Source organism: Ambystoma mexicanum, chromosome 7p (assembly GCF_040938575.1).
Source record: "Ambystoma mexicanum isolate Mex_15411 chromosome 7p, UKY_AmexF1_1, whole genome shotgun sequence".
Classification (NCBI taxonomy): Eukaryota; Metazoa; Chordata; class Amphibia; order Caudata; family Ambystomatidae; genus Ambystoma; species Ambystoma mexicanum.
Window position 1 is genome coordinate 609,314,854 of NC_090939.1, and position 466,812 is coordinate 609,781,665.

The 466,812-nt window shown below is 46.0% G+C and overlaps 2 protein-coding genes across 3 annotated transcripts; both read left to right on the forward strand.

Moving 5' to 3' along the window:
* The first annotated feature begins 23,109 nt into the window (after positions 1–23,109).
* On the forward strand, positions 23,110–24,081 carry LOC138525963 (taste receptor type 2 member 9-like). The gene has a single exon (XM_069636264.1). It carries the CDS (start codon positions 23,110–23,112, stop codon positions 24,079–24,081), a length of 972 nt encoding a protein of 323 aa, XP_069492365.1.
* A 45,696-nt stretch (positions 24,082–69,777) lies between these two features.
* PLCXD1 (phosphatidylinositol specific phospholipase C X domain containing 1) lies at positions 69,778–401,897 on the forward strand. 2 transcript variants are annotated; one of them, XM_069636624.1, is made up of 8 exons: positions 69,797–69,981; positions 132,602–132,659; positions 150,066–150,205; positions 177,833–177,969; positions 223,011–223,139; positions 304,762–304,917; positions 331,209–331,389; positions 400,876–401,897. In XM_069636624.1, exons 3-8 carry the CDS (start codon positions 150,082–150,084, stop codon positions 401,133–401,135), a joined length of 987 nt encoding a protein of 328 aa, XP_069492725.1. In that variant the 5' UTR covers positions 69,797–69,981; positions 132,602–132,659; positions 150,066–150,081; the 3' UTR covers positions 401,136–401,897. The 2 variants fall into 2 exon arrangements, with proteins under 2 accessions (XP_069492724.1, XP_069492725.1); XM_069636623.1 differs by lacking the exon at positions 132,602–132,659 and having other exon boundaries at positions 69,778–69,981.
* Positions 401,898–466,812: the final 64,915 nt, after the last annotated feature.

Genomic DNA, 466,812 nt, shown 5'->3' on the forward strand with positions numbered 1-466,812 from the left:
GGCTCACTTTCAGCTTCACCTCCTCAGAGGCATTCTTCCTTTCCTCACCTTCCCCCAGAAGCTCAATGTATCCAGAGCTCTGGTCCTCTCCAGGCTGGATTTACTGTAACAGCCTCTTCCTCAACCTACCGAACTCCTCCCTTCGCCCCCTTCAACTAATCCAGAATAGGGCCGCAAGACTTATCCTTGGGTTTAAGCCCAAGGACTGCATCTCTCCAGCCCTAAAATCTCTCCACTGGCTTGTGGTTGCTGCGAGGATCACGTTCAAAACCCTCTGCATCATCCACAAGGCTTTCTGGGGCCTGGGACCCCACTGCATCCAACTCTCTCTACCTAAATACCTCTCCGCTAGAGCCCTTCGGTCTTCTAGTTCGAACTTTCTGCAGATCAGAAGCTTCTCCAAGCAGAGAGTGGGGGTAGATCTCTCTCCTCCGCAGGTGCTTCCTTCTGGAATGGCCTCCCTGGCCCTCTCAGACTTGATCCAGATCTCCTTAAGTTCCAGAAGCTTCTCAAGACCTGCCTTTCTCTTCCTCCTTACCTTTCCACCTCCCCATCTAATTTCTCTCCCTCTGCCTCTTGGCGGGCAGCCTGGTTCCTTCAGATTCTCACAGGCCACCAGGCCCTCCCCTACCAGCCTACCTCTGTGCTTGCTCTCCTCTGACCCTCTCCCAACCTGCACTTGCCCTTCTGGGCTCCCTCCCCCTGCACTAGAGTGGGTGGGCTTGCCCCCCCTTTAGCCCTTCCAGCCCATTCCTCACACTTAGCACGTGGATCTTCTTCCCTTGCACTCTCTTCTTCTTGGGCTCTGTCCACCCGGCTTCCCAGGCAGTCGATTAACCCTCTGCACTCCCACCTCCCTCCCCAGCACTACTATTACTGCACTTGCACAATCCGAATGTCACAAGACCTAGTGGACCGTTTCTGTTTTGTCACCCCTGACGCCCCACCCCCGTCTTGTTGGGACCTGTAACACATTGTGTATAGGTGCATTATAAAAACACAATAAATACATAAAATAAAATAATTAAATCCAAGGTGCAGTGGATTAAAAAGCAACCTCTGCCTGTTTATACTTTGAGTTCCAACAGCTGCGAGGAATGCACATGTGCCCATTTATCTTGCTCTGCTGCCACAGCAGGGTTGTTGCTGGAGATGTCAGGAAACTGGTCACAGCAAAGGCACATGAGTGCACTATGTTTTTGGCATGGAGCATTATGAATTAGCAGGCCTTCCTTTTAGAAACAGCATAACCCACTCTGTTTCATTTTTAAATAGAAAAAAAGCTAAGGAATTCACACCTTCGCAGATGGCACTCAGTAACACAGCTTTCTTCCATGTTCCACTCAACATGTTCAAGGCCTCCAGATAAGGAGTATCGCCCACCCTTCATGGTGATGCAGCCCATTGTCACAGATGACCTTAATAACTCTCTAGAAAGTTTCAAAATCAAAACGAAAGAGTTGATCGTCTAGGCTGGTCCTAGTGGGTAGATTTATCAGAATAAAACAGGGAGGTAGTTCAATGGAGGCACCGTCTGGAAAACTGATTAGGGAAGTAGTGCTAGGGCTGTCCTTACCTCTTACATCTCCCCGGGGAAACCCTCCTTAGCCCAGGTGTCTGTAACCCCAGTTAGTGCAACCGACCGGTAACCCTTACTCTTTCATTTCTGGCTGTGTCTAGAGGGGTCTTTCCTAAATGTTGTTCGGGAGCGGGCCAGTCATCCCAGGCTCCCAAGAGGTTCCGGATGAGGCAGAGACATAAGAGTGCATTGTAGGTGCATGGGGAGGTTGTAGGGGGCAGTGGGGTCGTTAATAGAAGCTGGATTGCCGGGAGGTCCTTAAATGGTTAGGCATAGATCGCACTAGCAGTGAAAAGTCATTTTAGAAATCAGCAGCCATTTTCAAATCGAGGCCTAGCGCTGTGGCAAGGGCATTAGGGCCAGGCCCAACACATAGAAATGAGTGTGTGCATGTAGGTTCGGGTCGGCCTCAAGGCCAAATCCCTGGAGATTCGTAAACCTCCCATTGTCTCATAAATGTATCCCAAAAGGAATGTGCCCTGCAAAGCCATGAGGAGGCTGAAAGCGCTTTGTGAATCATCATCCCATGAGAAGGAGGACGAGGGCATTCGAACTTCACCATTCCAAATCCTAAATTATAGTGGCCTGATACCCCAGCCCAAGACCTCAGCATTCTAGTGTATCAGTCAGCCCCAGAACACCGACCATAAAACTGTTAGTGTACTAATGTATCAGAAGGATCACAGCAGTAAGGAGAGTTCACCCCACTGCAGGGTCTCTGTGAAATGTGCTGCGAGTTGCCAAGGGCGAAAGCAACAAATATAAACCCGGGGTGGGAAGATTTGGAAAGGCACCAATGCATCTGGGATTGAGCAAAGGGTTTGCATAGTTTAGAGAGTTATCATGACCTCAAAAGTAGCCTCTGTGCCCATTTCTGCAGTACCAGGTGCACACTAGGCCACTTATAGAGGATGTGATGATTTGTGTTGGTAATTGCCAATTAGGAGCTTTGCGCCTGCTGATGTACAGATAAGAACCCCATGTGGAGGAAGATGAACAGGAGAAGCTGGGGCCAATGGCCTGCCATCCCTTATGGAGCAGGCGGTTTATGTATAGGGTCACACCAACCAGCTAATGGAAATTGTAACCTATGTGATGCATGTCACCTGTGATGACATGAACGTTTAAAACTCTGATGTATGGCTTGAATTTCACAGTGAGCTCCGTGTTAGCAGAGTTCTTTGCTGGCATGTATTTTTCTTATATGCGATTAAACCGTGTGCATGGGTGGTCTGCCAGACAAATTGTGACCCCAACGTGATACCCGATTTTCTGCAGAGACAAAGGATTCCTGCCCGCACATCTGGAGGGGCTGCGCCCACCTGCAGTGACCAAATCCTAGCCGTACCCGTAGTGATGTACAGGACCCGTTTTCACAGAATTCCTGTTTGCTCTTTGAAGCAAGGCGCAGCTCCTAGTATGGTGCAGGCTGTTAATGGGACCCTGTGATGGAGCTGCCCGGGTGAACATGCACAGGTTAGTACGCCTTCTGCGGGTGAGAACAGCGGGGGAGGACTTTGAGATGGGATTGGGGAAATGGGGAATAAGTGTGTGAATGTGGGTTTGAGGTGAGGAAGAAGAGGTGAGAGCATATTGTTGAGCGGTGCAGTGAGCTAAAAGACTGGGTGGACATTATTTTTTTTGGTCTTATTATGTTAAGAAAGTACCCAGAGGCCTGGCCCACTTTTATTCATCAGTTGTTCAAAAACATCATCTGTACCCGAACTCTTCCCGACTTATGAAGGACAGCGACAGTGATGCCAATATTCAAGAGGGGCGAAAAAACAGATAAACTAAAATAATAAACTAAAATAACCACTACCTCACCTTAATCCCCTACCAGGGATTTATTAGGCACAGGAATTTGAGCCCTCTAATTATATGGAGCCCCTACTTTTGTCTCCTCTTCTCTTTATCCAAAATATGGCGCAATATTCTTCCTGAACTCAGAAAGGATTCAACTTCCACATCATTTCTCTTCTCATATATAATAATAATAATAATAAAAAACCTATAACTTCCATGCAGTCTTTTTAGCTCATTGCACCGCTCAACAATATTTTTTTAAGGTCAGAGGGAGATACAAATAGGGAGTTACGGGTGGAAGAGTGGGACACAATGAACGAGTTAGAGGGTCAAGAGGAAGTACCGTCAATAACCCCAAGGGTAGAGAGTTTGTTGGGCACGCAGCTGAGGAACAGATTTGGCCAGACAGCGGTGGTAAAAAAAAAGCACATGATAGCAAGAGAGGGAAGAGGGGATTAGGTACCCAGCTGCCATTACTGCATAAAGGCCCCAGACAGGCGCAGTATGTTCCAGGGGCACAGATGGACGAAAACAATCTCATTAAAGTGGTCCCGTCCCTCACTGCAAAGGCTGGGAAATGGATATATGCATTTGAAAACAAACAGTGGATATCCCTTTAGCAGTGGGAGATGTAAAAGGCTTGCTTGTTGCAATTGTTGGAAAGCAGGCAGAAGACGTTTAGGTTAAGGCCGGATATCCGGGAGTAAAATTAGACCATGATACACATGATGGGGCACACTTCAATAATATCAGAGCATGGGTGTGGACCACACTGCAGCGGGCATACCCCGACACAACGGTCATGTAGTCTATAATGCAATTTACAATGGGGAAAGAGGAGGACACCGCCCAATACATTTTAAAAGTACAGGAGATGTGGAGGGTGCAGACGTTATCAAAAGGGGATTGCCCAAGTAAGTGCAGAAAGCTCTCAATAAGATAATGGGTATAGAAGCAAAGCGGTGGCCCGAGATACAGACTATAATTATACATCATTGTAAACGGATTAAAGAACGAGAAAAGGAAACGGCACAGAGGATGCGGGCTGAGGAAGCGAAACTACTGCAGAAAAAATGTCAGTTGAAGGGACGGTCACGGCAGTGACTCAAACCGGCCCAGCAGAACAAGCAGAGCTGCAAGCGGATGCAAGAATAGCAGTGGTTTGGTCAGGCAGAAGGCAATGGAACCGTGGGTCCTAATCACAGTACCCGAGTGGTATCAAGGGGGCCATCAACATGGAAGAGGGTGGTCAAAGGAGGACGAGCGGGCACACGTGGTTTTGGTGGGATATGACCGAGAGAGGGAGAAGGACAAGTTCAGTGTTGGGGATGCAGCAATCTGGGTCACTTTGCAAGGGAGTGCAGAAGCAGGGTTGGGCCTGGATATAACCGGTATGCTCCCATGTTCCCGGCACCTCCGCAACAATGCCCCCAATGCCCATATCAATACCATATGGGATACACCAAGCATACACACAGTTGCTGCTACAACCCCCTCACGTGCAGATGCCTGCCCCACCTGGCAATATACCACAAACAGCCCTATCAGGCCAATCACATGTTGCTCAGGTACCCAATGGCAATGTTGTTCTGAATGGGACAGGAACACATTATCGAGAAGCGAGTGTTATGGGAGTTGTCCCCTTCACGTTCCCAGGTACAAATACATATTACAACTAGGACAGCCCACAGAAAGCTCTTGCATGCCCAGTCCTATCCATGACTACCCACCCAGAAGAGGAACCTTTTGACTCAGGTGCCACTAAATCATGTATTAATAAAGGTAGATTTGCATTATCAGGTGAAATACTTGTCACGCAGGGGTCCTCTGGGGCTGCATCTACGGTTCCTTAACAGAAGACTTACCGATAAAAATAAGGGGCAGAATGGTGCACACACTGTTGCTATATTCAGAGACCTCCTCAGTAAATTTGTTAGGTCGGGATCCTTTGAGCGAATTGAACATGACCATCTCCTTTACAGATCATGGAATAGTGTGTGCCACCCCAGGGATGTGTGCAATAAGAACAATGATGATAATACATGCCATTGGTATGGAGGTGGTGGTCCGTGGCATTCCTAGGGACCCTGTCATGTTTGTGTATGGAATATAAGGAAGGCATGGTATCAAAGCAAGACAGACACAAGTGATCACAGGTGAAGGGTGTTTAACAAACTGTAAGAATGGGTGAGATGAACGCCTAATCTAACCCGAAATCTATCATGGGAGCAAGCTACGACCATAAAATAATAAGAATACAGTCCTAGTGGAGTCTAGTCAAATACTATACTAAGAAAAACCTATTGCCAGCCCTTACTGCTAAATATAAATTAGTGTGGGATAATGTTCACAAAGAAAGAAAGAAGTGTTCTCAAAAAGGATAAGTCAGTATATTCAAAGCCCGGGTCTCCCTTCCCACATTTTTAGCACGGGACAAGGCGGGACTCTGGAGTAGAGCACATTCCTAGGCTTCTCTGTCACAAGGTTATCGTTCCTTTACAAATACTCAAATCAGGGCCTTCTGTGCCCAAGTCTCTTTCATGGAAAGTCTCTTGCTTCAGAGGGCCTGATACACCACAAACAACAAACAAAAGTTCCTTCTATTTATTTTCACGTCAGGTGATTATTCTTCACCTGAGGATCCCCCTCAGCCGGACTCCGATCTCTTTCACAACGTCAGCCTCCCTCGATCGGGCTCAGACCAACAACTCACTGTGGACATCCCTCAGTCGGGTTCACGTTTGTCACCACAATGCAGTTCACTTAGCTTTTCAATTCACCACGTGTCAAAGACTTTCAACTGTACGAGGGGTTCTGACTCAACCCCTGTATGAGCACTTTGACATCTCTCACTAGCCTCCCCTGGGGCCACTTGGTACTTGCAGTTTTCTCAGTTCAACATAGCCTCCTTGTTCAGGAGCGGGTTATTCGTTAGAGTCTTTAGAATGAGCGCCCATGCAGCGCTGGGCCACTCTAACCCTAATACCTTGGTTGCTCACACAAAGACCTTTATCTATTATCTTCTTTTCTTTACACAAATGTTGCCACTGCAACCTTGAGCTTAACACAGTCCAGTCCACTATCAGTTTCTTCCGACTCACCGGCTGTGCTGAACTCGCTAGCTTTTCTTCCGCTGGAGTCAAGAACGGTACCACAGAAGCAGGCTCTTTTCCCCGCCCTTGCTATCAGTGCGGGTGAGCCTCTGTACCATTGACATCTGCCACACCAATCGCCAGCTGCAATTCCCGGTCTTACTGTTCCTTTTCCAAAGGCTTCATGGGTCTGGGTTGAAAAGGGCAAGGGCAATTCCCTCCTTGTTGTCCCTTCGGTTTCCACCGCCTTTCTCCTCCGTTTCAACTGCCGTCCCGGAATCACTGCTTCGTCGTGCGTTCAGCCTTGCTCAAACTGTGCTCTCGTGCTCCATCTTTTATCCCTGTGGGGAAGGGAAAGGGCCGTCAGGTGTGCATAGTTATCTGCAATTGCCTGACTCTGCCTGACCCTTGTGTTGGGACATGTCAGGTAAATGGCTCTGATGTTAGTCTGTTGTCTTTTCTGGTGTGAGAAAGTGTTTGAGTAGGAAAAGTTGGAGGGTTTGAGTTTTTAAATATGCTATGGGGTAGGATGGGGAAAAGGTGCCATAAGGAAGGGGGTACCATGTTTCACCCGTCGGTGTCACACTTCCACTCCCCGAAGACCCCCCCGTCCAGGTGATCCTCCCACACTGGTACCCCCCAGGAACTGGATCTAATAGAGATGGCCATGTCCTGGCCAACTGGATGACAGATCCCTGTGGATTAGCGGGTGAGACACCTTCAGGTTTCTCACAGGAATTACTGTGCTACTCAATTTGGTGCCTCAAATTGGAAAGGGGTGTTGGCGAATACCATCTGATTTCATTTTTAGACACGTTGTGTCCCCCGAGCTTGTGGCAGGAACAATGATTTCACTGGACTTAGAAGGGTTGGTGGTTGCAGAGAAGCAGATTGTGGTGATCGGGACCGATTCAGATGGGTATGAGTGGCACACTGTATTCTGTATTGTGCTGATGATCCCCTTAATGGAAGTGACAGATGAGCAACTGTTTGAGGACAGGGCGGATGAGGGAGAGATAGTATTGGCCATTTGTATACCCTGTGAGATAATGGTACAATACCGCAGAGTACAATGCCCCATCATGGTCTCTATTGCAGCCCCCACATTGATTGAGAATGATTTAGCTCAAGTACCTAAGTAGCTGTGGACAACTAGTGCTCACGATATAGGCCTTTCACAGGGAGGAACCTCAGTTTGAATAACACTGAACACTGGTGCGGCGCTACCCCGAGTGCGGCAGTACCCATTGTCCAAAGAAGCAGTGGAAGGTATAAGAGACACCATCTCTGCACTTTTACATCAAGGCATTATCGTTCCCTCTAGCTCACCCTACAATACTGTGATCTACCCAATGAGAAAGGCAAAGGAACCGAGTTGGAAAATGATACAGGATCTATGCCCCAAAATGACATTGTACAGGCAGAATTTCCAGTATTTCCTAACCCTGCAACCATTTTATGCAGTATTGCAAAGCAGGCGACAAATTTCACTGTGATCGACCTGAAAAATGGCTTCTTTTCCATACCCTTGCACTCAGACTCCCAGTATCCCACCGCGTTCACACATGGGGGAATGAGGTACGCACACACGAGACTGCCTCAGGGGTATTGTGAGTCCCCTCGTATATTTAACAGGATACTGCACGCTGATTTACGGAACATACAGGTACTGAGCACCATCATCCAATATGTAGACGACATGTTAGTGTGCAGTGCTGACAAACAACAGTGTAGAAGGGACTCAGTACTCTCTTTGAGTTGCTAGAGCATAAAGGTTACAAAGTGGACAAAGCTAAGTTACAATATTGCCTTCAGGAAGTTCTTTATCTTGGGCAATTGATTTCTGTTCATGGGAAGTAAATAACCCGAGTATGCCGCATGAGTACGCAACACTACTCAGCCAAAAACTGGCAAAGAAATTAAGAAATTCATTGGTCTGTGTAATTAGTGCAGGGCATGGATCCTTGAATATGCTGCGTACACCAGACCCCTATTGCAAAGCTTTAAAGAGAAACAAAAGACAGGAAACAAAAAACCATGGACTGTAGGAATGCCTACTAGCTTTAACAAACTGAAAGAAGTGATTTCTACAGCCCTATTGCTGGCAACCCCTGACTACACCTAAGAATTCTATTTGTTTTCTAATTCCGATGAGCAGATGATGACTACAGTAGTCACTCAAAAAAGTAGTATGGGCCACTGTTGTGATTTCAATCCCTTGGTTCCCTCTTCTCCCCTTAAGTCCACACTCTCCTCACCTGAACTGCTGGAGTCGTTGTCTGTTGATTGGAGGTGCCGTCTTGTTAGGTAGTCTTTCTCCTTTCTTGGTGGGATATGCTTGTCACGGAAGGAAGCCACAGTGAATGCTTGTGAGACAGCAGACCTGTGACTCCTTTTCCGGGAACAAGCCGGAATAAGGGAAAAAGCCAATGAGGCAGAAAAAACCCTTTGTAGCACAAAAAGACTCTTCCTCAATCTTTGCGGAGGTTGCCCTTGTGCAGGTATCGATGTCAATGTAGATTCAGTTGCACGGAGGAAAACCGTGGAGCAGATGGCAATGGAGGATGCAGTAGCCAGGAGAACACAGCTGGGCAGGAAGGTGTGATTAAGTCTGCAGACCCGGACAGAAACACAGGAAACACAACCAGGTAAGCGAGAGAGAGAGAAAGGAAGGACCGGAGGGCCGGTAGCCGAGCGGAAAGACTATGAGAAAGTGAAATCGGGAAGAGCTGAGAAAAAAGAGCGGACGCCGTGCCTAAAGAAGATGTGGGCCCGAGAATAGTAGGAGCATATAAGCCGCTGCGGGACGGCGGGGAGGAGAAAACTTCGCAGAGGAAGCGAAGCAAAAGGAAAAAGAACAAGATGACTGAAAATTCCAGAACGGGGAGTGTCAGTCTCAAAGGAGCGTTAGACCCAGAGCCGGAAACATCCAAAGTGGGTTGCAACGCAAGGTCCGACTGGGGAGGAGGAGGAATATGTACTCCCGGTGGGCTCGCGCCACAACAACTAGAATGGCACCCTAGACAGCAACAGAGATAGAGGACTACAATTCTCTAGCTCTATGCCGCAAACACCAACGCGGAAAAATCCGACAATCTCTGCGGCGGCGTATGACAGCCACATACCATTGGCTTATTATAGTGGGGTACTTGATTCAGTGATGCAGGGACAGTTCCCTTGTGAACATGTGCTTGCCACTGCCGCATTTGCAATTGAAAATAGTTCCAAAATCACCAGGGGGTGTTCCGTCACATTGTATGTGGAGCATGCAGTGTTTGCCATTATAGAAAGATCGATGTCCACATTACCCACACAGTGGGCGTCCGCATATTAAGTGATTTTATCAAACCCCAATATTCACATAGTGTGGTGTAAAACAGTAAAGCCTGCCTCTTTTCTGACAGACCTCTGTACCGAAGAAGGTATCGCTAGGCAGGACTGCATGGCCTTCCAATGGGAATAAAAGGACATCCAAAAGGTCAAAGACCGCCCACTTGAGTGGTGGAGTATTTTTCATTGACGGATCAGCGACCATTGACCATGGGACAGGCTTAAGGCACACTGGTGTGGCGGTAATACGCCTAGTGGACGGAGAGTATGAAGTACTGGTACAAAGGAGATTACCCATACATTATTCAGCTCAAGCTGCAGAACCTATCGCAGTTCATCGAAGCGCTTCCAACGTCCCAAGGGTGTCATGTGACTATCTATTCCAATTCTGCCTATGTGACCCCTACAGTGCATTCTGGGTGCGCAAGGTGAAAAAGAAGGGGGTTTGGAGAGCCAATGACTCCCCTATTAAACATGCAGTATTGTTAGATCAATTAATTGATGCCCTTTCTCAGCCCTCCATGACGGCAGTGGTCAAGTGCACCGCCCACACAAATGATACAAAGTTTCACTCGGCAACGCTGCCATGGATGCGCCAGCCAAACAGGCCGCATATCTTCCAATGGCCAGTATTTCCGAATATCCAGTGATAGCAACGGGGCAAGAGCATTTGCCTGCACCTTATCACTCATTACCAATTGCACCAATGATTGAATTACAGAGGCGTGCCACACAGGAAAAGAAGGATTTGTGACACAGGAGAGGGTGTAAACAGTCCCCCACAGACTTATTATAGTGGCAGGAAACAACATGCAAAGCCATCATGCCACATGAGCTACTGCTGGCCGCTTTTGACCAGTTGCACCATCCATCTCACATCTCAAAAAAACTTATTGCTGCAGATATACAGGAGGTCTGGTTTGTCCCCAATCTGCAAGAAGCACTGACCAGAATGGTAATCAATTGCACTACATGCCAAACTTACAGTACTGGCCAAACCCTAAAAACAATCCGAGGTACACGCCTCGCACAAGTGAACCATTCGGTGAGCTGCATATTGATTATGCCGACATGGGGGAAGATGTAATGGATGTAGGTACATGATTGTGCTTGTGTGTCCCTTCTCCCGATGGGTGGAGGTAGGTCCTTGTGCACATCCAGACGCTAAGTATGCTGTCAGGTTTTTGGTGAGAGAGTTGTTTCCTTGCTGTGGAGTTTGTCATGTATTTCAGTCTGCCAATTGCATGCACTTCTTCAATGAACTGTTCAAGGAAATAACAGCATTACTGGGCATTAGGCTTCGGGTGTGCACAATTTACCACACCAGGCCAATGGAGTTATAGAACGGATCAATGGTCTGTTGAAAAGTACGCTTTCCAAGATGTGCACCACGTTAAAGAAGAACTGGGTGCACTGTTTGCCCCTGGCGTTGTTCAGCATGCGCACGCAGCTCTGTAAGGATCATCATTTATCGCCCCAGGAGGTGGTAACAGGACAACAAATACACACACCCCTATCTCCCATTAGAAAAACGTTGGATGCTCACAGGGCTGCGTCCTTTCTAGGGGATGAGTTCAGAGATTATCTTTCTGCTTTTACAAGAGCAATAAAATGTATCTCTCAACAGATACACAGTGGTCTGAAGATACAAGCACTGTTGCATCTGATCCAGTGACGTCACCCTCCTCTCCAGCTGTTCCAAGGAGATAACATTTTCATTAAAAATGTTGTCCGCAGATGGAGTGAGCCTAGGTACAACAGCCCTTTCACTGCTGTCTATGCCACTCCCTTTGCGATAAAGGTTCAGGTGCTGTGGTGTTGGATACACTGTTCTGATGTTCAGAGGGCCTCACATGCTACACACCCTGCACATGAAAATACGACAATAGAGGTGTTGGAACTACGATGGAAAACTGATATGTCAATCCAACAAATATCTGTGTAAATGTATATAACTTATGATGAACATATTTTTATGGTTCTATTTTTTATGTATTTTTTTGCAACCTGTATACCTCTATAAATCCTACCGATGCTACAAACTATTTGCACTTCTCTTTCCTCCCATGATGAAAATGCAAATGCATAAAATATTTTCGGAGCTCGTTCACACCCTCAATCTCCTGAGCACGCTACAGTAACCACGTGTTCTACTACCTATATCTGTGTAATGCATTATGCCATTGGACTCTTTAGCTTATCCATGTTTGAATTAGATATATAGTTGGGGTGTAGTTGTAAATGGGGAGGGCATATAAAAGGGGGGGCAGGCGAATGCTAATATTTCATCACTAAATGGGGGAACTGGGAAGAACAACACAACTGCTATTAATATGAATGCGACTCAGGAAGAAATGGGACATTTGACTAAACTTGCCATGTCGCTATTATTCCCAAATATGTTTCCTAATATAATTGCAAATTTAACTGCATTCAAACGCTTTAAAGGGCAAGTGAAGAGAAACAAATATGATGAGTATAGAGGATTAGGTCTGGATATGATAGAAGATGTGCACCACCCAGAATTGAGTAACAACTGGTACGCAGACATGAGCTCAGTGGTGAAAAGGAGGGTAAATGGGAGCTGTTACATTTGTTTCATGATACCACACGCATCAGGGGCCCCTAAAGTATTGATGCTTCAAGAGGTGCTGCTTATGGAGGCTCAATGTTTGGTCCATCTCACGTTATGCAGACTGCGAAGCACTTTCCAGGCACGTAGCATACAACGCATTATGATGGATACAGATGAACAGCAGTGTGCCCATAACCCCAGAAGCCCACAGCGTAAACAAAGGCCATTCATGAATTTTTAAGGTGTTAAGTTTGTGGCAAACAGATGGCAAGAGACTACAATGAGCTGCATGGCAGGAGGCCTCATGGGATTTGGAGAAGAAGTTATTTAGAGGGTGAACGGTGTGTGCCAAGAGTATTTATTTATTATTTATTTATTTAGAATTTGTATAAACTGTGCCACAAGCCCGCAGGCCTCAGAGCGCGCACACACAACAAACAAACAAAACAGAGGCAATTCAAGGAGAGCAAGAGATGCAGAAAGCGATGAACAAGAAAGGAGGGAGCAGGACCGATTAATCAGGGGGTAGGTTGAAGAGATATGTCTTCAACCTTTTTTTTAACTCCACTGTTGTCGGGATAGCTCTAAGGCTATGGGAGTAAGTTCTAGGCAATTGGGCTCTGAACATTAAAGCTGCACCTACCAGCCTTAGCCAGTTTAAATCTGGGCTGTGCAATTCTGAGTTGGTTCTGTGACCTGAGAGTATAAAATGGAGCATAGGGCAGGGGACGATCCACAAGATATTTATGAGCAAGATTAAGAAGACATTTATGAGCCGACGTGAGGATTTTATGAGTTATTCTAAGCTTCATGGGCAGCCAATGAAGGCCCTGTCTGGATGCAGCAATATGAACTTGTCTTGACAGACCTGAGATGGCATGTTAGACTGCGAACAGCTACTCAGGAGACTGTTGCAGTAGTCTAGGTGGGAATTAATGTGGGCGGTGGCAAGAATTGCTGCATTTTTCATGTGTCAAAAACGGTCGAATATTACACAACAATTTGTTGATCAGGCCACATGATTATTGGAGTAAGCATGTGTCAAAGTTCACGTGCATTGAAGCGATGGAAAAGCCAGCGAAGGTGCAGAAGCAAGAAGAATATCAATTGTGTTTCTACAATGATTTTGGGTTGTTTTCCCATAATGGGAAAAACCATGACGGAAAAGACTGTTGCAGTTTTGCCCAAAAATATGTTTGTTTCCATTAGAGTAAAACATCCCAAAACCAGTTAGCTGCTCCCATCCACACACCCCCTTACTTACCTTGCAGCAGCACACTTCCTTGTTTGCTGCTGACTCGCTGTGTACCCGCGACCCTTGTTCCCACTCACTTCCATGATCGGAAACAGGTGCTGCAGGGTCCTTTTTTCTTTTCTTTTTTTTTCTTTATGCAAACGCCTGTGTCGGACACCCCTGCACCCCCCTGTTAACATTATAGTGAACAAGGCTGCAGGGACACCCCCGTGGCCCCTGCTACCCTTGTTCACTATGTTGCCATCGATTGGGGGATTTGGTCGAACTTTTCAGCCGTACAAATTTTTAGTACGGCCAAAATTCAACCAAATCTCCCATTTGGTCTTTTATATTCGGTCTTTTTGGGTATTACCTCTACAATGAAGGAAGCGTCTTGGTGAGGGCCAAAACAAATGCAACAAAACATTATTCCCCTCAGACCTCAAGAAAGGGACAGCAGCAGTGAAGGACAATTACTGGGTCTATGGCCAGCAAGCGTTTCTGCACCTCCCGCCACTATGGAGAGCCACCTGTTCGCTGATCTGACTCCCCTCCGCTCTCCTTGTGGTCCCTGAAGAACATTTCATAGTGGGACCCGTGGGTTGCTCTTCCAAACGCGGGCACCAGTGGCAGATATCTCTATCAAGATCCTGCCGCTATCCCCCATATTTTGTATACTGCCAGATAAGAAGAAGAAAGAAATATTGCGCAGGAAGCAGAGATCTAATTATTTGTCCCAAGACTCATCACAGCTGGTCAAAGAAATACCAGACTGGTACAGACTGTATAACACAGAAGAGACCTTTTTTGCATTGCTATTAGTGCCAGGAATACAAGCAGCTGCCAACGCTAAGTGGCTTCAAATAGTTTGCTGGGAAGTAATACAGTTGGCAAATGACACTGAACAAGGACTGAACGCAATAAAGACTGAGATGTGAGTGATCAAGTTAATAACATTACAGAATCGCTATGTGTTGGACTTGCTTACAGCAATGGACGGAGGCGTCCGAACAAAAAAATCAGGGATTCATGTTGCATGAACATACCGCCAAACGATGATGGAAACGGGTCTCTCACACAAATAATAGAGTCTCTGCACACCCTCGGCACCCACATGCAAGGCTGCAGTACTCACTCAAAAAAGGCTGGAATTCAGAAAAGAGACTGGTTAGATTACCTTTTCTCACAGGTACTATCGTGGATGGGGGAGATAGTGAAGGTATTAGTACCAGTGATGGTGGTCGTGTTAGTAATATTCTGCACAAGCCAGATGGGATTTTGATGATGTGCCAAGGCAAAGCCTAGCAGTGCGATGATGATGATGGTTTCCATTGGAGCACATAGTGCACATCGCGGTACACAAGACAGCCAGGTACAAGCAGATGGTTAGGTTAGAACAACGCAAAAACAAAGAGGTGATGGCTGGAAGGTTTAGAATGAATCTTAACCACTGGCATTGCTCTGGGCACCCTCCAGACCATTGTTCTTCGCCTGCCAAGCCATTACAGAAGGGGAAAGACCATATGCATATCAGGCTTGGTCCCACACCAAAAGGGGAAGTCCAGCCCGAACTGCTAGGTCACATCCCTTCTGCAAAGACCACAAGCATCCCCAAACATGTTTCAGCCTTGTTTGGCCTCATCAGTGAGGAGTAGCTTGGGTCTCTAGGCCCAGCAGGCACGGGCCACACGTCTGGCCATACTCGTCCCACTCGGGGTGACAAAGCAAAACACAAAGAGGTGATGGTTGGAAGGTTTAGAATTAATCTTAACCACTGGCATTGCTCTGGGCACCCTCCAGACCATCGTTCTTCACCTGCCAAGCCATTACAGAAGGGGAAAGACCATATGCAAATCAGGCTTAGTCCCACCCCAAAAGGGGCAGTCCAGGCCGAACTGCTAGGTCACATCCCTTCTGCACGACACCACAAGCATCCCCAAACATGTTTCAGCCTTGTTGGGCCTCATCAGTGAGGAGTAGCTTGGGTCTCTAGGCCCAGCAGGCACGGGCCCCACGTCTGGGCATACCCGTCCCACTCGGGGTGACAAAGCAAAAACAAAGAGGTGATGGCTGGAAGGTTTACAATGAATCTTAACCACTGCATTGCTCTGGGCACCCTCCAGACCATTGTTCTTCGCCTGCCAAGCCATTACAGAAGGGGAAAGACCATATGCAAATCAGGCTTGGTCCCACCCCAAAAGGGCCAGTCCAGCCCTAACTGCTAGGTCACATCCCTTCTGCACAAGACCATAAGCATCCCCAAACATGTTTCGGCCTTGTTGGGCCTCATCAGTGAGGAGCAGCTTGGGTCTCTAGGCCCAGCGGGCATGGGACCCATGTCTGGGCATACCCGTCCCACTCGGGGTGACAAAGCAAAAACAAAGAGGTGATGGATGGAAGGTTTAGAATGAATCTTAGAGTTTATGCTCAAAAACATCAATTGGAACAACAACATAGGGTTTTGGATCAGATACATTGATGATATTTTCGGTATCTGGACGAGCATTGAAACTGAATTGCTAGCATTTTTCAATTACTTGAACAGCATAGATCCCAGAATACAATTCACACATGAACACTCGAAAGAAATCATACATTTTTTGGACGTTGAAATAAGGATTACAGACCATGAGTACCAAACCGCCATATTCAGAAAAGGCACTGACCGCAACAACCTTTTGCAAAGACTCCATTTTCATCAACCAAGTTTAATCAAAAACCTCCTTTATAGTCAAATGGTAAGGGTGAAAAGGATAGTCAGTGACCCGTCTGATTATGAAAAAGCTGTAAAGGACATGGGAGACAAATTTCTGGAAAGAGGCTACTCTGAGGCTGAAATTGAGGCAGCTACTTTACATACAGCTGCACAAGACAGAAAAGAATTATTGAAACCTCAAATGAAAAAGAAATCCACACCCCCACTGGTTTTCGTATCTAAATATTCACGACAAAGCAGCCGTATTAAAACTATAATTAAAAAGCATTGGAACACGATAACCTGTAATCAAAGAATAAAGCATCTATTTAAAGAACACCCAACTTTTGCGTATCAAAGTAGTCAAAATCTAAAGGACAAATTAGTGAACACCAAACCACCTTGCAAGAAGAAATTCACAAACTGCATTGGGACATTCCCGTGCCTCAATTGCAGCGATTGTAATTATGTCATGAAAGGATCTACCATCAATCATCCCCATTCTGGAGAAAAAGTTAAGCTAAAGGATTATGCGACATGCGACATTCGACATGCGACATGCGTCATTCACACACTGGAAAAGGAGGAGCTTCCAGTGCAGAACAAGCCGTGGCACACTCATACTCGAACCATAGGTAAGAGCCGCTGTCAGAAACTGCTTTTTCCACGTGGGCATTCTATGCACCATCTTACCTTATCTACAGTAAGAATAATTAGTACTGCACGTCTGCACACTGCCAAATAACATATGGTACAGTTATAACATCAGATTAATCATGCAACGATTTATTAAGACGGCCAGGCTGATGTTCCAACTGGCAGTGCGCAGATGTGCAGTACTAATTATTCTTACTGAACATTGTTTCTTGGTGGCATTTGGGGTTCTACCACCTAGTACTGCTCTGCAGCCAGCCATTGGAGGAGATTTATGGGCAAACACGCCCCCTAACATACGGGTCGACCCCACATAGTTTTTAATCCTCTTACCTTATCTAACATTCACCCACAGACCCATGGCTGTCATATCTATAGTGCTAACACGACTGGACTACACAACCAACCTGTTCCTCAGACTCCCACATTACCTCATGTGAAAACTATGAAGAGTTCAAAATGCAGCTGCCGGATTACTCCTCAAGGCAACACATCTCCCTAGCCACCTGCAAGCTTCATTGGCTTTCCGTCAAGAAAAGGATATATTAAACTGACTACATCACCCATCGGACATGTCATGGTAAAAGCCCACTATCATTCAGGAGGATGTTCAAGCACCACGCGCCGCCCAGGTCACTGAGATCCAGTAATGCCACACTAGTCTGAGTCCTGAACTACAAGAAGAAACGGAAAGGAGGATCCTCATCCTCTCAACTGACCACAAAACTGTGGACCACCCTACCTAAATATCTCAGCTTGAAAGAGAACCACCAGACATTTAGGAAACAACTCAAGAAATGGTTGTTCAACTTAAAGAAATGTAAAAAAAAAAAAATAAGAGCTACACAACCTACCGATCCTGCACCCGCACCACGAGAGGTAAGCAGACAACGGCTTATCCATAGAATTTGACTCCTTACATCAAGCCATGACCGACAAAGATTTCTATTCTTAAAGAACTCACAGGATAGTGTCTCTCCCCTGACACACCTCTCTTGAAGCAGACCTAAATCTAATAATTCAAGGCAAGAACTCCACATACAAGATGAAAGATACAAGCAGACACTAACCCCACCCCTCCCTTCTCATCCTCCAACTAACTTCTTGCCATTACATCTTGTAGCCCTGCAGCTCAAGGGGATTGCCCGTTGCCATGCACAAAATAGCCTTTTCACAAAAGCGACTGCAACATAGCCTTCTCCAGATCTTTCCATTCGGCTTGGCTTTTTGGCATGCCTGCACACCCCATTGAAAGCATGCCCCTTTTCTGCCACTCAGGACAGCTCTGGGTAATAGAAGTGAACCAGACTGACGGGGGCCTCAGAGAAGGAGCTTCTTTGGAAGTCTATTTGTTGCGAGGCAATAGAGACCTTGAGATGTTGGGGAGGAAGGGCACTAGGAAGAAGATGGAGGGGCAATCATTTGTCATTAAGTGGTCTTTGGGAAAGGTGTGGCGAGCTTGTTTAGCATTACTTGCAATGACAGGCTGGACAAGGGATGGTCTACAAAGTAGCAAAAGTCATCACCTTTGGATAGTCTTGTTTAGAAATGGGAGGAAATGGCCTGTAAATAAGAAAGGGCAAAATTGAGTTTCCAATGAAGAAACTTCGAACTTAGAATTTAGAGGAGGCGGTTGAGCTGGGTGAAACTGTCGGTCCAGGAAAAGTAGACACCCCTCAATCACAATGCCATGTACTATGTTGGCCGAAGACCAACCACCCCATGTGTTTAGTACCAGAAATATATAACCATAAGCTTGACTGAAGTGCAGCCATTTTAAGGTGACTGAAATCGCCATTTTGTTCTCTCTCTAACGTTTTCTTTTTGCCTTTTGTTAAACTACTTTGCTGAAATATTATTCTGCTTTACTAGTGCATAATGCAAGGCCGCGAGAGGCATGTTGAAACATAACGTAGCAACCCAGACAGAAATGCCCGGTCTCCTCCCTCGCATATCCTTGGAAGTAAGCAGCAAGGCATCCTAATCAGTCCACAGGTGTCAGCTAGTCTCGAAAACACAGTAGAAATGCTAGAAACGAACATTAAATGACTTGAATTATGCTCTTCTTTGTGGCCCCCCCTTTCCTGAGCCCTGTAGAGCCCTGGAGAGCAAGTTGACCCCCAGTACACGAATAGAAACTAGGAGATAGCAAGGCCTGGAATGTGTTTCTCCCCTGCACGCAGCTTGCTTGCAAGAACAGAAGCATTGTGTTCTTTTAAACAAAGACTTGTGACTGTAGGCTCGCGAAAATTGCAAACTGTTGCTAAATGAATCTTCAAAGGTGTCATACTCATCACCATTGTCAATCATTGTGCCCAATTCAAAGGAAATGTATTAGGGGCGGTATTGGATGTGTAACTACTGATTACAAGATGCTTGTTTTGTATATATGTAACTGTTGTATGATTCTCGCTCTCTTGCGTCCCCCGAGGTTTGGAAACACACGTCGCGGGACGTGGGACCCAGTTGGCCAACTGAGACTATTTGCTTTGCAATAAACTCTAGATTTTGGGAATACAACCTCGTGTCTGGCGTATCAGTTCGTGTGTGGTGATTGTGCCTTGTTTCCACACTCGAGGGTCCCTCAGGGGCCCCGTCAAAACAGATGGGGGCAGCAGGGAAGTCATTTCACCAAAATGCCTGGGGTAGCGGAAGTGACATAACACGACCCTTGACCTCTGATGACATCACAGGAAGTGATGTCATTTGACCCCACCCCGAAGTGACATCACAGGAAACAATGGAACATAACCTTTCACCCCTTGACAAAACAGGAAGTGGCATCACATAGCATTGTTCCTAAGTACACTACAATAAATATGGTTACGATATCACTGTAATGTGATATACATTTCATACAAGAAGGATTCAACATATGTGTCATTAATATCAGTGTTTATAGGCCCATATTACCAAATCACTGTGAATGCAAGCAGACACCAAGGCCAAATGATAATGATGTGTTATTACATAGCACTTATGCTTAAGCACTTTATATAGAACAAATATACATACAATATCACCCAACCTGTGTTGGTACTCATTTATAGACCTCAGAAGGATGAAAGGCTGAGTTGGCCTTGCCTAGATTCAAACCTGCAGATCACACACATATCGCAGCAGTGAGCGCTCAACCCACTGAGCTATGTTTCCGGCTACAGTAAAATGAGCAATTACATGTCTGAATGTTCTCAAATTCAGAAAGCAAATTACACTCTGTAATGGATACCAATAAACTGCTAACTGAGATTTAACAGGAGGCCAGTTCATCTGCAGGTCCGATGCAAAGTTGGCCACATGTCAAGCCTGCGTGGATTTACTTTTCAGGCTTCAGAGGGTGGCAACATACATACCATTGGGAGGGTTCATAACTCTGTATTAAAGAATTTAGAGTAGCCCAGGGAAAGAAGCGCACTCACATGGCATCCCATATTCTGGGCACTCGTTAACTCATACATGCAAACAAACATCCTGAACAGCATGCCAGGAAGATAGGAAATATAGACACATTACAACAAAGCATTAATTGTGGCACAATGAAATCAAGGGTCACTGTCAAACATTTCTACACTGTACACAAGCTTTTAGGGACAAGGATTTTGTCAGGTGACCGAGGACACCAAGATGGGATGTCTTGTGATGATCGTAACAGAGAAAACGGAAGAAAAAACATGCTATAACTACAACTTGCCAAAAGCAAAATACATATAGTTTCTTTCTGCATTGTGAATTTGAGGTGTTTGAGAACAGACTAAATCAGTGACTCACCCCCTGAAATGTGCCTAAAATTAAACTTTTATGAGTTTAGCAATTATTTTTATAGAATTCGAGAAAGACTATTAGTTATTCCTATTATTTTTTTTAGATTGCTTATGGTTTACAAAATAAAACTTTACAACTATTAAGAATATGTTCATGCAATATAGAAACAAAACAAAAATACAGCAGAATCAATGATATTAAAAGAAAAATAAATGATTATAAATGATTATAAAAAGATCAAAACTTCAATCCAATTAATTTTGAAAATTAAAAGCAATCGATTTAAAAATAACATGCAACCGCTAACTCATCAGACACATTAGGAGAATGCAAACATCTTTGCCACAGAGAGTCAGTATTGATCCAGGTTACTGAGAGGAGCAACTTTCCTAGGTAGCCCATGCGCAAAATGTTCAATGCAGGGTACTCTATAAGTAAATGTCTACACGTTTCTTTATTCTCAATGATTTTACAAAATCTGCTAAACTGATCTTCCATTTAATTTTGCCCTCTCCTATGTAGGATCTTGCGCGTAGGGAGCAGGTTCCATGGAAAGCATAAGAACACTGCTCTACGCATAGAACAGGGAAACAGAATGAGATAAGGCAGAACTGATCCAGTTTTTTATATTCATGGCTCAGATGATTCATCGATGGATAACTATGGCATTTGTCAACTGTCTTGACCCAATCTAGATCGTACAACCGATTTTTAACCTAATCAGGGTTATTAGCAAGGAACTCTGTATCCACATTTAGGTCTTCCAAAATAGAGTTGCCATATCTGTGGAGTTCAGACAGGAAATTGACTCTGTTCCACCTCGGGAGCATACCCATAGCTTTACTCAATATCTCATATAACGATGCATCCATTGGTGCTAAAAGTTCTATTCTTTCTTATTTAGGGTCATTGCTCAAAGTGTTAAACTTGTGGAACCTCCTGTTTTATTTTAAGAGGCCTGAACAAGACAGCCAGGCATTCTAGAAACAAAGAGCCACATGTCGCTGGTCAGAGCCCAGGAGCTTCCAATTAAAATATTTGTTTAGGGGTAGCACGGGAGGCCACAGGGGTCGCAGTTGCGACCCCTGGCAACCCCCAAATGACGTCCCTGGGGGCATCCTGTCAGGCAGAAAGCCAGATTAGCAATATTTGTGAACATAGAGCTACCACACTAAAGCAGCCTTTTTCACACATACTCTGCATTGTCTGTGATTGATTGCGCCACGCAGTACAGAGGAAAGCCTGGCTCACCCATGAGGGCCACTTGCAAGCATTGGGCAATCTCTTGGACTACTTGGACTTGAAGAACTGACATGGCTATACAGATATGCTAAACAACCATAGCCTTAATTACCTTGCAAGGTGTATTGCAATGCCCGTGTACTGCATGGGGGTTTGCCTAGGCAAGAAGGCAAGTCCACGTCGAGCAGATCCCCCTTGCCACAAGTGTTTCTGCAGCTTGCACAGTCTAGCCCAAGACATTATGGTCTATAGGAAAGCTTTACTTACACACCACGACGAGGTATTGGGCGGTGCAGCATTGCCTCTGACCCACCCGACATTTTTGGAAATGTATTTATTGGTTCTAGAGCTTTATATAAAATTTGATCAAAGCCCTCACAGCTTCAGAGAGCGCTCGCTACGCCATAAAAATAAATGTACAGTGAGTACAAAATGTAAAGCATGAAAGAATATTAAAAAGAGAGTTATTCAAATTCTTTTTTAATTTTATTGTGCTCTTGCAGGCTTTCTGTAAACCAGGCCAGCGGTATTGAAACTTGGTCATATCGAGCACGCCCTCCCCCCCTCAGTACAAGTATTGTTTCAGGGCCCGCTCCTCCCTACCCAGTCTGAAGACCACTGCTGTAAACTGCAGCAGCAAATAACACAACTTCAAGTGACTCACTTTGCACTGCGCTTTTTATGGCCTTTTTAATACACTGATGAATAAAGAATAGGAATGGGTTCGACGTGAGCATACATTTTTCCCACCCCTGCTCAGGATAGAAAGAAACCATTAAAAAAAGGAAATATTATATGTTCTTATTTCAAGAATGGGCATATGTCGGCTGGGGTGTCATGCCGTTGTTGCTTTTGGGAGCCGGGGCTTTGCATGTGTGCTCATCCAAGCATCCATCCATCACAGCAGAGACCCCATCCCATCTGTGAGAGCAGGCCGCCAGTGTCAACAAGCTCCTGACATTTGAATGCCTGGGAAGCTGCTCGTTTCCATTGTAAATATATCCAAATGTGTCTTTGCTCAACGCCTGGCCCAGGCCATAAAAGAAAGGGAAGAACCCATTGTGTCAATTTCAGATCCCTGCTAATTCGGCGGCGCTCTGCTCCCGTGGCCACCGCTGGGAAAATCCTCTGGAATTCTCGATGGAGCAGGAATTCATGATCAGCGCTCTGTTGCAGAAAGTCGAGTGCGCGATTGGGATTGCTGGGCATGCATTCATAGTGGGTGTCAACCTCCTGGACTGGACGAAAAGGCGCAGGCTGAGCACCTGCGACATCATTTTAACATGCCTGGGCGTGACCCAGTTTTGCTTCCTAACAACCATCTTGGTGGGACATGCCCCCTGGCTGGGTGACCTTCGGCCTGATGCTTATGAACTTGCGGCCAAAATTCGTCTGGCTGCAGAGCTGTCACTTGGCTACATCAGTTTCTGGCTGAATGCCTGGCTTTATGTGTTCTATTGCGTGAAGATTGCCACCTTCAACCACCCCATCTTTCGGTGGCTCAAGATCAGGATCCCCAAGCTGATGCCCTATCTGCTTGCAGGGTCTGTGCCAGCCTCCCTGCCATGGAGTCTGCCAGTCCCGTGGTGTTTCTATCATCCGTGCTATTTGAACATGACTGATGATACCTGTATCAGCCGGCCCGACCTACCGCATGATGGAGAGTTCTATGAGGTGGGCTCTTATGACCAGGAAATGATCTATGTCTATACCTTGGGGTACAGTCTACCTTTCCTCATCTTTTTCATCTCTGCTGGCCTCCTGGTGGCATCCCTAGGTAGGCACGCTTGGCAGATGGGGAACAGCGAAGAGGTCGGTTTAGGGAGTTCGCACCGGGAGGTACATTTCCGGGCGGTAACGAGCGTGCTGGCCTTCACCTTCATCGTCCTTGTCTATTTCATCATACTTATGTACAAGCTCGACAACAGCAAGAACCGGTACAGCGCATGGATCTGCCCCATCGTGGAAGCGGTTTACCCTGTGGCCCACTGTTTCATCCTGATCCTCACCAACTCAAAGCTCAAAGGGGTCACAGTTGGGATCCTGTGCTGTGTGAAGTGTAAGGCGAAGCAAGGGAATTCCAGCCACCTATCAGCGGATCTCACCCAGTAGACATCCGCAGGTTAAGCGACCTTCACAATTCTGCCAAAACAGCCTGAGCAACAAGCTACTGTAAAAAATCGGATTTACCCAAGCCATTCTTCTGCAAGCTGGGATACTGTGGGCTCAACATATGGCTGTACCTAGACCATGCTTAGTTGGAGAGCAGGTCGGCAACCACTCTCCAGGAGTTTGGACTATGACTCTCATAACTCCCCACCTTTGACCATTCTGGCTAGGAATAAAGGGAGGTGTTGTTTCCCATTAAATCTTCCATCCTCTCCTCATTCTTGCCACCTCTTCTCTCGTGACCCTTTTTCCCTCCTACCGCCGTTCTTTCTGAAATGTATGCCACGTGGCTGGAAATAGGAACAATGTTTCTGGGGATCCCGTTGCCAGCGAGAGAGTGGTGTGAGCAATGCAGGTGGAGATAGGGTTACAGTTAAGGCAGTAAAGAGGTTGGCTGGCCTGTAACGAGGTCTCCCACTTTCCTCAACCTTGTAATATATATTTTTAAAAACCTATAAAAGCAATTAAAGCCAAAAAACAGTATGATAACACCTTTACAAAACATATCATAAAAGGAAGACCCCAAATACAACAATGCAACTGTGAGTTAAAAAAAAATATCCTCTGGAATGCCTGATTGTACTACAAAAAATAATGGACACACATTCAAAGTAATACACTGATAGTCATTGACACAGACATGCAGCTCGATGTTTATGATATGTCTAACATTTTAAGTTCTATAAAAAAGCTAATTGGCTTTGTGCATCAGACTAGCAGACATCATGTAAAAACACAAGACCCTTTGAAAAGATGAGAGTCATTTTACAAATTACTATGATTGTTGACCTAAAATAATTCACAGATGTGGTCGCATGCTGTAGCTATGTGGGGAGTCTTAGCTGCAGATACACTCATCAGGGTTTTAGCATAAACAGTAGCACCTGATTAAAGGACTTGTTAATGAAAGGCATTTGTCAACTCAAAGTGGGGTCCTCCTGCTGGTCCAGTAAATACTTTTGGATCTCTCTGGAATGCATCATAATCCGTGACTCAAGTAGCTTAGCCATCCTCCTCCTTATAGATCTCTCTGCAGCGTTCAACCTTGTAAACCATGACACCCTCTGCCAACACCCCAGCCAACACTTCTCTCCTGAGGCCACAACATGGATCAAATCATTCCTCAGTGAATGCACCACCAGAGTATTCATCAGTGACGCGGCTGCTAATCCCATCCCAGCTCTGCTAGGTGTCCCACAAGGCTCCCGTTGATCACCTACACCATAATACTTACACCAAGCCCCTATTTGACCTCCTGGACTCTCAGGATATCATTTACACAAACTTCGCAGATGATACCCATATATTCATCCCCATCACAGATGACCACTCCTATGGCACTATCACCATCAACAAAGTGTACAGCACCACACAACATTTGATGGCCGCACATAACCTCTGCCTAAATGACGACAAAAGTGAGCTCCTCTTCATTGGCTCCCCCAACAGACTCAAAAACCTCAACACCTCTTTCGTCACCTTCTGCATTGATAGAAACACCATCTTGGTCCTGAAACAAGTGAAAACAATGGGTGTCCACCTAGAAGCAGATCTAACCTTGTCGAGGCATATCAACGCCTTAGCTTCTGTCACTTCCTACACATCTAGGCTCATCTCCCTAAGCAGGCATTTCCTTTCCCTGAGCAACTGCCTCACACTTGTGAGGGCACTCATCCTCACCAAACTGACTATTGCACCGTGCTCTTTGAGGGCACTTCAGCATCCAATGTATCCAAACTACAGCTGCTGCAAAACAAAGCCTTGAGTGCCACCCTCGGTCTACAGCGCTCTGACCACATCTAAGCCACCAGAAGCAAAATGACGACAAAAGTGAGCTCCTCTTCATTGACTCCCCCAACAGACTCAAAAACCTCAACACCTCTTTCGCCACCTTCTGCATTGATAGAAACACCATCTTGGTCCTGAAACAAGTGAAAACAATGGGTGTCCACCTAAAAGCAGATCTAACCTTGTCGAGGCATATCAACGCCTTAGCTTCTGTCACTTCCTACACATCTAGGCTCATCTCCCTAAGCAGGCATTTCCTTTCCCTGAGCAACTGCCTCACACTTGTGAGGGCACTCATCCTCACCAAACTGACTATTGCACCGTGCTCTTTGAGGGCACTTCAGCATCCAATGTATCCAAACTACAGCTGCTGCAAAACAAAGCCTTGAGTGCCACCCTCGGTCTACAGCGCTCTGACCACATCTAAGCCACCAGAAGCAAAATGACGACAAAAGTGAGCTCCTCTTCATTGGCTCCCCCAACAGACTCAAAAACCTCAACACCTCTTTCGCCACCTTCTGCATTGATAGAAACACCATCTTGGTCCTGAAACAAGTGAAAACAATGGGTGTCCACCTAAAAGCAGATCTAACCTTGTCGAGGCATATCAACGCCTTAGCTTCTGTCACTTCCTACACATCTAGGCTCATCTCCCTAAGCAGGCATTTCCTTTCCCTGAGCAACTGCCTCACACTTGTGAGGGCACTCATCCTCACCAAACTGACTATTGCACCGTGCTCTTTGAGGGCACTTCAGCATCCAATGTATCCAAACTACAGCTGCTGCAAAACAAAGCCTTGAGTGCCACCCTCGGTCTACAGCGCTCTGACCACATCTAAGCCACCAGAAGCAAAATGACGACAAAAGTGAGCTCCTCTTCATTGGCTCCCCCAACAGACTCAAAAACCTCAACACCTCTTTCGCCACCTTCTGCATTGATAGAAACACCATCTTGGTCCTGAAACAAGTGAAAACAATGGGTGTCCACCTAAAAGCAGATCTAACCTTGTCGAGGCATATCAACGCCTTAGCTTCTGTCACTTCCTACACATCTAGGCTCATCTCCCTAAGCAGGCATTTCCTTTCCCTGAGCAACTGCCTCACACTTGTGAGGGCACTCATCCTCACCAAACTGACTATTGCACCGTGCTCTTTGAGGGCACTTCAGCATCCAATGTATCCAAACTACAGCTGCTGCAAAACAAAGCTTTGAGTGCCACCCTCGGTCTACAGCGCTCTGACCACATCTAAGCCACCAGAAGCAAGGCCCACTGGCTTCCTATCAAAGCTCGCATCGACTTTGAAACCTTGACTATTACTCATTAAACATGTGGGGCTTTGCTAATGTTGGGAATGCCAGGACTCAGGGCTAGGTAGCATTTTGGTTGTAGCCCCTGAGCTTCTATCCGGGGCTACAACAAAAAGTCCTGGGGCTATAGCCCCCTCAGCACCCCCAAAGGCAAGGCCTCTGGACTCCCCTCTACCTCAGCAACAGCATTATTCAGAAACTCCCAGTGCACTCAATAAGATCCAGTTCCAGCATCTCATTCCTCCTACTCGCTTCAAGAAAAAGAGCAGGTGCCGTCTGCTTCTGTGTTACCGCACCTGTTCTCTGGGACTCTCTCGTCATCCGAAATGAACAATCATACTCTGCCTTCAAAAAACGTGGCACACATGGCGTTAAGGGTTTAACAGCGCCGTAAAAGGTGTTGGAGCTGTTAAACCCTTAACGCCTGGTTACGAGGTCCCTTTGCGGGACCCGACCTTAACGGCTGGTCTAGACCAGCCGTTAAAGTAGGGACCTGCAAAGGGACCTTGGTGCTAAGTACGGTACTGCAATTTGCGGTACCGTACTTAGCGCCTTCCCCAGTCCCATTGAGCCCTATGGGGCGAAAATGGGAATGGGGAAGGGCCATGGTTCAATGGGGAATTACTGCCCCGCCAACCTTGGAATGGGGTGGTAATTCCCCATTGAACCATGGCGGACCCGTTACAACACTGGCACCAACCATGGTGCTAATAGCGCCATGGTTTAGCGCCGGTGTTGTAATGAGGGCCATTGGGTTTTATATGAATATGAATAATGCTTGTAAGACATGTATCTAATATATTCTGTCTATGTAACAAACGCTGTGATACCACAGGGTCTGGGCGAGACTAAGATTCTATATATAAATAAATACATCATCAAATTGAACATTACCAGTAAGAAGTCATCAGAACAGAGGTGGGGAGGGGGATGCCCCCATGAGGACAGCTCTGGCAGCAGGGAGTTGCAGGCCCCCAGGCGGATAGGACACCAGCTCAAAGCTCTCACCTGCCCTTGCCTTCCGAGTGTCTGACTGCCTCCTCGGGAGAATCCGACACAGGTCATATTTTGCTTCGACCCGTTGGGTTTGGGCCAGCTGGCCCCGGAACAGCGCTCCAGGAAAACTTCAGAGCACCGTTCTGGGGAATGTAGGCCCTGTTCATGCAGTGGTTTCTCCTAAACACCCCCGCCCCCTCCTCCTCCTAAATGAGCAAAACTGGACATGCTGGTTGGAACCCACCTCAGCAGCTTAACTAGAGCCCACTACATTTTACTTTTATGAATCTAATGATTTTATCATTAATGGCCTATGTATGTTTCTTTTATAAAAAATGTTTACAAGATGACACACGTGGTTCTATACACAACGCCTAATCAAATAATAACAACATTTACAAAATGATTACATGGTTACGTCATCAGTGAATGGTTCATGATCGCATGCATAGAGTACATCAAAAAGCCACGTGGTCATCATAGTTATGACCAGGGAGCACTGCTTCCACATTAAACCGGAGTTTAAATAATATTGTCTCATGTAAGAATTATTATTAATGATGCTCCCAAATAGGAAATCAGCCCGTTTTTACCAGTCACCACATTGTGGGTTCACGTCCCAATGTGCTTAGTGCATACTTGCCCACACCCCCGTTAAGGTTACTGCAATGTCTGAGCCATTTTCTTAAGTTCCAATCACTCCCCAAGTGCCTAACGCTCAATACATGAAAAGGGGGTTCTGAGATGTGTTGGCTGTTCCAGGCAAACCGTATTTTCCCCTTTGTTCAGTGGATTAAGTTGGAGGCTAAATCGAGGGGGGGCCCTCATTAGGGCCGTGGCCTACGTATGTGTGTACTTAGGGCAAGCCCCCCCTCGCCAATGGGGTGGAGGGTAAGGGGGGCTGGGGCACACTGACATTATTACCTTTGATGCGCCCCAGCCGCTCTGGGATGGGTGCACCAAAGATGTGTCACCAGTGTGCCCCAGCTCTCACGCGCATCAGGCAGACCTTTCATTCAAGGAACCATGTGGTTAAAAACCACGGGATCCTTGGATGAAAGGGCTGCCAGCTGCGCAATGATTTTGTACTCCGAAAGTGATGACTCTGTGCTGCAGTATGAACCCTTTCTAAACGAGGCTTCATGATGCGTGATGACTCTTTATTCAGACACAAAAGGAGAGACTGGGCACTCCAGCCCTCCTTCTGTTTCCGAGTTCAGAGTCATCTGGCAGTCGTGTAGCCGAAGCCCCAGTTACACTGGCTGTCTGCATATGTCAGTACTTCTGGAGAGCTGACACCTGCAGGCAGTCCGTGTAACTGTCCAGCGCTTCGGGCAATACAGCTGCCTGAGGTGTCGGCATGGCTGGGGCTAGTCGGGGTGGGCCCCGGCAGGACCCCGGCTTGGGAGCCCTTTCTGGAGACTGCCGGGGCTTGGCCCCAGCTAGCCCCGACCCACCGAAAGCCCTGCCTTTGTCAGAACGCTCGGCAGGTGCAACAACTGCGTAGGTTGCTCAAAACCAGGGCTGAATATAACAATCCAAGACCGGCGTCTCAGCAACCCGAGCAAAAGAGGCGCCCACTTCCCGATCTCCCTGTCTATGTCCCCGTTCCCTGCCCGCCGCGACGACGGTGCCAGGGTCCATCGTTAAAGCGCTCGCCTTGCTTCGTCCTATAACTTGGGACCCTGGGCTGTTACCACCCTGTGAATTCCCCCCAAAGTGTGCGTATTGCTATAGTAAGCACCGTGTTCACATAAGGATGTAATTCCCCATTCTTTTAATAGGAAACCCCTTGTGCGGGCCTGCAAAACGTAGAGTGCAGTCCTCACATTGACACTAATAGATGCAGGGAAGAGTTGAGCTCAACAGGTAGGGAATGCGTATAAAATGATGTATTTGAGCCCACCCCACAGGGAAGGAGGGAATTCATGGATCCCTGATCTCCTGCCCTGCACTCCGGTGTTCAAGATGCAGGTAAGTGGCACACTGCACAACCGGGAAGCTTCGATTTAGATGGCTCACACGGGTCTCCTCCCTGCTACTGCAGGGAAGGTTCACCTTATTCTAAGATGAGGAATGACTGCATGACTCTAAGGGGATCCCTAAACTCTCACAGAGACACTGCGGACCATTAGTGTCATCAGAGCCTCTGCTGGGGTTCTTGCTCTAGCTTCCCTTAAGGGACAAAGACGGAAACTGACTGCACAAAATGGCGTTCATCCTTTAAAAAGGCCAGGCTGATCCCCATGAGGAAGTTCCATGCGAGGGAGATATTGGATGTGTCAGACGAGCAGCCAGAAGAACCTATCGACATCACCAAATTACCTTCCGATTCGCGTGCTGTTTCCGTGGTGGAGGGGGGAGCCCCAGTTGCCCACGTTGGCTGGCTGGTCAGTGCAGACTTTCACTCGAGCTGTAGAGCTGTGAGCCAGTGTCTGTGGGCTAGGTACCCATGGACGAGAAGATGAAGTAACATGATATTATTGACCTGACCTGAGCCGAGCCATAGGCTGTGCAAGTTGTTCTCTCTGTTGAAGTAATTCCTACCTGTGTCTTCCTCCATCAGTTGCACCAAATTAGCAACATACGCATTGACGCTAATCTGGTGCATGTCACATCTTGCACACTCTTGTTGAGATCACCTCTCATCGGAGATGTTGTGGCTGAAACAGCTTGGTATGGTCCTGGGGAGGCCTCAATTAAGAGACTAGGACTAGGGTGGATCGGCCATGAAGGGGTAGCAGGGCTTTTGATGGGGACCATAGAAAGGGGGCCAGCAGTTGTGATTTTGGAGTTGCAAGTAATGGGGAGCATGTTTTGCTTGGGGTTCACTTGGCGAGTTAAGAAGCTGACGGGCTGTTTGGCAAGTGACCTCTGATGACGTTTCTCATACTCCTTTTCATGGCCAGCCCAACTTGTATTCTTTGGCCTGAGGACCAGCAATCTCCTTTCTGGCATGACTGCAAAGGGTGCTGCAAAGATAGTCCCCCATAATGCTGTACCTCTACCTTACCTTCACTTTGCCTTTCCAATTCCTTTGCATTCCTACTTTTCCCATTCCCTCTCTTCCGAAGACCAGCACATTCCATTAGATGCTTTCATGAAATGGGAATGTACAAATAGCAAGAATGAGGCTGCAGTTTCTTTAGTTTTGAGGTTTCTCCTTATTTGTCTGCCTCCACAGCACTCTTATGAGGTGACTTCCCTCTTCTCCCTTTCACTGTTCACCACTACAGTTCTGCATGGTCTCCCTAATCCATGAACATACAACAAAAGAAACCATCCCACCCACAACAACCTCCCAGAACTGTCTCTCTCAAACACATGCAGAGTCCTCCCCTATACTACGGGAGAAAATGACTGCAATCAGCTAAATCTAGCTATGTCCTCACTCATTGACCCCATCAGCCGGTCGATCGATTGTTTGGAGCTTCCCTGTGGTGTGGAGATCCCAAGGAACCCTCACTACCCTGCAAGTTACACAGGGCCCACTCTGAGCTGGAAAGTCGTGTCCTATTGCTCTTGTAATTGTAATTGTTTATTTATACATCGCTTATACACAAGTGGAGTGCTTCAAAGCGCTTCAAGGTGGGAAGGGAGCAAGGGAATAACCTAGTCATCCTTAGGCCTTGAAGTTTTCGAATGATCAAACAAAAAACTAGCGTACTAGGCCTGGTGGCATTTTTTCTCCAGGTGCAAGTGCATGAAGTGTTTCAGGCATGACCAAGCTGGGGAGGGAGATATAGAAAGCAGGTGTGGGGGCAGGAAAAACAAACTTACTTAGTCCTAGTACATTTAGGTCATGCGAGTGTACAGACGGAAGTGGGAGGAAGGGGGAGGGGGAAACAAGTGCGCAAGACCCTGGATTAAGTGCAGAGGAGTTACCCCTCTCCTGGAGCGTAAGCTGAAAGTGCAGTAATGCTGAACATAGTGCAGAGGCCCGGAGGCAAGTGCAAGACCAGCGGGGGAGTCTGAGACCTGCAAGGCTCTGGAGGTGAACCAGGCGACCAGTCAGCAAGAATCTGAACAGGGTTAGGGAAGAGAAGGAGGAGGGAGGCAGGAGAGAAAAGAAAGGAGGTTAGCAGAGGAGAGGGAGAGAGTAGGAGGAAGAGAAGAGGAAGGTCTTGAGGAATTTCCAGAACTTAAGGTGATGTGGCTGAAGACGGAAAGAGGCAGGAAGGCTGTTCCAGAGAGATGCACCTGCAGTGGATAAAGATCTCCCCCAAATCTCTGTTTTGAAAAACGGCTCACCCACAGAGAGTTGGAGGAAGACGAGCGGAAGGCTCTAGAGTGAGAGTATTTAGGAAGAGTGCGTTGTAGATAGTGTGGGCCCCGGCCACAAAAATCCTTGTGGATTATGCAGAGGGTCTTAAACTTGATACTTGCAGCCACGGAGAGCCAGTGGAGGGATTTCAGCACTGGAGAGATGCAGTCCCTGGGCTTGAGGCCAAGGATAAGTCTTGCGGTTTTGTTCTAGATAAGTTGTAGAGGACAGAGAGTAGCAGTAGGCAGATTGAGGAAGAGGATGTTGCAGTAGTCCAGCCTAGAGAGAACCAGGGCTCTGGAGATGGTGAGACTCTGGGGGAAGGTGAGAAAAGGTGGAGTACCTCTGAGGAGGTGCAGCAGGTAGTGAGACTTTTTTGAGATGCCAGATGTAAGAAGAGAAGGAGAGAGTGGAGTCGAAGATGACCCCCAGATTTGTAGCCTCATTAGCAGGTGAGGGCATAGGGCCAAGGGAGGCCGGCCAGGGTGCAAGTGGGAAAGCGGGAGCAGGGGTCCCAATGAGGACGATCTCTGTCTTACTGGCATTGAGACAGAGATCATTTGCAGCGCACCAGGACTGAATTGCGGACAGTCAGGGATGAGTGAGGAGGAGAAGGAGGAGGCCGAGGGTAGCTTGAAAGAGTGCTGCGTGTCATCCGCATAACACTGAGAGTTAGTGGAAAAGGTAGAGATCATGTGGGCCAATGGGGCCATGTAAACATTGAAGAACCACAGGGATAGGTTAGGTCCCTGGGGACACCACAAGTAGAGAGAGTAATAGAGGAGAGAAAGGACCCAAGTTCTACCTGGGAAGGACAGTCAGAGAGAAAGGAGGCGAGACACTTCAGGGCCTGATCTGTGATGCCCAGGGTATCACGGAGACAGGAGATCAGGATGTTGTGGTTTACCGTATCGAAAGCAGAAGAGAGGTCAAGAAGAATGAGGACAGAAGGAGAGTTGGAGCATGATTTGAGAGCAGGTCTTCACAGGTTTTCGGAAGAGCAGTTTCCGTTCCTCTGGATTCTCTAAAGCCAGACTGATGGTCATGGAGACAACCAACAGATTCAGTTACTCCTTTCCTTAATCAGGGGGAAAGGGAGCTTTCAGTGCCTGGCCTGCCATGCTCGACATCAGAATGTCTAGCCTCTTTCTGAGTGTTGTGTTATAATGCCTCATTTGCATCCCTGCGCTCTATGTCCTATGTAACACAACCCAGAGATGGACAATGCATAAATCTGGAAACTACTCATGTACCACCAAGTTAAAACCTTTTCCAGTGTTCCTTTGGACTGATTTACAGTTGCAGACCCTTGGTGTCTGGACCAATGTCCACCAGGGATCTGTTGGTTTCAGTCACCCTCTCTGTTTATTATCTTTGGTCCAGTCCAAAATGCTAAAGTTATGAATTGAGGGTAGAGGTATTACATTCTAGGGGCTGTTTTCTGGTTAATGAAATCAAAATGAACATGCTAAACAGAAGCGTTGTGCATGGTCGTTGCTATTTTGATTGCTAAGGTAACCCTCATTACGCGCGTCTTGGTCATTTTACTCTCTACCGTGAGGCTTATATAATCTATCTTTTCAATCACGTATGGCATCACTGGGCTCTCACCTCTTACCAATGGTGTAAGGCTCTGGTGATTCAGTTTTTAGACAAACCAAAGACACACCCAACTGGGAGGGAGAAGGCCGGGCGTAAGTACTATGATGAGTTAGGAGGATCAGAGCAATGAGGATTACCATACATAATCAAAATGTTACATCTGTTCCACCTCCCTCCTCCCACATCACATTCTTCCCTACACTGATGGTATGCCCACTTGAGACAAAAGGACAACCACAATAAGTGAATTGAGACACAGGCCTGGAGTTTAAATTATGTAGCTGGAAGGGAACGTTTTCAGTGTTAGATTTTGTTGAGAAATCCACTGTAACCTACTAATAGGAAATAAACACGCTAAGGGGTGCGCAAGTGGCGGCCCTGTCGATGTCCATCTGTGGTACATCCAACGCTCTGTCCCATGATGCCATAATATCTCTGGTTGACCTCCCTTAATTCAACTGGGGCAAGTGTACCCTGAAATCTCATAGACCATGACAGTCAGGCACCGAATCGATCTGGTAAGCGATGGAGCTGCCAGTTTCAAACCTTTTAAGACCACCACTAACGGCCACAAACAGGTGCTTGCATTTGTAATTAGATTGTATCCAAGTGGCACAAGACAACCCTTTCAACATCTAGACAATGCAATGGAACGTCTTCTGTAAAGGGGGTAGGACATAAAACCGCGAGGACCACCTTCTGATCCAAATGAAACAAACACATTTCTGGTAAATAATTTGGTCCAGTACGCAACTCCAGCCTCGCTGTGTCTCCTAAATAGCACAGTTGCCACTAAAAGCAGGGTTTTGTACAACAGCACTTTCATCTGGGTCCCCGTTCTAGGTTGAAAGGGCGATTTTGAAAAACATCAAAAAACAGAAGTAAACCCCAAAGTCAACCCTCACTGGATTTTAAGAGTAGCAACCGCCAGGCCCTTGTGAAAAGCATCTAACAGAAAATCTAAGATCAGTGGAGCCACGACCCTCTTCAAAGGACACTCAATGGTGAGAGTACGGGACCTTACCAAACATAGGCCTTAAGTTCTAAATAGGCACAGTGGCCCTTTCAGACAATCATGAATTCACCAGCCTTCCTTTCTCAATAGCCAAGCCAAGAGATAAAGCTGCCGCAGTTTCAATGCATGTGGATTTAGAAATGCTAAAGGGGAAGGGGCTACATTCAACACTACATACTCTGTTCTGGACAAACTCACTGATTCTGGCACTCACAGTGGGTGTGTCTAAACTAGAGGTGTACCGCAATGCAGCTTCAAGTAAGAATTCGCCCGAATTCTGGCTGAAAATGAGGTATTCGGCTTGGCCAAATACTTGATCATCACTCGAAGCCGAATAGTTTCCCCGAAATTATACATTAAGTGCTGCTTTTACTGCGTGCCTGGAATCATTCAGACATGCCATGTTTATCCTTTCAAGTTATCATTCAACAAATGCTGCAACAAATGCAATAAAGAATGGATATCCGTATTTTAAAGTGTGTTTTTATTTAACAAAAGTGTTTTTCTTGTCTGCATAACTTTATTTATAAACAAGGCAACTATTCGGCTTCGTATTCGGCTCGGGCCAAATACTTATCCAACTATTCGGTATTCATCCAAATATTTAAATCTACTATTCGGTACACCCCTAGTCTAAACTGGCACCACAATAATCATGTCTAGCCTATCCGTCTTAAGTTTCCGAACAAGGTTAATGATCAGGTCGAAAGGCAGGAACCACCTTAAATCAGCCACCTTACCCAGGGAATTGCAAATTCATTTGTACTCCAGGCTGTTGAATCTGGTTCTCTGCAGCAGAATGTCTTCACCGTCTTTTTGTCCCTGGTGGGGAAGAAGTCTGATACTGGTGTCTCGAATGTCTCGTTTATCGACATAAATGCTGTCCTCGACATGACACATTCTATAGCGAAGGAAACACTTGGCTCAGCCTGTCTGCCTTGATTTCCAATATTCCCTGGATGTAACTGGCAGCGATAAACAACTGATGTTCTGGTATCATACCAAAATACCGAATCCCCATCAATGCAAGTTTTTTAAAACACATTTTTACACTTATAATCACAAATATAGATGGGTTGTGGGGTATGGATATTAATTAGAAATGCGGGGCAGCGGGTTGTCTTCCCCCTGCATTTATTTGCAAAGAATAACTGCACAAAATCGAAGAAAACAAAATCGACATTTTCGGCATTCGCAGTGTTTTTTCTTCACAGTGATCACATAGATCCGATTTCCTATGCCCATTCCATAAGTTGTTCAGAGATGCCTGACAGTGATATCACTTTCGTTCCTCCTTATCTGTTTATGTATGCGAAGGCCACTGTGTTGTCCGTGCATACCAAGATTGGACTTCCCATAAGTTCCAAGGCATCATCTTAGGGCCAGGTCCACTGAGTTGAGCTCTTTCCATTTAGAAGACTGGTGGAGATCCCAGGTGGTCCATTGTCCCTGGACTTCCATGTGTTGCACTGTTGTGCCTCAACCTATACGGCTGGCTCTGGTTGTCACCAACTCCTTCAGGGGTTGATTTAGTGGAGAGCCTTTCTCCAAATGGTGTTGTTGAATTCACTAGTTCATCCTTCAGCATTACAGTGCCCGCGTGGGTACTTGGACTATGTAATCCAATGACGTGAAGTGGATCCCTGTATTGCGATATATTGTTCACTAATACGTTCATCGATAAAGCGGTACAATGGGATCAGTAAGACTGTAGCAGCCATGTTGCCTGTGACTATTAACCATGCTCTAGTAGGCTCTTTCTCCTTTGCATTGTCCATATGGTCTTCTGAAAAACAGGGCCCAAGTATCTCCAGGCTACGTTTTGTCAGTACACTCCTTCTCGCCCTCTCTGCTCTGAGGCCTTGCTGTGTATTTCTGTCCCCCACTTCAAGCGCTCTCGTGTTGGAGGATGTTCCTTTTCAGTCGCCGCTGTGCAACTTTGGAACTCCCTTCCTTTGCCCCGCCGAAGGATTAGCAATCACCTGCCATTCTGTCGCACCCTGAAGACTTTTTTGGTTTTTAGCTTAATCTTAACTTTCTTGCCAGCCTCCTTCCAGTCGTGCATTTTTTTAGCGCCATGATGCCCTAGTTGGTGAAGGCTGCGCTTTAGAAATGGTCCTAACCTAAAGTAAAATAATGAGTAGTTGGCGGAGTCTGGTCTGTAATTCCACCACTCTCTGTTGTGGCAGAAAGACTCCTCCAGTGTTCATGATAAATCTTTCACCTATGAAGACTGAATCCTGACTGAGGACTAAATTGCTTGTGTGGTTCTCTGGGTTTATAGTCATAATGTCGACAAAAAAATGTCGACAGACAAAAATGTCGAAAAAATAATGTCGAAAATAATAATGTCGACATTCTATACTTTTAATGTAAAAAGTCATAATGTCGAAAAAAAAATGTCGACATTTTTTTTTTTGACATTATGACTATAAACCCTTAAAACTATCAACACCTCACCCAACACCCCCCTGCCACCCCCCCCCCCCACACCCCCCAACCACCCTTTCACCCCTCATACTCAACACATACCAATTATTTATTTATTTATTTATTTATTTATTAAATAAATAAAAATTGTATTTACTATGGGGGGGTCCCCCCCCCAACCCCCCCTCACCCAACACCCCCCTGCCGCCCCCCCACACCCCCCCAACCACCCTTTCACCCCTCATACTCAACACATACCAATTATTTATTTATTTATTTATTCAATAATTAAATAAATAAAAATTGTATTTACTATGGGGGGGTCCCCCCCCCAACCCCCCCTCACCCAACACCCCCCTGCCACCCCCCCACACCCCCCCAACCACCCCTCATACTCAACACATCATATATATATTTATTTATTTATTTATGCATACACTAAATTAATGTCGAAAAAATATCGAATAATGTCGACATTTTTGTTTGTCGACATTATTGTTTTTCGACATTAATTTGTCGACATTTTGACTGTCGACATTATTGATGTCGACATTATGACTGCACACCGTTCTCTGTCTTGTGTTATTCCTCAAATTATATGATCCAGTCATCTAGGAAGGGGCGAAGTTGGATTCCTTCCTGGTGTAAAACTCAGCTCAAAGGTGTGCACTAAGAACTGCAAATCCTGATTGGCAACAACAAACTGGAAACATGTCTGATGATTCTAATCAATGAGGATGTGACGCTATGCATCTTGTAAGTCTATTGATGCCATACATTCTGCTTGTTTTGTTCCACCACAGGCAGCCTAGGTTAGACTGTCTGCATCTTGAAATTCACTGTTTGAATCGAGTGAGTCAACCACTTTATAACAAGGGTTATCCTAAATCCTCCTGATCCTACTCCCTCTTCACCTTACTAACCCATCCCACCTTCCCCATTACAGATCCGCCAGAGTTCCTGGGGACCTATTGCGTTGGTGACGGTGCGCTATATAAGTACCTTTAACATAACATATGCTGTGGCAAGGAGAACAATGGAAAATAATACTTTTCCGTGTACTTCTTGGTCAACTCAAGGGGTTGCCTTTCCACAAGGGACTGGAGGCAGTTCAATAAAGATTCTTGTTGCAATCAGAAGAAGGTCTCCAAATCTGGATCCACTTAAGTTGGTAATTCTTTATTATCTTCCAGAAGGTAAGCGCTCACAAAAGGTAAGGCGGCAGCAAGGACTCTTGCAGAGATGTGTTCTTCTCTCCAGGTCTTGCTCTAGCTGCCCAAATAGGCACAAAACAAAAAGTAGGTAAAGCAATTTATAATAGTGAGCAAGGGTATAATGCTCATCAAGAACAACCAACACATTTGAAAATACCCTTTCGTATTCAAAAAGACAAGTGATTTATTACATAAACCGGTAGTTTATTATTTATTTTTGAATTGCTAATTGAATATAAATGTGATTAATTTCATAGAATGCATCAATACAGATCATAACATCCATTTAGCAAAGAACTCATTGCTCAGTACTATAATAAAGTGCCAGTGCATAACCCTCAAACATTACTGTCATAACCACACTCACCGCTCTCACACCACATGCTTGCAAAAAGAAAAAACAATCGTAACACAAAAACATTGTTATAAAGTAATAGCAATTCTGTCATTCCGACCTCAAAGGGGCCCTGGTGTGACACAACCTAACGTGTCCACACCTATCAATTCACATAAATTGCCTGTGGTCAGGTCAGTAATACCACGCATCGAAAGCCAAAGGAAATAGGAGATCACATGGTCATTTACAATGTCGTGTCGACTCGAGTTTCAGCTCTCATGGTCCTGCCCAAACGACAATAATGCGCTGACATACATGCATTCCGTTCCCTTGCACACAGTGATATCATAGCTCATTCTGCACTTCAGCAACCTGCTACATTGCAGGCAAAGATGCCATGCAACATCCCTCTTCTTCCCATAAGGAAACAACAAGTCATGCCACACCTCTCTTCCTTGAATGTGGAGGAGTGAGGAACAGCACCACATCTACAAACGCTTGACCCTATAGTCTGGTTAGAAACATGATGCTTCGCTATGTGCCTCAATGAATGGATGGCTGGTGCAACACTGTCCTTCTGAGGAATTGCTGAGTTAGGAAGATTAGGTACAGAGTGTCTAGGTTCTGCACCCAGGCTTTAAGTGGGCCAGGGCTATCCAGGGCAGGTACCCGGCAGGCTCCAAAAATTGTGTAGGAGACGAGGCCCTGCTGGGCTTCCCAAAAGTTCCCTACTAACCCCAGCCCACTAGAAGCCAAGGCTTTTTTTTTCTAAAGCCTGAAGCTCTCACGTATAAGCGAGAACTTCAGGCTTTAGAAAAAAAACGTGCCTTTTCATTGTGTCGGCGACCCCACCTCCACCCCCCATGCCCTGCCAGAGATCTCTTATTAGGAATGCAGGGAGCATCACCCTCACACCCCAGGTGAGAAGATGATGATCAATTTAAAGGTGCACCTGGCAGTGGGTCAGCGCCGCAATGAAGAGGAAATACTTAACTGATTTGTCTGCTGCCTTTTAGACCCCGGCTCTTTTGCAAAATCGTGCCAGGTTGTTTACAGGGGCATGGCCTAACAGGCGGCATTCAGGTGAGGCAAGTGTTTCGCCGACCCCCTTGCCAGGCCATGCCCCTTTTCGGCCACGCTCGATTTTGCAGGCCAAATAAAGTACTGTGCCTGCACCATAGCAATATTGTACACAGTTAGACATATTTAGTGTGTGACACAATAGTCACACGCAAGTGAAAAAATGCAACAAAAGTGGTGATATTGGGATAGACACTCAATGGGAGAGTTGTCCTGCCGGGATTGACCGAGAGAAATCCCTCTAACCATCTGCATATACCAGGCACACCAATTGCATGGTGATCCGCCAGGGGAAGGAGAGGCCCCACTGGGATTCTTCCAAAGGAATCTGCCAACCCTTTTGGCCCACACCATAGAGAAGGCTCAAGAGTACATTCTCACATCAGCAAGCATGAAGAAATAAACAGCTATTAGGATTGGGAGGGTAGCTCATCGGCAACGTGCTCGCCTTGGAAGAACGAGGACACAGGTTCGATCCCCGGGTCCGGCTTAGAACCCTCTGGGTATTAAGCGCGTTATAAATAACCTATCATGCCATATCATTGAGAGTTGTCTTAGTGTGCATCTCCATTACCCCATGAACACTCATATGGATGCCGCGCTTTTATGGCAAGTGGCACCGGACAACCCAAGAATGCGTTGCGGACTAGTGGCGTTCCAGCCCCATCATATTCAACCTTCTGCTGAGTGGCCGACACCTCCATGCTCACTCCTGCTGTCCAGGCTGTAGTGAAGAAAATGTATGGCCAATTGAGGGCGGAAGAAAGTATATATTTTTTCAAAAAATCAGCTTCTGAAAACGAGCACTATATCTTAAGAGACACCCAATTGCATCGGTTATCTCACACAAAATAAGATGAATGGTCAGGTAACAAAAGTTTGAGAAGGCCCAGTGGTGCACATTTCCTGCTGGCTAATTTTGCTACAAAAAAAATCACTACTTGAGAACAAATTAATCTTTTCATCTCTGTTTTGAGAGATTGCTAAGCACAATAATAATAATAATAATAATAATAATAATAATAATAATAATAATAATAATAATAATAATAATAAGTATGGAATGCAAAGGCCGAAAGTCAGCTAGGAGATGGGCGGCTCGCCCACAATAGACAAGGGGGCACCGACCAGCCACTGTTTATGGAGCATCCACCAAAAGCAGGGAAGCATGGTTTCCCTCTACATTTCAGTTCCCCAGCGCACACGTCCAATGGGCCTTGCCAAGCAGTTTTCTTTCCGTCCTTGTTTGGGCTGTTGGACAAGCAGGCTGGGAAAGTAGGGGCCCAAATGTGCGTAAGCAGAACTTCTGTGCTTCCCTGCTAATTGGCATCCCATGGGACATCAAGATGGAGGCTCTCTAACACCAATGTGCATGTCAGGGTACAGGAAACTCGGCCTGGTTCCTGTCTGTGTGGTGCACAGGAGCAGGGGGGTTGCGGCGGGGGAGGGGGGGGGCAGCAATGAGCAGAAGCTGGAACAGAGCACTTAAGAAAAGACATATCTTTGTATGCCTGCATGTGAGAATGTGTATGCATCTGTGCCAGGGGTGGACTGGCCTAAATGGAACTCTGGAGATTTCCCAGTGGCCTCTGCACCCTGGGCCTCTATTTGTGTGGTAGCCTATTTTATTTTCAAATGTTCCCATTGGAAAAGGGTTGGGCTTGCTGGACATATGCAATATGGGGCCACCTTTAACATTATTTCCAGGGCATCTTTTGGTACCCAGCCCACCCCTGATCTGTGCATGTGAGCGGGTGCCTGTGTAAGTGCACATATGAATGAGAATGCAGTGTGAATGGTGTGTATGTATGGGTGTGGATGCTTATGTGAATGTAGTGTGAATGGTGTGTATGTATGGGTGTGGATGCTTATGTGAATGTAGTGTGAATGGTGTGTATGTATGGGTGTGGATGCTTATGTGAATGTAGTGTGAATGGTGTGTATGTATGGGTGTGGATGCTTATGTGAATGTAGTGTGAATGGTGTGTATGTATGGGTGTGGATGCTTATGTGAATGTAGTGTGAATGGTGTGTATGTATGGGTGTGGATGCTTATGTGAATGTAGTGTGAATGGTGTGTATGTATGGGTGTGGATGCTTATGTGAATGTAGTGTGAATGGTGTGTATGTATGGGTGTGAATGCTTATGTGAATGTAGTGTGAATGGTGTGTATGTATGGGTGTGGATGCTTATGTGAATGTAGTGTGAATGGTGTGTATGTATGGGTGTGGATGCTTATGTGAATGTAGTGTGAATGGTGTGTATGTATGGGTGTGGATGCTTATGTGAATGTAGTGTGAATGGTGTGTATGTATGGGTGTGGATGCTTATGTGAATGTAGTGTGAATGGTGTATATGTATGGGTGTGGATGCTTATGTGAATGTAGTGTGAATGGTGTGTATGTATGGGTGTGGATGCTTTTGTGAATGTAGTGTGAATGGTGTTTATGTATGGGTGTGGATGCTTATGAGAATGCAGTGTGAATGGTGTGTATGCATGGGTGTGGATGCTTATGTGAATGTAGTGTGAATGGTGTTTATGTATGGGTGTGGATGCTCATGTGAATGTAGTGTGAATGGTGTTTATGTATGGGTGTGGATGCTTATGAGAATGCAGTGTGAATGGTGAGTATGTATGGGTGTGGATGCTTATGAGAATGCAGTGTGAATGGTGTGTATGCATGGGTGTGGATGCTTATGAGAATGCAGTGTGAATGGTGTGTATGCATGGGTGTGGATGCTTATGTGAATGCAGTGTGAATGGTGTTTATGTATGGGTGTGGATGCTTATGAGAATGCAGTGTGAATGGTGTGTATGTATGGGTGTGGATGCTTATGAGAATGCAGTGTGAATTGTGTGTATGTATGGGTGTGGATGCTTATGAGAATGCAGTGTGAATGGTGTGTATGCATGGGTGTGGATGCTTATGTGAATGTAGTGTGAATGTTCTAGGTGCGTATTTGTGTGCGTGAATGATTGATTGGGATATAGAAGCTCCATGAGTGCGTGACTGCTTGTATGAATAGGTATGAATGTGTGTGTGGTCGCTAGGTTGTAGGGGGGCATTGGTGCACGCAGCCAGCAAAGACATGTTTTCGTATTTTGGCATGGAATTTTACACTGCTGTTATGGACAAGGCTAACATAATAAGGAGTCTTACATGGGGAGGGGGAGACATCTGTGCAGCCAGCAAAGCCATGTTTTCTTACTGCGGCATGGCATGCTTTTCCTGGCAATAAGAGCAAATCCAATATGATGACAGTTCTTACATGGCAAGTGTGGAAGCCATCTCCTGTGGCTAGCTCAGAGGGACATGTGACTGTCTGTCTGGAGGTTTGTTTTTCAATAACATTTTGGTTTGTTCCTTTCCCACATCCAGCTTTGCCAGAGGAGCCTGTGCACTATCTGAGGCCGCTGCGTACAAAACAAAGCTTCCTGAGCCTACAGCACCCAGGACGCTGCCTGCAAGTGTGGCAGCCACCTGGAACACTGTGACAGTTCCAGAAGGACTTTCGACACACTGTCTCCCTTATTCAGTCTCCCCTGGGCATCCAGCCTGGGCGTCTGCAGCAAAGGGCAGCTTCCTATGTGGGCCTGTTGGGGTCAGAAAGGGCCTAGGGCCAGAGCCGCTGCTCAAGCCAGGACCTCACCAAGCACACCTTTTACTTGACTTCTGCTTCCACATATAGGGAACCTTCCAATCATTGACTATCCAGTCACTGCAGAGGTTCTGTTACCTCATGGGACCAAAGGACATTGCTGTTGTGGGTATGTTAACTGTCATTTGGTTACGTGTAGCACAATTCTAGCTCAATTCAAAACTTACAACTGCTTCTTCTCAGCCAGCCAGTCACCCTTTGCCTTTCTGCTCACCCACCTAACCTCATTCTCTCTTGGGCTGCACCCTTTCTTAATTGTTTTCACTTTCCTATTTCTTCTACCCATCATCATGCATCTTGACTTCACTCCATTCCCCCTTCTACTCACTCTTGTCCTTCCCTTCCCTCATAGTCTTCAGCCGCACCTTGGTGTAACTTCTGCATCAGTCTCCGGCCTTCCCCGTCATCCTCCCCTTCACCCGCACCCCTAAATTAAGACGCTCCTATACTCCCAGGATCTCTAACCTCATGTATACCCCTCTCCTACTGCACAACACCTGCTCCTCTTCCCACCTCCTATCACTCTTTCACATGGCCTCTGGAAATCACAATCCCTCTGTAACAAGTCGTCCTTCTTCACTGACCACTTTGACTCTCATTACCCTCATCTTTCACTTCTTGCCATCACAGAAACCTGGATCTCCCCTCATTACTCTGCTACACTAGCAGCACTCCACACTGACTCTGCTATCTTCTCCCAGAACTGTTGGGAAGGGTGGCAGTGTGGGGTTCCTTATCAATAAGGTCCTCAACACTGCCCCACTAGCCACCCTGACATCAACTCTTCCTCTTTTGAATATGCCACTATTCAACTCCTTCCTCCTACTCCTCTCACTGTTCTGGCTCTCGATTGACCCGCTGGTCCTATCATCGCCTTCTTCCCTGATCTGGCCCTTCTCTTTTAGTCACTTCTTTCTGACATCCCCATTGTCATGCTAGGGAACTTTAACATTCCCAGGCCCCATGCAGCAACCTGTCTTGAACTTAAATTAAATCCCTCCTATCTGACCATTTCTTGGAACTCCCTCCACGACCAGCCTACCCACTCTGGTAACTCTCTTGACCTTGTCTATGTCTCTAATTCAATCTCCTCCAACCTCTCAATTGACCCTCTCAATCTGATCACTCCATTATTTACTGTTCTCAGTCCTTCCACCTTCTACTCCTCATCTCCACTCTTCAGTGACTAAGAGAAAATTCAGGCAGGACTCTCTTGCCCCTTACCTTGATGATGTGAAGACCTCTCTCCTGTCTTTTTCACCTATTTATGCCTCTTCCATAGACCATGCTTTCTCTGACTTTCACTATGCACTTATGTTAAGTCACATTATTGTGATTTAAATCATGCACCGCTGCCCTTTTCATGGCTCTAGGCACTCTGGTAGAACCGAAAAGGAAGGAGGGCTGGGAGGGTTTAGTTAGTGGAATAGAGAGTATAAGCGCTAGACAGTTTTTATGTGCTGCTGGTAGCATCAGTTCGTAAAGAATGGTCACTGTTTGGGGGCTTGTTTTAGGTGTTTAGGGTTAGGTGGTGTTGTATGAGTGTGTGTGGGATGATTTGTGTGAAATTGGTTTTGTTTTCTGTAGTGTGTTATGTTTAGGTGTGTGTTGCTGAGTGTGTGCATTTTGTGGTGGTTGTAGATTTCTGCTGCGGTAGAGGTATTTGTGTGTTTTGCTTGGTGTTTGACGGCAAGTATGCATGATATTGGAAAGGTTTTAGTAGGGTTAGTTAGTTATATTAGTTGTTAGTAGTGCGTGCCCTTCTGTGCTGTGGTCATGTTGGTCTGGCAGGGTTCCTATTTTTCTATGGTGGTTTGTGTTAAAATGCTTTATTTTGTTGGGTCATCAAGGTTTTAGTTCATTGGGTTTCGTTCGTTTTGGGTGTTTCCATTATGTTGTGTTGTATTGGCTGTTTCCCTTAAACACTGTTACCTGTTTAGCTTGGTGAGTTAAAGAGCCATACTTCTAACAATTTTCTGAATTTTAGGTGGACTTCTTTGGTTCTTATTACATTCAGGAATCAGTTCCAAAGTTTTGCTGAGATACAGGAGAGGTCTGATAAGTTAATTCTGCTTTGAGTATTGTTTTGGTTTGAGGCGAATGTCGTTGTTGGATCATAGTGTTCAGATTGGTTTATAGATGGAGATGCTTCCCAGTATGAATTCCGCACCTTGGCCGTGGATTGCCCTGTGGGTTATGCAGTGTTTTGAAGAAAATGCTTTTTTCGAGTGGAAGCCAATGCAGAATTATCGGTGCTGGTGTGATGTGTTCTCTCTTAATGAGTCTGAGGAGTAGTCTTGCTGCTGCATTCTGTAATCGCTGTAGTTTATTGGTAAGATAGTCTGGCGTTTCGAGATAGATATTGTTGGCATAGTCTATTCTTGACATGACAAGGGAGATTTATTTATTTATTTGCATTTGTAAAGTTCGCAAAGCTCACGGACATCAAGGCGCTGGTAACAGAACAGGTTGATGCAGGGGTGATGGGAAGGAGAGGGAGGAGAGAAGGGGGAGAAGAAAAAGTTGAAAAGTATAGTTTTGAGTCGTTTCCTGATGGCGAGTGTTGTATGTGGAAAGGTGAAGAACGGTAGTATCTGCTTGATTGTGTATGGGTGGAAGAGGCACTTCTTGATTACTGCGTTGACTTGCAGTTAGAGTGTTAAGTCGTTGTCCTTTAATATTCCAAGGTGTTTAACCACTTTGGAAGGGTTCGGTCAATTTCCCATTTTTGTAAGCTATGGCATGTGGTGTTGGTTCGACGGGTCGCTGGGCATGATCATGATTTCTGATTTGTCTGGGTTTTGTTTAAGGCTTTGGTACACAAACAATGGTTTATTTCTGTGAGGCAGTTGAAATAGGTTGGGTCTTGTTCTGCACTAGGGTTGATTTTGTAGATGATTTGTGGATCATCTGCATAGTTGTAGCAAGTGAGACAATGGGGCGCATTTTAAGTTTGCTGGTATCTCTGTGGTAAATCTGCTGAGATACCAACAAACAGAATTACGTTACTGCCTCTTGGTCGGGCAGTATTACCGCTGGATTACAAGTGTTGGTGGTGTTGGCGGTGTTAGTCCCCATTTAATTGGTGTCCATAGTGTGCAATAGCACCTGGAGCATTCCAAGTGTTGAATTGGATTACCACAATAAATGATCTCAGGCCCAAATTACCAGACAGACTCAGGGAATATGGCACAATACCACTTTATTATCAATTCGATAAAGTAGGGAAACCCGGCCAGCAAACAGATTGCAGCTCACACACTCTCAATGCATTTCAGTTACACAAAAGATTTTGTGCTATTCGGATGATACCTAGCTCATTTTCAGGCTACTTTCGGCCTCCTCCTCTCCCTCCCTCATCTCTGACTTTCTGTCTGCTATCCAGGAATGGTGTGCCGCCAATGACCTCTGCCTTAATGCCAGTAAGACTGAGATTCTACTCATCGGCACACCCACCTTCTCCTTCCCTGCAGCTCTCTGGCCGGCCTCTCTTGGCCCTATTCCTGCTCCTACCTGCAAGGCAAAAAACCTCGGGGTCATCTTAGACTCCACACTCTCCTTCTCTACTCACATATCTGACATTTCTAAGAAGTCACACTACCAGCTGCACCTCCTCAGAGGTATTCTTCCTTTCCTCTCCTTCCCCCAGAAGCTCACTGTCTCCAGAGCCCTGCTTCTCTCTAAGCTGGACTACTGCAACAGCCTCTATCTAAATCTGACTGCCTCTACTCTCCGCCCTCTGCAACTCATCCAGAACAGGACTGTGAGACTTGTCCTTGGCCTCAAGCCCAGGCACCGTATCTCTCCAGAACTGAAATCTCTGCACTGGCTCCCAGTGGCTGTGAGGATTAAGTTCAAAACCCTCTGCATTGTCCACAGGGCCTTCTGGGGCTGAAATACCTTCAACTCTCTCTTCCTAAATATCTTCCTTCTCCAGCTCTTCGCTCATCTGTCTCCAACTCCCTCAGGGTCAGCGGCTTCTCCAAGCAACGAGTTGGGGGTAGATCTCTCTCTGCGGCAGGGGCCTCCCTCTCGAACAGCCTTCCTGCCTCCCTGAAACTTGATGAGAACCATCTCTGGTTCCGGAAGCACCTAAAAACCTTCCTCTTTGCTTCTGCTTTCTCTCCCCCTCTCCCCTGCTAAATTCCTGACTGAAACTGCACTGAATCTGCAACTGGGCCACTCTCATCGATCTCGGTCCCTGGCCCAGCCGCTCTCCCCCTACACTGCCTCCCTGGCAACCCCTGCACTGCAGGACTGTCTCTGTATCCCTACAGCCCACTTCCCAGCACTTGTCTGCACTTACCTTGCACTTGCCACCAGCTGGCCCTTATCATTTATCTTGTTATTCTACTACCCCTGTACTGCACTTTCCCCTCTCCCTTTCCCCTTGCACTTTCCCTTCCCCTCTTCCCATGCACTTTCGCGATCTGAATGACACCTGGCCTAGTAAGATCGCTGTCTGTCTTCCCTTTGCCCCCCCTCCCTGCCTCGTTGCGCCTTGAAACACTTGTGTATAGGCGCGTTACAAATGCCATATCATATCATACCTCAACATACGTCAGCTATGACATCATCCTATGTGGATAACAATAAAAGCCTACTGAATGGAGGGATTGGTTAGGGAAATGTATACATTTAGTTTGTATAAGTGTCAGTATCATCATTGGATACCTCTTATCTGGTAGGCATGCCTTGAACAACCTCTAACTACGTAAAATAAAGATAATAACGTAATACCAGCAGCAAATAGGCCCGTGCAACAATGTATGATCCACCATTACATAGGCCCTCGTGATTGGTTGGCACTCTCTTACCAACCTTGGACATTCGGCTCGTGAGCGCCAAGCAAACAACAAAACCCAGATGCAAGCGATCACCGTGGGAGAACTGCCTTTCTTAGGTTATTAGCCTACCATCTCTCATCAGTTAGGCCCTAAGCCAAGGCTTCTTCTTTGTAGCTGAGTTTTCTGAGTGCTCCCTTCCTCTGAACTTTAAAGGGAGTGAAGTACATTGCTATCTTTTTCTGGAGCTTTATGAATAGGCCTTGTCTTCTGGTCCTGAATCACGTGTGAGGAGACAATGATTTTGTTCATTCTGACCTTCTATTTAGTGCTATTTGATTCAATTGTGTTGGATGCTATTACTCTCCTCTGTCTCTGGACACTTGGTTGCTCCATTCTGCACATGCTTTCTTCATCTTTAATTGAACAATACTTGGCACTCGCAATTTTTCACTCCTTTACTTAATCTAAGAGAAATATGTCCTGTGTACGCAGCTTATCCTCTTCGACTCCTTTCGAGCCATGTAGTTGCCCATGTTGCGGCATTGTTGATTTTGGGCCAAACAAATACCCTTTGTTTTTGCACGAATTTGTATTCCCGTGCTTGTCAGCATTACACCCTTTTTTTTCCTTCTCGAGGCTTCTTGCTTACTATTATACGATGCCAACGTCCATTTTCTTAACATGGCGGTTTTACTCGCGCCCTTTTTCCTACTTTAGCAAGCTTCTAAATACCTTGTCTACCATGCTTTTCTGCTTATATACATCTATTAGATCTCTTGTCACATATTTTCTTAGTGTATTATGGTTTTCTACACTTTCGCGTATATGGTTACTTCGTGACTTCAATCATGTCTTGATTTTTGAGATAGCCATACATTGACTTCAGTATGTCCACATACCTTCTCTCTTTAGTGATGTCCCTTTACTTCTGTCAGATTTTACTTATAGTTCTTCTATGTCCAGTGGTATCTGCAGGCTCATGTCTATCGCATCAGTTTGTGGATACATACGATACAGTCTTCTGAGTGCATAATGTCTCTCATACCTTTGATGTGGTGTTGGGATGATACCAGGTGCCAAACACAGTGCTTTCTTGCTGTTCTTCCAGTATGACGGAGGTGAGGGGGTGGGCTCTATAAATGACATATACATCTCCCTCTCTACAGTAGGACTCCATGGGGGGGTTTGGCAGAATTACCATGGTGTATTTATGCAGGTGGCAATTCTACAATCACCCCCGCAAACTTTCATCTACCCTTCAATCTTCGCTCAGACCTCCCAAGCCAATATCGGTTGCCTCCTCCCTTTCTGATAATGACTTTGCTCACTACTTTTCCTCTAAAATCTCTCCCACAGTGCCCCTCCCTCTCCCTCCTTAACCCTCCTTCTGTCAAACACCTCACACCGTACCTCTACTCCACTTGACTTCTCCCCTACCTCTCCTATTGAATTAGCACCCACCCTTCGCAGTGCCACCCCATCTTGTGCTCCTAGCAACTCTTTTGCTCCCCAAATGGTCAAAGACTTAGGGCCTCATTACGATACTGGCGTAGCCGTGCCAGTAAAACCGGTACGGCTGCCGCCGGTATAATTTTGTTCCTGTGCCTGCGAATGGCCAATTACCAGGCCATTACGGCCTTGCCAGACCTGGTAATTGCCCATTCGCGGGTGCCAGAAAAAAATGCTCCCCATTCCCATTTGAGCCCCATAGGGCTCAATGGGAATGGGGAGGTTGGATGCACCGGCACCATTCATAATGGTGCCGGTGCATCTGACATGCTCTGCTCGCGGGTGCCAGTACGCCCGCCATGTCAGACCTGGCAGGCGGGAAGGCACCCGCGAGCAGAACTCGTAGTTTGCCAGTCCGGTGACAACAGAACCGGTAGCTTACTGGTACCGTTGTTACCGGACCAGAAAACTTATAATGAGGCCCTTAGTCTCAATAATTTACCCTTATCTCTCTGAGCTGCATAACCTCTCTCTCCGCTAGACTCATTCCTGCATCCTTCAAATCTGCAACTGCCTTACCCCTCAAGATCAAGAGTAAGACTCGGAAACAGTTGCATGTTCAATGTTGGTTACAGATTTTTATTTATCATAAAAGAAAAAGGGGTTTTGAGAAATACTATCTATCCCTAATCCTAAAACTCAGAACTAAGGACCGTCTTTGTCAGGATGTTAAGCCAAAAAAAGGTCCTCTGTCCTGTGTCCAAAAACCCTAAACTGACCCTTACACGCTAAACTCAATATAATGTACAACTCAGGGATTTCCGTAAGCTATAAACTTAGAGCTTTCTTTCAAAGTTCCAGAACATAAAGTTCTATGGTGCAGAAAAGAAAAGGAATAAAGTTCCACCAGGAAAAGGGGTCCTCCCTTCCCCTATGATTCTTCGGGTCTTCCACTGTCTATCTGGTACTTCCGGAAAGAGTCAATAATGTTCCACTGCTTCACAGGGGGGTGACTCTTCCCCTGCGTTTCTCCTTTCATACAATATTTTACTTCACAGTTTCAAGGGGGACGACACCTTCAGTTCTTTTGAATGGTTCACTCTCTCACTCTGTGTATCTTCCCTTTTCCATTGATTGTCACTGTTCCACCAATCCAAGGAGGGATTTTGGCCTCTATGTTTCTCAATCCTTTTCCTACCCATGGTGTCTGTCCTCTCCTGCCAGAGTACTTGCAGCTTTATTACTTCTCTCGTTCTCTGGATCTCAATTATCTTTCAAAGAGGTATGGTTCATCCCTTATATTATTGATGGTCACTGTTTCACAATTTCTTGACCCCTGGGCTTTCTCAATCCTTTTTCTATCCGCGGTGTACTCTCCTGCCAGTTTACTTGCAACTTTGTTACTTATGCTTAAAAGAGGTATAATTCTTCCTTTTTTGTATTGGTTATCACTCTTCCACAATTTCAGGATGAAGATTTTACCCCTGAGTTTTCTCACTTCTCTTCTTAGCACTCGAATACTCTCCTGCCAGGGTATCACACTTGGGTGCGGGTACCAGACTCGCACCTGCCTGGTTTACTTTCCTGCCATGGCTTTTTATGTCCTCTCATGGGTGTGAGTCCCAGATTCACAGTTTGCCTGGTTCACTATCCTGCCAGGTCATTTCCGTTCACCATTCACTCTCTTTTGCATCCAGGAAATAATGCTTTTCAAGTATTGGATCACCAACCCTTTGTTAACAAGGCTCGTATTCGTATGAACTATTCCAGTTCCTTTAATTAGGCTTCCTCGCGCTGTCAACGGTATGCAGCATTCGGCCTTAAGCACTCTTGGGTCCCATTGGCTCTCACTGGGCTTACTGGTTTTCACTGTGGCTTTGGCGTTCCTCGCGTCTCACCGTCTTCTTTGCACTCGCCCCGCTGACTGGGTGTGTGTCCCGTTATCCGCTTGGTTCCTGCTTTGCCTTCCTCTACTTTTGGTGGCTCCAGCTGCCTGTGGCAATAATGCAGTGAACTTCTCTCGGCTCAGTTTTTCTGTACGCCGTTCTCGTCAACCTCCTTGCTGCGTCCTGCAGTTGACTCACCTCCCGTGTCCCAAACAGCATCAGCACAAGTCAGATTCTGCAGCAGTCTCTCTCTCTCTCTCTCTCTCTCTCTCTCTCTCTCTCTCTCTCGCCCTCTCTCTTTCTCTCTCTCTCTCTCGTTCTGTTCAGCTGTGCCAGTTTTAAATGTCCTAGCATTGGTCAGCATTTTCCAAAGACTAGAACGAGGCGGTGGCTTACCGCTTCCTGTCATTCTCAGTACTCCGTCCCACTTCCTCGTCTCAGTACTATACAAGGGAGGGGAGGAAAATAATGTTCTTGGCCATGAGAACCCAGGAATTCTCTATCTACATCACAATAAGCCCAACAGGAATGTTGCAAAGGTACATGGGTGTCATTAAGAATTACAGCTTATTATTTGGATTCAGTATTTTTCTGTCTCCCTACAGATTGACCTCACCTACGCGGCCCTCCCGCAGATAGCCACCCCCAGGGTCAGAGTCAGGTAGCTTCTGCCTTCTCCTAGCCACGTAAGAGAAGCTTCCCTCCAGGGAATTAGTGTTAACAACAATTAACAAAAACAATTTAGCATTTATATAGCGCTACGAACCCTCAGGTATCTGAGCGCTGCTTAGTATTACCCACAGTGTGTGGTGCTCATTTATCAACCTCGGAAGGATGAAAGGCTGAGTTTGGCCCTGCCGGGATTCAAACCTGCATCAGCAGGCCCTCCACAGATGTCAAAGCGAGCACTCTACTCGCTGATGATGTTGCTAGATTCATCACAGTACCTTGAAGATAATGGCCACGGAGATCCACTTCAATCTGGCTTCCATAGTATACACTCCACCGAGTCTGCACGCATGCATGTCTCCAACTTTCTCTCTAATGTTCACCACTCCAATCTCTCTTCTCTGCTCCTGCTTTTGGAACTTTCTGATGCTTTTGACGCTGTCAACCACTCTTCCCTCCTCGTCACTCTCCACTACCTTGGATTTTGCAAATCTGTTCTTGCCAGGAACGCCTCCTACCTGGAAGGTCTATCCTTTAAAATCTCTTTGAACTCACAAACCTCTGATCCCGCCCCTCTTCCTGTCGGCGTCCCCCAAGGATCAGTCTTTGGACCTTTGCCCTCCACTCTCTACACCTCTGCACCTAGGAAGACTTATCTTATTCTTTGGCTTTTACCATCACCTGTTTGCTGATGACACTCAAATAGTTGTCTCTTTTCCCCTCCTTCACCCCAGTCATCTTAGAACAGATTATGAACTGTCTCACTGCAATTCATCACTGGATGGATCTCTGTTGCCTTATGCTGAATTCTTCAAAAACGGAAGTCATCTTTCTCCCAGATCACAATGCTATCCCTCCTCTCCTCTCTCCTATCTCGCCTGACCTCCTTGCTCCCTCCCAAAGGCTCGCAATCTTAGGGTCCTCTTAAATTGCAGCTTACGACTACAACAATTCATCACTAACACTGCCTCTCCTGCTCATATTAACCTTCTCAACATTCAGAAAATGTGTCATTTTCTTACTAACCACTCTACACAAACTCTAATTTCCACCTGTGTGCTCAGCAAATTGGATTACTGCTTTAGTCTACTCCTTAGCCTTCCTTTCTACCCTCTACATCCAATCCAGATCCTCCCCCACTTCTACCTACCTACAAAATGCTGGTGAGGTCTTCATGCACAACCACTCTCTTTACAAGTTCCTTCTCCTAGTCAACAGAGCTATTAATTGTCTTGCTCCCCAGTACATGCCTGATTGTATCCCAGTTTACTCACCATCTCATTCTCTTTGATACTCGTCTACCCTCATCCTCACAGTCCTATACCCTCCGTGTACCACCTCTCACTTCCGCTCTTTCTCCGTACTCGCCCCAAACCACTGGAACTCACTGCCAAAAACAATCAAAGCCAGTCCAACTGCGTATCTCCTCAAAGCTTGGTTTATACGTTTGTTACTTGCTAAAGAGAAAACTCCTACCTGACCCCACCACTGCTTCCAGTGATGTTGGCTAATGTCATTTTCTATATTTAATTAGTGCTCCTTTTTAGTTTGAAGCGCTTGCCTCCTTAGGTTAATGTTACCTTTGCGAGTCACCAGTTTCCAGTTTTCTTAAATACATTTAGTTTCTGTTTCTTTTGTTTTGTCCCTGATATATGTCCAAGATTTTTTCACCTAGGGTTGTTGTCTGGGTTGGAATGTCCCATACATCTGGAAGGACCTTATGTGAATATATCACTTGTGGTTTACATATGTGTATATAAATGATCAACATGCATGTTACATAGATAGTCCGTAATTCACTTCTTCATATTTGTACATAGAATATTTTACAAAAGCCTGGTTTTGTATAAAACGAAGTATTTATTTATCAGAGACTTAGGCTTTCCTAGGATGTCCAATGCATCTGCAGGGACCAAGTTCTGTCTATTTGGTCCTCACGTTATACTTCTGTGAGAGCTTAATTTCTTCCTGTCAGGCCATAGAAGGTATTTAACTTTCAATAGGATTCTTGTCCTGGTGACCTGTGTTTGTCTTGGAAACGCCTGCTGGGGACACCAAGACCACTGTGTAGCGGTCCTGGTGTCCCCAGCAAGCGTTTCCAAGACAAACAAAGGTCACCCGGACAAGAATCATATTGAAAGTTAAAGACCCCATTTGACTAAGATCCTATAGTAGGACCCTAGGACATAGAAGAGGACCTAAACAAGGAAATACCCACAGAGAGACATCACGGGAAGTGATGGCACACAACCTTTCACCCCTTGACAAAAAAGGAAGTGGCATCACATAGCATTGTTCCTCATACACTAAGAAAAATATGGTTACGATATCACTGTAATATGATATACTTTTCACACAAGAATGGATCACTATATGTAGAATTAACATTAGTGTGTATATGCCTATATTACTAAGTTACTGTGAATGTAAGCAGACATCGAACACAACAACCTGGACTATTGTACATCAATCGGGCTAAACTGTAAACAGACAGAGCATCTCGAAGAGGCCTAAACCCCATAGCGCAGACATGCAGTGCCTACCAAGTGTCTGGACACAGACTGGAAACCGCAACTGACCAACAGAGGTCCAACCAGAAAAAAGATTGCTTGGAGGGTTGCCCAGAGCTGTACCAGTGGCTATGAATGATTTGAAACCTTCCAGCCATTACCTTTCTGTTTTGCTTATTTGGCAAGTAACCCACCGTTTATTTTGTTAAATGGGAAGTAGAGCCGAAGGGTGTGTTGCAGGTCCCACTAATTGCTGTTTTAAAAAAATGTTTAAATGTAAACAGCAGCTCCACGACATCACCCATAGAAAAGGCCCATGTTATCATTTTCTTCAGTCCTTTATATCTTGCTTAATGACAGCCTCCTCCAGCTTCTAAGCACCGGAACAGCAACTGAACACATGATGCACTGCACCCTTTTGTTCCCAAAACAAGCGTGTTGCCCCTGAGCTATCCTTCCAAATATATATTTGTTTTGATTGACAAAGCAACAGATGGTTAACTTCAAAGGCGGAGTGCAACTTTATGTAGCTTGGACCTACATTGTGCCTGTGATGCAGGTCTGGCAGATCTGGGTCAGGTCACACAGTGCCCAGGCAGGTTTGGTAGCAGACGCCACTGGGGCACGCCCCTCTCATCACAGGCCGAGTAGCTTACTGGATGTGCAAAGCAGACAACGAGAAACACTGATGAAATTTGCGTTCATGCTGTGCTGTCACCGAATACTGCAGGCTGCTCTTACCTATTACCAGCCAGCTAGACCTAGCCTCCATACCCTTCCTGTTGCTTCAGTACTGGATATGAGCTGCACATACATCCCTGCCTCTGAACCCAACCATTCAGGCATTCTTACTAATGGATTGCCAACCTGTTAGTGATTTATTGTAAAGTGTTTTTATTTGCATTTATACACATACAGTCGTACATTTTCAAGCAGTTCCACTATCGCCAACTCTGAATGCTTACACATATAGTACAGATCATTAAAGACACCCTAACACAATAAAATCAAAAGAACTGTCCTCATGCATTGTATTTGGTGATACACATGCATTTCCCTTGTTCAGAATAGATGTGCAGGAACGCTCTGTAGGCAGTGCTTTCACTCCCTGTATTGTGGGGTACATGGGCGCCTCTCCGGTTGCCACCTTGTAAGTGTCCCACTGGGCCTTCACCCCCTTACATGTACTGCATTGTTACTACTGTGCATCACATCTTTCACGGAGGCTTGTCATCTGAGGGGTGGAACATGTCCCAAACAAACATTTTCCAGGACTCATAGGTAGCACTAGTGTCCGCCTCCAAACCATTTACTGCATCTACCCACACTGTGGTTTCTGCCTCAGCCCAGAACTCAAACTCCTTGTACCAGAATGTGTATTAAGGGCCCCTGGTTGACTTCCAACATAGCAATGCACCTCTTAGCTAGTATGCACGCCATGTCCATGAATTTAATGACATGCCTATACTTGCTGTTTCTTGGATATGCACCCAACAAGCACTCTTTTGGGTTCCAGGCGTATCTAGTGACCCCAGCCCTCCGGTACGTCTGCTCAATGCGAGCCCAGAAACCATGTACTTTCACACAACCCCAGAACATGTGTATTAAGTACGCCCCTATACTACCGCACCAGGGACATGTTGGTTGTGTACCGTTACTGAATCTAGCCACCGTACTGGGTGTCATGTGGGTGCGGTATAGTACATTCAGTTGGATCAGTTTAAAGCAGGGGTTCCTGGACACCTCTCGAGGGAAACCCAATATACGTTCCCATTCCTTCTCTCCTATATCCTCCCAAAGGTCCACCTCCCAACGTGTTTTTAGTCTAGAACGCTGAATGTTGGGTCTGTCCACCAAGTTACCCTATAGCCTGGATACTGGTTTCCATGCTCTTACATGCACACTGTATCTTTGTATTTTTTGTATCTTTGCCCAGGCTATAAATCTCGAATCTAGACAGATTGCCTAGTTGCTCACACATGCCTGCACATTGTATTTTTGCCCTGGCTGTGAATTTCGAATCTAGTCAGATTGCCTAGTTGCTCACACTTGCCTGCACACTGTATTTTTGCCCAGGCTGTGATTCCTGAACGCTGTCCAGTAGCTACCCGACCCTCCACCTGACTGCTGCACAGGATTACTGAATCCTGGACCTAACCGCCCCGCCTCTCTAGTTGCACCCAGCAGCCACCTGCCTTGCGACCTGACCGCCATATCTCACCCACACCCAACAGAATGTACCTACCAGGCATCTACTCAGTACTGCTGAGAGTAATTCTCCACCTCGTCCACCTATCTGGCCAGCCCAGCCCTACCTTTTGCCCAACCCCCAGAGGCAACACTCCCCCTCTCATTGTGTACACCACTACACATGCAGCCTCACTGCTAGAAATGCCAAATTACGGGCTAGACTACCCAAACTATACGAGCCTCGAGCCGGGGAGTGCATACAGGCTAAACTGACTGACCAGACCTCACCTATGTACACGGTCACGCCTACCAACCACCCCACGGAAACTCCCAAGCACAGCCCAACTAATACTATGACCAAGCATAAGGTTTGCAGGGCAACCACCCTACCCCCTAGCACCAAAACTATCACCCCGCCCTGTAGAGGCACACTAATCAATGCACGATCTGTAGTAGCCCACGCCACAGATATAGCAGACCTTATCCTTGCAGATGAACTAGATTTCCTAGCCATCACTGAGTCCTGGCTCCACGCAGCCGCTGGCCCTGCTCTCTCACAAGCCATCCCGGATGACTATTCAATCCTCCAAGCGAACAAAACAGAATCCAGAGGCGGAGGCCTAGCCATAATCGCCAAATCACACCTCAACACTAGACTTGACTCCACTAACCACTCCCATCATGTGAAGCACTCACAGCCAAGCTCCCCACTGCCAACTCCCAAACTATCAACATCCAGGTACTCTATAGACCCCCGGGACCTCTAGGCTCCTTTGAGGAAGACCTCACCACCTGCCTCACCAACAGCCTAAAAATACTTCCCAGAGTCTCCTCTTAGGAGATTTCAATTTAGGCCTCAACGACCCCAAAGACCCCCAGGCCACCCTCAATAACAATACCCTACTAGAACTAGGCTTTACCCAAAGAGTATCCACCCCCACCCACAACAAAGGCAGAACCCTTGACAGGGTAGCAGATCACAATTGGGTGGCCTCCATCACTGCCAATATTCCCCAACCGTGGTCTGACCACCATCTCCTCACCTTCAAGCTTGAAGCCTCAAGTCCTATCCCTAATAACCTACTTGCCACAGCTATTCCCATGAGAAGCAAGACAAATATCACAGCCGAAAAACGTATCCCCCTCATTTTACCCACCTTGAACCAATTCCTAGCTACCTCCAACCCCCACCACCTTGTAGACAGTTATAACAACAGAATATGCTCAGGCTTAGACTCTATTGCACCCCTAAAACTAAGAAAATGTAAACCAAAAAAACACCTGAATACTTGGTTCTCTACCCACCTAAAAGCTCTCAGATCAGAGAAACGCACAAAGCAACAAGATTGGAGACAATCCCCCACAGACACCAACAAGCTGATCCTCAGCAAAACAGTCTCCCTATACAAAAAAGAAATCATTCTCGCTAAACAAGAATCATACAACCAGAGAATCTCACAAGCCAAATCTAGCACTAAGGAACTGTTTTCCATCATCAAAGAGCTGGAAACTAACGTCCCAGTCCCAGACACATGTGTGAAAGATAAACAATGGTGCACTGTTCAAAACGCCCTGTCCAATAAAATCTCAAGCCTTCAAATCAAAATCAACAACAAGAAAGAAGCCATATCTAACTCCACTAACTCCACTAACACTCCCCCATGCCCTACACCTCAGAACCCCATACCTGATCCAATCACCCGTTTCAGCTTTTCCAAAGTCTCTATGCCAGAAGTGGAAAAAATCATCCTCAGCCTTAAACCCTCTAACTGCCAGGGCGACCCTTGCCCCTCTCAAATCATCAAAGACGCGACAAGAGACCTCTCACCTTTCATTACCAAACTCATTAACGCTTCCTTTTCATCAGGCATCATCCCCAACAATCTTAAAGAATCTTGGGCCTCCCTCTACTCAAAAAACCCTCCCTAGATCCATCGATACCCACTAACTACAGACCCATCACCACTGTCCCTTTCCTGCTCAAAATATTAGATAAGACTGCCTACCAACAAATACAAAAATATCTGGAACAGAACCACCTCCTGGGAATCCGGCAATCTGGCTTTAGACCCCAGCACGGGACAGAAACGGCTCTCATTGACCTTAAGGCCCAAATTGACACTCTGAGAGATAATGGGAAAACTGCTCTACTACTCCTCCTAGACCTCTCAGCAGCATTTGATCTAGTAGATCACAAAATCCTATGCAACCACCTGGACCCGGCTGCCCACCACTCCCAAGAAGCCATTGGCTGGATCAAGTAATTCCTAAGTAACAGATCGATGCGTGTCTTTTCCACCTCAGCTTCCGCCGACCCTATCCCCATCACATGTGGAGTCCCTCAGGGTTCCTGCGTCTCCCCCACACTGTATAACGTGTTCACAAAGCCCCTGTTTGATGATCTTGACGGTCTGGTTATCACCTACACTAATTAAGCTGATGATACCCAGATTCTCATCCCGTTGACGGGAGATTACAACAAGGATTTGGCCTTGGTGAACAGGGTATACCTCATCATCCAGGCATGGATGGCCTCCCACAGTCTATGCCGGAATGATGACAAGACGGAATTTATCATCCTCGGTTCCACCCCTAATCTCAACAAACTGGACATTAACTACTCCAGCTTCATTATAGACGGCAACCCCATTAAGATAGCCAAAGAAGTAAAAACCATAGGAATCTACCTAGACTCCGCCCTCTCCTTCCATAAACAGGTCAGCGCCATGGCCTCTTCCACAGCCTACACCTGTAAGCTTATAAGAGCAGCTAAACCATTCTTATCCACTCAGAACTGCATCACCCTAGCCAGAGCCCTTGTACTTTCAAAACTGGACTATTGTAACGCCCTCTATGTAGGAGCTAACAAACAGATTACCAATAAAATCCTGCAAAATAATGTTCTCAGAGCAGCACTCAGAATCCCCAAGAGAGAACACATCTCCAACATCAGGAGAACTCACAATTGGCTCACCACCACCGATAAAATCATGCTCAAGGTAGCCTCCCTAACACACAAATGCCTCAAAAATGCAGCTCCTCGCTACCTTGCCGACAGAATAAAGAGATACTCCCCTAACAGGCCTACCAGATCTACTAATGCTAACCTTCTTACAGTTCCCAGGTTCAACCGAACCAAAATGGGCGGCAACAGCTTCCGGGTGAAAGCTGCCCAACACTGGAACTCCTTACCACCTTCCCTCAGAACACCTCAAACCTATCCCCACTTTAGGCGCAGCTACATTCAATGGTTAAAGAATAAGGACCAATAATGGACTGTGCCGCTGCTATCTATGTAAATATGTTTATCTACATACTGTGTATCACTGTATCCTTTGCAACTGTATCAACTCATGCATACAATGTATATTACTGTACAGCAGTGTAATCAAGCTGAGAATAACCTTGCTGCTCCTGCGCCCTCATACCCCCGGGTCTGGCGCGCAATATAAATGAATAAACATAAACATAAACAACCATCCATCGTCTAATATGTACATCAGGGTCAACAGTGGGGTCGTCACTGGTTCCCAAGGCCATTCTGTCCATTTCCGTTTGGCCACCTCCCTCACTCACAAGTACCGCATGAATTTACCTTTGGGTAGCCCCGCCTGCTCAATTAAGGCCCTGATTTCCTTAAATTCACAATTTTCATACATGTCCCCCCAAGTAGTGAGTCCCCAGCCCTCCCATAGCCTTGCCGCCACCAGATCGGCCCTGCACTTGCATATATCTACTGCTATTGGGATCTTAGGTGAGTAAGGGCGCTCTAGTTTCAACAATGTCTGAGTCCTGCGCCACACCTGCCTCCCCAGTATCCCCAGTAGGGGGGTGGTACCCATGCAGCTCAGCGGCAACCATAATATTTCTTTAAGGTAAACTGGTGCCACCAATTGCCGCAACAACACAGATTCAGTTGTTGCTTCATCTGAAAGTCATTTGGTGACAAAGCTGAGCTGCTCAGAAAAGTAGTACCTCTCTAGATCCGGGAGTTGCACCCCTCCCTCTTTATAGGGTATACACAGTGTTGCCAGCGCCAGCCTGTGGTGGGATGGGCCCCATAGAAATTCCCTGAGCAGTGACTCCAATAGGCGAAAAAAGGGGGGGGCCTGATGTAGTGGGGGACATTATTGAAAAAATACAAAAATCTTGGTAATATTATCATTTTCGTTATGGCAATCCTACCCATTAGCGATAACGGAAGCTTTGACCAAAATGCCCTGGAACTTCTCAGACCTTTTACCACACCCGCTGTTTTTCGGCCATGCATGCCCTCAGATGTGTGCATGATATGTACCCCTAGGTATCTAAAGGATTCTCAACACCATGGAAGCCCCAGTTCTGGGAGATCCCTCATGTCCACCGCCCTAACGCCAGCTAACAGGATCATACAGGACTTCTCCTTGCTGAAATAAATACCGGACACCTTTGCAAAGGTGTCCGGCACTTCTAAGGCTAAGGGCAGGTTATGTTTCGAGTTCCTACGGTAAAGCAAAACATCATCTGCATATAATGAGATCAGGGGTCCCACACCCCCACCCATATGCCGGCCTCCAGAAACTCTTTACGGATGTAGATCGCTATTGGTTCAAGTGCTAGCACATACAGCATGGGACCGGGGGCACCCTTGCCAACCTGTTAGTGATGGTGGCTTCATGGTTTTTCCTGCATCCCTATTATTTCTCCATCTAACGAGATAGAGATTCCAGGTGAAATAATCTGTGGCACATTTAGTTGCATTTACAACCGCCTTTTTCAGGTGCAACACAGATATCTGCTCTTGGCACTGTCTCTTTGTCCAGTGGCCCAGGGGTAACAAGGACAGCGCTAGGAGTAGAAGGGGGGAGCCAGGGATAGCAGCTGATACCCCTGGCAACCCCCCAATGACGTCCCTGATGCAGGGCTTAAAGATGATGAAAGGTTTAGGCTCAAGATGCAAATGTATCCCAGCATGAATTGGGATGACGACGACGTTTCAGGGTACATTCATAAAATGATATCGAGGAATGGTCACAAGGGCAACACACAGGAGAAGGAACTGCCAAATCGGAGGCAGTACTCAAGTTGGAGGGGTAGGAGTTACCATAACAGCGATAGAGGAAGGTGGCCCTTTCGGGGCAGGGGTGGTGGTTGGTCCAAAGGTTATGAATCAGGCAAAAACACCACATGCTGGAAATTCGAGAAAGGGAACTACACTTGGGGAACAAATTCCAAATTCAAGCATGCATATAGAAAATGGAGCAGAGACCATACGGCTGACCGGTGTGGTAACAAAGAGAGTAAAGAAAACAGAAAGGAGGAGGGACCTAGGTTAATTCAAAAAGCCCCAAACCTGATCAAACTAGAAACATTTCGGCCGCTTCTTAGTGCATATCATGACAAAATGGCCGCTGAGGCATTCTTAAAAGGCTTCTGTGGCCCTGGGGGATAGCAAGGATGTTCCAGGGACAGTTGTGGAGAACGTGTTGGCCCCAGATACGTTGCAACATTACAAGGGTCATTTTGACAACTTCATGACAATAATGAAGTCCAAAGGAGAAATTCATGACCTGGACGTTATAGTGTTCATAAAAAAGGTCTACAAGACCAAGAAGAGAAGGGCATGGGCAGCAATGAGTTTAGAAGCAGTGGCATTTTTAAGCAGGACCAAAGGAGTCAAGGACCCCACAAAAAGCAAGGTTATAAGGGCAGCCATGAAAGGCTGGGAGAGACTGGAATGCAAGGAGCCAGATCGCAGACGCCCCATCACATTCCAAGACCTGACCGAAATGATGAGCAAGATTGCACAGGTATGCACAGGCTAATACAGATGAAACTCTCCAGAGCAGCGTTTGTCTTTGCATTTTTTGGGAGCATTAGAGTAAATGAAATTTCTGCAGCCAACAAGGCAGGTGATGGCCAGGGGGGCATGAATGAGGCCGACAGAGCGGCACAGGAACAGGAGGTTAGGCTATTACTAATAAGGTCTAAGATGGATCAGGCAGGTAAAGGGCAAAGGGTCAGTCAGCAGTTTGTTTGCTAAAGAATGTTATGGCCGTCAGACCTGTGGGTGCAAGAAAACCTGTTGGTACACAAAAATGGGCTTCCATTAACAGTTTTTCAGTCCTGGGCAGTGGTGGGCATATTGTTGAGAAGGTTAGGGAGGGACGCAAAACATTGCAGCACCCACTCATTCAAGACATTCAGGATAGGGGCAGCCTACACGGCAGTAGGGTCAGAGGCAAGCATTCAACGAATTAAGGATATTGAGCAATGGAGAGCGGGTGCCTGCAGGAAGTATGTTAGGATGGAAAGGATGTAGGTCACACCAATGATGGTTATATATTTTTCTCCCCTGTCATAGAGGACGCCATGAGTAGCAGGAAAATAGCATGGGTGATTGGTCACTCATTCGTGGGGAGAGCAGCAGAATGGGCAAACTTCAGGATGAGTAAAAGAAAGAGGTCCTTTGAAAAGGCCGACATTCAATGGTTTAGTAAGCGGAGCATGAGATGGGACAAACCTGAGAGCATGATGAAGAGGTTGACCGAGAAGGAAGCCCCTCCTGACATGGTGGATATTCACCTAGGCGGGAATTAAATGACTCAGATGGGCGGGGGGCAACTGCTGCGGAAAATGTGTGGCACGTTTTGGTCCTTGAGCTACCTGCGGTCTTGCAAATTGATTTGGTCCGAGATGATATCTAGGTTTTCTTGGAGTGGGCAAAATTGCATGCAGCAGTGGAAAAGTAAAGGAAGAAATTGAATAGGGCTGGCTTCACAACAATTAGGCATGGGCTGATAAACCTGGTTACTATGAGAAGGACGGGGTTCACCTGTCAGAAATTGGTTTGGACCTCTTTTTATTCAATTTAGTAGAGGCTTTAAGAGATCGAGGTTGTGAGTACAAAGCACATTTTTTACACCGAGGGCTGCGGCAAAGGGGCGAAAACATCTTTTTGCTGTGGTGGTTACTCAGGTGATCGAGCAGTGCCAAAACGAACCTCCTGACAGAGGCAAGGATGACCAGGAGTAAATAGCCCTCTGTTAGCCTAGCATGGCGGGAGCAGAAAGGTTGGATAAAGAGGTGCACCCCCCCTTTTGGTCATCAGCTTCCAGCCTTGGTTGGTGGAAAGGAAAGTATAAGGGTGTTCCCCGCAGCTCAACAGTGGTGGCTGTCGATGTGTTTCGCCCTGAACAGGAGGCTCAGGGAGGTTCGGGGAGTGAGACCTTACGATGCTTGGTAAAGAGTTGATAAGAACAAAAAGAGAGCTGACGGGAAATTAATAAAATGATAAAAAGGAAAAGGGGGGGTGATGATCAAGGACGACTAAACAAAAGGTGCTGCTGATCGTCTGTGTTATTAAAAATAATGTTTGTTTTGAATTTATGGTTGTAAATATGTAATAATAAATGGCGGCCTTGTTTTGCCACTTATAAAGAGTTTGGTCTGGCCCCAGTTATTCATACAAAGTAGGCCACAGAGTAATTGCGGGGTGTGCTGGAGGGAGCGGGGGTGATTCAGCACCTGACAGCTTATGTTAGCCTATCCCACGGCCCCTAAAGGGCTAAGTGCGCCTGAGTTTAACATGGAGGAAGGGCAAAGCCCCGCCTCTGCCTTAGGCGAAAGAAGGAAGGCAGAGTCACCATATGGTGACCCTGGAGGAAAAGGAAATGTAGGGAAACAGGGGCTTAGTGACGGGAAGGGGAGGAAGCCCCCTCCCCCGGTTAATGCCCTGATTGGAGGGCGAAGGTATCTTCCATCTCCAACAGGTGACACCAGAGGCCCTTTGGTGCCTCTATATAGGGGAGGGACAGGGGGAGCAGTCTCTTTCACAGATGTACCCCCCCTGCTGCAAGTCCAACGGTGTCCCACCCACCACACCCTAACATAACTTCTATTACATGTTTTGCTAATGTGTTTTTATGTATTGTCGCAGGCGGTTAGTCAGGCGATCGAGCAGTGTCAAAACAAACCTCCTAATGGAGGCAATGATGACCAGGAGTAAATAGCCCCCTGTTAGTCTAGCTGGGTGGGGGAGGGGGGAGGTTGGATAAAGAGGTGCACCCCCCATTCCCTTGTCAGCTTCCAGCCTTCTCTGGTGGAAATTAAAGAATAACTACGCTCCCCGCAGCCCAACAGCAGCCAATGTATTTCGCCCTGAGCGGAGGCTCATGGAGGTTCAGGGAGTGAGATCCTAAGATGCTTGGTAGAGTTGATAAGAACAAAAAAGGAGCCAACTGGAGATGAATAAAATGGTAAAAAGCAAAAAGGGGGGTGCTGATGAAGGAAGATGAAGTAATGTGCCTCCAGTCCAGTTATGGCCAAGACTCCAAGTGGTAAGGTAAGTGCTGCTTTATTGCCTAGGTCCTTAGTTCATAGTTGGCACACCACAGCAGGATATTTGGTAGCAAGAACATTGGTACCCCACACCCTAATCCACATCCACTTCAACTGCCAGCACCAACTGTCCAGCATAGAAGCCCAGAATCAGAACCCTCACACAGCCACTCCAGCACTCCATGAGTGACATCACACCAGGACCATCTAACAGGACCAAGTCACTCACAGCCAGGAGTAAGTACACCCAACCCCAAGTTACTACAGAAGACTAAACAAAAGGTGCTGCTGATCATCTGTGTTATTGAAATTAATGTGTGTTTTGAATTTATGGTTGTAAATATGTAATGATAAGCTGGGGCTTTGTTTTGCCACAATAAGAAGAGCTTGGTCTGGCCCCAGTTATTCATACAAAGTAAGCCTCAGAGTAATTGCGGGGTGTGTTGGAGGGAGGTGGGGTGAACAGTACCCGACTGCCTATGTTAAAGCAGTACGAATCCCAGAGTGCAAAATATAATGCCTGGGCTGGATATCCTACTCACCCATTGCATGGGGAATCTTGAGAGCTCTGGTAAGTGAAATGTACCGGTTCAGCTAGAATAAGGTTCTGAGCGGAGTCTTAAAGGGGGCGAGCCAGGATGCAAGCATTTCTGAAGGGGACGACGGAAAGACAAAACAAGATGGAGGAGGCACCCTGATAACCAGGGCAGGGTCCTCCTCCTCCCTCCCCCTTAGGTAAGGGGGAGGGAAGATCATAAGTGCACCAAAGCGCTGGCAAAGCCTGCGAAAGGGCGACAAAAGAAAAGGGGCGGGACAAGCCCTATTTAAGCGGCGGGCGCAGGCTGCCTGGAACTTTGCAGCCCGTAGCAGAAGGACAAGGACATCCGCCGACAATGGGAGGAGTTTTGTTTTCCATCCGCCCACCATGCATAAAGGATTGCTATGGCGAGGCCTGGCCGTTGACGTCGCAGGACGGCGAGGCAGTGTTTTGGCGACCAGTGACAAGAGACAGACTCCGAATGAGCCATTGCACAGCCGGAAGTGTCGTGGCTCTTCTCGGACCAGCGCCTCTTGGGAGCCTAAACGGCGGGGGCGCTTTGTGGTAGCAATGAGGGCTCAGCTTCCCCCGAATAAACGGCGCTCTCCCAGCCCAGGAACACAGGCAGGGGCAGGTGGGTCTCAGGAACGAAGGGTTGAGGCAGTTGTACCTACTGTGGACTGTGTTGTGAAAAGGGGGAATCAAGTTGGACACGGAGCAGTCGCTGCAGCTTCGGAACTATTTTCACAAATGTTTTCTGTGTTTACTGTTTTGTGTGAAAATAAATCTGCGGCCTTTTATGCCAAAAAGAAGTCATGTCTCATTCTGCACCTTACTGGTGGGAAAAGAAAAGGGCTAAGAGGAATGAGCAATGATAACGTATGATGGCATAGTAATGGACAAATGCCCAGGTTAAGACATCAAGGTCTCCCATGACACCATGTCAGATGCGAGTTGTTGACCCAGCACTGTTTTCCGTTTGCATTCTAATACCCGCAGACCTTCCTTTATAATGGACCTGGTTTTAAAAAAGGAACCTATCCCACTGACATCAAGTGTGTGCAGCTGGGTAGCCCCTCTGCAAGTTAAGCTCAAAACTGACTAGCTCTCTCCGAGTGCACGCCCTTTAAAACCATATTTAATCACTTCACCAACCCCTTTACCCAGGCCCGTTTCTTGGCCCGGGCGAGGCGGGCGACTGCCCAGAGCGCAATCGCCCCGGGGGCGCAATAGCCCACACTGGTGAGAGCTTGACTTGCCCTGTGGGCGCATTCGCCGTGGGGCGAGCTCCATTGCCCTGGGCTGTGCGTGATTGCTCGAATAGAGGCAGCAAGTGCTGGCGCTGCCTCTGATGTGCTCACGTTAGGTGCTGGGGCAGGCACCTAATGTGAGCACATCAGCTACTCGAGCAATCACGCACAAACGAACCCCAATTGACATCCCCGGCCCGTCAGCCTTCTTCCATTCAATCCCCGCTGTGGCGCCAGGACATTTTTAATATAACAAAAATACCTTCCTCTGTGTGTACTGTTCTTTGAGGTGATTTAATAACTCATGGAATAGGGCAAGCTGTAGTAAAAACTGGGTCATCGAACTATTTGGTAAATGGTTCATCTGGGGGACCCCCCATTGTGTGCAAGTTTTGCTACTCATTTGTCCCCTCAATGCCTTTGTGTACTTATCCCTTTTGTGGTAACACTTTGTGCTACAAGCAGCCTGCCCAATTGTTAGTCCCCTAGTAAAGTGTGCAAAGAAAGTTTGAAAACCCAATGCCTAAAACGTATACACAAGCCAAAAACTGTTGGCTTTGCCAATATATTAAACAGGACTTCACTGATGGACACTCACAATGCTTATACATCAATTGGATGAAAACAGACCTGGTTAACACATCTTTACTACTTCCAGCTCAAATTAAGTCATTAACTCTCAGAAGACTGCTCTGAAAAAAACACTGGCATGCACTTTGAGTGCAAGGTTTGATGTTAAGGCTTGATTAAAGAGAGCTGAAAGAGTTTCCATCAGTACATTGACAGGATAACTCTAGCGTGAACCAGACAACAGTCCTTTCGCCAGTACTGCCATAGCTCCTGGCATTTGGCTTGTTCACTTGGGGGAGTAAAAGTGGATGCTTTGTCAACACTCTATTATTCTCTTATTTCGCCAAAAATTATCCTCGGTAACCACCCAGGTATTTTATGATTACATCAAAATGTGAGGAGTGATTAACTAGAGGAGCAACTCATGAGGGAGCCAATGACCAGAGGGGCGATGGGCCACATGAACCAATGACCAGAGGAGTGATGGACCAGAAGAGCAACCCGTGAGGGAACTAATGACCAGAGGGGTGATGGGCTATATGAACCAAGGACCAGAGGAGTGATGGACCAGAAGAGCAACTCGTGAGGGAGCCAATGACCAGAGGGGTGATGGGCCATATGAACCAAGGACCAGAGGAGTGATGGACCAGAAGAGCAACTTGTGAGGGAGCCAATGACCAGAGGGGTGATGGGCGACATGAACCAAGGACCAGAGGAGTGATGGACCAGAAGAGCAACTTGTGAGGGAACTAATGACCAGAGGGGTGATGGGCTATATGAACCAAGGACCAGAGGAGTGATGGACCAGAAGAGCAACTCGTGAGGGAACTAATGACCAGAGGGGTGATGGGCCATATGAACCAAGAACATGAACCAAGGACCAGAGGAGTGATGGACCAGAAGAGCAACTCGTGAGGGAACTAATGACCAGAGGGGTGATGGGCCATATGAACCAAGAACCAGAGGAGAGCGATCAACCAGGTTCCACAACACCAGAAGGGCGACTGAGCAGAAAAGAGTGACTCACAAGGGAGTCAAGGACCAGAGGGGTGACAGAAAAGCAGAGCAAATCATAGGGGCCTTGCTGCCAAGTGGGCACCCATGTCATGCGTGACACCATGAGCCAGTCCTGGATTTTCACTTTACATGGTGCTCCTTCTAGGCTCATACTTGTAATGGAAAGAACAAAAATACCAGTCCTAGCATTTAACAGGAGATGCCTGGGATGGCTCAGTGTCACTAAGCACATGGAAATACCTGGCAGGTATGGAAGGGAGCCAAGGACTGGAGGAGAGTGAAGAATCAAGGACCAGTTGGATGATGGAACAGAGAAGCCAAGGATCCAAAAAGCAAATGATGTGATTTTATAAGTAACACATACAAGAAATTAAAATAGACACTAATAGTTAGAAAAATAAAAAGCTGTTTTAATAAAAAGTTATTGAATCACAATGTAATAAAACCTGTTTCATGTGTATAACAGTGATTTATAGACGTTGGGTAGAAGTTACTTAACCGCAGGGTACAGTTTGGGAGTGGCGCGCATGCCGAGCGCGGGGAAGGGGGGGGCGCAATTTAGTGTTTCGCCCTGGTCACCAAATGGACTAGAAACTCCGAAACGTGTAATTGCCCCACCACCTTCTGTAAGCCTAGAAAATGTTGCGAATTAAAGTAAACACGTTAAAATCGTGATAAGGTATGCCGGTTGAGTTTCGGCCCCTCCTCTCTCTTTGTACAAGCCGAGGGAGGCAGGTGGAGGAGGAGATTTAAAGTATGCTTCCGTCCTTCCTCCCTCCCTCCCCTCTACTGATGCTTCTTCAATTCAAAACAACTCCGGTCTGCTCCTCGGCTTGGCTTCCTGGAACCAATGCTCCAGCGAAGTACAGAACAACTCTGCAACTTCCCGAACCTTGCAAATGCGTAACCTTTACGGATTTCAAACCGCACAGCGCCAGGTTGGACCCCACGGACAAATCAAGGTACCCGCAGCCCTGTGTTTTGTTTACTTACGTAACGACGCGAGCGCTCTTGCTGTGTAGGAGAATCCAGGGCTGATGAACGTAAAGGGCGAGGTGGAGGCAGAGGTGCCAGGCAATGAATGGCACATGAGCCCTGCCAATCTTGTTCAGGGGCTGGAGCAGCCAAACCTCTGTGACGTGAATGGGTACTTTATAAGGTATATATCGCGGAGTTTCTCTGTCCTCATCAAGGGTTGCTTTTTTGACTTCTACTATAGTTATTTTTCAATGTATGTTATTACATGTTAGGGTACTGTTCTACCAGCACAGCCCCGCGTTGTTCAGGTCATTTGCAACCCTCCCCTGCCTCATCCCTCTATTGCTTTTAAGCAGCCCATTTGGCATGTATTTTTCTGCCTGTAGTGTAAAAGCCACTGTGAAATGGTGAACGGGACTAGACCATTTCTGTGGCAAGTCAGGGCTCGGTGGCACAGGACCATTAAGAAGTTCAAGGTGCCTTGATCCGCCACTACTTCAAAGTTAATACCTGCAAAGCAACAGTCCGTTTTAAACCCAACCATGCAGATTAGTCTGTGTGTCTATCTGCTTAGATGACGTGAAAACAAGATGCCATGTGTGCGGAGTTGCAAGTTTTATTCTGGTCCTGTATCACTTGGTGCATGTAGGTTATTGTGACTAAACTACTCTCTCATGTGCGGCATGACATAATCAGCCAGTCCTGACTGTCAGGCTTTCACCATGTTGCTCTGGTTCTCGTAGGCACGGCTTCATAATGTGAAACGCTACACATTTGGTTTCACGAGTTCCCAAAACGGGGAACTCGCGTCCCCTGCACATTATCTAAGGCTAGACGCCGAGCTGGTACATAGGATTAGTCTTCTAGATGTTTGATACATATGTATACAATACTTATAATGGTAGAAAACCAAATGCGTTAAAAATATTTTGTATAGACGCTCTTAAAGATACGTTCACCAATACTGATTTATGCAAAGCAAATGTTTTTTTAATTTTAAATATAACGGCCAGCATTTTTGGTAACTCCCAAGTTTTGGTCATGGCATCGGCGTCTAGTAAAAAAGAGGGTGCCTTTCACATGGTGGGTGGAGGAATGCAGCCTAGAGATTGAGGAACCCATTTTCTATCTTGGAGTTTTAATTAATAAAAACATATGAAAATACACATCTCTGTTTGCTGAGAGATAAACTCACAAATCAAGGCATAGCCATTCATAGGCGATATGGGGCTTTTTCACTCATTCCGGTCATCACTTTCTTTTTTTCTGTTTAGCAATTTTTATTAGGCTTTGTAATGGATAAATACAGGATATAACCATCACCAATTAACCATTATAATACTTGCTAACCAATAGTCCAAGATACAAATTTAAGTTGAGTTAACAATTAAAAGGCAGAACACTTTTTATAGACAGGTGATTCACATGCTTACCTATGGAGCAGAGGCGCTCCTCAACCTGGATTGGAAGGTTTGGCCGCTGATGGAAGGGTATTTTTGGCGGAGAATACTGAGACTGGCAAAGTCCCTCCCTATAGGCATCATCCGCCACGAGTTACGCTTACCCTCCATGCGCACGATAGATTTATGTAAACCTGTTTCCCATATATCGGAAATGTGTGGCAATTGAAGTTCTACTTCCTTTCTCAATACTGAGAACTCCAGGTCAGCCAAAGGAGAGAGCCTTGAATATGTGGTTTGACAGCCTGAGTACGATGTTGTCGTCATGAAGTGGACACTGACTTGCTGATGGTAAATCCACTGAAAGTAAAGAACATGCTAGAGAAGGCGGATTGGATTTTGACCAGTGAGGCGAGAGTCATCGACCCTGGGACCTTTAGATGGTGGAAGGAGAGAAAGGAGTTAAACGACCTCTCCTTATACCTTCCTAAATTCCCTTCAGCTTTCTTTACACATCTCCTTCTAAGATGCCGCCTTAACATCATGCCCACGCGGGAGGTACAGTATAAAAGACATCAGATTGGGGCGGATGGTGCCTTTTTGTAGATATTGTACAAACAAAGAGCAGGTGGAATCATGTGGTGATTGAATGTCGAGCACTCGCTGTATTTGGGGGAACACATGGGAAAGATAAGATAATTAGCGGCGGTAATCAGCTGGGACTGGCTACTGATGGGCCAAAGGGTGGGGTTGGTTCTGGGAATGTTCAAATGTGTAAACTTACTCTTGGGCCCCAAGGCAAAAACTGCTTAGATATTGGTCGAAAGTTAGGAACTGCAGAACTGTAATCCGTTTCCTCTCTGATTATTTTTTGGCAAAATACCCCTCCCGTTTGACTGAACAATGGAATTTGTTGACCTTTACTGATGTACATGGACATTTTCTTTCTTTTTGTCCCGCTAATCAAAGTGTGGATGTTTGTGAGTTTAATTTGGGATGACTTTTTTATTTTTATTTAGATGGAATGTTTTACCAGGAATTTGGAAGATACTGTTAAAGGTTTCTTTTGCTTTTGATATGTTGGCATGAAAGCAATAAAACAAAAACAAAAAAAAGGTCTATTGAAAATTAAGAAACATTTGCTTTCCATAAATCGATATTGTGAATTTATCTTTTATCTATACAAAATACTTTGAAGCTGTTTTGTATTGTACCATTTGTGAAGTATTGTATAAATATGTATCAAACATCTACAAGAATATTAATGACTACCGCACCAGGCAAAAGCTGCTCATGGTAGCTGTTGGTTCAAGCTAACCAGTGTCTCCTAGGCTAGAAGCAGGAGCTAAATAGTTTCCAGCAATTTGAAACCCTTCATTTTGGGCCGCCTTTGACCAGAATGTGAGGCCTTGTCTGTTTCCGCATCCAGTCCCCCATGCAGAATCTTCTGAAACACTGGTTGCTTGTGCGTCACATCTCTGCTTGGGAGCGCATATGGTAGTTTCTCTGGGCCTCGGGACTGAGCAGAGCTCTGCTGGCACTCTGCTCCGTCTTGTTCCAGCCCGTTTCCTACACTGAATGAAGATGAGTGGGTCTACCATAGTGCGGGTGCCAACCAAGATTTGAAGCCACAGTATTAAGCTCTCCACACACACACACACAGGCTATGCTGGTGACATGGTCCTGGGCATTGATCTTCCGTTCGCCAGCTGAGTGCCGTAGCACTAAAAGGGGCCACCTGGCCGGTACCTCGCCATCCGGCTGCCCATTATTCCTTTGATGGTGTGATGACCCCCTACCCAGACCAGTGGTAGAAGTGTATTTAAAAAAGTAGTGGAACTGAGGTCTCGGCAGGGGAGAGGTTAGTGAAAGCATAGTGTGACAAGTTTTGCGGCCCGGGAATTCCAGTAGTCTAAGTGACTAGTAACTAAAGCTCCTATTACAACTTTACAATTGCACAGGGTCATGAATGGACACATCCTCTATACAGAATGGTGAATATGGTCGTAAAAAAGTAGAGGAATGGTAAACAGAAAAAAATAAAAGTAGTGGAACACTGCTCCCGACCGTTCCCGCTCACTTCGATCACTGACCCAGACACTGAATGGCACAAGGGAGTTGTCCGTGCCAAGGCAGCTTACAGAAGGAGTATGATGATTGCACCTCCTCTGCTGTATTTCTTTGGAGCTCAGGGCAAACCTTGCTCGAATGCCTAGACTGACTGCGGCCTTTTGTTTACCAATAGGGGAAATAAAACTGCAATCCGGTTTCTTTTGCTTCGCATGTTTCTGTTAAAATGTATATTTTGTGAGGTTGCTCTTATTATATGGTTTATGTACTTTTAAATACATTTCTTAAAAGCAACATTTTATTCTAGCCTTGGGAATTCAAACATTAACGCAACTGCGCCAACTAGAGCTGGTTTGATATGTGGTCAAGTGCCTAAATTATAGATTGTGGAAAAAATCACAGCGTCCCCATTTAACCAAGTGTGTGATCCTGGGCAATAATTTAACCTTACTATGCCTTAGCTGACAAAATTGGCAGTAATTCAGTTGAGTGTAGTGTAGAATAGGTTAAGCCAAAGATTGGGGCTTTTCACCAGTGAAAATGTTTTCTTTGTTCGAACCTTTTTACCAGACACAGTAATATTGGTTGATTCTAAATGGACGGACCACCCTGAGGATCTGGTTTACAGTTCCTCTTCTTAATATATGAGGACCTTCGGTAAATAAAAATCAGGATATTACCTCTAGTTATTCTTTCAAATAAGGGCAAAATGATTGAAACAATACATAACGCAGCAGCAATCTATTATATTTGCAGCTAAAAAACATAGGCGAGTGCAATTTAGACAATGAATATGTATATGAGATGATGGGAAGTTAATTATTTTTACATTGTCTACTTTGAGAGAGATATCGCTGACCTATATGAGGTGAGTCGGACACCTATAAGGCCCCATAAAATTCTATTGATAACATTTGATTTGACTGAAATTTCGAAGTGATTAGGGACTAGTTGCCCACCAGACTGCAAAGTTTCGTAAAGATGCATTAAAAAATAAGACCGTTATTAAGAAGACAACATTTGGGGGGGGCGTGGCTTGGCGCCATGGCAGTCTCTTTGGCTCCGTAAGAGCTCCCGGCTGACGCCACGCATCCATTAGAAATGCCCTGGTGATAGCGCACCTTGAATGCACCTGGCAGGCGCGCCCGAAAGCCAAGGCAATGCGGCACAGAATCAGCTAAATCGCATCACCCTATGATGTCTGGAATTCAGGATGCACCGAGTCTGAATCGGAGCCGGGTGCAACGGTAGACAACATGGCTGACTCCTCCAGGCTACGGAGCTAACGGCGGCCGGGTGCACTGCAGTGCAGCCGGACCCCAAACGAGGAGAGCGGGGAAGCGGCTCCCGAACGGAGGTGAGCGTTAGCTGCTGTAACCTGGCACGAGGAGCCCCTCAACACCAACTCGCCTGAGGTAGTCGTCCCCAGCAGGCAGTGAACCCAATCCAGCACCTACATGAGTCACAACCTGGGGAACCCCCGAGCAGGGCGGGCAGGAGCATCACAAGCCCCCGACGCAGCATGGCTTGGAAGCCAGCACAGCGGGAGGTGGCAGCAGCTAGCAACAGCACGGCTCACGGGCCTGCAACAGCCAGCTACGGTACGGCCCAGAGACCTGCTGCGTGGCGTGTGCTCTGGAGCTTTGTTGCTGGAGGTGAGAGGGGGCAGCCGCCAGCAAACGGACCAGACCCAGACACAGCAACGCAGGAAGGCACTGCGTAACGAAGGTCAGGGCAGCCCTGAGCCCCCCCATGCCTCTAGACTGAAACAAAGCCAGAACCCCCTCATAGAACTCCCTCCTCAGGGGGATAAGCTGAGCGCAATAGGGGCGCCGGGGGCTCCCACCACGATAGTAACCACACCAGAGCCCCAACCCACCACAAGCACACCCAAGCCCCGTGAGAAAGGAACTCTGCATGATAGATCATTGAGGGAGAGGGGCTGTTGCCGGGACAAAGCCATCAACACCTAGTCAATAAATCACCAAGCCCTTGCACCGATGCCCACTGCTGGCCCAAAAGCCAGGCAGAACATGGCCAGGCGCCAGAGCCACCCACCAGCACAAGCTGCTTGAGTCTCCCCACAGCGTTGCCCCCCACCTCAACGGGCGCAAGGAACTTTGCAGACCGGATTGCTGAGGGAGAGGGGCTGTCGCCAGGACAAAGCCAGACAGCGGGGGGAGGGGGGCATCCTACGCAAGCGGTCCACGCCTTCACACTCTGAGGCCTTCAAACCCCAGGTCGCACCTCTCAGCCAGACCCGGGAGCCGAGTTACGGAGCCACCTGGTCAACAAAATTCCCAGAGGGTACCCTACTTCAACAACCGCACACAGCACCCGCCGGGCAGCCAGGAGTAAGCCATCCCAGCCGTCCTTCGGAGAAACCACTGGTGCGGGCCTACGCACCCTGCACCCGGACAACCCCCGAGGGGCAGGCCTGCCCAACCCCCTCCGTGGGTGTGCCTGGAGTCACCAATCCACATACCCACGGACAGGTCACAGCTCCCCCGACACACTGGAAAGACCGAGAGTCCATGCAGCTAATTAGTTAGAGCTCTTCGTCCCTAGGACTGGGACAGTAAGTCCGGCTCTCCAACCTACCCTCTGTGACCCCCGCACACCGCACCCCAGCCTGAGACTCGGACCTAAACTCAACATGTCTAAAAAAAAAAAAAAACGAACTAAGCAAGCAGACATTGCAGCTCTGCTATCCACCCCTGCAACAGATAGGCCCAGAAGGGGGGACCGCCTGGACCATGGGGAAACTAATGCTGAAAATACGCACACAGAGCCACTCCGGGAGGCCCCAACCCATGGAGTCATGAAATCGGACCTCCTAGCAGCATTAACTAGAGTTCCAGAAGGGCACCGAGGAGGTAAAGAGTACCATCACAGTACTGGAGGCGAGAGTGGGGGGACTGGAGATGAGAACAACGGAGGCGGAAACCACCCTGTGCGAGCACCGCTACGAAATTGAGAAGGGGGCGGACAGGCTGAATGCGCTAGAAGCCCGTTGCGAAGCACTCAAACTTAAACAGGAGGACTCAGAGAACCGCTCCTGCCGCAACAACATACACCTGAGAGGGATCCCCACATCCATTCCGGAGGCGGACCTCGAACATTACTTGAGCGACCTCTTCCGCTTCATAATAACCCTGCCGGATCACTCCACCACCCCCCGACCCCCTTGTGCTTGACAGGGTCCACAGAACTAGAGTTAAACCCAATTCCTCAGCCCCGCCGGACATCCTGGCAAGACTACACTAATTCAAAGTCAAGGAAGAAATCATGCAGGAGTCCAGGAGCTCCCCGCGAATACTGTTCAGAGACGCCTCCATCTCCCTATACCAAGATCTCGCCTCCATCACACTCCTGAAAAGGAAAGCACTGAAACCAGTCACGGAATGGCTGAGGGAAAAGGGCGTATCGTACCACTGGGGCTTCCCTACAGCCCTGATTTTCCCCTGGAATGGGAGCATACGCAAAATACACATGGCGGAAAAACTGTTGAACCTGACCACACGGGAAGGAACCAACAACGAGAGCGTGCCCTCTGACCAAGACCAAGAAGACCTGCAGGACTCTAACCGATCCTGGTCGCGAGTGGAGAGGTGCCGTCAGAGAATCAGGGAACCCCCACCCAAAAGCAAACGCCCGAGCAACGATGGCTAAAGCGGGGTGGCACCGACGCACAGGACCCCCGGAACCGACAAGCATCACCCCAAAAAACCAGACGCTAGCCATAAGCGCTGGCTATGCATTGAACTTTTGAAGTAAGGCAAGGCTTCAACCTTACACACAGCTTTCATCGCCACACAACAGAGGCCTAAGGGTCTTGCCTACAAAGGATCGCGTTGGCCCAGCCGGAGCCCCCGTTGGTTGAAGGCTGGCCCAGTTGACTAAGTTTTGTTTTCGTAGGGGGGGAAGAGGGGTGGGCAATGAGAGGGGCACACAGGGTCCAGCCCAACCGACAGCCGCCTGCACAGGCCAGTGGCAAGTGGAACACGACGGCACCCATCAGCTGCAACCCGACCATCTCGAAATGGAGTCACCCATAAAAAACCTGACCATGATCACCTGGAACGTCCAGGGCCTGAACTCCCCTAGGAAGCGGAAGTCCGTGGAACACCGCCTGGCCCAGCTAGAGGCAGATGTAGTTTTCCTACAAGAAACCCACCTTCTGGCCGCGGACGAACAGCGAGTCACATACCAAAGATTTCCTAAAAGATATTTCGCATCCTCCAGCCAGAAGAGAGGAGGGGTGGCAATCCCGCTCTGGGGTGGCAATCCTGCTCAGCCAATCAGCTGCGCTGACAAAGGTCACAGCCAAGCGGGACCCCGAGGGTAGGTTCCTAATGATCAAGGGCCTCCTGGTTGATCAAGGGCCTCCTGGTTGAACTCCCAATAACCATCATAGCAATTTACTGGCCAAACCGCGCCCAGGAGTGATTTCTACATAGGAGTCTCCCAGTAATTTAGTCTTTCGCAGAAGGCAAACTGTTGATGGGGGGGCGACTTCAACCTCACCCCGGATCCAACCATCGACATAACCTTACTGCCCACTGGAACAGATTTCTCGAAGGCATTGGGGCTCGCAGAATTTCTGAGACAGACGGAAACGATTGACGCCTGGAGGCTGGCGAACGACAAAGCCCGCTACTACACCTTCTCACATGTCCACAAGGGTTTCTCCAGAATAGACCTCCTACTCGTCTCGAGCACGCTTTTCCCCTGCATCGTGGACATCCACATCGGCCTAAGAGTAATCTCCGACTATGCCCCAGTCATAGCACAGCTCCAGACAGAGGGCCTACCAGCACCGCGACATAGCACAGCTCCAGACAGAGGGCCTACCAGCACCGCGACATAGGGCTTGGAAGCTGAAGGACTATCTCCTCACGGACATAGCAGACAGCCAGGAACTGTCGGAAGCTCTAACTATTTCACAGAGAATGTGGACAAGGGACCCACGGAGGCTATGGTGTGGGATGCCATGAAGCCAGCGATTCGAGGGGTCGCCATGAACTGCTCAGCGGCACACAGGCACAGACACCAGCTAAAACTAGAAAAACTGGAAACTGAGGTGACACAAAGAAGCAAACCACAAATGACGCCAGTCGACAAGGTCATGGAATGAACTACGCAAAGCTAAAGTAGTCCTGGAAATGCACCTTGCAGACTGAACAGCCCGAGCTTTGACGTACACGAAGCAGTATTACTATTTGAATAGCAATAAAGCCAACCGCCTACTCTTGCACAAGCTTAAAGTTCACACCAGAAACAACATTGCAGTCCTACGGGACCAAGGTGGGATACCTCGCTGCTCGGACCCCGAAAAGCTGACCATGATCGTGCACCATAGGAAGGTCATGACATGAAAGTCCACATAAGCAGTAGCACACGCCGCCTATCTGTGAACAATTCCAAGGCCGCGCCGCCACCTGCAGATCGACACCCTGGAAGACCCTATATCTCCGGAGGAGGTATCAGAAGTGATCCGCTCTATGAAGAACACGGCACCTGGCCCAGATGGTCTGTCTGCACCATTCTACAAGAAATATATAGAACTATATCCTGGGCCCCCATCTAGCCTCACTCTTCAACACCTTCCTGGAAACTGGCTCCACCACCCCCTCCATGAAGGAGTCGGTCACGGTCCTGATCCCGAAACCCGGAGCAAACCCAGAACTCTGCGCATCATACCGCCTCATCGCTCTGATGAACGTAGACTCCAAAATCTTCTTGAAGCTACTGGCACGCAGGCTCGCCGGGCTCCTCCCCGGATCTCATCCACCCGGACCAAACGGGGTTCATCCCCGGACGCAACACCTTGGACAACATCAGGCGCACCTTAGATATCATCGAGACAGCCAATAGTACTGGAGGAGAATTGGTGGTAGCCTCACTCGACGCACACAAGGCGTTCGACATGCTGGACTGGGGTTATATGAGGGAAACGCTGCGCCACTACGGAGTAGGTCTGAAATGGACGATGGCAAACTATCGGCACTCCACCACAACCCTGAGAATCAACGGCACCATGTCCCCCAGAATCGGGATCACTAGAGGCACGCGCCAGGGCTGCCCTCGTCACCTCTCATCTTCGCCCTGTCAATGGAACCGTTCACCTCCAGAATCCGACAGAGCCCGGTAACCCAGGGTCTGAAGTTCAAGAACATCACCTATAAAGCAGCCCTATATGCCGACGACGTTCTGCTAACACTAACGCAGCCAAGCATATCTCTAACAGCGCTATGGGAACAGCTGAACAGCTTCAAAGCAGCCTCCGGGTTCTCGATCAACCTCACGAAGTCCGTAGCACTGGGCATTAACATTCTGAAAGCAACGCTGGACTCCTTATCGGCCTGCCTCCCAATCCCATGGGCTAGAGCCCATCTAAACTACCTAGGCGTCCGCCTGCTGAAGCTAGCTGAACGCACCTACAAACTAAAATTCCCGCCCCTGCTGAAGGACTTGACGTTGACATGGCCCGCTGGCAAGATCAAGAGATATCCTGGTTAGGGAGGATCACAGCGCTTAAAATGAACTTGGTCCCCAGACTGCTCTACCACTGCCAGGCCCTCCCGGTAGAAATTCCCAAAATAGCCATGTAGAAACTACAAGCAAATATGTTAAAACTAGTTTGGGGGGGGCGAGCAGCCCCGGGTGACGTGGAAAGTTTTACTCAGGAGCCCCGGGTCTGGAGGCCTGGGAGTCCCCAAAGTCGAATAGTACTGCTTAGCCACCCAGCTCTCGGCGGCATTTACGTGGCAACCGGGCACCAACAAACCCTGCTGGTTACAGCTGGAGGAGAACTGGAGCCAACACCCACTGGGATCCCTCCCACACATCACATGGCCTAAGCATCCCCCAAACGCTGGGCTCCTCTCGACTATCAGGAACACGGTAAGCAGCTGGAAGCAGGGAGCAAGGAGGTGGAACTGCAGAGGCACGGTGTGCCCAATCTCTCCAGTCTGGGAGAACCCGGACTTCACCCCAGGTCAGGGGCAAAACACCTTCTCCAAGTGGAAGGCAGGTGGCCTGAATCACTTAGCGGACTTCTACGAAGGGGACTCCCCACTCGCCTTCAAGGACTGCAAGAGGAAATTCCAGGTGCCGGAAGGCGAGAGGTTTCGCTACACCCAACTCTGACATTGGCTGTCACACGACTCAACGAGGGCACATGGATATTGAGAACTTGCAGCACTGGTGCGCACACTAACGGCAACCCCACCCAGGGGGAAGATCTCGACCCTATACAGGCTGCTGGACAGGGTAGACCCCGAATCCAAGGAGCCCTACATGAAACGGTGGGAGAGGGATCTGGGCCGAGAACTAGACAGGACCAGCTGGGAGCGCATCTGGGCCAGAACCCACAAGACCTCCAAATGTGTGACGAATAAAGAGGGTGCCATCAAGGTTTGCTATTGGTGGTACATGACTCCGGAAATCCTTCACAAATGCAACCCCGCCATCCTGCCACACTGTGGGGGGGGGGGGGCTGTGTGGACACAGGAACGCTGTCCCACCTCTTATGGTCGTGCCCGAAAGCGGAGAGGTTCTGGAGGGAGGTCTTGGAGCAGATCCGACAGATCACAGGCCTATCGATACCGTGGGACCCGGGGATTGTCCTAATGGGAGAATTGGGGCAAGGACAGTTCCCGATGACAGGCAATCTTGTAGACCTCTGCACGCACCTACTGACTGCACCCAAGATCCCAATCGGCAAACTGTGGAAACTTGAGGAGGGCCCAGCGATTCCCCCGTGTGGTGGGTAAAATGCTGGGACATTGCTGCAGCTGAGAAAATCACTGCTATCCGCCTGGGCAACCAAAACAAGTTCCACAGCGCCTGGGACCCATTTCTGGACTTTGTGGAGAGATTCCCAGGAGTGGCCAGACAGCCCCCATCTCTCTGTTGGCTGACAAATGGACTGACAGTGTAGTGACCCCCCTTATCTGTGCACACGGCAGTCCAAAACCACCGTAATCGCTGAATTTGATCCCTGTAACTTTGACCCGAGACTGCTGCGACCCCACTCCCGGACCACCCCGGAGTAAGCCTGCCCCACCTCTTTCCTTTTCCTTCTTCTTCCTGTTCTTGTTTACCTCAGTTGAGGTCATGTTGACGTTTGTCATGTTTCACCGTAATAGCATGTCATAAAGAATAATGAAGCATTTGTTTACAAATGCAAATAAAGTCATATTAAAAAAAAGACTTTTTTTTTTTCTCCAAGTTGCGGCCTACTTCACTCATTTTCTCATAGATAAAGGTCTATTTTTGCCAAAGCACACAGCCCAAACCGCTGAATGGATCTGGACCAGTTCCAAAACAACTTGGGCACAGAGTTTTACCTTGCGATCCATGCTTGGTTTGGTGTTATTCAGTGCAGTAATTATTTAAATATTTGAAAGAGAAGTGGGTGCCCCTTCTCAAAAATAGATGGCTATATCTCAGGGATTTACCCAACACTGGGTGTTTTTAGAAATGAAACAAACCGCCATTTTGTATTTCGATGTGAGAGATATTCAAGGTTATAGCCAAGGATATGGGAATGTGAAACACAAGAAAAAAGCCAATGGAGGCTAAAAAAATCCTGCCAATGCCTTCAGGCTAGAGATGGGGTGGCTAAAGGGCACCAAGTGAAATTTGGGAGTTGGATGGGGTCTAGGGTTTGAGTTTGCAACACAAAGCTTTCTGTAGCCTCGGCTATAGCCACGAATAGCTGACATCTCAAAGCAAACTGTCACAGAAACAGCATGTGTTGTGGGGGGAGAGGGCAGGGGAGGTGAGAAGGCCATCTGGGGAGTGGGGGGAGCTGGCACCGATGAGTGGGGCACTTGGAGAGGGCTTGGGGGCGGGAGGGAGCAGGAAAGCATTTGGTTTCCAGCCATTTTTGTGATATTCGCAGCTATAAAGGACTATGGGTTGCTGAGGGTATGTGTAGTTCAGTACAGTGTTTTTGTTTTTGTGTTTTTTTTTTTTTTTTTTTTTAACATTAAACAAAAAGGTATTCTTAGAGCTATAGTGACATCGGGGGTGAAAAACCACTGGCCATGGCCAGTGACACATTGCCATCCAGGTCTCCCATCCATGCAGTAACCACAACAGACCCTGCTTAGCTTCAAAGTGAGAAAGGGGCTAAACTTCTCAGACCATGTTGCCCGATAAATGAGCCAAAGTTGCAAGACCATTTGGAGAAACGGGCCAGCCCTCTCCTGCTTTGAAGCTAAGCAGGGTCAGTCCCGCTTTGAAGCTTAGCAGGGTCCGTCCCGGTTACTGCATGGATGGGTGACCGAATGGGCATCCAAATATATATATATATTTTTTTTAAACTGTGCTTCTGTTGGTCCTTGAAAGTTTTTCACTCTGAGACCATTTTTGCCTGTTGCTGAATTGCATTCTGGTATTTGTAGTCTTTTAAGATGGAAGGGAATAATGCCACAATTGTACACTTTTTGCCTAACCTAGTTCTATAAGGATTTATGTATTTGAGTGACACTATGGTTTGTGTAATTTTCAAGTTAGCTTTATAAAGCACAGTATTGATGAAAGCCAGACATGGGGGTGAGGAGAGGAATTGATGAGGGGCAAGTAAGTATGTGTTGTATTTTATTTGTCTTTTTATAGAGCGCCTTAAACCAAAGTGCTGTACATTAAAATTAAAGCACAGTACAATTAAAATGAATAGACCATTGAATCCAGATTACAATCACTTAAGGGTGTAGAAGTAAATGTGTTTTGAGAGAACCACGGAAGACAGAATAGACAGCAATAAAGCGAAGAGAGAGTGGGAGAGCATTCCAGTGAAGAGGAGCAAGAAGATCAAAAGATCGGAAACGAGACTGAGCGCAGGGAGGACGAGGAACCGAAAGTCTAAAATGGGCAGAAGACTGCAGAGAGCGAGATGGGAGTATAGAAAGATAGAAGTTCAGTAAGATAGTTTGGAGCAATAAAGAGATTTAAAAACAAGACAAAGAAAGTTAAACTTAATTTGAGAGTGAAAAGTTAGCCAATGGAGTGTTGCAAGAGACGAGGAAATGGAGTCCCGGTAAGGAAGAAGACACAATAGATAAATTGAAGAATTAAAGACTTGAGTTTAAAGGGGCCAGACGAGATCAGGGAAAACAAAACAGGGTGGAAGAAAAGTAGAATAGTCAGGAGAAATCAGACAGGAGATTAAAAGTTTGGATGCTTGAAAAGTGAGAAATGGGCGCGCTTTGCGTTCCTGCCATTTCCACCTTCACAACATCTGCAAAGTGAGAAAGATATGGTGAGAGAAAGATTTGAGTCTGAGTGAAGACCAAGGTTGCGAGCTGTAGTTGAAATTGGAAACTTAGAACGTGGAAAAGATAGCCATGGAGGCAGGAAATGAGGGGGAATAGTGTTAGCAGGGAAGAACAGAACCTCAGTTTTCCCAGCGTTGAGAGCGAGAACATGAGAAGACATCCAAGATTTAATAGCCAAAAGACAAGCTGAAAGAGTATGATGGCTAGCAGGGCGAAATGAGGAAAAAGAAAAATAGTTGTCTGCGTAGAAATGGTGGGATAGACCAAAAGAAGAGATGATAGCAGCAAAGAGAAGGTGTGAGGTGTATAAGGAAAAATGGAAGGGGACGAATTGACCCTTGAGACACCCCGTGATCAAGCGGAAAGGGTGAGGAGGACTTACCCGCCCAAGAAACTGAAAAAGTTCTGCTGGACAGGTAGGACTTGAACCAGAACAGAACCTTTAATACCAAATGATGAGTGATGTCAAGAGTAAAGCGTGATCCACCATGTCGAAAGCAGCAGAGAGATCCAAGTGAATAAGAAAAGAAGGGTGCTTAGAGTAGCGAACCGAACGGAAGAACATCAGCGTTAGAAACCGAGGCAAAGTGCAAACTAAAAGTTTGAGGAGTAGGAATAGAGGGAAATGATGTGGTGGATGGAAGCGAAGCTTTGATATCACAACGGAGACAATGAACTTTCAAGGAGAAAAAATGAGCTAAGTCAGAGGCAGACAATGTTGAGTTAAGAGAATAATCCAGGTTGGGAGGAGAAAGCAGTTGTGCAACGGTTTGAAAAAGACGCCCTGGGATGGGCAGATTGAGTGTGTAGTAGATCAGAAAAATGAACCCGTTTAGCAGAGAGTAAGCAGTTATCATAGAGTGTGATAAGAAAAGTAGGAAGAGTGGCCAGGTGCTGATTTTAGATTTGAGCCAGCACCTTTCAAGCCGGCGAAGAAAACGACGCATAGAACGAAGGTGAGGAGACAGCCAAGGTTGAGAAGGTTTCCGGGTGGGGTGAAAAGCAGACAAGAGGATAGAATTGGTCTAGAGAAGATGAAAGAGATGAGGAAATAACAGAAGCCGCCTCATCAGCATTGAGGGCGGAAAAGAGTGGTATGGAAGGAAGGGCAGAAGTACAGAGAGTAGTGAAAAGCATAGGAATAAAGTCTCGTAAATTTCAATGAAAAAATGTTGCTGGAGAAGAGGGAGCCAAGGAGTTTTGGAAAGTTGGAGGGGATAGTGACAATGAAAGTAGGTGGTGATCCGAAAGATAGATGGGTAAGGCGGAAACTGAAGAAGCAGTGAAAGTTGAAATAAAAATTAAATCAAGAAAAGAACCAGATATATGAGATGCAGAAGTTTCAAGAAGGGTTTATAGTCATAATGTAGAAAAAAATGTCGACTTACAAAAATGTAGAAAAAAAATGTAGAAAACAATGTCAAAAACCTACACATATAATGAAAAGTCAATTTTTAGAAAAAAAAATGTCGAAAAAAATGTCAATTAGCACTATCAATAAATAAACAAGAAGAGTATCATTTACTAGGCGGGGTCCCCCCCAACCTCCCTCACCCAACACCCCCGGCCACCACCCTCTCACCCCTCAAACTCAACACATTTTAATTATATATTTTTCGAAAAAATGTAGAAAAAATTCGACATTGTTTTTCGACATTGTTTTCTAAAAAAGAAATTCAACATTTTGACTTTCTACATTATTGCATTCTACATTATGACTGACCACCTGCAAGAGGCAAGAGAAAATGAGAACCAAGAACATAAAGAAAAGGAATAGTGGAGTGTAGAAGATAGATGAAGATTAAAGTCGCATAGTAATACAATAGGAGTAGGACTAGGCAAAAGGTGAGATAAAAGATGGTCGATATCATCGCAAAAGGAGCCAACTAGACCAGGGGGACGATGGACAGTAATAAATGATATGGGGAAAGGTGTGATGAAGATTTTGTAGATGAATTCAAATGAAGAGTAGGAAGGAAAAGAGAAACCGGAGCGGTAGAATAAGCCAGTAGCCCCACTGCGACTAGTGGTACGGGGAACATGGTCAAAAGAAGTCAAGGGTGTAGTCCAAGACGCAGCAGTGGTTGTGTTTTGAGGCAGAATCCATGTTTCAGTAATGCATAGGAAATGTAATTTGAATCTTAGAAAAATGTCCAGAACTGCAGTGGATTTATTGCAGAGGGACCTGGCGTTCCAAAGTACAAGGTAGATAGTAGCAGTATTTATAGAAACCAAGGGATAAATGAGATTGTTTTTAGTATGGTTGCTTATGAGTCTGACATCAGAGTGAGAGCTTTCTGGAGGCGATGGGAAGGGTATGGTTAGTCATGTAGAGTAGGACCAGTACTTTAATGCAATCAAACCTAATACCGGGAAATGCCTTGCCTGGATGTACTGGGGAAGCACTGAGGTAGCAGGATGGCTTTGCTACAGAGCACAATGCGCTCTTGCCGCTGACAGCAGACCACTTTTCCCCAACCATGCCCTGGCATAGCCTCTAGGCGGATGTTGTAGCTGAGGGTGGATTGGGAATGAGGCAGAGGGGCGAGGCCAAGGTCATTGCCTGGTGTTGTCTGGCAATGTAACACTAGTGCATTTCCTGCAAGCTCCAAGGAGCGGGCCGGCAACCAAATGAACTGTACTCCTTTACAGTGCAGTCACACAAGCCCTCACAATCTGGGCGGATGGTACCACAGAAAGCTGTCAAGACAGCCGCAGACAGACAACATTTCCCCAACTTCCAACGTTCTAGTATTTGCCTACGATGTGGCAAGTTTGCAATCCTGGACACTGGTAGTTATTTTCCCCCGGTTGTGGCTGCTTTTCAGGGCACCAGTAAAGGACACATGTGGGTGGACATCGTAACTTTTCAGATGACGGATGAAACCACTTGGGTTTTCTTGAGGTTGGTAAGCTTACTCAAGTATTTGGATACTAGGATTTTACTTGGGTTGTTAAATTCCCAATGCAGACGTTTACCCACAAGTATTGGATTTTTTTTCCGTGGAATATTTCACTACAGATTGCTGGGTTTAAAAGGTGAGCACCTTTTTATACTTTGCCAGCATATTTATAGGAAGATTTCCTCTCTCAGGTTATTTTTCTGGTGTTCATTACTTTTTTTCAAAAGTCCAATGCTATTTTGAGCATTTTCCTCTAAGGTGAAGGTCAATTGAACTACATTTGTATATTTCACTTTAAAATATATGGTCACTTATTGTGCGTATATTCATGGGTGCCAGCTCTTCTCGCTATGCGGGCGAAAGTACCTGGGCATATGTTCTTGCAGCTGATCCTTTTTTACCCTTTTCCATACTACTTAAATGCGTTAGTTGGGGTTGTGCGATGTATCACAAGTCACCAAGAGACCAGCCATAAAACAAGGGGCTTATAGCACGCTGCTTAACCAAAGTGTATGACCCTCAGCAAATCATTTAATCTCACTGTGCAGTACCTAAAACATGTTCTCAAAGCCTGCAATTTTTTATACATAACAATACCACTGTCAAACACGACAAAATCAGTTTGATTGATGTCTTAGAGCGACGGGTTGCAAGCAGCCCTCCAGATAAGGTGCATACAAGGCCTTTTTACCGAGAAAATCTTGTAAATACGACAAGCTTTATTATTTTACTGTGTACATTTACACAGAAGTTTAGAGCAGAGGGCAGTGCAAAATGGTTACTTGACAGAAACCAGAAGGCTTCTTTAGATTTTTATCTACATGGACGTAATTGCAAGCCATGGATAAAAGCCTCTGAAACAGAATGTATTTCTCTGAAGCCTTTCAAAAAAGAAACTGCACGCTGTGATAAAAGGTTATTTCCATTCAGCTTCTGCTGTGTTGCTGCTCGTGGAGGAAACAGAAGCACTGCGTATATTTATTTTTCTACCATTTTAGGATTCTAAAATGAATAAGATGGAAAACTAAGTAGCAATGGAGAATTAATATTTAAATTATGCTTTTTTCCAGTGAAAGCAAACCAGTATTGCATAATTGTATTTTTCAGGGTTCCTGTGCTGTGTGCATAATCCTGCTAAGGCAGATAATTTTTACATTTATTATTTAATTTACACTCTAATGATAAAAACAGTGTGTAAAATGATGACTATGCATGATATAGTTTACATCCATTGAACCTTGCAGTCAATGGGGCACATTACTATAAATGGTCAGTGACAACAGAGTCTTTGCTCAAGGGTCAGTGATTGTCATTACACCAATCCCAGGTGTTCTAGTCTCTCAAATCTTCAAGACTACAATTAAAACATCCAAAACCTGACTCTGCAGGAAGTGCAAGCGCTGTTCAAAAACAAACAAATGAAAGTTACATTTGTAATTGAAATGGAAACTTCATGTAGCGCTTCATACATTGTTCGTCCAACATCTAGGCACTATTATACATCAGTCGATAACCGACCTCCGAAGGATGTTAGCCAATAAGATAGCTCAGCCAGTTGAGCACTCGTTGCTGCGATATGTGCGTGATCTGTAGGTTTGAATCCCAGCAAGGCCAACTCAGCCTTTCATCCTTTCAAGGTCGATAAAGGAGTACCGACTTTGGTTTGGTGATAATTGTAATAAATATGTTCTATGTACAGCGCTTTGCCAAAGTGCTATATAAATGACCATTTGACCATGAGATTAGATATGGAATTTAGCATCGAGTTCTTGCCTCTATGCACTGTTGTATCATAATATTGGCATACTATTAGGTAGTAATAGCTCCAGGAAATGAGGACTTTCATTAAACATCAAAAGACAACTCTATCGAAACCTCAAAACATGCGATTCATGCTCACTTTACTATGTAATTGGCTAGGTTTTTGTGTTTTCAATATTTAAATATATACAGGAGAGATCAAATGGCCAGACCTTAGAGAAATAATGAAAGGTGTATTCTGTCACAATGCAGAAAGCTGTAGCATAGTAATGATTTCCATACAGTGTTTGCACACGTCGGCTGGATGTCACATACTTTTCTCCTTTACAAGACAGTAAAATGTAATTTTTACTCTCTTGAAATCACATTTAGTCTCAAAGTTTAAAAATGGGGAGTAAAATACTCCCACCTCAATCTTATCTGGAGCACTGGTTGCGAGTGTTTTAGAATATAGAGTGGTTGTGACTACAGGCCATGACTAGTGGTTTGGTAGTGTTTGGCCGTGCCCACCAGTCATGGCCAAAGGCCATGCTAGTGGTCTGGAAGTGTTCTAAAAATCTATGGAATTACAAAGCCCTTGAAATTCAAGGAAAAAACTTTAGTTGCAGGGACGCTAAGGCGAGATGTTGCGCAACAAACACCATGAAAATGTAACGCTCACCTGGTATCCACAGGGACGTCACTCAGCCTGTTCTGACCTCTTACGACCTCAAACCCTTCCCTGGAGGCTATTCGACTGGAGACTGGGCCTGAAACACAGGATTGGTAGAGTTTAACTCCCTATCGTTTGTGTGCTTGAACCCCTTCTTCCCTGGGGTCCAACCCTTCCCTTTGATCCACAGCTCACCTTGTTTTCTTGGATAGTGTGCTCTCCATCCTGCCTTCAGCGCAGGGGCGCGTTGATTGATGCGGGCTTGTTGCTGCCTAGTTACTTCACTGGCAAGAGAACGACAGAATAAGGAGTCTTTTGAACAGTTCTCTAACTTCGTTCCTTTTCTTTCTTAGATGATGGCTGGCATCCGGGGATGGCGGCGTGCTGCTGAGAGGAGTAGCACTGAAGGTGAGTGAGAGTGAGAGTGCGATGCGCGATGAACCCGTTTCGTAGTTGCATTGAACGGAGTTCTTTTTCTGTGTCTTTTAGGTGCCGCGATGTTTTCAGCGTGGATGTCGGTTATGAAGAACAAATGCGGTGGGTAAGCGCGGTATGCAGCGCCTCTAGATGTTTCCACACTAACCTGGAGTGTCTTTTCCCTCTTGCAGATGGATGAGCAGTTCCGGAGACAGAGTTCCCCCAAAGCGGCTGGGATTCAGGTAAGCGTTTGAAGCTTGTACAGTATTTAAAAATAAGCGAAGATTTGCAGAATGCTTACTAATGCCTTTTTTTTGTTCTTTTTCCTTTTCCTTAGGAAGTGGCGTGCCGGGATGGGAATGACACCGCCGAAGATGCCCGCAGAACACAAGGAGCGATGACTGATGGGAAGAAGCGCCGCAAGGTAAGGCTGTTCCTAACGGTGTTCTTGTTCTTGCAGGGGCTGAGCGCAGAAGAAAGATGCAGGCCTACTGGAGACCGATCTGATCACAGTGAGTGTCCCGCTGCAGGTGCAGAAAACGCAATGCATGTTTCTCAGCCTGGGTGTGGCTTAAATAGTCTCTGGGTATCCCAGGTGCCTCTGGGCTGAACCACACCCAAAAGATTAGACCGCACATGCAGTTATGAGAACCGAAATATGTGGGGGCATCCATCTTGTCCCCATCAATGCACTACAAGTCCAATCCCCAATGTTATCCTGTGGGAGTGAGTGAGTCTGGTGCCACAAGTGCCAAGTCTGACTCCAAGTGGGTCTTTGGAGGGATGCAGAGGCCCTTGAGTGCCATGTAGGTGATCGTGGCCTGGCTCCAGCCTGACATCTTGGAGGGCTGGGGACATGAGGGACAGGAATCGTCACAGAAAATCAGCTAAAGCCTCCTTAACTTCATGCCCCCTGTTGCGCAGCCTATGCCCACAATGATGACATCACAGATGGCATCACTAATTATTTTGTATGAGAACACTGATGACATTTCACATCACAGATGCCATCACTGGTGATGACACTATTTGCATTGTATATAACTGATTACATCAATAATGGAATTAGACATAACATCATTTATAAATTGGCTCATGAAAACTTAACCTAATAACAATTTAAGCCGTGGACGGGCCTATGCCCACCAGTGCCCTCCCCGTATTAAACGGTATCAGGTAATATTATCGCCACCAAAAATATCGCCGTACATATGGTCGTCGGGAACGGCCATAGGCGATATTTTTGGTGGGGATAATTTATGGGGTAAATGGATGGGGCGGTTGCAGGGGTGTCCCCGCAGGTTCCATGGGGTAATATTGCCACAAAAATATGGCGACATTTTTGTATGGCGCTATTTTTGCAGCGATATCATCACATGGAACCTATTAAACTCTGTCTCCTCCAAGTTATGAAAAATTGTAATAGCCAAGTGGCGAAATGACTGTCTCCCAGCGAATACTTTCTTGGGGGAGTGAGTCCAGTGGGAGTGTGCACATGGCGCCTAGGGGGAACAAGGAGTTTAGCTCATTCATACTGTAACCCGATAATTTCCTGAAATTGGAGAGTACCTCCAATATCTCTGAGATATTGGCTCTGGGTTTGCTTACCTATATCAGTGCGTCATCCGCATATAATAAGTGATGCATTATGCCGAGTACCCTGATCCCAGTCTCATTTATATAGTGTCTGAAATATCCTGCTAGGGGTTCCAGCGCCAAAGCAAATGGTATCTGGGATGCCGGACATCCCTGTAGAGTACCCCTCTCTGATGTCCACTTCTCCGATATCCACTCGCCTGTTTTTACTCTCGCTTGAGGGTCCGTAGACGGATGCATTGCTGCATTATCGGACCCATACCAATACCCTCCAGGACCTAAACAATCACTTTCATTCCACTGAATCGAAGGCCTTAGTTGTGTCCAGTCCCATCAATGCTAATTCCTCCTCTGACTGTTGAGTGTGTTCCATTATAAAATGTAACCGTCTGAGATTCATATGTGTTTCATCCTCTGATAAAGCTGCACTGGTCCAGATGTACCATGCCAGTGTCGACCTTTTTCTAGTCTCAGTGCTATGATATTCCCTAGTAATTTGGCACAAGAAAGTCAAAAAAGATCTGTCATGAACTGGAACAGAGGTGGCCCTGGCACTAAATGGGGGTTTGGTTTTGGTGGTTTTGCGATTGCAACGGGAAAGAAGGAGGAACTAAAACTCCCTACACCGGTTCACATTGCCTTTGGTTCCACTTCCATTGGTGGCTATGGTAAAGGTGGACCTCCACAGCTTCCTTCGTTCTGCAAGATTGGCTCAAAGCGAGCAAACTTCGATGAGGAGAATGCGTAAGTACCAGATCTTTTTCTGTGCTCTCTTCTTGGTTCAGTCTTCGCTGCCTATGATGGGACTCTATACCTGCAACATTGTCACTCTCTTCCAGTATTTGCTTCTTAGTGTGTGATTTGAAACACAGGGACTTTGCTATATGGGCCCTGTACATTCATAGTTTGATGTCTGTAACAAAATTAAACCTGTTGATCTGCTGGTAGTGTTCACTTTCTAAATATATTTTAGGTGTTCTAATCACCTTTTTGTTGTTACTCTGAGGTTGCTGTCAGTCTAGTATAGTGGCTATAATGGCAACCTTGTGGGTAAGCCCTCTTATTTGTGAGCAACTCGTTTTGTTTGGCCTAATCCCTTCGGTTCAGAGGTAGGCAGGGATATATATGGTTGTTCGGAAATAGTTTTCATTCTGCTGCTTTCCCTCCATTGACTTTAAAGGGACGCCTTACCTTTTTGCTTTTTGGTTTGGACCTTTCCTGACTTTTGGCTGGAAGTAAAGGCCTTTCACCACTATTACCTTGCTACGCTCCTCTGTTTTGACTGTACTGATTGGTCCCTATAGCTATCTGCGCAGAAGGAATCTGTCCTCCAAGTAAAATTCCCCATTTGTTTTTATCCAACACCTTCTTTGCAGTGTGGCCGAGACACTTTGTCTCTAACTTTGTTTTTGGTAACTTTGGAGTTATTTACATGATCTGTACCAGATGGGCTAGTGGCAGCGTATACTTTTGTGTTGGTTTCTTCCTTATAGTCTTGTAAACCTCTGCATTTTACAGCTTAATGCCATTTGGAGTACCATATACTTAAACTGGCTATGCCACATTTTTGCCTGCCCTTTGTCCATGTTATAGTTTGACCTTCTTCCTGCTCTGGAGTGGCCTTATCTTCCCAATATGGTAAGCCCTTTCGCGGGCAAAGTTTCATCTGTGTTTGTGGCGAGATGTGGGGGCTGGGTCTGTCTAGACCCCATCCACATTCGTGCCCAAAGTGTCTGTTGAGGGGCAAATATAGTGGCCATAGGCTGTCCAGGATTGGACAGCAGATGGTCAAGTGTGAATGGTGCAGTTACTTGCCATTTGTGGGCTGGGGGTAACTCCAGCCTGGTTTCTGGCCAAAAGGGGACTCCTGCAGCCATTCCCCAGATCATTGCTGGAGCCAATGCTCCTAAGAGGCCAAGCAGCCAGCTGAAGACACGGACATCTGCGTTGGAGTCTTGCCAGCAGCCCTTTCTTCACTCAGCCGGTGAAGCCCTGTTTCTGCAGACTCGGCTCATTCCAACCCAGGTAAGGCCCCCACAGCCCCTAGACCCCCAGGCCCCCCCAACAAGGACAAACGCCCGCGGCCAGGCCCACTTCCCCCTACCCAGCTCCCCCTTCCTGCATCCCAGCCCTCCCGCCTCCGATCCCATCCCTGAGCCCTGAGTGGAGCTTAGCTCCGTGTGTGTCCAGGCCGTGAGACCTGCGTGAGCCACTCGGCTCATTCCACACCAGCTACCCAGGTAAGGCCCCGCAGCCCCTAGGCCACCAGGCCACCCAACAAGGACAAACACCCGCGGCCAGGCCCACTTCCACCCCCCCCCCAGCTTGCCACCACTTACCCAGCTCCCCCTTCCTGCATCCAGGCCCTCCCGCTTTTCCCTCCCTCCTGCCTCCCGACCCACCCAGGCACGTTCTCATTGGCCCTCTTACCCTCCATCACTGGTCCTCCCAGGGCAGCCCTCTGCCCATGCAGCCCTGCGGCTAAGGGCCCCAACGCCAAGAGTGGCTCCAACAGTGGCGGCCCCAGGAAGTGTCAGCAGGTGTCCGCAGGGGAAGCCAGTGGCCAGCCGTCAACCAGCAACTACAAGGACCAGTAAGATAGGGTGGCTTGGATTGGGGAGAGGTGCAGCTCTACCCTAGATACCTGACCACTAGGCAAAACCAATGTTTATCAATGTGATCACCCCCTCTTTGCCCCAAACTCTATTGATAGCAGGGCCTCTGTGCCTTGATAGACCTCTCTCCCACTATACTGGTGTCTCAAACTTAGCAGGGCCTCTGTGCCCAAATTGCATTGTGTGATCTCCAAACTGCATTCATAGGACTCTATCCCACCGTACAGGTGTCTCAAATTTGATAAGCCTCTCTCCCACTACCCAGGTTTCTCAAATCTAGCTCACTCGCAAATTTAGCAAACTCTCAAGTGAGACCGAAGCCACCAGTGAATTACGGTGGTGGGTCGCTCTGACTAGAGCCTCTCTCATCACAAGGCGAAAGTCCAAGCTGCGCCTGTCCAAGCCACCCTCCAACCAGCAGATACCCTTCCCAACCCACACAGCCTGCTCACCACCATGAACCGCGCTCAGGGAGACGGACAGTAAAGAGAGCCACCGATAACACCCAACTCCATACCTCGCAGACAACTGGCCACCACGGCAATCCAACCCAACATTAGAAGCAGCAACATCAAACAACCTAACACAAGCAAGTAGAAGAAGGATGACCAACACAAACAACAGACGACCGACCCAATAACCCCCTACATCAGCAAAGCAAGAGGAACTTCCAATCAACAGCCACAACTCCCGGACGACGAACCCGATGAAAACACAAAAAGTCCAAGACAAAACCTAGAAGAACTCTTCGAAGATGCTAACACCCCGAGTCCCACAGCCCAACAAGTGACAGACCAGGAAGGAAACCTCAACACCGAGCGGAAGACGACCGCGACAAAGCCCAAACCAAACACCTCCAAACTTCACTGCAATCTAATAAACACAAGATCCATGTCAAAACACTCAACAGAGATCTTCAACCTACTCGACGACAACAGCATTGACATCCTGTTCATCACAGAAACATGGCTGGACGACAACTACAAAATCGCACTCCAAAGCTGCCTTCCGACCGACTTCAAATGCCTACAAATAAACAGAAAAAACAAAAAAGGAGGAGGCATCGCTATAGCATTCAAAGAACGCCTGAAAATAAAAACTGACGAACCACTCAACATCCTCAACTGCGAAACCATGGTAATACACTTAACAGCGAGCCCAAAAACCAACATCACATTCATCCTGGCATACAGACCGCCAACATATGATGCAACATTCGTCGATAACTTCATAAAAGCCATCACCAATTTAGCCATCTATCACGAACACCTAATCATCCGGGGGACTTCAACATCTGGTTTGAAGACAGCCATGGCAACTCCCAAAACTCACTAATTGAACAACTCGGCACCAAGAAACTACGACAACTAGTCAAAGGAGCAACGCACTCAGCAGGACACAGCGTAGATGCAATTTTCACCAAAGAAAAACTCATCACCACGGCACCTCCGATACAAATACTGTGGAGCAACCATCTCATCATCCCATTCGTGATCACTCTGCCTACCCAAGCCTACATCCAACATCCAAAACTCACAACCACCACCAAAAGAAACTGGAAACACATCAAAGAAAGCAACCTATTTGAACAACTGGAACTATCGAAACCCTCAACTACAGAACTGGAGCTAGCTGACCTAGACGGTGTAGCTCACTTTCACAAGGGAGTCCAAGGTGGCACTTCCTATATCCCTCTTATCGTGTGCAGCACTTGCTTGAATATTCTCCTTTTCTGCAAAGGCTGTCCGCTGCTCCCAAAAGCAGCGGGGTCCTGTGCGTGGTACAGTTAAATCAAGCAGTAGGGCACATACTTGTCATGTAATTTAGCAGTATTTCTGGCCTTACTGGTGTCTCTTATCCAGGCTGGAGTGTTATCTGGTGCAGGTCGAATCCAGGGTGGTACACTCATATGCCCCCTGCTGTGTGCAGCACTCGTTTGAATGTTGTCCCTTCCCTGCTAGTGCTCTCCTTACCGTAAAAAGCCAGACTGGTCCCTTGTGTGATGCAGTCCTCGGAGCCTCGCGTACAGTAAATGTCCCGCCTCTGCTTGCTGCACTCCTGGACCTGGAATTCCGTCTCCTCCTTGGACTGACGGTGGAATATCGTTACGGTATGGGGCACAGACTGCGGACCGACCCTCTTGTCGTGGGAAGGGCACCTCTTGCACTTGGCTACGTGCATTGTTTTGCCGCCCGTTCCGCCAACGTGTATGGGTAAAACCGTTCCTGGTGTAATTGTGGCGTGTTCTAACTGAGTAGTCCTCAATTAGTTTTCCGCATTAACGTGGTCGGGTATCTCCTCCACTGCTTGTCCCTACAGCGGGTCGAGTCCTCTCTCGACCACCTGATCACAGGGCTGGCTGCTTCAATCCGTAATCCTGTGTGGCTGGAGGAGGCTCGGGTTTTTCACTACGTTGGTTCCCAGCGGGGTTCGGCGTTGTATCGGAGTGTGCTAAATATGCAGGCTCACTGTCGCACCATCGGTGGAGCTCCTCACCATGGTCTCTCAAGCGGTTCCGTTCGGTGAGTCGCACTCTGGGGACTGCATCCTAATCTGCTTCGCGTGGTTTGAAAAATGGCACCCAGCATTGGTCGGATAATATTTTGTTCACAATCCTCCTCTATTCCATTTTCTCTCATCACCGGCGCAAGCTTTCCATTGAGGAAGTCTTCCTATCGTGCTGCATACAGTTTATTAGGGTGAGATCGGCCGATACCAGGATATTTTGTCAGGATTTCGATGCTGCCCCCAAGGAGCAGCAAGGATTAGGTGCTCATCCTCGCACTGCTCAACAGCGCCCCTTTAATGAGAACATTAAGGAAATTGAGTTGGCCTGATGACCTTGGCTTGGGTTTTCAATGTGTGCAGTCATTAAACAATTCATTGAAGTAGTCTACCCACGCACAATCATTTACATTCGTTTCTGTACCTGTCATTTTTAGGGGCTTATTGTATTTTGGCTGATTTTCCGATTTTGTTTGATTTTTGATAATTTAATTCTTTGTGTGTTGTTTGTATTTAATTCCCTATTAATTAGATGGATTATTTGCAGCCAAACTAGACTCCCATTTAATGGTTATTGCAATGGGGAAAAATTATCTCTACGCGAGTCATGGTGGACGCAAAAATGTTCAATAAGGCAGACGTACAAAAATAATCGTTCGTGGATTTTCCCTGGTGTCCAGTAAACTTGATTTTTCCTGGATTGTCCCCAGGCACACAGCCATTGATGGAGCAAAGACTAACCAAGTATGAAACATTAAGCCGTTCGAACAGACACCGGGGTCAACCATGTTGGACTCTTCTATACCCATTGCTACGTTTTCTTGCTCATCAAATGAGCCGTGTGGAGGTCAGTTACCTAAGGTTTACATTGCGGTCCCCGCCCAGGATTATCAAATCTGCAGGATGTTTTCTCAATACATCTTCCTCCATAAAATCCTTAAAGCATAAAGGCTAGGAACCATGTTGTTTTTGTGGGCTATTCTAATAATTAACAATAGCCATTGTTTCCCCCGTTTCAAATTGCATAATGCTTGTACAAAACCTAACCCAGGGCCCAGTATCTGGACCTTACAAACTAATATCTTTATAAAAATCTTCAATTATTTGCAATATGGAGTGTCAAAAGTACATGAATGTAAAGCAATCGATTGACTCCTGATGTGGAACAATTCGAGAACTCTGAATTAAATTCCAGCTTTCAAAATGTGCCATGCCTCCGCCACAGTACTGGCAGTGGTTTGTCTGTTCTGAGCAGGTCCCTAGCAACAGCTGAAACACTGCTGATTCTGCCATGTCGGATAGTAAAATGTTTTTTAGTTTGTAATATGTGCAAGCCATGCCCTCAAAACCAAGAACTTAGACTTATCACATTTTGAACAAGCAAATAATGTTGAGGAAAAAAGTCCCCACTCGTGATGATGGCCCATTGGTGAAAACTGCGCCCCTGTCCTCTTTCTTTGTTTCCACCTAGACACAGCTGTTTGTCGACAAAGTTCAATGGAAGGATTACACTTGTGCCATAGCTGTTGGCACATTAGATTCCACAAAGGTGCCTTTTCCGATTAAATGACTTGCAAGGCGCAGATGTAGTCTGGCCTCTTCCTTTGGCAGTTCAAATGTGTAATGTGAATACAACCAATTGACCACTCCATCCGCAAAGCTTTGTTAAACCGTATTTAAGCTCGTGTAGTTGGAGGTTTGGATTTGTATGTTGTTGCATGGCATGTTGACCAACTTCAAAGTCATTTGTTACAGTCCAAAGTTTCCAGTAGAGAGGAAGTGAGAGCGCAGGCCCACATGGGCAATACACGTGAACGAATGTTAATGATCCACTTTAAATTAGCTTTGCCAGTGAGGGTCTATACATACATGCCAACCCTCCCTATATAGATGGGAGACTCCCGATTTATCAATACAAAATGGAGCTTTTATTATTATTTTTTTTTTTTGTCTACCACCTAAAATAATGAACTCCAATGTAATTTACCGATTTCTGTGGCGAAATCTGCCTCTCCGGGGCTCCAGAATGTTGGCATGTGTATGCATATATCACTTTTGGCAGAAAAACGTTGGCTGTCAACCAGAGGCCAGAAGGCACTTGCTTACATGTCCTCCCCCCCCCCCTGTGAATTATTGTGTACCATACACTTTAAATAAAAACATTTGTCCTATGCCTTTGTTTTCAAAACCCTTCCAGGGTTTGTCTTCAACCATCTGACCTCATTAGCTCATTGAAAACTGCCCCTCTAAACACCACCAATTTGGATTCTATAAACGTCCCTCGCTCTTCAGTCATGGCAACTTGATGTCTTCCATCTGACAAAGCCATCACTGTTCTTTTTCGGAATGTCCTTGATCTCTCTCCTGCATTTGATCCATCGACCGCGCCTTATTACGAAACACGTTGGGCACACTACAATTTGACAGGTCTCATCTGGTTAAGCTTGCGTTCTTCTGAGGTTCAACCAAGTCCACTCTCCTACCCCGGAGACTTACTTATTAGTGTGCCTGTCTTTTCTTCTCTTCTCCGTGGCCCAGGGTTACATCAACCACTTCCACTTCTTCATCACCCTCAGTCTGAGGTTAACGTTGCAAAATTAATCCAGGTCGCACCTGCCATTGCACCAGGACATGGCACAGCTGAAGTTGTACGATTAGAATATTGTGCGTACCATGTCCCTTGCAACTCCTCCCCCAGCCTCTCTGGGGTCACCCACAGAACATCTGGCCGTCGTGCTCCCAGCTCACATAATTTAGGGGCCCGGAAACCCTCACCACAACCCTGCCCCTATTCTCACCCACTCCCATCACTCGCCCCAACTGTGAATCTTTGGACAATGGTGTATGAAGGGATCTGGGTAAAATTGGGGTAGGGGCATGAATGGATGGAAAAGTGAAATATATATTTTGCAATTCCATGATTGCACCATTCATTGCCCCCCACTCCCCCAAGGGTTCCTAAACACTTGTGTATGTGGCAAAAGCACATCCACACTTGATTACATCTTTGCAAATCTAAGAGCACCCCCCTCCCTGGTTAAAGATTTGGCGATTGTATCTAGGGGCGAAAGTGACCACTTACCACTGTGCTTACTACTTACTAATATGGACGGGCCTCCCATAACTTGAACTCAGGATTTAAATGGTGATATTTATGTTAATTCAAGTGGTAATCGCATTTGCTGGAATCCGTTGAATCTAACCACAGCCAGAAATGTCTCTGAAAATCTCCTACCACCATTTTATATCTAGTCATGGTGCCCTTTCAATTGAACCTAGTTCTCGTACATTCTCATCATTTTCTGCATTAGTGACTCAAATTAAAGAATCAATAAAAGTATCTAGGACATATGTCTGCCGCTGAACGCACAAATCAGCCTATGACCAAGAGATCGAACTTTGATCCTACCATCGCGGCCGTGAAAAAGCTTGCACGAGCAAAAATCTCAGCAGTACTGTACTCTACTACGACTCTTTACATGGCTCAAGAAATTAATGTAGATGTTAGTGACAAAAGACAACTTTAAAAAATGGCTAAGGGAATACAAACTGAAATGCAAATGGCAAGAAATCACACACTTAGTGTCACAAAAAGACAGTACTCGGTTATGGAATGTCCTACGCGATAATAAAAAGCGGGCAGTACCCATCAATGGCGTCGCTGAACCAGAGTGGACCAAGAACATTACTACCACCTTAGGCAATCGGTCCCACAGTGAAACGAATTTTCCACTACCGACCATGCGATGCGCCTGCCAAATGACTATCTTGGACATCATTGCTATAACTGAACTGCTTAACAATTCTCGGGTGGCTGGGCCTGACAGGATTTGCAATTCCCTGGTAAAATTATCCCCAGGCATGTGGGCACATGCGCTGCATTTACTCTTTACACATATAGGCTTACATGGCATTATTCCAGATAAATGGCGTGAAAGTCATATTTTGGCAATCCACAAAAAAGGCTCCTGGAATCTGGCCACAAACTATCGAATGCTAGGTATTCCTGCTAAGAATTTTGCTAAGGTACTCTTGTCAGAGCTAAATCAATGGATAGCCGAGAATAATCTTCTCCCACCCATTCAAATGGTATTCATCAAAAAAGCATCCATTCTCACAATCTCCTGATTGTATCCTCTGAGTATGCTTGGCTTTGCAGAGAGAGCCCAATATACTGCGCTTACATTGATTTCTCTGCAGCATTTGACTCGGTTCATCAGAATTGTCTATGGCAAAAATTGCCGCAATGGAATATACCACCTGGCCTCCTTCGTATGATTATGCTGTTGTACACTGACACTACAATCGGAATACAATTGAATGCTCAGGAGAAAACTGACCAATACCTATGCATCCTGGAGTAAAGCAAGGTTGCATTGTTACAGCAACTCTTTTTAACTTGTATCTTGCAGATGAATTGTCAGCATTCACTAATTTGCCCTCTAACCCTGTGAAGTTGGTCACAACCAGACTAGCTGGTTGGCTTATGCCGACAACCTACTTTTAATGGACTATACTTCTAAGGAGCTTCAAGTTTTGAATACCGCACTGGAAGAATTTGCAGACCTAAATGGTTTGTCTGTGAATGTTGGGAAATTCTTCCTCCCGCCGCCCATGTAAGAGAACTGATATGGAAACTGAACAGCATCCCACTCAAATGTATTATCTCACATAAATATTTTGGGCTACATGTCCAAAACACCTTGAAATGGTCCCTTCATTGGACTGAAACAAAAATGAAGTGTAACAAAGGTATCAGTGCAATTAGTCACTTAGTTGGACACTTGGGAGATTATTCCATTGCAACAATTTTAACGCTTTATGTGACAAAAGTGCTTCGTACTCTGTACTGTGGTATTGAGGTATGGGACACCGCCACTTATCGCAGTTAAAAATATATGAAGGTATTGTGTTACGTAAGCTTTTTCAAATGCCCCAAGCGTTGACCATTGAAAATCTGATTCTTGAATTCAAACTCTAGGCATAACACATGACTTCTATCTCAAAACTGTAAGGTCATATGAACATCTGTGTACTACACAACGGAACGATGATGAGGAATTTTCTGCGTGCCTTCTCTGAACTTGACAACTGCAATCAATCGGCACCTTGGGTTTATTGTTATCAACCTATACTAAGTGGAATGCTGGGTGTTCTACCCAATCTTAGGGAGTGAGGAATAAGAGACTAATCTTGCTATAAATAAACTGAAACTGTCAATGATTGGTAAAGAACAACATCTTGTGAACCTATACACCAAATTTGAAGTGGTACCTTCTGTGAATATATCTCTCAACGTTTAGTCAAACCCTTTTTATTGTGTTGCATTTCTGAACAATTCAATTATCAGACAATACCAACTCGTTAAGTTCAATATAAGTGTTGCTCTTGTGACTAATGGGGCACTTCAAGGCATTCCATGGTCATAATGAGTTTGTCATCTATGTGGTACTGGCTACATCGAAACTCTTGAACATCTACTAATCGAATGAGAGTTTATCCAAAATACGAGTTAGTTACTTGAAATCCTTTAATAATGATTTTAACTGTGCTGACCGGTCTTCTCTCTGGCTCGAGTTCCTAGATGGATCATACCATAATCTGATATTTTACATAGTGAAGTTTTACTGTAAATGTGTCCATTTTTAACCTTCTGCGATGCTGACTTTAATAATAATTTTCTATTTATGTTTTTATAGTTGAGAATCTAAATAGAGGAATTGTTCATGATGTCTGTATTTTCTGATCCTTTTTTTTGTTTTATGTGAAGTTACCTACTTTATTTGTTATGTTGTACTGTATTTTACTCTGTTGTGTGTATATACAAAGCCATTCGGTTATGCATGTTTACATAACCCTTTCTGCTTGATCATGAAACAAGATTACCGTAGGAGTTGCACATGGTTTGACAACGTTTCCATCCATCCCCGGATTGCACACCTGCTTGCTTTAAAGGCAGTTAATTTCTGGAGGTGATTTTTTTTCAGGTAGGCATCTAGATTGTTGATCTGCCTCTGTAGGCCAATCTGCGTGAGGTCCATGAGAATGTCATCTGCCTTGATATGTTGCTCTCGCCCAATGTAGGGGGGAAAGAATGAACTCTATCCTCACAATCCTTTTAGCCCGGCGTATAGGCATTATATAGTGCTGGGGCCAAAGGGAAGTCTTGTTAAACCCCTCTCCCTGTCTTGATCCACGAGGAAAGGTGGCCTTGGTTATTCAGGCGGACACACATGGAGGTTTCAGTGTACAGGGCCTTTATTGGGTCCAAGATCTCCGCAGGGAAGGCATGATGATCTAATTTGGCCCACAAGATGGATCTATCTAGTCGATCAAAGGCCTGGACCAAATCAATAAAGGCCATGTAAATTTTAGGACGGCCCTCCAGGACTTTGCCTTTTAATGCACTCACTACCAAAATATTTGTTGTTGTCCTGATGTTCTTTACAAAACCCGCCTGTAATGGGTCCATCAAAGCGGACCTAGATAGCCAGGTTTGTAGGCTGTCCAGGATCAGAGCTTCAAATAGTTTTCCTATGGAGTCCAACAAAGCTATTGGGCGGTAGTGTGAAGGATTATCTTTAGAGCCTTTCTTAAAGATCGGAACCACGATCGCCTTCTTCCAGGAGGGAGGAATCGCCGATGACTGGATGCAATTTGTGAAAACCTCCTTTATGAAAGCGGACCAGGGTTCTATGTTTTTTTTCAGGTCGAAATTAGTGATGCCATCCGGGCCCACCTCCCTAGATCCATCGAGTTGTTTTATTTTCCATTGGATCGTTTCCAAGTCAGTCGGAATGGCCCAGGTATTCCTTGATCTTGTAGGCAGGATGTCCGTACCAATCTCTGACATACCATAAAGATCTTTAAAATGGGATTCCCATGTTTGGACCCCAATGAGTTTTGAAGAGCTTGATTCATCACTTTTGCGTCGCCTTTTATGAGAGATCAGAAATCTCGTGCGTTTTTTCCACAAATTGTGCAAAGCATTTCCTCTGCGTCTTCTTGCAGGCGTAGGAGTTTAGATGACCTCAACCAGGATTTATAGTTGTTAATTGCCCTGGCCGCCTCCTTCTTTTTTTGTGTACAGTTAGATTTTGCGGCGGCCCGTTTTGGTTTTCTCACCCACCTTCTTTGGGCTACCAGTTGTTCATTGTACGAGTGAGCAGGACGACTTGTGTGCACTCCCTTCATTCCTTTCCTGGGTCTAAGTACTGATAACACTGTTGTGTAACTGTCATGATGCCTACCGCCGGGCATCCGGATCGAGTACATCAGCCCCGGGAGCAGGCATCCAGATACTCATTAAAACCCCAACAGCCTGTTTGGATTCAGTCCTGGCGCCTTAGGCGCCAGGCTCATAGACTTTACTTACCTTATGCAGACCATGCTGCAAATGAGTCCAAGCCAACGTGAGGCCTGGATGGGACTATTTTATTACAGGGACTATTTTTTACTCGGGTGTGGCTCTGGGGAACTTCTTACCTGGGACTACTTTGCAGGCTATTTAAACCACGCCCGAACAGCAGCTCATGCTTCGGGTTATTCTGCATCCAGCAGCGTAACGCTCACCGTGTCTCCAAGTCAGCATCCAGTCTTCTGCCACGCCTGCCTCGAATCCGGAGCTCCTAGACAAAAGGAAAAGAAGGAGAAGAGGTTAGATCAGACATTATTTGATTCCTTACCTGATTCCGGACCCAGCACATCTCCAAGCCTGAAAAGGACATTATTTCAGCACGCGTTGCTTCGCCAGCAGCAGCGCCGCGTTATACTCACCAGTCTACTGCATCTTTCAACTCGGCGCTGCCTCCATCATTTTCTTCGTCGAAACCCAGCACCTGGGGGGAAAACAAAAGGAATAACAAGGTGAGCTGAGAAATCTCTTTGCCACCACAAGCTTACCTGCTTTACCACCGGAGGTATTATCCTTTAATTCGCTGCATCTTTCTATGCCGCACCTATAAAGGGAGAGAAAACAGCAAGTTAAACTCATGCAACTTTTACCGGACAGTGTTTGGTAATACAGACTCTTACCTGAACGCCATCAGCTGCCTCCAGGCAATATTCTTTTGGACCCAGCTGCAACCTAACGAGGGAATGGAACAAGAGTTAACATCGGACATAATGAACTCTTTGAACTTTATAGACACTGGAGTCAATATTCCTCGAACTCCTCCAGTACCTTCAAACCAGTGAAGTAACTGGTATCTGCGTGCCCCTGCATGCCATGCAGGATGGAGAGCTCATCATTTAAAAACATAAGGTGAGGATACCAAAACATAAGGTGAGGTTACCAAGAGGGGATATCGGAGGTGATTAGTGGGGAGAATGAGAACAGTTGGGGGGGCCATCACTAAAGTCCACGGGTGGCTAAATCCCTTTCTCCACTTGCAGGAGAATACTTCTACGAGTCCAGTAGACAAGATTAGGTGGGCCAGTCCAGACTGTCATCTCTTCACTACGCATCACGTTGGTGGAGACCGCAGCTGTCCGGGTCCGATCGACGCCCCTGTGGGTACCAGGTGAGCGTAACAGTAATCAGCTAAAATTTTGGCCTCAGTAGATTCTCTGCTCTTTTCATCCACGTACAGCCTGGCGAGTTTGATAATTGCTGTATTTGGCAGTCTTAGCCTCATGCCGCTTTGATTAACTTCCGAGTTAGGGGCAGTGTAGCTGGCCTCTGTCTTGTGTGAAGACCCGGTGAGTGTCAAGATGTTGTGATCACTATGTTTGGTCCTGGTCACCTCAAAAGTTTCCTTTTAAGGTCAAGAGGCTGCCTGAAATCTGGATGTAGTCGATGTTAGCTGTTTGGTTCTTTCTCTCCCATGTCGGGATTTGTTCCTCTGGGGACCCTACAGACTTCTCAAGATTATACATTTTTCTCGATTTTTATAATGTTGATCCATCAGCGAGATCTGCCATGTGGAGAGTGGAGCCCCTGAGTTATGTCAATATTTAGGTCTCCCACGATAATGACATTACTGGATTCACTGGTTATCAAAAAGTCATCAATAAGAGATTCCAGTTGGGTGATAAAAAAAAAAAGTCATTGGTCACCCATTTAGGGTTCCAATATATGTTGATTAACAGGATCTCAGCCTGCGGTTGTTTATCATGGGATTCGGAGTGGTAGCCCAGGCGATGGTTGTTGCCAAAATAAATTCTGTTGCTTTGAGTAATTTTGTCAAGTTAAGTCCGCTCCCTGATATGATGGCGGTAATGAGGCCTGATCTTGGTCTGCCCTGGTTTTCTTTGTGGGCTGGTGAATGGGCCAATTGGTAGCCATCCAAAACCGTTTTTCCATCAGCCACGTTTCTTGTAGACAGAGTACATCAAAACTGGAAAAGTTTACATCAGATTTAATAGTCCGGTGCATAAAGCCCTGAGTATTCCAAGAGCCCAACTTTAGTGACACATTAGAGTAGGCCGGAGCGAAATTGTCTTAACTTGGGCGGACTATGGTTGTCCCTTGTGATGGCTATTTCCTTCTTAATTGCGACTTATGGACTTCCAACCTGTCCCTTTTTAGATCGTTATTGAAAGACAGCCTTCTTGCCTCTTGATCTTTCCTGATACACGGTGGATCCACTAATTGGAACATCCTACGGGTAGACTGAGCGATGAGTTTTTCCACAACTGGTGCTTCCCAATCTTTCCTTGATTTCCTGTGCGGGTCTTGCCAAATACTGCGTTTGTATCAAGATGCGGATTCTAGGTTTCCAGGTCTGGGAATTTGTCTATCACACTTGAATTAAACACTCCTCTCTCCTCTTGAAAAGACAGACATTTGACGAGCACAATCTTGCCCCTTAAACCTGAATATCTTCCGATTCTCAGGTGAGAATTCAAGTGGGTATCCCCTACTGATATTCTAGTCAAATCAAGTCCCATGTTTGACAGTTTGTCTCTTGTGCTCCATATTTGATGTTGGATATGGTTCATATTTGATGTTGGATATGTAGGTAGGAGCTGTCCTTTCTTCCATTAGGATTTGGCTCTAAAATTTTGATGTCTTTCATGATGTTGATATGTGAGAGGCGAATTGTGTGGAACAATTTCGATAGTGCCCCACGATTCAATATCCAATTGTCTGGCTCTTCTTGTGTCCTTTGAAGTTTAAAGGTTCTCGTTGAGCAGTCCTTTGCCCTGTATCCCGGTGAGTGGGTCTGAAGTTTACCTCTCTCTGAATGTCTGGGTTTGTTCCACTTCGAGTCATGAACTCTGGATTTATAGTGTGTTTTTATATTTCTTGGCGAGCAGCTCCTCTCCTTTGTGTTTTCCTGGCAAGTGTTCTTTCTCGTTTCTCGATTTCCTGATTGACCATGGGGGGCGTCCCTATAAGGTATTGCTTCGTTGACGCTCCCTCTTATCGTCCCTTGCCTTATGAGTGTCTTTCTCCTTTGTAGGCCAGTGTCCCCCAATTAAACTGGGACTTTTCAGAAGTCTGTTATTCTTGTTCAGATGCGCCGGCATGGTTTTTTTTTTTTATTTATTTTTATTTTCAATAAAACCAAACAAAATAACACACATTACAACTGTTTAGGACGTACATAATCAGCATCAAACCATCACATTATACAGTATAATTCTCCGTCCTCCCCCCTCCCACCCTACAAACTAGAGCCGGCACACTCGCGTCATCTATGGGAGCATTATCAGGTATCGCAGTGCTTGTGCACTCATCAGAGTCCTCTGATTCGTTATTGTCTTGGTGAGGGTTTGCCATAGAGGTCACCAATTGCTGCCAGGCCAACAAGGGCCGTACTTCCTCCGCTCCCCCCCCCCTAGTAACCGCTTCAAACCAAACTATGGATTCCGCCTCCGCCCATCTGAGGTGGTCCGTCCACCATAGCTCCACCTTGGGTCTGTGGGCCGCCTTCCAACCCATTGCGATCTGCGCTTGGCCAGGATGTAGGCTAAGTCCTTCATTTTGCTTATGTGCTTTAAATCCCGTGGCCTGGGAAAAATCCCGAACATGCATGGCCAAGCTGATCCCACATCCAGCTCCACTCCCCCCACCAGCCAATTTAGTTTTAATCTCATCCCAAAATCTATGCACCTCCGGGCAAGTCGAGAACATGTGTAGCAGCCCTGCTTCCACCTCCCCACACCTGGGACATTTCTGCGTAGCCGAGGTCCAAACGCAATTTTGCCAGGAGTCAAGTAAGCCCTGTGAGTGACATACAATTGGAGTTGTTGGAGTCTCGCATTCCGGGATACCTTTTTTATGGTACCTTTTGGGCTCTCTCCCATTGCCCATCTGTCATGGGTCCTCCTACTTCCTCCTCCCAGTCCTGCCTCAATTGAAGCAGCTCCTTTCCTACCTTTTGCTCTTAGAAGCTCGTATATTCTAGATATCTCGTGCCCGCCCTCCGAAACATCATACATCGTTTCCAGGGAGGCATCAGGGTCATCCGCTAGCACTGTCTCCGGCCATCTCTCCCTTATCTGTTTCATGAGCCTAGCGTAGGTTATATACTGGCCTCTATGCACCCCTGTCTCTTCTTGCAACCTCTGAAATTCCAATGCCTCCCCTTCCTGTCATATGTCCCCAAGGGTGGCCAGGCCCACCGGTTCCCAATATTTACGGACCGCTTCGAACAGTTGTGAGTCGTTCCCGCATAGTGCCACCAGCGGGGCCTGCTGAGAGAACGGCTCTGTCACCCATCATTCTCCACATTCTGCGCCAAACCTCCCAGCCCAACCTCAACAGCCGCCCTCTTCCCACCAGTTTGTTCTTTTGTAACCACACCACTTCGTTCAAAAAGTATGGGGCCGAGTCTTCCCGCAGAAGCCTGGCTTCCGCCGAGTCTTCAGTCCACAGCCACCTGGCCACATACAGCAGTTGCCCCGCCAGATAATAAAGCTCAAAATTTGGCAGGCCTATGCCCCCGTTGTCACATGGGTTCTGGAGTTTTCAGACAGCCACTCTGTTCCTGGAGTTACCCCATATGAAGCCCCTGAACACGCTATGAAGTCTCACAAATGGGCTCCTGGGAATCAAAAACGGGACATTCACAAAGAAGTGCAGGAGTCTGGGTAGGACCACCATCTTAAGCAAGGCCACTCTCCCCATCATGGTCAGGGGCAATGTGGACCAAAACACCATGCTGTTCTTGACCCCCCCCCCCCTCTATTGCTTTCTCTGTATTATGTTGGTGCTCCGCATCGATCCTGTGGTAAATATTTACTCCCAAATACCTAAATGTCTCAGTCTGCCATGGTATCGGCAGGCTAGGCAGCCTCTGTAACGGGACATTCTTGTATCTACACAAGGGGAACAGACTAGACTTCCTAGGGTTCACCGATATGCCCGAGAGGGTGGCATATCGGTCCATCACCTCTAGCACATACTGCAAGTTCTCCTCCGGATAGCGCAGATAAAGGAGCATGTCATCTGCATACAGCGATACCAGGTGTCTACCACTTAATGTACTAATCCCCACCTCCCCGTATTGTTGCCTCAGACATATTGCCAGCGGCTCTAATGCCAGAATGTATAGCATGGGCGACCAGGGGCATCCCTGTCTGGTACCCCTGCTGAGTTGCCAGGTATCTGAGATTATGGATCCTGTTTTAACTCTCGCCACCGGGGTGTTGTGTAACAACTGGACCCACCTGATATACCCGGGTCCCATTCCGTATCCCCTCAGGGCTGCTTTCAACCAAGGCCATCGCACCGAGTCAAAGGCTTTGACCGCATCTAGCGACACGATGGCCAGCTCACCCGTATCTTCCTCAGTGTGGTCAATGATGTGGTGTAGCCTCCTATGGTTATCTGTGATGTTCCTGCCGGGGACATATCCCGTCTGGTCTGGGTGTATCAGCTTACCGATAACCCTCTTCAGCCTATTGGCCAGCACTGCCGTAAGTATTTTGCTGTCCTGATTCAGCATGGACAAGGGTCTGTAAGACCCACACTCCGCGGCCGGCTTGCCTGATTTCAGGAGTGGGATGATCATCGCCTCGCGAAGGGACAATGGCAGTTCCCGCTGCTCATAGGCATCGTTGAACATAGCAAGCAGTGGCTGAAGCAGCTCCTATTTGTATGTCTTGTAAAACTCGCTCGGCAACCCGTCCGTCCCGGGTGCCTTACACGTGGGCAAATGTTGGATCACCACCTCCAGCTCTTCCGAGGTGATAGGGGCGTCCAGTTCCGCGCGTTCTAGGTCGTCCAGGGTGGGCAGCTCTATGTCCTCTAACGTGTCCAGTATGTCTTGGCTCCTATCCTCCCCTGCGTCCTCATATAAGTGTCTGTAAAACTTGAGGAACTCCTCGTTCACCCCCTCCTGGGTATTACAGATGCGACCTTCCTCATCCCTTATCTCACTGATCACTGTGCGGGGGGGGTCTCACTCTTATACAGCCAGGCCAGCAATCTGCCCGGCTTATCGCCCCCTGCGTGTAGCCTCGCCGTATATTTCTTGTAATTTAGTCTACATAGCCTATCCCAGAGTCCACTGCAGGTTAACTGTAGGTCTTTTATCTTATCGCTATTCTTCCGGGCGGTATCCTCATGTCGCGTGAGGCCCTCCAACTCCCTTTCTGTTTCCTGAAGTTCCCTTTCAATGCCCCCCCTGGAGCCCTTTAGATTTCGAAATGGCTACTCCACGCACCACTACCTTGAACGCCTCCCATACTGTTCCAACCAAGCGCACACTGCCCATGTTTATATCAAAATATTCCTCGATGGCCTCCCTCAAGTCCTCCCGGAACCCCTCATCTTGTAATGTCTCAGTCCTAAGTCTCCATGTCGGGATCCGCACTCTGGGGGGTTGGTGTCGCCACTCTACCACCAAAGGCGAGTGGTCAGATAGTACCCGGGCCTTGTATTCCGCTCCCGCTATCTCAGCCGCTACGAACACATAATCTAGCCTCGTGTGCAGGTCATGTGGCGCTGTATAGTGTGAGTATTACCTATCCATTGGATGCAACCTTCTCCACACGTCTTCTAGGCATAGATCTTTTAACAATGTCCCCAGTGCTTTGGCCGCCGGCGCCGGCTTCCCCGCTTTGTCGACTGACCTATCCATTTTGGGATTCAGAGTGCAATTAAAGTCCCCTCCCCACACCACCGCGCCCCCAACCAGGGAGCTAATTTTGCTGTAAAGGGACCTAAAATAAGCCGCTGTATCATGATTGGGGGCGTACAGATTTATGATATGCACTTCCCTGTTCTCCAGGAGTCCTGTCACTGCCACCATTCTGCCCTCTGGGTCTACCGTTGAGCTAAGCACCTGGAGCGGCACGTGCAGCGCCACCCAAGTGATAACCCTTCTAGCGTATGCAGAATACGTAGCCCCCACAACATGTCCCCTCCATTTTCGCCTGACAACCTCCAACTTCTCCCTTGTGAGATGAGTCTCCTGCAACAGGGCCACATCAATGTGCATCCTTTTTAGATACAGCATCACTTTGTTACGTTTCAGATAGCTGTTAAGGCCCCGTACATTCCAGGTCACAATTCTGAGGTTACCCGATGCCATCTACTCGGTTTGTTCCCAACCCACCTCTCCCTTCAATGCTTTCCTTGATGGTTTGTTTTCCGGCTCTCCCCCCCTCCCCCTCAAGTTTCCCCCCCTCCCTGTTCCCCAACTCCCCTCCACTGCACACCACCCAGCCCCTCCCCCCACCCTGCCCTACCCCAACAAATGCCCAGCTCCATCCCTGGATCTCAGGCCCACCCGCGTCTGGTCCTGTCCCGTCGCCGAGGACTAGGACCCCGCGGGGCATCGCCTATCTAGCAGTGACCTAACTAGGTATATTACTATTGGATATTACTATTGGGTACAAGGGATGCCTCCCAGGAGCTCCCAGTCGTCTATGTTAGGATTGGTGCGTCCAGCAGGTCCAGCCAGTTTATACTACAACACACCCCCCACAAGCTTAATACAACTCTATAATCAAGTCCCAATGTCTTGGCCATGTCACCCTAGGTGCCACAGCCGTCTGCTACTTATCTCCTGCAGCCCCCATCTGGACATCCGGTTCCTGAGGACGGCCCTGCATGTCAAGCCAGTCTATTGCCTCGGTCGGCGTCTCGAAAAAAAAGGGATCTGTTCTTATAAAACACTTTCAACTTGGCTGGGTAGAGCAACATGTAGCGATGGCCTGCTTCCTTCAGCCTCCTTTTCACCGATCCAAAGTTCATCCTACTACGCTGTACAAGCAGCGTATAGTCCGGGTAGGCCGTGACTTTTGCGGAACCCTTTTCGATCGTTCCTCCCCTCTGGAAAAATTTGAGGATCTTCTCCCGATCCCGATAGATCAGGATCTTTGCGATCAGCGGCCGCGGGGGGGCTCCAGGGGGCGGTCTCCTTGTCAAGGCCCTGTGCGCCCTTTCAACTGCAAACCCCTGGGTCAGCACCCCGCCTGTTATCTCCTGTAAAAGCATGGATTCCACGTATTCTGTGGGGTTTGACCCTTCCATACCTTCCGGCAGGCCCACTATACGGATGTTATTACGTCTGGCGCGCCCTTCTGCTTGCTCGGCTCTGTCCTCCAGATTGCCCACCCGTTGCACGAGGGCATGGAGCTCCTTTCCATGTGCGGCGCACGCCTCCGTCCTTCTCCAAGGCCCCAGTGCGCTCCGCAATCGTTCGCACGTCCTGCCTCAGCAGGTTCACCTCCTCCTGGACCGCTCCGATCTTGAGGTCCAGGCCCTCCTGCAGCTCTTTCATTGTCTGGCCCAACTTAGTCTCCCAGGCCACCTTTAAGTCTGCGATCACTGCCAGCACCTCCTGGATCGTACCCGGTGTTTCCACCGTTGCCGTGGGGGTCTCCTTGCTCTTGCCCCACTCCGCTTCTGGGGGCGACCTGGCGTAGGTCTCTATCGTGGACTGTCGGATCCTGGGTCTAACCACTTTAGAGGACATCCTGCTATGTTAACTGGGTGAGGGCCTGCCGCGCCTCCCTCCGCACAAAGGTCCGCGTGGTCACGGACCACTCTCAGCAGGCCAAGCATGTACTTGTATGTACTTGTCTCTTCTCTCGCGCCCAGAGTGGGCCGCCTCCTCCCATGTGCTCGTACCCTCTTGGTGTCGTGGCCCGGTCTCTGTCTTGTTCCTTCCGTGGCCAGTGCTCGAGTGCGCTCACCTATTCGCCGCACTCCCTTTATTCCCCCTCTTCTGCGATCCCAAGGCCATCCGGCCCACAATGCCCAGGGCCAGAGGGGCCGCTTTAAGTGCAGGGGATCAGGAATTGTCTCGCGCCGGCCTCAACCACCTGGCCTGCGCCAATGTTTCGCTGTGGAAAAGTGCAGCCACCACCGCCCGCTCGTTCGCGTCGGCCCCAGGAACTGCGTCCACCCATCTGGTGGGCTGCCACAATGAATCCTCCTGGTTTCCGCCGGCGTTCAATCCGATTACGCTGCGGGCCCAGCGTCGGTTACCAATGTGCTCGATGAGTCTCGGCAATGTACAGTCCATAGGTTGTACCAGCTCCGGGTACGTGTGCCCACAGATGTGCGCCGCCTCAGTGAAGCAACAGCGCTTTCCGGTCCAGTGCCGCGGTCTGCTTCTAATCGCTGGTCTTGGGAGTTCGATGCAGGGGCTTTACAGGACCTACATCTCGTGACCCCTGTTGTCCTCTTTGTCTCTGCCGCCATCTTGTTACACTCGCCGATCCGGGGCCCGCGGCACGCAGACGAGTATAACTCTGTGTCCTCACCCTCCACTTGCATCAAAGTTTCAGCGAGTGTAGCCATCATCTTCACACGCATGGGCATTATTTTCCAGTGCCGGCCGGTTCCCGTGCACGCACTTCTCCTCCAGGATCATTGTAGGATCAGCAGAGCTCCACGAGAGCACGTCCCTTTACATGGCCGTCCAAGCCACAAGCGCCGGCATGGATGATGGAGAATCTAGAAGCAAAGCTTTTGTTTTGGGTTCTTCTGAAGTTCTTTGTTCTCGAGTTTCGGGTTTTTTCCTTTTTTGTTGACAGGTGGTCAGTATTTCTGATTCTGATTCTTCCACGGTATAGATGCTCATATTCATTATCAGAAGCGTCACGCAACCTGTCCGAACTGGACAGTTCTTCTATATGCTTGTCACTGGACTTCAGTTTGAATACGCTTCTTTTTTGGAGTGGCTGAGAGTCTTTTTCAGGCTCTTGTTGCTCTCTTGTGTTGTCGTGAGTTGGGGGAACCGGTGTCACTGCGGCCCTTGATGCTCGAGTTCGCTCTTTTGGTATCTTTTTGTTTTATTCATATTTATATAGCGCACAGCAGCCCAAGGACATCGTGGCACTTGTTACAGTACAAAGCTTAGTTACTTAGTTACATGGTCATTAGCAGTGTATATACAGGTTGTAATATAGTTATATTACATGTGTTATTTTACAATATACATGGCAGAAGTGGAGGATGCAGTCCTCCACTTGCTAGTTGAGGAGAGTGGCCTTGAGGTTGTTGCGGAACACAGAGATGGAAGTTTCAGCTCTAAGGGAGGCAGGGAGTGAGTTCCAGAGTTTCGGTTCAATATAGGAGAAGCCTAGACCTCCCGCTGTGGCTCTCTTTATGTGTGGTATGTGTAGCTGGTTGGTGTACTGAGCTCTGGTACGGCGAGTGGATGTGGTCCTTGATATTGCTTCAGAGAGGTATGCTGGAGCGGTTTTGTTGATGCATCTGTGAGTGATGGTGAGGATTTTCAGAGTAATACGCTCTTTGACCTGGAGCCACCGGGCTTCACGTCTGGCGTAGGATATATTGTCTCTCCTAGGGATGCTCATGGCGGCTCTGAGGGCATTTTGTGTGGTTTGCAGTCTGTGAATGTTTTTGGCGGTTGTGCCAGCTAGGAGGGCGTTGGAAGAATCGAGTTTGGCTCCTGTAGTTGTTCTAGCTATGGCCAAGCAGTTGGGGGTGGATAAGTAGGGTTTAATGGCATTGATGAGTTTGGTGCTGAACGCTGATGCAGAGGCTATGGCGCTGACTTATTTGTTCATCGATAGATTTGCATCAATGTGAACACCTAGAGTGTCTTGACAGAGGATGATACGGAGATGGTTGAGTTGTCTATGTTGAAGTTATTGTACTGGGGGCTTATTTTCGATAATGTGTTTGTCTGGCCCAGGATGAGAATTTCAGTCTTCTCCCTGTTAAGACAGAGGCCATTGATTGCCATCCAAGCTTGGATAGTGGCATAGATGTTGTGAAGAGCCATGGCGTCTTGGTGATAGAGTCCAGATAGGGGTAAAAGTACTTGAGTGTTGTCTGCATAGTTTGTATATGCAACACCCATGGAGTCAAGTAGGTCGAAGAGGGGTTTTGTGAAGAGGTTATAGAGGGTGGGGGCTGTACAAGATCCTTGGGGGACACCACAGTTTATAGTGGTAGGATCTGCGTTAGCTGTGTCGGAGTAGACCTTCATGGCTCTGCTTTCAAGCAAGGAAGTGATCCAGGATGCTGCTTGATTAGAGAAATGGGCTGCATGGGTGAGGTGGGTGGTGAGTGTTTGGTGATCTACCAGGTCAAAAGCAGCTGATAGATCGAGAAAGAGGAGCAAGGCAGGTTTGCCTTTGTCCATGATCTGTGAGATTTGATTTTTTTAGGTCTAATAAGGCGGATTCTGTTCCATGCCCGACACGGAAGCCAGATTGTCTTTTGCCTAGTATGGCGTTCGCTTCTATGTATGATTGGATCTGGCTATGAGCTGCTTTGTCCAGGATTATTAGGATGAACGGGACTGTCGTTATCGGTCTGTAGTTGTTGGGTTGCGCTGGGTCAAGTGTGGCCTTTTTTTTTAGAAGTGGCCGCACCCAGGCTTCCTTGAGATTGTTTGGGACAGTTCCTGTTTGGAAAGATGCGTTCATGAAGGCAGTAATCGGGGATGCTAAGTCATTGGCACATTCCTTGACGATTTTGGGATGGCAAATGTCTGCTTTGCAGAGGGATGGTTTGAGGTTTTTGATGAGATTAAGGTCCTCTGGTTCAGTGACGTCTATGAAGGAGAATTGAGCGAGATTGAGATTACTACGCTTGTCTTGTGTAGGGCGGTTGGTTTTTTGGTTTGGGAGGGCTTTGCAGTGGTTTTGGATTTTGTTCTGGAGTTTTATTTTGTTGAGCATGGCGGACTGAATGCTGGCACACCAGGCTTTGTCTTTTGTTATCTCGTCAGCGGTAGCCGGAGGAGTGGCTAATTCATCAAAGATTGCGAATAGTTCTTTAGCTTGGGAGTTGGCCTTTGAGATCCTATCATTGAAGGAGTTGTTTTTTGCTGCTAAAATGGCTTTTTTATATTGGAGGGCTATTTGTTTGAAGAGGCTCTTATTTAGATCACTCAGATCAGTTTGCCAATTTTTAAGCGACTGGCGCTTTTGAGTTCAGAGGGTTTGGAGTTCTTCCAAGAACCAAGAGTTGCAGTGAAATTTTATTTTTTTCCTTCTTGCTTTCAAGTGGGGCTATAGAGTTTATGGCATTGGTGAGAGTATCATTTAAGATAGCTGATAGTATATTTGGGTCCTGAGAGAAAGGTGGTGCTAGGCAGGGGCTTTTAAAGTGGGGACGAAAGTTGTCTGCATTGAGTTTTTTAGAAATTCTTATTGTGGCAGGTGGTGCGTGGGTGAGAGTCTTAGGTTTAGGGTTGGTGGGGATGAGGAATTCGATGCATGTGTGGTCCATCCATGGAAGGGCGGTGTTTCAGGTAATGTTGGATGCACAGTTGTGATCCATGACCCAGTCAAGGGTGCGGCCTTTGGAGTGAGTAGGGGTGAGGACTCCTTGGGAGAAACCGAAGTCTGTGAGTTCTTTAGCTAGGGTTGCGGCGGATTTATCCTTAGGATCATTGTATCCTAAATTTAAGTCTCCTAATAGAAGGATTTTGGAGGACTTTTTAATGTTGTTGCTGAGTCGATGGGAGAGGTGCTCTTGGAAGTCTGCTGGGAGTCCGGGAGGTCTGTATAGGATGTGGATGTTGATTAGGTTATTGGGGGAGAGCGTAAACTTGGCTGATAGGATATCAGCATTACCACACCATGTACTATGGTCTGCTAATCTAATGGATAGTGAGCCTTTGTGGATAAGGGCGACTCCCCCCTCCAATCTTATCGCATCTATCTTGCCTAAGGATGGTGTAACCTGTGGGTAGGGCTAGTGCGATGGCTGGGCAGGAGGCATCATTGAGCCAGGATTCGGTGATGCATAGTAAGTCCAGATTAAGTGTGGATAGTAAATCATTTATCTCTAGGGCATGTGCAGGTAGGGAGCGTACGTTCAGTAGTGCACATTTAAGAGGTGGGTGTTGTGTGCCTTTGATGTTTTTGTTTGGACTAGTATGGGGTGAAGTGTGCTTGTTGTGGTGTGTGGTAGTGAGGGGCTTAGTGCAAAGTAGTCTAGAGGCATCTTGGGGTGGTGGGGGGAGAGGGGCAGTGCCTATGCTCATTTTAGAATGGGGTAGTGGTGCAGTGCGGGTGCCTAATCTGGTGTTTCTAGTCGTGATGGGTGCGGGTGAGCAGAGTAAATACCTAGGAAGTGATCGATTTCTGAAATTGCGGAGTCTGGTGGCTAGGCTAGGTGGCCGAGACTGTGTGATGTTGTAGTCTGGTGCTGCGGCATGTGAATTAAGTGCCAGGCGCTGGGTGAGGTGTGCTGGGAATATGTGGGGAGGCGTAGAGGGCATTATAGTGAGGGCTATAAGGATGGCTGAGCGGAGTGTGGCAGGGAGAGTGCGGGAGAGCGAAACTGTTCTATTATTGGTAGGTGCACTCTTGGGCATCATGATAGTGGAGAGTGGCTGTGTGTGTGTGTGCTGCTGGTATGTGACAGAAATGATAGTGGGATTGTGCGACTAGTGCTAGGTAGTCCAGAGGCAGGTCACAAGTGGGCCACAATTCAACAAAATACAATGCCTACATTCGATTTTCTAAGTGGGGCAGGCAGAGGCTAAATGGTGGCAGGGCATAATAGGTAGCAGTTAACTGCACAAGAGGATACATTACAAGCGGATAAGCAATACTGTTAAATGCGCTAAATAGTATAGTGAGATATTATATATCAACAATAGACCAGGTAATGGCAAGCAATTGTCCAGTCAGTAAAAAGCAGAGGCACCCACGAGGTGTACCGCATGAAGGGATTAGGTGGAAAGGTTAGGTTCTGGGGAGGTGTGGGCAAGCTGCAGGGTCAGGGCAGTCTTACCAGAAAATGGGCAGAGTCCTTGGCCCAGGCCTCAGGTTCCTCCGGACAGGCTCCAGACAGGAAAAGTTCCTTGTGATGAGGATCCTTTGGATGAGTGGGCCGGCATTTGCCTGCTGGTTCCTGATTGGCCTTTTGTAGTTGCAGTTGGCCAATGGGGGCTATCCTGGATGTCATGTAGTCGCCTTTTTGGCAAGGAGGAGGTCAGCGGCCATGTTGAAGCAGGAACACCTTGTGTGTTCCAATGGAGGCACAGAAAAAACGCTCAATGCGCTTTTTAGCTCGTTTTCTTCTTTCTCTTTTGCGCTGGTAGTGAAGATCCTTTATGCTGGAAGATTTGGAAAGTCGAAGGGATCTTGAGAGCTGTCAATACTTTAGAGGCAGGTTGTATTGACACCTCCTCTGGCAGATTACAGACCACAGAGCCGTTTTCTTTTTCAAGATCTTGGGCTGCGAATCTGATGTTGTTTGGCTGTCTTTTGGATTGCCGTTGAGGCAAGGGAATCGGGTTAGCGAGTGGAAATATCACTTGAGGGGATTGAAGGGCTAAGACCACAACAAGAAATTCGATATAGGGTCTGCCTTCATTTGATGTTGATCAGCTGTTTTGAGTCCCTTGTGAGGATACAGAGACCATTTTCGGGTCGAGTAGACCAGAAGCCGGCCCCTTAGAGGCGTGAGCCGATCTTGCAGGTCCTAGGTGATCTTGGCCATCAAAACAGCAGAATCGTGATGCAGACACAAAACCTTCCAGGTAATTAAGTTTAGTATGCATAAATGCAATCAAGGTGTTTTGGTCTTTCAGTGTGTCGTTGATGGCTTCATAAAGCTTCCCAAAAGGGGCCAGGGCAATCCTTACTGTGGACAAGATAGTCATAGGGTTTAATTTTTTTATGGGTGTGTCCAGTATCAGCCTTGGCATAATTTCGCTCCATCGTCTCTGCTGCAGAGGAGATCTTGTGCTATGAGCCTGCCTAGGAGTTTTGTCTTTTAAATTGCCGGACCCATCGTTTGATGTTCCATAATAAATGTTGTTCACTCGAGGGGTACTGTTGGGGCCAAATTGGCTGGTGGAAGAACACTGTTTTCCCGAGTGGGTTGGGGCAAGCAAAGGTCAATCGACTCGCTAATTAGCGTATTGCCCTTTAACTGCTTATTTAAAGGAGGCGGTAGTGGATTCAAAGTGCATTCTTCAGCTTTGGCCTCTTTGGCCCCACCTGAGGCCTCTACGTTCAGCATTATCTCTGGGAGGGTGTTTACATTGTTGCACACGCCATTGGCCTCAAGACTAGGCCTTTCTTCAAGGGGGAACCTTTTTCTAGAGGGCCCATTACTCCATCTAACCCCCTTCCCTCAGTGTCTCCTAGCCCTTGGAGGGGCTTTCCAAAGTGCCATTTTACTGCCCCCACTGAGGGACTTGAATGGGTCTTCTTTTTGCTATTTCCCTCTACTGAAGGGAAGTTCTTAGAATTTAGATGGGACAGGTGCGTCACTGTTTCTTCAATAATGGCCAGTAGCCCAGCGTCTAAAAAGTCCTGTTGGCATTCTCCTTAATTTTGTTCAAGGAGATGGTGGCATTCGAGTGCATGGGTCTTTTCCCTCCCGCTGCCTTTCTCTTGTATGGCGCCCTTGGTCTGATCTTTTAGAGAGCATTTTGTGAGGATTGCCCACTACTCGCGGTGAGGCAAGCTGTGCAGAGACACCTATTGCCATTGGTTCAACTTGCAAAGGAAGGGGAGAGTTAGGGGCATCCGAAGAAATCTTCAAGTTTGCCAAAGGGCAAGGTCTCTGTATCGAGGATTCGCTAGATTGCTATCTCGAGGGGCTGGAGGTAAGACTGGCTCCTCGAGACGATATTGGGTTCGCCAGCAACTCAATAACCTCCTTTGGTAAGAGCGACTCCTCCCTTGGGGGAGCAGAAGTGAAGACAGACGGGAGGCGAGGAGCAGGAGGGTGTGGATGGATGGATGGCAAACCTCCTCCCCTCCCGGAGGGGTCTTAAGGTCTTCCATGCCCTCTGTGTTATGTATCATTGCCACTGCTTCAGTTCTGGCGTTCGCCAAGCCTGGAGCTGCCGATTCCCACGGAGTCTCATAAGTGGCGCTGCCAATCGCTGTTTCAACTGAAGGAGGCCCCCGCGGAGGCTGCAAGTCAAACGATCGTGAAACAGTCACTTCCCCTTCCTGTGTCACACTGACCTCTGGCTGCAAAGCTAGCTCTATTGGGGGAAAGTTAAAGGCACTTACTGCATGTATGTGCAGTGCTCTCTCTCCTGCAACGGGCTTTACAGCCGGTGAGGGTTTTTTACTCTTATAGGGCGTCTGGGTGGTGTCCTGGTCGGGGTCCTCCGAGGAAGCAAGCTTGTTATCAGAGAGGCCCGGCTGGCGCAATCTTCCACTCCGTAGGTTTCGCGTTCCCACTGCGTCTGCTGGCGGTTTCCGTTTTAGTGACTCCGGAGCTGCTGCCATAAACCACATAGGCTGGATACTGGAGACCTCTGCAAGGACTCCAAGTGTTCTCTGGTTTTGCTCAGCTCCAGGCCGCTGTCCTGAAGGTAAAGTTCCAATAGTAGTCTCCTTCCGTCACGCGGAACCACGGACTACTGACTGCCCTTGTCAGCCCCTTTGCGGTCCGATTTGCGGGGGAAAGTGTTTTTGAAGCTAGAGGCTCAGTGCACACGCCTCACTGCACACGCCTCCAGCAATGGAAACAGTAGAAACACCGCTCTCACAGGTAGCGCTCCCTGCCGGTACTGCCGACTGCCCTTGTCAGCCCCTTCGCATTGTATTCCCAATCCCAAGCTTTTTTAAATTCTTCCCTTTTTCGTTTTAGTGTGTCAAGGTGTTCTTTTGGTATGTCCCTTGGGTGTGTAACCTATCTTCTAGGTTAGATATTTATTTACCCAGTTTCTCCTCCTGAAGCCTCCGTTCCCTTTTTCTCCTGGTTCCCCCTCTCATCAGTAGCCCCCCCCCCCCCTCCAGGTGGCTTTCCCTGCTTCCCATAGTGTTGTGGGTCCCACCTCTCCATTGTCGTTTACTTGAAAGTATTCCTTGATTGCGGTCCTTAGTTTCTGAGCAAATAGCTTGTCCCTCCATAAAAAAAACTTGTTATGCCATCTAATGTCCCTATGTCTCGATCCCTTCATGTCTAGGGTGGCAACCACCATATCGTGGTCAGACCAGGCAATTCTTGTAATGGCGCTTCCCCTTATTGATTAGTAAGTAATCCATTCTTGTAAAAGTGTCATGGACGCTAGACCGAAATGTGTACCCCTTCTTGTCTGGGTTCTGTGATCTCCAGATGTCTACATGTATTGAAGTCCCCTCCTATTATTGTGGGGCCTTTGCTTTTGTCCATTATGGTGGTCGGGGTCTCCTCGTTGAAGCCCCTGCCCCTGATTGGATGTGTATACTCCTGCTATTGTGATATGGGCTCCCTCCCATTCCCCTTGAATCAGTAAGAGCCTGCCTCCCATCAGTGTGTGTACTTCTGGGTTTGTTAATTGTATCCCCTTGTGCGGTATTATGCCAACTCCTCCTCTCTTGTGGTCAGCTAAGGCCCAATATGCTTGACCCACTCCTTTCCCTCTCATCGGTTTTTCCTCTCCTGTTTTAAGCCTGGTCTCCTGAATGGAAAGGATGTCGAGTGAGGCTCTGTCGAATTCCCTCATGACTAGTGATCTTTTCGTGGGGGGGGTTAGTCCCTTAACATTGAGTGTGCCCTCTTTTAGGGTGTAGGTCCCTGGCCCTGATCCTGAGTTACTTTCCATTTTTACGTTGGGATTCCTTCTTTGTGTTCTTTTTCCCCATTCTACTGCTTTCATTTTATGTGGCCCTGTTTCGTGTGTTAGATCATGTTTTGCCCCGTCTGTCTCGAAGAACTGTAAACATAACTAAACGTGACCACGGTCTTTACCGTAGTCCAAGGTCTGTGAGAATGTGATCGCGTTGCGTTTTTTACTGTGATCCAAGGTCTCTGAGGTTGAGACGCCCTCTTAAAACTGAGGGCCACTAGGTTTTGGGCTCGCCCCTCACTGAGGAAGCCCTTGGGTAATCCCTTCCCCCTTACTCCGTAACTTAATAGGGTTCTTTGGTTTTATGACAGCCCTCGTTTGGCAGGTTGTGAGGACGGCGGGGATCCCAGCTTAACGTACTTTCTTCCTGCCTTGCTTCTCTTTCGTCTTTGGGGTTGTGCTTCTATGTTGTGTGGTCTTGATGAGTGGGTTTCTTGGGGGCCCAGCGGACCTCTGGTGTCCATAGTTTCCGTTGGGTGTTTTAGCAATGGTTTGCTTCTTCCGGTGTGGTGACTCGGTAGTCTTCCCCTTTTGGCTTCAAATATCTTGGCGAAAGGGTACCCTCATCTGTACCGGATTCCTCGTTCTGTGAGCCAGGTAGCCAAAGGCTTGCATCCCTGTCTACAGCTCGGTGTAAGGCTTGACAAGTCTTGAAATATCTTCATTTTTGAGCCTTTGTATTCAATGTCTTCACTTGTTTTGCTCTGAGGAGGACCTATGATTTTTCTTTGTAGCGTAGAAATTTGACAATAATTGAGCACGGCCCTCCTCCAAATTTTCTACCCCCTCTGTGGGCTCTATCCAATTGTACTATTGGTTGATTATGTCTTGCACTTTGATCTCGATTTCAGTCAGTGTCTTCCCCCTCCGTTTCTTCAAGTCCAATTATCCAGATGTTCGATCTCCTTTCTCTGTTCTCGATGTGGTCCATTTTGAGGGTAATCTCTTCCTCTCTAAATTCTATATCGTCCTTCTTGGATTGAGTTTCATTTCCGTCATATCCCTGTTGACTTGGTTGTTTTCAAGGTTTTCTACGTTTTCCTCTACCCTGTCAACCTTCCCTCTTAGTTCTGATATGGAGAATTATGTCTGAGTGGAGTGCCTGGATTTCCGCTATCAGGCCTGCAATGTCATCGTTGGTGGAGGCTACGCTCATACAAGATGTTGTGGGCGTGGTATACGTTATAAGGGTTTCTTCCCTTCTGTATTGCTGGAGTATATCCTTGAGGGGTCTATGGTGAAGTTTGGGGGGGGGGGCAGGGGAGGGATGCAGTGTCCCTTTCTGGCTTTTTGCTTTCTTCCTAGGTCCTTTTGTTTATGCTTTATTCCTTAATTCGCGGTCTTTGGGGTCTACAGGTTTGCTATTGATGGTTGTTTGTTAGGAGGTGTCCTTGTGTTGTCTTTTGCTCCTGGTGCGGGGGCTCTTTTCATTCAGGGGGGCTGGATATCGTGTCCTTTCTAATGTTGTGTTTTTCTCGGCTGCCTCCCCTTATTTAGTGATCGCAGTGTCTATTGAAGGCTTTCCTCTGCTGTCTCTTCCTTGATTTCTTTTGGGGTTTTGGAGCCTTTGTTAGGGTAAGGGCTTGTGTTGTGTTTGGGATTTCAACAGGGACCTCTGTGTTCTCTTCAGGTGTTAGCGGTCAGGAGCCTTTGTGTGCCCTGATGCAGGATGGTTTCTTTGTTATGCCAGTGTTTCTCTCCTTCTGGTGGGCATGGGTTGGATGGTTCCGAGGGGAATCTCTGCTGATTTGGAGGTAGTGTTCACCCAGGGGTCCCTTTGTGGTAGCTCGCCACCCTCCTCCTTGTCCTCACCTGGGCGCAGCTGTGTGGTGGGGGCCCTCTAGACTGTGAGAAGTTTCCCCCTCTTCTGGGCTTTGGCGGGGGCCTGGGGCAGCCTCTCACCGGTTATTGTTGGGTCTTCTGGGCTCTCCGGGAGGTCCTTCCAAGCTGTTTGCTGTTCTCGCGGGCCTGCTCCGGTTCACTTCTTGTTATGCGCTGGGGGGCGCCGTGTCCCTGTGAACCTGCTAGGCCTCGGTTGGGCGCTGGTTAGGGTACCTGATCTGGCGGAACTTCGGGGGATGACGCTGCGCTTACCCGCCTCCCAGTCGTTGAGGTGTAGAGTGCAGGATGGATGCTTGGGATATTTTCTTTTTAGCCTGGTTCTGACTGGAGAGTTGCGGATCCCCGGATCGTTCCGTTTTTGTCAGGCGGGCGCTCTTGCTATGTATATGTCCCCGCCTTCACTTGCCTGTGGGTGGTAGATATTTCCTCTTCAATGTGGTTCAGAGGTTGGGGGGGTATGGGTTCACGCTGTGTCTGTGCCTCAGATCAGTTGCGCCGGTCTCTGTCTTCCCGCCATGAGCTTTGTAACGGTCGGGCTGTGCGTTTGGGATATTCTCCTCTGCTCCGACCTGGGTCGTGGTTCCCCGAGCCTCCGCTTCCTCCGGAACACCTCGATGGGTCCCACGTGGCTGTCAATTCTGTGTTCCCTCGTCGGATCAAACAATGTCTCCGGCTCCCGCGTTCTGCTCATTGATCCTTTCTCCGAACGCCACCTCCGACGGGATGCTGTCCGTATGAAGGCCTCGGTGGGGGATGGGTAGTTTGCTCGTTTACTGACTTCTCTTCTGTTGGGGAGCCTGCCGTTAGCACCCCTGCCTTCACTGGTGCTTCACGATTCTAAATAGGATTTGTCTCAGGGTCGGGATCTCCTCTTTATCTGCTCTTTATTTCCTCGGTGTGAGGCGCTGGTCGTTGGAGAGCCATTGCCTTCTGTGCCCCCTAGTGGTCTCCGCGTTTTACTATTTTAAAACGGAACACCTGGAGAAGCTGACAGTTAGCTGTTCTCCATATTTCCTGGAAGGGAACATCGGCTCCCTCAACCCCCAAGATGTTCTTGGAAGCCATGTAGGAGAAGAAACTCTGGCTCTGGGACGACTCTGTGATTTATTTGCCACCCCAAGACCGGCTGTAGTGCTTTCATAATGTTTCAAATATTTTACCACACGATTTCCCTTGATCAAGAAAAACAGGATATTTAATGTTGGCTAAACCACATTTAGAATGTCTTGTAGCATAAAGAGTAAAAGATCTGTTGATATCTAAAGCGCTCACATCGGATACTTTCTGATGAAGGTCATGAATCAAAGTAAATTGAACTGACAACGTCCCCAAATCCAGCAGCCCCGCCTCCCAAGCCCCTCTCCCAACTCTCAATTTAGCACAACCCGGGTTTTACGCCAACCTATAAGGGGAAGTTGGTTGTGGAAAGATGTGAATTCCTGGGTCACTTATACTAAAGTGCTTGAATCGGAATATTAGAAGCAGTTTTTTTTTTTTGAGGTTTAAAAGATCGGCCCTTTAAATATTGTCAATTTTAGACATTGCAAAAGGGGAATAACGTGTGGCTGCTTGCAAAAGTTGAACAAATGTGAAGGAGAACTGAGTCAGCAGAATTTATTTGTACCAGGACTTCTCCTTATGAACTGCAAATGTTGGGGGAGTGGTTGGTTGGGGGTGTTTATAAAAACGTAGCTTTGTTTTCTTAACGGTAAATGCGCTTGCTGTGGCAGTGTTGTGCCTTTTACATGCAAACGATACTATGAGCGATATTAAATGTTATGTTCTTTAATGCAAATATTCAATCGCCTGGCATTCCAACATTCAATCTACTATATTGAAGGGCATGGCGCACACATTGTGTTCCAGCAAGAACGCACGCTACTAAATTAGTGCAGGAGTCCTTTGCTACGAAGTGGGGACCCATCAGATTTCATACTGACTATTCATCTCAATTGAGAGGAGAATTAGCGTTGCTTCACAAGTCACTAAATGTAGAGTTTATATCCTCCAGATGTGCCCCCTCGGGTAGATATGTTATTTTAATGACTTCTATCCACGTGGATTACGTCTGTGTGATACCCCCTGGGGTTCCAGTAATATGGGGCAGAGACCTCGACACAATTTTAAATGTACAGTTGGGTCGCTCCAGCTCTGTGCAGCGTTCCCTGACCAACTCGGGATGAGTAATTATTAACGGTATGTTAGATGGAGATTGGGTTATGTCTCGAGATGCACGCATTTGACAGATAGGGAGTTTTCATTCTCCTCGATTGCATAATATGGCTTCTCATATTGAACGTTGGATTGTGTCCAGCTCCTTGATCGGGCAGGTGAGGGAATGCATCATCCTTCCTCGACTCTTCTCCGATCACTCGCTACTCCTGTTTGGTATAAAATTGGGGTGCTGGGCTCAGGGTAGACTTCTGTGGCAGTTCAAACGGCTGGCATTGCTTGATCTTGCATTTGAGACCAACATTCATGACCACTTAAACCCATTTTGTGACACAAAGGATCAGGGTCCCTGTGGCAGGCGTACAAAGCCTATATTTGTGGAAAAGCCATACGTCACAGAAGTTGGGGTTCTCCATAACAAATGTAAAGAGCTAGCAGCATCTGAGGTGAGGCTGAAAAAACTAGAGCAGACATATATCCTAACACACGAATCTAGCATTCTATTGCATAATAAAGAGGAATTTGAGAAGTTCTGTGCACTGACTGATGGGGAGGTGCAATACTTCTCTGTCCTGGCGATGGCCAGAAGGTAATGGGAGGCAGATCTACCGGACAGACCCCTTGCAAGGCTTATAAGAAGCGAGGTGGTAGGGGCTGGTGGTATGGTAGTGCGTAATAACTAAGATTTGTATGTGTTAGTCATGAAGCCATACTTGAAGCTTTCCTGCTTAGTCATTGTACTCCGAAAGACAGGGCATATCAAAGGCTGAATATGGGGGATTTTGAAGCTCCCTTCTGACGTTTGCTTTCACCTGAAATGGTGTCATTTACATTGGGGGCGAAATTCCATCTGCTATTGATATCCTTCCTAATGGCAAGGTGCTGAACTCCACAAGAAATATAAGGGGCCTCTGGGTTCATTTTATGTGTTAAACTTTTAGAGGAATCCCTTGAAACTGGCCTACTGCTGCCAAAGCTAAGCGAGGCAGTGATTACACTTTTGTTGAAGCCTGCCAAACCCTCGGAAAAGCATGGCTTGTACCACCCTACTTCTGAATGTGGATATAAAAATGTTTGCAAGATTTTTGGCTTTGTCTGCAACCAATCCTGCCATACCTGATGCACCTGGATCAAACTGGCTTCATACATGATCCACTGCGCCTAGTCTGGGCACCTCTTTAATATAATCTCACAGATTAGCCCAGAGGTGCCTGCAAGTGCCAACGCGCTCACTGCAGAGAAGGCGTTCGACTCAGTGTCCTGGTGATGTCTATTTGATGTACTGGAACATTATGGGTTCGATCCTGTATTAAGCTGTTCTGCATGCACTCGACCAGGGCTAGTTCAAATTGGGCAATGTCTTTGCAGGTAATTGCACTGGGCAGGGGTACCAGGCAGTGTTGTCACCCCTAACACTCCCCCCCCCTTTCTCTTCACCCTAATTGTTGAAACCTTTGGCAGATCTGCTGAAGTGTAAACCTGAACAAAGTGGTTGGAATGAGCGTTTCCCCAGAAATGCTTTTGCTCTACACAGATGATGTATTGATATTCGTTAGCGACTCCACTACTAACTTGCATCCAGTAATGATGGATGTAATAAACTTTGGGGAATATTCTGTGCTAGTCTGAGTGGTCCAAATCTGATAGATTCTCCCTCTCAGACAAACTTGTTCAGTGACCAGCTTGAAATCTTAAATGGCTGTCGCAGGAGATCACGTATTTGGGAGTGGTGGTTTGCAGGGACAACCGCTGGCTCTACTCTAGGAATGTAGGCGCAGAAATATCCGGCGCTAAACAGAAGAACATAAGCCATGGGTTAATCCAACTCAAAAACAAACCACCCAACCTCTGACAAACCTGCTAATAACTCTAACCCTCTGCATACCCACCACAAAACACCCAAACTACAGGCACTCTACCAACTATCCAACACTCACATGATACACCCGCATACAGCCATACACAAAACATTGCACAATGCCATTCAACTAAAACCATACCAGCACACAGTGACCAGTGTTTCTGAACTAAAGATACAACCAGCGCATAAAAGCTCTCTTGCGCTTGGCCCGCTCAACCCTACTAACTACCACACCAGGCCTCCATTCCTTTACAGAGCCGCCCGAGCGCCTGGAGACCACGATAAATGGCAGTGGTGCGTTGTACCAGACACAATACCATAACATCTTGGAGGTTCACCAGTCCAAATTAGTTAAACAGAAAAAATTGGCCATATCGCTAATGGGGGAAGATTGCACTGGTAAAAAATGGTTCTGCTGCCGAAGCTGTTGTATTACTTCCTCGATTATATTACACAAGCATTTTCTCAGAACTGAATAGGCAAATCCTCAGATTCCTCTGGGATCCAGAGGGAGGAGGAGGCACAATTTGAAAATTGCAGAACTGTGTAGAGCATACGTAAAGGGGGGGACTAAAGGTCCAGAATTTTTAACTACATTACTTGACTTCACAGACTAGCTTTAATCTCTTATTGGCGCCTCCTATCTGCATGTGAAAATAGAAGAGCGCTCCACTAGACCTATGCAACTTGGGGTGGTCATGATTATCAGTGGATATACAGATGCATGTCCCTTTGACACCCTTGGGAGCGTGGCGTCCATATTAAAACATCAGGGCGTGGGACACCCGTACAGCTGGAAAGCACCAGTTTAGGGTGTGTTGGATGGGCACTGAGTATGGACAGGGGACTCGGGGAAGGCGTGGCCGCAGGTAGGGATTAAATGTTTGGATGATCTCTTCTCTGATAGATAGTTACACTCATTGCAGGATCTTCAGATAAAATGAGGGCCTGGTGCTGCCGTTGTATTCCAATACTTGCGTATTAGGGCAGCATTTGGAAACCAATGGCCAACCTTCCCCCCAGTGAGCCTTAGATAATGCATGCAATTTATGTATTCTGGTCTACCCTGTCGTCGTTTTAAATCCACATTTATTATCATGATAAAGCATGAATCCAGAGTACCTGACTCAGTCACGCATAAATGGAATCGAGCTGTTGGCATGGTTGCTGAGGATATGTGGCAAATACCATGCTCACTGACTAAGGAAGTATCATTCATTTCTAAATTATGTCTCGTACATTTCAAGATATTACATAACCTATGTTAAATGCCTAACGTCTTGCATTCATTTTATGGGAATAGTGGCTGCCCAAAATTTGGAACATTGGAAGCTTATTTACATGTTTTTTGGTCTTTTTCAAACCTTGTTCCTTACTGATTGTAAAGAAAAAAACGGATCAGCCTAAGAAACAGTGATGGCGCTCTAGGTGGATAATATTGAATTGATTGACAGTTGAAAAATGAATTCAAGATGCTGCGACTGAGGGATGCCACAGAGGCTGACCTGGGCTCGGAAGACTGAAAAGGGAAAAAGCCCTCCTGTCGCGCTTATCAAAATAGAATAATGACACTAATAATGAATTACAACAAAAGATTTTTTATTTGCAAGTCATTGAATTTAAGCATAGATGGAATGGGCAAATCTAGATGTAGAAACAAAATCAAAAAAGTAATTTTTTGTACTGGTGCTTGGGCAAAATCCAGTTAGTTTTCAAATTGTGATGTCCTTAGTTGAATGCACTAAGTATTAAATATTGAGGTTAAGATCCTGGTACCAAAAAGTTACTGGCGTAAAGACTTCGAAAAGAAATGTGCTTGTTGGCTGAAACTTGAAGTGTGCTCAGTTATCGTCACTGAGTTCACTGATGCGATGTTATGGTCCAATTAAATTTCAAATTGTAATATCCTTAGTTGTGTTCACTAGGTATTGAAATAAAAAGTTCTGGTTTCAGCAAGATGATTTGTAAGAGTGATTGAGGCTCGGAAGGTTGTGGTTTTGGCAGAACGAAGCTATATGGTTCCTCAATCCAATTAAATTTCCAAGTTTTAGTGTCCTTAGTTATATCCACTAAGTGATGTAGTATGAGTCCTGGTTGAAGCAGTGTAGTTCCACTTGAAAGGTTGTGGTTTAACAGAATGGAAGCAATATGGTACCTCTTGGAGGATGGTGGTTTGAAGAAGCGAAAACAATATGATTCCTCGACACGTGTTTACCCGTCGCTGATGTGCGGCGGTTCTTCAGGAGGATTGTGGTATAGAACAATTGTGTTCAAATCTGAGAGAGAGGAGGAAGAAAAGAGAGGAAAAAGAAAGGAAACAGATAAAGATCGGTGGGAAAGCAGTATGGTGTTTTGTTTAAAATATCACATTGTGTCTCAATACGATGTCACAAATAAGGCAGGATGAGTACTTACTTATGTATAAGATCACTGGTGTTGGTATAAAGGTTCTCACTCTGTGGTAGAATACGTTCTTTGGTCTGTAGCACAGGGTCTTATCTGTTGATAAATGGATATATAAGAATACTTATGTCACGAGATTAATGTAAAAATATGTGAGGTTATATGGTACAAGTACAGGTTAGACCCAAAAAGATACTAGGTTGAGAGAAGATTTAGGTGCACTTGTATAAAAAAAAATAGTGTGGGTGTGCATGAATCAAATGGAGAAGAGGGGAGGTAAGGAGAATTGTATGGAGAAAGTGAAATAGTGTGACAAGGGTGGAGGTAAATCCAGTCTAGCTTGATTCTTAGGAGAGGTGTGAGAATAGATAAGCTGCTTACCACTGAGTGAACAATGTCCTGCCCGTTCCGATTCTGCTGCCGTACTGACAGCATACAGTCTTGGCGAATATATGTGTATTCGCGGGCCGACGTCACGCGCACGCACGTTATTGCGTGATGACGTCATCGTGCCCGCGCGATACCGCGCTATTATGGTGTGATTGAGATAACGAAGTGGCTTGCTCTCCAGGCACCCGTGTATTTGTATAACATTGTGTTGACGAAAAGGTATGTTTCTCTTAAAAAAGTTTAATGTGTATAGAAATGCAAGAATAAAGATTAGAGGATATACTAGATAAAATAATGTCAATGGTATACATGGTGATTACTAAAACATATACGTGCCGTTAGGCAGACACATGTTCTGAGTGTCAACCATTAAACTAGCTATGTCGGGCCTGGTGTCGGCTGGACTGGCTACGTGGTATATGATGACTCTGATAGTATTCTATGTAATGTAAGGTCAAAGGTAGACAATAGTGGAAGTAAAGAAAAAAGTTTCAGTGGACAGGGTCATGATACAGTCACAATGATGGGAAAGATACACATGTAGGTAGGGCCTAATGGTGCCTGAGCTAGCTAATTGGTGATGTATGTGTTCACGGTAGATGGGTCAATCTAAGTGATAGAAGCATGGGAAGGCCATTAGTAAAAGAGTGTTGCATGTAGTTTGTAGTTATCCAAATGGTAAGAGAGAGGGTGATAAGCAAAACAATCTCTCCAAGGCCAGGTAATTGTAAGAAAGATTGTAAGAATATCAAAACATGGGAGAGGTGAGATAACATGCAGAGTATGCTGAACCTTAGATTTACAGAAAATGGCATAGTTCCTGGTCACTATTTAGACCTGTGTTGCAAGTGTCCATTAGGCAGATCCAGCGAGCTTCTTGTTGTCTAAGTTTCAGTTCCATATTGCCTCCACGGGGGGCAGGTTTTAGTTTGACAATTCCAAAAATTTTTAACTGATTGATCTGAGTCGGTAGATGCGTTTTTTGAAAATGGGTGGCTAGCGGAGATCTTGAGTCCTGGTTGACAATTGACCGAATATGTTCACTGACTCTGATTTTCAATTTTCTGATGGTGCTTCCAATGTAAAGCTTGTTGCATGGGCACTGGATGATGTATATTGTAAATTTGCTATTGCAATTGATGAATTGTTGAATGGTGTAGATGGTGCCATTTGGTTTGTTGACGGTGGTTCTAGCATTATCCGAGTACTTACACATTGTGCATTGTCCACATTTGTAGTTACCTTTGGTAGGTTTGTGTAGCCACATAGTTGGTGGATTTAGGTTGTTGGTGGCGACGTTGGCTTCAAAATGAGATGGACTTAGCTCATCCTTGAGAGTTTTCGCTTTCTTGAATGTGATTGTTGGTTTGGTATCCAAAAATGTCGTAAGATCAGGATCTGATCTGAGAATGTTCCAATATTTGGTAATTGCTTTTCGAATACAGATATTGTTGACACTGTAGTTTGTGATGAAGCTGATTTTCCTATCGATGTTGGTGATGGTTGTGTTAGTTTTGGTTTTGACTTGTAACAGTGATTGCCTGGTCCCTGGTCTTAGATAGAAATTTCTTATAGCTGTTCTTGACAAGTTTGGTAGGGTAGCCTCTCGTGATAAATTGTTCTACTGTGATTTTGGCCTTTTCAGTGAAATCGTCATCTTTTGTACAGTTCCTTTTTACCCTTAGGATTTCGCCAAAGGGAATTTTTCGAATGATGTGCTGAGGGTGGCTGCTGGTTGCGTGAAGGATGCTGTTCACGGCTGTTGGTTTGGTATAGAGCGTTGTACATATAGTATCATTTTCGATGTAGAAGGTGATGTCCAGAAAATTAATGGCTGTTTGACTGTATTCGGTGGTTAGTTTTAGGTTGTAGGTATTGTTATTAAGGTAGTTGAAATAGTCCTGAAAGGCTGGTATTGTTCCGTTCCAAATTATGAGGATATCGTCTATGTATCTGGCCCAAAAAATGATATTGTTGAGGTGAGTGAATGATGGATGTTGCCATGCGAATTCTAGTTCAAAGTGTCCCATGTACAGATTTGCGTATGAAGGGGCATATTTTGCACCCATGGCAGTTCCTTGTATCTGGCGGTAAAGGGTTTGATTAAAGATAAAAATGTTGTTTTGTAATGTGTATTGTAGCATTTCTAGAAGCATGTTGTTGTGATCATTGAAGGAAATGGAGCAGGTTTTCAGGAAGTATTTGGTGGTTGTGAGTCCTTTATCATGCAGAATACTGGTATAGAGTGATGTGACATCCATGGTTATAAGCCAATAGTCTTTGTTCCAGGGTATGTCTGTGAGTTGGATGATATGGGTTGTGTCTCTGATATAAGATGCCAGTGAGTTGGCCAATGGTTGGAGTTGGTGATCTATATACTCTGAGATATGTTCAGTGATGGATCCGATACCATTGATAATTGGCCTGCTGGAAGGTAGTCTTGAGAATTTTTTATGGATTTTAGGTAGAAAGTAGATTGTTGGTGTTATTGGATGTGTTGTCATCATATACTTATCTGTCAGAAGTTCAAGATCTTTCCAGTGGCTGCTCATCGTTTTCCAAGTTTCCCTCATTTTGGCGAACAGATTCTCTTGGATTATTTCATAACAGTTGCGGTCTTTGAGATGTGTGAGAGACATTTTTATGTAGTCATCTGTATTCAATAGCACTATATTTCCCCCTTTGTCTGATGATTTTACAGTAATGTCATGATTATTTTTGAGGTCTTTGAGTGCTTTGGTTTGTGAGGCTGAGAGATTGTTGCGTTGTGTTGGTTTTCAATGACGGTTGTCCTTGTTTTTTATATAGATAACTCTGAGCTCATTTTGGACTACTTTACAGAAGGTATCAATGACATTTTCCGAAGGTAAGATCGGTACAAATTTAGATTTTTCTTTGAGTTCTGTCTGTACTGCTAAACCTGGAGCAATGTTTTGTTCCTCTATGAATTTGCCTTACTGATTGGCATTGCGTGCTGAGAAGTCAGTGACGATGGGTATGATTGCACCCGTTGATCCCATTTGCAGCCTACTCGATCATTATGATCGGATTGAAAGGATAACCTGCACATTCTTAAATCTAGCCTTTCATTTCTCTAAAAGAGTAATTCTGCCTCAATGGAAGCGTGCTGAAACCCCGAATTTACAACATTTGGCTGCGGGATCTTAAGTGGGCAAATAACGAGGATGTCTACGTATCACTCCAATCTATAGTCCATCACCCTAAGGACCTATGGCTTTTCTACCCTGCCTACTGTTCACGCAAAGTAACAAACGGGCTGAGAGTTTGGCGGTGTACTAGATATGCCTAACTGCTATGGAGTTGATCTGTTGTACCGCTATCGCCCATTTATGTAATATTTTTATTGTGAATGCACTGTAATGTCCTAATCGTGTAATGCTGTGTTGAGGTCATGTATTCTGACAATCTCTGAGAGTTCAAATAAAATACATTTAAAAAAGACACACGAAGGTGGGAGGAGGGGGGATTCTGGGGCTTCGTTGATGTGGGTGTGAGAGGCTGGAACTGATCTACATATATGGTGGAGAAGTCCCAAACTTGGAAAGTATTGGATGAAGCTAGCAGAGAAATTCACATGTAATTTGGAATTATGGTTGTTTGGTGTAATGGATGATCAAATGGCGCATTTCGAGGAAACTAGCTATTCAAAAAATGCTATTTATTTGTAAAAATGGTACCCAGTGATTTGATCACTGTTTGTTTATATAATTGCACTAGTGCTAAAATATGTTGGGGCGGGTGTTTAGTGGGCTAAAGAAAATATTGTTTTGCGCTCTGTTTATAGCGATAAAATCACATCTAGCTGTAATAATACTTGAACATCGTGTTGGGAGACACTGCATATACCATCTATAGAGGATTGTATGCTGAAAATGTGGAACTTAATGTACACTTTATTTTTAATAAGATGGGATTGTTTTCTAGCATATGTAAAATGATCCAATCTATATCATACAGGTTACAAGATCCCATTAATCTGGTAGGGGATCAATTCCCGCCAAGTGCCGGATGTTGATGCAACCATCATGCCTAGAATCCTCTCGCACATGGAATGCACTGAAAAGAGGGAGGGACATTCGTGGTCCGTGGAAGGGAGGGGGGGGGTATTGGGAGGTTGTTTTTTTCCCCAACAATGCTGTGTATTTTGTAACAGTGGTCAGTTAAAGATAGTTGACTTGAGGGTATTGTTGGTGCTTGACAAAATGCCAATAAAAACATATGAATACTTAATCGTTGACAAATGCAACTCAACCATAAATATGAATTGGATTTCTCTGACTGTACTATTGTCTTTTTTTTCCTCTCTGCGTGTCAGTCTGCATCTTGGTTTATTTTTTTATTTTTTTGGGGGGGTGGAGGGAATAGCAAAAAATGTCACCCACAATGACACATTTTTTTTCCTTCTAGTTCCCACATGTTTGTACCACAACATGAACCGTTACATGCTAAAATCTTTTACTTCCGAATACCCCCCCTCACCCCCAACCTAGCCTGAGCTGGAGTTACAATGGCAAATTGGTCTCGGCAAGCACATGTGTTGCTGCAATAGGGTGGAGATTGTTTTGTTATTGGTCTTAGAGATCTGACCGTCCATTTCTATCCTTTTCTTCACACTCTCAAATGAGGCAGTTGGGGGGGGGGGGGGTGGGGGTGGGGGGGGGTTTTAGAAACTCTATAGAAAAAAAATAATGGTTTGAGGAAAGCAAGTGAACTCTACCTAAATTCCCAGGTGTCTAGGCTTCATAATTATGCAGCACTTCAGGATCCCTACATTTTTCCTGATTTGCAGTGGGGTATCCACTCCAATAACTATCTAATTCTTTGTTTTGCGATTGTGGGGTATGAGAAAACAGGCGCTGGCATTCCCTGTAGACTATTTTGTAAGATTCTTGCAGTCAATTCAGCTTTATTTTGAGACTACTGCTTGGTATGGATAACTACACTGGGAGTCAATAAGTCAATAGATTTGTATGTTATCTACTCTTCAGAACATTGTTTATTAATTTCCATGCATTGAAGATGCCCCAAAGAGAGAAACAGTTTGTACATCCTGCCTGTGTTTTTCCAAGGAGAGAAACAATTGGTACATCCAGCCTGTGTTTTTCCACAATTTATTTTAAGTTGTATCTGGTGGGGATCGGTGGGGACAACAAAATCGTAGTGCCCTATGTTAATAGGGACACAAGTTTTCATCAAAGCTTTTGTCATGAGCTCTTACTGGGAACTCATGTTCCCCTTCCATATTTAATACTAATCAGCATTGTAATGCAGGTATATCCCCTTCACTTATTAAGTATTGCTAACACTCACATTTCCATTTTTGTTTTACTTTATTAAACTGCCTACAAGGACAACCCCAAACTTTTCTGCTTCTGAAGACCTCACAAACCATTCCAGGTTTACATCCATTGTCTCACCGTTGGTCTCCTGTTGGAGAACATCTCCCAATTCCTCCAAACTCGCATCCACACGCAGCATGTAAGTTGATGCAGATCCGTGTTGGCCAGGACTGGTGCTGTGGTGAGGGTCTGCTTGTGCTCCTCGAAGGCCTGCTGGCATCGATCAGTCCAACGCTCACCAAAGGGCTCCTGTGGATGATCTAGATGGTCCGCAGAGTTGGCAGTGTGCTTCAGACTTCTCTGGGTAGGTGGGTACCCTTTTGTGAGGTCCCCAAGTGATTGGGCAAGGTTGGTGTATCCCGCAACAAACCTCCTGTAGAAATGGCAGAATCCCAGGAAACTCTGTAAATCCTTGAAGGTTTTAGGTCTTCGCCAGGTGAGGAGGGTATCCATCTTTACCAGATCCATGGCTGTGCCATCCGTGGAGACGATGTGGCCGATGTACTTGACACTTGTCCGGCAAAACTGGCACTTGTCCACAATGACCTTTTAGCCCTTGCTCCTCCAGGTGATCCAGCACCTTAATGAGCCTCCTGTTGTGTTCTTCACGGGTCCTCCCGAATACAATGATGCCATCCAGGTACACCAGTACCTCCCAGGAGGTTCATGTCACTGATATTTGTTTCCACAAGGTGCTGGAAAGTAGCTGGCGCACTGGAGATCCCCCAAGGCATCCTGACAAACTCCTAAAATCCAAATGGACAGATGAAAGTTGTATTCTTGTGATCCGCTGGATGCATCGGGATCTGGTAGTAGTCACTACGCAAGTCGGGACCAAAAAAATACTTGCTTCCAGTCAGGCAGTCCAGTGCCTCACCCACCAGGGGTGTGGTGTACTTGTGCGGAATAGTGCAGGTGTTTAGTCGATGCACATCCCCAATTTTCTTCTGGCTAATGACAATGGCAGAAGAGTAGGGACTCCTGGATAATCCCTGCCTGCAGAAGACCATCCAGATGGTGGCGTATGTTCTCCAACTCTGCGGGGACCAGGCATTCCGACTGCTCCCTGAAGGGTGTCATCAGACACCCAGATCCAATGTTCAACTCCATGGGTCTTGCCAATGTCTGAGGGGCTTGTGGAGAATGCCTCGGTACGCAGGGTGAGATGATCCCTCAGGTGATCCTTGTCCCTCTCCGACATCAGGAGTCTCAATTCCAAGGTCTTCAGTTCCAACACTGTCTTGGATGAGCTGGTGGCGACGCTCGTTGAAGTTTACAGATGCAGTCAGGTTGAACTGTGCGATGATGGTGCATCCTGGTACACAGATGGTCCTATTGGTCACATTAGAGACCGGTACCTTGAAGTTCTTCAGGTCCATTCCATCCATTGTCACCAGGGTCTCTGTACTGGTAAACCCCCTGGGAGGTCTCCGTTCTGGTGCCGCCATCACCAGACGTGTTGGTTGTTGCTCGCCTCTAAATCGCCACTGCCAGGAACCATCACAGTGGCATGTCCTGGCACTGTGATCTGCCCGAACTGGGTGGTGCAAACATCTCCAATAAGTCAATCAGGTGGAACTCTGGACCAGATTTCACTCTGCAAGTACACCTGTTGGCACATGGGGTGCATGGACAATGTGCTGGCCTATCATGGTCCAGCCATCTCCTGACATAATGCTGCCAGTGCGTCGAACATCAAAATCGCCACCTGTGTTGCAGGATCTTGCACTCCGACTGCTGCAGACCAGAGCCAGGGTATCGATAGGAGCACTGACTCCAGCTACATCATGTGGAAATTGCAGTCTGACCCGGATGTACTCCAGATATTTGAAAAGGTTGTCTTCCACGCCAAGAAAGTTCAGTCCAGCCAAAGGCGCCAATGGGATTTGCACCAGGTGTTTTCTGGAGCACTCATAAATGATGGTCACCTGTGAGCTGCTTTCCAGTAGCACTTCTGTCTGTCAACCAGCAATGGATATTGTCATGGTGGCTGGTGTTCACACAAGCCCATCAGGTATTGCCCATGATGTTCGGGTGCTGCGCTTGCTGGTAGTTTGACTACAGGTGATCTTCCTCTCAGTCGGACTAGCCTGTCTACCTAACAGGCTAGTCTGGTAGATGCTGGTTCCCTGATGACTTGTCCACTGGTTCTGTCACTGCAGCCTTGGGCCTGTCTGGTTGTAGCCTCTACTCAGAGTTTAGTAGTATTGAAGATTTGTGTGCTCCGCTTCCTGGTCCTCGCTGGTGTTTCCCACCATCACATGTGTGTTCAAGGCCTGGAAACTTGCTGCAATTGTAATCTGGTGGGTTTGTGCACAGATGGAAGGTGTGGCCCTCATTTCAACATATATGGCAAAACTGCCTAGGGTGGAGTGGTGCGGTACGCCGTTAGTTCACTTGGGGCTGCCGTGGCTCTTGAGTACACCGGAAGAGCTGATGTTCTCTCTCGGGATGGTCGTGTAGAGCCTCTTCTGTGGCCTGGATGTCATTACAGGCGGTGGCTTGGCCTGCACCCTCTGCAGCTGCATCACCTGGATGGTTTCGTACAGCTCATCCACTTGATGTCTCGGATCATACTCCGGGGCAGTGTATGGAGACACCAGTTGACTTGGTAAACTGTACACTGCATTCTCCATCTCACCATCCAGAGTACGCACCTCTCGGACCAGTTCATCAGTGTGGTGGTTTCTGGGTCCGTTCTCGGAGTCATAGCTGCATAAGTAGCAGCGGCAGCAATTTTTGGCTCTGCGCATGACCTGCTGCAGCCTGACCAGGTTCAGGCTGTTCGACTCAATCCCCTTCTGTTACAAAGCCGACTGAAAAATTGGCTAAGTCCTTGACAGATTTCGGAGCAACCCCCACCCTTTTGGAGGTGGGTGGTGTAGTACTTCACCATCAGCTCTGCACCAGACTCGGTGGCTTCAAACATTCCATCCAGTTTGTACATGATGTCCTTCGCTGTAAGGTGTGTGGCACAGAGCAGCTAAATGACTCTCAATGCAGGACCGAGCAGACTCTCAATGATGCAATGTTTCTGCTCCCTGTCTGTAGCTCTCCATTCGTGTAACATCTGGTTGGTCTGGTCCACCCAAAGTTGGTATTCCTCTTCACCCCTTGGGGTTGATTTCTCCCCTGAGAAGGGCCTCAGGTGAACATGGGGGGCCATGCACAGATGGTGTTGGAATGGCCTTGTGTAACATGTTCTTGAAAGCATCTGCCACGGAGGAAGTGATCAGTTTGGTGCCTCTATCCTCTGGTGTAGCACTGGCATGCGCTCTAGGCCCTGGTAAGATAGGGGTGCTTACGGGCACAGCCATGATGGCATCTACACTGGGTGCTGCAGATTGACTAGGCACAATGCTGTGCAAGGCAGGATTTTGGGCTATGCATCAGTGGTGTGACTGGTGCACTAGCCTGCAGGCCTGATCCTGTGTTCAATGCCCAGCGAGGATAGACTTTCCCCCATGGATGCCGAGGGGCAGTGTCTCGGGATTGACTTCTTAGGCCCATAGCAAACGAGGATACTGGTTCATGCTAGGCCTTACCCAGGCATTTAACCTGGCCAGTGAGGAACTCTAGGGACTCTGCTAACCCGAGCACCTGGTGTAGAGATGATTGTGATATGATATATGATAGGTTATTTATAATGTGCTTAATACCCAGTGGTTTCTAAGCGCGGACCTGGGGATCGAACCTGTAGTGCTCTGTCGTTTTGCTTCCTAGGTGAGCACACTGCCCCTGAGCTATCCTACCGAGTGGTGTTCTCCAAAGGACGTTGCCTATGAAAACCCAATGTTTCGGCTTAATCCCCTCACCCCCAGCCCAGCTGGCTACTTTAAGCCGATCCATGAGGATGGTACTGGTCTGTCAGATAAGGTGTCAAATCCTGTAAAATCAAAAGTGATTATAATACTATATACAAATCCCTATCCAAAACGTGCGCAAATAAACTGATTGCATAAAACTGAAACTTACGCTAGCAAACTATACACTACCCCGGGAAGAAAAAAAGGTAGGTATAAAGTAAGTAAGTAGGTAGGATAGGGAGGGTATACAAAAAGTGATATCAACAGTGCCTTCAAAAAATGTAGTGGGGTGATCATCTATCTCACCTTATTGTGAGACTGGTGTTGGCGGGCATACAATTGACGGCTTAACCCTTCACTTACAACTTGACCCACCTCTTACCATTCTCCGAACCCACTCTTGGGTTCAAGATCTCCCTGGTGTACCTCGCTATGAAGTTGGTGAGGGTAGGGAGTGGTAGAAAGTTGGGGCAGAATTCCCAAATATCGCTATAGAGAAAACGCAAGGTTGGAATAACTGGAGCACAAAAGGAAAGGCGAACAAAATGAATTCTGGCGTACAGTTCTTTTTAGTTAGTAATGGTTTACTTATATACTTTTCCGGTAAACCAGCAGGATATTGTATGTTTTCGTATAAAAGGGTCAGACACAAGAGACTATATACAACAAAGTTACTACTAAGCAGCTGCAGTAATAAGTAAAATAAATATAAGATTCCTTCAAATATTACAAATATAGTCTTAAAAAATATATATCAAAGTCCATACAGTGCACTGTATTAAACTATTTATGAAGGCCTGGCCAGGGTTGCCTCAAGGTCTTTGCTGCTGCTCCCTTGATCTTCTCTTTGCGCGCCCCGATGATGGTTCAGGGTGGTGGTGGTGGTGGTGGTGGTAGTGGTAGTAGTAGTAGTATCATTATCAAGGAATCGGATAAAACCGCATTTAAAATGCAGGGTTTAGACCATGAGACCTAAAACAGGCACTTGCCAATACCAAATGCATTTCATTCTCGAGCACTATACGTTTGTCAAAAAGGCCAAATGGGTTCATAGGTCAGCATGATTTTGACTACACAAGAAAAATTCCATTGATTCGTTCTCCTTAGGTTGTGTTTTTTATAAGTAATGTTCCTGTGTCGGGGGCACGTAAACAAAAGTGCTTAAGGTCTTCATCTCCCTCCCAACAGATTTTACACAGGGGTATATCACCTTTACCCCAGCTGCTTACGACCGCTGCCAATGGAAGTATCTAGAACAAGGTACGTGCTTCCTTGTCATCAGTACAAGATAAATATTTTTCTCGGCCGAACGAGTGCTTCTGCTTGATTCAATCCGCTTTTGCACCAGCCATGCTGATCTGAGAATTTAGCTTGTAGTACCAGTCCCTATATCTCTGCTTGATGCACTCTTTTGCTACCATTTGGTCCTGGGGGTCAAGTGTAATCATAGGGGGAGGCTGAGTAGTCTAGTAAGGTCTGAGACATAACTAACCCATGCGAGGGCTCTAGCACCTTCTTGCGCAAGTACATAAAAGAGGGCTTCCTTGGAGGCATGAAGGGCGGGTGAGGTGCACATTTTGTGGCAACACATTCAGGGTCAGAGTTTAGCATCAAAGTCGAGACCATCCACCCCCAGTTCTAATCTTAAGGGAGTAGATGGGGTACTCCTTGGAGAGCAAGGAGATTTTCAACATTGCCATTTGCCTCTGCTCCATCCTACCGAGGTCAGAGTGGTCCCAAATGTTCGCGGCATACATAGCGGATGGGTTTGCACAGGTCCTTAGAACTTCCAGGCCCTGGAACATTGCATTACCGCCATAATAGTTCATGAAACCTCGGACTGCGGTCCTTTTGAATAATTAAGGATTTTTCTAGTTTTCCCCAAGTTTCTTTCATAAAGACAGACTCCCAGATAGTCATAGAATACAACCGTCTCCAAATGGATTGGGACAAGGGCTTTCCCACGTCTTTTGGGCCAAAGGTTATCCTTGGTTTTGTTCAGATTAATTACAAGGCCCAACCTTGCTGAGTTCAAAGCGAACAAATGTAATTCCTTCTGAATACCTCCCCTGGTCTTGCTAATCAGGACTGTATCGTCGGCATCTAGCAGGATGCCAGTTCTCCTCCCTTCTAGCATAGGGGCCTCCATGTCACATTGGGTCATCTCTTCAGCAATTTGGTTTATGTATAAGATGAAGAGCGTTGAGGCGACAAGGCATCCCAGCTTGATGCCCCTAGAGACCAGGAAGGGCTTGGATAGGCCTTTGCACGCTGGAATCCGTACATGGGCGTATGTCCCTACATGCAGGCTGTGTATGGTTGCCAGCAGATTGACGGGGACCCCCATTTGAAATATATGCAGCTGTAACTTAGATCTAGGGATTGAGTTGAAGGCTGCACGTAAATCAATGACCACCAGATAGAGATGGTGGTTCCTAAGTCTCGCGTATTTATCCCTGAGTAGTGATAGCCTAAATAATTGGTCCACCGGGCCAATGCCTGGTCTAAAACCTGCCTTCATATCTGACAAAGCGTTACATTCAAGGATCCAAGCCAACAGTTTTCTTAATAAAATGTACATTTTAGAGGCTACGTCAATTAAAGATGTAAGCCTATAGTTTTGGGGGACACACTTGTCGCCTTTTTTTTAAAACGGGGGGGGCTATATTTGCACCTTACCAAGGCTATGATATGAGATGGGGACTTGTAGTTTTTGAGAACAGATGTTTTAGAATAGGACCCCATACTCTTACTTCGGTACTAAAGAGAACCCCCTCTTCCCCCCCCAATTGTGTCTGGTACAGGCGCTTCCCTCTCTTCTGTGTGCCAATTGCTTCGTCCACTTCCTCTAAGGAGATATCCAAAACATAATGTGACAACAAAGCCTCCCATCCCATTTGTTCGGAGTTGGCCAGTAATTTTGGTTAGGTGTCCTGATAAAGGGAGTTGAAGTTGGTGCCCCAGCTATCACTGAGGAAAGCTGGTTCTCTGACACAGGACGGATGCTTGCTATGCGCGGACACCATCAGATGCGTTTTTCGACCTAGTCGCTAGCTGGAGTTCTCATTTTTTTTCTTACGGAACATTTCCCTCCCATGTTTTAAATTCTCACCTAATCAGACTTTTTAGGAGGCATTCCTACTCTGTTTCACAGTTGGCAGCAGGATCGGATTTCTTTTGGCGACCGGTCAAACCACCTGTTTATGATCTAGGTGCTTGTCATAAACTGGTTTAACACGCATACCAGCTGCAGAAGACACAAAGGGATAATTTGGTCCTAGCTAGCAGACACTCCAGAAGCGGAACTAACAGTGTATATACCTTGCTGATGCAATTGCTTTCAACCAAGACCTGCCACAGGATCCTTCACCTACCTTCACCCTTCAGGGTAGGCGGCGGATTCCCAGGTAGATTGAATGATAAAACAAGGGGATATTGATCATTTTCAATATGCGGGATAACTTGGAAATCAGCTACCAACCCCCAGCTTATGTCATGCACCCATAAACTGTCTCGGTGGCACAGTTAGACAAACCACCAGGACAAATACTTGTTACTTTATTGATTTTACTGTTCGATTCCGTCTTGGTTAAATCCAAAATCGAAGGGGGTTGAATTGTGTATATATTTTGTCCCTCCTTGGCTCTGTTTATGCCAACTTCCTAAAATAAGTGTCTGGTGCCAACTTTCATGTATGTGACAAACCGAATGCTTCAGATCTTGGTACACTTCAATGCCTCTGTGGGAAAGGGCTGAAATACAATTTAACACACAGGTGCGAAATATAAATTGGATACTAAAATGTACATAGCACCCCTTTGCAAAACATGCAATCAGAGAAAATATTTGTTACTGTAAAAACCTTGAGAGATCAGTCGCGCCCAAAATGTCACTCTGTCTTGATTAAAGTTCTCGTATGAGTTCTTGTTGGCTTGAAATAGGCCTTTGAAGCAGCAAATGATATTGTGATTTCTCCATGGGGCTAAAATGTGTGTCGGGCCTTGTTTCGCACTATCGACCATCTCTGCTTTTTTAGCCTGCAATGGCTCACCAGGGGTGGGGCAGAGAGGCAGCGTTTGTTCCTCTAGAGTCTTCCTGGTCCTGCCTAAACTAGACATCGTATCCCTGCCTATCAGAATTTCGCAGACCAGATTTGTTCAGAGTAGGTCTCATTCTGGAGTGGGGGCAGGCACTTCCTCGATCGTCGCGGGTGCTTTCTCTGAAGCAGGGATCGAAATTGAGCCAGAGGCATCATTTGAAGCAGTTCTTGCCGCACCTGGTTGGAAGTTCGGCTCGGGGGGAATGATCTGATTTGCCCCACAGGTAGTCCTCTGGCAGCTACTAATTTGGCAGTCGACATCCACTTTTTCCTTTGCATTTAGAGCGGTCATGTCGATTGACAAAAAAGAAATGTCCCGGCAGTAGGCAGTGGCAGGCAGCAGCAGTGCGTGGGGGCCCCAAAATTTTTACATGGGCTGGACTGTGTATGTCAGATGCATGCAGCCCAGCACTCGGGGGCAGCGTGGGACCCCTCACACCTCTTCTCTGCCTGGGAAACGTCTGCCAGGTGTGGCCCAGGGAGTCCAGATGGGCCACCTGGCTTAAACTTAGCCCAAGAGGGCTGCAAATGTTGCGTGCTCCCTGCTGTGGGAGCACTGTTATTTCAGTGAGCCCTGAGCCAGCGGCGGTGAAGTGAGCCACTTGGAGGAATGGCAATGGTATCAGAACCCCCTGCAGGGGAAGTGCCCGACTTGAGGCCCGGGCAACAAGGCACGCAGCGACTGTAACCCTCGAAGGGTTTCTTTCCAACCAGCGCTCGGCTCGCGACTTTAAAAATCTCAGTAAATGGCCGTGTGAGGGTCCCTTACTCTAGCCCCTGTAGAAATTTCCAATTCCTCCCAGGTGCGGCTCTCGCACTGGGCACTCGTATTTCTCTTTTTTCAGGATCCTCAGTGCGGCTTAATGCGCCGGGGACTCCTTTCATTAATCCCCCCCCCCCACACGGCGTCTGGGGTTACACATGTTCTTAACATACATTTGTGACAAACCATCTCTGTGTAAAATGGTCACGTGGTACAATTTCTTTTAAAGTCGGGATCATGTTGAATATGGCGCAGCGCAAACTGAATTTGTCAAATGTATGCTTAAAATGTAATGCAGGCTTTTTACGGCGTGCCATATTTTCACTCATTTCTATGGCCGAGAGGTGACGTGGAATGGAATTGTCATTTCCACCATCCCAAGCTCTGCCATATAAAGGCACACACATGTTCCTGCTAGCACAAATGCTTTGGTTTCTTATGTAATCTGCCTCCCTTTTTACACCAGCTGAAAGCGGGCAAATTCCAAAGAAATCCCACCACCTGACCTGCATAAATGGCAAGCAACATTTATTCAGTTTCCACTACAAAGGGAAACGAGCATTGACAAAGCCAATAGTTTTGGTTTTTACTGCTGTTCTTTGCATTTTGTATTTATAGGCACCTGTGTGCAAGGAGGAGAGTTTCAAAGGAGGATGCGAGAAGTGATGCAGGTGTGCAAGAGTGAGAAGGGGGAATAGAGCAAGGGACGTAGCCATTGAGAGTGTGCCATTGATGATGAGCAAGAGGAAATATTTGCGAGAAAGGGTAAGAAATAAAACGAGTGCGGAAAAGGATGAGTAAGTGTTTGGAGTAGTGAGAGAAGGGGGTAGCGTGGGATAGAAAGAGGGGTGTAGTGTGGGTTGTCTAGAGAAGGGGTAGGGTATAGACGGGTAGGCTGCATGGGGGAATGGAGGATAGGGTGGGTGGCTGGCTGGTAGAGGTGGGTATAGTGGGGAAAGGCCGGTGGGTATGGGTAGAGGTGGGGGGAGTGTAGAGCAAGTGGGTTTGGGTGGCGGTGGGGGGGGTGAGGGTGGGGTGGAATGGGTGTGGGTAGGCTGGGGTGGTAAAGAGTTGCGGGTTTTGCAGAGTAGGGGTAGGGTGATTGGGGTAGTGTGTGGTGGGTCAGGTAGTTGGTTGAAGGCAGAACAAACTGAGAACAAAGCGGCCTCCAGAGAAAAACAATCTGCCATCTAAAATAGCCCCAAAAAACCAACCCAGATCAAAAGCGAGTTGGGGGTAGGCTAAGAGATTGGCATGGGATGTATTGGTGGCGGAAAGGAGGCAGCCCAATGAGTGTAGGCCTAAAACCTATCTGCCATTGAAAGTAGTCCAAAAACCAACAAACTCGGGCACTCCTGTAATTTCCTGCACAAATGGGTTTTTAGTAGCCCTATAGTGTGGGGCGGGTATAGCCCAATTGCGAGGGGGGAACGGGAATGGCCCAATATAGCAACCCTGCAAATCGTCACTGTGCAGCTGGGAAATGGAAAGCCCAGCGCCCAACTTGCTTCTTATAAAGCTCCCGATTGGACCAAATATTATGAATTCCTCTTTGGGTATTATGGTGTAGGAGTTTGGAAAAATAAACTTTTGTGATTTGGCATTTTTGTGCCATCCAAATATTCTCAGTTCAGAACCCCCTTCCCTCTCGTTCATCTGTAAGAATGGTTTTGGCAGTTTTGTGATGCAAGCACCACAAAAAGTCTCCAAAAACTATTTTCTTGCATTCAAGGACTTGTAGTTTTCCATTCAGGATATGGAGAAAAAGGGTAATATTTGTGTGGCTTCACATGTTTCTAGAAGTAGGTACATGTTGGTAGGCTTCTTTATTATGGGATCTGTGTATTTTTCAAGAACACACTATAAGACACTAATATTGTAGAAGTCCTCGAAAGCCAAAACTTAAATATTTGAACCAAATGGAGCTAAGAAGTTGTGGCCAAGTGCCTAAATTGCAGTGTGGCTTCAAATCCCAGGGTTCACTGCTTAACCAAAGTATGTGCTCCTGGGCAAAATGTTTAATCTCAGTGATTTAACTGAGGCCTTCGAAGTGATTAGGTCACACCGTTCATAAATGGACTGCATTACAAAGGGGCAGATGTCCCAGTTTTAGAGACAGAATGATCTTGTGCGCCTCCATCGGTAGCTCCCAATGCCCTCCCCTACAACTGCGTTATTGTTGAAGTGACCCTCCCTCCGTTCCCAGATCACTTAATTTGACAGGCAGATATGTAGTATTGGCAGCCAGTCGCTGCACTAGAGATTATAGTATAGTATAGCATAGCAGACTGATCTTCGAATGCTGCCCTGTTTCTGCCAGTCTCTGAATGAGAGTGAGTGGAAAAAAGTGTATGCCCAGTTATGCTATGTTATTGAGTCTTGCATAGCACACCTTATTTTTGTCACGTTTTTTATTTTTTTTTTATTTTTATACTTTCTTTTAACCTAAAAGGTTTTGAGCTCGGTTTTGCAGTTTACTCTACACGTCTTCTTTGGTTGTAGTCGTGAGTATTGTGTCCAAGATTTTGGCGGTTGCAGTAACCCATGTAGTACGCCCGCCTCCGATTAGCCTGGCCCACCAGATCTCTTCGTCAAAGATATGAGCCGCTGCTAGCGTCGTCTTCAGGTAAGGATTTCTTATAGACTCTACGCCTGGACAAGTTAGGAGTAAGTGTCTTGTGGTTTCTGTCACCACTGGGTCTGTGCAGAATCTGCATTTGTTTGTTGTTGCTAGACCTCTTATCTTGAGAATTTCATTAGTATGAAGTAAATTCAGACGAGCTCTTAGAAAAGTGTTCCTTAATTTACGATCAGGGTATCTTTTCACGAAGGGTTGAAGTTCGTGTAGTTTGAAGGTCATGAGTGGTAAGTCGGCCACCAGTTTGTAAGAACCTGCTTGCTCCAAGGTGTTGACCCAGTCAAGTTCGTTTAATTTCTTTTGAATTTTCATTGGGTTTTCCACCAGATCTTTTTTTGAGCAATTAATTTCGTCTAGTTTTGCTTCTTGATCCTTGTACCACTGGGTCAGGACGGCGGAGTAACCACTTTCAGCTTCTGCATCTATCGCTTCTAGTAGTTTCGAGCGTTTTGTCACGTTTTCGTTTAGCTTCAGGATGTGTAAGCAGTCGGGTAGAGGATGGACACATGACAGGGGAAGGAAGCTTTGTTGCAATGTGTGTGTGCAGATCTGAAAAGATAAGGCTGTCTGCAGTGTATACGTTTTAGGTATGGTGTGACGTGTCTACAGCTGTGGTTAATGTAGCTCCTGGGTTGCAAAAGTAAACTGTGTGGTTGTCTGTTGCGACAGTCTCCGCAGGAGTGTGGAGTGTTGTTGGTTTCTGTGGTGGGTTACTGCAGTGTTTTGGGAAATGTGTCGACAATTGTTTATGGGTGGTGCAACCTATGTTTTGCTGCTGGAGTGGTGTGTCGAGATATGGCGTTAGGCGAGGTGATGCTATCGGGTCCCACTGTATCTAGTCAGTTTCCTGGGACCTCACTCGTGATTGCCTGCATCTGTGGAGTCACTCGGTCCTTTAAGGTACAATAAATAGAGCTCGCTATGCACATAAACTACCACCTCGCCAATCCAGCCGTGCACCGCATCACAAACCCAGCAACACTACGCATGGCAATATGTGTTTCTATTTAAACCCCATCATGTTTTTGGGCAAGGTCACTGACCCAGTGTGCATGCATTTGCACCCGTTTGCCTGCTAATTTGACATTCGTACCCAAAAACATTCTAAAAACATTCCACAAGTAAATTGTGCCCTGCCCGCAAGTCTCTAAAGAAGGCCCCTCGCATACCATTTGACACAGAGCCAACCCCCTCCCTCCCCCCAAGATTTGGTCTAGTTGCGCCCCTTATCTCTACTGAAATGCGCACAAGACGCACCATCTGCTTCCGTCGCAAGTGTGTTGCTCGAGTACAGAGCTCATGTTGACGAAGTGTTTGTGTTTGGTCATGTGTGACGCTGTTATGGTTAATTTGGCCATTGACATATGTGCACATGTAGGAATTGGTGCAGCACTTTGCTATTACTCTTATTTGAAGGGGTTCTTAAACCGCACAATAAATGTGTTAAAGACGATAAAACATATCTAAAATCCACTTTCACTCCTCCTAATTTCACAGGTGTTACATGAACTATTCAGCTCCCTAAAACTACAATAAAGGCAATTTCAGTTGCACTCTTTTGCCCTCTCGTTGCATGAAGCCTCTTAATCTTGGCTTTATGCAAAGAGCACTCTCCCCATTTCATAAAATTAATTGTGCTCTCGCACTACCTGGACTGCCTGATAAATCTTTCGATAACAAAAAGGGGCGCTTCCTGCAGCTAGCCAACTCCAAGAATATTGTCAAGCAGGGACTTCAGACTAAGGGTGCACAGAACTGTATGTTAATAAGCGCTCGCCTGAGTGCGAATAGTTTGTCACGTATTCAGCCAACTATGAAGCTATGAAGCCGAAAAGTTGTTTAATTTAATAAATCTGTTATAAACTTGAAAAACACTATAAAACACATAGCCGAATTTAAATCCTACAATCCACAAAAGAGCAGATTAGCAAAAAAGCAAGGATGCATGGAAGCAGGGGTGTTGCTAGATCTGGGAAAGATCCGGGGCTACTCTAATTTTGGGACTGCTGGGACTGGGGGCTATCTAGCCTTTTTGGTTGTAACCCCTGAGCTTCTATCTGGGGCTACAACCAAAAGACCCGGGACTATAGCCCCCTCAGCCCCCACTTAGCAACGCCTCTGAATGGAAGGGTGTTGCCTATGCAAAGCCAGTGCTACTCGGAGTGGCAGGCTTCCTGAATGTACATTGCCAGGTTGCAATGGCCAAAATGGATACAGCAGTTTATAATTGCCATTGCAATCGCACACCTTGCAATCGCTTGCGAGTTGCAAGGTAGTTTAGTTGAAAAGTGAGTTTTGAATCTTCCTCGCAGCTTGCATAGAAACATACAAATGGTTTCAGCTTGCTCTTGGACACACGTCGAGGGTACAAGTGAGGCGCGTTGGCTCCATCGCCCTACTAGTTTTCTTCTCATCGAAGGCCAAACATGAGCGAGGGATATCCCAGAGAGGTCATTAGGTCATTGGGTCTGGAAAGCCTGAAATGTGACTGAATCTGCCCAAACCCTGCAAGCTGTAAGTAGGCACATGCCGATTCAGCAGGCGCTCCACTCAACCAACTAGCGTCACGTGGCACAGAGCAGACTGGCAGCTGTAGCCCTAGTCGGTGGCAGAGGGAACCATATCTCTGTGCTATTCCTGGGCTCTGATCCGGATTTGGAAGCCATTACCTCAAGATCACCACTGGTGGCAGATCCTGCCATCAGGAATTATGAGGTCCGACATCTAGCCAAGAAGGCTCAGAGGCCCCAGACAGTGAGAAGAGAGTCCTCTGCCGATCTCGTGCTCTAGTTGTATGACTTATTTTTTGTAGCGCAAGTTAGTTTAAAGTGGAACTAATTGTAACTGGATCATTTATTCTTTTGTGATCTGTGAGTCCGTGTTTTCGTCACTGCGAAAGATGCGTTTTGTAGGTGAAGTGGTCTGTCGCACCCCCCTTAATAAATTGTCTTTTGGATGAAAGCTACAACCATCCAGATGCTGCCTAAAATCTTTAGGTACGCTATATTTGAAAAAAATGATTTTTGCGACTGGCATGCTAAGACTTCGTGTGTGTATATATAGGGGGGAATTTTTCAACGCATTTTCTAGCGAGGACACGCTAGGCTCCTCGCCCACATTGTCTGCATCAAGAGGACACAGTGGCATCTGGATAGAGGATTGTTGGACCCAGAGGGAAAAATATGGCAGTAAGCACAGCGGGTTTGCTGCCAACATGTAATGTTCAATTCCTCTCCGCAAAACTGGCAGGAATAAAAAAGAAAAGATGGTTCAAACAGGGTTACGGAAGAAGGGGGTGGTAAAAGGAATTTCATTTAGGGGGGACGGGTAGTTGTATCTCAATGGAAGATTTGTGACTTGCACTAGTCCTGGTGGATCATTGCTAATCCCAGGTTTAAGGAAGTTCTGTGTGTATGCATGCATATAGATAATTCATTAAAGGCATAGAGGACCAGATTATTGAAGGCAGACTTCGCCATAAACTGTTTAAACCCTGAGACGATTATTTCATGCATTAACTGAGATTTCAAGATAAAAGAAATGGTAACCATTAAGTGGAGTTGACTTAAATACCCCAGCCACCTAATTTGTTTATTTGATTTTCAGAACAAACAGGCCAAAGATGGTCCATCCTATGCAACGTCCTTTACAAAGACCTTGGAACGGAATCCAGAAGAATGATTGCTGGATGTCTGCGTTACCCGAAGTACTCTGGGCGGTTCCTCTCTATAACTTATGTATCCCAGGTGAGTGGCAGTTCTGCTTCGTTTGCGTTTGAGCTCGTTTTATGTGGTACTTGGAATGCGAGTCAATTTATGAAGTTACTGTTCTAATTTGTACCCCAATTGTATCAAGTTGATAGTATTACACCAATAATTTGATTCAACAACACCTGAAGGGAAGCACTTGAGGTTTTTTCAATCTTATTTACATTTATCATGTTCCAATCATTTCAACACTTCCGAAAGGCCCCCCTTACACCAGCCCACTGTGCCTAATATGTTGTTAGGTGGCCAGCATCACAGACACCAAACGGGACTGCCTACTTCGTTTCATCATCTTTAGCTCTTACGTGTATTATTTTTAAAGATTAATTTTCATGTCTTTTCATTTTAAATAACGTTGGATTCAAAACCTGCACTCTTAAACTTCTTCACAGCAAAACAAACTCTTACAGCCTACTTTATGCAAAATTATCAAAGAACCAAAGGAAATTACACAATTTGGACAGGGTTATAGGTATTCCAACACCCGAAAGGACAACCTATCTATATTCAACCTCTGCCAGTGCAACAGGCTTGGCTTACGCCACACCCCCTCCCCTGGTCAAGATAATAAAGAAAAGTAATTTAAGAGTGGACCTGTAAAATATGTTCTCTTTCCAGAAGTCTAAGCAGGCTCCATGTCTTGAAGTAGTTCTTGAATGTATGCGGCGAGGGGGGGCACTGTTGCATGAGCAGCAAGATGGCTGCATCTTCAGGATGCTCTGTGTCAAGACAGAGAAGATCCTTCATGAAAAACCTTCTAAAAGTCTAATCCTACAGATGTGGTCAGCGAGGTCAAACCTCATGACTCCCCAGGTGTCTAGGGTTATCGTAGCTTCCCATCACCATTGCATCTATGTAATGGCCGAGACAATGCTGTTGTCTCTGGGCTGCCGGGCGTGGCCTTCTGCAGCCCTACCGGCCTAGGGATCTGGGGCGGATACATGAGCTGCTGAAAGCCGGGACAATCGTCGGGGGCTCCCACCCAGCGCAGGGAGGTGACAAACCACATCTTAGTGAGCCATTGCAGGAGTTTTCGCAGGAGGAGGGTGCCCAGTTAAGCCCCCCCTCTCCCCAAGGGCGGTTGGTGACCAGGAGGGGGAAGAGTTGTATCACCGCCACCGGCCGAGCGGCCACACACTCCTATCCTGGTAGCTCGTAGTCCCCGAGAATCTCTCGCTGTGGATGGCGGTGCAGCGGTGGAGGACCCAGGCTGCAGCATCGGCTGTCCGGTACCGGCCTAGGCCCAATGGAGTACCCTTCCAGGCCGTGATCCACCCGGGTTGTGGCTACGGTGCTTGCCATTCATTGCACATAGCATGACGGGGGACGATCTGAGACGACTCCAAAGGAAAAACATGATGAGGGCTGCAGTGCCCAAGCCCCACAATGAAGCACTTGCTCCCCTGGGGGTAATGTAAGAACCTGAAACATCAGTGGAAGATAAGAGGGTGCGGGTGGAGCACTGCTATTAATCCATGCGTGGCAAGGGTCCCCCAATATCTGGAAGCCTGGCTGAGTTGCCACACTCTGTTCTCAGATAATCGCATATCACTGTGGCAAAGTCTTATCCATGCAACCTGGTTAACCCCACGAAACGCGTGAAAATTGATACTTTCATTGAACAATCCTATACTCCCTGTGGCACACAACAGCACATCGATCCGGGGAGTGAGTGAGGACTGTCGCGCAGCTCTGGCAGAATTTAATCAAACTTTGCTAGCTATGAAGGAGGGCCTTGACTCCACGGGACCGAAAATTGACTCTGAATATGCAAAGTGTAATGGTCCACTAGCCAAATCGAAAATATGTGCTCCGGCATTGCAATTGCTGAAAAACCCCATTGTGGACACAGAGGATGGCATCACGAACCTGCAAGGCGATATGGGCCAAATGCAGGCAGAAATAAAAAAGTTACCTGTCAAGAATGAGGATCTTGAGGGGAACTCTTGCCAAAACATAAGAAGCTATAGGTAAAATGGAACCCTATATTGAATAATTCTTGCTGGACAATCCTCCAGCACCCAGCACTTCAAGGTTGAATGTGCACATCAAACCCTGGGCCCCTAGGCCCCCTGTGGGCGCACTATGAGATTGATCGTGGCTGGTATCTTCAACTGCAGAGATCGGGACATAATCCTACGAAAAATGGGTGAAATTTGGATCAGTACCTGTCAGAACATTCCCAGATTTCAGCCCACTAATACAAGAGCAACGGAAACTGTTTTAGGAGGCAGAAACCTTGTTTCTAATGCAGGGCATGCAGTACCCCATGATCTACCCAGCGAAGATCAAAGTGATGACCAATGGCAGATCGACATTGTTTACAGATCCTCAAACCGCATTGGCTTTCGCAAAAGAAATGTGCAAGAATGGCACGAGGGAGCCGCAAGATGACCCCAGTATCCCCCCCGAGAGCTGCAGGCTGAACAATTGCAGAATGGGGGTTGAATGGTCATGTACTGATTTTTTTTCACGGACCAGGAAAATGCTTACTACAGTCATTGCAGTGCCCACCATTAAGCTACTCCTCTCGCAGCTGCCCCGAGCGTGGATTCCACTTATGTTACAAGCACTGTTCCGTTCTAGTTACTATTGGGTTTCAGCTAGTATGTTTTTGGTTTCTTGCCAGGGTGGGAGGCGGACAGATGGGGAATTGATATTGAAATTGATTTAATGAAACGGACATGAAGGTTTCACTGGGACAGACACGCCACAAGGTGCAAGCCCACCTGACATCATACATCCACACACAAATACACGTTAAACACTTCGCTGTCAACGTGTTACGCTGCCCATTTGAACACCATGAGAAATGACAACTGAATCGTGATGTCCTGCAACATCAGGTGGATGACAAATCTCAAAAAGTTTAAACAAATCCTTCTATATGTACAACGCTATAAGGTTAATATCCTAATGCAGCAGGAGACTCATTTAGGCACAGAAGACCGTTTCCCAGGCTGGGTGATGTGAAGAATCTGAAATTCCTTTTCCCCAACATCCTCTGCTCAGGTGGCCAGGGCAAGGCCATCACTTTTGGATCCCGATCCTGGGGGTGGAGATGCGAGGGAGGATCACCTGGGTGGAGGAGATTTGGGAAATGGAGAGAGGATGTCCTTAGGTGAGACGCAGTATCCCCATTCCCTTTTCACATGGAACCTTCAATCCAGAAGCCTTTAAAGGGTACTGTCCGCCCCTCCCCTTCCGTTCAGAATGACCCTCGGAAATACCATCACAGTAGAGGGGCAAGGAAGAGATCAACTAGGACACCTCCTTTATATGGAAAGGTTAAACCCACATCAACCTCCCCTTGTTATTACAGAGGGATATGGGATCCATAATAAGACAAGGAAGAAACCTCTGGGAGCTATGCACGCTTTACGTCCGGTTTTTCCTTTTTCCTACACACAAACTGTCTCTCAATCATATCCCTTTTAAGACTGGGATGAGGGGGAGGCAACTGCGAGTTATGCACACTTGATTTCATTCACACCACTGTGGTACTGAGACGAGGCAGAGGACTGTGGAAGAGTATACGTGCAATTGCCAGGCATGTCCCACTAATAGATTAAACTATGGTCAGGCAAAGGACTTGCACATGCAGCCAGTTTAGAGGCCACAGGTGTGTAAAAAGGGAGACTGACAGAGGAAGGAGAAAGAGAGAAACTTGCCTGGCAAGAGGGAAGCAGCTGCCAGACGTGGAGCAAGCTGGAGAGGGGCCGATGCGAAGGACGCTGTGTGTTGCAGAAGGGCGAGGAAGACTAAGGAGCCTGAATGGGCAGCGAAGGGTCAAGATACTTGCAGTCCCCTGTGCTGTGTACACAGCTGTAGCTGCAGGGTACTGCAGCAAGGTTTGAAGGCATCGAGCGCTGCTCGCCGTAGCTCCTGAAGAGGGCACAAGTGGAGCTAGAGTAAGCCGGAGAGGAAAACGAAGATGCCCGGAGGAGCGACTGCACACCGAGGGAACTGAAACATGTAATAGTTGGGCTTGGAGACTCAACTAGGAATTCTGAATGCTGAATAGAATGCAACAAGTATTATTGAATATCGAACTAAAGGAAACATATGAAAAGTATATGAAAATACAGCACAAGTGAAAAGCAAGTGATGTGCATTTATGAACACTGTGAAAACACTTAATGAGCATTTATGAACAAAGGTGAAATCCAGTAATGAATGCATATAAACCAATAGTGGAAAGCAAGTGATGAGCACTAATGGACACTGTGAAAGCAAGGTGGTGGAAGAGGATGAACACCACAGAGTGAGTTGTGTGAAATACACATGTTGTAGAAAAGTCAAGAGACTACCAAGGAGAAACAGAAGTGAATGTTAACTGAGGATACCGGTTTAAAGAGAAACCCGGTGTTGGCAAGAAAGCCTGAAGGATGGTTGTAGATACAAGTTGTGTCAAGAAGAATCTGAAAGAAGTGCGAGCCCAGCGATGGAAGACCTGTTGTGGGAAAGCCAAGAGACTGTTAAAGAGAAGCAGAATTGAGTACCAACTAATGATACAGGTTTATAGAGATAAATCATAACTTGGTACCTAAATGCCAAGGGTTAACGGTTGCGTAACCTGTAGTGGGTGGACCGTGCGGTGCGACAATTGCACCTAGACCGGGTAACCCCTACTTGGAAAGAAACAAGGAAAGACAAGAGACAGACGCTGTATAGTATAACAAGTGTTTCAATGATAGAAGAAAAGAACAATCTGTGAACTATTGAAAAGCCTCGATGGCTACAAAGTTGAACTGGAATTGTTATTGAAAGCCAAGAGATTTGAACTGACTGTAATTTTGAAGCTGGAAGAGCTGACTTCTTGGGGGAAGGGAACCCGAAGGCCTGTTGGAACTGTTTTGAACTTGGGGAACAGAAAGCTGGAAAGCAATTCCCGACTAAGCGGGAATACACCCACTATTAGTGTTCACAAGTCCTGCTCACGCATTGGCTATATTATGTTATCGACAAACCTACGACCGCCAAAGTGCCAAGAAACCTGTCTGACCATTCCCTAGACTTGGTAGTTGCACATCTGCAAGGTGCACCAAGTCAATGCTGCATAGGGAAATTTAAAGAGAACTCTGTTAGGAATATTGCATTCACGTCGGAAGTAGCTTAAGAAATTGATCAGTCCTACAGGCATGATGTAGGCTCGGTGGAAAACTTAACATAGTATGGGAGTCCTTTTGAGACCTACATCAGGGGAATATGCATCACTAGGGAAAGCGGCATACTGAAGGACAACCAACGTATGTTCTCGGACACAGAGAAAAATATTAAATCGCTAGAAAAACAATTAATAGTGGCCAAGGATACTACAAATATCGGAAGCCAAATCGAGATTAGATGAGCTAGCTGGCCAGGAGTGCCTCTTTCTTGAGCACCTGCACTGATCGGCCGGGTAGAACACTAGTCTGGGCTATCCACCAAGAGCAACACAGCACTGACGTTGTTGAGATTGAAGACAATAGTGGCACACAAGTGTGAGCGGACTATGGCATAAATGATGTGTTCACACAGTATTACACAGCTATACAGGACTAGGTTATGAGTGCCTTTGGCAAACTATTCGCAGCTGCCTGGACCAGACCAATTTGAGATGGCTGGATGCAGCGATGGGTGTGCAGTTTAATTTGTGCATTGCATTCAGGTGACACAAGTGACCAGGTCGCTGCCCAACAATAAAGTGCCTGTGTGTGATGGCCTAACTGCAAGATTCTACAAAGAATTTGTATCGGAAACTGCATCATATCTCCTTGGTATTGAATATTTCACGAGAGGGGTCTTCCTACGTAAACATGTAGGAAGCAATAATCCCTTTCCAAAGACCAAGACCAAAAGGCAGCCCTTTGTCTTCTGCTTTCTGAGCACCAGCAAGAACTGCAAGCAGTAAAATGTAAATATAGGAATTGGATGCGTATGTATAAAATCATCCTATATCAGCAAGACAGAGAGGATATGTTGAGATCTATCCAATCCAAGAATGCTTCTGACATTGGGCATTGATTAATGCCGTCACGCTACCTAGACAAATGGCAGTACAGATCAATGGTGCGAAGCACCATCAATGGATAACACACTTCTCAAAGATCTACGAGCTTCCTGATAGATGTACTCAGAATGAGGAGAATCCCCACAATAGTTATGCAAATCTACACATTTCAGAAGAGAACATTTTAATTCACATTAACAAGTCTAGCAATTCGAGAGCCCCTGGCCCTGACGTGTTGTGCAACTGGTCCTTTAAACAACATCCACAAATATGGGCCAAAAGTCTTTATAATCTGTATTGCCAGAGCTTATAAACTAATAGTCTGCCAGAGGCCTGGAAAAGCTCTGTGGTGCTGCCGATTTTCAAGAGGGGCGATCCGTTCTGTCCAACAAACTATAGACCGATCGCCCTTCTTGACGCACCGGGGGAATTTCTTCTCGAGATTTATCTTGGAAAAGTTTACCCAATGAACTGAGGCGTATGCTAAACACGATTTTGTTCCAAAATGGGTTTACGTCTGGAATCGGGACGGCGATTAACCTCCTAACCGTCAAAGCAATTCTCTCTCACTGTATTCCATTAAACCAATCCTTTTACTTTACCTTTGTAGAGAGCTGCGTTTGACTCGGTATCCAGAGAACTTCTAATAGAGAAGTTAATGCGAGCCGAATGTCCTGCTCATCTGGTTCAGTTAGTGAGAGATTTGCATACCAACACTCGAATTCGGTTCAGAGTTGATCTACAGGGCTCCTTGACTCCCCTACATCAAGACTCGAAGGGGGCTGAGGCAGGGATGCATTCTTGCCTTGGCCCTCTTCAATTTCTTTATCGGACATCCAGGATTCCTTTTGGGATATTCTTGCTGACCCGCCCAAATTAGCCTCTAGTCCTATCTTGGCCATTCTGTATGTCGATCTCGTTCTGATCTCAAACTCCCCAGGGCTTTCAGAGATTGTAAGACGCTCTTTCCACATATGTACAAAAAAATGTTCTGTCAATCAAAAGAAAACAGAAATATTGGTATGCCATAAAAAAAAATCATAAAATTAAGCGACAATTTAAATGGACACTACAAAATCAAGTGTTAGAATGTGTACACCAGTATGCGCACTTAGGTGTGACCTTGTCAGATCAGGATGATAAGGCCCATTGTTCATGTTTGGAGCAAAAGGTCCATTTCACAAGCAACTATTGTTAAAGGTGGGGGGGCGTGGCCAAGCAGCCATGGAGTAGGCTGCGATTCCTTGGAGCTCCGTGATCCGACTTATTGATTCGAAGCAAAACGCATGTGTTGACGGCCGATTCCAGCGGAAAAAAGATACGGTATCTGTGTGAATACTTCAGGCAGCAGATGAGCGTATCGGCGTGAGAAAGTGGACACAACAGATTGAATTAGTCCACTTTGTGTCCCGATCTGGGAGCGGTGCAATCGAAACTAAGATGGCGGCTTGCCAACACAAAGGGACCCCCGGCGGCACTTGAAATCGGGTGCCAGGCGATCAGTGACTGGACTGCTGGCGTGCAGCGGCGGATGAAACAGTGAGTGGCCGACTACCGGAGAGAAGCCCACGAATAGCCCGAGAGGATGCACACAGCGTTGGGCCACTGGGCCATGAGATAGGCAGCACGGCCTTTGTGCTCCCACTGGACCGGGACGATGTATACATGAAACGGACAAGAAGACTGAGAGCGTTCCCGCAGTAAGATAGAAGCGTCGAGCACGCAGGGATTACATCCCAAATCCGCACCGAGGAGTGGACAAGCAAATACGGACACAATAAGTGGTGACGAGACCTGTATGCCCGAAACAAAATGGCGACTGATCGTGAACAAAGGATTGCACTGGTGGACCGTGAAGCGGCCTCGTAAGGTCTGGGATGCAGCAAATGGTTATATGCATCTTGTATGTACCATCGGCCTTTGATGGGTGCAAAAATTATGAAGAAGCACCAGAGATGCTGATGACGGCACCCTGCTGATGACTGGCACGGACGCTAAGGGGTGGTTGTGACGCGGAGAGTTACAATCCACCTGAATAACAATTTCATGTATAACAATTGGTGTAGGCTGATATACAGAGACTCCGACTCGAACAACTAAGCGGCACCGGGCCGGAGTCAGACACATGGACAAGGTTGCACCATGTCAGTGAAAAGTTTGAGAGCCAAGACCAAACAACCTACAATGGAGGTCTTCGCGAAAGCGCAGAAGACCCCCACAACATCGGAGCGGGGCGCATCCAAGACTTCTGCTGAAGAAGCCCCAGAAGGAGACAAGCACCAAATCCTGGAGGCTATATCGGAGCTGAGCACCAAGTGGTGCGCGGCAATGGCAGACTTGCGGACAGCCCTGAAAGGCAACATTGATGCGGTCGGGACTGAACTTACCCTGTTACGACAAGATGTCAGGGGGCTGGCGGAGAGGACAAGAGGGCTGGAGAGTGCCGTAAAGACCAATACTGGTGTCAGCACGACTAACGCGAGGGAAGTTCATGTGCTCAAACAGCAGGTTGCTAACTTCGAAAATCGGGTGGAAGAAGCTGAGGGAAGAGCGAGGAGAAATAACATACGGATGGTCGGCCTACCGGAGGGAGAGGAGGGTCAAGACCCTACAAACTACATGGAAAACTTGATCCTACAAGAAATAGGAGCAGATAAGCTTTCGCGGTGGAGCGGGCACACAGAGCCTTGATGAGGAAACCGCGACTTAGGGCTCCGCCGCGACCTATCATCGCGAGGATCTTGAACTACACAGATAGGGAGAACATCCTAGAATATTTTCGCAAAGGTGGGACAATACAGAGAGCATCCGCCAACATTACAGCATACCCGGACTATACGATGCTGGTGCAGAGACTGAGATACAGCTACGTGGCGGTCAAGAGGAGGCTGCGAGCAGCAGGGATCAAATACATGCTCCTGTACCCGGCAAAGCTGAAGGTGCTACATAAGGGCAGAGCACTCTTTTTATTTTTATTTTTTTTATTTTTGACACTCCCGAAGAGGTGGTAACGTGGCTGGATCTGCAGGATTGCCCGGAACAAGAAGTGGACCACGACCGGCAGGAACAGGACGGCTAAAACACTGGTGCCGCAGACATTGGGGGGGGGGTACCGGATTATACCGGGAAACGAGATTAGTTGAACACTGGATAGCATTCGGGCCCTGTGCCCGTCATGGACTGGAATATAGTAGGTAAATTGTATAAAGCATAAAGTTAACACAATGCGTAATACACTTGGGAATAGGAGCAATAGGATGGAGGCAACTCACCCCTGACATACTAATAGTTAAGTGGCCATTCGGGCGACTTTACCCTAGTGAGCCCTGAGCATAAGTTTGTGCTGGACGGGGCTAGATGTGGGGGTGCCTGAGATCCAGGGATGGAGCTAGGCAACAGTTGAGGGGAGCGGGCATTGTTGGGGAAGGGTTGGGTTGGGGGAGGGAAGGGAGGTGGGAAGTTTGGGTTGTACATAGTTTTGGGGAGTTCAAGTTTAAATATGAGCCTACATGGAAGAGTCGAAGGGTTGTATCTGCATAACATGACCGGGAGGGTTCGGTTGGGAATGAGGGAGGAAGATATCGGAGCGCTATGGGGGATCTCAGGATAGTGACGTGGAATGTCAGGGGACTTAACAGTTAGAGGAATAAAGTCATGCTGTATTTGAAAAGGCAAAAGATAGATGTTGCACTGTTGCAGGAGACGCATTTGACGTGGGAGAAACTGGAGCTAGTTGGGGGGGAAAAAAAGGAAAGGGATTGTGGCGGGTTTGTCGTACTCTGCTTATGCCAGGGGAGTGCTTGTCTGGGTAGCACCTCATGTCCCATTTCAGCTACTGCAGGAAACTGTGGAAACTGACGGGAGGATGGTTATTTTGAGAGGGCTGTTGGAGAATAGAGGTATGCATCGTGAATACGTATGCCCCTAACCATAATACGGCGGCATACTTCAGGACTCTGTGCACTAACCTTAGTATGTGCGCGGGAAGCGTGGTTATTTGGGGCGGGGATTTCAATTGTGTAATGAACCCCAAAGTGGATAGATCTGACAACAGGATTGATAGGCCGACCCCAGCGGCCAAAGCATTGCAGGTGTTACTAGATGATTTCAGCTTGGTAGATGTATGGAGAACAAAACATCCCAATGATGGGCAATATTCGCATTATTCTGCCCCGCAGCAGCTACACACGAGACTGGACTATGTCTTTGCCACGCCGAATGTGGTGGCAGAGAGCACTCAAATAGAATACAAGGCGAGGGTCCACTCGGATCACTCGCCCCTGATCCTTGGGTGGCAATACTGCCCCCCCCACCCACGAGGGCGCGGATCCTGGCGTGGCACCTCCGAGTGGAGGCACTCAAAGATCCGGTCTTTCGTGAGGACATAAGGGATGAGATCATTAACTATTTTGAGATGAATACTGGAAGTGTTGACTCAGCGGGTACACTATGGGAAGCTTTTAAGGTGGTGATGCGGGGGGCAGCCATAGCTAAGTCAAAGGGCCTGCAATGTGGGGGTTCTGGCTGACCTACAAAGAGTTGAAGATGAACTAGAGAGGACATTAGAGTGTGACGGTGTGGACACTGAGCTAGCACTTAAACTACAACAGCAATGTGCGGAGCATTGGGAAAGGCTCTGTAACCTTAATTACAAAAAGTATGTAGAAAGACAGCACGCGGGAGGAGATAAAACGGGTAGGCTTTTAGCGTGGCTGTATAAGAGCGAGACCCCTAGACCCCGATCAGGACAATAGTCGGAGAAGATGGCGACGTAGTGGACACTCAAGTAGGAGTTAACAGGGAATTTGCGGATTATTATAGGGTGCTATACGGTGACGAGGAGGGGAGTAGTCAAGAGGAGATGACCAAAACACTAAAAGATATAGGACTACCTAAGATAAGTGATGAGGAGAGAGAAGAGCTTGATGGACCAATTACCCAGGAGGAGCTGAGGGAGGTTGTGAAGCAGTTGCCCACCAGTAAGACCCCAGGAGCAGACGGGTTCCCTAGTGAATTTTACATAGTATATAGAGAAGTGCTACCCCCATTGCTAGACAGACATGCTTAACGAAGCGTTTGAGATAGGAAGGTTGCCAGAGTCACTCAGAGAGGCGATCATAATACCGCTTCCCAAGCCCAACAAATCGGGGCATAGCTGTAGCTCCTACAGGCCTTTGTCGATGCTGAACCAGGACAGCAAGATACTGACGGCTGTCCTGGCAAACAGATTGCGGAGAGTAATTAGTAAGTTAATCCACCCGGATCAAACGTGCTATGTCCCAAACGGGAATATAACCCATAATCGTAGGAGACTCCACCGTGTGATCGAATGGGCAGATAGAAATGAAGGCGAAATGGCGATTGTATCCCTAGACGCAGTTAAAGCTTTTGACTCCGTTAAGTGGCCATGGCTGCTGGCAGCCCTGGGAGGTTATGGAATAGGGCCGGGTTATATCAGGTGGGCGAAAATGCTATACAGTGAGCCGTTAGCCAGAGTTCGAACGGGATCGGTGATATCCAAGAGATGGCAGCTTAGTAGAGGTACCAGGCAGGGGTGCCCCTGGTCCCCGATGCTTTGCATTCTAGCCCTGGAGCCCCTAGCAATATACCTCAGGCAACAATACGTTATGATAGGTATTGAGGTTGGAGAGGAGCGGCATCTAATATCCTTATATGCGGATAATTTATTATTATACTTGAAATACCCAGAAGAGAATCTTCAATATATCCTTGAAGTGATGGAGAAATACGCGGGGTTGTCCGGCATAGCGGTAAATCCCCAAAAATTCATTTTATTCCCCCTAGGTAGCTGCAAGGGGACCCCGGAGGAAAGGTTGCCGTTGTTACAGATACCCTGGGTGATTGGTTCTTTCTGTTACCTTGGCATAGATGTGTATCACACCGCAGAAGAGGAACATTAGCACAACACCGTGGTAGCTGTTCAGAAAATCCAGAAATGCATGAAGTTTTGGGAGAAGTTGCCCCTAGCTATGATGGGACGGGGGGGGGGGCAATGCTTAAGATGGTGGTCCTACCTAGGCTTTTACATTATTTTAACAATATCCCACAAATGATACCCAAGAAGTTCTTCGCTAAACTGAATAGTGTGTGCAGGGACTTCCTATGGCATGGTACCCGAAATAGAATAGCGCTATGGAAGTTGCAGAACTTCTATGAAAAGGGAGGTATCAGGCTGCCCAACTTTGAGGTCTACTACATAGCAAGTCAATTACAATATGTGGCCAATTGGCTCTCCGACGAAGCGACCCCTGAATATAGGTTGTTTGGGCGGCTTTGTACCCCATTTTACTTAAGGGAAATGATATGGTTGCCTGAAACAGACATGAAGGAGCGCCCTAAGATGATGTTAGGGTGGAAAATGTGGCGTCGAGCGTGTCGGATAATGGAGGACCCATTCCCGTGCTCCCCGCAAGTACCGCTGGTCGCATTAGCAGGAGAAGACAAGCAGCTGAGGGTGATTATCAGAACCTACTGGGAATCGGTGGGACTGGTGACGTTACGAGACATCTGGCAAGAGGGGACCATTAGAGATTTCGAAGAACTTGGGGAGGAGGCGGGATTGCATACTGGCCAATATGTTACATACCATAGGATGGTCCAGAAAATTCAGAAATCGTGGCCTGAAACCGTGTTAGCAGTGGAACCAGATGCTACTGTGGGGGTAATATATGACATATCGGAAGGGGGGTATGAGATTTCTAGATTGTATGAGATGGTGATGACCAAGGTGGGGAAGGAATTGACACATTTGAGACTTGATTGGGAGGAGGAGGTGGGGGCCCCGATGGGAGATGGGATGTGGGAACGCGCCCATAGGGCATACATGATGACCCCTCTGAAGATATCCAAGGTCCGGAACGCAGGGCGACAGGCGTGCCCTAAGTGCGACATGGAAAATGCTGACATGACACACATGTTTTGGTCATGCCCAGTAATCAAAGGTTTCTGGGGTGAAGTGGCACAAAAATTAGCGACAAAAGGGGTCACACTTGTCATAGATACGGCTTGGGCCTGCTTGCTGGGAGGGTTCCCCAGACCACGGAAACTTAAACATGTTGAGAAACTGAGAAACTTGGCATATGTGTTAGCAAAACGGAGGATCGCCATGGGATGGAAGAAGTGTCACAAGCCACGGTTGGAGGTATGGTGGAGGGAGTTACAGAAATGGGCAGAGGCTGAAACGGTAGTATGGCAGGAGGCGAGCAGCATGAGTGGGGAGGAAGAAGTAGGTACCTTGATGGCATGGAAACTATTAATAGCGGAACTGTTTGGATCTATATCGGACCCGATTGAATCCGAAGATGGTGAGAACCAGCCACATGTAGCAGATACTGAACGAGAAGTACAAATAGGCTCATAATGGAGGGCGGGACTTGGGGAGCAGTGGCAAACTGGAAATACAAATGGTGTTTATTGGAATTGTTGTAAATTACACTGCGTGTTGGGTTTGTTTGTATTGTTGTTTGGTTTGAATAAAATTAATAAACTATTAAAAAAAAAAAAACACTATTGTTGAAGGTGTGTATATATATAGGAAATTTTCACTCTTACCTGTCTTACATTTTTCTACAGAAGACGGCTCCCTTTGTTTTATACGGTGCTGAATCCAAAAATCCGATAAGTGAAACTTTGTGGAATAGGCTTTCAGATTTTGGTAAAATATGCTCAAATTGCCAGGATGTGTCTCTTGAGTCATGATTAGGTATGAACTGGGGAAAATGTCCCTACATGCTTGTTATCTCTGTCAAATAATTGCACTTTTTAGGAAATGTTTGCTATCTATTAGGTTAACCCTGCTTATAGGGATTCTTTCAAGGCACATGTTTGAGTCCCAGGATCTGTTTGTCAGGAGATGAGACTTGACTGTAATTCGAGCTCTTACAGAGGCGAATATATCCTTACACTAATATCAAACCCGACTAAGGCAAAAACACTATTATTCCAATTGAACTGGACAAAGACCCGTGAGAGTTGCATGAATTATCAAGACTTTCAGAATCAACCATTTGGCCATAAGAACCTCAGCCAACCCGAATCATATTTCAAACAATCTCCCTCTCCGGCTCACAGATCAGACTTTGAGGCTTAGATTCAATCGCTGGCCAACACTGGAAATTCAGGTTAGACGCAACTGACTACTGTCAGTGACTGTTTGCCGATTTTGCAAGAATGGTGTCGATAAAGAGACCTTTCAACATTAATTGACAATTTGTCTGAAGTTATCAGGTCTACGTGTACAATGCTTCAACATTTTATTTGATAGGTACAGAGAAGTGTCTCCTGAATATCTATGGCAAATGATTTTTTCAGGATTTTTGGTAACTGCGAGGATTGCTACAGTTAATTTTCTAAAACTATTAAAATTGGAAGAAACAGCACACAGATGTAATGAAATGAGATTGAACTTTATGTAAGCATTTTGATTTCTTCCTTTTTAGTGACTTTAATGTCTACATGTTTTAAATTGAGTTAGTGTGTAATTGAAATAAACGTTTAATAATTTTTTGATTGTACATGTTTTGATGGAAATGAAATTGTTAAAGTTGATTAATTCAGCTGTAAACAATAACAAAAAAATAATAATCCCCATCCTACTCGCACCTCAAAAAAAAACCACCTAAATGCTCCTCCTGCAAGCCCTTATCCCTAATAAACGCTGCCAACAAATTACTTGCAAATGTTTTAGCTGACTGCCTTCTACCTCATATGCTAGAATCAGGGCTTTAAGTGGGGTAAGAAATCAAGGGGGGGCCCTCATTTGGGGGCGTGGCCTAAAAAGTACGCAAATCGTAGGATATGCAGACAAATATATATAAATGTTATATATTTGTGTGCGTACCTTACTATGGTTTGTGTACTATGCAAGCCATCTTTTCTAAACATAGAAATATGTAACATATTTGTACGTTTATAAAAGATGGTTTGCAAAGTACACAAACCATAGTAAGGTATGCACACAAATATATAACGTTTATATATATTTGTGTGCATACCCTACGGTTTGCCTAGTTTTCAGGCCATCTTTTTTAAACATTTCAGCTTTATAAAAGATGGCTTTGAAAGTACACAATTCAAGCCATCTTTTATAAAGCTTTGACTACGGACAAAATTGTCAGTCGGCAAAGCTTTATAAAACATGGCTTGAAATGTGTACTTTCAAAGCCATCTTTTATAAACCTCGAAATATGCGAGGAATCCCCAGGTTCGCCGAGGGTTAAAGACGCCTCGGCGACCTGGGGAAACAAAGGGACAGTAACTGCCTCTGGTGACCTCTCGCGCCAGGGGTTACCAGATGCAGTTACTATGACTGACGGAAGTGGCAGCCAGTCACAGCGTCGCTGTGGCTGGCTGCCACTTCTGTCAGCTTGCCTGACTTGATTGCAGGCGCATCATCCCGTCGCGGCTGCGGCCGCGACGGGATAATGCATCCCGCCAATGTTGCGGTAGGACGGGGCCCCGGCAGGGCCCCGGCTCAGTCCCACTTTTTGGAGACTGCCGGGGCCCGGCCCCGGCAGGCCCCGGCCCACTTTAAGCACTGGCTAGAATTGATCTTACAAGACCAAGCAGGCTTTACCCATGGATGCTAATTTCAAAACATTCTGAGAAGACTATTCGCTTTGATTCATATGCATAGACTAAGCGGTCCCAGCCGTAGTGGTGATGCTAGATGAAGAGAAGGCATTCGAAATTATCTGGAATGGATCAAACTTGTATACAAATCCCCAAAAGAAACAGTCACAGTTAACAGGATGTGCAAAAATCCAATATCCCACTAAAGGCACGAGACCAGGCTGCCTGTTATCACTGCTGCTGTGCACTTGCGATTGAGCCTGTTGCCGGTTCTGTCCGAGAAGTTCATAAGCACAGTTAAGATTTATTCCTCAGTGAAGATAATCTCCCTTTATGTAGACGACATTCTCCTATAAATTGCATCCAGATGTACATTTACCGCAGATTTGTTTCACACATCTAAAATTACGGGGGGCTCTTGGGACTGAATATTAATTGGGAAAATCTGGAAATGCTACCACTAACTGCAAGTGCCAGAAAGGGCGATTATGCTACCATCATTGGTGTCAGCGATCCAGCCTCCACCTGGGAGTACAGTCTCCAGATGTTGACATGCTATACCAGGGAAACTATGTAAAAAACGCTGGACAGCTTGATCACCAAAATGAAGTGATGGGTGCACGTCCCATTATCTCAATCGGCCAGGCTGTCATTGGCATAAATGGTAGTACCAAAACGCCTGTAAACACCATTCAATTGGAAGGGGATTTGGGGGGGGTATAGATGTTCTGAATCTGCATGTACCACATAGTGAATACCTGCATGTCGGGCTTGAAAAGGGATGCTACACCCCGCCTCTGTCATATCTATTTTGTGGGGAATTGCAAACCCAGTAAGAAGAAAATAGACTGTATATTCCATGTGCAATGCCTGGGACAAAAAACAGGAATATAACTGTTATACTTCCCACAATTCTCGCTTTTTTTCCTCAAGTGGAAGTGAGCCAACATTTGAGAAAATATTTGATACTTTCAGAGTATGGGCATTCCCACGATGGATGACTATACTCATAGGGGTTATTAGATTGAAACGCCTGCTAAAGAAGGGCATCCACTAGTCCGGAGAAGCACCCAGCTCCCCCATAGTCCAATATATAGTGAATCCACTGTATAACAAAAAAATGGTATCAACAGAGCAGTGGTGCCCAGACCATGCCCACCAGCGCTGGGAAAACCCACCCAACCGGCAACACACAGATGCAGAGTGGACGTACCCTTGCTCGTTGACTAGTAAATCTCACCATTTGAGAGAGGGATAAATGTTCACATTTCAAATGTATACACCAGATGTACCACACTTTGAATAAGCTCCACACCTATCTTCCTGATATATACCCACGGTGCAAGAGATGCCAATTCCCAAAAGCAGATTTCTTGCACCAAGCATGGCAATGCCGCCTATAGCCAAGTTCACCAAAACATAAGAGAAATTCAAATGGACACCCCATGCACACCACATATGTGGCTGCTCTCTTCAACTAATCTAAAAATAGAAACACAGATGGAAGGAAAACATTTTTTTTCGAAAAACATTTGAAAAAACAATTAGGACAACCACTAAATAATAACAAAACTAATTTTATTTTTCATCATGCTAAAACCAATCTACAAAATTCTGTTGAAAAGGAGAAAAGGCAGTCTTCACGGAAAGTATGAAGATAACCACAGCAAATGATGTATTTTTAACAAAGCCAGGATAGTCTAATATACATGGAAGGTATTGTGGGGTTAGTATGTGAAAGACTCCACAATATCTTCCATGTAAACAAATGTCCTTCTATCTGCGTTTCTATTTTTAGATTAGTTGAGTGTGATTAAAACTCTCAAACATCTAGAATAAGTGTTTCAGTGGTTTTGTCTCCTAACAATAGGTACATCATTCACCTGATTGTGGCTTCAAGAGATAGGGTCACCACCCCCACTTTTTGCTCTCATCACGCGTCCTCTTTGATCCCCGAGGGTGGTGCTCCCATAAACCAGATCTTCCCCAATTTAAAAATATGCTCTCTTTTCAAGACACAAGATTGTTTTGATATTTGCGTCAAAGCAACCAGAGGTAGACCACAATACAGATGCATGAGTGCTTTTCAGAGGTAACCAAACAGATAAACAGCAGGAGTAGTATACAGAGGGGCACAGCTGTACAGGGTGGCAGGGACAAGAGGGGCACATGGTGTCTAGTGATTCAGGTGACAACCAAATGGTCTACGTGTTTGGGAGGAGACTCTTGAGTTCTTTTCTGAATTGTAGGAGCGAGTCTGATGCTGACAGGGAGGAGGTTCCATAGTCTTGGGGCGTTGGCAGAGAAGGCTTTTTTTCTGGTCCTTTGTATTTTGTCGTGGTGGTTTTTAGTCTCCACGTGTTCTGGCTTCTGGTGGTATGTTGGTACGTTGTCCACTGGAGATGCAGAGTTCCTCCGGTAGCTGGTTGACTTGAGGGTGACTTATAGATGATGCAGAAAGACTTGAAGGTGATTCCTTCATGCAGTGGCAGCCAGTAAAGGTCAATGAGGGCCAGGGTGATGTGGCCATATCTGCGTAGACCCTTGATGAGGTGTGGTGCCTTGACTGAAATGTGGCTACATGATGTTGCAGGGCCATCTCTAGCGCTAGCCATTCCCCATGATTCTACCGTTTTGCGAGCAGATAGACTCGGAGGGAAGGGAAGAAGAGTTGCTTTTATCTTTCCTAAATCCCTAAATATACACTGCATTGACTGGGGATTGGCGGTTGTGAAACCCTGCACGTAAAAATGCTACCTGATCCTAACAGTACGGTAGACCTCTGTCTTATTTATTGCCCTCCCCAGAGTATGTCAGATTAATGACTGGATTTCCCCTACTCTTAAACCCCTATTTAGGGTACTAGGAGACTTCTAGGATTAAATGATTCAAAGGACATGCTAGCTCAGTCCGTCCAGACTTCACTGGAACAATGGAACTTGAGCAACACATTCTCCGTTCCACACACAATGCAGGCAGGACTCTGGATTGGGTGGCCTCTTATGGCTGATCGGTTGATAACTTTAGAGTTGATCTGTGCCCCTGGTCTAACCATTCGCTTATTTTCTTTGTTACCAAAAATTCTACCTGCTCAAAGAGAAGTATACCTGGAAAGACTGTCATAAACTACGTAAACTTACTCTACAGGCTCTACATCTTCTCTCTTGTCCTGTAGCAAACCATCTCGAGGGCCTGGATTCAGAAGACAAATTGGCTAAAGCCTATGACGATATGATGCGATTTGCAGTAAACCACTTGGCAACTCCGAGAATGGTTAAAACCCAGCCATCTAAACCATGGTACTCTGCAGAGATGCATACACTGAAAGTCATAAAACAAAGCTTTTAAGCAATGGCAAACAGTGGATAACAAGGTTAACTACTTGGGAGGAGTGAAGAATCACAAAAAGGCTATTTTTGAGGCCAAATGGCTGTTGCATGAGAAAGGGATTAAGGAAGCTCCCAATTCAAGAGAATTGTTGAAAATCTAACGTGAATGTGAGGACCCCGGCCCACCTCGCTCACAAATTAATAAAAACGAACAATGGTGCCTGCTCATCTAGGACTTCATGCGAAGTAAAGTGGAAGACATTTAGGTGGACATCAGTCAAATTATCCTCCTTGACCAAACGCAACCTTGCCCAAATCGCAGCCTAACGGGACCGCAAAAATGCGATGGTGCATAATCCACATTGTGTTTTTTCGGAAGACATACTAAGCACACTCAAACCAACCAAATGTAAGGGCGATCCGTGCACTGTAGCTATTGTTAAAACATGTGCCATTTCACTTGCTCCTTTCATCACCAAGTTTAACTGTTCTTTAGAGAAAGCACAGTCCCTGCATCCATTAAACAAGCTTGGACTGCCCCTCTCTTGTGAACGCCATCCCTGGACCGGTCAGTTGCTGGTAACGACCGCCCCACAGCCAGCGTACCTTTCCTGCTTAAAAGTCGTGATAAAATCGCTCCCCAACATATCCAGTATTACTTTAGTCAGTACAACATCTTAGGTCCCAAACACCAGTCTGGTTTCAGAAGTGACCATAGCACCGAGTCTACTTTAATGGACCTAAAAAGGAACATCCTGCAGTCTATGGATAAGAGAAAAACTTTTCTCCTGATGCTTCTGGGCCCTACAGCGACATTTGACTTGGTTGTTCACGCCACTCTAGTCTCCAGAAAACTGCCGGCTTGGTCTTGTCATTCCTCTCTGATCAGACGGCCAGAGTGTATAGTGAGAAGGCGACTGCAGAGGGTTTTATACTCCCCTGTGGAGTGCCACAGGGCTATTGTATGTCGCCAACATTGTTTAACATCTTCGCCCTGCCCATGTTTGAAATGGTGGATTCAGAAGGAATAACATACACAAATTATGCGGATGACACTCTGTGTCTCTTCTTCCTCACCGGCAACCACGCAACAGACTTTAACCATCAGTACCACCTATGATCTCATTTATAGATGGATGATGTTCAACGGGCTGGCCATGAACAACTGAGATTATGGTTTTAGACATTCGCCAAAAGCTGCGTAGGCTAGACCCTGCTTTCCGGTCCTTTAAGGTGGCAGTCTGTACTTTACAATCCTTATCAAAAGTCGAGAACCTGGGTGTCATCTTGGATCCGGAATGAAGCATGAAAGCCCATGTTGGCTATCTAGTCTCTTGCTCGTCATATTACCCGAGGCATTTAGCATTGATTCGTCCCTTCCTTAGCGAGAACAGCTGTGCCACAGTGGCTTGTGCCATTATTGGTTCTCGCCTGGATTACTGTTGTAGCCTTCTGCAAGGGCTTGGGCAGGGCAAGCTGAATCGTCTTCAGGTTGTCCAGAATAATACTGTTCACGTTGTCTGTCGCATGCATAAAACAGACCACATCTCGGTACCAGAAAAGCTCTTCATTAGTTGCCTATAAAGCAAAGAATTTCATTTCACACTTTATGCCTTACGCAGGCCTGTGTTTATGGTAAGACTCCGATCTGTCTCTCCTCACTGCTGAGCTGGCTCCCAGATAAACGTGTTTGGAGATCCAATGATGTCAGTCTGTTGCTAACCCCTAAAGCCAAACTCTCCCTGGTTCTAGAAGGGTGTTTTCTGCTGGCATCTCCTTGCCTTTGGAATGCCTTGTAGTTGGACCTACGGTCTTGTGCTTAACATTTGGATGAATTTGGGCCTAAGCAAGATTAATTGAAACTGATCTCCTGTGTCTGATTCTTGCTTTTGTTATATGGTGTTTGTCTTCTCGCGCTGCTATCCCCATGGGCCCTTATCTCAGCGCATTATAAATAAAAAAATAAATGTAGGACACTTCTCAGGGGTACAAGGGAGGATGACAGGAGGCCTTCGATGAGGGCATTGCCCCCTTCAGGTGGGATGAGACCAGTGATTGAATGGTGGATCCAAAGCTGTCCGGAGGGAGGAAGGGCTGGACTTTCCACAGGACGGAGAGCTGATAAGCTTTCTGAGTTTTCTTAGCTTCTTGTGTCTTGAAGGAGAGGTGCGTGTCGATGTGGAACCAGAGGGACTTTGCGCAGGAGGTGAGCTCGGCTGTGAAGCCCTAAGGTTCATGGTTGATGGCCAGGTCTGTATGTCTGGGTGTTCAGTGTTGTTGGTGAGGAGTAGGAATTCAGTCTTGAAGGGGTTGAGCTTCAGGTATGCTTTGGACATCAAAGACTGGATCAGCAAGAGGCAGGTTTTCAGCCTGTGGATGTGCTTGATGGAATTTGATCATCGTGTATGCCGTGTGGCTAGGAGTGCTCCCAGCTGCTCCATGTATAGATTGAAGATCACTGGGAAGAGGATGGAACCCTGTGGGACTCCACAAGTGATGGGTAGCATTGGCGATCTAGAGAAGTCTGTCTGAACGAACTGCTGGTGGTTGGTGAGGTAGCACTTGAACCAGCGTAGGACATGCTTGCTAATTTGCCCCCTCCCCATGCCAGCCCTCCTTCATGCGCTGATGTAGCTGGTCCACAAGCGCATGGTTGTCTACTGTGTCGAGGAGGCAGGGATGGGCAGCATAAACCACCTGTATGGTTGTCATCTTCGTGCTGAATCTGGGTCTGAAATGAGATTGGCAGGTTTGGAAGTGATTGTTGGTGTCGATGTGTTGCTGCAGTTGCAAGTCTACCGCCTTCTCGATTATCGTACCTAGGGAGGGAAGATGGGTGATGTTGGGATAGTTGCCTAGGGTGTCTGGATCTATAGTGGGTTTCTTGAGTAGAGGGAGGTTTTGTCCTGTCTTTAGGGTCGATGGGAATGTGCCTTGAGTTAGGGAGCTGTTGATGATCTCCAGGTAGGGAAGGAGTGCTTCTGTGGGGAGGGTGGGTCTTGAAGATGGATCCTGGGAGGATGTTGTCTCTATATGATATTGCTTTCAGGGCAGCCATGGTTTCTGCCAGGTCCTCTGTAGAGTGTCTTAAATGTTGTCCAGGGTGTGGAGAGTTCGCAAGGAGGGACATGAGGCGTGTCTGTGGATGCATAGCTGGTGTCCATATGCTGGCGCATCTTTGTTGACTTTGTCAATTGAAGTTGTTGATGGTGGTGGATTTTTTGAGTGTGCTATGGCAGGGTCGAGTAGCGGGGTTCATGCAGTGCTCGACTCCTTTGAAGAAGGCGCTGCCTTTGTTTTTTGCTTCTCCGATGATAGTCTGATAGGAGGCATTGGCTGTGTTGATTAGATGTTGGCAGATTGCTCAGATTTCCTTGAGCGCCAGGTCGGATGCAGTCCTGGAGCGGTGCCGGGTTTTTTTTTTTTCCCCTGGTGACTCTTTTGCTGAGGTGGAGTTCTTGCATGTACAGGGGTGCTGACAGCTTCAGTTTGTAGGTGCATTGTTCAGAGGTGTGCGTTTGTCGATGGCGTTCAGTGCTTCCACTAGAAAGTTACAGTTCGGTTTGGGATGTTCGATTCATGCAAGGTCTTCTGGGAAGTTCTTGAAGGACGTCAAGGTTTGTCTGATCGGTTTCTGCTGGGATTGCTTGACAGGGGTGGTGTGCAGGATGCTGAAAGGCACTGCCAGGTGGTCGGACAAGTAAAGAGGAAAATGGGAAAGGAGAGCTGTAGTGGAGGGAAGGTAGTACAGTCATTAGGCTGAGGATAACTTTTTCGTGCATTGTCTTTCATGTGCTGACTGAGGGTGTCGAAGGCAGAGGAGAGCTTTCTTAATCAGTTTGCTGCCTTGTTGCCTGGGAGGTTGAAGTCGCCTAGGAAGATGTTGGAGTGCATGAGGGACATCGTGGTGACCAGGTCGGTGAAGTCTCTGATGAAGGTGGTGTTTGGTTTGTGTGGTCTGTAGATGAGATTGGAAGGTGACACTGTCCATCGGGGAGAGTGGGAAGTGGCAGGAGAGACTGAGAAGGAGCCAATGTTGTTGACGTTAAGTCTGGTGCAGGGCCATTAGGTCTTGTGGATGACTGCAAGCCTTCCACCTTCCTTGTTCGCCGGTCTCTGTATTGGATGCTGTAGATGTCGGGGACAAGGATGTATAGGATGTGGGTGATGGTGGGTGTCAGCCAGGTCTCAGTGATGAAGATGGCACCAAGGTTGTGTGTAGTGATGAGGTTGGCTATGTCTGGTGCATAGGTGATAGCTGAGTGGATGGTGGCAAGCATCAACTTCCCTGTTGTGGACAGTGGGGGGGGGGGGTCTGATGGGCTTGAGGCTGTGGAGTCCATGCATTAGAGGAGGCACGTTGACATTGGCAATGTTGATGTTGGCATTGCCTGGTGATGGTGGGGATGGAAGGAGAAAACTCATGTCGGCGTGTGCTTACCGCTAGTCTGAGCAGGGGTTCGGGCCCTGGATCCTCCTGGTCCGAACAGGTCAACAGGAATTGCCCTTTTCTTTATCTGCCCTTCACTTCGGACTACCAGGCGAGAGATGCCCATATCTAAAAGTTAAAAGTAGAAAGGAAGAAGCACGGCTAAGGTCAGTGGGGACTTGGGTCATGTGACCTAGATCCACTTGCACCTACTCACCAACTGCAAAGCGGCTGGAGCGCTGCTCAAGTAGAGAAAAAGGGCAGCAAAACATGCAGGTTCTTGTGCATGGCCCCGATGGTGGCGAGCCAACTAGTGGCAAAGGGGATGGTATAGAGGCCCAGCCCCAAAATCCAAAACTTGGCTTTTGTCGCTAACCAAGTTTAAGGGGAACAAAACTTACCTTTTGGACTACAGTACCATACTAAAGCCAACCTAAAGACATATGCGACAAGTCAGAACATACCTGGCTTCACTTCCATGATGCAACATAAAGCAGGGGGTAGTGGACAGTACACGGGCATAAAAAAAAAGAGACCATAACTGTTAGTAATGATCCTGGACCGTGCTGAAGCCGCTTCTATTTCTGCCTTGTTCTTATAATCTTGCATGTGCAGGGATGTATGGGGTGTGATAACAGTAAAGACATATGCAAGTGATCACAGTTCAGGGGTGTTTATTGAACAATGGTTGTAGGGTCGAAAAATGCCTAACCTAAATCTAAGTTGGAGCAAGCGTCGACCATCAAATGAAAATAAGGCAGTCCTAGTGGCGTTGTGTCAAAATAAAAGGACCAATACTAAGAAACCTATTGCCTAACCTTACAACTAATACAAAAAAGGGTGTGGGGTAGTTCTCAAGAAAAGAAAGTAAGTGTTCTCAAATATGTCAGGATGCAGTAGCCTAGGGTCTCCCTTCCCCACGTTTTAAGCACTGGGTGAGGTGGGATCTTGGCGCCCAGTACAGTCTTGGGCTTCTCCAGCACAAGACGACAGTTCTAATGGCAGCTCCCGGGACCGTCTTGTTTCCTTGAAAGTCTCTTGCATTCGAGGACCTGACGTATTCAAATAACAAAACAAATAGGGCTTTGGGTGACGACTTTCACCCCGGGATTCCCCTCTTCTGGGCTCAAATCCCTAGAAAGTTCCTTAATGATATCAAGACCCCGGATAGCTATGTTCTCTTGCTTTCGAGGGCCTCTCAGGTTCCAAAATAAAGACAAATTAAGTTCTTTTCCAATGTTTGCTGGGTGGTGGATTCACCCCTAGGTCACCCTCTTCTCAGCCGGATCTCCCTCGGTCGGGCTCGGACCCTTCTCTTCTCTTTAGTGGATTTCACTTTCCTTGGTTTCTCAGCATATTTTCAAACAGTTTAGTGAACATCCCTCGGCCGGGTTCACGTCTGTCAATACACATTTCTCAGGACTTTGGATTTCGCCGCTCTCAACAGCATTCCTCAGTTAGGTTCACGCTTGCTAACTTTTTATATGCACAATTGCTTGTGGGATTCACCTCCCTTGCTTTCACACAGCTTGTAGATGAAAGTTTTTCGATTGTACAGGGATTTTACTTGGCCCGCTGACCACTTTGATTTATTTCTGTGGCCCTCCTATGGCCTTCTGGTATCTGTAGTTTTGCTTAGACAGGGATTGACCAGTGTGTCTCGAGTTGTCACCCACGTGGTGCCGATTTCCCTCTGGAGCTGGTCTCCCCTTTAACACTTGTTAGATCTTTTACAGTTAATTGAACTCAGTTCAAGTTTGCCACTTTGAGATTCTCAATTCACACGCCCGGTTCTCATGAGTTCTCCCCTCGACTCACTGGCTGCTTGCCTTTACTCTTCATTGGAGTCCAGACCAGTGCCACGGTTGCGGGAGCTTCCCTCACTCTTGCTTATCGGCATAGGCTTGCCCCATGTACCCTTGACATCTGTTGCAAGACACTTGTGCTATTGTTCGCGGTCTTAGGCACTCTTTCTCGAAGGATCCGCGGTTCTGGGACAGAAAGGGCAAGGTCACTTTTCTCCTCGCCACCCTCTCGATTCCTGCTGCCTTTGTCCTTCTCTTGAACTGCCGCGCCTGCTTAGCCGCCTCGTTGTACTGTCTGCCGTGCTCGCCTTCCTCGTCCTGTGCTCTTGCTCCACTTTCTATCCCTGTGGGGAAGGGAAAGGGCTGTCGGTTGTGTGTGATTGATTAATTGCCTGACTTTTTCTGACCCTTGTATTGGGAAATGTTAGGTAAACAGCTCTGGTGTTGGTCCATTCTCTTGTGTGTGTCGTGCAAAGGTGTTTGTGCCAGAAAGTGAGAGGGACAGTGGTTTTGAATGTCCTACGTGGTAGGATGGGGAAAAGGTGTTGAAGGAAGGGGGTTACCACATCTCGCCCGTCGGTGTCGCACTCCCTGAGGAGCCCCCATCCAGGTGATCCTCCCTCACTGGTCCACCCCAGGAACTGGATCCAATAGCGATGGCCGTGTCCTGACCACCTGGATCACAGATCCCCAGGTACTAGCCAGGGAGACACTTTCAGGTTTCTCACAGTGGGCACTAATGGTCTAGACATAGCATAGATTATTGAACTGTTTGTTGATGGAATACGTGTCAACGACCCTAGTGCGATATGTCTGGATCAGAATACTTGTGATTTGCATTGTATTAACCGTGATGTTTACTTTTTCTTTGGTTGTTTTTTTACTTGTGTAAACTAAAGAAGAATTGCATAAAGTACAGTGCTCGGGGTCCCAGGCATGCTGGTTTACTGGGCAACTGTGTAGGACTTCCGTTTATTTCTTTGCACTTTGTAATATTAATGTAAGTTGGGTGCAGAGTATAAATGGTCTGTGATGAGAGGCGTACCTGTACGTGGTACCACAGAGTACAATTTATATGCTGTACCAGGTTGCCTATTTTATGGATTATTAAATTTGTTATTCCAGCATCTAAATTGTGAAGCCTGAGCGAGTATTGTGCAACACCGGGCCAAATAAGAAAGCATACCTTGGACCAGAGCACTGTACCTTACAGTTCCTCTTTGCTTCACCCTTCCCCTATTCACCAAACTCATAATGCTGATGGCACTTTGTCCCTAACCTGTGACGCTACCCATAGAGGCAGCAATGGAGTGAGTGACAGATCTAACCAGTTATGGCAAATTGAGAAGCCTTTTTTTAATCCACAGCCTCTAAAGGCACTGTTGAACAAACAGTACCAGCACATCTTTTCCCCCATCCCCATTTTCAATTTCAAAGCCTTGTATTCCTTTCTCTGCCCCCAGCATCCCTCTACTCCCTCTAATCTTCTGCACCAACCCCATAGTTACCCACATGACCTATTCCAATCTGCTTATCCAGTCATGTTTTTTCCTTTCATTCTGGGACTTGTAGTTCCACTTTTCCCATTCTAAAACGTGGACTAGGAGTCCGGAATGCAAAGAAAAAGAGGACTGGCTAAGCACCTACCGATTGGAATGGGTGATGTTGGCAACTATGCAACACTGGGCTATTTCCTAAAACCCAATCTGAGGTGCTGTCTTTTGTCTCTGGGCTGCATTTTCCGGCTGTTTTTGAGAAGGTAGGACTTCCATTTAATTCTCTGGACTTTGAAATATGAATGGGTTTGGTGCAGAGTATGAATGGACTGTGGTTAGAGGCTTTTCTGTACGTGGTGCCAAAACAACATATATACTGTGCCAAGTTCCTATTTTTTATTAGCTTGTTAAAAGTTTGGTATTGCATTTGTTCTGTATCGGTGCGTGTGTATACACACACACCCATTTCTATGACTGCTATAGAACAATCTGTGGTTTTGAAACCTAATGGTTTACAGGTATTTCAATACCTGTGTATTTTCAGTGATTGAAAAGGCTGTCATAACATAACAGGCGTATTTGTAAAGCGCACGTTCACCCTCGAAGGGGCTTCTTGGCGGTAATAACAGAAGTTTTACCCAACTTAATGGTACTCGTATCCACCTCAGAAGGATGAAGGGCTGAGTGGACCTGCCGGGATTTGAATTTGTGACCCTGTAGTGGATGCATTAGTCCACTGAGCCACAGACCCGGCCTAATCCCAGTTTCATAGCAACTTGAACCAAGACACGTCAACATTGCAATATACATTCTATAACTGATGACATATCTGTTAAAGTACAATAAAGCCATCTTGGTGCTCTGGTTAAAAAGATGTTGCCCTTCGATTTCGTGATCTCAAAAACCCCTCCGTGGCATGTTTGCTAAAGTTGAAAATGACCTCTGTGGTGGTTTCTATTTGCAGGTAGCCACGATGCAATGAGTTTCTGTCTGGATGAGAACTCCCCAATAGATCCTAGACAATCCAAGACGCTGAAAATGTTAGACAAGAAGTTGCCATGCATCATACGACCCATTATCTACAAGTGGTCCACTACACAGGTAACCAACGTATTGTGCAATCTTTATTTCAGTGAATATCAAATGTTCATAATGTGTGTCTGGTTATGCACAGCTACAGCTTAAAGTTAAAAAAAAATCTCTACTTGAAGTTGAGGCACAATGCATAGAAACATGAAGATGATATGATCCAACAGTGATGCCTCTCATTCATATCCGTGATTTGCATGGAGGACGTGTACATGGCACCGTGCCCTATCATTCTGACCCATTCTGACCCTACATTACTTGATAGCCCAACTGAGCAAAGACTAGCTGAAACATGGGTCACCATGTTGTTGGTTGGCAAGTTATAGTTCAGGTCAGCCCATCTGACTTGGCGTTACTGACTGTTTTACAGCAGCTTCCACAAATTGGGTTTTTACTACAGTCACATGTTTAAAAAAAAATGACATTTAGCTTGTTTGTTGTACTAGATCGCGGTGTGCCGGTTGTGCACTGTTCAATGGTGAGAGCACGGTAGAGACTTAATGTATACATTACCAGTGATCCCTGGCTTCAGATTTAAATCCTGATTAGTCTACGATTCCTGGTAATGCTACCTCCTTTTCTAACCCCGCCTTTGGGAATGTTCATGTACCCCTTATTGCAGGAGAGCGGTTTGCTAAAAGTTTAAATGTTGTAAAACCAAACTCCTCCAAAGTAGATATTTTAATAGCAAGACAGGGCCTTTGCATTGGCTCTTCACAAAAGGATGCATGTTTTTTAGCCGTATGAATTCCACCAATACGCCTCTACCAATAACATGTTCAGCCCAAACAACCTGTAGTATCTACAGACCTGTAGCCAATAGGCCAAACTCCAACTGTAGTCGCCCTCTCCCTCCCTTGCTAATAGTTTACCTTTACATCCAGCCACACTGTGATATACCATTTACTTACGCTCTTTTTTAACAAAGTGTTTATTAAAATTAGCAACAATTCCTGACTAGTGTAGCTATTCAAGTTGGATAGCGTCTGAGAGAAGGGGAAGGTGTGGCGGGAGGGGAAGCATCCAACATATTGAGCCATTTCCAATTTCTTTAAATTGTCCCCCCAATGACCAAACCTTTGGTGATCCATTAACAAGTGTATTCGAGTACCGTAGGGCGGTCAGACAAGATTTCGAATTATGAGAGCTGGGGACTAGGAGGTTGGGATGCTGCTAACATTTTAGACAAGTTATTGTATCCGTAAACTACTAAATTACCACCATTTTGCATGTCGGAAATAGATGAAGCTAGTCGGCACTGGGTTGACCCACTGCTCCAGCAAGTAGAATTCATCTTTAGATGGAGATTAGAGAATTTTTATTTGGGGTCATTATGCCATGAAGATAATTTACTGTTAGGTGAGTAGTAAAATAAGGTCAAGACTGGCCTTTTGGTTACTAGCTACCTGTCCAATCCAATCTTGAGCAGCTATCTGGTACCCATTCCCAAGCAATACAGTTTTTGCAGGGATCATTTTCTAATTGTGTTTATTCGGATAGACAGGGTATATTCCTACAAGAAAGCTTGTTCATGAGCAAGAAGGGCTGACTGGACAATCTCATCGATGGTTACCTTGCACTGGCTGATGAGATGTAGGGGCAGGAGTAGTAGGGAGGCATTGGGATAGCAAAAGGAGGCAGCTATCTTCCCTCCTAAACTGTGCATGCTGTTCTGAAGAGCATAAGCAGAGCAGACACTGGCCACCACCTCAAGCATTCCTGCACAAGCCACAGCAGTAACCAGCCATTTGCTTTCCCTCTTAAGGCTAAATTATACTTACTAGCCTTGATAGTCTGGTCTAACCCTGTTTACATATAATCCCACTATGTAAGGGTGACCTTAAAAACCTATTTGTTTGTTTGTTTTTAAGAAATGTGTTCAGGTATATTTTAATGCACAGCCTCTCCTACTTTAGCAGTGCTAATATTACTCTAAGGTGAGGGCAACATTGCAATATAATTTGCTTGGCCTGCTAAGGATTATGGGTATAGAAATCTACCTGGTACTATTTGTAAACATTAGGGCAGCAGATGTTCCGAAATATACAATGCTTTTCAGGCAATCTGCATACTTTTCGATCTTTGATTTTTATGATTATTATGGTAATTAACTATTATGGTAAGGGACATCTCTGCTTTAAATGAATCGTTTTACTGAGCGCGTGTACAACACTACACCATACTATTTGTGAATTGGTTGATGCAAATCTTGTTTGCGCTACAAATGAATCCTGCATATGCAGAAACATTACATTTTCTTAAAAGCTGCAACATAATGTTAAAGGCATTTTAAGTATTTGTATGAAAATACCCCTGCAAGTGTTTTACTGCTGCAATCCCCAGGGTAGCCCAACTTTCCTTTCATTTATTTTGTGAGGCCGGCATAGGATGGTGTGAACACAAGAGTGGGAGGGGGGGGACAAATGAGTCACTCTCAATATCCAAGTCCTATGTTCCGGAAGTACAATACGGTCAAGGAAGCATGAGTTTTGTTTACTGAATGAAAACAACCTCTAGGAACAGTCTAGGAAACTGCACCTAATGTTTCCTTTTGGTCCTCTACTGGTTAAGCCTTTTCGATAGCCTTTAGTATCTCATTCATGTTAACTTTTGGCAGCGAATTGCAGACGATGGACCCCTAATTATACAGGAAAAGCTACTTCATCTATTATACCTCTGGGCAGTGTTGCCATTAACATGTGAGACACGCCTATTTGATATTTTTCAAAGGGGATTATTCTAGATCTCTAATGAGGTTATTTGTTCAGTGCTGTTTGGGATGGTTTGAGGAAGGGAGGGCAGAATAACCATAGGCTGGATTCTGTGGCCAGTCATTTCGCGTCCTATGATGGGTTTACGAGTCTGGATCAGATAATATTTCACTCCATATTTTTGAAGTTTGGATTTAAATGATTTCTTTCAGGAAGTAAAGTAATTTGCTTTGCTAATGGAGTACTTTTTAGGGAGGTGGAAATATATTTTATGTCCAACATATCCTTTTGTATTCCAGACTGCTTTTCCCTCACTGCACGACTGATGTGGAAATTTGTGGGGGGGAAGCAGCTGCCGATTATTTCCTTTTTTTAAATTTTTTTGAGCATGTTTTTACTCCAATTACTATAATGCTTCTTATCCTTAGGACTGGTTAAAAAGTGTTACCACTGCACTGTTCTCTTGGCAATGCAATGTTCATGGTGAGTTCTAATACAAGAAATCTGATCATAATGATCTGTGGTGCAGATATTTGTCTGACACATACATTTAATTGAGGCATGTTCTCCTGGCCCCTGCATTACCTAATTCTAGTGGCACATTAACTCTGATTTGCATGTTTCTTGCATAATCCTATTTGTTGCCATTATTCCTTCTGGCAAGTATTGCATCATTGCGAGTCCCAGGGATTATGATGAGCAGTAATATTTGTGTATAGGCGCGTTATAAATGCCATATCCCATCATTTACTTTGTACCAAATATGTTGTTTTTTCCCCGTGGAATACAACATGGTATTCATTGCCTCTGAGCAGTGTTTGCCATGCCACAAATAATAAACCCAACTGAACTGATTGTTTAGACTCGGCATGCAATGCTTTGTTTTTAATTGATGGGTTTTTCTTTGGTCCAAAGTACTTTTGCTAGGAAATGTGGCAGATCTTGAAGTCTTGTGTTGGTTTAGGGCCATGTCTTTAGAACCGCTAAGAAATCCTTCATTTTTTGTAGCCAATACAGTTGGTAAATGTTCTGTATGCTGCATATTTTATACTGATTTGCAAAGAATGGCAGTCTATGGGGAAGGGAAAATGCCCTTCCACACTCCCTTCAGACAGAGATGGTACCTCACAAACTACTCCTGCTTAGTGGCTTACCTTGTTAGTTGCAAACAGGGAAAATAATGTCCACATGAAATCAAACCATGTTTGCATGTGGATAATACTTTTTAGTGGAGAGAACCTTGCTAGCTACCTACTTGCATTCCAAAATAAATTTCTAAAGGATCCGCAATGGCTTCAATTTGACAGTTCCTCACTTAGTTTTGACTGCTGGCCAATTAGATTGCTGATTCAAAGGCAATTATGCATTGTCCAGATGCGTTCATCGAATTATACCTTGGATGGTAGCTACTTTGACAAGGAAATTGAGTCCCAAAAGCATGTCTTGGGAGACAGTTAAGAGGCTAGATTGCAATGGGTAAAATAGACAGGGATACGTTATGTCTACCATTCATAATGGGCTATTGCCTGGGCTGGCGAAAAAAGCCTTGAGGTCTGAAATGTTCCATCATACGTAGCATTTCTAGGCAGGATTTAACTGGCTACTCTTATGAAAGAAAGAAAGCCCTTTTGGGGCAGGTTGGGAGTAGATCCAAGCCTCTTAAAACATATAAATTGATTACATACTGGTGCAATGGTTAGGGAGGACAGCTGCCCACGATTCATACACTAATGCCATAAACGCCCATCTGGGTTTAAAACTGGGTGTGTGCTTGCATTCCGTTTTTTGATCTTATACATAGCTGATCTAGACAAGGCACTAGAGGAATCAAATAATTTTCATCTGTAAGCTTGATAGCCAGCACATGTCTCGGGTGGCATATGCAGACAACCTAGTACTTCTACAACACACAGCGATTGGACTGTAGAGAAGTTTGACAGCAGTATATATTTACACTAAAAATAACTACCCAGAGTTAAATATTGATACATCAAAGGTCATGTGTTTTTCCCAAAAAGGAGGCAGGCTTTTCCTTAATCTGTGAAGTAGCTAAGAATGCATTGGAACAAGTCAGATTTTTACTATTTAGGGACATATTTCAACAGCTTATTGGCTTGAAGTTCAGCTGTAAATAAATGACTTTCCATAGCTATTAGAACCACAGGTGCCCTGAGACGCTTTGATTATTAATGTGGAGGCTTGTCCCTTGAACCATTGATAAAGGCATTTAAACAAAACATTAGCCCCACCTATAAAATACCAATGGTCTGGAGAGTAGATTGGAAGTATTTGCTACATGTTTAAAGCAGTTGGAGGGCAAGTTGCAGAGACCTATGTTTGGGTTGGCTAGAAGGTACTTGATCAGGTAATGATTTTGAAATTCTTAAATGTATGAATTTAACACATTCTTTTTACATCAAATAGATATACAGGTTGGTTGTGTATGCAGTATTCCATATTGAAGGATGCAAAGAGGAGCTTATCTGTGGGACTGGGCTAATAATTCCAAAGTAGATACAGACCTCATCAAGCTTTTATCGTCCTATTGGCCAGGGCCTCTGGGACAAGTGCTCTAGAATTGTTCTCATTGAGTACATACATTCATCAAATATCACATTTAGAAAGAGCCCTGACAAGGCACCTGTGATTTGTACCTTAAGAGTTTATATTTCTTATTGGTAAAGAGAAACATTTTGTGAAATGGGCAAGCTACTTTGTCTCGGTTGTAGGATTTGCGAGGGACCGAGAACTTCTTAGATTCCTTCTGTAGGTTCCAGAATTTCTCAATCATGGTTCAAAGTTGCGAGTTCATTTGAAGAGCAAGGTTTATTGGGTGTGGAAAATGGTATTCCAGACAGAGCGAGCTTGGGAGTGAGTTCCATACTTGTGGTGCCCTCATGGGGAAAGCTCTACCAAGTACACCAGGCTTTTTAAATATGAGGTACCTAATTGTTCCTGTGTTAACTGACCTAGAGTGCAGTTATGGTTGTAGAGAACTGCAAGATTTAAGTTACCCCCGTACCTTTCCGTACAAGCACTTATGCACCAGAGTGGCTGTTGATGCGGGCATGTATGGGGAGCCAGTGTAGGGATTATCTCCCGGACAAAATATGTTCTTGTCTAGGGATGATCCGAACTGCATCGTATTGTGCGTTAGCAGGTGATGTATGCATTTCTTCCTGGCCCAATTAAAAAGGGAGTTACAGTAGTCGAGTCATGATGGTATGATGGCTTGACCAACAGAGGCACAAGATGTAGGGTTTGATGTTCCTAAAAAGTTTCAGGTAATAGTTACCATTTTTTGAGATGTTGATGGTCTGTCCCGGTGCTTGTGGAGGGGTTAAAGAACCCCCCTCCCCCTCCACGCCAGGGTCTTGACTTTTTCGGCTACTGCTATGGGACAGTATTTGATGCGGAAGTATCGGTATTCATTCCCCAGCTTTGCTCTTGCCCCAGGGCTACCGAACAGTGGCAATTTGGTTTTTGCTTTGCTGAGGCACAGCCAGTTTTCTGTCATCCATTGTTCTATCACCCTGTAGATTGTGGTCAAATTCCTGGTGTCAGTATCATAATCCCCACTGATTTTCAGGATCAGCTGGGTGTCATCTGCGTAGTTGGTAAACCTGACCCCGTAAGATTCTATGAGACTCCACAGAGGGTTTATATACAGATTCCAAAAAAGTGTTGGCGAGATGCGGGCTCCCTGAGGGACTCCATAGAAGATGGGGGGGGGGGGGGACCCGAAGTGTGAGAAAGCATTTTCCCAGGAGACCGACAATTGTCTGCCCGACGAGAAGGATTTGATCCAACTCGTGGTTTGTGGGGCACAGTGGCCTGTGCTGTTAGTGTCAATTAAATGGTTGTGATCCAGCAGGTCAAAAGCCTTGGACAAGAAGAGGGACCAGAAGCCCAGTCTTTCCTTGGTCGCCAGTTCCAGCATGTTGGTCTGTAAATCATCGAGGGCTGTCTGTGCTATGGTCAGATCTAAACCCAGATTGTTATGGAATATAGATGCTGACTCAAAGTGCACTTTAAGTGGTTTTGTAGCCACCTTATATAGACTCTTCAGCAAAAAGTTAGTATTGTGATGGACCTTAGATTTTTGCATCTTTGAGGTTCAGACCTGCTTTCGTCACCATGGGGGTAAGGGTAACAATCTTTATTTTATACAGGATTGAGGTGTGATTGAACGAGGCGTTGACCAGTCTAGAAAAGAAAGGGACAAACTCCTTACCATTGGCCAGTAGAAGTTTCACTGGAAGGATGTTCTGAGAGCACGAGGTAGGGTGCATTGAGGAAAGTATTGACTCCATCTGAAGGTTGGTTACGTGTTTAAAGACCAAGTTCGGTTGTTCGGTCTGTTTAGTCATCGGCTGACCACACTTGTTTATTTAGGCCATTGCTTAAGTCTTTCAATTTTTTTCCCAGGCTATTTTAATTTTGTTCGCAAAGGCCAGTTGGACATCATCACAGTCTTTATCTGTTGGTTGGATGGGTTGTAGTAATGCCTTGGGATTCTCTAGAAGCTTCAGGATCTCAAATAGCGTTTTGGTGGTGTTCTTGGCTCCTGTGATTTCTTTGTTAAAGAAATCCTTTTTTGCTGTGGTGATATTGGCTTCATAATCTGCCTCCAGAGCCTTCAATTTTCCCTTGTTTAGGGCTGAAGGGTGTTTTTAACCATGACTGTTCTACGCTTCTCTTGAGTTTTTTCAAGCTTAATAGTTTGTAAATGAACCATTTGTTGTGATTTCCATTTTCTCTCACCAGTTTCCTTGCTATAAGGGCCACTTTGTCCAGCATTTTAACCAGAACGTTATTCTAGGTTTCCACCAGTTTCTCTGGGCTGGCAGAGCTGTTTGTGGGTGACTTTCTCTGCAGGCAATGCTTAAGGTGGGGAGGTTTCACTTAAAGTTATGGTTATACACAACCGTAGCAGAGTTTGAGAAGGTTTTTGATATTTCTTTCAAGCATATGGTCAATTCAACAATATTATGATCTGACCATATGCATGGACTAGTGCTCGTAATGACTACATAAAGGTTTCTAGAAATCGCCTAATCTAAAAATATTTCCGGGGTAGAAATGGGTTCACTGTTCTCCACTTTATATTCCAGTTCAAGGAGTGATTTTTCTAATGAGATGGCTTCTTTGTATTTAGGATTGTGAAGCCCTCTGTTTAAATTGCCTACTAATAGTGTGGAACAATTCGGCCATTGTTGGTTTTTACAATTGGTGGCTGATGCACAAGGCTAAGGTTAAAGCTGCCACACAGGGCGGGGGTGAGTTTTAAGTCGTCACAGGTACTCGTGCTTTCAAAAACTGAAATTTTATTTTTTGCAATGACTGCCACTCGACCTCCATATCCTGGGGCTAGATTTTGGCAAATAATGAAGTATCCTTCCGGGATTGCTGGATCGATATTTGGACAGTTGGTTTTGGTCAAACAGAAGTATCAATGTTGTGGAAAACCAGAAAATCATGGCTATCTAAAGCATGTTTGTTTAGTGATCTTGTGTTTAGCAGGTCAATTTTTATTTCCTCTCCAGCAATCTGGTTCAGACGACCACTCGATATGAGGGATTTATTTTCTTATTGTGGTTTCCAAGTTGCAGATTTCATGCGTGCTTGGGGAACTTTCTGCTCTGTAGGTCTGTGACTTAAGGGCCGCTTTGGTAGACAGTATTGGAAGGTTTGTGTGATGCTGAAAATGCATTGGAGGGACAGGGCCTCCATGTCCTTGTCCTGTACTCATTGTATCATGTGTGTTCTGTGTTATCTTCTGCACGGGAGTCCATGTGGGACTCCTGGCAGTGCAGCTCTTCCTATTTTTGGTTGTGGTGAACAGACCCTTGAGATACCCTTATGGCACCCAAGGGTGGGGGTACAACCCTGTACCCCTAGTGTATGTTTTTGGGCACATGTGTGTGTGTGGCCCACAGAGCAGGGTATGGGCTGGTGGCAGCTCCATGCTGAATTTTGACAGGTGCTCAGAGTATCCTCTATTTTGGGATACCCAAGCCCTGCCATTGGTATCGGTTGATTCCTGATACGAGACAAGATGGTCCCTGTGGCCTCTTGATTTCTATTGCCCGTTACCTTGTTTTCCCAAAGTCCTGGGAAGCCCTGACTCGGTCCCTTCCCTTGACTGGCTATTGGGTGGAAGTTCCATACATGGTATTGTGGGGAACCCCAGGCCAGACTGGCTGGAGCTTCCCATTGACTGTATGGTGTGGGTATACCCTTGGGGTGGGACCTGGGTGAATGGAGTGTGTGACCAATATACATTTCATGTTATGGGTGTCTGGTTTCTGGTATATTACACAATGACTGAGACAGCCCTTGCCGAAACTGGTATGAATGCAGTGTGGAGTGCTGAATGGCTGGGTACTTGTCCCAATCCACATTCCTTGTTGTGAGTGTCTGGATGGAGAAGAATTGCCTGAATGCCCTGTGAGCCAGATTGGCTGCCTGCTGAATGCCCTTCTGAATGATTGGCTGCCTGAGACTGGCTCAGCAGTGTGAATGAGAGACTGAACAGTATATCTGGGGACCTCTTACTTACTGGAATTGCTCAGAAGCTGAAGTCGAAACTTGATGCTTACCTTGAAGCCCAGCTGGAAGAAGGCTTTGCTGCTGCTCTCCTTTGATGCAATCCGAAAGCTGTTGTCGCCAAGAACTGATCCAAGAGAGGACCTGGCTAGGAGACCTCTTCCCGAGCTACGAGAGACCATTGTGCACCAGCTAACCTTCACAAAGGCTACCTGGAAGTCAGTCGGCTGCCAACCGCGACTGGGACCGCCGAGGAATCTGAACTGAAGCGCCAGGACGTTGAGGCCGTCGACGACCATCGCCATCGATCGAGGTTCGGAGGACTGCTGTAACCTTGTCGACCGGAGCCGCAACCATCCGTTGCCTAAGACACTTTGAAATCAAGGACTCCCTTGCTCATCACTGTCGATAGCTTTGTCCCGCTAGAGAAAGTCAAGGTCGCTGACGAAGCGTGGAGAATCCGCCGGTGGGTTTCCCGCCGCCCGAAGTCCACAAAGATACCAACGAAGAGCCAAAAGCCAGCCGTGGTCCAGTCCTGATGGCCGACGCCAACTGCCGACGACCCGACACCCTTGCGGGCCTACATTCCTCATTGACTCTTTGCAGCAATGAACTATCGTCGAAGTACACTGCAAGCCTCATTGCAGGACATCCACGATAGATCGCCGACGAGCACCGCGAAGGCCGAAGCTGCCGTCTCGACAACATTGCTCACCTTCTCTTCGAGGGATCTCAAAGATCCGTGGCTCCTGCCCTAAAGGGAGTGCACTCAAGAAGGATCCGTCGACTAACTCTGCTAAACCAGGTACATTGGGGTAGTAGAACATTTTTATACAGGAACAAGAAACTGCTAAACAATATATGAACTGGGTTTGTCCTTTACTCTATTTACAGGTTGCCCAGGTCGGGGGGGGGGATCCTCACACAGAACAGTGTCTTGGGTAGGGACAAGTATTCTGCCATTGTTTAACCCAACTTTTTATCCTCCTATGTCTGGTGTTGGGTCACATTCCTATTACACTTGTATGTCATTGCAACTGTCAGCAGTTGGTGCATTTCAAAGGAGTGGAGGGTGAATTGTGGTACCACATAGATAATTTTACATATTTATCATTATAGTTAGGGTGTCCGGTTTTCGGGGATAACTGGAAAGTGCCTGATATCTGACCCCCGTTAAGATTTAAAAATTCTCGGGGTTATCCGATAAACCCCGTATTTCATAGGGCTGGGAGCGGGATTCAAAACCATGGTGTCTTGTTTCCAAGACACATACGTTGGATGTGAGCTATCCTAGCAGCTCTGTTAAAGCATTGTTTATTGGAACTGACATTGCTACTAACGCTTTATTATCCCATATTGCCACCTTGTGGCAAAATGCCAATTTGACTGCCTAGTTATAAGGACCTCACATTGCAAACTCTGGTTTCGGTTGAGCGTTAAGCTCTGTGTGCCTCTCTCAGCTTTGGCATTGTTCTTGGGAGGGAAACATTAGCAGGACTGCAGGGGGCATGCTCCTGTTGATGTGTGCATCTCTGTCTGGGGGGGAAGGCTAATGTACCCCCTCCAGTCATGACCTCTGAGGCCTGCATGGGTAATTGGGCTGGATGTCCATGTTTTCCCGGAAAATCTCGCCCCATATAAGCAGCGTCACTTGTTCGATCCATTCACTGCTCCCTGAACCTGCTGAATGGTATTTTCCAGTGTTTCCTTCACTTTTGCTCAGCTGGACGTGGACCCTTTGTAAGGTAAGTTGTATGTATGTTTGTGTGTAATGCTGAAGTGGTGGGGGTTTGATTTACAAACAATTTAAACACAAGGACTCCTGGGCCATTTCTAGCGAGCTCGGAACTGGCACAATCCGTGCCCCTGAGCCGAGGTGCCATAATGACCCCTTACCTTGGAGGGGGGCCCCACAGGGCTGCCTGATTTCAAGAAGTAAGATTCCATTGGGCACCAGTATTAAATAACACGTGTCACGATATTTTATGGAGTGCTGCTGAGGCTCTAAACCCATTGCCTTTCTGTTTTGACAAGTCACTCATACCCTCAATGCTGCATATAGGTCGGTGCTAGCGTTTGCATAACAAGATGTCACTATAAAAGCACCACGCCTGCACATGCATATTACAACATGAGTACTTTAAGCACACAGAACCAGAAACCAGCTTCATGATGCTCCATGCACACAAAATAGCACCAAAGAGCAGAGGAACAGTCTGAAAACAGTCTATGAAATTGACAGCCTAGAAGCATATCCGCGCTTTGAAATCGGTAACCTTTTGGGGAAGCGCTACGAATTCTCAGAAAACAAAAAGCTGCCCCCAACCAGGTCCCTGAACTTTATGAATTCATCTTTTATAGCACACTTGGAACCCGTAATGCTCTGCATTGTCATGCTTCCACGACGGGCGCATTGCCCCTGAGCCATCCTCCCGGCCCATTAAAACGAACTGGGATGATTTTCTACTCGCCCTCTCACAGTTCAATTATGTAGGTACAAACCCCACAAGGTTTGGAATCCAAAGGTCCGCAGACGCCAAACCTTTAAGCCCATCGGAGTCCCCAAAACGTGTAAGTACCCTTTTCCCGTGTGCATTTGAGTGCTCCATTAACATGTGCATGTGTGCCATTTTGCCGTTTGCGAGTGCCCTATTCCCATGTACATGTGAGTGCCCTTTTCCCCTGTGCAAGTGAGTGAACCCTTTCCCATGTTCATGCGAGTGCACTCGTCCCATGTGAGTGCCCATTTCCCCTGTGCAAGTGAGTGAACCCTTTTGCATGTTCATGCGAGTGCACTCATCCCATGTGAGTGCCCTTTTCCCATGTGCGTGAAGGCGCTATGGGGCTGTCAGAACTTCAGGGGGTCGGAGGGCTGCGCTTGCTGCAACCCCTACCACTACAGCAGGCTGTGCGGCCCAGGTGGGCAGGGTGTGTGATTGGGGGGCTGGTGGAAAATGCTATTTGTATTTGGGTGTGGGGCAGTTCGGTTCTGTAGCAGTTGCTAGACCGCAGGCTTCTCTGTTAAAGGTCGGCAGAGGCTCTTGTTTAAAGTGGTTTATGGGGGATCTGGGATTATGGGCGCTGATAAGATCCTGTTTGTAACTTCAAAGGACTCGGGCCTGGTTATCTTGACACCAACTGCTATTTCGGGGTGACTTGGCGACTTTCGACCCCCTAGATTTAAGTGTTTTTTGCCTTTCTTGCATACAAGTGGTTCCCATACTTTATACCTGCAGTGTTTACGTCTTTAAATAAGGGGGACAACCCCCTTAATATTTTTATTTTACCCATACCCTTTATCCCATTTTTCTATACACCTATTTTGCCTGTTCCCTGAAAAATGAGCAAAACCAATGTAGACGTAAAAAGCCCAATGGGTCACAATGTCATGAACACACATGAAGTTTGCATCACGCTATAAACCCAGGGGTTCAGCCCACTGGGCAGTGGCTCTGCAGTCATGCACAGGACACCCCCTCTGTATATCCGCTCAGGTTCCCAGCAATAGGTGGGTGGAGCGGTTTGGGGCGTGATTTCCGCCAAGCTGCTCTGTTATTAAAGCACTTCTTTAAGTGCTTTCTCTCGGCTCCTTCCTGCTGAGAAAAACCGTGAGGAAAAGCAGTGACATTTTTCGCAGCCTGACATGTTAATCGTGGGGGAAATCATTTTTCCACACTAAATCACCCCTGTGTGTAAATGTTTTATTGTTTGCCTGCTGAGGTGTGAATGATGCATTGGGCCCTCTCCTGCACTTCATTTATCTCTGTGGTTGACATCGTTGCTTAGACACTTTGCACAGGTCCTTATAAACGCTGTCACCTAACCATCTAGTAACAGGCAGCTTCCTCTGGAAAAGTGTAATCAACCCCTGTCGGGGCGTCATCAGCTGTTCTATTGTCTGCTGCCTACAAATCAAAGCTGCTCCCTCACACTTGTAACTCTCCCTTGATCCCACCCCCACTAAGTTAATGCATATCCTTAATTTGTAGAAGTGAGAATAGGTGCAACTAGAAGACATTTATAATAGGTGCAAACATGTCAGATATTCTACAACTACTTTACATATTAACGTTTTTTTTTTAAAGAAAAGCAGATCATTTAGGTGACTGTCCAAGAAGAACTTTACTCAGTGCAGCTGTTTCACATATCAGCTGCTATTGTTCACTTAAGGCAGTGATCAAAGTGAGCGGGAACGGTCGGGAGCGGTGTTCCAGTACTTTAATTTTTTTCTTATTACCATTCCTCTACTTTTACGACCCTATTCACCATTCTATAAAGAGGATGTGTCCATCCTTGTCCTTGTGCATGTGTAACCTTGTAATAGGAGCCTTAGTTAGTAGTCACTTATACTACTGCAAATCCACGCCCACAACACCTTGTGACATGTTGCACTATGCTTCCGCCTACCCGCTCCCCTACCGAGACCAAAGTCCCACTAAATTTATTTCAATATACTTCTACCACCGACTTTAGGTCACAGCAAGAAATCTGTAAATTCGGATGGTGCTGTAGAATTATTGCTAGGCCCTCATTCTGTATGGGGCAGGCATGGCAGAAGAACCGCATCCACCCCATTTGCCACTGATTCCCTGCATGCTTTTGGAACTCCATGAAGAAACCCCACACTGAAATGTTCTTTTAACATGCAGGTTACCCTACATATGCACGCAATGAAGCAATAAAAGAACATTTCTGTGTTTACCCCTGAAAAAACAGTTGTCCGTGATTCTTTGAAAGGGGCAAACGGGAAAACACTGATAAACACAGATTCTGAAATTTTTGAAAACACTGGAAAAACACCCCGGAAGTAAAAAGAAAAACCCTAAAACGGGAAACCGTAATTATAGTATTGCCAGAGCACAAAGTGTGTTATTGTGTATGTATATATTCGGAACCTTATTGTGTTATCACATAACAGTGTGTGGACATTCCTTTGTAAGGGCTTGGTGACTACACTGTACTTAAGAACCAGCATGCATCAACTCCTGGGAGCTTAAGCCTTGATTGCTCGTCCATTGCTACCGCTTGGAGAATCCAGGTGTCAAGTGCTGCTAGGGGGCTGTAGGGATACAGAAAGTGCCCCAGAGTGCAAGGGTTGCCAGGGGGCAGTGTGCAACTGGCGGGAGGCCTGGGCCTAGGAACAGAGGGTAGCCAGGTGATCGGTGCAGTTTCAGTTTCAGCCAGGAGCTCAGCAGGGGAGTGCAGTAGAGAAAGCAGAGGCAAAGAGGAAGGTCTTGAGGTGCTTTCGGAACCAGAGATGGTTCTCCTCAATTTTCAGAGAGGCAGGGAGGCTGTTCCAGAGGGAGGCCCCAGCCGAAGAAAGAGATCTACTACCAACTTGTTGCTTGGAGAAGCGACTGACCTTGAGCGAGTTGGAGGCAGATGAGCGAAGAGATGGAGAAAGAAGATATTTAGGAAGAGTCATATTGAGGCCCCAGAAGGCCTTGTGGACAATGCAGATTGTTTTAAACGTAATCCTTGCAGACACTGGGAGCCAGTGCAGAGATTACAGTACTGGTGAGATGCGATCCCTGGGCTTGAGGCCAAGGACAAGTCTTGCAGTCCTGTTTTTGGATGGGTTGCAGTGGGCGGAGAGTTGAGGCAGGCAGATTCAGAAAGAGGCTGTTGCAGTAATCCAGCAGAGAACCAAAGCTCGGGAGACGGTGAGCTTCTGGGAGCTCCTCCGACCCGGAGGAGCCTGAGAAACTCGGAAAGAAAAACCGCAGCGTTTTCAAACACAACCACGTTGTGTTTCTGCCTGTTGTGGCTATCACATTGGGTCTCCGGTGCTCCCCCAGGGGAGCACCGGAGACCCAAAGTGAAAGCCAAGGCAGGCAGAAACACAACGCGGTTGTGTTTCTGCCTATATCTGCTTTCCCATTTGGGGCTCTCGGGCTCCCGAAGGGGGGCCCGAGAGCCCCAAATGGGAAGGCAGATTTAGGCAGAAACACTGCAGCATTTAGCATTTCCCAATTGGGGCTCTCGGGGGGGGGGGGGGGGGGGGGTTGGCCGAGAGCCGCAAATGGGAAATCAGCTGTAGGCAGAAACACTGCGGCATGCAAACACAACCGCGTTGTGTTTCTGCCTGCCTTGGCTTTCACTTTGGGTCTCCGGTGCTCCCCTGGGGATAGCCACAGCAGGCAGAAACACAACGCGATTATATTTGAAAACGCTGCGTTTTTTCTTTCCGAGTTTCTCAGGCTCCTCCGAGCCGGAGGAACCTGAGAAACTTGGAAAGAAAAACCGCAGCGTTTTCAAACACAACATTGTATTTGTTTGCAGTCGCTTCAAAAGCGACCGCAAACATAAATAGAACGTTTTTAAAGCTGCAGTTTTATTTCTAAGTTTTCCGGGCTCCTCCAGTCCGGAAAACTTAGAAAAAAAACGCAGCTAGTGCTTATTTAAAAAAAATAAATAAATGGCACTTATCGAGATTCAGCTGCAGCTTTCCTGCTCTGGTCTCCGGTCCGCGTCGTCCGAGTCCCGGCACCAATGAAGGAAAAGCCACCCAGCGGTAGCTTTTGTTTACTACAGCTGGCTGACTTTTCCTTCATTAGTGCCGCAAAAGCCAGCACAGGCGGGCATCCATTTCACAAAATGGATGCGCCCATGTGCTTGCTTTTGCGAATTTTGAGCTTGAATAGCTCAAAATTTTACATAGGAAGTTTAAAAAAAAAAAGTGCTAGTATTTTTTTTTTTAATGTTGCCTATCTATTTTTTCAATAACATTTTTTACTGGACTATCCCTTTAATGGATTCCTCATGAGGGCCAGAATCTGATTCCTCATACATTGCTACTCTATTGCCCAATGCATATTCCCTACATTCAATACCAATAGTCGCTTTTCCATTCTGGTCCTACAATTCACTAATTCAAGGCCCTTTAAGAGCATGCTTTTGAGAAACAAGGGAAGTCCTTAATCTTCCATCGTTCACAACACTAACATCATATCTGAAAATGTCATTCAAAATCCATTTCAATCAACAAGTTATTTTTGGCATAGCTATGCCATAAATGTTATACAGCAATAAATAGGTTCCATGTAATTTCATCCCGGGATGTTTTGTTCGCAAATTTTTTTAACGAAAAAACCCATAGAATTTTTTTTTTCATTATTATTCAAACCCCCCAATTCATTAAATTTTTTATCTATTCCCAAACACCCACATCCCATATATATAATTTTCTAACCCCACCCCAAAAATTCGAGGTTTTTTTAGTTCAAAACCCAGCGAAAAAACGTCCCGCGATGAAAGGACATTGTACCAATAAATACAGATACACTTCATAACATTCTCTATTAACATCATAAGAATGAAAAACCATCTTAAACCATCAAAACATGTTTTCAAAAGAATTGACATCATAAATTAAACATAATATAGAATCAATATTACAGAGCCAGCAAAAATCTATTTTTTATACCAAGCTTGCCCTATATAGTCAGACACAGCATAAAATCACGTCTGTGGTTATCAAATTTCTACACAATGATTTGGCCACAAGCTGTGTTCTAGAACAATGATTATTTAGACTAGCCTTCACATTTCTACAACTAATAGTATCGTTGGCTGGGTAGACCAAAATAAAACTATGCAATGTTTCTGGCACATTAACACCGAATGGAAAGTGCTCAGTTTGCTATACCCGATCGTACTTGAATAGTTGCAAGAATAGCCGGACGTAAATTTAAGTTAAAGGTTCCTTACAAATGGGCTAATCATGAACATCAAGTATTTTTCCATTCTATACTTTTGCGTTGACGTGAAGTAGGCCAGTGCCGAGAGCGCCGAACGGTTGTTAATCAGTTCAGTTGAAGTCCACTCTGCACACACATTGGTTATCAATTTTGTGGTGTTCTGTTCTACTGGATGGGTGTAACCACAGTTAAAGTGGTGTTAAGTGTATTCTTATAATCATCAGGTCCTCTATACCATCTCTAGTTACACAAGTTCTTACTTGACCATAGGCGTAACAAGTAAAAGCAGGGTATTGAGAGGCCACCAGGGGGTGCACAGGCTATAGCTGCCTGAATGCCGTGCTCCCACCAGGCTGGGCGAAAAGGGACCTGAGCCCCTCCCCTAATTGCACCCCCCCCTCTGTGGAGAACCGAGTGGCGGCGTGTAATTAACCTCCCCTGGGGTCGGGGGTGGAAAACCCGACACACAACAACGCTGGCGAGAGGAAACTGGGCACTGGGACAACAGCAGCTCTCCGGAGGGCCAGCACCACGGAAGCGGAGAGCCCACAACACTCCCAACACCCCCCGGCAGGGTGGTAGAGGGAGGCGGCGGAAGTCCGGGGAGGATCCTCGCAGGTCCACCCCACGCAGAGCAGAGAAGCAGACCCCATTTGGAGAGTGCCTGTATTGAGCAGCATGACCAGGCGCAGAAAAAGGCACTGCGGCTGGCGATCCAGTGCGGCCCCTCCGCACGGTGACACACGGTGGAAGGAAGAACACTGTGAAGGGGGTGAGGCGCACCTGGTCAGAGCAGAGACGAGCTACAAGGGGAGAAGCCAACGGCGGGCCATTGTGCCCCCCTCAATAGCGCGAAGGGGGAACATTCCTCACGGGGGCAAGGCAGCCCAAAGGCCCAGGGTTGACGTCCCCTCCCCCCCCCCCTGGGGGCAGGGTGGGGCACAAGAGATCAACAGGCATTGTGCCCGATTAACACCTGTGGGTACATAGACACTCTACAAAAGGAGACTAAAAAGGTGAGCTGGCACTCCAATACAAGCAGCAAGCGGGCACGGGCGACATATTGTATGACAGGGGGCCTCCTGTCCTTGAACGGTCCCAGCTGGGACAGGGGGTATCGAGAGCACCGGTCCTGTTAGGGTGGTGGTCCCCGGGCTCCAGCCTGGGGCAAGTGCCCACCCGGGACAACCCAGAGGTACCCCCAGTCCACTAATATCAACATTGGGGTCAACTCCTCAACACAGGGCCCACGGAAGTGGAGACTCTATTGTGAAGGCGACCCGCAGTGAGAAGCCCCGGAGCCATCGACAATCTTGGGTGGTGGCCCCCGGGCCTCAGCCGGGGACGTGTGCCCACCCAAGTCGACCCCTATGGAGGCCCCATTCGATCACTGGCCCAGAAGCACCAACCCCCGGAGTAATCCTCAGGTGTAGAGAACCAGGGATGGAGGCACCAGTGACAATCCCCCACCCTCCCCCACAGCTGACAACATACAGAAACCATTGGACACCTTCCATGATAGAGTACTGAGCCTGGGGGGAGCGCAACATAACCGCTTGTACAGCATTCTACTTATTGCCACAGCACGCGGAGAAGTCATATGAGTTTGAAGGAAGCCCTCCATGAATATTGATTTCAAGAGGCAACGAGGACCAGGGTGAGTCCAGATCTAGGAGGCGAGCTGGCGCAGCCCGAGTGCACAGCGATGGCCGCCTCAGCAATGAAAGTCTTTGCCTCCGTGCTGCAGGTAATAAGAGATATGTGGTCAGACATAGCTAAATAATTAGAGAAAATGGACCAAAGGGTGGACAAGGTTGAGGACAGGCTGTTGCAGTTGGAAACTATTGCATCTTCGTCCTCATGCCCAAGAAGCACAAATAGACATGAGACTGGATGCACTGGAGAAGAGGGATGCGGAGAAGGCCAGGCAAATGGACGATTTTGAGAACAGAGAGAGGAGGAACAACCTCAGATTTGTTGGGGTTCCGGAGGCGGTAGGGGAGACAGAAAGAGACATGCGTAGAGTGGTGAGAGAAGTGATCTGCCTCCTCTTTGCGAATGAATCAATCACAGAACCCACAATAGACCGGGCGGGGGGGGGGGTCAGAGCGGGAGGCCCCGGTCCATCTTGGTCCGCTTTCACTATTACACGGAAAAAACAAAGGTGCTGGAGGAGGCCAGGAAGGCTCAGGATATAACTTACAATAACGCAAAGATCTCAATCTTCCAGGACCTCTCTGCATATAAGCTGGCCAAGCGGAGACTATGCTGCCCCCTGACCCAATTCCTGAGGGAAAAGGGTGGGCGCCATTGGTGGGGCTATCCCTTCTCCTTGACATTTGAGTACATGGGGCAGAGATCAACCCTGGTTACAGAAGAGGACATTAGAGGAGCAATCCAAGATTATGTGGATGACCCGGATGCCCAGAGAAGGCCCTCGGGGATGGCAGTGGTGGGAGCAAGCGGATCGGAGAGACCGAGAGAAGGGAGGAGGATGGCAGCCTCCAGGAAAATCAAGTAATTGAACACACCTCTCCCAACAAAGGATAGAGGACGGGGCAGCCCTGAAGGATGAGGAGAATTTCACCCTGAAAAGAAGCAGGGTTCGGGATAAGGAAATAACTCATGGCTACTATCCCAAAGAACAGCAAGTATAAGGGGGGGCACGATGGGACGTCCTATCATGGGGGGGGGGGGAAGGGTGGTCTCAACAGGATGAGTAAATCCACTAGCAGCCTGGCATGGTTCGGCACGTAGGTGGCCCGGCCAAGTACCAGGAATGTTTGAACTAACTGGCTGGGATCCGGGGAAGAGGGGAGGGGTGACGATGGGAGTTAAGGTTGATGGAGATGGGTGTAAGAAGGGGGAGCAGTTGGGATCATGTTTAAGCTCCACTCAGGGGGGAGGGGTGGAAGGGAGGGAAAAGGGGCGGAGGAGGGGGTTTACCGTTTGTTGATGGTACTGGGCGACCAGAGGCTTATCAAAATGACACGAAGGCAAGGGGATAATGAACAGAGGGGTGCTCTGAGGTTGCGGTATAAGGGAAAGGTAGACCTCAAAAATGGCTGATTGTCTACCCGTGCTGGAGGTAGGCTATCTGAACGTTAGGGGTTTGAATACTCCACCCCCCCCGTTCCCCTGAAAAGGTCCCTGCTCCCCCTAAAAGGTCCCTGCTGAGTAGTGAATTCCGTTGGGCTAAACTGGACGTGCTCTTCCTGCAGGAGACACACTGGGCAAGGGGAAGGAACCAAACTTGAGAGGGGGCGGGATTGGAGAGATCTTATGCGCAGCACACAGAACTAAAAAGAGGGGAGTGGCTATTGTGTTGGCGAGGGGAATGGGTTTTGAAAAAGAGGCAATATTGAAAGACCCGGAGGGCTGGTACCTCTTGGTTAGGGGCTCAATCCAACACTCCCCATTACCTTTGACAGTGGTATACGGGCCTAATGAGGGTCAGACTCACTTCTGGGAGGGGGTGAGAAGCAAACTCCAACTGTTCGTGCCAGGCACAGTGACAGTGGGGGGAGATTTTAACATGGTCCTGAACCCCGCAACTGATGGAGAATGGCACCTCAGGTGACCCGGCCAGCAGACAACCTCATGTCGCAAAGATTTTGCAGGGTCAACGAGGACCTCAACCTGGAAGACTCACTCCCGAGCTCGAAAGCAGACGACCCTCCGTTCACATTTTACTCTAGGATACATGAGTCCTTTTCAAGGATCGATTATATCCTCATTGACAGATCCTTACTCCCATACGCAACTGGCCCTAGGCTGGAACCAGTACCTTGGTCCGACCATGATCTGGTTAGGATCACTTTGATGGGAGGGTGGGGCCGTACTCGGAAGGGGTGTTGGAAGTGCAATGACGCATTGCTAAAGGATGAGGTGATTGCAAAAACGGTACTAGATAGCATTGTGGAATATTTTGATCTGAAAGATAACGGGGAGGTTAGCCCACACATCCTTTGGGATGCATTCAAGGCGACCATAGGGGGAGTCTTAATTAAAATAGGAGCCCAAAGAAAAAGAGAGGGAGGCCCAGGAAACAACCCTCTGAGAAAAAATAGCACGACTCAACCGGGTGGGTCCCCGGATAGGCCCATACATTCGTACCAGGTTGCAGCCCTGGAGGAACATAGGCTCCAGTTGAAGAAACTCCTGCTAACCAAAACTGAGAGGAGTCTCCAAATGCTTAAACTAATATTACAAAAAGGGGGACAGGGCAGATAGAATACTGGCATAGAAACTGAGGGAGGTCCAGAAGAATAGGATGGTGAAAGCGATTAAAAATTGAGACGGGAACACTGGGATACGACTCCGAGAGCATAGGGGAGGCCTTTTGCTGATACTATGATAAACTATATAAATCAGAGTACGGGGGGGACGCCGCCCATATCGAGACTTTCTAAAAATCCATCCCGCTACCAGCCCTAGCGAAGGAAGTGGCAGATAAAATGGAGGCCCCTATAGCGGAAGAATAGATAGTGAAAATAATCAAAGGGATATAGGGGAGGGGAGGATAGGTTTACAGTGAAATTTTACAAGATGTTCCGCTCCACTGTTCTCGAGGGGGATATCTTGCCCGAAACAATGATGGACGCAATCATAGTTATTTTACCCAAAGAGGGAAAAGACCCGATGGAATGTTCCTCCTATAGGCCAATATCGTTGCTTAATATGGATGTAAAGATCCTGGCAAAGGTAAATCGGCAAGAGGATGGAGGGGATTATGCTGACACTGGTTCACAGGGACCAGGTGGTTTTCATAGGGGGAAGCCAGGGCTCCGATAACATCCGCAAAACAATAGACCTGATCCATTATGCGCAAGAATCGGACCTTGATGCAAGCTTGCTTTCAGTAGATTCAGAAAAAGCTTTCGATGGGGTCGAGTGGAGTTACACGACACGACTCCTCCAAAAAATGGGGTTTGGGGAACGACTTAGAAAATGGGTAGCCGCATTGTATAGGGCCCCAACGGCAAGGGTCTGGGTGAATGGCGAGCTTTCGGCCTCATTCTCCCTCTCGCGGGGGGATGAGTCAGGCGTGTCCTCTCTCCCCCCTAATATATATGCCCTTATGATGGAACACCTCGCCATAGCGGTGAGGACCAATCTGGATATCCAGGGAATTATACGGGGTGAAGTGGAATTCTCACTGTTCGCTAATGATATTTTGGCATATATGGTTGAACCCTGCCATTCGCTCCCCCCACTCCTGTCCTCAATAGGCTCCTTTAGGCAATTCCCAGGGTTCAAAATCAATAAATCGAAATCTGTTACTCCCCATCCGGCGCAGGACCCACTGCTGGACCCTTCCGACAGGCTCATGGGGATTAGTGTTGAGAAAGACTCCCTTCGGTATCTTGGTATCCACCTCACCAGTGACCTGTCGCGACTGGCCTCGGCCAACTACGACCCTATAATAGTTGAGATCAAGACGGACATGAGGCGGTGGGGAAATATGATTTTGTCATGGTATGGACGTATGGCAGCAGTGAAAATGAACGTGTTACCAAGACTACTCTATTTCTTCACGGCCCTTCCCACGAATGTCCCAGACCAGACTTTTAAAGATCTCCAGAAAGCGGTCCAAACTTTTATCTGGCAAGGTAAGATCCAGAGGACTAGGAGGACCGTTCTCACCCTTCCGAGGGAAGAAGGGGGGGTTTTGGTTGGCCAGACTTCCGCCTGTACATTTGTGCAGCCCAGATAAGGGTACTTATAGAACACATGAAAGAGGGCAAGGGTACTTATTGGACATACATGGACGCTCATCCACTTAAGGCCCGGGACCTCCTTTGGGCTCCGCGAAGGTTAATTCCGAACAGGCTAAGGAATCGCCCAACACTAGGGGTTCTCTGGTCGATCTGGAAGTAGGGGGATACAAACCAGCCACCTGACAACGTGGCCCTCCCCTTTAACCTCGTTGTGGGGTATCATATTCCGGTTGGGAAGCAGGGGATTTCGGAATGCGCAGGACTGGTCTTATAATGGTATGGAAAGGGCAGGCCAATTCTTCAGAGAGGGAGAATTTCTTTCATATGAGGAAATGGAAGAGGAGCTAGGTCAGGGGACGATCTCCATTTTTGAATATCTCAGGCTGAAGGGCATTTTGGGTGAACAGACTTGGGGGCAGAAACTCAGGAGACCTCTGACTCTCTTCGAGGCTACTGGGATGGTTTGGCGGGAGAGGTCCTCTCCGATGAGGCGTGGGACAAGGTTTTCAAAATTGCATTCCATGGTAACTTATTTACTGTAGACATGGAATGCATGGCGGGGGGGGTGGGGGACATGCTCAACAGTTATTTGAAAATGAATGAGGTGTAACGGAGCTCTTCCAGAAGTCAATGTTATTGTTTTACATAACTGCTAATAAAATCGAAGTAAAAAAAAAAAAACAGGGTTTCAATGCAACTTTATATTCAATTGGGCTAAGATAAAGTTCCAAATGTAAGGATTAGTTGGTTGCGCCTATTGGTGGTGATAGTTTAAAAACAAAAAATGAGCTGGGATGGTCAATTTAGTAGCTTTACTGCCCACCCCCCCCTCCAAACTTCATCCCTGTATACTACTCCAGCAACAGCCTGCAATTAATAAACTTATAGTACTGGGTTAGAGACATTATTCAGAAATACTTTGGAAAATCTCAAGATGCTTTTACTTGCTTTCCTCAATGTTAGATTTGCTTCCGCAATTTGATCCCCCCACTTGTCGTTCCAGCTTAGTTTTATACTCGAAGAATAGGACCTTCTAGTTCAGTTTCCTTGACTTGCATATGTAATTTTGAGCGAGACTCCGCATTTTATCCACATCACATAAATTTCATCTTGTTGCAGTTTGTCAGATTTTCTTTTATTCCTGAGGTCTGCCAAAGTGGTCCTTTAGTTTACATAGACCACTTGGGGTTTGAGATATCACGACAACATCCGCAAACATTAAAATACCTATTTTATTGCCACCAAAGATGATGCAACTGCAACCAGAAGGGCTAATTCCGGGGTTACCCTATGCAAAAACAAGTTAAACAACATTGGTGCCTATTCACAACCTTGTCTCACTCCTTTTCCAAACAAAAAATGCATTCACCACCGATACCCCCACCCGCCTGTAGACAAATAATTGGAATAGAGTTCGATGACTGCTCAAAGTAGTGGTGGAGGGATATTTTTCTTAATTCCCATAATTCGGACCTTGGAATAGCTTCAAAATCTGTTTTAAAGATCAATAAAAATGAAGAAATCCACCACTCTTACGTGTGACATATTGGCTGGTTAACAGGGCCAAGCTAAAAACTTGATCAATTGTACTCGCCCCGTTTTATAAAACCTACCTGTAAATGGCTAGTGTGGTTACATCGTTAAACCCATTCGTCAAGCTTTAATGAAGGCACTTTCCCGTACGTTTTTCCACCGGAATCCAACCATGAAAACGGGCGATAAATGTTCTGTTTTCTCCATTGCTTCATTAATTACCATTTCTAAAGGGGTTCCCCTTTTTATTCAGTTTCCTTGCAAGTAATTTTCCAAAAGGCTCTAGCATCCTTGGTATGTGTTGCATATCAGAGCATCCCACCTTTCTTCACCCTTACTTGCTTTCTTCGGTTTAATCAGATGCTTATACTCTGACCTGAACTGCATCACTATCCCAGGGTCAGAGCTGTCAACACTTCCAGCACTCATACCAGTTATCTTTATTAGCTATCAATCTAGCCACTGCTTTGGCTGGTTTAGTCAATATAGGAACCAGTATTGTAGCTATTGACTACAGAGAGCTTAATATAATCGAGGACTCCGTTCGAGGGGTACCAACACTAGTTCTAATAGTGGCAAATGACCATGTTGGATGGTTTGGTGAATTCAATCGCGATCACATTCCTTCAATTATAAACCTCTCCTTTGTTTACTATTACATACATCTTGACCTGTTAAACTTACATTATTATTATTAACGTCCTCTTCTTGACTGATGCTCAGGTTAATCGATAGAGCCTGTGCTCACTCTTACATTTAAGAGTAACTTTTTTGTTTGTTTTTTTACACAGTTCCAGGGGGGCAAATTCACCAGACTATAGTCTACTTGCGTTGTTGTCTTACCCTAAAGTCAATAATCATCTAATCTGTGATCAAGGGTGCAAATGTGCACTTTCATTAAATGAAGGTGATCAAAAAATGTCCCCATTTCATGAGGTGCTGATTATCAACGCTTGAATTTCAAAGAATTATTGCATCACATGATTTCGATTTAGCAGAAGTGCATATGTAGAATCGGAAGTACTCTATGCATTAAATGAGGTGGTTTCATGGGCTCTATCTTGAGGTAACATGGAGGTATGATTTGTACAGGGCCTCCTCTGTTTTCAGCAAGGTGTTATGTCATTTTGTCAGTTACCGACCCTTTTTTAAAAAACAGCTGAATTGGGAGGGCCGGACTAAGGCCATAAACCAAGGGTGCACAGGGGCTTTAGCTGGAGGGCTGAATAAGTCCCATACAGTGGGCTGCACTACCTATGGGAATGAGCGGGTGGGATGGGCCGTTTGCGGAAAAGAGTGAAAAAACATGGGTTTTAAGATGGACTTTTTATTTTTAATATAACACATGATTCGTATAGCATTCCCGCTTTTGATTTATTTGTATTATACGACTGAAATTCTGTTTTAAAGCGATGTAAAAGGGCACATTTCATGATGCAAATACAGAAAATGGACCACAGAGGCTTCCCACACCTGACATGACAGACATATAGTGACTAGCTGACTTTATGCCAGGCAACACTTAATCATTAAACTCATGTGACTTGGAGGGCCATAAATAATGTCTTAAAGGGCCGCATTTGGCGCACGGGCCGCATGTTGTGTACCCCTGCCATATAGCATTCCTCCTCCAAAGGAAGTGGAGAAGAAATCGACATAGCTGGTAAAAATGCCAAAGTCTCAATTGACTTCAAAACAATCCCTCGTAAGCACTGCAGAAATGCCACTCGTGCAAATTAGCAAGTCTTTGGAGTGGACCTTTTTCAAAGGAAAGTTCTCCTGAGGCAGGAAAAAATTGACTAATATTAAGGACTGTAACTCGTATGTTCCATTTTGACTCAACCTTAATTTTTATTTTATTTTAAAATATATAGTTTTGAATCAACTTTTTTTTACATCTTTCATAAGTTCCATCATTTCATATTTCATATTACATGTTTCCTATGGAACAAAATATTAGTGCAGTTACATCGAGGTCAAGGTCAAAATCAAAGTAAAACATCAACCATCGCTTTTGTCGTCAAGTCTCAAGAGGCTAGCACGTTGAGTCTATTACGGAACAAGTTAATAAACAATTGCGACCGGACAATAAATATGACCACCACTCAGACATGTTGTTCAATGGTGCATATTTCCCCATAAATCTTGACCTTTGGGTTATTGTTGCTGGACAGCCTATAACTATATGTTTTAGACATTCAGCCGTTTGTTCACAGAATCGACAATTGCTGTTAGTAATACCAATTGTCTGCGAAATAATAGTTCCTTAGTTGGAAGTAAATTTAAACGAAATCTCAGGAACTGATTGCGATGGTATTTTGATGGAAATTTGATTACATATTTTGCAGGTTCATGTAGAAGTCGGGCTTCGTCGATCAAAGCTAGACTGGTTTTAAGGCTTGCCCTTTGGTCAATGGTTTTAATCCAGTCGCTAAGGGCTAGCTTTTTCTTTGCTTTACATGGATTCTCCATCAGCATTTGTATGCTTTTTCCAGCATCAATCAAAAGATCTGTCAATTTCTTGGACCATGACTTCAGCAAGCAAGTGTTTGTTGCACCTTCTAGTATTTCAAACGCTATCAGTGCGTTATCCATCAATATTCTTCTCAGTAGCGAGACTGATTTCCAAATCACATGAGAGTAAAGTGATTGGAGCCCCAATTCCTATCTAATGTATTTTATAGATTCACAGTTAGGAAGCCCAAGGACCTTTCACCAAAATAGTCCTTCTAGGACAGGCCAGATGTGATGGCTGATGATAAAGCCTGCCTCGCTTCCAAATGTTGCAAAAGCGACCACTTTTTGAGGGTAGAACATAATTACCGGACTTAGCGAGAACTTTCCATAGGCAGCATGCAATTTTGTGCCTTGCAGTTTCAAACTGTTGATTTTCGAGGTTAAGTCCACAACCCATCGATGTTCTCTAATGGAGTTGTTCACGTACACCCCCAAGTAACGGATATTGTTGACCTGTTCCAGACTCTCACCCGAAGCATACCATTTAAACGACTTCCCTTTCGTTCCTGCTCTGAGACCAAGATTTAGAATTTTTGATTTTGCGACATTGATCTTCAAGTCATTTTGGTTCAGCTACAATTCTAAACATGAGAGCAGTCGTTGAAGACCAACTTGGGTGCGATCAATCAGCACCAGGTCGTCTGCATAGGTGACCCAGCTAAGATGGTGGCTGTTGATCTTCGGGGGGAAACAATGGCAGTCTATTAAGGCAGCTAGTAGATCTGATATGTATAGTGAAAAATTGTTGCTGCCAACGGGCAGCCTTGCTTGAGCCCTCTCTCTGTAGGAATCTTGTTAGTCAATTCGCCTTGAGCGTTGATTTTCACTCGAATAGATGTGTTTTGTGTACAAAAGCATTATAGCCTGGAGTAAGTCAGGTGGGCGTTTCCAGAGGTTAAGTTTGTTCCACAACAATGATCTGTTTAAGCTGTCAAACGCTTGTTGTAAATCAACAAACGCAAAAAACAGTGATTTGTGGTCACGTAGGGTTTCAAGTTTTAAGATCGAGAGAAGTGATCGGTTTAATTCTACTCTGACTCCCTTGGTGGAACCAGTTTGTCGTGTATCGACCATATTGTTGTCCAAAGCCCACTTGGATAAACTTTCTTCCAAAAAAGATGCAAATCATTTTCCAACTACATCCTAAGAGGGCAATCGGCCGGTAGTTGTTAGGATTTGAACGGTCACATTTTTTAAAGATGGGTACAACTACCGCCGATTGCCAGGAAGTTGGAGCATTCTAGTTGATGCTATACAACCGAACAGAACATAGATGAAACTGGACCATTCAATGATGTTTTTCTTCAGCATTATTATATTTGTTATCCCGTCAGGGCTGGCCGCACCAGAATGTCTCAGCTTTGAAATTGCAGTTCGAATGTCATCTTTCGAGGGTGGTGGATCCCAAGTCATTGCATTGTCTATGGTGAAAGTAATAGTGGTTTTCGAAGAATTGCTAAATACTTTGATCCATCCATACATTAGCCGCCACCACGATGCTTAGATGAAATTGTTGGGATAAGGAGCCGGTGTTAATTATCGCCCAGGTTTCATGACTTTTGATGGCACAAATCAGCAAAAGCATCATCTTGCACGCTCTTGTTCTCGGAGGAACGTAAATGATTTCATCCAGTTCCGATATTGCTGTTGACGTTTCTTTTTCAGAAAAATATATTCATTAATGTTGTTGGTCTTAATTTGTTTAACATCATAACGCAGTTGTCTCTTGGCGTTAGCAATTATTTTGCAATATTGATAGATTGGCTTTTCATAATTTACTCAGAAGCCACTCGATTTTGTTTGAAAGTCTGATAGTAAGGCTTCGTATTCCAGAGTAGTTGATTCATTTTGGTTTGCAAGTTGAAAAGCCTTTGTTAAACATCTGATGTTATTAGTCATTCGTAGGCGATTTAGGCCTTGATTTATTTCTAGGTCCCCAGTATAGCAATTGGGGTTTTTGCTAAGAGGCTCCATCCGGGTAGATATAATCACATCGTGGTCGCTTATGCCTAGATTCTTTGTATAGAAACATTTGATCTTGTAGGTAAAATTGTTTGATACCTGGATATAATCAAGGGTTTTCTTGACACCCATTCGCGCCCAGGTGTGTTTCACCGGGATGTCGCCCATAGTCTGTCCCTTCAGCATGGTAAAATTTCGGGTGTTCATTTCGTTGAACCACTGTTTCCCTCTGTTGGAATTTTAAGTTGTACCTATATCACTGGGTGATCCATGGACATCTACCCAGACAGAATTAAAGTCGCCACATATCATGATATAGATTTCCTGAAATTTGGCAGAATGGTCGTCGATTATTTGTATTACTGAATCCATTAAGTGAGTCGAAGCAATCATTGCTGAATTCCAGTACACATTTATGATCAAGAGATGGACACATTAGCCATTTTTTTTCCGTCGTCTATTTTATCAAGGTGGCCTGGATGAAAATATTGGGCTCAATAGAATCAATTACTGACCAGTCATCCTTGTTTCGAATGAATGTTAAAAGGCCAGAGAATGGGTGGCCAAAGATGTTCTTTTTGGCCTTTTTAATAGAACAGTGAAACCGAAAGCATACTGGTGTGCATTGGAGCCACGTTTCTTGAAGGCAAATTATTGAACAATTCTTTCCTTAGTTCACATTCATTAAATAAATGAGAAAAGCCCTGTGTGTTCCATGATATCAAGGAGCAATCCTCCAATTGGATTCCATGGCCATATAGCTAACCATGGTTCGGGCTTTCATGTCTGGCACTATCGAGTCTGTTGGTTGGATAGGAGGAATTATTTTTGGTATCGTGCCTCAAGGATGACTTGTCATTCCTTTCGATTAGCTGCTGACGCCTTTGCTCATTTCTTGTTAACTTTGACAAGTGGGATGGAGAGTCATCATGGAACGCATCGTACCTTGAAGAATTTAATTTACGATGGCTGCTAATTTCATATCCAAACAGGATATTTAAAGAAAAGATGAAAATGCCTGCCTTTTTCCTCAAGCCATGGTGATTCCCTGCATAACCAAACTAACTAGGATGCTTGTCAGCCGTCCGTGAGTCCCAAAAGAAAGCTGTCCAGTCCAAAACTAGCCTATACTTTCCCTACCACTATAAAAAATAAGGTACAGGAGAATGATTCCCTTCTCCTGTGTACTGGTTTCTGCAACAGTTCACTTTATTAAAGTTGTTGAAAGTACTTCTTGGAGACTACTTTTAGCAAATCTAGTTCATGAATGGTTTTTTCACTGTTCTCTCACACTTTCTCTTGTGAATTTGTTTCTTTTAAACATGTTTTTTATTGTTTTAGTTGACTTGCAACCTTTTAACATTCACATCTTAAATATGCATACATTCAATTACAGAATATAAAACCTTTTTAAAACGAATTTCCTAAATTACATATTTGCACATAAAACATTTAATACTCAATAAAATTCTTGTCCCAGATTATAGTGTAAAATCCAAGGTAGTACAAAAAGTGTTGTCCAAAACCTCTAACATACAACCAAGTAGGGCAAGGGGGAATAGGACAAAATTACCGAAAATAAATTGCCGACCCCACCAAAAGACCTAAAACACATACCACAAAAAGTTTGAACTACCAAAAGTTTGAACCTTTTGTTGTATGTGTTTTGGTGTGGGGTTGGTTAAAAAAAAAGAAACAGTATAGTGAGCGGGGATTGTTGGGGACACCCTGCATCTCACCAGAGCAAAAAAAAAAAAGCCAGGGGCTGCAGGGATGTCCCCTGCAACACCCTGCTCACTATACTATACAGTATAGAAGGTGGGGTTTGCAGGGGACACCCCCACAGCTCACTCAAAGAAAAGAAAAAAGAAAAGGACCCTGCAGCACCAGTTCCCGATCACAGAAGTGAAAGGGAACCGGCACTGCAGCGACAGAGTCTGAAGGAAAGGTACATGTGGGTGGGAGGGGTGAGGGTGTGTTTGAATCTGTGTGATTTTCAATGGATGTCCGCATGGGAAATGTACGAACATTTCTGTGTTGCGTACATTTCCCATGCAGACTTTTCCGTCGCGGACTATTCTGCAATGGTAAAATCACACGGATTTGGGCAAGAGTATAAAGACTGCGCATACTGTTTCAACCATATAACTAAACTTTGATCTTTAACAATTATTTAAAAAATATGACTTGTCAGTATGGTCATCTTAATTCAAAAATGTCATTGCAGTGATATTTATTTACGATCCCCATTAGAAGTGCTAACCCATAACATTTCATATGTAACAAGAGTGCTTCTGGTATAGTCGTTCTAGATAAAATCCTTTTTTCGAAGTAGTGCAGTGCAATATTGTAAGAGGTCCGTGAGTGTCTCGTTCCATGGGATTTTTGCAAAAACGACATACCCATAGAATGTGTGCTGCTTTTGTTCGCCCTACAAACTCACGGTTTGGCCATAAATTAAGCCTGAAGCATAGAAACATTGTTCTTAATTTAGGATCTTAATTTGCCCTGGACTATTCATACACTTGATTCGCAATTTACAATTTGTAAAGCCATCATACAGTGTTGGGTTAAAATCCAATTATAGAGCCATAGATATCTTTTTGTTCTGTCAGGATTTGTTATCAACAGTTCTAACGAAATACCTGCAGCTAGCAGGAGAAATATGGTTATTCTACAAAGCCAGTTTTTCCACTCTTGCCGATTTTAAAATAAATGGCTGAGATTGAATGCAAAGATCCTTCAGTGTTATCCGTGACACATTTCTTAAATTGAGCATTTTCCAAGTGCATATTGCACTAAGGGACATCAACCCCAATTCATGTTGGATTATGCACATTGCTTTTGCTTCCACCAGTCAGCCAGTTTTCCAAAATGGGCCTTCCAACTAGTCGAGTAAATCATTTCTTGGAAAGCTCTGGTCTTCGCACCGTACATTATAGCTGGGACCACTTTTGTCTATAAAACTTTACTGCTGGCTCTATTGAACATTTTCCATATTTTTGGTGAAAAACCGTCGCTTGAGCTGGGGCGGTTCGAAACCTTTCCAGCTCGCTCCAGCTTGTATCGCAAGTCGGAGGGATGATCATTGGTATTGAGGCCAAAGTAGCAATACTCCTTTTGGCGTATTTATCATATTTCCATAAAAATGGCAATTATAATTGGAGTTTGTACTTTTTTTTGGTATTACCACAGATCAGAATCTTGGTCTTGCTAAAGTTTATAGTTGGCTGATTATCATTAGCATAAGATTCCAAGGTTGTGATTAGGTTTTGTAATCCTCTCAGGGTTTTAGATCATAACAAAAAGTTGTCTGCATACAAAAGCCATGGAAGCTGGTATGCTCCAATTTTTGGAGGGTCTGTGATTACTGATGTAAGTTCATGTCCTATGTCAGATACGAAGAAGTTGGCGGCTAGTATACATCCCTGTTTAAGGCCGCGGTTGGTCATTATGGGTTCATATAGTTTACAGTCAAGAGTAGGCAAACTTGAATCGAGGTGTTGGTGTGCAGCTGAGAAATCAAGTGTAGTATATGAGGGGGACAATCTGCCTTCTTTAGTTTCTCAAACCATATCTTTGTTGGTATCGAATGCTGCTATTAATGCCATGTAAATCGGTTGCTTGGTGTGTTGTCCATAGCTCCCAATTCCCCATAGTGCAAACAGATTGATAGCAGTACTCAATCCTGGGACAAATCCAATCTGATGCACATCAAAAGCCTGAACTTCCTTGACCAACCTGGAGAAGTCTCTCAGTAACAATCTCGCAAAAATCTTTCCTGGAATATCCAGGAGGGCGATCGGACGATAGTTTGCATGCTTGGTCTCCTTTTTTTGAAAATTGGTACAATGATACACTTTCTCCAAGATAGAGGAATGGACTTTTGAGCTATGACCCTTGGGAAAATTGCACTGCAGCCCATTCCTCTGGATGTGCGTTCAACATTCATTTAAGTCCATTGGGGCCTGGTGCACGAGAGGTGCTTAACTGTGTTATTTGATAAAGTGTATCTGCCTTTTCAATCAAAAGATTACTGTCATTCGTCCAAAGGAATCGATCATGAGATTTGGACACCATATGAGGGGCATATCTTTAGAGACTGAATTAATTTTATAAGGAGTCTGAGTTAGGTGATGTGTAGCATTTACGCTTCTCCAAATGTCTGCACGTTCCTTGGAGGCCATGGCCGATGGCATCAGTTCAGAGTCTCTTTGATAAATGCTTGCTCGATGAGCTTTCTGCCAATTCTTACACTTCATTTGGAGGACTCGAGTGACCACCAACCTTTCATTTAGTGGCAGAAGCTTTACTCGTCTGATGGAACTACGCAGTTCAGTTTTCATCATAACCACCTCCTGATTGAATACATGCTTTTGCCTGTACTTAGATGTTAGGTTGAATGAGGAGGACAACAAACATGAACATGGCTGCCACATAGTGGCCATCAAATCCATCCCAATTCCAAATTAAGATCTCAGGGGTCCCTCGGAGGGACTGCTGAAGTGCACGCAGCAGAGCCGATGACCACCGAAATCTGTTAGCACCACTCGATCCAGTACAGGCGTGTAACGCTCGGAATCGGCTGATGAAGTTGCACAGGACCATTTAATCACTAATAAATCATTATCACTGTGCAATTGAGGAAGTACCCGAGAGTCTCGAGTGATATTGAACAAACTACAGTCGACAAATATGGTGGATTTCAGAGGTATGTCTCCTTTCATTTAACATTGCCAATTGTCTGTCCAACATCATAGTTAGCCACTTGTGTATCGTGCCATCTGCCTTAAGTTAATGATCTGAAAAGCAATGTATGTTCAAATCACCTGCCAAATGGGAACGAGATGGGGAGCAGGTGCAAGTGGATCTAGGTCACCTGGCCTAAGCCCCGCCCACCTGGTGCCTTCCAGCCTGCCGCTCTTTTCCACCACTTAGCAAGCCCCGCCCAACTGGTGCCTTCCTGCTTGCCGCTCTGTTTCCCTACTTAAGGAGCCCTCCAGCTTCTTTTCCTTTGCAGATGGGGAGCAGGTGCAAGTGGATCTAGGTCACCTGGCCTAAGCCCCACCCACCTGGTGCCTTCCTGCCTGCCACTCTTTTTCACCACTTAGCAAGCCCCGCCCACCTGGTGCCTTCCTGCTTGCCGCTCTTTTTACCACTTAGCAAGCCACGCCCACCTGGTGCCTTCCTGCTTGCCGCTCCTTTCCACCACTTAGCAAGACCCGCCCACCCGGTGCCTTCATGCTTGCCACTCCGTTTCCCTACCTAAGGAACCCTCCAGCCTCTTTTCCTTTGCAGATGGGGAGCAGGTGCAAGTGGATCTAGGTCACCTGGGCTAAGCCCTGCCCACCTGGTGCCTTCCTGCCTGCTGCTCTTTTTCACCACTTAGCAAGCCATGCCCACCTGGTGCCTTCCTGCTTGCCGCTCTTTTTCACCACTTAGCAAGCCCCACCCACCTGGTGCCTTCCTGCTTCCCACTCTTTTTCACCACTTAGCAAGCCCCACCCACCTGGTGCCTTCCTGCTTCCCGCTCTTTTTCACCACTTTGCAAGCCACGCCCACCTAGTGCCTTCCTGCTTGCCGCTCTTTTTCACCACTTAGCAAGCCCCACCCACCTGGTGCCTTCCTGCTTCCCACTCTTTTTCACCACTTAGCAAGCCCCACCCACCTGGTGCCTTCCTGCTTCCCGCTCTTTTTCACCACTTTGCAAGCCCCGCCCACCTGGTACCTTCCAGCCTGTTGCTCTTTCCCACCAGGTGCCTTCCTTCACCATCACTGTCTTGTGGCCAATGCTGGATTTGACTTTTATGGACTTCATTCATTCACGGTGCGTCACTCTTTCTCAACTCTCATGCTGGACTTCCTTTGCATCTTGTACTCATGGTGGCCCTGAATCATGATGTTCCCATCTTCATCTTGTATCCTGGCTTGCAACATTATGTGTTAATACTGACTTCTGAAATTGTATTCGCTCTCCACTCTTCCTTCTCCACTCTTTTTGACTGCTTACTCTTTTCTCTCCTCCTTTCCCTTCTCCCTTTTCCTATCTCCTCCCCTTACTTTCTTCTATGCACTTACTCTATCAGAATTGTCCCTGGACCTAATATGATAGCAACCTCGTCTGTTTCCTCCACCCTCCCATTACTGTTTATTTCCTCCCCGCCACCCCTCCAGCACTATCTGAAATGTCGTCAGGCCTAGTATGATAGTCGCTTGTTTTGTTCCTCCCCTCCCTTTCTGCACCCCTCTCCCTCACCTTTTGTTTTTCTCCGGCTCTACCAGAAATGTCGTCAGGCCTAGGACGGTAGTCGCCGGTCTGTTTCCATTTCCTTCCCCCTCTCCCCCTCCCTTCCTTATCTATGTTTTGGCTCTTGCACTATCTGAAATGTCGTCAGGCCGAGTACGATAGTTAATTTCACATCCTTACTGTTCATGGCCTGTAAGAATGTGGTTGTATTTTCCCTTGTTCCCTCCCTTGCCTTGAAGCGCTTTGAAACACATTGTGTATAGGCGCTATACAAATAAACAATCATATATCATATCATATAAATCTTGGAAAAAAGTACTCTCAGATATGCTAATATGGGTTCCATTTAATAATGTCGCCACAAAAATCTCAAATATCGGCGAAAAATTATTGGCGACATTATTGCATGGAACATGCGGTGGACATATGCCCCTGTCCCCATATATATGGTCACCCATATAATAACGCTGCAACCTTTTCCCGGCGATATTATTTACGGCGACCATATATATGGGGACAATATTACCTGATACCCCAACATGGTACCAATAAATATTCAATACTGCAAGATTGCCAGCTGGAGCCCTTATTCTGACCAATTGTGTGTAAATATTTGGCGTGGCCCATGGCTCCAGAATATGATTCAGATCTGCTTTTACTGTTACCATCAGACCAGCAGACGGTCAACCTCTGGTTGGCGCTTTCACTGGGAGTAAGGATATACTGTACCCATGCCATAGTTAACAAACCTGTTTCTTGTAATAAAATGATGTCAAAGTTGTAAGAGGGTTATGTACTGAGCCTAGCAAGTGCTTAAAACCTCTCGTGTTCCAGCTGGCTAGCTTGCAGTTAGACAGCTTCACAATAATTGATTGTTATACATCCACTGCATCCTCAGCTGGAAAAAGGGTTCTGTTATGCCATGGAAGAGTGTGAGTAGGTACTGAGCCTAGGGTAATTTTCCGACCATGATCAAATACACCTCTGGTACAGGTGATTCTTAACATTGGCTTTGAGCATATACCCGAGGTGTGTGTTGTTCGAGTTTCTAATTGGTCATCTACTGCTCGTACTTTGTTCATGTTTTAAAATAAAACCCATACGGCAGAGATCTAATTTTGCTTTCCATATAGTATTTAACACTATACCGGACCTAATCCACAGCCTAGCCTGTGTTAAGTCATTGTGATCTATAAACTCAACCTGTGATATGTCGGGTGATCGTATACTGAAGATCGATTGTTGTGTTTAGTGTACGTTTGAAAATGACCTCCTCAGAAGAACAGTAGCAGACAATGATGGTTTTTTTAATGTTGGTTCAAACTGACTTCCTGACTAACATTAAGTCTTTTCGGAAGCATTTCTAATTGGGCATGATTGTGTAGAACACTTCCAGTCGCCCTGTTCTGGGGTGTCTCATGCAACCTATAAACCAGGTAGGTAATTGCATAGTTAGGTTTTCTAAGGGTTTTCCAGTTGTAAGAAATGTGACCGTTTTTAATTCTCTGTTGCTCTGTGAGGAATGGATGATTGGGTGCCTCGAAGTCTTTTAATGGATCAGCATGTGAGCTTGTCACTACTTCCTCTTTGTCTACAGCGCATAGCTCAATATTAGAAGGCGGCTCATGAGGGTTATTTTTATTGTCCAGGTATTCGACTTCCTGTATTAGGTCGTCTAACGGTTTATACGTCAATGATTTTGGCATTGTGTTTAACCTAGCCTTTGTCACGCTTTTCTTGCTTTAGCCATCTTGACCTACTTTTTTGCTATTTAGTTACAAGTTTGCGTTTGGGTAACCGTGTATGTTAAAGACCGAATAAAATTGCGACAGCGATTTAGGGGGGACTTTCTGATTTTAATATTTTTTTTTCTTCACCTTTTGAGGTTTGGGCAGAGAAGATTTGCTGTTAGCACATATCTTAAAGTGTAAACGAGATCTTAAAGTGTAAACGAGAAGCATTAATATTAAGTCGCTTCAACATCTTGGCCAAATTAGTTGCTGGACAGGTGCACTGTTGCACTCCTCGAAAAAAAATCAACATGCTGTGCCTGATACTGGACAGTTACGCACACAACATCTTGGCTCATTCCCTGCTCACTAGCAGCAGCAACGGCTGGAGTTGTTTGCAAGTCCGGTGGGTCGGAGTTGGCAAAGGTCAATGATTTATTTATGAGAGTGCATTGTGACTTTACAAATCGGGTTTTTCCTGCCTGGTCGCTGGGCTCCAGGAGTCTTTAGGTCAATGGGTGTAGCCTGGTTAAGAGTAGTATTTTCATAAGGCCTTTGGTGCTAAATGTTTTTGTGGTAAGATTTTGATTTGCTTCTGTGAGAAACATGAAGGTGTCTCCCTGACTAGTCCCCGGGGGTCTGTCATCCAGAAAGAGGAGAAAGACAGCGCATACCGAGAGGGTGACTTGGAGAGACGTGACCTTGCCCTTTCTGACCAAGGCCCGTGAAACCTCTGCAGAAGGAATCGTAAGACCACTAACAGTAGCCAGCGTGTGTTGCACCAGATGTCAACGGTACACAAGACCCTCCTCTGCTGATAACTAAGCTGGGGAGAGATGCTCGTCTCTGTGGTACCAACATTGATTCCAAAGAGAGAGAAAGCCTAGCGGTTCATCACAGCCTGCGAGTTGAGGGTAGAGTCCATAAGACACCGAACTGTGTTGAACTAAAAGTAGCAAGCAGCTAATTTAACTGTGAAAGCATAAAGAGCGATTGATGCAAAAGGGGGGAAAACCAGCAACATAGGAGTCCGGCACCACGTGGGTGCTCACTCAGGAAACTCTGGGTAATTACCCGATTGTTGAAACTACCATAACCAGAAGGCTTTTGGAAGGCGAGAAGGGGGGTCAAAGTGGTCATACAGGGGTCTTGTAAAATCCTCTGTACAGTCGAAGTCTTTCACTGACCGATGATTGTGAAGCTAATGGAAATTAATTGCACATAGTAATAGTTGAATGAGAAGGGCACGATTGGCTAGAATGAATCCGAAAGAGGGGGCGAAGTCTGAAGTCCCGAAATAGTCTGTTGAAAAGGGATGTCCACAATGAAGTGTATGAAGATTTGCTAAGGTCACCACAAAATTGCATTGAAAGACATAGTGAATCTGATCGAGGGAGGTAAACGGTACAGTTGGATCTGAACCCGGAAGAGGGAGGATCCAAGGGTGAGAAGCGAACATCCACCGACCCGAGAATGCAACAAGGCAAAGTACAATCGCTTCGGCAAAAGATTTAAGCATAGTAGGCTTTGGACTTCTAGGAGCCCTTACTTTCGCCTTAGGTGCAATGATGGTCGAGTTCGACATGGCTGATTTCAAAGTAGATGAGTAGCTCATTCTGAGAGCTTCCCATCCTCGGTATGACCGTGATTTAAGGCGCTGAACATAACAGGATTATTTTGCCCAAATGAAACTGTGCAGATAACGCGCAACCTACAGCCTGAGTTGGGGAAATACCTATCTTCAACCTGTCGGGGATCATCCTTACCAAAGATGAAAACTCCCTGTTGGCCAAAGGTCTCTCCTTTGTGCCAACCAATCACACTGATTGGTTTAGACTAGACCTAGAACTAGCCAACTTCTACAGAACCATTCACAGAAAAGTCTACTTCAGTGAGAAAACCAATCCAACCCAGCAGGAGGATTCCGGACTAAGGATAAAATCAGATTTCAATCCGAGGGATAATGAAATGCCTCCTTCCATCCTGTCATTTGAGAAATGCGTCAAAGAAGCGATGAGGAAAGAACAAGACAGCTGTACTTTAAAAAGAGAGAACCTTACCCTGGGAGAATGAAAAGCCCTCAAGATACTAGCGGACAACAAATCCCTTGTAATTAAATCTGCTGACAAGGGAGGAAGGATTGTTGTCCAGAACAAGGACCAATATAAAGAAACGGTTATGACACTTCTTAATGATGAAGGGAACTACAAAAAACAAAGGACGGACCCGACAGGGGACATCAAGAGGAAAATACAGGAGGTAATGCAGTTCGCAGCCGGGAACAATTGGATCTCAGATGAAGTTTATCTCAACACCTCCGAAGGTAGAACCCCAGCTTTCTACGCTCTCCTGAAACTGCATAACAACGCACATCTCCCCCTGGTAGACCTATTGTCACGGGATGCGGCTCGGTCCTTGAACCGATCTGCAAATTTATTCACTATTTTCTTAAACCACTTGGTCAAAAAACTCCCACTTACCTAAGACACTATGGCAACCATTTTGAAGTTTGAAAATCAGCCATTAAGTACTACAGAAGACCAACTTGTTACCATGGACATCAACAGTCTATACACAAGTATCCCCCAGGACTCAGCAGTTGAATGTATTAGAAAACATCTCACTCACCACATGATCCCAAAAAGAGTCCCTACTAACTTTATAGTAGAACTACTGGAACTGGCTCTCACCCACAACTTCTTTCAATTTGACGAAGTTTTTACCTGCAAATCTGCGGTACTGCTATGGGTGCAGCGTTTGCCCCAAGTATGGCCATTATATTCATGGCGGAATATGAACACAACTATGTATTAAACATCGCCAATCCCTTCCTTGACAGCATGATATTGTGGCATCGTTACATAGATGACATTATTGTTACGCTCACCTGGTATCCACAGGGACGCCACCCAGCTGGGTTACTCGCTAGTATGCTTCTCAGCTTTGCCCTGGTGGTCTGCGGGGAAGGTTCTACCTGAAAATACAGGAGGACTGTGTTCAAGACTAATCGACTGGGGTAAGTATCCTCCCTCCACCCCGTATGCTTTCAGTCCCTCTGGTGCCCTCTCCTCACCTTCTGGTAGAATTAGGCGTGCTCTCCGTCCTGCCTTCTTTGCAGGGACGCGTTGTCTTTCATGGGCGAGTGCGGTCCAGTTACTTCACTGACGCCAGGCCGTTTGATATTGTTCAGGTAGGTTTTATTGCTGTTCTTTAGTTTTTTGCTATCCTGCATGCCTTTCTTTGTTTAAAATGTCTTTTTTTTTTTTTTCTCCCTTAGGTATGCGGAGCTTCAGCGCGGCAAACTGGCTTGGTTGAGCCCCGCTGGTAAATGATGGCGCATTAAGAGCGCTATGATGCGGTAAGCACTATGCGCAGCGCTGCAAAGTCTTGCCTTTGCTAACCTGTGTTTTCCTTCCTTGTAGGTCGTGGTGTTCTTCAGCGGGAGTGGAATGTCCGGAGTTGGTGCCAGCTGAGAGACGACCAGCCAGGTAAGCCTTTTGAGCAGTTCGTAATTTGTAAATGTCTCTACAGCTTTCTTTAATGTTGCCTCGATCTTCCTCTTTCAGGTCGTTCTGTCCGGGAGGCGTGCAGATTCGAGGAAGCTGTTCTCAGTAGCTGCGAGTGTTTAAAGATGAAGAATGCAGGTAAGATGCTGCTGCTGCTAATGATGTTCCTTTGGTCTCCTTGCAGGTTCGGCTTCTCCGAGGTTCGAGGGGATAGCTGGACACGGTGAGCGTCACGTTGCAAGCTGCAAAGTAACACGAAGCATGTTCTGCAGTCAGGGTGTGGTTTATATAGCACAGGTAAAGTAGTACCAGGGAAAGTAGTTCCAGGCCTGCCACACCCAAAACACTAGACCGCATAGCTTGGTTCTTACGAACCACGCTATGTGGATGCCTCCATGTTGGCTGACAATACAATAAAGTAGTTTCCAAGCACATTGTTGTTCATGGTGTATGAGCCTGGCGCCAGGTCTGGCCCCATGAGGGCTTTTGAAGAGGATGCCAGGCTCTAGAGGCACGAGTCCTGACTCCACCTGGCCAACGGGTTTGCTTGAGGGGGTTTTTGTCGAGGGTCTTGACAATTATCTTCATCTGGAAGGGAGAGAACAACACTCTTACTGACTTCAACTGGATCAACAGCCGTACTGAAGAAATCAAGTTCACCATGAACCACAGCAAGAAGGAAATAAACTTTCTGGACCTTGCGATCAGACCGAAAAACAACAAGTTTGAATGTACAATATTCAAAAAGGAAACAGACCGGAATACCATCCTACACGATCAAAGTCCTCACCCCAAAAACCTCCGGGACAACCTACCGTACGGGCAGTTTCTGAGAATCCGCAGGAACTGCACTGACATTGGGGAATTCAAAACACATGCCTCCAAACTACACAATAAACTGAGAGCAAGAGGATACCCCCAAAAACTATTAAGGAATACAGAAAAGAGGGCCAGATTCACGCCTAGAGAATCACTACTGACCTCCAAAAACCATGACGCCACTGAAGAAGAGATCATCACCTGCGTGACAACCTTTGGACCTAGCACCACCAAACTTAAAGGTTTGAAGTTCTGCCCATTAGTTCAACTCATTCTACCTAATGAACCAACACCCAGAAGAGATCAAAGAACCTCAAAGATATCTTGACACACGCAAGAATGAGCAAAAGCAGTACAAGATCTTCATTATGGAACCTAAGAGAAATAAGGGGTCATCACCCATGTGGGAGCTGCACAGCGTGCAAATTCACACGCAAAATGACTTCATTTTCCATAGGGAGCAAAAAGTGGCAATTACGTTATTTTTCGAACTGCAAATCATTCAATGTGATTTATATCATCGAATGCCCCTGCGTTCTTCGGTGTGTGTGGGCCAAACCTCCAGACCCATCCATAAACGAATCCGTGAGCACAGATCAAGAATCTGATGTAAAAACCTCACAGCACCCCTTGTACCACATTTTCTGGAATATCCACATGGTCCTGATAACCTCTTATGGTGGGTAGTGGATAAACTACCTAACATCAATAACTCTCAACTCCCTTAATTTCAAAGAAGCCTGGTGGATGTTCAAACTCAAATCCATAAACACGGGCCTTAATGAGGCACATCCATTTGGCACTTAAACATGAATCGAGCATGACCCCAGGGCACTCTGCCCTCTGGTAGATGTCTGTTGGGACCTGCACCTTCTCATCATCCCCCTTCTAATTGACTAACATCACACAGGCTCCCTTGCCAGCCTGCACTGCTGTGACTCAGGCTCTGTGCCACTTCACACTCAGCTATTGTGCAACATTCAGAATCAACACACATAGGGGGTTGTTGATGACTACCAGACAATTCCATGCCATCCAGCCATTCCGGCCAGGAGATATCTGGTACTACAAGACATTCTCTTTTGATACCAGGGGGGATGCGAGAGCGGCCCAGTGGGGACTTTACACCCCCCCGCTTCACCAATCCATACCTCTCCCGGTCTACATGTCCCTGGCGCACTCAGACCATTGGCCAGGTCTATACTTTTTTATGGCTATCCTCCCTCCATCTTGTCCCATCCATATTGATCATTCCAATCAGCCTCCCCCATTGCTATTGAGCGTTCCGGGTTCCCATGCCGATGGCACACACACTACGAACTGCTCATGTGTACAGACAAGCCACTGCTCCTCCTACACATGCACAGTCCAGTGCCCCTCGGTATGAGGCCGACGGCGTTTACCTGCGCATGTGTGGATATATGCCCCTGCACTCTCCGACACATGCGCAGTCCTATGTATTGGGCACAACTCCATTTTGCGATGTGATTCTCAGAAGACCGACGCCTTCCAGCACCTCACCCGCGCTCGCTCATGCTGTGACTGACCCCATGGTTTCTTGCACCAACAAGCCTAATGAGGTAAGCTCCATGCCCTATTTTAGGTGCACCTCCCTCTATGCTGCCATTTCGGCCAAAATCCTGACGGCGCTGTGGCTCTAACGCCTGTGGTGTTTGATGCTTTAATTCCAGCATCACGCCATTCCTTTCTGAAACCATGGACTAACAGTGATGCAGACCATGACTCCATTCTTGGACCAGCCCGAATAAGGCCCACACACTGCATACTGTCTTTAAGGTACCCAGCCTTCGATAAAGCTCATCTACCATCTTATCTAATGCTGTATATGCACACTTCACATGTGCACTCCTCTGCCCCTTGAATCCATTTCTCATATGGGCACTACTCTATTCACTTTTAGTTTACAGTGCCATACCTCCAGCCACCTAGATGATTCCCAGAGAGGGATGGATATTTGGGGCATTTGTTCTTAGGCCTTCACTGTCTGTTTCTATATCATAAAGCACAGATCCTCAATATTGTTTCTCTCATGACTAAACAAAGTCTTTGTAATCCTAGTATTTAGTGTAAAATAAGTTTTCAAAGATTTTTTTTTACTTTAATCTAAATTGTGTGTGTGTATGTTTGTATATGATTTCACTTCATATGATGATAATTGCAATAGTACCCTGATCAAGTTCTCCAATGACCTATTGCAGGACGTGAACTTTGTCCGACATTAGACATACAATACATGACAAAATACAAACTGCCAGGAGTGGATACTTTGACTAGCCATGCGCATTCCAGCCTACTAGGCACCAGCTGCTCAGATAAACAAAGAATTAGGAGATACTATAATCTGGCATCTCACGACACAGTTCCTAATGTCAGACAATGATCATGTCCGGCAATATGTCATTGGAGATATATCTTAATAAGATTACAAAGATGTTCCTTAGTCAAGTCATGAGAGAACCAATATTGAGGATCTTTGATTTGGGATCGGTTTAGTCCCCCCAACGATCCTCGATTTGAATGAAGTTTGGGGTTACCTCAGTTGATGTGTGATGACCTCACGTCCGCTTGACAGCTATTCGATAGTAAGGGTTACTGATCTCTAGTGGCATGTGGTTGAGGGTCACTTGGTGTTAGGGAGGGTGTGCCTATCCCCAGTTTAGAGAGGGATGGCCCTTAGAGAGCCCCTTGAATAAATCAAAACACTTGAACTACCTTTGGGAGTTGGTGTATTCTTTAGGCCTTCTGAAACATAGGATTCAAGTAAAACCTCAAATTGGAGGTATTTGGCGTCAAGCCCAGATAACTGACCACATTGGTCAAAATTATATCTGCTTTAATGAACACCTGAAAGTGGGTTTGAGAATGTGTCTGCCAAGAGCATTACGAGCGCATGTCCATTTACTGACACTGGTAGCTTTGAAATTTCTATATCCGTTATTGTTAACATCTACAAGCCCAAACACTGATATTTGCGTTCATGAAGTTAACAGCATTTTCTAACTGCTCCAGACCAGGAGTAGGAAATGCATGATGCCTTCAATAATTGGCATATGGCTTCCCTATGGGGAGATGAGTTAAAATCTAAAAATAACGTGCTTTAAAAACATCAGGTATTTTTTTTCCAAACATTGTCCAATATGACGGTGAAATATATCGTACTGTCCGAACAGTAAACTCTTAGGATTATGGAACCTAACATATGAATGTAAAGAGTGAGGTTTGAGGGGGGTGCCGAGGGGGTGTGTTTTAAGCGACCATGCTTTTGGTAAATGCCCCCTGCATGGCTAAAACACAAAGTGGAATTGTCCTCATTTAAATGTCCTCCTATAAAAGTGATGGTTTATAGACCTTACTCTGGTGTCCATTCCTTCTTGGATTCCAATCATGACATCAGTTGAACATAAAAGCCATTGTCTTTTTTTTTTTTTTTTTACTGATTGAGAAGTGAATAAACTCACCTAATGTGATGCATCGTTTTTTGACGGATGCTTTTCTGGGGTTTATTTTACAGACTCAGATTGTGAACTTTCACATTCTCAGTAATAGACCTCATATGTCACATACATGTCCAATAATGGATTTTGTCAGTTTCCACAAGTCCAGGTACAGATCTTCCTAGTTCACACGTTTTGAATAGCACATATTTCATTTCTTGCGCATTAAAGCAGAGTCCTGCCATTCATCACAAATGGATCCAAGGAGAAAAGACTCTTTCTCGTCTTAAAAGTCCTCACCTGCTTTCTCTCCAAGGCACAGCGATCTGATAATCAGAAAATACCTCCTTGTTCTTAACTTCGACAAGACCTAGAGGATGAGACACTTTAGAGTCTGTGTGGACCTAGGTCTTTTAACTGTCTTTAACGCACCATTTGATTGATTGCCAGACCAAATATGGCCCATTACCTCCCCTTCTGCAGTCCCTGTCCAGCATGACCACTCTAGATTTAGTATTGGCAACTGCCCATAACATACATATATAACTTGTATTTTTCATCTGTTACTTGCATTATCAGAATGCTTCTGTTTTCTTTGTTGCAGGAATTAAGTGTGTCCGAGCAGCTGGATAGCGGCATTCGATATTTAGATCTCAGGATTGCTCATAAGCCAGATGACGCATCCAAAAATCTCTACTTCATTCATATGTTGTTTACAACTATGACCGTAGAGGTACGTATATGTTTTAGTTCCTCTGGTCTATGATTGTCTACGCTACTCACCTCCTTTTAAAATAGTCAATGTGTGAACCAAGGAAAGCTAAATCAGATGATCAGACTTTGGACAGAAATCAGAGAAGTACCTACAACTAAGTAGGTCATAGGGAAGAGACAATGGCTATAGAAAAGTTGAGGGTGAAGAGACCTCGGTTATATATGTGCGCATGAGCAAGAAGACTAGTGTGATTTGTTGGTGTAGGAATAAAGGGCAGCAATACAAGAGAGCATAGTGGATTCAAGGCAGATATTGAATCAAAATGGGCAAGTGATTGGCCCAATGAGTGCCCATTGAAGAGGGAGGGAAGATATGGGGCAACACGAAGTAACATAAGAGGACTCTGGTGGTACAGTAGACTGGGAGTAGAAGGAAAGGGAAGCTCTAGAAGTACATTGGAAAAGGAAGAAATGGTGGGCTAACCTGTGGGGAAGAGGTTTCAGAGTGCTGAGTAAACATAAAGGCAGCCTGGGAGCAGGAGGGATGGATGCCTTTACGGTCGGTGATGAGTCTTGTGTAATACAATGTGACAAGATTAAAGGTAAGGGGTGAAATGAGGGCTGTGGTGGATCATGGGGTGTCATCCACATAGGAGTGCTGAAAAAGAGAGCTCTATAAGACCTGGGGAAGGAAAGGAAGGCAATCGGAGTCCCAGGTAACATTATGAGGAAGGAGGAATGAGGCCATGGCCCTTCATATGAAAGGAGTATGATGATAAATATGAATAAGGGAATGTGGTGATCCTAAAATGGGATTCTGCCTACTGAAGAACACAGTTGGGGAGATTGGGAGATATAATCGGCAAAGGATCATGGCTTTGAGGGCATAGTAAAGGGAGAGAAGTTGTTTCCACTGGGAATTTCTTTTGCATGCAGATGACGGGAGAAAAGTCAGAGAACGATCAGTGGTTGAAGAAGAATCTAAGATTACAGAAGTGGGCAATAGGGTGTAGGGAAAGGGGTTAAGGATGGACTAATTTGTGGTATGTGAAACAGGCGTTCGCATCTAGGTGACCCTCCTGATTGAATTGTCTACATGTTTATCCTTGTATTGAACACCTTAATGAAACATTGGCATAATTTATGTAGACCATTAGGAGAAATTGTTTGTACAGTAGATTATAAATCTGCAAATATATTAAACTGTATCCAGAAGATTGTGCTTTCACCCAATTTGCATGATTATGAAAGCAGTTTGTATTTGTTTTTATTTGTATTAGTTTTAATTTATAGAGCACTTTGCCAAGGTGCTGTAACAAAAAATCAGGCAGTGGTAGTTCACGTCATAACAGAAGGTTTTAAACAGGCAATTGAGAAGGAAGAAGATGCATGTTTAGATGGGAACAAAAAATGTGAAGAGCGTGGCATCGTGAATATCAGGTGGGAGAGCATTCTAAGACTGGGGGCAAGAAGGAAAAAAGTGAAAGCGTGAAGCATGTGGCGTTTAGGGGTATTGAGAAGATGGTGTTCAAAACTAAGAGCTTAAAGGAGAATATGGTGAGATAAGAGAAGCAATATAGAGAGGAGCAAGGCCATGGTAGCATTTAAGACAATACAAAGAAAGTGAGAGGAGTCAAAGAATCATAAGCAGGAAGCTAGGCATAACGAAGAGTTGATCTAATAGACGATCGAGGAGGAAGTAGAAAAAGAAGCCGAATTAAATGCGGAAAGAAGAGGAGTATGGCGAGAGAAGGGTAGACCAAAGAGTAGGGCAGAGCAGTAGCCCAGTCGAGGAGGGGAGAGTTTAGCCGAATGGAAAGAAAGGAAGGTTGCATTTTGGTACATCAAAAATAGGAAAGTGTCTGGTATGTGCCATCTGAGTACTGCGAGGCGAAGGGTAGTGAAGAGTCAAAAATAACTTCACTATTGTGGGCAGAGGACGAGAAAGGTAAGAGGGGGAGAGAGCAAATACCAGAAGGAAATCAGTGGGGCAGGGGAGTGGGAGAAGCAGAGGGAAAGTAGAGAATCTCTGTTTTAGAGGGTTTGAGGTGAACAATGTTGGAGCACATCCACAATTTGGACAGCAGGAAGGAACAGAGGCATGAAGAGAATCCAAGAATGTCGAGAAGGAGAAAAGGATTTGTGAATTGTCCACATTTAAATGAGAGAAAAGATGAAACTATTTGATTGAGGAAAAACAGAATGGTGTAGATCGAGATAAGCAAAGGGCCCAACACCGAACCTTGAGGGACACTGTATTGGAGCTGTTGGGGGGGGGGGGGGGAAGATATGTCCTGCCCAGGATACGGAGAAGAAACTGGAGTAATCATTTTTTCTTTATTTTGTGCAAAAGTCACATTGCAAATTTGGTCCTGGCATGTACAGTACTCTATACTGTATTCACCAGCAGCCCCCAAATCCATTAAAGACATGTACTTTCTTGTATTCTTGGACTTGTGATCCTGAATTTATAATTTGGGGGGGGGATTCAGCAATACTGGATAACTGGTGCTCTTCTGGAAATGCCTCTGAACTGTTCATCGTGAAAGCTGTTGCTAGAATTCATCTGCTATGGTGATGGTGCACAACAACATAGAAAGCTCAGCTCGGCTACACAATAAAGACTGGTGTTATGAGCAGAGTGGACACCAGATTGTAACCTGGAAACCCAAGCTCTAGTTCCAGCCCTGGTACCTGTCCTGATACCTGAGCACAGCAAATCCTCCCAAAGCTGAAAAATGGGGAGTAAAAATACTCCTAATAAAATAGGAAATGGGCACATAGGAGCTTGTCCATCTGCTTTAACTCGAATATCTCTGTGGAGATGTTTGGACCAGTAGTACACGTAGCGCTACATGACAAAACTCTACTATTATTACCGCCTGATTTGGAAGAGGCGAAACGCATATCTTAATGTGCATCAATAGCTGGGTGCAAAGTAATATTTATTACAAGCCCTTTTCTGTTTTCCAGTTAAAATGTTTACCCAATAATAAAATACTCCCATTGGAAATGGGACTCACTTTACTTTCCTCCCAACTGTAAAAGAAAAAAACAATGGGGATTAACATTTCAAAAAATCTTATCTGGAGCTTTGCTCAAGTAGATTTGATTACATCCATACCATTCACAAAATAGCTTCTAAACTTTCGATTCTCTTTCTTGTACCCTCTTTTTGAGACGTTGACTGCTCAATAGAGTGTACAACCAGTCATTATTATTTGTACTGTGGTTAGCCCACTTGTATTGAGATTTACAGTCTGGATATCCCTGGTAGTCATACCCAGAATTTGATTACTATTGTCTTTAAAATCTAATTCTTGTTGATTGCAACTAGTTCACATGTCCTATACGCTTGCCTGAACAAAGGTTGCCAGGGCTTCAGATTATTTTTTGTTTTAAACATAATTTTTACTAGTTTCATAGCTGGAACAGCAACATTCTATCTCCGACATTTAGTAACCTCTGAATAGGTATATGATAAATAAACTACAATAACTCCCCCTCCTCCACCCCATTCCCCTTGCTTTCTGTCATCCCTCTCATCTGTCCCTCTGGGCCTAGGAATATCCGTATCAGCCGGGGTTTGAGGGTCAGAGCCAGGAACGTCTGATCGTATTCCAATATGGGTGACCAGATTTCTTGGAATTGGTGACGCTTTCCTTCTTTTGCGGCTGATAACTCTCTCAGCTAATGTCCCAGACTTTAATCCACCATCGCCCCAAGTCTGGGGCTTCTGCCGATTTCCAGCAGCAGGGCGGTGGTGATGCGCGCTGCCAGCAGCATTTGGGTTATTTAATTTTGCCTGCTTCCCTGATTTTGGGTAACCCCCCTTCACATGGTGCCCCAAGCAGCAAGGTCTTTGGGCACAGCGGCAGGCGGCTACCAGTAACTTCATGAATAACCTGTGGAATATTCTCCCAGAAGGTCTGTATCAGGGGGCAATCCCACATTATATGGAAGTACGAGCCTCGCGCCCCACAATTCCGCCAACAGGTAGGGGGATTATAGCCTGGAAGTGGTGGATCTGCACTGGCGGGTAATACCACCGGAACAGCAGTTTCAGTGCGCATTGATCGTTAGTCACACATTTGGACGAGGCGCGGCTTCTCGCCCAAATCTCCATCCAGGCCACATCATCCAACTGGAGTCCAGATATGTCTCCCAATGGGACATGTAGTTCGGGCCGGCGTGGGGACAGGTGGTCTTCCCGTAACAGTCTATACAATTTTGAAATCCCTCCCTTGCATATGGATTCCCCCATGTTAAGTTCCAGTGGGTTTAGGGGTCGCGTGGCTTTCTTATTTCAGGGTGCGTGATTCAATGGCAGAGCTAAATGTATGCAAACCTACCCCCTTCAGTAAGTTTGACTTCTTTTTTGCACTCTTCGAAAGAGCACGGCTGACCCTCAGCACAGAGTTACCCCAGAGTGATTAAGCCTCCCTCTTTCCAGCTCTTGAATGCTCCCTGCGGAATACCTGGAGTAAAGGCCGGGTTGCCAAAAACTGGGGTAAGTGGGCCCACGCCCCTAGCAATCTTTTTTTCCCCCAAGAGGACCCCGTCCCACATCTTCAGAGTAGCTTTCGTTGATAACAATACGTGAGGCCTTGTTTACGCAGAGAGGTATGAAGGGCAGGAAACTGAGGGGCTTGTTCTCTCCAACCACCTCGGAGCCTGGGTGTCCGCTGACCATGTGGACAGGTGGGACTGTTGGGCGGCCTCTGCGTATTTGAGAAGATTAGGGACTCCCGGTCCTCCCATCCCGAGCCCCCTTCACCCCCCCTCCCATCATCGTCCTTCCCGGGATCCTAAATTTCTTTCCTCTCTAGATAAAACCTAACAGTTTGCGTTGCAGTCTTTCTAGTATGGGCTTGGGGACCTCTACAGAGAGGGACGAGCAGCAATATAGCAGCCGGGGGAAGAGGTTCATCTTGACGGCAGTAATCTGTCCCATCAATGAGATCTCTTGTCCCGCCCACCTGCCTAGATCTTGTTCCAATGCCTTAATCAAAGGAGGAAAATGTGCTCCGTAAATGTCCCCCGGGGAGGCCATCAAATAAACCCCCAGGTAGGCTATAGAAGAGCTATCCCAGCGGATCAGGCAGATAGCCTGACAGCCGTCACCTCTTGTGCCAATAAAACTATGCCCAGAGCTACAGATTTCCTGAGATTAATGTCAAACCCAGCCATCTGCCAGAATGAGTGAAGCTCCTGCAGGGCCACCTGTAGGGAGGGGGTGATGTCAGAAATCAATAGGAGCACATCATCTGCATACATTGAAATCTTATGGGGGGCCCTCCTTCACCATCGGGACCTGAATTGCGTTATTCCCTCGGATGTGTTGAGCCAACAGCTCCATAATACGCGCAAACAGGTGGGGCGATAACAGGCATCCCTGACTCGTATTGCAAGTGAGGGGAATTGGAGAAGAGTGTTCCTGGTTGATCTGAAGAGAGGTGTTGGGGTATGTAGTTGCTGGCTATCGCCTTTCTAAACCGCAGACCGAAGGCAAATGCCTCCAGAGTCTGGTGCAAAAAAGACCAGTCCACCCTGTCAAACGCTTTAGTATTGTTGGTGCACCAATGGCTTCGCTGGGGTTACGGCTATCCTCCAACCCTTAGCAACACCCTCTGCAATTGGGCAGCTAAAAACATAGCCCGTTGTAGCGAATTCATTTTTAATTCGCGCTCCAGCATTCCAATGGCGTTTTTCGAGGGGATTGGGTCCTCTGACGTATTCCATATCTATGACAGTAATCACCACAGCTGTGCTGCTTCGGAAAATCTTTCTGCGTCAATGACGTTGATACGCCGTCCCCGAGGACCTCCTCCGATGGCCGACGTCACCAGATGTTATAAGTAGGACACATGAAGCCCGTAGCCTCAGTTCCGTTTTTTCCGCGAACGTGTTCGCTTCGGAGATTTCGGCGCGCCTCGACTCTTTGGAATTTCTGTTCTTTCGGTTCTTCGAACCTGTTCGTTTGTGAAGTATTGTCGGGATGTCTTCCTCTTCCACCCCGCGCCCGGGCTTCAAGAAGTGTGGGGACTGCGGGTCCAAGATGTCGGTCACGGACTCGCACAACGCCTGCCTCTGGTGTCTCGGAGAGGCCCACGACACGGATGATTGTGTTGACTGCCAGTCGCTTACGTCCAAGGCCTTGCGGGAACGTAAGAAGAAGCTGTCGGTCGGTAAGGTGTCGAAGCCCCGGAAGGCGAAGTCCACTGGGCTTTCGACGGATGATTCGAGGGGCGACTCTCCGCATCGTAGTCGTAAGTATAGGGGGTCTCGGTCCCAGAGTGGGTCCGCCACTCCTCTGCCTCTTCGAGGCACTCCCGGAAGCGCCGTCATCGGTCGTCTTCCCCGTCCTCATCCGAGGACTCTACCCGTCGGCAGGTTTATTATCCCACCAAGCGAGGAATGGGCTTCCTTCGGGAAGAAAATGTTGGCGATTCTTGAATCGCAGGGCTCCGGTCCATCTGCGCCGCCGAGACTCTGCTCGTATGCTTTTGGGCTCGGGTGGTCGGCATGATTTGCAGGAGAGGTCCCGCTTGGACAAGGGGGATCGTTCCAGTCATGCCCGTTCCAGGTCCCGGTCCTCGACGCGCTGGAGCCCGTGTGCACCTGTGAAGTCTTCGAAGAAGATGTCGACGCTGGTGGCGCTGAGGTCGTCGACGGACTCTCTCAAGGCTCTGCCTCTGAGGAAGTAGTCGACGCCATCGGCGCCCAAGCTGTCGAAGGACACGCTTGGGGCTCCAACCTTGAAGCCGGTGTCGAAGCCGTCGATGTTGTCGGCGCCGCGCTCGACGTCGAATCTGATTCACTCGACGTAGACGCCGTTTCACTAGACGCCCTCGACGCCTTTCGAGGCTGTGGTGTTGGAGATACCCCGTGGCACGGGGGAACCCCCTAGAAAGGCTCTGGCCAAGGCAAAACATGTCTTTCTCCCGTATTCTTTGCCCCCTTTCCAGCCTATGGAGTATATTTCCGAGGTGGAAGAGGGTTCTGAAGAGGGGTTGGTTCCGGACACGGTGCCAGATGAGATTCTTTCTGGTCATAGCCAGATTGAGGACTTCGTCAGTCACTGCATGACGCCAGTGGTCTGGACACCTCTCCGGAGTCGGAGTTCTGTAGGCCTGAGCCTGGCACCCATGCCGAGTCATCGTACCAGCGCCTTATGTCGAGGGTCACGGACTACTTGGGGTGGTCGGCGCCTCCAGTTGATTTTGTGCAGGATGACCTGACGGATATCCGCGACCAAGGTCCACCCACTGACCCGGTACTGCCATTCCATATGGCTCTGCAAAGAAGGGTGGCAGCGGCTTGGTGGTCAAGTCTTTGCCACGAAAATACCGGCCAGCCAGTAGTGACCCCTGCTACTTGACCACGCACCCCACTCCGGAGAGTTTGCTGGTGCAGGCGGCTACGGCCCCAGCAAAGCAGGCGTCGTATTCTACCATCCCTCCTGATGGGGACGACAAGCGTTTTTGATGGCTGGGCGAAGAAAGTGTTTTCTTCAGGGGGTATGGCTCTTCAGGCGGCCAACTCCGTATGTGCCTTGTCACGTTTCACGCACACTCTGTGGAACTGTATTTCATTAGCGGCTGAACATATTCCCTAAGGGGACGAATGGGATGGTTTTCTTGCTATTATTCAGGATGGCAAGGATGCCATGTGTGAGTCCGTTCAGTCGGGTTTGGACATGGCAGACTGCGTCAGCCGGTCCATGGCGGCGAGCACCGTGATACGCAAGTTTGGGTGACTGAGGAAGTCAGGGTTTGCTCCTGATGTGCAAGCCGGACTCCTCAACATGCCCTTTGATGGTGAACATCTTTTTGGCAGCAAGGCTGACGAGAGCCTTAAGAGGTTGCAGACCTCCAAAGCTGCAGCGAAGTCGTTGGGCGCTGCAGTCCGCCAACCTCTGCATTTTCGTCCTAGGGGACAGCAGTGGAGGGGAGGTTCCTTTCGTTATTCTCCAGCATGGGGTCTGGCATGGATTCACATGCTCATGAATATTCCCCGTCAGGCTGGGAATCCTCGGTAAAGAAAAAATCAGTATCAGTTTCGTTTCTGATCTATCTTTCTTGGTAGTAACCAATCACTGATCTCTGGGTCATACTGCCCCCAGCCAATGAGTGCCCTCTCCCTAAGCCCCGCCTCTGGCAGCCATCCTCAGATTTTTACCGCACGTTCAAGTGTTGGGAGTCCTCGTGTTAGCTCTCGAGTTTTTTGCTGCGTTTTCGTGCTTTTTCAGGAGATTTTCTCTTTTTCGGTTTAATCGAGCCTCAAGCTCCACCGTTACTTCCGATAACGGGGACCCGTTTCGGAATTCTTCTACGCCCCTCAAGGGTGAAGTTTTCATCGAGTTTACGCTTCTTGGAGGATTCCGGAAGATCTGCGGCCTACCTCAACGGACATGGCCCAGGACAAGGGAAGCTCGACGCCCGGATCCAAGCTGTTCAGGTGCTGCCCTGGATGCGGATTACAAAATGTTTTCAAGGAGGACGAGCATTCGCAATGTCTCTATTGCCTTCATGAGGACAAGGCGCACGTGGAGAAGGACTGTGCGTTCTGCAAGAACCTTTCGGAACGGATCAAACAAGATCGTCGTTCCCGCCTCGCCGCCTGGCTGGAGAAGGGCACAGCAGGTGAGAAGGCAAAGAAAAAGTCTGAGCTGGCTCCTAAATCCTGTGAGGGCGCCCCGGCAACGGGGGCCTAACAGAAGGCCAAGCACCGCGAGTCCGCGGGCACCGGGAGCGCCGAAAGGTCGGGCTCTTCGGCTGCCAGGCAAGGCGCAACTTCCCCGGCGCGTTCAACCACGAGCCAGCGCTCTGGTTCGGGGAAGAGGATGTCCGAGAACCCGGGTAAGCTGCTGGAGCGGCCCTGGTCGATCTCGAAGGGACCCGAGGGGGAGCGAGGCGCTGACCCTCCCCCCAAGGCGAAGGCCCAGGACGCACCTAAGGTGGTGAGGGCTTTGATCCAGCCGGCAAAGGCCTCTATCGAAGTGGTCGCTGCGACCCTGGCGAAGCCGGCTGAGACTATGCCAGTGGAAACGGCCTCTGGGCCCAGAGTATCCCTGCCACCGCAGAGGGCTTCCTCTTTCCAGCCCATCATTAATACCCCCGTGAAGACCCCGGCGGAAAAAGAGGGGGGGGCGGTGGCCATTACAGACTGGTAATCGGCATCTGAGGAGGATCTAATGCAAACCGGGAAGGGCCTCAACGAGAGGTTCATAGGCCTCAACGAGAAGTTCGAGAAGGTTCGATCCCAGGGGACGGTTCCCGCTGATATCTAAGATAGCGACGATGGTGACGAAGGGGGCCCAGTGGAGCAGCCATCCCGTCCGTCGCAGCCATTACCCGAGCCCCAGAATAGCTTGGTGGCCATTTTGTTGGCGATCCAATCCTTATGTACTGAGATAAGGACGAGGGTACCACGGACCCCGACGGAGGATCAAGAACCAGGCCCGTCGGGAAGCCCTCCGAACAAGCGGAGGAGAGTCCACCCCGCTCCTCCCTTCATGCCCGCGAGGCCTGTGGACCCCCTCACTCCCCTCGCTGGACCCTTGAGAGGATACAGCGACGGGGACGGACGACGACGACGGCGGCGATGACACAACAGACATCCCGTCATCACCCCCCCTCAGGCTTCTCCACCTGAAGAAATTGGCTCCTTTCATGCCATGATAACCAGGGCATCCGAGCTGGAAGTTCTTCCAGCTCTGCCCTGAGGAACAGAAAAAGGAAGGGTTTCTTTACCAATGACGAGAGGCCAAGAGGAACACGCTCCTCGCGGTGCCGTTGCTCGATGACATCTGGGACGAGGGGCTGGCTATCCTCAAGAACCCTTCCACAACACCCGCCAAGAGGGACTGGTACGAGAAGAAGTACCGAGTCCCAAATGCCGCCCCCTTGTGCCTCAGGGCCCAGCCCACGCCGGACTCTGTCGTCTCGGCAGCAGCCAAGAAGAAAGCAGCGGGTGCAGCGGCTTCAACTTCCACTTCCCCGCCGGACTGCGAGGGCAAGAAGTTGGACTCCATGGGACGAGTCATCTCGTCGGCGGCGACGACGATTAAGGCGGCCAATGCCTTAGCGATCGTGGCCTGCTACGACAGGGAGCTTTGGTTCAAGATAGCTCCCCTGATAGACTTCCTACCGGACGACAAGAGGGCGGAGGCCCTACAAATTCTGCAGGAAGGAGAGGTGGCATCGGATCCCCCCATAACGGTGGCAACGGACATTGCCGATACCAGATTTCGCCAACTGGGCAACAGGGTTTGCCTCCAACGATGAGGATGGCTCAAGGCGACGGACTTTCGCCAGGACGTCCAGACCAGAGTGTTGGATATGCCGTTCGACGATAACCTTTTTGGGAAGACGGTGGACGAGTCGCTCCAGGCCATCAAGACCGACTCAGAGACGGCCCGGGCCCTAGGGGTACTTCAACAACGACGGCCCTTTCGGAGCTCCGGAGGCAGACAGGGTGCCTCCAAGGGATCCAGCGGTGGCTCTTCTACATACCGCCATGCGGCCCGCTCCTCGTTCCAGGAGGCCTACAGAGGTCGCGGCAAGCAAGGGGGATCCCGCCGTCGTCAAGGAGGCCAAGGCGGCAAGGCCTCCTCCAAGCAAGACTGAACCGGCTGTGGCGTCGGGCCCCCACCGAAACACCCCGGTGCGAGGCCGGCTGACGAAGTTCGTCAGCGTGTGGGAGTCCATCTCCACCGACCGTTGGGTGCTGGACACCCTGACCAACGGGCACTCGCTGGAATTCCAAAAGAAGTGTCCTGGCATTCCTCCCATGGCCAGGAAGGAGAACCACATCCCTCAACTGCTGTTGGAGGTAAGGGCGATGCTGAAGAAAGGTGCCATCGAGCTCGTCCCCACGAGGCTCCGGGGCTCCGGAGTGTACTCAAGGTACTTCCTCATCAGAAAGAAGGCAGGCGGTTGGCGCCCCATCCTGGACCTGCGTCGGTTAAACAAGTACATCAGGGCGCAGAAATTCAGGATGGTCACCCTCCACCACGTGCTGGGACAGCTGGAGGAGGGTGACTTCTTATTGTCGTTGGACCTGGAGGATGCTTACTTCCACATCCCCATTCTAAAAGGACGCAGAGTTTCTCTGGTTCGTGGTTCAGGGACGCCACTACCAATTCAGCGCCCTGCCGTTCGGATTAAAGTCTGCACCCAGGGTATTCACCAAGTGCCTGGCACCAGTGGCGGCGCAGCTGCTCCTGCAGGGGATCCACGTCTACCCCTACCTGGACGACTGGCTAATCCGGACAAGGACAAGAGAACTCTGTCGAACATACAGCGAGGACCGTCCGGCTGCTCACGGAACTGAGATTCTCCATCAACTACCCCAAATACCACCTGGTTCTGTCGCAAGTAGCACTGTTTCTGGGAGCGTTGCTCGATACAGTGGGGCAATTGGCGTGCCCGTCGGAGGAGAGGACAAAGGCCATTCTGGGCAAGGTGTGGCGCCTGCTATCCATGGACGTGGCCAGGGTGAGGTCCATCAAATCCCTCCTCAGGATGATGTCCTCATGCATCTACCTTGTACCCCTTTGCAGACTTTGGATGCGTCCGCTACAGGAGTTCCTTGGCGCCCGCTGGTTTCAGGCGACGGGCTGCTTCAAAGACAGGACCCCTCTCGACGAGGAGTTCCATCGGGCGATCCTATGGTGGGGTACCCGTACGCACCTCACTACAGGCACAGACTTTCATACCCGGCGTTTCAGGAGACCGTGACGACAGACGCCTCTCTGGAGGGTTGGGGGGGCCCACACCGGAGATCTCCACGCAAGAGGCCTTTGGCTCCCGGAGGAGAGGTCTCTCCACATCAACATTCTGGAGCTTCGAGCAGTGTTCTGGGCGCTCAAGTCGTTCCTTCCGTCCCTCAAGGACAAAGTGGTGAGAATCTTCACCGACAACACCACCACAATGTTCTACATACAGAAGCAGGGAGGCACCAGATCCCCAGCCCTATCCAAGGAGGCCCAGGATCTGTGGCACTGGGCCGTCGCGCAGGGGATGTTTCTGGTTCCCTTCCACTTGGCAGGAATAAAAAACACCATCGCCGACTCACTCAGCAGGGAGCTGCGCTCGTGCCACGAGTGGGGAACTACGTCAGGACCAGGTGGATCGGCTCTTTCGACGATGGGGCAAACTCCGGATCGACCTTTTCGCGACGGCGACAAACTCCAAGTGCCAGAGGTTCGCCAGCAGGTTCCTGCAGCCGAGGAGCATGGGCAATGCTTTCTCGTTCCCTTGGGACGGCCTGTTTCTGTACGCGTTCCCTCCGTTGCCGTTGCTGCTCCGTCTCATCAACCAGCTCAAGAAGTCCAGGTGCAGAATGATCCTCGTCGCACCGGCGTGGCCGAGGCAGATCTGGTTCCTGGACCTTCTGGACTTGTCAACGTCCCACCAGTCAAGCTGCCGGCGGACACGGATCTTCTCTTCAGAGAAGGAGGCGCCATTCTTCATCACGAGCCTGGCTCCTGCAGCACTAGAGTTTGGAGGGTACGATATCCCGGCTGACTGCAGAGAGCTTCTTGCAAAAGCCAGGGCGTCCTCAACTCTCAAGTGCTACGGACATAAGTGGAAGAGGTTCTCTGTCTGGTGCCGTGCACAGAAGATTAACCCTCTGCGGATTACGTCCCCTCAAGTACTGCCGTACCTACTGTCGCTGGCCAAAGCTGGACTGGCTCACGCCTCCATCAAAATACATCTGGCTGCCATCTCCCGATATACAAGGACTACGGGACGGGCGTCCTTGTGGTCTCATCGCCTGGTGAAGGAATTTATGAAGGGACTATTCCGATCATTCCCGCCGGTGAAGGCTCCTGCCCCGGCATGGGAGCTTAATGTGGTGCTGACTAGGCTCATGGGGGCCCCATTCGAGCCTATGCATTCGGCGCCTTTGAAGTTCCTGTCATGGAAGACAGCGTTCCTCGTGGCCATCACCTCCGCACGATGAGTGGGAGAGATCTAGGCCCTATCTTGCAAGCCTCCATACTTGACTTTTCATGACACGAGGGTGGTGCTGAGGACGCACCCCTCCTTCAGGCCCAAGGTGCCGTCGGACTTCCACCTCAACGAGCCCTTGGTGTTACCAGTTTTCTTCCCGTCGCCTTCGACGCCGGCCGAGAGGACTTTGCACTCGCTGGCTGTAGCTAGAGAGCTGAAGTTCTACATGGACCGCACGAAGAGTTTTCGGAAGACGTCACATCTGTTTGTGAACTTTGGGTCTGTGAATCAAGGGAAGGCTCTCTCGAAAACTTCCATTTCCAGATGGCTCTCCGGCTGCATCATGCACTGTCACCGGTTGGCAAACCGACCACTGCCCGGCCGTCCGAGAGCCCATTCGACTAGAGCGATCCCTGCTACCACGGCGTTCCTGTCTGGTGTACCCCTGCTGGACATCTGCAGGGCTGCTACGTGGAGGTCGACGCACACCTTCACAAGATTCTACTGCGTCGATCGGGACTCCAGGGAGGAGTCCAGGGTCGGCCAAGCAGTGCTGCGCAACCTGTTCGCCTAAGGTGAGCCTGGTGAGGAGGTAAGAATTGCTTAATGTTTGTAATGCTTAATGTTGAGCCTTTGCCACCTCCCGTGGTTGTGCATGTGTGTACTGCTATGTATTCTTTTATTCATGAGCTTGTGAATCCATGCCAGACCCCATGCTGGAGAAGGAGCAAGTTACTTACCTATAACTGTTGTTCTCCAGCATGGGTCTGGCATGGATTCACATGCGAACCCTCCCGCCTACCCCTCTGCGGCTCTTCACTTGGTCATACTGCCACTTTGCGTGCTACCAAATCTGAGGATGGCTGCCAGAGGCGGGGCTTAGGGAGAGGGCAGTCATTGACTGGGGGCAGTATGACCCAGAGATCAGTGATTGGTTACTACTAAGAAAGACAGATCAGAAACAAAACTGATTCTTTCTTTACAGAGGATTCCCAGCCTGACGGGGAATATTCATGAGCATGTGAATCCATGCCAGACCCATGCTGGAGAACAACAGTTACAGGTAAGTAACTTGTTCCTTACTCATCCTTTAGTAAAGCGAGAGGAGCTGAAAGTCAAAGGGGCAACCGTAGGAGTGCTAGAGGTGGAAAACCAGGTACTCAAGGTGCCAAGGCCGCGCGAGCAGTTGCCTCGTTGCCCTCGGGGTACGCCGCAGCCGCTTCTGCTCAGTCATGAGGCCCATGCTTCAACGGTGGAGGGAAGGCTGGTGCAGCATCTTGTAGAATGGCGTGCCATTACTTCAGATGTGTAGGTTCTGGAGATCATAGCCCACGGCTACTGTCTTCCTTTCTGGCAGAGGCCTCACGACAATCCACCAGGAAATCTCTCTGAAGAGTCTGGATCCGCTCCTTGCACAGGAAATTCAATCCCTGCTGGAGAAAGGGGCCATAGAACTGGTGCCTGTAGCGGAGAGGAAGAAGGGATGGTATTCCCCTTATTTTTTTGATTTCCAAGAAAGACTGGGGATTGAGACCCATTATGGACTTGCGCGGTTTCAACAAACTCCTCAGGAAGGACAAGTTCAAGATGGTTACTCTCTCTCAAGTCCTCCAGGCCCTTCAACTTCAGGACTGGTTGGTGTCTCTCGACCTCAAGGATGCTTATTTTCATGTGCCGATCCATCCCAAGCACAAGAAGTACCTGAGGTTCGCGGTTGGCATCTCGCATTTTCAGTTTCTGGTCCTGCCGTTCGGATTGACCTCCGCCCCAAGGGTTTTCACCAAGCTGATGGTGGTGGTGGCAGCGTATCTCAGGAAAGGGGGATTCACGTCTACCCCTACCTGGACGATTGGTTGATCAGGGCGCGCTCTACCGAGCAAGTCCTGGATCATCTGTCCGTCACCTGCCACTCCCTTCACAGGCTAGGCTTCTCCCTCAACTTAAAGAAGTCCCACTTGACGCCAATCAGCGGCTCCAGTACATCGGAGCAGTGCTCGACACGTCCCTGGGGCAGTGTTTTCCTCACCGGGTGAGGGCCCACCACATTCAGCAGATGGTGCACAAGTTTCAACATGCCCAGAGTCTCCCAGCATTCGAGTTCTTGAGGTTGCTTGGCCTCATGGCATCCTGCACTCTTCTGGTGCCAGAGGCCAGGTTGCGGATAAGATCTCTGCAATGGGCTATCTAGCTCCAGTGGTCACAGTCCTCCGGCAGGATGTCGGACCCCGTTCAGGTGCCGTCATTCGGTCGCCCAGGACCTTCTGTGGTGGGCCGTGGAAGGCAATCTGATGAGGGGGGCTCCGTTTTGGCTACCCTGGCCGGAGGTGGCGATCGTGACGGACGCATCCCTCACGGGATGGGGAGCTCATGCCAACGAGTTGACAGTCAGCGGTCATTGGTCTCCGTCGGAGTACAGACTCCATATCAATCTGTTGGAGCTGATGGCCGTCGGGCTTGCCCTGAAGGCTTTTCTGCCGACTGTACGAGGAAAGAATGTCCTGATTCTGACGGACAACATGGTGGCCATGTACTACCTCAACAAAAAGGGGGGGGGCAGGGTCACTTCCTCTGTGCAGGGAGGCGATGCAGCTCTGGTTCTGGGCCATCCAGCAGGAAATTTCGATCTCGGCAGTTCATCTGGCCGGAGACGAAAACGAGACGGCGGACGCTCTGAGCAGGCAGAGCACGATCTCTCATGAGTGGGAGCTGGCTCAGGAGATTCTCCTGGAGATCTTCGCCCTTTGGGGGACCCCTCAAGTGGATCTCTTTGCCTCCACTGTCAACCGGAAGTGGAAAAGGTTCTGCTCGCGGGAATTTCCTCCAAAAGGAGCCTTAGGCGATGCGTTGGTGGTGGAGTGGTCATTCCCGCTGCTGTACGCGTTTCCTCTAGTCCCTGTCATCCCGCAAGTGCTACAGAGGTTAGGTTCCCGGATGATCCTCATTGCTCCGGCATGAGCCAGGAGGACGTGGTACCCGGACCTTCTCGACTTGTCCATCTGCCCTCCATGTCGTCTTCCTTACCGAGACGTTCTGCTTTCACGGGAGGGGGGTCAGGTTCTCCATCCAGAGGTCAGATCCCTCAACCTTCACGCTTGGCTTCTGAAAGGTTGAGGTATAAGGATTGGGACCTCCCTGAAGACGTGATGGAGGTGTTGCTTTCGGCCAGACGGCCGGCAACAAAGTCCCTGTACCATTGCCGAAAGTTCTGCGACTGGTGCAGGGTTCAGAATGTGGATCCTTTTTCATGTGACATACCTGTCGTTCTGTCTTTTTTTTCACTTTCTTGGGCCCACAAAGGCCTGCAAGTGGGTACCATTAAAGGTTACCTGGCGGCGCTGTCTATATTTAAGCGCTCGTCTGAGGAGTGGTCTTATTTTAAAATCCCTTTAATTTTTCAGTTTCTGAAAGGGCTCACTAATGTGTTCTGTCACCTTTCCAGGTGCCCGGTTGGGATCTGAACCTTGTTCTCAAGTTTCTAATGGGTGCTCCCTTTGAGCCTTTGCATTCTTGTCCTTTGAGACTGTTCACCCTTAAAACTGTGTTTTTAGTTGTGGTCACTTCCGCTCGCAGAGTGTGTGTGTGTGTTACAGGCACTTTCAGTTAAGCCACCCTTCACTGTGTTTCATAAGGACAGGGTTGTCCTTAGTTCGTCCTTCCTTTCTTCCGAAGGTGGTGTCGGAATTTCATTTAAGCCAGAAGGTTATTCTTCCGGCATTTTATCCTCCTCCACATCCTGGTAAGGAAGAGGAGAGGCTCCATAGGCTGGATCCTAGGAGAGCTTTAAGCTTCTACATTTCACGCATGTCCCGGGTCAGAGTGGACAATCAACTCTTTATTGGTTACGCTGGAAGGTGTTTGGGACAAGCTGTTACTAAGCAGACTTTGTCTCGATGGATCATCTTGGCAATTTCCGAATGTTACCGCTTGGTGGGTAAGGACCCTCCGGTAGGCTTACGGGCCCATTCTACCAGGGGTATGACTGCCTCTACTGCCCTGCAGAGGAGTGTTCCTATTCGTAACATATGTGATGCAGCCGCCTGGGATTCGGTCCATACTTTTGTACGTCGCTACTCACTCGATTCTATCCGGGGGCAGGATCTTGTCTTTGGCAAGGCAGTCCTTATCTCTGCAATTTGATTGGGCATTCTAAATTTGTATATTCTAAATTCTTTTCCCACCTCCTTATGTTCATATTGCTTTGGGAGTCTGTCATAGATATGGAATACGTCAGAGGACCCAATCCCCTTGAAGAAAAAGTTAATTTCTTACCTGGTAACGTTCTTTCAATGGGATGTTTTTTTTTTCTTATAGTCTGGGCTGTGTGCCAATGACCTTGAGCTGGGTACATAGCAGTCTTGTGTAAACATCGCAATCAGTTGCTATGTAGGGTCTCTAAGAAGGAGGCCAATGTACTTGCAAAACAGAGATGGTAGCAAAACATTGCCAAATACAAAAGGCAGTCTTTCTGCAGTTTTAAACCGCAATCTGTAGTTAGCTGGTAACTTGTTGGAACAAATCCTAATGCCCAGTTAAGGACAGAACCATGTCCTTGGCTAGTCATTACACGAGAAAGGTGCAGTCAGCTAAAATACAATTGTTGGCACAATCCCTACTGGCTGATGGTAGGCATGGCAAGAGTAAACATAGGGATGGCCTGGTGGTATGTAGCAGAGTAAGTTCAGCCCCTGCACACAGTTGTTTGGGACCTCAGAGCTGACGGGAAGACTGGGGGAGATTTAGATGGCTGGAAGGAGATGACGCTTATACGAAGAAATAGGGGAGCCCTCAAAGTGTTCAGTGTAGGTTGCGGGCAAACAATACAAGGTAAACGAAAAGGGAACACCCACACTAGAAAGTTGACATAGTAATTAATGTCCTGGTTTTTACTTGTTTTCCAAAACAGTGTCTGTTATGCTCATAAAGAGTCAACAGTAAAGAGATACCAAAAGTACAATTTGGAAAGTATTGACCATTTTTAATGAGAGAAAAGATAATATATACACAATATATCGAAAGGTTAAGGGCACAATTGCAATAAATTCAATAAGATTTTTAAATAGATTATTCAAAAAGAGAGACAGTGAGTTAAAAAAAGTTTGAAACAAGAATTGTTAAAATACATGAAGAAACACTTTTTTTCTCCAAAACATAAAAAAAATGAAATCGAAGACAAAATCACTTTCAACAGTCATATTTCATAGACTATTGAGGACTATAATGTACACAAACAAAGGGGGTACAGAATAAATGACTAGAAAATTAGTAATCACAAAAAAGGTTTCTGTCTGGAATAGACTTCGTATTTTTTAATCATACAATTTCTTTAAAGAAAGGACTGTCTATTTTCAGAGATTCTTATCTTTTTTTGTGTGTATGTCATGATCAGTACCTGATCATGTTTTGTAGAACTGCCTACGTGTCAGGTTTTTAAACAAAAAAATAATTACAACAGTATTATTCGTTCTTACACATTTTAATATGCAAAATACTGAAGACACGTTTCGGCTATTTGGGAAAAGAGGGGGGTACTGCTTATTTAAGGAAAAGCCTGCATGATACTCACCCTGTTGGTTGTACAGGGGCGCGCAGACTAAGAAGCCTTTTGGTTTGCTGGTGGCTGGATTCCTCCTTTTGGAGCTGCGAGAATTGAGTCCGTCAGTGCTCGGCTTGAGTCACTATAGAGTCCATGAATGGATGGGCTGTAATGTAAACATTTAAGTGAAAAAAAGGGAGGGGTTGAAGCATCAGTGCATCTGGACATGCAAGGAACACATATCTTAATCATGTGTTGAAAATAAATTATTAGTTTATGGGTTTAAAGGCACAATTAGCTGAGGTCACTGCCTGAATAAGTGGCGGAACTGGAAATAGCGTTGGGAACGTAAGTGGATCCTATCCACATAAGGATCTGCGAACATCACTCTAGAAGAAGATGCAAAAATACAACTGCACCACTGGTAAAACACTATATGGAAGCCAAATATACAGCTGACAATATCTTGTGGTGGAAAGTTGATAGTTCTATCCTCCACCAATCTGACAATGAGTTTACTATAAAAAAGCACAATGGATTTATAGAGTATATTCATCTGCCCAACATAATTTGGTTTGCTCCAATTATGCCTACTCAAACATTTTTGTCTACTCTCTTCTGTTCTAACTCCAGCATCATGTCTATTTCATACTAAATAGATATGACTTAACAAGATTTTTCTGTTTTTGTCTACCTTCCCATTCTTTCACCAAGAGCCTTGTTTGGGTTCTGGCGTTTTGCAGCCCATGCCATGAGCTGCTACTGTTCTTTACGGTGCCAGGGCGATTTCTTCCGTACTCCCCTGAACCGTTAATGTATGCTATTGCGTTTCCATGGGAACACTCGCTCCCTTTGTTTGGAACGCTGATGAGGCATGACACAGGATCACACAGTATGCCAAGCAAGCTTTTCAAATTGCTGCTTTGCTGGTGTTCTTTACGACGGCAGGGTGAACCCTTTTATTTTATTTTTTTTCCCCTGTACCATTAGTATATGCCATTTGCTGTCTCCATGGCAACACTCGTTCCACCCGCAGGTTGGAATGCTAGAGAGGCTGGGCATAGGATCATACCATATGCCCAGCGAGTCTTTACAATGTTGCCGCCGTGCACTTTTTACTTTTTCCATCCGTGTTCGCGGTATACATAACTGACAGGCTTATTTTTCTTTTAGGGCCGCGATCGCTATCATTGATAATACTGCAAGCGATCGCAGCATTGCTCCTGAGAACATTTGACTTTTTTAGCTGTTCCAGTACACCCCCGATGCCGTGTTTTGGTTAGGCCTAGTCACGTGGAATCAAGGGACCTGTTTTTCGGCAGGTTCCCATGGCTTCCAGACGCTCCACACTCCAGAAAGAACTGCGGTGCGTCTGCCTCAAGTTTTTCCTGCTCTCCGGCGATCCACTGACACCGGTTTTATAATGCGAATCTCATACATTTCGATAAGTTAACAAACGCGGATTCGTCCGCCTGTATACAACAAGTGCACTGCTTTTTCTTCCTTCTCTGGCGCTTTGGCTTGCAAGGGCATTTTCATGCCCTTTTTCCACACCAGCAGAGTTGCCCTTCTGACATGCCTGATTTCTCTTTGCAGGCCTCTTCTGACTTTTAGGCAACTGCAAAGAATATTTATTGCCACACTAACACGAGGTGCAGGAAACAAGATCCTGCCCCCCAGCGAGCATCCAGCGCCGCTTTTATGACCGCGCAGACCAGTGCCTCAGACACAGATTTTTCTAAACGCTGACCTCGTCCATCTGTGATCCTTTCCACAGCGACCATCACACCCAGGAGATCCCTAGTTGCATCAAAATCTTATGCACACTGTATAACAGCACTTAAGCATGGTAAGACACTGCTACTCAGCGGGTTTTCTTCCCATTCCGCCATGTACCCAGGCGGTGGTCTCAGTACCTCTTTAATTACGTTCCCAACGCTATTTCCTGTTCCGCCACTTATTCAGGCAGTGACCTCAGCACATCATTAATTGTGCCTTTAAACCCATAAACTAATAATTTATTTTCAACACATGATAAAGATATGTGTTCCTTGCATGTCCACATGCACCGATGCTTCAACCCCTCCCTTTTTTTCACTTCAATTTTTACATTACAGCCCATCCATTCATGGACTCTATAGTGACTCAAGCCGAGCACTGACAGACTCAATTCTCGCAGCTCCAAGAGGAGGAATCCAGCCACTAGAAAACCAAAAGGCTCCTTAGTCTGCACGCCCCTGTACAACCAACAGGGTGAGTATCATGCAGGCTTTTCCTTTTCCTTAAATAAGCAGTACCCCCCTCTTTTTCCAAAAATGTTCCAGTAGAAAATACCCATGACAAAATGGTTTTAGATTATACTGACTTTATATATATGTACCTGCCTCCCCCCTTTTTTGTCTTGCGGACTCTCTTTAGGTCCGATTTGCCCTGAGGAAGGCTTCAAAAAATCTATGCCAAGAAAGGTGGCAATAGCCGAAACGTGTCTTCAGTATTTTGCATATTAAAATGTGTAAGAAGGAATAATATTGTTATAATTATTTTTTTGTTTAAAAACTGACTTTCTACAGTTCTACAAAACATGATCATGTACTGATCATGACATACACATAAAAAAAGATAAGAATCTCTGAAAATACAGTCCTATCTTTAAAGAAATTGTATGATTAAAAAATACAAAGTCTATTCCAGACAGAAACCTTTTTTTGTGATTGATTACTAATTTTCTAGTAATTCTTTCTGTACCCCTTTTGTTTGTGTACATTTTAGTCCTCAATGGTCTATGAAATCTGACTGTTGAAAGTGATTTTGTCTTTGATTTCATTTTTTCATGTTTAGGAGAAGAAAATTGTTTCTTCATGTATTTTAACAATTCTTGTGCCAAACTTTGTTTGACTCAGTCTCTTTTTGAATAATCTGTTTAAAAATCTTATTGAATTTATTGCAATTGTGCTCTTAACTTTTCAATATATTGTGTATATATTATCTTTTCTCTCATTAAAAATGGTCAATACTTTCCAAATTTTACTTTGGGTATCTCTTTACTGTTGACTCTTTATGAGCATAACGGACAGTGTTACCAGGACATTAACTACTATGTCAACTTTCTAGTGTGGGTGTTCCCTTTTCGTTTACCCTGGAAGGAGATGACGAGCAGCAAGGCTTCCCAGAAAAGGGGGGTGGGGGGGACAGCGGTCAGTCAACCAACTCCTAATTTTTATTCTGGATTTTAGAAGCCAGTTTTGGAATATTATTATTTTTTTTTTGTTTTGTTTTGTTTTTGCACAGAACCGGAATTCTTTTTGAGCTGCTTGGGGCAAAGATCTTTGAACCCCCCCCCCCCCCCCACCCCCTACACCCCTGCCCCAGGCACTTCAGCTCGCAGCCTGAGAGCAGAAGCCATGTTATGGATTGGCTATATGCTGGCACCAGTAAGTCCAATGGACATTTACTTCATTTTGAAATATTTTATCCTATTTTGATGAAGTTTTAAGGAAAAGCTCATGGTACAGTAATTGGTGTATTTTTGGAATTTGGCCATATTTTCATTGTTTTAATTGTTCACTTCAATTGTGGATTTTTCCAGCCCTCTTCAACTCCCTACCTTCTACAGTAAGTGAGTATGAGGAGGTATTTTTCCCTGCATTTGACAACATTCAGAAAGGTATTGAGGTATTGATTGAGGCAGATGCCTCTGAGATTGCCTATTATGATTTGGTGATGCAGGTGCTAGCATGTTTTGTGAGGTTGCCTATTACTACCTGGTAAGGCAGGTAGTTGGTGCTAGGAACATCAACACCAACTTCAGTGACCGTGCCTGGAGGATTGACAGGGGAAACCCTGTTCATACATGAAGACACCTGGTTGGTACCAAGCCAGGAGACCTGTTTGAAACCCTAGACATTAGGAGGGATCCAGATCACATGCAATACACACATCATATGTGTACCCTCTAGTTGTCTTATGGCAGGTAGACCACTAGAACTAGTTTCAAGGGGACTGAACATACCCAACCACAAGGGATGGACCTGGTCCTATTGCAATGGAATGGTTAACCTTCGAACACATCCTTCAGTTCTACCCAAATAGGAGGGGGCAAATGGCCCAGAAGCCAGGGAGCATTATGATGCTGTGGTGAGACATCTTGACACTGTCCGCACTCAAGCAGTAGGATAAAGAGCCTTGGTAGCTGCTCAAGCGTTAGCAGGTGAGGAAGGAGCGCTTCCATTCCAGACCCTAAAAGCCTTATTGAGGGTATTCCAGTATACTGAGCCAGCTTACCTCGGGTCACTCGTCAGCAAAGGCAGAGGGCATTGGCAATTGTAATGCAAGGGGTTGTAATCCACGCATGGACCACCGATAGCTGGTTATACATTCATTTAATTGGGACTTTCATTTTCAGCACTAACATCTATTCTGAGAAAGCCCTCGGGGAGCAGAAGTAGCAATGTTTTTAGGGCTGGCAATAGGTGGGGGTAAATATGCCATGGCAGGAGTACTTATGCCCCTTATAAGAGGTGATGTTGTTAAAACTAGAAGTTGTCAACTCTTGCAGCATTGCCCAGTGACCAGGTAGGAAAACGTAAGTTTGGTCAAGGCTACCTACAGGTCCCTAGGCAGGGATCGCCTAGGTAGAACCCCCCCTCCCCACCCCCGCAGATAAGGGCAAAGGAAGAAGTTGGATGAGAATAAACACTCTAAAACAGCACCACCTACTACAAATACAGGAACCAAGACAGCCTCTCAGCTAGAGGCAGAAAGGGAAGGACAAGGGCTTCCAGGATGCCCCCTGCCAGAAATGAAATGGAGAAATTTTGTAGAAGAACACGATCTGTAGAAAGTGATAGCACCAGTCCCAGGCATAAAGCCGGTTGGGATAGAAGGCCCTTTATGGAGTGGTGAAAAAGGTACCGATCGGTCAGAGGAAAGGGCATGGCTTGGGCAGCCACAAGGGTACAGAGATGGAGACTATCCTTCAGGGCTTGGCACCCAAGGGAAATGTAGATCCCCACCTAGAGAAAGGAGGAAGGAAGCAGATAACAGTTTTGAGAGTGGACAATGGCAACAATGGTAGAAATTCTAAACCAGACACACAGGATAATACCAGAAATTAAAGATCCAAGGGCTTGGTTAATGATACAATTCGGACTTCGGCACACAGGTATCCATATTCAAAGAGAGACACGAGAAGCTTTTATAACACATTCCTACTAACCAGAATGTAGAGGTGACTACTCCCAGAGAAGAAGTGGTTCAGGACCAAAATGTGTACATGGCTACAATTCAACTTGAAGGGGAAAATCCAAAGGAAACGGAAGGAACATGTATTGAGCTCCTATGCAGCCTCGTGGGCTGTTATAGGTGCAGAACATTGATATAAGAATCATGTAGGACATGACATTGATTACCCTCCACATATTATGCCAAGTGTTGGTAATACCAAAACCTCAGACACCATATCCAATCAAAGCACAGGCTAAAACACATTTGAAAGTAATTGTGGATCAGTTAATGAAACAAGGGGTTCTGATACAACAGGCAAGCCTCTACAATAAAGCATTAATTCCATTTTCCACACCAGATGGTTCATATAGATTGGTAACAGATTTTAGAATCTACATACTAATACAGGGGTCCCCAACCTTTTGTGCAGAATGAGCAACATTTGCATATCAAATGAAATGGTGAGCAACATCCATTTTTCAACAGATTAGATCGGCACTCAGTTGCCAGACAAATGAAGCTAAGACTGCTTATAGAACATTTTAATTTGCAGAACCTAATCGCCATCTAGACCACATATAATTACAGCAAAGTAAATTTGACATCAAGTGGTTGTTTACAGGAAATGTTGAGGAAATTGAGTGGTCATTAGTACATTTCTAGACACATGAGACAAGTCAAGTTGTTCAAAACATTACCAGGGGCTTCTGGTTCTCGAGCAAAACATTTTAAAGAGATTTAGTGCACATTTTTGGACAGTAAAATTGGTCCCAAATGGAGCACTGATTTTTCAGGTTTACTTTGTTCTGCCCAGGGATTTTTTGGGATCTTTAATGGCAAATGGTGCATTCCTAAGCATACAAAGTCTGCAATATTGTTACACAGTCATTCATTACTGATAGTGTGGATTGTTTTTTCTTCAGGAATGTTATGAAATGCTTTTGCATTTCTGATTGAACAAAGGGTGGCAACACGAAGATGTCTGACAGCCACAGGTGCTGGTTGGCAATGCCTAAGCTTGAGAAGGAGGCATTGGAAGGAATTACTAATTCACAAGATTTTAAGATATTCTCTTAAAACTGTTACTCAGAGGACCCAAAGGAAAGTGGTGGTTTGTTTGAGTCTTTGGGAGAAACTATCCAGGACAGAGCTATTGGCAAACAGCTCAGGAAATCCAGGTTATAGAAAGGGATGTCGCACGGTTCAATGCAGAACGTAGAATCTCGAAAAGAAAACTGAACCATGATTTAATGAATGGTGTGTACACTGCTGGTCAGAGTTATAGTTTCAAAATGGCAAATCAAAATTGCCAAAAGACAACAAAAAAGAATTTGAGAAACAATCAGAGCTTTTTCAAAGGACACCAAATTGTTTTATGTTTAATGCAGCTGGTAAAACAGCCATTATACCATCACCTTGGACCGCAAGCCCCCCCACAGTTATAGGACAATTTCCTTACTGAACATTGTCATGTCCTGGAGGGGTTGCGAAATTCCTGTGCCAAGTAGCAGGTGTCCCTGTAGATACCCCTCGTAGCGCCTGATGAGCTGAATTGGGGGTGTTCAGTTTAAAGGTGACGGGCCAGTTAAGATTTGTTACTTATTTTTTAAAAGCACATCTGAGATTTTCTGCTAATCCTAAAGTGGATTTCAATGTAAGTGTGATTGCAGCCTCTCCTGGTAAAGCGAAATACTTGTGGTAGGGGGTTATAAGGCGCTGTCCATTTGGGGTGGGATATAACTACATTTGGCACACTAAGTCATCTCAAAATAGCTCTTAAATCAAGAACCTGTACAATGTCCAATGGGGGAGAGGCAGCTTAGCTTTATAAACAGATTTACGTATGCATATAAAATGGCAAGGAGAAATAAGATAAAAATAAACGTATTATGTGGAAGAGTATCAACTCATGTATGTAGTTCAAATTGAAAGGCGGACATGTTTCGAGATAACCATCTCTTCTTTTTGAGCCAAGATTGAACTGTAAAACAATAATGCAGTTTGAGAGTATATCAGTTGTATGCCTTACAATCCAGCATAAGAGATTTTAAGAAATAGCACACGCCAGCATAAGAAATCCTGAGGGAGTCCCATGACAAGGGAAGGGGCAAAATAAGAGAACATTTAAACAATTATTAGAGCACATTCCAAGGACAAACCTCACAGTGCATGAAAATTATTCAACAAAGGAAAGATGGGGTATGCATGCCACTTATTTTTCAATTATGCTCACACTAACTGTACCAAGGAACCACATATGACAATTTACTCCAGGATACAAACATGGTTCAATTATTTTACTCATTGATACACTTGCCAGCTCGATATCTGCAGATGACAGGGTTTTAACATTGATACTGCTATAAGTAAGGACATTTTACGAACAATAATTTGCATGGCGGCAAGAAACACAAATCTTGCATGTATAAAAATAAGCCAGCTGGAACCACAGCAGGCTCATTGGCCGACATTCTCACACAGTCCAGGACTGGCTATAATGCTACTGAGGTCTCATCCGTTCAGCACCTCCGTCTAGGCCTCCACACCATGGCCCAGAGAGACTGGCGAGCAGCAATTTAGGATGTTGCGAGCAACATGTTGCTGTTAGGGAGAATTCTCTCTGTAGGCTGAATTTCCTGACCTAGTGAGTCCCCCAGCAGCTTTGCTGGATTTCTGGAGTTTGTTTTTTTCTCCTGCCAAGAGTGAGACTCTTTTTCTCCCACTCTTGGACATGATTTATGGTGTTCCTTTGACTGTCAATGTGTTTTATGGGCTATGGGGTCCTTTACTCCATAGGGTCCCATGTGTTTTTACTATGTGTGTTACACAGCACCCTCCGTGCAGTGACACAGGGGTGTCATAGTGACACCCCACCATAGACTCCATACCCTGGGACTGACTACTGTCTCCCAGGGCATGTAAAGTCACCATTGGCTTTACTAGTCCTAAATTATTAACAGAAACCGGTACAAACCATCATATTGTGGACGTACTGGTCGGGGCAATTCGATTGCCCCGGGGTCTGTTAGTCGAGGGGGCACGTCTCCGTCCCCCCTGATTGAGTTTTGGCTGGTGGCAGTGGAAACTACTTTTTATATTCGACCGCAAATATATTCCTATGGGATTTTCCCATTGTTCGAGGCTACCAACTTTAATTATTTAATTCTCATAGCCTCGAACATACCGCCGGTTTATTTAATATTAATCCGCCGGTTAGTATTTTCTGCCAGGACTCGATTCTAAAATGGCGTTTGTGTTCTCTTCTGTGACTCCAACCCAAGTCGAGCCCTTTGTTCCACTTTTTGGCGGGCTTCTCCACAGAAGCGTCCAAAAGTGGTGCCACTCTGTCTGGGTACCACAGGGATTGTGGGAGGGGGTTTAGGCACCCTGGACTGAGTTACCTTGGTAACTCAAGTCGCACTCTTGTGTGATTGGCCCAAGTGCTCACCACTTAGCATGTTTGATTGACAGCTAGGCTGAGTGAATGGGGGTATGCTGCATAAAAGCAGGGCTTTGGGGACTGGAACTTCAGAAGTCGCCACAGGACCCGAGAATCCGACGAGGGAGAAGCTGAGCCGACCTACCACGACGACACCACCGGTGGAGCCCTGCGGAACCGACTCACCACTTCCCGACGACAGAGAATATCTCCCGGCTGGAGAGGCTTCTTCCCCTGACTGGTGGGCACAACCAGTTTACCTTCTTCTCTTCGCACCCCTGACCGGCTAGGTGGTTGAATTGCCCATGCCAAGCACCCCGGCAACCGGATAGCCCCTTACCACTGGACCGCGAACTAAAGGACCGCTCCTTTTACCTGAGAAACTCTGCGGCTGGTTTCTTCCCTGGCAGTGCAACGGACTCTTGACTTCCTCCCCGACGAGATCCGCTCTTCCCCCGGACGAAGCACTGACTTGCATCCGCTGCCAGGAACAACTGCCCCCGCTGGAGTATTCTCACCACTTTAAGGTACCATGTCCGCCAGGCCTCCCTTTCTATAGATTGCTACAAGGTAATAACTCCTTAACCTTCTGGACTGGGCTTGCCGCCTTGACCCTCTAACTGGTCCCTTTTCTGTGGTCCAACTCTTTTTGAACCTTTACGAGACTCTTGTGCACTGCAACCGTGTGACCTTGGACACATTTCGTTTTGATCCCCTTAAAGTGGATCCGGCCTACTGACTCTAACTCACGGTGTTACTTTGCCTCCCTCTCTTGTTGTGTTCGTGAAAAAGTGTTGGGATCTGTTGCAATTTATTTTCTGCTTTTCTCTCCCTTTTTAAACGAATTATTAGAGTGCCATCTACGTTAAGCGCTCACCGCTGTCTGACAATAAGTGGGGCTTTACTTAAGACTCGTCTAATATTCTTTTAAGGGAGTGTATATCTTTTAGTGACCGTGCTTTTGGAATTGCTTACTATTAGTGCCTGTGTGTTTTTCTAGATGTGGTTTTAAATAAATAATTATATCTCTTTTACACCAAGCTCTGGTCAGTGTTTACTTGCTCTATTGTGTTCTTTTGACCTATTGTGAATACCCTGTATACTGCCTAACTCTTCTTGAGGGAAGTATGACTGCTCAGCCACAGCTACCAAGTGAATCTGTGTGGCACAGACTGCTACCTAGTGGGTTTACTGCCAAACACCTGTAGTCCGAAATCTTTTGCACTGGTCCCAGAGGGAACTGCACAGGTTTCTGCCTAACAGTTGCTCCCGAGCTACACATTGAGGATCACTGTGCTAATACAAGCACAGAGGCTGTACAACACATGCATAGTTCAGGCCTTCTGGGTAACATACAGAGATTATAAGACTGTATTGGAGCTGGTGAATGGATTCATTACACAACCTACACAATATTTGGATTCAAAAAGCTATGTTGTATTCTTGCATCACTAGATTCCCATAGGGGTACAAACTACTCCTGGGCTATTCTCTAGTAGAATACAATCACACTTAGAAGGCATACATACATGCCGAGATGCTGGACACATGTAGATGACATGTACAGTACACATGATAACTTGATAACTTAAACCCTTGGAGAAAGTGAACTTGGTCATTAGGACACGGAAGCCGGCTGATAAGGCATCATCAAGGAAACGGGAACAGTCTGGGCACGGAAGCCGGCTCTAGAGCTCGGTAGGCTTGCGGCTATGTAGCTATTGGCACTCTGTACCCTGGCTCGACTACAATGGCCTAGCAGCCCCCCTCGTGCCAACAAGTGGGCCATGCCCCCTCAGTGCTCACAATCCCATTGCCCACAACTCTAAACCCAAGACTTGACATCACTATAATCGTATGGCTCTACCGAGCTGGGAGTCAACCCACAGAGCTACTACTGCAGAGCCTCATAGCACCTATCTATCAAACATTACGATTGGGCCATATCGTGTCACCTGTCTGCTACACATGGAGGTATAGACTCAAATCTGGCAACCTTGACCTACCAAGGAATAAGGCTAAGAATGGCCTCACCCGAGGTGCTATTACAGATAGGCTTAGTTGGACTCTCCTGAGAATTCCCACTATGGCCCCCATCCAATCAGTTCTCCAGCACCCCTGCTCTCGATGGGACAACGTTGTTGTGATGTAATTCCACACCTGTAACCACAAACGTGTCAGGAATTACCAAGCCCCTGCCATGAGCTATGACTAGGGACCTGAAAAATGGGCCCTTTGACACTTACAACAGAACGAGGACCAGCTGACCGGGCAAACGCAACATAACACGCACCAACCAGAAGATCTCTCTCGGTGATCCACTTCATGCGAACCACCAGGACCGGCACAGCAAGCTCATCGGGCTCAGGAAACTAACCAGGAACAGCGGCCTCCTACCAGTCACCACAGACACTCGCTCCTACCAATATGCTCACTCTCCACTTTGCACCAACAAACCAAAGAACGCAGCTATACCCCACTAAAAAATCTTAACACAATCTCTTGCACAGGCCCCACAGCTGCCATAATGCACACTGAGACAGACTACCTTGGTGCACACATTCCACTGACCTCTTACAACCACTGCACCTAGAGTTAGAATGTGGCCACCTCCAGGCAACCCGCACTGGCTGCACATGAGTGCACCCAAGCACTATATGCTACCCTACTCTCTCCACTGACCTGGACTACGGTCCCCAAGTCTGTTCAACCCACAGCGCTTTGAGATCATACCAATGGTATATAAGGTGCTATACAAATGCACAATAATATAACCTAACACTAGCAGCTAAAGGATACATCTTTCAATTTCAAGCTGACCCATAGAGGAATTGTATTTCGAGGGCTTTCATTATCTAACGAGGGAAGGGGACTTGTTGCACAATTCCTAGAGAAATTTGTAAATTTTCAAAGCCCACGTACACTTAAGCAATTGCAGGCTATTCTTGGCCTATTTGACTTGGGCGATCATATGTGGCAGACCATACAGCATTTTGAAACTATTATGACTAGTTGTATCCCAACGTTTCCCCAACACGCGCATCCTAAACCAAGTCTACTAACAGGTGACTCAATGTAGTTCCTTTCAGGAATAGAACACGGCAAAAGACGCAATTTCCTTGGCCCATTAACTCTTACATATGTAATCATGGAGAGACAAAACCCATAGCATATCGTTCTATTCAGCTTCAGAGCAAATGCACCAGAAGAGAAGATTCGGGTTGCTGTAATGATAGTGCCGAAGCAATGCAGACATCACCAGACTTGACGCATCACTATAAACTAGAATAGCTACAAATACGTGTATGCTCTGAAATGGTCCTTACAACCAGAAGCAGTATTACCAGACATCCTGCTTTGGATGTTTGCAAACGTACTATACTATAATTCTGTTCAGCAATTGGGACACGCTTTAAGTACTCTTGTCTGTGCTGCTGTAAAAGGGCGATTCAACCATAATATGAAACAATTGGGGGATACATCAGCTCAGCAAATTGATCCACATAAGCCAACTTGTCTGATTCAGACTATGTAGTAAGAGGTTATCACTTTGACTTTTTAATGAAGAGTCTGAAGGCAAGCCAATCCTGTCAAAACAAATTTGACAAATATGGGGCATAAAGAAGGCTAGACGTCATCTGGGTTACGCACACAGCACACAGAAAATATTCTGTGCGCAGTGTAGGCAATGCGCTTGCTGGTCAGTCTTCAAGACCGGGGACTGTACAAAGTGGTAGCAGCATTAAGATGCCCAGCCACATACATAGATGAGGACATAAAAGCATGATTAGATGCAAACTGTCCTAACCCTTAAGGGTTCCCTACAACATACAACTATACTGTAAAAACTAATACAATGATGGTCACTATATCCAAGTCAAAAGGGAGGCCCTGTACCCTGGGTACTATCGAACAAACAGGATAGATAAAAATGAATCTTCACTGGACATGCAAGTGTAGCCACAACCCACTTTGCAGGCTATCTAGTGCACAAGGTTCACGTGGGTAGCTTTTCAGAAGAAAGCTGATTGTAAAGATGTCTAAAGGGTTTGCTGTCCTTACTAGCTATGATGGCACAACATTTGTTACAAGCTGACAATGGGCCAGCCTTTCAGGCAAAGCCTTAAGAGGGGCCCTGCCAAGCTGGGGCTGTACTCTGTGAGTCTATAAACTGGTTTTGCCAACAAGCTAATGGTGTCCTAGAGAGAGCCAATGGGGTAGAAAGGCAAGCCTTGACTAAATTCATCCTTTCTTCTGTTAGTTGGGCAAGTTAAGTTCCTATAGTAGTGTAGCGTAAAGACTCTCGTGCCTTTCTCAATGTGAGGGTGAAACACCTTTTTGAGTTTGTTTGGCTCTCCAATGTAAATGCCTGATTTTCTTGTACGTTCTCTCAACAGGCCAGACCAGCTGATCCTCATACATTTCTTAAGATACTCCTCAATGGTGAAGAAGCACCATTAGCATCAAGACAAAGTCGGGGAGCTCCCAGATTTCAAGGACCAAGTCCTAGAGAGTATTCATGAAGACTCATGACAAAGAAGCACTTGGACTGCGCTACTGACCTCCTGTGAAGGTAGTGAAAACCAAAAGGCTCAAGAAAAGCAGTCCTACCAGCCCTGCCTTCTGAGAAAGGTATTCAACAAGTGTCCGTCGACCACATTAAGCCAGCTCAAGATGGTTCTGCCCCTGTTCCTGAGGGAGTAGATGCACTTTCTTGAACAACCTGACAAGCAGGCAAGAATAAATGAAAATGTGAAGTTAACAGTAACTCCAGAAACCTCTTTGTCGCAAGAAAACATGTCTATTATTCTGGGAAGTGAAGAGCCAGAAACCAAGCTTCAAACAAAGCCAAGGGCAAGGTCCATCATGAAGATGACATTTTGACCATCCAAAGTGCACGACACCTTGCAAACTTTCTGTTGGAACAGTGATCTGTTTTACATGTTGCTGTGGATAAGCTTTCTCACCTTTTTTGTCTTATTGGTTTTGGGACACTGGAGATAGCAATGATCAGCCAACAGTTGAACATTTCAACCTTAGCACAGCACATACTCCGAACTCTATACATATGAGGGAGGTGTAGGCTGATGTGGGAGGAATCTCTACACAAATAAGCATGTACCCACTAGAATTGGGACTCTTCTGGACAAGTCAGTATAAACCTACCGTGTGTTTAGCATGCAACTCCAGGTACATACACTATTGGTAATGGATGAATCTAGGATAGTGACCCCTATGAGAATCTAGGATAGTGACCCATATGATGCACATCACAAACACCTATAGGGAACTGTTGGGATCCAAGATAGGAGCTTTTGCTTAAGGAGCATTGTTGGATCCTGAAGATCTAGAACGCTAGATGACATGGTAGACCATGTATGTTTTGTGAAATATTGTGACTGCTTCCTTTTCTATAAGCGGAAAACCTGTGCAGTGGTTAGACACAACCCTCTAAGAGCATTGTCCTGTTCATTTTTTCCACTCCCCACCAGGATTTCACGAACTTCCTTTACATACTTAAGTCCCAAGTGAAGGAAGAGCGTATAGCGCAAAATGGATGCATACCCCCCCCTCCTACAGATGGGCAGTATGTGATTTATAGTTTCTGTGGTCAGACGAAGCATTCTATGCCACAATGACAGAAAATACATGACAAGACACAATACCTCTCAACACATCATTGGGGGGGGAGGGGAGGGTTGACGCTTGAGACACCTGGAAGAGACATGCTAAAAATGGCATACAGACATCCACATTTGATGTTTTCTCAATCGCTAATTTTGCTATAATGTGTAGTCCAATCCGTTTACCCACGTATCCAATAGGGAGACCAAGGAGGGTGGCTTTTGGTGGAACTAAACAGCCTAACAAACCAATAAAGGAAGGCCAAATGGGAGCATATTACAAAATACACAAGGGTTACATAGCTTGGGCCTCACAACACATTTCACAAACCTATGCCATTTCCCTAAGCAAAGCATGCCAACTGATGGCAAAGCAAGCACCTTTACATGAAGTTGTTAGTGTAATATCCAGATGGGGACTGTCAAGTAGACGGCAATCCTAGATGGGAAACGTCACCTAAGAAAGGCTAGAGCCAAGAGAGTTGAAAGAAGCTGAACCTACCTTGAAAAGAATTCTCCTGGAAATCCAAGGACTAGCTAGAAGGCTGATCAAGATGAGCCATTTTTCAGCCAATGACAACTTCATTTAATTGCTGCAGGGAATTTACAAGCTGAAAGGGTGTGGTAATGAATATAGTGCATATCATCCAAGAGGACTTGGAAGCTATACAGGATGAACAACAAGCAACTGTTGAACCTCTGAAGATCACAGGACACTCTCTGCGGGTGTTCCAACCTGTTCTATGAAAACATGGCCAAGGCAGCTGACGGAAATGAATCTATCAAGACAAACTCAAAGACAGGCTATTCAGAGTCCATCTATGCTTTTGCTGGGTGTACACAAGAAAACATTCTACTGAATATCAGCATGGGACAAAAACAAACTCATTGTCATGGTCACTGCATGGGATCCTGAATATTCCTGTGCCAGCAGAAATACCACTGTTGTGTAAAGAACTGCAGTTCCGGGGAACCATGCATCAAGTAGTGAAGCAATGGATACAATCCCTCTGAATTGCCCTACACCCATGCCTGTGTATATCATGAGGACTATGCAGTACAACTCGATTCCCTGAAGAACTGTGTGGGAACACCCCATACAAGATGCCAGGACATTCTCAAGATCAGCAGAATTCAAACTCAACCAAGTGCATGCTGTGGGAAATTCGAATGGAAACCTTCAGTAGCAGAGCTCTACTATTACTTGATGGATACTACATTGTGCAGCTCTGTGCTTCATGCTGTGGTGTGCCTTTTGGGGATTGCCAACTTGATCACTTTCTCAAACGTGGTGAACAATTGCTGTTTTATTCTACATCAACCTGTGTGAACTGAGCTAGTGTAATTAGACTGGCCTGAAGTGAAGCAATCGTCACTGAAGTTCCCATAACTAACCCGGAGACTGGCATATCTCCTGAATGTGGAAATACACAGCACTGGCACCAAAGTGACTTCCATCTAATTATCAGGCAGAGCACTGTAGTTGGGCATCTACTGGCTGACTAATAGTTTTCAATCCATTGCAACTGCTTTTGGGCTTCGTGTCTCGGGGATCACACCTGTACTCCACATCCTTGTAGCTGGGCTCATCCTGATCATCATTTTTATTTTGTTGTGACAAATAGCAGCGAACTTGTCAATGCATCCAAACTGTATCCTGGATAACAGAAGAATACTTTTTGCAACTGTTCATGTTGCCAACATCTACACATCCCTGATTAATCAGCGATCAGCAGCAGCTGAAGATTGTCTGCCAGGGCTCGGAATTCAGATTAGATGAGCAGGAGCTAAAAGCAGCTCTTGGGTATCCAGCATTAACCAGTGACCAGTAGCTAGCACTGGGGAGCAAGGAGCCAGAACATAGCATTCCACAAATGTCCACATAAGATGGAAATATGTAATTGTATCCATTATTTATGACCTCTTATACTTGGTCATATAGATGTATCTAGAGGTGTATTATAGATTATCCCAAAGGTACAGAGTTAAATTCATACAGGTGTTTGTTCAGCATCAGTTGACCTGGGGAGTCAAAAGTAGTTGCTGGTAGCTGTTGGTGTCAAGCTAACCAGGCTCTTCTGGTTTACAAGCAGGAGCTCAATAGCTCCCAGCTTCCCTCAATTTCGAACCCTGTCTGCTCATCAGTACCTGCTGCAGCTGGTTCATATCGAGAAGAAATTTTTGTTTTAACATTTGGTAAATGGTGAAAGTGATTACATTTTAGCACATGAGTATTCGGCGCTGTTTTACATGCTCTTTTGTCTTTTCACTCTTCTTCCCATTATACATATGCCTCCATGTTGCGATGAAGTACAGCTGTGTTTTTTCTAATAGTCTGTGCTGCACGCCAATGGCCTTGAGCTGGGTACATGGCAGTCTTCTTGTGTAAACATTGCAGTCAATTGCTACGTAGGCTCTCTGGGAAGGAGGCCAATGTACTCGCAAAACAAAGATAATGGCCAAACACTGCAAACTGCAGAAGCCAGTCACTGTAGTTTTAAACCGGAATCTGTAGTTCGCTGGCACGTTGTTGGAACACACCCTAATTGCCGCTGAAGGACAGAGCCAGTTCCTTGGCTAGTCTTTGCAAGAGAAAGGTGCTGTCATCTAAAACACAATTGTAGGCACAATCCATAGCAGCCGATGAAGGACAGGGACAGTAGGTATGGGAGGAGTGAAAATGGGGATTACCCGCAGGGTATATAGCATAGTTAGCTCAGCCTCTGCACACAGCTGTTTGGGCCGACGGAGCTGGCAGCAGGACAGCAGCAGACGCAGATGGCTGGAAGGAGATGAAGAGCAGCAATGCTTCCCAGATGGGAGAGGGGTCCACCCACTCCTATTTTTGAAGCCCAAACTGGATTCTGGCTATTTTGAAACATGTTTTAGCAGAATTTGAGTTATTTTTGAGATATTTGAGGAAAGATCTTTGCTTTTTCTCCCAAAGGCACTTCAGCTCACAGCCTAAGAACAGACACCATATTCTGGATTGGCTCTATGGTAGCACCAGTAAGTCCAATGGACATTTAATTCATTTTGAAGCATTTTATCCTATTTTGATACATGTTTGAGGAAAAGCTCACTCTGCAATATTTGGTGTATTTTTGGTATGGTTCCATATTTCCATTTTTTCATTCTAAATTTGAATTGTGGATTTTTCCAGGCATCCAGTCTTTTCCATCCCTCTTCAACTCCGTACCTTCTACAGTTAGTATGAGCAGACCTTTTACCTTGAATTTGATAGTGCATTGAAAAAGTTATTGATTGAGGCAGATGCCTCTCTGAGATTGCCTATCATGATTTGGTGAGGCAGGTGCTAGATTGTCTAGCATGTTTTGTGAGATTGCCTATAATTACCTGGCGTTGGTTTTTAAGGTGACTGACTTTGATTTCTTGGAGAAGGTTGATAAGTCTTGTTCTTGAGGTTGAGGCAAATGACAATGGTTCAGCTTTTCCATTAATGATTTATTGCATTTGTTAAGTATGTTGTGCATACTAATGATAACCATGGTAACGTTTCTTTATTACACATTTCTCATAATTAAAAGATTTATATTTTACATGAGTGTAAGATATTCATGGAGTGTTCATTACTGAGTGTAATCAGATGACTTTGAGCATGAATATTAAGTGTGGGGCATCTATTTGAACTACTGTGTATTGATGTGTTTTACAAGATACATGTCTTTTAATACACACACAGGGTTAATGGATGGTGTGAGCAGTGGACTATCAATAAATATATATATGTGTCATTGGTAAACCTCTCCTGTGTTGGCAATTGATAGCAGCCAATTACTGCATGGGTTGTTGGCTGCTCTATGCTGCTGCACAGTGACGGGTACATGCTTTTCCCTACCCTTACCCCTACCAAAGTCCGTGCTGGGGTGGTCATGAACACTCCCCCAGGGGTGGAGGCAAGGCTCTGGTGGTAGGAGTGATTAAAAATCACATCACCGCTACTTTAGTTCCATGTTTGTCTAGTCCTATTTCCTAATATACATCTTTCAAAACACTTTGATACAATGGTGCACCTCACAATGGGCACCTGCACTACTTTACTGGGATTCACTAATCGGGTGATGTATCCAATGTATTTGATATAATTGTGTCTCATAATGTTGTGTACAGCCTTGATGAAGACTCAGGAGGGTTGAAACACAAATTGGCTGGAGATTACATTTATATTAACACTTGTCCTTTACAAACTCGTCATGGTTGACTTCCTCGATTTTGATTTTTGCATTAATTGCTCACCCAGTGCGGTTTGACCAGGTTCACCCCTTGTTGAATCCATTTTGGGACGGAAGGACAGTCTCCTTTGAACCCCGTCACGCAGCAGCATACCCTTATTAGTTAGTAACTACTGAACAGCACAGTAATCTACATATTCTCTTGTCCTAACCATATTAATATGCTGCTGACTCAGGTTTCCAAATCAGGCGGAGGTGGTAATTTGTCACTATAATATAAGTATAAGTACAAAGTACTCTGTTTCAAGATGGCGCTCTGCATACTTTCCGGGCTGCCAAAATGGAAAAAGGACCCTGATATACTCGATCTCCTTGCCAACCGCATGGCCGGCGTCTGGCTTTGCGAAAAAAGATATATGCGACCACAAACTAACGGCTCATCTTACGAGCCACACCGGGTGAACACAGTGGACTATGACCACTGCTCCGTACATTGTTGATCAGGAAAACTTGCAGGTGACCGCCTGAGACTTTTCAGTTTGACGATTGCCACTTCCACACGATCTAGTCTCTGCTCCCGGCACTCGTCCCGACCCCGATCATGTTCCTGATCCTAAACCTCTACCTTATTATCCTTAGTGTATACATCTGAACACTGCCCCCAGTGAGATATTACGCTACGATGCCATCACTAGGCTTAAGAAGCAGAAGAGATTGATTCACTACGTTAAGCACGCTGAAGGTAACCAACCTTACAACCTTGTCTCTTTACTCTTCTTAATTTCTTAATCCACCGATGGCTCCATACGTTGCCGCTTACCTACTGGGCCCCCTTTCTTTTCCGCTGTCTCCCTAGAGCGAATTGATTTACACGTTTTCAACTTTTAGGAGCGAAATGACGTGCTGTCTAGACGGAACCACGAGTATTCCTGACCTTAATGGAAGGTAATTTATACCACGTGTACTCTTAAGAATTATTATCTCATTAAGGGACGTACATTACTCCAACTGTAGTTAACTGCATGATACTTACCCCTTAACACCATAGGTCCTTTCACCTCCTGAGGACACCCCTTGATAAAGATCACTATCAAAGGATTCCTCATACAAAGCCTCGACCCAAGAACCACTTTTGAATTACAGGTGGGTGGTTTACCCTATCATGAGGTTTTCATGACCACTCCTCTCCCTGCAATTTGATAGTGGTAGCACGTTGGCACTAAATGCTCCTGAAAGGTTATCTATTTGCTTTTTTTGCAGCCCGCAACATAGGACTACTTAAGCTGTCCTCCAACTACACAATACAGAAGTTGTGCGCCCCCACAAGAACCATCCTAGGTAATTGGCCATGGTTTTTGGTTCTTAGTTCATTAATAGAACTAAATAGAATGTTAGTTAATTTAGCTAATTCTATTCCCTTGTCTTTTAATCTGACAGGCTTAGCCCATTTTAAACGCCACACTACCCGGATCTGTTGAATAGGAATCTATTTGGACAACGCTCCTGAAGAATGTTCAGTATTAAACACCATAAGAACAGAAACATGTCCAGACAATGACCACTGCATTCTCACATAGGCCCAACTAACAGTATACCACAACAACGGGACTTTTGTGTGCATTGATATTGTGTTTGCAACATTCACTTTGTTCTTCAACAAATGCCAATTATAGGCTTTGTACAATTCCTATAGATCATTTCTATGTATATAAGAGCACTCATTGTGTTATAACTGATTGTTTGTAACCTTACTTGTGTATGATTTAATACTTTTTTAAAGAAAAGATTGTTTGAATTTAATAAAACTATTTTACTTTTAAGGATTCTTGTATTAAGCCACCCTAGGACGCTTTACCTTCACACTAGCTCTCTCATTTGTGCTTATATTGTATCTCTTCCCCCAGAAATAGAGTTTGCACTATTAATGATCATTTGATTAGTGCAATCCGGGTTTCCCCATTTATCTTGAATTTGATGTCGCTCCATATTTTATTCGGATGCAACTGTACATCATTATATCTCAGCTGGCTCTGTCAACATGAAAAATACTTCCTGTTTAATAAAGCATGCAACAAATGTCAGCATGTGATTACTTTTCCAGTCATAGCACTCATTTGAAAATGTATCCTCTTAAAGAGCTGTAAATTACGTGATGGTTAAACATCTAAAAAGTTAATCTATGTATACCGATTATTACCTAGATGTCATCCATCACATGTATCTTGAGTGCAACAGAAAAGCGTACCCTTAGTGGATGGAAGTTCCTTTGCTGAATGCACTGAGGCTGCATCTACACTTGAGGGCGTGCCTGATAACTTTACTGACCACACCGGGTTCCACCATGTTGATTAAACCCATTCATGGACACAGATGACTTAAAGATATCAATGCCCTTGTTCTGGCGATGCAGTGCGCCATTCTTGTAACATATCTCTCAATTGGGTGTATGCTTGTTATGAAAGTCTAAAAGCTGGTGCTTGTAAAGTAAACCTGGTTGAGACAGAGATTTGAACTTTTCAGTACCTCCTGGACAAAGGCAAGCACTGTGACAAATTCAGGGATATCATCCCTGCTCCATAAGGGGGAGCTGCCCCCTTGAAACTAGGGTGGTGACCCTGCTACGCAAAACCCTTCCTAGGGTTTTGGGCAAGTGGGTTCTCACTCAGAGTAACTTCCCCTTTGGGCATTAGGACTCCCAGTTGAAGAACTTGGTAACATCCCCCTTAGCCCCAGTGTCCCACGTATATATTCAGCATGCATGGGAGCAGATGATATCATTAATGTAATTGGGCACTCATACATGCTTGATTTGGCTACTGACCCCTCTTTTAAGAAGAAGCCCTAGGACCAATGGGACAATATCCCTAAATGTAGAGATCGGCATATAAGGGATAAAGCACTTACCTGGATGTAGAGAGAGGAGTAGATGCGAAAGCCGGGCAGAGCGGGCATCACCACTACAGTGCAGAGCCAACGCAGCCTGGAGACAGGACCACAACAGCTACATAGTGGACCGGGTGTCAGTAAAACACTGCAGAGCCCAGGTGTGTTGGATAACCTCACTGCCAAGGTCTCTGCTGGCGAGAGACCAAACTGCAACCAACTCGGGAGACCAGCATACTGCAGAGAAAGCAGCCGTGGAGAAGGCAACCATAGCAGAGTCGGGAACCAGCATCCTACACAATAAGTGTCTGTCGCAGGAGCAACCACCTCCCCACTGGGATGGAGATATGGTATGCAGTATACAAGAAGAAGAGGATGGTTGAGCTCCAAGGCAATACGTGGGAGACTCTGGGTAACAAAGACAGTTAACTAGCACACGGGCCGCAGTGGCCTAAGGAAGAAGGAAAAACAAACTCCAGTGAAGGGGTTCAAGAATCCAAAACAGAAAAGGGGATTTGTTTTGGGTAAGACTTAGTCTGCTTAAAGAAGACACACGCCCGAGAGGCAACAGCCTGGATAGGCCAGATGGCCAAAGCCACAGGCAGGGCTAGCGAATCAGTTTCTTAGCTGAATTTGAATCCACTGGTCCACGTGAGGCTGCCAACAAAACACTCCTCTGAACAATTGAAACACAATTCAACCCATGTTCTACCGGAGGCTAAGAAACCTATAAAGTTTACCCGTACTTGTGTGAAAGAAAGGCTAATAGCTAGAGGAACAATACAAGGGTCTCACATAGAAAAGGGAACTAGCTAAGGTTGTCGAAGAAGGATGCTGACACAAAGGCGGCATGGTTTTGGTTATAGACTTTTGTTGGAAAATTAAGAGGGTCCTTACTAGCCCCAATTTAAGAGGGGTTTCCATGCCTCCAAACGAATACTAAAAGGGTCCATCAAAGAAAATGTTACCGTCCTGTGGGGCAAAACCTTCTGTAGCTCACACTACAACTAAAAATGTAACTAACAAAGTTCACGAGGGATTAAGGGCGTGGGAGTTGGAGCCCGTGGGAGCAGTCACCTGTGAGCTGCTGTATTGAAGCCCGCCTGTTACCTCGTTAAGATCTGTAACTATCCCTGCGAGAGTGGAAGCTTGCAGGGGATTAAGGACGCAGGATTGGAGACCGAGCAAGATGGAGAGTGAGAGCGTGCTGAGGAACTGCCACCAAAATTATATGATTTTTAGACCGATACTTTGTGAGAAGGTGCAGGCGATTTGACTCCTATATTTACTTATAACCCTCCGTTGATTGAACCCTGCTCAAGGAAACTTTTGGTTGGCATGCCTGAACTATCAACAGTGTATTTCGCTACATGCTGGAGGAGTCGCTGCACTCGTTGAGGAACAGAAGGTAATTAGACCATCGTAGGCATAGGGAGGGGACTACACGTGCTTCTCGAGCTGTCGGGTGTGCCTCCCTAGCCTTAAGGTTCAGGAGATGCATCATAGACCCTGACATTGGGAAGCTTCTTTACGACTTAAAGACCGTTTAGTCAGGAAGAAAAACTTGGTCTTTTCAGGGGAATTTGATTGAGACATTATCACTTGGTATTAATTTCTTGCTCAAGAACATGTTTATGGAATCAGCGTAAATCTCCCACCCCAACCCCCCACGAAGAGCTGAGGATAATAATTGAACTTTCTGCTCTTGTTTTAAACTGATTTTGATTGCTTGTACAATGAAATGTTTAATAATGATGCATTGTATCTTTGACGCCTAGCACTAAATGTTCCATTGTATTAATATACTGTGGTATTGCAGCATACTGTGGTATCTGATGACACTATTTTAGCTAATTCCGACATGTAACGATGATTGGATCCCCTAACTAATTTTATCCTTGACTGTTTTTCTCTAGAATCACCCAGAATACAGTCGCAGACCCTGTGTTGGCGTCCGTAACCTTGTGTTTAGCGTCAGTTTTGTTTATAGAGAGATCTTACCCCATGACCCCTGCAAAATGACTAAACGCAAAGCAGTTCAGTCTATTTCGCCTGGGGTTGGGGGTGGAGTGGTAAGAGGGTATTCAAATTGTTTGAACCAATTAAAGATGTAAACGCACTCCTAACAGAAATTAGACTTGCTGCACGATATCGAGGGTCCAAGTAATCAGTGAACAAATGATTTACTTGATAGTAAGTCTGCAGCAGCCGCTAAGTGCATATCTGTAAACAAAGATAGCGAAATACTATCTGAAAGTGTAGCACACGTTCTAAAGCCAACCACGCAGGCACATACCTCATAAATATTGCGGGACGCAAAAAGATCATATAGCGGTATATGAAATAAGTCAATTTGAGGGACAGAAGGGGGGGTGGGAATTATGCCCTCCCCGTTTCAGCACACAGGGATTTCGGGGCCCAGGTTATAGAATTAAACATGAATGACAAGGACCTTTTAATCTTACCTAGCCCAATTAGGGCACTTGCTGATTGAGGTACCCTAGATCAGCGTAATGAGAGGGCGGTGGGGGAGGCCCTAAAGCACATTGTGGAGGAGAAAGAGGGGAAACCGATTATGATCACCACATCGAACCTTAACAGGCTCTGGAGGATGCATCGCCTATGGCAGGAAATGTTAATTGTCCCAAAGAGAACTGTGTGACCATAACACCCGTTGGGGGATACTAAGAATAGAACAGGGAACATCAGATTGTAAGGACATTGGTGTAGGTATCGGCATGGGGGACTCAAACTAGTGAGACCAATGAGTACAGTACCTCAGACGCAGGGTTGGGGAACTGCCTATTGGAATCATTACGGGGAGATCTACGACTAATGGAAAATGTGTGGGTCTTTGGAAAAAAGAACAGTTCCAATTCTTTGGCATTGATTTAGCATGTATTAAGGAAAGGTTGTCCAGGGCGCTCTCGTGTGAGGGCGCATGTAGCCCAATAAAGGAATAAGACCAATGGAAACTGAACTACCGGGGAAGCAGATCAATAGAGAGAGTAGAGTTCTTGGCCGGGTGATCGGGGAGCGGGATGTCCACTGCGCTCCTTGGGTGGGCACATGAGTGCCCAATCGTGTTCATGGAGGAGCAGGGAGGGTACCCGGGCAACTTGGTGGGTAATACACAGCCCCAAAATTCACGTATTCAAAAACATATGCCATCATGGATCACCCCACCGAATACCGTACCTCTAGGGATCAGGCCAATGGGAGGAACACCATATGGTCAGGGTCGGGGCTCTTTCAAATACTTATTCCCTAATGTGTGAGCAGAGCAAACTTGCCCATCTGTCGCTTTATATAATGTGGGGAGGGTCATACGTGGGTCATATGAGACGCAGGAGTCACTGGTAAATAAGTGTACCCATTATTTTAGATGCACAAGAGGGTGCAAAACCAATCATCGGAAGCAATATAGTGAAGTGTGTAAGACCGTGAATGTCTAACTGTGATGAAGACATGATTTTGGTTTTCCTAAAAAAAAAAAAAAAGAAAAAAAAAACGATTGGTTAAAGGGTGGCCTTCTCTCCATAGAATCGTGAGCATATCCTCGGATGGGGATCAAGAATTTCAATCCGGCCCCCAGTCAATATGCAGCTTAAGAATACTTGGAATACCACCAATGTTTCCATTACAAGTGTACCCACAATAAAGAATTTTGAAAAAGCAGGTTATAACCAATGGCTATACTAATACTGACTTGGACGCTGTGGATTGACACATTTGTTCCTAAACGAAAGAAGCAACCCAATGAGAGAGATTTCCTGGAACATAGCTGGTTTTAGGAAACATTTGATAGACCCTGATTGGTGTAATTTTGTTCGGTGATATGTCGTGATGTTTCCAGGAAATATGAGATATGGACTTGATCACCTTTCAGGGCTGAGGTTTTCCAGGTACCGGCCGTAAAGGGACCCAAAGGTAGGCTCTTTGGCAGGCTGGCACTGTGGATTAGTACCGCCATTGATTTTCAAATCTCCAATGTCGATCTCCAGATATCCAATATTTGGTACTGAGCTCGCTGGGTCCCCAAACAATATCCTTGTTCAACGTGTAAAATCGGGTCACTAATAAACCCACGTATAATGTAATTGATTTAGCCAGGAATCTCGTAGAAACGAGCATACGCCATGAGAAATTGTAACATCAAATTGTACTCGTGGTTGACTTAAATTTGCAAATAGTCCTTCCCGGACTTGGAGGGGGCTTGGAATGACCTGGATGATGTATGGGAAATACTCCATTAGAACCATCGTTGATGGGCAGAGCCCACCCGATGGCTTAGTTTTGCCGCCACCCTCCTTGGTATGGGACTTGGGGCCTGTAATGGCCATTTTAGAAAGGACCAACTAGCAAAATGTACCTTGCAAGGGAATAGAAGTGTCTCACAAATTGATTATCAATGGAATTGTGGGCTAATGCCAAAGGTTTTGAGGTCCTGAATAAACATGGAAATGACCATAAGCCACGACCCTTGAAGTTGATCAATTTGGGCAGATATGAGAGTAATCTCTATAGTGATCCTTGTTACCCTGTCCATGTCCAATCTAAACAACAAATTAAGTGGCTTGATCTCGACCTGATCTCGACAACATATTTATGATACTATCTTGCAGACTTGGAGCAACTCTCCTTTATGGAATCTGGGGATGTAGATATGTTCTCGGCTTATGATAAACTGATTCTTCATACAACCCTTTTGTTACCAAATCTTGTAAAATGGTAAAGAAACATGCAATAAAACGAAATGCCTGATTTGACGAGGATTGTAGGATAGCCAAGTCTGACATCTTGAAAAGACGCCATGGCCCAGATGGAGGGAACTGAGGTTACTCTGGGCATTTTATAAATCCCTGATAAAAGATAGCTAAGCATGGCAGGAATGGGATAAACTGCAGGAAGCCTTTCGATCCAGGAACTTGCATATGTTTTGGAAGATAGCAGGAATAAAGAAGGACGTGGTAGTTAATAGAAGTCTGAATACATGGAAGAAACCTTTTGAGGAGCTTTATGGCATGGGAAGGTACACCAGGTGTCCAGAGCATTATCTCGCAGGATTGGGTTAGAGGGAATATCCCTGTCTCAATACACTTTGAACTACGGGAGGTTTGCAATGCTATATCCACCCAGAAGTGGAGGGAAAAGCACCCGGCCCAGATCTAATTCCAATTGACTTAATCCAGGATGAACGAACGGCGCTATGACTTTTGTTTAGTACAATTCTCAAACACAATAAGGCCGCCCCCCACCACCACCTCCTTGCAAAATGCAACAATAATCCCAATTTATAAAGAAGGCGGGCGAGTGGACCCAGGACATTTTAAGCTGATTTCCCTTCTGGATAGAGTAGGGGGGGAAGTATTTGCTATAATGATGAGCATCTAAAGGAGTGAGGGATGCAGAGAAATGTGATTGACCACCTTCAAGCTGCATTTTCCCCAAAATAAGTGCAACGGACCAGGCCATCTGATTATGCAAAATTATACGACTCTGCGTTTATGGACCTTAGGACTGCTTTTGATTGCGTGTCATGAGATGTTGAAAATATTGATAAAAAGAGGGGTACCTGTGGATCTATTGAGAATCCTAACTCAACCTTACTCAAGTAATACTGCATTGGTGTGCTGGGGGTTGGGCAAAGGGGGGCGGGGGGAACTCACTGAACCATTCAAGGGGAGTAGGAGTGAGGCATCTGGCTTTGCGAAAAAAGATATATGCGACCACAAACTAACAGCTCATCTTACGAGCCACACAGGGTGAACATAGTGGACTACGACCGCTGCTCCGTACATTATTGATCAGGAAAACTTGCAGGTGACCGCCTGAGACTTTTCAGTTTGACGATCGCCACTTCCACACGATCTAGTCTCTGCTCCCGGCACTCGTCCCGACCCCGATCATGTTCCTGATCCTAAACCTCTATCTTATTATCCTTAGTGTATACATCTGAACACTGCCCCCAGTGAGATATTACGCTACGATGCCATCACTAGGCTTAAGAAGCAGAAGAGATTGATTCACTACGTTAAGCACGCTGAAGGTAACCAACCTTACAACCTTGATGTTTTCTTGCTCCCCTCCTGTTTTTGTTATATATTGTTCAAGTCATCTGCCACGTTGGGCAGAAATCCCTGGATCAACTGAAATTGGGCCATAAAGTGATTCCTTCTTGATGCAGTTCTTTTATCTACATCTGCAATTGGGCTTGTGACCACCCTTGATGCATTCGTGGAGAAATGCTCGGAGCTTCATTTTGAGATGAACATGGGGAAACCCAAATCTTTGGTTTTTCGCCCAAAGTTTAATAAATTCACAAACCTCAATGTGAGTATTAATGGCTCCTCCATTGAGCAAGTGAGACAAAGATTACTTGGGTATAAGATATAACTATCAAGATAATTGGTCATCAAAGATGCTTAAATCCAGCCTAAGCTTGGAAACTTATGGGGGGTTGATAAGGAGATTCTTCCTTACACATGGTCGAGGCCCCATTCCTCCTGCCATTACAATGTATACAGCCCAGGCTAAATCGGCAGCCACGCATGGGGCAGAAATTTGGGGCTATTCGGCTACCCACAAACTGGGCTTGGCAGAAAGATCCTTCATGAAAAAGTTACTCGGGCTACCAACATTATGCCCAAGCATCCACATTTACCTAGAATTGGGCCTTGGACCCATACACCATGAGGTCCTGATAAGACCAGTACTCTATTGGCTTAGGCTATGGTTGGTCCCAGAACTAAAAACATAACGTGAGGTTCTCATTCATATTTTGGCTGCCGAGGGTGGCAGGTCTTTACCTATCGAATAAAAGCCTGATGATGAAAGTTCCTTCTTTAAGGATAATTACTCCCATCTCCTGCGTCTTGGATGGAATTCAACGAAAATGTTCCCTTCCAAACAAATATACCCAGGGGAATGACTCCCTTCCCTTAGCTTGCAGGTTTCACACAGTCTTTACACAAGGTTCTCTCCAGGAGAATGTCTCCCTTTCCCTGGTATGGCTTGGTACAATTCACAGGTAAGCCAGGGATAATGCCTCCCCTTCCCTGTACATCTCTACCACAACTTCTGTTTTGGTACCAGAAGAATGAATCTCTTCTCCTGGTATAGCTTGATACCATTCATTCTTACTACTTCCAGCCTGGTATTCACTTTGTCTCTGTGACTTGTTTTTTACAATGTTCCATTTCTTGTTAGGATCCCAGATCCTTCTCTCATCACTAGTGGACTTATCTATGTCACTATCTTTAGTTCACTTCTGTTGGGGTCCCAGACACGTTGTCACGACCCTCAGCCCTGATTCCCCACTGGCAAGCCCATTGCCTAGGTGGAATCGGGGTTCGGATCACTAATAAGGCCTGGCATCCACTTCTCAGGCCCTCTTGGGGCCAGTCCTGGCGCCTTTGGCGCCAGGCTCATCAGTAAGGAAAGACATCTGCTTGAGGAACTACTTTATTTAGGCTTTCAGCCAACATGGAAGCATCCACATAGCTTGATTCCTAGAACCAAGCTATGCGATCTAGTGTTTTGTGTGTGGTGGCCTAGGGACTACTTTACCTGGACTACTTTACAGTGGCTATTTAAAACACACCCGAACAAGACAACACGCTTCGCGTTACTTTGCTTCTAGCAACGTGATGCTCACCGTGTCCAGCTTTCTCATGAGCCTGGTGAATTCCGGACCTCCAGAAAAACCAAGAACATCGTTAGCAGCAGAATCTTACCTGCATTCATCATCCTTCACTGCTCGCAGCTCCTGAGCAGCTCTGTTGGTGGAGTTCACCGCCCGGATCGAAGGACCTGAGAAAAGGAGGAAGACATCATTAAAGGAGGTAGTGAAGACATTACAACCACAAAGCGCTTAAAGACTTATGGTTGGTTGCTTTTCGGCCGGCATAGCTCCGCATCTCCATCTGCGCTGGGAACTCACTGCGACCTACGAAAAGAGAAAAGCACAGGTCAGTTAGGACAAGACATCGCTGCGCTACGCAAAGCACCTCCTTACAGCATCATAGCGTTATAGCGCGCCATCATCTCCCGGTGAGAACCAGCATATCCATTTCTCCAAGCGGACACTCCGCGCTCCTAGGGAGATAAAAAAAAAAGACACATTTAGAACAGAGAAAAGGCATGCAAGAATTACAACGCCATCAATTGCAATAAAACCTACCTGAAGGACACTACAAGCGCAGCAGTCAGTGAAGTAACTGGACCGCCCGCGCCCACAAAAGACAATGTGCCCCTGCCCAGAGAGCAGGACGGAGAGCCCAACGATTCCGACAACCAGGTGGAATCCCATCGACACCGAGACCACATCAGGGAATCATTGGGAGGGGCACCAACGACCAACTGGCTGGGTGGCGTCCCCGTGGATACCAGGTGAGCGTAACACCCATCTTGTATGGCCAGCAGTCTCCTCATCTCCACTGTTATGGTGGACGGGGTCCTAGACTCTTCCATAGTGGCCAGTAGGCTTCTCTTTCCCACTGTTATGATGGATGAATGTCCCAAATCCTGTTATGATCCCAGATCCTTCTCTTATAACTAGAAGACTTATCTGTGCCAGTATGAGGAAGACTTCCTCTATGCTTTTGTTTACTTCTATTGGGGTCCCAGACCCTTCTTGTATGGCCAGTGGGATTATCTCTGCCATTGATATGATGGGCAGGGTCCCATACCCTTCTGTTGTGGCCAGTGGGCTTATCTTTCCCACTGTCTAGAGGGAGGATCCCTCCAGAATTTGCTTGGCGCTGGTTTGGGTGCCAGACCCCTATCTTGCTTAGGTTCAAAACCCTCATCTCTCCCTCTTGTGCTAGGCCCACTTGGTTAATTCTCCTGCCAAGTACTGCAATGAAGGAGATTAATCATATTGTTATTTCTGGTTAACGTGCTTTCATTCGCCAATGTTATACCCCTACCAGTTCCTGCGTTGCACCCGTTATCTTCACTGGTTCTGGGACGTTTTGCCGGTTTTTCCTGCTGTCGTGCTTCATTTGGAAGCTTTGCGCAGGGGTTCTGTGTCTCCGCTGCTCTTGCTCCGTGTGTCAGATGTCACTAGAACTGCCTTATTATTTGATGTTCGTAGCTTCCTCCCATCTTATATTCAGATTGTGTTTTTCCAATCTGCATATACAGTGTAAACACCCTTGAACTGTGATCACTTGTGTCTGTCTTTACTGTTGCCACTGTGAGTTCCTTACACCTGCCATTGATATAGCCACTGATGGTGAAGGCATGACGGGCCCTGCTAGCAGATTTGTCAGGTGGCAGATTTGTAGTTACCTGGCAGGTATGCCAATCGCAACTCTTATAGCGTTAGTACACATGCTATTGCTCAGCTGATCCTCCTCAACAAATCTATTGGTTCCTTTGGCTTTGGAGCATCCAGAGAGATGGAAACTGCTCTTCTGAACACCCGTGAAGACCTGCTCTCAAACCTTAACACCAACACCTGCTCTATCCTCATTCTCCTCGACCTCTCCTCTGCCTTCGACACGATTACCACGACATCCTGATCATACGTCTCAGTGACACCCTGGGAATCACAGGTCAGGCTCTGGCTTGGTTAACCTCCTTCCTTTCAGACCACCCATCCCAGGTGGAACTCTGAGCCTTTCTCTTGACTATCATTCTCTCAACTTGTGGCGTTCCCCAGGGATGTAACCTGACCCCCTGGTTCTTCAACATCTACATGGCTGCCCTGGCACATCTGACTGCTACTTTCACCTGTAACTTCCAGTACTACGTGGATGACACTTAACTATCTTTCAGGTTACCCTCGGCCGCCTCCTTCTCCTCGCTCATATCTAACTGTCTGTCTGCCATTCAGTCTTGGTGTTCTACAAATGACCTATGCCTCAATGCCACTAAGACTGAGATAGTTTGCATTGGGACCCCTGCTCCCGCCTTCCCACTTTTGATGGGGCCGGCCTCCCTTGGCCCTGCGCCCGACTCCACTCTCTTCTTCTCTCACATTTCAGACATCTCTAAAAAGTCTAACTACCAGCTACACCTCCTCAGAGGTACTCTACCTTTTCTCACTTTCCCCCAGAGGCTCACTGTCTCCAGAGCCCTGGTTCTCTCCAGGCTGGACTATTGCAACAGCTTCTTCCTGAACCTCCCTTCTGCCCTGCGCCATCTGCAACCCCTCCAGAACAGAACCGCAAGACTTATCCTTGGCCTTAAGCCCAGGGACCACATCTCTCCGGCACTGAAAACCCTTAATTGGCTCCCTGTGGCGGCAAGGATCAGATTCAAGACCCTTCGCATTGTTCACAAGGCCTTCTGGGGCCTGGCACCTACCCACCTGCAACGCTGTCTACCTAAATACTGTCCCTCACAAGCCCTCTGCTCCTCTTCCTCCAACCTTCTGCGAGTGAGCCAGTTCTCCAAGCAGAGATTTGGAGGGAGATCCTGATCCTCAGAAAGCGCCTCCCTCTGGAACAGCCTCCCTGCCACCCTCCGCCTTGAACCAGATCTCCTTAAATTCCAGAAACTCCTGAAGACTTTCCTCTTTTCTTCCTTCTCTCTCCCTCTACCCTGCTTAATTTTCTTGGCTTTTTCCCTCACCCTCTTCCTCCGTACAGCATGCTGACTGGCTGCCGGTTGTACCTCAGTCTCACTGGTCCCCGGTACCTCCGCCAGGCCTCCCGCCTCGCACTTGCCTCGGTGCCCTACACCCTACCCCATTCAATGCACTTGAGAAATTAACCCAAGAGTGCCTCTCTCTCTGTACTTACCCCAGTCCCTACCGACTGGGTGCACTTGGTCCTCCCCCGCCCTGTGATCCTCCTTGCAAGTGCTCGATCCATACGCACTACACCGAAGATCTCATGTTTATCTCCCTTGTCTTCACCCCTAATTGCACTGTCTAAACCTGCAGAATCTCCGTCGTGCCTATATGCTGTTCCCCAATCTTTTAAATGTACTTTGTACACACTTACTCTGCCTGTGCAGACTATTATCGTCTCAGAATGTCAAGGGCTCTAAGCGACTGTTTTTTCCCCATGTTCCCACCCTCCTTGAGCGCTTTGAAACACTTGCCTGTGTATAGGCGCTATATAAATAAACACTACCATACCACTAAACATTTAGGAACCCAGTCTGGACTCCAATAAAGTTGTTACAATAATTTGTGATTTTATGTGAAAGGTGATGGAAAAAATGGGACTGGGGTCACAATGTGTACAGTGGGTGCAGCTGTTCTACGTGGGCCTGACCTCTAGAGTTCGGGTGAAGAAAACCGTATTGAATCCCTGGCAGGTACACAGGCACAAGGCAAGGCTGCCACTCTCGCCATTAATCTTCACGCTCATAATGAAGCCTCTGGCAAGGGTAATACAGAAGAGACACAGAAGCTGGGGCAAATGCAGGTGTGATCACTCTATGCAGGCAACCTCTTGTTATATGTACTCAATTGGAGAGAGTATAAGACATGGTAAAGGAGTTTGGGTCATTATCTGGGTTAGTGGTTAATCGATCAAAATCTACCATTTATACTGTTCCAGAATCTGTGGGTGAACGTTTGACACATCTACAAATGGATGTTCCACCCCAAGATTTGAAGTACCTCGGGATGAATGTGAGCGCTGATTGGGAATGAGTGCACCAGCAAAATGTGGAGAAAAGATTAAGTTCCTTCAGGAAAAGCAGCAGATTTTTGGGTAAACTTTCCTCTGGCTATAACGGGCCAACTGGCTTTGGCAGAGCTTGATAGCTCTGCCATGTTTGCTGTACATCTTTGAGGTGATGCCAATGGTCATACTGGCTGAATATTTTCCTAAACTAAACCTGATACTGGGGAAGCTCTTGTGGAAGGAGAGTAGCTCTGGCAACACTGCAGTTACCGATGGGTAAGGGAGGAATCGTTGCGCTGGATTTTAGATTATGCTTCGCGGGCAGCAATGTTACAGCATATGGTGGACTGGCACAATCGCCGACATGAGGATACTGTTACCACCACGATGGTGGAAATGCATAAACCATTATAACTGAGTTAGTGGGGGACAGGAAAAGGGAACCTGAAAGGGTTCAGAAATCATGTTAATACAAGTTTTGGGGCAAGCAAATAAGCTTCCAGCACAGAAGATGATGGATCTGCCAGATATGCTCTTGTGAGTAGCTGCCTCTGGGATATACTATTGGTGAGAAACACAGTAGGAACATGACGCGAATAGGATAAAGGGGGAGATTGAAAGATCTATATAATATCAGGAGTTCTGGCAAATGCAACCACAGATTAGTCTGAATTTCCTAGAATTTGCAAAACCTACAGTGGAACTGGGGCTGTTGCGGCCTGGGGTTCCCAGTTCGACCCCAAATGTACAAGATCAGTGTTGAAGGGTTTAACTGGTGGGGCTAAGAGTATTTACAAAATATATAGGACAGATGTGGAAACTAAGTGACAATATAACAAGTGGGATATATGGAGCAATGACCTGGGGCAGCAAATCGCTGATGAAGAATGGCGGCAGGCATTATTTCATGCAAAGAAGGTGTACAAAAATGTACAGTTTCAATGGATGCAATATAAACTTAGCATGCGGGCATATGGTGCCAGGTTATCATGGCTAAAATGTCTCCCGATACAGATTCGAATTGTTGGCATTGTAAAAGAGCTGGGTCAAATGTGTTTATCTGCTGGGAGTGTGACATAGTCAAGATGTTCTGGACCTGAATAGTAGAGAAACTATTTTGTTAACAAATGTGCGTGTACATTTGACAGTAAAACAATGTATGCTGGGGTTCTGGGGTTTTTAATCTAAAAAATAGGCAGACACACAATGATAACCAGACTATTAGCTTTGGGATTCACTCTGGCTAAATGCTGCCTTCAATTGAGATGAACAGCCCAATTTTAATGGATGGACGAGGGATGTCAAAGCTGAAATGGACATCTACGACAGACAGGTCTGACACCAAAAGCAATCATTACATTATTTGGCATGAGGTTTGGGATCTACTTCATACTTCCTCTGATCTAATGCCACCATGATTGTGACAATGGAAGATGCCCTGAACCAACTCTGTGTAGCACAGGTGGATGGGGAGAGTAATGTGAACCAGAGGATTGCCTTGTTTGGTGAGCATTACTACTCTGGGGATTGGCTGGCAATGCGATGTGGGTACATTAGGATACGTTGGAACGGTTTGTGTGGTGGAATTGAAATATTGAACCTTATGTAAAGTTGGTATTCTGCTGTTATGATTGAACTTGATTGCTTAGTGGAAGTCATGATGTAAAATTGTTGATGCTGAAATGTTTAGTAGAGGTTCTTTACAAATAGACATTTTTTTAAGACACATTTAGGAGCACCCTGTAATGTCCAAAAGTATACAAAGGGGCCGGAGACGAAGCACGTGTGGGAGTTGGGAGAATGAGGTGGACACTGCATGACAGAGCCATGAAGTAGAGGAGAGGGTGAGTGGGGAAGCAGATGGGGTGGTGGAGAGTAGTACTGGGTACAGGAAGGAGAGTAGGTGGAGCGGTGTATTGAGCAGAGCAGATCAGAGTGAGGCGAAGGAGAGTGGAGATTAGAGGAGACAAGAGTTGAGTATCCATGGTGAAAAAGGTGAGGTGGAGAAATTCTACTTACTTGGGGAAAGAGCAAGACTGCGTGAAATGGAGTGGGGAGAAGGTGTTCTGTAACATCAACAAAAGGGAAAAAGAGACTAACAGGATGAGGAAAGGCAAAGTGAGGACCAGAAAGGCAAAAGGGGAAGAGTGACACAAAAAGAGGGGCTGCAAAAGAGGGGGCTGATTTGGACACACAGGCCTGGAGGTTGGTGGAGGAGCAGCACCAATGGAGGTCTTGACAATCTTAAGAAGGGAGGGGGGCTTACGATGAACAACCACAGCACCCAATGCAGTCTTAGGAAAGACATTAAAGGGTCTAATGCACGGCCCACATTTGGGTGGATCAAGGCACAAGGTTTGGTGGTCAGGAGAGGAAGACCTAGGCTAAATTGCCTTCGGTGTGGGCCGCACACCCTTGTATCCCGTTGGGATTCTTAAATGGTCTCAAAGATGTTTGTAATAAATATCCAAGTCTTCTTGTATTTGATAGTAATACTCTGGTTTTAATTAAGTTTTTCAAGAGTAGAGTTTTTTAGAACTAGTTTGCCAGTGCATTTTTTAAGCAAACAAAAAATGGCCAATGCATTTCGGATATCATAATCCTTCATCAGGGCCTTATCTAATCTGTATTCAATCTATATTACACTTCATATAGATACCAACAAAATATCAGTGTTTTGTGTACATTCCAAACATTGAAATCATTAACCGGGTACCCACTTACATAGAAATAAAACATACCGTTACACCACACAGAAAAAACAAAACATAGGAGTTCATAAGCACAATATCCACAACTTGCATCGTGTTCACAAAGAAAACAAAGATTTTGTAAAAAAGTGGGAGCAAATATTGAATAGATGTTCACTGGACTTAATACTTACCATCCAAGATCTGTCAGCTAACTTGATCACCTTAGAAAAGGAAATACATGACCTCACTGAGGAAATCACAGCACTTACTAGTGAAGAAACCTTCACAGATATTTTAGCAGACATTAACAAACAATTAGAGAGCTATAAGTCAGATTTAGAAGCGAGAAAGATATGCAAATTCCAACGCGCTACGTTTCACTACTTGAGAGACGAAGTCTACAATTGGGCTGATAAGTATCAAAACCAACCACCTCAATCTAAGAAACCACATTCAGATCGGAGTAGCTCAGACACCGATTCTAGCAGAAACGAAAATCCCCAACCTCCGCCACAAGGAGCAGAAGGCAGTAACACAGCAGAAGAAGCGGCACCCAGAACGGGAAAGAAATAGCCAGCCTTTTTTAGACAACAGCAGAGGAGAAAGAGAACGAGGAGGGGGAAGAGGAAAAGGACCAGGAGTGACGATGAGATATCGAGCACGGGCAACCTAGTTGTAATTATCTCAAATAGAACCCTTAGTAGTCAAGAAAATGCCGTACTGCAGAAAGGACTCCAATTCGTACCCACCTTTTGGCACAAATTTATTTAACACCAAAGTAGAGCTGCACAAACTAACAAGGAAATTGAAACAAAGTATTCTTTGCCGAGTTCGAGAATGAGAACAGTAGAGCGGAAACTCGAACTGAATTAGTGGAATTCAAACCTAAAAGCTCTTTTGTCGCTCCCATCGCCGTACTCTCAATAGACATTTTTGAGAAAATGGTCCTGACAGACCTAAAAACAAATACTTTGTACCTAAACAAAAGAACTTAAGCAGAGGTGAGATGTCCATTATCAAGGAACTGTACACAGACGAGAACATCACAATAAGACCAGCGGATAAAGGAGGGACTTTAGTAATCTAAAACAAAGAAGATTACACAAAGGAATGTAGAAGACAGCTGAAAGACCAAACCATCTACGCTAAAATGGATCATGACCCCACTAACAACATCAAACCCAATCTAGAATTGGTACTCGCAAGAGCCGAAGAGCTAGGAATGATCACACATAAAACCAAACAATATCTACAGAATCCCCGACCAAAAACACCACATTTCTATTTACTCCCAAAAATACATCAGGATTTAGTCAACCCACCTGGTAGACCCATAGTGGCTGCTACGGGAGGAATACTACAGCCTTTAGGCACGACTACTTTTTAGAGCCAATCATACAAAAAACAACATACGTGAAGGACAGTACACATTTTCTGAATATCTTGGAACAGATTAAACTAGAGGAAGGTGACATCCTGTTCCCTATAGATGCAAACAGCCTTTATACTAGTATACTGTAACACTCGCGTTGTATCCACAGGGACGCCTCTGGACAGAACACCAAAAGTGATGTTCGGAGTGGCGGAGGCCTTCCAGGTGGGATGGTAAGTAGCTTCTAATGCGTGCCTCGTTAGTCCTGAATAAGTGGCAGAGGAGCGATGGAAAAGTCCTTGAAGGCTCCTACTGGATGGAAGAGCTGGAGCTGAGCAGGTAAGAATAGCGATGCTCTTCCAAGTTGCTCGTCCGAGCAGGCAGGATACAGAGCAGGGCCCGGTGAACGTTGCGCTGCAAAAGGAGAATAACACGAAGCGCGTGCCTCGGGTCGGGCGTGGTTTAAATACCCGGCAGGTATCCCAGGTGCCTTAGGGGTGGAACCTGCCCTGAAGCTAGCCTGCTTGCTGCAGTTCCCCGATAATCCTCGCGGGGGCAGCCATGTTCACCCATTGTCCATTTGGAACCATACTTGCCAACGGCGCCAGGATTGCGACCAAGGCACCCGCAGTGGGCTAGTGTGGGTCTTTCTGACCTTGGAACAGTACTGAGGTGGGGGCCATGGTGCCCAAGACCCATAGCCTCGGTTCGAGGTTGTGACATATACCTCATGATCTTGGGCAATCGGCCATGGAATGGCTCCTGCTACAAGAAGGTAATATAGAGGCAATCCAAGAATTCATACTTACTCTACTTCTTCATCTCTACAAACTCATATTTTACAAATGACAAAGAATATTATCTCCAGGTATCGGGCACCGCGATGAGTGCCACTATGGCACCCTCATATGCTAACGCATTCATGCACCGTTTTGAGACTGAACACATTCTTGGAAAAAATCGAATGGAAAGACAAATTGAAAGTATGGTTACGTTATATAGACTGTTTTCGGAATATGGCAAGACACCAGAGAATTGTTAAATGAATTCCTTACATACATCATCGATGCACGTATACAATTTACTGCAGAAATCGGCAACCCCAACTTTCATTATCTGGATGTCGAAGTGAATGTAAACCAACAGCACATTACCACCTCATTATATACAAAACCCACCGACAGGAACAATTTATTACATCTTATGAGCTTCCATCCCCAGAAAAAATTGCGCAACTTACCATATGGCCAAATGCTACGCCTTAAAAGGATTATAAGTGACAAGGACGAACTAGACAGATAATTCAACAAATTACAAAGTAAACTACAGGCTTGTGGATGTAGTTTCGAGAAATTGGATCAAGCGTCAGCAAAAGTTGCCACTAAGACCAGAGCAAGCACACTAGAACAAAAAACTAAAACACTGATGAGCGTGCATGTGTCTAAGCTTTCAACCCAAAGTTCTCAAATCAAGAGGTACATCATTAAACACTGGCCTATTCTAACCAATGACAAAAGAACCAAAGAATTATTCCAGACAAGACCAGTTTTCGCTTACCAACATACAATTTACGAGATCTTCTAGTCAATACTAGAGATAACAGACGCAAACCTCAGAAACAAACCGGGCACGTACCCGTGCTTGAACTGCAGTAATTGCAACAACGTAATCAAGGGTAATGTGGTTTTGCATCCACATACCGGCGAAAAAATCCAACTTAGAAACTTTGGGACATGCAACACGGAGAACCGCATCTACTGCATACGCTGCCCATGCGGATTATGCTATGTAGGTGAAACTGGACGTAAACTTAAAAACCTGCATGAATGAACCTAAGTCATGCACAGAACAAGAACTTGAATTCAGCGGTAGCTAGACACTTCAAAAAGAAGAATCATAATGCAGTACAATTGAGAGTCCAAATATTAGAAGTACTGGACAACTCGCAGCCAAGCACTGACTCTAAAACAAGACAACAAAGAGAAGCGTACTGGATCGATCGATTGGACACATTATCGCCCAGAGGAATGGAATGAATGAAGAATTTGATCTGAACTGCTTTTTATGAACTGTTTCGTATTATTATCCCTGTTATGATTTGCTCTTTACCACTTAAGTTTTAAATGTTCAACTCTGATCTGGGTGTACATTTTTGAATTTTGGAATCTATTTGCCATTGTTGTGGACTTCTTGTTTCCAATCTTGATTTTCAAAGGAGGTAATCACTATACTTTCTAACACAACCGGTATCATGAGACCATTCCAATACAGAGTGGCCACTGGCCCACATAGGTACACCCTTAATCTTACGAGAGCATGAGTATGTATTTATTTGAAGTAATAGTTTCTACAATAGATCACAGCCTTCTGATATCCTTGTGTCTATTTGGATCGCCTCCTTGTCATCACATGACTCGCGGTCATCAGTCCATAAGATTACAATTCACATTTAGTCTGGCAGCTTTTCGCCCAATTACTGTTTTAGTGGTAAAAACATAGCATACCACATTGTTTTAATATTTGTAGCACCTTTTTGTCCATTTACCTTGACCATGTATACACACATTCAGCTGCAGCACCAACAGTAGATATAATTCGACACTTAACACAAAGCCCCTTCCAAGATGGCCGTCACGTTTACTTAGACAGCTAGGTGTACGATCGATGGCAACGAGCACGCGATCGGCAGCACAAACTGCATTTCAGAGGTAAGATATGCTAATCTACATTGCCAACTAACGTTCTGCGATCTTAGTTGATCTAACCTAACACAGGCACTGCATTTCTTGCAGGACTATTAGACGTACGCTTTAAGCCATACAGCGCCATACACACTGTAAACTTGGAAAACAAACGCAATGATTTGCGTCCTTAACGCGGGCTCCATCAGGTTAGACTCCTCTTTGAATGTACTCAACTCTCTAAGCATGATGCATGCTCACAACGAGGGATATAGTTCAATACTGCGGGTGAATTATAAACTGTGTAGTAAATAAATACACAACCGCAAACGCATGCTTGTTACGCATTGTGAAGATGACACGCTTTGACTGCTCAACAGACTCGGCCATTGTCCATGCAGCATGCAACCCATTTTCAACACTAAACGCATGATAGTTAAGGCACCGTTTAGACACTATCGTGATTATCCAACGGGAACGGACATTGCCCAACACAACTCTCCTGACACGATCTTGTTTATGTGACGGTAAAATACATGTAAATTGTGAACACGATGCAAGTTGCGGATATTGTGCTTATGAACTCTTATGTTTTGTTTTTTCTTTCTGTGTTGTCTAACGGTATGTTTTATTTCTATATATGTGGGTACCCTGGTAATGATTTCAATGTTTGGAATGTACACAAAACACAGATTTTTTTTGTTGGTATCTATATGAAGAGTAATATAGATTGAATACAGATTAGATAAGGCCCTGATGAAGGATTATGATATCCAAAATGCATTGGCCATTTTTTGTTTGCTTAAAAAATGCACTTGCTAACCAGTTCTAAAAAAACTCTACTCTTGAAAAACTTAATTAAAACCGGAGTATTACTATCAAATACAAGAAGACTTGGATATTTATTGCAAACATCTTTGAGACTATTTAAGAATCCCATCGGGATACAAGGGTGTGCGGTCCACACCAATGGCAACTTATCCTAGGTCTTCCTCTCCTGTCCATAATTTTGTGCCTCAACACGGTGGCATATTTTAGTGGGTTGCACCCCGAAAGTTAACAAATTGATGATTTTTTAAAAAACCTTCAATTTCCACACCCTGTGGTTCGGTCACCTCCTCCACAGGCTCAGTTGGGTCATCTAATGACCCAAACAGTCCGGCTATTAGTGATGTCCAGGCTATCAGGGACTCATTCTCCCCCCACCCATTGCTACACGCTTCTTGCCATGCCATGGTTTCGGCTTCTGCCCATTTTTGCAAGTCTTTCCACCACACCTCTATCCTCGGCATATGGCACGACTTCCATCCCATGGCAATCCTCCTTTTTGCTAGCACGTAAGCCAGATCCCTTAGTTTGCTTACATGCCTGAGTTTCTGTGGTCTGGGGAACCCCCCCCAGCAGACAGGCCCACACCGTATCCACTACTATCTTGACCCCTCTTCCTTCTAGTTTCTCTTTTACACCCCTCCAGAACCTCTCTATGATCGGGCATGACCAGAACATATGCACCATGCCCGCGTTCTCTTCTTCACACTTGGGGCATGCTTGCCGACCTGCATTCTCGAACCTCGATATCCTCCAAGGCGTCATGTAAGCCCTGTGAGTTATGTACAGCTGTATCTGTTTCAGCCTCGCGTTTCTAGACACCTTATGATACCCTTGCACCCATTCCCACATCCCATCTCCCATTTGGGCCCCAACCTCCGTTTCCCAGTCCATTCTCAACTGCGTGACCTCCTTCCCCACTTTAGACATCAACATCTCATACAGTCTGGAAATCTAAACCCCCCCTCAGCTATATCATATATCACGTCTATGGTGGCGTCCAATTCTTCCTCCAGCACAGTTTCGGGCCATGTTCTCTTAATCCTCTGTACCATTCTATGATACATAATGTACTGGCCTTCGTGCAACCCAGCTACTTCCCGCAGCTCCTCAAAAGTAACAGAGCCCTCCTGCCAAATATCCCCCATCGTTGCCACCCCAGCCGGTTCCCAGTGGGCCCGGAGTATGTCGCAGCTGAGCGTTCCGTCCCTGTCAGTACAACCAATGGCATCTGCGGTGAGCATGGGGACGGTCCCCCATCATTTGGCATGCCCTGCGCCACACCTTCCACCCTAGTAGCATCATTTTAGGGCGCCCCACCATTTCCGCTCTGGGTGCCCACATAATTTCTTTCAGATAAAAAGGTGCACTATCACGCCCAAACCACCTATGTTCAGAGGTCTCTTCATCAGATAGCCATTTGGCAACATACTGCAACTGGCTCGCCACATAGTACGCTTCGTAGTTGGGCAACTTTATTCCCCCTTTGTCATGGAAGTTCTGAAGCTTCCATAACGCCACTCTGTTTCGCGTGCCGTGCCACAGAAAGTCCCTACACATGCTATTCAGTTTGGTAAAAAAAAAACTAGGAATCGGATACAGTATATTCCCGAAGTAATGTAGGAGCCTCGGCAGGACCACCATCTTTAGCATCGCTCCCCGCCCCATCATCGCCAAAGGCAGCTTCGCCAAAAACCGCATGCATTTCTCAATTTTTTGGATTGCCACCTCTGTATTACACCTATGTTCCTCCCCAACGGTGTGATATATGTCTATCCCAAGGTACCGAAAAGTACTAACCGGCCACGGTACCTGTAAAACCGGTAACCTCTCCGCTGGAACCCCTATATACCCCCCCAACGGGAACAGGCTAGACTACTGGGGGTTCACCGCTATGCCGGATAGCACAGCGTATCTCCCAAGCACTTCCAGGATGTACTGGAGGTTCTCCTTTGGAAACCGCACATACAGCAGCATGTCGTCCGCATATAGGGAGATCAAATGCCGCTCCCCGTTCACCTTGATGCCTATGGTGTCATATTGTTGCTTCAGATAGATCGCGAGAGGTTCCGTGAGAGGTTCCAGGGCCAGTATGTAAAGCATAGGAGACCACAGGCATCCTTGTCTAGTACCCCTGCTAAGCTGCCACCTCTCTGATATCACAGTTCCTGTCTTAACTCTAGCCAGCGGTTCACTATACAAAATCTTCGCCCACCTCACATAGCCAGGCCCTAACCCATAGTGTTTCAGGGCCGCCAGTAGCCACGGCCACTTGACGGAGTCAAAGGCCTTGATCGCATCCAAGGACACGATTGCCATTTCCTCATCACTTCCACTGCCAAACTCAATGATCCTCTGGAGTCGCCTATGATTATTGGTGATGTTTCTATGGGGGACATAGCCCGTTTGATCCGGATGTATTAACTTGCTAATGACCCTCTTCAGTCTATTCGCCAAGACTGCAGTTAATATCTTGCCGTCTTGGTTCAGCATTGACACAGGTCAAAAGGAACCGCAGCTACGCCCAGCTTTATTTGGTTTAGGGAGAGGTACTATGACAGCCTCCCTCAGTGACTCCGGTAAGCGGCCCATCTCGAATGCTTCGTTTATCATTTCTAGCAGCGGGGGGAGGACCTCTTCTATATATACCTTTTATAAGATTCGCTTGGGAGCCCATCTGTCCCCGGGGTCTTACTAGTAGGCAACTGCCTCACCACCTCCCCCAGTTCTTCCAGTGTAATCGGGAAGTCCAATTCCTCTTTCCTCCTCGCTTATCTTGGGCAGCCCCAGATCTTCCTGCGTTTCCTCTATCATTACCCGGCTACTTTTCTCATCTTCTCCGTATAACACTTTATAATAATCCACAAACGCTTGACTAACTCCCTCCTGGGTGTCCTCTACGCTACCATCTTCCCTCTCTATAGTTCTAATTGTGGCTCTGGGGGTCTCGCTCTTATATAACCACGCCAAAAGTCTCCCCGGTTTATCACCTCCCGCATGCTGTCTCTCTATGTACTTTTTATAATTAAGGTTACACAACCTCTCCCAGTATTCCGCACATTTTTGCTGTAGCTTAAGTATCAAATCTAGTTTCTCCGCTGTATTGTCACCGGCTTTTAAGGCCTCTTCCAACTTTGCTTCCGTCTCCCTCAGTTCAGCCTATAGGCCCTTGGATTTCGCCATGGCCGCCCCCCTCATGACAACTTTAAAGGCCTCCCATAATGTCCCCGCCGAGTCCACACTCCCAGTGTTGGTTTCAAAATAGTTCACTATCTCCTCCTGCAAATCCTCTCTAAAGAAGGGGTCTCAACGCCTCCGCTCGTAGGCGCCATGTCTGGATCCTCGCCCTCGGGGGGCAGTATTGCCACCCAAGAATCAGGGGCGAGTGGTCCAAGGGGACCCTGGCCCTGTACTCTGTGTGCTATCTCCGATATCATTTCAGGTGATGTGAAGACATAGTCCAGCCTAGTTGATAACTGCTGTGGGGCAGAGTAATGCGAATATTACCATTCCCCAGGGTGCCACTCTCTCCATGCATCTTCCAACCCAAAGTCATCCAGCAGTGTCTGTAGCGCCCTGGCTGCAGGGGCCGGTCTATCCAATTTCCCGTCTGATCTATCCACCTTCGGGTTCAGTACGCAGTTGAAGTCCCCTCCCCAGATCACCGCACTTCCCACACGCTCAGGTTCGCACTCAGTGTCCTAATGTACGCCGCTGTGTTTTGGTTCGGGGCGTACGTGTTAACAATATTTATCTCCCTGTTCTCTACCAATCCCCTCAGCATAACCATCCTCCCGTCTGTCTCAGCCACCACTTGCAACCGCTGAAACGGGACATGTGGCGCCACCCATATAAGTACTCCTCTTGCATAGGCCGAGTACGATGAACCCACCAACACCCCCTTCCACTTTCCCGCAATCATGTCCATCCTCTCACGTGTGAGGTGGGTTTCCTGCAGCAATGCAATATCTATTTTCTGCCTGCGCAGATACAGCATAACCTTGTGCCTTTTCAAATAGCTATTAAGCCCCCGCACATTCCATGTGAATGTTTAAGGTCCCCCATGGCCTGGTATGATCCCATTCCCTCCCCCCCAGGTGTCGTTTATCTTTGAGTTCCAATCCAATCCATGTAGGCTCGCATCCCATTCTAAAACCCCTTTAACCAAAGACACACCAAACTTCCCGCTCCATCTCCACCCAGTCTCCCATCCCTTCCCCAACACTCTCCCCCCCCCCAACTGTTGCCCAGCTCCATCCCTGGATCTCATGCTCCCCCGCATCTAGCTCTTTCCGGCTTTCGCCTGTACTCGAAGCTCCGCAGTGTGAGGCCGCCCTAGTGGCCAACCTACTACAACTATAATTCGGGGGGGTAGGGTACTTCCGCTCTGCCGCTCCAATAGCACATCGAATAACTACACATTGCCATACAATTTAATATATGTAAGCGCCACTATATTCCAGTCCATCAAGTCTCTCACAATCAGCAATATGCAAGCGAATTTCAGCCTCCTACAGCCAGGCCCATCGTTCTCAGCCTTCACCTAGGCGCCCTTGGAATGTTCGCTCGCCGCCATAGCAGTATGCATAGCGTATCTGATTCACTTTTCACGTCCATTTTGTGTGTCCTCCGTGTCTCGATCTGGGCAGCCCTGCAGGTCCAGCCATGTTGTTGCTTCTTCCGGAGTGTTAAAAAAAGGCAATTTGCTCTTATGCATGACCTTCAATTTCGCAGGGTACAGCAGCATATATTTTATCCCAGCCGCCCGCAGCCTCCTTTTGATGGTTACATAGCTGTACCGCTGCCTTTGGACCAGCATAGTATAATCTGGGTATGCCGTGATAGTGCTCGAGGCCCTCTCAATTGTTCCGCCTTTCCGAAAATACTCCAACATTTTCTTGCAGTATTTGTAGTTCAGTATTTTAGCAATTATTGCTCGTGGAGGGGCCCCTGGTCTCGGCTTCCTCATAAGGGCTCTATGTGCGCGTTCCACCGCAAAACCCTGCGAGAGTGTACCGGCCCGATTGCTTGTAGGAGTAAGTTCTCAATGTAATCAGTCGGGTCCTGGCCTTCCTCACCTTCCGGCAAGCCCACCACATGGATATTGTTCCTCCTCGCTCTCCCTTCTGCTTCTTCTGCTCGAGACTCCAAGTTGGCCACCTGTTGCTTAAGGACATGGATCTCCTTTGCATTGCTGGTGTCCGTGTTAGATTTCACCGCACTCTCCAGGCTGCTTGTGCGTTCCGCCAGTCCCCTGATATCTTGTCTCAGCAGGGAGACTTCGATGCCCACTGCTTCAGTTTTAGCTTCCAGGGAAGTGCGTAGGTCCAACATCGCAACCCCCCAAGATTCCTTCAGCTCCGTAATGGCTTCCAAAATCTGATGATTATCGGTCGCTGTGGTGCCCTCAGCCTGTGCAATTGGGCCTTTGGTTGCGATGGCCGCAGGAGACTGCTGTGTTTTCGCAAAGATATCCATCATGGGTTGTTTGTTCTTATTCTTACCCACTGCCCCTTGCGCCGCCATATTCCCGTCTCCGTTGGGTCTCCCTAGCGTCCGAGTGTCTCCCCAACCGTAATTTCCGCTCTTTACCGACTGTCGTGGTGATCTCCAGGCAGTCGCGACATCCTCTCACCGCTGCTTGTTGCTGATCAATGCCGAGCGAGCGCTGCTTGTGCTTGTCGTGGTGCAGCCTGCATTTTCACACCTCTGTTGCCCCCGGGCCCCTGCCGTCCGGGCCAGCACCCAAGCCTCCACGACCCAAGGCCCACAGCCCCCAGGGGTTTTGTTCCGTCTTCACCTCGCTATTGCCGTTCTTCCCCCGTGGCCGCTGCCTCTATTTGTCCTCTTCGGGTACCCTGGTTTCGTTTCCTTTGTTGTCGGCCATCTTGTGTGACAATGGACCGAACTGCCGCCTTCGTTCATCAAGCAATTCCACCAGACTCCCGCTTACGATTCTCTCGATCTTTATACAATGTGCAGAGCATACATTCCTGTGCGTGTGTGATCAATTCTGGAACCAATGGCGCACTTTCAAAGGTAGTTTTTACGGATCATCTGTTGGATCCCCCGGAGCTACACGGGAAGCACCTCCTACTCCATGGCTGCTCAAGCCACGCCCCCAACAAACAAATTGATGATTAATTAAGATTTGGTTATTATCAACAAACTATTTTAACCAAGCAGTGCCCGCTCATCTCTCAGCCTACAAGGTTTGGTGGTACCAGGTTTTGCCAGAGCTGATGAGAATTGAAACCCCTTCACAACTTCCAGGAATGCCAAGCCAATCTTTACATCCAACCAAGGAAAAAGTGCAGGGCACTTAAGACCTCAAGGCTGATTGTGACCTTGTTTCCCAGCCACGAAGGCAGATTTAAAGCGAGATAAGAACAGACTGAAGCCATTCCCTATAGCAACGCCTGACTCGTTTCTTTTGTTGAAACCCCAGGAGTTGGTATTCGTTAAACCCAATCCCCTTATTTTCTGTTTGCAATAAAAAAATCCTTCAGCCTTAGATCTTGGCTTGAAGTAATCTGTTGATTGTTGGCTGTGATGTTCTATTAACACATGTTGGTCGCATGTTTCCACATACTTTTGACCTGTATCTGCTTCATTCATGCAGCCTGGGAAGTAACGATTATCCAATGCAATACAGCATTGATTACCAATGAGTCATTGAGGCGAGTAACTTCTTTCACCATTTAAAGCCTAACCTGCCACAGGAAAATTTCAAAGCGTGAAACCGTCTTTAGTGCAGTTAGAGCTATGATGTCTGACCAGCAAGACTTTCCAAAATTCATTCGTAACAGTAAATATAATTAAATTGAAGCAGGCTGATGTTTTAATTGACTACAGAGAGACTGTTCTGTTCGGGGGTGGGATTCCCAGTGGGGCTCAAAGATGGCAACTTGAACACTGGTTATCCAAAATGGATCATTAAACACTTCTGAAACCTGATGCAGTTGACCCGGAGGCAGAGCAAAGCAGGAAAAGTGATTGGCAGTTGAATGCCAAGATCATTGGAGTTGCAGAAGAATATATAATCACATACTGGACAAAAGGTTCACCCAATGCAATGCACACTGAGAGGAATACGCAACGACTCATGGTAGATCCAGGAACACCCCCTCCCCATATATGTATGTACTTTGGCGTGCAATTCTTTATATACAGGTCTAGGTGTAGAAATGCACAAGATGCCCATGCGGAAAGCCCACAAAATATGCATCTGTAAAATGAGGAGGCAAAGTCTTTGCTCATTTGGTCTATAGTTGGATTTAAGTTAGTGGTGAGAAGCTGCTCATCTGAGTGTGCTTACTGGCATGTACCCAGTGGGGGCATGGGGCTGTCAGTGTAACCAATAGAACGAGACGAGGGGTACAGGAACAGCCTGGCACCCAGTTGATTGCTGTTCCATCCTGCTTCCTGCCGTTTGGAGGAGTACTTGGTTCTCCAGGAGTGTTTCACTTGCAGCATATGTCTGAAAACATATATAAGGAAGTTCAGAGGGACTGGGGGCTGGCACTGGCATGGTGGCACAGCTAGCTATTGGGCCTCGAGGAGCATCCAGAAAGCTGGTAACATATTTGTTTGGATATCCCTGAATGCGAGAGAAACCGCACAACTCAAAATTCTAAGGTACAGACCAAGCTGCCCTAGTAAAACAAATAAGAGCGACAAACTCTTAGGTGCACTGTAAGAGTTTTTTTTCTTTATAATCTAAGATTAGCTGCAATAGAATGTATACACTGGATGTGTTTTGAGTCATGTATACCCCACTGTGAAACTGTGGCATAAAGGTTGTATAAGCTATTCAGAAGACCCTGTACTGCAAGACCTACTATTCGGGCGACAGGTTGGCTATATTTATACCAGTCCTCCCTTTTTGTTTAAAACTCGACAAACGCTTGCAGTGAAACAGCTGAACCGGATGCAAAGTGTTTTTGAGTGCGCTGCAATTGATGTTTTCATCGGATAGTTTGAGGGAAGAAATATGTAGCCAAAGGCACAATCTTGCACACAGTACAGGGAAGCTAGGAGGGAAACTGTGAGATGGAGAAAAGAGAATAAAGGTGAAAAGATGGCCAAGGAAACAAAATTGCGATGGATCATATAATAGCTCCATGACTCCTCTAATCTAACGGGACTGCTACAATTGGTTGTTAAGCTTGAAAGATGATTTGGAATATAAAACCTCAAAAGAAATGCAGGCTTCCACTAGGGAGTTTTCCAAATGCATGTGGGAATTTAACCATGAAGTGGTGACCTGAGAGAATGCATAGATGAAAATGAACAAGCTATTAAATGCCTCCAGCAGGCCCTAGCCCAAACCAACTCTATCCTCAATGACTCCAAACACATATGCAAAATGACACTAGGAAGAATGACCAATATCAAACCTCCACAAGCATGGGAACTTACAATTTAGAAGACTTGATTTGGGTCTTGTGTTCCCTTAAACTGAATGCAACACATTTCTATACACGTTCAGAGTAACACACTGGAGGCCGCACATTTGAGTGGGCTTACAGCGTGCCCTGAGAACATTAACAAAGTAACATGTACACCAGATATTGTGGTAAAATTTAATTCACATACTTCAAAAGAGCAGACCCTTCGTCAAGTACATGTGGCATGTTTTGTATATGGGCCAAACTCTGTTTACATGTCAGGATCTGGCTATTGTGACGGCAGAAAATGTTGATCCAAGAAAGCTCAGAAGTGCAAATGTAATGTACAGATGGACATTTCAGTTGAGGCTGCTGTTGTCCTTGAATAATAAACCTCCCTAAATCCTGCATGTCCATGAGGTATTCCGTACATGAGGTTTAACGGAAGATCCCCTACCTCCCCCCCCCAATCCCCTAACTTCCCCCACCAAGAGCTGCAAGATGGAATGCAGCAGGTAGCGAGGAGGCTGACTATGGGTGGGTATTCAACATTTCTGTTCGTACTTATTCAAATGTTCGGTTCTAAGTGCCCTGTAGAGCACTGCACATCTGCTAACCGGTAACCATTTACAATCACCTGATGATCCGCTTCTGCAGTTCTAATGAGGCTGATGGTTTCACAAGTTTTGCTGACATAATTTTAAAAAACTAAATACGCCTTCGTATATAGATTTGAAGATATATATTTGGGTTTCAGGCTGCAACGTGCAAACCTCCCGCTGTGCAACAACTAATGGAGTGTTGCAAGAGGGGCGGTGGGGGTGGAGTTTGTGACACCCTCGATTTGGAAAATGTGTAACAAAACCTTCACCTGTTTGGTCCGCTTGCATTTGAAAGGGATAATCTCTAGGGTAGTTGGAACCCTACGCAAAAAACAACTAGAGAAGTTAAATCCGTAAGCGCACAACTCCAGGCACATTTGTGGCATAGCAAATATTCCTTTACACTTAGTAGTGGAGATGGCTACTCTCCATATTGGAAGCCTGCACGTGCAGTCGAAGGAATACAAAAGTGGACATGGTTTGCATTTAGGAGATGCACCTTTCCAGAGGCCTGTGAACGCAGCTACTCTCAAAATACCTTCTGTATCCATTCTCTGCCTCCTCGTGTTCAAATTACAAATTCATGACCAATTGTGATGAGGTGTACATGGTAGTGAAGGGCACCGTGGCAAACCAACATGGTTATTGCTACAGTGTATTCCCCTATGAGGGGCAGAATGCTTAATTTAAAGACATTATCCCCCCACCCTCATGCTGTTGGTCTTTGTTGTAGGAGAAATTATTTTGATGTGAAACTTTGTCATCCTCCGCAGATCTCGTGGATACAGGTGGGGGCTGTATTCTGCCCTCAAAGGAAACCATGTAGGCTTTTAGCGGCTGCATGCTCAGCTAGGACAAACTCATGCTTTTTGGTCCAGAAAAGGGTCTTACAGCGTAGCTCAAAAAGCTGATGACTAAGTGATTATAGTCATAAAATCATTAACAGCAAAGCCCCATTTCCAGATGCCCATTCTTCCCTATTTTATAAAACCATCAGACCGCCATTGGGACCCCTGCTAGTCCTTGCTAGTCTTAGTTAATGACCTAATAACGACCGAGGCGGTTCACATTTTCGTGAGGCGGAAAACCATTGCAGATCTTCTCCAATGTTCCCGAGTGTGCACCTCATACAGATGGCTTGCACTGTTGAATGTAGATGGCAGGTTCTACTCCAAAATTATGGATAACCAATTGGAGTCCATCCTCTCCAAGATCCGAGAGGAACATGATCCCAAGATGGTTCAATGTAAGCTCTAAAGAAGGGCATTGAACTGGACCCAGATGTATAAAAGATGCAATGTTTCGCTGATACTACGTACTGTGTCTGGGAATTAGGGGGGTTGACCTGCCCAAAAAATGAAGATGCCCGCTTACGAACCATTAATGAATGTTTACACCCAGGAAGAATGCCATTATTAATGATATGCCTTTATAGTCTGGAGAGGCCATTGGCAATATGTGAACTCCACACTTTAAAACAAATTCAATGATGGTTTGGGCTAGGGCTGCTATTTAAGTGGGACTGATCATATCCTGCCACATTATTCCACAGAATCTCAACTTCACGCCAGCCTACAGGCAACAGGGGTTTGACCAATGAAGATGAGGAAACCTACAAGTTTGCAGTGAATGTTTGACAATGGTTTGATTAATTAAAATTATTTCTGCAGTACAAGACAATGGAATTCTGAGCATATGCACCATCTACAAATCCCTTAATGGATCCTGCACAGAAGATTGATAGCGGGGGTTATGATAACTCAACATTTCTACAAACAGGTGGTCCTATCCTCCACAGATAAAAAGGGCCTTCTCTCGGCTCTTTATGAATTTTCGATGCCCACCTTTCCTAAAACTGAACCAGCACTTGCCAAAATGTGGCATAAATGTTTGGGGCAGAACATATTTAAGAGATGCAGCTGATATTTGTGTGATAGCCAACAGAAATATCAACATTTGGCCCAAAATGAACCGAATTATGGGTTATGTCACGGGTTCTGGATGCACAATAGACTTTGCTGCTTCTCCAAAGTGGAAACTGGATTATGTGGCAGAGATTGTTGGGACCTTGATTCACATCTGGTAGCAGAGCTTCTGACTAACAATATAATAAGAGAGCTGTAGGAAAATGGGTGAAATATGGGTAAAAAAAGGAAGACCCCTGTGGATAAACCCGAGCCTAAGGTGTGCCTACTGGCCATGCAAGGAAGCAGAAAATGGCCCGATCACGTAAAGGAATCAAAATGATCGTGCAAATGAACCTTGCTGTGAGACACACATAGCCAGATTTTGAAAGAGGTTATTGTGTCAAGCATTCCAAGGTGTGGGAACATAATGGTATGTTAAAAAGTTGCCATTTAACCCGTTATGCTTTCATAATAGTCTCTGAATTCCCAATGTGATAGTGTATTGAGACTATGAATTAGGCATTCAAATATCGATGCACATTGAAAGAACCATATGATTTGCTACAAGGTTAAATAACCAATGATACATTGCTTTAAAAACTTTGCATACATAGTTTTGGGTTACAGCTGGTGGAGGGGGTGGGGGGGGAGTTGGGGATACAGTGTGTTGCCGTCCGACCAATTGGTTTTGCATCGAGGGTGTCTCTTTGTGACTGAATCACTCCAGATGCATTCAAAATAATAATAGAAATTATTTTAAAACAGACCCCTCTTTTTGTACCCCAACAATCTGACTATAGACAATTGTGAGAATGATAAATTGTTTCTTGAGTGGGACTGCAAAGTTGCAACATGGAAAGCAGTAGTATAGGTGAAAGTGCATGAACGATGAGTGAAGCTCCCAATGATATTCATTAGTAGCCTTCTTTAGCCAACTATTACACAGAGCATTATTAGAACAGCTACTACTTCATGATTTTAAAGGCTCTCCCTCAGAGCAGAGCCCCCTCCCTCAAAAATGTTCAAGTCCCTCACTCATCACAATCGCTACTTTGACTGCTTTGTTCTTTCTTGCCAAGCCACTTAAACGATGGTGGGATGGTAGACCAGCCGGCATCTCATCACTGTATCATCAACACCCATATGCTTCAGCTTCTCCTGACTGACAGAATTGATCCTGCTGGTAAGCCCCAAATGGAGGCAATACAGCCCCCTTTTGGCACTGTCACGAAGCCACATCAGAATCAATTAAATGCATAGAAAAAAGTGGCAGTTTAAAGGAGCTTTATTTGTGACACAGGTTAAGAGGTCCATTTCAAACAAATAACAGGATGTTTTCCATATGAATTCAGCACTTGCAATGCTGCCGGGGGTATCATGTTGGAAGTGTTGCAATGTATTGGCCCCAGCTCTCCTTGTCCTGTTTGGCTGCTTCTACTGTCAGATCAAAGCTGCAGAAGAATGCTTCCAGATCTTTGCCTGCTGCAAACTTGGAGCTTGGATGGGCTGGGCAAACCTTGTCTTCATAAGGTTAAGGATGGTGAGTTGTCGGTTACCAATTTGAGCCCTGCTCCAGGTCATGGGTGGGGGGAGGGGAACAGTCTACACCAGTTTTCCGATACCTCATCCATGTTGTGCTAGTCACTTCTGTATATAGGATTGTACAACCCTGGCTCCTTTCCCCCGGTGGTGGAAAGCCCGGGCCACTGGGTCTACACATTTCCAGGCAGTCTTTGAGGGGAGGTCCTGCATTCTTCAAGGTCTTTTCCCACTGCTAGTCGTGTTTCTGTTTAGGAGGTCTGAAGCCTAGCTTTGTGGTTTTCTGTGCTTGAGTCTGGGAAACTGGAACCCCTGAACCTGGGCTTTATCTCCTGGAAGGGACACTCCTATCTCCCTAACTGGACTCCAGGTGACTGTCCATTGCTTCTAGTCCTTCCTAGCATGTGCTAGCCGGAAGGTCTGCACTGATTGATGACACCCAATGTCACAAAGCCTAGTAGTGATCAATGAGACGCATAGACTAACGTGGCACTTTAAAGGGGACTTTTTTGGAAAGTTAGGGTATTCAATTCAAACAGGCTGGTTTCTCCTTGAGTTGGGGAACAAGTAGTCAGCAATAAGGAAGGATGAGTTCTCCCCTGATGGGGCAAAACAAAGGACAAACAAATAGCATGATGGCTTCTCCTTGGGTTGGGAACACGTAAACCAAAATGTATGTTTCCAAAATGATTAGTCTCCACCTCTTTGTGCCTGCCCAGGAATCCACAGGATAGGATAGTCACTTGCAGTAGAGGTGTTTTCAGTGGCCTCCACAGATCTTTACACAAGTCCGGTTGGTGTTTCCCTCTTCTTCAACAGTTCAGTAGAGACTGCCACCCAAAGATGGGCGACCATTGGAAGAAAAGAGGTTCAGCAACTGTAGTCCCTGTGATTGCTTCCTGGGGTTTGGTAGGTTCTGGGGTCTTGGGAGGCTGGCAGCGTGATGGGGGGATGGTGGCGGCTGATGTTTCTTGCTCAAGTGCTTCCTGACAACCCCCCAATTCCTCCCGCTGACTGGCCTCCTCATGCCCACATACCATCCTCCGTTCTAGGGATAATTCTGACTCCTTGCCTTCACTACGCTGTCTTTCCTATGTCTGATCTCCTATGATCTCTTCGCTAATTTTCTATCACTTGCTCGTACCTCCTCCCATCACCAATGGTTTGCCAGAGGTAGGGCCATATCTAGGCCCCCCTCCCGCTCTCTCTGCCTGATCGGGTTCTACTCTCATCTCCTTCTTCAACAGATCCGGCTGGGACCTCTTCTTTTAGTCTATCCTTCCCTTGTTCTTACTTTGATTTCCTTATTCCTTCCTGAGCGGTCTGCTCTTTCAGGCCTTCCTTCTGTATGTTTACAAACTCCTTTGGGTACTGGTACTCTTCTCTCCTCCACTCTACCTCCCCCTGGTCTTTTACCACCTCCCAACTTCAACCTCCTTCTTGGAGTGTAATTCTACACCTTCTCTGTGCCTAGCCTCATTGCACGCTCTTTCTCCTTTCCTTGCCACCCGGGCATCTCCTTTCCCAGTGCTCTGGGGGTCTCCTTTCCAGCATCCTGATGTCTTTCTCTTCACAACTTCTTGGGCCCCTACTATCTCAACCTACTAAGCATGATGATCTTTAGCCTCCTCCCAAACCAACCTCTCTACTCTTAAAGTCATCTCAACCTCTTTACACCCAGTTACCACACTGGCTCTCCTCCTGCCACCTCCCAAATCTAATGCTCGCCTTCAGTACACTTCCTCTTTTGCCTCCTCTCTCTCCAAACTCAAAATTGGTTTGCCAAGTCGTCCTTTTTCATAGTGCTTTTGCTCCGCCACTTAGGAAGTCCCTTCCTCTATCAGGTCTGATATAATTGGTCCTCATACAGAATTGATGTATTTGAATGAGCATGCCAGGCTCGCCCCACTCACCAAGCACCTCCGACTTTCTTTCTCTGTTCTGTCAAGTGAGTAAATATCAGGAACAGTTGCCATCTTGGTTGCTTATGCTTACTAAGTACTCCGCAGAGCAGCATGTCTTGCAAAGTTTTCTGGGGGTGGGGGTGGGGAAGGGGGAGGATTCCTAAATTGAGAAGGTTCAGTTGAACGAGCAAAGCTTCATTCCTTTTAAGAATTAACAATACCTTTGGGGAAGGGAACCCTAAGCGTTGGTGTCTTGGTACTGTGTTGTCCTGAAACTGTGTTGAACTTGGGGAAGGGCAACGGAACTGTATTTCTGTTTGGTGTTAGAAGAAAGACAAATTTTACTTTATAAGGAACTTCTGAACATTCCTGAAAAGAGGCTTAAGAAATAAGCCAGAGGTGGTTTCGGCTCAAAACATTATTTATTTATTTATTTTTTTTACTTTGTGTGCTATCAAAATTAAATTGATTTTACAAAGGTTGTTCATTCGTAATTGTGTCCATTATTGTTTGTGGTTGTGTGTGGTTCCGTTTCTAATTTCCTTGGTTCTTTATACTTTATTACTTTCATTTGATAATTTCTTTCTTTATTTCTTTGTTACTTTACTTCTTTATTATTTTTTTTTTCTCCTGTATTCCGGTCGCTGTGTCTGCTTCTGTCCTTAAGATGTTGGATTTGTGTTTTTCAAGCATTTTTCCAAAGGAGCTTCTAGGATTTTAGTTGTTGCTATCGTCGAGCAGGTTTTTTTCCCACTTAGGAGGCGGCACCACCAAGTATCCTCCTCTCGGAGGACGAAGGATTCTAGGAGCGGGGTTAAGTATGCTTTCCTGAGATGGACGGTTTTCGGGCATGTCATCAAAAGATGTCTTATTGTTTCTATTTCAGCAGTATTCTTGCAAAGACGGCACTTGTTCGTGTTTGATAGCCCTCTTAAAGGTCTTATCTCGTTTGTATGCAAGAGGTTTAGCCTGGCCCTTAGGAAGATGTTTCTTCTGCGTTTGTCCGGAAAGCATGTGAAGACTTGGTAGATTTCATTTAGTTTTTTGGGTTGGATGGGTAAATGGCCAAGGAGCTTATTGGCAGCTGCTTTTTCCAATGTATCAATCCAGTCAAGCTCTTGGAGCTGCTTCTTCACCCGCATTGGATTTCGGGTTAGATCGTTCTCATCGCATCCGATCTTTAACAGAGAGGCTTTCTGTTTGAGCACCCATTTTGCAAGGATTTCGCTTCTCCCTGTAGTTGTTTCATCTTTAAGCATATTATATTGTGGAGCGGAGTCTGGCATAATGATTTTTCTAAAAAGGGCCATCTCATTCCAATCGACAGTTGCCTTCAGTGACAGCAGTCCCAGTTCCCTTCGAATTGCTGGTAGGGATGTCGATTTCGGAAGGTGTAGCAGTTCTCGCCAGAAATAGGCTTCCAATTGTGGCCAGATGTTCGGCGGAATAGTTGGCATACCTTCTCCTCCATATGTTATTGATGGAACGAATTTTCCTTTGTAATATTTTATTACAGGCAACAAAGAAAATCGGCCAAATTTTCGGTCTAGGGCCTTTTGCCTGGGAGGATAATTTCCGTGTCTTTTCCCATAGGTTCGATTGCATACTTGTCTCTCTTTCGGAGGAGTCAATCATAACCCCCAAGTATTTAAAGTCCTTTACCTGGTCCACTTTTATGGAGTCTATCGACCAGTGGTTAGGTTTTTGGTTTGGTTTAGTTGTTCTTTCAAGAACCAGGATTTTGGTTTTCTCTTTATTGATCAGCAAATTGTTCTTAGTTACATAAGTGTTCAAAGTATCCAACTGCTGTTGGAGACCGATCGGGGTCTGATCTATCAGGATAATGTCATCAGCATAAAGCAGCCTCGGAATTTCTGTGCCCCCTAGTTTTGGTGGAAAAGTTCTGGGCTGGTCTTCGGAGTCTTTTAGGTCGCCGAGGAAGGCCGTGAAGAGGGCCGGAGCCAGAGGGCAACCCTGCTTTACGCCTCTTTCAGTTGTAATTTCTTCTGACAGGGTACCGGTCTGATTTAACTTATCTCTGATAGATGTTTTTGCATGTAGTGCAATAATAGGTTCAAGAATCTTGTCGGGGCACTTCCATCTTTTTAGCTTCGCCCATAATAGGTCTCGATCGATCATGTCAAAGGCCTGAGTCAGGTCCACAAATGCCAGATAGATCTTTTTATCTTTTTTCCTTGCCAGATTTTTTAAAATGCTTATGAGCATGATGTTTATTGTTGTTCCAACGTTTTTTGTGAAACCTACTTGCAACGGGTCATAACATGACGAATTTTTTGCCCACTTTTGGAAACTTGTGAGCAGGTATGAGCCGTAGATTTTCCCTATTGTATCTAATAGGGCGATCGGTCGATAATTTGATGGATCGGATCTTTCTCCCTTCTTGAAAATTGTTACCACCGTTGCTGATGACCATGAGCTAGGAAACGATTTTGAACGACAGATTTCTTTGAAGAGTATGCTGATAAAAGATGCCCATGGTTCTTGGTTTGTTTTTAGATCAAAATTTGATATCCCATCAGGACCAGGCACTCTTGAAGTGGTTAAAGTCTGTATTGCTTTTTTGATGTCCTCTTTGTCCGAGTAGTCTTCCCACAGTGTACTACTCCAGGTGTAGGTACAAGTTTGAATCGAGTGAGTCAGAGGTTTCTTGAAAAGCGTAGTAAAATATTGTATCCAGCGTTCTTCGCTTACTGCATTTGTTGTTGTTGCGATTGAAGGATTTCCTGCCCCCTTTACAAGGGTCCAAAACTCACGAGAATTTTTTCCATTAACCTTTTTTAACATTAGTTCGGCGTCTTGCTGATAGAGGTCAGCTCTGTGGAATTTTAATCATCCATTATATTTCTTGGTCTCCTCTTTAAATTGCCTCTTCAGCGATTGTGAGTTTGTCTTTTGGGCTTGTCGTTTGAGTTTTCTAAGTGCTCTTCTTTTTGTAACCAGGAGTTTGTTGTATTGGTGTGAGCCTTGTGGGGCTTTACTGGTTGTTTTTGAATAGTCACTTTGATATGGGATCAAGAGGGGTTGATAGTCTATTGTGTGCTGGCTTTTGTTTTTTTCTTCACCAGCAAGTTTTTGCCTGTAAAATTCAGCAAGTTCCACAATCCGGTCTTTTGTCATCCTTAGCCGGTTTCCTTGGTTGTTTATTTCGACCCTTGTTTCCATAGTTGTTTTTGAGGAGTTGTCAGACAGCCAAGTTGTTTCCACGATATTATGGTCACTTGCTTTTGCTCGTATCACGCTGAAAGATGTTAGGAGGTTTAGCAGGGGTTCAGAAGTAAAGATATAATCTATTGTGGCATTTTGATGAGCTCTTTCCCATGTCGGTATTTGTTGCGCGTTTGTTGACTTTTGGGCTGCGTTGTATATGTGCCTCGAGTCCATCAATTTCACCCATTTTTGTCCTCTTGAGTCTCCCCGATGTGGCTCTTTTAGGTTGGTCGATGGTTTTTTCGGAACGGGACAAGACGCGTTTAGATCACCACAAATCGCAATCATCGTGATTTCTGTGTTTGCTTGAATGTCATCGATCTCAGCTTTGATCATCCTCAGGAATCTCTCGTCTGAGATTGCTTTCGGGTTCCAATATACCGTTATTACAGCCAATGTTGACTTTAAAGACTTTTTACTTGTCGGGTCCTTTCTTGACCATTCCACTTGAATTGATAGATGACTTTGGGAAAATGAGCGTTTTTTGGTTATCTCGAGGCCAGAGCGCTTTTTACGGCTATTAGCAAACCTGCGGACGGTCGGCCTATGACAGCTTTTTTGGCTGGTGCAATTTCGAGTGAGTATCCATCTATCGCTGGAGCTTCTGCTAGCCAAGTTTCTTGGAGAGCCACGATATCAAATTGCCCAAGGTTTGTATCTCCGTTCGTTGTTAGGTGTTTAAATCCCCTGGTGTTCCATGATCCAAATTTCAGTGAGGCTACATCTTTTGTTTGAGTTGGAGTTTCAGATGTTGTATGCCTCACTTCTGACTGCTATTTGCTAGAATTTGAAAATGAAGGTTTTGGCAGCCATGCCCAAAGTTGTTTAATTGGTCCAACAGGGGTTTTGCTATTTGTTTTAGTTAAGGACAGAGGAAGCGTTGCGTGATGAATTGTGGGAAGCTTTTTTCCCAGGTCTATTTTGGAACTTCTTAGATTAGGCTCCGTTTGTGATGGATTAGTGCACCTTCGTTCTTCTGGCCGCAATATCTCCGCAGAGTTTAGTCGTGGATGTTTTATCGCGAAGGCTTCGTTTTTCGTTGATTGATGGTGGCGAATATGGTCTTGCTGCCTGATGTTATCCCGAAGGTTCTCTGGCAACCTTTCTCGTTGGTTTTTTGCTGGAGCTCGCTTTGACTTTGTGTATTCAGTGATGATTAGTCCTAATTTTGAGAGGATTTCAGGGTCTCTGTTGGATATAAACGAGTTAGAGCACTCCTTTATATGAATAAAAGCTTTAGCTTTTCTAGCAATGTGGTATGGTTCCACGAGCGTGATTTCCTTCGGGGTTAAACGTTTGAGGTCTTTGGTGTTTTTCAGAATCTTCATAATAGTGCTTCTATTTAAGGTTAGCGATTCCCTGTTTGTTTCGGATTGTTCCAGTTTTAGAATTATTCCATTATTGCTCTTACGGGGAGAACTGTGATCTAATCTGTTTCTGTCCCATGGTCTGTTGTCTTTGATCTTGTCTTGATGAGATTGATGTCTTTGCTTTTTCATTTCTGCCGGCCCTTGTGGTTCCGGTTTGTCTTTAGAAGTTCTATACCCGAAGGATGATTGTTCTAGTTTACTTTTTTGCGGAGCTTCTTTCTGGACGAGGTCTGAGCATGAGAGAGTTTGAGTAGTATTAGTTGAACTCTTTCTTCTGCGTTTTTTTGATTGTTTATCTTTTTCAAAAGAGCATATCGATGTTGGTTTGCTTGCTCTTGGGGGAATTTTATCTCGTGTTTCTGGCGAAAGATGGAGGGTAATATTCATTGCGCTTTGATCTGCTAAAAAATCTTCAGCAGTTCTTGGAGATTTTTTTTTTTATTTGCAGACTTTTCACCAAAGTTAGATGAACTTTTCTGGTGATCGAATGCCAGGTAATTTTGTTTTTCGTTGGAAGCTCTTTTTATACTGTTATCAGGAGAATTTAAGTGGTCAATGATGATGCATGTTTGATCATTTTGGCTTCGTTCGACAGCAGAGGTTTTTGGACCTGCCTGTGGTTTTCTGTTTTCTTCATTGGCTGAGATTTCTTGAATGACAGAAAATACAAATTGTACTGGTCCTTGTTGAGAATCAGTTTGTGTATGAACGCAAGCGCTCTTTAGTTTGGGAGCCGCCCTTGCTGTATTGTTCGTTTTAGGACTTGAAGTTGCTAAGTTGAAACAATTTTTAGGTGTTTGGGGACTCTTTTCTTTTGCAGTGATGAAGCCCTCGATGAAAATCAGCTTCGTGTGCAACATAGCTAATAACGTAGTGTGGTCTCTCATTGTCTCATTGAGAGACTCGTAAAGTTTACCAAATGGTGATAAACCAATTGTTATAGCCGACATTATCGTCGTTAGGTCTGTTTTTTTTGTAAAGGATTCATTCTGCCTTCCAGAATAATCAGGTTGGTTTCTGTTTGATGCCTCAAAGGAGGAGTCTTGAGGAACCCTCTGTTCCTGCTGGTGGTTCGTTTCTCGAGGCTCTCGTACGAAATGAGGAAGAGAAGATCTTCTTGCCGGTCTATGTGCGCCGTAAAGCAGCCAATCTGCGTCTGCGGATATTCTAGGATGGTGGGACAATGAGGCTTTAGATTTAATAAAGACTTCCGGGTGGTCTGGCGTAAAAGTTATTTGATTGCTGAGGGAGGCGGAATCTAAGCTTTCACCAACTTTTTTTGATTTGTTGGGCCATGGCGGGACGGTGACTTCAGCTCCCCGGTCCTTGTTTAAGGGCGATTGGAGTGGGTGGGTCGTAGTTGGAGACCCCAAAAAAGGGGGGGGGGGTACAACCAACCCCTTCTCAGCATTCATCTCGCTTGGCGCGGAAAAAAGGGGGGGGTACAACCAACCCCTTCTCAGCATTCATCTCGCTTGGCGCGGACTCATTTGCGCATATTTCAGCTGAGTTTTCTTCTGTGATTTTCGGAGTCCTGTTGGGTTTTAGGATTGGTGCAGTCTTTCTTGTTTTCACTACGGGTTGTACATCGATCAGGGCATCAAGTATCTCATCATCAGTGAGTTCCGTAAGCACATCGTGCTTTCTTTTCCCTTGTCTAGCGAAAAGTTCTTTTATGGAGTTGCAGATCCTGGTTTTGGGGGTAACATCCTCAAGCGCTCTTTCTTGTGTTTTATTCATTTGGCCAGTTTTTTGGGAATTTATTTGTCCTATGTTTTTTTTTTTTTTGTAGTTTTTTGATGTTACTTGACTCTCCATTGGGTCTCTGGGAACTTGTCTTTTTCTTTGTCAGAAGCCCGAGTTTAGGGTCTTGGATGAATTCCCATTCCTCAGTCGAGTCCGGCGTTTTGTCCTCGGATTGGGCTGCAGTGCCGCTAGTCTCCTCCGGGGGAGCTAGTCTGTCCGGGCTGGCGCCGAACGCGCCTGCGCAAGGGCAGCCGACCGGAAAATAACCCCTCGGGCGAATCGACCCGGAGGTACCACCGTCCCCGAGGCCGCCCGCGTGCACCTGTGCGCGGATCCCCACCGCCGGCTGGGGTGCCGCCACCCCACCACGGCATCGAGGCGGGTCCTCCGTCTCTGGCGCCGACCTTCCCGCCTGAGCCGCGTCGTGGGAAGAGGAACCCGCCAAACCCCGAAGAGCCGCCTGCTCAGTGCAAGCTTCCACGGTAAGTGGGAGGTCTTGTGTTATGCAGCAATTTGTTTGTTTGGGTTGTTTAGTTGGTTTTGCCTGTTGCTCTACGGCCTCTTCCTGGTTGAGCCTATGCACCTGTGGAGACTTTTCCCTCGCGGTCGGTCCTCCGACTGGCCGCACTGGGATGCCTACGACACTTGGCAAGGGCTGGGCTGGGTATTCGGGCTGAGTATTCGGAACCTTTCCCGCATTTTTAGCACTTCCCGCGTTGTTCTCTTTGGTCAGAGAGGCGGTTATGTGCTGCGTTGTGGCTAGAGCTTCGACCTCATGACTCACTCCTCAGCTTTTAGATTTTTGTTGATTCGTGACTTCCGTGAGGGGGATGTGAGTTTTAGCCACACATGATTGGCCCTTTTTAGGTGATTTCTGAGTGGTCACTGCCGCTTTTTTCTGACGCTGAGACCCGGCTGATGTGATGGTTGGGCAGGTGCCCATCAAGGTGGTGTTTATAGGCAATAAAGCCTGAGTTCTGAGTTTGACCGGGTGTTTTGAGGAAAACGGAGGACTTGAGGACAGTTGGAGTTTCCGTGAGCTTCTAAGGCGCATGTTTTCTTCTTCTTCTATGCCCTCGCTGGAAATATTTAAAGTGCCTGGTTGGTGGAAGTCAGAGGTTGTCGCCATGTCTCTGCCAGTCCTGGCAGGGACTGCAGAGACTGCAACTGACTCTGCTCTGACTCCGCGGCCGCTCCGCGGTGTATCTGGGTATTTGTATCCTTCTTCCTGTAGTAGACAGTGAGAACAGACTCGGAATGTAGAGGAGCAAATGAAAAGTCCGACCTGCAGAGACTGCAACCGACTCTGCTCTGACATTATGTTGGAATCACTGTTTAGGTTTTTGGTTGATATCCCAGCATATTGTTTGTATTAGTTGTGAGGGCAAGTATAGGAGTTTGATGCAGACTGACTTTTAAGTTGAAAATAGTGAAACAGACTTTCCTTAATTTCTTTAGGTAGGGAAATCCCTCCTTAGTATAGGGCAAATTAGGTCTTTATCCATCCTGATTTTTACTTTAAAGCATTGTTCAACTTTAAATCTGTTGTCCGTGTCTCTTTCCATGATGCCAACCTCGCACCCCCTTACAAATTTAACCCTCTGGATGAAACTTGACAAAACGTTCCAAAAATTAAGTATCCAAACTGGGCTCTTGAAAGGGTTTGGGCACTGCTGTCCTTGGATGCCGAAGTTGTAAGCCTCTCCAAATCCTGTTTTAAAAAGGAAATTCTGCTTCCCCAGAACTACAGAGACCCTATTGGACCCATACTGAATTATTGGAGATGCCTCCAAAGTGCAGGTTGCTGGGCGTGATCTGGTTTGGGTGGTGGTTGTCCAACCTTTGTCAGTGGGTTGCTGCAAGTACTATTGTCTCCTTTACTGCCCAGCATGTTTTCTTTTTTTTTTGCATTAATACTATTCTTTTTACTTTATAGGATGCTCTGAAGGAAATGTCCAATTGGCTTGAATTTCACCCCAAGGAGGCATTGATTCTAGCTTGCAGGCAACTACATGGAATGACAGTGAAGCATCACAAACACCTTATATCATGTCTAAAGCGCACATTTGGCTTGAAATTGTGCCCCAAAACTGTATGTTCCTTTATTTTAATTCTTGATTAACATCTTGTGATGTGCTTTAGCTTGTAATATGAAATGTATTCAATGTGCATGGTAGCCGGACCTTTATTCTCCCGTTTATCTTGCTACTTGAAAAGAAAGTCTTGCTTTTTTTCATCAGAGCCATGAACAAATATGTCATAATTGATCACATGCTGGGAAACCATAACATGACAAATTGTTCTAAACAATACAAAGTTGGTGCTTGAGTATAGTTGTAATATCTCCCCTGCGCGAGACTCAAGCAGCGCAAGTGTGCATGGAGGAAGAGTGAGCAAACAAGGGCCACGCAGCCAGCAAGCAGCACTCCGTTAGATAACAGTAAAAACATATATTTTTTTTAATGTTTATTGGTTTAAAAGAAAATGAACAAACCAATTGGCTGAACAATGTAGGTTAACCTTATACATTATCGATATCAAGCTCATCGTCATTTATAACAAAATTTTATTTTTTAAAAGAATGTTTCTAAGCGGAAAGAAGAGTCAAGTAGAACAAGATGCTGGAGAGTAAAGAAAGAACAGAGATAGGCGACATAGTCAAGGTTCAAGGGAGGCACCTAGAGGAATCCTAATGGATAGCTCATCTCGTCTCCAATTAGCCTCATCTTTTATCTTTATTGGAATAGCTTGGATAAATTTAAGCATTTTGAGACAAAGGATAATCGTTTCACCCATAATCAACCAGTCACACCAATCCTGATCAAGCACCATGTGTGACATAGAATAGGTTTTTTGCAGGCATGATGATCGAAGAATGGTTAGCTGAGGGCAAACGGTCACCCAATGTACAAAGGATTCTATGGTCTCTTCAGCTCTGCAGTCGGCTTCCTTTCGAGGAATTTGTTTCCTCTCAAAAGCTATTTCTTTAGTATGTAGAATGTTTAATCTCACTCGTAGCTGAAGATCTCGGTAGAATGGTGATGGAATTGTTTTAGAAAGGTTGGCTGATTATTTAACCCTTTCCATTCTTTTTCTTGTGAGGGTCTTAGCAGGTCTTCATTTCGCCTCTTTAATGTTTCTATCCAGTCTTGCTTTTATTTATTTTTTAAATTTTCTCAGGATTGAAGAGTAGCTCATTTTCACACACATGTCACTCGAGCATAATCGTCTCAATTTTGGAGCACCAGTTTGAAGCATTGGGTCATAGGTTGTAGCTTGATTGACAAATATTTTGAGCAGAGAATCAACTTCAGCTAGCTTGATTTTTCGGTATGTTATCGTTTTCCATAATACTATGTTTTCGAAGGTTTGGAGTCTCAGTTCTTGTCGTATGACTGCCATCTTCAAGGTGTTAGGCACGCGAAGGCACATCTGCCAAAATAAGCCCTCTAAATGGCCAGATCTTCCATGATAGGAATAGCATGCCTTTGGCTCCATATGTCAAGACAGCAGTGACTTTTTGACAATCGAACAGTAGAAGAGGTGCTACGTCCATATTTTCAGAGAATCCTAGAGCCTTGGGCTGCTAAGCGTTTGGTTTTGAGGCGAAGGGTCTGATAGTGTACTTTTTCATCACAATTTTTATTAATCAGCACCCCTAAATAGGATATTGATTAAACAATACCGACTTTCATTCCATTAATCCGCCAGCTTTGATTTCTGTGATCCAGAATTTGAGCAGCTGACATCTGTAAGATTTTTAATTTGTTCACGTTGACAGATCATTTGTTTTAAGATATTGATGGAAGCAATCTAACATCTGGGTAAGGTCCAGGAAAACAATGTCGTCAGCATAGAGTATCCATGGTGTTGGTTTGCCATTTATTTTAGGAGCGAAAGTTTGTAGTTCTGCTTGTGACTCGGCCAGGTCTGCGATGTACAGGCGAAAAAGGAATGCGACAAGAGCGCATCCTTGTTTCAGGCCTGAGTTATGATGTTTCGAAAGCGTACCCGAGTTACAGTCTACTTTTTACTGAAGTCTTTGAATAAAGAGCCCAGATTGCTGCAATCAAGTCACTAGGGCAATTCTACTTTTCTAATTGATCCATAGATTTGTACGGTTTACAGAGTCAAATGCTTTTTCCAGGTCTAAGAAAGCCATATATAGATTCTTGTTCAGGCTTCAAGAGCTTTGATTTTCAGAATTCCTAGAATAAAGATATTGAGTGAGGTGCTGACTCCTTTAATGAACCCTGTTTGATGATGGTCCAGGATTCTTGCGTTCTTTGCCCATTTAGTGAGATCTCTTGGGACTAGTGTGGCAAATAACTACCCCATAGAATTCAACAGCGCTATGGGTCGGTAGTTATGAGGATCGTTCCTATCACCTTTTTATAGATTGGTATTATTATGGCTTCACACCATGAGGGCGGCACCTGTTTTATTGTTAGTACTTGTGTAAAGATTTGCATTAGGATCTTACTCCATGCCTCAGGGTTTTGTTTTAGGAGATGATTTGAAATCCCATCTGGGCCCGCGCCTCTCAGAGCTCAGTTTCTTGATTCTTGCTTCCACATCATTAATGTCCAATTCAATGTTCCACTCTTGTTGTAAGATTGAGGGAGCTTCTTGAGGAGGAGCTTCTGTAACTGAGAATAGGTCTGTATAATCACACCATCTCGCCTCACTAATTTGTGCAAGCATTTTCTCTGATCTAAAGGACTGTCTGTTATTTAACAAATCCCAAGTATTTTTCTGTGTGATAGTCTTCAACATATGTTCGGCTTCAGATTGCAGACGTTGGGATTTTGTGGCGATTAGCCAATTCTTAAAATTTTGTATCCTCAAATGAACCATTTTGTACCATTCTGCAGATTTACATTTTTTAATTACTCAAATAACTTTTTTATTTTTGGCATTGTGTACCATAGGGTCGTAATGGTTCTTTGGGGATGTCTCATAGCTTTTGCATGGTTTGGAGAAATATCGCAATATCCACACATAGTCTTTGATTTGTGTCAGCGCACAGTGCTTGATTAAATCTTTGCCCAAACGTGGTTAGATTGTTCTTGCCATTTTGTTATCTATTTTAGCCCCATGTCACCTGTACAGGGCCCATGTGTTCTCGACGATTTCGGGATCCAACACCTTCTAGAGCTATTGCAATTTGGTCACTTATGAGTTGAGACTTAACTTCCAGGCACTTAATTCTTCTTTTTAGATTGCCTGATACAAACAAGTAATCTAAACAGGGCTGCTTATCTCCACGGCCCAAGTGGTATGGCCCGGTGTACCCCCAGCAGTGTTTCCATTTAAGCATATGTAGGTCTCTTGTGTATACTTGTTGGAACCAGTTTTGAGTATTCCCTAACAGATCTTTCCCTTTTTTGGGGAAGCCTTTAACATCAAGAAGATGAATGTTGAAATCACCACCGATGATCATCAGTGCATCCGGCCAATGTGTAGTGATTTGATCTAGTTCGTGACATAAGGCATATAAGAAATTAACTGCGTCACTTGAGCTAAGTCTCCAGTACACATTTAATAGGAACTCCTTTTCTTGGCTTTTACTGTTCGTTTGAAGATGGCGAATCTGAATATAGGGATTAGGAATGCAATGTTGAGTTGCATGATAGATTGAGTCTGTTTTATTCAAGGTTAGGAGCCCCGAGTATGGTCTACCCATAAGGCCCTTGCCTGCTGGGTTTAAAAAGGACTCATACCCAACACACACTGGAACAGTCCTTAGCCAGGATGCTTGCATGCATATGATCTCATATTTCAATAGGTCTTGCCTCTCTTCCATAAATAGTGGTTTGAAACATCTGGTGTTCCAGCTGGCAATCCGTATTTCCGGGGTTGTTTTAGATACAATATTCTACTGTAACTTTCGTTCTGCAAGAACTCCAGCTAAGTGGCATCCCTCCGAGGTTTAGTATCATTGTTACGCACTCTAAAATGGATTATGCGTAACGCCCGTTTGTCCATGAATGTCTGCTGTTGAGTCTCTTATTGTACTTAGAGTCGTGACTGGGATTTTAGCTGCTATTCGTAATTGCTGACCTATATCTTTAGAGTTTTGGTGGTCAGTTCTATGCCTCTGCGGATGGTTTCTATGTAAATTAGGATAATGTTTGTCCAAACAATTCTTATTCTGATCCCCCTTACTTTTGGAAGTAGTCTGTAAAGGTGCATGTCTAGTATGATTAGGAGGGGCAGTTGAATATACATCTCGGTTTTCACTAACTAAGGACTCTCTATGGTCTTGATGACATTTTTGATGAGAAGTTGATCGATAATCCCGAAGATCATTCCCCAATCTCAGTAGCTTCTCGTTCTGTTCTAGGATTGCGTTCTTGATTTTATTTTCCAACATGTCAAGTGTAGAACTACTTCATCCATTGATTTTTCAGAGACAAACTCAACTATCCTTAGGTTGTCCGTTGTTATGAAGTTAAGATTGGGTATATGTTGAAATAATTTCATCACTGTGAGCCTGTTCAAGATTGGAGCTTTTTTACCTTTGTCAATGCGTTCTAAGCATATTTTTAGATTTTCTTTATTTGCATTCAGACGCTTGCGTTGATTATCTCTACTTGCGTTCGATTTTTGTAGAGACTTGTTGCTTGTTTAGTGCCTCCAATTTTTCCCTCTTTTGATCCATCATGAGAAATTCACAAGTCGTTGCTGTTTTGTCTTCAGGAATTAATTCACTAGGTTTAAATTTAGTTATTTTTTACTTGGTTGGTGTGCTAATTTAGAAGCTACATTTTCAATCTCAGCCCATTCAGATTCTGAAAGATTGTTCCAATGATCATCTGCTTCCTCGAATTCAATCAGATCTAATAGATCGCTAAGGGAGATGGAATCTTGTGCATTGCCTGTAGATGCATCATTTTTTGGTAGTTCATTGGGAAACATGGTCAATGTTTTCTTAGGTGAGAGAAGTGGTCTTTCTCCTATAGCTGGTTCTTTCCTCGCTTTCTTAGCCGGTTGGTCAACATTAAATTTAGGTGGAGTTAGTACATTTCGGAGAAAAGCACGAGAGCCAGTGGCTCTTCGTTTTAAACACTATACTTCTCAGCAAGAGGCCTATGATTGGCAGTAGTTTTTTTCCAAGTCCTTTCCATCAAAGATGGAGAACATGTTTCCACCAACTGCTTTTTCTAAGATTGGCTGTGTTAGATGAATCGAAGATGTTACAGGCACTGCATTCTTTGAAATTTGGTTAGAAATTTCCGGTTGAAATGAGGGCTCTACGGATGTATGACTTTGCGTAGGAAGTTCACTAGCTTTCTCTCCATAAGGTGTATGTACTATGAGACTCATTGGCTTCTCTTCGTGCTAGGTCAGCTAACCAATTTTGCCAGACTGACGATGTTCCTGCTTCCTTATCTAAACGAGATTTTATTTTGGTTGCTAGCAGCTCCACTATAGATGGCTTAGACTGGAGCATGGTAGTTAATGTGCTCCGGTCTCTCATTGTTTCATGAAGTGCCTCATATAAGTTAAATGGAAGCAAGAATGGTCCTTTTGAAGTTCAGATGCATCGATGTTTAGGGCAATCGGCTGTGCATTCTCCTTCATTAGGTCTCAGTTTTGATCTTCACTGCTAGAGTCCGAGCCACTAGTTGAATCAGATGAAGTTGATACATTGTCGAAGGCAACATTCGTCGTATACTACTCTCATTCAAAGGTTGTGATGATGGTATCAATGAGATGTTTACTCGTCCTAGGCTCAAGTCATCACTTTGGGGCAGGTGATCCGCTTGAGGTTCGTCATTCTTTTGTAAATCATTTATCGAACCTATAGGGTAGTGTTTGTCCGTTGACATGGTATATTCCAACTCTAGCATATTCTTGTGGATAGAGGCTAGACTTTGTCGTTTTTGAGTGGAGATTTTTTCAGCTAGCACAGAGATATTTGCTCAGCTGAGCCGTGAGATCAGAGTTATTTAGCTTGTTGACATGGTCGAGAATAAAGCAATCTCTCTTGCTAAATGGGGTGTCTGACTGAGGGGTGTCATACCTCGAAGATGTCAGTTTTTTATGACCGGCTGTCGCCAGATCTTTCGGCTGCTGATTTACGATGGTCCACTCCACTGGATTCGCGGTCAGATCATCATGCACAGAAGCTATGAAGACCTCATCTAAGTAAACATAATTTGAATCTAGGGCGGGCTCTGCTGCTGGGATATGTTCAAAGGCTTTAGACATGTTTAGAGGGGCATTTTCTTGTGCATCTCCACTTCTTTCTGTTGATGTTGAGCTCGCTTCGTGTTGAGGCTGACCATGAAGGGTATTACTGCGGTCTGTAGTGTGGGTATACATCGGATTTAACAAGTCAGCATTCTGATTTGGAGAGCGAGGGTTTGGAGCAGCAGGAGTCAATAGACGAGTCTCTTCGCTCTCCAAATTTAAGCCCGCGTTGGTTTCCATTAAATTCTGAGAGTGTAAAGCTCTCTTGCCTTGTCGCGTTTTCATTGTAATTTGGAATAAAGAAAAGGAAAGGTGGCAGGGCTTTTAGGACTTTGAGAAGCCGTGCACTTGTTTGAGAAACACACGCAGATTCGGGGATCAAAGGGCTTAGCCCTGCAGTCTCCCTGAAGGAATCAAGGTTGCTTTAAGAACCAGCATGTTGGGGTTTCCTACTGCAGAATATCAATAGCAGTTTTTGTTCATACTTACAGAAAGTTTCTGCCTTTGGCGGATCACTGACAATCCAACTCTGTTGGTGCCAGTACTGAAGCAAGCAAAATTACAGGCTGAGCTAAGCAGGCAGCGGGCAGGTGGCTGGCGAGTGCAGCTCTGCACCACGCCTGCCACCTGCGAACTGCCAACTGTCTCACTTAACTCCCTTCGCGCAGTTCGCTCTGCGGTTTTTCTGAGTTTTTAAAGACAGAGCGTTAAAGATATGGGCAGAGCTCCCAGCGTTCCCAGCGTTCGTAGGGGAAGTTAAAGCAGCAATTCCAAAGTGTTCCAAATTGCATGGAAAGTGACTTTCAAGAGGCAGCAACCAAGTGAGAACCAGTACAGTACAGATAATGTACAGAGCTCAGTGCTCCCATTGAACAAAGCCCGTTTTCTTCAGCTACCGCTCTTCTGGACTTTATTGTATGGTGAGGCTTCAACCTCCATCACCAAAGTGGCTATGAAGATCCTTCACGAAATCTGCTTACATCACCTGGCCCGCTCCAAAGGCACAGTCACAACCACAGGCTGCTGCTTATAATGCATACATCTGACTTTCCCTGGTGCATGTGTTGGCTTACCTTAATCCATCATGCAGGGAGTAGCTCCCCCGCCTGCATTCGTATGATCACCTGGTGAACCACCCACTTCACAGGCTGTGTCAATCCCCCAAGCCATACCTACCTAGAATCCATAGACCTCTTGGGATTTGTACACAACCGCCAACCTCTGCTTCACTACAATGCTCTAGATGCTGACAGTCAGAGACTGCTCGCCCTTGCTTTTCACACAAACTTGATGGGTCGGCATTCACAAACTCCTTCTTTGAAGCACAAGCCAGTCTGCCAGGCAGGTTTAAAGATGCCTAATATTCTGGAATGTCAATGTTTTTTATACCAGGCTAAAAACTTCCTTGGAATCTGTTGCCAGCTTTGTCACAGAATCGGAACCGGTAGCCAGCACCTGTGCATTTGTTAGTGGATCACAGATTTGTGACCAGCTAATCACCCACTGCTATTATCTCGAAGCACAGGAAGTCCTGTGCATAAGTGGAGACCCTACACTTATTGATTGCCTTCGATTATATGCTCTGTGACCAGTGCTATGTAGGAGTACTGACAGACTACCTCTAAATGGGTCGAAGCCCTTTTTGTTCAGACCATTACGACCACTGTCGATAATTTGATTAAGGTATTTTGCAGAAAATGATGCTGCAGCACCCTCTTCGACAATATAATTCAATTTACATCAAAGGACATAGTAACCTTCCTACAGAGAAAAAGAATAATGCATCACAGGGCAGCCCTCTACCATCCCCATCGAAATTGCCAACTAGGAGCCAATAGGTTAATCAAAGAAAATATGCAAAAACCAGAGCCAACACCGATTGTCAAGTAGCTGTCCAGCACCCGTTGTCAGTCATTAGTGCCACTTTCAACTTGACACAATCACAGGGGTTGTACCTTTTCAACTAATGAGAGGGCGAAAGTGCACACCAAACTCATCCTGGCATGGACAGAACACCAAAAATACACGGTGGAAGGAAAAAGACATACAACAATGTCTCGAACGTATCACGGCAAAACCAATAGAATGGTTTAGCAAGGCTAACCCTAATTTCAATGTGCCTCACAGCAACTGGAGACTAAGTCAATTTAAGAGTTTCCTAGAAGGACAAACACATGTCTTCTAAATGTAGGAGTGTAATAGAAGAAATCTGTGTTGGAAGTGGCCTCAGGGTAGCAGTGGTGTGGCTTGACAAGGACTCGATATGTCGTTGGGACCTTTCCTCTAGCACTTCCTCAGAAAGTGGCACTTTTCGTCCTGCTCGCTGACAAAGTTGGTTGAAAGTTATGGCTCTGTATTTTCCGTGGACAGGTGTCGGAAAGAGGTGGACGGCGTTGTTGTCCTAGGAGGGTGGGTGGAGAGCAAGAGTACGAGTCCTGTAAGTAAAGATCTGTCCAGAAAGGGACCCATTCTGGCTATGACTGCCCTGCTCTGTCTGACTGAACTGACCTTCCGCTGTCACTCCTGCCTGAGTGCTTTCCACAACCTGTAGCCAACTGCAGGCTATCGAAGGCTGCTTGTACGTAGGCAGTTAGTACAGGGGGGGCAGAGGGGTTTACAGTAGATGGTGGCCGATATCAGTTGTGCCTATGCCTGTTTTTAATATGCGGGACCCAAAGGTGTGGGCTCTGTGTTACAGCTTTTGTTGCTTTTCTTCTCTTGGCCTTCACATGCCTTATTGTGACAGTGTTCGCATTTGTGCCCTTAAACAGTGCAATTTAGCCTGTTGGGCCTGAATTCCATGGAACCCAAGGGTGTAGCAGGAGAGGTCCTGCTGGTTATCTATCATTATAGCCACTGTTATAGCTATCCAGTGCGGAGGAGAAGTGGAGTGGTTGGCAGTGGTTGCGGATGGTGAGCGTGAATAGCGGACAAAGGCGGCCGGCGTACAAGCAAGCACGCAAGCAAGATTAAGCGTGTTAAAGAGGATCGTGTCACTCCAGAACTGCCCCAGGAATCCACAGCACTGATGCCATCACTGGAGTACTGGGCTTATCTGGAATTGTTGAGCAATTTTTTTTTAATTTATATCTTTTTTACTTTTTTTTACTGGGTCAAGTGACCCTGTTAGTTTGTGGAAACCAGGTTAAGGTGGAGTTGCCAAGTTGGGTGGGGAGACGGACTAAGGCAGCCCCTCAAGCCGGTCAGTGTGCCCATGGTGATCCACTGGTTCTCTGTTTGTTTATTTCCCAAACCAAATTAAATCAAGTTTACTTTTATCTGGATTCTTTACTCACTATGTCTGCCGTAAGTCTACAAGTTTAATTGCTTTACCCACCTGTGTAGGTTTTGCTTCAGCCTGGTTGGAAGACTGAGACCGCTGCACGCTGTTGTGCATTTCTCCAGCGTTAAGAAGGCAGTCCTTGAAGCACTGACCTGGTTAGTTTACCCGGTTGTGTTTCGGGTGATAACTGTTAGCACGGCTGCCCTGTCGAGAGTTCTATGACTACCGGGGGTGCTCCATTGGGGGCCATATAGTTTGTTGCGTTCCTTTGTTTGTCTCAGCACTTAGGCTGTTTCGTCAGCCTTAAAAGTTTACACATTGGTGCGGTTGAAACTGGACCTTGAACAGCTCTTTCTTTGTCAACTAGTGAGGTGAGCACACAGACCTTCTTCTTTGATATGGATGAGTAGCGACTGTATTGGTTCAGGTGCTAATCCTGAATTGCCTTCGATCCCCACTATCGAATCCCTTCTGCATACAGCTGCTAACCAAATGCTCACCATGGTCACTGAATTCAAAATCTTAAAGGAACAGCTAGCTCCCTTGGTTAAAGGATTGGGTGAACTCTCCACTCGGCCTCCCTCCAAGCTCTGTAGTAGTAATGTTCAATGTGCTCTCGAGTCTACTACTGCTACGAAAGACCCTATAATCAAGTGGCCTACTACTCAGGACAGGAGTTGTCAATATATTAGCAGAAATCCTTGGATGGTGTAAATGGGAAGCAGTTTCCTGGTATTGATGATTGGTATGCACCCCTGTCTGACCCAAATCTAATCCCCCTTGAGCTGTCAACCCAAGCATCTGTGACAATACTTACCAAATTCTGATTGCACGTATGGGACAATGGCCCGCCCATATTGATGGCTGATGTGCCCGGCGTAAATCCAACTTCGCTGAGCCGTCAACCAAAGCATTTGAAATATCATTAGTTAAATAGTTCTTGCAGGTATGGGAACAATCCGGATGGCCCCTCTGGAGTAATGGTAATGTGCTAAAGCTTCCCCTGAATGTTTATGAAGATACTGACAGTTTGAAAAATGGGTATTTTTTTATTTGATTCGCCATACTAGTTGTTGCTTATCAATTATTAAAAATGACATTGTCCACTGTATTAGAGGGTCCTTACCAAACTCTGATTAGGACTATGTTAAGACGGATTTCTGAACTCTGTCCTGGTGGCGCAGAAGTTCAGAAGGCCAACCTAATTACTTGGAACAGGGTAACCTCTGGACAAGCCAGACCAATCAGGGTAGCGATCGCGGCGGTCAAGACTAGGTCTCAAGAGGGGTGAGGGTGACTGAAAGCCCGCAATGAGCACACAAAGCAAGGACACTTACAAACTACTCCAAACAGGTGTTATATTAAAAATATATACACATTTATTCCAAGGCCTTTAAAACAATGACCGTAGCGAGAAATCACAATACAACTCTAGTAAACCAACACATACCATACCAATACAATATATATACAAATACAAACAAGTCTCAAGCGTTAGATGCACGAAATGTGTAGTCCACCTAAAAGGGAAGGAAAACAGGCAGTGCGAAATAATGCTTAGACCCAGTCCGCCTTCAGAGGCACCTAACTAAAAGGAAGACCGAGCCCTACGAAGAGTGGAGCCTTGTGCTCAAAAGTACCTGCACACGCTGGTGCCAACGGGCAAAAGGGGGAGTCTCTTCGAGGGAATCGGGCAGTTCAGTTTAGTGCACAAATGAAGAACAGCAGAGTTCCGCGACTCAAGCGCAGCCTCCACTGTGGGCAGAAGCAGAGCGCGAGTATGGAAAGGCGTGCTGTTTTGACACAGCGGGGAAAAGCTATGGGCTCCTGCAGGAGGGCGACCAGTTCCTAGCTATGCTACTCACCGGTCCCCGATGCAAGCAGACCCAGGCTTCTCCGCGTCAGTTTCAGTCGCTGGCAGGTTCAGGAGAGCAGGGGACGTCTCGTCGTCGTGTTGTCTGCAGCAGCAGAGCTGAGTAAAAGACGTCCCAAACGAAGTGGACCCGCACAGTTTGTTACCACAGCAGGGCAACGGAGCGGCCGTGTGTATCTGAGCCAAATGTACACTACTCACTTCAGACCTGGGAACGCCAAGTGTACGAATCGTGTGAGAGTGACAAGGACTTCCTTCTGCAAAAATAATAGTGCACCAACAACACCAATTGCTTCTCAGTGAGACCTGAAAAACCACATAATGGCTTTGACCGCCTCTCTCCTTGAGACTCCAGTAAAGCAGAGGGACTTCTGCCCACACCCTTCTGCTGGAGGTAGGCAGTACCAAATGGCTATAGTTTGTCCATCTAAGGGGATCAGTCTCGCGAAACGGTTGCCGAGCATGGCAGTTACTTTCTCCAATTCATGTAATCTAAGCAGGGGATTTTTTTCATGGCCTCATTAAGCAATGTATGGAAGGGGGTATTATAAAGGAAGGTGGGCAGTGGTTTTTAGTGCTCCGTGTGTTTGTTTATTTCGTGAATGGACAGGATGGTGGAAGATCCTTTGATGTTACATGTGCATCCTTTGGGACCGGCTTTGATTTCTCTGGCGGAGGGGTAGAATGCATAGTATATAATGTTTGTGCCCTGTGTATTTCTTCAGAGTCTTTGCCCCATAGCGTATCTCATTACCCCATCCCTCTATCTGTGAACTACTTCTTCCTTTACTCGTCTACAATAGTCTGGTCTGCATTGGGGTTTGCTAGAAAGCATGTTAGAAAGTTTCTACGCTCTCTCTGCGGTTACCAGTCAATTGGTCGAAAACATTTGGTCGACAGGACAACTGGTCGACACCATTTGGTCGAATGCCAAATGGTCGAATTTTTTTTTTTTTTTTACCCCTTTTTTGGGTTTTTTTGGGGGGGTCCCCCAACCCCCTTTTTTTTCTTTTTTTTTTCCCCACATGAAAACCCACAAAACACATATATAAAAAAAAAAAAAAATTCGACCATTTGGCATTCGACCAAATGGTGTCGACCAAATATTGCAGTCGACCAGTTTGCTGTCGACCAATTGACTGGACACCCTCTCTGCTGCTGGGGAATCCATTCCTTGGACCCAAGCCTAAGCAGCACTTCTACTATGCAAATGACGTACCAGAGGGTGTGTTCTGAACCTACTGCTTATTTTTATTGGCCAATTGGCCACATCAGCCACATTTCCAAGTGCTAGTTTGGCCCCAGGCTAGCTGAGATTTGCTGCACCCAGTCTGACCAGCCCCTGTTTATCATTTCTCAAGGGGTAGGAGAACTTGCATCTTCATGATCGCGCCCCGGCCACCGGCATGCTGAGACTGAGACACAGGCAGGGTTGAACGGCTGCCTGGTGTACCTATGACAGACTGAGTAGCAGAGTTTGAACCAGGTGTGAGCCTCATCAGTTTGGTGACCCCCTCATCAATTGGGTTGCAGGATTCGATTTTCTTTAATGCGTTCATTTATGTGTATAATTTACACTTGCAGCATTTTTTGAGTATGTATTATAGTTATGCTTTCCATTTTGATTTTTCCCATGATGGTTTGTTTTTTTGCTACGTAGATTACAATATAAAAAAACAATAGGAAAATAATTGCTTGAGGATATCAAAAGTTCCAATATAAAGTGTAAAAAAAAAAAAAAAAAATCACAAAGGTGTTGTCAGAGGTGGAAATTAAATGCAGCACCTTGCCACCAAAGGTGAGCTCTTTACACTTCACAACTAGCACTGTGACGATGCCTGGAGAAGCATACGTGAGCTTTAACCCATCTGCATGGTCACAATGTACTTGGCTGCAAAATGACAATCACTTTCCATTACTCCATGTTCAGGTACAGCATAGTGTACACTCCCCATGCTTCCACAACTGCTGGCAACCTTGTTTGCACCATTCTTGAGCATTATGCTTAATCACTGCATGGCTTAGGAGGTGGTTCACATTTTCTCTGACTATCCCCACCACCTAAGTGGCCCACACTTCAATTCTTTTGCTGCTCCACCTTACACTGCACAGCTGCTCATTCACGCCTAATTAAGCTCTGCTGCCATCATCTACATACTAATGGGGCCTTAGTTGGTGGACATTTGTGTGCCATGCATCATAGCCCTCCCCCTAAACCCCTCCTCTCTACCACGTTTACTTTGGTGTCCCATTAAAGCGAAATGTTCACACTGCTATGCCCTTCACCCAAAGACATTAAAGTTGCTATGATTGTCAATCACTTCCCTGCTGCACATTTGGTGACAGCTCCCAACCAGCTCCATTCAATGCAACATTAAAAATGTAACACATACTACAGCGGTTTGTTTCTGAACTGGTCTTTATTACCATGAACATTGCAACACTAAAAGTTCAAAATAGTTTAATTATGGTGAGCTAATCTCCCAAGTACAGCTTCTGCTCCATCAAAAGACAAGATACGCAGGGTCATTCTCAATGGCAGATTTCGGGTTGCTGTATAGCGCAATGGGTTGTTGTTGGAGGTCATCATACTGCAGTATTCAGACTGGAAAAGTATAGCAAAAATCATCAAATAACATAGCCTAGCATTAGGGATGGGCTGTTTTGACACTGCACTGATCTTGGATGTGTAACCTTTGGCCCTTAATGTTTTTGACTGCAGCTCTCCTCAACCATCAGCCATCATGATCAATAGTAGTATGTCATGGGAGTTGTACAAAACATCCAGAGATGCAGATTGCAGACTTCTTTACCGCCCCAATATGTACTTTCTGTAAGGTCTGTACATCAGGTACATGTCTTCCATCCCATGTATCTATCTTGGGGGATCCATTTTGAGATTGCTCAGCTAGAATATGCAAAATACAAAGTTGTGTACACAGCCTTTCTATACTGAGGGCTAAAGAGGTTGTAGCATATGCCGTGCAGCGTCCTGTAAACAAAGCTACAGTAATGTCCTATGCCCTACCTATTTGTGAAACTGTCTCCCCCAAGTCAAATCTAGTGCGGTTTTGAATATTTATAGCTCAGTTCCTGTGCCAGTATATACGAAAGATTGCCAAAAGACACCGGTCAATTTCAGCTGCTACTCGAACTGGGAGGGGAGGGTGACTGGCGAGAGGGGGTGATTTCTTGCTTTGGTTACACCTGAAGGCCACTGCATAGTGCAATGCAATCCACCCCCTACCTTTTTAGATGGCAGACTACAGAACAATATTATAAGAATAGACAGCCAGTGTCTTCACCAATGTTCCCTCTAAATATTTTTTTCTATGTGCGGAACTGGTTTCCTGTTGTGCACACATTATTTTCCATGTGCGCAACTGACTAATGAGGTAAGCCACTTTGTGACCATGCGTATTTAGTGAGCTACCATCGCAGAAGAGTTTGGAAAGGAATTTCCTCTTCCCAGCCACTGCAATTCTTGACAAATCTTACAACACTTTTTCCAAACACATAGGCTAAAATAAAATGTGTCATATGTGATTAAACAGAAAACTTGTCAACCAGTCCAAGTCTTCAACATCTGCCACAGTACCTTGCAAATGTTTTATGCCACTGGAAAATCACTAGTATGTACTACAAAACACAAATATCTCTTGTCATAAACTGATGTGGCTGTCAAGAAATTCTGGCAGAATACATTTGCCAATGAATTAATGACAATTAAAAGCAATGTGTCAAAAAACATACTGATAGGAGTTCAAGTGCCACTTTAATGAAGTAATTCAAGTGCCAGGAGAACATGCTTCTAATAATGTGTGTAAGGCTGATTATTGCATCAGAATAACTGCACCTCAGAATATGATACAATTCCTGTGCCTCTGTTTATTATCCACATCAAGTGTCCTGTGGGTAGTGATAAAACCAGCCTTACAGCTAAGAGACATATACACCATCCATTTTTCCTCCATAAAAAAATTAAAATGTGCCCAACAAAAACGAGAAACCATGAACATGTTGTTGCTTCAACCCACAAAGCTCCACTGATCTTTTTTCGAATTAGTGACCAGTAGAGCAGTGTCATAGAAAAGAACTCTAATAAAATTAACGCCTGATCTCAACAGGAATTTTAAGGGGAAGAATATCTTTTAATAAGCAGAAAGTATACCTATTGGCAGAACTCATTACTTTTTTACTACCTGAAAAATCGTTTGATTCCAAGTAGGGAGCAAAATCTGATTAGAGCTCTGCTTATACCCTTGACATAGGAAGTTAAATGACAGGGCACATAATAAAGTCTATAGCTTTGCCCACCCTTCCGCACCACAGCCTAGATAAAATGAAAGAAGTGCCGTACTGAGGTTTATTATGGAGCCCTGCTGAAGAAAGTCACATATGTATGCCTTTTAAGTTAATAGCATAAATTCATCAGCGATACAACTGATTGGGCGCCTACTTCTACAACTATGGATCCCTCTTCTGTAATTCTTTATCAGTTAAATAAGATGCAGGGAGATGCTAGAGACGATACACACAGAGCACATGGTTATATTGAAAAGCCCTCAGCAGCTGATCATAGAAAAAGGAGCTTTTGTCTAGACAGGTACTAGAATTTCCTATCCTTTAGCAAACAAGCAACACATTTCCTTCAGTGTACTGCTGAAACGTCTTATTTGGTTTTTGAAATGTGCTGCTTTGTCATCACCCGCAAGGAATGATGACCTGTGCTCTTCCACCCATAGCCATCCCCGGCCCCTGCCTAGCCTCCAATACTAGTTGGTAGAGCACTGTAAAAAGTGAGGGATTGTAGCAGTAAACACTCACTGGGATATTTGCAGACCCACAATACTTTGCATATTTAATGCGTCAACATATCATGTGCATTTTAAGAATGTCATGACTCTGCATGTACGCAATTCTTTTGCAGCGCATACAAGATTGTTTTCAACATACTTCACCCTTATATCATTCGGTAGGATTACACAGTGCTCAGTGAAACCGTTTTTGTATAGCAGTGAGTTACCATAAAATGTGTGAAGGTCTTTTCCCAAAGGAACTCTGAACACTTGGAAACAAGGCAGATTGTATGAAAAGCATTCTCCTTTCTGAATATCCGGTGCCCTGATACTAGGGATGAGCAATCCCAGGCATATTCCATACCCATAAGTAAATTATATTGCAATGTTGCTCTCCACGTATAGGGTAATGTTAGCAATGCAACAGTAGGCGACACTGAGCATCACATTTGTCTTCTCAAAATCCTTACAGGGCAAATTCATATTTGAGTTTTATAATGTGTTAACTTGCAAGGGGGCCGTTTCAAAACACTTGCGTGACATATGTACAAAGAAGAGGAAGAATGGGATAAGCTTTCAAATCCAGGTAGCCTGCTTACTTAGTCAGTATCCGATATTTGAGCAGGTAGTTCGAGTGTATCGTGTGGGTGAGGCTTTTTGTAAGGCACAATGAGTAACAGAAATTCTGACATGTGAATGTTATTCATGATATTTATATTACAACAAACATAAAACAAGTGCATGTAGGTACACATCTGCTAATCTTTCGCAGAGCCAAGAGAGGAAGAGTCAAGGTTGTCCGGTACCATCTTAATGTGTTCTGGGCCAGAAGTTAAAGTCATAAGGCAAAAGTGGGGTAGAATCAAGTTTAGGAGTCATGGGTGGGGAGGGAACATTATCAGCTTAATGTGTGCAGGAATATCTTGGTTAGATTCCTCTGTTCATGGAACCAGTTTTTCATATTAGTTGGGTGTTTACAGTCACTCTTGCATAGTAGTCTAATGCAATATCAAGACTAGTTGCTTATTTTAAGAGAAAGAACATTTCAAGTAATTGCTGTGACTTGTGCCTTATTAAAAAAATTGTAATAGGGGAGAATTGTCTGTGTGCGCTGCTAAAAATCTTCTGAGCGGCACCCAGAAGGAAGCTGGGCAAGCGCACATGCGCACAGCTTAGAGGGAACACTGGTCTTCACTCACCCCCGCCCATAGTAGCATGTCCAGATTAATCTGCAAGAGGAACATAGCCTTGGATATTTTCCTGTAGCAATTACAGTAATGTAGGCTTCTTTCATTGGTTGTGGAGTTCGCCCCCTTCTCTGAAGAAGTTAAACAACGTTCTCTTTATGGTTTTGCATAGGCACCATACAGTCGGTCGTGGCCTGGACTTTTTCCTATTTTCAGTTTCTCAATGTCCTCTGAGATTTCTTCACTTGGGTACTCTCGTAGATTTCAAATAGTTTTCCTGTTCTTCCTCAAAGTTGATGCTCTGAAAAATGGGTTTGTAGTACTTTTATAAAGTTTCTCTTATTCTTATTATGTACTGTCTAAATGGACGCCTTATTTACCATCCTCTTCAGTCTATTGGCCAACTTTCTCCCTGCTTTATTTCCTCGTTCAAAGAATGTATGTTTGGTTCTCAGCAGTATTCTTTTGGCCTTGTGTTTGTCATTTTTCTGTATGCATTTTCCTATGGTGCACTAGCTCCTTGATTTCTTTTCCTCTAGTCTCCGGCTTCGCTTCAGGGCTCAGGCTGCCACAATTAAGTTCCCCCTTGTGCATCCCAGTGGACACCGAAAAAGTATCTCCTACCTTTATTTAATAAGTCATCTTGAATAGACTTTTTAGTTCCTCTTTGATAACTGTGTCTCGTAAGATTGTATTGTCCAATTTCCACTTGCTTCTTCGTAGCCACTTTTTCCCCACTGAGAATGATATTAACGGCAAGTGGCCATTAATATCGTGAATTGTGATTCCATATACCCGTTGAAGGGCAGCTGCAGACAAAAAGTAAATCCTGGAATATGAGAAGTGGGCATGCAGAAAATGGGTAAAGTCCTTTACATATGGGCTACGCACTCTCCATAAATCACAAGGCCCAGCTCCATCAAATGCATTTTTAATTTGGGTGTCGCCTCCCTCGCCAACACATTTCTGGACTGTGTAGACTTAACTAACTTTGTGCCCATAACAAAGTTAAGATCTCCTATAATAATGCAATTTTCTTATGAAAATGTCTGACATGTGCCTAAATATCTTGGCAAGAAGGTTTCTTGTCTTGAGTTGGGTGCATACACTGATGCTAATGTCAACCACTCGCCCATCAGTAGCCCGTGAAGTATAATGGATATACCTTGTTTACCTTTGCAATAGTTATTCACCAATTTTCACTCCGATGATTGGTGTTGAAACACCTGCCCTCTTGTTCGTATTCAGAGTGGAATTGGGTGGAATATTGTTTGTTTCAGACTGCTTTGGTCAGCTATTTGTAAGTGGATTTCTTGTAACGCTATTCTGTCCATCTCCTCATCAGTGTCCCCTGAATAATCCAAACAAGAGGGAAGAAATGAACACATATGCACACCTAAGTAATTCAGGAAAGGACTTGTTTGGTAGTTTTTTGATAAGTAAAGAGGTGCAGAGGAGAGAGACACAACCCTGACACTAGGTTGTGAGTTTTAGAAAACAAAGGAAGAGAGGGTATCCACAGGTTGTGGACCCCTCCCGTCCCCTGCACACTCAAGGTACTGTCACTAGACAGTCAATAGGTATGATCTTTCTAGGGGAAGCTCTGTATCAACATATTTCAGGAGGAATTTCTTACAGCTAATTCTAATAGTGGTTGTTTTTTTAATACAATTTGGGTATATCTGAAAAAAAGATTTGAGTGATGTTACTACGGCCTGATACTATATGGTAATTTTTTTACAACAGATAATCTTCACAGTAATTTCAAAATTATCAATATTTGTTTATTCATAAATATTCTGTTGGTAATTAGGGTTTTATACGTATTCACATACATCAAATTTAATTAAAAAAAATGTATATAATATAAAGATGTGTAAATATGTAACAGTCTGTTATTATTCACAGGTAGTGGTACATAGCATTCTCAACGCGTTTCGGGAAAAATTCCCTTCATCAGGAGTGATTATTATGGTTTCCTCAAAGTCTATTCATCGTCATAGACGTTCATCATTTTCTAAACTTCAGTGTCGAATTTTTCAGGGTATCTATAAGAGATCATAATTCTCAGAATCTATATTGCTCACATTTTACAGTTGTTAATTTATTATTGGGTCTAGTATACATCGTAAGGTTTCCTACCTCGCATTGGTGCCCCGAGGTTGCCTCTAATCCTGTAATGCCAGCAGTAGTTGAGGATCATTTCCAGTAGTCTATCTAAGTAAGTAAATTACCTAAAATTCAAAAGTGAATCTACTTAATACGAGGGTAATGCATATTAGCACTGGTAGGAAACCTTACGATGTATACTAGACCCAATAATAAATTAACAACTGTAAAATGTGAGCAATATAGATTCTGAGAATTATGATCGCTCTTATATATACCCTGAAAAATTCAACACTGAAGTTTAGAAAATGATGAGCGTCAAGATGAATGGACTTTGAGGAAACCATAATAATCACTCCTGATTAAGGGAATTTTTCCCGACACGCGGTGAGAATGCTATGTACCACTACCTGTGGATTAAATTTGAACTATGTGAATACGTATAAAACCCTAATTACCAACAGAACAATATTTGTGAATAAACAAATATTGATCATTTTGAAATTACTGTGAAGATTATCTGTTGTAAAAATTACCATATAGTATCAGGCCATAGTAACATCACTCTTAAATCTTTTTTGCAGATATACCCAAATTGTATTAAGAAGACGGCCACTATTAGAATTAGCTGTAAGAAATTCCTCCTGATATATGTTGATACAGAGCTACCCCTAGAAAGATCATACCTATTAACTGTCTAGTGACAGTGCCTTGAGTGTGCAGGGGACGTGAGGGGTCCACAACCTGTGGATACCCTCTCTTCCTTTGTTCCCTGAATAATCTAGCTCTTTTGTTTGGAGCATTCAAGCCTTTAAAATTGCCCAACTAAATATGTAATTTTACATTCTCATGTACCATATAGTAAACCTTCTTGTATTCCAGCCATATTGACACTGGGCCCCATTACAAAACACCCTATGGAATTCAACACACTTAGCATCTTAAGATTCATCAATTGGGTACAATACGTTTTTATTCCATTCCCTGACCTGTAACCAGGTATACTTCTCTTCCATGCCTGTTTCCAAGAGCGAGATATACCCACCATCCTCTCCTAGGCCAACTTTATTCTGTTCCAATTGAGATTCTCCTCCTCTGGCGCTTCTGGTAGTCCCATTAGTGCCAGTACATAGCCATTGACTGCTAAACATGTCCCTTATTTGTCAATTTGATACCGCTGTGCATTCCTAATTAGTGTGATCTCCTGCAATGTAGGGTGTTTTTTAATGTTTAATCACATAATATAGAAGTTCCTGAGCCAGCCCAGAGGGCCCATGGATGTATTCTCTTCTCTCTGTTATGACAAGGTTTTTCCTAATTTAGTCGCTCCTTCCTGCACCGAGAACAGTAGTAACCTTGTCTTTGTATTTAAACTGTGAGCCAAAAGGGTAAGGACATGTCTAGAGGATTTCTCCTTCTCAGTTATAATAGGTCTCATTAGGCGCTGTTTAGTCAGCATAGCTTCAGTGACCTCTTCGAAGATCTGAATTGAACTGTAATATTCCTCACTTTTCTGCCTTTGGACATTGCAAAATCATGCAATTACTACATCCAGTTAGTTAGTTTTTACTAGGCAGAAAATGCGATGTGCGCCATCGATTTTATTCACTGGAGATGGCGAGTCTTTCAAGATCTGTTGAAATAATTCTATCATGCTGCCAGTTATATCGCTTCCTTCCACTCCTTCATGGAGTTTTAGCCTTTGGTTCTCTCTTCAGGATCAGTTTTCGAAGTCATCATGTTTATTTTACAGTAACAGAGTGGAATCCACCAGCGTTTTCAGTTCCCGGGCCAGAATTGCGATATAACGTGCTAGTCACGGGAGCAACCCCATTTCTCATCTCTGATGTTTGTCTTGTTTTCTGAGATGGCTGCCAAAAGATCTGTTTGTGAAGCAATGATTTCAGGGTTAACAGTTTGTATAAGATTTTCTTTGTAAGATTGGCGGGATTTTAAAAAGAGCTCCTAGTTATTCTCCAATGTCCTCATCAGGGATTCTTCCTCAACAGACGCCATATTGCTGCGTTTACTCCCTTGCAGAAGGGATTTAATCAATGGGTTTTTGTTCCTTTTCCCGCTTATGCCATTCTGTCCATAACCATAAGTCTCTTATCTCTGCTTCATTTAAACGCCATACTATCAACCATTTCACATCTTTTTAGTTATCGCTTTCGAGTCGGATGAGCTTTTCAGGCAGGTGAATTTTGCAGCTTTTTCCCAAGGCCGATCAGGTGGGTCTTAGAGTATGGTGGAGGTGATTGGGCTAGTTCCCAGACACTGCAACTATGCCTCTATTATCAGTGGCGTCTCCTAGCTGTGGCTCACATTTATATTGCACACAATACCCATTTGGCGAGAGCATCCAAGTTCTTTTACAGTATGTTAGTTACCTGTTCAGGAGTTGGCGACTTCCTTCCCTGTGGCATACAATCCAATAGTAGGGTTCTCCAGGGTGCTGGTTGCCTTTTTGCAGTGTTTGTCGTAATTCATGATTCCTCTGTTGCACTCTTTTCGGCAATCAATCTGTCTTCAGTGTTTTATTCTGCTAACATTTTTGGTGAAAAAAACCCCGCTTTAAGCAGCGAACGGGTGGTCTGGATGCAGAGCATTGCTAGTGTTCGTCCGGTCCATCGGCCATCTTGACCATGCCTTGTTTTACGATATTTAAAGTTTTTCTGGCATCTAAATGTTTTATGACCTGATGATTTTGGAACTAGTTCAAAGAGGGAATTCTCAGTTTTAATAAGAGACATTGACCGAATTGCTAACAACTTTCTGATTCATTTGAATTCCTGCGCGAACCACCTCCCTTAAAGTTTATTTACATTACAACTTCCTTTTTTGATGTAAAGCTTTAGATATGTTGGAAGGTGGGGCAAAGAACCTTCCAGCATGGAGGGTTGTACCACATCCTCTGTAATGATGGAAACATTTATCTGTAGGAATGAAGGTGATGGGGGGGGGGGGGATCACAAGATATGCGATGAACTGTTGAAATGGGCAATTCCTTGTGCATTGCCTGCTCAGTGAGTTTTGTTAACACAACCTTTGGACTAATCGATGGTGAATAGGCAGTATATGGCATATTTCTTTTTAAAGATCTAGGAAAATGGTAGTAACATTGCCTAGTAAGAAATGCGTTCATCCATTTGTCTGCCAAGAGATTACAATGTGACCAAACATTGACGTACTATACATAAGGCCCTAAAAATGGTGGTGCCCGAGTGTCAAATTTTGATGTTCAATGTCATGGGGGACTGTAACCTTCCAAAAGAGTTAAATTAGTGTAGAGTTTGAAATTGGTAGGCAATCTGGTGTGTGATCACGAATGTTCGTCTTCAGGCTCTTTAGCGTCCTGTTGGAGGTTCATACAAGTTGGTAAAAATTAGGAGGATGACAAAGAATATAGCTCAGCAACCTGAGAAACAATGTGATGGCTGGGAAAGCAGGGTATCTTTAGGATTTTCTTCTGCCCATTTAGGTGCGTGGTGAGGTGGTATAAGGAGCCGAACAAAGGGGTGGCATGTTTCAACAAAGCTTTAAGATTTGAAGAAAAGAACCTACCTCTCACTATCTCTGAAGAGTTATCCCTATCTAAACTAATGAAAGCTTGGGTGCTCGTCGACCTTATGTTTATTCAAATGAAAAGTGACCATCCTCTGTCCAAAACCTACTCTTACCCTGCCATTAGTCTACAAAAAAGGTTCAGCATACAAGTGAAGAATAGTACTAGGAGAATGACTCCCTTCTCCTGGTGAACTGGCTCAGCCTTTATCTCTTTTCCAGCAATCCTTTGCTTTGGTGTCTCATTCAGCAAATAGTGTGGTCAGGAGAATGACTCCCTTAACCCACCTTTCACAGCCTTGAGGTCTGTCCTGGGATATTCTTTGGCAATAGTCCTCAAAAGTCTCTCTACCTCTTCCCAAGGGTTTCTGAAAGCTAGCTTTACAGTTCAAGTAATTCTTCCCAGTCTTACGATGTTCTGAAGATTACCTCCAGACAGATCTGTTGTTTAATCTCCTCTTCAATCCTACTTGGATTATCACATTGCAACGAGGGAGACTCCTTCTGATGCACTCCCGATTCTTGAATCTTGGAATATGCCTACTATAACAAAGGAGAATACTCAAGAGTTTCTCTTGATTCTTGGTTCATTGGGTAGCACTACGTTGAAGGAGATTACTCCCGAGTTTCTCTTCATTCTGGGTATCAGTACTGTGACGATGGAGATTGTTCTGGAGCTTCTATGGACTCTAAATTTGCCCTGAACACCTACCAGGTCTCCCGCTGTTCACTTTACCTCAATTGTGTCAGGACTGCATTGTTAGTTCTTCCTGGGGAGTTGGACTGCCTTGAATAACTTTGGGGCCTCTTCCTTTCTTCACTCCGCTCCCTGCTTTGTCCTTGCAGATCTGTAGAGACTTGGACCACATGGCTCTGATGCAGGACCACATTGTCCACCTCCTTGGTCACGCCACCGCTGGTTTCTTTGTCTCTTCGGTTTGTCAGGAGCTTGTCTTACAACGCAGTGCTCCACTGACCATTCCTTGGTGTCCCCACCACTGAGGATTGGCGTCCTTGCAGCTTTGTGTACCCAGGTTCCAACTTCCCAGGCTCGGCTGTCTTCAGCTGGCCTCTCTTCTTCCTAGTCCTTTCTCACCCTTTATTTCCTGGGGATGGATCCTCCCCAGCACAGAGGCCAAGTCTTTCTTTGTTGTTGAGATGATCTTCACGCCTCCGTGGGGCCAACTCTTCTAAGTACTGTATCCAAGCAGTCTGTTTTTTCTCTGCAGATCTTTCTTGTTCTTCCTTGTCTGGGTCAGATTGATTTGTGGATCAAAGACACAGGAAGCCTTACCATTATAGACAGTAGTATTTTCCGGTATTTCTGGTAAGGACTTCGTTCCAAGGGAAAAGGAATCAGGGAGTGCCTTCACAGAACTGGAGTCCTTATCCCCATGAGGCGAGTTGCTCCATTTGAGGTCCCACTTTCCACAACCTCTAGGGGGAACTATTGGGTAGTGGCCTCACCTCCCTAGCTTCAGAGCAATGACGAGATCCCATAAATCATCACAGGTGTTAAAGCGGCAGAATGGGAGACACTGGTGGAGGGAGAGCAGCTGGGGGAATAGGTCATTTTGTTGATGGGTTCAAAGTCGCAAATGTTCCCTCCTCCGGTTTCACCATTTCTGGTGTCAAAACCACATCATCTTCATATGAAATGTTGTGCCAGATCATCCCCTCCTCCCATAATTGAGAGCTTATCAAGTGTAACGGGAGATGATTGCTTAGGGAACCTTCATGCATTTGCTTTGCAAATTATAGCCCTCTGGTTCCATATAAAAAAGCGAGTTCAAATATGAATCAGTACTCATGTAGTCCATGCTCCATCGGCAGTGTGCACTGCAGAGTCAGTGAGCACTTGATGGTGCTTCATGTGGCCAGTCTATTTGTAAGGGGGACGAAGGTGGCGTCTTCGATTGCTCAATGGGAAATGGATGAAAAGATCAAATCTAAAATGCTGAATGCACGTTTGGTGTGCATTTGGCATAGTAGATTGGATCAAAGCCCATAATACCGAACAGGGGAGCAGGGGTGTCACCTCATACATTAAAGGCAGTGCAGTGGACAAACGGTTAAAATCCCAAAAGATCGGATTACAAAATGCGGGCAAGTGGGCGCCATAATTTTATAATTCGATTTTTTTGAGATACGTTCTTTTAACGTACTTCCTGCTCCATGTCCTCCCGCAAAGACTATAAAAGCCAACTGCACAATAAGGTAGCGGAAACAGTAGAGACGGAGCACTTGTCTGGCAATTCACATCATCAATTTGACCATGAAAGTAACCCTAAAACATGCTTATTCCGTACATCGGTTATTCTCCTGGATCGAGTCCTGATGGGTAAAGGGGCAATTTAACTCATGCTTTCTTATCAAGTCGAGCTGGGCAAGGGGTGTATTAGGGTGTTTGAGCTACTGGACACTTTGTGTAGACCAGGAACTACATTGGTATTCATGACAATTTGTTAGGGCAGCTAGAGGAGTAATCAGTGTCCCTGGATCAGGAGTGAGTGGTACAATGCAACTGAATGATTCCTCAAAATCACTAAAATGGGAAACTGAAACGTGGGTCCCAGGAGGACCTATTTTACAGTTTACAAGACTTACCAAGGGCCCTAGAGGTTTCTGGCATGGATTTCCAATGTAGCCTAAAATATTGACCTTTTTCAGCACGTTCTGGGGTTGGGTACGACATGGTGCAGCCATCATGAGAAATATAGTTCTCGCTTAGCAAAGGGAAAACAAAAGTGGGAGATCGATGTAGGGGAGGTAATTCTCAACCAAAGTTTGGGAGAGGTCTTGCCTACATCTCAAGTCCCAAAATGCTAAATTCAAGCTGCTTCAATATAAACTTCTGCATAGGGCACATATAACTCATCTAGTTGTAGCTATAAGCATTTGTTCTCCTTTTTTAAATTGTTTTTTTATTTACTTCTGTTATTTGTAGTCCCTTTTTACTCGCTGATCAGTGGAGAACCCTTCGACATGGATTGGATGGGTATCTCTCCAGTTAACAGCACCCCAGAGAGTGCCCCTTGGTGCTGAAAGGCATCACTGGATACCTCGCCTTAGGCTCTGGATGGCAAGCAGTTACCAGCAATGACCGACTCCCAAGAGTGGGTGATGGCTAAAGTAAAGGCATTTATTGCATTGTTAAGCAGAACAAACAGAAAAATGTGTACCAACTGCCCAGAAATTAGGTCTGTCCCAAAATCCTTTCAAGTGCACAATGACCTCCAAAATGACTGCAAGTTTCGAAACCGTTTTACACTGCTCAACATTGAAACCATGCATTCAGACTTTGAAGTGAGTGATTTTAAAAAGCAAGGCTATGGCTTACTACAAATTGGTATACCTTTATCATTTCAGGAGAATCCAACTTTGCAGAACATGTGGCAAAAAGGCTACCAGGTTGTTGTCTCCTACGAAGATTGTATTGCTGAGAAGTATGCTGAGCTCTGGCCGCCGGTTCCGTACTGGTGGGGGAACACGACTCGTACGCAGGCGCTCATCTGCTATTTGGAAAAAAAGAAACAACAAGGCCGTCCAGGTATAGATGCTCCATTACATCATAAGACTGCATGGCTACTAGTAGTCATGTAGTCCTGGGGCGCGTGTGTCCTCTTTAAAGGATTTTTGAAAGAATGGTTGGTTAACTTGTTCCAACAGAACTACCCTGAGGCAAGCTTGCATTTATTTTTCACATACTAAGCTGTGTAAAATGATTCAAATCCACAAACCCGATTAAGTTTCTTTGTCACTCACCCAACACCTAAATCCCATGTTTCAGACTGCGCTAAGGTTTTGGGGGAAATAGAATTGGCAATCACTGCACATGGTATAAACCACCTAGCTCTGATTTGTGTTGATAGTTTGCTTTTGGGAGCTCCGTTAGGTATACAAAGACTAATTGTTTAGTTCAGTTTGACCAAATAAATGAGCTGACTTTGAACGCTACAAAAAAAGAAAGGCAATGTGATGGACGAAGGAATGTAAGAACTTAGCTTCCAAATATTTTAGTATTGTTTTATTCGAAAGCGGTTAACTCATTGCTACAGGTTTAAACAGCAAACCAATAAAGTATAAAATGCAGTTGCGTGTGAGTTCCCAATGTAATAACTATTCTGAAGATTGGTCCGCTACTCCAGCCTTTTGGATTGACTCATGTCAAATTGCAGTATGATGCCCTTCTACTGAATGAAACCTCTGAAAAAAACACAGAAATACAAAATGCTTTCTGGATTTTCTTCCCTCCATGTTCTCTGGGAAGTGACCGATCAGGTTGCAAAATATCCCATAAGCATGATGATTCTCTTGAGCTAAATCATCTGGAAGGAAAATTATGTTTTAGAGAGTAGAACAGTCTCATTCCCAATGGGAGTATTTTATAAGTGAGTAAAAATGTTGTAAATTTGAGGCATATTTTTCACCACAGTAAAAGATACATTTCTTACCTCTTCAGATCACGCAGTATTAATAGGTTCTTCCTGTGACACTACGAGTACTACTGGCTTAAACATACCCATGAAACTGTGCGTAAAAGCAAGGTGAAAAGCTTCTGTGTCTGTTTCCCATTTTTTGGTGGGTGTATTTGTACTCCCTTTCTTCTCTGAGTATTTGCCCATTTTAGGCAGCCAAATTTGCTGATAAACTCCTTACTTCTGTAGGACTGAGTATTCGGTTAATCTAAAAAAAAAGGAGCAGGCTTTATAACCTCTGGGAGTATATTTAAGTGGGTTACCTTTTTCAAGCAGGGCAGCATCCACGGGATCAAGTCTTGCCATAGTGGGCAACTGTTCCATAATGATGGGGCAGCTGGCCATTCCTCCTCGCACCGGCAGGGAGACAACAGTTCATATTTACAAAATCAGTTTTTCTATTTCTTTTGTCCAAACCGCCTCTGTGGGGCGTTAGATGATTAGCATAAATGTTAATTTTGTTGCGTTTGCAATAAGTATACACACTCTAAGTAATGCATTGTATTTGCGCTTTCTGATTAATTATCCATGTAAAAGGACTTCATGCTTGACACCCTAGCCACTATGACAACCCATGCTATGTTTCTACATGCACATTTGGTGTGAGCCCCACACTAGAAATTGGTAAACTGCAAGCCAGCATGATTTTATGCCAATCCTCCAAATCACAGTCCGATTTGGGGAAAAGGACTAGAAAAAAGTTTGCCTCTTGTAAAGCAGAAGTTCCATGGCTTTCTTACTCTACACTATTGCTTACAGTGAAACCAAAGTTCATACACTTAGCGCATTCTGGCTGATTTTCAAACAATTTTTTCTTTTTGCATCCTTTTGCAAGTTGCCTGAATTCAGAATGGCTCTTCCCATGAGCCTTTGCATTTAAGTGTTTATCCACCAAATTGTCCTTGGGTATATAAGCTATCTTTCTGCCACACAGATCTCCCACACTCAGTAAAGCATGCCGTTCGCACTTAAGTTATACCCACTCCTTTATATACATTGACACTGAATTTTGTACTCTTGTGTTGCGCCAGACATCTCAAAGATATTTTCTGAATTGGTTGATCCTATTTTAATTTGGGTCTCAAGGATCATATCCGATTTCATTTATTTGCCCATCTATTTTGACATATGTTTTGGCCACAAGACATTTCTCCAAACCGGTTGTGTATTTCCAAACAAAATGTCAATACATATATCGAAAGTTATATCAAAATATATACATTATGTAATTGCAACAACATTATAAAACAGACTGACGATTGGCAGTAGGGGGGATTGTAGGGAGTGGGAAACAGTACCATTCAACATTAGTTATCTGCTTTGTTGCAAATTTGAAAAAACATTTATTATAATGTTTGATTTGTTAGATGTATCAATCTTTATATTTGTGAGCCCTTTCCCATTTGTTGAGTCCATGTTATGGGTTGATAATTGGATTGTAGTATTATGTAACAATTGTGCTACCCGAGTGATTTCTGAATCCAATTTCTATTGTGAATTTAAGCTTTGTGCTTACTGGTTTGTTCAACCAAAAGTGACATTATATTCTGTGTGATATTTATGCATTATATATTAAACTCGATTGTTAAAATTACTCCCCCACTGTTTATTTTTTTCAAACCTGATGTTCATTCATATTGGTAATCATCCATTTCTTTAATCTGGGATAGTTCCCTTACTCCTGTAAGAAAGATTATATTCATATTTCTGTTTACATTAGATAATCTCCAGTAGTACATTCCTTTTGTTTTTACTTACTGATTCAGTTAAAAATATCTACATCGTTTTAACTTCTGGTTATCCAGATTGATGATATGATCCATGTGATCATGCATGCGTTTTACTTCCCAAATTCAAAAATCCCAATTTATAATTTCCCAGATTAGAGGCCCATTAGACCACTGGGCTACCACTCTAGGGGACTCGAGGATACTGGAGAGCTTGAGGCCGGAAAAATCCCGTAAGGAGCTTGGACGGGGGACTAGGACCAATGCCGATCATAATCATGGTCCCCAGCCGTATCCTACCCCCTCCTCCATTGCATCAAAGCCCAGATTGCCTGATGAGGGCTGCAGCAGTGGGGTACCGGAAATAAGAATTGGTGAGAGTCCGACACCAACCCACAAACGGAATCATCAGCACATTGGAGGTTGTGCAAATGTGGTAAAGGCTACACAGAGTACTGCTTGGGTCGATTTAACACGCACGGGCCGGAAACAGTCATGCTGAAAAACATACAAAAACCCAACCATAGTGGCGGGATGAATCTGCAGTCCACCTGGCTCAGTATCAACACAACAACGTCAAGAACAGGCTCGATATTTGCTGGCTGATCGGTCCCAGTCCTTTGGAGCCTAAATATATCAAAATTGTGAAAAAAGCGCCACCAACTCCAGCCCCTTCCTAAACAGAACCTGGCTATTCCAACTCTTCAGCTTAATCCCGGCACTCAGCAACCTGACCAAACGCTGGCATCTCATCTTTCGAACTGCCCAGAGCTGGTAGCTGTCACGACCCTCAGCCCTGATCCCCACTGGCAAGCCCATTGGCCAGGTGGAATCAGGGCTCAGATCATTAATAAGGCCTGGCATCCACTTCTCAGGCCCTCTTGGGGCCAGTCCTGGCGCCTTTGGCGCCAGGCTCATCAGTAAGGAAAGACATCTGCTTGAGGAACTACTTTATTTAGGCTTTCAGCCAACATGGAGGCATCCACATGGCTTGATTCCTAGAACCAAGCTATGCGGTCTAGTGTTTTGGGTGTGGCGGCCTAGGGACTACTTTACCTGGACTACTTTACAGTGGCCATTTAAACCACACCCGAACAAGACAACACACTTCGCGTTACTTTGCTTCTAGCAACGTGACGCTCACTGTGTCCAGCTTTCTCACGAGCCAGGTGAATTCCAGACCTGCAGAAAACCCAAGAACATGGTTAGCAGCAGAATCTTACCTGCATTCATCATCCTTCACTGCTCGCAGCTCCTGGGCAGCTCTGTTGGTGGAGTTCACCATCCGGATCGAAGGACCTGAGAAAAGGAGAAAGACATCATTAAAGGAGGTAGTGGAGCCATTACAACCACAAAGCGCTTAAAGACCTGGTTGGTTGCTTTTCGGCCAGCATAGCTCCGGAACTCCATCTGCGCTGGGAACTCACCGTGACCTACGAAAAGAGAAAAGCACAGGTCAGTGAGGACAAGACATCGCTGCGCTACGCAAAGCGCCTCCTTACCGCATCATAGTGCAATAGCACGCCATCATCTCCCGGTGAGAACCAGCATATCCAGTTCTCCAAGCGGACACTCCGCGCTCCTAGGGAGATGAAAAAGAGACATTTAGAACAGAGAAAAGGCATGCAAGAATTACGTCATCAATCGAAATAAGACCTACCTGAAAGACACTACAAGGGCAGCAGACAATGAAGTAACTGGACCGCCCACAAAAGACAACGCGCCCCTGCCCACAGAGCAGGACGGAGAGCCCACCAATTCCAACAACCAGGTGAGAAGAGAACCTGGAGGGGCTGGAAACACAAGGGAGGTGGGGGGAAAACTTACCTTGGTCGCCCAGTCCTAATAGACTTAATTTCCAGGCAGAATCCCATCGACACCGAGACCACACCAGGGAATCATTGGGAAGGGCACCAACGACCAACTGGCTGGGTGGCGTCCCCGTGGATTCCAGGTGAGCGTAACAGAACGCAAAGCCTCACATAAAAAATCCACCTGGGCGCCATGGAAAAATCAGAAATCGACCAATTGGCCCAATTGTTGGGGGACCTTCGTGCTGAGGTTCATTCAGCCCGACAAGAGACTAATGCACTCCGGAGAGATCTAATAGTGACCAAGGAGCGCACCGATGAAATCAGCAGACAATTCTTGCAATCACAGACAGGGAAGACTCCTCTGCCTGGAGGAAATCCACCGATGCAAAATCCTATCTCACCATCTTATACCCCCACACCAGTACATATCACGCTGCCTGGAACAGTTCTCTTGGCACCACCAGAAAGGTTTTCGGGCGACCCACGGAAGTATGCAGCATTCATAAATCAGTGTCGCCTTCACTTCCTTTATCGCCCTGGGGCATTTCCAAATGACCAAGCTCGGGTAGCTTTCATCCTATCATACTTGAGTGGAAGTGCAGCGGATTGGTCGGTGCCGTTGGTGACCCATAATAATCCGTTGTTACAGGACTATGGGGGGTTCCAGAGAGAAATGGAAAAACTGTTTGCTCGCCATACCCAGGAACAAGCAGTCGATAACAAACTTTTATCTCTCTGGCAGGGGAACCAAGACTTGTTAACATACATTGCGACTTTCAATAGACTGGTTGCTGAAGCCAGGTGGCCAGAAAACAAAAGAACCACGTTATTCCATCGAGGCTTACGAGGCGAATTAAAGGGCGTTTTGGTCCAGGTAGTTGATCCCTCCACCCCCATCCCCAAGAGAATGTACCGAATTCATAAATCTGGTCCTGCAGCTAGACCATCGGTTGCTGGACCGAAAAGCAGACCGATCCAAAGCAGACTCTCTAGTAGTTATGTTCGGCCTAAAGACAATGCGCCACGGGGGCCAGACAGCGCCGTAGAACCCATGCAGATCAGAGGGATACGACCTCCATTAACAAAACAAGAGCGGGATAAAAGAAGACTACAGCAACTTTGTTTGTATTCTGGAAAACCAGGACATTTTCTGAAGGACTGCCCAATAAAACCCCCAAGGAGGACAGTCGGAGCCACAGAAAAGAATGAAGTTAAAGAATCGGAAAACTACCAAGCTCGGCAACCGTAGAGGTCAGTTTGTCGAGTGATGAGAGAGAGCCACTGACCTCACACTTTGCGATACCCGTGATCTTAATAAATCGCCAAAAATCGTCAAAGATGCATGCCGTAGAAGCGTACATCGACAGCGGAGCAGTTGGGAACTATATAGATCAAGAGTTGGCAGCAGAGATGGGGCTACCTTTGTGTTCTAAGTCTACCAGGGACAAGGTGACTACAGTGGATGGGACAGAAATCGCCTCCGGACCAGTAACCCAGTGCACAGCATTAGTAACCTTGCTGTGCCAGGATGGACATCGGGAGTGTATTTCGTTCGATCTTATAAAGGCACCTCAGTTCAGGTTGATACTAGGGATGCCATGGTTGGTTGCTCACAACCCTTTGATAGACTGGCAGGCACGGAAAATTTACCTTCCCCCATCAACTGCTCCCTAACTTGCTACTCTCCTGACCCAGAACCCGACTCCTGTGTCTCCAAGACTTCCAATACTAGAGCCTCTACTCTGGGAGTAACTAATACTTTGCCAGATGAATATCGTGACTTTCAGGACGTATTCCAAAAAGACCAGGCTAACACTTTGCCGCCGCATAGGCCTTATGATTGTCAAATTGACTTTATTCCTGGGGCACAAATCCCTGGCGGCAGGATCTCCGCTCTCACCGAAGCAGAAAGCCTTCACCTGAAATCCTATTTGGACCAGTACCTTGCAAACGGATTTATCCGCCCAACTAAGTACCCAGCAGCCAATCCTTTGTTCTTCATACCGAAAAAGGAAGGGGACTTGAGGACCTGTATTGATTACCGCGCAATAAACCAGATAACCGTGAAGAACTGCTACCCCTTGCCTCTTATCCCAGAAATGGTAGACCAAGTCAAAGATGCCCAGATCTATACCAAATTAGACCTTCAGGGAGCATACCACCTGGTCCGGGTCGGAAGCGGAGATGAGTGGAAAACTGCTTTCCGTACCAAATATGGCTTGTTTGAATATCAAGTCATGCCTTTTGGCTTATGTAACGCTCCCGCAGCGTTTCAATATTTCATGAATGATGTCTTGAGAGAACTGATTGACGTTTGCGCCTTAGTGTACATTGATGCCATCTTGGTCTACTCGGCCTCAAAACAAGATCATATCAGGCATGTTCATTCAGTCCTCACCAAGCTCTGCCAACTTTGTTTGTATGCAAAGCTGGAGAAATGTTTTTCTCACGTCACCGAAGTAGAATTCCTTGGTTTTATCCTTTCGCCGAAAGGCATCAGAATGGTCATACATAAGGTTGACGCTATTCTAAAATGGCCATCACCAACATCTCTGAAGGGGATACAGAGCATGCTAGGCTTTGCGAACTTTTACCACCAGTTTATCCCAGACTTCTCTCAGGTTGTGCACCCGATAACAGTACTGCTACGAAAAAGCAATAAAAAGTTCGCTTGGACTGAGGAAGCGGAAAGAGCCTTTAGGGAACTGAAACAAAGGTTCACCGCTGCTCCAATCCTGCGGCATCCGCGTCCAGACCTCCCTTATGTCGTAGAAACGGATGCTTCCAATATAGCAATAGGAGCAGTCCTTTCACAGAGGGACCCAGAAACTGGCCAGCTGCCTCCTGTGGCCTTCTGGTCAAACAAATTCTCACCCCCGGAAATTAATTACGATTCATGGACAAAGAACTCTAGCCATCAAGTCTGCTTTCAAGGCGTGGCAACACTATCTTCTGGGAGCTAGACACACCATTACAGTGATCACAAACCACCGGAACCTGCAATATCTCAAAACAGCCAAAGCCCAGTCTTCGTGCCTGTTACGGTGGGCCCTCTTCTTCGCCGAATATGACTACGTGATCACCTTTCGACCAGGGGTCAAGAATGGGAAAGCTGACGCCTTATCTCAAATGGGCATTGATGAAACGGTGTATACAACTCCAGACCTGGTACCCAACATACCTAAAGACAAACTCTTGGGTATCAGAACAGCGTTATATCAAGCAGAATTACAAAACAAAATTCGACAGTCCATGAACCCGGATGCTTTCCTCGCATGGCAAACTCAAGGAGAACAATATTGCATCAAGGATCAGTTACCTTATTTTAGGGACTGGCTATATGTACCTGAGAAGGAGTTACAACAGCATATCATTGCAGGTTATCATGACTCTCTGATCGAAGGACACCCTGCAATCGCTAAAACTTTAGCCAATATAAAAAAACTTTTGGTGGCCTACCTGGCAAAAGGACATTGTCCAGTATGTTCAGTCCTGCGGTGTCTGTGCACAAAATAAATCACAAACAGAAACCATCAGGTCTCCTACAACCACTGGACATCCCTCCCGCTCCATGGCACACTTTTTCCCTCAACTTTATCACTGATCTGCCACTGAGTCAAGGCTTTAACACCATTCTTGTAATCGTGGATTTATTCTCAAAGATGGCACATTTCATTCCTCTCAAGGGCCTCCCGGACGCATCCAGCCTAGCAGAAGTATTTCTGGAAAACATTGTCAAGCTGCATGGCTTTCCATCAGTTCTGGTCTCCAATCGAGGCAGCCAATTTGTATCCATTTTTTGGAGAAAATGTTGCGCAAAGGCACAGATTGACGTCCGGCAATCCACCAGTCACCACCCCCAGACAGACGGCCAAACCGAGAGGACCAACCAGACCCTCGAGCAGTATTTATGGTGAATGCTGCACCATGAATTGAGAGATTGGAAGGACTTACTGTGGCTAGCCGAGTACGCATACGTACATTGTAGCACGGGCCAAACACCTTTTTACACCTTGTATGGCAGACATCCACGTACATCAGAACTTGACCTTCCTGCCAGCTTAGAAATGCCTGCAGTAAAGACTCTTCATACAACCATCACTCAAGCGTTCAGAAAGGCGAAGAAACATCTTATTCATGCTAAAGAAAAACAAAAGCACTTCGCTGACCAGCATCGGAAAAAGGCCCCAGACTATCAAGTAGGAGACCAGGTTTGGTTAGCCGCCAAATTCCTACCCATCAAAGGGACCCGGACCTTCCATCCTCGATATTTGGGACCCTATACCATCAAGGCAATTATCAACCCAGCAGCCGTCAAATTGGACTTACCACCTAATCTACAAATCCATCCGGTGTTCCATGTGTCCCTCTTAAAACCAATGCAACCCGGTACACGAATCAAGACACCACCTCCACCTATACTAATAGTTGGAGAACCTGAATTCATCAAGGGCATCCTGGACTCTAAGTACTCTAGAGCTAAGTTGTACTATCTCATCGCCTGGAAGGGGTTTGGGCCTCAAGATAGATCCTGGGAACCCAGTGAGCCCATCCATGCACCACGTCTGGTCAAGAAGTTTCATCAGAACTTCCCAACTAAACCTGGACCAAGCAGGAGACACACCTTGGAAGGGGGGTGGGGTGGGGGGTGCTGTCACGACCCTCAGCCCTGATCCCCACTGGCAATCCCATTGGCCAGGTGGAATCAGGGCTCGGATCACTAATAAGGCCTGGCATCCACTTCTCAGGCCCTCTTGGGGCCAGTCCTGGCGCCTTTGGCACAGGCTCATCAGTAAGGAAAGACATCTGCTTGAGGAACTACTTTATTTAGGCTTTCAGCCAACATGAAGTCATCCACATAGCTTGATTCCTAGAACCAAGCTATGCGGTCTAGTGTTTTGGGTGTGGTGGCCAAGGGACTACTTTACCTGGACTACTTTACAGTGGCTATTTAAACCACACCGGAACAAGACAACACACTTCGCGTTACTTTGCTTCTAGCAACGTGACGCTCACCGTGTCCAGCTTTCTCACGATCCTGGTGAATTCCGGACCTGCAGAAAAACCAAGAACATCGTTGGCAGCAGAATCTTAGCTACATTCATCATCCTTCATTTCTCGCAGCTCCTGGGCAGCTCTGTTGGTGAAGTTCACCGCCCGGATCGAAGGACCTGAGAAAAGGAGAAAGTCATCATTAAGGAGGTAGTGGAGACATTACAACCACAAAGCGCTTAGACTTACCTGGTTGGTTGCTTTTCTCCCGGCATAGCTCTGGAACAACATCTGCGCTGGGAACTCACCGCGACCTACGAAAAGAGAAAAGCACAGGTCAGTGAGGACAAGCCATCGCTGCTCTATGCAAAGCGCCTTCTTACCGCATCATATCGCTATAGCGCGCCATCATCTCCTGGTGAGAACCAGCATATCCAGTTCTCCAAGCGGACACTCCGCGCTCCAATGGAGATAAAAAAAAAGAGACATTTAGAACAGAGAAAAGGCATGCAAGAATTAAGACGCCATCAATCTCAATAAGACCTACCTGAAAGACACTACAAGGGCAGTAGTCAGTGAAGTAAAAGACAACGCGCCCCTGCCCAGAGAGCAGGACGGAGAGCCCACCGATTCCGACAACCAGGTGAGAAGAGAACCTGGAGGGGCTGGAAACGCAAGGGAGGTGGGGAAAACGTACCTTGGTCGCCCAGTCCTAATAAAGTCTTCATTTCCAGGCAGAATCCCATCGGCACCGAGACCACACCAGTGAATCATTGGGAAGGGCACCAACGACGAACTGGCTGGGTGGCGTCCCCGTGGATGCCAGGTGAGCGTAACAGTAGCCCTACCAACTGGGTCCTGGCGACGTTGGCCTCTAGCAACGCAGCAGAGATGATTTGCCAGCATACTTCAGATTTTACCAAACTTGGTTTCAAGGTGGCCATCTTCAGACCTTATAGAGCATTGGAAACTGTATATGACTTGAGACCAAAGGCAATGCCCCCCACACAGCCAGCTCAAAGAAGACACACAAAGAATGGCAATCGAGTAACCGGCACATGGTTAAACATATCTCCTAACTCCCACTGACCTAACTCTTCCCCTCCCAAAACCAGATTCATCTCCTGGAATTGACGTGCCCATTGTTCCTTTTCGGTGCACAGTGAGGGCCTGGCTCCACTGCTAAATGCTAATATCTTTTTCCTTCAGGAGACCTGGCTGACAAGCCCTTTTGATCTAGATGACTTTACATTGTGTTTCAATCTAAGATTCTGCTTTCAGGGCGACCTAAAGGCGGCTTGTGCATGGGCAATAAGGCTGCATACAACCTGAAACCCCATAAGGGCAGGTGGACACAGCAACCTTTGCGGGGTCATGCACAATCCCCCTTTTCACATTTGCCCCTCGCTATTGATTAATGTTTACGACCCCCTGGGTGGTGGTTATGACTGCAGCCTTAAGGGGCGCGGTGCATATACCCTGCAAGAGTGGTGTGCCACCAACCACAAGGCTCCCATTTTATTTATTTATATCTCGCCGGAGCCCACAGCCATCTGGGCACGTACATGAAGACACGGACAATTGACAGAACAGCACAGTTGTTTAGTAAAGTAGAGCTAAGCTCTCACTTGTATAAACTTGTTTTAAATTTCTTTCTGAAGGTCATATGGTTTGTCTCTAATCTCAAAAGAGCATATGAGCCCGTTCCCTGTTTGTGCCGCTTTTGAAGGAAAAGAGCGTCCTCGCCTATTTGCTCTGTTGGCTCCTGTGTGTAAAATGAGAACTTGAGCCTCAGATCTCAAGGCTTGGCCAGGTGTGTGGAGGGTTATTTATTCTTTCAACTAGGCAGGGGCTAATCCATAAATATGATATACGATGGTCATGGATTTGACGGTAATGCAATCCTCCAAGGCTAGCCGTCGGTAGAGATGTGCTCCCTTCTGGTTTTCCGTCTGATTCTCGCAGCATTGTTTTGTATAGTCTGGCCGCGCGCTATACACCCCTTACTAACTCCTGCTAAAAGGGCATTGCTGTAATCCAGTCTGGAGAGTATAGTGGCTCTGGCAATAGTTGCAGTTCTTTTTGCTCAGATAGGGTCTAATAAATGTGAGCAATTTCGGATAGGACTGGCAGTTTTTATTTAGGAAGCCACATGTGCTTCGGCACCCAGAGGTGCTTCCAAGTATATACCAAGGGTTTTAACTTTCCCCGAGATCGGGATATCTTAAAAGATGAGTAGTCCGGGCTTAGTTTAGACCTAGCATGATGGGAGACAAAATCATCTGCTCGGTATTTCTCCCATTTAAGAAAAGCCAATTTGCCTTCATCCAGGCCTCCATGATATTGTAGATGTTGGCTATCTTACTATTATCAGTATTGTGGCAGCCACTCCATTCCACCACCAGTTGGGTGTCGCCTACGTAGTTGGTAAAGTACACACCTATGTCAAGAAGGGTACAGAGACACTGCAGGTCTAAGGTGAATAGGAGGGGGGACAAACTGGCTGCATGAGGCACGCCACAGTTAATGGATATGGGCCGGGAGTATTGATCACCCCAGGATATTTTAGAACTCTGTTCTGCTAGAAAGGAGATCTCCCAACCAGTCGCTTCCTGAGAGCAACCGCCAGAATGTTCTAATGCCCATTGAAGTGGTTGGTGGTCAAGCAAATCAAAGGCCGCTGACAGGACCAAAAGTACCAACATGCTGGTCTTGCCTTTATCCATGATGTTGAGCATGTGGGTTTGAAGGTCCATCATTCTGGCAGGACGCATCAACATGGATTGCATGGCTGACCGAGCCCCGAGCCTGGTGAAGGCCCCCAAAACGCAACGGGGCAAACGGGGAGGGGATTGGTGCAACGTCCTTGCAGAATTTGTATATGTCCGTTCTGACCTCCAAGGAGGGGTGGCCATTGACCCACATGGTCGAATGGACCCTTTAGAAGCAGATTGGAATTTGTATTTATCAACGACACCATGCGTAACTGTAACCCGAGCCTAGACCTATTCCCCCACCAAACTCTGTGACCACGCAATTCTTTTGATTTATTTAGTCTGTACTAACAAGCCTGAGGCTAAATTGACTATTAACCCAGTGGTTAATTTACAGGAAATGGCCTCTGCTGGACGGCCGCCAGCATTAGAAATTTCAACGATATGGTGGCCAACATGGCAAACATTAAGTAAAAAGGCTAGAGGCTCATGACTGCCAACTTGATCGCCTGGTCAGCATGTTTGTCCAAGCCCATGGTAGAGACCTCCTACGGTGGAGACCTAGTCCCACTCTTTGTGCAATGTATGACGTGGAAATAGCAAAAAAGAAAGAGAAAATAAAGCAGAGGGCCATTACTCGAAATAACCTTGAAACTGAAGAGAGAAGGGCCGAGTCCCGCCCTGTTAAATCTCACCATAAGCAATGGCCAAGCAGCCTTCGCCATGGCACCACCAATGCAAACGGGTCCTTCATAAACAGATTGATCTTCATCAACGACTCAAATGTTGGCATGTGATCAATTTTGCCTTGATTGGCACCTCCATGAGGGAAATCAAAGGGGGTCTGGGCTTCTTACTTAAAAATCTTCTGGGACCCTATAGAAGCCTCAGACAAAGTTCCCACAAAATCTATGTCTGCATCACTGGTATGGCACCAATGTAAAGAAACCGATTATGTGGGCCTCATTAGCAAAATGAAATCTTGCACTGTGGGGCCTGAAGGCATGGAAATGGTCATTGGGTCTAACCCGGATCTCTGGTCCAACCTATTTCACTCTGTCCATGTCTGTGACACAGGGTCAATTCCGAGACTCGGCTACTTTTGTTCTTGGTCCTGGTACACAAAGCAGGCCCCCGTGAGATCCCCACAAACTATTGTATGCTCGCAATGTTAGGTTACTCCTTGAAAATAAGTATACTGTTGGAACTCTTGACTCCCTGGGCCACCAAAAGGGGTCTTCATTTCTCTCAAACAGGGTTTAGAAAGAATTACAGCACTTCCCACCCAATCTGGGTCATACGGATGGTCATTTCAGACTCCTGCAAATATCCTGACTCTCTACTTTATGTGTTTTGTGTATTATTCAGGGGCCTTTGATAGCGTCTCACGCAGAAGTCTCTGAGAGAAACTAGCCAACTGGGGCATTGATCCCTACCTCCTCTACTTCCTCAAACTACTATATTCGTATTCTTATCTCGGGAGGGGCACTTATCTGACCTCTACCCCACAAACAAGGGGCTGAAACAGTGTTTTGCCCTAGCACCCCTTTGGTACAACCTTTACATTGCAGATTTTCATAAACATCTTGAATGGCTCGGAAACAACCATCCTCCACCTATGGTAATAAGAGCCTGCACTGCCTTGCATACGCGGATGACAGTGATTCTGGCTAAAACCCGATCGACCTCCAATGATCATTGCTCTTTCACTGTATGGCAAAATAAATGGCCTTGTTATAAATGCCAATAAAACTAAGATTGTTCTCTTTGGGAAGAAGACCACAAAAAATAAAAACTTCATCTGGCGTTCATTTATGAAACACCCGTTGCCACACACCTGCCAAACACCCAGGCTAGGGCCTGGAAGAAGTGGCTGGTGCTCAGGAGGACTATAAATAAGATTGGCAGAGGTTCCATTTAGGCCATGGTTCGAGCATATAGGATGTCCGTAGTGCCCACTATACTCTATGGATTAGAGACATATCCGGAACGCTCCATCAAGTGGTTGGTGACCCTAGAGGCTAAAATACTACGTTCCCTCCTGGGCCAACCCTGTGCCACCCCGGTGGAGTACATCAGACTTGAGCTGGGCCTTCCATCACTCCTGGCCTGTTGGAAACTCTCGGTTTGCAGGCTGTGTTCAAATATCACTTACCCCGAGGGAAATGGAAACCCTCTGCTAAGGTTAGTCACGGGCCACCAGGAGAGGCGATCACGCAGCTGCTGGTTCACCGAGATGATTGTATGGTTAGAAGCCATTTCTCTGAAATGGGGGTGGACAATCCCCTGGCTACCTTCATTGACTTCCACCTTACCCGCCATGTCAAAAGGACAAAGGAATGTGACAGAATCCAGTCACTTACCTGCCTGGCAGGCAAAGCCAAGTGCGAGAAATATACTCACCAAGGCAATTTCCGCGACAAACCCTGCAGTTACCTCACTAAATGCATTTTCCTCTGCTCACACGATTTATTCTATACTTGCGCAGTGATCAGCTGCCAGTCTTCACTAACACAGGGGCCTGGACTGGTGTACCCAGGGAGAAACGTCTATGCAAGATATGCAATCGAGACATTGAAACTGCCCGACACATGCTCACCAACTGTAGCCTCTTGACCAAACTCTACAAAAGGCTATGGGAAATTTGGGGATTACAGGACCGAACAGTTTTGGAGTGCCATATACTGCGCCGAAACCCTGGTTATCACAGCGGCTGCATGCCACATCTGGAATCGCATCAAGGACAAACTTATCTGACTTTTTACCTATAACAACCTGGTCCTAGCCACTGCATCCTCTTCTTTTTGATGAACCCTTTTTCTTGTATCACAAGGATTTTAAAATATGAAGGCTGTTTTTATTTACTGAATGCCATGGTCTTGTGATATTTTTGCTATTTGTTTTTAAGTGATACGTTACCTGTTGACCCCATATGTTGTGTAAAATGTTGAATTACCAAATGCACAATAAAGTATACAAAAAAAAGTATAACATATTGTTATATAACTAACATTTATTTAGGGTGCATTCACAGACAAATTGGTCTAAAACTAATTAAAGCAAAACAAATCTACATAATTTGAAAGAACTGTTTAAGGCTAGTATGGAGATAACAATAGAACTTTCACTTATGGGAAACTCTTCCTGTGGGCTTGGACATAATATGTACAAGAGGCTTCGATCATGACTGATTGAATGAAAAAAACTAAACCGCAATGTTGTGGCGAGCAAATGTAGTAGACCCATGGATATGTGACACATATTGGAAAGCACGGAATACGTCAATGACATGAGGTGCACAATTAGTCAAATGGGAGTCGCTAAATAAATATTATAGACACTCTTTGATACAAAGCAAACTAAGAGATGAACAGCCAATAATCTATGTATAGTTTGCCAATGGTGAGAATTACGTTTAAATGCGAGGAAGGATCCCAAAGTATGGCCGCAGCAACGTGATGACACGACGCGTAAAATGTGACATCACTATTTCTTTACCAGCAGATAAATTATCAAAAATGGCATCCGCGGCTTGAAGTTTGCACGCGGGACGCTTTAGCAAGTGCTTCTACACTAAGAAGATAAGTGGGTCACCCAACATGATGTTGAATATGTGATGAGCAAAATCTATCTAGATTCAAGGATGTTATAAATGTGGATTTTTCAATTTGAGAAGTAAAACGCATACATCACCGTATGGAACAACATATCTATCTGGATACCCAGAAATTAATACGATGTAGATATTTTTGACTGAATCGGCAAGTTAAAACAAAAGGAATGTACTCCTGGAGATTATCTAATGTAAACAGAAATATGAATATAATATTTCTTACAGGAGTAAGGGAATTAGCCCTATAAAAGAAATGGATGATTACTAATATGAATGAATATCAGTTTTGAAAAAGAATAGTGGGTGAGTAATAGACGTCTATAAGTTACGAGCTTAATATATAATGCATTAATATCACAAAGAATAAGATGTCACTTAGGGTTGAACAGACCAATGGACTAACAGTTAAAAGTAGGCACAAAACTTAAATTGGCAATAGAAATTGGATTCACAAATCACTCTGGGAGGCATAATGTTACATAATATTACAATCCAATTATCAACCTAAAACATGGAATCAACAAATGGGAAAGGGGTCACCGATATAAAGATTGATACATCTAAGAAATCATACATTATAATAAATGTGTTTTCAAATTTGCAACAAAGCTGAGAACTAATATTGAATGGCACTGTTTCTCACTCCCTACTGCCAATCCTCAATCTGTCTATCTGTATAATGTTGCAATTACATAATGTAAATATTTTCGTATGACTTTTGATAAATGTGATTGAAATTTGTTAGGAAATACAAAGCTTGGTTTTGAGAAAGGTCTTGTGGCAGAAACACGTGTCAACATAGACTGGCCTATGAATGTAATCAGACATGGTCCTTGAGACCCAAATTAAAATAGGATCAGCCAATTTAAAAAGGCTTTGATTTATCTTTGAGGTGTCTGGGGCAACACAAGAGTAGTAAATGCAGTATCTAATTTGCATTTAAGTAGCAATAGTTTGCTGATTTGCTTTCCGTTAGAAATTGAGCAGATATAGGGCAAAGGCAGCCCAAAACGCCAAGATGTTGCATTTCAGCCTACAATAGTTTCTCAGTGGGATTTCCAGCTCTTTGTTGGCCAGGCAGTGAGAGCTGCTGTATTGATTCCTCTCCATTAAAGGGATCTTATTACCAACTAGATGAGGCTGTATCTTCGATTGCAGAGATTGATCTGGAAGAAAGACGAGAAGCCAAAGAAAAGCTTATGCGTGCTCCGTTTTGAGGTCTTTGAAGCAGCATGGGATGTTCAGCCTCCATAGAGAAAGTAGATCCATAGTATTCTTGGAAGTCCTGTCCCTGCACAAAGCCATCCATCAGATCACAGAAAACTAATGTAAAGATGTGCAAAAGGGCACTTTTGACACATTTCCTTTCAAAGATCTATTGGCTTGAAAAATTCGACACTTTCCACTCGATCCGAAAGCTGATTCCTTGCTTGCCGGTCTAGCTGTAAACTCTATGGTAGTATCCAAAGAAGTGACACCCTCCTATCCTGTGAAGTGCATATGACTTTTACTAGGGCATTTCCTGCACTAAATGTACATTTCCAGGCCAAAACATATGCTGCTCATACTATATAATCACTTCTCAACATTTTTTTGCATTTATTTTGTTTTGATTTGCTGGTCTTCTGTTAAATTTGCCTTGAAAATAGGTACTCTGGATAAACACTAAATATGGAGTGTTGAGCAGGGGTTTAGATGGAAGCCTTTGTCACAATTTTCTTAGATATGTTTGACTACACTCCTGATCTTGAGGTTGGGGTTCTAAAGTTATACAAACTCCAGCCAAGGCTGCTTAATCCAGTACAAACTGGGAGCTGGTTGTTAGGTGTCGCCCAATAACTAATTAAGTGATTTTGGGTGCCAAGTTGGCGAAATCTGAGGAAGTGACGTTCAGAAGATGGATTCCAGAGGCCTTTTGGCCCACTGGTTGCAAGAGGAAAATTACAGGAGACACTTGTCAGAGCGGGTATGAAGGCATAGAAGAAGAGTGCACACGCACTTCATACAGTGGCAGTAAGATGAACAGGAAGGTAGAGAAATGCATCTGAGCAGCAGGGGCGCCATTTCACCATAATGCCTGGGGTAGCAGTAGTGATGTCACACAACCCTTGATGCCACGCCCAAGTGACATTCCTGGAATTGCATTCTTGTTCAGTCTATTTACATGCGTGTAGTTCTTAAGCATGCCTCTGGCAATATCGAACAGATTTGCGTATACTCGAGATGTCTTCTAGCTCAGACACCTGGATCGACATAACTTGCTCTCTTGCATTTGGGTTGAGCTTGATGGTGAGTTGCGCTTGCCCAAGACTGGGCTGCCGTGCTTGGCTATGTTCACTCTACCTCATAATGATCTGCTCTTTTATGTAGCCCTCTAGAATGATGACTTGACAATCATAACTGAAGGACTTTTTCCCTTTCTGATGTATTTTTCTATTCACTATGATCGCATAATAAGAGCTGGAGTCAGCAAGAAACCTGATGTTTTCTTCACAAAGCTGTATTTCGCACATAGGTTTTGGTACTTTTGATTTGCGTTTGGCATCTGACTCAAAGGATGACCCCTCTGTTTTCCCCCTCTGGCGATCTCAATCTGCGGGTTCTATCTTCCCTCTCAGACACCAGCCACACATTCCACATCGTGCAACACCTGGCAAAGTAACTGCATTATGAACATGCAGTGCATTTAACATCTTTGGCATGGCATTGTTCATCATTGGCCATTTGTTTCTACCCACATTGGTAGCATTCTCTTACCCGTCTGCTGCTTCCTGCCTTGGCTTTTTGCAGTCTGCCCATCCAGTCTCTTCCTGTCTGGTGGTTTGATGTTGCACAATGTTGCTCGCTCTCGGTTTTGGTTTGTTTTCTGGTTTTATCAATTGCCGTATGCCTCGCGGTTTCCTCCAAGGTTTTGGTGATGGTAATAGCCTCCTGCTGTGTTGTGTTTCTGCTTTGTACCAACTTTTCTTGAATGGGAGGGTTCTTGCAACAGACCAGCACCATGCCCTTAAGTTAATGTTGTTAATGTTAAAGGTATTTATACTGCACCCCGTCACCAACAGAGTTGGTCCTCAGGCGGATCTGCAAACAAGAAGGTGGGGTGGGTTAGTCGGGTGAAAAGGGAGTAGGAAAGGGAGAGAAGTGGTGTGCTGTTGGCAGCTTCACTGTGCGCTAGGCTTTGGTGTGAATAGCAGACAGATGCAAGACCTTGTGTGCTGTTGATGCAGCTTATGTGTTCTGTTTGTTGTTGTGGTGAAGTGTGTGCAGTTTGCTGAGTGATAGTGGGTTATATATCTTAGTCCTTATAAATCTTGTTCTATGTATCCGGCTGTCCTGTAGGTAGGCATATTTTCCACTTTCCTTTCTTGTCCGTCTTAGTGTAATGTAAAGGGGCGTGTCTTGTTTCCCCCCTCTGGTATTGGTACTGTAAATTAGCAGTCACCCACTTCCTCGCTATCTATTTCCGTCTTTGGTCCATTGGTGCCTGAGTGTGGTTTAGTTTAGTTTAGTTTAGTTTAGTTTATTTATTTGTACCGCGCACCGAACCCTGGGGTAGCTGGGCGCCGGAGACTTAAAAACAGTTACAGCATGGCAAAAATATACAGTACAGATTGTGAAAAAACAACAACGGCTTAGTAGACCGGGTTACAGGTGGTCAACAAAGGCAAGCAGAGAGAAAGTGCATTAAACGGCATTTTTGTTGGAAAGCCATGTTTTTGTTTTGGCTCTAAAAGTCCAAAATGAGGGTTCTGCTCTAAGGTATGGTGGCAAAGCATTCCATAGTTTGGCAGCTAGGACCGGGAAGCTGGCGCCGCCTGCTTTTTTTAGGGAGAATTTGGGAACAGCGAGGCAGTGTGCGTATGGAGTTCTAGTTGGTCTAGTTGAGGTGTGATTGTGGAACTTGTCTGCCAGGTATTTGGGTGCGTCGTTAGAGCGGCATTTATGGACGATGACGAGGGATCTGAGGGAGATTCTGTCTCGTACTGGGAGCCAGTGAGCATCTTGTCTGAAGCTGGAGATGTGGGCGTTTCGTGGGATACTGAGGGCTGCTCTGATGGCATTATTTTGAAGTACCTGTAGTTTGTTCAGGTTGTGTTCTGATGAGCCAAGAAAGAGGGTGTTGCAGTAGTCAATTTTTGAGAGCACTAACGCTCTGGCTAGTGTAATGCAGCTAGAAGGTGATAGGAAAGGTTTGCAGGCGTTGATGAGCTTATTGATGTAAGCGGTTGAAGAGGCAGTTGCGTTCACCTGTCTTTTGAGCGAGAGAGTAGAGTCTAGATAAACCCCAAGGGTTTTAATTTCTTTGGCTACTGTGATTAGGTTACCGTCTATGTTGAAGGACGCGTAACGGGGGTCTAGTTTGTTTAGCCGGGGTTGGGAGCCGACAATGAGGAGCTCAGTTTTCTCATCGTTGAGGCATAGGCCGTGCTCTGCCATCCAGGCTTGGATCTCTAAATAAAGGTTGTTGATTTTGGTGGAGTCCTCGTCGTAGCACCCTGATAGGGTGATGAGAACCTGGGTATCGTCAGCATAGTTTGTGTAAGTGACACCTAGATTATCTAGGCGGTCAAACAATAGCTTTGTGAAGATATTGTATAGGGTCGGCGAGACGCACGAGCCTTGAGGAACGCCGCAGGTGATGGGGACAGGGAGTGCTGATGCCCCTGGGGAGAAGACTCGGGTGGTTCGGTTGGTTAGGAAGGACTGGATCCAGGCAGTCGCCTGGTTAGAGAAGGCCGCTGAGGTCATCAGATGTTCTGTGAGGATCTGATGGTCGACGAGGTCGAAGGCAGCTGATAGATCTAGCAGTAGGAGAATGGCTAGATTACCCTTGTCCTTTGCCTCGTCCATCTGGATTTTTAGGTCCAGTAGGGCTGACTCTGTTCCATGCCTTGGCCTGAAGCCGGATTGTCTGAGACCCAGGAGGTTGTTGTCTTCCAGGTGCTTCTGTATTTGCAGGTAGGCCACTCTGTCTAGGATCTTTAGGATGTAGGGAACGGTGGTGATTGGCCTGTAATTAGTTGGGTTATTGGGGTCTAGATTAGGTTTTTTTAGAAGTGGCATGACCCAGGCCTCCTTGAGGCTGCTGGGCACTGAGCTTGATTTGAAGGATGCATTGATGAGGGCTGTTATGAAGGGGGCCAGAGTGTTGGCGCCTTCTTGGATGATGGGAGCTGGGCATGAGTCCCCTTGGCATCTAGAGGGCTTGAGGCCCTTAATGATGCTTTCCACTTCTTTAGTGGAAACTGGTGAGAAGGAGAAGGGGGGGCAAGTAGGTGTTTTGGGGGTGGTGGGCGGAGGGTGGTTTGTTTTTTTGGATAGGCTGAGCTTTTTCTGTTCGATTTTGGATTGTAACATGGTGATTTTGTCTGCAAGGGCTTTTTGAATCCTCTCACACCAGTCTGCATCTTTCACGCAGGTTTCAGCCAGAGTGGGGGGGGATTCGAGTTCCCTAAGGATATTGAAGAGCTCTTTTGTTTTGGATTTGGCGTTCTCAATTCTGTTATCATATGTCTCTTTTTTGGCCTTAAGGATAGCAGTTTTGTAGGTGGTGGCTGCTATCGAGAGTTGAGTTTTGTTGGAGAGGTTGGGCATTTTTCTCCAGGTGGCTTCTGCGGCTCGTTTGGAGTTTCGGAGGATTTTTAGCTCTGGTGTGAACCATTTGTTCATATGAGCTGCCGGTTTGGCTTTGGTGAGTTTGAGTGGGGCGATGGTGTCTATTGCTGATTCTAACGTTTTGTTGTAGAGGTCAGCGAGTTTCTCTGCATCTAGGTTGGCGTAGTTTGTAGGGGTACAGATATTGTCTATAAGTGGGCAGAGGTTTTGTAAAGTAATGTTGCGGTTGTTTCTGGTGAGGGTTTGGGGGATGGTAGGGGTTGGAGAGTTTGGTTGTGAATTCCCTTGTATGGAGAAGGAGATGGCGTGGTGGTCAGACCAAGCAGTTTGCTCGTTTTTTGTAATGGTCGTAGAGCAGTTGAGATCCGCTAGCCAGTCCAGGGTCCTGCCTTTGTTGTGGGTAGGGTCTGTGATTCTGAGCTTGAACCCTAGTTGGGAGATGGTGCTTTCCAGGGAGAGTGCATTGGTATCGTTTGGGTCGCCGAGACCGAGGTTGAGGTCGCCAAGAAGGATAATTTGAGATCCTGTTTTGGTTTTGGTGGTCAAGAGGTCAGATATCTCTTCCTCAAATGTGGTGATGGGGCCTGGAGGTCTGTAAAGGAGGTGTAATAGTATGGTTTGTGTGGCAGAGAGTTGGAGCTTGGCTGACAGAAGTTCTGCAGATCGGAAGCTAGGCGGCGGGATTAATCTAAGTCCAAGGGATGTTTTAGCGATGAAGGCTACTCCTCCTCCTTTGCCTGTGTCCCGGTCTTTCCTTAGTATTGAATAACCTTCTGGGATGGCGAGGGATAAGGCTGGGCCTGCTGCTTGGTGCAGCCAAGTTTCCGTGATAGCCAGGAAGTGTAGATTGTTGACAGAGATGAAGTCTGCGATATCTAGCGCATGGGCGACCAGGGAGCGGGCATTGACAAGGGCGCCCTTGATTAGTGGTTGTTCAGATGTACTCAAGAGGGCTGATTGGGTGATGTTCAAAGTTTGAGCGGAGTTTGCTTGAATGTGTGCGGGATGAAAGGAGTGTTTTTTGGCGAGTGTTTTGGGGGTTATGAACCGAGAGCCGAGTCTCAGGTTTCTGTCTTTTAATAAGCATGGGTTCCAAGGAGTGGGTGGAGCAGCAAATCGGCGGATCCATTCTATAGGACTGAGGGCGTCGGGCTTGTCAGTATGTTGGGCCTCCAAAAAGCCCATAGTAGGTTGGGTTGGGAGTGATTGCGGAAGGGGTTTGTGGTGGGTAGTGTTGTTGTGGTGGAGCAGGGCGAGTGTAGCTGTTAGGGTGAGCGAGGCTAAGTAGAAGTTTGCCATGGGTGGTCAGAGTAAGACCCGGGTGTAGTTGGCCGAGGTTGACTAGGTGGTAGTAATAGAGTAGTTTGAGGTGAGGTGGGAGCCGACTGGGTCGGGATAGGCAGGAGGGCAGGTAGTCAGGTCAGAGTCGGTACAGAGGGCACGGTGGTCAATGGACTAGGCACAGAGGCTAGCAGGCACATTCTAAACTGAGGCGTATAGGAAAAGTACATGTTAAATGTATGCACCAAGGCACAATATAGCAGGCTAGATGGTCTGTAGGCGACCAAAAGGCACAATATAGCAGGCTAGATGGTCTGTAGGCGACCAAAAGGCACAATATAGCAGACTAGATGGTCTGTAGGCGACCAAAAGGCACAATATAGCAGGCTAGATGGTCTGTAGGCGACCAAAAGGCACAATATAGCAGACTAGATGGTCTGTAGGCGACCAAAAGGCACAATATAGCAGGCTAGATGGTCTGTAGGCGACCAAAAGGCACAATATAGCAGGCTAGATGGTCTGTAGGCGACCAAAAGGCACAATATAGCAGACTAGATGGTCTGTAGGCGACCAAAAGGCACAATATAGCAGGCTAGATGGTCTGTAGGCGACCAAAAGGCACAATATAGCAGGCTAGATGGTCTGTAGGCGACCAAAAGGCACAATATAGCAGGCTAGATGGTCTGTAGGCGACCAAAAGGCACAATATAGCAGACTAGATGGTCTGTAGGCGACCAAAAGGCACAATATAGGAACAATATAGCAGATTTCAATAGAGTCGGTTAGGGTTTAAACATACAGTGGTGTCTCCGGTGCTGGCAAGTACTTACAGTACGTTCCTCATTGTCCGGGTGGAAGTGTACCGGTTGGAGTGTAGAAAATTTGTGCAGGGGGGGTGGCCACGCCGCGCTCCCATGCGCGTAACAGGCGCAGGAACAGGCCTTTGTGTGGCCTTAGTGCTGGCCGCCGGCGAATCCGCCTGCCGGCGGAACCAGCTGATGTGATCGAGGCTCAGCCTCGGTTTCGCGCCGCTTCGCGCCCGGCATGGGCAAGTCAGGCGCTGTAGGGGGACAGGGTCAGGCAGGCCCTGTCCGTGTTGCGCTGGAGCCTGGATCCTCTGCTGGGCTGGGGGGGCTCCTGCCCTCACCCCTCGACGAGGAAGATGGAATGGGGGATCTGGGGCGCAGGAACAGGCCTTTGGTTTGTAGGCCAAGGTGTTATTATATCGTCCTTGCCCTTCCATCCCAATCTGTGTGTTTAATCTATGGTATTATCCTAACCTATCTTTCTCAGTTGGTATGCCGTAGATTAAACTTTTGTTTATGGGCAATGGCTTAGAGGGATCGGGAGGGTCGGTTTCTTCAATCAGAATTGTTTCAGCTGTGTTTATGCCCCCGTAGGCGTTGTTCTAGTTATGTGGTGAAGAGCCAGGATTTGAGGCGTTTTCTGAATAGTAGGTGATTTCGTGTGTTGAGTATGTTCTTGGGGAGCTCATTCCAAGTTTTTGGGGCCTCATCCTGGCTGGCTCCAGAACTACAGGACGGTGCTACTTTGCGCAAAGTTGGTAGGCAGTCAAATTATGATTTACACAGAACTTTGATCCATCTAACAGAATATCTGCTATGCTTTATAATATTTTTCTCGATTTGAAAACTTTGTGCTGCCTTGCCAATGCATCTTCATACTGGCAATATGTGTATCATCTGGGTTCTTCTCTGACAGTAGTGTATTAAATTATCTCTGGTCCCCTGTTCCTAGGGACTTCAGCAGTAAGGGTGCCTGCCATTGGATTGTTGGCTCCCAGCCTCTCCATGTAGGCTTTGAATTTGTTTGGGCCATTGGGCCCATGGTATTGTTGGTGCTCATGGGGTTTGCACGAACTGTGGTTGGGCTGTTGCATATTGTGCCATATTGGTCTAGTTCTGCAGCCATTCTCCATCCAGCTCTTCTTGCTCCTTCGCTTCTTCATCCTGGGAACTGTCTTGCCTCCCAAATTGCCACCATTTGTAGCACTGGGATGGGGCATTAAGAGGCAATTTGGCAAACACACGTTTACAACAGAGGCATCTTGCATTCAACTTAAGGTGTATAACATTCTCTTCTTCTTTGCCATGTAACATATATTGCCTACATCTCAACAACCACACTTTTGGCAGGCGTCACCCCCCATGTAAATAGTTTGCTCACCTGCCAAGGCCCTTACATTGCAATGGGCTCTCACCTGCCAAATATAATGTGCTCTTGTGACGTGGAAGGCTGAGAGGTATAGTATTGACATCTAAGCAACTACGTTTATTGCACGCTGTTTCCTTTCTCAAGCATTTCCAGTCCGCCCTCTCCCCCCTGGTCTCTAGCATACCCATGCTTTGCCCTATTCCCCCCGGCATTCCCCTATGACCTGACACGCCCCAGCAAGTGTGTGCAGCATTACGTCATAAGGCTATAGGACATAGTCTGATTTAAGTAAAAGCATATTTAAAAAAAGGTGTGGCCTTTTTCAACCCGCCCACAACTGTATGTAACGAATGCCACACTGCTTTGGTGTCATTTCAATTCATGAATCAATGCAAGTGATCCCATCACAGGTTATCTGTTTACAGGTGAGTGCACGCACGCACGCACGCACGCACGCACGCACGCACGCACGCACACACGCACACACGCACACACACACACACACACACACACACACACACACACACACACACACACACACACACACACACACACACACACACACACACACACACACACACACACACACACACACACACACACACACACACACACACACACACACACACACACACATCGCCCCAACCATCCCCCTCCCCCTGATTTCTGTCCCTTGCCTGCCCCCGACCCCATAACTGATACGGCTGGAGAGACAATTGTTTGGGCGCTGAGAGCCGGGATCAACAGCCCCTTTTCTGCTGTCTCTTATAAGTTCTTGAGTCTGTTGTTCTCTTTAGATATAGTACTCTGGGGAGGAGGACCATGTTCAGTGCATTCAAACACCCTAACCATGAGCTAGTGAGACCAGGTGTCCAATTCCCCAACGAGACGATGCAATAGAGGGGGCGAGGGAGTTTATCTCGTACAGTTTGTTCAAGTCCCTAGGTATCTTCACCCCTAGATATTTCAGGCTATCTTCCTCGATCTGTATCCCCAACTCCTCCCAGTCTCTTCTGTGCTCCTCTGTTATCACCCCCAGCGGCAGGAGGATGGATTTATCCACATTCACCTTAAAGCCTGACAGGCGTCCATACTCTTCCACTACTCGAAGTAGCCTCAGAACGATCTCTTATCTCTGAGGTATTTCAGGACACTGTCCTCATACATGCTCAGTTTGTGGGATTCGTCTCCCACCCCAATACCCTGTATCTGAGCATCTTCTCTAATGCCCACCCCCAGGGGTTCCATCGCTAGAGCGAACAAAAGAGGGGGCAGAGGGTAGCCCTGTCTAGTGCCTCTGCTAAGACAAAATTCCCTAGATTTAACACCATTCACCATTACCCTTGCCGTCGCCCCTGAGTAGATGGCCCGAATGGCTCTGCACATTGTCTCCCATTCCTGTTTTCTGCAGTACCACAGTGATAAAACCGAAATGAAAAATCTCAAACAAAAAGGTTGAAAAAAAAGTTCGAAAAAAAAGTCGAATTTTTTTTAATGCCGTTTTTTTACTCGAAATGGGGGGGGGGGTTCCCCCCCTAAACCACTTTTTTTTTTTTTTTTTTATCCCGGACCCCAAAATAAATATATAATTAAAAAAAGAGTAATTCGACTTTTTTTTCGAGATTTTTTTTATTCGAGATTTTTGTTTTGAGATTTTGACCGACCACCGGTTTTCCTCACTGCATCCGGTCCTTATCTGCCCGCTATGAACCCCATTTGGTCCGGGTGTACTATTCTGGGCATTTTCTCCTCTAATCGTGTTCCAAAATTCAGGTGAATATATTTTTGTCCACATTCAGGAACGAGATTGGGCGGTAGGATGTGCACTGTGGGGTCTCTCCCCTCTTTTGGGATCACTGAAATGCCTTGCTGAAGGTGTCCGGGGGCCTCTCCTGTCTCTAGGATATGATTGTAGAGCTGCGCCATGTGCTGAGCCAGAACCCCCGAGTACTTTTTGTAGAACCCTATGGTATAGCCATCTCCTGGGGCTTTGCCATTTGGTAGGCGGGATATCGCCTCCTGTACCTCCTCTATTGTTATAGGGCTCTCCAGGTGCTCCACCTCGAAGTCAGTGAGTCTGCTCATGTCTATCCTGTGTAGGTATGCCTTGACTGCCTCTTCTCCCGCAGGTGCCTCAGACTTATAGAGGGTCTGATAATATTGGGCAAATCCCTCTCATCTCCTTGGGTGTTTCCCATGTGTTCCCTGTGGGGTTCCTGAGGGTCGACACCATCTGTCCGCCCTCTGGGCTCGGAGTCTTGCTGCCAGCAGCGCGTCTGCCCTGTCCCCTTTCTCATAATATTTCTGCTTGAGATACCTCGATTTCCATACCGTTTCCCCCATCTTCAGTGCCTTTTTAATTGTGCTCTTTTGGCGAGTATCTCCTCACTGACCTCTCCTGTATCTCCTTTCATTTCATGCATCCTTTCTTCTTTCTCCATTCTCTTTCCTCTGCTTATCTTCTCTCTAGTTCCTTTGTCTCTTATGCCTCGCTTCCTCTCTTATGAGTAGGCCCCTCGACATTGCTTTGCCTGCATCCCAGACCGTCCCCCTGCTCACCTCACCTTGCCTGTGTTGTTCAGTTTGAAATATTCTGCTCTCTTTTTTTCCCAGTTGGTCCGCAAAGAGGGGATCTTTCCAGAGCATCTCATTGCAGCGCCAGCTGCTATCTGGTCTGTGGAGTCCTCTTACATCAAGCGACATTAGGATCATGTCGTGATCGGTCCAGCCACCGATCTGATTTCGTTACGGATCACTCTAGTCCCTGGATCTCTGTTAATAAGGAGGTAGTCAATCCTGGTGTAGGTCTTATGGGGGGCAGAGTAGAATATGTACCCCTCTACCTCCCAGGTGCTGTTCCATCCATACATCTATTAGGCCACGGCCCTCAATCGTTCTCCCTAGGTGCCGGGGTTTAGTTCCCACCCCCCCCCCCCCACCCACTCAGTGTGCTCTTTTTGGTCTTCCTGTCCCTCGCTTCATCTGCCCAGGAGTTAAAGTCCACTCCCACTACAAATAGGTCTGCCTCCTTTTCCTGTATTGCATTGAGTGCATCCGTAATAAAGCGCGCCTGTCCCGGGTGGGTTGATTTATTTATATAGCGCTTCATACCAAGGCGCTGTACAGTGGTACAACTAAATACCTACAACATTTAACAATGAGAGCAAAATTTACATCATGAATCATTCAACAAAACAGTGCAAAGAGCAATTAACTTAGGTGGGGGGGTGGAAAGGGGAGAGGGAAGAGGTGGGGGGAGTAGGAGATGGACAGGGCGAGGGAGAATGGAAGGGGAAAAGAGAGGAGTAGGAGAGGGAGAGAGGAATCGGATGAGGGTAAGAAGAAATTGGGTGGGGGGAAATGAAGAGGGGGAGAGAAGTTTTCAAGGAGGAGAATGGAGGAGGAGGGATTTAAGGGAAGTGCTAAATGAGGTGAAGTTTGTGGTAGAGCGGATTGTAAGAGGGAGCGAGTTCCAATGCAGGGGTGCAAGGAGTTGGAATGGAATGGTTGGGTGCATATAGCGCTGCCAGGACCACCATTGCTCCCTCCAATGTCCCCATCAGTATCAACAATTTTCCTTCCAGCAGGTTAGTGGTCACACAGCCCCACAGTTTGTGCAGCACTATCCCGACCCACCCCTTCTTCGTGTCACCTGATGCCCAGTGGACTTGGCCTATTCCTGCCCCTTTTATCACTCTCTCCTCACCCTTGATTAGGCGTGTCTCCTGCAGGAATAACGCATCAAGGGCAGCTTAACGAAATTCTCTGGCTCCTCTTCCCATTGCGAATGTGTACTATCTGCCCATCTAGCGACTCTTTACTCATTGTATCACTGCCTTTATGGGAGCTTATTTCATCAGTTGCTTCGACCCTGTCCATGGAGCCGTAACTTTTTTGCAAACCCCCTAACGGTAATTTAACTTAACTAAAGTGTAACGTCAAATTGGAAAAAGTCATGGAGACACCCTCTCTCTCACTGAGGGTCACCTTGAGTTGGGGCATATTACCCTCCTTCGTCTCCATTTTTCAGTGTTGGCTCGAAGGCTTATGTTTCCGGCCCACTGCTTATACATTCCGTTCCCTCGGTTCCTGTTCCGGCTGTTGGTCCTGCATGGCTGGTGTTTTGCGACATGAGAGCCCGTTGAGCTGATTGTACTTCCTTCCCGATTGCCCGCTCCTCTTTCTTTGCGGCCCTGGGGTGTGCCCCCGGCCTTTCCCCGCTTGTGGATGGTCCCGTGGGATCCCTGGCCCATCTTCCAGATCTGCGGTGAAGTGGCGTAAGGCCTGCTCCGCCTCCTCTGCTGATGTTAAGCGGTAGTCCACACCTTCCATCTCAAATTGCAGTGAGAACAGGTAGCCCCATCTGTACCTTACTCCTTTGTCCCTTAACCATGTCATAAGGGGTCTGCAAGCCCTACGCCTGGCCAATGTGAGGTTGGAGAGGTCTTGATATATTGCGACCTTGGAGCCCTGGAATTCGATTTCTCTCAATTGGTTGGCCGGGTTCAGCTCTGTTCTGTCTGTGTACCTTAGGAACTTTGCCACTAGGGAGCAGGGCCGTTTACATAGGGTCTGCCTCCTGTGTGGGCCCTTTTGAGTTGCACTATCTTCCCTCCTTCTGCTGCGAAGAGTAGGTGCACCAGTGCCTGTACCTTTTCTTCCACTTGCCTCGGTTTCCCTCGCTGATTCTTTCAGCCCAAGTATGTTTCAGCCCAAGTATACGTATGTTGTTGCACCTTTCTGTTTTTGAGATCATCCATCTTGAGCATTACTTCCTCTTCAGAGTTCTTCGCAGGCATCCTTGCGTCTAGTTTCATCTCCATCATGTCTGCATTCAACTGATTATTTTCGAGATTTTCAATTTTCGCTTCCATCGTAGTCACTCTGCCCGTCAAGTCTGTTAGGGAGGCTTGTATGTCTCCCCTGATGGCCTTTATTTCTGCCAATATGTGCCCTATGTCTATCTTGGTCGAGAACTTTGACAGTTCCATGCTCCTCAGCTTTCTTTGCCATCTGTCTCCCCACAGCCCCCTTGGAGTCTCTACAGGTATAGTCTGGGGTGCAGAGTTCTTTGGGATGAGCCCTAGTCCCTTTCCTGATGCTCCTAGGCTGGGGTCTGTCCCCCCCAGTGTCAGGTGCTTGTTTCTGTCGCTCCCCTGTATCACCTCTCCTGGGGATAGGTCTCGACCTGGCTTGTAAAGGGGGCGATCCTCCAGCCAGTTGGTGTGAGCTGTGGTCTCCAGGGATCGACACTGCTCTCTGGGCTCTATCTCACTTCTAGTGCAAGGCCTTTCAGCCCCCTGTATCTTCCATTCCACTTAAGAGGATTTCTCTGCTGCCCTTGGTGTTGGGGGCGGAATCGGGCCTCTCATCCGCGCGGTGTGGGCCTTTACGCTCTTTCCTGTCTTCCCTGTATGTGTGGTATTCTATGGATGGTGCAGCTCTGTTTCTGCGCTCCCTTTTCTGGCGTTTCATAGGGCTCCCCTATTGGAGCCTACTTTACTCTCTGGGGGTCTACCCATTGCCTGCGGGGGTCTATTAAAGGAGGACTTCACCCTCAGCGGGCCAGTCGTTTCCCTGCCCATGTTACCCTATCCGTGGGTACCAAGGGCTTTTTTTTCCCCTGGCTGTGTTGCTTCGAGTCAGTGTGCGTCAGTGGGCAGCTGCGTGTGTCCCTGGTTCCCAGCTACTGTGCCCTGTGACCTTACAGCATTCCCTGGCCTCTCCCCCCAGTGGAGGCCTTCAGCAGTTCCCCACCTTCAGTGCAGCTTCCTCCGATTTCACTCCATGCTGCGTGGCATGGTGCGCTTTCCGCTCTAGGTGCCTGGCCCAGTTTTCTGTCCGTGTCCTTGCCCCCCCGCTTTAGATACGTATCCTCTTTATTGTGCCTGCTTGTTTTTATTGTCATTGTTTTCAACGGTCCTGCCAAGCCAGTTTCACCATCCCCCCGTGTCCCCTGGCTGCCCCTCTCCTCCGTGTTTCCTCTGCGGGCCGTGTACACTCTGGGTGGCTGATTGAGGGTCGGGGGGCTATACTTTCAGCGCAACAGCGCTCTTCCGTCCTCCGGTATCCCTCTCGGGCCGCTCTGCTCTTACTCCGTGACCTGGGTGCTTCGCCATGGGCGGGACTGGTAGCACTGTTCCCTTCTTCCCTCAAGCGAGGCGGGATGTCCTTGGTGTCTCCCCCCGCTCCAGGCATCTTCCTGTTCGGACCCAGAGGTCCCGATCCGCCGGGGCTCTTTACTAGTTATCCAACCTGCCGATTCCCGCCTCTTCGATCTTCCTTGGGGGCACTCCTGCCCGTTCTGGCTTGGGTCTCCGATGGCTTTCCTCTGCACACGCCGTTCACCCGCGGGAATGCTTGTTCCGCAAGTGGCCGTCCGGGCCCTTTTCTGCAGGTGGCGCTCGCTGGCTTCCCTCGCCTCATCCGAGGTTCCTCTCGATTACTTTTGCAGCTTTAGTGGCTTGTTGTGAACTGATTCACTCTACGGATGTCTTTGGATTCGATTTCGCTGAGCCGACACGCTCAGTCTCCTCATGTCTTCTTTGCTGAAGGGAGCGGGAGCTGTGGGCTCAGGCGGCATCTTTTCCCGCGCCCCCCTGGCGGTCTCCCTTTTTTACATTTTTTTTAAAGGTGTACCAAGGGAGATATTAGAATGAAAATCTTGATTTTTCTCGTTTAAGTGAAAGATAAAAACAAACAACCAATAACACCAAACAAGATTGAGAAAATAAGAAAAAAATAATAAGGAAATCTTTCCTGAAGAACCATAGCTAAAGTCATGGGGAAACACGTGTTGGGAGATTAACCAATGCCTAAAGGATGATGAATGTATGATAAAAATACATGAAATAAATTGATTTTTTTTACATCACTGACTATTGTTGTTTCTGAGGATCGCACCAGGAGTACCAACTTCTTTCTTTACTGGTGTAGCAAGGGAGAGCATATGGGTAGCATGGGATACCGCAGGGGTCGTGGCTATGATCCCTAGCGACCCCCAAATGTCGTCCCTGCTGAGCAGCAATGCAAAGAAACGTGCTTGCCAGTGAGGCCAGAGTGGAAAATGTGTGGAGCTCCTGGTAGGTCAGGGTATGCCCCTGATGATGGCATAGAGCATAGGCTGGGGATCAAAGCCTCACTTGTCTTCTGGCACATGCCTAACAATGCAGATGGAGCAGCCAAATAATATTGAGTCCAAAAGATAAGGGGAATGCAGCGACAACAGACATCTGAAAGGACAAGAACAGAAAGAGGGATGACAAAGACAAAACACAGTTGGAAAAATGTTCAAAAGCAGAATATTTCATTAAACTAATTGTAAACTCATTGATAGGTTTGGTTGCTTTTTCCTTTTTGTTTTACAGTGCCCTTACAAAGGCAGATATTGGCAAGAAAACAACTGATACTTTTAAGTGGGGAGCACGAACACTAGCTTGGTAAGACTGTGATCTCGAAAGGCGGAAAACTCACAAGTGGCAGGATGGTCCTGCTGGGCATGGGGAGCATGTAAAACATGTAACACGTTGGCAACAAGAGCTAAGAAGATGGGCTCTGGGGCCTGGCCAAAATGGCAATACTACTGAACAACCCCCACACGGAGAACTAACAATTTAGTATACATAAAGGGGCGAATCATTGTGATAAAGATGATTATCCTTCCTAAAGCACTTGATTTTTTTCCAAGCCCTCCCAATCCGAGTCCCAGCCCCCTTCTTTAAAATGCTTCAAAAAACGATATCCGCTTATATATGGAACAATAAAACCTGAAAGATGGCATATGAGGTTCTAACCACTCCTATTAAGGGAGGCATGGGTCTTCCTAATTGCCAAAAATGGTACCAAGCATCTCAACTCCGAGTAGTAAAGGTACTGGTTGGGTGACGGTGTTGAGAAACGCTGTGTGCAGATGGAATGTGCAATAGGCAGACCGCAATTAGGCGAAATTCTATAGCTTCCCAAAAGACATTTCCCCCTAACATTCATAACAGTAAGATTACGAGCCAAGTAGAAGAGGTTTGGGATACCACGGCTAAGCAATATCATCTTATGACATTCCCCTCACCCTTTACGCTGCTGTTTCTTAATCCTAAATTTAAACTGGGCCTTGATCCTCGGGCACTTAGACAGTTTGCACGAAATTGCGAGAGACGTTTTAAGGCAGTGACCCTAAGCCCTTCACCCAGTGCAAAATGGGACTGAATGAATCAGACCGCTTTCAGTACTTTCAGGTCTGGCATTGGCTACTGGCCCCTTCAATTAAAAAGGCAGCAACCAGGGAGTTGCCCCCCTTCGAAAAATGTCACAACTAATCCATCCAGGGAACAAGGCGCTGTTATCAAAATACAAAATTATAAACACAGCCTCCCCGGCAACCCTCGACACTACAGAACACGATGGTAACTAACGCTGGGAGAACAAATCTTGGAAACGGAAGGCGAGGGGCTATGGAAAGACGTTCCCAAATTCAAATAAGCGAATTTTAGTATAAGCTGTTAACCCAATGGCATTACACTCCGGCTCGCCTGCATAAAATTAAAGTATCTATATCGGCGGAATGCTGGAGACAATGTGGTGCGGCTCGCGGCATTTGTGGTGGAATTGTCTGATTTTGGCGGGATACTGGGCAGCAATTGATTGTATGAAGCAAATATTTGGTTTATCAAAACCTAGTTCTATGAAGTCAGATGTATTGTTGATCCTGAGACATAGCTTGTATGTTACAACTGGCAGCTTTGTTGGGGATAGCACAGAACTAGAAATCGAAAGACCCGCTGCAGTTGGCTGAATGGCTATCCAGAATCTGGAACTTTGTAGCAATTGAATGGATTCATTATATGAACAAGGAGATCAATTGAAATTTTCACAAGACTGGGCTGAGGTACCTGACTTTTTACAATCTGATTTTAATGCTCGATACTGTCCTCAGCATCTCCCTGTTCCTGGCATTCAGTGACTCTCTGAACATTTTAACTTGTACCATGCAAAGGAGTTTGGGGGTGGAGGGGAGGGTATCCAGCTAGGCAGGGGGTAGGGAGATGAGGGGCAATGTTTTACGGTAAAATTTGAAATACCCCCCCCCCCCAAAAAAATAAGCAATGCCATCATAACAAAACATGTCAAAACTGGCTGCACAATGTAGGCCAGACACGTAATAACACATCATGTTTGCTGTAGCCTTGATGATGCACAGTAAAAAATGCCATGCCAAAGTAAGACATACCTGGATTGGCAGCACTATGCCAATCTAACCACGTATTAACACTTATCATGCTTACTTTATCATAGTTGCACAAAAAAAATACAATGCCACAGTAAGGACTGGCTGCACCCAAATGCCATTCGAGCAAGATAATTACACTTATGAGTGCTTTATCAGAGATACCCAGTTAAAAAATGTCAAGCCACAGTAAGAAATGGCTAGTCTAGTTGCAGCAAAGTGCTAGTCTAGAAACGTAATGACACTTACAATGCTTACTTTATCATAGGTTCTAGACTAGACTGGCTGTATGAAAATGTGAATCTATCTACTAACCCCTATCGTGCCTGCTCCCATTCTCCACGCACGCAAGGAACCAGCTCTGGCTCCTGTCATGCGCAGAGCAGGGGAGCCAGAGCCTTCATGTCCTGTGGGGGTGGTGGGGGTTGTTCTTTCTGAAGTCATTCTGACTTCAAAAAGAAATGAATGGCAAGAGGGCTCTCGGGGCTCTGTTTCTCTCTGCCTCTGCAACACTTAACCAGGGGTCGCAGAGCCAGGGTTCGCACAGGGTTTGCAGTAGCACCCCCCAGCCCCCAATTAAAGTCCCTGGTCATTAAGGATCTTATCTAAGTTTATTTCTTTTTTCTTTGTAGAAGGTTCTCTTAAATTCTAGTAGACATCTCTCTGCTGTGTTTGTCTGGAGCATTGATGGGTACCTCCCTAACCTCCTGAGGTTTGCAGAAGGTATTCCTAGATCCAGTTTTCAATATAAATCCCTTCTAATTATTTCATTTCCTTTGAGGGACTGCGAAGGCCGCTCGAGTCTGCAAGCTTCCACTAGCAGTCACCCCCTTGTGGAAGCCTTTACACCATCCTATACATAGGTTCCCAAAACAACTCTTAGAATGCTTCTAAATTCTAGAACTTGTAGCCCCAGAGATGGCAGCTTGAGGACTGTGCTCCTGCGCCCTGTATTCACCCTCTACATTCATGTCTGACCCCAATCTTTCTGAAACATTGCAACCAGCAAAAAGACGGAAATGTGAAGGGGGATGACAATAAGGAGAATGAAAGCAGAGAAGACAAACTACTGGAACTAATGACCAAGGTGGCATCTGACATTGCTGAGATCAAAGCAAAACTGTTTGCTTCAGAAGAAAAATATGTTGCATTATCTACAAAATGTGACTCTGTAGAGGGTCCCCAAAACACAGTGGATGAAGACCCACAGAGGATGACTGAGCAAATTAGAAAACTACGAATCTAAAATGAGCAGCTATCTCTTAAAATCTCAGAACAGGAACATTTCTCCAGAAAATATTGGAAAGGGTTGCCAATTGACTTTTTGCAGAACAACTTGATTAAACTGCTCAATTTGACCCCTAAACACATCTGGACCTGGAGAGAGCACATAGATCCCTAGGTCCAAAACCCACACTTGGACAAAGATCAAGATATTTTATAGTGACATTTCTGAGATTTCCCATAAAAGAAATTATTTTAAAGAGGGCACGTGAGTTGGGGGATCTCGCTTAGAGAGGACTCAAAATAATGATTTGTTGATGCCCCGAGTACAGATATCTTGGAGAAAAGGCACAGAGGCTTTTTTTTACAAATCTAACCCAGCCATCTATGGAAGAATCAGCAATCACACGGAGGAAAGAAAAAAAGATGATCCAGAGAGTATTATTGACTTTTAAAAAAAAAAAAAAAAACTCCTTATGAATTTAATATAACTACTAGTTTAAAGATGATCTGTGAGTTAAAAGGAAAAAAAAGCCAAGGTGAAATGTATTTTACTCGATTAATATTTAATAACATTCCAAGGATCTGCCTGGCATATTTTTATTTTTATTTATTTTTTACCGTTAAAACGGTTCAAAGTTTGTGTTTTCAATAACTTGCCGCGAGCGTAGTGAAGAAGGAAACCTCAGAATAAAGCACCTTGTAACGTCGAGATATGAAGTCATCACACCACGGAGCTGAACGGAGTGAATACAGGCTTGCTCTTTTAACACGACCGCATATAGTACTCTTGTTTCGTTGTCATTCTCGGCCAAATGGTATAGGATGCGCCGCGCCAGAGTACAAAAATGCATGCCTGAATATTAGGCGCGGCCAGTTCGGCACGAGCCGATTCGCCTCGACCGATTCGGCGCGGCAGCCAATTGGACGCGCCCATTTTGGCGCACCTAATTCGGCGCTGCGACGTTTGGCCGCAGGGATGTTTTGGCGCGGGGTGAGGGTTACAGTATTTTTTACAGTATTTATTTTAAAGCACAGCACATGCTTTAGAGTGTTTTTTATTGTGAATTGCCCGAATACTTTATTTATTTTACTGTATCAATTGTTCACTCATGGGGCTTAAATATAAAACTTTTGCTGCCCAGGCACAACGCCAGTTTGGTCTTGTGGTTAAGTTCAAAGCCTCACAATCTTGCAGGCTATGGTTCGTGGCTGGGCTAAAGCTTTTAATTTTATTTTATTTGCAAAATATCACATTTTTTTTATTTAAAAGGGGGAATTAACGAAAGGTTCTGTTTATCCACAAACCATGGCCTGCAAGACTCTGGGGTAGTGAACTTAACGCAAGGCCACTACCTTCGAGGTGGGAGGTGGTAGTGGGCAGGGGGTGGAGGAGCGAGGTGGTAGCTGGCAGGTGGTGGGAGGCGGTAGTGGGCAGGGGGTGGGAGGAGCGAGGTGGTAGCTGACAGGTGGTGGGAGGGGGGAGGTGGTAGTGGGCAGGGGGTGGAGGAGCGAAGTGGTAGCTGGCAGGGGGAGGTGGTAGTGGGCAGGTGGTGGGAGGAGGGAGGTGGTAGTGGGCAGGGGGTGGAGGAGAGGTGGTAGCTGACAGGTGGGGGGAGGTGGTAGTGGGCAGGTGGTGGGAAGAGAGTGGTGGTAGTGGGCAGAGGGTTCTTTTTTATTGTAAATTGCCCAAATGCTTTATTATTTTTTTTTTATTGGACTGTTCAATCATTGGGGTTAAATATGTAACTTTTGCAGCCCCAGGCAGAAGGCCAGTTTGGTCTTGTTTAATAAGTTCCAACCCTCACAATCTTGCAGGCCATGGTTCGTGGCTCGGCTAAAGCTTTTAATTTTATTCTATTTGCAAAATATCACATTATTTTTTTTCCAAATAGAATAAAATTAAAAGCTTTAGCCCAGCCACGATCAATGGCCTGCAAGATTGTGAGGCTTGGAACTTAACCACAAGACCAAACTGGCCTTGTGCCTCGGGCAGCAAAAGTTGCATATTTAACTCGCATAATTGAACAGTCTAATAAAAAAAAAAGCATTTGGGCAATTCACAATAAAAAATACTACACTTCACGCCAGTCACTTGACCCCAAATTATTTGCAAATGCAACACGTTGTCAGGCACAGTTCCTGTCAACGTGCTGCATTTGAAAATAATTATGGTTTTAAATTTGGCGTGAGGGAGTTTAGATGTGGCTGCAATGTCAGCCACGTCCAAACGTCCCTCGCGCCAAATCGGCGGCGCCAGAAAGGCTCCCGCGCCGAACCGGCCCGCGGCGAAACGGCCGCGCCAAAAGGGGGGTGTACCATTATCCCAAGGCGTGCTTTACAATAAATATTCCTCTGCTGCCATCTAGTGGCTCCTCGCGGTATGTGCGTGCGAGTAATGAGGAAGTGTGTGTATGTAAGCAATAACGGAGAGGAATGAAGAGAAAGCCCACAATCGCTGTGCACTGTTATTACACTGTAACTGTGGCACACCCGCGACTTAATATACGGAGAAATACAAAAGTAGAACATCAATTCCTGTTGTAAAATTACTGCCTGCGGGGAAAATGGAAATACATTGCCATCATTGCCCAATGCAGAAACGGGTCACCTAGCAATGGTGGCAATTAAAAATTTCAAACTGGCTTTAAATTGTACCAGGGGTGCTCCCTATGCAGCCAGACATTGATGTAGAAGTGAATGTTATACAGGGGCCCTATTATTGTCCCCCAAAATGTAAATGTGTGATAGATACCATTTAATATTACCACCAGCAGTGCATTTCCATCCTTAATCGTATTACTATGTTGTGTGCTCCCCAAGTGGTTCTGGAATAGTTATTTATTTACTGGAGTTTTAAAAGGCCAACCATGAGCACAGGCGCTTCATAGTGCTTGATTACATTAACACAAGGTTAACTGCCCTGAAGTATTGCATCCCTGGGGCATGAGTAATTTGCAAATATGTTTAATTCGTGCTCCAAAAGCCATTGGTTTTGGAAATTGGCCCTATGTGAGTGAAAGTGCTTGGGGTACAGAATACAGGGTCCAAAGAAGACTCGTGTGCAATTGGGAAAGCCCTGACTCTGTCAAGCTCAGGCATATTCAAATAAGGATTGAAAACATGGAGAGAATGCCATCACAGGGAGGGACGTCTGACTGGAGGGAGAGGGCCTTCTACAGGTGTGCCTTCAAATAGATTTGAGAAGGTTGGATTTTGTACAGTGGCAGTGCTGCTGTACTATTGGATTGGCGGCGAGAGTTTGCGCACTTAATGTATTACCCAAATGCAGTATATGCATATGGGTATGAAATAGAAAGGAATATTGTGAGACAGGATACAAATCAGACCATGTTCGCAGCGTGCAAGTAAATGTGTAGAGCAATGGGCGGGGGTGTGTGGAGGTGGGGTGGGGTTGTAAAACTGTTGGATGATGCATTCATTGTATTACTGATGGGGGGAAATGCCCATCTTGTCACATCAGTGTTAGACAAATTATTGGCTGTTGGTTACAGACTCACAAAGGCATGTTTGTGATTATATAGTGGCGTGGGGATGATAAGAGAGGAACTAGGACAGACGTACTGTTGATGCTTCTCTGGACTTACAAGAATTTCCGTTTGATCTGGTTTCGTGATGTAGACCTTAAACGTCACTGTAAAAGAGGTGAAACTGTTAATTTAGAGATAAACATTTACTAAACAACTCTAAACTTGGTTTGCTTATAATATGTTGAGTAAATATGCATAATAGCTGTAGCGATAACGAACGATATTACAACCTAATGAAAATGTTTATATAATACATGGCTTAATGAGGGGGTTATTTAAATGTTATATTTGGGCATGGAGATTTTGGTAGATTATTTCTAAATACGGGCACAAGTGGTTGGGGAACAATGGTTTGGAATGAGACCTATTATGTTCTATATACCGTTTACATTCAGTTCGGGATTGACTGGACTGGTTGTTTTGAAGGTTTTGGTTTTTCTTTTTTTTTTTTAATTATTTTGTCTTTTCGAGATATTGTGTGAATTGATGTGTTTGAGATGACGAGCCGGAATTTGGTAATAGGACTTGAAACCTCATTACAATTACTTTATTTCGATATCCAGTGTTCTAAAGACTCAAAAAGGGGTTTGTTGGATTATTACTATTATTCATATAAGCTTATGGATAGAATAGAACAAATGTTGGATCTGAGTTGAAATGGATGGAGTGACTTGTGTGACATGGAATGTAAAGGGTTTAAATTGCCTGCGAAAAAGAAAGTGATGGCAAGGATTTGGAGAGGTAGGGCGGATGTGTTTTTTTTTTTAAAAAAAAGTTTACAGGAAACCCACTTACTTGATTTTCTGACCAACTCTAGATATCTGCGAGATCTAACAATTGTTATAGCTCTCAATCTAGGTGTTTTCATCTCAATTAGGAAAGGCATTCACGTGAAACTTGAGAGGGTAGCGATGGATGGCGACGGTCAAATGGTTATTGCGGATGTGCTTTATTGTGGCAAGGTGCTCACCCTAGGGTGCATATATGGTCCATGTCCTCCTGGGAAATCCTTTTTTGATGACCTTACAAATCTACTGTGATATGCGGTGAGACTATAATTTTGGAAGGGATGTTAACTGTTATTGATCACAAATTAAATTGTTCTGCATTGTGAAGGTTTACTAATCTAGGGGTGAGTAAAGCATATGATCTTTTTCTGAGATTTAACTTGGTGGATATTTGGAGAGTAATGCACCCACAAGTGAAGGAATTCACATTCTATTCACCTGTACATGATTAGTTTTCGAGAATTGATTACATGCTGGTATCTGACAGGCTTATTGATAGGGTTGTCTGTGTAGATATCAAAGAGGGATCTCTGATCACACATTGGTTGATATGCGAACAGATATGGGAGGCGTGAAATCTGCATTTGTTAGATGGGGACTCAAATCGTGTATCTTGCAGGACTCTGGTATGGTTTCGGGCCTCCAGACGTTCATTGAAATTTTCTTCAGGGAGAATATAGGTTCTATGGATATTTGAGTGGTATGGGACAGTTTCAAAGCCACAATGCAAGGAGAATTAATTCACAGGACTTCCTATTCTAGGAAAATGGGTTTAAAGGAACTGAGCGAATTTTCCACGTGGGATCTCTGCGCTCCTCTCCTTCCGGCATACCCCAAATGCTTATATTGTTCCGACATACCCTTCCTTCGGTATCCTCTGCCCTGTTTCCAGGGCTGCTAAGCTCCTTCACCTCTGTCATGGTCCCTGGTATATGCTGCTTATTCTCTGCTGCTTGGGTTTCCACTGTTTGTACTTTTTCAGCCAGCGTTAGGACGTCCAGCCTCAGCAGCCCCACATCCATTATAACCTGATATATCTCCTTCTCCAGAGTGGTTCGGAGCACTGCTATGGCCTTCAAAAATTGAGTTTCTTCTGTTCTGGTCTCATTGCTGCTCTCTTGCAATGGACCGCCACCACTCTCTCCCTTGCATGCAAAGGCTTCCATGCTGGTCTGCCTGAACTTCCCCTTATAATAGTCTATCCACCATTTGTGAGGAATGCTCCCTCTGCAGCACTGACCTAGTCCACCAATTTGTGTTTGGTTGTAAGTCCGTGGGGCGTCTTGCCCCACTTCACCCTACCTGTCCGCTCGACAGGGTGTTTTTGTCTCCTCCCGAGGGGGGGGGGGGCGGCAGTCTCCGTGCAGAGTGCAATCCCTGTCAGTGCTCCTACTCCGCCATAGTTTGTTGTGCCTATACCTTCCCTCTGTGGGGAGCTCGCCCGGGCTCTCCCTCACTTCTGTGTAGCGCTTGTTGGGTTGTCTCTGGTGGCCCCTGCAGTGGTGTCTTGTACTGTGCAGCCGGTTGCTCGTCCTGGTGTGCTAGAGGCTAGGGTCCCCTGCTGACCTTCTATTTGCCTTCTCCTGCGGCGCAGCTGTCTTCCCAGCCTTCAGCCGCTTCGAACTCTAAGTGGTGCAGGCCTGTTGTCCAATGGCAGCCTCTGTCTGCGCTGCTGTGCGATTCCTCCCTCCTACCACCAGACCCTCTTACTTTGTATGGTCCAGGTCCTCCTGCCCCAGACATACTTTCTCCAGCTTCTCTTGGCCCGTGCCTAAGGACTTTTGCTCCCCCTCTCTCCAGCATGCACTCTTCTCCGCTGCAGGAATACTTTATTCTTTCCAGCGGGGCTACTCCATCAGCCGCTGCTGCTCCTATCGCTGCCACTGCTCAGGGATGTCTGCCTCTATATGCCGCACCAAACAAACTCCAGAGAGACTAGAGGAAATGTTTATATGGACCTCATGTGAACAGCCCTCTACAAAACAATACAATACAATATAATATGTTCACAGGGTCACTTGCTTCCCCAGGACCATTCGGGTTTTCCCCTTTTGTATGTAGTTTACATTCATTAAATTATCACATACGATTCAAATTTGTATAAAAAAAGTGATTTATTTATTCTTTATATAAAGTGTTTCGATAAAAATGTTTTTCATCTACAGTAATATAGAATCTTTAAACACAATTCTAAAAAACAAACATCTCACATTAGTACTTAATTCTACTGTACAACTTCAATGTTTTGTAGTACTCCTATTTTTCAACAATTCAGAGATCGTTTTTCAATTGGATCTGTTGTTCGCTACCCTCTCTCATTAGAGAAGCACATCCCAGTCCATACAGTTTTAAATATCTGTGCTCATATCACTCATTTCTTCTCTCATACAACATTCATACCATAGTCGACATGTTTCATTCCTTTAAACTATCACGCTTATAGCTATGAAATTCTTCAGGGGTTATGTACCACATGCATTAGAAATGTACATTTGTGTTTGTCTTCTTTCGGATTCATTGGGGGATTAGTGTAACGCTCACCTGATTCCCGCAGAGGCGCCGGTCTTGACTGGGTGAATGCCGTATCTTCAAAGGTGATGTGTAACACACGGTTGGCTCTTTGGGCTGGACCTCTGTGCACTGTATGTCTGACTCGAAGAGTAAGATGTCTGCAGATAGAAAATATGGGATTAATGAACTGGGGTTATTGGGTGCCTCTCTCCTCTTCCCTTTCTCTTCTCCTGTAGAACCCCAAAGGTTAACACCCTCACCTTAGGTAAGTGAACGCCGAGCTCTCGGTCTGCCTCGGGGCAGGGTGCCCTAACCAATTTCTTCACTGGATAAGGGTGCAGGCCTCTTGACCTCAGAGGACTGCTGTCCGTCGTTAACTGCACGAACGGTAAGTTCTGGGCACTTCAAATGTCTTAAAAGCCTTTTGTAATGATATCTCTTGTTTTGCAGGGTTCTGGCGATGGCGGATGGCGGGCTGATGAGAGTCGAGGATCGAACCCGCGTGAGGAATAGAAGCGCCTGGAAGCACGTAAGTAAGCGCTTGTAGCCTGCTTCACGATGCGCACTAACTGTCCCTTTTATCTTGCAGGTACAAGTTCGGAGCTTTAGAGAAGCTGAAGGGTGCTGGAATACCCACTGGATTCGGCGTGGGAAGGAGTAATGGCACGTGAGTAATAAAGTTGCCCAATGTCTTTAAACGCACCTTCTTTTGTCTTTCAGATGCGGGATGCAGCGCCGAAGGCTTCCGGAGCGTGCAAAGAGCTGGTAAGCTTTTGTCTTTCAGATGCCGGAATGCAGCGCGAGGCGTTGGTGACAGCCGATGGACCAGGTAAGAGATGCGCTGCCACTGAAGACCGTAGTGCTAATCTGTTCTTTCTTTGTCTTTACAGGTGCTGCTGAAGACTGGATTCCAGGATGGTAAGCCTTTGTTCCCTTAGGCCCAGGATCAGAAGCAGAAGACACGATGAGCGTTCTGCTGCAGAGAATGCAGAATAACGCAAAGCAAGATTCATCCATCGGGTGTGGTTTAAATAGCCTCCTGTAGTGCTTAGATGTCTCCTTCCACAGCCACGCCTAAGAAAAGAGTTCCTGCTTTCCAGAAGAGTTCCAGTGTTCTGAACCTAGGGAGTGGCTCCTGCCCCACCCAACAGAAAAAGTAGTCCCAAACAGAAGAGGATCAGGGGTTCAACTGGCAGGTAAGTAAGCAGCATGGTCTGCTGCAGGTAAGTCCACCCAAGCATTATGAGCCCGGCGCTTCCAGCGCTGGGACTGGGCATCTTTATGAGCCTGGTGCCACTGGCGCCAGGACAGGGTCCAAAAGGTCCCAATTGGGACTGGCTGGCACTCGGAACCGGGGTTATGGGTCTGCTTCCAAGGGAGTAGGGCAAGTCCTGATCTTTTGGAAGCAGAGATCATGACAATTAGCTTCAAATGGCCTCCCTTTGATCCTATCTTCGGGTCAAATCACTGAGCGGATATCTGTGGGAAGCAAGTGTAGGATATTCGGATTTTAATGCTCAAACATCCCAATTGTAATTATTATTACATACAACCAGCTGCACTAAGTGTTACAGCAGAAGGGAATCATTAACTTGGTGAACTCCTTATTAACATCTGTTTAAAAATCATCTCTCTTGGGACTTGGTACAGGATTTACATGGTCAGGTTATTTGATATTAATTTATCGACTCGCCAATTATAAGTGCAATATTCTTACCCTGATATTATAAGGAGCATAGTGGTTTGGTCATGCAGGGCTATATCTATAGACACAACCCTATCTCTTCATCTTTGAAACAATCGCCCTGCTTCTTTTGTTTTTTCTTTGGCCTGTTTCTGTTGGGACTACACCTCCATTTGCATGTAATGGACAATGTCTTCTCGCAACTTCTTTTGGTCATTGGGAACCACCCCTGTACATAAGTAGAGTGTATATCGTGAGCATCTTGTCACCCGACTGTTAGAACAAATAATTACACATAACTCTAGCGTACTGACTTATCTGGTACTGTTTCCAAGCTCTCAGGATATCATATATCCTGAGAGCTTGAAAGTTGTGATAGGAATCCCTGATTCCTCCTCTGATCAATTTGTCTTGGGTTTCAATATTCCTGACTGTGGAGGACATAAAACAACATCAGTCCTCTATAAGCATATTATATTATACCTAGTAGGCTAGATGTTTATAATCGAAACAAGTGTATTTGCACCTTGATCCTTACCACAAAAAATAGCTTTTGGTTCACTTGTTGTTGTCCTGGGTTTCTCAATGCCTGATGGCTGCATTCGCATCTCTCTACTAAACTCACAAAGTGTCTTGGGCTGGCAGTGTAAAGTCCTCAGTGGATGTACTGGGGGATACATTCCCACGTTGTGTCTAAGGGGAACGAGAAATGGTGGGGAGAAGGAAACTTAATCACTTTCCTTACATTATCTGGCTCAGTCTATTGTTTTTTCTTACTACGTGATAGCCTACTCCATCTCAATGTCCCTCCAGTCTTACCTGGGATTTCATTTGATCTCGCGTCCCTTCAGGGGTACAGGTTGCTCCAAGCCCAGCTCCTGTCTGGATCGTACGTCTTCTCTGCCGTCTGCTTATTCCGCTTCTAACTTCACCGTTCGCCTGTTTTTACTCTGTGTTAAACTTGGTTTTTTATTTGTTCCCACCGTCACGTGACCGCATTGTCACGTGATCCTATGTATCTTTGGGTGCTTTTCTTCTCTATTTCTAACCGGTTGGCTGTATCCTGCCTTCGGCCCACCCCAATGTCTCAAGGCTGGAACACATGCCGACCGCGCATAGCATAACAGTGTACACCATAACGTGAGCGTTTCTCATGCGCCCTGCCTCTCTGACACGTAAGTGGCATTGTAAACTCTGCTTTTTCAGGTATTAAACATAATGTTCGGCCCCACTCCAGGGTTTTAGCGCCTATCTGTATATATCATATGTAATTCAGATAATGCAGACAGGTATCCTAGCCTGATGTTTATTACATTTCCATTGTTCAGTATCGCAAGACTAAACTACACGCTTTCCGTGCTCAGCATGACAACATATACCATAGCGCGAATGTTTTACCGCACGTCCCGTTTCTCAAATACGTCAGTGGCATTGATAGCTCCACTTGTTTGGATATGTCACCTAATGGTGGGTCCCACTCCAGGATTCCATAACCTGACTCTAGAGTCCAGAAGGTCTAATAAGGTATCTCCACCTGATGTGATTGCGTTTTTTATTGTTGTATTTTCAGTTTTTACTGCAACTAAGGGCTGAAGATTATCTTAGCTTCTACAGAACCTTCACCCTCTAATTAACTGTCTGCATCTTAAGGAGTCTAGGATGCAATGTGCAAGATGGTCTCCATAGCATATCTTGTGCTTTTCGCGAAATCTAAATTGCAGTGTGCAAGGTGGTCTCATTAGCCGTCTTGTACTTACCATGTAAAAACATGTTCACCAGTGATCACTCCCCCTTTTTTTGGGTGTAAAGTACCAAGATAGATAAGTTGAGTATTAACACTGTTTTTTCATTCAGACCCACTTCTGTACTTTTAGTTAGGAAAATGAGTTCCTTTTCTTTCTGTGATAATTTCCTACTATCAAGGTTTGTGTCATTAGTGGTCCTCACTAAATAGGCGATCGACCACCTAAGATCATCAGCTTTGTGTAACATTTCTATAAAATGTCCAACTAGGGGGGGCGGAATGCACTCTGTTCTTTATACAACTTTTGTGCTCTGTAATACGGATCTTAATTTTTCTTTCCATCTTCCCTATATATATTTTCTTACAGAGGCACCATACGACATATAACACGAAACAGGAGTTGCAATTTGTGAGCTTTTTGTTTCTATGGGCTATTCAGACCTAGATCTATCTCGGTCGTTTTTTTTTTGTTTGTTGAAAACATACGCAAGACCCACATGGATAATGACCCTCTGGTGCCTGCATCCCCCATGTTTCTGATGTGGTTGGTTGTGCCTGGGTCTGTTTGGTGATATAATTTTCATGATCTGATCCTTGATAGACCTGCTCCTTCGAAATGCGACCAAAGGTCTTTGTAAAGGGACTTTCCTTTTCTCCAGAATGCCCCAAATTTGATGAACAATTTTTCGAATCTGGGACGTTACTATATGTGTTGACAAACACTAGATTATCCTTGTTCTTCTCTCTACGGTTTTGTTTGATAATTGCTTCTCGGTTGTTATGAATGGCTCTTTTCATGGCCTTTCTTGTCAAATTGGCCAGATACCCCCTTCTATGTAGGTTGGTTTTAGTTTCTGGGCTCCTTCTTTATAATCTGCCCTATTCGTGCTATTCTTTTTCAACCGTAGAAACTGACCAAAGGGTAAGTTATCACATGTATGTGTCGGGTGAAAGCTAGTGTAATGCAACAAAGCATTTCGGTCCATAGGTTTCTTGTATGGTTTTACATAGAGTTCTCAGTTCTGTGGGTCCACTTTGATTGTGACGTCGAGGTAGTTGACTTCATCCTTACTGTAATTCTCAGTGAATTTTAGGTGTTGGTTCTGTTCATTGATCGACTCAAAGGAAAGGATTGCAATGCTTTCTTCTCCTTTCCAAATGATAAAAACGTCATCTATGTACCTTTTCCATAGTAGTATGTTTTTTTTAAATGGATTGGCATCTTTATAGATGCAATTTTTCTCAAAGGCCTCCATGTAGAGAATTGCAATACTTGGGGCCAAAGTGGCCCCCTGGCCGTGCCCTGTATTTGTTTGTAGAAGGCACCATTGAAATGGAAATAACTTTCCATTAGTGCCATTTCTGCTAAACATGGAAAGAGCACAGTTTAAATGTTACCCTTCCTGTAATATGAAGTTCCCTTGTAAAGACACTCAATTAGTGCAACAACTGTCTTCCTTGGGACCCGACTCGACTAACAGCGTTGCAAGGCCTGTAAACTCTTTAAGCCCAAAACTCTTAAAGACAGGCGCACTAAGTAGAGGGCAGCCTACGCACTGCAGGCCAAATAACTTCCCCCACCGGTGCAGGTGCTTTAGACGTGGAAGACTACGGCAGCTGCGGCTCCAGTTTGGATGCCAAAGACAGCCCGATGGAGTTGTTAGACTCCCATGTGTCAGTCCCCAGTCCCACTAGGTGTGCTGAAAGCATTGTTATGGGGTTGTCCTCTGGCGACCAGGGCGCACACACTCCTTCTAAACATACATCCCACTGGCTTTCTTTGATGGTATTGTCTAAAAACAAAAAAAATAAAAAACAGCGGCACCTACGGGTTCGTCAATCTTTGACCAAACCCGGAGAACGTCCACGTTCTCAACCATCTACGCTTTTGCAACAGCATCAAGTGCAAGGTTCTAAATCTTTCTCCACATGGTGCCTCCCATAAATCTTTGCACCCTTTTCAGACTCGCCGAAACCCTTTTCAGACTTGCCGAAACGTAAGTCGAAACAGCTTTCTCGTCCCGAATTAAGGTAACAACATTAAACACACACTGCAACAAGCTGTTGCACAACCTGTGGGTATTGGTGCCCAGCCTAGTTACCAACCAGTAGCCCAGGCTACCGATACCCTTTCTCAGATCCTGCACAGTAGGCAGAGTCCATCTAACCTGGATGAAATAGTCTTCCTGACACACAGAGAATAAGGACCTGGACCAGGGAAAGATTTGAACATGCTATGGACAGGATGTTTGATTGTATTTCTTTTTCAGAAAATTATCCCATTAGGAAGAGGATCATTCTGTTAGAAGAGGACCTCGGGTACCTAAAGTCTCCTAAGCTTCAAACCTCTCCTGTTCAGACTGACTATTTCTGAAGACCCCACTATTATTTTTTAGGATGAGCAATATAATCGACTATTTGTATACTGACCAAGGGGACGATATCCAAGATCCAGACGAATGGCTTCAGTATCTTACTGATCAGGGTACATGACCGGCTACACCTACACATGTTGGCGCTGAGCCAGATATAGTGTTTAGTGACACTGAGTGTTGGGGGGCTGGGGGGAGAGGCCTAGGGAGGTGAAGAGGCCTTGGGGGAGGTTTGGAGGAGCAGCCACAGATGGGGGGGGGGGGGCTTTATTTGGTGAGTGCCTGGGAGGGCAGGGAAGTATGTTTTACATAGTTTTCCCTGATAACCATGGGTATCGAGTAACTACAAATAGCTGTAGCTATCTGTTTTACATTGTGATTATAGGATATGAGGGAGAATTATTTTTTTAAATTACAAAAAAATTCTACAGAAAAAGTGAGGTAGGGAGGTGAAAAACCGCTAGCCATGGCTAGTGGCTTGGTAGTGCTCTAAACAATAGAGTGGGCATGGGTGAAGGTCGGTAGGCACGGGCCATGGCTGGTGGGACTGGTAATGGTGTAAAATATACAGTGGGCACAGCTAAAGGCGATGGCAAGTGGCCTGCTAATGTTGTAAAATGTACAGAGGACACAGCCAAAGGCCGTGGCCACTGGCCATGGCCGAAGACATGACTACTCGCTTCGATTTGCTGTCAAATAAACAGTGGGCACGGTCAAAGGGAATGTCCATAGCCGAAGGCCATGGGCAGAGGCATGTAAAATAACTCTGGTATAGCACAACCCTTGAAATTCACTCAAAAAACGTAGTTAATTTGGGCACCTTAACTAAACTTTATCGCAACAAAACCCCTGAAATTCATTTTTTTGCGAAGTCCTGATCACCTTAACTCTGCATGTTCCTGTTGCAAAGCCAGTGAAAATATAGGGATTCACAATGACATAGTGTACCCCATAACGCCATTTTCTAACGGAAGCGCCCCTTAAGCCAGTCATGACTTCTTCAATGTGCAGAATTGCAGGGGTTTTGTCACGATACATTTGGGCACCTTAACTAAATTCTAACTCAAGTTTATTCAGTAAATATATCAGTTGATAAAGTTTGTCGCTTCACCTTCAGGTAGAATAACGTCCAGTACCAAAGTCCAGCACAGGAGCAGGAGCAAAAGCAGCAGGCAGTGCGGGTAAGCGGTACTCAAACCGGTACTCGCCCGTGTGCGCAATTAATTTGTAATGCTAGCAGGTTCACAAGGCAGCCAATCGCCGCAGTAGGGGGTGGAGCTGAGAAGGCTCAGTCAGAAAATTCTGGCGCCACAAACGCCAATGCAATGACTGACACTTCAGGTAGAATAACGTCCAGTACCAAAGTCCAGCGCAGGAGCAAAAGCAGCAGGCAGTGCGGGTAAGCGGTACTCAAACCGGTACTCGCCCGTGTGCAGGTGCAGTTAAGTTGTACACAGTTAATGCAACAAAACCTTTGGAATTTAACGGATATGCGAAGTCATGACCAGTTTAATTCGGCGTGCTCCTGTTTCCCCATGCTGAATTTGATTTTTTTTTTGTTTGTTTTGTTATGGCCACTGGCCATGGCCTTCAGCCGTGTCCACTGTACATGTTCCTCCAATATGTTTCTTTTGGACCCACTAGAAGGCTGTGGCCATTCTGCATGTTTTCTGGGCCCACTAGCAAGTACCTGGACAGTGAGCACGGCCTTTGGCCATGCCCACTAACTTTTAAAACTCTACCTTTCTGGGAGCGTGGCTTGGAGCTGCCATGTGTGGCATGGTTCCCGAGTAGTTCCTGGGTGGCCCCATGCTCCGAGCATGACCACGGCGGCTCCTCTCTCCGGTTTCTAACGCGGAGTACAGAATTGGAATCTACAGTGCCTGGGGAGTCTGTTGCTGTCGGGATGTATCCTCTAATAAGCAGGGGTTGCTGATCTGTGGCTCTCGCAAGTGGCCGAGCCCGCCATGCAGAGACAAAGGAAAATGGCGGTGGCTGCTCCCAGCATAACAGTATTCTGTGTGCGGAGAGGGGATCCATCCCAGTGAAGCAGCCTGCTGCTCCCGACCTGACCTCAGCGAGACTGTGGAGCCCCGGTGCTTCCTGACGGGACCCAGAGTGACGACTATCCTATGACCGGTGCTGGCCTGGGGCTGTCCCCGTGGGCAATACACCTGCCCCTGCGAGGCATTGCTCCTGCGGCCAGGTGCGGTGCCCGGACCGTGGGCCTCCACCACTGGGACTTGCCGCCTCTGTGCTGCCCCCCCCTGAAGATCTGCTTGGCCCTGTGCCTGCTCTCCTGCCCTGCGTCTATCTGCAGCAGCGCTTCTCATCGGTGGGGGTCTGGGGGCCTGATCTGCCTGAATTTGCCTCCCCTGATCATCAACGCTGCGGTTTGGTCCCCGGATGGCCTCTGGGCCAGTGGGGGACCATCGTCATCGCTTTGGAGACACCTGCATTTGGGGCGGGATGGGAGCTGCTGGCTTCCCGGTGCACGTTCCCCCCCCCCCTTCCCCCCCACCTGTCCCTGGAGTGGAGCCTGTGACCTGGCATGGCCGCGTGGGCATCCCTGCCTGCTGCGCCTTCTCTCTGAGACCGTGGCCGTGATCCTCCCTCCTCGTAGCTCCTGACTGGTAGCACATCAGGCTTTCCCAAGCTCATCTGTTCCAGAATCAAGGCACTGTGCTCCGGTGGGCCCTGTGTGGATAATCATCCTCTGTTCGACTTTAAACTGCCTCCTCCCTGGTTCTGGCCCCCGGCTAAGGTCATCTGCTCTGTCTTCTACATCTATTGTGTTCCGGTGTCTGTTCACCCTCGGTGGGCCGGCCCAAGGCATCTACCCCACCCCCCCACGCCAGTTTAACTTTCTCCTCCCAGGGAGGCCCCTGACGGGGCGAAGTGGGGCGTCCCTAATATCTGCCCTCGCCTGCCAGCCAGTGGAGCTTTGATCAATGAATGACACTGGGTCCTGGATTCCGAATACTGCCCTGGATATTGATGCACCTCCATGGGTGTCTAGCGCCATCTGTCAGTGGCTTGAGGGCATACTGTTGGTAATCCGCCCTCACTGGCCAGTTCCTTCCACTCCCGACGCCGGTCTCTCAGCAGGTAAGAGCTGGGCTCATCTATGGGGCACATCGACCAATCGGGGGCAGCTAATCAACCTCAGCCTTCCACCCGGCTCTGCGCTGAACGTTAGTCTGCTTTGGGGGTTCCCTAGTGGAGTGCTAATCCAGTGGGCCCCCTATCGCTGATCTATAACTAGCTGTCTTGAACAATGGCGAAAAGGGGCAAGGCGACCAGGCAAACAGACATTGCGGCTTTGATGGGGCACTGTAATTCAGACAAGCCAAAAATGGGGGTGGGGAGGGAGTTGCCATTGGAGCAGATGCTGGGCCCTGGGGCCTCCCAGGAGCCTGCGGAACCAGAGCAGGTTGCCACCAGGGCGGATCTGAAGGACCTCCTAGTGGCCCTAACAAAAGAAATCCAGAAGGGCACGGATGAAGTGATGAAAATAATTGATTCCCTAGATAAAAGGGTGAGGCGGTGGAAAACCGTACAGTGGAGGTTGGAGATGCAATGTGTGACCAAGCATTTGAACTGGAGAAAGGTCTAGAGAGGCTGACGGCCCTGGAGGTGAGGTGTGAGGCGATCGAGACGAAGCTGAAAGATACGTAAAACTGGTCCAGACGAAACCATATCCGCATCCGCAGGATCCCATCATCTGCCCCAGACTCGGAGCTGGAGGCATATGTGGCTGAGCTGTTCAGATTTATCATTACTCTGCCTGGGCATTTGCTGTTGGAACTGGACCGAGTGCACAGAACTATCTCCCGTCGGTCAACTTCTATGCCTCCAGACATCCTGGCCCGAGTCCACTTTTTCTGGCTGAAAGAGGAAATTATGAGAGAAGCGAGAACGATGCAGCAAATTTCATTCTGGGACTCTAATATCTTGCTATATCAAGATCTGGCAAACTCCACCGTTCAAAAGAGGAAGTCCTTTAAGCCGTTGACTGCCTGGTTGCGTGAAAGGAAAATCCCATATCATTGGCGCTTCCCTACATCTGTTAGAGGGGGTGCACTATCAGTTCGAATCTTTGAAGGAGGCTGAGAAATTGATGGTGCAAGTGAGGGATCTGAGGTTGAATCGGGCGCTGGAGAGTGCGCCAAGAAGCAAGCTGGAAAGGCTTGGACAAAGGTGAACAGGCGCTGCAAGCCGCGTGGTCCTTCGCGTAGGAAGCCCGATCCAGATAGTGACTATGTACCCCAAGAATAAGCATGACTGTGTCTGATCGCACTGTGGTGGACTTTGGGGGGGGGGTCCTTTAGCCTCTTCATCCTTCCTCCGTTGCTTGCCGGTGCCTGCTTGGGGGTTAAGCGCCGCTCTTGGCTCTGCAAAGTTTTAGTCTGCCTTTTGAGGGTGGTCTTGCTGTTGTCTGGTTGGGGCCGGTTGGCCATTAGGGCTCGTGGTTGGAGCCCACCCAGTTGCCCTGTTGGGGTAGGAGTATCTCCTGTCTTTCAGTTTTTAGGGGGGGGTGGAGATGGGGAAAATAGGGGGGAATCAGTTGGAGGGGAAAGATCTGGTCGAGGCTGCATAAAAGCACCCAATGCATCACGACTAAGGAAGGGGGTTATAAGGATTGCTATAGGTATTTTGCAACCCCGGCTCAACTAAGCAAAGTCAATGCTGAAATCTCTCTGAACTGCTGGAGGGGCTGTGCAGAAAAGGGCACTCGGTTTCATCTTTTTTGGTCCTGTCCTAGTGTGGAGAGGTACTGGAGGGAAGTGGTGGGCCACATCAAGGAAGTCACTGGACTATCGATCCCTTGGGATCCAGGGGTTATTCTCATGGGTGACACAGGGGTGGGGCATTCCTGCTCACTGGCCATATGGCGCGCTTGTGTTTGCACCTTCTCTTAGCTGCAAAAATTGCTCTTGCGCGGCTCTGGAAAAATTCAGATGGTCCGGTGAGCTCAGTGTGGTGGTTTAAATACTGGGAGATTGTGGTGGGTGAAAAGATGACAGCAATGCGCTCTGGGAACCTCTCCCCTTTTGTGAAGATGTGGGCTCCGTTTATGCAGTGAAGTATCCAGCTCTCTCCTGCAGGCCCCTGCTCACCCGCTGGTTGTAGGATTGAGGGGCTCTGCCCCAGGACCCCGCTGTGTTGCATAGAGTTCCCCGAGCCCAATGTGCCTCCTGCTCTGCTCCTTCTTTTGGGGATGTGGCTGAAAAGTGATTTCTTCTGGTGGTATCTGTTGATGTCTATGATGCAGTGCTTGTCCTTATTCTTGAAATACTTAATAAAAAGTTTTGTTTAAAAAAAAAAAAAATACCTTTCTTTCCTGTTCACTAGCCATGGCCTTAGCCCATGACCATTGGCCCTGGCCTTCGGCCGTGACCCCTTTACATATTGCCTCAATAGCTTTCTTCCAGTACGCTAGCCATGGCCTTTGGCTGTGGCCACTTTACATTATTACTCCAGTAGGTTTCCTAAATGGGCCAAATGTAATATGGTGTCCCCCCCCCCCCCCAACCCCTGTCCTCCCCATCTCTAGTCTAATGCAATGTCATCCTTTTTCCTCCTCAAAATGGCATTTATTCTACTTTTTATCTTTTTATGTTCAGCTAACTGTGATGCTGGAAATGCATTGGAGGACAGGGCCTCCATGTCCATGTCCTTGTCCTATACGCTCTTGTGTGTTCTGTGTTGTTTTCTCTGCACAGGAGTCCAGTTGGGACTCCTGGCAGTGCAGCTCTTCCTCTTTTTGTTCATGGTGAACCAAGACCCTTGGGATACCCTTATGACCACCATGGATGGGGTACAGCCCTGTACCCTAGTGCATCTTCTTGGGCACCTGTGTGATGCCCACAGAGCAGGGTATGGGCTGGTGGCAGCTCCATGCTGAATGTGACAGGGGCTCGGAGTATTCCCCACTTTTGGGATACCCTGACCCTGCCATAGGAATCAGTGGATTCCTGATTTTGGCCCTTCCCCTGACTGGCTGTTGGGTGGAAGAACCATATATGGTATTGTGGAGAAGTCCAGGCCATACCGGCTGGATCCTTCCCTGTGACTGTATGTTGTGGGTACACCCTTGGGGTGGGACCTGTGAGAATAGAGTGGTTGACCAATTTGCAGTCTTGTTTCTGTGTGTGACACACAGCCATGCCTGAAACGAACATGAATGCAGTGTGGTGTGCTGAAAAGGCTGGGTGCTTGCCCAACCCACATTCCTTGTTATGGGTGACTGGAAGTGAATAGCCTTAATGCCTGTGAGCTTGATTGCCTGCCTGCGTGAATGCCCTTCTGTGTGATTGGCTGATTGAGACTGGCTCAGCCAGAGAGAATGAGGGACAGATGTGTTTATCTGGGGACCTCTCGCTTACCAATTTGTTCAAAAGCTGAAGTTGAAACTTGAAGCTCATCCTTGAAGCCCAGCTGGAAGAAGAATTGATGCTTTTCTTTCGAAATCTAAAAGCTGTCGACTCTGTTGAGGACTGATCAGAGAGAGGACCTGGCTAGGAGACCTCTCCCCGAGCTACGAGGTGCCATCGTGCAAAACTTGCTGCTCTTCATCGGGGCACCCTGGAAGCCAGTCCCGAAGGCTGTCGACCGGAGAAGGGGTACGCCGAGAATCGCGAAGTAAAGCGCCGGAACATCGAGGCCATCGAAGTAATTTGCTGTCGACTGAGGTTCAGAGGATTTCTGTAACTGCTGGAACCCAGTCTAGTCTTATTGCCCAGAAGCGGGGACAGCATAACGCTGTGCTGCTCGATGACCGGAGCTGCAAAGCTCCACATTTGTCTAAGAACATTTAAACTGGGGGTTCCCTTGCCATCACGGTCGACCACATTGTCCCGCCAGAGAGAGTTGAGGTCATCGGCTACCGAAGGAAGTCTGCCAGTGGGTTTCTTGCCACCTGAAGCCGACAAAGATGTCCTGAAGGCACTGACGAAGTGAAGATCCAAAGTCCAGCCCATGGTAGAGTCCCAATCGCAGACGCCATCCCGAGGTACGTGCTGCGGCTGCAGCATCAAAGGGCCAGAGGACAGTCGAAGCATCTCCTGACGCCTGCTGCTGGGCCTACATCCGTCACTGAGTCTTCTTTGTGGAACCAAACAGTTTGCATAGTGGTGCACCGCATGCCTCATCTTCCCAGGACTTCCTTGATCAATGGTCGAAGACCACTGCAAAGGTCGAAGCTGCGCATCAATGCCAGTGTTCCACTTTTTGTCGAGGATCTCTAGGCTCTGTGGCTCCTGCTTTAAAGGGAGTTCACTCTCGAGGGCATCGTCGACGAACTGTTGAAACTTTTATCTCGGGTATATTGGGGGTGGTTTAACTTTCTGAACAGGAAACAAGACTATTTAAACATTAATGGACTGGGCTTGTTAAAACCTTATTACTGGTTGCCCAGGTGGGGTTTAGGGGGTGTGGGGAATCCTCACTCAGAATTGTGTCTTAGTAGCTAAAGAAGCATTCTGCCTTTGTTTAACCTAACCTGCCTTCTTTCCTTATGATCTATGCTGTTACACCTTGCTGCATGATTTATATGCCATTATAACTTTCAGCAGTTGATGCATTTTAAAGGAGTCTATAGTTAAGTGTGGTACCCCATAGACATTGTATATATTTTCCATATTCGAATAACCATAGTACAAAGTGTGTTATTGATTGTGTTTATACCTTGAACCTTATTTTTATATAAAGAACTGTGTTCGCACATAACTGTGTGTGGACATTCCTTTGTGGGTGCTTGGGAACGCACTGTACTTAAGAACCAGCCCACATCACCTCCTGAGAGTTTAAGGCTTGGTTGCTCGTCCATTGCTAGCCCATAGAGAACCTTGGCTGTGGTGCTCTGTGCCTCTGCTCTACCATGGAGGGCAGAAGTACAGATAGCTCCCCCCTCCGCCAGTCTTTACACCAACCACGGATATTTTATTAATGGGAGTAGGCCGAAAACAGTGGATTTTTTATTTTGCTTTCTTAATAACCTTTTCATTTTTTTAACTAATCTTTCCCAAAATTTCCAGTCGGGGGGGGGGGGGGGGGGAGTGCCTGTGTTGTATATTTTTGTTTGCAAAATCAGCCAAATTTGACGTGCGAGTCACAAGTTGATAGCAATTTAGAGGGGCGTGACTTGGCAGCCATGGAGTAGGCTGCTCTTCAAGTGAGCTCCATGGATCCGAGCATTGATCCGGACGAGCGCACCCACTCTAGCTGGAAATCCAACATGAAAACGTAACAAATGCAAAAGGAATAAAAGGAGGCTTTAACGCATGCGGCTGCATACAGAACAGGCAGAAATAACAAGAGATAAGTGACTTGATGCCCGCTCACCACCACCCCCCCCCCGTGAGTAATTTGAAGCTGAAAAGAAAATGGCAGCGACTTGGGACAAAGATATCAGCAGAAGTAAGGCTGTGATTGGAGCTTGAGCAGAAGGGGACGGGGGTGCTGGTACCCCCTGCGGGTGCCAGCTGCAGCTGACAGGAGGTATAAATGACCAACATCGGATGACCCGACTACCCGGAGCTGCCTGCTGGGAGCACCTGCAAGATCATTGCTGTGGTGCACCAACCTAGGGCACCAGAGGCAGGAGGGCCCTGTTGCTGCCTGAAGGCAGCGGATGATCGCGCGGGACATGGCAGATGCTCCGAATGCAGGCATGGTATTCGGGACCGTGTAGCGGCAAGCGAGAAGTGCGGCAAAGAAGCCGTACTGAATCCCATCGGTACCACTGCCCTAAGACGCACGAAGAGCAGAGGCAGCCCTGCAGGTGAAGGAACGCAGTGAGTGCTGCGGTGAAGCCCCACCCCTTCGATGCAAGCGGCGGCATAAAGAGGGAGCAGACATGGCAGGAGTCGGGTACCTCGCTGCTCTCCGTGAGCACCTTGGAGCCGGAAAGAAAATGGTGGCGACCGGGACAAAGGGACCAGCTGAAGTGCGGACCGGGATCGGAGTACGAGCAGACGGAGACGGCAGAGCTGGAACCCCCTGCAGGCGCCAGCTGCAGCTGCTCAGAGGAATACTCGACAGTCAAGACAACGTATGACTTGAGGGATTGGAAGCGGGACTGAATCCTAGAGGAACGTAACCACCGATGGTAACACTGCCCAGGAAGGGAGGCGAGATAAACAGAGGTCAGAAACGGCCGGCAGGAGGAGAAACGCAGTGAATACCGCTGTGGAGCCACCCCCCTCAACCCCCCCCCATAAGCTGATGGGCTGCATAGGGCAAAGGACTGCATAGACAACACAAGGGGAGAGTGCGTGCAGGCACATAGTACTGGGGAAGGGAGACCCTGCGAGGCTGAAGGAGAGGGGGCTAAGCCCCAGAAGGAGGCCAAGTAACAGGCCCTGAGGCGTAAAGAGGTGACTGATAGAGGATGCAGCCCCCCCCCCGCCCACAACCAATAGACTGAGGCAAAAGGAAAAGGCTGTGGGGAAGACATCCACGGCGAGGTACGGGGAGCAGAGGACCGCTGGCGACGGGCACCAATTGAAATGGGATGCAGGCCCCATGTAATGACAACAGATCGGCAGAAATAATGCCTGGCCCATGGCACACTGCCACAACAGCTACCTAGCCCGAGAGAAAGGGCCGGACACACCAGAAGATACATTAAGCCCCACCCCCCCCCGCACAGTGAACGTTCCCACGGTGGGGAGCGAGGAGAACAGGCAGAGAAAAAGAGGAGGAGGGGGCCAGTCAAGCGACGTTGGAGGAGAAGACATTTCGGAGGCTGAAGACAGAGCAGGCAGCCCCCCTGCAAGACAAAGCATGATGGGCCTGGTGGTAGCAGTGGAGTCCTCCCCCATGGCTAGTGGGGAGCATCATGAGTAGCTTGCAGATCACTCAGATAAGCACACACTGCTGGGGAAAGGCGAACAGGGGCAGCCCATGACCGAAATTGCTCACAATAGGACACTGGTGGCCCTACTAGACCACAGTGGGCTAATGGTGCACAGCCCTAACCATATTGCAACAGCATGATGCTGCACTGCCTGGGTGTGTAGGGCCAGAAGTTGGACCAAGGCGCATTTTACAGGGTGGCATATGATGCAGGCGGCGCGCACAGAAATTGCCACGGGAGTGCTAGAAAAGGATCGTGCCACAGGAAAAGTGCAGTGCCAGAGCACAAATTGATCCCATAAACAAGACCCTCCGGAAAGTAAGAGCTGCAACCCCCCACGAGGTGGACCGGAACAGTACGCAAGCAAGTACAAGATGGGCAGTGCTATAGTAGGCCTGCAGCCACGAAGAAGAAGCCGCAGAGGGGCAAAGACCCTCACACTACAGGTGAAACGGATCCTGGGGTAAAGACCGGGTGGAACAATGTCTGTACGGGGAGGTAAAACCAAGGGCAAGAAGCCCACAATGGACATCTTTGATAAGTTGCAGCAGCCCCCCACCACCCAAGCACAAGGTATGGCTGCCGCAGACGCGGCTTCGCCGAGAGAGGACCACTTGATCTTAACAGCCATCACGGATTTGAAAACCTCGTGGGGAATAGCGATGGCAGACCTGAGAACCACACTGGAAACCAAAATAGATGCAGTGTGGATAGAGGTCAATCTGCTGTGACAAGATGTTAGAGCGCTTGCGGAAACGAGTGACCTAGAGAGTGCAGTGAAAACCAACACGGATACCAGCACAAACAATGCCAAGGAAGTCCACATACTGAAACAGGTGGCCAACCTGGAGAACTGAGCGGAGGAGGCCGAGGGAAGAGCGAGACGCAATAACATACGTGTGGTCGGCCTGCTGGAGGCCAAGACCTCACAGACTATGTGGAGAACATGATTATACATGAAATGGGAGCTAGCAAGGTCTGCCAAGGGTTCGCAATCGAACGTGCGCATAGGGCCTTGATCCGAAAACCGCAACCCGGAGCCCCCCTCGAGCAATTATAGCAAAGATCCTGAATTAAGGTACAGAGAGAAGATCTTGGAATTCTTTCGGAAAGGAGGGACGATAACAAGGGCGTCTGCGACCATCACCGCATACCCTGATTACACCATGCTGGTGCAGAGACTGCGCTATAGCTATGTGGCGTTCAAGAGGAGACTGCGCACAGCCGGATTCAAATACATGCTCTTGTACCCCCGCGAAGCTCAAAATTTTACACAAAGACAAAGCGCACTTTTTTGACACCCCGGAGGATGTGGCGATATGGCTGGATGCACATGGCTGTCCGTAACATGATGAGGAGCAAGGCCGAGAGGAAAACGATAAGTGATAAAAAAAAAAAAAACACGCATGATAAGAGGTGGGAGGGACGGGGGGCAGAGACTGTAGAACAGATGACAAGGGCACGGCTAGAAAAGATAGTAATGGGAAACTAACATGTGACACTTGAACACATTGGACTGGGATATAAATTGTAAAAAGCAAACTGGGCAGCGTTAAGCGCGATTAGCTTGATGAGCAAAATGGGAGTTACAAGATGGAGGCAACCTACCCCCATGAGTTAGAGTAGTAGGACCGCCACTAGGGCGATATCTCCCTGCTGAGCTGTGAGTACGGGCAATTGCTGGAAAAGGGCTAGATGCGGGGGTGCCTGAGATCCAGGGATGGAGCTGGGGAACAGTTGGGGAGGGGTAGGGGGAAGGAGGGGTGAGTGGGGTGGTGGGGGAGAGGAGTGGGCGGAGGAGAGGGAACGCTGGGGGTTGTGAAGTGTGTTAGGGCTGGGAAGGGAGGAGGGAGGGTGGGAGGGCGGTTGGGGAAGTTGAAGTGTTTATAGTTGGGGGAAGTTTATGTTGGAGACCGAGCCTACAAGTAATGGGGGAAAAAAACATAGATATGGACTGTACTTGCGGAGGGAGGAGCAGGATCCTAATACATCATGGGGACCTTAAAGTAATTACTTGGAATGTTAGAGGGCTCAATAGCTATCTAAAGAGGAATAAGGTTATGATGTGTCTGCGTAGACAGAAAATAGACATAGCCCTGATACAGGAGACTCACCTCGCACAAGAAAAGTTGGAGGTGATCCGGAAGAAGTGGAGGGGAACCGTCGTAGGCGCAACATATTCGGCCTATGCTAGAGGGGTGATTACCTGTGTAGCACTGCATGTCCCATTCCAGCTATTACAATCCACAGTCGACGCAGAAGGGAGGATGGTTATAATAAAAGGGCTGGTGGAAAACAAGGAAATAAGCATCATAAACACATATGCCCCAAATCAGGACACGGCGGCATACTTTAGGACCCTATACAACAAACTCAGCATGTGCTTGGGGGGGTGGGGGGAGGGCGGTGATCTGGGGAGGAGACTTAAACTGCGCGAAAATAGACAGATCAGATGGCAAAATAGATGGACCCACCCGCCATGCATGGAGGGTGCACTATCTGCAGGACAGACAATATTTGCATCATTCAGCCCCACAAAATGTACACACTAGGCAGGATTACATGTTTACCACGCAGAAGCTAATGGCAGAAATAGCGCAGACAGAATACAAAGCGAGGGTCCTATCAGACCACTCACCACTGGTACTGGTATGGCAATACCGACCCCCGAGAGCAAGGATATCAATGTGGCGCCTCAGAGCAGAGGCGCTGAAAGATACAATTTTCAGGGAGGATTTGAGAGAGGAAATAATAAGCTATTTTGAGATCAATACTGGCAGAGTTGAGACAGCAGGCATGCTCTGGGAAGCCTTTAATGTAGTAGTGAGGGGGATAGCCATAGCGAAGTCCAAGGGACTACAAGGAGGGATATTAGCTGAACTACAAGATGCAGAAAAAGAATTGGAAACAGCGCTAAGAAGGGGAGGTAATACCAAGGAGGATAACGAAGCAATACTCGGGCTGCAACAGAAATGTGCTGGGCACTGGGAGAGATTGTGTAATCTCACTATAAAAAGTACATGGAGAGACAGCATGCAGGAGGGGATAAACCAGGGAGGGCCTTGGTATGGTTATATAAAAGCGAGACCCCTAGACCCACAATCGGAAGATGGGTGCATAGAGGACACCCAAGAAGGCGTTAATCAGGAATTTGTATTACTGACACCTGTACGGAGATGAAGAGGGAAGCGATTGCAGGAAAATAAGAGAAACACTGGAAGACATTGGGTTGCTGCAAATTAGTGCAGAGGAGCGAGAGGAGCTGGATGCTCCAATTACTCTAGAGGAACTAGAAGAGGTAGTGGTGCAACTGCCCACCAGCAAGACTCCGGGGGCCGATGGACTCCCTAGCAAGTTTTATAAAATGTACAGAAATGAGGTGCACCCCCCCCCCCCCCTGCTCTTGGCGATGTTAAATGAGGCATACGAAGTGGGAAGGCTACCAGAGTCCCTAAGGGAGGCGATTATCATACCGCTCCCTAAACCAATTAAGTCCTGTAATGACTTTGGCTCATATAGACCGCTGTCAATGCTGAATCAGGATAGCAAGATGCTAACAGCGGTCCTGGCTAACAGAATGAGGAGGTTCATTAATAAATTAATGCATCCCAACCAGACCGGCTATGTCCCTAATAGGAATATATCCAATAACCTCAGACGACTCAATCGAGTTATTGAACACGCGAATGGGGACACGGGCGAAATGGCAATTGTATCATTGGATGCAATAAAGGCATTTGACTCAGTCAAATGACCCTGGCTGATTGAGGCCCTCACTAATTATGGAATAGGACCTAGGTATCTGAAATGAGTCAAACTATTATATAGCGCGCCGCTGGCCAGGGTTAAAACGGGAGCAGTACTATCAGATTGGTGGCAACTCAGTAGAGGTACTAGACAGGGATGCCCGTGGTCCCCTATGCTGTATATCTTAGCCCTAGAGCCCCTGGCGATATACCTGAGGCAGCAGTATGACATAATAGGCATCACCATAAAAGGGGAACCGCATTTAATCTCCTTGTATGCATACGATATGCTGTTGTACCTACGTTACCCTGAAGAAAACCTCCAATATGTTCTAGAGGTGATGGAGCGATTTGCAGGGCTGTCTGGCATAGCAGTGAATCCTAAAAAATCTTATATATTTCCACTGGGCAGCTACAAAGGGATCCTGTTAGATCAATTACCTGTTTTACAGATACCATGGAAGGTCAACACGTTTCGATATCTTGGGATAGAGATTTATCATACGGTGGAAGCACTGAGAAAGTGATCAAGAGTATTGAAAATAGTATGAAGTTCTGGGTAAAGCTCCCCTCGGCGATGATGGGACGAGGGGCAATGTTGAAAATGGTGGTCCTACCAAGACTACTGCATTATTTTGGGAACATCCCATACCTGATTCCAAGGCGATCCTTTGCTAGGATACATGGCATATGCAGGGAATTCCTTTGGCATCGGACGAGGAACAGAGTTGCCCTTTGGAAGCTAAAAAACTCGTATGAGAGAGGGGGTATAAAATTGCCAAAGTATGAAATCTACTATATAGCCAGCCAGCTACAATATGTAGCAAAATGGCTCTCAGAAGAACCAACCTCAGAGTCTGGGCTGTTTCGACTGGACTGTGCCCCATTCTTCTTAAAAGAAATGATGTGGTTGCCCAGATCGGATATGGAAGGGTACCCAAAGATGATGATACTAGGGTGGGAAATGTGGCGTAGGGCCTGTCAGGTAATGGAGAACCCATCCCTGTGTTCCCTGCAAGTGCCACTAGTTGCACTGGCGGGAAAAGAAAAGCAATTAAGGATGATGATCAGGAAGCACTGGGAACCGGTAGGGATAGCAACAATGGGCGACATATGGCAAGAGGGGAGTATAAAAGACTTTGAGATGTTGGGGGAGGAAACAGGGTTACATATGGGACAGTATATTACGTACCATAGGGTGGTGCGGTGAATCAAAGAGACATGGTCTGAAGTAGTACTAGAAGATTAACCAGACGCCCTCATAGATACAATATATGATATAGCAGAGGGGGGGGCACAAGATATCTAGAATATATGAGCTGATGTCCAAAGCGGGGAAGGAAGTGGTACAACTGAGACAGGACTGGGAAGAGGAAGTGGGTGCCCCAATGAGTAATGGGATGTGGGAGCGAGACCAAGGGTACCATAAGAAAGTGTCAAGGAATGCAAGGTTACAACAGATACAATTTTATATATAACCCACAGGGTTTATATGACACCCCAGAGGATAGCTACATTTAAAAACACAGGACGACTATCATGCCCCAAATGTGACGAAGAAAACGCTGGAATGGTGCACATGTTTTGGACATGTCCAGTAATTGAGATTCTGGGGAGAAGTGGCACATAGGCTGGAAGAAAAAGGGATTAAGATAGTGGTGGAAACAGTGTGGGCATGCCTGATAGGGGGGTTTCCCAGACCACGTAAACTCAAGCATGTAAGTAAACTAAAAGACTTGGCATACATACTTGCAAAGCAAAGAATCGCTATGGGGTGGAAGGCATGCCATAGACCGAGAATAGAAGTATGGTGGAAAGACCTTCAGAAATGGGCAGAAGCTGAAACTACAGTATGGCAGGAAGCTAATAATTCTAGAGGGGGGGGGGAGGAGGTGGAGGAGGAAACCTTGATAGCCTGGAAACCTCTTATAGCTACGTTATTCGGGCCCATGCAAGACCGATCAAGTGATCGGGACCCAGCAGAGACCACAGGAGAGGAATTCCTACTGCAAGATGAAGAAATAGAATACGAAGGAGAGTAGGCTCGAACGGGGGGGGGGGGTAATGGGAGAAGCAGTGGACACAGATGGAGTGATGTAAATTCAACATGTTATTGTATGAACTGCAAGTTTGGTTTGTGTTGTTGGTTGAAATAAACGTAATAAAAATTGTTTTAAAAAAAAGTTAATAGCAATTCAATTTTTGTGTTTCTATGGAACTTGATGGCTAGTTCAACTACAGTGTCACTGCACTATATAAAGGAACTTTTTTTGTACGGTGTAATTCCTGTTTTGTGTTGGGCCCTTTCTTTTGTTTTGGGATGAAGTGAGCCTGTAGCATTCACTCTAGGATGCTGGTAGTGAGGTGAGGGTAAGTAGCTGGACATGAGCCAGATTTCATGAATGGGAATCCCCACAAGCCAGCTCCTTGCTCACAGGTGGGGGGGAAACCATGGAGAGGGTTGTTGTGAAGGAAAGGGGTGTTGCTCTGGCTGCTCGCCTCAAGGAGTCCTCCTAGTGATGCCTTGGAATGTGGGCAAGACCCCACAGACGGAAGAGGTGCAGAAGGGAATTTGAATGTGAAGAAGGATGTCATTAGATGCCAACACATGTCTGGGTGATTTCAACCCCTGTTGGGTTGAAATCATACTTTGGTATCATACATTCTTTGATATATGATTGGGGGGGGGTGTCAAATGCTAGCCGCCTCCAGGGGTGTATTTCAGAAGAACTGATTACCTTGCTCACCTCCTGTTATCAATGCAACCAATAATGTTGCAGGTTGTCCAATACTCATTTTCTCTCCACTGCTGCTGTAACAAGGGCGTTAGGTCAAGTGTGTGGTCTCACCCTGGACTGGTGGCAAAGGCCAAGCCAGAAGACAGGTGAAAAATATACGTGGCTAGAGTTTACCCTGCAATTTGAGATGGTCCCCGTCTGTCTTAATGCCAGAGCAATCATTTTACTCTCCTTAGCTTGGAATGCCAATTAACATCCAGCCGGGTGCAGACGCTAGGCTGGTTGGCATTACTAACTACGATTAGGACTTCCCAAGCCTGAACCCTTGCTGTAGCATACCCGCCTTACAGATACTAACAGGATCTTCCAACCTAGACTGATAGTACATTCGCACCCCAATCCCCTCCGAACTCACCAAATACAAGCATTATCTTGCCACTCCCACAATATGTACACTACTACCTGCTTCTCACACTCACGTGGGACCATAGCCTGGACTGTCCTAACCACCACCATAATAATGGCCCTCACCAACTCTACACCCTGCAACCTGCAAGAGAGAAACCTGCGACTTAGAGCTAGGCTCCCACGACTTTACGACATCAAAAATAAGAGAACCAACCCACCAGTACCCACGCGCACCTCCACTATCATTAATCCTAACCTCCTAGACTCTGCGACGATAAATCGTCCTCAACCACTTGATTACCCATACTACAAACAGAGGAGACCCAACCACCCCATTCCCAGAACTGCCAAAGATAACACGATAAATCCAACACTATCAGGAGCCCTTATTAATGCTAGGTCCCTTATAGCACACAATACCGAAATAGCAGATATACTGTCTTTGGACAATCTAGATATCCTTGCTGTCACTGAAACCTGGCTCCATGATGCAGCTGGCCCTGCCCTCTCGACTGCCATACCAGATAACTTCAATATCCTTAGAGTCGACCGACCCAACACTAGAGGAGGTGGCCTGGCCATCATAACCAAAACACATCTAGCTGCCAGACTCACCCCACACCCAGCTCTCACATCGTGCGAACTTCTCTCAGCTAAATTACCTATCTCAAACAACAGCACACTAACAATACTTCTTGTGTACAGACCACCAGGCCCACTAGGCAACTTTGAGGAAGACCTATCTAGCCTCCTCACTGACAGCATTAAAGACTCCACTCAGCTCCTCCTACTAGGCGACTTTAACCTAGGCTTTAATGACGCTGAAGACAAACAAGCACAAGCAATCCAATCTATTCTAGCCAATCACGACATCACCCAAAATGTCCTAGCTCCTACACATACAAAAGGCCGCACGCTAGACTGGATAGCCAACCACAACTGCAACATCACCATCTCCAGTATCCTACCTCAAATATGGACTGACCACCATCTTATATGCTTCACAGCCAACATCGAACCTCCCAAACCCAATAAGAATAAAATAGCACCCCCCATGCCAACAAGAAGTAAAAAAGAAATCACAGTTGAAAAACTACTTCCACTTCTCCTACCAACTCTCATAGCTAGTCCTAATGACTCCAACCCTAGTGAGTTAGTTGAATCATTTAACAACGCCATGACCAAAGCTCTAGACTTGATTGCCCCTACCAAACTTCATAAAAGTAAACGTGAAACTCACCTCAACTCTTGGTTCACCCCCCATCTCAAAGAAATGCGTATCCAAAAACGCAAACTCCAAGCTATTTGGAGGCATACTCCCTCTGCCGACAATAAAACCACACTTGCCAACTTTGCCAAAAAATACAAAAAGGAAATTATTCAAACGAAAAAAGACTCATTCAATCATAGAATCAGTAAAGCCAATTCCAATTCCAAAGAGCTCTTCACTATTCTTCGTGAATTGGAAAACCCTATTGCCCCCACAGACAATGTCCCCAAGGACAAATCCTGGTGCACTAGCATCCAAAATGCTCTAGCAAATAAAATCACAACCCTTCAATCTAAAATTCCTGAGAAAAAAGCCTCCTCGCGCCCTCATGGTACTCACACCACCCCACTGAAGGAGTTACCCAGCATACCCCCCCAAAACAACGGTAAACCCTTCAGGTTGACCAATATCTCTATATTGGAAACTGAAAAGGTCATTCTGTCCCTTAAACCGTCAAATTGCCAAGGCGACAGCTGCCCTGCGCAAATCATTAAGGATGCAGCTAGAGATCTAGCACCCTTCATCTCGAAACTTATCAATGCCTCCTTCAACACGAGCACTGTACCTACCAACCTTAAAGGATCCTGGGTTCTCCCCCTTCTCAAAAAACAGACACTTGACCCAGCTATCCCCACTAACTACAGGCCTATTACTACGGTCCCATTTCTCCTTAAAATCATTGATAGAGTAGCCTACCTCCAAATCCAAAACCATTTGGAGACGCACCAACTGTTAGGTACACGGCAATCTGGCTTCAGACCACTACACGGTACCGAAACAGCCCTCATTGACCTCAAGACACAAATCGACGAGCTGAAGGATAAAGGTAACACAGCTATGCTCCTCCTCCTTGACCTGTCAGCGGCCTTTGACCTTGTGGATCACGCAGTATTATGCAACCATCTAGCGACTGCCGCTCACTTCTCAAGTGAAGCTATAGCATGGGTACAATCCTTCCTAGCCAACCGTTCGATGAGTGTTCTCCCCTGTAGCAGCAGCGGACCCAATCCAGATCACTTGTGGTGTCCCACAAGGCTCATGTGTCTCCCCGACTATGTACAATATCTTTACTAAGCCTCTCTTCGACAAACTTGACAAATTAGGGGTAACCTACACAAATTATGCGGACGATACGCAGATTCTCATACCTCTATCAGGCAACTTTGTCGAAGATACGGCTCTAGTAAACAAAATCTACCTCCTCATTCAGGCATGGATGGCCTCCCACGGCCTCTGCCTAAATGACGACAAAACTGAGATATTAATACTGGGTTCCGACTCTAACCTAAAAAAACTGAGCCCCAACTATCGTAATTTCAACATAGATGGCAACACAATCAAGGTGGCGACCGAGGTAAAAACCCTGGGCTTTTACCTCAATTCCACTCTATCCCTCAAAAAACAAGTTAACACCCTGGCATCCTCTACAGCGTACACCTGCAAATTAATCAGGACCTGTAGACCTTACCTCTCTAAAACCAACTGCATCATGCTTGCCAATGCATTAGTCATGTCCAAACTGGACTATTGCAATGCCCTCTATGCAGGTGCCAACAAATCCATCATAAATAAAATGCAAATCCTTCAAAACAACGCTCTTAGAGCAGCCCTTGACATACCCCGCAAAGCACATATCTCAAACGTTAGGAAAGACCACCACTGGCTCAAAATCAGCGACAGAGTCCTGCTCAAGACACTATCGCTTACCCATAAAGGGCTCAACATCACTGCTCCCCCCTACATCTCAGCCAGACTGACTAGAAAATCATCCAGGCACCATACTAGGGCTACTAACCACTACCTGCTCGAAACCCCTAGATTCAGACGTTCCAAAGCGGGCGGAGCAAGCTTCCCTGTCAAAGCTGCCCAGGCCTGGAACGCACTGCCCATTGCACTGAGAGCCAACTTACCCTACTCCAATTTTAGATGCAAGCTAAAAAACTGGCTCTGGACAAATGACAACTAACTCTCGTGGCACCCAATGACCATGATACCGTTGTCCAAAACGATTCTGTTCTCATACCTACACCTGTACACTCCCTCAAAACTACAATATGCTAGTTTTTTTTCCTTCCACACGGCGTGTATTGATATGTTCTTACTGTACTGTTATGTTGTTTCTCGCCTATACTCTGTATGTAACCCAAGCTTAAGTAACCTTGTACCTGCTGCGCCCGGCTACCCCTGGGTTTTGTGCGCATTATCAAATAAACAATACAATACAATACAATACAAAGCCTGTGTTCTGAGCAAGTGCACTGCCCTCTTCCCTCGTTGCTTTCCTTGTCCGCTCTCCCCTTCTACTCCCCCCACGATCACCCCGCCCCCCCAATCCACCTGTCGGTTAAAGTACAGCTCCTCACAATCCTGCAGTCTGCCATGGAAATGGGGGAGGGGCTCCACAAGAAGCACCGGGAGCCATGCCTTCCATTTCCTTAAGGACCATGTTGAGTAAGTATTTGTTTGAAGCAACCGGTTGCACAACCCATTTTTTCAAACAAATACATTGCTGTCTGCATCCAGGGACTGTAAACCCTGGGTGCTAATAGCATTAATCATCAGCCTGCAGGTTTCACCAGCTGGTAACTGCCAGGGTCCTGTGTGTTATTTAGGCCTTCGGTACCTACCAGTGAAGCCCGTGCAGCAGGTGATTAATTAGTGCTGGACTTATGTTGGTGAAAGGGGGAGATGCAGGGAGTGGGGCTGAGAAACTAAGAACATGGAATCAGGATGATGGCGTGGAAAAGTAAGGGGGTAACTGGGGGAACAGAGGATGTAAATTGTTCAATCAAAGTAATCTCTGGGCCAGTTCTAGGGGCACATTTTTTTTATTTGAATGAATAACCCCCAGTAGATTGATGTAAGATTTGGAACTAGCACTTAAAGAATGTAACATTTTCCCATTTGACGGAACAGGTGCGATATCCCCAATAGACTTGCTTGAGAACCAATCGGGATATGGTAAAGGAGGCATGTTGATTTTTAATATAGCAAATGCGAGAAAAAGGAGCACATGCTTTTAAAATGTTTTGGTAGGAAGCAGATTAAAAAGGAGATGAGACAGACAGTTGATTACCCATCATGCAGGGTAGCTCAGAGCTGCATGATTCATTGACTTTTTCATTTTACTTGTGGTCCTCTTTGGTTTTATGCCGGGGTTGGAAGGGCGGCAGGGGGTGTTTGTAAACCTTGGCTCATCGGATGTTTTTGACTATGACTCCCATCCTCTCTCGCCAGCCATGGGGTTCGTAGTCCAAAGCATCTTGAAGACCTCCCTTTTTATGTGGTCTCTGGCACTCTGTACCTTATCCACACACAGGTAGAGTACAGAATGTCTCCACAGCGCCAGGTCCCTGCCTCCAATTTTCCCTATTCGGACTTTTGAATTAAGTATGTTTTACTGTTTGAGGTTTATGGTTGCCAGCCTTGCTAATAATGTTGCTCAGTGTGCATTTCCTGTTGAATTCCACAACCTAAACACTATTTTGGGTGTTCCTTCCATTGACAGGTGGATTTTTTGTTGCTGGCATTAACCTAACTGAAAATCTTTGGTACATCCTGAAGCACCCTTTTGGATCCCTGAAGAAGCTGACTGTGCCTAAATTACCATGCCTCGGAGACTGGGTCCAGAATCAGTGTCCAGGAAGCCAACAAGATGGCATCAATATCATTGCCGGGGATTTCATAGAAATAGATCATTTTGTCAATGACGTCATTGAACTCAACCACAAATATTTGCATAGCTATCGCCAGCCAACTGTGGTGTAGGCCTTGATTTCTTTGGCTACATTTACTAAATGCAGTCTTCCTGCTAAATCCTTCCTCTATTTTGCTGGCCAAATGACTTTCCACAGTGGGAAAAGCCAAGCTCTCCACTTTTCATGTTGCTGTTGTATAACTTCATTGTCCAAGCAGTCCGTTATGTACCTGGAGCGTAAGATGGCATGGATCAAGGTGGAACTCGGGAAGCATATCTTTTCAAAGCTGCTACTTGAAAATGATCAAAACCCTTGACTCAGCAAGCGGATTTCTAATCCCACACCGGTTCCTAAAATGTAAGATTTATTGCCAAATGTCCACACTTGAGGGTCCTTCTTCATGCTTGAAATGTGTTGGATAAAGGTTTCCTGAGTGCGTAGGTGAGGGATGGGATTATTTATCATGTGTAATCCTGCAATAGGTATATAAAGCAATAATGCACAGCAAGCCTTGGATCATTTTAGTGTATCTGCTTTTGAGTAAGGATGCTGGGCTGTGTCTACAGTGCTAGTCTCAGGCTGCATACATAATTGCTCTCAACTTTAAAGTCCAACGTCTGCTCTGAACCCCATCTTTTGTACTCCACAATGTGTATGGTCTTATACGTGTTCTTAGGGCACCTTGTGTGCACTTCTCAATGTCTTGGTTTTGTGGCGATCAAGTATTTATATTTTGGAGAGCCAAAAGTACATTTAGTCAAAGAAAATCATGTCTTGGAAAAATATATGTGAACCATGTTGTACATAAAAGAAAAACTGCAGCTGGTACAAAGAGTGGTGTCTTGGGAGGGGAATCCAGCATTCACCAAGGTTACTGATCTGCCCTTTTCTCCAGTAAAACAAGGGTGTTTGCGTGCTGATTCTGAAGACGTATGGTCTCTTCGGTTGCATGCATGGGGACCGCATTGGCACTTGCTGGTAGTCTTGGGCTTCGACTGGTGTCTTGCATTGGGGACAGTTTGCAACCTTGTGCTGCGTAAGATTAGCGGTTTTCCGCAACAGATTTTGTTGGCATATTCAGGGAATTGTGGAGTGCAGCGGTTTGCGGCACCGTTTGTGCTGATCTGCAAATGGTACTTGTGGACATGCGTCAGACCCACATGTAAATCTGTGTCAGCTTTAGGTGTGTGCAGGTTTTTAATTATTTGGTACATTAAGATTTTTAAGCCACTAGAAAACGCTCATTTTATTGTAAATGCCACTTGAATTTGCAGATAAATGCCTTGATTGTGCAGTTTCAGAGCGATTTAGTTTTCCCATATTGGCCTGACTACGAACTTAAAATGTGCTGAACCGTTATGGGATCAGAGCTCTGGACCACAACATTCTAGAGATTGGGGTGCTTTGACAGAAGGAAGAACTGTTGGGTAAACGTGTGCACGATAAAGCGGATGTGTGAAGGCTTCCCAAAGTGAACAGTGTTGCTAAAGGGAAGATACATTGAGGTCAAACTACACGCCAAGGTTTTATCACCTCGGATTTTGAATACATAGTAGGTACTTGCATGAAAAAATCCTGCCAATAGGGTCTTGGTGTCCCAAATAAATGCAGCGGGCAGAAGGTTTAATTAAGGTCAGTTGATTTGTTTTTCTGGCCGTTTTTCTTATTTGTTTAATTTGCAATTTTTTAAGACTTTTCAACGTAGGTTTGTGAATTGCTTGCTCTCCGCCAGAATTCTGGTGCTGCTGATTTTCATCTAAACAGAAAAATCCGCTGAAGATCAAAAACTATCTGCACGCGCCTCTTTGGGGGACGAGAGAGAGGCGATTAGAAAACAGAGTGCGCTTGCGGGCGAGGAAGTAGGTTTTGTTCTTGCAGTGGACATCCCAGTAGTTGGACCGGAGATGATACTTTGCCATTCTAGGAAAGTCCTGCAGTTGGTGAGAACATCCTGATTCAAGTGGTTGTCTCCAAGGCAAAACTAGTGTGCAATACCAACCTACACTATAAACTGAGGCAAGAATAAAATAAAGTCCCTGTTCTGCACCTATGCCACATAGCGCTAGTAAACTAGCATTGGCAGTGCCAACCGGTTTTTGTGGGCATCTAATAGAAAGCAGTGCCTGTGAAATGCCTAATACTTTATACACATACTCAATCAATGGGTGGGCAAATAACCAAAACACCTACAAGCTTTGTGTCGTCTCCAACATACGGTACTCGCACAATCCGAAGAGATGCAACAAAATGCACCAAAACGGAAGTGCGCGCAACTTCAAGTAATCAGTTTTCGGTTCTGCTTCGCTGCAAGATAAGCTAGCAGCCAAAAGAGTGTTTGCTGCTGTGGCTGCAAGAAAAACATAGGTTTCAGCTCTGCACTACTAAAAATAAAATGATATCCCGAAACGTGATTGTCCTAATTCTGGTCAATGACCGATGTATAAAACCCTGATTCCACCTCAAAAGAATTCAAACATGTGACCAATAGATTGCATTCTATATGCAGTCAGCAGCATTCGCTCAACCCAGCCATCTATCGTAGCTAGCAAAGCTAAAATGTATCCCTCACCTCTATGGCTCTGTCCCTCATTGCCTCTCCCTCCACTCTAGCACTTCACCCATCATGATCAGATCCCAAGCGCAGGTGGCCGTACTGCCTGCTTGCACTTAAAAATGTCCATTGTTGGTTGTCCTTAATCTATGTATGTCCACTTAATGGGGTGCAGCCTTGGAGCAGCAGCGAAAGTGCAGAGATAGTGTGGGGCAATGCCCTGGCTAGCTTCCAGATTGGCCAACGTTGCCTGCTGACAGGATCTCAGGGTTGCTTTTGTTCCAGAGTGTTCTGCTGCCAAGGAGTATACAAGGTGCATGTAGCGCCTGCTTTAAGAGTGTCCCTTCCATGAAAGCACTAACTTAGAGAGCACAACCGCTGCACAAACAAGCCAATAAAATTGGGGCATTGGGAGACGCACAAGTCTCACTGCAGTTTCGTAGTGCATGTAACTGGCATAAAGCCTAGCTTAATCACAGACTGGCCAAGTAACCACCTTTGGTTGACCCGGAAATACTTTCCGGGAGCTGAGCCTCGCACACTTACTGGCATTCTGTTGTACTGTCCGTGGAGGGTATTGGAGGAGAGTTCAAGTCTCCTGTGTATTCAGATGAAGACACAAGAGTTCAACCTCATGTCTTTGCTGGGTTCTCAGTAACCTGAGGAGGTGTGGGGGGTGGACCTTGCTCACTGGATGGCAAGGGGAAGATGAACATTTAAGCTCTATTATGTTTCAATCAAGTAGGTGGCTAATCAATGATGCGCTAAATCAAGCGTGACTTGCAGACATGTCCTGGGGGCTTCCCTCCCTGTAGTACTCACCAGCCACACCGTGCATCTCTGTTATGTGGTCTTTGCGCTTCAGAACAGGTAGGTGAAAAGCCGCCCTAGCAGACAGACTTGCTTGCTGAGAAAAGGGGAGCCACCATGCAAGGTCACAATTGCCCTAAACCAACAAATGCTTGCTTACCGTTTCAGGTAGGTGGGATGTTTAAATGACGGTCCCAAGCGATAAGAAGGCACTTCTACAAGCAGTTAATTTATTCTGGAAGCATTGACATTGATTTTTCCCATTAAAAACAATTGTTCAAATCAGGCTCATAAAGTTTACTAACAGATAGCATTGCCATACAGTTTTGTTTTTGTGTCTTTATGACTTGACTGAAAAGTTGCATGATATACTTGTATTCCTCTGTTCCAAATAGGTAAAACAAAGTTACTGTCATACTATTTTTGGTTCACATAGGTAATTATAGATTTGTCATTTCAGTTTACAATTTGATTTTTGTGCGAAATCCCACGAGCAAACAGGGCAGTGCTCACAATCTGTGAGCACTGTCCTCTGTTGGCGGGATTTTTCTTGCACTTTGGATGTCTAGTTCCCCGCTGCCGGGATGCACCACGTTTTCTACCGTGGCTACACTGGCCTCCCAATTAGCACAATGAAGATACTTTCCTTTGCCAATACTTTGGCCCTCATTTCGAGTAGGGTGGTAAAAGCTGAAACCAGGAGTAGTTCCAAGTAGCCTGTTTTTTTACTGTCCGCCGTATTCTAGTGCTTGATGTGTAAAACGCATGCAATAAATACCACCTTATGATGAGGTTAAAAACCTCATATTGGGAGAGCAAGTGGGGTGCAAGTAGAAATTGGAGATATGTTTTTAGATCTGTTTGCTCCTGTAGTGAAGGGATTCATCATAAACGTAGCACTACACAAAGAAAATATGTTAGGTGGACCCACAAAGGGGAGTTCTAATTACCAACTTTTAAACCCTGTTTGCAATGTACAGGAGGATGCATTATAAATATGGTACAGTTGCAGACTGATCTGCTACTGTGCACAATTCATAATTTTAACACGTGTGAAAAATAATTAAGCAAAAGTATAAAGAAGATTTTCAGAAATGCAACATGCACGATTTGTTAGAATCGCTGGTATGGCGATCAAACCATAATGATACAGAGACTAGGTTTTGCTGAGACTGTCCCAGAGGTAATTTGCTGCGCCTTCAAGCAGCCCACCAGGTACTTTAACTTTCTAGAGGTTTTTAAAAAAAAAAAAAATATTTATGAAAAACCCATCCAGGTTTTGAGGAGAATGTCTAAAATTGCACATCTTGGCACAGAATAAATGGTTTGCAATGAAATGCATTTCACAAATGAAGATACAAGTATACTTTTTATTTTCTTATTGTAAAAGCACCATAGTGGATTGCGCTTCTGGTAAAAATAAAATAGGTAATTCTTTGATTGCTGTTCCAAAAAATTAGATTTTATTTTTTAAACTTGCATTAATTTTCATGCAACTTTAAATTTCCTTCATGTATTTGTAAATGTCCATATACACATACTTTTTTCCATTCACCTTTTTTTTGCTCTCAACACGTGTTTCCCCACTGTGATTATCCGTGGTTCTTCAGGAGAGATACTAAAAGGAAAGTATAGAAGAAAATAAAAATAGAATAGAATAATAGTCAGAATTTGAATCCGAAAATATTTAATCGAAATGGTAGGGAGAAAGAATAATCTATTTAAATTATGATTTATTTGATAATCACCTAATTTTCTTATTCTTTATATCTCAACCAACATTCTCTCTAAATTTTCATATCTGTATTGTCATCAGCAGTATTTATTCTTATTTTCAAAACAATTCCTTCCAATTCTTATTTTCAAAACAATTCCTTCCAAAATATTTTTTTGCCTAAGAATAATAGAAATTTAATTATTTAGACCATATATTAATCATGTATTACATTTCATTTAGGAATTATAAACATCCCATATATATTTTGACATCAACAGTATTTATTCTTGTTTTTAAAGCAATTCTTCAAAATTATTTTTGCCTAATAATAATAGAAAATCTATTTTTAGACCATATATTAATCATGTATTTTATCATACAGTGTTTTTCTATTTCCATTTGGGAGGCTACTGCTACTTCCTCTATAAGTTAATTACCTTGTTGTTTCTGCTGTTCCTCAGGATCGATTGCCACCAGCCGCCAGGATCCGCGCTGGTGGATTGTTTGGCTTTCTTTTCTCTTTTAAAGCCTGCAATTGTGTGACGTATGATGTCACCCCGTTATGTTGCGTGATGACATCACGCTAAAAACGTCAGGCGGCCATTTTCCACTACTGAGGATCGTGTAACTAGTCCTTTCTTATGGAAGGACTATTTTTTCTAGCATTTTGTACCTAAAAGTGGAAGGTAAGTTTAAGCATGAACGAATTTTTGTTGAAAAGATTTTATTAAAAAAAAACATTTTGGGGAAAGAAAGAGAACAAGTAAATCTTGTATTGAACTTAGCAGGAGAACAAGTAGACAATACACTCAATACAGTGCTCAATAAAGGACCCAACTACAGCCCTTCAAATAAAGCGGATTGTTTTCACACGCAAATGGATTTGTTCAAATTCTGCAGTAAATTAAAATTAAAAAAATATTTTGCTGAATTTTGCTGAAGAAAAAAGACACAACAAGAAATATCACCACTCGCAGTTGAAATAGTAGAAGGGACACTTAACATAATGAATCTTACAGAAGAAAATTATACAACAGAAATGTTCTTGGAAGAACAGAATATTAATCCTTTTCAAACGGAAGAATCTTAAATTGAAATCAAAATTCATACCAAGAATGGCAGAAAATAATGTGATAAAGACAAAACTATCTGAACAACAAATCCTCCAAATTCAAGCATAATCTTTCACTTAAGGAACCCAAAGCTATTGACTCTCTTGTAAAAAATCAACAATGGGTAACGAAATCAGCGGACAAAGGAGGGAATATTGTTCTCATGCAAAGAAAAGATTACATAACCGAAGGAACCAGACATTTGAATGATAAAAACTGCTACTCAATACTTCAAAAAAATCCCATTAAAGAACTTCAAACACAATGGCACCTAATGATTAAAAATTGGGAAGAAATGGGCTTACTTTCAGAAGAATACAATTACCTAGATAATACTCACCCAATCATGCCAATAATTTATTTTCTACCAAAAATTCACAAATGTTGAAATATTCACATCTTGCAGACCATAATTAATGGGATAGGGTCATTAACGGAAAGGGCTTCACAATACATAGACCTTCATTTACAGCGTTTACTGTCTCTTAGATATGATGCCAAACTTACTGTGAACATGTTATTCAACAAATGGAAGACATACCTTGGGATAAAAATCTCTCGATGTGGTGTCTCTTTACACCAGCATAGAACACCTCAAAAGGATGGAGGGAACCGAGTTCTTTATGAAATCAAGGTCGATCTCATTTCTGCAACATGTTACATCTTGCATTGACTAATAATATTTTCATGTTTAATAAAATCATCTACAGACAAGAGCAGGGTACGGCGATGGGGGCAAAGTTTGCGCCCCTTACGCCAACCTGTTCATGGGACATTACGAAATAAATCATGCATGGCAACACTCAGTATTTAAAGACAGAAATATTGTATATTGGGGACGTTACATCGATGATGTACTAATGATATGGAATGGAGACAAAAAGACACTAGAAGACATCAAAATTCAAATAACTACAACATAAAATTCACAGTTAAAATCAGTACAGAGAGTATTGAGTTTCTGGACTTGCAAATTTATACGGATGGAGAAAAAATACTAACTGATTTGTACATCAAACCCACTGCAGTAAACAAAGTTCTACATGCAGAAAGCAACCATGTGAAACATATAATTAAGTATATACCCTATGGTGAAATACTCAGAACAAAACGGAACTGTAGTTCAAAAGACAAATTTGACGAACATATATCAACTCTCAAAGAAAAGTTCACAAAGAGAGGCTACAAAGCAGATGAAGTACAACAAGCTATTAAAAAAAACAGAAAAAATACCAAGAACAGAATTGTTAAAAGACCGACCAAAAACAAGAAATATACAAACAAAAGTAGATTTTATCACAACTTACAATAGTGAAGCATATGTTCTTAAGAAGGTTTTGAAAAAAACACGAACATTTTACAAAGTGATGATATAATAAGACAAAATATAGAAGTCAAACCAAGGATTATTTATCGTAGAGCTCCCATATTGAAACAAAAAATTAGTACTAGTCATTTGAAAGAAGACAGAACGGAAATCCTCAGTCAATTCCTAAAAGTGCCGGCACCAATAGGAACTCACAGTTGTGGAAATTGTATTATTTGCAATCAACTAGAAAATGGAACAAAGGAAATCAAGTTGCCTAATGGAAAATTACAAAAGATCAAGCATTACATTAACTGTAATACAAAATATGTAATCTATGCTATTACTTGTATCTGTGGGAAAAGATATGTTGGAAGTACCATCCGACCATTAAAAATTAGACTTCAGGAACATTTAAGAGCCATCAAAAATAATGATACCAGATATCCAATGGCAATACATTTCAACCAAGAACACCAACTGAATGAAATCAAAAACATTAAATTCCTTGGCCTAGAAAGAGTTGACACACCAGAAAGAGAAGGAAACAGAGAACTTTTTTGTTAAGAAAGAGAGAGGCAAAATGGATATGCACTCTGGATACATGCCAATCGGGCCTGAATTCGGAAAATGAAATGGCCTACTGGCTATGAACACTATACTTTCTGCATTCATCACTATATAATGTTAATTTCTTGCATATATTTGGTGTTTATATTTATTGTTTATAATGTGCAACACATCAATTTGTTGTTTCTTTTGTATGTCATACTCTGTGGATCATCATTATGTATGCGGGCTGAATTAATTTCAATATGGTCATGCTAGGAAACTTGAATTTTCCTTTTCCTTTTTCTTTTCTTTTCTTTTCTTTCTTTGGATTTAAATTATTCCCCTTTTTTTTTTTCTTTCTCTAAATATTTTAAATATCTTTGATTTACATCATTTTATTCTTTCCCAAAAAAATCCTCTTTATTAAAAAAAATAAAAAAAAGAAAACCTTTTCAACAAAAATTTGTTCGTGCTTAAACTTACCTTCCACTTTTAGGTACAAAATGCTAGAAGAAATAGTCCTTCCATAAGAAAGGACTAGTTACGCGATCCTCAGTAGTGGAAAATGGCCGCCTGACGTTTTTAGTGTGACGCGTGACGTCATCGCGTAACGTAACGCGGTGACGTCATACGTCACGCAATCGCAGGCTTTAAAAGAGAAAAGAAAGCCAAACAATCCACCAGCACGGATCCTGGCGACTGGTGGCAATCGATCCTGAGGAACAGCAGAAACAAAAAGGTAATTAACTTATAGAGGAAGTAGCAGTAGCCTCCCAAATGGAAATAGAAATTGAAAATAATAAATAATTTTGAAGAATTGCTTTGAAAACAAGAATAAATACTGTTGATGACAAAATATATATGGGATGTTTATAATTCCCAAATGTAATACATGATTAATATATGGTCTAAATAATTGACTTTGTATTATTCTTAGGCAAAAAAATATTTTGGAAGGAATTGTTTTGAAAATAAGAATAAATACTGCTGATGACAATACAGATATGAACATTTAGAGAGAATGTTGGTTGAGATATAAAGAATAAGAAAATTAGGCGAGTGTATCAAATAAATCATTTTTTTTCTTCTATACTTTCCTTTTAGTATCTCTCCTGAAGAACCACGGATAATCACCGTGGGGAAACGCGTGTTGAGAGCAAAACAATGTGAATGGAAAAAAGGAAAAAAGTATGTGTATATGGACATTTACAAATACATGAAGGAAATTTAAAGTTGCATGAAAATTAATGCAAGTTTAAAAAATAAAATCTAATTTTTTGGAACTTCAATCAAAGAATTGCCTATATTATTTTTTCCCAGAAGCGCAACCCACTATGGTGCTTTTACAATAAGAAAATTGTTTTAGGATATTGCTGCAGTCGCAATATAAGCACTTAGGGTGCAGAATCTGGGTCAACAAATACATTCTTTTTATAGAACACTAGGTATTCCCACATTTTGGATACGCTGCCAGAACAAATAATTGGAACATCCTGATATTAAAAAGTCCTCATGCACAATCACTGTGTAATATATGTTATGAATAACACGTGAATAAAAAATTGCAAAATTTAATATTCATCACATCCAGTATGTGATGTCACATGACAGAGTGATGTGCCAACACGTGTTCAAGCGCTTACATTCACCTGGCACACCTCAGGTTTTCTGTTCTGTTTTATACATTCTTTTTAGGCACATTATTGATATCGCCAAAGTAGGAAAATAAAGCCGAAAAGGACTGCAAAATAGTTAAACAAAGTATAATTTTTATGCCAGTAAGCAAAGCCAAGGATCAGACTCTGATTCTTGGAGACATTGATCTTGGGTCTCATGATCCCAAAGACCAACAGGCTCAAAATATGTGGGCCTTTTTTTCTAGTCTAGGTTCTAAACAGGTAATGTTTGACAGAACTTTTAAGGGGCGTACTTTGAGACTTCTAAATAATGAGACAATATCCAGTTCAAAGGTATCCCCTCGAGATGACTCATGGGCTGACCATCATGTATTATTCTTATCCATTTTGGGTCGGGGGGGGTTGCGTGAAAAAAAGAACAATCCTATCTCATTCCCAGTAGAAAGGATTGCCCGTTGACTCCAGAAAGTGTATTGGCACGTTTCAACAACTTGTTTCAAAACACTGACAAGGATATGGACATTCATCAATTGATGGCATATCTTATATAATAAGAAAGTCAGTGACTTAGTTTATATTAGCCCCACTAAAATATAAATTATTAACGAAAATACAGCAAAATATCTTTTGTCTGTGGATCAGAAGTCTTCAAGTGCAAGTAAGAAGCCTGGAAGTTTTATGGCATACAAATCCAACTCTTACTGTGAATAAAACTGTGTGTAAATTATACAAGACAGCTATTTTGGAAGCAAAGAAGAATCGCTTTGCCACTCAAAATTGATTGAGTTAAGAGTGTGTCCTAAATATTATTTTCATATATTAGCGAATATGTACCCTCATGATATTCAGTCAGCCCCTCAAAGGAATGGTGCAACACACCTCAATCATTCTTTATATTTAGAATCAGTGCTGCATGGGCTAACATTGAGAATCCAATTACCATCATGGACACCACTTCTACTCACTCTGTACCACCCCCTATCGAAGATGTGGGCAGTTCAAATAATAGCCAAAATGCAAACTCCAAATGACAGGTATGTAAACTTTTAAAAAAGACTCTTGCATCTTTTGCATTCTCAGGGTCACAGCAGAGATGCTAGTTCTGCTCTGTGGATTCCTGCCCTTCTTTTAATTAAAACGTTGCATTGAAGTGCTGGCTCCTTTTCTTACTCAATTCACTTATCTCGCTTTTACCAGCCATACAATTTCTCGCTAATTAAAACACATTGGGTTACCTCACTTTAAAAAAAGCTGCACTCTAGATTCCCCCCCCCCACCTCAAATGGTTTAGTTCTAGACCAATTGCAGATGTTCTCTTCTTGTTAAAGTTTGGATGAAAATGCACCCAATCAACTGCAAACTCGCCTTGAAATAAACAAACATTTGGGAGGTTTTCAATTCTGCTTCTGATCAAAATGCAGTACTCAATTGGCTTTGTTAGATATCCAAAAATGGCAATATTTCTTCCTTTATAACGGTCAGGACGTATTGCTCAAGCTACTGAATTACGCTGCAGCCTTTGACACCCTGGATCACCCATTCCTACTCCCTCAACTGGCTGGAGTGGCTCAGCAGTCACACATGGCAGCAGAATGGATTAAAGATGTTTGAGTGGCAGAGTTAGCAGAGTGAGCAGTGCAGGGTTTCTCAGTTGGAATTTTGGGTTCCCCAGGACCCATGTTTATTGGCCCTGCTTTTGAATCAATACATTAAATCTCTCTGTGACTTACTACTGGACCAAGGTGTCATTTTCTTAAAGCTAAGCTGATGACTGCCAGCTGGTTTTCTGTAGTGTTGCAGGCATGGAACGAGGTAAGCGCAAGGTAAGTTATATTTATTTGTTTAACAGTTAAAGATATGTGGACTAAGTATATGGATCAATGCCTGCTCGCACGTCCCTCTGCTCTATTCTTCAACCATCTCTGCACCCCAGTATTCTTTCTCGGAACTCTGAGTTATTAGGCTGTGCATGGCTCGTGGCACAGCCAATTCATTCTACACATCCCCTTCTCGTCACAAAGTTCCACCCTCTTCTCATGAGACAACCAGAGTCATCTTCTACACATATTCTCTGAGATACTCTGTTCTGTGATACCACCCCCCCAGACCTTGAAATGAGCGACTTCCCATTTGATGTGTTTGGCAGGGAAAGTTCTCCATGCTTCTTCTCGCCACTCATTCTTGCACCCACTCAACACACCACAAGACCTCCTCCTCACCCTTGTCACTCTCTCCATATTTCACGCTCCCATCTTCTAACCTAATGGCATGTTTGAACACATGCTTCACTTTAATAAGATCTGACCACCATCAACCCCCGTTTCTGAGGGCTACAGGCAACATGACTCTGACCATGTCTTCCACAGCGGAGAGAACATTGCCCCTCTTCACACCCACACTGTCACGCAGCAATTTGTTTTTTAATTGGCCCTTTGTGATATTCTCCACCACGCTTTTCAACTTATTCTCTGACACCAGAGTTCTACCCATCCAAGCAGACAAAAGCCTAGCATTAGATTTCCTTCCCCTGCTGAGTTCAAATGGCAAAACCACAGTGGAGCAATGAGGTGTGAACCTGTGAGCCATAACCAATTATTTCACAGCAAGCTTCCAGTCACGGCCCTTAGCCCAGACCCACCTGATTGTTTCTTTAAGCACTCTGTTAAAGTGAGCCACTACCCTGTTTGTCTGGGGGTGATATATGGTGCTTTTCCTGTGTACAATGGAGTGCGTGCAATAATATTCTTCCATCTCTCTTGATCTGAATTGTGACCAATTGTCTGTCACTATGACACTTGGATATCCCTACCAAGCACACACCTCCTCCAAGAAATCAATCACACTCTGTCATAATACTGCACTTAATCAAAACCTCCACCCATCTGGTGAACAAATCTATCCCATGTAGGCAGAAATATTGCACACCATTGCTCCAGATGGGACCAATACTATCCATCCCTTACTTGTCCCACGGTCACTCTGGGATATCTGTGACGACCATGGGATGTCGAACACACACACTTTATGTCCTTTCCAATAGAAGTGACAATCTCGTACAATCCCCTTGATCTGTACATCACACGCTGGCCACCAGTAGTCATTTCTTATTCTCTCTTTAGTCTTCACAATACCCTGGTGTCCTTCAAGACCAAGTTCTATGAGATGACTTTGTACTCCTTCAGGTGGAAAAATTTGTATCCACGCCTCGGCATACCACCTTGGACACACAAGTCCTCTTTCACATTCCACAAAGAAGACATACCAAGTTCCTCAAACAATTTTCTGTTGGGTTTACCCTCTGCCAAATGCTGCATGATTTAATGCAAATTGGTATCTTGCTTCATGTCTTCTACCCAATCCTCTCGGGGAATGTGCAGAGAAAATTTCCTGAACCACCTCTTGTTCTTTCTCCTCGTCCTCTGGTTCCTCTACTGATGTCATCCTCGAAAATGTCTGCAGCAAATTCCTAACACCAGGTATGTACTTGACCATGCAATCATATTCTTGGAGAGGAGATACCCATTTCGTGATCCTGGCTGAGATGCTGCCCAACCCTTTGACCATAAGCCTTTAATGGAAATAAAATGGAAATAACATCCAGTCTGAAATTCATATTTTGTTCCCCATATGACAATTCTAAATGTCTCTGCAACCCATTTGATCGCCAGTGCCACATTCTCAATTGTACTGTAATTTTTTTCTGCCCATTTCAATAATCTATAAGCCAAAGCGATGAGCAATTCCCTTCCCCCTTCTGCTTGTGTCATGACTGCGCCATCAGTCATATTGATTTGTTTTCCTGTCTCCACTGCAGTTCTGCAATGCAGGTGCATTTGCTAATTCTCCTTTAATGAATATGAATTCTTCCTCGCAATGTTCATCCCAAACAAACACTCCTATCAACTTTATCAATTCTCGCATGGCTACTCTGTGTTTTAGCAAAATTGTGAATACATTTTGAATGATATTCTGCCATTCCAAGAAAGGTCTGTATGTGTTCACGGCATGTGGGGCTTGGAATACTTTCAATGGCCTCTGCTAATCACTTCTTGGGACGTATTCCTTCTGCAGATATGATGTGCCCCCAAATTATTTCCTGTTGACCTTTTTCTCGGCTCAATGTCATCCCAGCAGACAATAGTTTCCTGAATACAGATTCCAGTGGCTCAATGTGAACTTGCAGATCATTGGCATAAATCAAAATGTCATCCTGTAAGCACAGAATGCCCTCATCCCCACAAAACAAATGATGCATGATCTTTTGAAAGACTGAGGCCGCCAATATCAGACCAAACGGCTGTATTGAAATAGTCCTTGAGGAGTGATGAATGCCGTCAGGCATCTGGAGTCTTTATGCAACCTCACCTGATGATATGTAGATGTGAGGTCTGATGTAGAAAAATATTTTGCAGGACCCATAGTTGTTATCTCTTGGATATTGGGTAGTAGGTGTCTATCCGGAACAAGTCACTTATTCAACTCCCTCATGTCCACACAAATCCTGAATTTGCCGGAGCTCTTTACACAATGAAAGGGGATACCCACTCTGACACATCAGTACTCTCTATGATGCCTTGCTCCTGTAGTTACCTGATCGCCTCTTTAACTTCTTCTCTCATCAACATCGGGACAGTGCACAGTTTCTGGGCTACCAGCACACAATTGTCTTAACATGGATTTGTACACAAAATACAAATTAAACAACCTATCTTGTCCTGCAATACTTCATCTACTAGATGTCTCTTGCACTCCACACCTTCAATAGAAAACACCACATCGTCTGCATTGGGATCAAGCTTGACCAGAAGCTTTTTTTTTGTGTCCAGCTCAATAGGGATGCCCCTCACCCTTTCTTCGACACATTCACTTTTCCTCTTGATTTCCTATCTTTGAAATTCAGAGAAGCTCAGAACCATCCTAATAATTCGATCCTTGCACCACCCTAGGCCGTTGGATTTATATCGACTTCATTGAGATCTGTGCATCCTACTTTTTCCCCTTCATGTTATGGCATGAGAGTATATTTAGCACCAGAATCAATCATGGTTAGCGTAACTCTGTCAACTGAGATAGGTGCTTTGGGACTGTACATCTCTTCATCATTCACTACCAGGGATATGCATTCATCAGCTTCCTCTTCACTGTAATTTCTGCCAATCCAATGCTTCGCTGTCTTCCTGTTCCTGTAGCACCTTGCAAGATGACCTCTCCCTTTGCAAATCCGACAGCTGATTCTCAAAGATGGACATTCTGGATGGTCGGCCCACTGGGTTGCACTGACGCATCAGAAACACCTTCTCGGGTTGCTGCACCTCGTATTACTCTGTCCCCTCGCCCTGAATGTTGTCCTGCCTCTGCAATTATCTCTCCGTCCTCTTTGCTCCGAATCTGTCGATTTTTCTCCTCACCAAAGGAGTATCACTAATAGCAGTAATGGCAAGTCTTGGGTGCCTCTACTGGTTGTGGTATTGTTTCTACCTTTAGATTTGTACCTATTTACTTTCTCCTCAAGGACCTTAACACATTTTATCAATATGTTCCACTTCATCAATTCTTAAAACAGTGTCTAACGGAGGGTCGTCCTCTGACCATAACCTTTCTCTAACTTTTCCACTGCTGAATTCCAACATATATTTGTCCCTGATGAGACGTCCATCTAGCCATCTATTGAAGTTGCAGGTCCTGGCTAACTTACTCAGCGCTGTGATATACTGTTCTACACTTTAACCTTCTTGTGTTCTCTTTCCAAACTTCTAACGCTCCAGTATGGTGCTCAATTGTTTTCCATAGGGTTTGCACAGCTTCTTAATGGCTTTCTCATATTCATTCAAATTCTCAGCTTCACTGTTGAGTAGATCTAGAAGATCTTCGAATTTCTCCTGGCCTGCGGACCCCCAACAGTGTAGAAAAGCATCTTCGTCCTTACAACACTATCATTTACACCACATACTACATTTGCAAAATGTTTGAAGGATTTAATCCACCTTTTCCAAGGTACAATGGGTTTTCCAACCTCTGGTAGAAAGAAAGCTGGTGGGGGAAAACGGTTATAGGCCATATCACCTGCTCCTCTGTTTAAAGATGGGATCACATAAAAGTTCTTCAGAGACCGAAATGGAAAAAGGAAACTTGCTTGTTACTGTACTGCTCCAATACATAAAATGTGATGAAAACTCAGCAGAAAGCCATTGGCTTTGTTAATTTGCATTACGACAGTGGTACATTTATGGCGAAATTATTGATTTGCATTATCAAGTCTGAGTGCAGTTGCCACCGTATTCAACACTGGGACGAGGAAGGTCTGTGCTCTGGAAGCCTCTCCTGCAGATTGTGTGATATTAAAGTCAGCAGTGTGTTTCCACTGAGTAATTTGATATCACTGTATGTTCCTGTAAGCTTTTCGTCTCGCCACTGGGTAATACAGTAACAATGTGCTTGCCTGCAAGGAGTGTATCAACGGTCTGCTGTCCTTTCTTCTAGCCCTGAAAGTGAAACGGGTGATCACGGCTTTGTGACTAATGGGATGTACTTATGAATATTTGGGTATTCACCCATGGCTGCCCTTGCATTATCTACTGGCCCACCAGGAAACTGCTCACCCGATGAAATCCACGCAGTGTCCTGAAGAACAGGACAGCTGTAGGGTGTGTCGCCAACTTTGTAGTGCTGCAGGCAAAGAACAAGGGAAGCACGAGTTAAGTTGTTACACATATCTTTGTCTGTTAAACAAATAAATATAAGTATATGGAGCCCTGCCTGCTACTATGTCTTTTCTGCTATTTTCTCCAACCGTCTCTGCACCCCAGTGTTCTCTCTTGGAACTCTTCGAGTGAATAGGCTGCGCATGGCTTTGCGTGGGTCATGGCACAGCCAAGCCATACTATATTTTCATTGTCCACAGACAGACCAATTATGTCCTAGAGATGATCCGCTATATTTTAGAACTCGTGGAAACCGGGATGAGCGTGAACTGGTTATGTGCAAGTCCTCCCAAGACTGAAACTCTATTCATTTTAATGAGAACAACATTACAAACCGCAATCCCCTCCAAGAGCCGGAATATTCAAAGCAATATCATTGAGGCTCACGATAACAGTGAAACTCTGGGAGTAACATTTGCCTCTAAGCTAATAATGGCAAAACATGCAAATTGGATTGTAAGCAATCTAGCATATCTCATACTCTTAAACCTTTATCACAAAAGCCTCTTGGACTCGTAGCCCATGCCATTATAGGCTGAAGAGTGGAGTATTGTAACTCATTATTTGTAAGAGCGCCCAAATTGGAGCTTAATCGTCTACAGATCCTAATCAACTCTGTTACCAGAATGATCACCAGCACGCCTAGATGTCAACACAAGTCCTATTTTACCAAGTTTGATACAGAGTCAAGTGTAAAGCCTTGGCTCTGGTCCATAAACCTATCTTTGGGACTGTGCCATGATGCTTGGAACCTTGTTTTAAAATATATCTCCCAACCAGGTCCCCAAGATCTTTGGGAATATTCCTGATTGACATACCGAGGGTTAGATGTGCTCATGCACGGGGACACTCCTTCACTGTCCAAGTGAGTACTTTGTGGAGTTCCCTCCTCCAAAAGCTGTGTCGCAATCAAAACCATCCAGCCTTCTGTCGGGGAATTAAAGACCTGTCTGTTCTGATAACATCTCTGATTCTCCAGAATCCGTTAGTGGTTTGTTCTCTGACTAAAACCGAATGTCCTTGACAAAAAAAATATAGGGACATTTGGTTTGAAAGTGTGCTTAGATACCTGTTCGGTAGTTTCCGATACATAAGCAATCAAATCAAATGTTATCCTTATTAGAAAATTATATTGTAATACTTAATGCTGACTATGCTTGGGTGGGCTTACACACCTACCCTTTCAGTTCACAGCCGTATGCATTAACCGATTGTACCACAAACTGCTTGGGAAAGAAATTCACAACTAGGCATGTAGTATCAATTTGAGCATAAGCTTTTTTGTGTTTAGTGTGCCTAGCTGCCAACTTACTCCATTGCGCCCATTACCTCTGACACCAGACGCCCGCTCACTGCCTACGTTTGGGTTTATATAGGGGACTAGTGCTGCACTTAGGTCCTTCCCACGCTCGCATATATTCAGCGGTACATGCCGATTCCTTGTTCCAATGGATTGCTTCTTTTGCTGGTGTGCGTTTCTGCAACCCTACCTGCAGTGGTTCTGAAACTGTGTTTGTCCTCATATAGGCTGATTGCCATGTTTGAACACCACTGTGTACATGCATGAAGATGCAGAGAAGATCTTTGTACCCCGTGGCTCTGCTTGGTAATCCCTAAATGCATGTGCTGTTTAAAAGACTCTAGGTTTCTTAACCAGACATCAAATAGTGGGCTCCCCCTACCACCATGAAGCGTAGTTGGCGCCGGTGTGAGGGAAACTAGGAATGTGAAAATACCTCTAGGTCAAAGGACGCCAAGAGATCTCCTTGCTGCAGCTGGGACAGTACTTGTTGCAGCGACACCACACAGAACATTTGTACCTTTAGGAATGTGTTGAGCACCCTTAGATCTAATATGGGCCTCCAACTGGACCGCTTACCTCTGGTGCCCTGCAGGAATGCCTGGTCTTCGGTTGCCAGAAGTTTAACCCCTGAGATAGGATGTGTAATCCAAACCACTCCCTCCCCACTGTTCCACCAAATGGCTTTATTGCCCAGTGCACAATGCAGTTGGGAGTGGTTTGGTAAGGTTCCTCAGCACTTGTTAGGATGATTATGGCGAAGTCAGGGTGCAAACCTATGGTCAAAAAATTGAGGGGCATTAGTGTCTAACTGTTTCCCCCCACCTCCCTTCTACACCCCAAGGTCTTCTGGCTAGCAAGGAGACTGGCTCACCTTTTGTATTCAAGCGGTGCACCCAAAGTGCTAGTTTAGCATCAGGTCCAGTTCTGTCACTAATGAGTTGTGGTCCAGTCCCGCTGCGACACATGTGATGCTTCTTGCAAGGTGTCTATGCTGCGCTGCGAGTGTATATTCCTGCGCTGCAGGGTGCAAGGCAGCGTGTTCCAAATCCTATGAATGGTGCTGCACGTCGCGCTGATTGCGCGCTAATAATGTTCTTGGCACCATGTCCTGATGGCAGCTGATGCAGGATTCCCGCAGAGAGTCTTTGGAGCACTAGCGGGAGGATTGCAGAAGATAGTGAAGCCGCAGTAACAGGTAAGCGGGTTTCTTGGGGGAACTCTGAGTGCACGTGGCTTCCAGGGTAAACTCCTTCCTCCCTTCCTTCCTTGTGTATTTTTCTGCAGCAATGGAAGAAAGCTCTGTTCCAAAGTCCAGTCTGGTAAGTATGCCGTGCTGGCTGGGAGTCCGACGAGCAGCTTGGATACAGGAATTTAACTTGAGGGTAGAAATCGGGCAGAGCGGTAAGCGTTGCACCACTTCCAGAGTCAGCAGGAAAAACGCAAAGCACAAGATGTGGCCCAGGGCGTGGTTTTATAGTCCTGGATTGCACCCTGTAACACTAGACCACCAGAGACACTGAGGCATGGGCTGCCTGGGGGCCATCTTGGGTTACATACTGAGTCCCAACCTGGTGACCATCTTGGTGGAGGCTGCCAGTGCTTGCCATTAGGTGTCTGTGCCAGCCAGCAACCCTTAATGTCCACACCTTGCCCGTGTTATGTTCTCCCCTGCTATCCTGTGAAGATGTGTACTATGTTCTACTGGGGGGTCATGACAGCACTCTCCTCCAAAGCCCCCCCCCCCCCCAAGGAAAGCTATACCCGGCCCTGGCCGACCCGGGTGATTACGGTGGTAGCGAGCAATAGACGTGGTGCGTGTATGTTAGCCGCTGGTTCCCAGTTTCTGTCTAATACATTATTACCTCATTGATTGGAAGAGGTACAAAGTTTCTTCCTTACCATCTTGGAATCTAAGATATCTCAGACCTCATACTTGACCTTCCTCACCTTGCGTTTCCACTGGAGGCGGTCTAGTTGTGGAGTCCAGAGTTGAACAGGCTTTAGTAGTGATGCATGAAAAACCGGATGTATTCGTAAAGTGGAAGGCACATCTAGCTTAACTGCAACAGGGTTGATGATGGATACAATGGGATATGGGCCGATATATTTTGGATGGAATCTCTTTGGGCCTTTCAACTGGATATATTTTAATGCTAACCATACCCTATCCCCCATGTGGTAAGTGGGTGCTTCCGTTCTCTGTCTGCGAAACGTTTGTGAGCCGCCTTCGTGTCTTGAAGTGTCATGGTGGCTTGTTTCAGGGTTTCTTTGATGCTCGCGTGCAGGGAGGTAATGGCAGGCATTTCTAACAGTGTGGGTGGATCGAAGGCAGTAGGCTGTGGATGCCTCCCATGCAGGTAAAAGAAGGGTGAAAAGCCTGTGGAGCTATGGCTAGTATTATAAGCATATCCTGCTGCCCAACGAACAACCCAAACTTTGTCTGCTTGTGCAAACCTACAACGTAGGTATTGCTCAAGGGTTTGATTGGTTCTCTTGCTTTGGCAGTCGGTCTGTGGGTGATGACTGGTTGATGGGCAGATCTCAATTTGGGCATTTGCACAACAGCTCTTCCAAAACCTGGAGATGAATTGACTTCCTCTATCGGATCTAACCATGGATGGAAAACGATGCAACCTGACTATATAATGCTAGAAATACTTGCGCCAGAGTTCCTCTGTTGGGCAATCCCTTCAGGGCAATGAAATGTGCCATCTTGGTCATGAGGTGAACATTGACTAAGATAGTGTTGTAACCATTACATGGAGGGAAGTCTGTGATAAAATCCAAAGATATGGTATGCCAAGGGGCAGGTGGTATGGGTAATGGGTGGAGTAGACCTTGCAGCTTGACTTTTGATATTTTGTTTCTTACGCAGATATCGCAGGTCTTGACATACTGTATGACACCTTTTTGCCATGTAAGCCAGCAAACCTACTGTCAGATCTTTGCAACAGTTTTTGTGATACCTGGGTGGACCACGCATGTGAGTGTCGTGATATGCGTGGAGGACCTTGGTTTGCATGGTGGAACTTGGTAAATGCATGTAAGGAAGTTCATGGTCTTCCGTCCGCTGGGGATCCTGAGAGACCTAAATCCGTAGTTGGTCAGGTTTCATGGACTGTCCGATTTCATCCTACAGAGAGTCCAAAGAAGATGGGTTAGTGTTTGTAGCTCCCAACAATTTGTCTTCTTTAATTATTGTGACTGGCGCGGGGGCCACATAGACATCTTCCCCTTCAACATCCCAGCCTATACGAGTGAGAGCGTCAGCCTTCCCATTTTGTACTCCAGGCGGAATGTCACTATGAAATCGTATTCTATAAAAAAACTGGGCCCACCTTAGTTGGCATGGAGATTGAGCTTTGGCTATTCGTAGGTATTGCAGAGATCAGTAAGCACTGTGATGGGATGGCATGCTCCAAGAAGGTGACACGACCACTCCTTAAAAGCTGCTTTGATGGCGAGTAACTCCTTGTCTGTCACAGCATAATTCAGTTCGGCTTGTGCACACTTCTTGGACCAGAAGACCACGCGGTGTAGTTGGTTGGTTTCTGGATCTCGTTGAGATAATATGGCGCCCATCGCAACACTAGACTCATCGGTTTCCACCAGGAATAGGAGTTCAGGGTCCGGGGGCTGGAGTACCGGTGCTGTGGTGAACTGATGTTTGAACCGACTAAAGGCTTGTTTGGCATCTGTAGTCCATGTAAAGGTCTTATTTATGTGAAGCAGTGAAGTGATTGGATGTACTATATCCGAAAAATCTGAAATAAATCGTCAATAAAAATTGGCGAACCCCAGGAAGCTCCGAACTGCTTTAACAGAGGTGGGTGAAGCCACTGGAGAATTGCTTTCACCTTACAGTTGTCCATTCGGATTCCTTGCAGAGTTAGGATGAAGCCCAAGAATTCTACTTCAGTTACATGAAAGGCGCACTTTTGCAGTTTAGCATACAACCGATGTCGCAACTTTTCCAGGACTGCCTTCATGTGTTGCACATATTCTTCCAGGGTCGTAGAATAAAGTAAGATATCGTCTATGTATGCCATGGCACAAACGTCCAGGAGCTCTCTCAGGACGTCGTTCATTGAAGATTTGAGAAGCTGCTGGCGTGTAACATAGGGCAAAGGGCATGATGAAATACTCAAACAGTGCAAACTTCGTATGGAAAGCCGTCTTCCACCCATCACCGGCTTTCACGCGCACTAAGTGGTACTCTCCCCTAAGGTCCAGCTTGGTATAGATGTTGGCACTTTTCACTTGGTCTAGGAGTACCAGGATTAAAGGCAGAGGGTACTGGTTCTTAATTGTGATCTTGTTGAGCCCTCTGTAGTCTATTCAGGTCCTGAGGCCTCTCTCCTTCTTGGGGACAAAGGAGAGGGTCAAGGATGCAGGCGACCTAGGTTGTATAAACCTGTTTGCCAGGTATTGGTCAAGGTAGCTGCAGAGGTGTTGGTTTTCCTTCTCTGTTAGTGCGTAAATACGACTGCGTGGCACCTGGGACCCCAGAATCAAGTCGATTTGACAGTCATAGGGTCTGTGCGGTGGCAAGGTGTTGGCCTGCTCCTTCTGGAAATCATCTTGATATGCTTCATATTTAGGGGGTAACTGTTCTGTGATGCCTATTACTACTCTGTGGTTCTTGTTTTGTGTTACTGTAACTGGTGAGTGGGTAGCAACGGGCAAGGTTGGTTAACATTTGGCAGAGAAGCCCATTGTGTGTGTCCGCCAGTTTATGATTGGATTGTGGCGCTCCAACTAAGGCATAACTCGTAAGAGCTGGAACTGGGGTGCGTTGATCAAATCAAATACAATGTGTTCCCTGTGGCCGTCATGCCACAACAAAACGACCTCCCATGTAAACTGGGTCACTGGTCCAGATGACAGTTGCGTTCCATCAACCGAAAAAATATTATCAACCACCTCTCTGCTGCATGGGAACACCTATCAGCTGGGCCACAGTGAAGTCCAAGTAGTTTCCTACTGCTCCACAATCAACATATGCCTCAAGGGCATGCATCCTCTGTGGTTGCTCGGGGCAGAGGAGGATTACTGGTATCGTGAGATACGAGACCGTTGATGCCCTCTCCTTACTCGACAAGCCGATCTCTACTCTTGCCGAGCAGTGAAGTTTTCTGAGTGCTTGATTGTTCCTGCATAGATTGCTCCCAATGGCTTCTGAGGTAATTTACTCGGACAATCCTTCAGGAAATGTCCCGCTTTGCCGCAATACAGACAGAGTTGCTGTTGTCTTTGCCTATCTCTTTCTTCTTTGGTCAGAGGTCCCCTTCCACTACCCAACTGCATGGGTTCTGGTTGATTCTCCGCAGGACGGGATGGGTTTTCCCGTTGGCGAATGTACAGGGTCGTCCTTCAGAATGGGACCAATCAGTTCTTTCTGGCAACCGGTGGTCTAGCTGGACTATTAAATATATGTACTCTGAGCAGCTCTCGGGTGGATTGACCACTTGTGCCACGACATCCTTAAGTTCACTGCAGAGGCCTCAATAAAACAGGGTAGTTATTTTTTCCTCTGGCCAATTGGTTTCGGCCACTAGCCGATTAAAGGTGTAATGTACACTAAGAGGTCTTGAGAACCCTATGGTAAGGTTAGCAACTCCCCATCTAAGGCCTGCCCTTGTGTTCTGTAAGCAAAGGGACTGTCTAATTCTTGCTGAAAGCCTGGAAAATTGTACAAAGTTGGGTCATCCCAATTCACTAGCTGCACCGACCAGCTAGCTGTATGCCCTCCCAGATATGATAAAACAAAAGCAACTTTATTTGGTCTGTCGGGAATGCTCCTGGCCGACACAGGAAGTGGAGCCGGCAGTGATTCATGAAAATGGCATACTTCTGCAGAACCCCCAAGAAACGTTCTGGAGGTGCTAGGGGATATAGAGGTAGTGACTTGTATGTGTGCGGGTGTTCCTGTGGCAACGTCTGATGGGCCTGGTAAGGGAACATGACACACTTGGGTCTTAGTCAAACACTTCGCTAACGCCTCAGTCATTTCCTGATTTACCACTAACTCCTTCCTCATAGCATTGGTTTCAGAGCAGGCAGAATGGACCTCTGCCCGCAGTTCCCCTAATACAGCCACTTACTGGTCCACCTCAGACTCCATGACGCTCAGTCAGGGATTGTGCATGTGGGCTAAGCGTTCTGGCAGCCGAAGACCAGGAGCTCCTGCAGGACACCAGAGGTAAGCATTACAGAAGTGTGACCCTCTGAGATAGGATGCGTAATCCAAACCACTCCCTCCCCACTGTTCCGCCAAATTGGTTTATTGCCCAGCGCACAGTGCAGTTGGGAGTGGTTTGGTAAGGTTCCTCAGCACTAGTTGGGATGATTGTCCATAGGTTTGCACCCTGACTATGCCACAAACAATTGAGGGGCATTAGTATCTAACTGCTTCTCCCCCCCACATCCCAACGTCAAGCCGTGCACCCAAAGTGCTAGTTAAGTATCAGGTCCAGTTCTGGCGAGTTGTGGTTTAGTCCAGCTGCAATACACGTGATGCTTCTTGCAAGCTAGATGTCTATGCTGCGCTGCGAGTGTCTGTCGGAACATGCTGCCTTGCGCCCCGCAGCTCAAAGTTTTATGGATGGTATTGCACAGCGTGCGGGTTGCGTGATGATAATATTCTTGTCTTTGTTTTTCTCTGCAGGTGCCATGTCCTGATGGCAGCTGATGTGGGATTCCAGCTGAGATTCTCTGGAGCGCTAGCAGGAGGATTGCAGAAGATAGTCAAGCCGGAGTAACAGGGAAACTGGTTTCTTAAGGGGAACTTGAAGCCCATGTGGTTTCCACGGTAAACGCCTTCCTTACTGTGTGTTTTTCTGTTCCAGGAGTGTGGCGACAGGGAGATGCAGCAACGGATGAAAGCTCTGTTCCAAAGTCAAGTCCGGTTAGTATGCCGTGCTGGCTGGGAGTCTGCCGAGCAGCTTGGATACAGAAATCTAACTCTAGTGTAGAAACCAGGCAGAGTGGTAAACGTTGCGCCGCTTCCATAGCCAGCAGGAAAAATGCTAAGCACAGGGTGTGGCCTTATAGTCCTGGGCTGCACCCTGTACCACTAAACCACCAGAGACACTGAGGCATGGGCTGCCTGGGGGCCATCTTAGGTTACATACTGAGTCCCAACCTGGCAGCCCTCTTGGTGGAGGCTGCCAATGCTTGCCATTAGGTGTCTGCGCCAGCCAGCAACCCTTAATGTCCACACCTCACCCGTGTTGTTACGCTCTCCCCTGCTATCATGTGAAGATGTGCACTGTGTTCTACTGGGGGTCATAACACCAACCCCCTGACTTGTTGTGCAGTGCCTTTTTTTCTTACTAGGAAGTAGCAGGAGTAGACTCCTGTGGCCACTTTGTCCTTTGACGCCTTCTCCACTGCCCCTTTTTCTAGCGGAGTGCGTACTTCTTGCAGCAGGAGTCGCCGCAACTTTGCTGGCTTGTGTGCGGGCAGAATGTCCAGTGGAAAGCCTACAAACTCCAGCGAGTGGCCTTGCTGGAGAAGGGATAGCACCCTTTTGTCAGATGTGATGTTTTGACATTCCTTGCCGAATCGTCAGTCATCCACCCACTGGGTGCTGAAGCAGGACGATGAGGCCCTGGGTTGGTCATGGTTGCTTGCTGGACTGGCCCCTAGATTGGGAGGAGCCATGGCAGGGCTGAGAGGCAGCGGTGAGTACCCCTGTAGAATTGGGACTTCTTCCTATACTGGTCCCCTGAGGAGTGCAGTGACTTCTAGGAGGGCGAAGACTGGTACATGGAGCAGTTGGCCCGCGAAGTTCGATGGTCTGCCCCGAAATCCTTGCTTTTGAGAACAGGATTATTAAAGAGATGGACATTGTTTTCTACTAAAAACCACTTTGCATACAACCTGACGAAACAAAGGGTAGCACTCAGATCTCTAGAAGGCCAACATGACTTCATCAAACCAGCTGATAAGGGTGGTGGTATTGTGCTATGGTCAAGAATTCTATATGAAGAAGAGATACGGAAACATCTGCACAATGAAATGTTCTACAAAAGAATCGACGCCAATCCAACAGCATGTCTAATAGCAGAAATAGACAGCCTGATGACACACGCATGGACACAAGGCTGGACTGACTATGACAAGAGGGCCTTCCTAGTCAAGACATCCAACCACACCAGCTTTCTATTGTTTACCTAACATCCATGAAAATGAAATGCATCCACTGGGGAGACCTATTGTATCCGGTATTGGGTAATTTCTGGAGCCATTGTCCATCTATGCAGATGTGTTCCTCCATCCTTTTGTGGGCAAAATGAGATAATTTGTCCAAGATACTACAGCAATGATACACATCTTGGTAAACCTGACCATTGAGACACATGACATCCTCGACGTTGAGTCACGCTATGCCAGCATTCCCCAAGAGGAATTGTTACCTTCACCTGGTATCCACAGGGACACCACCCAGCTGGGTTACTCGCTGGTATGCTTCTCAGCTTTGCCCTGATGTGGTCTGCGGGGAAGGTTCTGCCTGAAAATACAGGAGGAATGTGTTCAAGACTGACCGACTGAGGTAAGTATCCTCCCTCCACCCCGTATGATTTCAGACCCTCTGGCGCCCTCTCCTCAGCTTTTGGTAGAATTAGGTGTGCTCTCCGTCCTGCCTTCTTTGCAGGGGCGCGTTGTCTTTCATGGGAGAGTGCGGTCCTGTTACGTCACGGACGCCGGCCCGTTTGATATTGTTCAGGTAGGTCTTATTGCTGTTCTTTAGTTTTGTTACTATCATGCATGCCTTTCTTTGTTTAAAATGTCTCTTTTTTCTCCCTTAGGTATGCGGAGCTTCAGCGCGGAGAACTGGCTTGGTTGAGCCCCGCTGGTAAATGATGGAGCATTAAGAGCACTATGATGGGCTAAGTAAGCGCTATGTGCAGCGCTGCCAACTCTTGCCTTTGCTAACCTGTGTTTTCCTTCCTTGTAGGTCGCTGTGTTCTTCAGCGCGAGTGGAATGTCCGGAGTGGTGCCAGGTTCGAGGGAATAGCTGGACACGGTGAGCGTCAACAAGTATGGGTTTAGGCAGTGTCCCAATCCGTCTGCCGGGTTGCATTGGTTTCAGGAGGGACAAATGGAATACCGGGTGGATGTGTAGATTAGATGGTAAATCCAGTTTCACGGCTCCTGGGTTTATAATTGCCTTAATGGTATAGGGTCCTAAGAATCTGGGATGAAAGGTCTGGGTTCTCTTGATGGGTACGAATTTAGCAGCTGACCAAACTTTGTCTCCTACTTGATAATCAGGGGCCTTTTTCTGGTGTTGGTCGGCGAATCTCGTTTGTTTTTCCTTGGCATGAATAAGGTGTTCCTTTGCCCTTTTGAAAGCCTGACTAATGGTTGTGTGTAGAGTCTTTACCGCTGGCGTTTCCAAGCTGACTGGAAGGTCTAGTTTAGAGGTACGTGGATGTCTGCCATAAAGGGTATCGAAGGGCGTTTGTCCTGTGCTTGAATGCAAAGAATTGTTATATGCATATTCAGCTATCCATAGTAGGTCTTTCCAATTCCTTTTTTCGTGGTGCAGCATGCACCGTGAATATTGCTCGAGTGTCTGATTGTTTCTCTCGGTTTGACCGTTCGTTTGGGGATGGTGACTGGTAAATAGCCGAACGTCGATCTGCGCCATTGCATATTTTTTCCAGAAGTTTGAAACAAACTGGCTGCCTCGATCAGAGACCAGAACCGAAGGAAAGCCATGTAGCTTAACCACGCCCTCCAGGAACACTTTTGCTAAAGTGGCTGCGTCTGGGAGGCCTTTGAGAGAAATAAAATGGGCCATCTTTGAAAATAAGTCCACAACTACAAGGATGGTGTTGAAGCCTTGGCTTGGAGGTAGATCAGTGCTGAGGTCAAGGGAAAGAGTGTGCCATGGAACTGGAGCAATGTCCAATGGTTGTAGGAGACCAGATGGTTTTTGTTTCTGTGATTTATTTTGTGCGCAGACACCGCAGGACTGAATATACTGATGTCCTTACGCCAGGTAGGCCACCAAAAGTTCTCTTTCACCTTAGCTAGGTTTTGGCGATCACAGGATGCCCTTCGATCAGTGAATCGTGATAGTTTGAAATAATATGCTGTTCTAATTCCTTCTTGTGTACATATAGGCGATCCCTAAAAAAGGGTAGATAGTCCTTGATGGTATATTGTTCCCCCTGAGTTTGCCATGCGAGGTAGGCATCAGGATTCATTGTCCGTTGGATTTCTTTTCGTAGTTCTGCTTGTGTTAAGGCTGTCGTGATACCCAAGAGTTTGTCTTCAGGTATAATAGGTACTGGGTCTGGAGATGTATATACTATTTCATCTATGCCCATGCGAGATAAGGCATCCGCCTTTCCGTTTCTGACTCCTGGTCAAAATGTGATTACATAATCATATTCGGTGAAAGAAAAGGGCCCACCGTAATTGGCGTGAGGACTGGGCCCTGGCTGTTTTGAGATATTGCAGGTTTCGGTGGTCTGTGATGACTGTAATGGTGTGTCTGGCCCCCAGAAGGCAGTGCCTCCAGGCTTTAAAGGCGGATTTGATAGCTAGGAGTTCCTTGTCCGTGATGGCATAATTAATCTCTGGAGGTGAGAACTTTTTCGACCAGAAGGCCACAGGATGTAGCTGGCCGGTTTCGGGGTCTCTCTGTGAAAGGACAGCCCCCCTTGCGAGACTGGATGCATCAGTTTGAACGACATAAGGGAGGTCTGGACGAGGATGTCGCAGGATTGGAGCGGAGGTAAACCTTCGTTCAAGTTCCTGAAAGGCTTCTTCGGTCCAAGCAAACTGTTTATTGTTTTTTCGTAATAGTACTGTGAATGGGTGCACAACCTGAGAGAAGTCTGGGGTGAACCGGCGGTAGAAGTTCGCAAAGCCCAGCATGCTTTGTACCCCTTTCAGAGACGTTGGTGAAGGCCATTTCAGAATGGCATCTACCCTGTGCACGTCCATTCTGATGCCTCCTGGAGTAGGGATAAAACCAAGAAATTCTACTTCGGTGACGTGAAAAAAGCATTTTTCAAGCTTTGCAAACCAGCGATGTTGACGGAGCTGGGTGTGGACTGAACAAACGTGCCTGACATGATCTTGTTCCGAGGTCGAGTATACTAAGATGCCTATGTACACTAAGGCGCACACATCAATTAACTACCTTAAGACGGCATTCATGAAATACTGGAATGCCGCAGGAGCGTTACATAACCCGAAGGGCATGACTTGATATTCAAACAAGCCGTACTTCGTACGGAAGGCGGTTTTCCATTCATCTCCTTTTCTGACTCGGACCAGGTGGTACGCTCCTCGAAGGTCCAATTTGGTATAAATCTGGGCATCTTTAACTTGGTATAGCATCTCAGGGATAAGTGGCAAGGGGTAGCGGTTCTTCACAGTGATCTGGTTCAATGCGCGGTAGTCAATACAGGTTCTCAAGTATCCTTCCTTTTCTGGTACGAAGAACAAAGGACTGGCTGCGGGGGATTTTGAAGGACGGATAAATCTGTTTGCAAGGTACTGGTCTAAATAGGATTTCAAATGAAGGTTTTCTGGTTCTGTGAGAGCGTAGATCCTGCCGCAAGAGATTTGTGCACCAGGAACAAGGTCGATCTGACAGTCATGGGGCCTGTGCGGCGGCAATGTATTGGCTTGGGCCTTTCGGAAAACATCCTGGAAATCATGGTATTCACTTGGCAAGGTATTAGTTGCTCCCAGGGTTGATACTGTCATTCCGGGAGTCTTGGGAATACAGACGTCGGGTTTCTTCTCTTGGTAATAGCAGGCAGGGGAGCAGTCACTGGGCAAGGTTAATTTTCGTGCCCGCCAGTCTATCAAAGGGTTGTGAGCAACCAACCATGGCATCCCTAGTATTAGCCTGAACTGAGGTGCCTTGATGAGATCGAATGAAATAGACTCCCGATGTCCGTCCTGGCACAGCAAGGTTACCCTGGCTGTGCACTGAGTTACTGGTCCGGAAGGGATTTCTGTCCCATCCACTGTGGTTACCTTGTCCATAGTTGGCTTAGAACACAAAGGAAGCCCCATCTCTGCTGCCAGTTCTTGATCAATATAATTTCCAACTGCTCCGCTATCGATGTATGCTTCAACGGCATGCATTCTTGACGACTGTTGGTGGTTAATTAAGATCACTGGTATTGCAAAGTGCGAGGTCAGCAACTCTTTCTTCTCACTCAACAAACTGACCTCTATGTTTGTCGAGCTTGGTAGTTTTCCCAATTCCTTCTCTGTGGCCCCGACTGTTCTTCTTGGGGGTTTTACTGGACAGTCCTTCAGGGAATGTCCTGGTTTCCCACAATACAAACAAAGCTGTTGTCTTTTTTTGTCCCGCTCTTGTTTTGTTAATGGGGGCCGTATCCCTCCAATCTGCATGGGTTCTACAGCATTTTCAGGTACACGGGGTGTGTTTTCCCTTGGTTGAACATACACGGTCCGAGGGTCCGTTTTAGACCGGTCTGCCTTTCGGTCCTGCAACCGGTGGTCTAGCTGCATGACCAGATTTATGAATTCTGCACAGTCTCTGGGTGGATCAACCACCTGGGCTAAGACGTCCTTTAATTGTCCTCGTAAGCCTCGATGGAATATCGTGGTTCTTTTGTTTTCTGGCCACCTAGCTTCGGCAACCAGTCTGTTGAAGGTAGCAATGTACGTTAACAAGTCTTGATTCCCCTGTCGGAGGGACAAGAGTTAATTGTCTACTGCTTGTTCCTGGGTATGGCGAGCAAAACGTTTTTCCATTTCTCTCTGGAACCCCCCCAAAGTCATGTAATAGAGGATCGTCATGGGTTACCAACGGCACCAACCAATCTGCTGCACTACCACTCAGGTATGATGAGACAAAAGCTACCCGAGCTTGGTCGTTTGGAAATACTCCAGGCCTACAAAGAAAATGAAGGCGGCACTGATTGATGAATGCCGCATACTTCCGTGGGTCACCTGAGAACCTTTCTGGTGGTGCCAGGGGCACTGTTCCAGGTAACGTGATCTGTACCGGAGTGGGTGGCATGGCGGGGTTTTGCATTGTTGGATTGCTTCCAGGTAGAGGCGTCTGTCCTGCCTGTGATTGCAAGTATTGCCTGCTAATCTCTTCAGTGCGTTCTTTGGTCAATATTAGGTCTCTCCGAAGGGCATAAATCTCTTGTCGGGCAGAATGAACCCCAGCACAAAGCTCTCCTAGTAATTGGGCCAATTGGTCCATTTCTGATGTCTCCATGGTGTCCAGGTGGATTTGTTATGGTAGGCTTCGCGTTCTGTTACGCTCACCTGGTATCCACAGGGACGCCACCCAGCCGGGTTACTCGCTGGTATGCTTCTCAGCTTTGCCCTGATGTGGTCTGCGGGGAAGGTTCTGCCTGAAAATACAGGAGGACTGTGTTCAAGACTGACCGACTGGGGTAAGTATCCTCACTTGACCATGTATGATTTCAGTCCCTCTCGCTCCCTCTCCTCACCTTGTGGTAGAATTAGGCGTGCTCTCCGTCCTACCTTCTTTGCAGAGGCGCGTTGTCTTTCATGGGCGAGTGCGGTCCAGTTACTTCACTGACGCCAGCCCGTTTGATATTGTTCAGGTAGGTCTTATTGCTGTTCTTTAGTTTTGTTGCTATCCTGCATGCCTTTTTTTGTTTAAAATGTCTCTTTTTCTCCCTTAAGTATGCAGAGCTTCAGCGCGGAGAACTGGCTTGGTTGAGCCCCGCTGGTAAATGATGGAGCATTAAGAGCGCTATGATGGGCTAAGTAAGCGCTATGTGCAGCGCTGCCAAGTCTTGCCTTTGCTAACCTGTGTTTTCCTTCCTTGTAGGTCGCTGTGTTCTTCAGCGCGAGTGGAATGTCCGGAGCGGTGCCACCCGAGAGGCGACCAGCCAGTTAAGCTTTTTGAGCAGTTCATAATTTGTAAATGTCTCTACTGCTTTCTTTAATGTTGCCTCTATCTTCCTCTTTCAGGTCGTTCTGTCCGGGAGGCATGCAGATTCGCGGAAGCTGTTCTCAGTAGCTGCGAGTGTTTAAAGATGAAGACTGCAGGTAAGATGATGCTGCTGCTAATGATGTTCTATTCGTCTCCTTGCAGGTTCTGCTTCTCCGAGGTTCGAGGGAATAGCTGGACACGGTGAGGGTCACGTTGCAAGCTGCAAAGTAACGCAAAGCGTGTTGTCTTGCTCGGGTGTGGTTTAAATAGCCCCAACAAAATAGTCCAGGTAAAGTAGTTCGTAGGCTACCACACCCAAAACACTAGACCGCATTGCTTGGTTCTTAGGAACCAAGCTATGTGGATGCCTCCATGTTGGCTGACAATACAACAATAAAGTAGTTCCCAAGCACATTGTTTTTCATGGTGTATGAGCCTGGCGCCATAGGCGCCAGGACTGGCCTTATGAGGGCTTTTGAAGAGGATGCCAGGCTCTAGAGGCCCGAGTCCTGACTCCACCTGACCAATGGGTTTGCCAGAGGGGGTTTTGGGCGAGGGTTATGACAGGAATGCATTGAGGTTCTAAAGACATATTTACACAAAAGGGACAACATTGAAGTACCAACAGACTTCATTCTAGAGTGCACCCATCTAGCTCACACAAGTTTTTTCCTATACCAGGATAGGTTGTATAAACAGTGCCATGAAACAAGCATGGGAGCCACTTTTGCACTGGACGTAGCCAACCTTTTCAAATCAATATATGACGATAACATTTTCAATACTCATCTCAGGTGTTGGCACTGTTACATTGATGATGTGTTCCTGGTTTGGAGGGGCTCCTTAGAATAGCTCAATGAATTCCTGAAATGGTTGAACACTCAGAACCATTCTATCAAGTTGACGATACATAATGACATGGTCCGTATCCCATTCCTGGACCAAGAAAGGATAAAACCGAGCACAGCCTGATGGGCACCACCCTATACAGAAAACCCTCAGATAAAAACACGCTACTGGCTTTTAATAGATTTCATCCTCGGGGTCTAAGAGAAAATCTACCCTACAGACAATTCCTCAGACTCTGCCGGAACTGCACTGCACTACACTATTGGATTTTGATAACGATAGCAAGGATCTTCTTAGTGATCACCTTGCAGAACGAGGCTATCCCTCAAAGGCGGTGCGCAGGCCTCGCAAGAGGGCCCAGACATCAATAGACAGACATGCCTTTTAAAACAGCCCTGAGATCAGAAAGTGTATAAAATGACCACTTTTACCCCATTAAGCAACCACCTGAGAAGAACAATTCTTCGACATTGGGATATTCTGAAAACAGATATCTTTCAGTCAGCCAAACCGCGGTTCGCGTTAAAGCAGAGCAAAAACCTAAGACTGTTTGGTACATACTTATGAGGAACCACAAACTAAAAGAAACTCACTGATGAATCTCTGGAATATACTGCCTGCCATTGGACACTACAGGTGCGGGAAATACTCTGTATGTGGATTAACAAAAGATCTTAGAGATTGATCTTTAAGGAATTAAGTGGAAATTCAATTCTTTCACTAACTGTCATACCAAATGGACAATGTATGGCATTAAATGCCCCGGCTGACTTATCTGTTGGGTAAATGTAAAAGGGAAATTCAGCAACGCATCTGTGAACATAGATCATGCTTAAAAAACCAAGTAGCTGACAAACCTATGGTGTCACACTTTGTAAGGAAAAAAAATCACAAGCACACAGATATGTTCTGGTTCATCATCCAGACAGTGAAAAGTCCATTCCGAGGAGGAGACCACGACCTGCTACTCAAAGAAATTGAACAGAAATGGATCTATCGTTTGGATTCAGTCAAGAAAGGCCTAAACGTGGCAATAGAATGGAACTTCTTTTTCAATTAAAATCAAAACTCAAACCATTCTGGTACCTTGTGTGCCACCAGACCGGCCATTATCTAAACATGCAGTTATCATTGGTGAGGCTTGCATAGCTCTGTATCCTAACCTGTTCTTTCCGGACTTGATTGTATACTCTTTGTTCAAACATTACCAGTGAAAATGTCTTTTGCTGTTACGCTCACCTGGCTCCCACAGGGGCGTCAGTCGGACCCGGGCGGCTGCGGTCTCCACCAATGTGATGCGTAGTGCAGAGATGACTGACTGGACTGGCCCTCCGAATCTTGTCTGCTTGACCCGTAGAAGTATTCTCCTGCAAGTGGAGGGATGGCTTTAGCCACCCGTGGATTCAAGTGATGGCACCCCCCACAGTCCTCCCCACTTATTACTCCGAAGTGCCCTTTCAGCAATCTCACCTTATACTGTTGAAAGATGAGCTCTCCATCCTGCATGGATTGCAGGGGCGCGTTAATGCCAGTTACTTCACTGGTTTGAAGGCGTGGGAGAGTTCCGGAGAGTATTGACTCCGAGGTTCCTGGCAAGGACCAATAAGTATCAAGTTCATAGAGTTCAATATGTCCGATGTTCACTCTTGTTCCCCCCTTCCTTCCATGTCTTGCAGCTGAGTTCAGGAGAAGATGCTCTTGTGGTAGCTGGTGGCGCTCAGGTAAGAGTCTGTATTACCCGACGCTGTCCGGTAAATGTTGCACGTGTTTAACCTGTTGTTTTCTCTCTCTTTGCAGGTGCGGCACATGAAGATGTGGAGAGTTATAGAATAATGCCTCCGGTGGTAAATCAGTTAAGTCTATGGTGATAAGTTATATTTGTTGGTTTTCTCGGCTCACCTTGTTGTTTTTCTTTTGTCCCCCAGGTGCCGGAGTTCGGTGAAGAAATGATGGAGGCAGCGCCGAATCGGAAGATGCGGCGCATACTGAAATGATGTTCTTTCCAGGTCCGGAGGCGAGAAAGATCCAAAATCAGGTGAGGAATTCGAAAATAGTTCGTTGTCTAACCTTGTCCTTTTCTTTCCTCTTTTTTTTAGGAGCTCCAGATTCGAGGCGGGCGTGGAAGAAGACTGGATGCTAACTGCAGGCACGGTGAGCGTTAAGCTGCTGGATGCAGAATAACGCGAAGCGTGTGCTGCTTTTTGGGTGTGGTTTAAATAGCCTCCAAAGTAGTTCCAGGTAAGAAGTTCCCCAGAACCAAGCCAGACTAAAAAATATTCCCTGTAATAAAATAGTCCCATCCAGGCCTCACGTTGGCTTGGACTCACTTGCAGCATGGTCTGCATCAGGTAAGTAAAGTCTATGGGCCTGGCGCCAGGACTGATTCCTATGATGAGCCTGGCGCCAGGACTGAACCCAAACTGTCCCCAGCCGGGGCGGATGGGGTTTTAATAAGTGTCTGGATGCCTGCTCCCAGAGCTGATGGGCTTGGTCCTGATGCCCTGGGGTAGGCATCATGACATTTGCCAGAGTTTATTTTCAACATATTCCACTAGCACCAGGTGAAGCCCTGCCATATTAAGGTACACACAAATCACTAATTTCCTCTTGTTAATGGCCAGGGATTATCATTCCAATGTGTGACCTTTTTCCTCACATTTGTAGCATATAGAATTTCATCCACCAGGGCTTTATAATTTGACATTCAACTGCCTAGTCCTGGCACCATTTGTGTGCCATCTGAGTTAAGTTCCTCCTCTCCCTTACAAAGTCGGGCTTATTCGCTCCAATGCAAACGCACTTTGCAAAATCCTATTGAATAATTACAGCTACGCTGATCGGTAGCCACGTTTCATTGAATATTTAGCTTATAGAACAATCGCCTGTTCTTTCTGCAGTTGTGTTCCACAACATATATGGTATTTCACCTTGTTTGTTGGTGCGAGTCCTAGATTAATATTCATGCCGGTTAATGTACACCAGCCTTTTGGGCATATCTAACTTCCACATGCAATATGTATCACACAGAGTGGTTACATGAATATATAAATAATAATTAATGTCTTCTCCTTTGTACAGGAACTACCTTTCACAGTACTAGTACGTTCTGTGTGAAGGTCATCATACCACTGCAGTCACTGCAATTCATGGCACTGCCTGGTCAACTACGCTATCAGGTACTATGCAGCTATTTCTCTAATCTGTGTATTGAAAATGAAACAAAACCATGCAGATTGGCCATTAAATAACTGGGAACTTGATGTCCTTTCTCGCCCCTCTCTGCAGTATCTATCAGAGAATAACAAAGACACCACTGTACTGGCGACAGTTCGACATCAAATAGCCCAACACAAAATGAAGCAATTGTAGGTCAGTAGTGATCCACAGCCATAAGAGCCCAACGTTACGCTTTTTTGATCAGTTTTCATTTACATGTACGTCTTGTGCCGACACCATCTTTTATTTGTTTTTATCTAGACTTGAGGAATCTCTCCACTCTCAAGGGATTTCACAATAAAATCACTTTGCTCTAAGCATTAGTGTCCTGAATAAAGCCTGGAGGATACATTACTCATTTTAACTGAAACTATTCCGAGTCACTCCTGAGCTGAAAACACAAATGTGTCGACCAATGAAATGTGCTGCTAATGAATACAGTACACTAAATCACCTTAGCTACGACCCATACCTTTGTGAATTTTGTTATCTGCTGTAATATTAAGACTGCATATGAGTTATGCCGTCAGATATCAGTTTATGTGTTTTGATATTGGTGCATTATTAATTGTGAATAAAACCTTGTTTTATCAGTTTTCTAGCTTGTTGTCTGATCAAAAAAACAGAGGGATCTGTATTTCAGTCCTTCTGTTGGTCACTATCATTACCTTACTGTTTTAAAGGGTGGGGTAGCCTGTACTCGCTTCTGTATGTTTCTCAATTGATTAGTCCCTCATGAGTCAGGCCCCCCGATAACAAAAAGAGGGTCTTTACCTATATTATATTTTATGTTTTAATAAACTGCAAAGCCTCATCTACCTTCTTCCCGAACAGGTCCTTTGCATCAAAGGGCATATTCATTTCCCGGGACTGGACATCAGGTCGAAAGTCTGTGACCATGAGACATTCTTGCCTGCAAAGGACCGTTTAATTCCCAAGCTGGCGAAAGCCAGTGTCGGCCATGTCCACTGAGACTGTGATGTTATGGTCTGATGCCAGTTCGTCGTCATGGAAGATGTCCATAGCTTCCTGTTTTTTGGCATCAGGCAGAAACTCTGGTATGGGGCCCATCTTATACCACAACTCGCGATCATAACGTGTGCGAGGATGGCCATTGTGTTGGCCGCCCTCATAGTCATGGCTGCGGTGGTAATTATTTGCTTGCCAAAGGCATCCAGGCGTTTGCCCTCCTTGTCCAGAGTAAAGGGGAAGGACGATGGGTTGGCTGACTTCTTATTGGCAGCATCAGAAACAATGGAGTCTGGCATAGGCTGGGTTCGGAGGCAGGCAGGAGCACTCTCGGGGCTCTGCACTTTTTGGCAAAGCGGTTCTCCTTTGCTGGGACCGTAGAGTGGTGAGCCTAAGCGACTAGGCCATCCTTCCAGACATCCTCCAACAGCAGAATGGACCGCACTGATTTTCTGCACTGGTACAGTACACTGTCCTTGAGCTGCTTCTCCAGGGTAAGGCTGAATATCATGGTCATCCTGGCCAAAGTCCCTACCTCATCAGGGGGCGAGTCTCAGATTAGAATATCATCCGGTTCCCCATCAGCCGGGATGAAGTCTTCAAATTCGTCAATGTGGGACGAATGTGTGGACTCCCTGTATCGGACAGCTGCTGGGCCCTTGAATGACGTTAAACCTTCCTAGGAGGACACAGAATATCATCCTCCCTGGATGACCCAGGGACATCTGCATGAGGCCGTCAAGGTGGTACCGTGATTGCAGCCGGTGGAGGGAGCCTTTGTTGCAAAGTTGCCGCCAGCATGGTTAAGGTGGATAAAATGTCCAGTGATATGTCCCTCTGGGGAGTCAATGGTGAAGCTGGCTGCATCAGAGGCAAGTCGTCGCCCTAAGGTACGCGTGCAGGGGTAGTAGTACTGGCAGTCTGATTAGGCTTGCTTCACCCCGTGGAGAACCAGGCTGCCCTCTAGGAGGTGGTGTCCTGCGTGATGGGGAAGATGGAGGTGACATTCATCCCATTCCTCTACACCTTCAGAGGAATAGTGACTTGGCTCTACAACGATGGTCCCTTCTGGAAGTACCAATAATCCAAGTTGTGGGTACGATGCTCGTGCTGCCCAGTATTGACACTGTGCTGGTGGGGGTGTTGCAGATGTTCGTCCCTACAGCAGTGGTGGTAATCGTGTGCAAAGCCACCATTTTCACTGTCAACCTGGGTATCAGCCGTTGAAGTGGTTGTCGACGAAATCTTTGTCGAAAGAGTAGTGTGTCTGCTTGTCATCGATGGGGCTCTGGTGGATGGTGTTGATGGCTTTGCTGTAGACAACCTGGAGGAAGGCCTGGGCGACGACTTGTCACTGATTTTGAAGACTACGTCGACAGGGTAGCTTTTGCAGCCGATCACGAAGAATGGCTTGTAGACTTTGATGTGGACTATGCTGACAGAGTTTTTTCCTGGGGGTGATGGAGAAGGCCATGGCTGCTCTTCTCTGTAGACATCCCCTGGGCACTGACCTTAGGTGAAGACCGGTCCTTGTGCGAAGATCTCGGCTTGTCATCCGAAGCTGCCTTGTGTTCCTCTGGCTGCTGGCGTGGACTTAATGTGATCTAGACCTCATACTAGAGGTGGTTCGTTTAAACTGCTGTTGCAGAAGATTCCCAGACTGATGACGGGAAATATTCACAGCATGTGAATCTAAGAATGATCCATTGCTGGAGAAACCTAAAATATTACTCCTCTCATTCAACTGTTTCAGTTTATACGCCAGTAGTTTTGACGGCCCTGTTGCCTTGGATAAGGAAAGATTGTCTGGTACGGAGAATCGTGTGAGCAACATAAAGCCATACATGATTCCAGGGTAGCCCTAGCCAGTTTAAGATCTCTATAAGCTTTCAAAGGGCTTCTATTGACATTTTCTCCCTCTCATTATTGTGAAACTGGGTTGTCCATGATTTGATCGAATGAGAAATGTCTGAAAATGACTTGTTTTTTTTCTCTCCTGCATTTCTGGTAACCTGCCGCCCCCCCCCCCCCAAAACCCTTACTTACCTTTTGGTGGCACACTTCGCTGTTTGCCATCGACTCCTTCATTCCTCTGGAAAGCTGGTTCCCTTCACTTACATACATGGAAACCAGAGCTGCAGGGGCCTTTTTTTTAAAAACTTTAGTGTTTAGGTGGCGCGGCACACCCCGCAACTCCTGATGTGATTGTGGTGAACAAGGGTATCGGAGACACCGCAGCTACCATTGTTCACTATAATGGCACCAAATGGGATATTTATTCACATTTTTCAGCTATTTGTAATTTTCGTACACCCGAAATTCTAATAAATATCCCATTTGTTTTTTTTTTTTTATTTGGTTATTTCTATGGATTCCCTAACACTGAGCTTCCAGGTGATCCGTTATGGCTTTTTGGATTTGAGATGTGATGCTGTATGCCCCAGAATGTCTCCCTTGATCACAGCCTTCATAGCGTCCCATAATGTATTTTCTAAAGTTTCCCGTTTATCACTCTTTTGGAAGTAGTTGACAATAGAAGTGGTGATACATCCATATGAAAATTTGGGTCATTTAACACTGGGTCCCAGACTTTCCATTCCGGCCTATGGAGAGATAATGTCCTGGATATGCAAACAGCGGTCGTTACTGGGGAATGCCTGAGAAGATTCTTGGGCCAATCTTAATATTAGATGGATAGGGCAATAACGTGGCAGAGAATAGCAGCAGATCGATCTGGGAAAAGCCACTATGTACGTGTGAAAAATATGTGTTTTCCTCGTCATGTCCAAGAAGCAGATGCCATGCCATACCAGACAATCTCCCAGAGCATCAACGCCAGAACAAGCAATTTTTTTGTCTTGTGTAAATACAAGGGGGTGGTGAAAATGTAGGCCAATAGAAGCCTGTACATGTCAGTGCTGTTGCATCGGAAACATGCAACCCTCCCAAAACCAGTAATAACAAACTAATGCGCAATTTGCAAAACAAAACCCAAATGTACCGCAAGTAATTTCCCCTCTCCCCCACAGTGCAACCGTGTCAGCTTTATACCAGCATTTAGATATTAGGTTGCAAATGTTTCGATCGCCATCATACCCTAAGGCGTAGGGCCCGGCTCCGGATGGGTGAGACAGTGTAACACAATGGAAGAAACATGGTGGCCAGATGGACACTTCCCAGAGTGTATACGCAACTGGATACTTGTCTCACAGTGCAGGCCAGGCTAGAGAGAGAAATAACACTGAGGAGAGAACAGGTAGGCGAATGCGAGAGCGGGCAGAGAAGACCAGCATCAAATGTTGGCAGCAGTAGTTGATGAATAGGGCTTATTATCTGCATTTGTAGACTGAACCTTCCTTCTTGCTCACAGTCCTCCACCCTTCAGTCCTCCGACTTTGGACCAAGTAGCACAACATACATTCTTGGCTTCCTTCTGGGAAGGGTCAACTCCCGGGTTGCCTCTGGATTCATCAAATGCATGGCCTCTTGGGTTGTTGTATTTGATCTATGCTGACTCTCCAGAGTAAAGAGCATGGAACCAGGGAACCCCCATTTGTACTTTGTCTTTTCCACGCAACCAGGTAGTAAAATCGCATAGGCCTTTCCTCTTAGAGTCGAGGGCACAAGGTCTTGAAGGAGCAATTGTGTAGATCCTCTAAAGGAGAAGTTGGGCAATCTCCTTGCTGCTGCCATATCCCTTCTCCTTAAAGAATTCTATTTTGGTGCGGACATCCGGGGTAGGTGGATTCTGTTCTGTTTTCTGCATCCTCCTGTTTCAGTTTCAGGGATGTGCACCGAGTGTCTAAGTCCTCAAAGCGATTGGATATTTGGGAGACATCATATTGGGGGGTTGAAGGTCTTTTGGCTTTTTCTTGCTACTGCATCATGGCCACAATGTCACTTCCTTTTGGGAGCTTGGGGTCTTTGCCATGGTGGATCAAAGTGCAGATAATGAAGCTTGGCAGACCCCGAAAGAGGAATCAAAAGCAGTGGCTATCCAGCCTGGTATGCAGCCAATGAGATGCAACATGCACAACTTGGACCATACACAACTTGAACAGCCCCCAAGTTACAAGGCAAAGCTGCTAATGCCCCACATGGCCAGGCCCGTGCCTCTTAAGGGCCTTGGTGTGCATTCCTCTGTTCAATGCAAAGTGTGCTCCTGAATGCTGCTATTAGCAGCTGCCACATGACAATGGGACATATCAGGTGATCCACTCCCATGGGCCTCCCCCGCACCTGATTTTGATAGTCAGTTGGTGCACCTCTGCGCTGCTCGCAGTGCGGAGGATGCTGCTCCAAGATTTACTGTGCCCTGTCCCTGCCACCTCACCTGCGTATCACAATGGAGCAGGGTGAGGGTCCTGTAGGTACTGATTCTTCAGTGGGCCTCGGGGTTGAAGAATGAGATCAATAGCCGTTGCGGCTGCCATGTGTAGGGGGCAGGCACAATCAACAGCGAGGGAGAATCAGTAAGCATCTGGAGCCACCGCCAATTCAGGTGTTTTAGGCTCCCCCAGAGGACCAGGCTACGCAGGCAGCAGGTAGACCTCTGTCTCGACAGATAAGTTGAACCAGCCAGAGAATGTGCCCCATTATGCACTTAGCGTCACAGAGCTCCCATGTAGTACATCTTACTTCGGGCTCTGCTCAGCCACACCTCAGCATTCCCAGTTTTAACCTCATTGCGCTGCAATGTGCTTCAGTTACAGGGGCCCAGTGTCAGGGTTCTAGGGCACCTGACGCACATCTTGCACTGACGGTGAGTCTAGTAAAACTATCTAGTGACCTTCTTGCATACCTAGAAGGGTGGCCTTGGAAAAGTATTAGGATTTTAGGTTGGTTTATTTGTGTCTGATCCTTAACCTTCAATGCAGACACGAGGGAATGGAAGATAACTCTAACCACAAGGCATTCTAAACTGCCTTTCATCAGATGTTGGAGAAGAAACATCTTTTTGATGATGCTCTGAACTAAAGAAGATAACATTCAGCCAAACACAGGAGTTAGAAGACGCAGGAAGAAGCAGGAGTGTTGAAGAAGGAGCAGTTCAGGAGAGATACTGGTGGGAGTGCAACAGTTTGTTTAGTTTAACTGTAAATGTGCAAGCGCCTGTTTTTTATTCAGTTGTTTAGGTGTTTAAAAAGGACTATGTAAAAAGTGCATCGCTGGATTAGTATATTAAGCTCTATATTTAAATATTTCTCTCATAAGGAGTTAGTTCTGTTAGTTTTGGAGAAAAGTCAATAGAAAATGAAACCGTGTACTTTTTATTCTGATCTCAGAAGCCGGTTATCTAATTCAGATTTAAAGCTGCAGGGAAAAGGATATAAAACGCACACATTCAGAAGGCTTCGTTAGTGCCTGACCTTGCTATGACATTGCAGGTCTCATCACGCAGCGCGCATGTGCCATTTTGCAGCACACGTTTGAGTTGTGCTTAGCAACAGAAGACGCACCTTGGTTTCCGGCTTACTTTAATATGCCGGCGTGAATTGACGGTACGGCAGTGAGGCTCAAGCAGAGGGCTAGTGTGCGGATCAAAGAGAGTTGGCGATCGAGCGTGAGCCTAAAGAAGAGGGTTGTTGAACGGATCGAGGGCAAGAAGTGTTGAAGAGACCGCATGTGGGTCTCGGATGTACAGTAGTAACGGTAAACTGTGCGAGTTCATGAATCATCACAAGAGAATGGACAATCTGATAGTCATGTGGTAATTTAAATAGTGTAGGTATAAATAAATAGAACCTTGCCATTGTAAATATTAGTGGCAACAGGTTATCCTTTCTAACTTGTAAATATTTAGGGGCAAACAGTTTCTTCGAAATAGAAACCCATTTAAGAAATACGAGCAATGCTAAGACAAGGTGTATAGTGAATATAAATTAGCATCAGAGGTTACACAGCACAAGCAACCTAAGCAACTACTTAAAGACTTTGTTGAGGGAAAGCACCTGGCAGACAAACTCACCAAAGCATATGAAATGAGACTTTTTGATAAAGCGCATTGAAAAAGACTACAGAAGAAGAAGCAATCTTATCTTTTCAGACAAGCACACCTTTTTCCTCAAGGTTTTTGCCTAGAAAGGTGGTCTGGGAAAAGTAGTAGGAAGCACAGGAGAGCAGCAAGTTGGAAGAACTTGAGACTGCCTTTTTTATTTTATCCACTTCCACTTTCTCTCTGGGGTGATCAGTCCATAGATGTACTTATAGGGTATCTGGGGCTGAAGGACATCGGGGAAACAGTGAGGTTCTGCAGCTCCCACAGAAAGTAAAGTATAGACCTGAGTCCCAGAACAAGAAGGGTAAGCAGCGTGTTTATTTTTCTCACCAGCTGCTTGTCTTGCCCTCCTGCGGATAGGGAACTGTCCTATTCTTTGAAACCCAAGACCAGTCTTTTGCTCTTGCTTGTCCTCTGCAGCACAGAAGTAGACCTGTTGTGTATTTGCGTGTAGCACAGAAGAACCTGGTAGTCCTATAAGAAGACAATGTCACTTATACAAACCCTATTGTTCTTTAGTGGAAAAACATTTGGCAGGCTATTCTCTTCTACACCCCTTACATGTCCAGGGCCTCTGCTGGCTGTCTCCAATGGGTCAAGTCCCCATGTGCATCATAGTTGTACTTCCCTCTCTCTGGGATTTTTATAGAGTGCTTCACCTCAATGACATGGAAAGAAAGGGTCCCACAAATTGAACTCTATCCCTGCTCTCTGGGCACCTCCGAGGAACCACTGGTGGACATCGGAGAAATGGGAACCCTTGGAAGCAACAGCTTGAATGGGGCACAAGCAGAAAATAGGGAGGGCTACCGACTCTCTGAAACCATGCACCCAAAGCAGGATCTAATGGAATGTTTGGCTGTCCTCAAGGAAGACCCCAAACAACCAGCTAATAGATTCATTCAGTCACCAATGAATTCCTCACTCTAAGCCATGGTGGATCTGAAAAAGGATGCATGTTCTTTGGGAGGAGATGATGAGGCCTTCCAACCTTTCCAAAGTGAACTCTAGTAGGTCCAGGTTGCCATGCAAATCAATGAACCGCTCATAATTGTGGAAAAGTTGGAGGACATCAAAAATAAACACGGGCAGTGAGAAGGCACTGTTGCAGCAGTGGACGGTTCTGATCTGGGTAGACCCAACCAATGTTTCACTACATTGCGTATGTCAGAAAGACATGCGCAAGGAATAATTGCTGACACAGTGAGTCTGGCACACAGGGGTTGGGGAATATCCTATCTCCCAGGGCCTTCAACATTAAATACTACTAATTCAACAACAGAGAAAGGCTGTTTCCAGCCGCCAGGTCCAAAGGCACACTTCCTTTCCAGGATCAAACTCCATCTACCAGGGAATGGCTCCCTTTGCCACCCAGAAAAGGCTTTCCTTCCACCAATTAGACCATTTAAGAGACTGTCTGGTACAGACGGATGTTGGGTTGGCCTTCACCAGGAAAGAAGCAGGTGCAAGGTTTGTTGTGATCTAACACCAACCTCTCTAGGTGGCAGAATGCCCCTTCCAAAGTGCATGAGAATCAACAGAGAAGGAATGAGAAAGATGGTGATCCCAAATGATTTAGCGTACTAAGTTAAGTTTGATCCTCAGTGAGGTTTATTTCAGCACAGAATGCTCTCATGGGATCTTTCCCCTGTATGCTAGTCAAAGTTCTGCTTCAGATGCCACATGCTACACAATTTCCGCTCCTTGCTATAGAGTTGCCTCTCAATCCGGGTTGAATTTCTATATGGTAGGCAGATTTGTGTTATCCTATGGCTATTCTTCCCCCTTTTTGGGTAAGACGTGTTCTCTGGCTTCAAGTTGTCACCTTTTTGTAGGACGTGTAGGAGCACTGGGGAAGTAAAGGGTCTAGTGCCTCCACGAATACCAGTACATGTGTCTCTTCACGTTGGTTATTGATATAACATTTGGAAGACGGGCAGGGGTTGCACTGCAGGGTCCACCATTGCCTGGATTAATTTCATTCTATTTTCACAGTTTTAGCTGCTGATTAATTACTTCCCATAATTAGTATTGAAAGTAGCTGCTTAATGTTGGCGACCATTACAATATTGCACACTTAAGTCACTAAGTGTCACATGGAAGAGAATGCCTGGCTACATCTTTTTTCCCTAAAAAGCATATATCCCTCTCCTCCACCCACACTGGGATTACACCCACTGGTAGTTGGGGTTTTTGACAAACTAAGGTGAACAAAGGGGCGTAGTTGTACAGTGGCACTACACCCAACGAGGCTGCTCAGCCTAAGTAACTCCCAATACCCTACATTTAGAAAAAAACTTCCATTATGAGAAAATGGGTGATTACAGCAGAAAACAACCTTCTGTTGTGCAAAAGGGCAGCACACACCCAAAGTGTGTAGAACATTGACAGCAGCTATCAAAACCTTGACACTGTGTACAAAGTACAAGGAAAGATTAAATACAGATACGGAATGGGGTATGGATTAACAGTTTCACCATAAGAATAGACCAGATTTTGTGGCTGATATTGAGATTGGAAGTCCAGAACCTGTGGTAAATCAGACTCCGGAGACTGACAAGAGGTCAAGTTACAACTGGTACTTCATGAAACAAAAGAAAATACAGCTTATCCTGTCCCTACTCCTAGGTGTTCTTGGCCCAATCTAAACGAAAACAGAAAAGGGTGCTTGTCAGGATGTCTTGCAATACAGTTCAGTCCTCTGTTAGTGGCTGGCAGGGGCAGAATTTAGGTTAGGATTTGGACAAAGATTAGCATACTCCACCAGAAAGGTCTCTGGAATGGGTATTTGTTTAAAACCCTTGTGGTGGTGGTGGTGGGTTTCCAACCTATCCCCTCCCCCCGCCACCAACGCCACTCTGGCTTGTCCTAGACCTTGTGCCTCACTTACCATTTCTAAGTTCTGGATAAAAAAATGTATTCTCCATCTTTTTATGAGATTTATACTTTTTAAGCCTTGCAGTTGGGCTGTGGTTCCTCAGACCTGGAATATGTTTTTGTTCCCCCGCATTGGGATTTTAGGGTATTGCCCCACTCACCCCACCTTTGGGGTACTGTTTCTTTCTCCCCTCTTTGGGGAAGGGCTTCTCACTTAGCAATCTTTCTTTTCACACCCTTGCATGGAGTTGTGTGTCTTCTGCCCTGGGGTCCTGTCACTCTCTTTTTCAACTCTCACCCCTTCTTCGGATCTCTGGTATCTCACCAAGTCTAGGGGTATTGTTGGGTCTCTCTGCGACAACCTGGGTACCTTGTTTGCTGTAGCATTCTCTCGGGAGGGGAGATCTCCTTGGCTTGCTTGGAACTGCAGTTCAGGCTCTCGTTTGGTTCTCCACATCAGTTTGGCTGCTTCCTGACAGTCTTTGATGGTTTGTTGGTGCTGTGATGTGCGGGCAATGGTCAACAACTTCTGGCATGGTCGGGACTTTGGTTCCCCTTTGGCCGGGTCTCTATCACGCTGAACTGCCTCCGTTAAGTGGGTTCCTCCGCTTCTCTGTGTATGACACATTCTGCGTCAGGCTGCTTCCTGTCCCTGCCTTCCAAGTGTACATATCCTCTCACGGCGTCACCGCAGGCTTTACGCTTCCTGCGTCCAACTCGGCAGGCTTCCCTCTACCTTCTGGGGTGCTTGTACGTCCCTGTTATGTTTTCAATCAGGAAAGTGATTGGAGAATCCATTCGTTCTGTGGTTCACTTAGTAAGGGTGTTGCAAAAACCATTCCAGCCGTTTCTAACGGCCCATGAACACATTGTCTTGGTCAATCCCAAATAGCCAAGGCACTTATGGGAATTTTCACTTGAGGGAGGATGAATAAAAACCCTTTCTGGGGATTCCTTGTTCTCTATGGAGGAGTCACCCCCACTGGGATCCTGCCTACCCTGTCCCCGTAGGGGTTAACCATTCTGCCTGGTGTAAGTGAATGTATACTATCCTCATAAAGGAGGCAGTAGGCAAATTATATTCTGCTATCAAATGAGGCGATAGGGACGGCTATACCAAAATAATAATGTAACCAATAGGCTTTCAATCGAAAACATGCTATTACGCTTGAAATCCTAATGTTAAGTGTTAATACATAGTGTTAAGCATAGCAAGATCACCCTGTTAGACCCAAAGGGGGTGACCCCCCTCGGGAAACAAAGGACAAATTCCCTGGATTTGTCACATACCACATTATGAGAATGTTTAGGTTTGTTCAGAAAATGCATTTAATATCCAATGCCTTTGTCTTAGAATTTGACCTCATTGAATATTTTTATGGATGGTTTGACTGTAATCAAGAAAGATTAAAATCTTTGCAGATTGGTATTGGGAGTTTTTCATTCTGGCGGACTGCACTGAGTAGGAGGTCCCTGCCATATTAATAATAAATAATAATTTAGCATTTATATAGCGCTACGAACCCTGAGGTATCTGAGCGCTGCTTATTATTACCTACGGTGTGTGGTGCTCATTTATCGACCTCGGAAGGATGAAAGGCTGAGTTTTGCCGTGCCGGGATTCGAACCTGCGTTAGCAAGCTCTGCACGAATGTCAAAGCGAGCGCTCTACTCGCTGTGCCACTTGACCGGCTATCACATGGGCAATAACAACTGGGTGAGAATGCCACTCAGAGCGGGACATGGGCCTTCCACATGCTTGCTCAATGTTGATGTTTTGGTAATGACAGGGCTCATTGGGAGCAGATCATATCTTTTCAAGGACGACCTCCAGTAAACTAGAGGTGGAGGACTCTGGGAGGCCAAGATTTTAATGTTCGTGGGAGGAATGGTTCGTCCAGGTCATCCTTTTCAGACTTTACTGTGGCCAAAAAGCACACCCATGCAAGCCCTTAGAATGGAGCTGGGACTGACTGCCATGAAAACTGTAGTGGTTTGGAAGTCACTAGCATTCTATATCGAAAATGCCTTGAAGCACCAGATAAAGGTGGCATGGCAGTGCTTAGAATTACTATAATCCAGAACAGTGAATAGACTTTGATGGATTGGAAACTAATGTGCATGGCCATCCTGGAGGATTTGGGTGAAGATGACAAATCCCTAAGAGAAAAACAAACCTAAATTATATATACAAGACTGGATAGTGACTGAAGAGGATAGACCTGGCCTGAAAGCTTATGGGAAATCGTTTCCAGAAGACAATTAATTCCTTACCTGAGTACCTCATTCAATTGCCAAACTGGTACTTCAGAGATAAGCTGATGAGATTCAGACTGAATTTGTTTCCAACAGGTGAAATACTCAACCGCCGTAAAAAGAACTTGATTCCAGCCTATTGCAGATCGTGTAAGGAAGAATCCTCTGTAGAGTCATTTAAACACTTGGTTCTATTCTGCACAAATATGAAGGAGGAGAGAACTTTCTTATGGAAGAATTCACTAAGAAATAGAGCTGGCGAACTACAGAAGACTGGTGGCTGGAACTTCTGTGAGGAAACTGAATTTCGATCTCTTTAGCGTTGATGAAATTATTGCTAAAAATCTTTAAAAAATGAAGTGAGGTCGGAGTTCGATTGGAAGAATGAACTTATTAAACAACGAGAATTTTCATTGCTATCATGTGGGTAACATGTAATATGTAATTTTATGAATAATTGTGGCTAAAAGTTTGTCTATATCTTAAACCAACAAAGCCTAATAAAAGAAAATGTGGCCAAGTTATTTGTCGGTAAGGTCCTTATCGACTACAATTAATATACAGACACTTATCAATCTGGAGATAGGCTTCCACACAGCCTTTCAGTTTTATTGATCAAGCTTCTCTTTATATTGGTCAGGCTTTCATTTTCTGGTCATCGGATGCCATAGTGCTCTGCAGCAGTCTTGTCATGGTTGTTATCCTCCTGTGAGCCCCCTGTCCGATCTGATCTTGCCATCTCCTTGCTTTACCTTTATGGTCCCTTGAGTGAGCATCTTCTATCTTAGCAAATGAATACAGCTAAAGCTTATATTGTTTCTAAGAGGTATGGGGCAAGTTATATGGCCAGCCAGCAGGTGGGATCTAAATTCTTGCAGAGGGACTTTTAGAGCAAAGGCTAAAGCTTTGCCACCACTTGCAGTAGCAAATACGTAAGGGTCCTTTTAGAAAGATGAGCCACAAGGAGAAATAATAGCTTCAAAATCCATGTGCAATAATCCCCAATGGCAAGCAGGGCACCAAAAAAGCAATGTGGATCCATAAAGGAGTCAAGGAAAGGGCACCGAGGAGATTTATAGAGCATACACTGCTCAACTATTTTGCAGAGCACATAAGGATCTAGCCTTTACTTTCAGAGAATAATAGTGCATCGTCAGACCCACACCAAAGCAACATTAACTCAACCCTCCCAGCAAGAGCGCACTCAGAGCAGCACATTGTAGGAGTGGCTCAGAGGGGGTCCTGGGTCACCTGTGCATAGAATTATGAGGAATCAGAATTATGGGGAGCAGCTGCCCTCCTCTGGAGTCAGTCTCACAGCAGGCACAGTGAGGTTGAGCTGGTTATCAGGAAAGAACCTGCATATCTTGCTTATTTGCTGTTTCCCCAGAATTCGATGCCAGGCTCCAGGATCCTCTGCCTGCTAACAGAAAATGGTGAGATGCATTGGTAGAGGAGGATGAGGTGGCACCCCCAGTACACGCAGGGCGCTGCTGGCCCCCGCAGAGCCTGCAGACTGCTGCATGTCATTAGTCTGCAAGATGGCTGCAGGTACAGTGGCTTCCAACCTGAGTCATCAAGAGTGTGCCTTGTCCAGATCTCCGCATTGCAGGCTTAAAGGAGTTTTTACAGTACATCCGCAGAGACGAAAATCTGCATGGTTGCAGCGAATGTGGTGTGAACAAAGAACTACAATTTCTTGCTGGCTATTGTAGCATTTCAACTTGCAACAGTATTTGTCTAACTTGTTTCTGGTACTTGCGGACCCCACTTCTGCTGCACACAATTCATTGCTTTCTCCTTTCCTGCAGTGTTGACTTTGACTCAAAGATCCTCGCTTTGTTCATGAAGAGGCCGGTCTCTCATCTGTTATACCCGTGAGTGCTTGCACTCTAGCTCCACGCCAGCCGCCTACACTCCAGGTGTTCCACCCCATTCCTCACTGGTGGCTCAGTTTGCACTATGCGGCCAGTTCTATGGATTCCTGCAGCCAGCCTTAGTCTTCAGGCACGTACCATGGACCACGCTCATCCTCACTGGTTGGCGAGCAAGGGTTTGGTATCTGACATCAGCTGTTGGACTCAAGAGTTTCCAGCATCAATATACCCACTGCTCCCCTCCTTGTTGATTCATTAGTTCTTAAAGGACTCCCCTCTTCACTTTCCACCATCTTGCAGGATTGATAACCCAATGATAATGTGGGGGTGAAAAGGACTCAATCGGAAAGGTTTGAAAATTCTTTAGAACATGGTGGGTATTTGTACAACCAGTAACTCCGGTTGCATTTAGGAAACCTGCCAAAACATGCAAAAGATGCTTGACTGGTTTCAGACTCTTTTCAGTAGATGGTATATAGATGTAATCCTTTATAAGAAGCATGTACACATTTTTTCCAAAGAATGTGACAAAAAGTAGGGTGCAAAATCCCCTCACGCCCATCAGCCACAAACTCTGCTGTGCAGTACATTTTCTAAGGAGGGGCGGTGTCTAGGTGCTACTTTTGGGTTATATTGTGCCTTAAATTGTATGCACTAGATCGAGGATAGTTTTCCCTTCGAACCAGCGGGCTTGCAATACCTGCTCTGAAGTCATTTTCAAGAGGTGATGTGCACTGTATAAAAGCTAGATAACAATAATGGCTCTCTAAATTCTTTCAGTGATGTGTTTTTAGTCTTTTGCTTGCGCGACCAACCACCTGGTGGCTAAAACACTCATTATGCATCCACCTCTGACAAGGGGAAATCCTGCACGTTGCAAGTTGAACTCTTGGCAGCCCTTAATACATCCGTGTTGATAAATTGAGCACCATTACATTATAGGAACTATAACATTGCTTTGAAATGGAAGAAATCACACAACGTGCTATATACAAACCAGTTATGAAAAACTACCTTCACTTTGGTACTGGGAGTTCACAGAGATGCCAAAGTTGAGACATTACTTTGCTGGAGATTGTGCATTCAATCCGTGGTAATGCCACAGATAAGCCTTTGATTTTTAAACCAATTTTTCATTTTTGGCCGTTTGATGCATTTCAAATGCCCAAAAACATTCTACCACTGCTATTTGCTATTCACAGGTGGATTTTCTTGAAATAAAAAAGCAGGGCGAGAGTTTAACAGAGCAACGATTTCCTGGTGTGCCAAACGGTTGTGAGCAATCACTAATTGTCATATGTACAGTGACCAACACGGTCATCTTGTTTATTATGGTTTTCTTGTCTCCTCTCCCAAAACTTAATACCTGAGCTGAAGACCTCTGCCCCAGGCCTTGTATGCTGCAGAAATAGCTCCCCTTCTCTGTGTTCGTAGTACTCGTCGCCTGGTCCGTCAAAACAGTGATATGTGGCACACTTAACAGCACTGACTAGGCCTGCATTAACGAATAAACTTGAGATGGATTGTCTGTGCCTGTGTCAGCCTAGGCTGCAGTAGTCGCATGACCAGCAACATAATCTAGAATGAATTGGCAAGTCAGATGATTGTAGGACACTCGTGGTAGTTTCACATTTAGTGTTGCTGGAAGCTCCTGGTATCCCATGAAGATATGTGGAAGTCAGTGCTTTGGTTGCCAGATCCAATGATAGTCGATTAGTCACCTATGTTCGCCTTTACGCTCTTTTGCCATTACCTCTGGGCAGTCTTTTCCTGGTGTCATGCACATAATGCAGTGGGGCAGATGGTAAGAAATCTTCCTTGGTAGTGGTGTAAGACACCTTGCTAAAATTACCATATTTTTATTTTTGTTTTATTAGCATTTTGAATTTTAAACAATAAAGGTAACTACCACCCTCCTCCTGGATTCCCCCTCTTCCCCCCCCTGGATCACTGTAGAATATCGTCTGAGGGTAATGTTCTGGGTGTAGCGCTTTGCATCTTATGGTATGTCCAGCAGCCTTAATCTCTGGGGGCACCATTGTTTGCGGTATTCTTTGTGTAGGAAATTTAAGACCAAGTCCTAATCTGATTTGAATATCGCTTGGTCTCCTTGAATGGAGTATGTAACCCATTCCAATGAGGTGTAGTGCCATATTTTAGCTATCCATTCCTGTTCATTGGGGATTGTGGTTTGCTTCCATTTTTGCGCAATCAGGGAGAGAGCCGTCAAGCTCAGGACCATGTACGCTTGTGGCTTGGTCAATAGTGTGTCCAGTACATCGCTCAGGCCCAACATGGCTTCTCCATAGTCTCCCTGTACTTGGGGACCAAAGATGTCTTTCATCTCTTTATTGACTACTTCCCAGTATGGCTTCAGAACGGGGCATGTCCACCAGCTGTGGAGCCATGTGCCTACTTCTTTACATCCCCGCCAACAGGTTGGTGCAACAGAGGGATATATTTTGTGTAGCTTCTCGGGGGTTAAGTGCCACTGTACCAGGATCCTGGTCCACATGTCCCTGATCTGCATCCCTCTCATTAGTTCAGGAGTTCCCTGCCATACTTCCCACCATTGTTCTTCGGTAATTGGGAGCTATAGTGTGTCAGCCCATTGCCAATTAAAGGGCCATTGAGGCCGAGTCGTTGTTGTGGTGAATAACCTGTAGAGCTTGCTAATTACTTGCCTATCCCCAGTGTTTGTTAGTAAGTACATTTCTAGAGGGGTAACGTCTCTGGCAGTGGATTCTCTCATGTGTTGTGAAGAGAGCCAGTGCCTCAGTTGGGCGTAATGATACCTGTCTTCTTCCCTTAGGCCCATGGTTTGCTTACAGAGTTGGAATGGTTTTACCTCTTGCCCCTCTATCATGTCCCTTGCGCGAGTGCATCCCGCTTCTTCCCACCTAGCAAATGCACCTTTCTCCAACCCTGGTGTGAATTGTGGATTCCGAAATCGGGGAGTAAACGGTGGTGGATAGGATGTAACCCCACGCTTCTTTAACAATGGCATCCCATTATTCTCCACCAGGGCTGTTATTCGGCTTTAGTGCATACTGCCAAATGTAGTTCCGCAACAGTTTATTCAGTTTTGAAGAAGAAATTAGGAACCGCTATGTGGAGAGCCTGGAAATAATAGAGTGCTCTGGGGAGTATTATCATTTTGATGATGCTAATGGGGCCCATCCAGGATATGCAAAGGAGCCTGAGCCTCCTTTCGCCCAGCCACGCTTTGAATGTTTCTAGTAGATGAGGATAGTTAGCTTGGTACATATCCTCTGTATCTAGGGGTTCTGGGGATATGTCCCCCCTGAAGTTTCATTATTTCCAATTTTTGGGTGTTGGTCTTCATGCCCCTACTCTGCCATATTCCGCTAGGAAAGCCATTAGAATCGAGAGGGAGGCGCCCATGTCCGTGAGTACGACCAGCAAGTCATCAGCAAATGCCATGACCTTGTGGTCCTCCTCTGCGAAGACAATCCCCTTTATTCCCCTCTCTTGTCTGATTCTGGCTAGGAGAGGCTCTAGGAAGATTGCATACAGAACTGGTGACATAGGGCAGCCCTGTTTAGTTCCCCTTGAGATCCCTATCGGTTGTGAGAGGTGCCCATTGGTGGCCAACCTGATCTGCAGTGATCTGTAGTTGGCTTCAACCAAGCGAAGGAAGGCCAGGCCAAACCCCATTGCTTCCATGGTAGCAAACAAGAATGACCAAGTGATTTGCTGTCTTGCTGGAAAACGCTGGAGAATGCTGTTAGAGTCCCCACGTTTTGCTGTTTCTCTTCTGGACCACCTACATTGTTCTCATTGGCTTGTGAGTGCCCCGCCTCCTTTCCCAGCAGCCTTGGTAAGGAGAGTTCCTCACGCATTTGGCAAGTGTTTTGCTGTCTCACTGGAGAATGCTGTTCGAGTCCCCGCGTATTGCTGTTTCTCTTCTGCACCACTTACATTGCTCTCATTGGCTTGGTATGAACTGGCAACATTACTAAGTGCCTGGACTTGTAAGAACACCCATGCTCGAATGACTCGAGTATTTACTTGCTTTTTTTTCTATTTTCCTTGCCGTAGTGAGCGCCCTGCCTCCTTTCCCAGCAGCCTTGGTAAGAAGAGTTCCTCGTGCATTTGCACGCGCGTGCATTTGGCAAGTGATTTGCTCAGTGTCTCGCAGTCTAGCGGGAAAGCGGGAGGCTGTGGCGCCGCATTTTGCTGGTAAGCCAATTCGACTTGACATTTTGTTTTACATTAACTTTTATATCTTATTATGTCCACCAACATGTATTCGTTGAAAACTTGTATGCACCTACAAAACGTAAATATGAAGTCTGCAATCATCTTTCTCCCTCAGTTGAAGAAAGGAACAAGTTACTTACCTGTAACTGTTGTTCTCCAGCATGGGTCTGGCATGGATTCACATGCTCATGAATATTCCCCGTCGTCAGGCTGGGAATCCTCGGTAAATAAAAAATCAGTATCAGTTTCGTTTCTGATCTGTCTTTCGTAGTAATAACCAATCACTGGTCTCTGCGTCATACTGACCACAGCCAATGACTGCCCTCTACCTAAGCACCGCCTCTGGCAGCCATCTTCAGATTTGGAAGCACGTGAAGTGGCAGTATGACCAAGTGAAGAGCCGCAGAGGGGTAGGCGGGAGGGTTCGCATGTGAATCCATGCCAGACCCATGCTGGAGAACAACAGTTACAGGTAAGTAACTTGTTCCTTCTCCAGCATGGGGTCTGGCATGGATTCACATGCTCATGAATAAAGAATACATAGCAGTACACACATGCACAACCACGGGAGGTGGCAAAGGCTCAACATTAAGCAGTACATCAAACTCAACATTAAGCATCTTACCTCCTCACCAGGCTCACCTCAGGCGAACAGGTTGCGCAGCACTGCTTGGCCGACCCTGGACTCCTCCCTGGAATCCCGGTCGATGCAGTAGAATTTCGTGAAGGTGTGCGTCGACCTCCACGTAGCAGCCCTGCATATGTCCAGCAGGGGCACACCAGAAAGGAACGCCGTCGTAGCTGCGATCGCTCTGGTGGAATGGGCTCTCGGACGGCCAGGCAGCGGTCGGTTTGCCAACCGATGACAGTACATGATACAGCCGGAGAGCCATCTGGAAATGGAAGCCTTCGAGAGAGCCTTCCCCTGATTGACAGGTCCAAAGTTCACAGAGAGTTGTGACGTCTTCCGAAAACACTTCGTGCGGTCCACGTAGAACTTCAGCGCTCTAGCCACATCCAGCGAGTGCAAAGTCCTCTCAGCTGGAGACGAAGGCGACGGGAAGAACACAGGCAACACCAAGGGTTCGTTGAGATGGAAGTCCGACGGTACCTTGGGCATGAAGGAGGGGTGCGTCCTGAGCACTACCCTCGTGTCGTGAAAAGTCAAGTACGGGGCCTTGCAGGAAAGGGCCTGGATCTCTCCCACCCGTCGTGCGGAGGTGATGGCCACAAGAAACGCTGTTTTCCACGACAGAAACTTCAACGGGGCCGAGTGCAGAGGGTCAGCACCACGTTGAGCTCCCACGCCGGGGCCAGGGCCGGAGCCTTCACCGGCGGGAACGATCTGAACAGTCCCTTCATGAACTCTTTCACCAGACGATGAGACCACAAGGACGTCCGGCCCGTGGTTCTGGTGTATCGGGAGATCGCAGCAAGATGAATCTTGATGGACGCGTGTGCCAGTCCAGCTTTGGCCAGCGTCAGCAGGTACGGCAGTACCTGGGGAGCCGTAACCCGTAGAGGGTTAATCTTCTGTGCGTGGCACCAGACAGAGAACCTCTTCCATTTGTGTCCGTAGCATTTAAGAGTCGAGGACGCCCTGGCCTTTGCAAGAACCTCTCTGCAGTCGGCCGGTATGTCGTATCCTCCAAACTCTAGCGCTGCAGGAGCCAGGCCTGCAAGTTCAGCGATTTCGGGTCGTGGTGGAGGATGGCGCCTCCTTCCCTGGAGAGTAGATCCGCGTCCACCGGCAGCTTGATTGGCGGGGACGCTGACAAGTCCAGAAGGTCCGGGAACCATATCTGCCTCGGCCACGCAGGTGCGACGAGGATCATCCTGCACCGTGACCTCTTGAGCTGGTTGACGAGCCGGATTAGCAGTGGCAAAGGAGGGAACGCGTAGAGGAACAGGCCCTCCCAGGGGAACGAGAAAGCATCGCCCATGCTCCTCGCCTGGGGAAACCTGCTGGCGAACCTCTGGCACTTGGAGTTCGTCGCCGTCGCGAACAGGTCGATCTGGGGTGTGCCCCATCGTCGGAAGAGGCGATCCACTAGATCCTGCCGTAGTTCCCACTCGTGGCACGAGCGCAGCTCCCTGCTGAGTGAGTCGGCGATGGTGTTTTTTATCCCTGCCAGATGAAACGGCACCAGAAACATCCTTTGGGCGACGGCCCAATGCCACAGGTCCTGCGCCTCCTTGGACAGCGCTGGGGACCTGGTTCCGCCCTGTTTCCTGATGTAAAACATGGTGGTGGTGTTGTCGGTGAAGATCCTCACCACCTTGCCCTTGAGGGACGGAAGGAAGGACCTGAGGGCCCAGAACACTGCACGGAGCTCCAGGACGTTGATATGGAGGGACTTCTCCGTCGGGAGCCAAAGGCTTCTCGCGTGCAGGTTTTCGGTGTGCGCTCCCCACCCTTCCAGGGAGGCATCCGTGGTCACTGTCTCCTGGTGGTCTGGGGTCTGGAAGTCCATGCCCGCCGTCAGATGCGCGCGGTTGCCCCACCACCGGACCGCTCGGCGGAAACTCTCGTCGAGTGTGATCCTCTCCTCGAAGCCGCCCGTCGTTTGGATCCAGCGCGCGTCCAGGAACTCCTGCAACGGGCCCATCCGGAGCCTGCACATGGGAATGAGGTAGATGCAAGAAGACATCATTCCGAGGAGGGACTTGATGGACCTCACCTTGGCCGCGTCGGAAACCAACATCTGCTGTACCTTGCCCAGGATGGACCTGGTCCTTTCCTCCGACGGGGAGGCCAGAAGGGACACTGTGTCGAGCTTCGCTCCCAGAAACAGTGCGTTTTGCGCGGGTACCAGGTGGGACTTGGCGTAGTTCACGGAGAATCCCAGGTCCGTGAGAAGTTGGACGGTCCTTGCCGTGTGCTCCACGGCGAGCTCCCTCGTCTTGGCTCGGATGAGCCAGTCGTCCAGGTAGGGGTAGACGTGGATCCCCTCGCGGCGCAGCTGCGCCGCCACCGGTGCAAGGCACTTGGTGAATACCCTGGGTGCCGACCGTAGTCCGAAGGGGAGGGCTTTGAACTGGTAGTGACGCCCTTGGACCACAAACCTGAGGAATTTTCGGTGCCCCTTTAGGATGGGAATATGGAAGTAGGCATCCTCCAAATCCAACGACGACAGAAAGTCTCCTTCCTCCAGCTGCCCCAGGACATGCTGGAGGGTGACCATCCGGAACTTCTGCGCCTTGATGAACTTGTTCAGACGTCGCAGGTCTAGGATGGGGCGCCATCCTCCCGTCTTCTTCTTCACGAGGAAGTATCTCGAGTAAACTCCGGAGCCCCGAAGCCTCTTTGGGACGAGTTCGATGGCGCCCTTCCTGAGCATCGCCTTTACCTCCAGGAGAAGCTGAGGGACGTGAAGCTCTTTCCTGGCCACGGGGGGGACGCGCGGGCACCTTCTTTGAAACTCGAGCGCGTGGCCCCGGGCTAAGGCGTCCAGCACCCAACGGTCGGTGGAGATGGACTCCCACACGCTGACGAAGCTCGCCAGCCGGCCTCCCACCGGGGTGCTTCGGTGGGGGCCCGACCCCACGGCTGGTTCAATCCTGTTTCGACGAGGCTTTGCCGCCTTGACCTCCTTGGCGACGACGGCGGGGTCCGCCAGACTTGCCTCGTCCTCTGTAGGCCTCCTGAGACGACGAGCGGGCCGCTTGACGGTAGGTGGAGAAACCGCCGCCGGAACCTTTGGAGGCGCCCTTGCCTCCGCTGCTCCGAAAGGGCGTCCGTCGTTGCTGCAGAACCCCAAGGGCCCGGGCCGTCTCAGTGTCCGCTTTAATGGCCTGAAGGGAATCGTCCACTGTTTTCCCAAACAGGTTGTTCCCATCGAACGGCATGTCCAGGACTCTGGTCTGTACGTCTTGACGGAAGTCCGTAGCCTTGAGCCATCCACGCCGCCTAAGGCACACGCCGTTGCCCAACTGGCGGAACCCGGTGTCGGCGATGTCCGTCGCAATAGTGATGGCGTGGTCCGACGCCACCTCACCTTCCTGTAGGATCTCCAGGGCATCCGCCCTCTTGTCGTCCGGTAGGAAGTCCAGCAGGGGAGCCAGTTTGTACCATAGCTCCCTGTCGTAGCGGGCCACGATAGCCAAGGCGTTGGCCGCTTTTTTCGTCGTCGCTGCAGACGAGATGACCCTGCGTCCCATAGCGTCCAATTTCTTTCCCTCGCCGTCCGGTGGGGAAGTCGATGTGGAGGCCGCACCCCCCCCCCGCTTTCTTCCTGGCCGCCGCGGAGACGACGGAGTCCGGGGTAGGCTGCGCCCGGAGGCACAGGGGGGCCGCGTCCGGGACCCGGTACTTCTTCTCGTACCGGTCTCTTCTAGCTGGCGTCGTGGAAGGGTTCTTGAGGAGGGCGAGGCCCTCATCCCAAATGTCGTCCAGTAGAGGCACCGCGAGGACCGTCTTCCTCTTGGCCTCGCGCCGTTGATAAAGGAATCCTTCCTTTTTCTTCTCCTCAGGGCAGAGTTGGAAAAGCTCGGATGCCCTGGCGATCATGGAGTGGAACGATCCAATCTCGTCGGGAGGAGAAGCCCTGGTGGGAGGTGACGACGGTAGATCCTCGTCGTATACCTCGTCGTCCGTACCCGTCGCTGCCGTGTCAGTCCCCGTATCATCCCCTCGGGTGGACGGGGAGGAGGGCTGGACGGGGCGCGACGGCTGAAAAGGAGGTGGAGGGTGAATCCTTCTTTTCTTGGGCGGGGGAACACCAGAAGGTCCCGGTTCAGGATCCCCTGACGGGAGAGGTTCCTCCGTCGGCAACGGTAGTCTCGTCCTTATCTCTGAGCATAAGGACTGTATAGCCAACAAAATGGCCGCCGAGTTGTCTTGCGGCGCTGGCAGAGGGGAATCCGACGGGCGATCAGGGGCCCCGTCGGCACCCTCGACCGGATCCATCCCGACAGGCCGGTCTTCTTCCACGCCAAGGCCGTGGCTTAAGACCTCGATCAGCTCTTCCTCCGGGGTTGAGGCCGAATCTACGATGACGCCATGCCCCCCCTTTTTCTTCCCCGCCGGGGATTTCACGGGGGTCCTATCGATGGGCACAAAAGAGGACTCCCTCCGAGGTGGCAGGGAGACTCTGAGCCCCGAGGTCGCCACCACTGGTGTAGCCTCCACAGGCTGAGCCAGGGCCGCCGCGACAGTATCGATAGAGGGCTTGGCCGGATGGATTAAGGCCTTCACCACCTTAGGTGCGCTCACCGCCTTATCCTTGAGGGGGGGGGACACTGCCTCGCTCCCCCTCCGATGGGGCCTTCGAGCTCGACCGGGCCTCTCCAGGAGCTTCGCCGGGTGCTCGCCTTTCCTCTTACCCGACCCAGAGCGTTGGCTCGTGGCTGATGGTGCCGGGGAGGGTGCGCCCTGCCTGGCGCCCGTAGAGCCCGACCGTTCGGCGCTCCCGGTGCCAGCGGACTCGCGGTGCTTGGCCTTGTGTTGGACCCCCGTCGCCGGGGCGTCCTCAAAGGTCTTAGAAGACCGCTCGGATTTCTTCCTCTTCTTCTCGCCTGACGGGCTCTTCCCTTCCAGCCAGTTGGCGAGACGTTGATGGCGGTCCTTCATGGTCCGCTCCGACATATTGCCGCAAAACGCACAGTCCTTCTCCACGTGCGTCTTGTCCTCATGTAAGCAGTAGAGACAAAAGGGGTGTTCGTCCTCCTTAAAGACGTTCTGCAGCTGGGATCCAGGGCAGATCCTGAACAGCTTTCCGGGCGTCGAGCTTCCCTTCTCCTGGGCCATGTCCGGGCCTGAGAAGCTTCTGGAGTCCTCCAAAAGCGTAGCTCGACGAAATCTTCACCCTTGAGGGGCGCAGACGAATCCGACACGGGTCCCCGTTGATCGGATGGAGAGTCGGTGGAGCTTGAGGCTCTTTTGACCGAAAAAACGAAGTTTTTGAGAAAAAACGTGAAAAAATAGCACTAACGCTCGAGAGCAATAGCACGAGGATCCCAACACATGAACGTGCGGTAAAAATCTGAAGATGGCTGCCAGAGGCGGTGCTTAGGTAGAGGGCAGTCATTGGCTGTGGTCAGTATGACGCAGAGACCAGTGATTGGTTATTACTACGAAAGACAGATCAGAAACGAAACTGATACTGATTTTTTCTTTACCGAGGATTCCCAGCCTGACGACGGGGAATATTCATGAGCATGTGAATCCATGCCAGACCCCATGCTGGAGAAGTCCTTGTTACACACGCTCAAAAAAACATGTCTAGCTAAAATGCCTCAGCGTTCTCACTCGCTCCGAGCCGTATACGGTCTTTCTATACAAGTGATCCAAAACAATCTATTTGTGAAGCAGGTCGACCTACTCTTAAGGCACCTGAGCATACTGTGGAATCTTTATGTCCACGTATTTGTAACAAGGAGGCAACACCAGACAACCCACTGAAATGCCATGTAAAACCGTGCACACTTCTCAATTAACCTCTGAAATAACTGACTCTGCAATGGAATCAGCATGTCAAAGTGGCGAAATACAACCCATGTTGGCCCCCATATCACCTCTCAAAATCCATTTACAATCTTGTGACGTAGAAAGCGATTTTTTGCCCAATCCACCGTTAACTTGCACAGTTCAGGCTCTGCATAAACTACGTGCAGCGTATAATGCTCTGACGATTGTTGGGGAAGTTGATGATGACGCGCTTGAGTTTATGAATACGCACAACAATACTTGTATTCAATGTCAGGCCATTTTGTTTATATTTTCAAATCAAATTCTGGCAATTTAATTCAATTAAATGATGAGTCCAAAACAATGAACCCCCCGATGAACAAATCTATACAGGTGAACAAAGTATCAAAATCAAGCTCACATGAATTGTCCAAATCGCTGAGTATGTTTGACAAGTCTGCAAACCAATCCTCGACCCATTCATTATCTGTCATAGCCCCAACGCCTTTGCGTTCGAGGTTTAATGAATTGGCCGATGAACATCAATACTTCATTCAGGATCTTCAATCACAACGATTTTCCTTTCCTGAAGCCCCAGCTTTAAATAATACTCTGGCTACAGTTACCAAAGCAGTATTCAGAGCAACTAGACTATACGAAGTGCTGGATCAGAAGGTAACTAATCAAACTAATTTAATCACACAACTACTAAAAGATAGGTCAACTCATTCCTCTTTGTCACAAGAGCAATTACTATCTTCAGTAGCAATCCAGGTTGAAAAAATGGCGACTATAAAAATACTAGCTACAAATAAAGGGCTGTGTAAAACTTTGTCCAATGAAACACTCAATCTCGAAACAAATTACATGGTGACTAATAGGGTAGAAGCCCCTCAACAGCCACCCAACAGAGAACTCACTAGATAATGGTGAGGTAGAAAACCTCGCTAAGACTCTACCTAAATTCGCAATGATCAATATGAATCAGGTGAAAGGAATCAAACCCATTGATTCCCACTCTAATACATCATGCATTCCATTTAATATGTTTAGTAAGTTAACATCAATACAAACTAGAACCAAGAGAAGTTTACCGAAGGATACAAAGAAAAAAACAATAATAAGTAAAAACTTTCAATTGGGACAATCAAGAACAAAAACAAGGTGATTCATTAAGTTGCTGCCTACCCCGAAAAGACGAAGGGTTCTAGGACTGTGGCTTTTTGGGAAAAAATGAATGAAAAAGATTCTCATAAGACTACCGATCATATAAAACCAGTGACTTACAAACCATTGGATGATCTTGTAGCCTTAACGAGACTCACAAAATTTAATAAGCCGGACTCCAATAAGCTCAACCAAATTCATACCAATACACCAGCATTGGAGTTGTCGACTCCCATCATAACACAATTATCCTTCCCTAAAATGCAACAAATACGGGATGAAATAAAAAATAACACCACAGATTATATTTCACAATCCCAAGCACAGACAGAAGCCATTTGTAATAAGTCTACAACTGCCCCATTGGTTCCAGCCTATGCCCCGGTTCTAAAAGGATCCTCCCTAGTTCATGTAGGGAGGAGTACTGAACAAATTCAAGGGGAAACTGCATTGACGACAAAAAGTGTGAATGACGATCCCCATATCGATCCTATTAACCAAATGACAGGCAAATTCATCGCCAATTCAGGCGATAATTGGCAACAATATAAAGACTACCATCGGCTACTGATAAAATGTAGAGAATATCCATACTTAAAGTAGGATTTGAATAGAACAATCATACAGAACGTATTTATGAAAGTGGTGTCTTTGGAAGATCTAGCCTCCGCCGATATTGATTTAGTCGAATTCACAAACCATACAAATCTACCTGAGGCAAAACTCTATATTTGCTCAGGAGTAGTTCTAAATACATTATGGCAAGCAAGAGCAGTTTTATACAACATGGGATTCATTTTAAATCAAGACATTAACCCAAGTGAGATGAGGTCGCCCCTGTAACATCTAGCGCGAGACCTTATGGTAATATACAAAAGAATTACCAGAATGCTCCAGTTAACCCTATGAATAATGACAAATCACAGATGCATACAGGTGATATGAGACCATAACAATCCTCAACTCAAGAAAATGTGAGTCTAATGTCATGGAACACGAGGGGTCATAGACACTTCATTAATACAAAATGTGATGAGTGGAATAAATATGACATCATGTTCCAAGAAACATGGATCACAGTGGATCCAATTTGGGATACATTTAATATATTGAAAGTGCCGGCCTTATGTGGTAAATGATCACACCCTTGCCATTATCAACATCGATTGGGGAAGAACCCAATTTTCATCAGAAATGTTCTTTGAACATATACAAACCATTCTGGATGATGTGTTGCTCGATCAAAGCATCAAATACACATTAATAATGGGAGATCTGAATCTGCATTTTTTAGCTAAAGACAACTTGTAGATATCCAATGATGAATCCCGATGGACCACATGGATGACAGAAAGGAACTATGTCATGTTAAATGGCTCTATTAAGGGGGACATACCGCCACAAGACACCTTTCATAGAGGAGCCCAGAATGCTACGATAGACTATATCTTTACTGACAACATTATTTTCAACATTATTAATGCCCTCGTCAATGAGCTATGCCTCACGTGGTCATGGTCAGTACTCCACATTAGCACTCGGCACGCGCGGCGCAACAGGAATACTGCATGGTGATTGGCTCATTTGCGAGCCATACCACACGGTATTCCCTTTTACACCGTGCGTGCCGGCTACTCTGTTCCCGGCGAGGGTCATGGCAGCCCCTCGGCCAATGAGGAGGCTCGAAACGGGGCAATCCCCGCTCCGAGCCTCCCCATGGCTGGAGGCTTCCTTTGTCCCCCGCTAGGTACTCAGGTAAGAATTTTTTTTTTCCTCCCTCCTCCCAAGCCACCCGACTTAACTTCTATCCTGCGATCTCCGGCGGGGAATGATGGAAACTTCCAGCCGTGTGGAGACTCGGAGCGGGGCCATTCCCGTTCCAAGCCTCCACACGGCTGGAGGCTTCCATCTTCCCCCACCGGAGACCGCAGTACTTATTTTTTTTTTCCTTCCCCGTCCCACTCCCTTCCGCCCCACACTTAACTTCTTTTTTCTTCTGGTCTTGGGAGCGAACGCGCTGGGAACACTTGTGTTCCCAGCGCGTCCGCTCCCGATGGCCACCATGGAAAGGGAAAACGGACTACGTTTTCCCTTTCCCCGATGGCCATTTTTTAAATTTTTTTTTTTTTTTCTGTTTCGAAACAAGCGAAACAGAAAAAAAAATGCCATTAGCACCCCGGTCCAACGGGCCGGGGTGCTAATGGCAATAAGACCCTCGGCAGCAGGCCAATACCGCCCACGGTGATGCCCCCAGGGCTTCGTTAACTACGGCCCTAGGGGCATTACCTGGGGCGGTATTGGCCCGCCGCCTCAGGCCTTATTGCCACAGTCAGATCCATGGCCCACATTAGTGTAAACAATGCAGGCAATCGTATAAAATGGACAGACATGAAACTAGCACATTACGAGCAAACTCTTACAGAAGTATACTAGAATCAAAATTCTTATGAGGCAGGTTGTTATGTTGCGACAATTTAAAAGTATACACAAGTAAGAGTGTTTGATAGACAAGTTGGCCATTAACATCTCCATGCCTTCGACCCAATATGAAAAGAGAAAAAGGCCAAAAATACGAAACCTTAGAAATGAATTACCAAAAATAAAAATTGGACATATTAAACATCTCAAAACAGTTTATAAAAACTAGTTACAGGGAAGGAGGCCAATCCAGTATCAAAACGATGGAGAACACATGTTAACCCAAATTATGACCAAATTCTCAGGAGGTATATGGGCTTTGCTGAATGAAGCATTACATAAAACTCAGGCATCTGTTCAATTAAATCTGATCTCAGAAAATCCTGGAGTGCTTGTTTTGGCATTGTCTCTCTGACACCCTTAGTTGATTGCAAAGTCAATTTTAAACAGATGATTTTTGATCATAAAATCTCTTTTGATGAAGGTGATATCCTGCACTGCATATCAAAGCTTAGTCGCTTACGATCCAGTGGGCCTGATGGCCTCCATAACTCTACGCTGAAACAAAATCCCCATGTATGGGCATCAATTTTGTATCAAATCTACATGCATATAATGCGAACCGGTATAATACCAACTTCCGGGAAGAAATCAATTACCCTGCCTATTTTTAAAAAAGGTGACAGAGCAGATCCAAAATTGTATCGTCCCATTGCCCTCTTGGACTCCCCGGGCAAGATCTTTGCTTGCCTGGTGTTCGCAGAATTCAACAAGTGGCTAACTAGTGCAAAATTGAGGGATCCATTTCAAACAGGGTTCATCCCAGGCCTGGGAACGGCTGTTAATTTAATCACATTAAATACAATTATAGACCATGAAAAGCAACAAAAACAGCTATGAGTAACCCCTGCATATTTGCCTTAAAGGCGTCCCACACTACCGCTTTATGCACCTCCGGGGATTTCTTTTCTATAAAGAAATTGCGGATGGATTCACCTAGCTCACTACAGATCACTGTGTCTCTTAGTAAGTGGCGGGGGAACTGCCATTTCCAAAGTCCCGACCCCCCCCTCTTTTCCCATTTAATTTCTAGTTGCAAAGGAGTGTGATCCGACAGGGTGATAAGACCCGCACGTCTATGTTCCGCACTTGTCCTAGCAGGGACACAGAGACCCAGATATAGTCTATTCTTGAGAACGTTTTATGTACGTGGGAGAAGTAAGTGTAACCCTTGGAGTCTTCTTTTAGTTCATGCCAAATATGTGCTATTGCCAATCTGTCCATAAAAGCATGAAGCCGTTTAGATGGGCCGCTAGATGAGGGAGTCCTACCCACACTTCTGTCTTTAGTCGGGTGCCACGCCAGATTAAAGTCCCCTGTGAGTATCAACTGACCCCTAGTGATTAGGTCTAATTTCTCCATCGCCCTCCTCAAGTATCCGTCTTGCCCAGAATTAGGGGCATAAACTATAGCTATTGTGAGGGATGATCCTCCCCATAGTATATGGACAAAGAGGAACCTACCCTCCTTGCCGGCTTTGGTATCAATTATTTGGACATTTGGAAGGTGTCTGAACGCAATCAGGACCCCTCTAACCTTGTTCTTGTCGTTGGCCTTTAAGACCAGGGGGTACCCTCTCAACTTCAGTCTATGCTTGTCTTGCGAGCGGATGTGGGTCTCTTGGAGAGTCACAATTTCCGGTTTATCATTCTGGAGAAGGTTCTCCAATTTCCGATTCTTAGCCAGAGAGTTTAACCCTCTAATATGGAGAGTGAGGATTTTGATTAGTTTGCTACTACCCATGCTTCATTGTACCCAGAGTGTCATCCTTTTGCAATGATCCCCCTCCCCTTCTGACCCACCCTCTTCTC

What these genes read in the sequence shown, in the direction of transcription:
- PLCXD1 (XM_069636623.1), top strand. Translation starts at nt 69,812, where the DNA reads ATGCTTCTTCAATTCAAAACAACTCCGGTCTGCTCCTCGGCTTGGCTT. An exon ending in ACAAGTGGTCCACTACACAG is followed by an intron (nt 177,970 to 223,010) that starts GTAACCAACGTA and finishes TCTTTGTTGCAG; the next exon opens with GAATTAAGTGTGTCCGAGCA. An exon ending in TGAAATTGTGCCCCAAAACT is followed by an intron (nt 304,918 to 331,208) that starts GTATGTTCCTTT and finishes TTATCATTTCAG; the next exon opens with GAGAATCCAACTTTGCAGAA.
- LOC138525963 (XM_069636264.1), top strand. Translation starts at nt 23,110, where the DNA reads ATGGAGCAGGAATTCATGATCAGCGCTCTGTTGCAGAAAGTCGAGTGC.